Source organism: Pezoporus flaviventris, unplaced genomic scaffold (genome assembly GCF_033815535.1).
Source record: "Pezoporus flaviventris isolate CSIRO_AGI_PZ_B2104156 unplaced genomic scaffold, CSIRO_AGI_Pfla_v1 ptg000002l, whole genome shotgun sequence".
NCBI classification, from domain to species: domain Eukaryota; kingdom Metazoa; phylum Chordata; class Aves; order Psittaciformes; family Psittacidae; genus Pezoporus; species Pezoporus flaviventris.
Window position 1 is genome coordinate 657,129 of NW_026892550.1, and position 576,716 is coordinate 1,233,844.

The 576,716-nt window shown below is 38.5% G+C and overlaps 2 protein-coding genes and 1 long non-coding RNA gene across 4 annotated transcripts; 1 reads left to right on the forward strand and 2 right to left on the reverse strand.

The window, feature by feature from the left end:
• The first annotated feature begins 22,511 nt into the window (after positions 1-22,511).
• On the forward strand, positions 22,512-474,687 carry CTNNA2 (catenin alpha 2). 2 transcript variants are annotated; one of them, XM_061466251.1, is made up of 19 exons: positions 22,512-22,621; positions 25,447-25,561; positions 73,969-74,156; positions 103,676-103,842; positions 108,506-108,625; positions 110,954-111,220; positions 122,940-123,143; positions 359,950-360,030; positions 375,455-375,607; positions 412,734-412,826; positions 413,073-413,229; positions 417,267-417,467; positions 430,686-430,837; positions 437,860-437,973; positions 441,425-441,606; positions 444,286-444,391; positions 447,345-447,479; positions 459,739-459,882; positions 473,531-474,687. In XM_061466251.1, exons 1-19 carry the CDS (start codon positions 22,573-22,575, stop codon positions 473,816-473,818), a joined length of 2,916 nt encoding a protein of 971 aa, XP_061322235.1. In that variant the 5' UTR covers positions 22,512-22,572; the 3' UTR covers positions 473,819-474,687. The 2 variants fall into 2 exon arrangements, with proteins under 2 accessions (XP_061322235.1, XP_061322245.1); XM_061466261.1 differs by lacking the exons at positions 22,512-22,621; positions 25,447-25,561; positions 73,969-74,156; ... (2 more) ...; positions 110,954-111,220; positions 122,940-123,143 and adding an exon at positions 320,447-320,465.
• LRRTM1 (leucine rich repeat transmembrane neuronal 1) lies at positions 316,457-320,286 on the reverse strand. Its single transcript, XM_061466271.1, has 2 exons — positions 319,694-320,286; positions 316,457-319,392 (listed from the first exon to the last, which is right to left on the reverse strand). Exon 2 carries the CDS (start codon positions 319,335-319,337, stop codon positions 317,772-317,774), a length of 1,566 nt encoding a protein of 521 aa, XP_061322255.1. The 5' UTR covers positions 319,338-319,392; positions 319,694-320,286; the 3' UTR covers positions 316,457-317,771.
• LOC133275948 (uncharacterized) lies at positions 444,507-459,771 on the reverse strand. The gene is made up of 3 exons (XR_009745743.1): positions 459,666-459,771; positions 446,805-446,888; positions 444,507-444,882 (listed from the first exon to the last, which is right to left on the reverse strand). It is a non-coding gene; the product is annotated as an uncharacterized LOC133275948 (long non-coding RNA).
• Positions 474,688-576,716: the final 102,029 nt, after the last annotated feature.

Below are 576,716 nucleotides of genomic sequence, written 5' to 3' on the forward strand. Positions count from 1 at the left end.
GTCACTGAATCCTAGCTGCCTAGCGCTGTCCTGTTCCTTTTTTGCTGTTCACGAATTGACTGTACCCTTCAGATAGATAATTTTCCAGGAAAATTTGGTTAAATGGACTAAACAGGCCGCATTAGGAACTGGCTTTATAGCTGGTGGTTTTATATTTGCCTCTTCATAGCTAGGAAGAATAAAGTTGCTCTTGGCCCAACACAAGGAGTGGGCTTCGAGGTCCAGATCTCTCCTCAAGCTCTGTGGCATAGCATTTGCTTCCCTGACCTTTAGAACTGAATGCATCTAGGCCAGTAATGCTTATTTCCTCAGTAATGCTTATTTCTTTGTATAGAGATTGTTTTCTTTCTCTGGATCAGATCTGAAAACATTATGAGCTTTCTAGACCAAAATTGGTAAGCAAACATCTGACACTCTGATTTAACAGGCATTTTTCTGTGTCACTGGTTCTAAAATGTGTGATATTTGGAAGAAAGTTCTTATTATTGTGAAGGCTTTGTGTGGAATCCACAATTCAGTTCTGTTAAGTGCAACAACTTATAAAAGGGGACAAGAATGGATAGAATCTGCTCTCCCATTTCTTTGCTTTTTTTGTATGTACAGAATAACTCTGTTTTCAGACACTTAAATGCATGATGTTTAATGTGTACTTGAAATTAAAACAAACCAAGATGCAGTTATTAGAAACTGACAACAGAATGTAACATGTCTTTTAAATACTGTGTTGATGGGAATAGGTGGCTTTAGAAAAGTGTTTGAGAGCTACTAAGAGAAGCTAGATTTGGGACAAGTCATCCGATAAACCAAATTAAGGAATGTTCTCCAAAGGTTATTAATAAAGCAATGAGATGTGTGTAACAGTAGAAAGGGAATCAGAGAGAAAAGCAATAATGGCCTTCCAAAAGACTAAGGGTTAAATCATGCGTGACAATTTTAGATGCTTTATTCACCATGTAGTCATCATCAGTTGTACATAATAGGAAGTCAAATCTTTTTGCCATTGGAGCAATAGAGAAAATTACTAATGGTTTCAATCAAACAAGTTTGAGCACATATCAGTCTGTAAGGGGAGAAAAGAATCCCCACACTTCTAAGATCCCTTTGTGTCTGACACACTCAGAATTGCCAAGTAACTGATGAATGCTATCTAAATCTGTGGTACTCAGGGTCATAATTATAACTTAAATGTGGTAGATTTCCTATAGTACCAGCAAGTATAGCATAAAAAGGAAACAAAAGCTGTTTTGAATGGTCTTAAGAATGATGAGATGTTATCTGAGACTTGAGTCTCAGGTCTGTAATTAGGGTCTTGATAAAAAGTATGGGGAAAAAAAAAAGGCAATTAAAGGCTGGTTTGTCTGTGAAGTTCATACACTATGCAAGGGGTCAGATTTTGTAAGTTTAATTTGCCAAGGTTTGAATGAGTCATGGCTCACAAGATTAATAAATGTATACTTATTTTTTTGGTTACTGCCATTAAATTGGTTATTTAGTCAAAAGGTGTAAGGCTTGAGAGGTGGGTGTGTGTGAACCTTGTGAAGTTTAACAAGTGTAAGGTCCTGCATATGGGTCAGGGCAGTCCCAGACACAAGCACATGTTAGGAATAAAGGAACTGAGAGCAGCCCTGAGGAGGAGGACTTGGGGGTGCTGGTTGACAAGCAGCTCCCCATGACCTGGCAGTATGTGCTTACAGCCCCAAGCTGCACCCCCAGTGAGTGAGCACCAGGGAGAGGGAGGGGATTCTCCCCCTCTGCTGCACCCTGGGGAGACCCCCCTGCAGTCCTGGTCCAGCTCTGGGGCAGCAGCACAAGTGGAGCTGTTGGAGCGAGGCCAGAGGAGCCCATGGAGATGCTGCGAGGGCTGGAGCAGCTCTGCTCTGGAGCCAGGCTGAGAGAGCTGGGCTGGGGCAGCCTGGACAAGAGAAGGCTCCTGAAGGGGAGACCTGAGAGCAGCTCCAGTGCCTAAAGGTGCTGCAGGAAAGCTGGAGAGGGGCTTGGGACAAGGGCCTATAGGGACAGGCCAAGGGGAATGGCTTGAACCTGCCAGAGGGGAGACTGAGGTGAGCTCTTAGGCAGAAGCTCTTCCCTGTGATGGTGGTGAGGTGCTGGCACAGGGTGCCCAGAGAAGCTGTGGCTGCCCCATCCCTGGCAGTGTTCAAGGCCAGGTTGGACACAGGGGCTTGGAGCAAGCTGCTCTAGTGGAAGGGATCCCAGTCTTAGATGCATCTTTGTAGGCACTGTAGATTTGCATGCTGTACTGGTAATCACGATTTATTTTACTTCTATCTACAATTACTTCAGTATATGAGTAAGTTGGCTTGATCTTGCTCTACTTGCAGCCACCTCCTTGTTAATAGGGCAAGCTAATAGTCTTCTTGGCTGAAAAGTTTGGGCACCACTGAACTAAACAGTCATAGGGAAGTGCAGTTATTTTCTTGGATGCCATCACTACCATTATTGCAAGTTTCTGTGTTAATCAACACAGTTTAGTGAATTGCATCACTACCATCCAGAACTGTGCCTTTCTTTAGAGAATCAGGCTCACTGCTGTAATCTGTAGGATGGATACTTTACAAGTGATGGTCCTAGAAGGATTTTATAAATAACTGCTGCTTCACTGGGAGGTGATACCTGTGACTGGCAATAGTGGTATAATTCACAGTTATGGATTAGTGTGAAGGTTCTGCAGTGAAATTAATGCTCCTGAAAGGTCAAATTGAATGTATGCAGTCAGGTCTGGCCCTGTTCCCAGATTTTATGAATGGAAACATAATATTGGGCTTGTAAAATCCTATCCTTTCTCTTTTAGTGGAAAGTAGCCCATTTAGCATACTTCCTTTAGTATTTGTAACTGCATGCGTAATCTGGTGTGAAAAATGAGATACTTTGCTCTTCTGTTTCCTTGGGTACAAGGTTGTCTTCTGTGTGGTCCTTTCAGATTATTGCTTCTTTTGTGTTTCATAGTGAATGCCGTTAGAGCATTTTGGTATGACTAAGCATATGTGTATACATGGCTGATAACTGAAATTCTTTCCATCCAAAACTTCACCTGGATGTCTCCTTGATACCTAAGGCTTAGGCTTCTGTAGTGTTAGCAAAGGAGAGCAAAAAAACCCAGCAGATATGTTGGGAAAAATTCATGCACTTTGCTGCAGTACAGGAAAATGACTCGGTAGTTTCTGGAGGAGTTACACAGCCTAAGGCAAAGCTGAAGTGGTTTATAATACTAGAGTCCTAAGTGAAATATGTAGATGTATATTTTACCTTGATTTGTTCTGCTTATTATTTTATGTAGCTTAGCTTTTTTCTCCCTTAAGGCCTTTCATGAAGAATCTCAAAAATCATAATCTGGCTGTCAGTGGGAACTTAGCTTTTCATTTAGCTTTTCTTGTGTTGCTGGCATATTTTAACCACTTTTGCTTTCCCATTTCACTTTCTAAAGTAAATAGTCTTTAGAGAACCTCACTCTGTATTTTATTTATAATCTGGTTTTGAGCAATTTATCATGTACAAATTACCTGAATTACCCATGGGGTCAACACAAAGGTTATAAAAAAGCAGCTACCTACAATATCAAGCTATAGCACCAGTAGGAAGGCAAGAGTGTGTCTTGTGCTCAGAGGACCCCACCATGGCTGGTGGAGTCATTAATAAGATATAATTCCTTATTTTCTTGATAAAGAAGAAGCTGCTCAGGTAATACGTCTGTCTGAAGTGTGACATTTTCAGACACCTGTAGGTATTTGTAGGTCCTGTTTTTCCGTGCTCTTTCACATTGATTATGCCGCATTGTGACAGTGAACCAGGAGATATTTCAAGATGAGGTTTAAGGAGTAAGATGTAATCACTCAGCTCGCAGATGGCATTGCTCTTTTTCTAGATGGGAAATGGTGATACACTTTTGGTCTGAAAGTGGTAAAAATTGTCATAACTTGGGGTTGTGCTTCTGCAAACATATTCATCCAACAAGGTGAAACTTAGCCTTGTGGTATGACCATGCAGTCACATGCTAATGTCTCTAAACTGTTTTGGTACCAGGCATAGATCTTGTTCTGCTTGGACTGAAATGAAAACCATGACATGACTGTTCCGTATTTAGAATGTGCTACCATTTGGACAAAGGAACAAAAGAATCATAGAACGGTTTGTTTTGGAAAGGACTTTAAAGCTCACCCAGTTCCAACCTCCCTGCCATGGGCAGGGACACCTTCCACTAGAGCAGGTTACTCCAAGCCCCGTTGAACAGGCCATTGTCAAAAGTTCCCCCCTACTTTTCTCGTAGCCCCATTAGGTATTGGAAGTGTGTAATAAGTCTCCCTGGAGCCTTAAAAGGTTGGTTTCCTCCTTCTCTTTCTGTGTCCTTAAACCAGATTCTTTTTGGAAATAACTTTTTCTTTTTCTGTTTTATACCACAAGGGAAGAATAAGAGAAAGACTCCAATAAATGGAGGTTTCAGTGATTTGAGGTGGAAGAATTCTATGTCTTTGTTTTAGTGAAGTTAGAATTGCCATTCACCTTACCTAGAAATTCCTTGCAGCGCTCTCAGGTTCATGATGTTTAGCATTGCACTGAGCAGAAATGTTATATATGAAACAGCATTTTGTGTCTTTCTGTTACTAATATGTGCCTAGGAGAAATCTTAGTTTTTCAGCTGAAGGAATGAAGACCTTGGAGATGCAAGTGATGACAATTTAAATACTTGGTTAAATATCAGGAAGTATATATCTCTTCAAAGTACAAGCAAAGTCCTCCAAAACTTCTATGCAGTTGTCTGGAGGAGGCTAAGAAGGCTAGAAAATATGCAAATACTGGATTTAAAGATAATTTGTGTAAACTGATGAGCTCTCACTGCTAATAATTGGAATCTATGTACGTGCTGGCATATGGGAAAATCTAATTAACCACTCACGCCTAACAGCACATAATAAAAATAGTAACCTACAGGCAAATGCAGGGAGAGCTCATCAGGTGCTTGTAAACAGGAGCCATGATTCAGATTTCTTGGATTCAGAGTTCGCTATAGTTTGACAGTACAACGTTCTGTTGGATCAGCAATGTGCAGTGTTAAGCTTTTTGTGTACTACATGAAGAAATCCTGTGTAACAAATCCTATTTCAGCTGGAATTGGGGGGCTTGGCAAGTCCGAGGGAGGGAGGTCCCTGTAAGAGGTGAGATTAAAAATGATCTGTGCCTCTGTTGGCTTTGGCTGGAAAACCAGTAGACACTGGAAAGCTGAAAGTGGACAGTGGGAAAGGCAGGTGGTGGGTGGAACCTCCAAAAATCCCATCAAATTGTTAGAAATTAAATTGTTGGAATTTAAATTACTTTGCCATTTTGTTGACCAGCACTCATAGGGAATTTGATTTTCAATGCAAATATGTAATCCTGAGTGCAAAGATTTATATGTAATTTTAAAGCTGTTATGTGTAATTTTATGTTTAAACACTTCAGTAATTGCCACGTTTGAGGAGAAGGAGTTGGTGTATAAATGCTTGCTAAGTAAGTTAGTGTTTCCTATTGTCGAACAATGAAAGGCACAAAAATGTGGAATTATCTTATTATATTAGGAGATTGGCTTTGTAGGGTTTTGTGTTCCTAATAAAACTTTAACCAAATGTGGTGTTCTTCTGTGGTGAATGCAGAGATTAAGAGTCACTTGTCAAACTGATCTTTATAATTTCAGGTAGAACTGTTATACATGCTTTTCTTTCTCTTCTGCCTAGAAGGAAAAACTTGAATTTCCTAGGTTATTTTGAAGAACACCTTGTTTTTTTCTATGTTTTATATTTGGGGGAGAATAAGAATAAATGGAGGAAATTATTCCTAAACCAGCAACAATCCTTCAGCCATGAAAATACGTTGTGTCACAAGAAGATAAATTAAATACTTAGTATGTAATTGTAGATTTCCATACATTTTTAGTTGTAATTTTAAGCTATAGTTTACAACAACAATAGGAAATTATACTATGGTCTTGTGAGGGTAATTTATGAGGTGATGCATTTGTTGTTAGGCAGCTGATAAGGACAGGATATGAAAAGGAAAAGTCACAGTCATAGGAAATTGAAGTGACAAAGGAGACAATTTATGTGATTCAAACAAGACAGTGTAAAAGGTTGTTTCAGAGAGCAAGGTCAACTGTGGACAAAGTGTGTTCTGAAAATGTTACATATAAATTAATTAAGCTTATTTTAATGGAATTAGAAGTAGCAAGGTCCTTACAGGATATGGCTTTTATCTGGCCAGGATAAGCTGAGCTACCTCTCATTCCTCTGTTTCTTACTGGTAAAATGAAACAGATTCCCTTAATGCATTTGAAGAGAATGGAACTATGGATGATGGATAGATAAGTCTGAATGAAAGTAAGACACAGCAGCAGTGATTAGGAAGTTGATTGCATCAAGAACACTTAAGGAATTGTCATTTTTACCTTCTTAGACACTTGTTTCACTGATGACAGGATCAAAATTAATTGCACAAAATAATCTCTTTTGATTTCATGCTTTTTTTCTCAGGTGTGAATACTGTGTTTCTAAATGAAATAGGTAGAATCCAAACTATTAATAGAAGAGATGTTTGTAGCTCCCCATCTGAAGAGAATTGTATAGAAATTGCAAAAGGTGACATTATAATGATAAAAGGTGATGATGAATGCTGAAGGTCAGTTCCCTTTAGGCCATCATACTCTTGGAGGCAGTGCTGTTTTTGTCCTGAGCTGAGTCCAAATGAGAGGCAAGACTAGGACACGTCCTAAATTATGCCAGCGCTTCCCAAATAAGTGCTATCAAGATGTGTGATAGTGTGAGATGTTAACAATAATGGAATTATTTAGTCTTCTTGAACTCAGGCTTTGAATGTAGAATTTCAGTGGCAATAGAAATAAAATGTTAAGCTTTTCCTCTTTGTAATTGTTACTTATTGTTTTGGTAGGAAAAAGAATAAGTAAATTGAGTTGTCTAACTGAATTTAATGCACACATATGTATTCCTGTGGTAATCCTGGCAAAACCCTCTGGCCCATAAATCTTATTTTCATTATTTGATTTCTTTTTAACCAATACTACCTTAAATTCCCCATGTAGTTACAGATTTCTAACCTGAGTTTCTGTAAAGAAATTTTTCTACATAGGGGTAGGCAAGATAATGATTGATTTCTGGGATTATAATTTTGCATCATTCAGAATTTTCCAGGTGTTCACAGGTTAGATTCATTTATGGATTTGACTAAATGTGCTTTTTGTTGTGAAGCATTACTGGTTCAAGGCTTACATAGCATAGATTTATCTTTTGTTAATATTTTAATTTACTTTGCTTACTTGCAATTAAGGCATGAAATTATGTAGGCCTAAATTTTTTTCCCCACAACTGCATCAGTGGTTACCAGTCCTTGCCCAAAAGCTTCCTTAGGATGTGGTGATGTTCCCAAGAGCATATCCAGCTCTTAACAACTGGATGCCTACAGGGATGCTGGAGAGGGACTCTTCATCAGGGATTGTAGTGACAGGACAAGAGATAATGGGTTCAAACTGAAGCAGGGGAAGTTCAGGTTAGTTGTAAGGAATAAGTTGTTTACTGAAAAGGTGGTGAGGTGCTGATACAGATTGCTCACAGAAGTGGTAAATGCTTCATCCCTGGCAGTGTTCAAGGCCAGATTGGACAGAGCCTTGGGCGACTTGATGTAGTGGGAGGTGGCCCTGCCCATGGTAGGGGGGCTGGAACTGGGTGATCTTAAGGTCCTTTCCAATCCAAAACATTCTATGATTCTGAAACCTTCCAAGTTATGGAAAGGTCTATATTTCAAATTCACAATGAACTTCTAGGGGAAGCTGAGGAAGTGGTTTTAATGGTACAATATAAAGAACAAAATGGATTCAACCCCATTAAATTTCTGATTCTACTGTGCTTGGAAAGTTTTAACATCATAGATGCTGTCACTAGAGATAACTTCAGGGAGATATAACAACAGAGATAAATAAAAAGAAATGGATGGATTTCTTTTGTTGTAATAATTCTGGCATTTTATACTGCAGTCCCTTTTGTGACAAAGCTAGAGTTGGTGAGATATCTGGGCATTGCAGAAGCTATTTTTTCTTAGCAATTAAATTTGTAAGCGCTGTAATAGAATGAAAGAAAATAGCAACAGGAATCCTAGAGATAATTTGATAGAGTTTCATAATATGACCCCAGAGATTATTAATTTTTCCCCTACTGTGAGTGTTTAAGAATGCTAGGGTGGTTTTGTGCTGCAAAAATGAGAACAGTATTTTCTTGATATCTTTTTGGTTGTGTTGGGAGATTTTAAAAGCTAAGTGGTAGCGAAAAAATGGCATATACTGTAGAGTTTATTAAAGAGAAATTTGCTTGGTTAATTTGGTACTAATTTAGTATTTGGAGAAAAGCAGTGTCCAGTGCTGACTTTATAGTAGATGACAAATGAAAGACATCAAGAGTTATCAAGACATTAGTTGGAATATTTATTGCTAATAAGATATTAGCAAATTATTTCTTTAATAATAAATTGATACTTTATAAATTATTAATAATTTATAAAATAAATTATTAAGAAGTGAATACGTTTGCTAATAATGAAAAGGCAAATTACTTTGATTTGTCAGATTAGAGAAACATAGAATGGTTCGGATTGGAAGGGACCTTTAAAGTCATCTAGTCTAACACCTCTGCAATGAGCAAAGACAAGTTCCACTAGAGCAGTTTGCTCCAAGCCCCTGTGTCCAACCTGGCCTTGAGCACTGCCAGGGATGGGGCAGCCACAGCTTCTCTGGGCACCCTGTGCCAGCGCCTCAGCACCCTCACAGGGAAGAGCTTCTGCCTAAGAGCTCATCTCAGTCTCCCTTCTGGCAGGTTAAAGCCATTCCCCCTTTCTTATCCCTATATGATAGGCATTTCATCTGCCGTTAGCCCCAGGTCCTTCACCTCAATGTTGCTCTCAATCCATTCTCTTCCCAGCCTCTATTTTACCAGGGGTTGCTCTGACCTTAGGCTTGGCCTTCTTAATCTTCATGAGTTTCATATGAGCCCACTTCCTGAGCTTGTCCAGGTCCGTCTGGATCCCATCCCTTCCCTCAGGTGCATCAACTGCACCACACAGCTGGGTGTCATCTGCAGCTTTGCTGAGAATGCACTTGATCCTGCTATGTCATTAAGGAATATGTTAAATGATACTATTATATAATTTTCAGATATTGTGTTGGGATGCTTCTCCATCCATGACACGCACAAATGAGAGAAAGAAAAGTTTCAAAAGGGAAGTATTTTAACAATATCTGGTTTCAGAAGAGTTTGCTCTTATGTTAAAAAAAAAACCCCTTATTGCTGGTATGAATGTGTGAGTTCCTTTCTGTGGTTTGAGCCACTAATTAAATGCTGTTAAATACAATCCTATTTCTTGAAATGATTTCACTTTCTTTAGAATTTTCTCATTAGCTACTATCTTACCATTAAGTAATTGTTCAAGATCATCCTGGATTAAAAGCAGTAAAAAGGGTTTAAATATATATTGCTTCCTTTGAGAATGTGTGAACTATTGAAGGTCCTTTAAAAGCCTGGACTAGGGAAGGGAAAAAAAGTGAAGATTTGATTGAATATGACATTATACTGTCTTTTGACAGTATAATGTCATATTCAATGAAATCTTCACTGCTTAGTGAGCAGCTGATCAACCTCACGTGGACTAAAAGGGGTCTTTATATTTTGTTGATTAAGTGAGACACAAGGGAGAGAAGGAGTCGTACATTACCTCTATGGGCAAGACAAGACAAAAGTGTCATCACTTTGCCTAATAAATAGGTCATGTATACATCTACGTGGTCTACATACATGTTGCCTCTGATGTGTTTTCTCTGTCCATTGGCACTCATAGCCCATAGAGTGTCTGAGCACTCCCTCTTAATTTCTCTGTGTCGTCTGAACACAAGTCACTCTTGACTTCTTTTAGTGTGAGAGGCATTGAAAGCAGTACAACCATGTTACCATGAGATCAACACTTGAGTTATTCTCTGTGCCTGTCATTCTCAGTAGATTCCTCACTTCCAGAAACGTTGTAGATATGAAGTCATTTTCTTGAGTGCTTGTGTGCTAAGTTGAATTATTCCCTCTATGTGACTCTTTTAGTAAATGATGGTGCTCATGATTGAAAGGCAAATTGGAGCTGTCATCTCTGTGTTTACCCTCACTATCTACTGGATTCCTGGCCTGCCTTGTCAAGGCAAAGCTATTCCTGCTGTAATAGCTTGGCATGATGTGCCCTGCTATATTTCTCACACAAGAAGAGGAAAGAAGATTTATCTCACTCCAAAATGTTGGCCCAATCTTTTATTCCCTTGAGGTTTCCTTATCTTCCTGGAGATTGTCTCTAAGTGATTTTGACTTTCTCTTTATATCAGAATAGACAGTAGGCCACAGTGTCAACACCTTTAGACTCCTTTTAATGAGGAGATGAAATAGTTTATGCCTGATGGTAAAAGTGTAGAGAAAGGCTTCTGTCCCAGTCTCTGACACCCTGCAGTTCAGGGGCTTCATGTCAATCTGTTAGGTTTGTGTTATTTTGAGGGTTTTTTTCTTTCTTTCCTTTTTATGAATGTATTGAGCTAAACTTCCAGCATCCTAGTACCCCATCATGAGAGGTTCCAAACTCTTTGCGTATAACTTGATGTGTAGGTTTTTCATTTGGCATTTTTTTCTCATGGAAAAAGACAAAAGCAAAAGCTTGTTTCACTTTATCCATCAGGTTTTGTTGGTTAGATTGTATTCCCCCTCAGTCTTTTATTCTGCATAATGAAAATTTTTGATCTATTTGGTTGTTCCTTGAAGCCCTTGATCATCCTTGTTGCTGCTGTATTTCTCAGTTCTGCAGTATTCTGTGTAGAAGAGTGATGGCCAAATAGTATTCATGATATGGATTTTTAATGGTGTTTTCTGTTTTGTTCTCTTTCCCTTTCAGAATAATTCCTCACTTTATTTTTGACTGTTACTTTGTGTTAAACTGGCATTTACATAAAGCCATTATAATTCACAGATTGCATTCCTGGCTATTAATAATCAATTCAGAATCTAACGTTAGGTATGTAATCAGGATGCTGGTCCTTTTTCCTGGTTTTTATCACTTTGCATTTATCAGGGTTAAATTTAATCTATTTTTTTTCATAGTCATTTTAAGAAGGTGGAGAAGAGCAATTCTGCACCATGGTTCTTGTTTAGTTGCAAGGAAGCAAAAAGGGAGAAACATCTATAGAATGATTGGACTATGTTGGTTGGCGTTTTGCACTTCAGTAGATGTTTAGTCCTGGGATCAGTTAGTTTGTTGCCAGCAACATAAGAGAAGGTGGAAAGGACTTAAAAGTAAAGGAAAGTAATAAAGCTTGGACTATCCATAGTGTGTTTTAATTACAAGAGTATGATGGATCAGGAAGGCAGTGTGAGATACAGAAGCAAGTGTGGAATCTGTAGCATTACTGGAAACCTGATGCTTTCTTAGAGAAGTTATGAATAGACACCCGAGAAGATGTGTTATAACAATGTTGGAAATAGATTTTCTCAGGCTATCAAAGATATAGTAAAATATGTTGGTTGCTACCCAACAAGCCTCCACAAAATACTAGACCTAAGAGCAAGATTAAAGGAAAAGATTTACCCCAAAAGGACACTGTGAAAGGGAGATACAATTGTCCAGAAATCCCTTTCATTTTGATTCTCTCTTTCCGAATTTTCTTTATTATTTTGGCTAAACACTGTTCTAATAAAATCTGGTTTTACCAGTTCAAAGCACCTGTAGTATTTTTGGTTTGCTTAATTGAAAGAAAAGGTACAAGTAGATCTGTCTCAAAGTAGTGCTTGATGCAGGGCCTAATGTTTCGATGCTGAAGCTGGTAAATTCTCTTGATCTGTTAGCAATTGCACTCTAGACTGGCTGCTGATTTTATTGCAACTGTCTTGTGTTCACTCGTGGTTGCACCATGGGTATCAGGAGCTAATATTAAAAAGATTTCTGGAACTGTGACTGTAGAAGTTCTAGCTAGTGTAGAGAAATGTCTATGTGCATGACAATGGACTGACCATAGCTAGTGTAGAGAGCCTGTGTATGACAATTGAATGACCAAAACTAGAAAATTGCCTGTATGGTTTTAGTTTTGTTTTCCATATTTCAGATATCGGTTAATAACACAAGTCTGAGGAAATAATTACGTGTTTTTAAATATGATTTTGGGCTTTTGAAAAACAAAATACTATTGAAAGGCCATTTGTGCTCTGTAGGTGTCACAGGTAATGTTGGTTTGGGCTCCGAATTAATGCTAAGAAAGCAACACAATTACATTCCAGACACAAAGGAATGAATAAGTCATAAGATGTATGAGTAGAGAAATTATTGTCATTTGGCCTTGGGATGATTGGTTCCTTGATGGGTGACCTGGGGAAAAGCATGTTCAGTTATGAGTACTGCACAGAAAGGAAAAAAAAAAATGATGACATTACATTAGGTATCATGTTCCAAGCTAGAGCACTAGTAGAGTTGCTGAGTAGACTAGAAACTGCCACACCTAGTTTGCTTTCAGACATTAGAAAGATGGAGCTGCAGTGATAAGAATTATTAAAACCCAAATTGTATGGCACAGTGGAATTATGTGAAGATGGATAGGGAATTTCAAGAGAATGATGTAAACATGTAGTGAAAACCAACTGAACAACAAAATAGCCACAAAGGGCAAGCTTAGAGTGCTTTGTCCATGGGAGCAAAACCAGTGGTAGGACGCTATGGGTTAGTGAGAGCAGGAGAATCACCTATTGAGTAGATATTTGAATGCAATATTAAAAACAAAGAACTGCTTAGGCTTAAAGGATAAACATACCACGACCAGGGATACATGGTGATACTGGATACTTTCCATGCCTGTGCAATGAGGAGAAACAATGATGACACTTGCTATTATTGAATTGCCTTCTTTTTCTTTAATTCTACTGTGAGGACCTCAGTAAAACCCAAGAACATTCATGCATCATTGTGATGACTGACAGAATACACTGGAGTTATTAAAAATATGCATGTAAGTCAAAGAAAACAAATTGGCTCTCCTGAAAACTGACTTTTTCCCTGGTAAGATACAAAGTAAGAAACTTTGAAATGGTGGCATGGTTAGGAAATTATACACAATGGTATACACAATGATGCTAACATTTTATGCTACTGCTGCGTATGTACAATGTAAATATCAGCTGTCACTAGATTATCTTGCCGCCTCCTGCTTCTGTAAGTAATCCATTTAGCTAAAGCTGGGGAAACATTAAACAAACCAACCCCAACGTGTTTATTCTTCACATCAAATAATTTTCTTTATTTGATGGCTAAACAAATAATGGATAGTACCAGTCAGTTCCAGTTGCTTTCCAGACGTGAATTATGTTGCCATGGAGCATAAACCTCTGGATGTTGCTGGCCTGTCTGACCTACACTGGCACAGTTGTAATTAGCAGGAACTCTTAAATCTATATGCTTCTTATCTTAATGGAAAGTACTGCTATATATATAGTTTTCACTGCTAGAGTTCAAGGGTTCTGGAACTCAGTTTGATCAAAGCTGAATTTAGTTCCTGCTGGAGTGTGTGAATCGGCTTCTCTGGAAACATGGGTATTTGTTGATGACCTGCAGTGTGTTCACATGGCTGTGAAGAATTGTCTGAAATGAAGTCAGATCCCTTTGCTTTTGTTTTGTCGCGGGTTTTTTCATGTCTTGTTAAGCATACTTAAGTAGCAAGTTCTCCAGGTGCAGTGCAGTGATAGGTTTATGTTTTGATTGAACCAAGCTTTCCCTCTACCAAACTCAAAGCAGTGTGTTTTCATATGCTGTCAGAAATGGGATGCTGGAAGGAAGAGATGCGATTAGTGTAATCACCTGGATAACATGCACTGTATCTTTTAATGAAGCCAGTCCTATTTAAAGTAATCCTTACCTCTGAGGCAGTAATGTTCTGGATTTCAAACAAGCAGGGGTAGAAAATCCATCTCAGGACCTTGTGAATTGTTCCCTGTAAGTATTTTCCCTATTTCAAAAAAGCAGTTTATTTCTATTAAGAACTTGTTTAATTTTAGCTTTCACACACTGGATTTTACTGTACCTTGGCCTGGATTGAGGAGTCTGTTAGGAGAAGCTTTTTATTTCTATGATCTCTAAGGTTCTCTTAATTGAAAATATATAAATCTACGATAGCAACAGTAATTTTGTAACTGCTGTATAACGAGGTCGTGAGAGGTTAATGTTGACTTGTCAGCCGCACTCTGGGGTCATTCTGTCTACAAATTTTAAGGAAAAGCACAACACTTTTTTCCTATTTTTCTGCTATGTCTTCAGTATTCCCTTATTAAGGAAAAATAAGGAAAAATCCTGTTAGTCCAAATCTGTAATAAAATAAAGACAGTTAACAGGGTTTAGGAAGTCTGGTCTTTCTAAAGGGAAATTTCATTCCTCTACAGTTGTGTCTAGGTTTTAGTACAAAAGATATTTTTTAATTTAAGTTATTTTTATTAAGCATGTCATCTGCATTGTTCTGGCTTTGGATGTCACCTTTTTCATTAGGAATTGTGTGTGTTCTCTGATTGTCTGCATTTCTTCTTTTTGAACACGGCACTGCTCCAAATGGGAAATACAGACCTTTATTATCTCTAATTAAATTAATTCATTTGAGAATATAATGGTGATCTGTTTCTTATGCACATTTCATGTATTTCCAAGTGTTTCCATACTTCTGAAAGTAAGTTTTCAAATCCTGCAAACACACAACTAGGAATGACTGAAGTCTTTGGATAGCATCATTGATCATAGAATCCCAGACTGGTCTGTGTTGGAAGGGACTTTGAAGCTCATCCAGTTCCAACCCGCTGCCATGGGCAGAGACACCTTCCACTAGAGCAGTTTGCTCTAAGCCCCATCCAGCCTGACCTTGAGCACTGCCAGGGATGGGGCAGCCACAGCTTCTCTGTGCACCCTGTGCCAGCGCCTCAGCACCCTCACAGTAAAGAATTTCCTGCTTATATGTAACCTAAATCTCCCCTATTTAAGTTTGAACCTGGTACCCCTTGTCCTGTTGCTACAGTCCCTGATGAAGAGTCCCTTTCCAGCATCCTTGTAGGCCCCCTTCACATGCTGGAAGGCTATCTATGTGTTTTGCTTTATTTAAAACATTCATCAGCATAAGAATAACATCAGGAAAAGTTTCAATAGTAAGAGCTGAATCAGAATTAAGCAACTTAGTCTTTACTCTTAAAATGTATTTTCATCATTACAGACTTTTACTCCATCTTTCTGGGGGTTAGTGGAACAGTGGTAAATAATTATGGAATGGCACATGTAGCTTCTATCAGAGTAAGAGTCCTGTTCTGAATGGATTTACTAAGGACAGAGCAACTTTCTTTAACATGTTTAAAGAAAGAGCAAATTTCATGAGCACAAGGTTAAATGACAATATTTTGCTAAGATTTATAGGAATTTCTCAGAGGCAATTGATGAACAGATTGACAAATGCAGATACCAGCAGCAAGACACTGTGTGCCTCTAGAAGCGCGTGGGAATGTTCAGTAAGGTTATTAATGACCCTTCATATTAATTGCTAAGGAAAATGTCAACTGTGCTCCCACGGGGCTTTGTTTGAAAAACAGTTCTGTTTATTGTGTTAATTATGGAGCTGGAAAAAGGAACAGCTCCTCCATAGCGTGGAAGCTTGTGGACTTTACAAGAGCAAGGGTAGGCTGTTGCCATCTAGTATGTCACAGTGAAATTGTACAAGCTTTGGGCCGGTTGTATCTATAGTTCGGATAACTAAAAGATTTTATTCGGTGCAGGAAAATAGTGTTGCATCTGTAGAAACAAGAGCAAAACCCTCGTCATTAGAAGAATTAAGAGTCAGATAATTTGAAACTTAATGAAGGAGAAAGATGCATAGAGATAATAGTAGCAGCATTGGTATAGTAATAAAACTAGCAGGGAAATAGTCTTCATAAAAATGAACCAAAGCACAACACAGCACAAAACCCCCTGAAGCTTTGACTCTCCATAGGAAAACGTGTAAATTGTTTCATCTGCAGGTAGCAATGGTTGATCTTGTGGAATAAAGAGCTGTCTTTCAAAGAACTCGAGAAAAGCTGCAGGGAAATACAGAAGTAAGGTTAATCAGAGTTTCCAAGTATGAGGAATTGTAAATAGGGTATTTTTAGTGAAAGGATGACCCCTGCATGAAGAAGCAGAAGTGTGCCAAGTCCTGGTTAGAGCCAAGGTCAGGAACTTTGTTTTGAAAAACAGTTGGAATTTGAGCTGCAAATTCTGTGTTATAAGGGAAGCAAATGTGCATTTGCTTAAACCGAAGATGCTTAATACTTCTCTGCTCTTGTAAAATGTAAGGTTTAACTAATGCCAGTTAATACAATGAATAACAAGAGGTTAAATAGATTTAGAGACAAATTTTATTTCCACTTCCCCCCCACCCCTGCCTTGTCACCTGCAAGATGTGAGATTAATATTTTCATAAGAAGAAACAGAACTTGAAAAATGTGTTTAAAAGTTATGGTTTTATTACTAAAAAAGGAGTGTCATTTATATAAACTGGTCGTAGCTACAATCAAATAAACACCTCATACATATATTGCTTTGCTGTATGCAGAAATTTGCTATCATCTGGGGGAAAATATGATGGAGGGAGAATGCAGAGCAAAGGATCTGCACCAAAGACCCGATTTAAAATAGTTTGGTTTTCCTGGCCTTGCAGTGTGACCCTGCATGAACCAGCATCCCAGCAGCAGTGAGCTCAGAGGCTTTGATCACATCCAGAACTCTGTGAGAAGACTTTTATTAGAGAGCTGTGTGAATACAGAGCGGTTTGTGGAAAAGTCTGTGGTTGCACAGAAGTGACTTGGCAATCTTTTGTTGGGGCTTGGGTTCCCTTGTGGGATAGATTCCTTAAAAATTGTTTCACTGAGCATTTTAGGAAAGTCTACTTTGACTGCAAAAGTTCTTTAGTGGAAAAAGGCATCTTCTTATGAATAATGGAAGATAAATTATTTGAATATATTTTATGTATGGCTGTTAAAAACAGATTTCAAGTACTTTAATTGCTTAAAGTTCTTAGAGTAAAGCAGTAGAACTGTTTCACATCAAACAGTTCTAATATATATTAGGGCAAGCATATAGAATCATAGAATGGTTTGGGTTGGAAAGGACCTTAAGGTCATCCAGTTCCAACACCCTGCCATGGGCAGGGATGCCTCACCCTAGACCAAGTCACCCAAGGATCTGTCCAGCCTGGGCTTGAACTCCACCAGGGGTGAAGCATTTACCACTTCTTTGGGCAACCTGTGCCAGTGCCTCACCACCCTCACAGAAAAGAGCTTCTTCCTTATATCAAACTGGAACTTACCCTATTCCAGTTTAAACCCATTACCCCTTGTCCCATCACTACATCTCCCTATTTTTCACCCTTCCTAGGGATAGTCCTCCCCATATCACCAACTTATTTATGGAGAACCAACCATTAGATTTTTAGGTGTTTTAAGAATTGGGTATTGTGTCTAACATGCTCATAGACTGAGGATCTTCTGTGTAGTGAACCTGAGAGTTGAATTCATCGTCCAGCTTCTTGTCCCAGTGTCCTTAGATTCAAATTAAAGTTTGTTGAAGCCTCTTTCTGAGGTTTAGAAAGGGCCTACTGGGGACTGGGTGAAGCTCAAAGGTTTGCTGCACTAAAGGGGGTGTAGGTTTGTAGAGCTCCTGCCACATAGTGGTATTATGTTCCTCGGGGCTGACTCAGGCAATGTTGATGTGAGATCCCAGGCAGGTACAGTCTAGAGTTGTAGATGTGTGAGCCTTTAAACTAGAATATTTCTAAGCCATATTGGATTAGAAAGCCAATAATATATGCTATATTGTCCTGGGTTCAGCAATAGCAGTCATTTTTTCTCCTTCTTAGTAGCTGGTGCAGTGCTGTGGTTTTGACTTTCAGCCTGGGAAAAGTGCTGCTAACACCAATGTTTTCAGTTGCTGCTCAGTAATGTTTAGTCTGACCAAGGACTTTGTGAGTCTCATGCTCTGCCAGGAAGGAGGGGGAGCCGGGAGGAAGCAGAGACAGGACATCTGACCCAAACTGACCAAAGAGGTATTCCATACCACAGCACGTCATGCCCAGAATGTAAAACTGGGGGTAGTTACCTGGAAGGGCTGGTTCACTGCTCGGTTGGGCTGGGTATCTGTTGGCGGGTGATGAGCAGTTGTATTCTCTTCCCTTGTTATTTCCCTTATCATGATTACTATTGGTGGTAGCAGCAGTGATTTGTGTTCTTATCTCAGCCCATGGGAGTTACATTCTTTTGATTCTCCTCCCCATCCCTCCGGGGGAATGAGAGAGAGACTGCGTGGTTCTGATTTATGGCTGGGCTTAAACCATGACATATATAAAGCAATTTGAACATTAAATCCACAAGCTTTGCACATAATTTTGAAATGTATTATGACTCTTTTTATTTAAAGCAGAAGCTGCAGCAGGTCGAGGAGGTGGGTGTAGGTGGAACCTTTCTCTTACACTACCCCTTACACTGCAGTTTGCATGTTCCCTGTGAGTTCTTCATGTGTCCTCTTTGATTTCTGAAGGCAATTTGCTCTCCTGGCTCAGTCAGGTCTTGGTGTAGGCAGTTTCCTCCAAGACTGAGCTGGTTAATGTGACTGAAAAGTGTGAATGACTCAGCCATTGCCTTTTTATAGCTTTCCTCTTTCTGTGTCAGGGCACCGCCTGGTCACCTTCCCACTGGCTTGCTTACCAAGATAATCCTTCCCTTGTCAAGGCCATTTTCCTCCTTACTTGGTGCCTTATTGGCTACAAGTCTTGAGTTTGCCCAATAGGCTGCTTCCATTTAAGAACTTTGTTTTGTTGAGGCCAGACCAGAATCTGAGCCCAACGTGGAGGTGGAGGGTTCACAGAATAGGAAAGGGCTGCGAATCCAAAAGAAAGTTGAGAGCTTAAACCTCAAATTAAAAATTCTCTGCATGGTTAACCTTGGGAGTGGGGCCTAAACATTTATTTTAGCTTGTTTTTTTTTCCTGCCAAAAGTGTTAGGAAAGAAGAGAGAAGAGTCATATATGAAACAAACTAAACAAGTATGTCAAAACCTTATTCAAACATGGAATTATGGAGTGGTTTGAGTTGGAAGTGACCTAAAGCTCATCGAGTTGCATCCCCCTGCCAGGGGCAGGGGCACCTTCCACTAGAGCAGGTTGCTCCATGCCGCATCCAGCCTGGCCTTGAACACTGTCAGGGATGGGGCAGCCTGTGCCAGCGCCTCAGCACCCTCAGAACGAAGAACTCCTGCCTAATGTTTGATCTAAATCAACTCTTTCAGTTTAAGCATGGAGAGACAGATATTCCTACAGATATTCCTACAAAACATCTTGCTCCAGTTTTTTTCTCCCTTCCCCCCTTGCTTCTTTCTCCTTTTTTTTAAAGAAAGGTGATGGGAACTGCCCGTGTCAACTGATTGTTTCAACTGATCTGCTGGAGGCTGTACTAGGCTGTCATTGAGTAATGATAGGTGCTTTTATCTGTAGAAAGGGATGCTCTGTATTCTCTTTTCTATTGCTCTTTTAGTCCTCACTGTTAGTCTCTATCCTCTTAGCATTTTCCCTTTATTTCCCTTCTTCGCAATTGTTATGCAGTCATTCTTCTGCTTGTATTCTCCTATTAGTACAAGCAGAGGATGGGCAGATGGATTGAGAATAGCCTTGGAAACCAGGCTCCTTTGAGCATCAAGCTTTTGCAGGGGCACTTTACAATGCTCAGGTCAGATCTCAAGGTATGTCTGCGTTGCTCAATACTGCAGATTAACATAAGGAAACAGCAGAATCACAGCTATATATATACTTCCAGGTATCACTGCAGTTCTCTGCCAGCCAGATCAGCCAGATGGTGGGTTTCTAGGACTGTGTGCAGTGCTGGTCCTTCTAATGCCCAAGCTAGTTTGTCCTGATCTCCAGCCTACCCTGTACCCCTATGAGGGAATTCAGAGCCAGGCTGGGCATCTCTCATGTCATGCTGTTATACTCTGTAGGCATACTTAAAGATGTAACCATTCGTGTATTTAGACTTCTAGCTCCCAGTGAAGCACATAAATGCATGAAGTCAGTCAGAATTTTTCTGCATGTCTCTCAAGAGCTATAGAATCTACATCTCTACATTGTGCTGTAAGGAATTCTGTACTCTTCACATAAATCTGTCTGTGTAGAGAGGTGTTTGTTTTGACATGGTTATCAATACAAGGATGCAAACCAAGAAAGCACAAACTGTCTGTTGTTCAGTTTCTCAGTCTTCTTGAAACAGTCATCTGTGTGTATGCTGCCACTGAAGAGGCACTTTTGCGTCCCCTCAGCTTACTTTCTACCTTGCTGGACATCTTTCTTTCTCTTGGAACAAGTCCAGAGGAGGGCCACGAGGATGATCAGGGGACTGGAGCACCTCCTGTATGAAGACAGGCTGACAAATGTTGGGGCTGTTCAGCATGGAGAAGAGAAGGCTGCGTGGAGACCTCATAGCAGCCTTCCAGTGTCCGAAGGGGGCCTATAGGGATGGTGGGGAGGGACTCTTCATTAGGGACTGTAGTGACAGGACAAGGGGTAACGGGTTCAAACTGAAACAGGGGAAGTTTAGATTGGCTATAAGGAGGAAATTCCTGTTAGGGTGGTGAGGCACTGGAATGGGTTGCCCAGGGAGGTTGTGAATGCTCCATCCCTGGCAGTGTTCAAGACCAGGTTGGACGAGGCCTTGGGTGCCATGGTTTAGTGTGAGGTGTCCCTGCCCGTGGCAGGGGGGTTGGAACTAGATGATCTTAAGGTCCTTTCCAACCCTAACTATTCTATGATTCTATGTTTCTAGAAGTGAATCTAAATTTTTACCCTCCAGTAGCAAATACACCGTTAGAAGTACAGACTTGTATTGTACAAGTATTGCAGTAAAGTATTGCCAGTCTAGCATTGCCATCAGATTAATCCTACAGATCTGCTATGAATCGGGTAGAATGGGTTTCTACTTTATTCAGTATGAAATGTTTAGCATGTCTTCCATGGCTGCAGTGTTCTGCATTGCAGATGTGAACTGGACTAACACCTAGAGGCCTGTTCTAGGCTGGCAAGGTTTATAATTATATTAAAATAATCAGGTTGCTTTGGCAAATGGTACCTTTGCTCATGTAAAGTTAAGTTGCAGCATAGAAGTGAGATGGACTGTCACCTATGAGCAGTTTTTGGCAGTTAGAATGCACATGTGTAAGTTGCAGGGAAAGTGGATCTGTTGCAGAGGAAAACAACACAGCATAGTGTGATGGACTAACAAGTAATTTCATGTGCAGAATATGTTGGTTTTGTAGAAGGCTCCTAAAAGTGAAGTTCTGCTGTGTGAGAAAGGTGTGTGATCAGGGTGGTGGGGTAAGATTTGTGGCGATTGTTGTTTCAACAAAGATTTCTGCTAACATGGAATTTGACTTTCATATAGGAATCCAATGATTTGTTGACTAAAGTAAACACTTAATTGCTTTACAGACAGGCTTTGACAATAGACTGCCTAAACAAATGTTAACATTGAACCATAATGGCCTGGGTGGAGATACTTCTGTATTGCTGTATTTAGGGAAGCCAAAAAGCTTAAAGCAAGACAGGCATATTTTGGCACATGCTTAGGGAAGAAAAAACACAGCGAAGAAATAGAATTAAGTAAATATATAATTGCGAAAGTGTGGAGCTAGTGTCAGGATTAGGACTGTAATGATGAGTGTGCTTCTTTAGCAGTATTATTACAGTGCTATTAACATACTTTCCTTATTTAGTAATATCAGATTTTAAATGCAGACTTGATAATCACACTCTGCCAGTTGATAATAATATATGTGAACAGCACAGATTGTTTCACTGAAACTTTCTGCTAAAAAATCTTTGCTTAACTCTGCAATCATAAAAACACCATGTGAATTTTAATTCAATGTAATTTAATCCCCAAACCAATCAGTGCATGTTTCTAAATTACAGGGGTTGGAACTCAGATGAGAAAACCTAGTTTCACATTCTGAAGAAAGACTGGGTTGTTTTCCAAGTATGTTGCCATTAAAAAAATGATAATATTTGGGAAACTTCAGGGGAAAACAACAAATTTTAAGCTACTTAAGAAAATAGTGGATATCTGTCTAGTCTAGAAGGTAATAAGAAAGGAGATCTTACTTATTGCTGTTACTATTTTCTATCATAATACTCTTACCTTTATATGAGAAATATTGGTGGTACCATTATCCCCTGCTCACACAGGCTCTTTTCCTCACAGGTGTAAGTTGTGAAGCGCACCCAAAGCCAGGTGTAAGTTGTGAGCACACCCAAAGCCAGGTGTAAGCTATGAAGCAATTTATCTTTTCAGTGAAGTACTTAAAGCTGTGGTTGGGGAGTACTTGGTCAGATAGCCATAAGACAGAGTCAGGGATCTTTCTTTTATCCTTTGCTTTAGCCAACTGAGGAGTCCTTGTTGACTTGCTCAGTCTGGGGAGATCTCTGGAAATGGCAAGGAAGAAATATTCCACCTATTTGTGTGCATACACTTGGGCAGGTAATTTCTTTTTAGTCTTTTGTCATTTAAAATTGCTGTTGTGACAGCAGCTGGAGAAGTGTTGAGGGAAATGCACTAATTTGACTTTTGATTTTTCCTTCCTTGCTTTTGTGGGGTAGGTTTCCCTGTAAATGAGTTTCTCACAGGGTTTTAATATGGCATTTTCTTGTGTGCATCCTCTTTATAGTTGAAAGAGTTGCTCACCCTTTCATACTGGATTTTGAAGGATATTTTTAGTAGAAGTTGAAACTGAGGCAGTATTCTGATTGAAACAACTGATCATCCAGGTTATCTTTTGTGTTACGTGTGTGACTGCCATCCACTGAGATTAGTTGGTTTTGGGCTATGTTACAGCTTTCAATACATCTTTGTATAATAAGAGGTCTATGTTTCAGAGCCAATGTTAATAGTGAGGAAAAGTGTGCTTATTAAAATCAAACTGTGGTTGCATTTAAAAGCATTATGACTCATAAATTATTGACTAAAATAATTGCCTATTTAAAACTTACTTTTTGAATACAGAGACCAGCTGGACTAGAAACTATCTGTATATAACAAAGGTTCTGAAAGATGATCAAGCTGTTGGAAAAATGAGGATATCTCCCACATTAACTATGCTTAAAGCAACTAGAACCTGTCTCTTGGTTTTCTTTAATCACATGTATGGGTGTTTTCAGCATTGTCAAACATGAAGCCTACAGATTTTCTGCGGAAGAGTGGAAACTGAATGATAGCAGTTTTGGCACGCGCTAGATATTATCAGATGATCCTGCTACCAAATGTTTGCAAAGGCGAGGAGGCTGAGGGCTGTTTTTTTTAATGTGATTTATAAATACATTGATTAGGAAGTTCTGATCCGCCTCTCTTCTTGAGCAAGTATTTTAAGTTGTCTGCTAGTAACACGGTGAAAAGCTTTTGCAGACTGTGAAGGATTTTTGCATAGGCTTCCTAGCCTGGTAAAAAATTGTGAGTTACAGCAATTAGTCAAGATGTTCTCCTGAATAAAGCAGTAGAAATTATTTTGTATATACTAGATAATGTTGCTAAGTACTGAGTATGTACCTTATTGAATTAAGCTTTATGAGGTAGATTATTATTCCAGGAGCAACAGATGAGCTTCTTTTGACTGTGTTCACTGGGTTGTGCATTGGTTTTTGGAGGTGTTTTTTGTGTGTTACTGAAATGAGCTTGTCAGTTAAACACGGTTTTCTGGAGGAAACAGTTTTAAACTTCTGGGCTATTATTGTATGGGGGGGCTTGATACAAGTCCAGAGAAGGGTCATGAGGATGATCAGGGGACTGGAGCACCTCCCATGTGAAGATAGGCTGAGAAAATTGTGGCTGTTCAGAGTGGAGAAGAGATGGCTGCGTGGAGACCTCATAGCAGCCTTCCAGTAGCTGAAGGGAGCCTATAGGGATGGTGGGGAGGGACTCTTCTTTAGGGACTGTAGTGGTAGGACAAGGGGTAACGGGTCCAAACTGAAACAGGGGAAGTTTAGATTGGCTATAAGGAGGAAATTCTTTCCTGTTAGGGTGGTGAGGCACTGGAATGGGTTGCCCAGGGAGGTTGTGAATGCTCCATCCCTGGCAGTGTTCAAGGCCAGGTTGGATGAAGCCTTGACTGATATGGTTTAGTGTGAGGTGTCCCTGCCCCTGTTGGAACTAGATGATCTTAAGGTCCTTTCCAACCCTAACTATTCTGTGATTCCATTCTATGATTCTATGATTTGTACCTCGTGCAATGTACAATATGATATTGCATTGTCTTTCCCTGCTATAGTTCTCATGGTGTTGTATGTATATGTGACTTCTAATTTTTTTAATTTTAAAACAAAAGCAAATATTTAAACCAGAAATATTTAAAATGAGGACGTTTTTACCAAAGTTTTCTCTGTCTCTTTTTTCATGGACATTTGCTTACATGGAGCATTGATTGTCACCAAATACTTCTGTCTCTTTGAAACACCTTCCCCCACCCTCTTTTTTTTTCCCAGTCTCAGCTTCACTTCTGACTCCTCTACTTCCTTGCTTCTCCTGCCTTGGATGGTGAAGTGGGGATTAAGGAGTGGGGTCTGCAGTCAGTTTGTAATGCTTCAGCTCTACCACTTCTTCCTCACTGTTCTCTTGGTGGAGTGTGGGTTCTCTCCTGTGCTTGCTCACCATGGGATGCAGTTCCCCCCGGGACATTTCCATCTGCTGTGGTGGTTTGTCCTCTATGACCTGCAGTAATATCTGCTCTGTTGTTGTCCTTTATGAGCCGCAGAGGAATATCTGCTTTACCATGGTGTTCTCCAGGGGTTGCAGGGGAATCTCTGTAGCATTTCGTTCTCTGACCTTGGGGTTGCAATGATTTCTCACACTTTCTTTACCTCACTCCTGGTGCTGCCAGCACTGTTTTGCCTCGCTAGATGTGTCACCAGCATCACTAATGGGCTCAGCTGTGTCCCGTGGTGGGTCCATGCTGCCTCTAACATGGGACAGCCCTGTCCTCTTCTTGCAGAGCCCACTTTTCAGCACCTGCCACTATCAAAACCTTACCACAGACACCCAGTACAGCATGTATACAGCTTGATAGGGTATCTGTTATTAAGGGGTGTAGGAGAGAAGAAATTTCTGAATATAAATGTTTAAGCACTTGGTGGATATGGCAGTGGTGCACCCGGGAGTTCCCAGCTTTCAGTAGAGGAGTGCTAGCAAGATTATGGAGAAGCATTTTATATGTGAATGGGAGCAGTGTATATGTTATTCCCTAAATAAATTATAGGTAGTATTTGAATATTACACTAATAACTTTCACTGATGTTTTGTGCTTTTGTCTGTTCTAGGGAGTATGACTTCTGCAACGTCACCTATCATTTTGAAATGGGACCCCAAAAGTTTGGAAATCAGGACTCTCACAGTAGAGAGGCTATTGGAGCCGCTCGTTACCCAGGCAAGTACCTTCAGTTTCTTTTGTTCTTCCTTTAACCAGATGCTATATTTACTCATTTTACACAATTATCTTAATAAGCTTTGATGATAAAAACTTGAACATTTTTTGTTTGTGGTCTCTGGTGCAAAGCTCTGTTCAAACATGTTTAGAAGTTCTTGCTCTAAATAATTTATAGTTTCAAAGTAAGAGCGGGAATAGAGTAGCAACAACTATTTACCTTATGCTTGTCTTTTAAAAGCAGTATAGACTATGAAACAGACAATTTAAGACAGGGATCTGACTGAGCACATGCTCTTGGTTTGTTGTTATATCATGGAAGACAGGTTCACATTGAAAACGAGCCAAACCAACCAAGTACATTAAAGAACCTGTAACCTGTTTTGTTTCATGCTGTGATCAATGAGGAGTGTATGCTCAACCAGTTAGCTTTCAAGTGAGTAGAATCTGTGAATAGAAGGTAATACATTTGTCCAGTGGTCTAAAATGAGCAATGTGAAAGTGTTGCTAGGTAATGTGCATAATGTATATATTAGTGTTGCCCGTTTTTTAACCAGGTAGACCAATTTATGGTTGGAGAATATTTTTGTATATCTGTATATATCATGTTTTCTGTGTCTGTACAGATTTCATGTGGTGTGCATGCATGCAGAGGGGCAGGAACTGTGCAATCACATAAGTAGACATCAAACTTCCCTCACTGTTAGTTCAATTTGCTGACTTTGTGGCCTAGTGCCTTTCTGTTTCTGAGTTACCATTAATAATGGGAAGCTGGTTGCATAATTTTATTCTATTATTTAAAATACACAAGTAATTTTTCTTCTACGAATGCTCATTATATTAAAAATGAATTCCAGTCCACCTGTTACTAACCATGTTCTTGTGGATGTTGTGGATTTTGGACTGGTCTGCTGGGTAAAACGTAAGCCTTTTGAATGTGAGAACAGACTTGATGTTTTTGTTTTCACAATGTGAGAGATGAAATATAAATCACTAGTATTTTGATTCCTCAAAAAGGATGTCTGTGTGGTTTCTATGCTACTTACAGTGTGTCATTTTTTGACAGAAATTACACCCATTCTTTTTTTGTTAAAAATGAAGTTATCTTTCTACAAGTTTCATTATAAACCTTGATGATATTGTTGTTGGTATGGAACTGAATTCATTTTGATACCAACTGAAAATGAGGTTATGAGCTCTCTTCTTCTGGTTCTGATGTTGCCATATGAAGTGAAGCTGCTATGACCTGTTGTGAAAAGAGCAAATAATTGAGTCTTCTATGAGTGAATTTCCTGTTTTCCTTTCAGTTTAGTTTTCAGTACCTTGCCTCAAAAAAGAGAATATATCGGCCAAAAAGTGAAAATATCATTGTATTTAAATAGTTTCTCAGATTGCTTGTGTTGACTTTTGGTATAGGTAGATTTGTATTTGATAACACGACTCAATAAATGTAAGTAAAGAAATTACAAGTTGAACTAGAGGACTTGGATATCTTCACTTGTGGAAATGAATGTGCCCGAGATCCTTACCTTTGTATTGTGACGAGGAGCAATGTATTTCTAGTTCAGCAGTATGTCGAGAAGACTAGAGGAAATAAAGTGCAGTCAGGAAGGAGTAGCAAAACGTTGGGCTATTGTTTTATTCAGCACTGATGAATATTTCCATTCTCATTTCTTTTTGCAGGTTTATAGATAATATGAACACGTTCAAAAAGGTTTTTGAACATATACTTTAGTTTTTTTTGCATTAGAGAAATAAGTAGTTTTAGTGATTTTTCCTTTATTTTGAATCTAGCAAAGTACGTTTGACTACAGCATGTTTTTGTGAGCTGCACGAACATAATCATGAAAGCTTCAAGTGACGACAAATGTGCTACCTTCAGACTGTGTTTATCTGTTGCATTTTTAGCTTAAGTTATTCTGGCTTCTGCTGCTCTTTCTGTTCTTCCCAGATAAGTTAACATTCAGTTTAAAGGCTTTTTTCTGCTTAAAATTGCATATACAGTCTGGTCAAGACAAGAATAGTATCTCATTTACCTCTGGGCTTAGATTGCAATCTGCCTGTGCAGTGACAACCTCCACCATGTGCATATAGCACATGGAAGGTTTGGATCTGCTTAAAAAGTTTCAAAGCACTTTTCTCCCTAAAGAGAACATCTAATTTGGAAGTTGATCATAGCAAATAAATACATAAATATTTAAACCCTGTTCAGTTTGAACTCTGAAATCTGCTGTAGGTTCATAGGAGCTGCTTGATGCGAAGTTCATAGAATCATAGAATAGTTAGGGTTGGAAAGGACCTTAAGATCACCTAGCTCTTCCTTAAGTCATTAAAAATAGGACAATGGACAGGAGAGGTTTGATGGCCACAGAATGTAATAAAACTGTGGTGTACAACTTCCTGAAAAGCCTGCTCTCCCTTTGAAGGCAGCCTTACTTTGACCATGAATTTGGAGTAGCTGACATCCTGTACAGCCAGATTTTGTCTGGTTCTGTGATTTCTAACACCACCAAGACAAATCCATGTTTAATTTTGGAATTCACACTTGAATATTTAGATTACCCTCTTGTTCTCCAAGCTGTGTATGATTTTGGAGAATGCTTGAATAAACAGAAGTGGTTGTACAAAGACTTTGGGCTCTGAAAATGCTAATCAAGCCTTCTGTATTCATGTGTGGATTTAGGCTCTGAACTCGGTGTATATATAGGCACAAGAGTGACGGAATCTCAAATGGTGGTGCATCTGCTGAAATTTTGGGGAGTAACACAGAAATGTGGATTTCAAAAGAACACCTCAGTGACTCTGGAGAATGCTGCATTAAAACTGAATTTTAGACAAGCTCATTAGTGTTCCTGATGAGAAAATACGGATAACTTATGAATCGATTTAGGAGTAATTGTAAGACGGGAAGGTTGTCTGAGCTGGAGGCAAAAGAAAAAATAATGAAATCCATTAACTGATCATGAGAACACATGAAAAATGACAAAATTGCATCTATTCTAGGAAGCCCTGAACTAGCAAACTGATTAAAACTCTCTCTGGCTGTCAAAGATGTGAGAGTATTAGAGCTTGCCAGCATACCCCTTTCCCCAGTGCTTGTCATGTTCGAAGAGTAACAGATATACCCTGTCACATGTCTTTTATCACATTAACATCATTGAGATTTGGTGAGAAATGTGTGATTGAAAAATTTATTAGAATCTTTGTCCTCAACGATATTGAATTTAATACTTGAAATATGTTTCCTCTGGCTTCAATGTCACAATTAACTAAAAGCATAAGTCAATTGTATTTATTGCTAGTTTTGCTTTCTGGGAGTTTTTAACAGCCACCTTTTTTTACTATAAATCTTATTTTAATTCTATGAATTTTTTAATTGGAAATATAGAACTAAAATATATCATAGAATGTTTTGTGTTGGAAAGGACCTTAAGATCATCCAGTTCCAACCGCCTTACCATGGGCAGGGACACCTCACACTAAACCATGTCACCCAAGACTCTGCCCAGCCTGGCCTCGAACGCTGCCAGAGATGGAGCATTTACCACTTCTTTGGGTAATGGGTTCCAGTGTCTCATGTCCTCAAAGGTTGCTGCTTCTTATTCTCACCTTCAAGCATAGTAACCAAAATGAATTAAAATTGTATTTGTTAAATTGTGGATGGTTTTCATAAGAAAAAAAGAATTGCATTTTTAGGAAAGGCTTAACTGCCATCACATGATAATTTATTTGTAGCTGGAAAATAACACTTGTGGAGGTTGTCCATAAGAATCAGGGATTTTTTAATGATTGTTTCTGGTGGCTTTGAGTAATAAGTACAAATATGAATAAAAGTTATATATGTTAAGAAGGGAAAACAAACAAAACCCAGACATAAATCAGTCACTCCAATGCAATTGGTAACGCCCAAAATACTCGTGTGTGAAGACATGTAGATGAAAAGAAGAAGGAATTTTGAAGGTTTTTGAAGGTAAGACTTGCTGTTGTGATGAGACTTCAATTTTCTAGTGTCAGTCTGTGGTTCTGTGTTAGTGTTCCGTAGGTACTGTAAGTAGCAGCGAGGCTGTTTTACACATGTGCCTTTATTACCAGAGCCATGCAGCAGTTGTGCCTTTTAGAATCTTTAAATATTTGGACTATTATCATAGAATCATAAAATAGTTTGGGTTGGAAGAGACCAAATCCAGCCTGGCCTTGAATGTCTCCAGGGGTGGTGCATCCATCGCCTCTCTGGGCAACCTGATCTCGTTGAAGATATTATGTACTGTTATGTCATTTAACAGTAACGCAAATAATGGTGAATGTTCCTGTTGTGTATTTTTTGTGATGGATTACATTTTCCTTCAGTATAACACATTTCTACCCTTCTAAATTTGTTGTGAAGAACCAATGCAGAATTGCAGTGCGTATTTTAAGATGCCAGTTACAGTAACTTAGAATGAAACGATAGTATGTTGTAAGGCAGACAAAGAACTGATTAATGGTTTTGTCTTTCCTTTGTATATAGTATCACTGACTAAAATTAAGCACCTATATCTATAAAACAAGTCATTAGATAAAACCCCAAATAGTTTTAATTAGTGCTATGTATTTAGAAAATCAAAACAATTATGGCTGATGTTATACTTCATGAACTTGTGCCTAATTTAATTCCTTGTGTGTTGTATTTCGATAAAGGACCAGTTTCTGCATTGCCAGAAGAAACAAATATATTCCCAAACATTCCAGCTAATCAGATGTTATTTGTATTCAATGAACCTTGTTTTTCTTGTGTTTGAACCCTAAATCCGGTGTGGTAACTAGTATCTATGGCAAACATATAATTCATTGCTATTTTTAGGGAGCTGTACCTCAACCAGACCTATGCACATACACAGATGTCTTTCCTTCTGGAGGGTTTGTCAATATGTACACGTGTTTCAAATGGTTTTGAGAGAAGCTGAGTAACTAGTAATGGAACACTGTATGCCTGATAAGCATTCCGCTTGTTTTAGTAATTGAACACTTTCTCTATTTGATAACTGGATTCAATTGAAGTCATCTTCAAGACAGACCTAAGGAAAAATGAATTATAAAGGCTTATGTTTGACCATTCAAGCTCAATTGTGAAGTTATTTCTGTTTAAGCTCTGTTTCTATAAGAACACCCCCAGATCTGTGGTTTTCCTGAGAGTGTGGGAGGTTGGACTGTGCATTGTTCTTTGCTGGCATGGGGCTAATTCATGGAATCATAAAAAGGTTCATGTTGGAAGGGACCTTAAAGCCCATCCAGTTCCAACCCCTGCCATGGGCAGGGACACCTTCCACTAGAGCAGGTTGCTTTGAGCCCCATCCAACCTTGCCTCGAACATTGCCAGGGATGGGGCAGCCACAGCTTCTCTGGGCACCATGTGCCAGCGCCTCGGCACCCTCAGAAGGAAGAACTTCTTTCTAATATTTAAGTGCCTTTATTAAGTGATGCCCATTTGTGTAAGGGAATCAAAGCTGAATCTCACTGGTAAAAGTATATGGACTTTTTCTAATGGAAACTGAACTTTAAACATTATTTATAAAGTTATTCTGTTGAATAGCTACAAAATTCACTGTACTTTCTCTACCACTATGCTATGTATTTCTTACAATAACTTCTGAACTCAAAACTAGCTGCTGCCTATGTACTTCTGGGTGTTTTTTCTTTTTATCCATTAGAGTCTGCAAGAAACATCTGCTGGCCATTGCTGTCTTCTTTGGCATAAGATCCACTGACATCTGTGCCTCTGCCAGCTCTAGTTAGGATGTTCTTAGTATGGAGGCTTTTTGTGCTGGCTAAGAGGACCTGTAGCTAAATTTCACCTTTTCTGTTTTTACTCTCCCTTGCTTGAAAACTCGAGGCTGTTTATAGTACGTAGTGTCCTGTAAGGTCTGGACCTTGTCAGTCTATGCCTCCCAGTGAATTTAGTTATTGTTTAAAGGTGTTTGTATATATTTGTACTCCTGAGTTTATGCATATGAAGGTTAGGAGTTGCTGAGGGAGAATGAAGATTTCGGATTTCATCTATTTTTCTGTTACATAAAGAAATTCTTCCTTGTGAGGGTGCTGAGGCGCTGGCCCAGGGTGCCCAGAGAAGCTGTGGCTGCCCCATCCCTGGCAGTCTTCAAGGCCAGGTTGGACACAGGGGCTTGGAGCAAGCTGCTCCAGTGGAAGGTGTCCCTGAATATGGCAGGGGGCTTGAACTACATGAGCTTTAAGGTCCTTTCTAACCCAAATTGTTCTGTGATTGTGCCCATGTTCTGTTTTTTTTTTTTTGGAATAATGATGTACAAATTCAGAGCCATGCAATTCAATGGCTACTTTTTCTTCTGCCACAGAAGCCAGTATGGAGAGATACTGAGAAAACTTCTTATTGGTATATTATAGCTGGAAATGTAAGTTATGTGGGCCTATCATAGGTTTGCAGTAAGTGGTGAGTGAAAATTTTAGGGCTAAAATGAACCTACTATAGTGTGTAACTCTCTGCATTAAATGCTATGCTTTCCATCCATTGAGAAACTGTTTGCTTTTGGTCATCATCAGGAAAGTGGTTCTGCATTACCAGAAAGTCTTTTTGGCTTTTTGTGGTATGTTAAATATACTCCAACATTTACATCATAGTTTAACTTAAAAAAATAAAGCAAGTGTGGCCTTGACTATTATATGAACAGAGTATAATGTATTAGCAGGTTACAGTCTTTTATGACAAAAGCAGTCATTAATGCAGGATGGCTTTAATTACTCTAAAGGTCAGCTTATGTTCGAAAAGATGATTGCATAGTAAATGGTGACCTTGCTACACAAGAAGTAATGGATTTTCATGCTGGCTTTATAAGCAAGCTCTTGTTGGCATTGCAAACTTACTACCAAGTAAGTAAGTAATATTTAACTAAGAATGTTTGTCATGTTTTTTCCAGTTGTTAAAATGAGACTTGAAAATTATTGCAGCAGATGTAACTGCTAATGTAATATCTCTAGAACATTTAAGAGTCTAGGGTAGTTTTGTAGTTGAGTACTTCAACAAGGGATTTACTTGAAAAAGAATGTTTTCAATATCACCAAGTGTGAATCAAATGTATTATAAATAATGTCAGTATGACACTATTATTATAAATAATATCAGTATAATATTATTATTATAAATGACAGTATGTCAAACAGTATGAGCAGGGTGTTGGTATGGTTTGTTAAGCAGCAACTTCAAAATAGCTGTTATGATATCCAACAGAATGTGAGATCATAGTAGGAAAAGATAATGTGATCCATAAGTGGATGAGTTGGTGGGTATGAAGTAAATTTAGTGAGGCAGTATTATAGTTATAACATTAATGAGATTACTACTGGAAGGGTTCCCCATTCACAAGATGTTGACAAGCTGGAGGGAGATCAGAGAAGAATTACGTGAATGGTTTGAGTTTTGTGTTTTAATAACAGATGAAAGACTCTGGATGTCTTTCATTTATATTCAGGCTTATCAATGAAAGCAAATTGTCTTAAATGAACTGGCAGTAGAAATTTTAAGACTATTTCCGGTAGCACAGTGTAAATAATATTCTAGAATGAACTTAAACTAAATCTGAAAATAGGATCCACACCGAAAGGGAAATATCCCTTTAGATGGAATAGTTTGCCTAGAATGGTGGACAACTGAGTTCAACCTGAACCTTTAAGAACTAGATATATCTCTGAAGGATATACATTAGGTCTACCAGGACTTATAAAACTGGGAAAAGAATTACTGGAAGAAAAAAACCTTGCAACAGTGGCACTTTTCACTTAGGAATTGGGGAATAAGCATGAGCAGGGTTTTGTTTTCTGCCATGGACCAGATTTGCTAGGAAAAAGAGAAAACAGATATACACAACCCCAGTAATTAAATATGTAATGCTTCTGATGACTTTAGAAGCAATTTGGGTATTGAAGTTTATAATCTGTCTTGGGTTCATTCTTGAGAATGATGGAAAAATCATGTTTGCTTTCTTATTTTTCAGTAACTTAATTTGCTCTATGTCATCAATTTGCAACAGGCTACAAAATAATCCTGATTACAAAAAGAATACACTAATTACAAGATTTTGCTTTAAGGTGTTAATTAACCTAATTACAACAGACCCATGTTCTGCATTGCAATGGCAGTCTTCTTTCCTTTTCCTTGCAATAGGTATTTCTGAATATTGGCTGATTTATTTGCAGTTGAAAGGATTCAGGACATGGATATGTGGATTTCTTTAATCTCTTCTTTATTTTTCCTTTTTATTTGGTTTTGTTTCCTATGTTATTTTCTTTGGAATATTGATTCCATTGGGTGTGCACCTTTTAATGTATCCAAATGAATTTTATAGCTATCTTTGGATGCTTTATGAAATGCAGTAGAATGGAAGTAGAGATATCTGAGCTTTTGGTGTATTTTAAAGAAGACCTTGATTTGCAGCCAGAGAAATTTTGCAGTTTTGCCTTAAGCACGTGGTTGAAATTGCCATGTTTAGTTTCCTCTTTGGGAGCCTAATTTTTAGGATCTCTTCCCACAACCTCCTAAGCGGTTGGTGTTCTTGAATATTATGAGTCTGAGCAGCAAATGCTCACATTGTGAGGAAATGTTCTCTTCTACTTGTCTCTTTCATCAGGATGATTAATATTTTTCCCTTGATGTACTGAAGATTCTATCTTATTTGTATGTCTGTGGAGTGCTGTAATCACTCAGTACTCATTGATGAGACTTCTGAAACCTTTTACGACTCTATAATGGGAGTATTAAGCATATGTAACTCATGCTTAGTGTATTCAATGCAGATGCGTTCAATATACAGATAATCTTTGAAGAATACAAAAGCAATATTGCTCTGCTGAGTAGCAATTTTCCATTTTGTAGATATCTGTGTTTTTTTTTACCATAAATCTTTCTAAAATCCTGAAGAAGTCAGCATGAGAATTTTCATTCTCATTTAGTTTGTTGGGTCAGTGTGAAGCAAAGCACTAGTTGCTCAAATTTTCACTCTTGGCTGATGGCTAGCTCATAAATGGAAGGGTATTCAGTGAAAAAGTATAATCACAGCATGGTTTGGGCTAGAAGGGGCCTCAAAGCTCATCCAGTTCAAGCCCCCTGCCATATGCAGGGACACCTTCCACTAGAACAGGTTGCTCCAACCCGAACCCAATCTGGCCTTGAACAGTGCCAGGGATGGGGCAGCCACAGCTTTTCTGGGCACCCTGTGCCAGTGCCTCAGCACCCTCACCTTTTTTTCCTTAAGTTCATGATCCTTAAGATGCAAAGCTATATAGCAACCTTTAAATTATGAAATCACAAGCTTACACCTGTGCTTGTGAGCATCATATTATGAGATGTGCACTTTCCTGCTTTGAAACCTTATGTGCTTGTACAAACAGTTAAACTGAGCTTTCAGAGAAGGATTTTAGAGAAATGAGATTTGCAATAGGAATTAATTTTCCTGATTCGTTTCGTTTTGCTCTTTGGTAATGAAAATGTATTGTATCTGCTTATGCTAATAGTGAATTCTCTTATTAGAAGGTATTCATGTAGAAGCATAATGAATCCACTGTACTGAATGGCTGCTGAACATTGAGTTGTTTCCAGGGGATATGTATTAACCTATTCAGTTTTTCACAGTGAATTACATGTATCTTCACTTTGTAGCACAGAACGATTAAGCTTTTACTACTCTGCTTGAAATACTTTAATTGCCAGGTGATGTTGTACTTCTCTGAAAAAGAAATTGGCTCAAAAAATTGAGGGAAATGCAGGCACGAGGCACAATGTATATATTTGCTTTTCCATCTTCTACTCAGTCGATATTCTTTAAATCTGCTTCCCCCATATGTTCCAGTATTCATATTTTTATTTCTTTTTAAACTGAAGGACTCTGTTTCCGTGTATGTGCAATATGACACTGACTATTAGAATGTGGTGGATTAAAAAGATTTATGGTAGTGGTTTTATCCTTTATAGAAAAGGGAATTGGCTTTGTTTGGGAACTTCCTGTCTGACACAACTGGAGTACTTGGTAGAGTAACTGAAAACAAGGAGGTGTATCACTGGTGCAATACTGAATATGATCAGCTAGTTCATTTTATAATGTGGTTCATGCCCTATAACATAAGCTTTTCTTTCTGAGCCACTTATGGGCTCAGAAAGAATAAATTCACTGTCAAATAGATATATTTATTTGAGTTTCTGATTTTAACATGTTCTAGCTTGTTTGTTTAAGAGTTATCTGGGATACATCATTTATTTCCAAGCAGAAATCAGTGCTGCTTTATACACATGCATTCTCATCCTGAGCAGATTTTTAGCTGCATTATTGCAAGTATCAAGAATTCAAGAAATATCATTTGTGTGTATGTTTGTACACGGAACAAGAAGGGTACATATGTCCACTTCCCCATGTGGCAGATGCGTCTGGAGACAAGTTTCTACTTACTTGCTAGCATGCTTGGACAAGTATGAGGGACATACAAGCATTATATTGTGTTTTCATGTGTTGGTTGGTATTTCATTGTTAGAGGATGTCAGTCTCTGTGTTTTAGGGGCTTTCTTGTGCTCCCAGCTTGCTTGCCTGTGTCAGATATTCTTGGATTGTTCGTGTGCAGTAAAGACAGGTAGAAAGCTACAGTGCCATACCATGGAGGGTGAAGTGTTGGTCTTCTCAATCCAGTTTAAGAGTCTCAGCACTTTGATAAATGTACTTTATTATCATTACAGCAGCCTTCTGATACCTAAAGGGATCAACAAGAAATCTGGAGAGAGGTTTTTACAAGGGCATATAGTGAAGCACATAAATATGTCTGTGAAGTCAGAATTATTCTCCTTCTGATTTAAGATTGTGTATCCTGCTGTAAGGAATACTTTACATAAATCTCTGTGTAGAGAGGTGTTAATTTTTACATTATTCTCAATATAAGGGTGCTGAAGGTGCAAACTGTCCAGTTTCTCGGCATCTAAAACCAGCCTGTGTGCGCTGCTGCTGAAGAGGCAGTCCTGTCTTCTCTTTCACCTTTGCTACAGCATATTAGGAGAAAATTCTTCCCTGGGAGGGTGCTGAGGTGCTGGCACAGGGTGCCCAGAGAAGCTGTGGCTGCCCCATCCCTGGCAGTGTTCAAGGCCAGGTTGGACACAGGGGCTTGGAGCAAGCTGCTCTAGTGGAAGGTGTCCTGCGTGTGGCAGGGGGTTGGAACTGGATGAGCATTGAGGCCCTTTCTACCCCAAACCATTCTACAGTCATTCCTCAGCCATTGTTAGTTCGGACCATTAGTTGAAAACGAAAAGATCAGAACTGGTTTTGGACTGTGTGTATTTGCTAACATGGTAGGCACATAATTTTGTTATTGATATATGGTCACACAAATAGGCAGGATGATTCAAGCTGTAGATATTACCATACTGCCTCTGTTGATTGATACAGGACAGTTGTATAATGTACAGAATGGACTGATACAGCTCAGAGCTGTTTCTTTTTCAAAGGACATCTAGTGAATTCTTATCTTTATTTGTTTTATTTTGGTTTGAATATTATGTAGAAAGTGAGAGAATTTTGTTGGAGGAAAAGGTGGGGAGGGTACTTTGTGACACTAATACAATTGCTGCATTTGTACTAGTCTTTAGGATCTTTAGTCTTCTGTAAAAATTGACTTTCTTTTTTCAATAGATGAACGGCAAGACTGGAAATTATTATTGCAATCATCACTCAAGATCTTTTGCAGGTGTTTAAATTTTACTGAACCAAAGTTACTAAGCACTTTGAAATTGAAGGCTGAAAGTTTGAGCTCGGTGTAGTAGCTACTGCATAATATGTTAAAAATCTTCAATGAGAGCTTAGTAATTCATATGTTCTTCACACCTCTCAGCTCTTCTCAATGATCTGAAAATGTTCACGAGTAAAATTGCTATATGCAAGTTATACAACTGTGTTCTCAAGTGATTGGTCCTTCAGTCCTCTTTTTAGCTTTAGAGGAGTGACCTCAATGTGAAGGATTTTGACTTTTCTGGTTGCATTTTTTCTGTGGGTTTTTGTTTTGTTTAGCTTTGTCTTTCTTTTCTTTGTTTTGTGACTGTTTTGGAAGCAGTAGCCCTTCAGGCTGGATTAGCCAGCCAAGGACATTAAGTATCATAGATCACTTATTTTATATCTCTCATGGAAATGAGCTGGGAAGCCTGGAGTATCAGCTTTTACTGAGCAGTGTGAGTTTTGTGTGTAATCAAATAGTTAAAATGGTGTGGTTTTATACATACTTTGGTCAGTAGGGAATTCTAAAACAGTTATGTTGGAAACTAAGTTGAAATAAAGACACTTGAGTTGCTTCCCTCTTCATTAACAGTGTTGGTCCTAAAGCTTTTTTACCTTGAAGGGGGCTGCATCCTTCGGAGGTCTTCCGTCTGCAGCCTTTCACTTTGAGTCCGCTGGGAAACAAGACTGGCATTGGATCGGAAGCAGTCAGATCTGTAGATGTCTCTGTAAAGGCTCCTTTGAGCTTATGACCTTAGAAGTCCTATTAAGTAGCCAGTAATTTGGCACTCACCTCTTCTGGAAATGAAGTCATTACTCCTGTGAGGAATCCAAGTGCAAGTTGCTATGAGTGGCATGGCCCTGAGTGCTGGTCAAGACCGTGTTTTTAGTTTTGGGTATCTAGAAATCATCAGTTGAAGAAGGTACATGTTAATGTGTTGTTCAGATGCAGGCAGTTGTTCAGATGCAGGCAGTTGTTCAGATGCAGGCAGTTGTTCAGATGCAGGCAGTTGTTCAGATGCAGGCAGTTGTTCAGATGCAGGCAGTTGTTCAGATGCAGGCAGTTGTTCAGATGCAGGCAGTTGTTCAGATGCAGGCAGTTGTTCAGATGCAGGCAGTTGTTCAGATGCAGGCAGTTGTTCAGATGCAGTTGCAATCCATTATTCCATTAATTCCTCATTCACTACACTCTCTACTATGTGAGACTGAAGACTTCAGTGATCGCAGTGCTTGCACTTGGAGTCTTGCTCTTTGTCACTTTACCTTTTATTTCTATTCTAAAGTCTTGCATAGTTTTGAGCGACTTACTAATAGGTATGTACCAGTTGCATCCAATTGAGATTACAGACTTGTCCAATATAAAGTAATGTAAAGAATAGCCAATGGTCACACCCACAGTATGTTTTTGAGCATCCTTAGAAAAACAGTCAAACCCTTTAATTTGGGGTAGTATTTTCTTCCTGAATTTCAATTCTGAAAAAGCATTTGGCTTTCTAAAATGGCTTACAAAATGCAATAACCTTGGTGCTTCTCAGGTGTCTATTCTGATAGCAGAGAATTCATTATACAGAGTGTTTCTCTGTACAATATTAGAATTGGGTGCAACTGCAGAGCCACTATGAAGGACAAAACCTTGACCTGAAATGATTATCTGCTAGTGCTTCTGCTTGCCTACAGCTTGTGGCTTCCACTGGACTTGATACCCAGGGCAGAGCTGTGATGGAGAAGCCAAAGGATCTCTTAAGTTTGCGTAGTATAGTCTTCTCATGTCCTTCTCCTCCTGGCCTCCCTTCCAATCTTTTGCTTTTGCTAATTGCTTGGTTTTGTCCCCAGGCACCATTCTGTTCCAAAATACCAATAAAACTTATGAATTAATGTGTCAAGAAAGTGTAATTAAATACTTTTGAACAGGAAGGAAAACTACTGAAAACATTTAAGTTCTCATTCTTAATGGAGCACAGATGTAGTAGAGAAGCAGCTTTAGAACTTTGGAGGTGATGGTTTTAGTTGAATTTCAGTTTTTAGCTTCTGATAGTAATTTAATGCAGGACTGTCTTACTACTCCCATTCAACCAGTCCCTTTCCATCTACTCCTTCATATACTTCCCTCAGCCAAAAAAATGTTGGTTACTACATCATGATTATCTAACACATATGTGACAATTCTACATCACAATATCTAACACATAAGTGACAATACCTAACACAGTGACAATTTCTCTTTTCTTCTTTCTCCCTATTCTTGCTGGTTGTAGTATCTGGGTACTCTAGATTCTTTTAAAGTCATTGCATTAAGAATATCTTACCTGCTTTTAACCCAGAAGAGTGTGCTTCTGCCACACTCTCTGGTGGTTCATGTTTTTCCCTGCCAAACTCTTAGTAAGCCCTTGCTTTTAGAGCACATACGTCAGGCTCCATAAGGCTCCATCAGGTTCCATAAGGCTCCCATAGTAGCATCTGTTCACTAGGTACTACTTTGCTCTTTGCTCTGACACAGCTTTTGGGCTGGTGCATTTTGTATTACAGAAAAAAAACAGAAATCACCAGGGCTGCATTTTTTGGTTTAGAACTTCCTGGTATAGAGAAAATTATTTTAGGTTAACAGGCTGTTGGGGCTGAATTCATTGGCTCATTATATATCGAGTTTCATAAGCCTCATTTAAAGAAGTCTCCTTCATTCACTGGCAAATCAGTCATGTAACAAATGTTCTGTATACTTGGCAGTCTGAACTGCAAATTTAATTATAAATTTTCCATTGAACTGCTGGCAAATACTTAAGTAATGTATACTCTTTATGAGTCAACTCAGCTGCAGTGAGTCAGCTGCTCTTCTAACGTCCATGTCTTTCACTGATGTGGCCATCAAAAAGCTGAGGCTTCAAGGCCACGTATTAAGACATGTATTTGAATGTAATATATCCTCTTTTTCTTTTTTTATACCTCTTTTCTCAGTCACACTACCCAGTACTGTATAGAACATTATCTTCATTGATTTCCTTGTCAGTGGTTGCTGTAAGCTTATAGGCTGTATATTTTGAGGTTGGATGGTTTGCTATGTAGGTATGTGATACTGTCACTGATATATTTGTCACCGTGGTATCTGAACACCCTGCAAGTAGCTTATTTAGCCAGAAAAGGAGTATATGTAATCACCATCTAATTTCATCAAAGTCCAACAGGGAAGCTTATGCTGGGTTCCTGCTTTTCTGTTTATGTAGGGTTGAACTATCAAAAAGCAAATTGTTTCATCAAAATGTGCCTTATACTGCATTCATTAAGTTCCACTTTTGTCCATTGAGAATGTGTGGGAAACTTGATATTCATAAAGCCTTCAGTAAGATGTATAATTATGTTGTATACTACTGCATATCTCATTTTTACTTGAGATTTTTATGGAGTTGCTTGTCCTTGTGAATTAATTTACTGTGTTCTTAATTTAGTAAATCTTATGAAGTTCTTCAGTATCTTGTATATAAATAACATGATCAGAGGCTTTTCTATTGAGTTTTATTCTTGTTTGACATTTAGTTACTTAAAAAGAAAAATCTGTATTTCAAATCTTTGAGATGTAGTAGAGATTTATGTTTAATAGATTCTGGGTTTAGTGAAGATCCTATCTTGATATAAGGTCAGAAAATATTAGCATTCTAAATTATATTTTCCATATTGACCAAGTCAGTGTGTTCTGTTGACCATATTGGTCAATTCTGATTAACCACCTTAGCCCTGAATATTCAATTACTTTTGCGGCACAGGTCACTCATTTAATCAAATAGTTTTCCTTTTATAGGTGGCCTTTTAGAGGGGTGTCATCTACCATCATTATCCCTCTCCATAAAGCCCTCACCAATTTAATTCATCATATTGAATTTGTGCATATATTGTGTATATCTTTTTTTCTCCCATGAAAAACTTTACATGATATTCCCCAGCACAGTTTATATTCAACTTTGGCTCTACCTAGAGATGAAGTGTGTATGAAAGTTCATGATCTATAAGGTATTTATGCTTGCTATATCATATTTATTCCTTTTACATACACTTTATTTTTATGAATCATTCCACACAGGGAGATATCAGCCAGCAAATGAATTCCCATGCAAGCAGTAGTGAGCCCCTTAGCCCCTTGGCAGCTGGTGGGATGTGGATTGTGCTTACTGGGAAGTAAGTGATAGGGAGCTGGGAAAACACAATGCTTTTAGGGATTAAGATGCTCATAGAACAGGTACTCACAGAACAGTCTTGCTTATTCTGAGCTCTTCATCCAAAACGAAGAAACTACTTTAAGGCTTATCCTCCCAAGGTAAATTTTTATGACAAGAATGTTGTCCCTGAGTCTCTTTCTAGATTTATATGAAAGATGAGCATAATCTACTTGTAATGAAAATCTGACCTGCTTTTGCCTTGCTACTGAAGTGGCTGATGGGGGGCAAAAACACTCCTGCATGAGACAGATGAGCAGTCTTCTTGCTTCTTGAAAGAAGGAAAAAACTAACAAAAACCTGAGTGTGTGGAGAATGCCGTAGGCAATTTCAAGTGTTTAGAGCTCAGAAGAGAGATTGCTGGTTTGTGAGGTCTTTTATGAGGTGCAGTGGCACTGCAGTGATGATACACCAATGTACTTAGAAATAAATTTTCTGTGAAACAGTGTTTGTTTCATAGGCTTTGATTAGTATTTGGTTGGGGTTTTTTGTCTGGAATGGTTGCCCAGCTGTGGGATACAGTTATAATACATTCAAGATTTATCAGCTAATCCAAAATCAGAATACTTTCAACCATTAAGTTTTATTACTGAGTTATGCAAAAGATGCAATGGCATGTTATAGTTTGATATAGGAGAGTGAAATTATTAATATTTCAGTATGCTTGAAAGATAAGAAGTTGGGATAAGATCCAAGATCCTGTGAGCTTTTGAGTTGTTCCTCCTTGTTTTTCATTTTGAGTTTTCCATATTAGAAAGGTATGGAAATCACTTGGCCACGTTTTGGAAGATGTTCAAAGTGTCAGTAGAAGCAAAACCCACCACACCAATGTTCTTGTTGGGTAGCATTTTCTTCCTCTTGCACCTTTAGAAATTACGTGTCCACGATGCAAGAGATGAGGACACTGGGTTTCCTCAATGAAAGGCTGTAGGAAATTGGCAAAATAACATGTTTTGAGTAATATTGGTCTGGAAATAGTAAAACCATTGTGGAAGATTCTCTTCACAAATGAAGTATAATGCGTACATCCAGCGTGGAACACTGAGCAAGAGAGAAGATATGTTTTTGTGCTGATTTATAAATACTTGAAAACAGAGTATTGGTAGTAGATGGTCTCAAGTCTAATACTCACCACTTATACGTTTGTGAGCTGAGAGTGACTATAATTTCTACTTGCTTGTTCCTGAAAGTTTCTACTGTTAGCTTCTTAGCCACTGTATTTCTGTCTTCCTCATTTACAACATGATTTTTTATAATCCTGTTGCATGGCTGGGATTTCCTGTGAGCAGTGCACTGGTTCAGTCTTTTTCACTTGTTTATGAAAACAATTGAAACTCCTGCTAATTCTACTACAAGTGCTTATTTAATGCTAAGTACATCCTTAAGTGTCATCCTGACTACAGGTGTTTCTTTGAGATGCCTTCTTGATAGGAACTGCAAATTTCAGTCCCCTGTTCCTTTTTTGGCTCTTGCTTGTTATGTACCAAGTGGCAGCTAAAGAGAAAGGAGGGGGAGAAGGCATGTTCCAGTTCCTTTTAGCTTGTGATAGGGGAAATCAATAAGGCTGTCCTGGGTTGATGGTGTTTGTTTTTTTTTTAACCTGTGCTAAATAAATAGATGCTATTCTTAAGTGATATAATCTTAATTCCTTCTATAGTCGCATGGCAACATTTGAAACATTTACATTAACTTGGTTGCTACATGTGACAGTAAATTGCCTTTAAAATAAATTTAAAATAATAAATTAGGACTTACAAAAGGTTTAGCTTGTGGATTCTACAAGTATCCTTAGATTTATTTTAACATCACATATACTTATAGAAATTAATTCCTACAGTTAAATGTAAAATCAAGTTATTTGAGTAAATGCAAGGAATTATTGTGAAGGACTATTATAGATAAAAGCCTTTTTGTTTTTAATTCTGTATTTTACTAAAAGACATTCAGACTGTAAATTGAAAATCTATTTTTCTAGATGTTAGGATGAAAATTACATGGTATGACCATATGCAGAGACTGCAAAACAATTAAGAATGATGCTGCAGAAGAGGTGTTTGTTGCCATGCCCTGCCACTGCCCATTTGAGTAATGTTGTACATTACCCATTCAGTTACTCTAACCAACCTGTCTTTGCTGTTGTCACCAGCAAATGCAATAGTGGACTAGGGTAGATTTATTACCATTTGTTAACATATCAGTGGAGTTGAATGCCCCAGTTGCTAGGCAATTTCCAAACAGATTTTTCAGTGGGACTGAGTAGGTTGGTTTTTTTTTTTTTTTTAGTGTTCTGGTAGCCAAGAAATAATTATTCAGTAGCAAAACATTTAATTGGTTCTTGAATTTTTCTTCAAACCTTTTAACATTACAGCACACTGACACAGGAATTACTAGTGCTTTGAGAGAGCTGCTGCGTCCAGGCAGCCCCTTTCAGAGGTCAAACTTGTAATTGCAAGTCCTGTTCCAAACCAGCAAAAACCCTTCAAGGATAGATGCTTTGATAAAAGCTGATGCTTGTATGGGACGTCAGGCTGAGTGGTGGTTTGTCATGTCTCCTGCCTTCACTAGTGTCCAACAGCAGAGAGTTATGGAATATTGCAAGGCTCAATGACTGTGTAGAGATGACTGTCTTTGAAGCACTGATGGCAGGAGCAAAGAATTCCTTAGACTTGAGGGCAGAGAGAAGGGAGGAGAATGCAGAGTTCATGAAACCTTTGCAGGCATTATGAAGGTGTGTGTGCAGGGAGAAAGATTTGCTCTTTCTTGTCACTCTTCTTCCTCAGTTCTTTTGTTCCAGTTCCATCACATCCTCTTTTGAGGGAGTGATTTCAATCTCTGCTGGTAGTCAGCAGCACTTTTTGTTGAGCTGTAAGAAATGTGGATTCTTACTATTACCTCCTATGACAGGGACTACACTTGGCCAAGTAAAGGTTGGTGCCGTGTATATGGACTTCATTAGGACTGAAATGACCTTCTCAGAAGGAAGCTGGTATGAAATGAGGTTTACTACCAGATTTCACTGTCAATATATGTGAGTCAACTGAATAGTATTCAGATATTTTTCAGTATTTAACTAGTGGTCCAGGCAATGGAATGGAGAGACACCTGCTGCAGAGAACACAGAGCTGGAGTTGAGGCTGTTAGTGTGCTGGTAGACAGAATTAGGAGTCGACATAACCTTGGCAAATTGCAGGTGATAATCTGATAATATAGAGTGTAATTCAGTACAAGCAATTAGAAAGCTTTGCACTTGGACAGGCGTAATTAACTGCATAAATAGACGTCAGTGACCTGCCAGAGTAGAGGAGGCAATGAATGGTAGTCGATCGTGGCTGAGCATTTTAAGAGTGTCATGATTTACTGAATGGGCTGGCACTAAATTCAGCTTTAGGACAGAAATACACCTTCCTGAAAGATAATCCTACCATGCTTGTCAGCCCTAGGAGGGCTCTGCTGGTCAAGTAAGATGCAAGGTGATGTCCAGTTTAAGCAGTGCATTTCAGGAAAGATTAGAACAGTTAGGATGAGTTACAAGACTAGATAAGAGAGATAAAGATCAGAAGTCTAGAAAACATGACCTCCTGTGAGAGACTGGAGAAACTGGAGCTGTTATCCTAAGGAAAGATGTCTGAAGTGGAATGTAACCGTTCTTGAGTAAGTGAAACGGAATGCAACAGTTTGTTCTCTGTGCCTGTAGTGGAGAGGATAAGAACAAATGGAATTAAACTGCAAAGGGGGAAGATTCCCTATAGATGTTGGAAAAAGCTTTCTCGTATTTAAGACTAGCAATGCACTGAAATAGACTTCCCAAAGAAGTCAGGCAATAGGTAGTACTCGAGGTCTTTAAAACTGGAGTAGATAATGGTTCTGTCTTGCTGCTGTCAGCAATGGCAGAGGTAGGGCAGATCCTGTTTTGATGTGAGGTAGCCTAGGTACGTTAGACAGATTTTCCACACATATGGTGCTAGGATGATTTTTGTTTGTTTTTCTGAATTGCTTTCTTGTTAAGACTTTGCCTTTTTGACTATGAATGAGTAGTGGCATTCAGAGCATCTCCTTGAACTCCCTCTTTAATAGTGATAGATTTGTATAAGTCATTGGTTTTTCCTCACTATGCATAACTCCCTTTCCAGTATTGAAGTTTATCTACCACGTAATCACTAAATGCAGCAAGTGTCCTCTGAGCTTCTTGTGGTCAGCTTTAATTTTAATATCATTAGCATACTACTGCATTTTATGCATAATGTGTCATCTGTTTCTTTTTCACTTTATTCATATATCAAACACCAGAATTGTTCTTGAATTTTCCAGGATCTTTCCTGTGTCAGGAAATTCTTCCCTGTGAGGGTGCTGAGGCACTGGCACAGGGTGCCCAGAGGGGCTGTGGCTGCCCCATCCCAGGCCAGGCTGGACACAGGGGCTTGGACCAAGCTGCTCTAGTGGAAGGTGCCCCTGAATATGGCAGGGGGTTGGAACTGAATGAGCTTTAAGGTCCCTTCACACCCAAACCAGTCTGGGATTCTGTCTCCTTTGCTAAATTTGAAGGCTGAAGTATTTTGGCTAAAAATCTATCAGAAGCCCACAAGGAAGAAGAAAACTGGTGGTGGAGACCTTTGATCAAAGATACTCAACATGTAAGATTTTGGGCCCAGGGAACTTAGGTGTTACATTTTAACTACTTTTATTATTGAATTTTATTATTCTGGGACTTATGGATTGTTATGATTGCAATCTGAGCAATTGCCTGGAAAAAAAATAGAAGAATGTGAACAAACACAAGACATAATATTAAGGTATTTGTCATAGAGAACAGAGGAAAGGTCACAATGCTTTTTTTTTTTTTTTTACCTTTCATTTCAAGTCTCAAGACATTTTTCTTGTAAGAAGAAAAAGATTGGTAGATCCTACTATTTTCTGCTAATCTAAGAAAGCTGTAAGATTTTTATTAAGTGTTGGGATCAGGATTAAGGAATGGGTCAAGAATAAACAACCATAAGGTTTGGCCTCACTCAGATTGATAATCACAAGTGATGAGCAATCAGACTTCAACTGGCTATTGTGGGAGTCTTCATGTTTTTTTGCCTTTTTCTGTGAATATTGTCTGCCATCTCTTGAAAAACCAATTCTTTTCTCCATATTAAAACCCAAAAAGGGAATGCACTCCTGGAGAGGGTGTGTGTATGTGTAGGTTTTCATTTTCGTTATTTTTACATAAGCTCAGCACTGAGGATTCTTATTCTCCTAACAAAATATCCCCTTCCACTTTGTCTGAAAGAGCTTAATAATCCTGGTAAGGAAGTTCTGTTTTTCTCCTAGAGCTGGTGCTCAAGTCTGAGGCTAATAAGGAACCTAATGCCTTCTTCAAAATTGGGGAATTTATCAGCTGGAGATAAATCAGCAGGCATTCTTCCTGTGGTGTTTTCAATGGGGACTTTATCTTTGAGTGCAGGCTGTGCCCCCGAGTCAAAATGAAGCAAAGTTCTGATTCATTACAAAATGCTCAGGCATTAGCATCATACGCCTACTGAATAATGTCATGTATTTGGACTTCAATCTCCTCTCGCCTGTGCTGCTGTGGATCAGAGCTCCATTGCTCTGTGTACTGTACGAACTCGCAGCAAAGTGATTCTTCATACTTTAAAGAGCTTTTCACACCTTTAGTCTGTGTTGCTTTCCTGTTTTGTTCATTCTTTGTGCAACTGTCTCTTAAATTCCGAGCAGGGGATTTTTATAAGGCTGTTTGAGTGGAGTGTTTGAAACGAAGATGATCCAAGGGCTGGAGCACCTCTCCTAGGAAGGCAGGTTGAGTTGGGCTTGTTCACCTGGAGAAGAGAAGGCTCTGGGGAGACCTTAGAGCAAGTTCCAGTGCCTAAAGGGGCTGACAAGAAAGCTGGAGAGGGGCTTTTGACAAGTGCCTGTAAGGATAAGAGAAGAGGGAATGGCTTTAAGATGAAAGTGAGTAGATTTAGATTAGACATTAGGATGAAGCTCTTCCCAGGTGAGGCACTGCCTCAGGGTGCCCAGAGAAGCTGTGGCTGCCCTATCCCTGGCAGTGTTCAAGGCCGGGATGGGCAGGGCTTGGAGCAAGCTGCTGTAGTGGAAAGTGTCCCCTCCTCGTCTAGTGGAATTTAAATGGGAGGGGGGGGAACATCCTGCAGAGCATTTGTCAATCGGAAATATTTTGGTTTTGAAAAGTTAATAGGTGTTAAATATTTGCTTGTGCAACTGAATATTAAAATGAATCAATTTTCCATTAATAACTGATTATATTAAAGATATCATAAATACTTAACTACTTGAATTCTTATCCAGGCTAAAAATAATTAGCAAAAAGTGGATTTCTAGAGTAATTTTCTAAGTTTGTCTAGCTTGATGTCCTTTTCCCGACTTCAGTTTCATTTGTGATATAAAAGTGAATATTTAAGTGAATATTTAAGCCTCTTGAACACCTTACTTCTACTTGCTTTTGCCTGTGTAAGAAACAATCAGGTGATTTAGATTTTGTCTTCAAGTTTGGTTGTTGGTGCCAGGTACCTGAAATATTGCAGGACTGTGTGTGAAGTCCGTTTGTAAAATAAATCTGTCATTTTGAGGCAAATCCTGCCTCATTTAGAGGCAAGTTTGTTGTTTGCCACTTGTTTTAATGCTGTGTTTTCTTTATATGCAATTTAATTATGTCTTATCTCTTTTGAAGTCAATATTACTAAAGAAAAGAATAAACCCCCACAAAACTTCTGATGAATTTTCATTTTCTAAACAAGCTTTTGGGGGAATAGGCATCCCAATGCTTATTCCAGTACTAAGCAGCTTGTAGCTCTTCTGATAATCTGAATGTATTAATAGAATCAGTTCCTGTCTAATACTAAGGGTATCTCTGGGTTGATAGTTACTTAAGAACAGAACCTTTCCTGCTGATTGTATTTTAATCAATTTTCACACTCTTCCTATTCACAGTCATGGGTGAGAGTTTCTCAGCTTATTAAAACCAACAATAACAACAAAGCTTGAATACAAAGAAGAATATTAGATAAGAGAAGGTGACACCCAGGAAACTTAGATCTTCCTAATTGTTCTTCTGTGGCACACTGATGGATTTATCTTCTTGAAAAGAAACATCTCCTGCTATTGAAAGTGTATAATCCCTTTATTAATTTCACATAAATACTTCTGAGAAACATATTTGTTCGTTTTGAACACATCCTTCATAATTGCTGATGTTGTCAACATGTTTAAGATGTTCATCAGGCTTTACAGAGTTTCTTCATCAGGGACTGTAGTGGTAGGACAAGAGGTCATGGGTTCCAACTTAAACGGGAGAGATTTAGGTTAGATATAAGGAACAAATTCTTCCCTGTGAGAGTGTTGAGGCACTGGAACAGGTTTCCCAGGGAAGCTATGACTTACCGCATCTCTGGCAGTGTTCAAGGCCAGGTTGGACAGGGCTTGGAGCAACCTGCTCTAGTGGAAGGTGTCCCTGCCCATGGCAGGGAGATGGAACTGGATGATCTTAAGTTCTCTTCCAACCCTAACCATTCTATGATTCTTGTCATTTAACAAAAGTTGAAGCCAAATTCTCTTATTCTTTCCTCAGAAATTAATAAATTTAATAATTCTCTTAGTATATTTCTGAATATCATCACTCTTGTTAAACCCCTGTGACTATCTGCTGAGATGAGTGCAGTGAGATTGCTCATCAAGTTTCTCTCAAAGCTGTGGATTAGATCTCAACAATTCACCATAGAGTAGTATTTTTTTGTTTTTGGAGATTTCATTTTCCTCCTTTAAAAACACTCTGACCAACCAAAAAATTACGTAGCAGGCTTCGAGCTGTTTGTATGGAAATGCAGGCTCTTTGTTTTCCTGGCAAAGCATAGAGATACTAAGAATTTTATAGTTTCTCATGTTTCAGTGTGCTGAGAGTTTTATTTGGCTACAATATATGCCCTGAGCAGTCCCTTTCCTCTTCCTTGGGAGTAATGATTTGAGATAAGGTGAAACCTGGAATTCAAATGAAATGATGTCAAATATAGTTTAATGACCTATTTAAATTTAACATGCATTTAGCTTTCAGAGGAATACAAGTAACTGGCACTATATAATGTAGAACTGCTCAAACTTTTTGAAATGGGTATTCAGCAGGATGTGTTCCATATTTTTTTTTCCAGTTCACACATTAAAACCAGACAAACCCCAACATTTGTTAGCCATGTGCTTTTGTATATCATACTCCCACACCTGCTTCTAAAACCTCTTTCCACCTTTCTGACAGTTTGTCAACACATTGAATCACATTTATTTGGCAAAGAATTTAATGGAAAACTAGTTCACTCAACAAAGGCCTTCAGACTTAAAAAGACATTTTTAATACTAAATAGTTTACTTAATGAATAGTACCACATAAGTATAATTTAAGACTGATATTTAATCTTGAATCCTTAATCCTAGTAGCTAGGAAACACCTTGTACTTAGTGCTCTATCTTTGTACTTTGGTGTACAAAAAAGGTTTGCATGTTTTTTTAATGAGAGAACTTGAGGCCAAAAGTAGTAAAACAAAGTAAAAAAATGGGAACAAAAGAGCAAAATCAGCTTGGGGTAGAATCATGCTTGATCTTTTAAATGCAGCATTATAATGGATAAAAGTAGAGTGTGAATGCATTGACCTGCACTAAATGCATGAAAGTTCATTTTCTCCTTCTACCATTATTGTATTTTAAATGTCAAGTCGACCAAAGAAAATTGCCTTGAAATCCAAGATTTACATATTGAATGGAAAAAGTGCAAGATCATAATTTTTTGATAGCTACATCCTAAGCAGCATCTAACCATTGAAGTAATATAATCAATCTTTGCACAAGGGCTCTTACTTCAGCTGACTAACATTGTATTGTTTTTACATTAAGCTATTTGTAGTCAGGCAAAACTATAAGGTGAAGTATGCTTGATTGTAAATTCACAATAACTGGCCATAGTGGTCTTTGCACTAGTTTAACTCAATTAATTTGTGAATAAGAGTATTTATTTGAGCCAAGTGAAAATCCAGTACGGTTATGGTCTGCTACCATAGCAGGATCAGGAGCTGCACATCATAGACTCTCATTCATGATGAGCCACTTGGCTTATAAGATCCCTGTTGAGGCTGCAGAGTGCAAAGGAGAAGTGCCTATGGAAGAGGAGATTCTCCATCAGCAGCAATTTTCAGGCAGCCAATCTTTCTAGTACAGATCTGGCCTCAAATGTAATTTTATAAGAATATACAAAATATACAGTATTGGTTTACCTTAGGCTTGAATATCTCTCATCCCTTCTTTTTCAAGAACACCTGGTGACACCTCCAAAATGTCATACATTAGCAATAAAGACACGTTTTGATTTTGGTCACAGGCTGAACACGTGATTCTGTCATCCTTGTGGTTAATTCCCAGAAATAAAAATGTATAGAATTTCCCTTGATGAATAAGTCTTAGTCAAACTAATGTTCAGTGATGAGTAGTGATTCAACAGCAAAACTGCTTATTGTTAGCTCCTTCCAGAATGTACCTAGGTTAATCTATATATTGAGTTATTTAAATGTAATTTTCATTATATTTACAAGGGAATGTTTTCTGTAGCAACTCAGAACTGTGTGCTTCATAAAAAAAAAGAAAATTAGAGTTCTTTTTAGTTCCTTCCTTGATAATGATGTTCATATAGAATAATGGAATAGTTACGTTTGGAAAGGACCTTAAGATCATTTGGTTCCAACCCCCCTGCCATGGGCAGGGACACCTCACACTAAACCATGGCACCCAAGGCTCTGTCCAACCTGGACTTGAACACTGCCAGGGATGGAGCATTCACAACTTCCTTGGGCAACCCATTCCAGTGCCTCACCACCCTAATAGGAAAGAATTTCCTCCTTATATCCAATCTAAACTTCCCCTGTTTAGGTTTGAACCCGTTACCCCTTGTCCTATCACTACAGTCCCTACTGAAGAGTCCCTCCCCAGCATCCCTATAGGCCCCCTTCAGATACTGGAAGGCTGCTCTGAGGTCTCCACGCAGCCTTCTCTTCTCCATGCTGAACAGCCCCAACTTTCTCAGCCTGTCTTCATACAGGAGGTGCTTAGAATAGCAAAAATGAGAAAATACCTATAAACAATGCAGGAGATGCATTCATATTTAAATGCAACTCAAATATGGGTAAAAAAAAAATCGGTAAATTCGTAATATTTCATTGCATCCAAGATAAAAATACTCAAGCAATACCCAACCCAAGTAAAGATATGTTCCTAGAAACAGTCAGTTTACTTAGCCTAACATTCAATCTCTCAAGTGGCAGACTGGAAGAATTTATATGTTTAGTTTGACTGCAGATTGTTATTTTAATCTTTTTCTGTACTTTCACTGTGGAGCTTTACAAACATTTTCACTCATAGATATTAATCTTAATATTTCTATTACCAGTCTCTAGAGGCTTCTAGGTTATAGTACAGATCATATTTTTACAAGCTGTTACACATTCCCTACGATAACTGACTGGAACTTTCCACATTGTACATTCAGGAGTATTTATTGATTTTTTTTTTAATATTTTTTTTTATTTTGTGAGTCAATCCTTTCATTTTCCTAGTTGTGCAAATTTCTACTCGCTCACTGCATTGCTCTTAAGATGAACCAATTAAACAGCATCCTCAAAGACTATGTTAAGAGACATTCCACACATCTAGTAGCGTGCTCTTCTGTTCTCGCGCAGTAGTTAGAAGCAGCGACAAGTTGTGTTACAAAACAGTTCTTTCTGCAACAGTTACATTGGAGAATTCTGGCATTTTTGAAAGGCTTTTCCTTCCATAATTAAAGAAAACAGAGTGAAGAGATGCTTGTCAGGAAGCTAACTGGAGAAAAGCTCTACTTTTGAATAAATTCTTAGCAGTCATAGCCTACTGAGATAATAGGTGTAAAAATGTAATATGAAATTATCCGGATACCATCATTGTTACGTAACTTATTGTGAAAAATAAAGCTGGAATGCAGATACTTTCATCTTAATGCATTTATTTTTTAGTAAAAAGCTTATTTTGTGTGCCTTTGCTTCTGCCAGAATCAGTTGAAACCAACTTAATGTCACTTTCTGTGTTTCAGACATAACAACTTCTCTTTGGCACCTGCTGTTCTGTTCTGCCAACTGCCACTTACTGCTGGGAATATATATATATATATATGTATATGTATGTATCTCAATCAGATCCTTTCTGTCTCTAAGACTTCTATTGGCTGTCACCGCTGGTTGGGTTATTTCCCCTCAAATTTGTAATTTTGTTGTTCTTCACATGGTTAAGTGTAATCCAAAGTTATTGTTGCAGTGTTACTCTTCAGATGATGGTGATAGTAGTAAAGGTAAGAGACAGTGCGTTAGGAAGGACTATTTTATTTGCAGCAGGAGGGGAAAGCGGTCCTTTCTCTTTGGGGAAAACCACAAACCTAAATTCAGTTATCAGGTAGGCAGACAAATGCCTGTGATTAGAAAGGTTTGGGTACCATATGCAGCAGGCTAATTAGATGTATTACCCATGTTCTTGTTGAAACAATGAGAAAATTGTTGATGTCTACTCAACTGGATCTATCTGTAGAATGTGTGGGACAGAAGTAGCTGCTAGTTCTGTGTGGGAGAATGTTGCTGCTCTCCCTTATTCTGACAAAAAAATGAAGATCAGCAGAAGGAGTACAGAGATAATTTTTATTCTTGGCAAATTCTGGGTGGCAGCCAGATGATGGTGATGGCAACCTCTGGAGTATAGGTACAAGTACACATGCAGGGGGAAATAACTCCATGCTTCTAGTTTGTCAAAAGGTGGTTTCTGGAAAGGTTCTCTTTTGCCATGTCTGGAATTTTGTCTCTGAATAGGCTATTTGAATTAACAAGTTTGTATTGCCATGGCAGGTCCTCAGTGGTGAGTTTCTGAAACAAAATTAAACAAGTTAGTGTGCCAGCATAGCCCAGTACCATTTTAATACACGGATTGTGCTCTACTGAAAAGTAGTACCCACCCCTACCCTCCCAAATGATGTGCTGGTTGTCTAGATGTGCTGTGTTGGAGGATGTGGTGGTTTTCTGGTGGCAGGTACACAATTATATATGGTGACCATCAAAAGACAGCTTTGAATCTTGTATTAGTTGAATAGTAATCTTTGAAAGCTCAGTTACTTGCTATTAAAAGCAAACCAGAAGAAACAAAGCAACCTTTCAACACTCATACAATTTGCTTGCAATTGTATTCTTTTATTTTTTTAGGATAGCTTTCTTTCCTGTATTGCTGTGCAAAAAGTACACCATAGAGAGGAGGTGTCAAAGGAATAGATCTTGACTGTAGATAAAATACGGGCTTTGCCTTTTAAGCCTCTCTACTGTGTATAGGAGGTAGGTGGACTATGAAGCAGGTCAGAAACCAGCTGGACTTCAGGACTTCAGGAATAGTTCTATGCAGCCTGGTCTCTAGGTCAAGACATCCCTGTTTATCGCATGGGTTGGAGTAGATGACCTTTGAAGGTCCATTTCAACTCAAACTGTTCTATGATTCTAGTGGTCAAAGATTGACAGCCACCAGTTGCCCGGGCATTCTACAAGGCTTGGTGTCAAGCTGGTATTGTTAAACAGTTTGTCATTGTTTTGGGCAATGGGAGTGAAATATGCCCTCAGTAAATTTCTAGACAATGCCAATCTGGGAGGAAGATTGATAGGCTCAAAAGCTGGGGCTGCCATGAGGAATATCTTAACAGGCTGAAGAAATGGGCTGACAGAAGCTTTATGAAGCTCAGCAAAAGTCAATGTGAAGTCCTGTGGTGGGATGGAATAGTCTGATATGACATGAGCTGAGGACAGGTTGCATGGGCACTACTCTGCAAAAAAAGGACAGGAGTCCTAGTGAACAACAAATCCAAAACGTGAGACTGGAGATCAATACTGCAGGAAAAAAGGCTAGAGTCCTATGGAATTGTTTTGGTGGGTTTAGCATAAGCATAAACAAAGGGTCAAGATAAGTGATTGCTCCCTTCTAACCAGTAACTGTAAGACCGTATCTGTAGTACTGAGTCCTCACAAGTAAAGACCTTGCTGTACTGGAATACATCCTTATCTTACGTCGAAGTTGGCCCTGCTTTGGTGAGGGGCTGGGCTAGAGACCTCCAGAGGTCCCTCCCAGCCCAAATTAACTTTTGATCATATAACACCACAATTTTTGAATTTTAAGTTGGCAAAGGAGATCTCTTACAGTGTGTGAAATGTGCGAAATAAACAGCCTAAAAATAGTACCAGTCAGGGAATACTATCTTCTGTCTCCGAGTGAGAATTTGTAGGTGCTCTCTCTCTATATATATATATATAATCTCTGCAGTGTTTTCTTAGCTGTTGTCAGTGGAAGCATGACAGCAGCTGGAAGGTAGAGGTGTGACTATTGATGCTGTTGTGCTATTCTTTCAAGGCTGCGTTTCCGATTACTTCAGAAATGAAACAACTGGTAAACTAAAATGGAAAGACTGAAACGGTTATTTTCTTCTGTTTGTGTACTTGCACCTATTCTGTAGGTTTCCATCATTAAGAAATGGGTGAAAAGTGCCAGCATCTGAAAATTCATGGCCAGCAATGTTATTTTGTTCACATTAAGTAATTCAAGTTGCTCTTTCTCCAGTCTGGATAGCTGAGTGTGCACTGTGGTGCTTGACTAAGGGTTAAAAATAGTGGGGAAAGAAAATGAAGTCTAATAGTCTGGTCTCATCTGTCTCAGATCATACCATTTCATAGAGGTATGATTTCATTTAAATAAATTAGGTTTGGATATCCTTTGGATAATGATTGACGTGGTTAATAATACTGGCTTTAACCTGTCCATGTTTTGCCTTGAAGAATTTTGTACTGTGGTTTTGGGGGAAAAAAAGAGTTTCTTCATTTTCCTGGTAGTCATTTTAAAGAATTTTCTTCATTTTGCCCAGTTGTTTGTTATTTAAAAGGAAAAAAAAAAAAAAAGACTTGAAGAATAAGTTAATTTCATTATTCTTCATAGTATTGGAACTAGAAGTCCCAGAAAATTAAGTAATATCCATTTGGGGTGGATTTTGATTTAATCTGTTGTATAAATAGAGTGGAAGCTTGTTTGCTCCCATTTTCTGCTGTACTTTATGGGAAAGGTTTTCATTTAGAAAGATATATTACTTGTTACAGAGGAACTAGAATGCTAACTCGCTGCATATGTCTGAAGTATTTTATTTCCTTCACTTCCAGCACTTTACATTAACTGAAAGGGAAACTCCTGGGAATCTTTAGGTTTTTAGTGATGTATAAGACCGTTGTAAGTGCTGTTAGGGAGACTTCATGAACAATAAGATTACCTTAGGGGAGCCACTCTTTGAGGCTCCATCAATAGGTGAAGGGAGGGCACTGTCAGGAATGCCAGCTTCGCTTCTTGAGCTAGTGGAAGCCTGGGGAGATCAGCCTGCTTATGAGAAACATAAAAGTAGTGCTGCCTTTCTTCATAGTTGCCTTCTATCTTAGTTTTAGCATCCAGTTAAGGATTATGCAAATTCTCTTATGTTATTTCCCTTAATACAATTTCCTAGGCACTGGGGTGTGTGTGGGGGTGGTATCCTCATCAAATCAGAGGATGGATTGTGTTGGAAAAGACCTTAAAGCTCATCCAGTTCAAAGCCCCTCCATGGCAGGGACACCTTCCACTAGAGCAAGTTGCTCTAAGTCCTGTCCAGCCTGGCCTTGAACACTGCCAGGGATGGGGCAGCCACAGCTTCTCTGGGCACCCTGTGCCAGCGCCTCAGCACCCTCACAGGGAAGAGCTTCTACCTAAGAGCTCATCTCAGTCTCCCCTCTGGCAGGTTAAAGCCATTCCCCTTGGACTGTCCCTTATAAAAAGTTTGCTTCAACACAAATATGTATTAAGGTAAGAAATAAAAGATTTCTTTCCTCTCAACATAAATAACTCCAGAAGTACTTGGAAAAAGCTGCGGAACTGTACCAAGGCAATTGCCACTTCTCTTATGACTTTCTCTCCCCCCCCCCAAATACAACTATTGCCTGCTTTTTGTTGAGCTCCTTTGAGAACTAAATATTAAATAATGCTGCCTTTAAGATTGACAGATCTTTAAACCAAAAAAAAAATAAAATTGTCAAGCAAACGAGACATAAAATATCAACTAAGAATTTCACTCTATAAAGTTTGTGCTGTTTATAGTGACAAGCCTGCAGATCCAGTAACAACAGCACAAAGTACAATAATCCCAGGGATTTCACAAATGGAGTGTTTTACTATTACTCTAGTGTGGTGTGCCCTCATGTGGTTAAAGGAAATAACTTAGTTGACTAAGTCGAGCACCCTTTGTGTCAGTTATCTATCCTACTGAAGAGCTGGGAGAAATAAAGACTATTGGCTAAAGAGGAGATAGTTTGATGCAAAATAGGGTTTTGGTATTATTTTTGTTGTACAGCTTTCAAATTGTTTGGTACTTAAAGTTGAGTACAAATGCGCTTGTGTTTGGTTGTGATTCAATAACAAGATGTATGCATTTTGCTTGTCTTGGGGTTTGAGGTTTTGAGGATCCATTTTCCAGTACTTAAGAGAAGGTGGCTTCATTTCTGCTTGGTTAACAGTGATAACTGGTTAATACTGATAAGTATGGAAATGGAAACTTGTTTGTTGAGTCTTTTCCTGTATAATATATAATACCTATAGTCTCGTGATACCATTTAAGTGCCACGACACTTAATTTTGTCATGAAAATACATAGGTAGCTACTCTACATATCTCACACCGTGCGTGTTATGTGTTTGTAAGCTTGGCTATTAGTTCCGTATTCAGTTTTGAAAGGAATTAAAGAGGTTATATTTTATTTCTCGTAATTGATGTAGATTGCTAGCAGCTTTCCTTGAGGCCTTTGTATCCTTACAGTAAATTTATCCATTCTCATAGGATAATGACTCTTCTTCTGCTTGTGATAGTAGTGGAAGAAAGCTTTGGCCCAAATTAAAAGTTTATAAAATTGGAGAAAACCAGGAAATTGCGCTTATGGCATCAGTGACATTTACTGTTTTAATGAACAAGGAAAACAACAGATGTCAGCAGGGGCTTTGCACTGCAACTTATTAACTGTGAGAAGTTGAATCAAGTTATTGAATGCAAAAAAATTACTTAATCCTCAGTTACTGCACAGTTGTTACTGAGACCATTGGGCCCATCTCTGAAAGTTAACATTTCTATCAGCTTTGAGGTCATTCTTGCTTAATGTGTATTTACTGATTATCAGGTAGATTTTAGCTTGCTGACTGTTTCTAGCTGCGGTAAGAGAAGCCTTAATGCTCAAGGGATGGTTTTGGATTGTAGCCTATTAACAACTGCTGTGTTATATGGAGATGTGTTTTTGGACCTAAATAACTTGCCTTTACTGGCTTCAATAGTTTAAGTTCCCACATAGGTAGGTACATGATGTTGTCCCAATAGGACAATGGTAAACAGAAGGAGTGTGGTCACAAGATCACAAGCAAGGAGGACTGGTGTCCCCAAGTGTTGCTCCAATTAAAATTCAATCTATGCTACATAAAAGCCATAAGCATCCTTGATGTAGAGCTTTAAAAGACTCAAAGCTATGGAGGTGCCAAGTCTTTTTAGGCACCTAGCTTCTGGAGTGTAATTCATAAACCAAAATTATATGATTAGGTTCCCTGTTCAACACATGGAGAAGAGAAATGCTTAGGAGTGAGATTAGGAAGATGGTAAGTGGGAGAGATGTCAAAGAAAGTAGACTTTTTGAAATGCCATCTCTTTCTGGAACTTATATTCTTAACTCTGAGCCTGCAGTGGGGAGCTTATGTCATACAGTGATTAACAGCAAGTTTGCTTGGAGTTAGTCTAAAGTGGTAAAAGAAAGTTAGTCTTCAGGGTGAAAGAATGGCTTATAATTCTCTTCAAACCCAACCACGCTAGTGTTGCAGCCCACCTTCTTATATAATATTCTAGATGTTAATATATTCACCCATTAAGGAAGAAAACTTGGTTCACTTCTCAGCTGAAGGCACCTCAAACCCATGTTTCTTACCCTCCCAAGATGCTGCAACCACCAGTTCATAGCCTGGTCCCTAAACTACATAAAGTAGTCATCCTGCTAAAATTATGCCATTATGTGGGGGAAAATTCTTGTTTATCTGTCCATCTGTCCTGGGTTCAGCAGTAGCAGTCATGTTTTTTCCTTTGTGTTAGCTGGTGCAGTGCTGTGTTTTGACTTCTAGTTTTGAGAACAGCGTTGGTGAAGCCGATGTTTTCGGTTGTTGCTAAGTGATGTTTACCCTGACCAAGGACTCTGTGAGGCTCATGCTCTGCCAGGGAGGAGGGGAAGCTGTGAGGAAGCAGAGACGGGGCGCCTGACCCGGGCTAGCCGGGGAGGTATTCCATACCACAGCACGTCATGCCCGGGGTGGGGGGTAACTGGGAGTTACCCGGAAGGACAGGAGCCTCCGGGTGGAACTCGTCTTCTTGGCCGGTGGTATCGTATTCTCTTCCCTTGTTATTTTCCCTTATCATTGTTTTAGCTGATAGTAGCGGTGGTGATTTGTTGCTGGACTGTTCTTGTCTCAACCCGTAGGAGTTGCACTCTCTCGATCCTCCTCCCCGTTCCTCCGGGAGCGGGGAAGGGGAGAGCCCCGGTGCAGGGAGGGGGGGGGGAGACGAACACGGACCTTGATTGTTGTCAGCTTGGCACCACTCACTGGGAGTGAGTGAACAAGTTACCTGACTGGGTTTAAACCACGACAGTTCTTTTTGGCGCCCAACGTGGGGCACGAGGGGTTGAGATAAGAACAGATCTGACTGGATTGAGAGTCACTCGTCACAATGCTGATTTATTGGCTCTCCAGGTTTTTCCTCTTGATCTCACAGTTTCAGTATACCATATCTTACGTCCATCCGGTATTGGCTGTATTAGTGTTTTTCAAGTGTGGGGCTTGGGCTAAGGTTTTTATCCCATTGTACTTTATGGTAATGACTTGTAATACAATAGAATCATTGATCATGAAACTGATCTGGTTTATGTTCCCAGTGTGGTCACCACCTTTATACTTTGGGAGGTATATGATGGAGGTGCTTAGCAATTACACATCTTTTTTCTCCTTCTCAGGTGCTCAACCTGTGAAGGAGACATCCTTTTACCCTCCTAGTCGTCCCCCCAGACCATTTACATTTGAGAGTTTCGAATTTTTTAAATGGCCTTTTAATGCTCTTGAGACTTGTTTGCTGATGGTGATGGGAATCACCATGCTAACACGCATACAGAGTGTGTTTTGCCCACTACTGATTTCAAGAGTTAAGCAGATTCAGGTTTGGGTCTTGTCTGGGGTCAAACGACGATGTAGGAGGACCGAGAGATTTTCCCAGAGGCTGGACAGCCATGAGTGGCAGGGTGTGTGGGATAGTATGGGCAAGTATCTAGGTCAGTGGGCCCCCCCAGTATTTTGGAATTTCACTACCGAACAACTGCAAAATCCAGAAGAATTAGTAAAACACTTAAATGAGGTGTGTGGTCATTCTGGCCATACCAGAGATGGACAAATCACGGCAACGTGCTGGGGCTTGGCCTATGCTTACAGGGCCTTGTTCAACACTATCCAGCACCTTCAAAAGGAAAAGAATGTTGGCGGATTTGAGGGCAAAGCGACAGTCGCTACTCAAACTTTGGCTGCAATGAACTGCGCAGCTACCCCAGTGGCAAGTACAGCAGCTGCTCAAACTTCAACTGCAACAGACAGCGCGGTTACCCCAGCTCCAAGCACGGTAGCTACACCACCCCCAGCAACAAGTACAGTCGCTACTCAAACCACAGTGATAATCACTGCAGCCAAACCAGAGGACCAATTCGTACCAATATCGGTTGCCCCTGTACGCAAGAGAACAAGCAAGAAGGAGGCAAAAAGGGTGAAGCGAGATGAAGAACCAATGAATTCACCACCCGGTCCAGAATCTGATCAGGAGTCATCCTCACATGACGAAGAAGAAGAAGAAGAGGTAACTTCTCGACCCCGGACCTCAACCGAGCTGCGGAATATGCGAAAAGATTTTACCCGTCAACCAGGGGAGCACATCATCACCTGGTTACTCCGATGCTGGGACAATGGGGCCGATGGTCACGAACTAGAAGGTACAGAAGCCAAGCAGCTGGGATCACTTGCTAGAGAAGGGGGAATTGACAAAGCAATTGCAAGAGAGAAAAAGTCCCTCAGCCTTTGGAGGAGGCTCTTGGCAGCTGTGAAAGAAAGGTTTCCGTACAAGGACGATGTTACGAGTCGTTCGGCCAAGTGGACTACTATAGACAAAGGCATCCAGTCTCTGAGGGAATCGGCCATCGTAGAGATGATCTATCACATCAAGCCGAATAACGGGGATACACCTATAGATCCAGATGAAGTTGAATGTACACGACCCATGTGGCGAAAACTTACACGGAATGCACCGTCATCATATGCCCATTCATTGGCAACAGTGACCTGGAATGACATAGTACCACTAACAGTGGATGAAATGGTTCATAAACTCCGAGAGTTCGAAGACAATCTCACTCCTTCCATCATCTCAGCTGTGAAAAAACTGTCCCAGGACCTCGACAAATTGAGGGACGATGTATCTGATTTATCCAGCTCCTCACGTGTACCAACACGCGTCTCAGCTATTAACAAAAGACGTCCTATTGTTCAAGAGAGGAGATACAGAAGGTATACGCCACGGGGTACCCTATGGTTTTACCTGCTGGATCACGGAGAAGACATGACAAAGTGGGATGGAAAACCTACTTCAGCTTTGGAGGAACGGGTGAGTGAACTGAAGAGGGGAGCAAGGGCCAAGACTGATCGTCCCATGAGAGCTACAGCTTCAGTTTCTGGTGAGCAGTTTCCCAGATGGAGTGGAAGAGCTGATTTTACTCCAGCTCCTGTGATAACGAAGAATAATCCCTTTCAACACGACTTAAGTGTCCAATGCTGTGACGACCATTAGAGGGGCCCTGCCTCCAGCCAGGTGGAGGTAGGGGACAATCGGATTTACTGGACTGTGTGGATCAGATGGCCTGGCACATCAGTCCCACAGAAGTATAAGGCTCTAGTAGATACCGGTGCACAGTGTACCCTGATGCCATCAAGCTGTCAAGGGGTGGAACCCATCTATATTTCTGGAGTAACAGGAGGATCCCAAGAGTTGACTGTGCTGGAGGCTGAAATCAGCCTGACTGGGAGGGAGTGGCAAAAGCACCCTATTGTGACTGGTCCAGAGGCTCCATGCATCCTCGGCATAGACTACCTCAAGAGAGGGTACTTCAAAGACCCAAAAGGGTACCGGTGGGCTTTTGGTATTGCTGCTTTGGAGACTGAGGAAATTGAGCAGCTGTCCACCTTGCCTGGTCTCTCAGAAGATCCCTCTGCTGTGGGGTTGCTGAAAGTTGAAGAACAACAAGTGCCAATTGCGACCACAACAGTGCACCGGCGGCAATATCGCACCAACCGAGACTCCCTGATTCCCATCCATCAGCTGATCCGTAGACTGGAGAGTCAGGGGGTGATCAGCAGGACCCGCTCACCCTTCAATAGCCCCATATGGCCAGTGCGAAAGTCTAATGGAGAATGGAGACTAACAGTAGACTATCGTGGCCTGAATGAAGTCACACCACCATTGAGTGCTGCCGTACCGGACATGCTAGAACTTCAGTATGAGCTAGAGTCAAAAGCAGCCAAGTGGTATGCCACGATTGATATTGCCAATGCATTTTTCTCCATTCCTTTGGCAGCAGAGTGCAGGCCACAGTTTGCTTTTACTTGGAGGGGTGTCCAGTTCACTTGGAACCGACTGCCCCAGGGGTGGAAACACAGCCCTACCATTTGCCATGGACTGATCCAGACTGCACTGGAACAGGGGCAAGCTCCAGAACACCTGCAATACATTGATGACATTATTGTGTGGGGCGATACAGCGGAAGAAGTCTTTGAGAAAGGGAGGAAAATAATCCAAATCCTGCTGAAAGCCGGTTTTGCCATAAAACGGAGTAAGGTCAAGGGACCTGCACAGGAGATACAATTTTTGGGAATAAAATGGCAAGATGGACGTAGACAGATCCCCACAGATGTGATCAACAAGATAACAGCAATGTCTCCACCAACTAATAAGAAAGAAACGCAAGCTTTCTTGGGTGCAGTGGGGTTCTGGAGAATGCACATCCCAAATTACAGTTCGATTGTAAGCCCTCTCTATCATGTGACCCGGAAGAAGAATGATTTTAAATGGGGCCCTGAGCAGCAACAAGCCTTTGAGCAAATTAAACGCGAAATAGTTCATGCAGTAGCCCTTGGACCAGTCCGAACCGGACCAGATGTAAAAAATGTGCTGTACACTGCAGCTGGGGGGAACGGTCCTACCTGGAGCCTCTGGCAGAAAGCTCCAGGGGAGACTCGAGGTCGACCCCTCGGCTTTTGGAGTCGGGGATACAAAGGATCTGAGGCCAGCTATACCCCAACTGAGAAAGAGATACTGGCAGCCTATGAAGGGGTTCGAGCTGCTTCGGAAGTGATTGGCACTGAAGCACAGCTCCTCCTGGCACCCCGGCTGCCCGTGCTGGGCTGGATGTTCAAAGGCAGGGTCTCCTCTACACATCATGCAACTGATGCTACATGGAGTAAATGGGCTGCACTAATTACACAACGAACTCGAATAGGAAATCCCAGTCGTCCAGGCATTCTAGAAGTCATCATGGACTGGCCAGAGGGCAAAGATTTCGGAATGTCACCAGAGGAGGAGGTGGTGCGTGCTGAAGAGGCCCCACCATATAATAAACTGTCAGAAAGTGAAAAGCAGTATGCCTTGTTTACTGATGGCTCTTGCCGTATTGTGGGAAAGCATCGGAGATGGAAGGCAGCTGTATGGAGTCCTGGACGACAAGTTGCAGAAACTGCTGAAGGAGAGGGTGAATCGAGTCAATTTGCCGAGGTGAAAGCCATCCAGCTGGCCCTGGACATTGCTGAACGAGAAAAGTGGCCAGTACTTTATCTCTATACTGACTCATGGATGGTGGCAAATGCCCTGTGGGGGTGGTTGAAGCAATGGAAGCAGAGCAACTGGCAACGCAGAGGTAAACCCATCTGGGCTGCTGCACTGTGGAAAGATATTGCTGCCCGGGTGCAGAACCTGGTGGTGAAGGTACGTCATGTAGATGCCCATGTACCCAAGAGTCGGGCCACTGAGGAACACCAGAACAACCAACAAGTGGATAAAGCGGCTAAGATTGAAGTGGCTCAGATGGACTTAGATTGGCAACATAAAGGTGAATTATTTTTGGCCCGGTGGGCCCATGACACTTCAGGCCATCAAGGCAGAGATGCAACATATAGATGGGCCCGTGACCGAGGGGTGGACTTAACAATGGACACTATTGCCCAGGTTATTCATGAGTGTGAAACATGTGCTGCAATTAAACAAGCCAAGCGGTTAAAGCCTCTTTGGTATGGAGGACGATGGTTGAAGTATAAATATGGGGAGGCCTGGCAGATTGACTATATCACACTGCCACCAACCCGCCAAGGCAAGCGCCATGTGCTTACCATGGTGGAAGCAACCACCGGGTGGCTGGAAACATACGCTGTGCCCCATGCCACTGCCCGGAACACCATCCTGGGCCTTGAGAAACAGATTTTGTGGCGACACGGCACCCCAGAGAGAATTGAGTCAGACAATGGGACTCATTTCCGGAATAACCTTATAGATATTTGGGCCAAAGAGCATGGCATTGAGTGGGTATATCACATCCCCTACCATGCACCAGCCTCTGGGAAAATTGAACGGTACAATGGGCTGTTAAAAACTACACTGAGAGCGATGGGTGGGGGAACTTTCAAGCATTGGGATACACATTTACCAAAGGCCACCTGGTTGGTCAACACCAGAGGATCTGCCAACAGGGCCGGCCCAGCCCAGTCAGAACTTTTACATATTGTAGAGGGGGACAAAGTTCCCGTGGTGCATATGAAGAATTTGCTGGGGAAGACAGTCTGGGTTATTCCTGCTTCAGGTAAAGGCAAACCCACTCGTGGGATTGCTTTTGCTCAGGGACCTGGATATACTTGGTGGGTAATGCGGGAAGATGGGGAAGTCCGATGTATACCTCAAGGGGATTTGATTTTAGGGGAAAACAGCCAGTGAACTCAATTGTATGCTGTTGCTTGCTGTGTAATGCTTTTATAGCCCATCAACTAGATGTCTCCAGGTCACCAGCGACTGGCCCTGACTTCCCTCCAGCCATCATCCCAACAGAGAATGAACTTGGAACATCATGGACCGAATGGACTCGGCAGCATTATAGGGATTGGTCCATGCACTAAGAAAATGATTTTTTTTCCTCTTGGTCTGTATGTATATGGATGTATATATGTGGGAGAGCGATGGTGTATTGAAAATGTGGGATCTGAGCACGACGTGAATGGTATGGAATAAGGGGTGGATAATGTCCTGGGTTCAGCAGTAGCAGTCATGTTTTTTTTTTCTTTGTGTTAGCTGGTGCAGTGCTGTGTTTTGACTTCTAGTTTTGAGAACAGCGTTGGTGAAGCCGATGTTTTCGGTTGTTGCTAAGTGATGTTTACCCTGACCAAGGACTCTGTGAGGCTCATGCTCTGCCAGGGAGGAGGGGAAGCTGTGAGGAAGCAGAGACGGGGCGCCTGACCCGGGCTAGCCGGGGAGGTATTCCATACCACAGCACGTCATGCCCGGGGTGGGGGGTAACTGGGAGTTACCCGGAAGGACAGGAGCTTCCGGGTGGAACTCGTCTTCTTGGCCGGTGGTATCGTATTCTCTTCCCTTGTTATTTTCCCTTATCATTGTTTTAGCTGATAGTAGCGGTGGTGATTTGTTGCTGGACTGTTCTTGTCTCAACCCGTAGGAGTTGCACTCTCTCGATCCTCCTCCCCGTTCCTCCGGGAGCGGGGAAGGGGAGAGCCCCGGTGCAGGGAGGGGGGGGGAGACGAACACGGACCTTGATTGTTGTCAGCTTGGCACCACTCACTGGGAGTGAGTGAACAAGTTACCTGACTGGGTTTAAACCACGACACCATCTTAGGATAGTCATCAGCTTTCTTACCCATAATAAGGAAATAGATGACAGAAAATACGTGGTTAGCACTAAACATGAACTTTTGAAAAGGTACAGCCTGGCTTGCTTGGTGTAACCTAAAAACCTGAAACAGTGGAAGTCTGTGGATTTCGTAATTTCTTTGGCAGTTGTCCTTTGGGAGCAAGCCCTTTTGTGCAGTTAAAATACAGTGAATTAGAAACAGAGAGGAACATCTTAAAATTTGACTTCAGTATTTCACTAGACTTAAAAGCATTGATCAGATTTTTAGGAGCCAGATTAAGCCAGTGGTTCTGTTGAAGAATATTTTCTTGGTGTGATAGTAAGCCATTGTGTAATTGCTTCAACTAAACACTTCCTTGACTTTTCCTAGCTTGGCAAAAGCTGGCATTATTGAAATTCCTAACAAGATGCTAGAAACCTGTATTCTGAAAGGGTAATGTTTAGTTCCTAGAGGTTTTGCAATCCTAACAACGCAGAGCCAGAGAGCGTATCCTGTAATTAATGTTGCTGTTGGACTGCCAGTTCCATGAGATGGACTTGGTCCTGGTGGCGTTACCAGTTGATCAGTGTCCCCACTACAGTGTGACACCTGCCATAACTGGCACTAGTTGGTGTTTATCTTGCCAGGCTTTGCGTGGAGGTTGGATGAGCTGCAGCAATTGAACAACTGCTTCTTTAGGGCTTTTCCTGGGGTTACAGTTGAGGCGAGTTGTCTGAGTGGTGTGAGGAACCTCAAATCATGTATGTGAGCAACTGAATCCATAGGAAACTTGAGGAAAAATCTATTTTTCATTATTAATATAATCTGTGTTTCATATCTACCAGGTAACTCCTTGTATGTGGAATGATAAGCTGGAATTTATACTGGCCTTCTAAATAGCATCACAGTAGTTTAGGGTCAATTAACAGTAGAATTTTGTCACAAAAGAAGAATTAAAAAATGTTTGCCCCTAAATTAGTACAAATCAGAGGCAAAATATACTAAGGGAGATATTTTATTAGCTGAACTTCTATTGGTTCTTGTTTTAAAAATGGGTGAGTCAGTGAAAGCATATTGCAGAACTGTATGCGTGTTGTATAAATATAAGTTTTCAGGAAGATGAATGTGATGTTGGGCTTTTTATTGTTATTCTTCTTTTTGGGAGCAGAACAAGTAGTAGAAAACTCCAGAGAATTAAAACTTGCTGAAGAACTTTAAAATACTGGGTAACTTTAAAAGCACCTTATATAATATTCATTGACATTGGCTGGGATGGAAACCTCTTCCCGCAGTGTGAACACTGATAAGAAGAATATAAATTAACAGTAACAGTGTTGCTATCTCTAAATTACATCCTAAAGGTACATCATGTAGACAGAATAGAAATATGCAAATGTGTTCAGGATTTTGTATTTGGCAGCAGGAATGTGAATCAGAGCAGTTAGCTGTCCTCAAGTTAGATTGGATTAAAATATACTGGCTGTAATCAGTGTTGCCTGAGTTGTCTATGTATTTTGCATCCAAAAGGCAGCTGTGTCACTGGCACTTTTTAGCATCCTAGCTAAGAATTCATACATTAGAGAGAATAGTCTGCTTATTTATCAGCTCTTCTGTCAAGCAGCTGTTTGCAAACACTGAAGTGAGGTGGAAAGGGAATGCAAGCAGACTGGGATAAAACATTCAGTGTTTTAAATGAAAGTTCTATTTGTCAATGAAACTTTATATATCTACATAGAATAGGAAAAGAATCTCAGATTTATGAATTGGGTAGACAGCTGGTGCTAATTGTGCAGAGATAATTCCAAGAGTTAATGATTTAAGCTGTTATGATTTATGGGCTAAGGAGTGGCAAGTAAGTTGATAGAGAACTTGAAGAATGATTATTATCAAAAACGGAGTTATATTAAGGACTGAATTGTGCTCTGCAGAACATCTGTGTTCACATTTATATCGGTATTATAAGGAAGAAAGACCCTTTTTTCACTAGTAGTGCTGGAGAATAACCACAAATATAGAAAAAAAACCCACCAAAATTAGCTGTTTCTTTTTTGTACGTGAATGAAGAAGTAGTTGTTGAAAGTATTTTCTACTGTATTTTGATCAATACTATCTTGTAGCAGTAACACTTCATGTGTTCATAAAGTAAGTTTGTGGTGTGCAGTTGGGAATATATAATGCAAAGTCTCATGTGTTTTTGCTCTGGCTCTGGGTGGTCAGAGTGAAGAAGGTCACGAACACAGTGTTCAGGTCTGCTCTCTACTTCATTGTGAGCACGGGATTGAATCTGATTTTCCTACAGCCGTGCCAGTGCTTTAGCCCGTAACGCAATCTGTTTCTCTCCCAAAGTATTTTGCAAAGCCTCTGTTTCATCCTGCAGCCAAAGGAAATAAGACAAAGAAAACCCAACAGTGAGTTTGGAAGTGAAGTTCTTGTTTTCCAGATGGTTGTAGGAATTTTCTTTCTTTGTTGAAACAAACTTCTTGTGGGAAGTGGAAGATTTTGAGAAACAATGCTTAAGGGGATTCCATTAGTATAAGCCATGAGGCAACAGGATAGTGCATTCAAGTGGAAGGGTAACCTTACATCTAGAAGCAAAAAGGCTCTTACACTAAAATGTCAGGGCTGTCTTTCTTTCAGGTCATTGACCGTTTCCAGCAGCTTAGTGATATATGAGCATATGAGAAGAGAGGAATAACTTGTAGCTGTTCACATTCAAGAAATGCCACTGGGAAGAACAAGTAATATTTATTTGAAAATTCCAGGGACATAGGAGAGAACAGTGATTTTATTTTTGCAAATAATTAATGGTCTTTCAGAGAAACCCTTTTACATTGATGTCGCCTATCAAATCAAAGTAGTTGTGCAAATGGTTTTCATATTGCACGTGTTTGCATAGCCGTGTTGGTTTACCTGCTTTAGTTTATTAGAAACAAGCAAACACGTAAATGCTGTTCACACTCTGAAAAAAACTCCAGCAGCATCTGTCATTGATATTGATATTGACTGTAGAGTCTCACAATGGTTTGGGTTGGAAGGGACCTTAAAGCTCATCCAGTTCCAACCCCTGCCACAGGCAGGGACACTTTCCACACTCTAGCTTTCCTGCACCCCCTTTAGGCACTGGAGCTGCTCTCAGGTCTCCCTTTCAGGAGCCTTCTCTTCTCCAGGCTGACTCAGCCCAGCTCTCTCAGCCTGGCTCCAGAGCAGAGCTGCTCCAGCCCTCGCAGCATCTCCATGGCCTCCTCTGGCCTCACTCCAACAGATCCACATCCCTCTCATGCTAGGATCCCAGGGTTGGGTGGAGTACTCCAGGTGGCACTTTTGATGCAGCCCAGGATCTGTTTGGCGTTCTGGGTTGCAAGCACACATTGCCAGTTCATATATAGTATTTCATCCACCAGTATCCTCAAGTTCTTCTCCTCAGGGCTGCTCTTAACCTTTTTGTCACCCAGTCTGTACTGGAAGAATAATTACAAGGTGTCAGTCCTAGGTGCATGACAAACCGCAAGGCTTAGTAGAATAATAAGAAAACGCCCATCAATGTTCTTCTCAAAAATTGACAAGTATATTTTATCATTTCGTTGTTGAAAATCTTGCAATTCAAGCAGATACCAAGGAAAGAGAAGGGGGGAACTATTACAGTTCTTAATCTTTTGGTCCATGCATTTCAGAATTCCGTAGAGGAGAGCTTAATTCACAGGGCCAGGAATGCCCTATTACGAGCTGTAGCTGCTGACTAGGGATTCACTGGATGAGTGTGTGATCCAGCTCTATCCCCTTTTGCTTTTGGCATCCCTGCCTGCACATGACCTCTGCAATAGGGAAATCCATGCTAATGGAGTTTTCTGTTTTTAGCAAAGACATCCTCGCCTTTCTTTTGTGCTGCTGAAGCTGTGTAAGGAAGACTTAATTCAGGATGGAACTGAGCTATTAATTAGTGAAGTTCTGTTTTTCCGACAAAGATTCATGATAGAACTGTGTGAAGCTTCTTTAATAAAATAAGAGAGCAAGGATCCCTAGTGTGATCACAAAGCCAGGATCATTCTAGGGTTACCAAGTGAGCTTATGGTAATTATCAAATGATATATTTGATAATTGTACAGAATTTGGGGTGAGGTCTACATTAATTAGTAACAGAAGCTGATAGAGACATCCTTTCCTTTGTACCAGCGGAGGTGAAATAAGATACTTAAATAAACCAGGTAGCTTTAAAGCCCTGCCAGAAGACTGAGCTGTGTTCTTCTCTTTTTTTCATACCTTATTTTATTTAACTTTATCTTTTTTAATAATAAAGTCTTCTGGGTAGACACTTCTGAAGAACTCAAGGACAGTATTAATAAGGTTATTATACTTTTTATCATGCAATTCATATTAAGTTATAGGCTGATATTGCTTTTTAAAAGAGGATAACTAATATCTCTTTCTAGTGTAAGAAGTCTTCCCCATTCCTCTCTCCCAGTGTGGCTGACATGTCTGAATGGTGCTTCTAATTTGGGAAGAAACTGCTTACTTAGCTGTTCATGCTGATAATTTAATGTAGTTTAAAAGAAGCTGACACAGGGTGGGCGAAATTGCAAGACTCCAGGTTTTTTATGAGTGTTTTTTCCTTCCTGTAATGGCTGTGTATTGTACAGAACCCAACCTGTTAGTGCAAAGGCTGGAATCCAGAACTGTGAAGTGAATATCCTAACGCCGCATTAAGCATGATTCGTTTTTGTTGTATGAGTCTTCTGTCTCTTGCTGCATGATGGTCCAAATGTTGTTTAGAGAAAAGAAAACCCCACCATTCTAGTTAGCGTGCAGTTCATTGATTACAATACTTCCTGGGAAACTGGAGATCTTTGCATCAGGAGGGTTCAAATGTCTACTTTCCTTTGCTGTTTTTATTAGGCCATTATATTAAAGTTACATTATATTTTAGGGGACCTTGAATAAAATCTGTTTAGAAATGACAATCACTGTGTTCATGAAATCATTAAATGTTCAAGGCCAGATTGGGTCGGGCTTGGAGCAAACTGGTTTAGCGGAAGGTGTCCCTGGCCATGGCAGGGATTGGAACTAGATGAGCTTTAAAGTCCTTTCCAACCCAAACCCTTCGATGATTCCGTGATTGTACTTGTAGAAATGACTGCATGAGTTTTCCCTTATAGGCATAGCAGTAACAACTACAATAGGGATTTCTGTCTCGGGGTACAAGATAAAGAATTTTCTTCATGTTCTTTGGAAAACGTTTAAGTTTTGAAAGACTCTGTTCCCCCTTCGCATCTGCTCTCGATGCTTTACTATCCATGTCACTTCAGCAGGCAGAGACATTCTCATTCACTCAGAATTTGTACTGCAAATGCAGTTTCTGGCATTTGAAGCTTTTTTAGGCTTTTTGTTATTTTCATAAGCTCACGTTACCTCATTTTGATATACCAATGACTTTGAAACTGTATGTTGGGAATAGTCCACGTTGGGTGGAATCTCTTCTGTTTGCGTTTACTCCTATATTGCAGTTACTGACAGTACAAATTATTATTATGTGGCAGAGGTCTCAGTTTATACTTTTGTTAATTTAGCTGAAGTATGCATATTGTTAAGTTGGGCTTCAGTGTGTCCTTTTTTGTAAGGAAGCAAACCTCAAGTGCTTGCTTCTAGAGCTGGGAATGAGACTGTCTCTGCAAAGGATACATAGTATTATTTTGAACAAATTAGTTTGGGACCCTGACTCAGCAAAATAATTAGTTTAATGTATTACATTCACTTAAGTGGATGTAATATTGAGTAATTTTCAAGCAGATTAAAATGTGTTGAATAGAGAAATGAAGGTAAATCATAGGTAAGAGACGTGATGTGTGCAAGGTCAGAAACGAGTGGTGTCATGGTTTAAGCTGGGGCTAGTGTAGATGTTTTATCTCTATTCATCTAGAGACGTGCAGGACATGCCTATGCTCATCATGTAGAATGATGACTTCTACATGTAATTAATTCTGCATTCATCTGCAGGCCATGTTATAGTAGGAGATGCTATGATATTCATGCTGAGAATGATATTGCTTTTCCTTTTCTTTGTGTCTTCTATTCAGAAATAGTTTTTCATTAATCTACATCAGCCTTTTCTTTGGTCTTAGGTGTATTTTTTTGCCTAAGAAATTTGTTTTTGTGGAAAAAATTCAGATCTGTCTTATCTGGCTTTCAAAAATTTAAGTTTTTTTAAATAGTAACATGAAAAATCTAACTGATCCTGTTAGTGTTTTTTCTAACCTTGAGTGCAAGAGAAAAGAAAATTGTCTGGTCACCAGTTAGGTTAATTATTGAAGTAGATTCTGTCAACTAAATCGGGAACTGCACAGTCTTCATTTGCTTTTAAATCTGTTGCAAATATTTAGACTCATAGAATCATAGAATAGTTTGGGTTGGAAAGGACCCTAAAGCTCATCCAGTTCCAACCCCCCTGCCATGGCCAGGACACCTTGCACTAGACCATGTCACCCAAGGCTCCCTCCAACCTGGCCTTGAACCCTGTTAGGGATGGAGTATTCATCACTTTTTGGGCAACCTGTTCCAGTGTCTCACCACCTTCGCAGTAAAGAACTTGTTCCTTTTATCTAACCTGAACTTTCCCTGTTTCAGTTTAAACCCATCACCCCTTGTCCTATCACTACAGTCCCTGTAGAAACAAAAAAGCAGGCTAATAGGCTTTCATACAAGCTAGAATGAGTGTCCTCAATATGGCCTAAATATTGTGCTAAACTCAGATTACAGATCTAAATTAAAAATAGCTTCATACTGGAAAAAAATCAAGAGTAGTAACCGACATAGCGGTAATGGGCATTCATTCATTTTCTTATTCAATTTAAATGTATGTAAAACTCATTTCAGAGTCCAGTTAGACTCAAGATTTGTCCTCCATTTGTTTGTAAACGATCTTAACTTTGTGTGCCAGGTCACCTCTTTAACATCGGAGTGCTGTGATTTAGATGGTGAGATGTTGCTGTTTATGGATTTCATGTTTGTAGAGCTCCCTAGTTCAAAATTCATCAGCCTTTGCTTCAGATTTACAAACCTTTGAGATACATTGGCAAATGGTGTCTGGCACCATTTGTGATCTACTTGTACGCTCTTGCTAGCGTGTCTTTTATATGAGTGTGTGATTGAGTTTGAGCTTTTGACGCTCTGGAAACTTTTTAATGTGTTTTTTTTCACCCAATATAGCCATGCTTATAGTGTTTTCAAGCAGTGACAATCCTTTTTGGTTGGATTCCCCCCCCCTTCTTTCATAGTCTGTAGCTTTTAGATGTGATTTGAAGAAAAAACCTAGCTCAAAGAGCATGACTAAAGGCTCTTTGGTCACAACTGTACCAAATACCTTGTACTTCTTGTGATAGGGATGACAGTGAATTTTACACTTTGTTTTGAAGTCTTTTGCTTTGTAGTGCACTGCCTTTATTGCAAAGGGTTTTATTTTCTTACAGTAAGTGTCTGGCTTAACACACTGATATGTCATTTTAACTGCCCTAGTATGTCTCCTAGTTAGGGAGATTTGTACCCCTGAGCATTATGGATCCATTGCTATTTTTCATGCATTTAACATTTGATGATAGCCAGTTTGGTATTTCTGTTTTACAGGATGTCAGTCTTTTACTGCAGGAGTGGTACAGGATTCTTTTAGTCCAGCGAAAAGCTGTATTGTTAAGCTTTGTTCTTAAAGTTTCTGATCTGTTTATCAATAACTCAATAAGGAATTCCTTCATGAGATTCTCCAAACATGGAAGCAGATGTTCTTCCTTTTTGAATACTGGGATCCTTTCACTATCTGCTATTGTTTTATGCTGATATATGTAAATATACTGTAGCAATACTAAACTGAATAGTTTTAACCTGTGTATTTCTTGCATCAGGAGCTATTCATTACTTAATGCCTGGAACATAGCCACGATGGTTTGTCACCGCTTGTTGCACCTGACAGTACTTATCTTAGGAGATGATTGCTTTTTGAATGATTTCTGACCTGTATTGTTACATTTTCATTTTATCAACTCATTCTGTCTCTAAAAAATGAAAACCAGTGACAAAACTGATGCTTTAGCACCAATGCCCTTCCATACCTATTTCTTATCTTTTTCTCCTTCACTGCTTGACTGTGATTTCCTTAGCCCAGAATAAACAGAGGTTGAAAGGAAAAACCTTTTTTGATGTCTGCGCTGCCATGCTTTGGATTTTCGGCTTAAAATTTTCTTCATTCAATACATGTGACCATGGCATCATTTCAAGAGTGAAGGAGATAGTGGAGGTATTGAATGAAGTGGCCATCTATTGTGCTATTAATAACTGAAGAATCCTTCAAACTGACAAACACTTGTTTTTCTTCCCCGAAGGTAACAACACTTGTTAACACAAGCAATAAAGGACCATCTGGCAAAAAGAAAGGGCGCTCTAAGAAGGCTCACGTGTTGGCTGCTTCGGTGGAACAGGCCACTCAAAACTTCTTGGAAAAAGGCGATCAAATCGCTAAAGAGAGCCAGGATCTCAAGGAGGAATTGGTTGCTGCCGTAGAGGATGTACGCAAACAAGGTATGTGGAACCAAACGCTTAATGGGATAACTGCTTCAGTTGATGCTTTCCGAGATTTCTTCCAAAATAAGTGTGTGATTGACTGACAATGTAACTAAAACTATGTCCTGTGGTACAGTATATCTGTAATAAGCATATAAATATTAAAATAGCTATACCTTCATGAATGGCAATGAGTATAAAGAATGTTCTGACTTTGGGGAAAATAATGAGTTTGGGTAGTTTTTCCTGTTATCTGTCACCAAATAGTGAACTCAAACATTACTTAGCAGCTGTGCTGCCAAGTGCTGAAGCTTGGTGTTTCATTTTCAACTTGCTTTTTATTCGGCAGTATATTAAACTGATGTGATTTTTTTTTTTCACTGGGTTAAATTTGAGCAGTGGTTTAAAGTTTCAGGAGGCAAACGTAGCATTAGGATTATGGTGTATGTATTTCTGGACAATCTATCAACAAAATGGTACATCGGTATAGGTTTTGGGTATATATTGAAAGATATAGATTCTTAAAGTCTGGAAAAACAGAGATAATAGCAGTATTAAAGGCATTTTTTGTTCTGGGCATTGGTGATAAGATAAATGTTAACGTTGGTTTGCTCACTGCATAGCTGAAGCTGCAAAATTCAAGATATGCAGTGTTACAAGAAATTGCCTAGTTGGGCATGGGACTCAGGTGTGGGATGATCACATTTTCTCTACTGGCAGAAATAATCCTGCTTTTGCACAATTTAATATTTGAAGTTTAAATTGGTATTATAAGAAAACTACTTTAAGACTTTAAATATCATACATATGCATAGCATGACTGTGACTTGAAAATTTTCCTTCAAAAAGTAAAATATATATCAGATGCTTTCAAATTTACATGTGTTGTAAGGAAAAAAGATGTTTTCAGTGTATGTCCACATAACAAAACTTTTTCCCTTTCATTGACTTTGTAATTATCTGTAGTGCAATAGCATTAAACACCTTTCAGGGCGGCTTTTCCGTTGTGAATCCTATAATGTAAAGATACCACCTGCCAGTATCACCAGTCCTAGGTTTTAGAACAAGACTGACAGATCTCCAACTGAGATTTTGAATAGAGTCTAAAGGACTTAGGTATAAAATACTGCAGTCCAGTGAGTTAGTCCCCCAGCATTCATAGGATGGTTTTTTCAGTTAGAAACATTTGAGTCAAATTTTCACTATGAGCAGGCAGGGTTAAAATCTTGTGTACATGAACACTTGGTTTGTGAATATTCTAGGCAGTTCTACCCTGAGGCTATTTCTTCTTCCCATCAACTATATGCATGTTGGGTTTCACTGTTTCCCTGTTCCTGCGTATTTTGATCGGTTTTCTTTTAAACAGTCAATTGCCAGTGCATTAGACTAAGTTGAATATTTGCTGTATGCTTTATGTACAGGGTTATGGTGCTATTCTGATGAGGTTTTAGTTTGCTATTCAGTCGGTTTTTGTTGTTGGGGTTTCTTTGGGGTTTTATTTTACAATTTGATGCTGATGCCTGGTTGTTCTGCCATGCAGCTTCATTTGTCAACTACTGCACTTTTCTGTTGCTGACGTTACTTATTTTGAGTGCCATTGCTCCCTATGATTTATAGGGGTCTCCCTTTGGGGCTGTGATGCTGCCCCCGCTGTTGCTAGCTTCTCCCAAAGAGCCTGAATTAGAGCCATCAACCTCAACAGTTTCATGCTCTCTGATCTAGGCAAATACACCATTAGCATGGTATTGGAGCTTCTTATTATCTAGCTTATTATTATCTATCTAATACAAAGCTCATTGGAGCTTTGTATTAGTTAGCAGTGATTTCTTTGTAGAATTTTGCTTTGAAAAGCTAGAGGCACCTGAGAGGATATTTGCTATGGAGAGTTTTGGTTTTCTTTTTGACTGAATTTCTGACTTTTGATAACAAGCTTTTCATTCCTTTTTCTTAATCTGCATTTTAAAAAAATGAATGATGCAGAAACCAGGAGAAAACATCTCAAACAGCGTTATGCAGAATGATACAGGCATTCATCTTTTGTCAACACTGAAAAAGCCTATCAGAAAAGTAGAACAGCTCTTATTGGTTTCTACAACCTAAGTCCATAATTAGGAGAGCAGGAGACACCAAAAACCATTATTAGCACACACGAGCCTTGTAAACTAGACCAGCCTTGCTGCAATGTGAAATGATATGTTTAGCTCAATGACATAAAGAGCTGGATTAATGAACTGAGGCTGTGTTTTGCCAGAGTAGCACTAGTTGATTATCTGGCAGAATTCCAGGTTGGGTAATTACTCCCGCAACCTAAAAATACCTCCTGCAGTTACAGCTGGCGCTGGTGTGCTCCTCATTTCCTGCCCTATATTGCTGTATACTATCATATACTACTGTAGACAGTTACTGCAGTTCATCCCAGAGAGAGCTGCTTTCCACTGATAAGCATGAAACAAATGTACTGTATCATTGTCAAAATACTTTGGGATAAAAGTGAGTGCAAAGATAAAGCTTTAAGACTCTTGCTACTTTAATTACGTGGAAAGGTAAATTATATTTGCTGTACAAAACTTTGATCCACAGTTTTGATTCAAGGGCAAGTTTAGATGAGATCTTGGGAAGAAGCTCTTCCCTGTGAGGGTGCTGAGGCGCTGGCACAGGGTGCCCAGAGAAGCTGTGGCTGCCCCATCCCTGGCAGTGTTCAAGGCCAGGCTGGACTCAGGGGCTTGGAGCAAGCTGCTCTAGTGGAGGGTGTCCCTGCACATGGCAGGGGCTTTGAACTGGATGAGCTTTAAGGTCTCCTCTAACCTAAACCAGTCTGAGATTCTGTTATTTACAAAGTTGAATTCTTAAAAAGCAAAGATTATGAAGATTTGTAATGTGGTTTTGGTTTTGTTTTTCTCAAATTTTATGGAAAGGTGTAAATATTTTCACAGTATCACAGTATGCTAGAGATTGGAAGGGACCTCAAAAGATCATCTAGTCCAATCCCCCTGCCGGAGCAGGAACACCTAGATAATGTTACACAGGAATGTGTCCAGGCGGGTTTTGAATGTCTCCAGGGAAGGAGACTCCACAACCTCCCTGGGCAGCCTGTTCCAGTTTATCCATTTTATGCATAGAGCTCATACCGATGTATATGTATGCATCCTATAATAATTCCATAACAGGAATATTTTGGCCTTACAGTTCACAGCAATATAAATGAAATTATCCAATTTCTATGCCATTGAATACTTTGCTGTATGGGTATTTATTCTGACAGAGTCAGAGTTGTGTAAAAGACCTCCCAGATGGGGACAGACAAGACCCAAGTTATGTTGAAGTCTGTCATTCCTGTCTCCTTACATTAGAGGTCAGGGAAAGCAGACAGTCTTCTGCATCTTGAGGTTTTGTATGTTTTCTTTTGATTATAAAAGCCTCTAAGCCCTCAAGCTACAAAGCCTGAGAAGTGCAGGAGGTGAAGAATAACTCATAGAAGTAAGAAATAGAGTTTGGGAAGGGGAGCAGAGGAGAAAGTTCTCTCCGTGTTTAAACACAACTGGCATTTTACTGATCACTAAAGAAGAAGGAAATTCCCTGTGGAGAAGACATCCAGGTTTGGATTCACACAAAACTCTACAAAGAATTGCAGCTCTGTTGGGCCCAAGTTTGATTAAATTTATTAAAAACTCCCTGGGGTGCTGAGGAAAGCAAGACAAGGAAATGGGTTATATTTATGTAAATGTATTTTATCTGTTAAATGACTTTGGCAATATCTGTCTTGTAGGTATGTGCTAGTGACTGCCTGATTTTAATGTCATTTTCCTAGAAGGTTTCTGGCAAATAGCTGAGATTTCCATTAAAAAACATGATTTAGGCCAGCAGCTGGTGGTTGTGTTTTGAATTTTCCCTTTTCAGGCAGGGCAGATACAACTTCACACCGTAACCTGCAATTTGTGCTTCAATCGAGGGTCAGAATAGCTGTTGATGGGGTTTGTGTTTGAAGATGATATACGTAATTTTTTGGTCATGTGGATTTATGCACGTTGTATAAAAAGAATATGATTCATGTACTCCATGACTGTCTGTAGGCTTGAAAGTATTTATCAACATCTGACATGGAAAAATGACTTAAACTTTCCTGGTAAATTTTTTCTCTCTGGAACATACCAAAAAGTAATATTTTTATCACTTTTCATGCTTTTAACTACCTACATTTTAAATCTTTTTAAATCAAAGTTTTAAACTAAACCCTGTGAAAGGTCTTTTCCTTCTGGTTACCTCCTGTCTTCAGATACCTTGGGAAAAATGCTGGGAAGATGCACAGCTGAGCTGGTGAGAGCAAACCTCAGGATATACATATACAAGATGCTGTTTGGTTTTATAATAATTGATAATGCTGTTTGAGCTTTTCTGATTTAATGACAGCAGTATGACAGAGTCTGATAGCTGCAATGTCACATACACTATCACTTGTTCCTTGAGACTGCCAACCTCTTAGCTGAATGCCCAGCATCTTTTGAATATTAAGCCAATATCCCAGTTCAGCAAACTGAATTTCAGGAGATCTTTCCTGATTGTATAATTTTCTTTCAGTTAGGCTTTGTTTGTTCCTTCCTAAAACCCAGTCCTCACAGTGCCATGATATCCCGTCTTTAAGACTTGTTGTCTGAAGGTCTCGAATTTCCCTGCTCGGATTTGGCTTCCTTAAAACTTATCTACTCTTTAGCTTTTTGTTTTCTGCCCTCTAATCCAATCAGTTTTCTTTAACTGCATTATAAAAGCAGCCATCTCTGTTTTCCAAGCAGTCTCTGCTGCTCTCCTCTTTTTCCTTCTCCTTTTCCCTGCTCCCTTCATGTGGTTGTACACTTGTTCTTCAGTTCAAGGCCTGATCTTTCCCCTGCCTCATGGTCTCTTTAGATCTCCCATTCCTGGTAACCTTCTTATTTCCATGTCCATCTTAAATCCTTTTTCCATATTCACATAACGTCCTTCTTTTCTCTCAGTTTAGTAATAGTTCTGTAATGTAGAAGTAGAAAAAAAAATCAAATGTCTTGATCCCTTTTCTCCCCTTTACTTTGCAAACTTACTGTACCTTGTCTGTTGTCCTTGTTTTCTCCACCAGTAGATTATACTTCTCTCTGAAGTATTGTGACCCTGGGTAAACAGGTCACACCATTTTATTTCCCCATCCTTCTTATTGTACATATTTTTATCCATTCTGTCTGGTTTCCCACTAAATTTCCTGTCTTTCTTACACTGAAAGCATTCTTAGTAAGCCTGTCTTATTTACATTTAAGTCCAGGGTATGAACATCTTCTTACATAGCATGTTACAAAGCAACCTTCCAGTATCTGAAGGGGGCCTATAAGGATGCTGGAGAGGCACTTTTCATTAGGGACTGTAGGGATAAGACAAGGGGTAATGGGTTAAAACTTAAACAGGGTCAGTTTAGGTTGGATCTAAGGAGGAAATTCTTACTGTAATGGTGGTGAGGCACTGGAATGGGTTGCCCAGCGAAGTTGTGAATGCTCCATCCCTGGCAGTGTTCAAGGTCAGGTTGGACAGAGCCTTGGGTGCCATGGTTTAGTGTGAGGTGTCTGTGCCCATGGCAGAGGGGTTGGAACTGGATGATCTTAAGGTCCTTTCCAGCCCTAACTATTCTATGTTACACTGATGCTTCAGATGTACTTGCTTAGCAGAGTCAGCTGCAGGAGACTTTGCAGGAGCCCTGATTTACCCAATCTACTCTTTCTGCTGTCCTTTTGATGTGCTTGAATAAAGAAAAGTAAAAGTGAAAAAAGGTTTGTACCCATTAGTATGTAAAATCTTTCCTGGAATAGTTTGGGTATAACACTTCAAGTTACATTTCAAACATAAAAAAAGCCTGAGCTGAATACATTACACTTCAGTTAATAAGAATTCAACTAATGGAGGTAGGCTTGCTCTCTCAGTCTCTGTTGCTTCTTTCACAGTTTTCCTAGTTTATAAAATATATGGAAGTGAAATTTCTTCATGAGGACTTTTCTGTAGAAGCCATTAAAGGACTTGTCACAATACAACTGTCACTTGATGTGGGAAAAGAAGAAATTCTTTTTATAAAGCAAATGATGAAGTATTGTCTGATGTCTGCATCTGTTTTCAACTCTGAGTCCCAGTGACTGGATTCAAAATGAAGGGCTGATCTGCAACTGGAGATATGTAAAAGTATCCCTTACTGTAATAACTAAGCACTGATTACTTCAGGGCTTTTTGGGCATTTTTCTGAGTCTTTCTGGCTGGTTGCTATTCCTAAAGTCTGAGTTGAAGGAAAGAACTGTAGTTCGTTGGATTTGAATCTGGCAAGGATGAAGGAGGAATAAATAGATCCTTTAGAAACAAACTAACTTGTCTATATAACCTAAGCTATTGTTTCTTACCTGGGTTAAGGGCTAGAAATCTGTTTGGGAGGACAACTGATCTTTTCACTTAAAGCATGGTCTCTCTATGTTCATTTATAATACTTTTCATTGAAGTGTACGAGAACTGCTCTTGTTAATAGAATTTAGTCTCCTCTAGCCTTGATAAACGAGAAGCCGTGTGCCTGTGGAAAGAAAGTACAGAAAAGCAGTTATTTCAGACAAACTTTCTGAAAGATGAAGCAAGCCGTGCGGTCAACCCTGCTTAATGGGGAATGGATTTTGGTCTGCTCTTCTGAAATAACCTGTGTGCATATTGACCATATTCTGTCCATTTTTGCCAATGATGTCTATGATGAGGTGCTCTGCTACTTGCTTTTTGCCCATCTCACTGATGGCTTGTGCCTGTCCAGCTTGGAGTGTGAAGATCTGAAGTCTTACATTGGGTAACTCACTGAAGCTGTGGCCTGAAAACTTCATCTTGTTATTCAGAAATATTCATCATCTATTTTGAAATTGCCTGTTACATTTGGAAGGGACTTCAATTGTTATTCATGTTTGCAGTGCTCAGCCTAGGAAATATGGCTTGCTGAATGTCATTCTATGCAAATATTCTAATGCTAGTTCTTTCAGACCCTTTTCAGATCCATTAAATCTCTTCCAGCTCTCTGAGAACTTGGTTCTGAAAGACAATAAAGTTCCTTCTCTAAAATTACATAAAACTCTTCTGCTGAAAAGCAGACATTGCACAGAATCTCAGAGTTGTTATACAGATAAGTGCTGTGAGGGGTTCCCAAGTGGCCTCTTTTATGCTCTTATGCTTTCATTTTCCCATGTTCGTTCCTCCTCAAATCATCTTGGTGCATTGTACCCACTTTCAGATCCTCCTCCAAGCCTCCCATTACAAATCTTGTGAAGGTCTAAAATGTTCTTTCCTTGCATTCCATAATGACTCCTGTATTTATCCATCATATTTGAAAAATCATGGCAGTCAGGTGAAGTTTCCAACAACTGGAAAAAGGGAAATATAACCCCCATTTTCAAGAAGGGGGAAAATGGATGACCCAGGGAATTACAGAGCAGTCAGTCTCACCTCTGTGCCTCGCAAAATCTTGGAGCAGATTCTCCTGGAAGGCATGCTAAGGCACATGAAAATCAACAAGGTGCTTGGTGACAGCCAGCATGGCTTCACTAAGGGGAAATCCTGCCTGACCAATTTGGTGGCCTTCTATGATGGGGCTACAGAACTGATGGACATAGGCAAAGCAGTTGACATCATCTACCTGGCTTGTTACAAGCATTTGACACTGGTTCAGACTTAAACAGGGGAAGTTTAGATTGGATATAAGGAAGAAGTTCTTTCCTGTGAGGGTGGTGAGGCACTGGAACAAGTTGCCCAAGGAAATTGGGAACGCTCCATCCCTGTCAGCGTTCAAGGCCAGGTTGGACAGAGCCTTGGGCAACATGGTTTAGTGTGAGGTGTCCATGGCAAGGGGGTTGGAACTAGCTGATCTTGAGATCCTTTCCAACCCTAACTGGTCTATTATTCTATGGTTCTATTTCTAAGCAGGAAGCTAACCATATAGGGAAAACTAAGAGGATAAGGTGATTTTTCAATGTGTGTCCTTAATGTTTCAGGCCTTTGGAGGGATCTTAAACTGAAGATGACCCTGTTTTTTGGTAAATCCAGCTGACTGAGAGCCTGTGCTTGTTCTCTGCACCACTTTCAAAAGATTTATATCTGTTGCAGCTTCGGCTGGAGCTTTTCTAGTATTCATTTCACTTTCCACTATTTTGTTTAAGCTCATGTTAGGTTAAATTTATGATGACTTGCATCTCCCAGATATCTTTGTTATAAAGGGTAGTTGGCATTTGATACATTGGCCAAATACGACCATTCAAGACAGATTTTACAAGAGTACAGAGATATATGTTTGAAAAATAAAGATATTGGGTGATTTTTCCTTTTCCATGCTATATTTATTTCTATTGTCTGTCTTGAAGATTTTATTACTATCATGACTATAGCAGAGAAGAATGAAATTGCTTTAAAATGTCAACTTTTGACAGCTGTCAAAGATTAAATTATACTCCGGAATTGAAAGTTATGGAAATAGTGTAATAGGATCTGATTTTAGAATTCCAAATTACTACTTGTTCTTTCCGAAGCAATATTTCTGTTAGAAAAAAGTTTTATTTGAGAAATATGCAGAAATATATGACAGTTAAAAACCCAAAATCTATGAAGGGATTGTAACTAGGGCACATTTTTCAGTAAATATTTTATTCTACCACAATCTAGTATTAGTATACGTGAAATTTCTGAATTTGGGTCAGCTGATCGGAGCTAGCCTAGCTAGAGCCACAGCCGGCACGCTTCAGCGACGCGAGGGTCAACGGAGATTAGGAAAATCAGAGGGGATAGCGCAGAGACATCGCGATTCCCGACATCTCCCGATCCCCGAAGCCCCAGCAGCCCTTGCGAGAGAGAGGCTGACGTGGAGGGGGGCGTTCCCACGGTGACGGCGACCACTCCCCTGCTGCTTGCCTTGAAAAAGCCTTTGAGAGGGCAGCGACCGGTCGCTGCCCACCGGCCACAGGGAGGAACAAGCAGGTCGTGTTGCTGGTGTCCCAGACTGCGCACCAATATGGTTGCCTCCAGAAAGAGAGCTTGCAGTAAGGTGACTACAGCAACTCAGACAGAGACCCCGTCCCAGACCGTGGCTGTTCAGGTCTCTGGGTGCAGGGAGTGCCAGAGCCTGCTGCTGCCGGGGGAGGGAGGACAGCATTCCACCTGCGTGAGGTGTGAGCAGGTAGAAGATCTGCTTAGCCTGGTGGCAAGACTTAAGGAGGAGGTTGAGACACTGAGGACCATCAGGGAGTGTGAAAGGGAAATCGACTGGTGGAGTAACTCCCTGGCGGGCCAGTCGAAACGGTTCCAGGGAGATACCCCCCGAAAGGGGAAGGACCCCCTGCCTTCTCACACAGAGGGGGATGGCCCGAGGCAGCCCCTGCCCTGTAGCTGTTGCGCAGAGGTAGGGGACCAAAAAGACGACGAGGGTTGGAAGCGAGTTCCAGTTCGACGTCGTGGGAAACCCTCCCCCCTTCCTGCCCTGCTTCCCCAGGTGTCCCTCCGTAATAGGTTCGAGGCCCTGGATCTTGAAGGAGAGGTAGGTGAGAATGTGGGGCAAGGCCAGCCCACAAGGCCACATAGGAAAAGGGAGTCAACTTTGCACCTCAAGACTGCCTCTGTTAAGAAAGAAAGAAGGGTCATTGTAGTAGGGGATTCCCTTCTGAGAGGAACAGAGGGCCCGATATGCAGAGTAGACCCTCATCATAGGGAAGTGTGTAGTCTGCCTGGAGCCCGGATCAGGGATATCACCAGGGCGCTCCCCAACCTGGTGCACCCGACAGACTATTACCCGCTGCTGGTCTTCCAGACAGGTGGGGAGGAAGCTGCTTCCCGCAGTCTGAGGGGGATGAAGAAAGACTACAGGGCCTTGGGGCGGATGGTGAAAGAGTCTGGGGCTCAAGTGATCTTCTCCTCTCTCCTTCCATCTTCCACTGATGTGGGAAGGAATGGGAAGATTCAGTTCATGAACAATTGGCTTCGAGACTGGTGCTACAGGCAGGGCTTTGGATTCTTTGATAACGGCTGGTTTTATAGGGCACCAGTCTGGACAATGACAAGTGAGAAAGATTTGTCTCACAGAGGGAAAAGGATGCTGGGGCACGAATTAGCAGGGCTCATTTGGAGAGCTTTAAACTAGATTCGAAGGGGGATGGGCTTGTAGCTGGGCTTGCCCCAGTGGGGCAGCGCTCCAGAATTAATGAAGACTGGGAGGCCTCCTACAATCCTAGGGTGAAATCGGTGTGCTCAGCTCGCTCCCTGAAATGCCTGTACACCAATGCGCGCAGCATGGGAAATAAGCAGGAGGAGTTGGAAACCTGTGTTAAGTCAGGAGATTATGATCTGGTGGCAATTACAGAGACGTGGTGGGACAGCTCACATGACTGGAATATAGTCATGGAAGGCTATGTCCTTTTCAGGAAAGACAGGCCAGCCAGGCGGGGTGGTGGGGTTGCTCTTTATGTGCGGGAGGAACTACAGTGCACAGAGTTCTGTCCAGGGACAGATGATGAGCGAGTTGAGAGTCTGTGGGTGAGAATTAAGGGGCAGGCTGGCAGGGGGGATACTGTTGTAGGTGTCTGTTACAGACCACCGGATCAGGGTGAGGAAGTTGACGAGACCTTCTACAGGCAGCTGAGAGCGGCCTCACAGTCACAGGCCGTGGTCGTCGTGGGGGATTTTAACTTCCCTGATGTTTGCTGGAAGGACCACTCGGCAACCCAGCCACAGTCCAGGAGGTTCCTCCAGTGTATGGATGATAACTTCCTCCTGCAAATGGTGGATGAGCCGACCAGGAGAGGAGCGCTGCTGGATCTCATCCTCACTAACAAGGAGGATCTGGTCGAAGCAGTAAGGGTTGAGGGCTGCCTTGGTTGCAGCGACCACGAGATGGTGGAGTTCAGGATCTTGTGTGGCAGGACTAGTAGAATACCAAGTAGAATTGCAACCCTGGACTTTAGCAGGGCAAACTTTGGCCTTTTCAAGCAATTGCTAGGGGAAATCCCATGGGCAGGGCTGCTTGAAGGTAAAGGGGCCCAAGATAGTTGGTTGACATTCAAGGACTGCTTTTTCCGTGCTCAAGATCGGAGCATCCCGACACGTAGGAAGTCAAGGAAGAGGGCCAAGAGACCTGCGTGGCTAAACAGGGAATTGCTGGGTATGCTCAAGTGGAAGAGGAGAGTTTACAGGTCATGGAAGGAGGGGCTGGCCACTTGGGAGGAATATAAGGCTGCTGCTAGAGGATGTAGGAAGGCAGCTAGGAGGACTAAGGCATCCTTAGAATTAAACCTGGCAAGAAGGGTCAAGGACAGCAAAAAGAGCTTTTTTAAATACATGGCAGACAAAACTAACACCAGAGGCAATGTAGGCCCACTGATGAACGGGATGGGTGCCCTGGTGACAGAAGATAAAGAGATGGCAGAGTTACTGAATGCCTTCTTTGTCTCTGTCTACTCTGCTGCGGGCAGTCCTGAAGAGCCCTGTACCCCTGAGACCTTAGATGAAGTCAGGTCGACGGAGCGGTTTGCCTTAGTCGATGAGGAATGGGTTAGAGACCAGTTGAGCAATCTGGACATCCATAAATCCATGGGTCCAGATGGGATGCACCCGCGGGTGCTGAGGGAACTGGCGGAAGTCATTGCTAGACCACTCTCCATCATCTTTACCAAGTCTTGGGAAACGGGAGAGGTGCCTGAGGACTGGAGGAAAGCAAATGTCACTCCAGTCTTCAAAAAGGGCAAGAAGGAGGACCCGGGTAACTACAGACCGGTCAGCCTCACCTCCATCCCTGGGAAAGTGATGGAACACCTTATCCTTGATACCATCTTAAGGCATATCAAGGATAAGAAGGTTATGAGGGGCAGTCAACATGGCTTCACCAGGGGGAAATCATGTTTGACCAATCTCTTAGCGTTTTATGAGGAAATAACACGGTGGATGGATGATGGCAGAGCGGTGGATGTGGTCTACCTTGACCTCAGCAAAGCATTTGACACAGTCTCCCACAGCATCCTCGCGGCTAAAATGAGGAAGTGTGGACTGGATGATCAGGTAGTGAGGTGGACTGCGAACTGGCTGAAGGAGAGAAGCCAGAGAGTTGTAGTCTATGGGGCTGAGTCTAGTTGTAGGCCTGTAACTAGTGGAGTGCCTCAAGGGTCAGTACTGGGACCGGTATTATTTAATATATTCATCAATGATTTAGATGAGGGAATTGAGTGTACTATCAGCAAGTTTGCTGATGACACTAAGCTGGGAGGAGTGGCTGATACGCCAGAAGGCTGTGCTGCCATCCAGCGAGACCTGGATAGGCTGGAGAGTTGGGCAGGGAGTAACTTGATGAAATATAACAAGGGAAAGTGTAGAGTCCTGCATCTGGGCAGGAACAACCCCAGGTTCCAGTATAGGTTGGGGAATGACCTGTTAGAGAGCAGTGTAGGGGAGAGGGACCTGGGGGTCCTAGTGGACAACAGGATGACCATGAGCCAACACTGTGCCCTTGTGGCTAAGAAGGCCAATGGCATCCTGGGGTGTATTAGAAGGGCGGTGGTTAGTAGGTCGAGAGAGGTCCTCCTTCCCCTCTACTCTGCCCTGGTGAGACCCCATCTGGAGTATTGTGTCCAGTTCTGGGCCCCTCAGTTCAAGAAGGACAGGGAGCTGCTGGAGAGAGTCCAGCGCAGGGCAACAAAGATGATTAAGGGAGTGGAACATCTCCCTTATGAGGAAAGACTGAGGGAGCTGGGTCTCTATAGTTTGGAGAAGAGGAGACTGAGGGGTGACCTTATCAGTGTCTATAAATATATAAAGGGGGAGTGTCACGAGGACGGAGCCAGGCTCTACTCAGTGGCAAACAATGATAGGACAAGGGGTAATGGGTACAAACTGGAACACAAGAGGTTCCACTTAAACTTGAGAAGAAACTTCTTCTCAGTGAGGGTGACGGAACACTGGAACAGGCTGCCCAGGGAGGTTGTGGAGTCTCCTTCCCTGGAGACATTCAAAACCCGCCTGGACGCATTCCTGTGTAACATTATCTAGGTGTTCCTGCTCCGGCAGGGGGATTGGACTAGATGATCTTTCGAGGTCCCTTCCAATCTCTAACATACTGTGATACTGTGATACTGTGAATTTAGAAAATAGTTTCACTAGGATTTATAAGACAATAAAATAAAAAGGGTCTTACAAACTGGAAGAGGCACCATAGACAATTATTTGCCCTGCTCTGTCTTCCAGCAAAACTGGGTAGGCTTAGTCCACACTCAGTCATTCTCAGCAGTATTAAATGTACATTCTTTTCAATTAAGTTTTGAGATAACCATGAACAATGTTCTGCAGGAAGATTTTCTTACATGCATAAAGTCTGTGTTTAAGTTCTTTCTGTGTGTAATTCAATATGGAGATTTGAATTGAAGGCTTTGACCCTCAGAAGAATGCTGTTACCATAAAGCTATAGAGAATCATGGGATGAGCATCTCATCTCTGCCTCCTCCTTTTGAAGCTGTTCTAATTTATGTGCTAGTGAAACATCATCTGGATTGCAGATGAGTGCTTGAAATCACTGTTGATTCATTGGACATGAACTTTGAACTGAATTTCATTTTGTTCAACCCAACATTTAAACAAAAAAATGAAAGGAAAAGTCTGATTTGCCCTTTGAACTGGAGAACTGGTTATTTTAGTTTGTCACATTGAAAGTATTTAGAAGGTGATGGAAGTTTTTAACACAGTAAAAGTAAAAAGAGCTGCACCATTTTTCTAATGTAGCGATGGATAGGGCAAACTGGAGGGAGAACATGGAGATGCAGAATCTTTGTCCTGGATATTTAAATTGGGAAGTAGCCTGGTGGGAGAAATTCAAGGAGATGGGCTTGGGATTTGGTCATTGCTTTGTGCTTCAGTTGCATTGCTTTGAATGAAGAGCTGGTGGGTGTGTTGCAAAGCAAACCTTCACCAAAGGGAAGGACAGATTTGCTTCTGGACCACCACTGTTGTCCTCTCCTGTTTCTTCCAGCTCTCCAGTCATTCCTCTCTCATTGTGCTGAAAGATGGATTTTCAGTCTTTCGAAAGCTGTAGCTGGGGAATTTCAAAAATGATTTTTGTAATGATTACGCAGAAAAAATGTTGGTAACAAACTTATACAAAAAACCCTCTCATTCTGTTGAATGTTGTAAATGAGGTAGTAAAATACATTTTCAATTGAAAAAAAACTATGCTTCCTTTGTTCAGAATGTCATTGTAAATACTGTGGTCATTCAGCTAAAAAGTAGGAAACTTTGATTCTGATCCATGTTGCCAGGATTATTTCTGCTACTTACCCAGTTGCATTTAATAAGAAAGATGTAAGTAGTCCTTGGCACAATAAACTTCATCTGGGAGTCTTTCTTGCACCCTCCTCCTTCACTAAAGTATGTTTCCTTCTGTGTTCTTTATTTTTGACTGCAATTTCCATGGCAGTCATCCAGCTTTAAAAGCAGTTGTGAAGAAGTTTCACTCTCCCATGCAGATAATTTTGCATATGGTTTCAGAAAGAGGTAGTTGAGTTGATGACAGCATGAAAATTTGAAATACACTTCCTAATACCTGAATCCTAAAGGGTGCTTAGTCAGTATAGGAAAGACTTTGATTTATTGTCTTCCATTTAGCATTTGGAACACGTCTCTCTCTGAAGTACATTTTTCACATATTAAAAAGGCTTCTGTTCTGAGCAATACATTATAGAGTGAGGGAGTACAAAATGTTATCAAATAACAGGACCTGCTTCCGTCTGAGAAGTTTCAAGTTAAAGTATTCAGATCATCAGGTATATCATCCTCTTTGAGTTTTAATCTCTTTATCAGAAAGAAATACTTCTAAAACTTTAGGTCTACAAAATATTATGGCTGCTGTTTATACATGAAAACTGGAAAAAGGAGACAATTCTGCAGTATATATAGAATTTAGAATCTTTATAACTACTAAAAATAGGCCTAAAATCGCCACTGATTCTGATGTTTCCCAATCTCATTCATTCGTAACATCAGATTTGACATTCAGATCTGTGTTTGGTTTCAATTGCTTGCTTGTTTTAGAATCATAGAATAGTTAGAGTTGGAACGGACCTTAAGATCATCTAGTTCCAACTCCCCTGCCATGGGCAGGGACACCTCACACTAAACCATCTCACGCAAGGCTCTGTCAACCTGGTCTTGAACACCGCCAGGGATGGAGCATTCACAACCTTCCTGGGCAACCCATTCCAGTGCCTCACCACCCTCACAGGAAAAAACTTTTTCCTTATACCCAATCTAAACTTCCCCTGTTTAAGTTTTAACCCATTACCCCTTGTCCTATCACTCCAGTCCCTAAAGAAGAGTCCCTCCCCATCATCCTTATAGCCCCCCTTCAGGTACAGGAAGGCTGCTCTGAGGTCTCCACGCAGCCTTCTCCAGGCTGAACAGCCCCAACTTTCTCAGACTGTCTTCATTCAGGAGGTGCTCCAGTCCTCGTGGCCTCCTCTGGACTTGTTCCAACAGTTCCATGTCCTTTTTATGTTGAGGACACCAGAACTGCACACAATGCTCCAGGTGAGGTCTCAGGAGAGCAGAGTAGAGGGGCAGGATCACCTACTTCGACCTGCTGGTCTCGCTCCTTTGGATGCAGCCCAGGATACGGTTGGTTTTCTGGGCTGCGAGTGCACATTGCAGCCGGCTCATGTTCAACACCGCCAAGTCCTTCTCCTTGGGCTGCTCTGAATCTCTTCTCTGCCCAGCCTGTAGCTGTGCCTGGGATTGCTCGGACCCAGCTGTAGGACCTTGCACTTGGCATGGTTAAACTTCATGAGGTCGGCATCAGCCCACCTCACAAGTGTGTTGAGGTCCCTCTGGATGGCATTCCTTCCCTCCAGGGTATCAACCGAACCACACAGCTTGGTGTCATCAGCATACTTGCTGAGGGCGCACTCAATCCCACTGTCCATGTCAGCGACAAAGATGTTGAACAAGACCGGTCCCAACACCGATCCCTGAGGGACCCCACTTCGTTACTGGTCTCCAGCTGGACATTGAGCCATTGACTACAACGCTTTGTGTGCGGCCATCCAGCCAGTTCTTTATCCACTGAGTGGTCCATCCATCAAATATGTATCACCCCAATCTTCCCTTTACCTGTTTCATCTGGGCTTTGTGGTTTTAAATCACTCTTTAATTTTATTACTTTGGTCATGCGTTATTTTATGGCCAACTTAAAATCATAGAATAGTTTGAGTTGAAAGGAACCTTAAAGCTTATCCAGTTGCATCCCCATGCCATGGGCAGGGATGCCTTCCTCTAGAGCAGGTTGCTCCAAGCCCCATTCAACCTGACCTTTTGAATACTGCCAGGGATGTGGCAACCACAGCTTCTCTGGGCAACTTGCTAGATACATGCCTGAATTCAGCTAATGTTCAGTTAATGTATTTCCCACTGGATGAAGCAGTTTCCATTTTCTCCAGTTATTTCTCTTGTTCTGTGGTACCTTCCATTTTCTGGAGAAGTAAGGTTTTGATTTTCAGCGAAGGAGGGGAGCCAGCAGGACTGTTCCCTTGGGCTTCTGGAGGGCAGACTGGCCTGTTCAGGAGCCTGGTTGACAGAGTCGCTTGGGAGGCAGTTCTGAAGTGCAAAGGATTCCAGGAAGGCTGGACACTCTTCAAGAAGGAAATCTTGAAGGCACAGGAGGAGCTGAAAGACTTCCGTGGTGGGGAAGAAGACTGGTCTGGCTGAACAGAGAGTTTTGGCTGGAACCAGGGGAAAAAAGAAGAGTTTATGACTTTTGGAAGAAGGAACAGGAAACTCAGGAGGATCCCAAGGATGTTGAGGTTAAGCAGGGAGAAAATTAAAGGGGCTAAAGCCCAACTAGAACTAACCTGATCTTTTTCTATGGTATGGTAAAACCAGCTTAGTGGATGAGGGAAAGGCTGTGGGTGTTTGCCTAGGCTTCAGTAAAACCTTCAACACTGTCAAAGTGTCAAACTTAAAAAGACAAACTTTTTATTTTCTGGTTTCATTTGTCTTTAATTTCTCCTTCTTTTCTCTGTTTCACATTTTTGTCTTTTCTCTTTGGTTTTGATTTTCCTGACTAATCCAATCTCTATTTTCTGCCTTTGCCTTGGTGAAAACTAAATACGTTCAATTTCAGGATGGTTTTTGCAATTCAGTGCAAGGTAGAAATGCTTAATTAGCTCTAAATATGTTAGTTTAAGTAGCAGACATGCTCTAGCTAGCTTAGCATAGAAATCTATATGGACTAATATAGCTGCTGACAAGTACATCAAATTGTTGGAGCTGATGATCATTCCTGATACTTAAGCACAGTTTTTACACATCTCATGCTTCTTAATATGCTTCCACAGTGACACCTGTATAAGCAGCTCTCCCTAATGACTGTTTGTTTCTGTTCTTGTTAAAAATCCAACACTAAGCATGTTGTTTATGAACCTTGTATCACACAAAATGTACTGATCTGCTCTCCTGGCTGGTGGTGGTGGTTCATGCATCAGCTTTGGGATGCACCAGCATCTAATGTATGAACATCAGTATGACATTCAGGTAACTCTTTATCTCTCTGCACAGAAGCTCTTGCAGTTTTTAAGCATTGACCCACTGTGTAGTTATATCGGGGTTATCTAAGATTGCTAATAGTCTTAGAATATATATATCCATATTTTTAATGTAATTCCCAATTTTGGAAAGATAGGCTTAATTTTCATGTAGGTTAATGCTTTGGGCATGATTTCAAAAATTCTTGACAAGTTCTTTAATGGTTTAAAAATAACTGCTTTGGGCCTCAAATATAGGTTACCACAAATAATGTGTGCCGCTTATGTAAACAGAGAGTAGAAAAGAAATAACTTAATTCTTTGCAAGTGGTAGGGTACCTTCTATGTCTTGCACTATGCAAATCTGCAAGTGCTCTCCTTTGTATTCTTTATTGTCTGCTTTCTCTTATCTTTTCTTATCATGAGCCTCTGCCATAGACTTGCCCTGTGCTGGTGACTCTCCTTGGTCTGTTTCTCTCCTTTCCTACGCTATTTCACACTAGAGTACCTCTTTTAATTATTCTATTTAAAATTTACCTGTTGTTTTTCCTTTCTTGGCCACAGAACCCTAAATTGTTCAACATTAACGTGCCTGTTCTCTTAATCCCAGTCAGGGTGTTGCAAAAAGGCTGTTTCCCGATTTCATCTGTTTGTTCCCCAGATCTTTAATAATAGTAGGAAAATGCCATATACCTCTATCATATTCATGATCTCTCCATGTTCTTTATCTCAGGCTCATTACAAAGCTGGGTGATTGGCAGGCAGCAATACCTCTTGCTATGATTCTATGACACCATTCTGTGGTTCTATATTAATCCTCGGGCTACAGTGTGCTTGGAAACATGCTGTATTTAGAGCCAGGTGGTCTCTGCTTCTCATACTGCTTCTGTCAAGTCATTCACAGATAGGAGCTAAGTATAAGAGCATAAATTAGCAGGGATACGAAACTGTCCCCTTCAAACAGGTTGTGAGCTGATCAATCCACTAGACTGATCAATCTCAGCATCAATCCTACCCACCTCCTCACAGTGCTTCCCTTGAGTTGGTGTTAACTTGCTCCTTCTGTTCTATGAGCTCATTGCGATTTTTTGATAGATTTTGATAAAAAATATGGCTTGCTGGAAAATATCAACCCTTTGAAATCGAAGTTTATCCCAACAGAAATCGAATTCAACTAAGCTTTTCATTGGGCAATTTTTTTTCTATGTGATAATAAGAATGATGGAACTGATTCTAATTATGATTTTGAATGCAGTTCACAGTGCCTAGGGCACAGATGTAATCTACCTGCTAACATGCTTGGTATACAGTATTTGTAAGCATCTTCAAACATTATCCAGAATGACTGAATCTGGTATCTTAATGGAGAATGCCACAGTAGATATCTTAGAACACTTCCTTTCCTATGTCTGTTAGAGAGCTGTGTGTGCTTGCCTAATGTTGTCCCTTTCTGTACCTGATATGATTCATTCAAATTGATTAATCTCAATTCTCTTTACTTGTTATGCAGAAACCCATTAAGTGATTAAATGCAAGGCTTTAATTGCTAGGACTCACAGAAGAAGATCTTCCTTTGGCAGCTGCATTCATTTTAGTCCTGTTTTACAATTATTTTAATAAATTTACTATGCCCTGTTCACCAAAAAGATGCCAGCCCTTCCTAGGGATTGCTGTTGTAGTTATTTCAACAGCTCTGTCCTGTTTATGTGGTGAAATATTCATTTTGAATGTGCTTCTTGTCTCAGTTCTGCAGCTACTGGGAAAAGAAAGAAACTTCCTTTTTTTTATTAGAAATCTCAAGTTTGTAAGATAAATGTATAGAAGTTGTGGAAAAACTAATAAGTGAACAACAAAACAATAGGCTTTCCTGCAGTGCTAAATCGTTCCTCCCATTGTTTTACTGCATGGCAGACATCTGTTCTACTTTGTACTGGTTGTTGGAAGACAGTCCTACCACATTCCACAGTTCTGTCCAGAGGAGCTGTGGCTGCCCCATCACTGGCAGGGTTCAGGGCCAAGTTAGTGGAAGGTGTTTCTGCCCATGGCAGCGGGTTGGAACTGGATGAGCTTGAAGGTGCCTTCCGACACAAACCATTCTATGTTTCAGTATCAGAACTACCCAAACAAGCACACAAGGTTTCCTTGGAAAGGATATTATATTGTTGGTTTCACTCCCAGATGGAAAGTGAGAGCAAACTAGCTTATGTACAGCCTTGGACTATCAGATTTATCAAGCAAAGCCAATTTATCACACAGAAGGTACTTTGAGATGAAAAGAAACATTTTCCTTGTCTTCTGTACAGCACTGAAGTTCAGCTTCATGACTTTTCCCAGGATACAAATAAGGCCATGCTATAATTCAGTTGAGATTGAAGTTTTAAATTTGCCTCTGTATTTATTGATATTTTAGGAGGTCTGGTGTGTTTTCATGTTCCCTACACCAGCCACAATGTTGAACATCTAATGTTCTTGTTGATGTTCGTGAGCTCTCCACCTCTCTGAAGGCTAATCAGTGTTTAGTTTATCCCTGAAGGGCATTAAACTGCGGAGTAGCTGAGAACTGTAGACAAAGAGGGATTAGAAACAGTAATGTATTCCCACATCAAAATAATTTACTTTTTTAATTGAAATTTAATGTTTTATTGTATGTAAATGCATCTGTGATGTTTCAAATACTCTATTAATCTGACAATTTATTAGAAAAGCTCTTTTTAAAATGTAACATTGGTGAAATAAATTGTTTTAGATTGTCATTGATATGTAGCTAAATACCTGACCTTTCTGTATATGTTTTTTACAGTCCCTTAGGAAAGATGTAGTTGGGTTAATTAAACCAACATATTTTAACGGTGTGTGAAATGAATGAGATGTTGTGCTATTGGATCTATGCAAATATTGAAACTAAAATACATACTAGTGTTAAGGGTATCCATTGTGCTTTAAAAAACATAGAGCGATGGAAGATCGCTATCTAAACGTCAAATGCGAAGTAAGACAAGTTTAAGTGAGCTAGGTTTTCTGTATAATCAATTCTAGAGAGACACTGCTCCAGTAGCTGAAATGAAATGCGAAAAGACCAGGTGAGATCCAAGGCCGGGTTGGATGGTGCTTTGAGCAACCTGGTCTAGTGAAAAGTGCCCCTGCCACTGGCAGGAGGTTGGAACTAGATGAGCTTTAAGGTCCCTTCCAACCCAAACCATTCCATGATTCTATGATCATTGGGCTTGAAATCTATTGATGAGAACAGTTGTCATTCTTCCACAGATGGGGAGCAAAATCCCAAAAGCAAGTGAAAAGGGAGATGAGTTTAGGGGACATAGTAGTAATGATTTAGAAGAAAAATAGGAGATGAGTTTAGGGGACATAGTAGTAATGATTTAGAAGAAAAATAGGAGGGACGGTGGGATAAAGTTTTAACAACCATTTGAGTGAAGTTGTTTGAATTCTGAATAGCATTTTAATGCATTTTTATATTTAGTAAATATACATCCTTCAGTATGAAAACATAAAATGCTTCCAAATGTTAACAAACAATTATACAATGTCAAATAGAGATTACTAAATGAAATGGACAATTTTTAGTTATGGAGAATGGATTTTAAAATACTGTAAACAAAATATGTTTTAAGTTATGGACTAAATCATCAGTATGATTGCTAAGGTCGGAGGAATATAGACATAAGAAATCAACCATCAAAGACCAGATTTAGTTCATTATTCCTGAATCAGAAACTTGCCTGTTGACAAGTCTACTAGAATGGACAACGGGAGTTCCTGCTCTCCTTGAGTCTCTAGACAAGTCAAAAGGGGATAAAACTGCAGATCTTTGCATCCTGAAGGTATTGGTTTTGTTTGGTTTAGTAACAAGACAGCATCCATGAAGAAAAGATTAAAAACCTGCTTACATTTTTTACATGTAACCCATTAGCAATTATGGGTTATTTAAATCTATGATATCATCATTTAGCATTATCAATACTCTTCCGTACAGAATCTGCAGCTTAGTTTGGGTCTGTATGCTACTATAATTTAGAATAGCTTCATAAAAATGCTTTTGCTCTAATTCCTAGGAGAGCACTCTAAAATACTTTAATTATGTCATGGATCAGTGGTCCTGTCTTTTTAATCTTGGACATGTAGAACAAAAGACAAAATCTGAAAGAGGTGGATTAATTAGACCATGGCTTTATTAATGTCTTCCATTTGAGAACCGCTCGGGAATGGTACATCCAATCAGGCTGTCATTGTTTCCTTAATGATTTCCAGGTGTTTGGAAGATTGTCAGTGTTCCCTACTGATTATAGCTGTTTTCTAGCTTGTTGCTTTGTGTCCACCATCTTCTATCTCTCAATAAATACTCTGAGGCTTTGGAAAAATGACATTTCCTCACTGTATTAACCACTGAGAGCTTTAGTCCATTCCTTTCATCGTAGGTAGATAGTTGCCTTTAAGTCTGCTTATGTTTCCAGAAGTTCCAGTAGCCCAACACAGCATGTTTATGCACCCCTAACGAAAAATGTGCCAGTAAATCAACATTGGTAGCTCTCAGCCCTCCTTTTACTCTTTCTTTTTCCTATGTGATATCGACAGTCACTTCCACTAGGCTAAATAAGGTATTGCTTTTATAAGGCACAGATCAGAAGATATCTTTTTCACCTATGATAAATTCGGTCAATGATTTCCATAGCAAATGGTGAATAAAATCTGTCAGCTTTTTATGTGTTTGCGTGAAGTTTATCTGTGTCTATGGGGCCTTTTTGTAAACTGCATGGAATCAAGTTCATAGTTTGTAATTTAAATGCTATGCATTTTGCAATTATTTTTCAATGTGTTTTCAGCCCATCGTGTTGGTTTTGGCAGTTGACTGATGTAAGAGAAGACAGTTGAGTTTGATGAGCAAGTAGAAAATTGGTAGTTTTATGTCTGGTTAGGTTTTTGCCAGCCCATAGAAAACCAGTTTCTAGGGAGAAATGCCTGCCAGAGTTGGCACAGTGAAGGCAGCAGGAGTGTGTGTTGGGTGAACAAAACACAGTTATTGCTTCTCCAACTTAGTCATGTATGATAAGAAAATTGGTTGAAGAGAGTAACTTCTAAACAGGATTCCCATTCTTTAAGTAAGAAATACTAAAAAACTTTCTTTAACTAAAAAACAGAGATTGTATCTTTGTGTTTCAGGATGCCGTAAATTTCTTTTGCTTTTGTCACTACTGTTAAGCATTATGCGATTTTTATCTGGAAAGAGCTGATGGTGAGATTGAGAGAGTTGATTGTCTTGATTTCTGGTGTTAAGAAATTGCACAGTTCAAGTCTTGTTGCAGCACTGTTGTGGTACCAGCTTTAGCTGCGTGCTTCTGAAGTTATTTGATATCTGAAAGAAGGAAAGGTTTCACAGAATCAGAGTCTGGGAGGGACCTCTGGGGAGGCACTTCCCTCAGTTTTCCATTTAATGTTTTGAACAGGTTAAAATAGTCACAGCTGCCCAGGGTAGACGTGGAATCACCATTCCTGGAGATATTTAACAGATGTGTAGATGTGGCACTGGGGGACATGGTTTAGTGATGGAATTGGCAGTGTTGGCTTAATGGTCCAGCCTATATGATTCTATGATTATTATATGATTCTATGACTATGCCTAGTCCATTTAAATGTTCCGTAACCAAGGGTACGCCTGCCTGCCTGCTTTCTTTCGCACTGGTCTCAGTGGCCTGGGATTCCCAAAGACAAGTCTTACTAGTAAAAGCCAGTTATTTAGCCTGGTTGTTATTTTTGTAAATATTAGTCATTTGTTACTCCACTTAAGATGGCCACACTGATATTTTGAAACAGTTTGCATCAGAGTATTTGGAAATTACATCCTGTGGAAACACGCATTTACGAAAATAACATGGTTACTTTTTGTCACTTACAATGCATACACATGCATGGATATGTATGTACGTTTTTGTGTGCGTACCTAAGGACATCACATAATACTTACATGTTCCTGTTCTTTATTAACACTTTCCCTAGATAGTGGTATAATAAAGTATTTTCTTTTCAGTAAAAATAGGAAGCAATCAGCCTAATAGTTTCTGGAAATATATTCAGAGAATATAAAAATTCTGAATGGATGCGCATATATATATATATACATAGTTTTTGAACATGTGTCTATGTCTATAAAATTACAGGAAAAATGCATAAATTTAGTGACTTAATTTTTTTTCTGCCTTTTTTCCCCTTAGATTTTCACTTTTGATGTGCAGTAATCAGTTACTACCTTGCCAGTTCTTTGGGGCATTATTCCATTTTAAGACTTTAATAGAAATTTGAAATAGGATTCAACATGAGGCATGCTGTGGATTGTACATTCCTTTGGCCTTTTTGATGTTCATTTTCTGGGATGTTCAGAATTTTGGTGACCTTTACAGTCCTCTGCTGATAGCTTGATGCAGAAGTTAAGCTTGTAGCACTTGCCTTGCCTTGCACAGATTGCCAAGTAACTTGTACGTGTATGTGATTCTGGTTAATTACATTTAAACGTCTTTAACTGCTCCCATATAGAATCATAGAATAGTTAGGGTTGGAAAAGACCTTAAGATCATCGAGTTCCAACCCCCCTGCCATGGGCAGGGACACCTCACACTAAACCATGTCACACAAGGCTTTGTCCAACCTGGTCTTGAACACTGCCAGGGATGGAGCATTCGCAACCTCCCTGGGCAACCCATTCCAGTGCCTCACCACCCTAACAGGAAAGAATTTCCTCCTTGTAGCCAATCTGAATGCCTGAACTTAATATCCAAAATGATATGACATCTTACTTTGAAAATCTAAAAGTTTTGTTGAGAATCAGGTCTAAAGAGTCCATTTCTAGGTGCTGTAACTTTATTGTGACAAAGTGACTGAGTAGTACTAAATATAATCTTGTGTTGCCCCTCTGGGAAGGATAGATAGGGTGAATCATCCAGTTGGATCCTATCAGAGCAGGCTAAGTGGTTTGATAGTGATGTTGGGAGATGGTAGCTGTAGGTTTTACCCTGCTTAAGCTGATGAGATCCCAGAGCCTAAATGGCAACTTTGGACATATCTGATCCACCCACCCTCTTATACAGGACAACCCAGAACAGCTTACCAAGAACTGTGTCCAGCTTCTGAGTATCTCCAAAGATGGAGGCTTCACAATCTCACTGTGCAACCTGTGCCAGTGCTTGGTCATAGAATCATAGAATAGTTAGGGTTGGAAAGGACCTTAAGATCATCCAGTTCCAACCCCCCTGCCATGGGCAGGGACACCTCACACTAAACCGTATCACCCAAGGCTCTGTCTAACCTGGCCTTGAACACCACCAAGGATGGAGCATTCACAACCTCCCTGGGCAACCCATTCCAGTGCCTCACCACCCTTACAGTAAAGAACTTCCTCCTTATATCCAATCTAAACTTCCCGTGTTCAAGTTTTAACCCATTGTTAAATGGGTTGTCACTACTTGTCCTGTCACTGCAGTCCCTGATGAAGAGTCCCTCCCCAGCATCCCTATAGGCCCCCTTCAGATACTGGAAGTCTGCTATGAGGTCTCCACGCAGCTTCTCTTCTCCAGCCTGAACAGCCCCAACTTGTGAGGTCACCCTCACAGAACCAAAAAATATGTTTCCAGATGTTCAGAGGGACCCTCCTGTCCAGTTTGTGCCCTTTGTCCTGTCACAGGGTGCTGATGAAGAGAGGCTGGCTCTGTCCTTTTTGCAGCCTCCTACTAAATACCCTCCCAGGTATTTGCTGGTAATAGTACTACCAGTAACCATTAGAATTCAGGAGTAAAGCTGAACTTCACTGTTAGGTTTTTGGTTGATGGTGCGTTATAAGAGTGGGTTTTTTTTTGTTGTTGTTGTTTTGGTGCTCCTTTTGTTGTTATTATTGGTTTGGGGTTTTTTTTTTGTGTCTTTGGGTTTGTTTCCTTCTCTTGTTTTCGTAATGCACATTTCTTGCATGGATAATAGGGGCTTTCTCCACAGAAAGTTCTAGGGTATTAACATCACTTTCTAACCCAACTAAGACTCTTCATTTACAAAGTGTAACCAAATGCATGGGTTTTCTTTTTTTTCTCAAAGCAAGATGCCAAATAATGTGGTGTTTGTGTCCTAGCAAGAAAGTGGCTGACTCTGTGTCAAACAAAAAAGGTATATGAATCCTGCAAAGTGTAGGTGAGTGTTTCTCATAGCTGCAAATGCTATAGGGATCTGCAGTTCTTATCACATGTATTCCAGAAACATAATTGCTTCATAGGGCTTCTGTAATAGTTAATTGGAATGGGTATTCTATGCAATAAGAGGAGACTGAAGTACTGCCTTTAATCTGTCATGGCTCATCGTAAAAATGGAAAGTGGAAAAAGGGACGATAGAAACACAGTGGAAGAATACATACTTACATTTAAAGGATGAGGCACAAGAAGAAATAGATATAATTTATCTACAAATACAGTCAGTGTGGCATTAAAGTGTCTCTAATGAAAAAAAACAAACCTGTCAGATTCTGGAGTTTGCTTTGGAATGCCTTTCCTCCTTCCAGTAGGATTAATTGGGGTTAAATGTCTGAGCTGTTTCTAAGATGGAAACTTGATTAGTTTATGAATGTAGTTATTATCATATTAAGATTATTATTAATTATATTATGACATGACTGTCTGCAGTGGCAAGGAAGCAGACCTGATGACTTGAGATGTCTGTGTTTCTAGTATTGACCTAATTTTCACTGGAAGCAATTTAATATAGATTACAGAATAACTTGAAATGAGTTTGAAAAGAAAAGGATAAGTAGAGTTGGCTTTTTCCAGATAAAAAGGTTTCTCTGGAAAATAATTTGACTTGCTGTAGCTCCAGCAGTACCTTTGGCCTAAGAGTGCTCTGATACCATTGTTGTACAAGGATAAAAATGTTAACTAGCACTGAGATAGACAATCCTTCCTCCTCTATGCCAGCTATTTTTTTCTAGGTTATTAAACTTTAAATTGTGAACTATTCATTTTTTACAAGTTTTAAGCAACCTGCTATGAACTTTTATATTAATGATTTTTAATTTGCTTATGTCTAATAGTTTCTAGATAACTATTTTTGAGATTTATTTCACTGAACTTCGGCTTTCTAAGATTAAATAATGAATCCAAACTTTTTAAGCTCTTTGACCCTTCAAGGGTTTAGAGGTTTCATAGAATCATAGAATGGTTTAGGTTGGGAGGCACCCTTTCTATGTATGGGGTTGTTTCCATAGCCTTTACAAGTAATTTAACCCAAGTGTTTTTCTCATAGATTGGATTAACAGTACATCTCTTAATTATGATTATTTATTTTTATTCCTATTTTATTACTACATATTTTTTCTTCCATTTCCTTACTTTTGAAGGCAGATAATGCATTTTCACTTCATTAGTATTCAGCTGACACTGTTAAGAAGTGGTGTAATCACCTATTTCCTACAAGGCTGAAGGTAGATAGTAAGGCATGTTTTCCCTATTGCTTAGAATAATGTTCTGTTAGTTCATAACAGTTTTTAAGACTGTGGCTTACTCAAATACTTTCTAATAAGCTTTTGAATCAATCATTTTTTTTTCTAGGGGGCCTCAGCATTTCATATTAAGTTTATGTTCTAGTCAATTCTTGATGTTCTCATCACAATTAGGAATCAGTTGGCTTTTACTTCTGATGCTACAATAATGCTCCCAGTACAGTTATTAGCATAAATACTTAGATTTTAGTTTTAATGGCAGGTCCAGGTTCCTTTTCCTACATCTAGAACCGTATTATTTGCAAGGAACTTTTCCAATTGGATCGGTATATGTTCAGTGTTTCTGTATGGTGTGTGTGCTATATTAATGCTTTTCTGGTGGTTACAAAAAACGAAACATCTTATGGTACAAGTCCTTTCACTGTCTTCTGTGAGTCATATATGAAAGGAAAAGACATATGCCACTCGTTTTTAGTTACCACTGCATTAAGCTATTAGTTTAATAGCGGTGTGGTGTTTGTTTCTCACTTGCTGAGTGTCTTCAATATCAGATTTTATCTGATGTTGTGATGTTAACCACATTTCCATGTAAGTAAATGTAACGTTTGCCTTTTTGGTTGAGCTTCATGTTCTATGTTGGCTTAAATTAGATTATCAAATGTTTGGAAGATGGTTATGACTTTAAAAAACCTTTAATGCCTACTTGTGCAATGTATTCCTTGCTCTATATAAGGGGTGGAAGTTTCCACTTTGTCATTTCAAGGTCTTTGCCATTGGAATCTTGCGTACTCTGAATGCATTGTGCTGTCCTTGTCTCACCCTTCTCTCTAATCATATATTTTCTTCAGGTTCTCCCTGTCTTCCTTTTGCATTTCAACTTAGACCTAGTCTTACTCCTTTAAAAGCACTATTTCTGTTATTAGCTGGAAGCTATTAGATCTCAGCTTTACAGACAGAATTGAAGTTTTCAAGTGCTGCTAGCACTAAGTACCATTTATTCCTTCTTAATACTTCCATCAGCTAAAAAGAACTAAAATTCATCCTTAAAAATCTCGATCTAGTTACTAAGTGCCATGCTGAATAAAATGCTTGTGCTGGAACTTAACAGGAATAACGTGTCCAGGCACTAGCATATTTCATTTGTTATACAAGAGAGTGTCTTGCTTCTTCCGCAGAGAGGCAGCAGTAGGGATATCTGGACATTTTCAGATGGTGAATAGGCAGAGTGCAGAGGAGACTGGGCAGTAAAATCAAGGCAGTGATGGTCACAAAGGGAATTCTGAGATTCAACAAGGCTCAGTGCTGGCTCCTGCACTTGAGTCACAACCATGCAATGCTCCAGGCTTGAGGAAGAGTGGCTGGAAAGCTGCCGGGTAGAAAAAGACCTGGGGTTGCTGATTGACACAGCTGGATGTAAGCAGCTTGTGCCCAGCTAGGGAAGAAGGCCAATGGCATCCTGGCCTGTATCAGTAATAGTGTGTCCAGCAGGACCAGGGCAGTGATCATCCCCCTGTACTGGACACTGGTGAGGCTGCACCTTGAATCCTGTGTTCTGTCCTAGGCCCCTCACTGTGAGATACTGAGTTGCTGGAGCGGGGCCAGAGAGGGACAACAGAGCTGGTGAAGGTCCTGGAGCACAAGTGTGATGGGGAATGGCTGAGGGACTCAGGGAGAGTTTAGTCTGGAGAAGAGAAGGCTCAGGGAGGACCTTATCGTGCTCTACATCTACCTGAAAGCACAATGGAGTGAGGTCAGGGTCAGTCTCTTCTCCCAAGTAACACATGATCGAACAAGTGGAAACGGCTGTGAGCTGCACCCGGGGAGGTTTAGGTTGGATATTTGGATAAATGTCTTCCCCAAAGGGTGCTCAGGCACTGGAACAGGCTGCCCAGGGCAGTGCTGGAGTCACCGTCCCTGGAGTTATTTAAAAGATGTGTAGATTTGGCACTTAAGGACGTGGGTTAGTTGGTGGGCTTTCAGTGCTGGGTTAACTGTTAGAGTCATTAAGTCCATGATTGGAGGGAGGGGAACGTCTTCTGTTCATAAGACTGATAACTCTTCCACACGAAGAGCAGAGTAAGACTGGGGAGCAGCAGTTGAAGCACAAGGATGTCGTGTGAAGGCAGAATTGTAGAAATGATACCGATGGGGTGCTCTGCTCTGTCCTCCCTACCAGTGCAGGTGACCTCCGTATTTCTGTACCACACACTGCTGTTTCTCTTACATTGGACTGGTTGCACGCAGCAGTCTGTCTTGGTGTTTTGGTTTCCTTTTTAGTTGTTACAGGTCCCTGCTCTATAAGAACAGCTTGGTAATAAAGAAGAAAAGGCAGGGAATATTGAGGCAGTTGCTGCACACATTTTATAAGCTATTTCTCCTGAGCATTTCAATACCCAGTAACTTAGCCATGGAGTTTTTACGTAACGGGGTTAGTTTGTGTTTACTTTCCTTGAAAAATACAAGTGTAAAACGTCTCTTTAATTACTTTATCTCCCAATTCTAGGAGAAACAATGAGAATTGCCTCCTCGGAGTTTGCTGATGACCCCTGCTCCTCTGTGAAACGGGGCACCATGGTGCGGGCTGCCCGTGCCTTGCTTTCTGCTGTCACCCGTTTGCTCATCCTGGCTGATATGGCTGACGTCATGAGGCTTCTGTCACATCTGAAAATCGTATGTATTTTTAATGCCTTGTATCAGTTTTGAGTAGTTTGTGTGTAGAAAAATAAGGAACAAATTGGTAATGGATACCAGTGTTCATATTTCACACTGTATTTCACAGGTTTTAATTACAGTGCTGATAAAGAGGTAGGAGATAACACAGTTCTACATTAGTCTCATTGATTTTTCTAATTTGGCAGAAGTTAATATTAGGAGTCTTGAAGTAAAAAAGTACTGGGCTAGTACTGTTAGCAGCTATCTTCCGGGAAGGGATGCATTTACTTAACTCACATCTTATCCCCAGTGTCTCAGTACTTGTAGAGTATTGCTATCTTGTGGCTCAGTTTAGGTACTACAGTTCCATTTCTTTGTGTGATTTCTGGATGCCTTAAACGATAGAATCTTTAATTTGGAGTGAGACAGTATTAGAAGTGTAATCAGTTATCAAAGATGAAAAATAGAATAAAGAGGAATTAAAGATTGCCAGATAGCTTGGTGTGGATTTGTATTCACTTTTAGCTGCCACCATTTATGGTTTTCTTATATAGGAGTATTAAAAGACTTTGCACTTGAAACTGGGATATGTAATTATTTGTAGGTTTTTTGATAGGTATTGAACTATTTTAATTTTATTGCACAAACAAATAAACAAAGTGAAATTAAGTTGTGTGGTTTGGTTGATACGATGGAGGGAAGGAATGACATCCAGAGGGACCTTGACACACTTGTGAGGTGGGCTGATGCCAACCTTATGAAGTTTAACCATGCCAAGTGCAAGGTCCTACACCTGGGTTGGAGCAATCCCAGGCACAGCTACAGGTTGGGCAGAGAAGAGATTCAGAGCAGCCCTGCAGAGAAGGACTTGGGGGTGTTGGTTGATGAGACAATGAACATAAGCCAGCTTCAGTGTGAGCTTGCAGCCTAGGAAGCCAGCCGTATCCTGGGCTGCATCAAAAGGAGCGTGACCAGCAGGTCGAAGGAGGTGATCCTGCCCCTCTACTCTGCTCTCGTGAGGCCTCAAGTGGAGCATTATGCACAGTTCTGGTGTCCTCAACATAAAAAGGACATGGAACTGTTGGAAGAAGTCTGGAAGAGGCCACGAGGATGATCAGGGACTGGAGCACCTCCTATATGAAGACAGGCTGAGGAAGTTGGGGCTGTTCAGCCTGGAGAAGAGAAGGCTGCGTGGAGACCTCATAGCAGCCTTCCAGTATCTGAAGGGGGCCTATAGGGATGCTGGAGAGGGACTCTTCATTAGAGACTGTAGTGACAGGACAAGGGGTAACAGGTTCAAACTTGAACAGGGGAAGTTTAGATTGGATGTAAGGAAGAAGCTCTTTACTGTGAGGGTGGTGAGGCACTGGAATGGGTTGCCCAAGGAAGTTGTGAATGCTCCATCCCTGGCAGTGTTCAAGTCCAGGTTGGACGAGGCCTTGGGTGAGATGGTTTAGTGTGAGGTGTCCCTGCCCATGGCAGGGGGGGTGGGAGCTGGATGATCTTAAGGTCCTTTCCAACTGTAAGTATTTTATGAATCTATGATTCTAGGATAAAACCAAGTTTTGCAAAAAATTATATAAAAAATGCTAAAAGCCTGCCGAGTGCATGTGTGAGGTCAGCAGAAGCGATGGAGACTTACTTCCTTGTAGCATCTGTCCCAAAAGTATTTTATTGTTTTTTAATGTCTTTTTCACAATGTCACTGTACAATGATGATGTGTTCTAAACAAACAATGAGAACCCTTCAACTTGCAAACTGTGCAGATAACCTAAATGGTTTGAAAACAGTTTCTGTAATGAAAAAGGCAGGTTTTTCAACAGAGGTTCTAGCGAGCTCTGCTCTAATGAACAAAGTGCTGCTCTTGTAGTTGTCAGCATGTGCCTCTTATTTTGTGCAGTGCAAGCATTGTCTCTCAAGTATGCTTTTAATTTTCCCCACTATAACACTCCATGCAAGTGTTATTCAAAATCTTTTGCTGGGTAGGCACTTTAATATTACAAACAAGAGCTTTTTCCTAACACTATGATTTAATTTTATTTCAAGCTCTTTGACAAGCAATGAGAAATATTGTTCTCACATCTGAGATTTCTTCCTTCTGTTGCAGCAGTGTAGTACATTATGTAAAACAGAAATATCCAATACCGTTCTGTGAGTGGGTGTATTTACTTACACAGTTTGCACCCTAGATTTGCAAGGGCAGGGTACGGTAGCACGGTTTGTAATCTCTGCCTTTATCAGATGTTATTGTGAATTCTGTTTCTAAGAAGTCAGTCATCTCTGGTTGTTTTCAAGAAAATTCAACTTAACTTTAAATTTGAATTTATTTTTTTTCAGGTTAAAAAGTGTAATTTATTTCTGAGGGTTGACAGTGTAAATGTTTTTATCTTACCATTTTATAAGGCAAACTAGTTACAGATTTCTATTACTAGGGCAAAAAAGTATTCATATTTTACAAAACTGATGAAGACACCGCCCTTATATTAACATATTGAAGGTAACATTCGAAGCCCGGTGTAATTTAACCATAAAATTAATAAACTAAAATAATTTTGCGTGTCGGAGTTATGAAGCCTGATTTATACTGAAATGTACTGTAATTAATTTTCACTGAAAGAGTGTCAAAGACTTCATGGGAAATTTAATGTTTTAGGGTGAATATACGCAAATGCTTTCTGGAAGGACACTTGGTCATTTCAGCTTATCTTTTGTGTTACTAAAATAAGTAGTAGTGTTTATTGTGGTCAAGCTTGTGTAATAATCACGGCATATACTAATACAGAATGTGATCGATGCTTATGCCGAAGTATGAGTCTATTATAATTAATTACATGGTAGTTAATCAGAAGAACATGGGAGTCAATCAGAAAAACACATCTGTATACTTGAGTGAAGTCCTGGTGTTTTGAGGGTAGGAAATTTGCTCCAATATGAATGTATAAATTGTAATAAAACAGAGGTTTGTGCTCATGGGCTTTCTACTACTTCTTATAACCAGTTTCTTCATTTTGTAATTTCATGGGCTTGAGCCCGGGCTGACACGATAGAGTATGATCAGCATCTTTTGAAATCTGATTATCAAAGTGGGTTCTGTAGCAATTTTACTTAATAGGGAGCTGGCAGGACTTACATAAACAAGTTAGAGGTTTGTCATGCCTGTGCTCAATATTGCAAATATATTGAAGATGGAAGTTTCAGGTAATCCAACACTTCTTGATATGAAAGCAGGATTTTGATATTTTTGCAAGGAATTTGCTGCAAGAACAAAACAGTAAATAAAATGATGCTTTTGTAATTTGTGTTAGTGCTTAATGCAGTCAGATTGTTCAGCTTTAAAAGCTGCTGGTCTTTTTAAGAGGAAAAGAGAAGGGAATTGATTCTGAATAAGGTGTAGCTTGCAACTCTTTGGCTTGATACAAGATTTTCAACATAACAGTGATGGATTTATGTGCTTGAATTCTACATTTTTCAATAGAAATATATGGTTTCGCTACTCTACTGCCCTGTAATTTGTAGATCCATAGTAAGTAGGTAAAAGCTCAAAAGAAAAATATCCTCTCTGGCTTGTAGGAAAACACAGGGCCGCGCAAATGATGAAAAGGCAGGTTCTGCACACGACTCTGTCTTTCTGAATTCATAAGACACCATCTACTGCTGAATTTCTGATTCCCAGCAGCATCTGGAGAGAAAGCTGCCACCTTCTGCTCTTGCATTTCCTATCACATTTAGCTGTTTCTCTAAGAGGAAAAAAAATGTTGTGGAAAGTCTTTGCACTTTCGCATGAATTGAAGCTATAGGTTTTCTATAGAAGGATGTGAATAGAAGCTTTTCACTTCTCAATCTTTGTGCTTGGAATTGCATTTTTATCTTGTGAGGGAGAAAAATACAACTTTGAATTCCCACCTCGTTACAGGAAAATGTCCTCTATTTGCTGTATGAAAAGAGCTTTTTATCCCTTCAGATATATTTTTTCTTGCTGTACAAAAGGTAAAGTTTCACAATAGATTTGATAGATGAGCTTGGTGGTATAACTGGGGGTTTATAACTTTGCCTGTTAGCTACAGCATGACTGAGTAACTGCAGTTATGTTTTCTTTGGTAGATTCTTTTCTCAAATTTAAAGTAATCAAAAAGGAAAACTGAGAGCTGAGAACAAGGAAACAATAAATATGTTCTGGTTTGCATCTATTGTTTCATTTATTTCACTAAAATACAGTGTTTTGGATTTATCAGGGTAAATTTAAATCTTAGCAATAAGTCCGAGTTTCCTTCTTAAACATTATTTCTTGTCCAGAATGAATAACTTTGCTTTCTGTCCCCATAAACCCTGTATCACATGTTAAGAACGTATTAATCTGTTTTTTGTTAACCCCTCAGATATTTAATTTGTATTTCATCTGAGAAGTGTGACTGGGGAAATTAATATACTTATGCCTTTTACATTAATTTCACATGATACCAAAGTACAGTAAATGGAAAGTAATGCAGGATGGGTATTAGACAGCTTCTCTATTAAGAAACTTAATTAAAGTTAGTGGGACTGTCATAAAGCCACTGGAGTGATGGACATGAAAGCTAAATTGGGTCCCTATAATAGAGAGTGTTGGGTAAAATAGTTACAGACTTTATCAAAGTGTACACCCGGATTAAAGTGCTAACACAGTTGATATATTATGTTCTAGGTGGAGGAAGCACTAGAAGCAGTGAAAAATGCAACAAATGAGCAAGACTTAGCAAATCGCTTTAAAGAGTTTGGAAAAGAGATGGTAAAACTGAACTATGTTGCTGCGAGACGACAGCAGGTGAGTTCCCTTAAAGTCTGTGGTTGAGAAAGTCAGTCTCAGTTCTAGAGATCTTGTATTTCACGTCTAAATGTGGTTTAAAATGTGCAATAAGTAATTGCTGTGCCATGGCCTCTAATTTTATCCCATTGATTTTTGTTGAATGTGGTGGATTTTTCATAAATGCAGTTTCTTTAAGAATATTTTCTTAGTGGCTTCAATAAATACCAGAATGAAGGGTGAAAAGGCGAGTGATTTGGGAGGTTAAGGAGAGTTTTCAGTTGATGATTATTCCCATTTAATTCTAACCTATGCTGATTTGAGGTCACTATGACAGCTGTTAAAGCATGAGCTTTCTCGTAGTGTAGTATAATTCAAATTCAGGAAGAACAGAAATCTCCTTTGTGCTTAAAACCATTATTATTAATTTTCAGATGCTTAAAAAAAGGCAAGTACTCTGCTGCCATTGCTAAGGCAGATGGAAAAAAGACCAGAAAGTCACAATAACATTTATTCAATGCCTGCAATTATACAACTTTGCAATAAAGATTATATTCTCCTGAACCCTGTTCTCTGTAAGAGTCCAGATGGTGCTGTCACTGTGGAGTTATGTCAAGTCTCCAACTTTGGCTGTGTTTGAATACAACCGGTCATTCAGGGATGTGTTGTTTTTGTATTGCATAGCACAGTGGATTTAGAAAGCTGGCCTTCCATAGTCATCCATCTATTTACAAATTTCTGTTTTACAGTAATGATAACATACTTCTGTATTGCTATTGTATTTCTTGTCTGTTATTATATAGGCTTATCAAACAACCAGCATCACTTGTGCTTCACATGCAGATGGGCCTGGAAGTGCTCAAGGTCAGACTGGATGATGCTTGGAGCAGCCTGGTCTAGTGGAAGGTGTCCCTTACCAAGGCAGGGGATTGGAACTGGATGAGTTTTAAAGTCCCTTCCAACCCAAACCATTCTAAGATTCTTTTAATAAAATATAACTTTTTTTTTTTGAGCTAGACTGAAAGTAAGTGACTTAAAAATGTAGAATCTAGTCACTATATGAACAGTTCTATTATATATGTTCAGGAACATCCTGAGTGGAATTATAGCTACAAATAATGGGGAGAAAGAGAAAAACATGAAAACCAATGAAAGTATAGGTCTCTTAAATGCTTATTGGAGGTGTGAAAAGAGAACAGAAAACTGTAGTTATAAAGCTTTTAACATTTTCTTTTTATGATGTATTTTTACAGTGCCAGTAAGGTTTCCATATAACAGGAATATCTTGACAGCGTGAGGACTTGTATTTACATGTACATACATGTTCATGTATCTTTTCTGTTTTGTAGCCTGATAAAGTTTTTAGGCACTTAATTCACTCTGAAAGCTGTTGCCTGTCAATCATGTGTGGTTTAAATTGTCAGTGTCTAGAATCTTTAAATCCAGAATATCTGGGCTGCTCTTTAGTTTTTGCTATAGAGTCTTTTGTGAACATAACTATTCAGGTCTCCATATACTCCTTAGGAGTACTGTTAGGACTACCTTACTTAATGCTTGAAAGGCTTTCATGGGCAGTTTGATATATCCTGTAATTAAATAAATTCATGGATTAAATAATAATACAGTGTCATCTTATCCTGGTAATGTTGTACTCTATTTGATGCTTGTTGTCAGGGGAAACAAAGTGTATCATTAAAACAAACACTAAATGAGATGAGGAGTGGAGCAAAACATTAACAAAGGCTAAAAATAACAAAAGACATATTAGATCTCTAATAACTAAAAACATATTCATCAATGTAATAGTTGTATTTTGATTTTTAAAAATGAAATTATAAGGTAGACCTTTTTAAAAAAGACATATAAAAATATGGCAAACCCCCTTGTGCAACTGGCTTCTTGCACTGGCATTGTATTTAAGGAATCAGCAGGCTGAATCCAGTCAATCAGGAAGAGTAGTTTTGAATGTTTTATATAGATTTTCTGTGGGTCTTTGAATAAGGGAAGCATATAGACTCTTGGCTAAGAAGATATTGTAAGCAGAATCTAATAGTCACAATGGACATTTTTGGGTAGGTGGGGGATCTCCCGTAGATTCACAGAATGGTTTGGGTTGGAAGGGACCTTAAGGATCTTCTACTTCCAATCCCCTGGCATGGGCAGGACCACCTTCCACTGGATCAGGTTGCTCCAAGCCCCATTCAACCTGGTTTTTATGATAGATTTTGTTATTGATTCCATCTCTGCAAAATCACTGGATGGTATTCCTGCATGGATGCTTAAGGCTTATACACATTCTAATATGAGAACTTTCATTTACAACTATAAAAACAGTGTGTTTTCATATAGGAACTGAAAGATCCTCACTGCAGGGATGAAATGGCTGCAGCTCGAGGTGCTCTGAAGAAGAATGCCACCATGCTGTACACTGCATCCCAAGCATTCCTCCGTCACCCTGATGTTGCAGCCACGAGGGCCAACAGAGACTATGTCTTCAAGCAAGTACAAGAAGCAATTGCTGGTATCTCCAATGCTGCCCAAGCCACTTCACCCACTGATGAGAACAAGGGGCACACTGGCATTGGAGAGCTTGCTGCTGCATTAAATGAATTTGATGTAAGTATCACAAGTGTATGGAAAACAAAGTGCTTCTCCATGCAATCTGCAGTGCTTTTACCTAAGTGGTTCTTAAACAGGACACACATTTCCCTTTTCATTCAGGTCCATTTCCTCAGGCTGCAGAGGCAAAGTGCAGACATTGATTTGTGTTATTTTTAATGAGGAATAGTTGGTGCTAATGGACTTGAATTATAAAGAGTTATCTGTGTTCATATGCAGTGGCTGTGATAGAGGGTCAGTCCTCTTTTGCCTTAATGTCCTTGAAAAATCTAGCTACGTGGTTCTTAATTCAAAGTCTGATTAATCTGGCAGCTTAATTCTCTGACAAAGGTCTGTGATTAGTTGAATGGCAAAATGATGTTTGTCTGGCAAGTCAAGAAGCCATAACAATAAAATATAGAGTGATGGAGCTGAGCATCCTGGAAACATTAACATTCAACTTGAATCATGATTTCTGTTAATCAAAGATATGGAAGAAGCATCTTTCAAACACAGTTGAAGAGTTACTTCAGCTGCAGGCAAAGTGCTGCAGTCTCTGTTCCAGCAATAGTTACAGTTTTGCTTAAGCAACTTATGAGCAGCTAAGTGTTGAACTGTTACTTTCATTGCCAGTCCTGTCTTAGGATTTTTCTCTATCTCACACTTGAGGGCTGTTCTTTAGAAAGTACCCCACACTTTAATTGCAAACAGTATGTGGAAGTATTTTCCTCTTTCATTCTGACTTTGGGTAAGGGTTTGTTACAATTATGAGGGAATGGTGTACTTCTCATTTTAATACACGTGTTACAGTACAAGCATCTGTCAAACACAATCAGGAGCTACTCAATTCTGCTGTATTTAGCAGTGCAAGTGAAGGTGTAGTGCAGGTGGTTCATCTCGTGTTTTGTCACTGCATCTGTGGCTTACTGTCATTGGGTCTATTTTGGAGGTGGTAGCATCAGCACCCTCACAGTAAAGAAATTCTTCCTTATATCTAACCTAAATCTCTGCTGTTTCAGTTTTAACCCATTACCCCACTGGATCAATACGCTTTTATACCCGGTACCTCTTGGGACCCCCTACATACGATCAAGGATTTTATTGTATGACCAAGGGAAGCTTCAGGATTGAGTACGATACTGAAAAATGGCAGAGAATGAGTATACAAATAATAGCAAAAGGGAAATGGGTTTAGAGGGGAAACATAACAGCAGGAAATGTGTGGATAGGTATAGAAAGCAACAAGCAAAGAGAGTAAAACCATGCAGAACTGTAGGATGCAGAGGTTGGCTTCATCTCCACCATACACTTTTCAAGTCCATGAAACAGCAATGCCTGCATCTGCTATACAGATTTATTTCTTTTTAATAGCTTTATTTCTAGATATATGTTTTTTTGCCTGTACAATTGTTGTGGGTCAAGATTTAAGGATTCTGCATGGTTTTCAGGGCCTTCTCAGCTCACATGTCCCTTATTGGTAAGATCCTGCAAATAACACCCCTCTTTGGTCTGGTTACTCTGGCTTTTGTGGGGGACTTTGCATGTTACAGACAGCAGAGGTTTGACAGACAGTAACTGACAACATGTGACTTCTCAGTCCCAAACTGATGATGCTGCTGCTGCTCTCTGGAAAAGGCTGCTATTGAATGCAAAGAGGAGTTGTGCTTAGTGAAAGTAAATTCAGTGAAGACTATGCGAGACATGTGATAGTGTCCTTTTCCTCTTTGAGAGAATATTTGGTCATCATTTTTCTCCACAGGTAAAGTCTTTTCCACTCTACGTGATGTTGCAGGCATCATGAACGTGTATGTGAGATGTGTAGCTATAGTATCGTGTTCTGTTCACAACTACTCGTGGAAAACCAGCTTGTCATTTTTGAGAGTTTTCTCCTCCTAATTTTAAATAACTGAATGAAAGCTTTCTTGTCTGACTTATGAGGATGGAAAGATTGAAACTCTTGTTTTATCTTTGTTCTAGCAATATTTACTGTTTTGCCTCGCTGTTTTGCCTCACTGCTTAGCTGTTGAATGAGATTTATTCACACGTAATTTTGCAACTGAGACAACATTCCCTAAACTCCAGGCAAGCAGAAATTAATAGCTGCGATGGTGGGATGATTGTGAATTTATCCTTATGTTTTATAAGCAAGAAAGCAGGAAAGGTTACCAGACTAGGGAAACTATGTTATGTGTAAAAAGATGGTGGAGAAACAAGTTTGATTTTTATACTGGTGTGATGCATTACTTCAGCAAGGGAAAGGAAGTTTAAGACTTCTAGTGACAATAAGTTAATAGTATATTTATTTTACAGTATCGGTCATATTGATTGAGATAAATGTGTTTGGTATGAATTGCATACTAAACCTGGTATTATAGGATGAGATAATTTTTCTATATTAAAACCAAGTTTGCAGGTTTTCCTGTACTATTTCACACTTCTCAGCCTTTATCATTTCAACATTCAGAATCAGCCCTCTGTGGCTTAATGCTTTAAGTATCGGCAGTGTAAATCATCTGAATACTTTCTCACTCCCAACATGTAAATAAGTGATTATTCTGCTTATCCTACGTTTCAGCTATTGTGTTTGAATAGGTGTCATGTTGTCATACTCTGTCCATTGAGGTATAAAGTAAAATGTATGTTACTAACAGCAAAGTTTTGTCATTTATTCCTCTCAGAGATAATTTATGTAGAAATGAGTTCATTATTGTGTTTCTTATTGGATTTGCTGTTTGAAGTTGATTGCAAAAATATGCATTTAATGCCTTGGGTTATTTTTTTTTACCTTCAACTTAAATGTTCCTGCTTTAATTTTAAATCATTTAAATCCTAGTTTTATTATTGATTCATTAGTAAAATTTGGTATATATTGTGCAGTCATTAAATGTTTCTGGGTTTTTACTGCAACTGAGGGTGCACCATGGACCTCCCCTCAAGACACCCAAATTTATCCAAGTTACATAGAGAAGCTTGCTAAAAACTTATTGAGAATACTGAAACTATTCTGTTTTCACTCAGAAAATAGTAGTTTTGGTCTGGTAAGGTCTCGGCCATTCTGGTTATCAAGGGACTTGTGTGTTGTCACATGCTGAGTGTTGCGGGATTGATTCGTATGGTAACCTCTGTGCTCTCTGCATAGTCATTACGTGCTCCAGAGACAGGACCTACCCATCAAACTGGGTAAAAATTAGTGTATTCATTCTTGTACAGTGCTGTAAGGGTAGATTTAACACTTTTGTGAATACAAAGTTATTTACTATGCATACACCATAGCCCTATAAAAAGGAGTATTTCTGTGTTTGGTCAAGGCTTGGATTGTCTACGATAAATTATGAGTCAAGGATAAAAAGCATTAATAAAGCTTCTGACTTAGAAAGGGTAGGAAAAGATATCTAAAGGAAAAAAGGACCAAACCCCCTTCTTTCCATTTCCAACTAACGGCTTAGTCAACCTTGTGCTTGAGTTTTGCGTTTGTGTGTGTGTCTATAATAAATTAACAAGTTCTGGATCTATCAGTAGAACAGAATGATATTGAATTTGTTAAAGTGTGTGTATATATATATATATAGTGCTTGCTTTTCTAATACACGCTAAGCAGACATAACCTGTACTACACATTATTTTGAGACTCCAGTTATTTGTTGCTTCTCTGTGCGTGCACACATCCATTTGCCTTTAAAGTTGCTTAATCAACAATGTTGATCCATCTTGAACTTCTGTGCCGGTGTGTGTCACCCCATTACTCTCTGATTTCAAAATCACAGTGGGTCTAAAATGAGTATGAAAACAGTTTGGATTATAAAGGATTTGATCTGGTTGAGAACTGAAAGAAGAGGTTACAATGCTTTTTGGTACTTAAGGTATTTCTATATTGGATAGGTGCTGAGGTATTGAAAATGTACCAATTTTTTTTTCTTATAAGAAGGATTTGAACAAAAATATTCCAGGCAGAATAACCCAATCTTTAATAAATTTTGGAAGGCTGTAACTCTACCATTTGGGAGATGACTAGGTCTGATGAAAAACAGTGTCTGATGGCATTGGTCACTGTCCTCCAGGCTGTAAAATGAAGTTCATACTTAATAAATGGACTATCATAGCGTATTTCTCAGAGATATTAATAATCCTTCAGGACTCTTTTTCAGAGCTAGTGATGCAGTGCTCTTTATATGGAGTGAAAGCAAGTAATGAGGGGGAAAAATACATAGACACTGAAAAGACGTAATACTTGGGTACAGCAACAGCAAAGGCTGGCTTATTTTGACAAGAAAATTAAGAGCAGTTAAAATGTGACATAAACGTAATGGACAGAAGAGATGCTTTATCAGTAAGCGACTGCCTGTAAAATGTTGCTTTTTGGACAAATAAGTGTTGCAGATGTTCATCCTGAGAATGGATTTTGCAGAATATTTCTGGAATTCTCAATTTCCTTATATATCTGTTCTTCAGAGAAGTGATTTGTGATACTGGAGATAAAAGGGCAAAATGTGACCTTCAAAATAAGAATTGAAGCTTGATTGTTTCAGTATTGAAATCGTAAGAGTCTATTTCAGAACTATTGCTCACATCCCACACAGCAATTGGAAGCTGGACTTGTTGAGCTTCAGTGTCTAGGGAAGGACAGCCAAATGGCTGTTGCTGTGTAGTAGCAGTTACATATTGAATTTAAATAGAAATGCTTGTGTTACTGTGCACTTGAATAAACGTGTTGCAAATACAGATAACTTCATAGATGATTTTGAATGAAATGCAGGGTATTTTCCCTTGAGCAGCTGAAGTGGCTTTTAAACTGGCATGGTGTTGAGTCAATCAATGTGAAGGCAGCCAGGCTGCATCCCTATGCTTCAGAAGCTCTTTCTATTCAATAGAAGGATTCTATTCAGTGGGAAGTTCTGGCACTTTCTGCTCTCCTCAGATCTCTCTTTAATAGGGCAAAACCACAGACTGGTCATCCTCCACACATTAGGAAAATAATGAGAAACAGCACAAAGTTGTATTTTATAGTATTCATAAAGACTTTACTTGTTTGTAGAAAAATATCTTTGAGGATGCTGAACTGACCTTTCAAGAGAGGAATAAGCAGTGTGAATTTACAGGGTCCTGATGATGCTAAGGGGACAAGCAAGCTTTTTCTCCCATGTTACTGCTTCACTTTCCTGTCTAGTGCAACCCCTTCTGTGTGTTACTTTTTTGTTCCCTCCCTCCAGGCTCTGAATTTTCCACGCAGAATGTGAGTAGTTCAGCAGCAAGAAACTCAAAGTGAGTTTGCATTGAGGGTAGATTCAGATGAGCTCTTAGGCAGAAGCTCTTCCCTGTGAGGGTAGTGAGGACCTGGCTCAAGTTGCCCAGAGAAGTTGCGGCTGCCCCATCCCTGGCAGTGTTCAAGGCCAGGTTGGACAGAGGGGCTTGGAGCAAGCTGCTCTAGTGGAAGGTGTCCCTGCCCATGGCAGGGGGTTGGAACTGGGTGAGCTTTAAGGTTCTCCAGCCCAAACTGTTCTGTGAATCTATGATTCTAAATTGTTTTGATTACCTATTTTAGAAAGTCATTCTACTTTCAAACATAGTAGTTGGCTTTATGACATTGTTAATGAATTTTTTGTGCTTATGTGTGCATACGGATGTGTATATATTATTATGGCAATGTCAGCTCCAGAGTACAAAGGAGCACTGGAAATAACAGTTTTTTTGTATCAAATGCATAGAAATATGTTAGCTGTGTAAATGAAACACCCTCGCTTACTGGCAGCTAGGATACTGCGTTCAGTCACCTTTAGCAATGAGGATGCTGCTGCTGCTCTGTGTTTTCTGTATAAGAGCACCATCTAGTGGCTTTCCCTATTTTTATTTTAATTTATTTAGTTTTTCCTTCCTGCAATGCTCCTGTGCAGCTAAATAGTATTGTAGAAAGATGTAATAAGCAAAACCACTATTTGTAAGTTTAACCATAGCACATGACAGTAGGAAAAGTAGTATGCCAACATGCCAGGCGCTTTGTGTGCTTTCCTGTTAAAAACATGTAGTAGTACTGGTTTGTAGTAGGGCAGTAACCAGTTTCTTTGCAATGGAGAATTTATAGGTCATCCTCATTCAAACAGATTTGTTAGAGGTAGAATCCTAGAATGAGTTTGTGTGAGGAGGGAACTTGAAGCTCATCCAGTTCCACCCCCCTGCCATGAGCAGGGGCACCTTCCACTAGAGCAGCTTGCTCCAAGCCCCTGTGTCCAACCTGGTCTTGAACACTGCCAGGGATGGGGCAGCCACAGCTTCTCTGGGCACCCTGTGCCAGCGCCTCAGCACCCTCCCAGGGAAGAGCTTCTGCCTAAGAGCTCATCTCAGTCTCCCCTCTGGCAGGTTAAAGCCATTCCTTGTCCTGTCCCTACAGGCCCTTGTCCAAAGCACCTCTCAGGCTTTCTTCTTGGTCCCTTTAGGCACTGGAAGCTGCTCCCAAGTCTCCCTGAAGCCTTGTCCATGCTTATTTTATTGTAAATAATAAGTATGAATATCTGAACTGTTAAAAAGGCATTAAATGCTTTCCAAGTTACATATTATAGCTCAAAAATAACAGCAAATGAAATTTTACCATTCAGCTACACTTGGTATTATTATTAATATGTTTTTTTAGCACCTCTGCGGTGCTCATATAACTCAAGTGTGTGTTTGTGGACACCACCAATGTGTCAGGGAAACAATATCTCCATTTCTATTCAGAGAATAGAGATAGCAGGAGGTTGAGAAGTTGGGGGCTGTTGCTATTGCGTCTGCTGTATGCTCCATGCACTTGCCTGAGTGTCCTATTCATCAAACTACTATGAATTTGGTCATCCCACTGTCCCAGGAGGAAAGAAATTCCCTTATGTCTCTGAATTAGCTCTCTATTCTTTTATCACATCAGACCAGCTCACCAGAAGCTGCAGTGTGGTATCATACGGTCATATTGTTCTTATTTCTTCAAATCATAGCTCTGTGGTGTCAGTGGAACGCAGCATGGTGCTAGGTAGAAACATTTGATTTATCACTAAACAAGAACTAAATACCTTGTTAGCACTTTGGGGGACACTGACACACATACCTAAAGCAAACCAGAGAATCAGAGAATAGTTAGGGTTGTAAAGGACCTTAAGATCATCCAGTTCCAACCCCCCTGCCATGGGCAGGGACACCTCACACTAAACCATCTCACCCAAGGCTTCGTCCAACCTGGCCTCAAGCACCACCAGGGATGGAGCATTCACAACCTCCCTGGGCAACCCATTCCAGTGCCTCACAGGCACCTCTGACAAAGGAATACATTGAACACTCTTCTTTATACAGTCTTGTCTCCAAAATTGCTCTGAAAACTGGTTCCTTCAATGTGTTACCTGCTGCTTTTTACACTGAGGCAGTTTCTCATACTGTCACGTGGTTGTGACATTGTTTATTTAAGATACCTATCAATTTGATTTCTTCATGGCATTTGTCACTGTGGTTTTGATTCCTTCTTCTGACATACTGCTTACTTTGCAGTGGTATTTACCTTAAACATTGTGTGATTCATTGTGATAAATCACTGAGAAGTATGTTAAGGAATGGTCTCTGCCCTGCAGGTTTAACATTCTGAATAGATGACTTGATAAAGTGTAAAAAGAGAAACAGAGGAAAAGAGGTTTCATTTGTCCAGCGTTGCACAACAGATTCATAGAATCACAGAATTTCAGTGTGGGAGGGACTTCAAGCGTAACCTGGTCCAACTTTTAGTACAACATTAATGTAAGAGTTAATAAAGGAAATGCAAAGCCCTGAATTCCAATTAAGTGTCTCTACTGTGCTGTGCAGCTTTCCATGGTACTTAATCCATCATCTGAGTTTACTGGGATTGTCTTGGATGTAAATTTTCTTAAACCTGTCCTATACAGAAGTTTCTTACTTGAAAGTTATTTCTGTTCTACCTGGGATAATTCCTCCCCCTGCAGAGTTTCAGCTAGGCAGTGCTATGATTGCAACAGCTCCTTTATCACCTTAATGCCACTATGTTGTCTTGTACAAATACTTTTCAAACTTAAGATTTGTGTGGTTTTGTTTTTCCTTGTAGCATCATATTAGTTTCACGACTTTATTATTATGTCTTCAAAGTTGCCTTTCCTGTCTTTAAGAATATGAGTGAAAAATCAGTTCAACTTTCCTTCTTTTCCTATAGGAGCACATGAGTTTTTTCTGGGTTTTTAGACTTGGTTTGGGTTTTCTGTGTATGGATTTTTCTCATCACTGCTTTTAAAATGTTTCTCAGACAAGAAGGTTGTTTCCCATTAGAACAGAACAAGCAGATATAGACTTTCTGTTATATGATTTGTTTCTTTTAAAATTCATCTTTACTTAATTACAAGAGGAAATCACGTGTTTCAATGGGGGGATTGTGTGTTTTAAAGGGCAGAATCCACATAATTCTGTAAAGGACCCAAAATAGACCATTGTTATTCTACTCATGCTCTTAACAATAAAAGAAATTAAGGAAGTACAAGGAAATATTGAATTCCTCCTTGTCCACTCAGTCAGAGGTTGTATGGTAGATAATTGAACGGGGGGTTCTAGAAAGAATCTGTGTGAAGGTAAGAATCTGACCTTCAGTGTTACACAAATACACCCAACTCTACCAACAGGAAAACTCTGCAGACCAGTTGGTTGGTTCCTCTTTTTTACCTCCAAAAATGTTATTTGTCACAGTGTTTATTGCAAGTGGTATCAGAGCTATAATTTAAGAATCCCTCTGTTACCAGCTCTGAGGTGCTGTGTTTTCAAACAAATGATGCTTTCAGTGTACCTTATTTTTTAAGCTTGCCAAAATGCGGAGCACTATTAAAGTTTATAAGTTGATCTCTTGACTTAGTAATGAATTTGAATACATTTCATGTTGGTTGATTTTCAGCTTTTTCAGAACTGGAGATCCCTCCCTCCTGCTCCCAAAATCATTAATATCACTTGTTTGAAAAGGGGGAAAAAAGTGGTTCTGGAGAAGCTGCTGAAATTCCCTTAAGACTTTCTACTTACAGAACCCAATAGCTGAGCAGTTTTTTGATGAGCAATAAGGCAATGCCCATAACAATTAAGGTTTTGTAAGAGCATATACTAAATTTAGAAAATGCAGATAATGATACAGTAAGCGTAGTGCTTTTGGACTTGTAAAATTGTTTTAAAAATCAGTTAAATTTAGTGTTTTGGGTTTGTTTTTCTTTATATTTCTAATACACTTCGTTTTTTTTTGTCACTGTTGAAAAAATTCCTATGCAGATAAGTTTCCCAAGTTTAACAATTATGTGCTTTCTGATAATAGAATGCACTGATGGAGGGTATGTCATGATTTTCATTTTGTTTAGTTGGAGTATGAATTTGTCTGATACCTTAAAGTGCATTACTTGAAAGGTCATAACCGTACCATAAAGTCCATACCTTGCCGTTCATGATAATTTATGGTTGTTTGATACCCTCAGTGGTACACATCTCATTATTTAAAATGTAAATGGTGTTTGTATTTAGCCTGTACTGAATTTCCTAACCTTATTCATGGAGTACGACATAACTGTTTGTGAGAGTAGGGTGTGGAGTTTCAGTGATCAGATATTTGATCTTCAGCTCGTTCATCCTCAACGCTCAACAAGGATGGAAATATTCCAGGAACACATTCTTGGTAGGGCTTTGGGTGTCACAGAAGATTGAGTGCAGGGTCTTCAAAAACCTCTACGAAGAAAAATGATTCATGACTTGCTGAGAGGTGCAAGATCTGCTCTTTGAAATTTGCTGTGTAGGTAGAGAACCTTACGCCTACAGCTATGAGGAAGAGAAGGAATAGTGAGGAATTTCTGGAAGGGGTGGTTGTGTTGCTATCACTGAAACATGAAAATTGCTATAGTCCTGTATGGATGTTGCTTTGATGGACTTTCTGGCTTGAGAAAGGGGTTTGCTACAAGTAGAACGTATGTTGGCTATTGGAAATCCCCTAGTCTCCAGTGAAGTACTTCCTGACTTTGCTAATAACCATTTTTGTGGTCATTTGGAAACAAAGCAAAAAATCCCACATGACTATTAACATAACATTTAATGGTCATTTTAAAGCTCAACCACATTTGAATAAAGAAACCCTAATAATAATCTGAGGCATGCAGCTATTTTTTTCTTATAGTGGTATAAATTGTTGAGATTGTTCATTTGATACAATTTCTTGCTACTACTAAATTATGCTGTGAAAATGAATTCATATAATTGATTTCTTTAAAATCCCAAGTATCATCATTCGACTGAAAGGCACAGCTACATAAATATGCATAGGCCAAAGACGTGGAGAAGTTGTTTTCTAATTTAGATGCCTGTAAAACTCCTCTGCTTACTGCTGTGAAACACAGACCTCGGAAGATACATGTGAGACATTATTTCACATTGTGGGTAATGCTGCATTTATTTCTGCCATGTCAGCATGTCCTGGAGCTAGAAAAATATGGTGTTTAAAATTCTTCTATTTGTCCTTTTTATTAAATAATAAATCTTTATAAATTACCTGGCATCCTTATGTTTATTACTATTTAACTGCTATGAGTTCCGTTAAGCTGTAGATTTCTCAAGGCTTCATTCCCCTTTCCCTGTGTAGTAATGAGAGTTACATTTTTTTGCATGTGGAGTTAATTGGAAGTCTTATATTGAGAAATAAGCAGATCTTTTGTAAAGTTCATTTTGAGCATATTCCGATCTATATTAAACACATCCAGTTTTCAGCATTAAAGGCAGATGTCATGTCCCGAAGTCCTGATTTGTATTTTAATGCACTTAATTCACTTACTCTATTTTTTCAGATTAACTGTATCATTTGGCTTAACATTTGTTGATTGGCTTTGGATATTACAGGAAATCAGCTAATCATAAAGCTATCAACATGTTGTGAACATTAAAATGGTTCATTAGCAATAATCCAATGTGCTTTAAAATACATGTATTAGAAAACATAATACTTTTAATTTTACTTCTTATTTCATGACTTATTTTCTTTTAAAGCTCATGTAAGTGTGCTTCTTACAGAGCATTTTTTGGCAATATGCAGTTATGAAACTTCTTTGCATGATTACAGCAAAAGGGTCCTGCGTTACACGGTGGTGTTAATGTGCCTGTAAGTGGGAGCAGGCAATTATTGCTTTTGTATTTGCTACCTTGAACTACAAAAGGAGAAAAAACGTTCAGAATATAATCTAGTGGTGACTCAAGACTCATAACATCACAGAAAGCTGTAAACTGACGGGTAGAATCTATGTGTTTTAGCCCTAATTGATGTTTGGTGATACATTTTATATGCAAGGTACACAAAGGTTTAGCCGTGATCATAATTTCAGAATGAAGATGTCTTTAATAGGAAACACTCTTTAAAAATCTAATTTTTTCTATGGAAATAAAGATATATTGCTAACCAGTAGGTTATTTGACAAATTAAAGATATTAAAACTCTCTTTACCAATTGTCTTTTATAACTATATATTGTGAATTCTTTATAGAATTATTTATATAGCAATTTATTTTTAATTTTATTACTGTATTGGGATTTAGAGCTACCAGTTATTTCAGTAATATTGTAATATTTTCAGGAATTTGATAGATAATTATTTATAATTATAAATATTTATCAATTTATAAATTATTTATAAAACCATGGGAAGCCACTGAAATCAGAGACATTGGAAAAAATGCCGAAGAGCCGTAATTTTCCCACTCGTATTTTGTCTTTTAGAACAAAATCATTTTAGACCCAATGACTTTCAGCGAGGCCCGCTTCAGACCATCCCTTGAAGAAAGGCTGGAGAGCATCATCAGCGGAGCAGCGCTGATGGCAGACTCCTCCTGCACACGAGATGACCGCCGGGAGCGCATCGTCGCTGAGTGCAATGCCGTGCGGCAGGCGCTGCAGGATCTGCTCAGCGAGTACATGAATAATGTAAGTTATACACTTTTCTTACTGGCTGTTTCTTCAATAGATGATTAAACCTTTCAGAGGCTAATGCTATGACTCTATTTTTTAACAAGACCCACAATGCGTCTTTGTACCAGGAGTAATGGTAATGCTATTTGAATTATTTGACTTCTTAATGGTAATGCTGTTTGAAATATTTGACTTCTTAATATATTGCAAATATTTTGTAGAAGTTTGGTACAATCAGAAGCTCATAGGAGTGTTTTATATTCAGAGGAATTGTGTTCCCCATGGCTTTCACATTAAAGTTTGTTCTTATGCAACAAATATATAACAAGTACTCCTTTTGAGGTAAAGTACCTTTAAAATGGCAATTAAGTGCAAGCAATGGAAGTGGGGAATGGCCTAAGACTTAATGAAAGGAATGCGGTTGATTTCCACTGTGTGATGGTGGTCATTGTGTTTACTTATTAGGATGTCACCTATAGATACTTGGGTAAGGTTGTCTGTTTGCTCTGTGGGTTAAACCAATGAAGGTTTTCACTTGGTGTTGGAGCTATCAAAGTACTCAGTTGCTATGAAAGTAGCTGTTCACACAAAGAAAGGTACCTGCAGTACTTTAAATAGAACTGGCTGCTGTAGGCTTTCAAGTGGTGTCAAATTGTTCAACATGGTGTTAACCTGTAGTGCTTCCGTTCCGCATAACTTATCCCAGAACATTTTCTGTCCAACAATATGAGTTAAACCTCATAAATGCTATTTCTGTGTCGTTTGGAGGATGTGTGGAAAAGACTTAAGCAACATCAACAACCTTTATTTAAATGGAAATGTTGGCAAACAGATTTCAAACTGAACATCTGATGCTATGCTGTTGTCTTGTCTGAGTTGTCTATCATTCCTACCAGAGTATCAGGTGGCACATTTTGATCCCATTTTGCTAGAATCATCAAAATAATGTTTAAAAGGCTGTTCAAGTACAAACCTCTAACATTGTTTTCACTGGTACTGTTAGTTGGTTGATAGTGATACAACGTGGTACCAATAGTGCAAACTTCAGTCCTTTAGTCACTGTACAGTGCAAAATTAACTGATGTTTCATAAGGTATTATTCCGTGTAACAGAGTCACCTCATGGAATAGCTGGTTTTGGTGGAGAATTTAAACGCATATATTATTTACTTTTTTAGTTTTCATGAAGTGAGAGTTGAAAGGTTTTTATACTGCGTGAAAACAAAGCCTATGCTGTTGTGTTAGGGGTTAGAAATGATAAAGAGAGCATTAAATAATTGGTGGTGAGGCTGTGGTGGAAAAGGACTTGCTGGTTTGCTTCCTAGAGAATCCTTGCTTAGTTGAGCTACTACTGTAAGGTGTAATCTTTAAAGGTCTTCCAAAAGCCTTTGAGAACTCATGGATTGTGGCTTCTGATTTTATTGTGGTGCCCCCAGGTGTTTGGTAACCCTGCAATTTGTGCTTTGACCAGAAACATTCTTGTTTTATTTCTGACCACATCTACAGAGGTGAGGAGAGTTTGAAACTCCTGTAGGAATTTAAGGCCACACTGAAGGTGGCTCATGTGTAATTTCATAGTTTTTACTTAAACATAATTGTGTGAGCATCTTTTTATGGTTACTGCAATATGGTTTTGTATTGGTTTTTCTTCTCCTACTTAATCTGAGCTGCACAATTGCTATATTTTTTATTTTCCTGCTTAATGTTGGAATAGAATCAATTTAAGCTATATTTAAGAACTGAATGTATACTTAAGTTACATAAAGTACTTCTAATTTAAACACATCTGGGATGGTAGCATTTGCAAATGATGTTTCAGTGATATTGTCTTCAAAGCTGATCTTTGCAGATACATGGAATTGGATTTGGTTTTACAGATTAAGACACCTAAATTTAGGTTTCTGTATATAAGTACAGACAGGTAAAATAGGGGACACAATTCAGCTGTTTAAAGATAGATGCTTAGTGCTCTTTTAAACTAGCAATTTAAATAGCCTGGTGCTCATTCGAACAGGGGCTCCCCAATCTGCCACTCAGAAGCATTTGAACCTACCATGAGCCTTGTGTCACATCTGCCAGCCCCAATTCCATGTTGTGTGTGGGAAGAACAAATGGCCAGACTCCTGCATTTATCAAGTTGTTTCAGCTTAAGCTCCTTTATAATTGATGGAGATCACATCAATACTGCCAAGGGAATCTGAAGAGCCATTCAGATGAGGAAGTGTTATAATCTAACATGGGATAAGTTAAATAACTCTAAACTTCTCTATTTATATAACTAAATCCAGGCTAGAAGATGAGATGCCTAGCTCTATAGGCAGTTCAGGCATCTATGTAAAGACAGAATTCCACCATGTGTTTTCCCTGGCAGAATTTCCTTCAGTATTTAATCATTTGCTTGAAACGCAAGGATGGATGGGTTTTCTTGTGGTTTCAGCAATGCTGAGCATGTCCATTATGACTAAAGATTTCACTTGGAAAGCTGTTTTTAAAGCTTGGTTAAGTTTCAGAAAGGTAAAACTGAAAGGCATACACCAAACATGACCCTGTTACAAGTCTCATCAAGAGTTGGCTAGACTGTCAGAGCATGTTAGCTTTGAGATGATTTGGGGAAGACTGATATCATTAACGACTTCTGCCCACGCAGCCTTAAACCACTGCAATCTGCTCCTGTGAAATGAATCAGGCACTAGTGATGTCCATTTGGGGTTTTTTGCTGTTTGATAATTATCTGGAAACTGACAGCTTATTTCTTGGCTGATTGTCGATCAAATGTGGGTATTGCGTTTGATGCTTGCCATGAGATACAAAGAGCATTGAGCGACTTAAATATTTTGTGGTTGTATTTTATGGCTAAAACCAAAGAAGTGCAGGGTATTGGCAATGTGCTGTACAGTCAATGGTAGCTCAAGCCTTCTCCAGCTTAAAATGGTTTCTTTATGTTATCTATTTCTATGATTTGGGTTTGGAGGGGTGTTTCTTTTTGCATACAAGAACATTTCTATTTGTTGTTGTTATGTAGATTATATATTCCCTTTTACCTGTTGGATGTTTAGACTGCAAAACCCTATATACATTGGTTGTGGTTTATGTATTGCATTAAATTTTCATAGAAGCTAAGTAAAATATCAAGTGCAAAAGAACGTACTCGGAATGGCAATGTTCTTGATGCTTCAATGATCTTTTGCTTTTGCCCTAGTGGATGGTTTTGCAGGCATGAATCAGAAGCTGGAAGCTTTGCAAGCAGCTGTATGAAATACAAGGCTTGCTGTTTGATGCTGTATACTTTCTAGCATTTCAAACAATGAATGCTGAAGGCAGTACAAGGAGCGAGACAAGGAAATGGCTTCCTGCTGAACAATGTAGGAACTTTTACCTTTTAAGCAGAATAAGACGTATACGGAAATTTCTTCCACCTGCAGAACAACCCCTGTGCTTGCTTCTTTCTTATAAAGTTCACTGTAGGGAGTTAAGCGTCTTACCTTCTGTGTTACAGCAAGGGTTTTTCAGTACTTCCATCATCTTTCCAGGTCTATTCCCTGTAATCTGTTTTAACATTAACTGCTTTACCAGACTTTACTGGATAGATATGCTTTGCTACATGGGATGGTAAAAATTTAACTCACATGATAGTGATGATTTGCCCATTTGTCCACCCATTTTTTATGGATCAATCACAGGCTAACAAGAAGATAAGACTATTCTTACAGTTAGTTCCAGGGTGTAGTTTGGTGTATTATCCAGAGTTTTACCAAAGTAAGTTAAAGCTGGTTTGCACCTTGGAAGACTGGATAGACAGACACTATAAGTCTCCTTATTTTGGTTCCTTCTTCCTTCTCCTCAGATAAATGTTGGCTTGACCCATTTCCTACATGTGAAATAAGATCTTTTTAATCTATTTTTTCAAGCCATCTCCACAAATATTTAGATGTTCTGGTCCCAGTTCAGAGGTTATTTAAGTAATTACTGTTGTAGGAGGTTTTTGACTGATAATTGCTAAGGGAAAATTAGTCCTGAGGATCTTTACAGTTATATGAATAATTATGTATTTGTATAGTATATTGCATTGACTGGAGCCTTACAAGGCATAAAGCCTCTGCAAGATCTTATGTGGAGATGAGATGTAGACTGTTTCATTATTGCTTGTATATCTAAGAATATGTATTAGTTTCATTTGTCTTATCAGTAACTGTCAAAACATTTTCCCAGCATGGTTTTTATTTGTTCTATGATGAACTCAGCTGAACTTTAAAGCCTTTAATTTTTGGGAAGCATAGGCAGGAAGATTCTCAGTTATTGGTTCATATGACTTTCCTTTAATCTCTCACAGAAAATTGATGTTGGTTCTTTTGATTGTTTGGGGTTCCTTTTTTTTTTTCAGGTTCTTATCTATGTGATAAATCCTGTAATTAGTTTCAATATAAAATTACATTTCTAGACTTAGTGTCCTACAGAGAAGAACTAAGTACAGCTCCACAGAAGCTCTTAATGCAATTGTTTTCCATTTGGCTAAATGAAAACATTATTTAGTGGATGGCTAGCTCTGATTGTGGTCTACTGTCCTGGATCCTTCATGATTTGTACTGCAGGCTGTCAGAGAGCAAAAATCCTAGAAACCTGGGAGTCCCAGCTCTTAAACTCCTGGATTAGAAGTACACTGCTAAAGTCATATAACCCAAAACTGGGTACTGTTTCTAGCAAGCATCAGGGTGCTGCTGTGTTGGTGTCTTATAAGAAAGGGAGAAAATGATATCTTTAGAAAAACATGCCTTAAAAAGGATGCTTTGAATTCCCTCTGCTATCATCAGTTTCTGTGCCAAGCAGAGGCAGACTGCATTTTGGGTATCTGGGGTGTGTTGAAGAGAGAGTTGGAAAGCGGTTGGCAAATGAGTCAGCCTTGACTGTTAAACACCTCTGTAATCACTTCAGTACTGGCTTGGCATTAATTCAAGTCTGCAATCGAAAAGGCATTTCCCAGCTGGTTCAAATACAAGGTTATCTTCATGAACCTTTGGGCTCATTATTAAGCCAACCTTCTTTCTCATGCCTTCATTTTCCTCTCACCCAATGCTCCTGATCCCAGCCACTGCCCATGTTTCATAAGAGCTTGGGGTTTGTTTTTATCATAATTGGGCTTTAAGACAAAGAGTATTTCTATGTATCCAAGTGGAATGAATAGTCATTTATAAGTCCTTGTATTACTATGATTATTTCATGTTTAGATATGAGAACCAGAGCTCTGCAGGCTAGATATTGGTTGGTTTTCTTATATATGTTTTACTGATATTACCATAAGAATAATGTTGCTGAATGTTGGCTCTTCATAATCTGGTTCTCTAAAATTGCTACCCATTCCTGATGTTTGTTCACTGTAACTAAGACAGGCTCCAATTCCTGTTTCCTTTGGAGAAGAAAATGGCATATCTCAAAAATGCAAATATAAGAATGAATGAAGAAGCATGAATCTACAGGCAGTTTTTCTTCACAAATACATCAATAAAACATTTGGATTGCTCCAAGTGAAATTATAGTGCTGCAGCACATGAAAATGAAATGTCCTTAATGGACAGCTGAAGTTATTGTGCTTGATTGGAGAATGAAAAACATGATGGCAAATGAAAATCTATACACTCTCAAGATACTGTCAACTTCCAGATTGAACAGCTCCATCCAAATTCATACATAAGAGAAATGTAATAATTGTTTTCTTTGTTTCAGTTCTGGTGCTGGCTTGTGTAAGGTCAGTCGGGGTGACAGTGAGCAGTAAATTACAGTTATGAAACAGAGAAATGTATGTAGCTGTCCTGAGGTGAGGAATCGGGGACGAGTGGCAAGAGATGGACTGCTGGGTCATCAACTGATAGAGGACAATTTTCCTGTTGGTACCATGGTAATGCTCCTAGCTTTGTGAATAATTCTGAGAGGAAAATGTCTTGTTTAAAGTTTCCTACCATATTTCAAGCTATTTTACTCTTCACTTTGCTAATTTAAAGGCTCTAACAACAGATGTGTCTTTCCGAATTATTACTGGAGGAATAGGATGTGTTCCCAAATGGGCAAATGTATATGATGTGTCACAGCGTTGGTTCTTGGTCACTTTCGGTTTCTTTGCATCTATATGTCTCTCCTGAGTGCCTCAACTTCTTACGTGACTGTACCTAAATCACTGTCTAAGTATGCTATCTGCAATGGAATCTGAGCCACCTTTTAAGGAACATTCTGTCTCTTTGTTTTTGGGGACATTATCAAGGCCTCATAGGGGACGCACAGTATATTTTGATAGTGGGGTAGACTTGCACACGTGAGCTTTGATTTATTTGTTAATTCCTCCCTCTTCTGGTTTGCAAGTCCAAGTTTAGTTTGTTTCATTGTTCCTGGTAGATCCAGAGAACCACACTGATGTTTTCTATCAGAGACAAATAGAAAAGCTCTGTAAGAAAGTGGGACTTTATGGCTTGGAAATGACAAATAAGCTAACAATTTGCCTTGACTTCTGGTTCTGGTGGTTGCAGATTTATACAGCCCTGTGGTATTTTATCTGCTTGCATGAGTGGATGTTTAAACATACTGAATTAGTATTTCTGGGAGGAAATGCTGTTTCTGAACTACAGTGCTGATAGCTTTTCCCTGGTTGTATCCCCTGGAGAATATTTTATAGGTGCCTTGTTTTGCTTTTTTTTCTTTAAAGGCAGACTGTTGTATGTCATGAGGCAAGTTTTGTACGCCTTGTTAGTTTAAATCATGAGTTTTTTGGAACCTAAGGCTGAATTGCTATATAAGGTTGAGTGATGCTTCTGCCATGATATTTCCCTCCAAATAACCTAAGCTTTGGGAAATGTTAAAATATAGAATGAGCAGGTTTACAATTGAAACAGATAAATTTGTCTTAACTACTGTGTTTTTGTTGCAGTTATTATTGGTTTTTAATGTTTTTCATCCTTTTTAGCATCTTAAGCCCCATTAAGTCCTATACACATTTAAAATTAAGTTGTAGTGGGATTTAGTCACAAGTTTAAATGTTTTGCCCAAGAAAACTATATCCACAGACCCATTTTTGGGGGGGTCTCAAGTGCTGACAACTTCCAAACCACCAGTTCAGCCAGAAGTACTATATGTTCCCCATTCCTTTCGGCATCCTTGTCAGTTCACATAAATGTTAATCCAGCATTAGCTAACTCAACTTTTAAGAATTATATTAAATAATTATTTTTTGGTGTCTCATATAATCTTTCTTTAAGATTTATATTTCTAATAAATTTCTATTAGATCCTTTTTCCTCTGGATTTTCCACTTTTATTCATGGCTTTGCCTTTAAAAGTATTGGGTGCCTAATCAGGAAACACTTTTTCCACATGTAGATTCAACTGTTTCAGTGTCATAAAGAGTTAAAATACAGAAGAATTCTATAAATCATATGTGCTCCCTTCTTTGCTCTTTATATGAATAGGTAGGAAAGGCTCATGCTTTAGATACAGGCCTGGAAGTGGAGTTATTTGCTCTTCATCATTGATAGGACAAGGGGTAATGGGTTAAAACTTAAACAGCGGAAGTTTAGACTGGATATAAGGAAGAAGTTCTTTACTGTAATGGTGGTGAGGCACTGGAATGGACTGCCCAGGGAGGTTGGGAATGCTCCATCCCTGGAGGTGTTCAAGGCCAGCTTGGACAGACCCTTGGGTGATATGGTTTAGTGTGAGGTGTCCCTGTCCATGGCAGGGGGGTTGGAACTGAATGATCTTAAGGTCCTTTCCAACCCTAACTATTCTATGATTCTGTGATTTTCTAGGTACTTCATAGTCTTCCTGAACTTTGGTTACCCCAGCATTAAAACTGTGGTCAAGCCAAAGTTACTTAATTCATTGTGGTTTAAGTGCCTTGTTGTTTCCACATTAAATTCTGTAGTAATAGTGCAGTATTTGTATCACTGTAGTGTTTGACTGTTGGAGGGCGCACATAATGTCTACCTCTCCACAGATGGAGGATTTCTTTCAGTTTAATTTCTTCCTCTTTAAAGACCACATGGATCTCCTCAGCACTTGTACAGAAGCTTTGCTATAACTGGGCAAACAGTGAATTGCTGTGTTTGCCTATTGAACTGCAAACCAGGAGGAGAATGACATGGGGCAGAATGAAGTGTGCACAACAGTCATGGAGAAGATTACAGGGTTTGCTTTTTTCTGTTCAACAACCCAAACTGCTTTCCTATAAAATGTGATATGAATTTCCTACATGCCACAGATTGGAATAAGTCATTTATTAAGTGGACCCCAAGATTATCAATAGTTTGCATCCAGGAAGCTTGCCTTTTCGATAAGTGTATTTATTACTCCTCTTTGTTCTGCTTGATACATGTACGTATGCATACAAAATGTCTGGCTATACTTCTGACACCTTATCAGAGCACAGCCTCATTTTAAACTTGGTGTATGCAGACAAAACCAAAGCCAACCACAAAACAGGCAAAACCAAAATAACCACAACAAAAATCCCAACCCAAAACCCATCACCCAACCAACCACCACAACAAAACCAACAAGTAAACACCAAACCAAGCAATCCCCCACAGCACTGTATTTTCTCGTGGTGATTTTCACATTTCAACTTGTTTTATTTTCCATTGGTTAGCTTTGGTTTTTCTAATGTGTGCTCTTACAGAAGTAATGACTTCTGCATCTCTGCTTTTATTATGCTGGAAAGCATTGCCTTAACATTTGCAAGACTTAGGCCATCTGAAGTAAATGTTGTTAAAGCTATTTGTTCACCTGTAGAAAAGCCCTTTATCAATCTTGTGCATACAGTGATTCATAACTTCAATAATTTTTCTCTGTACTGAAGTTAGCATTTATGGGTCATTAATTTGTTGTTTTTCCATGTCTGCAAGTTAATATCAGTATGAGAGAAATTTTTCATGTGTTTTATACTATACCAATAGCAATATTATTAGCTCTTTGTATAGCTGCTTCTGGTGTATGGGTCTTACTTTCAGTGTTTGCACAGTCCAGATTGGTACTGTTGTGCATTGTATTCATTTGAATGCAAAGAAAAATATTCCCAATGGCCGAAGCGTTATTAGGAATGTCTCAAAATAAAATTAACATGGACCTGCTGAAATTAGTGAGCTTTCAGAAAATCACATCAAAACCCTGTCTCCTGGAGGCTACATAACGTTTTCGGTTCACTTAAGGTTGGAGGGTTTTTTTTTTTGTATGCATAATGTGTTCAGATTCTGGTACTCATGTTGAAAACCTGAAGGTAGCAATGGAACCATAAAGAGTGAATTGGTTATTCACTAGTTATTTCTCTGAGCAACGTCATGTAGTAGAAGATGTCCCTGCTCATTGAAGGGGGGATGGACTAGATGAGCTTTAAAGGTCCCTTCCAACACAAACTATGATTTTATGCTATGATGCATTATAAGATGGTAGGAAATCACATTGAAATAGGGGAAGGCTAGAGGATGTGAAGTGAATTTTTTCCCCTTTAGTACATTAGATCATCATTTCTGTAGTCAAGGATGCATTTTATTTTAGGCAAAGTTCAAAACTCTTTTTGTATTAGCAATGTCGTTACAGTAAGCAATCAAAACTAGAAAATGACAGTGGTGTAAACCTGCAGCTCCTGTGTCCTGCATTGGTCAGCATTATTTTCTGTTTACACAAGGAGTATTTTTACAAATGTGAAAACAAGGCACTTCAAGTTAGTGATGGAAGAAATCGACGTCCTTTAGACAATTGTTACCTGAAGTGATGGTATCGGATGCCCAGAAGAGGGCTCACTTGCACACCAGAAGTGTTCCATGCATCACTAAAGATCTGCATGCAGATGTGGCACAGCTGTAATCAAAAGAAAATGCAGTAATATAGAAAATGAAGAGCTAACCTTGCTAGTAATTATGGAATCCTTAGAAAAAAAAAGATTCAAAAGGTTATGGGGGGAGGGAGCAGATAAATATTAATCAAATCAATATTATGTGCAGGAGGTATCAAATAGAAATGATGTGGTAAGCTCTACATGCATTTTTAAAGGCGTTGATAATTTGATTTCAAGAAAGGATTTGGTAGGCAAAGGGTAAGAGCCTCTTCCACCCTTTAAAATTATTTCAGATGTAGATATATGCTACGGAGCTCAAGTACATTGTGCTGCAAACTAATTTGCAAGTTGCTTTCTAAAAGACTCAAATGTAAGATACTGTGAAATGAGATATATCAATGTTTAATGAGATTTGATATTTGATGTGGGAATAAAACACACTACAAATGCAAGAGCATCATGTCTCTTGTCACAGTAGCTTGTTGCTTTTTTCCAGAGTTGTGGGTTAGCCAGACACTGGGAGCACATGTAGTTTATTTATATACTTTTATTTGAGAAATACAAGACAGAAAAGACATCTCTATCATAATCAGTTCCCTGAAAATTTCTTAGTGAAAAGGAGTGAAAGGATTGTTTCATTTCCTTTGAGATGTCAGAGCTGAAGGAATAATTAATTTTCCTTTTGGTTTAGATGCTTTTTTGAATTTTTAAGTATCAATTCAGTTTTCATAACATTTAATGGGATTTAGAAACTTTGTCAGAACCTTTTAACAGATATTGTGACTGGTTAAAATACGTCAGCATGCATTTGGCTTCAGCAGAATGAAATGAAACACTTTGTGGAATTAATTTGTCTATAATAAAGCTTTAAACTTATCTGCTTTGTAAATTAAGCTACAGTTGAGTTTAGGGTAACATACTGACCACACATTTTCACAGTACATATGTTATATAGGCTTTTTATGTTTGTCAGATTAATTGACTGCTACCTTGACCAATTCTTTCAATCATTAAACATTTATTTAAAAAGCAAATGCAAAACAACACTAGAAGAGTGCCAATGCAGATAGATGCCTTAAAATTTAGGGGGCCTACAAGGATGCTGGAGAGGGACTCTTCATCAGGGACTGTAGTGATGGGTTCAAACTGAAACGGGGGAAGTTCAGGTTAGGTGTAAGGAAGAAGCAGTGTTCAAGGCCAGGCTGGACAGAGCCTTGGGCAATGTAGTCTAATGTGAGGTGTCCCTGGCCATGGCAGGGGGGTTGGAACTGGGTGATCTTAAGGTCCTTTCCAATCCTAAGTATTCTGTGATTCAAATTGTAGCAATCCATTAACATTGTGAGGAAATGTGTATGTTTCCTTGTAAAATCAAAGATTCCCAGACTATAATTCTGTGGCTTTAAGTGGACAATGGCTGAGCTCTTTCTGACATGATCTAAAATACCTTGGGGCATGATGTGTAGTAATGTAGTTACTATAAGGCTGTCAAATGCATTGCCAGATAGTATTTGAATGCTGGGATCGGGTAAATTAGATTTTAATTGGGTTTTAAGGGTAAGCTGAATAAGTGGATAAGGTAGAATTAACCAGAGACATATTAACGTAATGAAACCTTTGGTTCGCTTAAACCTATTGCATTAAACACCGTACAGTCTCTTGTTGAAAAGAGATGTCATGGTAGAGTAGATTGATAGTGATGGGTAAGATGAATGGTGGTACCCAATATAATCACATCGTAACCATGTTATCTAGAGCACTATAAACCCAAGAAACTGGAAAAAATTGCATTAGTGGTATTTTATTATAGAATTTTGAAGGGAAAGGAAACAAATAAACAGTCTAAACCAGAGTTTCCCAAGGTGGTGGGACTTCACTGGGGCTATGAAATGATGGGGTACTTTGTTTCTTATAGAGCACAACAGAAGCTGCTGCATTGTGAGGTGGCCAGAACATTTGCTTTTGTATTTCTTTTCTCTGTGAACCACCTCATGATGGCTTGATGGCTTTTGCTCAGTGGAGTTTTTATTTTTATGGGATGCATATTTTCTTCTACTGACTTCCTTTTGTCCTCCATATGGGCACATTCAGGTAATTAAATTGTTTTAAATGTTAGAAGATTCAAGTATTTGAACTCATTTGTTATTGCATTATTTTAACAATTTAAAGCAGAGCGATATGTTTAATGACTACAGGTCTTGCAATGCAAACTTGAGTGTGAATAATTTTAAGGTCCCTTTCAACCCTAACCATTCTATTGTATGAATTTGGTACACAAGTAAAAACAGGGATCTGTGTCCTGAGTAAAGACTCCATAACAGTGAGAATCCAAAACCAGTAAGTTGTTCAGGTGTTTTTTTATGTCCTACATAAAAAAAAATAAATATGGAAATATGGGAGGAATAATTTTTTTGATGTTGATGTTGGTCATAAATCCTTTAGTTCGTTACAAAATTATGTTGTTTTCTGAGTGGGTAGGTGAGCAAAAACCCTTATGCCTCATGCAGTACTTTTGATTTCGGCATATGAGGAGAGGACCACAGAGCCAAATCCCACGTATGTCAGTGGAGAGTCGTTCATTGTTACAGAAATGTGTATGGGATTCTGTTGGGAACATAGAATGCGTGACTTTAAGTGTATAGATATCCCCAGGAAAGGCAGGAAAGCTAACTCTCAAGGTTTAAAACTTAGTTATATGCATTATTAGGTTTGGGTCTTGGCTTTTATGGGAGCTGGCTCTTCCCAGTGTGTCCTACATTGACAGCCATCACACAGTTAAGCCAAATGTTGAATTATAAACATTTTGTCCATGTGAATTTAAAGTTATGAAATCAAATGTTTAAAAACCCAAAGCATATAGAAGTTAATGTTTGGCAATTTCATATCATGGTTTAATAGTGAAATATGTTTTGAAGAAGAAATAGAGACCTTTCCCTTCCCCTGTCAGAAGCAATTGAGGAATTTTGTTTAAAGTAATCTGCCCACACCTTTGACCATAAATCTTATTTCTCTCCTGAAGCATTTTTTTTCCCTCTTCTTTCAATGTAAATAAGTAAATGAATAAATAAAAGTTGTGCCCAATTGTGAGTGTTACAAACTAGACCTACATCCAACCATTTGTGTGTACCAAACAATAAAGCTGGAAGGCTCATTAGCTTGGAATGACCCAACTGTGTTTTACGTAGAGGGGTCATTTCTTTACTAATGAGCTACTAAACCAGATGGCTCATCCCATCCTAGTCTGACTGCGTTAGTTTGATTTATATTTTTAGGCAAATAGCTTTTCTTTTTTTTGATCCGTTTTTTCCCTCAGACAGGAGCTAGAGGGACAGCTTTTTCTAAAAGTGTGGGAAATTAAGTTTTTTGCCTTAAAAGATAAATATCTAAGGTGACTTTCTTTGTGGTTTATACCAATTTCTGTCATTTTTTTCTCCGGTTTCTAGTGATGGGAGTCTATTACATTTTATCCTTTCTGGAAACTGTTTTGTACAGAAAGTTTGACTGTTTTCATCTATATTGGATTTTGTTTCAATAATTAATCAAACCCATTCTTATTGCCTCCTCTCTGCATATGAAAATAGGTGTGAGAAGAATGATTCTGCACACATGACAGTGCAAGAATAATATTTGCTTTTTAATGCATTTTCTTATAGAATTTTGCTTGTCTTTATGAATTTAAGCTGTTTCAGGTGATCAGGATGAGGGATGGTTGCTCATTTAAGCCTGGATTCATATCACGAGAGAAGGCTTTTTCAGGCATGTAGGTGAGGAAGCAGGCCTTTGTGGATTACCTCAAGTCAGCTAATTTATTGATATCCTCAAATCATACTGTATTTTAAGTGACCTGAATTATTTTCCAGGAATGCTTTTCTCTCACAATTGGCTAAACCATACACAAGGCAAGTTTGGAAATGATATAAAACTGTATGTAGAGTACAGCCCTAAAACCAAGAGTACTTAAAAGAGGCCAGATTATGAAGGACATCATCATCAAGAAGGTTTTGAAAACGTTTCAAACATACAGTATGAATGCGCACCCATGGTCCTTTCAGCAGTCCCACATCTGAATGAAATTTTGATGTAGCCAATTGTCAGTTACTGTGAATAACTTTGTATGATGATTTAATCATATGGGAGTTTGTTGCAGTGATGTTGGGTAATTGTATATAGCTTCTTAGCACTGAAAGTTGGCCTTACCTTCAAAGAAAGTAACTACACTTGGGGGAATAAGAACATAAATAGCTTAGAATAAATCTTTATCTGGCTTAAGATCTTATCTTTGGTAATAGCCATGGGGGATGACTAAAGAAGAGTATACAAACCTGTTGAATCCACTGTGATTGTGGTTCTTTCCAAAATTTATTATAGAATCATAGAATCATTAGGGTTGGAAAGGACCTTAAGATCGCCTAGTTCCAACCGCCCTGCCGTGGGCAGGGACACCTTACGCTAAACCATATCACCCAAGGCCTTGTCCAACCTGGTCTTGAACACTGCCAGGGATGGAGCATTCACAACCTCCCTGGGCAGCCTATTCCAGTGCCTCACCACCCTAACAGGAAAAAATTTCCTCCTTATATCCTACCTAAACTTCCCCTGTTTAAGTTTTAACCCGTTACCCCTTGTCTTGTCACTACAGTCCCTAATGAAGAGTCCCACTCTGGCATCCCTATAGCCCCCCTTCAGATACTGGAAGGCTGCTATGAGGTCTCCACGCAGCCTTCTCTTCTCCAGGCTGAACAGCCCCAGCTTCCTCAGCCTGTCTTCATACAAGACGTGCTCCAGTCCCCTGATCATCCTCATGGCCCTTCTCTGGACTTGTTCCAACAGTTCCGTGTCCTTTATATCTTGAGGACACTAGAACTGCACACAATGCTCCAGGTGAGGCCTCACAAGAGCAGAGTAGAGGGGCTGGATCACCTCCTTAGACCTGCTGGTCACGCTCCTTTGGATGCAGCCCAGGATACGGTTGGCTTTCTGGGCTGTGAGCGCACACTGAAGCCAGCTCATGTTCATTTTCTCATCAACCAACACCCCCAAGTCCTTCTCTGCAGGGCTGCTCTGAATCTGTTCTCTGCCCAACCTGTAGCTGTGCCTGGGATTGCTCCGACCCAGGTGTTGGACCTCGCACTTGGCATGGTTAAACTTCATGAGGTTGGCATCAGCCCACCTCACAAGCGTGTCAAGGTCCCTCTGGATGGCATTCCTTCCCTCCAGGGTATCAACCGAACCACACAGCTTGGTGTCATCGGCAAACTTGCTGAGGACGCACTCAATCCCACTGTCCATGTCACCAACAAAGATGTTAAACAAGACCGGTCCCAGCACCGATCCCTGAGGGACACCACTCATTACTGCGTCTCCAGCCGGACATTGAGCCATTGACCACAACTCTTTGTGTGCGGCCATCCAGCCAGTTCTTTATCCACCGAGTGGTCCATCCATCAAATTGATGTCTCTCCAATTTAGAGACAAGGATGTTGTGTGGGACAGTGTCGAATGCTTTGCACAAGTCCAGGCAGATGACATCAACTGCTCTCCCCCTGTCCATCAGTTCTGCAGCCCCATCATAGAAGGCCACCAAATTGGTCAGGCAGGATTTCCCCTTAGTGAAGCCATGCTGGCTGTCACCAAGCACCTTGTTGATTTTCATGTGCCTTAGCATGCCTTCCAGGAGAATCTGCTCCAAGATTTTGCCAGGCACAGAGGTGAGACTGACTGGTCTGTAATTCCCCGGGTCATCCATTTTCCACTTCTTGAAAATGGGGGTTATATTTCCCTTTTTCCAGTCATCGGGAGCTTCACCTGACTGCCATGAGTTCTCAAATATGATGGCCAGCGCTTCACAACTTCATTTGCCAGCTCTTTCAGGACCCACGGATGGATTTCATTGGGTCCCATGGACTTGTGCACATTCAGATTTTTAAGATGGTCTCGAACCAGTTCCTCTCCTACAGTGGGCACAAGGTCTTCATTCTCAGTCCCTGCATCTGCCTTCCAAGACTTGGGTGGTTTGGTCAGAGCCTTTGCCAGTGAAGACCAAAGCAAAGAAGTCATTCAGAACCTCAGCCTTCTCCAAATCCTGTGTAGCCAGTTCTCCCAAGAGCTCCCTGAGGGGGCCTACATTCTCCCTTGTCTGTTTTTTATTTGCTATGTACCTGTAGAATCCCTTCCTGTTATCTTTAATACCTCTAGCTAAGTTTAATTCTAACTGGGCCTTAGCTTTTCTAACCTGGTCCCTAGCTTCTTGGACAACATCCCTGTACTCTTCCCAGGCCACCTGTCCTTGCTTCCACTTATTATAAGCCTCTTTTTTCATTTGAATTTTCCTCAGGAGCTCCTTATCCATCCAAGGAGGTCTCCTGGCCCTCCTGCTGCACTTCCTTCTGGTTGGGATGCAACACTCCTGAGCTTGCAGCAGGTGATCCTTGAATATCAGCCAACAGTCTTGGGCCCCTCTGCCCTCTAGGGCTGTATCCCATGGAACCTTCTGAAGCAGGTTCCTGAAGAGGCCAAAGTCTGCTCTTTTGAAGTCCAGGGCAGTGAGCTTGCTGCACGCTCTTCTCACTGTCCTGAGGATCTCAAAGTCGAGCATCTCATGATGGCTGCATCCAAGGCTGCCCTGGAGCATCACATTTCCAACGAGCCCTTCCCTGTTGGTGAGCACGAGGTCAAGCATGGCACCTCTCCTTGTTGGCTCCTCTATTACTTGCAGAAGGAAGTTGTCTTCCACACAATCGAGGAACCTCCTGGATTGCTTGTGCCGGGCCGTACCGTCCTTCCAACAGATGTCAGGGTGGTTGAAGTCCCCCATGAGAACAAGGGCCTGCAAGCATGAGGCTTTTCCTATCTGTCTATGGAGTGCTTCACCCGCAGGTTCTCCTTGATCAGGCGGTCTGTAACAGATCCCCACAGTAATGTCTCCCATAGCTATATTCCCTTTAACCCTGACCCACAGACTCTCTGTGGACTGCTCACCTGTCCCCAGACACAGTTCCATACTCTCCAGCCTATCCCTAACATAAAGGGCAACTTCCCCTCCCGCCTGCCAGGCCTGTCTTTTCTAAAGAGCCTGTAACCTTCCATTCCAACACTCCAGTTGTAGGAGCCATCCCACCATGTTTCTGTGATGTCTATTATATCATACCCCCATAGACGTGCACACATCTCTAATTCCTCTTGTTTGTTCCCCATGCTACGGGCATTTGTATAGAGGCATCTGAGCAGAGCTCCAACTGAAGCCGGCTCATTGGCTGGAGCAGCTGGGATATCTCTACATTGCTCCAAGCATTTATTATAGGTGCTGGCAACTGACTGGGTGTGTTGGAATGGAATGATGCCCCCCTCCCCCAACACATCTAGTTTAAAGCCCCCTTGACCAGCCTGGCAAGCCTCCTACCAAAACTGCTCTCCTTTAGAGCAGCTCCACCAGCCCCCACTAGACCTGGCCTAGAAGCTTGGGTCCCGTGTTCAAGGCACCCAAACCCCTGACTATGACACCACCCTTTTAACCAGTTATTAACCTGGCCAATCCTCCTAGCTTTTTTTAGGTCCTCCCCTGTACCCTGGAGAATTGATGAAAAGACCACCTGAGCTCCAGAGCCCCTAACCACCTCCCCCGGGGCTCTGTAGTCCTTCTTTATGTTCCCCAGGCTACTACTATCTATGTCCCTAGCACCCACATGTATCACCAGGAGTGGGTAATAGTCCGTGGGACTTACTAGAGCAGGCAGCCTCTCTGCCACATCCCTGATCCGTGCCCCCGGTAGGCAACACACCTCCCTTGAGACGGGGTCTGGCCGGCAGACGAGTGCTTCTGTCCCTTTCAGTGTAGAGTCCCCTACTACTACGACCCGCCGCTTTTTCCTGGCAGCACCAGTAGAGATCTTCTTTAGCAGTGCATCAGCCGGCTGTTTCTGCCTCGAGTGCGCTTCCTCATCAGCCCCCTGCAGGACAGCAAAGCGGTTCTGCGTGGGGACAGGGGATTTAGGGGGAAGCCCCTTGCTTTTGGTTGTCCTTTTCCTTCTTTTTTTTTTGTTGTTTTTTTGTCACTAATTCCCAGCTTCCCGGGTTAACGGCCTCCTTCTTTCCTTCATGAGCTAGAGGTGAAGCTCGAGGCCCCTGCACAGTTTGGGCCTGGAGCAAGCATTCCTGCTTCCCCTCAGCTTCCCTGACACCTCGCAGCCTGTTAACAGCATCCCGCAGCTCAGCCCCTGCTGCAGGAGCACCTCCACCAGGGAGCACCGAGTGCAGCCCTGCCCGTTGTGCCCCCTCCCCTCACCAGACCGGTGCAGGCACTCTCTGCACCCCGAGCTCTGCACTGCAGCCTCCCTCCCCTCTCACCGGCTCTGTCTGGGTGCCTCCGCTGCCACCGCCGGGGCAGCCAGAGCAGAGCTCCCGGACCGGGCCCTGCTCACACGCCGAGTGCTCACCATCCCGCCCGCCTGCCCGCGCAAACTGCCCCGACCCGCTCTGCTCGCCGCGCTCCCTGGGCAGGTTTTTACCCCCTCAGGGCTGGTGCCGCTGCTCCTGGCTCCGTCCCCTGTGAGTCCCTGCTCGCCTCAGCGGAGCTGCCGGCTCCTGGGCAGGTCCTGTCGAGGACTCGAGGCTCCCTCGGTGGCTCTTGTGGCTCTGAGTTGAGGCTCCTGGACGCTGATCTCCCCCCGCTCCGGTGTTGAAGGCGTCCTCTCTCGAGCTGCTCACCTCAGCAGTTGACCCAATTACAAGCAATTATCTTAGCCTCCAGCAATTTATGGTTCAGGGAATTTCTGAACCAAAGACAGTATTTACTGTTTAAAAATGAATAATCCAGGATCTTTACTAAAACAGCCTGTAGAGCATTAAGATTTGAAGGGATTTACACAGGTCTCTGGAATAGCTATTTTTCATCATTATGACCATCACCTTTTATTTTAAACTCTTTTCTTCACTTTTTTGAATTTTGGAAGATATTTAGACCAGGATGAATTAGGAAGGGGAGAAATGAATAAAGGAGTAAATAAAGGAGAGATGTGAAAACTGTTAGACTTTGCTAAAACATTTTTGAAACCCATTTTGTAGACATGATTAACTTGCAATCTTCTACATTTTGAATACTGAAACTAAACTGAACTTGCTGCATGATGTCTTCTCAATGTATCAAGCCTAATATATTGAGATTCGCTTGCTTAATTTTTACCCACTACTCTTTTTCTGCTATACCTGTGCCTCACTATCACTAGTAGCTTCCAAAGAAAGCAGTGTGATTTCTCACTGTAGGAGATCTGCCTAAAATTAGGTGGGAAGACATGGAGTGGGAGGTGATCTGGAACCCATAGTAATACTCATGGTAATCTTACTATGTGCTTCTTGAACAAGCCATGTTAAGAGGAAACCTGATACAAAAAGAATCGAAATGAAGCCATGACCAATGTGCTTTTATTTGTCCAAAAATATTGTAAAATGGTTAGTAAAGCTTAACTTCAGTAAAAGGGTCAAAATCAGAATCGGGGCCAAAATTGCATAAGATTCCTCCTGAGAGGAGGAATAAAAACAGTGTCAAAACATGAGAAAATATACATGAATTTTAGATGTGAAAGTGCAAGTAAATCTTCACAGTGTTGTGATTTGCCAGTGTTCATAAATCTCCTTTCTAGAAGAACTGAGACATGGGTCATTTTCTGATGGAGATGTTATTCACAGTGAAGAAATGGTATTTTTTTCTGGTTTATGCTGATTTGAGCTCATATTCTACAAGTTCACATTTCACAGTGCATTAGGGTGTGTGTGTGGCTGTATATATGTCACATTTGTGGCTTCTGTCTCTCTTAAAGTCTCTTCTGAGTATGATGTGTTAGGAATAAAGTTATATTCAAGCCCGTTGTTGCTTTTAAGATTTATTTGTGAAGATAAAACTTCTGCTTTCTAATGGAGATTGTGAATTTGGTCTCCAAATCATACTTTAAGCTGTAGCCTGGGAAATGGAAATGGTATTTTTGTCTCTTTACTTAGTGTTGCCAGACTAACAGAATGACAATATTATAACTGGGTTTTGTCAAACCATATAATTAAATGGCTATGAAAACTAAAGAGGATTCCATTCACTGAAGAGTGGTTACACTTTTGCTGCCATGCAAGCAAAATTGGAATAACAAAATGATAAAGTGTCATAGGCCGTGTACATTTTTACTTGTTAATAGGAAATTTGAAATGAGAAATACTTTTCCTTCTGTAAAATTCTTAGTGAATCTCTTGAGAATTCAGTTGCACTGTAAGTGTAATCTGCAGTTCTTTACAATTATAGTTTAAATAGACCAAGTCTAAAGGGACTCTGCCTATTTGATTTCCAAATTTGCATCACTTAAAATCCAATCAGACCAACTGTTCAGGTTTTTATTAGATATGAAATACATGAATGGGTTCAAGGCCTCACTATGTATAGCAAATACATACCTTGGTTTACAGCATGGATTATCTGACTTCTTATTCAGCATGTGGTTCGACCTTCGGACTGCTTAGTGACTTCTTGACTCGTTACCATATTAAACCCTTTGATTTTCAGTAACTGATGTTTTATAGTCCAACAGATTGCCTTTGATTTTGTGGATTTGCTGTAACATATTGAGTTTAATGCATTTATGCAGGAATGTAAAACAAAACTACTACAGCAGGAGCTCAGAGTTTCAGAACACAAGGGCATTAGGTTTACAGATGGCCGATGTGGATAATGACATTAAATAATTTAGTGTGGAAGGTAATCTGGTTTTGACAGAATACATTGACATTTAACCAGTGCATATAGGTGCTTGGGTAGTGATCTGCATGTTCGGATATAAGGCAGACCGCAGTCACTGTGTGAAGTGCAGCATTATTTTCTCACAGACTATGCTTAAAGGAGGAGAATCTCTTCAAAACGTATAAACAGCCTCTCAGTGTTGCAGTTGTTAAAGAGATTCTTTCCCATTCATGTTTATTATGTCAAAACATGGCTTCTACCTTTTCCATCCAAATTCATGAGACCCTCACATCTTCTTGCCATGGCAACATCTTTAAAATATAGTAGACATTGATAATCTCAATAGTTGAAAATTAGAGATAATCAGATTAATAACCTGCGACTAGTGTTCAGATCAGCTCTTTGGGTTGCATTTGCTGGGCTGTGTATGCATTCCACAAAAGAGTTGTGCCACACCTTTGCTGTTATCTCTCCATGTCTCACACTGAGAGTCACAGACCATGTTGTATTTCCAGCTGAAGTTCATAGAATCATAGAATAGTTAGGGTTGTGAAAGGATCTTAAGATCATCTAGTTGCAACCCCCTGCCATGGGCAGGGACACCTTACTCTAAACCATATCACCCAAGGCCTTGTCCAGCTTGGTCTTGAGCACTGCCAGGGATGGAGCATTCACAACCTCCCTGGGCAACCTATTCCAGTGCCTCACCACCCTAACAGGAAAGAATTTCCTCCTTAGATCCAATCTAAACTTCCCCTTTTTAAGTTTTAACCTGTTAGCCCTTGTCTTATCACTACAGTAAAGTTAATTGACCATCAATATTATTTTGGTTGACTGATATGTTTGGAAGAGAGTAACCATTTCTTCCTAACTCTTTTATGAAATGCATTCTTCTACATGTATTTATGTGTTACTAATGTATTAATAAAGGTAAAAAAAACATATACTTTAGGGAGCATTCATGGTGACACCGGATAATGAATATGTGACTTATGTGCATCCTCTTTATCAAATTGAAGACTGACATTTTTTTCAGGGAAGTCCTGAATAATTGTTGCCTGGGGGAAAAGAACCAGCCAGTCTGACCATTTGGGAAGTTAAGGAGCAAACCAGTACCTTTGGCCATGTGTAGATGGTAACTTTTTTGGTATCCAGCTGCAGTGCTCTGACCATGCATCACCCTTTCAAGCTATAAAGTCGTCACCCCTCTTATGGAGACAGGCTAAGAGAGCTGGGTTTGTTCAGCCTTTAGAAAGCTCTGGTGAGACCTTGGAGCAGCTCCCATGGCTAAAGGGGCTGACAAGAATTCCGGAGAGGGAGTTTTACAAGGACATGTAGTAACAGGACAGAGGGAAATGGCTTTAACCTGACCGAGGGGAGGTTGACCTCTTAGGTAGAAGCTCTTCCCTGTGAGGGTGCTGAGGTGCTGGCACAGGGTGCCCAGAGAAGCTGTGGCTGCCCCATCCCTGGCAGGGTTCAAGGCCAGGTTGGACACAGGGGCTTGGAGCAAGGTGCTCTAGTGGAAGGTGTCCCTGCCTGCAGCAGGGGATTGGAACTGGGTGAGCTTTAAGGCCCTTTCCAAGCCAAACCATTCTAAGAATTTGTACCCAAGTTACTGCATGATCAACAGCAGATTTGAGCTAATCTACATTTTCAGCTTTCAGCAAAAACAGGGCACAGAGAGCTTGCTGAAGCTTGCTGAAGTTTTGATTTCAGATGGAGCCTTGTGTAGACTGGATCATTTTAGTGACCACTCAAGCGCTTCCAGTGTCCCTGGCTGATTGTCATTATTGAACCCAAACAAGAATAAGATGAAAGAAAGGGTTCAGCAGTGTATAGTATAGCGGTTGAATTAAATTTGCTGTTCTCCACATTTCTCTAGTCAAAAAGACAATAGCTATCTGATTTTCTGAAAGATATTAACACTAGGTAGAGTCAAATGTGGAGAATTTCCATTGAACAGTTGAAGTTTTTCAATATTGTATGAAATTGAAAACTAGAGGATATAAGGGGAAGAAACCTTAATACAGTTAGCACTCACTACTTATTTTATAAAATAAAGCATAAGTACTATAAATGCCAAGAATAGCCTAAGCATCGTATTGATTTTGTAAAGTTGTTCCTGACTCGACTATTGTGGTGCAGTGACATTTCGTTACACCTATTGGAACTAATAACTGAAGTGCAACGCTAGCTGATGGAAATGAAATTAAATCTATCCTCAGTAATAAAGAAGTGACGTCCGCAAAGAATAGAGTACAAACCAATTTTGTGGTTTTATAACGTTCAATTACAACGAGCTATAAATAAAAGTATTTGTTGTAGCAATACTTCTTGTGTATCAGCTGCCAATCAACCTATTTCTCTTTGATTCTTAACAAAAAGCTCCTATAATAAATGCATCTGCAACCCCACTATTATATTTTGTATTCTACGAAATATTTAATAATGTTTCTTAAATATCTTCACTTTACATGTACATACAAATAGATATGAAAATATTTACATGTGAAAATATTCTGACATACAAAGAAACCTCAATGTGTTGTTTGGAAAATATAAATCTGGCCCTGCTTTGATGCTTACACAAATGCAGTGTATCTGGAATTTTCAAGAACTTAAAGGACTAAACATTAAACAGCATCAAGAATTACTTTTAATAGGAAATGTTTCCTCTTTATTTCAGACAGTGATAGTTTGTTTAATAAATAAAACAAACACAGTATCACAGTATCACAGTATGTTAGAGATTGGAAGGGACCTCAAAAGATCATCTAGTCCAATCCCCCTGCCGGAGCAGGAACACCTAGATAATGTTACACAGGAATGTGTCCAGGCGGGTTTTGAATGTCTCCAGGGAAGGAGACTCCACAACCTCCCTGGGCAGCCTGTTCCAGTGTTCCGTCACCCTCAATGAGAAGAAGTTTCTTCTCAAGTTTAAGTGGAACCTCTTGTGTTCCAGTTTGTACCCATTACCCCTTGTCCTATCATTGTTTGCCACTGAGTAGAGCCTGGCTCCATCCTTGTGACACTCCCCCTTTATATATTTATATACACTAATAAGGTCACCCCTCAGTCTCCTCTTCTCCAAACTATAGAGACCCAGCTCCCTCAGTCTTTCCTCATAAGGGAGATGCTCCACTCCCTTAATCATCTTTGTTGCCCTGCGCTGGACTCTCTCCAGCAGCTCCCTGTCCTTCTTGAACTGAGGGGCCCAGAACTGGACACAATATTCCAGACGCGGTCTTACCAGGGCAGAGTAGAGGGGAACCCCTGACCTAAAAAGACCAGATATATATAGTCTATATATTTGCAGTCATAGGGCTGCAATGTTACTTCCCGCACAAATATCGAGACACTGAGAGCAGTTTGGCTCTTAAAGCATTCAGAATATATATGTCGTCCTTGGATATGTTATCTTGACTTTTTCCAGGTTCTATTTTAGTATTTGGAAGTATCTTTAATACCGTGTTGCTATGAACAGGATCGTGTTTTTGTTTCCCCATGAACCTTTTGGCTTGCATAAGAGGCCAAACGATGAGACTGAAAGTAGGATAACTTGAAAAGGAGTTTAAAGCTAGAAAGATGAAGAATGCCACCTTATCAATGTCTTGATGACATTACTTTTTAGATAATGAACTTAAAACCAAGAAAAGAACCCCAAACAACCCCATAAACAAACAAAACAAATTAAAAAACTCCCATCTCTTTAGTTTACAGCCCTCCTGAACCAAAGAGCTTGTGCCCTTGTCAGGGAAGTGCTTTTTTTCCCCACTGTAACTGTCATGATTGTGGAAAACATAAATAATAAAGGGTTGTGAAATAGTATAACTTTTTAAAGCTCAATCTTAAGGCAGGAGCTTGACATCAACATACATCCTTATATATATATAGATAAAGCATGTACGTATATATGATTCAGAGCCTGGACAGACAATGAACTAGTAGAGAGTGAAGTACTAAATGAAGCCTCTGAAAACATTAGGTGTAACTGTGTGGGTTTTAGCACTTCTATGGGCAGCTCTGTCGTAAAAGGCTGAAATAAGCTCCTGTGTTAATATGCGTTATGCAGTGTCCCAACATTGCCAACCCCAAGTAAATCCACCAGTAATGGCATCAACATCCTTTTAGTTTACTGTTATTGCTTGGATTCCTCATCACTCTTCTTTAAACACAGTATTTACCCTTGATTATCTTCCAAGTCACCAACACAGGAAAGAGCTTGACTTTCCTTATTGACCTTTTATCTGAATACCAGTTTATTATTTGATTCTGGACATTCAAATAATCACTTGAAATGCAAATTTTGCTTTCATTGATTTTCTGGATGCCAAAAGCCTTTGCAAGGGTATTTATTATGGCTTATCTGATTGATGGTATTCTGCTAAGGATTGCTATAATTGGATATTGTGAATCTGAAGAAGCAAGAACCTTACATCCTTTGTGGGGTTGCCATAGCCTAATGCAAAAAGAGTACTAGTAGTCTAAAGGATTGGACTTCATGACAAATAGATGGATGGTTAGTTCATGTTCTCAGCATTATTTTTGCACAGCTTTCTGTCAACGGCAAGCTCTGAGAAAGAGGCAGGATGGTAGGTTTTCAATCCTGTGATGTGTTATTACAAAAGAAGTTGTGTACTTTATGCACGTTGTACCGTATATATGAAAGGACATAGTTAATTTAGTAAGTTTTAGGGAAAAGGAATACTAAAATTTGTCTTTTTTTAGTTCATTCAGTTCTCCTTTGTGGAAACTCAGAGTTGTTAAATGACATTTTGAAAGAATTATTAAGAATTCACAACAGTTCTTACAGTTTTCATCTCAGTCTTGATGTCTATTACTCTAATGTAGAGTCAGTTTCATTTCCCTGTCTGCTTTCCAAATTTCCTGACATATAACTGACAAGATCTACCTGGAATATAATGCATGAAGACCCCAGCTGAAAGGGAGCAGAAGGAGCCTGACACTGGGATATGAAATGCTACCTTCGTCTGTCACTTTATGATATTAAAGTGTCTCTGGCACCTGTGATCACAGTTGTCTAAGGGGGATGGTAAAAAGTATAGTTGAGAAGTTCTAAACTGTTCTGGTTTTGCTTTATGATGGTCTTAATTTTTATTTTCCTTCCATCTGAAATTTTATGGGCTTGAGGGACCTGTAAATATTTTCAAATTTCCTCTAGGTTCTGGAAATAAAATTTCTTGCTATCCTAGAACATTTATTTTCTTAAGAAAAATAGGCAGAAATAGGTCATGGCTATTGGGAAAATGTAATTTCTTCCCATCCTTCTTAAAATTTTTGAATGGTCTCAGTGAGTTCTTTTAGAATACTGTTCTGTGGATAGCATCGCAGGTGAGGAGGTGGAAATCGGTATCTGATTTTCATCATCATTGGTGTTGCACCCAGCGTGGCTATGGGACATATGGGCGAGTTGACTTGTCCATAATCATTGAGTGCTTTGTTAGCCTGGTAAAAGGAACTTCTGTAGGTGAAAATTTCTTGGTCTTAACTAATGGAATTGAAGAAAGGGAAGCAAGACAGTCTCCAAGAAGTCTACATATATGAGAAGGGTTGATGTTCCAGTTGGTGGTTTCCCTATGGAAGTGCTAGCTAGTACCTGTAACTTCCTCTTAGCCGGGAACTCAGTGGAAACATGGCAAACTTCCCTGCTGTGAAGGGGTTTGGCATTTAACAAGATTATCAGTTTTCCTCCAAGAACACAGGCATTGAAACATGTTGATCAGAAAAGTTGTTCAATCTCTATCCATGGAGATTTTAAAGATGAGACTGGGTAAAGCTCTGAGCACCCTAGTTTGGTCTCATAGCTTGTCCTGCTTGGAGCAGGATGTTGCACTAGGTGCCCTCTGAAGTCCCTCCGGAATGAATTATTTTATGGTGCAATGATGGTTAGGAGGGTTTAGGCACAGCAACAGTCAGTTTGACATTTAGAGTTCCTGTACATTCCCAGCTGAGAGCAGTTTGTATTTCTGGCACTTTACAGAGTGTGGTAGAACTGGTATTCATGTCAGATGCTGAAGCAGCATGAAAGTAGGATATTAATTAAAAGTGGATACTGATTTCTTATAGAAAGATGATACAAGGTACAGTAAAGTCCCAGCTGATTCCCCATATGCTTATGCCAATTTTTAAGCTAAAAACAGACATTGGGTACTTTTGTGATATTTGCTTCTTTTTTATTTATTAATATGCCCATGGCAGGGGGGTTGGAACTTGATGATCTTAAGGTCCTTTCCAACCCTAACTATTCTAGGATTCTATGATGGAGAAGGGTCACAGTGCTGGCATCTTGGGTTTGGTTTTTGGTTTTGTGTTTTTTTTTTTCTTTTCACAAATTAGGAAAAATAAAAAAGATCTTTACTATACTGTCTGTAACCAATGTCAAACAACTTTGTGAAGTAAATTCTGTGTAGAAGAAATGTACATTGGTTCTTAGTACGAGCCCTGAATTCTACAACGAAAATTCTACAGAGCCTTGGGTGACATGGTCTAAGGTGAAGCATCTCTGTCCATGGCAGGGGGGCTGGAAGTAGATGATGTTAAGGTTCTTTCCAATTCAAACCATTCTATGATTCTGTATTTTAGAATAATACATATGTGATAAAAGAAAATGACAATAAAAAACCCTCTTTTGATTTTTTTATATCATAAATCACTTGAACAAATTGAATTACTGTCTATATATTTTCATTTTATGATTACTACATTTTGTCAAAGGGAGACTTAAGTTGCTTATGTTAACCAGGAATTTACAAGCAGACCTAGATATGCTAATGCTTATCATTTTATTCTGTACTCCTCCAAAATTTATGTGAAGCTTTTTGTAAGATATAAATGATTAAAATCTACTGTTCAGAAACTGTGGATGGATGTTTATGACATGATATTCAAAGTTAGCATCAGTAGAATTTATATTGGGGCTTAATGGTCTTGTCTTCACATACACTTTTGCATTCATTAGCTCTCTGGGAATTTATTTTTCTATTAGAAGTCATTTAAAGAAAATTAGAACAAAATTTGTGGAAATATGCAATAATACATTATTTTTTAAAGATACTTGTTAGACTTTCAGAGGGGATTTTTGTTGTCTTAACTGAGAGTTATGTCATTGCTTTTCAGTGTAACTTTGTTTTTGCATGTTATGAGACAAAATGCTATGTGCCAATGAAGCCCAAGCACACTTGCAAACTTTCACTATGTCAATTTGTAGTTAGTTTTACATGTTATCAACAGATTTATATTCCTGCCAAGGATGTTGAATGAGAACACTTGCCAGATAAGTTCTTTGCTAGCTATCATTTCCAATAGAGGCTGATTTGTCTTTCATGAAATCAAAGACTAATGATGGCCATATTTGATTTAGAGAATAATTTGAGATTCTTTGTGAATGCTTCAGATTTCTCAGTGTCTCTGAATTTGTGTAGCAGATCTGTTGAAAGAGTGATTTGCATTAGTTTGTGTTGGGTTATGAGTCAAGGACTCACCTTTGAAATAGGTTTCCACTGCTTGTTTTTCAAGAGTGCTCTTTGAATTCTTTGACAGTATCTTGAGAGTGGTGTTTTCAGTTACCCCAATTAAAACACATTGACTGTCACATAAACTATGTTCAAACTAGGAAAAGGTGATGTATGAGAATACCAACTTTTCTTCACCTATTCATTTTTTTTTTTTTTTTTTTGTGATGTAAACCTTTTAAAAATATTTAAAGTATTTGTTTTAAAAGATTGCTAAATCCTCAAAGTTGACATCATAGAGGGTAAAAGAAATGAGTGTTCTGGATCCATGCAAAAAATATTTACAGTTTAAAGTTAGTGAGCTTTTAAATAGCTCTGTCCAATAATATCCTATTTATCTTTCCTAAGTATTTTCTGAAGGACTTAGATATTTGAAATAGAAGTGGATTTATTTGATACTGGAAAGAGTGCAATTTTGGTTGAGATCCCAGTTCACATTTGGTTATTTAAAAGATTTTACTGAAGCTCATTTGATGATAGTTTAGTATAGAATCAGTATGTCATGAGACAGTCACCAATTTTAGCTTCATAGAAGAGCCAAAGTAACATAACTTTAAATCGTGGTGTTAGTATTTACATATTCCTTTCCTAACAATAAGTATTTTATTAGTAAATGAAACACTGTAGATAATTAATCATTTAAATATTAATACTGTAGACATTTATTTAGGAACAGAAAGATCCTGAAATGTTCTTTAGATGTTGGTCACGTATCGGGGATTATGAGAGGTCTACGTGTTCCATGCAAGGATGAGAAGAATTAACACATTTTAAAATACATTCAAAGTTGTAGAATAGAAATAATAAAGTTGTGCCTGCTTTTATCCTGAGCAACAAGTCACCCTGATAAGAATTGACTGGAGCCATGATGTTGAATAGAACATTTGATTTTCAAGTAGTGGTCAGGAATAAGAACTTTCTAAGTCTGTGTTCATAAGTTCTGTTTTCATTCAAAAAGGTGTTTTTTTTGCCAGTCTCTGCTATAAGCAGAGGCTCCTATACTTTGCTATTCCTTTCACTCTTTTCTGTGAGGGTGTTGATGTGACTGATGATTAGTAATGTCATTTAATTGCTCATCCACCTCCTCACCACTTGAACATGTGGCCAGGATGGTGAAAAAGTTAGTTACAACCTCTGCTTGGAGAGGATCTGAATTCTAGCCTACCTGCTTGGAGTTCAGCATGCTAACCAGGAACCTGTCTGGATTAGAATCATAGAATAGCTAGTGTTGAAAAGAACCTTAAGATCATCCAGTTCCAACCCCCCTGCCATGGGCAGGGACACCTCACTCTAGACCGTGGCACCCAAGGTTCTCTCCAACCTGACCTTGAACCTTGCCAGGGATGGAGCATTTGCCACTTACTTGGGCAACCTGTGCCACTGCCTCACCACCTTCACAGTAATTTCTTCCTTATATCTAATCTGAACTTCCCCTGTCTAAGTTTGAACCTATTACCTCTTGTCCTCTCACTACAATGATGATTAAGGGGGTTTGAAAGTACCTTTCACTTCTACATTAAAACTAGTTTAATTCAGGAGAAAGTCCATGTGTGTATTTTGGGGTAAGGACTTATTTCCGGGGCAATGTTTACAACTTTTGTTCTCATATGTTATTTTCCCATATGTGTCATATTCTTAATTTTTATTTTAAAAAAGAAAAAAGATGCAAAAATGTTTTTGCAGCCTTTCAAATGCCCAGAATAGTAAAATGAATATTATGCTCTATTCTGGCAAAATCTTTTAAATCCACATTCAGTGCGGTAAGGGAAATCACAGATTCACTGTTCACTTTTTTCTCTGGGCTGTGCAGAAAAGCAAGGTTTCTTGTTTGGATCTCAACATGCTTACAATGCTTCTCACTCTAAGACAGTAATTATTGTCCAGTGTCCTAGGGCGAGCACTTCAGGTGAATGTTTAAAGCATAACGATTATGTTATTCAGTTGGTAAATTGAAATGTTGGGAAGGCAGAGAAGTTGTTCCTTTGTTCTCTGCCTTCACCAAGGTGATGTGTTGCTCAGGCTTGGCTGTATACTATATGAGTTAGGAAAAATCTGCCTGTTAGAAATGTAGTGGGCCATTAAAATTCTGCGTGTCTTTAATGAGCCACTAACTCAGATTTTTAGTGTGTAACTAATTTCTCTTTTAAAAATTATAGATCAGTGCAGAGATGAAAATAAATACAAGTATTGAAGGTTTTGTTTTTTTTTTCCCTCAGGGCAATAGCATGGAAATGTAATCGCCCTGGAAGAGATCTGTGTTCTTAGAAACGAGGTCACCTTGGCAACAAAATCTTCTATTATTGTCTGAAAGAAGCTAATCAGTGATTTGGCAGGGCAAGAGAATGATAAAAGGGATCTTAGAGCCGTTCTGTCTCTTTTTGGTGGTCTTCTTCTGCTGTTCAAGGTGATGGTAAGGTGCTTGCATCAGAAGGTGGAGGAGGCTGCTGCCTTTCCTCAGTGCGTGCAGGCTCTCAGAGCTCCAAAGGGAATTAGTGGTATCTCTCAACAAGAGAGATCTCTTCTTCTTGTAGTTTAACCCTTCAGGCAGCTAAACAACACCCAGCTGTTCCGTCAGTTACCCCCCAGTGGGATGGGGAGAGAATCAGAGAAGAGATAAAACTGGTGAATTGAGATACAGTTTAATAGAGCAGAAAAGGAAGGGAAAATTATAACAATGATAAAAGAATATACAAAAGTGATGCACAATGCAACTGCTCACCACGTGCTGACTGATACCCAGCCAGCCCCTGAGCATTGGCCCTCGCTCCCTGGCCAGTCCCTCCAGTTATATTGTTCAATATGATGTTGAATAGTCTGGAATGTCCCTAAAGGTTGGACTTCTAGCTTATTGTATCCCTCCCCTCCATCCTACTCGCTGACAGTGCAGTATGAGAACCTGAAAAGTCTTTGATTTAATTGTTGCTGAGCTGTGCTTACACTAAAACATCAGTGTGTTATCGAAGCTACTCTCATTCTAAATCCAAACCACAACACTGTACCAGCTATGAGGGAGAAAATTAACTCTATCACAGCTGAAACCAGGAAAATAGATTAATCTTTTTCTACTGATCTCTAACACCTTGGGGTTTATTCAATGACTCAAAGCAATGATGTGTTCAGAATGATGTAAAACCTTTCTGTGTATGCCTGCGTGCTTGCTTGTTCTGATGTGTTTGTCGTGGAGGATTAGACTGAACCCCTTGAGGTCCCTGTCTTTGCTGAGATTCTAGGAAACGAATGAATGTGAGTGGTGGCTGCGGAAGTACCAACGAGGACTGATTCCTAGGGAGATAGGTAACTGGGCTATCCACTTGGGAGATAGTGTCAGGTACACTACCTTAATAGCCACAGATTTTAGGTTTACTTTTAAGTTTACTGCCAGAGACCTGCTTTCTTTTGCTAAAGGAAAAAACTTTTTGATTAGGTGTTTGAGTAATAACGCACCTTTTGAACCTGACTTCTGTGATGTATCTCCCAAATCATTTACAGGGACAACTTTGTGAGATGAAAATATAATTGAATCTTCTCCCAGCTCAGGTAGACAAGGAAGCTTTCTATTCGTGTCTAATTTATTTGCTTTTGTCTTTGTCTGCCACCCTTTCGCCAGCATTGCTTTTGCATTTCTCTAGTAATTAGTTCTCTGCCATTGCAGTTGCAGTCTTCATTTTCTTACTATGATGTATGTGTTTGTCTTGGAGGATAAGAGAGGGAGGATTTGAAATATTTAACCCAATTGAAGTCTTGCTTACCTGGAGTATTTGGATGAAATGTATTCATGTGAGTTATGTTAGGTATTGCACTAGATTTAATGCTCCTTTTTGGGTTTGCTTTCTGTTGATCTCTGGATCAATAGCAAACCAGTATGTATTTACCTGTCTAAGTTTTAGGCTGTTTCCTCACCCAGAAAACAACTTTGGGTATTGTCAGTAGAACTTGCAGTTTGCAATGAACTCTGTAGTGCCGTGGTGGAAGTTATGTAGGAACAATAGGCTCAATCTTGTGATGCACTTTGCTTAGAAAAGAAACATTTGAGTCAAATCAGGTAAAGGAGTTGCTGTACAAAAAATTGCCATAGAACCTCTGAAATGAAATTCAGTGCTGACAGGGGAATTTTAGAGTACAGAACTATTGACAGTATTACACCACTTTGTTAGATGCCCAGCTACTTTAGTGAAGGTGCCTGTGACTGGAAAAGGCATTTAGAGCCTCTGGGAATTAATCTGTTTCTACACAGACTGGACATCGTATTGAGGTGTTAGACACCAAAATCATTAGTTCTTAGAGCAACTAGTTAAGAAAAACAGAAACAAGAAAGAATATTTTATTTGGTTGTCCTCAGGGACCAGAATGGGTTCAGGATATTGCTACTGAATGCATTTTGGTTGACACACAACCCCAGTTTAATTAAAAAGACCCACAACAAGAAACCCAAAGCATAATTGGTTGTTAGTTACAAAAACAGTCTGATGACATAGTTCCAAGCAGTATGGAGAACTTCTTAATGTAGCAATAGACATAAAGCTTGGTACAAATCAGAGAACTCCCAACAAAGAGTCTTAAGCTCTTAAGAATGTAAGTCTTAAGTTTTAGAGTAACCTGGTCTAGTGGAATGTATTCCTGCCTGTGTCAGAGGAGTTGGAGCTGGATGATCTTTAGGGTCCCTTCCATCTCTAACCATTCTATGATTGATGAACGCATACTTGCATGATTCTGTAACAAAGGAAATGTGTGCTATAAATAAAAGGACATTATGTAAAAAGTTGAAGTCAGATTCTATAGAAGAAAATGCATAACTGAAAGGTAAATTGAATATAAAATCACAACAAGAGATAGACCAAAGTAATGTTATGAAATGTGTTGTTGAGGGCCAGCTGATTTCAAATATACAAGAAGAAAGGAATTGGATGCAACTAATTGGTGGTAAATTCAGTGTTGTGAAGATGCATCTAGTGGTTAAAGAGTTTACCAGATATCTCTTCACAGTCCCAAACTCTACATTAGGTGTTATCACTTAAGCCAGGGCAGGAGAGAGGAAGAGGAGAAGACTTGGAGTCATTGTGAATACTTCTATGAAAACAACAGCCTGGTAGCCTCAGAATGCAAATGGAGTACAAAGAAATATTGCTGAAGGAAAAGATAGCACTATGCTAAGTGCCTTGTTCCCACTGTAGAAATTCATTGTATGTCTGTATTTTAGATAATAAATATAGTTCTATTTTATACATGAAGAAGAACAGAGGAGGTTCAAGGAAGATTGACAATGATGACTAGAAATCTGGAGATGCTTTATGAAAAGGAAAGAAATTATTCTTCATCTTGCTTAAAAGATGATTGAGGGGAGACATTGTAGGAAATGTGATAAAACCAGGAATGTTATGGCAAAAGCCAATTGGGAATGATCATTCACTCTGTGGCACAGAAAGAAATAAAGAAATGTTTAAGAAACCAGACATAAAGCAAAAAAGAAAGGAGCCATTTCTTTTGCATGACATACTTATAGACTTATTTGCCTTTAGATGTTTTGAATGCAAAAGTTTAAATTATTTCAAAGGGTTGTATATCCAAGGACAGTAGGACATTTAGTGGTGTCTAATCTTGATGCTTCCCTGTAATCACATGCAGAGTTTCTAACCTTTAGATTACCTGAAGGCAGCCTAAGGTCTTTCTCTGGTAGGTCTTAACATTTCTTCCATTTCTTCTTTTGCATCCTGTTGATATTGGTGTTGTTTTAAATCGTGTGCATATGTGGCATATGTTTCTTTATACCATGTTCTAATGAAGCTGTGAAGAGGGTTCCAACTCTCCTGGCACACTGTTAAGTGGAAAAAAAGCCTGGAAAAGATGTAAGAAAAATGACATTTGCATGGGTCCTGTCCCAAATAAGATTTCTGATTTCTACTCTAAATATGTTATATAAAATTTGAACATATATATACATACACATAAATTTTGAGTTAATTTTTTTTTTATATATCTCTGAAAAATACCTGGTGCATTATTTACCACCTTAACTTGCAAGTTGTTTTAAAATTGAGCTTGTAGATGAAATCTCGACCTCATGCAATCGTTAATAGAAATACTTTGGAGAGGTCACTGGCATTATATCTAACCATGGAAAATAGGCAAACACACAGTGTGATTTGGGTACTGTTGTATACTGATAAGGATTTCCCACTGGTAGGCAAAGATAAATAAATAATGAAATATTTTTATGTTCCTGTTTAAAACAAATAAGTAAAAGTCCCATTTCTTTAGACTCGTTTTTGTCACAGTAACCAGCAGTACGTGCTGAAAAATAAAGTGACATTCTAGATTGAAAAAGCAATTCTGAGAATAAAGTGGGCATGTAATCTGTTGCCCTTTTTACTAGTTATTCACAATTCTTCTATGGCTTCATATTCTTCCATCTTCAAAACATCATATACCCATTTTTTTTGTCTATGTTTTGAACTTTTTTAGATTCCTTGTGTTAGGTTTAACTCATCAACAAAACTCGTAAAGAGATTCTGTAGCTGGTATGTCTTGTTTAGTAGACAACAGGATGATTCTGGGATTTACTTTTGTCTTGTCGTTTGCTCGTGTCAAAAAGATACATTTTATAGAACCATAGAATGGTTATGGTTGGAAAGGACCTCAACATCAATACGCTGGTTTGCACACACTTTGCAGAAGGATCACTGGAAAAAGTATTATAAAACCAAGTAAACATGGAAGTGTAGGGAAACATATTTTAGAGCGCAAGAAGTAAAATGCTGGTTTCACTGTATTTATTTTGAAAAGCCTGATAATTCATATAAATATTTGTATTTAGCGACACTATCCACTGAATCTTGCAAATCAATAGACAAACAGTGCCATGGCATTTATTCCCTCGTGGCAAATCTGTAGTTTATTCCACCCCTTGTAGCGGTAGTGCATATGTTGCAGTGAAAATATGAATTTATAAGTAATTAAAATAAATGCTGCTGTGATCTTCCTGGGTAGACCTTTGTCATTTTTTATGACATTGAATATCTTTCTGAATTTTACATCATGTGGAGAGCTGCCTTGTTTCTTTTGTCTTGTAAATAGCTTGAATTCCATCTTCATGACAGCGAGTACATGAACATAAACTGGAAACAAGTGATTGTTTTGCAAGTAAACCTAATATTTCTGATTCTTATCTTTCTTAAGAATATAAATATAAAGTAATTTTCCTTCACATAAAATTAATTATCTCTTGAAGGTGAAAAGGAAAATAAACCTGTCTCTAGTTCTTTTTGAATGGAAACTACTTATATGCATGTCCATTAAATATGAACTACTTTGACTTACTTTTTCAAGGCTGCAACAATGGATCAAATTACTCATTAAAGACTGGCAGAAAAACCTGAAAGAATATCGCACGGTATTTGTATTTCTGACATGTTGGCATTTGTGAAAAAACAGTCCAGTATCTGAAAAAATACTGATAACTTTGAGACTGTCTTGCTTTTTTTAAAGTACTGTTATTCAGACAAAATTGCTTCTATAGCATGCATGTATTCAGCTTATCCCCCGTCCCCCCAGCATTATATTGCACAATTTACTTATTGGAAATTGTCCAAAACCCAGTATGAGATTACATTACATCTCTTTTTAACTGTGTTGTTAAACTGTAGGATGTAAGAGTTTTCTGTATACAGTGATGCAAACTGGCTCACTGAATCCCTAAGTCAAGATTGCTTGAAATATCTACTGGTGGTGGTGAGGGAAATTTTTTCTTGGCTACTATCTGATATTCAGAATAATATAATAATTCAGTAAATATGTCCTGAATGCCTGATCTTGTTTACTTAATAATAGGCAATAGATTTTTCTAGCTATGGAAACCCAGGCATTTTATAGATCCTTTTCTTTAGAGATGATAGAATCACAGAATGGTTTGGATTGGAATGGACCTTAAAGCTCATCCAGTTCCAACCCCTACCATTGGCAGGGACACCTTCCACTAGAGCAGCTTGCTCCGGGACCTGTCCAACCTGGCCTTGAACGCTGCCAGGGATGGGGCAGCCACAGCTTCTCTGGGCACCCTGTGTCAGTGCCTCACCACCCTCGCAGGCAAGAACCTCTTCCTGTTGCCCATTTAAAGGAAAGGGATATTCATGAAATGAAGGAACATTCATTGAATTCCTGCAAAATCATACAAAAAGAGGAAAAAAATAAACCCAAACACCCACAAAATGAAAGGGTTTATGCTTTTATTTCATTCCATAGTGTAATCCCTAGAGAAGTACTGTCAACTGAAATATATTGGGATCAAACTGAAGTATTATACTAAAATATATGTAGGAATAGAAAACAAAATTAGTAGGTGCTAGATGTTATTCTCTTATCACTGAGCTGTTTTAACAGCTGTTTGCAGAGGAGAATTCACTAATGAATACTGGTGCCAGATTGAAACTTCTTCCCATGCTTCACTCTTTGGAATTTAATTTTACTTGCTGCTTTCAGGTATACAGTAATTAATGGGTAGTGATACCTGTTCCTTTGTAAATGGATCCTGGAAAAAGAGTCCAAGAACTTATTATGGTTTTTTAATCCTTTCCAATAATATCAAAGAAATCATTTTGTTCTTTGAACCACATTTAATGAGATACTAATGCAGCTAGCAGATTAAGGAGGCAACAATTAGATCCTAGCTCTTTGTTGTTGAGGAAACTGCTTCTCTAAGGTAGACAATACATTGAACCTGTAATAGTTAACTAATATGTTCAGTTAATACTAAATTCTTAATTAAATATTATTGTGCCTATAGTGGTAGAGATATTCCAATGCTTTTGTCTGATCACATCGCTTGCTACATTAAGTTCATTAGAAATATTAAGCAGTGAGTAAAGGCCAAGAGAGATGAATCATTTTACGTGAATGATGAATGTTGCTGAGACTTTTTATTGAAGAGGAGTAATAGTTACAAATAATGTTTTTCTTCTTCTGTGGTCTACTAAAATATGTGCATTCTTGGATAAACACTTATGTGAGCACTGCTGTGGCAGAAATGTCATGAGAGAACAAAAGTTTGCTAATAAATATATTCATATTAGCCTATTCTGAAAGAAGTATCTTTAGGCAAACCTTAGGGAAGAGGGAGAAATTCTTCCTTACATCTAACCTGAACCTCCCCTGTTTAAGTTCAAACCCATTCCCCCTTGTCCTGTCGTTATAGTCCCTAATGAAGAGTCCCTCCTCTGCATTCTTGTAGCCCCCTTCAGATACTGGAAGATGTTCTGATGTCTCCACGCAGCCTTCTCTTCTCCAGTCTAAACAGCCCCGGCTTTCTCAGCCTATCTTCATACGGGAGGTGCTCCAGCCCTTGATCATCCTCATAGCCCTCCTCTGGACTTATTCAATAGCTCCATGTCCTTATGTTGAGGATTTTCCTTACTTTTTTTCACATTAATACCTATTTTAACCCCGATCTCTGAAAATGCTGTTAAAATCCTAGGGTTAAAAATTATTTAAATGAAATAATGGTCCTTCCTTGAATATGCAGTTACAAGCTTTTCTAGTAATGAAGTTCCACATTGATACGAGTTAGGATTTTGTTGCACATGAAGTTCATGTTGCTTCATAACAGGATATTTACTGTTTCCTCTGGCAACTTTACTCAGGTATTTCTCCCCAGCATTAACACTCGTCTGCAGCCAAGCTTAGATAAATTATTTCAAGTCCCAATAGTAGGAAAATAATGGAGGAAATTTACTTGGAATAATTTCATTTCTGCAATTCATTGAGGAAAAAAACTTGCCCCTTAACAAGTTTATGGTGTTTCGATGTTTTAATGTTTATGTACAGCTTGTATGACTCAGGACTGGGAAATTCTGGGAGATACATTTGCATACGTAAGGAAAAAGGTTTCGAGTGACTTGATCCTTATATGTTCATTTCAAATTAATGGATGGGGAATGTGTAAATAAATTCAATTGAGAAATGTTCTGGTTTTATATAATTGTATCGGGCTATGCTGTTCACTCTTTTTTATATTTCATTACATACATAGTTTTGCCAGTTGTTACAGGGTTACATGCAGAATAAAATACTTCAGGAGCTGAACAAGTGTGTTAGACACTGAGATATGTGGATTTTTACAGAGATTTCCACATTTCTGCTCTATCATCTTCAGTGTTTGCAGAATGAACCAGGCAGAAGTCCTTTCTGAGAGGACTTGTGAGACTGAACAACTACGAGTACTTAAGATGGTCATCGATGCAAGAATCTCAAAGCAGCAGTAAACCACACAAATTAAGGAAAAAAAAACAAGTACCAGACTTTTGAGGTTTTCTTGATGCCCTGGTATTGCCCCTTTAGCAATGAAATAATTTTATATCTTTAAGACTCTTTCTCCAATCTTATCTGATTTTAAAGTCAAAATGCCTTCAAGAGAGATGCACTATTGATTTGTACATTCAGATACTCTAGTTATCTTCATGCGCAGAGGATTTTGACTGTTTTATGCTGAAGCTATTACAAGTTTTTATTTTGATCCCTAGGCATATCTAACAAGCAAATGTTCTTTGTTTTAAAGAGGAGAGAAGCTTCAAAAATGCTTAACAAGTGTATTTTTTTTTTCCAATAGAAAAATCCAGAGCCTTTTATTAAAGACTGGTTTGTAGCCATAGAACTACATTCTTTGTCTCCTCTCCCTGGCTGTCAGCTGTCTGTCCTCTTGAAGATTGCACTGACAGAGTTATTGGAAGCAAATACATCAAATGGCTTGTCAAATCATGCTGATTCCTTTCTAATCTCTGTGCAAGCTTTCACCTCATCAGAGGTCCAGGAAGGCTCTGAAATTAAATTCAACAGTTCAAGAAAACTTCTTACAAATACAGAGAAGAGTCTGTGGTTCACAGGCTGTTTTAGTCTATGTATGCTGCAGGATTTACCCATTATCCCAAGGGGAGCAGGTGGAATCAAAATAGTAAGTGGTATCAGATACTAAAAAGTATTTTTTTTTCTACTTACATTTTAATGCAATTGCTTCCTAAGAGTAAAGTATAAAAGCTCTATTTAAAAATAAGTAAATTCTTCTCTAGTCTTTTTTGATATTTTGAAGAAAAAGAGTAAAGTCCAGAAGCATTTAACTGTCAGGTCTTTGATAATAATTTAGTGTTTTGACATAACTTCAGGTTAGGGAAGGAAACTTTCTAATTTATAATGACACGCTAATTATAAAATCTTTCTTAATTTTTATGTTCACTTTATTGTGTATTGAGTTTAAACGAGTGCTGTCACCTAATTATGAATAAAATGATATTACTTTAATTACCTTCTACTATAGGCATGAAAATAAGCAAGCCGTTATCACAGCCATTATACAAAATGGTGCAACGTTAAATTTCTGACCTTACCACTGGCAGACGGAGCTGTTGAATTGCAATAACATCTTCATGTAGTTGAGTAGTTTTAATTATTACCTTCTCTGAATGCTATGTTTTGAACTTTGTGCCCTGGACTGTCTTGTTCACAACTAAGAAATAACAAGTGGCTTCATCAAAATGCAATGAATTCTCTGACATTTTGAAATAACTGCTAGAACCAGCTGGGGGATAGACAAGAATTGCCATTCACATATATCATCTTTTGGGTTTTCTTTCTTGCCTCACCAGTTTCCTGTGCAGTGAAGCTTAGTGACGTTCCTAAATCATAAATAGGAACAAACATTTGGGAGGAAATCAATTCTGCTTAATTAGGCTCTTCTTGCAGGTCACGTCTCACTGAATTTTCTTCACCTGGATCCAGATGGAGAAGTTTGCTTTAAAACAACTGTGGTTCTCTTTATTAGAGAAAGGCCAATTCTCTAAACATACCAAACTGTGTATGTTAGATCACCCATCTTCCACTGAGAGTCTGAGGGATGGGGAGAAATATGGGGTGTTTTATGTGCCTTGGGTAGACCTCTTTTGAGGACAGGTGCCTTGATGGTAACAAAAACCTTCTGAATAAATTCTGCCTGTGCTTGGAAGGTCTTGTCTTGTATTTAAGTCTGTTTGATTTGAGCAACCTGGTTGAATGGAATCCCTGCCCATGACAGGGTGGTTGGAACTAGTCGATATCTACACTCCCTTCCAACCCAGGTCATTCTATGACCTCGTAAGTTCAACAATGTGAACTGCAAGCAAGGGTTGGAGCAATCCCAGGCACAGCTACATGTTGGGTGGAGAAGAGATTCAGAGCAGCCCTGCAGAGAAGGACTTGGGGGCATTGGTCAGTGAGAAAATGAACGTGAGCCAGCAGTGTGCTCTCACAGCCCAGAAAGCCAGCCGTATCCTGGGCTGCATCAAAAGGAGCGTGACCAGCAGGTCGACTTGGAGTACTGTGTGCAGTTCTGGTGTTCCCAGCATAAGAGGGCCCCAGAAGAAGGCCACAAGGATGATCAGGGGACTGGAGCACCTCCCGTATGAAGACAGGCTGAAAAAGTTGGGGCTGTTCAGGCTGGAGAAGAGAAGGCTGCATGGAGACCTCATAGCAGCCTTCCAGTATCTGAAGGGAGCTACAAGGATGCCGGAGAAGGGTTCTTCATTAAGGATTGTAGTGATAGTACAAGGGATAATGGGTAAAACTAAAACAGGGGAAATTCAGGTTAGATATAAGGAAGAAGTTCTTTACTGTAAGGGCAGTGAAGGACTGGAACAGGCTGCCCAGAGAAGTGGTAAACGCTTCCTTCCTGGCAGTGTTCGAGGCCAGGTTGGAGGGAGTTTTGGGTAACATGGTCTAGTGTGAGCCATCCCTGCTCGTGGCAGGGATTTGGAACTAGATGATCTTAAGATCCTTTCCAACCCACACTTTTCTATGATTCTATGATTTAAATCAGGAGAAAAGGGCAGAAAGTGTAATGTCACTTCCAAAAGCATGCAATTGTGTCCTTTAAAGTACATATGTTAGCAGCTAAAATTTAGTGCTTCATAGTCTAGCAGTCTGGGAAATAGGTTCTCTGGACCTCAAAGGAAAAGGGAAAACTGGTCCTTAAGTATTGAGAGTAAGGAAAATGAGATTGTTAGAGAGAAAAAGGATATAGCTATAGCATCAGGAAAGCTGAAAGTTGTTTTTCCATCTTCAGTAGGGCAGGCTGGGCAGTGTATCTGTTGTGGTTGCCTGTGTGGGAGATGAGATCCATCTGGTCTTAAAGTGTCTGAAAGGTCAAGGATGGACTAAGGAGAAGGATGTTGAAGTGGAAGGATGGAAGATTAAAGCATTTGGTTTGCTGCTGATAAATCTATGTGTATCCTGCGTTTATTTGTCGTTAGTAAGGAGCCTGTGAACTCTACTAGATTTAAAGAAAGACCTTCATATTGGTTAATGAGAGTATTTTGAGCTGTTACATATTTCATTAGCCCACAACTTGTGGTATTGATTTACTAAATGCACTTAAGTAGGTGTCCCATTGTTTTTGGTGAAGCATCTCATACACACATGGACGAAGACACTCAAAACTGACCATAAGCTAACCATCTGATGAACTATCATCCAAGCCTCGGGAATAATTACATGATGGCAAACCTGCTTTTGCAGTTATGCAGCGCAAGAATCTATTGAATTGCTTTATCAAGAGATTTGTCACTTTTTCTGACTTGCATTTAACTATTTGAAATAATGTATAAATACACAGGAACAGATTTACACGTTTTTATTTCCTATGTCAGGGATTATAATCTTGTTTCAAAACGAGTGGAATTTCATACCATATTGTTTAGGCTTGGAGGCCAAAAAATGTGATCAAAACTACATCTTCCACTGTTAAGATCTTTAAACCTGTGAAGAATTTCTAATATGTGGCAAACTTTGTTTTTCACTTCACTCTTCTTCATGAACTGAGAAACTGACTTTTTTTCCCTGTTCAGTGAGAAATGGTATACTTTTTAACTTATCTGCTCATTAAGAATAGTACAGGTGTGTTGTTTTTAATCTTCATTACACCTCCTCTGCTTTAATGTTGGCTTCATCTGTGTTTTAATGTAATCACAGATTTGTTTATTACTCCTATAATAAGCAGTATACTAGCAATCCTCAGTGATTCAGAAACTTTTTACTCAATTGCCCTATATGTTATTTTGACTAACATCGCTGATATTAATATTATTAATACTGCTATTTATTAACATATACAGTATGCACACATTCTCAAAGTGGAAGCATAGACATTCTAGTAAGTTTGTTCTATTACCCATCTCTGAAATACTCTTTGTAAGACTGGGGAGGTTTTATGCATGACATAAAACTTGGAAAGGCAGTAAATAATATTATCCTTATTCTGCAAATATTTTCACCACATTAACTTGCAGCCTTGCCTCCTGTATTAATTTCTCAGTCTACATATCCTAACTTCTTATTTAATGAGCAAAGAATGTCGTTGCTCAATGAAATTTTCATCAAAAAGAACATTCTAACTTGTAAGGTTGGCACGTACAGAAGGCAAAAGATTCTGCTTGTGCTGGGTAGTCAGGAGTACATAGTTAATTGCATTACATTTAAATATTATTCCACTCTATGTGTTTAGAGTGTTTCTAATTTCTTGTGTTTGCTTTGTAGTCAGTGAGAGACTTTATGGCAATTGAACGTAGGTTTCATGGTTCAGTTTTGGTTAAGGCAAAGGAGGAAATCGCATCATTTTTCCAAATGTTTCTTTTAAAGCATTTACCAGAGATTGTATTAGTGTGTTGCACTAGATTGTATTGCATTGCTATATTAGTGTGATACTGTAATCATATATTCCAGAAGGCAATCTGGTTTTGACTGGTTGATGACATAGACTTTCTGTCTGTTCTATACTTTTCTTTAACATCCTACGGTGTGACATAGTGTCGGGGAAAAGAATAAGAGGCCCATCCATTGGTAGAAAAAGTCATTATTAGTGAAGACAGAAGCAGCAAAGACCAATAAAGGTTGGGTCTATTCCCACACTGTGACTGAGAAATAGTAGTGACAAGATTTTTATTATCTATAAAAAGGGTTGCTGGGAGTGAGAAACCTGTGGGTGCGAAGAGGAAGAGCACTGGCTTCAGTGGCCACAGATATTAAAGCTGAAAAGTAGTAAAACTCTTATATATATACTCAATTCAAATATAATACTCGAATAAGTGATGCTAGCTAGCTAGATGTAGGTTCCGAGACATCTCTTCTAGGTCATACTTTGTTAAGAAAGATCAGACTATATGATCCTTGAGGTCCCTTCCAGTCTTGGTTTCTATGATTCTATGATTCGTTTCTCCCCTTTTTCAGCTTTTACAGTATATCAGAAAGAAAAACATGAATCTTTGGATCCAGTCTTTGTTTCCCTGTTTCATGTGGGCTGTATGGCTTGTAGAATCTAAAGGAACTTCACTATAAAAAGTGCTTTAAATCATCTTTGAATATGTAGTAAGAGCAAAGACCATGCAGGCTAGAATGTGTATTTTGCTTTTAACTGTGTATGCATGGCCCCAAGGAATATAGTTGAGGTTATTGCTAAGGCTTTTTTTTCTTTCCCATATAAAATTTCTTCCTCTGGAAACTTAGTAGAAGGATGATTGTGAAGTTGCTCTGAGGTTTTGTGCCCTCTGCTGATTCCTCCTGCAGAAGTAAAAACCTTTGAAGACATGAAGGCAGTCTGTGCTAGTCACGTCTAAGGCTATAGCTTAGTTCACTGCCTTTTTTCAAAGCAAATTGAAAGTACGGCATTGTGTGGTGCACTGGCATCGTGTTAGAATTGAGTAGCAACATCAGAATCAGATGCTACATTTAATTTTGGTGGAAAATCAAAATAAATAAGCTTTATTTTTAATGCTATCCTATTATACAAATGAAAGCTAACATTAATGTAGAAATGAATAGAGAATATAATTTAAAGAATCTTAAATATAATTTAAAGAATCTTAACTTTTAGTTAAGCTATGTTTTCTCCAGGCTGTGAATTATGAATAGACTATTTCTCATTATTGAAGCGGTGAATTTTCTAGTGTGTGAAAAATACGTGTGAGGAGATATGAGTTAAAACTCAGAAGGGAAACTTAACTTCAATACATACAAATATACTCTGAAAGTGGTTATATTAATTTCCTCTTGACTCTGTAGGTTTCAAAATACACTTATGTAGAAATAAGGTCTAACTCAGTGTTTAGGAAGTACTCCTCTGGAATATGAAAAATTGATACAGACAATGTTGATATATTAATGGAAGGAATTCTTGGGATATATAACCCAATATGGTCTTTCCATTTCTTTTGTCTAAGATTGTTTCCACTTTCATGTTATCTCTATCTGACTTTGAAAGAGAATTAGCAAAGGAACTCTATATTTATGATTTTAGACTCTCTGCACATTTTAATAAGGCTTAAATATAACATTCTGCTAAACACTGTGAGGGAAAGGCCAACTGAAATCACTAATTGCCAGCCACTTTATTTAGAATGGCAGAATTATTTTTGCCTGTAATAATCCTCAGCAGTTTGGAACATGTTTGACTACCAGTTTTTAAATGAGCTTGGAGCATTTAAGAGTGGGAAAAGAACACTTGAAAAAAGTCTATTTATTTTAAATAGGCAAATTAAGCTGTCACAAATACCATTAAGAATAATTTCTAATAGACAACCTTCACATGTTTTTTGAAATTAGCAGTTTAAACCTCCCTTTGCATTGTTTTCCTTTATGAATGTTTTTTGGAATCATAGAATCATAGAATCGTTAGGGTTGGAAAGGACCTTAAGATCATCTAGTTCCAACCCCCCTGCCGTGGGCAGGGACACCTTATGCTAAACCATATCACCCAAGGCCTCGTTTAGCCTGGCCTTGAACACTGTCAGGGATGGAGCATTCACAACCTCCCTGGGCAGCCTATTCCAGTGCCTCACCACCCTAACAGGAAAGAATTTCCTTCTTATATCCAACCTAAACTTCCCCTGTTTACATTTGAACCCGTTACCCCTTGTCCTGTCACTACAGTCTCTAATGAAGAGTCCCTCTCCAGCATCCCTATAGGCCCCCTGATGCTAACTTCTCAAACTGTTGGTTTTCCCTGTTTTTCGTTGTATTTAGTTTATTGTTCTACATTGCCAGCTCTGATTCTTATTTTTTGTCATTTTAACCTCAATTAAATGTAAGAGTATGAGAATGTACAGTTCTGGATAATGCATTTACAAGTGCCCTGATATTAAACACATTTTTACTGCAAGAGGTTATTTCCCTGTTAAAAAAGAAAAAGTCTATGGAAAAATCATTCGGACTCTCATGATGCCCTAAGAAGAGTATGGGCTAAATTGATATTTTCCACTGTCAGATAGTTTCCTCTTACTTTAGCCTTTCTGTGTTAAAATAATCCAGCGGGATTAGATTCCCTGGTGGATACATCCATTCCTCATCACTGATACCACCATGATAGCATTATAAGGTATCAGGCAGGGATTACATCACTTAAAACTGCTTGTAGTCAGCTGCTGGGCATCTAGGGCTGATCCATGCTGTTGTTGCTTTTAATGGGTTTTTGGCCTTTTCGCAATCCTGGCTGTTTACTTCAATTCTCATTGGAGTCTGGGTTTCTTTGGCCTTCAGCTTATTTGAGAAATGATCCTAGCAGCTATATCACGCTGCTGGAGTCTGTATTCCCAGCCCTAAAAGATATGTGTGCTATTTGTCTCTTTGAAAGTTGGTACAATGATGTGTTGGCAGGTGAGAAATAGTATTTCTTTGTGTTGTAAAACAGTGTTTTAAAATTAATGCTTCAGTAAATGAGCAGAGTAGTAATGGACCTGCATTAGCAAATGACTGAGTGCCAAGGGAATAGAAATTAATATAAAAAGCTATTGAGTAACCAGAAGCATGAGGGAAATGGCTTGGAATTGTTTTGACTCCAGAATAATTATCTCTTCCATTTATTTACATCTCTAAGGCTTCAGATCTGTCAGTGCAAGCAGACCTGTATGCTGTCTTATCCAGAAAAGACAGACCAATCAGCAGAGACCAGTTCCATGCATGTATGAATGTGTTTGTATCATTATTTCGTTAATACTTTCTCTCTATTATGACTGCCTGTTTCTGATGGTCTAGTCTGTGCTATGTCAGATGAAAGTGGGTGACAGTCAAAATAATGACCTAGAAAAGGAAGTGCTTAAACCTAAATAGCTGGGGTAATGATTTATGAGAAAGATACTGATTTAGTGCCCAGCAGTTCAGGTGTCAGTATTGGAAAAGAGGCAAAGAAAACAACCAAAAACTTGTTGGGCAGTTAAGGGATTCATCTTGCAAATAAGGGATGGGATCTGGAGAAAGGACTGTCAACTGCCTGAGCAGAAAGATGCACAAATCAATACAAAAATAGGGGGTGGATCTGTGCACGAGAAACCTTTGGGTGAAACCAGGAGAACTAAGCTGAGTTATACTTAGAGGGGTTAATAAACAGAGGAGTCAATATGTGTGTATGTTCGAAGGAAGGACGTATTCATCTTCTGAAATGGTTTTCTTGCCTCGCAATTAAATTCTGCTTGATTTTTGGAAAGAACTGCTTCTGGAGGAAAACCATTTTGTTTGGTGGAAATTTATTCTGTCCCAGGTTTCTAACAGAACAGGCTGCAATCCAAACTCCTTAATGTGACTTGTAACTGTGAAGATTTCCAAGTCATAGAGCTCTGTAGTTCCATCTACAGTAAGCTCACATCAGAGGGCAAGGAGGCCAGAAAGGTTTCAAAATTAAGCTTGTTCTGTAAGTAGCAATAATCTTTGCAAAGAGAAGAGAAAAGCCCACCAAGCCTATAAAGAAATACAAATGTATGTTGCGGATTAAGAACAACATATGGTCTCATATATTACATTCTGAAATATAACTTAGTATATCCTTATCATTTTTTCCATTTATTGTCACTTGGTGAGTACTTACTGGGGGAAAACAATGAAATTAGTCACAAACCAGTCTATAAAGATGGATTGCTCAAATTATATAAACTCTATTATGAACATTAAACAGGTGGTTAGATATGTAAAACAAGCCAGTATGCTTATTTTCTGGAAACAAATCCATATATCAACTTCTTCTAGATGCATTCCAGATTTCTTATTAATAAGAAACCTTCACGTCAGTAGGTTGTGTAAGCAGTTGTAGACGTGGGATGGAAATCAGTCATAAGCAAGGTCCACTTTTCTTGTGCTTATCATCTTCTTATAAAGGGCTGCTTTAAACATGTTCAGAACTTTAATACTGGAAAACTTGTGGCTTTTGTGGTTACATGTATAAACTCCCTGTGGATCAAAATATGATTTAAGGGTTAATTAGTGTTCTTCAAGACTCAGATATATGGAGGGATGATATTAATTTATCACATCCAAACCTGTTTGGTCAATATTATTTGCAAGAGCAAAACACTGGAGCGTTTTTTGCATTGATCAAGGTGGTGATGGATCTTTTATGGGCTAGAGGTAGAGAGGAAAAAAAAGTAGCTCCGAACTATTAGAACCTTTCAAGTTAAGATGTATTCTGTATAGGCAAGAAATAACTGAGTTTCCTTATGATTTCAAACTCACCTGTATTTTTGAAAGATGGTTTATATTCTTCGTATATACAATAACTATGTGATTAAATTAACAATGCTGAAGGGAAATAGTTCATCTAAGTCATGGAACAGGAATTTCTAGGGTTTACAGCCTTGTATATATTATACAGCCTTGCACATATATTTGGTACTTGAACTGCCTGAGAAATATTAATATCTTTTTCCACTGAAAATAAACCAGTTCTCTAAATATCAGTGTACCAGCATTTACCAGAGTTTGAATACTGAAGTAAGAAATGGAAAGAGAAACCTTGCAGCAAATTCCTCTTTCTAAAAAAAGGGACCAAAGGACTTTAAAGTAGATATCTAGAAGAAAAGCTTGAAAGAGAGTTGAATTGGCTTTGGTCTAAATCATTTTTAAATCAAATAGGGAGCAGTGCAGTGATCTGGATGTTTCTGTCCATTGCGACACTAAAAGCTGGATTATGTTTAGAGGTTAAGTAATGTGCCCACAGCAGGGAGGTTGGAACTAGATGATCTTAAGGTCTTTTCCAACCCTAACTATTCTATGATTCTGTGGTCCTGTGTCTCCCAAGTTTCCATTTTCAGAGGAAATATATTCACCAAAATGGGGCTTGGAGCAGGAGGAAGAAAAAGCTCAGATTTACTGCTGTCCCTCCTTTGCAAGTGCAAAAGTGGCACATTTTGAGCTCCCCAGACTGTATGTTCTCTTCTTGATTACATTAGCATGCAAACCTTAGTATTTCTTAGAGTCGGGTCGAACATGTACAGTGTGTCTTTTTCAACATGAAGAGTTGGGAATGCCTGCTCTTGATCCATGGGTGCTTCAGGAGAAGGTTTTTATGAAAGAGAATGAATTCTTTCTTGTTAAATTGTAAAGTATTTGTCCATAAACAGTCTCAGTTACCTATTTAGTGCATCTGCCAGGTGGCTGAGCTGTGGCGATTGCAGCCTGCTTGTAGAACTTTTCAAGCTAATGAGCTCTTAAAGGAGAACTCTGTGCTTTAAGAAGGCAGATGTTGGACAGGCTCCTCCAAGTGGCTTTCTTGATTTTTCACTTCAGATTCAAAACTCCCTTTATTCTTAACTGTAGGTCTTCAACTTTTGGCCATAATGTAAAGACTTCAATGAAAAAAATGCAGAATGCACTTTGGAGGTTGTCCTCAAGGTATACAATAAGCTCTAACACTTCGAGCTCTACTTAAATAGTTTAACTTTTGCTTTCCATTGGATTATACTTTCTTACCTTCCCCTTTACTTTTTTTAACATGATCTCTTTAGAACTGTTATTTTTAGTTTAAATGTTTATGAAGATGAGCTTACAAATAGCTGTTAGCTGTTGAGTCTCCTTGATCACATAATGAATGATTGTGCTGACTCTTGCGTCACTCGCAGGGATATGTGATATTATTTTCTTAGTTGTCTTTCAAAATTTCATGCAAGAAAAAGAAATGCACAAAGGATATTTAAGCTTTTCTTTTGCTGTCATTGCCATGGAAACATTAAAAGTAAGGGGAACTGCAGGAAGGAGATGAAAAGGTAGAGACAAAGGAGGAGACGCGGAGCAGGAAAGAGAAAAAGAAAGCATGAGGTAGTACATTAAGTTGTAAGACAATAGATACTGTTTTGGTTCAGAAATTCTGTCATATTTGGAAAAGCTATACTTTTCAGACCTGAAATGAAGGTTAGTTTGGTCAGTTTGTATAAAAATAAGACTAACTTTTCCATTCGACAAAAATACTGAAAACCTCACTTCAATTAATTTATTTTCTGATGTTTTCATAGTATTATAATTCTGAAAATGATAGAGATTTATGGCTGATTTGTATTATGCTAGGATGAATGCTTCTGGGCTAACATGTGCCTTCTGTTTGCTCTTCTATCTTTTTTTTTACATAGCTTGGACTATTGCCCAAGCCCTTTAGCAAAAAGACCACCCTGGGAAGTGTAGTGAAGCGCCTGAAGTCTGAATCCTTAAGTGTAATTTTCCCTGAAGGACTTAGAGAGTGTTCTTATCTCAGGTGCCCGAATCTAATCCAATTTTATCTAGATGCACTTACTATAAATATCACAATTTCTCTTGCAACCAGGCACTCCCTCTGCTTTTTCTCCATCCATCAGTCACCGATTTATCAGTCCTGACTTTGTATTTGTATATTGTCAAGTTCCGGTAGGTGGCAGCCCTGCAGCATTGTTTGGGGATTTTTTAGGATGAATAAAACTTACCATGCATCGCAGATGGCTTCTGTTACAAAACTCTCTGCAGTAACTCTGGAGTTCTCATCCCTTTCCTGCCTGATTTACATTTTCAAAGAATAATATCCCTAAATCTCCATTGTATATATATTTTTTTCCTCTGATAATGTCTGCTATTGTATTCCATAATAAAATGTATATCAGGTGTATTTTTTTAGTCGCTGGAATCTCTTCTTCAATCCCTTACTTTCAGTTAACTCTACCACATGCAGCAGTTACATTGCATTAAACTGGTAAAGCCGAACTGTATAAAAACCCATTATCTCTTTTATTTTTAATAAAGGGATTCTATGAGACTTGCTACCACCGTTTCATTTTGGAGAGCTGATATCTTGTTTGCATAGTCCGACGCTGTGTGGGAGTGAAGTAGGATGTTGTGAGAAGTTAGGCTGGCATGATTATCTGTGTGTCACCTCTCCAGTCCCCTCTTCATAATCTGATATAGTAACAGGACTCCCACTGCATCTATTTTTTCCTATTTATTTAATCTATTAAGCAATTTATCCATTTTTAAAGGTCTTCTGGGGTTTCATATGCACAGGTCAATACCTGGTAATATAGTATTTTCTCCTACCAAAGGAGAAACAACAAGTTTAGTGATAACCTATTTATTAGAACTATATTCTTTTAAGCAGTTTAAAGCCAGAAGTGCATGGTCTGTGCAACTTGATTTTAGTCTTCTACGTACTGATCCTATAAATCTTATTTGGGTTCTGTGTTGCGAACCTGCTCCTACGAGAGAGGAAGGGCATCAGATAGAATCACCCGGCTTTACTGGTATGAATGTCATGAAGCTGTTATTTTTTGGACCTACTCATACATATGTTATTCTCACAGCCCTTTAAATAGTGTTGGTGTTGCTAAGCAATATTCAAATCATTTCAAGATATTTTGAAAGCAGTGAATACCTGTTAACAGTCCTTTGGGCTATACTATTGATTTACTACTGAACTGTATTCATGCATTTTTCTCTTATTTCCCTGTTTTTGTTGTTTTGGGAGTTGTTGCTGTTGTTGCTGTTGTTCTTACTTGAAGAATTTAACCTTTAAAAGTAAAAAAAAGACCTGCAAAACCTGAAATGAGAGAAATGGGGTGGGGGGGAATATAGGAAAAGGTACACAAAGGGGAATGTTGTGTTCATTAATGCACGTTTCCTAGTGTTCTACTCCTTGAATTTGGGAATTGGAGAAAGTGGAGATAAGAATTGCCAGACAGTGTGTTGTTGCCTGGCAGCCTGTAGAAATCATACGATGCTACATGAGGCTGCCTGACCTAAGTAGAATAGATATTTTTTGCGCCTTTCTTCTTCCTGTTAATTCTTGAAAGAGCTGTTGGGATACTGCCTGGTTAGAATGCTAAAAATGTCTTCAGTGGAGAAACACATATAGATACTAGTATATTTTTAGATGTGATGCAATTCATATTTTAGTTAAGGTGGTATATTTTTACATTCTTAGTTGGAAATGAAAGAAGATGTTCTCATAAAGAAAGGCTTTACTGCAGTTTGTGATGGTAGTGTAGGCTGCTACTAATTGTGAATATTATAAGTAACCTATGGATATTTTAGCTGTGCATTGCATAGATTGTATTTCTCTTCAGAACTAAGATTTGGTATTAACATTTTTGCTTTTATTTCAAAGGCATTGTCATCTTTTCATTTGAATGAATGAAATCTTCGTAGTAAATCATCCTCTGTCAGTCTGTAGTTGTTTTTCTTCATTTTTAAATCAAACTCACGCTAATAGCAAAACAGAGAAATTCTTATTTTGATATGCTGCATATGAATCTCCTGCATGTCAATGCAGCTTGTAGAAGCAAGATTTAAAGAGATATCTTGTTGGGTATAGATGAGTTTTTCTTTCTATTAGCTACTTCTATTGAGTGAAAAACATCACTGAGTTTTAAATTTGTGGGACTCGTGTATTAACTTCATCAACCTGTATCTTAGTTTTCTTCTAATTGGATCGTGAAGAAATTGTTTCCTAAAGAGATGACAGTTTTAAAACCTGGTGTTTTACCCGTGTGCTGTAAAACGTCTACAGTGGGTCACTGTTACAAGTAACGATGCTGACAGTAGAGTTTATTACAGGAGGAAGCAGGTAATGCCACCGCAGTTCAGAGCACCATTGTGGTAGGTGTCATACATACTAATTGGCAAAATGATTTTAGGAGGTAATTAATGAGTTTTCTGAGACAGTCTCCAAATATTGGAACTCTTTAACAAATGGCAAATTAACAAACCTCAGGGGAAATAGCTTGTGAGGAAAATATTTGAAAGCCTAAAATATAGGTTAAATAGACATTTTCTCAACCAAAATATATTTTGATTGTTCTTTATGGCATTTCAGTGGAGTTTGACTCATAAAAACGTTGCTTTATGCTTTCTCCTATCAAAGAGAAATATGTTGAGTGATAAGCTGTTTTTCTTGAGTTCTCGGGTGTCTGACTTGTTCTTCTGTGTTTTAGTCAAAGCAGGTCAAAATAACAAGTCTGGATGGTGTTCATTTCTTTCCATTGCTGATCACTGGTTCACTGTCTGTTCTCAGGATGATTTTGTCACGAGTTGGATGCTTGTATTGCACATGCTCAGCTGTAGATATTCTTTTGTTTGCAGGGGCTTTAGCTGAAGTGATCCTTTATTAAACTCTATTTGCTCTTTCATTTTTTTCATGGTATATCTAAAAATTGTGACACTTCTGTTTTTAACTTTGGCAAGTACATGGTCAGATAATCTGAATGGAAGCTTTTCATTAGATGTATTTCAGCAGGCAACATTTTGAGGTCCAGAGTGTGTCCTGGGAAATAAGTAATGCCAAATGATAAATTTAGAAATCATAGACTCATAGAATAGTTAGGGTTGGAAAGAACCTTAAGATCATCTAGTTCCAACCCCCCTGCCATGGGCAGGGGCACCTGACACTAAACCATGTCACCCAAGGGTATGTCCAACCTGGCCATCAACACTGCCAGGGATGGAGCGTTCACAGCTTCCTTGGGCAACCCATTCCAGTGCCTCACCACCCTCACAGTAAAGAACTTCTTCCTTATATCCAATCTAAACTTCCCCTGTTTAAGTTTGAACCTGTTACCCCTTGTCCTGTCACTACTGTCCCTAATCAAGAGTCCCTCCCCAGCATCCTTATAGGCTGCCTACTGAAAGGCATAAAGAGAAATGCCAAATATCTGAATTGAAATGCTTGACCTTTTATCACAACATTACAGTAATCCTGCCTTGAGGCAGTGTATTTACATGCATATTCTTTCATAATCAATTGAACTCATAAAATCATAAGTTTGGCTATTATCTTTCATCACCGCTTTTGTAATTCTTGAACAAGCACACATCAGGTCACATCTTCAGCAGCAGTGGTAGCAATGCTCCTTCTTGGAGGTAAGAATAAAATTCCAGAATCAATATCTGTTTTTTTTTTCCCAGCGTACAAATTCAAATCCAGCTTTACAGCACGTATCTATAATAGGATTTTATTTGACTTTTTAGAGGTTTGAGGGATGAATTTGTCTTTTTAAGGATATTTATATGGATAGTGCTAACCTGTGATCCATCTTCTAGTAAGGTTTGGTGGTGTCCAACTTGTAAGTTATAAGGAGGCTCTTTCTTCTGACACTCACAAAACTGCAAAGCTTACATATCAGCAGGGTTTGATCATACTAAATGGTCCAAAACTTGCTGTTATATTTAATTTTGGATACATTTTAATTGCTAAAAAGTGTTAGGATTTCAAATATTCTGTTTTAAGATTATTTTGACTGTGATTTTGACACTTTTCTAGTGAATTCAGGATTTCATGAGCGTTGTAAAATCTTGCGGTTATCTCAATTTCCCCTATTGCTATTACACTACACTCCTTAATAAGGTAGACACAGCCAGAATAGATGAAAATCACCAGAAAACCATCTCAAGAAAAACATGAATCTAATGTCTGATAGAGAAACCAGTTCTGGATCTGGAAGAGGTGCTTTGTGTTCAGTAACCACATCAACATGCCCATTCCCCCAGTTAACAACAAAATAAAGTAATTACAAAAATCAGTTGTGGATTGAGGTCAGTTCACATTATGAATCACGGTGTTACAGAGAAATAGAGCTGCCTTTGTAGTTAGGTAACTATTTTAATAACAAGCAAGATAGTTTCTTGAGGACAAGAGTTCTATATATTTCTATATTCAGATGCCAGTAGACCAAGATTGGTCCCAGTCTGCTTAAACTCAGCCCTCTTCCTGAACTATGATTTTCCAATCTGCGTAACTTCAGAGCATAATGCAGTTGGGGAAGGTATTTAAAAATCTTTGTCAGTAAGTGACTCTGTCAGTGACTCAGTCTTTCATGTCAGTATTGTCAATGAATCCCATTCCTGTCTTTGAAATGTTAAAATTACCCAGCACTAGGTCCTCCGAGGAGCTAGCTGATCTTATCCAATTGTGAATATTCCAGTGCTTATGTCACTGGTACATTTTGAGTTGTCCTGCCAGACATGTCTATTATTTCATGCTAGCTGAGGAGGAGTTACTTTCACAATACTGTCAGATATTCAGAATGTATCACAGGTGATGAGGCTTCCAACAGTACAAGAATCCTGACTCCTCACACTATTTTGGGATACAAGAAGAGGATGTTTTCTTCTTCCACAGAACTCCTGTCTGTTTCAGTCAAGCAAAACCATATTGCAGTACTTGTAACTATCGGTGACAAAGAAACTTTGTTTTGTGTATCTGCATCATGGATACTAATGAGCCATCTAACACTGCACATTTGTTACTAACTTCGAGGTGATTGATCGTTTTCATCATGTGTGGATAATTATTTCCCTAAATAGAATTCCTAATATCATGACAACTCACACAGCCTCCTCAAACCGATTCACTTGTGTAACTATGGCAGCTTCTTGTTGTATTGTGCTGCAAAGATTGTCTGATTAGTAAGAAATTATAATTTATTTAAATAATCAAACTCAATGTACTTAACAAGGAAACTTAATGATCTCTTAGAAGTTCTCACTGTGAATTGTATTCTCAATAGCATAATAACATCAGGGTTTTTTTTTCCTCAACGTTAGCACATAGAATTCAAGTCTATGAACAACCATTACTGCGTTAGTACAGAATCAGAGAATAATGGAATGAACCAGAGGATGTTACCCAGTTCAAATTATTCAAAGCAAAGCTACCTTCAGTGTCAGGTTAGGTTACTCAGTGCCTTGTCCTCTCCAAGGGTGGTCACTCCACAGTCTCTTTGGCCAACCTTAGTTTAGCAATGTTTTACCTGGACATCAGTCAAACTCAGTTTGAGTTGCTGGATTTAGTCACTGGAGGTTTGCCGAGAATGTAAGATGGTGGCTGGCTCTGCATGGGCTTCGAAGGTTTTGGCATAGTCCTCTCCAGAGATGCTTTCCCCCTGTCTGTAAAGGGGACCTGCAATAAATAAATAGCATTGTGAGAAGTGGACACTTTAGAAGGGAGAACCCCCTTGCAGGATGATCTGGATAGGCTGGAAGAGTGGATTAAGAAGAACCCAATGAAGTTCAACAGAGATAAGTCTAAGGTCTTGCACCTGGGTAAACATAATCCAAGGGTACTGCACAGGCTGGGATCTGCTTGGCTGGGGAGCAGCTCTGCGGAAAGGGTCCTGCAGGACACAAGCTCAAGAGGAGTGAACAGTATATGGCTGTTGCAAAGAAAGCCAACAGGATGCTGGGTTGCATCAACAAGGGGCATCACCAGCAGAGATAATGACGCCATTGTTCCTCTCTACTTAGCGCTGGTCAGGCCACACCTGAAATACTGTGTTCAGTTTTCGTCACTTCTATACAAAAATGATGTGAAGGGGCTAGAGAGGGTCCAGAGAAGATCCACAAAGATGATTCAAGGGCTGGGAAGCCATATGAGGAAAAGCTGAGAGAGCTGGGACTATTCAGCCTGGAGGAAATAAGGCTCAGGGGAGATCTTGTCACCATGTTCCAGTATTTAAAGGGTGGCTAAAAAGAAGATGGAGACTCCCTTTTTACAAGGAGTCCCATGGAGAAGATGAGGGGTGATGGGCACAAGTTACTGCTGGGGAGATTCCAACTGGACACAATAGGAAAATTTTTCACCATTAGAACAGCCAGCCATTGGAGTAATCTCCCCAGGGAAGGGGTTACTCCCCAGTGTTGGACACTGTTAAGATTGGGCTGGACAGGGTGCTGGGCCATCTAATCTAGATCATGCTTTTGCCAAGAAAGGCTGGGCCAAATGATCCAACCTGGTATTCTATTATACTATGAAAATATTTGTACCTAAATTGAAAGGCATTTTGCCATAAGTTTGATTTAAGTCATGTATAAATAGCAGATCCAGCTATTCCATGCTGTTCAGACAGGGGTTTCTGTACTGGCTGTGGGTTAGCAATAGTAAACTGATAATACATTTGATTGCCACTATTAAAGGCGTTTGATTACATCAGCTTGGAACATATTCTATAATATGATTAAAATCACCCTGGAACATATTCAGCAGTTTTACACTTCAATAATATACAATATGGAATGAAAACCTGGCAGCAGACTGGATGAATTCAATGTTGCATGCAGGAATACAGAGTAAGCACAATTACAGTGCTTCAGAAGTAGCGGACAAGTAATGCATTTCAACAAATTCTGCTTTTGTCTTTGCTTAGTCTTCAAAATGAAGCTTCAGATTTCACAAGTGCAACTTGTAACTCGTTCAAGGTTAATAGTTATTTTTGAAGCTGTTCAAAGATTAGGATACATGCTTTATTATTTGTAGGTACTTCACATTTTAAATGGAATGCTTAACCGAGCTCTTTACTGAAACATCTTTTATCTTTTCCTTCCTGCTTCTTTTCTTTCCTCTCTTGTTTTCAAAGCCTAATGTATATTACTTATCTTTTGCTTTGATTCCCTCCCCCCCCCCAACTTTTAATCTCTCATTCTTCATCTGTTCCACTGGGACTCTTTCATTCTTTGCTTTCCCTCAGTTTACTTTCCCTATGGAAAGCATCCATACTGATATCACCAAAGATACATTCTTTGAAAGTGCCTTTCTTCTAAGTTAAAGGTCTAAGGGAGACTTTCCTCTCTTCAGTCAGTTTGATTCCTCTGCTTCCTTCAGTTGCCTGTTTCCTTTATTGTTTCTAAATTCCCTCGAAGTTGGAAAAGGGATCAATGGAAAAGGACACGATGAATTGAACCTTCAGAGAAAGCAAAAACTGAGACATGGAAAGGGAATGAGGGAGTAGAAGATAAACCAAGCTGTCAGCAAGCAAACAGTAGAATGGTGCAGAAATTCCATGGTGGTAAAATAATATGTTTTTTGTCTATTACCTTATTTGTTTGCATTCATTTTCTAATACTGTAAAATTTTTGAAGCAATGCGTGGCATTTTGGTACTAAGCTGCATACAATACATATATTTGTTGAGCACTAGGGTAATAATTCAACACATTAAGAATGTAAATTATTACTCATTTTTGAATTTTCATCAGCTAAATTCTTATGCATAGAAGTTACTGAATAAATCAACTTCAACCTGCTGGAAGTGTAAATGTTGTCTTGCCGGTATCCGGTGATAAGGTTGTATCAAAACCAAAGAATTTCCATTGTGCTTTTGAAGAGACAAAGTCATGGCACCAAAAAAGTGATAGAACAGGTTCCCCTTGGAAAAAAATTACTTGGGCAAACTGGTTGCAACATGAAATTCATGTTACACTGGGGTAAAACGAGACTCTGGTGTCAGAGCTGGGAAAACTTGGTGGAAGGTTGTGTGGTAGGAGTAGACCTATAGAAAAAGAAGTGCATCTGTAGGGCAAAGGAGTTAGTGCTGGGACCTGACATCCACTTCATACCCATTTCAGAAGGGTCTGTGATGATAACCGAGGTCTAGTGTGGACTCATGGCGTGAAAACTGGCAGTGGCTGGAGCTCCTGATTGAGTTTTATCTGAAGTTAGTCCAGTCTGAATATCTGAAGACCTCACCATGTTTTGAACCAAAGTGCAGTAAACAGGGACCAACAGAGGCACAATCCTAAAATGCAAATGTAGAGTCACACTTGGTTCCCAAATAGTTTCCTTATGGAGTTTTATCTATAAGGAGACTTGTGGGCATATGAGTCTCCACCCCAACTTACTTTGAAGTCTGTTATAACTGTTCCTTTGATTAAACATTTTTCTCTTTACTATCATGTTATGACTAGCAGTTTCCACTTGATGTCTATTAATCAAATCATTGTTATTTCCATGAGACTTCATAAACAATATAGAATTCTAAGTGCCAGGTGTTGTTTCTTCTATGTTCAAACAACACGATTGCATTTTAAAAAGCTGTCAATACAAAACTAAACTAAAAAAGGAAAATACCAAAATCAAAAGGAAAGCCAGTGTTCTTGTTCAGAGTTTGATTTACTGCATTTTATATCCCTTTTCTGGTAGGTGGTAATCTTCAAAATTAAACAAAATACTTTGTCATGGGAGTATGCATGCAGAAAAAAACACTTTCCTGGGATTGATGGATAATTATTTTTCCATCTTAACCACAGAACTTAATCACACTAACAAAGTACTGAAATTTTACGGTATTAAAAATTTGCTTGTAGCGCTTTGCATTTTGATTGTTCTATTCTCTTGAAAAGAAGTGTTTAGTTCATAAAGTGGTTTAATTCATTGAAAAAATACAATTCCGTGAGAACTTTTACCAGCACCACCAGCAGATATTGTCTATATCAGTTCAGTCAGAAAGAAATAGTTGTCTCAGTATAGAATCATAGAACAGCTAGGGTTGGAAAGGACCTTAAGATCATCGAGTTCCAACCCCCTGCCATGGGCAGGGACACCTCACACTAGACCATGTCACCCCAAGACTCTGTCCAGCTTGGCCTTGAACACTGCCAGGGATGGAGCATTTGCCGCTTTTCTGGGCAACCTGTGCCAGCATCACAGCAACCTCACAGTAAAGAACTTCTTCCTTATATCTAACCTGTACTTCCCCTGTTTAAGTTTGAACCCATCACCCCTTGTCTTATCACTACAGTCCCTAATGGAAAGCATCCTTGTAGAACACCTTCAGATACTGCAAGGCTGCTATGAGGTCTCCACGCAGCCTTCTCTTCCCCAGGCTGAGCAACTCCAACTTCCTCAACCTGTCTTCATACAGGAGGTGCTCCAGTCCCCTGATCATCCTCGTGGCCTCCTCTGGACTTGTTCCAACAGTTCCATGTCCTTTTTATGTTGAGGACACCAGAACTGCACACAATGCTCCAAGTGGGGTCTCACAAGAGCAGAGTAGAGGGGCAGGATCACTTCCTTCGACCTGTTGGTCACGCTCCTTTTGATGCAGCCCAGGATATGGTTGGCTTTCTGGGCTATGAGCACACACTGAAGCTGGCTCACGTTCATTTTCCCATCATCCAAGATCCCCAAGTCCTTCTCTGTAGGGCTGCTCCTACCAGGGTATTATTCTTGTTTACTGCAAAGTTGAATTAAACAGAAGTGAATTTAGGCTTCACTTATGACTGTCGGCTACCTATCATTCAGTATTTAAATAAAATGAAAACTATCTTGGATATAATCAAAGGGTAATGGAATTCTCTCAGACTGTAAAATCATTGTTAGCATTTATATTTGGTACATCAGTATTTATTTATAGCCTGAAGTGGTATTGATTAATTTTTTTTTTTTTATCATAGCTTTACAGTTTGGTTGGAGTTATACTATGCACAGTTAGTGTGAAATGTACAGAAATTGCCAGAATTACTGTGAACTTAGTGTCAAAGTTGGTAAAATAGCATAAGCTCAAGAGAGTTTTGAAAAGGAGAGCTAGAGTGGAAAATGCCAATGGAATGTTTGGGCTTAAATTTAGTTCTCACTTTTATTTATAGGAGAAATGTGCAAAAGCCCACCTCACTCCTAAGAAAAGACTTTATTGTCAGTAACTTTGTATTGTGCATCTGTGACCTTTACTGTTGAAACCCTGGTTCCTACTTAGGATGAACATAAAAGTTATATTTGGAAAATGATAAAATCTGTCTACTTGCATACACCACTACATAAGCCAGGAGTGTCATAGAACCATAGAATCATAGGGTAGGAAAGGGCCTTAAGATCATCTAGTTCCAACCCCCCTGCCATGGGCAGGGACACCTCACACTAAACCATACCACCCAAGGCTTCGTCCAACCTGGCCTTGAACACTGCCAGGGATGGAGCATTCACAACCTCCCTGGGCAACCCATTCCATTACCTCACCACCCTAACAGGAAAGAACATCTTCCTTCCTTCCAATCTAAACTTCCCCTGTTTAAGTTTTAACCCATCACCCCTTGTCCTGTCACTACAGTCCCTAATGAAGAGTCCCTCCCAGCATCCCTATAGGCCCCCTTCAGATACTGGAAGGCTGCTATGAGGTCTCCCAGCAACCTTCTCTTCTCCATGCTGAACAGCCCCAACTTTCTCAGCCTGTCTTCATACTGGAGGTGCTCCAGCCCCTGATCATCCTCGTGGCCTCCTCTGGACTTGTTCCAACAGTTCCATGTCCTTTTTATGTTGAGGACACCAGAACTGCACACAATGCTCCAGGTGAGGTCTCACAAGAGCAGAGTAGAGGGGCAGGATCACCTCCTTCGACCTGTTGGTCACGCTCCTTTTGATGCAGCCCAGGATACGGTTGGCTTTCTGTGTCACACAGAAATAAGCAAGCCTGTGCTTGAAAATTGAGAACCATGTATGGGAAATATTTAAAAGTGTATCCAATATGCTAAATTAAGCAGAAAATATTTTCTCATCAGGTAAATATTTGCTCCAAATTTTAAAACAAAATCCAAATAAGCAGAATTTTGGTTTTAAGAGAGAGAATCATACATAGAGAATCATAAATATATATGAAGTATTTTAATTTCTTGTTGGCTATTAGAAGGCAAAGGGCTCAATATTTTTAGTTTTTTTTAAAAAGGAAAAAAATATGGGGAAAAATACAAATAAGTGGGATTTAGGAAAAAGAAAAAGTAAGGCTAAGACACAAGTGTCACAGTGAGTTAGACTGGCAGACCTTTAGCTTGCTGTCCTGGTGTTGATATTTGCTAGCAGCATATGTTTAGGAAAGAGTGCAAGGAGCAAGGAGAGCGTGGGGTGAGCTTTCCCCTGCTATATCTTCCAAGCTTCCATGCAGCTGTGATTTAGAAACTTCCTGAACTGAAATTAGCATCTGAATCACTGTTTTAATAGCCATCAATGGGCCCATAATACACTCATTTTGCTAAGGATTTATTGAACCCACTCATATGTTTGAGCTTGCCTGCAAGAACGAGTTTCTGAAATTAACTAGATATTGTATGAAATAGTAATTATTGTTGTTCATTTTAAATGTCCTACCTTATTATCCTATTTTATATCTCCTCATTTATTGATTAGTGGCCAAGTTACAAAATAGCGGTGTCTCTCTTTCCCTTTTTTGCTGACTTAATGACCATTATCTTTGTTTAGAGCCTGAACTGCTGCATCGACTAGACTCTCAAGAGATGCCAAGCCCTCAAATGTATATTTTGCTCTCTCATATTATTCTTAAAGAAAGAATACTCTAGTCTTCCAATGTATATGATTGTCTTTTTAACCTCTCCTTTTTCATATGTTTAGTAACTTGATGCTATTTAGTAAATTGATTTAAAAAACGTGGAGGCAGTGCTCATATTCAACTGAATAAAATCTTTCAGGAAAGGCATTGTGATAAGTCGCGCAGTGCAACTTATGAGCCTTAGGTGGACAGTTAGAGACTTGCTTTGTGTCCTCATAGAGCTGAAAAGAATGAGGTAAAATCCAAGTCCATACAGAGCTCATTTTCAGCCAAGCATTGGGGTAGTTTTTTTCTTAGAATTGGCTGTGCTGTTAGTAAGAAAATGGCACTAGACTGGAATGGTGAGTATCCATTGAGTATCCACTTCAATATTCACAGCCACCAACAGCAGCACTGAAGTACAACATGACAAATTTATGCTGATGTTCTGAAGTTTATTATCTTTGAGTGACCTTTGGCTGACAGCTAGAGCTGAATAATATTGACAAATCATGGTGGATCAGTTTAATTTGGTTTTAATACAATTTGCTAATTACTCTTGAAATTAGGCTTTCAGGAGGCTTCATTGTAATGCTGGAAAAGGATATCGAGGAAGGAATTGAAAACTTGCAGCAATAAGAACAATGCCTTAATTTTAGGCTATTTCTGTAAAACATTACTGCCATTTTAACAACAAGCAAGGGATCAAAATAAGATGCTTGGGAAAAAAATAAGAAAGAGTAATAAAGTTACAGCTAGCTGTTTAATGGGATGTGATGATGGGGAAAATCAGTTTGCAGATCTGACATACGTTCTCTCCATTTTGCCTACATTCATTTGCTGTGTTAGGAACATCCCTTCGATTTCCTTAGTCCATGTGCACTTTTCTGGAGGAAAACAACTTTAATGTGGGCCATCATATGTGAATTTGTAATGTATTAAGGCAATTTGCTTTTGTTAGCTTTCTAGAAGTAATCATGGTAGTGTAAAATGAGTTGCTGGTCTTCCCAAATCAATTGAAGAATAATGAGATTAATCACGAGTAGGAGGGGGCCCAATAGAAATCTAATATGGAAGAGCAAAATGGGATTATGTGGAACATACAGTCTTTTATCCCCCTCCTGTTAAAAAGGGAAATATTCCATCATGTGAATGGATTCTCCTACGGTGTTACATGGTTGCTAAGCAGATGAGGTCAAGTGACAAGACCTCGCTGTGAATGACAAAGTGGTGCAGTGCCTTGAATTCCAAGCATCATGAGGGTACAAAATCAGTGAAGAGAGTTCATAGGTGATAAACACTCCATATTATGCCCTCACACATGATGCTTTCTGAACATTGTAAACACTCAAGCTATGCTTTAAAAAGAGTTATAAATTAAAGTCTTGACAAGATGATGGTATCTCCATCAGAGAGACTCTTGTGAGAAGAGCAGGCAGGAGTGAGACGTAAAGAGGAGGGGTTGCAAGTACTGCTGAGGCTTTCCATGTGTGAGATGCTTTTGCTGTCCTCTATGAGGTGGAAGTGTAAAGAGCTGAGGGTAGAGGTATCTTAAGCTTCAGTCTGTCCCTAATCCTCATGCCTCAGGAATAACCATTCACCCATTATCTTAAATAGGGTATAGACATCTCATGACAAGTTGTCACTGCTGTTTTAACTTAGACAGATGGGTGTAGATCCATAGATCTGTCATTCCTTTTGCGTGCTGAGAAGTATTCAGGCTTTAAAACTAATGTGATGGAAAAGTACATGGCGATTTAATAATTTTGGAGACTTATTTTTATTTCAAATAATCAAACAGGCTAATTAAATGGCTGAATTTCACAGAAACATTTTGTCTAATCAAGGTCTTGGAGAGCAGTGGATTTGAAATGAGCAGATCTTTTCTTGTTAAATATTGTCAAACTATGAGCTATCACTCCATACGGTATATTAAGAAAGACACTTGTCCAATCACTGGCATCATTTTGTCATGTTAAATAATGCAAATAGAAATGTTGTGAAAATCTAGACATTAATTAGAAAGGCAATAGTAAAGCAAGGTAAGTGGGAAGTTTGACTTTGTAATTAGTCAAACTTTTCTCATTAATGAGGTTAGTTAAAACCCGGAAAAAAACCTGTCATGGGCTGTTTGTTCTGGAACAGGGTCTGTGCAAAGAAGACAGCATCTAGGCTTTTCCTTTGACTACATTTTTAAAGCACTGTAATTTTCTTCTTTTTATTGATAGTCTGACAAACCTGCGTTTGTTATTATAGTAGATATGACCTAATGTTCTTGAACATTTCCTTTTAAATCGTGGCTATGTTATTGTGCCTTTTAATGGTTTATCAGCTTGTGTGGCGAGATGTTAAGTAGCTTGAGAAATATCACAATAATTCTCAGTTAATAATCTGCTTTAAAATGAACCTTTGAAGCTACAAGAAGAAAGTTAGACCTGTGCAAGAGGCATGAATGTTACCAGAGGAAGCAAACCCCAAACTTTCTTTTGGAACATTTCTCACTGCTCATCAAGGCTAACATCTACTTCAGGTTGTGTTGTACCAAGTGGTGGCTTACTGAGGTTTGCAAATGTGTGTCTGTCCTGGGTTCAGCAGTAGCAGTCATGTTTTCTCCTCCTTGGTAGCTGGTGCAGTGCAGTGTTTTGACTTTCGGCTCGGGAACAGAGCTGATAGAGATGTTTTGGTTTGGCCAAGGACTTTGTGAGCCTCATGCTCTGCCAGGGAGGAGGGGAAGCCGGGAGGAAGCAGAGACAGGACACCTGACCCAAACTGACCAAAGAGGTATTCCATACCACAGCACGTCATGCCCAGGATGTAACTGGGAGTGAGCCGGAAGGGCTGGCAGACTGCAGGGTTGGAGGAGGTATCGGTCGGTGCTTGGTCGGGCTGAGGGGGGCGAGTTATTGGTCAGCTGGTGCTGAGATGATGTATTCTCTTCCCTTGTTATTTCCTTTATCATTATTATCATTGGTGGTAGCAGTAGTGATTTGTGTTATACCTTAGTTACTAAACTGTTCTTATCTCAACCCGTGGGAGTTGCATTCTTTTGATTCTCCTCTCCGTCCCTCCGAGAGCAGGGGGAGGGCAAGAAAGGGGGGGAAGTGAGCGAACGAATTACCTGACTGGGTTTAAACCACGACAGTTCTTTTTGGCGCCCAACGTGGGGCACGAAGGGTTGAGATAACAACAGATTTGACTGGATTAATAGTCATTCGTCACAATGCTGATTTATTGGCTCTCAGAGTTGTTCTTCTTGATCTCACAGCTTCAGACCGTTGTAACTTACGTAGAGCCGGTATTTGCTGTGATAGTGTTTATCAAGTGTGGGGCCTGGGCTAAGGTTCTTGTCTCACTGTGCTTTATGGCAATGGCTTGTAATACGGGCGGGCTCCAGCAGCAGGGCGGGACGGACGTGGCCGTGGACTTGTACCTGGCCGTCCGGCTGCTCTTCACCGTCCTGGTCCTCACCCTACTCTCCATCTTCGTGAGGCTGCGGGGAACTGAGGGGGAGCGGCCCCGGGAGCCGGCGGCAGCCGAACCGGCCCGGGAGAGCGGCCCCGGGGACCAAGCGGCGGCGGGAGCGGGGCCGGAGGCCGCGAGGGGACGGCTGCCGGTGGAGGAGGTCGGGGCGGTCGAGGAGAGGAAGGAGGCGGCTGCCGAGCAGCGGGAGAAGGCGGCGGAGGAGCCGAGCCCCGCGGAAGAGCCGAGCTCGGCGGAGGAGCCGAGTCCGGCGGCCGAGCCGAGCCCCGCGGCCGAGCCCAGCCCCGCGATGGCCGAAAGCATCCCGCGGAAGCCGCCTGCCGAGCCCCAGGAGGATGCAGGAGACCACGCAGCATTTCCCAGCAAGGCAGAGGAGGAAGAGCTGGACTCAGGAAAAGAGAAGCCGGTGGTGGGAGAGCCGGCAAGCACAGCAGCTACACCAGCCCCAGTGACAAGCACAGCAGCATCGTTTGAGAGTTCTGAAGGCTCTGAATGGCCTTTGGGTATCCTTGGGACCTGCCTGCTGATTGTGATGGGGATCAGCATGTTGGCACACACACAGGCTGTGTTCTACCCACAACCATTTTGTCTGATCTCAAAAGTTAAGCAGAGTCAGGTTTGGGTCTTGTCTGGGGTTAGACAACAGTATAGGGGGACCAAGAGATTTTCCCCAAGGCTGGAGAGTCATGAGTGGCAGGGTGTGTGGGACAGTATGGGCAAGTATCTAGTCCACTGGGCCCCTCCAGTGCTTTGGAAGCATTGGAGATGGAAGGCAGCTGTATGGAGTCCCCAGCAACAAGCTGCAGAAACTGCTTAAGGGGACAGTGAATTATTTTAAGCCTGGTGGGCCCATGGCACTTCACGCCACCAGAGCAGAGATGCAACACAGAGATGGACTCATGATCGAGGGGTGGACTTAACAATGGACACTATTGCCCAGGTTATTCACGAGTGTGAACACTGCACACAGTCTCTCCTGCTCTGGAAGACTGTTACAAGAGATGGAGCCTGACATGGACCAGATGGACGCAGCAGCTTTATAGGGACTGGTCCATGCACTAAGATAAGAGTGCACCAAGATAAGAGTGATGGTATATTGAAAATGTGGGATCTGAGCATGACGTGAATGGTATGGAATAAGGGGTGGATAATGTCCTGGGTTCAGCAGTAGCAGTCATGTTTTCTCCTCCTTGGTAGCTGGTGCAGTGCAGTGTTTTGACTTTCGGCTCGGGAACAGAGCTGATAGAGATGTTTTGGTTTGGCCAAGGACTTTGTGAGCCTCATGCTCTGCCAGGGAGGAGGGGAAGCCGGGAGGAAGCAGAGACAGGACACCTGACCCAAACTGACCAAAGAGGTATTCCATACCACAGCACGTCATGCCCAGGATGTAACTGGGAGTGAGCCGGAAGGGCTGGCAGACTGCAGGGTTGGAGGAGGTATCGGTCGGTGCTTGGTCGGGCTGAGGGGGGCGAGTTATTGGTCAGCTGGTGCTGAGATGATGTATTCTCTTCCCTTGTTATTTCCTTTATCATTATTATCATTGGTGGTAGCAGTAGTGATTTGTGTTATACCTTAGTTACTAAACTGTTCTTATCTCAACCTGTGGGAGTTGCATTCTTTTGATTCTCCTCTCCGTCCCTCCGAGAGCAGGGGGAGGGCAAGAAAGGGGGGGAAGTGAGCGAACGAATTACCTGACTGGGTTTAAACCACGACAGTGTCGCAGGTTGTAATGTAACAAGTAAGTTTTAGGGTACTTTAAGGCAGCCTCAGAAATGAAATTGGATAGTTCCTAAATTGTCAAAGGATGTCAGGGCCCTGGAAATGTTATTTTTTAGTACAGCTGTACTGGGCTGTCTCTTGCCTGAGGTTGTTTATGGAGCATTCCCAAGGTGGTTTGCATTTGCCAACAATAAAAATCTTATGCCCTAAACACTGAATTCGAAATTCTGTATCTACACTTACAATGTCACAAAACCTTTTCTTCCACAAATGATGCTTGTTCTAGTTACTGGGTACCTCTGAATTTCCCCTTTTGGGAGACATTTGACCTGTAGTTCTGTTAGGTGCTTTTGAGCCTGTTCTGCAGGTCTCTCTTTCAGTTCCACCTTGGGAAGACTAGAAACTGTGTGCATGCATAGCCCAGGAGTTTAGTAAGGAGGATGAGACAGTGGTGGTAAGGAGAGACTCAGAGACTTACCCAGATATGGTGGGTCTGAACACCATAAATGTGGGGTGTATTTTGAATGATGGGACTTTGCAAGGAATGCAACAAAACCTTGTGGAGAAGCTGGCATTCCTGAGGTTACCTCTGCATAATAGAGTGTGCTGGAATCATGGAGGTACTGTTTCAGATGCACAAATAGGGTTTAGTATTCATGCAGCTTTGATACTGCTGTGGATGCGGATCTTGGAAGCAGTAGAACCAATGCCAGCTAAGATGTATTTTGTGTCTAAACTGCAGAAATTACACACTGACACTTTAATTATTATTATTCTATTTACATTACTTGTAAAAATGAGCAATAAGTAAACTAGTTACTTTACATCACTGATCTTTAATATATGAATTACTAGGTGTACTTAAAATATTAGTTACAACTAGGTGTTAGGTATTAGCTACTAGGTCAGTGAGGGACTGAAAGTGCAGGGCTGTATGTTCTTCTTTGTGCATGAAAACTGTTGACGACACAAGAGCAGAAGTTCTTTGTGATTCTTTTTCTCATAGGATCACATCCTCAAAGTAGTGGCAAATTTGTTCTGAAAGATACTGAATATTCTAGAACCTGAGCAGGAGTGATGCGTGTGTTATCTGGAGCTCCATGCATCACCAATCAGCCAGTCACACAAACACTGTGGTTTGTGCTTTGATGTAATTCATTTCCTCCCTTCCCTTCTTCGGTACTACAAACAGCCCATCTGTTAAAGTGAGTAGACTGTAGACAGCATTTCAACTTTTGGTATGTGAAGTATTCTTGATGTTTTCTATAGAAATATGAGGTCCTCATAAATCCTCATACAGATTCTCTGCAGTGAAGGGTATGTATTTTTCTTTATCTACATGTGAAGTTGCAGAAGTGTAGATGAGTATGAATAATGATAAAAAGAATGTAGAGTAACAATTGGCTTATTTCTGGTTTTCCCCTTTTTGGAAAAATATTGCAAAACCCATGAGAAGAACTATCATCAACCATCTGCTGTTGTCAGGTGATCTTGATCTTTTTCACTTTGATTTCTTTTTAATGAGCATGGCAGACAAATTGGATTCTTCTTGTTGGCTGAATGTCTGCATTATGGTCTCACCTTAAGATAGTTTATGTTTTCATTACAGAGTTACAATTAGATATTAGAAGGAAAACATCTCATTACTCTTTGCCCAGAGAAGCTGTGGGAGCTCCATCACTGGCAGTCTTCAAGAGCAGGTTGGACGGGCTTGGAGCAGCCTGCTGTAATGGCAGGGGGTTGGAACTAGATGAGCTTTAAGATCCCTTCCAACCCCAACCATTCTATAATTATTTATACATGATGCTACTTGTTGCACAATTATACTATCAAATTTGACCATAATAATTCAACATGCTAGTAATGAGTGAATATTATTTATGTTTTAAAAGGTTTAGGTTTATTTTGACTTGACGACTAAACTGGTGGTTCACAAGCAAAGTTTATATTGAGTCTTTGGTGTAAAGTAGGAAGAGCCTTCTGTAGGAGTAACTGTCAACAACTACAGAATACTCGAGGCTGAACAAGTGTTGGCTTTTGCATGGTTCTTTCAATTTGCAGTAGTGTGGTTACACATTGGCTTGGTCCCATTGAGGATCTTGATTCTTCAGGCTGCTGTGAAAGCAGCTTCCATGAAAATTCTGAGGATGGAGATTGGACATATTTGTAGGCTTCATACCCACAATCCCTTGTTTTACGCTACTGAAGTAAGATTTTGTAAAGCCCTAATGGAAATATTTGGGGTTCTTCTGATTTCTCACAAATCTCTCTGTTTTACAATCAGCCCCCAGTATTCCTCAAACAGTTTGTTGTAGGTACTTGGGCACAGTCAATCTACCGTCCCAGAGATGATAAATTGGGAGCAGGATAAATAGTTTTTGTCCCTTTTTTTTTACCACACTAATATAGTGGAATATCTGATACTAAGTCTTTTTGATGACTATTTTCTTTAATAAACCTTGAATGGTCACATAAGGCTATATTCTTTTTGGTTTTCTTGACTTCCTCTAAAATCGTCCACAGCAGAGAGGGAAGGCTGAAAATGCGGTTGTTTTCCATAGCCATCATGAATTTGTTGCAACATTGCTTTACTGTTCTTAATTAAATTTTCTGTTAGATATTTTCAATTTCTTTGTACTGTGTTTTGTGCAGATAATAATTAAATTTATAGCATTATATTTCACCACACGCAATATTGTAATGGTGAAGTCTTCCTCTGATGCTGCCATGTTGATTCATTTTTGCTTGTTCTTTCCATCCTTACTTTTACCATAACAGTGATAGTCATTGTTATTAAGCCAGGTTGTAAAACAGCTGGAGTTGTTACTATAGAATAATGTTTCTTAAAGCATTTTTTGTATTCTTTAATTACCAAAGAGAATTTTTATTATGCTCCATGCAAAACACATAACATACACAATGAAAATCTGATTTTGTGTTTTGAAATTGATCAGAGGAATTCAGTGATGAGCATCAGTATGTCTCCTTGGTATTCTGGATGAGTTGAGCTGAGTGTAAGATTGCCAAGTCTCTTATGAAGTTTCACAGTCCTGAAGTTAGCGTGGAGCTAAACCCCACACCTGTTTAAACGAAGATTGTTCTCTTTCCAATGTGAGTAAAAGACTAAATCGTTAAGCTTCCTATTATGGTGAATTTTTCTGTGGCAGGTCTATATGATTGCATCTTGTAGAGCTCATAGGCTATTGGAATATCAAAGCTACACAATAGATTAACAAAATACATATAAAAAAGTAAAAAAATAAGGTGAATTCCTCCTACATTAAGAATTTAACCATATTAAACTTTTTCATCTGTATTTTAACTAAGAATCTCTTTCACTTCTTTTATTTGGCTGTTGACAATTCTCTGCAAGACTGGTTTAGCGCACTGGAAGTCTATTGTAATTGCTGTGGGGAATTAAACTTCTAGATATAACAGTACAGGTTACTATGTGAAGTATGAAAACCTGGGCAGTGCAAAATATTGAAGAATAATGAATTAGAAAGAAAATACACATCATAATAATTTAGAAAATTTTGAATATGTGGAAGTAGGTTGGTATAGCCATAAATTTTCTAAATCTGTTTTGTGTTAAAGCTGACTGTGATTTAGAAATGTATAGTTGTTACAATTAGCTATCTAAAACATGCATTTGAGAAGTTGTCTTTGTGTAAAGAAGGAGTAGCTAACTGAAAAAGAAATCGGCTAAATTGGTGTCCCGGGTTCAGCAGTAGCAGTCATCTTTCTCTTTCTTGGTAGCTGGTGCAGTGCTGTGTTTTGACTTTCAGCTTGGGAACAGCGCTGATAACAATGATGTTTTGGTTTGGCCAAGGACTTTGTGAGCCTCATGCTTTGCCAGGGAGGAGGGAAAGCCAGGAGGAAACAGAGACAGGACATCTGACCCAAACTGACCAAAGAGGTATTCCATACCACAGCACGTCATGCCCAGGAGGTAACTGGGAGTTAGCTGGAAGGGCTGGTGGACTGCAGGGTTGGAGGAGGTATCAGTTGGTGCTTGGTCAGGCTGGGGGGGCGAGTTATCGGTCGGCTGGTGCTGAGGTGTTGTATTCTATTCTCTTGTTATTTCCCTTATCATTATTATTATTGGTGGTAGCAGTAGTGATTTGTGTTATACCTTAGTTACTAAACTGTTCTTATCTCAACCCATGGGAGTTGCATTCTTTTTGATTCTCCTTCCTATACCTCCGGGAGTAGGGGGAGGGCAAGAAGGGGGTGAGTGAGTGAATGAGCTATCTGGCTGAGTTTAAACCATGACAATCAGAAACCCATATAATGTAGATTTGTATAGTTTGGCATATTTTACATAAATATTGCTACCTTAAAAACAGAGCATGAAAGCAATAAAAGCAATATATTACTATTTTAGATTTTTGCAGTAAAAGAGGCTTAAGAATTAGAATATTATTAAAATCATACTCCTAATTAAATGACCCACAACAAACAGGCTTCAAAATACTTTTCATTTAGCAGTTTAGTTTTGATATTTGCAGCAGAGATGTTTCCTGTGAAATTTTACCCTGTCAATTAGTAAGATCTGATGAATAAATATATCAGTTTTCAGCTCATAAACTAATCACTATTAAACTTTGAATTCAAAGACTTCAAAGTACTGAAAAACTGTAAATCTTCACAAACTGCTCCAGTGGGGGCTCCTTCCATGGGGAAAGAACACAGCCTTGCCATGCAAACCCAGTACAGCTGTATCTTCATCTTCAGGGTGCTCAAATATTAGAGAGTCTTTCAGTTTACCTAGAAATTATCCAACAGTTTAATTATACAATGTCAGTGTCTTTCTTGGTTGGGAAGCTTACAATGGTTTATTAGTATCTTGGGCAAAACAGATTGAGGTATTATTTCAGATGGAGGGATTTGGATGTTCAAAGATAGGCTGAACATGATGGTAGGTGGCACCAGGGAAAGCCAGGATGAGTAGGGATGTGGGATCTTTCTAAAGAAAAGTCCTTGTAAGAAAAGGTAGCATTGAGTTGGTTGGACAGCACTTGAATTTAATGAATGTCACCAAGTGTGTGTGAAATGGTACCTAATAACATTTTGTGAGTCCTTCTATATTGATATTGAAGCCCTTGGATCATGGCAAAGTAGAACTAGATGCCTCTGAATATTTGCATTTTCTGTGGTGTGCTGCTTTTGTGGTAGTTCTGGAAAGCATGATTAGGAAAGCCTTGTAAATTCATAAACATCAGTCTTACAAAATGAAAAATGCTGACTTTGGTAGCACTGTGTTTCACTCACTATCACTGTTGATTAGGTAGAGAATAACAAAAGGTTTTTTTTCCCCACCTCCTCTAATCACTGTTCCTGCTGAATTCATAACTGATGGAATATGCTCTTAAGAAAGAGAAGCACAAAGATCATGCAGAACCACTGCTTTGTGCCACTTAGGGTTTTTGGTTTAGCTGGGTGACATTTTGGTGATGGGCTGCATTTACTTGTTGGATATTGTGGTTTTGAGTTGAAGGAGGAAGAGATGTTCTCTTATTCTGTCTTTTTCTCCATAAGCCAGTGATAATATTCAATACATGTTCTTTTGTTTCCCTTTATCTAATTATTTGTATACCTCTGCATCCCTATTAAGAAGACCACGTATTTGCTCACTTAAGCCATTGGTTCTTATTTTACCTTTTTCACCTTCCTTTTTGTTGTATATTTCTAACTGCCGCTATTTCTTTCCTGGACATTCCTAACTGCCCTCACAAGTCCTGTCTCCAGGCTGCACTTGACCATTTTCTACTTTCTTGCTCTTTCTTGCTTTAGAAATATATTTGTTCTAGTGATTATTTTTTTTTACTATTTCCTATCATAAAAATAAGACAACTTAGCCAATAGATATTTCCCTATGTCTTACTATGTCTATGGGAGGACTCTATTGGTTATTTAAGGCTGTATGGGTTTTTCTGCAAAGGGTCACCAGATAAATCTTACCCAGTTGACCTTCCCACCCCTTCAGCCAAATGCAATAAGGTGCCCATGTTTTAGAGATGGAAGTACTAGAAAATTTATGATATTAGACTATAAAATATATGAATTTCTTCCATAAGGTAATTTCACCATTTATTGCTACAAGCTATGCAGATAGCTAATAAACCTAAGAAACAAGGAAAAGTACTTTTCTCTCCTTCAGTGTGTTAGTTGTCTGTGAGTTTGTAGCACTTATCTAATGTAATGCATGTGCTTGCATTATTGTATTGGTCCTTTACATAATGAGAGAAAAGGCAGAAAAATAGTCAGAGTGAAGAATATAAACCTTTTCTTTCTCTTTGGGACTTATCCAGAACCAATTAAATTCCAGTTAAATCACCGAAGTACAACATGCACAATTATAAACAGGAAAGGTGATTGGAAATCGGTGAGATCAGCAAAGCTTCTAGAACCTCCATTTGCATTCTTTCATCAGACTGATAAAATTTCATGGTGCTTGCGTCCACACCAACAGCTTGTTCGATCCGTGGATAACGTTGAAGTCATGATTAGGGAGGAGATTCAGGGTGTTCTGCCTTGCTTAAATCACTAAACCAAAGTTTTCTTTCAAGCAGGAAACAGGCCCAAACCAAAATTGCTCCTTTCAGCAATCATTTATCATGATAAAGAAGAATATCGTGTAACTGAGTGCTCGAATTACCAGTACAAGGAAGCAAGGGAGAGACAGAGTATATTAAACACCTTTAATCTTTGCTGCAGCAAATCCATGCACCTTGCAAGTGCATTTTTGTCTTTGTGCTCCCTGCTGTATTACTTCTGTGCTTGCAATTATTTGTACTATATACAGTAACATAATAATTTAATTTTATGATAACGTTCATGTATTCAAAATTGTATTCAAGTTTCTGTGGGAACTTGTACACATGTAACAATAGGAAGTTATGGAAATGTTTCTGAAAAAACAGGGCAAAACTACTGTTATATTTACTAGTAACATTTATCAGGTCTTTTGTTGCTTCTCATCTACTCTTAAAATGGGAGTTGCAGTGGAATGGCAGAAAGATATAATTTAATCTTAAAGAGCATGCTATGTTGAAAGTAACTTCAAAGCTATGATTAAACGTACTTACAATAATTAGTTTCAAAGCATTATAATTCCTAGCAGTGTTTGAAGAATTCAGCATCTAATGAAGTAAAATAAATTACGCACTACTTTGTTCATTGAATAACCAATTTTCTTCTCCTAACCACCATTTATCAACAGATCCTTTCACTAGAAAAATTCCCAGCTCTCCTTTAAATGTGCTCAGACCCAAGCACACTCCTCATTCTCACTCCCACACACACATTGAGCTCGATACCTTCATTGGATTGTAATGTACAAAACCTAATAGTTCATTTTGGATTATGAGTTGAATCAAGAGAAAGGAAATGTGTTCAGTGCATTCTGTAACACTGCTCTAAAGGACTCCTGTTAGTATTGAAAAAGGAAAAAAAAGGCATGTCCAAAATTCTATGTTTTTATATTCTTAAATAATGCTAAATTGAGCAGCTCCACGTGCTCTATAATCCAAGCTGTAATTTCTTGTGGAGAAAATATGAAACTTCGTATTTGTCATTGTTTCTTCACACCAGCCAAGTCAATAAGTTAGTATTTTCGATGACTGAAGCAAAAGGTACAGTATTTATACAAGTAATCTCACTGGCAGTAGAGCAAATCTTAGAGATTTTGACCAGAGGATGTGAAGTATCATGTGAGTTCCCTCCCAGCAACACATTTCAGCAACAGGAAGAAAATGTAGGTGAGAAATTGAGAGGAACAGGAGAAATTTCCATGTGAGTGTACAACGGGGGAAAAGGGACTAGCAAGTGGTCATATAGGCAGGGTTTCTGGCTCCTTATATGCTTTAAGTATCTAAGTACTTTTAAGTACCATGAGAAAGCAAATTTGCTTTAAATTTCTTATTTATTGAAAATGATTTAACTTTAATTACAATGAGAAAGTAAATTTGCTTGAAATTTTTTATTGGTTGCAAATGATTTGCAGTACATGTGATGTGGCAGTGCTTCTGCCTGTTACCCCTTTGGAAACTGGAGCTGAACTTGGACTCTGTAAAACTGGGATAATCCAGCACATAGGAAAATGGGAAAGAGGTCTGGTTGTTCCTACCAAGCTTGAAGTTCCTTTAAGTTCTTACTGTCTTTTAAGATTGTGCTGTATTATTTTTTCCTAAAGTAGGACTATAGTAGGGTTAACCTTTATAACTGCCCGTACAGTGATTTAATCAGAAAAACTTCATGTTCCTTACTCCTGTCTTAAAATCAAAATAATTTATTAGTTTTTTCAGCTGGAGTTTGAAGCATCTCTTGACCATCTGTATAGCTTGAACACCTACGTTAAAAAAGGAAGATCACCATTTTCTTCCTTCTCCATTGTGACTGTTTTTTCTTACTAGTAGAACTGGACACCATTTACTCTTTAATCTATTCTTTCATTCTATCTTTCTTGCTTTCTTTCTATTTGCATATGTATATTCATGTCACAGTTCACATTGGGCCTATCGAAATTTAGAGTTTCCATCTATCTGTACACAATATCTTGAGCAATGTGTCTAACCCTTCCTAGGCCTATTAACATGAACAATAGAATTTTGTAAGGGTGATCCAGTTTGAATACGTGTTTGCTGTATTAAGTAGTCTGTTGAGATGCTATAGTAATACTCAAAATGACAAATACTCCAGAAGTTTTATAGTAATTTTGAGAAACAATATGATTTATTTATTGCTAAAGACTGTAACTTATGAAAACTAGCACTTAAAAATGTTAATCTTAAGCCCCTGGAAAACTGGAGACAATTTTAAAACAAGTTTCCTCATTAATTTTCAATTTATAATGAGTATTATGTAGGCACATTTTAACCCCCTTGGGAATAGTTTGCCATAAATTAGTCCCTTTGTGATGTAGTATCTCATTTAGGTAAAGTAATGAATAAGAAGACATTTTAGAGAGAGATATATGCCCATATCTTATAATCTAAATACACATATCTTAGTAATTATATTTTTATGACCATATATATGCAAGAAAGATAAACAGAGATAACAGAGCAATTGTGATACAAACCGATGAAACTTCAGAAATTAAAACTCGAAAGAAATGTTCTTTCTGTAGTGTTACTAGTCTTACAGTCACTTACTGCCATTCTGTGTTGATTATGCAATATGGATTATTTACTGAAGAAATCCAGCAATAAAATATATAGTTTACCTGCTCCTCACTGAAGACATGAAGGATTGAGCTCTAGTTTGTTATAAAATTGGATGGTCTTAGCAGACATAGTTATTGATTTGGTATTCTTATTATTTGTAACACTCCATGAATATAAAATGTGGCATTGAATGTATAAAAAGCACTGTGTGTTTCATTTTGAAAGCTTTGATTTCTCCTTGTTACCCTGCACAAATTTTAGGAATATACTTGGTATTCCATGACCATACTGAGCCGGTTTTACTTGTGTTTTGATTTTTATTTCTTGCATAGGAAATGCGATCTATTCTGCTTGTACTGAATTACCAGACCTAAATATATATACATACATACATATATATATTGCAGCCTTTGCATATGTAAGCTATTGCCTCTGTATTCCCATCTCTGAAAGAAACCTGTAGGACCAGACTCTTGCATTTGCTTCATTTGCTAATAAGATTGCTATGATTTTGTGAAAACATAGAACAGCAGAAGCAACAGGAGGTGCCTAGGGAAAAAAACATATCCAGAGAACAAGTGTGAAGTGATGTTTCCCTGGAATGCTTTCTCAGCCTGTGCTACACCACAGCTTGCAAAGTAAGATGAGACAGAAAATGAAAACACTTTTGTTAAAAAGTTAGGGGACAAGTTTTATTCCAAGTACTTTTCATGCAGACATTAAAAATGTGCGTATAATGTGCACGGTTCTGAGCTGTTGTGGTTAACTGGCTTCTGTCAGTCTTATTTTTTGGGGGGGTAAGTAGATCCAACTTCGCATCAGGATGCATAAAATGATGTTCTAAGGTGATTCCATCCCTGTGTTTTCAAGCTGGAGACATCCATCCATGATGACTTCATGTCATATTTGGATAGTTTAAGCAGATTCAGATTTAGTTTTCTTTAAGTTTGAAGTTTACTGTTATCTCAGCTCTTTTTTTTTTGGTTTGGGGGTTTCTGTTTTCAGTAAAAAATATAGCTTTATTGAGAAGCATAGTTCATAAAACTGCAGAGTTGTGCAATGAAAAATGCTTTCAAATATCTTTACTCCAGTTGTTGCTTTTAACATATTCACATGATAATTTCTTTTGCAAGAGTCAGTTTTGTTTCATTGAGTTATCAAAAACAACTTTTGAAGAACTTTAACAGTTAAAAGGAAAAATGAAGAGAAAAACCCTGATATTTTTCAATGTCTCTGATCCTGCTTTATGTACAGAGATGTGTGGTCAAGTTTATAAGGAGGTTAGAATTCTGAACTCCCTTTTTCCTTATTGTATTTCTGCTTCTTGGTGTTAAAGTGACATGAGCTGTGCCACTTAACGCTCCGCTGGAAGGTGCTAAATTGATCTTTTGTAGTAACTAGGATTGTATTAGGACATGCCCAGGAAAAGAACATATTCCTAGGTGCTGAAGCTGAGCCATTTGCCTTCACTGGTGGAGCTGAAAGATACCAGCTGAAATAGACTTCTCGCTGTGCCAGCTTTTGTTGTGCGCACCGCAGAAAAGGCAGGGCTTCCCATTGGTTTGATGATCAGTGCCAAATGTTCTGTATTTTCTAGATTTATTTTGGAATATGCATTTAGGAAACAAAAAAAAAAATCCTCCCCTTTACTCTGCTCTTGTGAGACCTCACCTGGAGCATTGTGTGCAGTTCTGGTGTCCTCAACATAAAAAGGACATGGAACTGTTGGAACAAGTCCAGAGGAGGCCACGAGGATGATCAGGGGACTGGAGCACCTCCTGTATGAAGACAGGCTGAGAAAGTTGGGGCTGTTCAGCCTGGAGAAGAGAAGGCTGCGTGGAGACCTCAGAGCAGCTTCCAGTATCTGAAGGGGGCCTATAGGGATGCTGGGGAGGGACTCTTCATTAGGGACTGTAGTGATAGGACAAGGGGTAACGGGTTAAAACTGAAACAGGGGAAGTTTAGATTGGATATAAGGAAGAAGTTCTTTCCTGTTAGGGTGTTGAGGCACTGGAATGGGTTGCCCAGGGAGGTTGTGAATGCTCCATCCCTGGCAGTGTTCAAGACCAGGTTGGATGAGGCCTTGGGTGCCATGGTTTAGTGTGAGGTGTCCCTGCCCATGGCAGGGGGGTTGGAACTTGATGATCTTAAGGTCCTTTCCAACCCTAACTATTCTATGATTCTATGACCTGCAGTCTGGGAGCTCTGGACTCCCCTTGGTATCTGGTCAGATAACATTCCTCAAACATCAGGACAGAAAGCAGGTGAGATGGGACTCAGTCAATGTATCAATGATGTTAACACAATCTTACAGGCTATATAATTCTAAATAAATTAGCGCTTTCAACAGAAAACTGTACTCAAGGCATAGATGAATACTGGTTTTATCATGGTAGCATTAGTGGGTCGGGTCTGTATTGCATGAAATGAACTCTTATTTATTTTTCTACTCAAGATATATAATGTATTTCCATATGTGTGTTTTATTTAGTGAGTATGCACAGTTTTGGTCTCCTGTCTCTATCTTATTTCTCTGCCTCTTATCTCTACTCTTATTTTCCTCCAATATAATTTTTCAGGCTTTTGATTTATAGTTTTGCTTGGGTTGTTGTTTTTTTCCCCAAAAAAAGTATTTGGGGCCATGTTGAGTTATGTAGTGATGACAGAACTGGAAATAATTATGGGCACCTCTACAGTAGCCCTTTTAACCTGAACTTCCCTGGCCACCAGTCACCTTGGGAAATTCAACATATGTGTTTTAAATCTGGCTGCTTCTTCAGCTCAGTTGCTTCCTTCTATTTCATTCCCTCTAGATCCACTTTCAGGCTTCAACTATTGCCTTTGGATGTTGGAGATGATGGTGGTGAGGCTCAGAGCACTGTCTTTGGTTTGGGGCTGCTCTCATGGGCCTGGGGTAGATTATACTGAGATGAGAAACAAGAATTTATCTCTTGATGTGCAGCTGGGAAACAGCAACCAGAGGGAGAGGTTTGTTGGAAGACCTGGTCCAGTTTTAGTTACTAAACAGTGGCCAATAACTAATGATTCAAAGAAACACAGAGAGGTAACTCTTTCTTTGGTGTTTTAGTCATACATTTTTCTTCTTGTACAGAAAAAAAACAGACCATCCTTGACTCCTTCAGCAATGTTCAGAAGAAATCACTGTTTTAGCTTACATAAAAGACAAGTATAGATGTAAAAAACGAGTATTGACTAGATGAATGGGGCTAGGTTTTATGGGGTATTCTTTTTTTTTCCTTTATAAGGCAAGTCGTGCTTGTCACTCTGTTGTTAAATTTTGCATATAAGAGGTCAGCTTTAGCAGGTCACAAATGAAAATCTAACAACACTGGAGATGTTCAAGGCAAACTTAAGAAAATTAACAGCCTGTGAAGGTTACAGGGCCTCTTGTTACTGAAAATCAGATAGTTAACCTGTACTCCTGAATTTGTACTGTAGATCACAGAAGTATAAATAAAATTACTTTTAGAGGTCACCTTATCCTAAAGGAAGAACAACTAAAATAATGCAAATGTATATGTATGAAAAATGTATCCTATGGGATGCGGGCATATCAGAGGATCGTAAAATGGTTTGGATTGGAAGGGATGAAAGATTACCTAGTTTCCACCACCCCTGCCACAGGCTGGGGCACCTTTTACTAGGGCAGGTTGCTCCAAGCCCCATCCAACCTGGCCTTGAACACTACCAGGAATGGTGCAGCCACAGGTTCTCTGGACAACCTGTGCCAGTTCCTCACCACACTCATAGGAAGAACTTCTTCCAAAGAACTGCCTCCCCTCTGTCAGGTTAAAGCCATTCCCCCTTCTACTGTCCCTACAGTCCCTTTTCATAATTCCCTCTCCAGTTCTCTTGCCAGCACCTTTAGGCACTGAAAGCTGCTCTAAACTCCCCCTGGAGCTTTCTCCAGGCTAAAGGGTGTACTCAGTCTTACTGTCCTTGTCACTGGCAGAGATGTTAACCAACATATATATAGTATCTTAAAACTGATTGTCCTTTTTATATGACAGTTTTGCTCTTAGGTCATTATTCAGCTTGCCCTTTGCATGTTTGTATAATCTCCAATACTCAAAGTATAGACGTTTTTGACTAATGCAATGTCTAGTGATAACAGTGACTGTCTTTATATCTGGCATATTATGTTATGGCTCCTGTAACTCTTTAAACAGGTAAAGTGAAAGATGTGGAAAATCTGAAAAAACAGTGGGCCATAAATGATAAAGGGACATTAATAATTAAATGCATTACAAGTTAAAAAAAAAAAAACAATCAGTACAGCAATTATTAATGATATCTTCCATGGACCATTAAAGTCGATGAATTTCAGGTTCAGCCGTTCGTGCTAAACAAGGTTAAAATGGCAAAAAGACTATATTTTAATGTGCTATGAAGGAATTAAAAGCAGCCAGCAGTCCATAAAGATACCATCCTTCAGTTCTGAATGTAATGCCCATTACCATGGAAAGATTTAGTCAATCATAGGGCAATAACTAACTCTGTAGGGCTGCTGTAATTGCTGATGTAATCGTATAACCGAGATTTACCTAGATTAAATTCCACTATTTCCTATTCCTTTAGTAAGAAATGAAGTTTCTTCCTTCTTTAAAGAGGTACTGTATTTTATACTATTACATTTTCTTCAAGCATTTCATATGCAGCTAAATTGTCTAATTCTTGGTGACATGTGGTACCCAGTTTTTACTTTATTAAAAGGAAAATGCCACACTCATTTCCTTTGCTTATTCACACATATGCAAATAATTGACAATAAAAAGCAATTACTTTTCTATGTATCATTCTAGTATTGCAATTAACCCCTCGGCTGACAGGATTTTGCTGACAGGATGTGTGGTACTTTTACAATATTGCACTGTTTTAACATTCTCAGCACACCAACGTATTTATCTGTCCTCCCAATAGTAATTCAATCAGGTAAAGCCCATCAGCAGCAATTTGCTTACCTCTATATTGCAAGAGAATTGGGGGGGGGGGGGGGGGGGGGGTGGTAGTAAATGGTTTTAGAATTGGATTTTAAGCCTTAGACTCAGATGAGTTACCATTTTCTGAGTGGGCAGATTGTGTTATCAAAGATCTACCATTTGGTGTCACAGCTATTCCATCCTTCACTGGTAAAAGAGATGACTGCCATGCCGTATGTAGAGGTTGCACAAACATGTTTGCTTCCTTCAGGTCAGGGCTACCTGCTAAGTGCCTGCAGCTGAAAAACTGTGTGTAGGGCAATGGGCTCCCGTGTGTGAAAGCCCAGAAAGGCTAAAAGCATTGCAGTAGCAGAGTGAATATAAGTGGAGTGGAGCTAGATCACCTACTGTCCTTCCTCTTCCTCCACTCAAATCCCATCTTCTTCTCTTTTCCTTTGTGCAGGATGCTGGACGTGCCTTTAGAAAGAGGAATGCTTTTCAATTCCAGTTCTTTCTGATTGTCTATCATCAGAAACCAGCGTATTAAGCAGAAAAGAAAGGAGTTTGCTTGCAAGTTTGATAGGAGCAACAGCAAGTGGGGAGGAGGCAGTCTGAAAAAGTGAGAAAAGCTACTTTTGTGTTTTAGCTTATATTTTTTCATATTATTTCACTGTGCTTGCCTGGCATCTGATTCTGAGCAGCAGCAGAAGCACTGCAGCTGTCAGGCTTAGGAGGCATCTATGGCGTTGATATCCTTGCTTTCTTGTTTCCGCAGTTATCTTCAAAACTATCTTCACAACTATAAATAGCAAAATCTTTTTTTAATATAATTTAAAATAAAAGCTAGTATTCTGTAGACATTGATGGGAAATATTTCTTCTTACCGTGAAATATGGCTTTGTTAAACTTCGGATAAAAAACACATGGGATGCTTTGAATGAAAAAGTACTATTTATTTCTTTTCTTTCTATTAATGAATCTGATTTGGTAAACATATGGTAAGCGTTGGAATGGAAGATCCGCTGAAGGACCTGGGGATTTTAGTCTGAAGAAGAGAAGGCTCAGGGTGAATGTTATTGCCCTCTACAATTACCTGAAAAGTTGTAGTGAGATGGGGATGAGTCTCTTCTCCTAAGTAACAAGCAATAGGATAAGAGGTAGTGGCCTCAAGCTACACCAGGGGAAGTTTAGACTGGATATTAGGAGCAATTCCTTCCCCAAAGGGTGCTCAGGCATTGGAACAGGCTGCCCAGGGCAGTGCTGGAGTCACCGTCCCCACAAGTGTTCACAAAGCATGTAGACGAGACCCTCAGTGACATAGGTTAGTGGTGGCCTTGGCAGTACTGGGATAAAGGTTGGACTTGATGATCTTAAAGGTCTTTTCCCACCTCGTTGATTCTATGAGTCTGTGATGATTCACATCAAGAGTACAACCTGACTTGAAGGTTTCCAGCGATGGAGCATCTACCACCTTTCTGGGGAACCTGGTCCAGTGTTTCACCACCCTCATCATAAAAGTTTTCTTACTTATACCTAGTCTGAAGATAAAAATCATGTATGCTAGAGAGGAAAATGTCATATCTTGGTGTTAAAACCTGTGGATGACAAGTAGGGTGTACAACGCGTGTCTTTTCTTACAGCCTGATGACAATTGGAGCTCTGCCTTAAAACATTTGAGAAAGGGTATGTAGCAGTGTTTGCTGTACCAGAAGAGGGAAGGCAGGAGTAAGAGTTTTTCCAACTGATACTAAATTGGGAGATAGTGACCATAAAGACATTTTAAAGGTGAGAAGAACAAAGAAGAAGAAGACAAATTACACATTTTAGAATGACACAATTTAGAATAATGGATATAAGGAAGGACTGATATAAGGTAAAAAGTAGTTATCGTTTATTAGTCAAGCAGAAAAATAATGAATGAAACAAATGTTTATTTCATGCAGAATATATGCTTATGTCTCTGGAGTAAGAAATGTGGAAAACCAAATTACAAATAAATGGAATCTAAACCAGATTTTTTTCATAACGTGAAAATAAATCTACAGTTGAGTGCATCTTCCTAAATCTAAGACCAGAAGGAGAGTGGGAACAGAAGAACATGATTAATCTTTAACAGTAAACTTTTTCTTGTCACTCTGAATCAAAGGCAACCATGCGTCAGATGTTGAGTTTGAACTACATAAATGATAAAAATGCATGATTTGATGAAGTCAGTGAAAATTACTGATTACTGATATCTGGCCACACAAAACCTCTCTCCTTACTCATCTTTAACATTGACTGGTTAATCATTCCCCTGATTCTCATAGGTAATTTTTGAAAAATACTGATTTTCTTTTAAAATTACTTGACTTTAAAACAAAAAAGAAATGGAGGGGATATTTGCAATTATCTGGCTTTGAATTTAGGGTAGATCGCCTGGACTAGTTTAATGTATTTTACCTTTGAGGAACAGACTCAGAGCAGCCCTGAAAGCTGCAGTATCAGTTGTCAGTCACTTATTAGCAAAGGTTAAATTATTCTTGCTATCAGAAAATGAAATGCAGGAGGAGCCACTGCAGAAATGTGGATTCATCCAGGCAGTGTAAAAAAAATGCTAGGGCTTCAATGCTATATTGCAGTGGTTTTGGAATGGAGCCACTTTGAATGTGAATGTCTCCTTGATCTACTCCAGATACATGGATTTTGCAGTGTCTTTTCCTGTTAAAAACAAACAAACAAATAATGTTAGAGAGGCAGCAAGCAAGGAGGTGAAACCATGGTCATACCTGTAACCCCTACATGAGGCAAGGTATGTGTGGGGAGTCACGCTGTCTTTGATGCAATTGCACGAGGCCATGCTATCAAACCAAATGACATGAAATGATGACACTTCTGAGTGTTATAATTCCTCTGCCTGGAGCACTGCATCCAGATCTGGAGTCCTCACTGCAGGAAAGACATGGACCTCTTGAAGCTAGTCCACAGGAGGGGCATGAAATGCTCAAAAGGCTGGAGCAGCTCTGCTGCAGAGACAGTCTGAGAAAGTTGGGTGGAGAAGAGAAGGCTTCCTAGGGGGAGACCATGGAGCAGGTCCCAGTGCTTGAAGGGCCCCAGGAAACCTGGAGAGGGGCTTTGGACAAGGGCCTGTAGGGACAGAACAAGGAGGAATGGCTTTGACCATGCAGAAATGCGTGCTTCTAAAATAGCACCTGAAACCTGTTGATTTTAGCTTGGCTTCTTTACATCCTGCAAGATACATGTTTAGCTTTTGACTGTATCTCATACCACCACATATTAAGGCTTATAAATAAAAGCTGCATTTTTTTTTTTTCTGCGATAAAGGTATGGTTTTGGGGGAAAAAAAAACTTATTCATGCCTCTCATAATGACTTCTGTCTCTCTGGGAGCCAAGAGAAATGTGAAGAGAAAAGGAAAAAGGCACCCACCAAGAAAACCATTCCCACAGTCTGTGTAACAAAAATGAAATACAGTTATATGTGTGAATGGAAAGAAATTGAAGTTCATTCTGCATGTAAAGGGCTGAAGCCCATCTATGGTGCTAAAGTAAATTAATTCCAGCCTTGCCTCGTCTTTTAATTTTGGATTTACTGAGTACTGCAGAGAGTCGGTGCCGAAAGCTATGTTGGCCCAATGAAATATTTTTTGAGTATTTCAAAGGCAACACTAAATATTACTGCCTGTTTCTTGTCTACAAATGCATGGTGCTATATTTAGAATATACTGTTTTGCCCAAGAGGTTAACTGAATCTGGGAGAATCTATTTTCTTGCTGAAGTTTCCAGCAGTTTGTTTTGTAAGAAGAAAATGTGCTCCAGCACATGCTCTTCCTTTTCTGTCTATCTTCGTATGGAGAGAGATTGAAGTCAGGATAGAACCTCTGGCTTGTTCTAAAGTGCATTTTGGAAGAGAAACTTAATATTGTGGGTACCCCATGAAGTAGAAAACAAGTTTAATGCACTACAGTAAAGGGCTTGGCTGTGGTATGCATCTTTTCTGTTGTCTTAAATTGCTTTCATAGGGTCTTCATTACTACCTTAATAGCTTATTGTGTGTAAGAAAATTGGCTTAATGAATATCTGGTAGGGATCTGCCCTTTGTTTTTGGTGTAGCTTGGAGCACATGCCACAGTGCAAACAGCAAGTAAAGAATCTTTGCTACTGTTTTCTATATTCAGGAACATTTATTCACACTTGTGCTCTTAGTAAAGTTGTAACAGCCTATTGCTGCTTTTGTGATAGATGCCACCATTTCACTAAACAACAGCAGGAATGGCTTGTAAAAAAAAAAGCTATTTAAGTGTCTGTACATGTGTATAAGGCATTCTCTTAACGTTTCATGCAAATTTCTTGACTAAATAAAGCCACAGCAAGGGCTGTGAGAAAGAGCTGTAGCTATAGCACCTATGCACTAAAGCACATTTCTTTCTACTTGTGAGATGATAGACCATTGGTAAATAATATCTGTGCTTTAATGGGTGTAAATGAAAGAAAAGAAGCAAACTGTGTCTCTTATGTGGTAGGTAGAGCTCTTCTTCCAAATTCTGTAATCTGAAGGTCTTCTTGCTGCACCCCATGACTATGGCTCTTGAAGAGGAAAGGGAGCACCATGGATTGAGTAGGAGGAGCGCGTGCCAAGGCAGGTCCTTCTCCTGTAATCAGTAATTACAGGGATTCTGGTCTCGTGCTGGTATCAGCTTTTAATTTGCTTTCACTTTGTGCCTACTGGCAGCATAGACTGGCAAAGCCCGGTGTACCTGGCCCAGCAGGCATGGTGTCTCTTGAAGTCCTGCCAGCCAATTGAAATGTTGGGAAGGGGATGGGTTACAATGTCCAACATGCATTATGTCCTAATATCTTCTTATTGGTGGTTCTTGCCAGCTCTCTGTAGAATAAGAAGCTGTTATGTGCCTGCAACACTGAGAGATAATGGTTGGTGACATTTGTGTAGAGCTTGCTGTACCATCTAGTACCTAAACCTAGACAAGAAATATGGAGAGGGGCTTTTGACAAGGGCATATAGGGACAGGACAAGCAGGAATGGTTTTAACCTGACAGAGGGGAGATTGAGATATTAGATATGAGGAAGAAATTCTTCCCTGTGACGGTGCTGAGGCGCTGGCACAGGGTGCCCAGAGAAGCTGTGGCTGCCCCATCCCTGGCAGTGTTCAAGGCCAGGTTGGACACAGGGGCTTGGAGCAAGCTGCTCTAATGGAAGGTGTCTCTGCCTGCTGGGGGTTGGAATTGGATGAGCTTTAAAGTCCCTTCCAACACAAACCATTCAATGATTCTGTAACTTGAAGCAACAATGATCAAACTTACTGCTTGCCCTGTTTTATGTTCAGTTTCATGACTTTGCTAAAGTCATGTCTGATCCTCAGTTTCCTACCCATGAAAATAAATAATAGTGTTTTTCTTATTTGTTGGAGGTTTCTTTTCCTTGTAAACTATAAGCTTTTGCTTTCTGCACTCTGTGGAAATATTTCCAATTCCCTTCAAAACTGTGAGAATGGGGTCATACGTGGTGGCATCGTCATGGCTGAGTAAAGAAAGTTAAAATCTCTTTGAGAGATGGGAAGAAATGAGGCATTTTCTCTGTCATACATTAAAGAAAACCCATTAATGTCAAAATCTGAAGCTATAGTATTAGCGTGGTGTCTGCAGTGTGATAGCTGTGGCTTCCATGCTTGGGAAGCTGCCTCCAGGAATGACAAATGATGTTCCTTGCAGATGGTCTGTTAGTATAAAGGCATGTGGATGGTGTACTGGTTTCCTTCAGCTGAAGCCCTCTATACTGTGATATTTCCTTTTAGACAGACTTCTCTCCTAGGTCATGATTGTTGCTGTTGTCTGAAGTGGCGTGCTGCTTGCTGAATCAGCTCACAGAATGACAGATCCGAGTGTAACATTTGCTGTAGCGCAGAGCTTTACATGGAAAAAAAACAACCCGTGTTTGTTTGGATGGGAATTAAAATTCAGAAGCACAACCCCCCTCCAAAAGAAGTATGTATGTATATAGGATGTATGAAGGGGAAAGTAAAAGCAGGATGATATTTAGCTCTATTTTATGCTTTAGCATTTAATTTAGCATCTATATACGGCACACTTATTTTGGTGACTAATAAAGTTTCCGTATATTTATCAGTGAATGAGGGTTGGTTTTAGTCTCTCTTTTAACTAGAGCTTAAGGGGGGAAACTGGAAAAGAAATAAAAATTCATAACCAGATGACACCCGAATGTTGAATTATTTTGAGATATAAAAAGGCAAAACCAGCCACTGTTAACTTTCTGGTTCACATGCGTATTTCCCCTTCTTTTTATTAACAAGGTAATTTCAGTAATCTCTTGATTGTCTTCACTTCACCCCCTCAACATGAGACAGCAAAAACCAAACTGTCAAGCTTTTCTTCTTCCATCTGTTTTTCAGTACCTCTCAGCCAGCTTTTTTACACCTTCAGGTGTATTTATTTTGTGTACCTTCACCACTCCTGATCTTTTATAAAGCAAGGTGGTCATTAGTGATAATTGGAGGGTGAGCATAGCTGTGCAGTGGAAATGAGCTGTTGTTGCTGCTGACAGGTATACTAGGGAAACCAAGGTAAGGTTTGATGTGAATTTATTTAACACATAATGAAGGAATTGGGACATATGTCCATGAAGCAATTTAAAAACTCCAGCAGGTGGAGGCAGATAAGTAAATAAGAATTAAATATACTGAAATTACTTAGTGGATCATGGAATCAAAGTGCTCTGAGTTGGAAGGGACCTTAAAGCTCATCCAGTTCCAATCCCCTGCCACAGGCAGGGACACTTTCTACTAGATCAGGTTGCTCAAAGACCCGTCCAGTCTGGTCTTGATCTGGTCTCTTGTTCAGGACACCAGGTTTATGACAGACAACATGGACACCAATTGGCATCAGTATAATTTAATTTACCATTCAAATTTGCAATTTTAATTTGATCACACATTTATATTGTCGTCATTTCCCATCACATTGCATGTGTTCATGTCCCTTGTCTTTCAGATTATAAGTGCTTTAGGATAAAACTGTTGTTATCCTTTTCAACATGGACACTTATGTTTAATAAATATGAATCCACTGGAAGACAGTTCTGTATTTTAGGGGATATAAGTTGTCCATCCCAAATTTTCATGCTCTATACCCAGAGTTCCTTATTGATTTTTATTGCTAGATAGGTACTGCTTAGCCACCAAGGCAGAAATGTAGCCATGCGTTGTGATAACATAATAAATATGTTTTCGGAGAGCTCCTGATGCCCCTCTTGCAATCAGTAGGAGCAAAAGCTGGAATGTGGTTAGTGCACAGTGGGAGGAATGTCACATTGTTAACAGCATCTTGCACCCAGGAGCAGCAGAACAGGTGATTCACGGCTAGAAACTGAGAGCGAAAGAAGGATATGCCAATGTAAGTTGAATTTTCAGACAGGGTGTGTCAAAGCCCTAGATCATGAAATGAAGGGTTGGTTTGAAGATCTGACGGCATTTAAATCCTTCCTCTGCATTATATTTTCCTACTCTATTTTGGTCCACAATCAAAAGTTCAGTCTTGTAGGGTCTTTTGTTTGTTCATTTGGTTGGGAAATTCAAGGGTTTAGTTTCCAACATTAATTCTTGTAAAGGAGGATCTCCAGTTCCGTTACTCACAGTGCTTTTGGTCTTGGTGTAAGCTTCATTATTCAGCTTAAAAATATTATATTTCTATTTATTTTCTAAGTGTAAGGGTTTGTGTTTTTTTCTCCCTCTCTTTTTATCTCATTCTCTTCATGTTCTTGATAAATAAGAGGTTTGGTCTCTGCACATGCAAACACTGGCTGGGTGAAAAGGAATTACTACAGTAGATAAAGGCAGAGAGGAGGAAAAGAGGGTGGATATGCAAGAGAAATGTTGATGGCTAGTTAGGTGGCTAAGTTAGAAAAAGGAAAATAAAGAAGGAGAATAGAAGTGTGTGTGTGGGGGGAGAGATAGGTGAGAAGAATGTCATGCACATTCTTTGTAAATCTTAAGCTCTGACAACTTTTTGTTTCCAGTATGGAAAAAAAAAAATATCAGTACTCAGTTGCTGAGAACTAAGCTTCTTAGCAAGTAGAGAACGAAGATATCGTTGGGTCCTGCTTTTTCACAGTGAGACAATACATCTATGAAAACTATTCTAGAGGGCTAAGTATAAGGTACCAGAAATCAGCACTGAGAACTGCGCAGATGAAAACAACCCAACAAGCAGTAGTACCCCAGGTGACATAGGTGGAAAAAAAAAAGCCTCAAGACAGTACCAGCACCGTATTATTTAGAAAAAAGATTCACATGTAGCTTCTAAAAGAAATGTATTTGTGTGTGTGTTGGCAGTGTGCATGCAGCAGAAGAGTGGAGTCCCCATTATCTCGCACAGAAGTTCAATGGACAGCAGTCAGATATTGTACAACTTACAGTTATCAGATCAGCCACCATATATTAAGTCTATAATTAGGCTCCAGTATTTCTGTATGTTTTTGTATGCCTTATAAAAATGCCGCTTAGTATGCCATTAAAAATTGCGTGAACTTAAAGATCACTTTACCCTTCACTATTTCAGTAGTTAAGGTTTTATGAAGAGGTTGAAATGATTTTTCCATATTTAGGCTACTTTCACTTTGCTTGGCAATGAACAGTAGTAAACACACGATAGCCTTTGCACAATGTATTTTCTAAAAACAACAAAAGAAGATACTTTGCTGTCATTGCTATAGTCTGCAGTTGAAGCACAAGTACAATTTGCCAAGATTTTAATTCATTCTACCTTAGTGAAGTATCTTTCATTCTCATCCTCCTTCAGAAGCACGCAAATAAATTCCTAGTGAAAGACAGGCATAGATTTACAGCTGGTGAACCCAGGAAGGATCGTTTTGATCATCTGTTTTGAACTCTGCATAACACAGAGCAAAGAATTTCCCTCATTAAATTCCTATCTATACTGGGTTTGCATAGCAAGGTTTTAGTGGTGGGGGGACTTACAGGGGTGGCTTCTGTGAGAAGCTGCTGGAAGTTTCCCCCATGTCCAATAGAGCTAATGCTAGCCAGTCCCAAGACATACCTGCCTTTGGCATAATGTATTTTAGAAGGGGAAAAGTTATTGCACAGGAGCAACTTAAGCTCAAGAGAGGAGTGGGAGTATGTGAGAGAAACAACTCTGAAGATTTGGGTTTATTTCTCATTATCCTGCTCTGATTTGAATGGTAATTAATTTCCCCAAGTGGGGTCTTTTTTACCCATAATGGTGACTGGTGAGTAATATCTCACTGTCCTTATCTTGACCCATGGGCCTTTTTTCTCCCCTGTCCAGCTGAGGAGGAGGGTGATAGAGCGGCTCTGGGGGAGACCATCCGTCCAAAGTCAGCCCAGTGCACAATTCATAGTCGAGGATATCTTCCAGGAATAAATCCTTTCTTCATTTTTAAGTGGCCCATTATGAAGAATAACCATTAGCAGACTTTTCGAATGATTAATTATTTTCTTTGTTTTAAAGGTTTACTTTCTTCTGGGCCAAATTTGATAGTTTCAGCATTCAGTAATTGTCTATTTTCATGGTTTTGCCTGCCAGTTATCCTGCTTCCCTCTTCTGGGGCTGGAAATCATGCATGCATCTAGGGAGCATGTAGTTCATAAATGTTGATGTCTGCATCAGTTTTTGGAGCCTTTCTGGAGGACTCTGTAGATCAGGAGAGAAACTGGAGGACTTCCAGGCACTCCTTTTTATCTCACATGTTGGAGAGCTGAGTAAACAAAATCTTTCTTTCATGATATTTCCCTTGTATCTCTCGTTTTTAGGAGTGGAAAAAGGTATCATCTGTCAAAAGGTTTCTATATGAGTGACAGATTTTGAATGCTTTGCAGTAACTAACCAGTGCTTGGCCAGCTTTCATCTTTTTTTAGTTCAAGTAGCTTGGAGGCTGATTCCAAGCTCGTTATCTGTTGTGTTTGACAAGGTGATGCTGTACTTGCACTTTGTCAAAATTACTCTGTTTCCCAGTACTGCTGGTGGAGGTTGTTCTGAAGTTTCTCTGTGTTTGCATCTTCAGCCAGGCCATTTTGAGAACACTTGCAGGAGAGCAGTAAGTCACAATGGAAAATATATTGGCAAGAAGAGAGCAACGGAGTACTTATGGAGTGCCTACAGCTTTGGCAGCAGGAAAGAACAGCACTAGCTATCCTAAATGATAAAAAATAAAATGTTTGCTGATGTATGTGTTTGGTGTACAAATTCAGGTTTCTCTTTCTGGAGTGGCTGATCAAGCATTGGCTCTATGTTTTATCATATTGGGTCTCTGTGCAAGAAATACTGGTTCAGGTGAGTCACTGAGCTGTCACCTATCTGCCAGAAAGCAGGGGGATCTAGAAAAGCAACATGAAGGGCCAGGAAAGGTTTATGCACTGGGAAGATTGTATAGGTGTGGGAGAGAAAACCAGAACAACTTCGTCAAATTGCAGCTTAAAGATAGCAAAGCAGATTTTCCCCAGAACAGAGGACTTTTCTGTATCCTTTGTAGAGACTTCTTGGTGCCCAGGACGAGCAAGAGCAGTGTTATAGGGCTGTTGAGGCATCACATTCTTTGGTTTTCCAAAGTGGAAGTTGACAGTCTTGACCTTTTCCAAGAGCATCAGCAGAACCTAATTGCCCCGTGAGGCTTGTCTTGTTTTGTTTTGTGATTTGTTGTTTCTTTAAAAAAATGGCGCTTTTCCACAATCTGGTTGCTATTTTTACGGAACAAACAAGCCATAAAATATGCTAATGTTCCATGGATCAATAATGAGGGATTTCAAGCCTAAAAAGACAACTGTCTGACTTTCCTTCAAGTTTTCGAATAGTATGCAACGGTAAGTTAACATGTTCTCTGACAGTCTGCATCACGAGGACTGGTTAGAGATCACTCACATGTGGAAATTTTATAAGGAACTTGGTGCAGATGATGTGAAATCACAGTTGTTTAGTGATTTTACAATTAAGAAGAGAGTAAGAAAATTTATCATTTGAGGCCACAGCAGGTCATTACTTTTACTAATGGGTTTGACTTTAGGTTGTTATATGGCTTCTTTTCATTAGGAATATAGAGACAACCACTTTGGATTGGACTAATGATCTTTCAGTTCTTCCATGCTTTTGCAACTTGCATTGCCTGCAGCTTTTGTTAAAAAATATACATATTTCTCTCCATATTCTAATCTGTGGTTGTTAGAAATAGCCTGTGAAAATGATGGTCACCTCAAGGTTGTGTTTCAGAACTTTAACTAGTGCTTATTTGTGATCTACAAGAAGAAATGTTTCCTAAAACTTCATTGCTTTTTAACAAGTCCTGTATATTTGAAGGTTAAAAAATAAGCAGATGATGCCTCAATACCTGTATGCACTACTGTCTAAATTAATCATCTGGATAGAAGAAACTGTAATTTATCTACTCTATTTGTCAATCTGCAAAAACATTTCAATTCATTTCAAGCAGTGTCTTCGTTAAGGCACTGTACCCACATCTCACAGAGATGAACATAAATGGACGACATGTTGCTGAAAGTCATCTGAAAGCAAACCCCACAGAATTAAGAGCATGAGGAGAAGTTTCGAAAGGCATTGGATTAATTTAATTGTGTTAAGGCAAAGATTCATAACTATTACTGTTAATATCCAGTTGTAGAAGCAACTTTTCATCTGGCAAAGGACACATTCAAAGCTAAACACAGACAAGCACAGAGCCTTGAAAGTTTAAATAGTCATTTGTTTGGGAATCAGGGCCCTTGGACTGCATTTCCACCATAATTTAGAGGTTCACTTACTTAGATAAGGCGCTTAGTCTCACTGGGTCCCTTTCCCAATAGCAAATCAGAAATAATAAACCTTAGCAGTCTAATTATGAGTGTCTTGTTAGGCTTAATTAATTTTTAAAGAATGTTAATATCACCACAAGAAAACTGGCACTTGGTAGGAAGTGTGTGTGCGTATAATTACACTTAATACACAAAAGCACACATCCTGTTGTTAAAAGAGCACCATTAGGGTTGGATGGCCAAGCAGTCAGAAGGAAATATGAGTTTTATATATGGACACTCCCTTGTGACTACTCATTATGGGAAATATTTAATTACACAATTTAATAAACATCCCAGCAGAAAGCCTGTCTCATTCACTTCATGTGAGCTGCCAGTTGCCACCTCTTTTAGCCAACCTCTCTGGTACCGCTCGCTTTAGCCATCAGATTGTCCTTTTCTCCTTTCTGATCTTATTTCCAGGTTCCTTCCTCTTCCCTCTCTTCCCAATGCCAATGTCCTTGGGAAGCTACTGAAAAAATAGTTATGCCAACGTATTACTTCTTGATGTCTCAAGAACCATTCCTTGGCATTCAACAGACCAATACATGCATGAAGATAGTGGTACCGTCTTCCTGATTACAGATAAATTTCATGAACAAGTTTCTAACCTGACTTAGAGAAATCCAGGACTGGAGTTGAAAGAAAGTTTTGCTCAGCTGGGATGTGAGTGGTGCAGTACAATTTCAGGCATCTTAATTTGAATGTTGTACTACGTGTGTTGAACAAATGCACATTGACATTGGATGAGATCGTAAATTGACCTATTCTGTGTAGGTCAAAGAATAATAAAACTCTCATTTGTTACATCAACTCCTATTAAATTTCAGATCTATGAACAAGGAGTTTTGTGCCAATGCTCATTGCTATTTAATAGTTACTTTTAAGAGAGAATAACTCTGTCTAGTACATGGTGGGAGGGTTGACATCCATATTTCACGTTCCTAGGAATGACTTTTTTATGTTCAAGAAACTGATGAGTGAGGCAATTGTTTTCTAAAATTAGGGATGAGGAAATCCATGGAAAAAACACTGAAGGCAGTAAAGCAGAATTATAGGATATAGTATTGCAGACTTTGCATTGCACATTTCCCCAAGCTATATGGTTTCACTGACTCTTAGGAAATATTCTTTCTAAAAGCTTTTTTTGTGTTAAAGAACAATTGCTACTGAGGAGTACAAATATAGCTAATCTATTATCTGCTGCAGCTAGCTAAAATATATGTATCTGCACTGTTTAGATATGCTGTGTGATTCTGCTGCATCGATGCTACTTTATGGTGTTCAAATGTGAATTCATTGAGGATGACTGAATAAAGCCTGTTTCATTCACCTGGGAGAAAGGCTTATGAAATTAGCAAAAGTGCCATCATTAATGCCTATTATTCTTCTGCTTCAACAGATGGGAACCATGCTCATTGCTCTTGAGTGAATAGAGGTGTTTTTCCAGGGCAGAAATTACAACCTTCTTTTCTTTCTTATTTAAAACTATTCATTATTCTTCAAATAGCAAGGAAAATACAGTAAGACAAAATCAGTATTAGAGAAGAAGAGAGTTCTTGCATTAAATTAAAAATATTGCTAGGTTTACATCATGGTGGAGACTAGCTCCAATGCTTTATCCTTTTTTTATTTCTTATTTAAACAGTAGCTTGTTCTTAAGACACAGACTTTGTTTTAACTCCCTAGTCAGGTGCACCTCGGACTCTACTGAAGTGGTAATAAAAGAGACGACCCAGAAGACTTAAAGATTTATCTGAACTGTAGGATGCAGGAGTCTCTGCGATCCTCAGATGCAAGTGCTGATAGCGGATCTGAGGACTGAAAATAGTTGTGCATTAACTGTGGACTAGTTTCAAGCACTTTCTACTCTGGCTTCATGTGACGGGAGATTTAGGTTGGATGTAAGGAAGAAATTTTTTACTATGAGGTGGTGAGGCGCTGGCACAGGGTGTCCAGAGAAGCTGTGGCTGCCCCATCCCTGGCAGTGTTCAAGCCCAGGCTGGATGGAGCTTGGAGCATGCTGCTCTAGTGGAAGGTGTCCCTGCCTGTGACAGAGGGTTAGAACTGGATAATGTTAAGGTCCTTTCCAGCCCAAACCATTCCATAATTCTGTGACCATTGGAATGAATTTGGTCCTGTGTGCAGACCAGCAAGTAAAACCATTCTGCCAGCCCAAAGTATCGGGGATATGGGATCTACTGATCCTGTTGATTTAAAAGGATGCTGTCATAGTCAGGTACTGCACTATGCTGATAATCTAAATTTATGTCACTTGGTTTGGAACAGTTTCACCATTACTTCCTGCACTCTTCAGTTGAATTATACATGTTCAATAAGGAACACAAACACACCAATTTGGTAACCTTAGGTTTCTGTTTCTTAAATTTCTACAAATAAAAGTCCGTAATTGGACTGTTGGACCCAGGACAGACTGTCATATAGATGAAATGAGCAGTAATTCTGGCCTGCATCCTTCAGGCTTTAACCTTCACATGAAAAAGAACTATAGAACTATTTCCTTAGAAAAATAATTTAAAGAAAACCCAAAACAATAAGGGAGACAGCATTTAATGAGCTAGCTGATATGTCAGCTTCTTGTTTGATTTTGCAGCCAGAGATAATAATGACTTCCGAGGCACTGTAGCCAAGAATATTGCTGCACACTTTGCAATATTAATGAAAGCTGTAAAAGTATCTTTGAATGATGTGAAAGGTGATTTATGCGGTGCCTGCTGTCTTTAGTATTTAGATTTGCCTAAATACATTGTGTATTTTTCTGTGCAAATAACTCTAGGACTAAGATATCAAATAATTGCAAAGAAAAGTAAAAGGCCAAAACCATAATGATCGTTTTAGAATTGACCTTTAAAAGGTATTTCTGTACACTTTGTACTCAGATTGTTTTGAACAATCAGATTTCTATTTTAAATTCTAAACCTAGTTTAAAAAAAAGGCAGTCCTTGTGTTAACACAGTAATAAACAGACACTAAAATGTAGTTCTAAATATATAAAATGCCTGAAAACATGTAATATCTATATGCTAACAATTTATGAGTAATTTAGAAGTAGTGTTCTCCCAGGTACTGAATAATTGCAAAGTAATATTGATGCATTTCTCTAACTCAGCTGAGTCTCTAACACTATGAATTAATTGTTGGTGCATTGGGTGTGGTCTCATTCATGAGAGAAATTTATCAGAACCACTGAGCTGGCTGCTCATAAGCTGCAAGGTCCACCAGGGATCATGTCTAATCTTGAATGTGCGGATGATGAGGATTAGGTATGAAAGGATGTAAAACACATGGGCAGCTGGGGACAATGAAGTTCATTATGTATTTATTGAATATTATGAATTTCTAGGTGAAAGCTGTGTAAAATATGCAGAAAGAGATGGCATTTTATTGATTGTTATATGTATTACTTAAAGAAAATCTTGCTTAAAAGCAACCATTTGATGAGCATCTGCAGCACCATAAAGCTTGAATGTATTTGTTAAAGTTAAACTGATTGGGTTCACCACTCCTTGAGTTTCCTGGATCTTGGACACTGAGAATAATACAACTGTAAGTCACCATGCAACCAAACCTGCTTAACTGTCTCCTACTCTGCCAACAAACTTAGAATTAAGAGTGGGACCACAATAAATTTGAAACTTTGAGGGGTCAATGATGACTGTAGACTTCAAATTACTTTATTAAATATTGAGTATTAATAACTCAATTTTAGGTGGAAAACTGAAGGACAGAAATGGGTTTTGACTTGTACAGTAGCATTCAAAGGCAAATGTCAGAACTGACAGTTCCTTTGGTTGCAATTCTGCAAACATTGCATGGGGTAATCTGGTGGAACTGATGCACTGCAGCAGTGATTTCCCAGTGGAGAACATCACTTTTACTGGTCAACTCAGTCTGACTGATTTGGCAAAGAGAGCAGGTAGAGCAGGTAGATAGAGGGGGAGAAGAAACCAGGGCTAATACATAGGGTAACACCAGGGTAGTTACTTGGAAACTGGAGAGAAGAGACAAAGCAGAACACAGTTCGTTTGCTAAATTAGGTTTTCTCCAGAAAAATGATTTTTTTTAATTGCTCTAAGACTTTGGTTTTATGGGGTCTGACATTTTTAGCATCTCAGTGGTGCTGCTTGACAAAAAGTGAAGAGCATATGAATGAAGTTACTAGTCATCAAAGGAAAGCCGTTGGAAACAACTATATAAAAAAAGAGAGATGTCCAGGTATTAGGTCAAATCATGTTTCTGGAGCAAAACCAGGAAATAGTTACGTTAAAACATGTTTTGTAGAGCTCTTATTTTCTTGAAGAGACAGATTAGAATTTGGAGATTGAAAATCCTTTGGTACCTAAAAAGAAAATGTATTTTATCGTTATATTTATCCCTTTTAGTATGTCACAATTCTTTCATGGTGGTAAAGATGTTCATCTTCTCCCTAATATTTGAAGCTCTTCACTAATACTGGTGAAGAATATGCTTCTCACAAGTCTGTCCTAGCACAGACACCCAAGTACATCATGGAAGAGCAGTGGAAATGATCCATATGAATGTTCTTTGTTACTTTCTTGGAAAAACAGACCACTGCTATAGCCACATGAACAAACTCATCCAGGAATCACACATAGTCATGTTAGAGTGGTTTTCATCAATGCTATCCACTGTCTTTGGCAAGAAAATGGGACAGAAAGGACAGTCTCCATATGTTTCATAGAATCATAGAATAGGGTTGGAAAGGACTTTTAGATCATCTAGTTCCAACCCCCCTGCCATGGGCAGGGATGCCTCTGAAAGCCATTCTGGGCGAGACCCATCTCCCTGAAATCATTTTCTCCTTAGTCTCACTCTTTGGGCAAAGAAGGAAATAAGTTTTCTTAATGAGATAAATAGTCTCATTACTTCTTTTAGAGGTACTTTAGAGAGCCAAGTATTGTGAACTAAAAGTTTAGGTTTCCTCTTACTGACTATGAAGAGATCTTAGACAGCTAGCTAGACATCTCATAAATGTGTTGGAGATGCCTGCCTAGTTAGAAAAGTCCTGCTCTCTGCCAAGATGAGGGTATAAGATTGAGAAGATGCTGAGTTGGCAAGAGCCGTTTGAGAACTACCTCTTGTCAGGTGGAAACATGTCAAGATGTGCCAGAACCTTTCTAATCTACCCACCTTTGGTTCTTTTACTTTTATTGTTTGTGATTTTGTTTTTTTTTTCTCAAGAAGACAAAATACAAAGCCAGAATATTGTACCTCTTTAAACAAAGATGTGGATAAGACTCAAAAGGCATTTTATGAAGACTCAAGTGCAGCATTTATTGAAGAAGTTTGGACCACAGTCTGTTTGCTGTGTCCTTGTAGATCCCTTCCTCCAGCCCAGTTTTCCTGTCTAGCTCTTCATGGTGATTTTCTGTTGAATAAACTCCATGCGCTTCTTATGTATTCTTAGGAAAGTGGAAAGCTATGTCAAAAGACCTGTTTCAGAAGTGTCACTGCTGTCTCCTTTGTTAACATACTTGCAATTCAGATCAACACTGCAGACCAGGACACTAATCCTAATTGTTTACAAGTTTATATTATCTCTGTAAGCCATCTCTTTAAAGGAAAGTTGTTATAAGGTTTGGACAAAAGAAATCAAATTCCTCTTTCTGACTACTTGGGTTGGTCCAGGGGTGAAAATTGGAGATACTTCAAACTTTGTTAAACCTTGAAAAAATATCCCTTTTTAAAGCTTTTGAAAGTAATGCAAAAAGACCAATTTTTTTAAGCAATGCATTGGTCACTGAAGATGCCAATGTCCTGCTAAATAACAACCTCCGTTCACAACCGAAAGCAGTAGATGCAATCAATTGTGATGCTTATTTCCATACTTTGAGTTTTACAATCGTTCTGTACATTCTATTTAGGCACAAAAGATTTCTTCAGACAGTGCTGATGCTATGAAATTTTTATTCTTTCCCCGTTTAGCTTGAAATGACAAGTTAAAAATTGGTTCTCTTGACTAACTTTTCTTTGTAGGTGTATCTCTGCTGAGGGTTCATACTGTGATTCTCATACATTCTCTAAAGACATTTGTTATTCTTTCCCTAGCTTTATGTATTTTTATGCGTAACTATTGACTTTAATGGAGTTGCTCCCATCTTCCCTGCATGCCTAGCATTTATTTTATTTTTGCTTTTGCTTAGGCAGTATTGTGAACTGAGAATAAAGCCACCAGTTTGTCCTTTGGAAATATCCACCGTTCTTGCTGTTTATTAGAGACATTATTAAAACTCTGAGCTAAATGGAGACTGTGTGAGGAGAATTATAATTTTTCTGATATATAGAATGTATCTTTGGGAAATGGTGCCTCTTACCCTGGGGATCAGTTTGATTGTTCTTATAGATACATATGGAGGATGGTTCAATTATTCTTCTTTCAGTATGTTGATAAATGTATATTGTTGTTGATGAAACTGTTTTGTTGTTCTTCTTCTTTTGAGAACTCCAGGCTAAATTATGAACTGTATCTGTTCTCTAATTTGTGAAAGAAAGCCAACAGAGAAAATAATAGGAAAAAGTGAAGACCAATTTCAGAACTTTCATTTTCAAAGCTCTGCCTATATAAATTCTGTATTTAAAGAAGAGCTGTATAAAACCTCAGACTGTACATTGAAAATAACAGGAAAACATCTTGTTTCTTTCTTACATATAGGTACTGCACATCCTTTGTGTCAAGGATAGGGGCAGAAGTTTGTATTTTGTTAGTTGATCTATATTAGAAACTTTGCAGTCCCAGCGTCCATCCTTCATGAGGTCAGCAGCAAAACACCAGAAATGAACTTGCTGTCAGCAAGACAGTGTGGTACCACACAGGCATATCCTAGCTGCTATTTTAATTGAATGAGAACTTTAATGAGTAAAGTGAGGTTAACGAACAGTCCCAGCATTCCAGCCAATTAGATTGACAGTGTTTCATTTTACTGTCAGTGTTATCAAAATGTCTTTTCTTCCCCATGACGTTCCCTTATTATAAGTTCTGCGGTAGTAAGGGAATGTAATTGATATGCAGTCATATTGTTCCTGACAGAGAGATTTTAAAAGCTTTTAGATTGGATGTAAAGGAGGAAACTTTGTCTTCTCAGAGTCTGCTTAGCCCATCTATCTGCATTAAGTGTCTAACAGTTACACTGAACAAAAGTGACATCTTAAAGAAGACCAAGTGCTGCTTAACTTTTTAGTGTCATTCTTGGGAGATCTGAAGTTGAGGTTTTTGTGGTTTTTCTGGTTGCTGTATCACTCCGTCATAACATTTTATTAAAACTAAAACAGTACCTGTAACAGACTTTCTATTCTCCCTTTTGCGCCATGGAAATAGGAGTTTGTGTCTCAGCATATAGAGAGAAGGCAACACGCTGGTAAAAATGCCTATATACAGATTTGTGGAAGAAGAAGTACAAGCCAAAAACCAGCCTCTTATGTTTCTTAGGACCAGACTCCCACCGCTGCAGATGTGTCTTTTAATCCTGCATGTGAATCCATGAAGATTCTCATTAAAATTAAGGGTTACTTTTGCCCCAACACTTCCTGAAGGGTTGTTTCAGAGCCCCAGTCTTGTTATTGTCAGAACCATTCTATTTCTGATTGTATTTATTCATAGCAAATTTATACCTGATTAATTTTCTGACAACATTGTCCTTCGTCTTAAATAAATCTTACTCCTTACGGTTTCATTGCATATCTTCCAACAGAGCAGTCCTACAATGTCCCCTTGCAGCCTTCCTTTTGTTAAAACTAAGCAATCCCATCTTTTTTAGCTTTCTTTCAGCAGCCCTCAACTACTTTTTCTTCTGCTTTGTTCATTTCAATTCCTTGTTCTTGAACATAAATGACAAGAAGTGCACAGTGTTCTACTCAACACTTCCTTCCCCATCACCATTAATATTTCCTATCTCCACTTGCCGACACTCCTAGTATTGCATTTACTTTATTCACAGGCACACTATACCAGTAGATTATACTTACATACAGTAATAGGCCTTCCCTCCATTACCATTTACACCATATGTTTATCTGACTTACAACAAATTCTTGCCAAAGTACCTAGTGTAAAAAGCTGAGCTTAATACTCTGACTTTCTAACCTGTGTCTTGTATTTAAACTTCATGGATATCCAGTTCTTCACAGTGGTAGTCATTCAAACTTGTATTGAAGATTCTGTCCAATTTTGTTTCACCATCAAATTCCATGACTGCCAGCGTTGATATCTCATGGTAGTATCTGCTTAGTCTCTTCTACATTAAATCAAGGTACCTTATGCTTAACAAAAATAGTTTAGTTAAGTGGAAATTAAAAATATTCCATGTCAACCATCTTTTTATTAAAGTAGTCAGGCCAGCAGCCTGGATCAGATGATAGCACACACTCTATTCCTGCTTGTAGCATTTCACAATGAATTCATTTTTCTCCTGCACTGATTTTTCTCTTTCTTCCTTACCCAAGCTCTGCCCTGCCATTTCTTCCTTGGTCATATTGCATCACCCGGCGGATAGGATCCAGTGATCGTGTTCTTCCTAACCCTGTTGTTACTGTTTGTGCTCAGACTTCCCATTTCTCCCTTATTCCTCACCCTGTTGCCTTTTGATGAGCTCAGTGACGATACGCTTCTTTACAGGCACAGAACTATACTCGGAGTTTAATATGCTTTTGTGCTTCTCTGATACCCATCCTGAGTGTTTAACCGATCGAGTTATGACTACATAGTATGAAGTGGAGGAAGCCCTGGGAACAGTGATCTAATCTGTCATAGCTCACCTTTCTTTGAGCAGGCAGTTGGGCTAGTGACTTCCTGACGGCTCTTCAACCTGAAGATCATCTTTCTATGATCCAAGTGTTGCTTATTTTGAAAAATCAAAACTCTCTCCTTTTGTCTTCCCCCTCCTCTTTTTCTTTTCTTTTTTCTAAAGTGTTCTGATTCAAAAACCATTTTAAATTCTATTTCTACCTGGGCTCACGGTATTAGAATGTGTAGATAACCTTCCTGAACACTTTTCTTTAATGAAATAACCCTAATATGGAACACTTCTTGAGATGTTTATTTGTATTCAATATTACCTACAAAAGCTTCGTTGAAATTGACATTTCTGCCTCTGAGTTACACTTGCAAGAGGTATAGTAAAGGTCTATGATCACTTAATGTGCAATAGATTATTACAGCTCAGAATAGTTCAAGGAAGTTTTACTTTGGAGAAAGATTTATTTGAGAGAAAAAGTACTCAGCTATTCACAGGAGCTAGGTCATCTAAGTATAAAAGTTATTTTCAACATTGTATCAAATTCAAGGTTAAAAGCTCATTCAACTCCTTTATATTAAGGGTAATATTTATAGCTTTGGTTACACTGGCTTGTGCTGCTTGAGACATTTTAATATTAACAATGTAAATGGTACAACAATGGTACCTCTGAGAAATACGTAATATATGTATGTCCTCTTAATACTATTCTTATTACCGTTATCTACTTCATCTCATTTCCATTGAAGTGATGGATATTAAGCAATATGAAATAGAAATGGCCATTTTTTCTATTTTCTGCTTTGTTAGCTGGCAGCATGTAACTGATGAAAACTCTTATTTTATCCAGCACGTTTTATATTCCAAAACTGGATTGTAATGAGCGAATACGAGAAATAATACTAACAATGATGAGCGAATATGAGAAATAATGCTAACAATGACTTCGGTCATTAGTATAGCTAGACTTTTATGAGGTGTGCTAAGGGTATTTGGTAACTTCCTTGGGAAATGTGGCAATCCTTATAGCCATGCATAATTTAAATCCTTTTTTGCTGTTTGTAGCCATGTAAAAAATACGTGGGAAATTATGGTTTATGTAATCTAGAAATTAAATTTGATTGGCTTTTGTTTAACTGAAAACCCCAGAAGGAACAGTTTAAGGCTACTTTTGGTTTCAGATTTGCCCTTTCATCTTCTTTTTAAAGAATCACAGAATTGCCTACAAGACACCTAAAGAAATCACCCTGTCACTTCCTCTCATTTAAAGACAGGATAAAATAAAGTTCCTCTCCAAGAGGAACTTTTAGCTTCCTAAGGTACTCTTTTGATTGGCATTACTCAAGCTGTACTTCACTAATATGCAACTATCCATCCTTTTTGTTTTCTTCTTAAGAGTGAAGAATCTTCTCTCACAAGACATTTCCAGGGTCTCTTCAACATGCTTGCAGTCTCCCTTTCTCCAAAAATGTTTGCAATTCTCTTAAAATACAGTGTCCTAAATGGACTTAGTGCTTTACCTGAGGATCTTTTCCACAGCCACTGTCACCTTTCCTTTGTCATAGTCTGCCTTTATTGTTGACTCATCCAATTCCAGAATATATTTGAACTGACTTCTCCAGTCATGCAAGTGGCAGATACTTGCCAGAAGTGCTCCCTTTCAACATGTGGTGCATGGGTGTACAGATAGAAGACTCTCTTAAAACCAAGGAGACTATGATTCTTTTAAAATTCATAACTACTTTTTTCCCCATAGCCAATAAAAAAGAATGCTGCAATTTATGTAATTACCATGTTGCACAGAAAACTTCCAGGAAAAAATTCAAATGAATATGAGCCATTAGTATGCAGAGCCGTAACTCAATATGGTAAAAAGCATTTATGGGCTTGTGATTACATTCAATACAACTTAATTGATTATCACTTCTTTATTGCTTGTAAACTGAATAAAATTTGGGAAAGGTACATGCAGGCACGCTCATTTTATTAATCAGTGAATTTAGTTTGTATTGTAATTAAACCTTAAAATAAACAGATCCAGGAGTGAAAAAATTATATCTTGGTCCTCAGCTTTCTATTCCTATCACCAGCATAGCAAAAGATTTGGGTGGCCAGGAGCCCCAAGAGCACCCCACATGTTTTTTGAGTCACTTGATTGTGGTGTTTCTTTGTTGGTAGATGATGCAAAGGACTGAGAGGACTTACAAGCACAGGGTGCCCAACATTGCTTAATATAAAGCCTTAGGAAATATATAATTGAAAATTGTAATTGACTTCATATAATTATATCCCTAATTTTCAAAGCATTTGGATGTTAATCCCCAGCCAAAATTTGAAATCCACTCTTCCGGGTTGTTTGCTTGCTGTAAAGACAGAATATTAAAAAACTTTGTGTTATTCCCTTGCCTGATTGTGTAGTACGGAGATGAAATTGTACAAATACAATGTGCTGGGACAATTCAACGCTGAGCACAGCAGCCATCCTGCTGTTTAAATGCGGGATACCTGCCAAACAAACAACAGTAATTCATTTGATATCACATTATTTTAAATACTTTGATGAAATAGGGAAGCAACAAGACATTAATTATGTGATTCTGACAGACTCTGTGACTTTCAGCAAAGTATTTTAACTCTGCTTTGAAAGAATTTGCTCAGTATTGCAACGGTGCCAAAATCTGTATCTTCTTTGTAGGTGCAGGTCAGTGGCATCAATTTGGCAACTGTTTCAGGATCAGTTTTGTGTGACACAAAAAATATTTTACTTATTAATCATAGAATCATAGAATAGTTAGGGTTGGAAAGGACCTTAAGATCATCTAGTTCCAACTCCCAGCCATGAGCAGGGACACAACACAATAAACCATCTCACCCAAGACCCTGTCCAGCCTGGCCTTGAGCACTGCCAGGTGTGGAGCATGCACATCCTTGGGCAACCTGTTCCAATGCCTCACCACCCTCACAGCAAAGAACTTCTTTATATCTAGCTTACACTTCCCCTCTTTATGTTTAAACCCGTTCCCCCTTCTACTGTTGCTAAGTCCCTAATGAAGAGTCCCTCTCCAGCAACCTTTTAGGTCCCCCTTCAGATACTGGAAGGCTGCTATGAGGTCTCCACGCAGCCTTCTCCTCTCCAGGCTGAACGGCTCCAACTTTCTCAGCCTCTCTTCATATGGGAGGTGCTCCAGTCCCCTGATCATCCTCATGGCCTCCTCTGGACTTGCTCCAACAGCTCCATGTTTTACAGTCCCGAGATTTGATAGACGATGTGCACAAATGCACTGAAGGCTAAGCTGAGGGGGTATGAGCAGAAAACAATTTGCCTGGGTGAATTCTTCCTCACCTTCTCCCTCTCCTCTTCTGGAAACAGATTTGAAACATAAGCTTTTAGAGTTTTCACTTTATGTCTCCTCTGTTATTTGTCTTCAATACTTACAGTTGAAAGCTGCTTTTTTATTTGTATTTTTTCTCTCTTTTTTTATCTTAGCCTCTTCTGAAGTGCAGGATTTAGCTGTTGGTCAGATGTGGAAGCTTTCCCTACACCGTGTTTTATCTGGGCTAAACTTAAGAGAGTCCAGCTCTTTGAAAAAAGTAATTCTGCCTCTCCCCAGTTAGTGAAGAGGTTATTCTGGGGAAGCTGTCAAGTTCCATGAAGTGCTTTAAATGCCTCTTCACTAATTTGCTATCTAGGCTCATGGCCAAGTTGTGCTTAAGAGTTCCTGAGGTGAGTTAGATGGTACCGGTGTGATTCTAAATCCAGAGTCTAATTTAGTGAGAGGAGAGCCCTTCACCTATTCAGTACGTCCACACAAGAGTGTGGAAGGGATGTTAGGAACTCTTAAATGATGTTTATACAACACAGTTCCCAGGAGAACATATTGAAGAGTACATATTAGTGTCCAAATTCATCTGCTTCCCTTCCTCTTGCTCAATTGCTGTCTTCTGTCAGACTGTCTGCCAGGTAGACAAAAGCAAGGCCAGTGTTTTGAGTTTCAGACAATAAAAGTGTTTTGTCTGGGTTTATGGTTATTGTCCTTTCTGCTTGGTTGCTTCAGTCTGATGGGACTTGAGGCAAACAAGGATGGGGAAGATATGCATCTTGGCTGGCCTGAAATCTTGCTTTTGTTGCATTGTTTCTTGCGCTCTCTGCAATCTTGCCAGCAAAAAAGATGTCTAAGACTTTGGGTCATGGTCCCCTTAGGGTTACAGTAGAGTATGAGGGCAGGGCAAGCACTTATTCTCCCCAGTCTGGTGTCAATTCAGCTCTGTGATGGAGGAGATGGAGAATAGGCTGTACTGTTTCAACATGTTTATAGGAAGCCTCAGCAGCTGAGGATGGGAGATACTTGTGCTCGGCAGTTACTGTCACTCTTCATACATGCTGAGCCAGAAAGGATTGTGGTTTCTAAGACTGGGGTTAATCTACGGTATGTAGCCACATAGGAAATTCTTTTTCCTCTTTTTTTCATGTTGGTCCTTGGGGATTTAAGTAGAGAGGGTAAAGAACAGCCTTGCACTTGGGAGTCAACCTCCATTCTCCCCAGTTTGAGTAGTGTTTGAAAAAGTCTTGCTTAGGACTCAAGTGGTGGGTAAACAAATATGAATGTTCAGAGCATCCATTGAAGGATTGCTAGAAAGGCTGATGGATCTGAGATGATTTTTTGTGTGTGACTGCTTGTAAGTTTTGAGGCTGAAAGAGCTCTTGCATCTCCTTGTTCCCAAGTGTGCTGTATTTTCAGAACGTGCTTTCTGAACATGCTCTGAGGAACTCTCAAATCCAAACCGCATTTTCTTCACCAGAAGGGGCCAAGTGACAAAACTGCATTCAAATGTCAAGAAGAAACAAAAAACAGTTTAGAGAAAATGAGTGGGAAGAAATCCATGCGTGTGTTAGAATCTCCAAAATAAATTGAGACCCTCCTTGGGTGAACCTCTGACGATATGCTGATGACTTCAGCAGGTTATACCTACAGTGATATAGAAAGATATGTAAAAGCCCATCAAGAATCCTGCTAATAATTTTAGGGCTCTAGTTATTTGGATCAATGTATTTCATCAAATTCAGAGAACAATAGATAACCTATTGTAGGACTTGAGCAAAAAATGGTGAGAAGTGATTAAGAGGACGAAAAAGATACCATGCATTTAAGTAAGAATGAAAAGATGAGATGGGGAGATTTAAATTAGTTTGTTATTAAATATATCTGAAGGATACAGATAGAGGCACAATAATGGGCTTTTTCTTGTAGTCTTTCTTGGCTTACACAAGAAAAGGGGAGGCAAAACACACTAGCTTCATGCAAAGACTTCAGGAAATCTTTCTCATAGGTAAGACTTCCATCTTTTCCATTCAAAGTTCCTGACCTCTACTTAGAATCAAGACCCTAGAGGAAAATCTGCAGAGAAAAGTCTACTTTTACATAGTGGCAGATTAGTCACACAATATATCCTAAAGTTGACTTTACTATACCAAACCTCTATGTAATGTTAGTTAAGGATGGGGTGTGGGAGGAAATCAGTCTAGATTCAATTAAATTTGTTTGGATTTCCAAAGGAAAAGGTAAACAGCAGTGTTGAATTTAATTAGCCGTAGTGAAACTGCACATGTTGGTACACCCCATTATCTCAAAACTAAGAGCTTAAAAATTCTCCTAGTCTTTCAGACTATAAAATACCTTGATGGTATTTTACGTTAGTAAATGGACCATTCATCTTTAATTAAAAAGGAACAAAAAAGACATTAAAAGAAGTTATTCATGTAGTGTCTTAGTGTGATGTGTTGAAGACTTTGAGACTGACTAGCCTTTGCTTGTCAGGGGAGCTTGGCAGCAGTGATGAGCACTGAACCCTTACTACTGGATAGCGCTTCCTCCCATGGGCTCATCTCTGTTGGCCATGGAAAAGAGTATTTAATGAAGTAAGGGAATCCCATTCAAAATGTTGAATTAGTATTGTGGTTTCAATTATTCAGATCAGCAGAAAGTGTTGCTGTGCAGTTCCCTAATGGCCAGGGAAAAATAATAGGTACCCTGGTTGGGACACTGAACAGGAAGGGAGAATTTTAAAAACGGAAGCTTTAAAAATAATCATAGCCCCCCTTAAGTCTAGGAGGGTAGGTTTCTTCTTCTTTTAGTGGCTTTGAGCCGCTGTTACATACCTGGGGACAAACCTTGCAAGAAATTCACTTAAAGAAGGTATTAACTGAAACTTTGCCCTGTGCACGGCAGCTCACCCTGCAGCCATTTAAATAGACTGAGCTCCAGGTTATTACCCAAGCATGGGTTAGAAGGATTCTGATAAATGGTGGGCAAAAATGTGTGGAGACAGCAAAGTACTTAAGCTTAAAATCTTTTGTCACTGTAATCTTGATGTGGGGGACTTTCTTTTAAATATCCCTTTGAGTATAATCCTGCTCTAAGACAAGTTTCTTAATGAGTAAAGGGGGGTACCCACTGGTCTCATTCTGGGTCAATGAATGTATTTCCTGGGTTTAGAAATTTTATCTCACTAAGATGGGAGAAGAGGAACAGATCCAGAGGGGGCAAATTTGGGAACCTGCTAAGGACACTGCCCAGTCAACCATAGTTGTGATGTTGGCAGGAAATGACAGTGCCTCTCAGTTGCATACCTGAGTGTGCAGAGCATTTGCTAAAAGCCTCTTGGGTATTAAGGCATAATTTGAAATAGGAAACAAAATCTGACATTTAATATAAAGAAAACTCTGGCATAGTTAATAGAAATGATTAGAATTGTAATCTCCCTGAGATGTGTTAATTAAAATAACACAACAAATGGTGCCTCAGTGCAGAGTTTGACATGCACTGTGGCTTTAAGTTGTTTTTAATAAACATAGTAGACGGTAATATCAATTTAGGAAAAAAAGATAAGCAAGACTAAAATTCAAATTTAAATGCAAAGGTTAGAGGAGAACAGATGACTCATGCTTTATCTATATTGAAGTAATTATACACTGAGAACTCAGAACAGTGGCTTCAGACTTATAAAGAGCAAATCATCACAGTGAGATTTATCATCTGCCTAATTTTATGGACAATACAAAAGTTTCTGAAAACTGCTGCTTGAAGGATGGATACAAAAGGTCATTGCTTCATTTCCCCCTATTCCTTCTACTGAAGGACTTAAAAATCATTCATGTTTACCAAATCATTTTACTTTTTCCTGAGATTTCTTGTTGAGGCAGTTGATGGCTTTTTCTGTGCATCTCCTAAACTTTTCAAATTATATTCATGTCTTTGTATATGATCAACTAGAAATGGTTGCCAATACATTTGTAGTGTAAGAGTCTGCAGGCATGGTGATAAACAACACATTTTCCAAGGAGATTTGCTAGATTACTGTGCTTTTTATTGTGCCTTAACTCACCTGTGAGCATCTTGAATGCTTGCTGGGACTGGTGGCTCTGTTTTCCAAAGTGTTTGATCATAAACAGAACAAAGACATTTTAGATATGAGGATTATAGAGATCTTCATGGAAGCATTTTTAAAGTCTGCTGCCAATAGATGTCAACCTGCAGTGTGTTAGAAAGTCAGATTAGTGGGAGGCTATAAGGTGGTTTGCAGATGGCTGAAATGATGCACCAAAACATTAGAAGAGATTTGTAGGGTTTATTTTCCCCTCAATCACAATTTCTCATTTTAAAGGCTCTTCTCTTTTATTTGTTTGTTGTTTTTTTTTCCCCCCACACAAAATCAAGGTTAAAAAATTATTGTCATATCTGTTGTCTCTCTGCATTCAGGAAAACCATATTATTAGATGCCATAATTAAATGCTTTGCGGATTAGATTCTGCCTCCTTTGACAAAAGGAAGAGAAGATCCATTAACTCTGTGGTATGGAATAAGCTTTCACCATTCAGGAAACAGTTCAGGAGTGCAAGTGGGAAGGTGATTTGTGAGGAGATTCTAAAGAGGCCATTCCCCTTCCTTGTTCTTTCTTTCCCCATCTTCTCTATATCCAGTTTCAGAGCTGGATGAAGTGCAATGAAACTCAGTAGTGGCTGGCAGGGAGATGAAGACTTAATACTGTCCTGGGGAACTGGGATGAGTTTGGGTCTTCTGTACCTGAGTACCTGTGTGCTGTAGATCAAGTCATTATGAAAGTACTTGAAGTAGGTGTTAGGCAAATACATGTATCTAATCTAATACTTTATGTCCTATTTACTGCTTTGGAAACAGCTGACTCCTTTGGACAGTATTAAGCCTTTATCTAGGGCTGTCCATCTTCAGATTCCCAAGAAACATCTGTCAGTCTTTCAATCCACTAACCAGACTCATGAAATTGTATCAGTTTCCCTGGGAAATGGCTTTTCCTGTTAATTTTCAGTTCACTCTTCAGTTTTATATAAGGCTTAATAGAACCTGCTTTTCTCAGTGGTATGCTGTAGTGGTGTTCATAAGCAGTTTCCACTTTCATTTTACTTAAGAGTCATTTAGCATGTCGAGGTAGAGGGATATGGGCAGCCTCCCTCTTTGTTAATGTTGGCAGCCTCCCTCTTTGTTAATGTTGGCAGTCTTTCTTCAGTTCTGCTTGCAACAAGTGGAGTAAACCACTAGAAAACAGCGTACATGGGCTAGAGGAAGAGTGGAATGATATTCTTGCAGGGTGAATCTCTAGGCATGAGTGTATTGAAGAAATCAGTTAGTTTCTTTAAAAGTTTATGATATCAAATTCCTGTTGTTCCTACAATTTCTATAGTAGTTTTCAACTTTGCTATAGGAGGAATAGGACTTTGGAAACATGTATTTTCAGCATGAATTCATGCTTTCCTACATACATAGATATGTATTTAGACACATGCACTATGTAATATCCTTATTGTTTTACCGTTTTTTCCTGTATTGTTAAATAATTCACACATTATAATACAAAGAGTGCCCTTGTGATTTAATGCAAGAATAATACTGTTTCCTCTTACATTGCAAACTATTTGTTTGGCTTTTTTCTCATCAAAGCTTCTATCTATATAATTTGGGATTATGAAGGTGTTCTTTGTTGAGTGGGTTCTTTGTTAAGTGGGAGTCAGTCAATTTAAGGAGCAGGACTTATCCACACAATCAAAACCAACTGTACCTTTGTATCATACTGTGTTTCACTGATCCAGCTTTCTCCCACACTAGCTCAGATGTTTCTGTACTGTGCTTTTATTCAGCGCAGATACAGTATGTGGTATTTTACCTTATGTTGAGGTACTGTAACCAGCGAAGTGAAGAACTTTCAGTTAGATAACTTGGCTAGTACCTTAGGCAAAGTCTTATCAAGATGGTGGATAAAAGCAAGCAAACAAAGTCTTCTGTGACTCTGAGTCTGGTGTGGCCAGGAGAAAAGTACTGGATAGAGGTAGCTCTTGATTTACTGTATATCAGTTAATAAATCATGCAATAAGAGAAAGGCTGGAGGAAGTCCTTGGCATAGCAATATTTGTGGAATGAGGGAACAGAAGATAAACCTGTCTCGCACTTAGCCTCACAAAAGAATGCTGTCTTAAATAACTTCCTTTAAAACAAGAAATTCTGTGTGTGTATATATATATTTATAAACATATATATGGGGTTTTATTTATTAGTACTTTTTAAAAAAGGTCTCCTACATCTAACATAGGCAAATCTTCAGGGCTGGAAGATAAAATGTTAAGAGATGCTGGGATTCTTTTAAAGGATTTCTGGTTTAGTTTTGGACTTTGAAAGGAAGAATTAAAGTAGTAATCCATTATATTAAAGCTTAATAACTTTTGCTTTAAAAGCAAATAGGTGAAAGCAGAAGTAGTTTTTTGTTTTCTTTTCCCTGCACAATATAGTTTTGTCAGCTAATTAGTTAAGAAAATAAATTCCAGGCAATAAATAATTCTGTAAAACCTAAAGAATAATAGTCCTTAGAGAGCAAATGTTTTCAAGACTTCAGTGTGAAGTGATGCTGGACCCCCAGTGCAGATATATCATAGAATCATAGAATCCCAGACTGGTTTGTGTTGGAAAGGACCTTAGAGCTCATCCAGTTCTACCCAGCTGCCACGGGCAGGGACCCCTTCCACTAGAGCAGCTTGCTCCAAGCCCTGTCCAACCTGGCCTTGAAGACTACCAGCTGTCAGGCAGCCACAGCTTCTCTGGGCACCCTGTGCCAGCGCCTCAGCACCCTCACAGGGAAGAGCTTCTGCCTAAGAGCTCATTTCAATCTCTCCTCTGTCAGGTTAAAGCCATTAAATAACAGTTTTGTCCTGTCCCTACAGGCCCTTGTCCAAAGCCCCTCTCCATTTTTCTTGTAGCCCGTTTAGGCACTGGGAGCTGCACTAAGGTCTCCCTGGAGCCTTCTCCAGGCCCAGCAACCTCAACTCTCTCAGCCTGTCTCTGTAGAATGCCTATAATTACTTGAAGGTACTTTGAAATATAGGAAATAACCTTCAAATTCTAAGGGAAAAAGACAAATACACGGGAAAAGTAACAAACTAAACCTGAACTCTGTTGTAGCATCAGGAGATGTTGGGAGGTGGTGGTTAGCAGCATGTTTAACCATGACGAATACTGCCATTTCACAAGAGTCACCTATTCCTAGAATCAACATAGAAATCTTAAGGCGTGTTACGTCTTCTGTTCCACGTGTACCTATTAAACAAAATGAAATTGTTAAATGATAGAACCTCTCACATTCAGTCTTGTTTTCCCTGAAGAGTCACTAATATAATTTTAGACAAGAGTTGTGACAGATGGGCTCTAAGGCAGATCTGGCTGTGTGGAAGTTTAGGTAGTTGCTATGACATCATGAGCCCTGAAATGATGGTGGGAGGATGATTTTGGAGAAAATACTTGGCATACATAAGCTATCACCTGTACTATGCCATGAATAGTCTTTTGGGAGATCTGACAGCAAAATGATAACTTGGGAAAGATACGCAATCGTTTGATAAAAATACTCCAGCAAACATGAAAATGTTGTGAAGGGCAGGAAGACATTCTAAAAGTAATCCCTTTGCCAGTGTATTTCTGGGCTTCTGTCTTGGGCAAGTTAAAAAGGAAGGATAGAGAAACACAAAACTTCTCAAAATAAACTAGTCTCAAAGTGTCAAGGAGATAGGAATGTCGTTTCTTTCCCCTGCTTTAAAGGTCAGTTTTGAAAGGTTCAGGGATGAAGTGCTGCTGCATCTCCTTGCCTTTGCGACTGGGGAAAGTTCACGAAGAAATCCTTTTTAGCGTCTGGTGTTGTGTTAAATTTTTATCTTCTCTAACTTTTGGAATCAAGAGTTTAATCTCTCACCATTGTTTTAATCAATTTAAGGTTTTGGTATTGAAAAAAAGCCAAAATGAGCCTGGCAGATATAAGACATACAGTTTCCTTGAGAGCAAGGAATTGTAGCAGGCTAGGGGATGCAGATAAATCTATGAAAATATTTGAAGACTATTGCAGACTTAGCAACGTGGGGTAGTTTTCTTATGTCAGTGGAAGGACCATTTCAATAAGGTCCTCCATGTGTAGTGTTCAAAGGTGCTGTTCTGCAAGAGGAAAGCAGCAGAAAGCTGGTTCAGATGTGACCACGCTCTGTTGCATCCTTACCCTGAAGGTTATTGGTCCTTTAACAGACTCAGCAGAGAAAATGTGTGATGATGCTTTTACATCCATATACACAAAGGGCAGCTACAGTGGCCAGGGCTTGAGGACAGGCACTCTTTATCTGAATTTCTAGGGCCAGTACTATCTGGCAGAGGGACAGAGTGAGCAGCTGGAGAACAGGAACATCTTAAATCGCTACAGCTGTTTGCTTCTGTGCAGCTGAGCCAGAACTTCAGTCAATTCCCCATTAACTTAAACTGTAACAAGATAAATTGAAATAAAGCAAGGTTGCATTCAACTAAATCAAATTGTGAGCGGTTAAATTGAAACAGTGTTCGCACGTAGATGAATCCTATGACACATTAAGAAGATAATTTGAAATAGAGTTAACTGCAGGAGGACTTCATTTAGGAGTCCGGATTAAGAAAAACAACAAAAATAATGTCTTTTTGAATGCGACTTTATTATGCTGCATGATGAATGAGTATGATTTGGAAAACAGCTTTATCATCATTTAAACAACTTCTAGGGGAAACTGAAACATGAGTCTAGTCCTTTATTTTCAATCACTAATGCCTTAACTCTAAGCATAAAGTAAGTGCTTTGTAGCCAGGTAGAATAAGCTATTTATTCCAGTAAAATCAGTCTAGATTCTGGTTTTGGGGTTGGTATGAAAGGTAGGCTTGCATGCCAAAGAAAAGCAGAAGAGCAGCGTTCTGGTCTGATGCACAGTGACACCATTAAAATTCTGGATGCAGGTAGAAAGGTTGAAATGGAAACCCAGCCTAAAGGACAGCGATGAGTGTGGAGCCAGCAGGTTCACAGCTCAGCTTCCACTGAAAGTCAGCTGGAGTCCTCCAGTGATGGCTTTAGGGGAGATGTCAGTGCTTCATTCTGATTGCTGTGATTTGCTCGCTCCAATTCAGATCCTCATATTTGTAAATTGGATTTTCTTTATAATGTAATGCATGGCATAAGGATATTTTTCTCCAACCAGTTTCTTTCGTATTTGACATTTGTAATGCCTTGTTGAAAATCAGGTGGGGTTGTTTTTTCTTTCCAAACCGACAATTCTTTACAACTGTTGCATTAAAGAATTTTGCAATTGGTGTCCTAATGAATATGTTTTCTTAGTGTAAATTATAGTCATGCAGTTAATTTGAAATATCAGTTATTTTTAAAAGGTCCAACTGTTGAACTCCCTAAATATCCCTGCTCTCATGTTTATAAGCTGCTTCTTCATCTCATCGCCATTGTAGTGATTTTCCCCCATTTTCCAAGAACATACATTTAGTGATGTCAAACAGCTGCTATGAACTATTTACCCTTCTTCTAATCCTTTTGAGAGTGAAGCTACTTTTCTCTGTAAGATAGGCATTGCATTATTAAGGTTTAATTTTCTCAGCACTCTTCTTTGGATCTGCTTCCTCATCTTCCTATACCTATAGCTTTATTTTTGTCTCTGTGTATCTGCATCCTTATCTATTCCTTACTTTATATTTTTATTGAACATAGACATTGGTGTTATTTTCTGTGGTTATTTTTTTCATCCTATAGTTTCAAGCTGAGCGATAAAAAGCTGTCTCCTGCAGTGAAGAGTTTTACCTTTGTCAAAAGAGTGAAGGACAGGTTTGCTGTTCTCTCTGCACCCTGCATGGCTCAGAAATCAGTGCTGTTCACTATGTTGCTTTCTTCAAGCAAAAGCTTCCCGTAGGGTGATGGCTTCTTGCCCAGCAGGAAGGGAGAAAGTTGGTTACAGGTTTTACAAAGGAAAAATAACTTTTAAAGTCCTGAGCTAGTATCTATCTGTGAGTTTTAGGCTGTGCAACTCATTGGAAAATTAATTACATTTAAGTTTAATTAGATTTTCTGTTATTGCTTTAACATACGTGTCTTGATTCAGTTACAATTGTAGTTGATAATTGAAAGTCAAACCTTGTTGGATGGTGAGGAAGGGCTGGTAAGAGTTTGAAGTGTTTCAGTTGGCTAGTATGGGCGCAGGGCTGAATCACACATTCACTTTGTTTTATTTTGACCTAGAAAAGTGTTATTCTGGTTGAGAGTCATTGCTTGTATCTGGCAAAAACCCAGTTCGTAGTCACTGTGGTCTATTTGCCATAGTCGGATGAGTCTCGGTGAGAAGTTGTAAGCATTATTAATCGTAAAGTAAAGCATGTGTGTTGAGGATCATAATCAAATGATTGAAATGAACTGATTTTGTAACGAGATATATGTTTCAAAATACTGTATTGTTACAGAATTTCACTGTTACACAAACATTTATTTGAAGTTACGTATATGTAGCATCATTTATTGGGTAAGAGAAGATTTCTCTCATGGAGCAAGATGGCTTAAAACTTTAAGTTAAGGTGATTTTTGTCTTTTTTCCTTAACTGAGTACAAAATACCTAGTTAACATCTGAGAAGATTTGAAGCAGTTAATCCTACCTTCAGGTGAAGCATTATTAACATTTCTAAACTATCTCTGCAGTCATGGGTGAGGTCAGGTTTTGACCCTTATTGAATTAAGTGAAGATCAGCTTAAGGGAGAAGAGAGACTAATTAAAATGAAGTCTCCAGGCCCCATCAGCTCTCTGTGGCAGGCAGCTGCAGAACTTGAAAAATGACTTTCTGCTGCCCAGCCAAATTCTGGTTATTTTCTTGGCTGGATAATAAAACCATCCATGACCTTCAGCAGTGTAGAAGACTACAAATCTTTTGTGGTGGAGAAAACCCAGAAGCAATAGGAGGACATTACCATTTCTGAAGTAGAAACTCTCAAATCCTCTTTAATATGTATGTAAAAGAATTGTCAAAATATAGTCTGCAGGGACAAAAAAGACCATAGAAATGTCCAAGACAGATTTATGTCTAAAGCATAATTTTGAATAGTTTTGCTTTAATAAGCTTAACATTCTAGAGTTTTTAATGCTTTGATTTTTGCAGATGCATAGCCTATTACCTGTTGAAGATGTCCAACAGTATATTAGAAATAGTAAAACAGGCAGTGCTGCAGACAAATACAAATAATGTGGAGCACCAACTAATTAAAATATATTTTAAAAAGTATAAAAGTTCAAAGTTCTGACTTTAATAGTACTGACTGCGATTGCTAGTACTGTAATACAGCTTTACTAATCTCTTCAGACTATCTAATGGGCAGATAATGGTGGCCAGGGCAGGTGATGTCAGAACCCCATTCTGACCTTAAAATGGTGTTGTGCCAATTACTGATTGTGTTAGTCTACAGAAGGATTCTTATGCAGGTACTTGCACTGTTTTTCCATAGCAATTTTCTTTGTTATGTGCATTGGGGTAATAATGGTAAATACAATGAGTAGTGCAGCTACATTTAGCTTGTTTTATGGAGAAAACTCCCACTGTCTCACAAATATGTAGGTACCTTTCTGATGATGTTGGTGATGATGAAGAACAAGGACTCATAAATGTACTCTAATTGGCTATTAGTGGCAGCAGCAGTGTTGTTTGCCTGTACATTAAATGCAGGCAGGCCCAGGAAAAGATGTTACATGAGTCAGCAGTGCTGCTCTTGCAGCCAAAAAGCTATAACTGTGTCCTGGGCTGCATCAGCAGGAGAGCAGCAGTGGGGTTGAGGGATGCTTGTTGCACTTGTATATAATGTTATATACATATGTATATAATAGGTACATAATGTTACATATATATGTATATAATATTACATATCATTGTGTTGCATATGCATAAAGAGATACCTGCAGTATTGATATATGGGATTTGATAACTATATTGTGTGATTTCACCCTTTAGCCCTCCCGTGCATGATTGTGTCTCCTTACTATATATTGACTGCCAGTGCATAGCGTCAGTCCATATGAGACTGAGCTACCCCATGGCTCTGGAACGTGGCCATTTGCTGTTACTTTCTTGGTAGTGGTATAATTGAAAACAAGAGAACAAAATTTCCAGAGCTTTCCTGGCTGCTCTGCAAAGATGGCTGGGGAAGGGATGGGGAAGTCAGGACAATTGCACCATGGTAATGGTGTAGGAACAAGTTTTTGACTCTAGCAGCAATTGGTTTAAATCCGTAGGCACTGCAGCCTCTGAGAAGCATGAGGAGTTCTATCCCCCCTTGCTGAGCACCGAGACGGTCTTCCTGTGCACTTAAACCTTGATTTGTCATCTACTTGGTCCTTGTATCACTGACGTGGTTGCATCTCAAAAATAAAGGCATCCGTAGGCTCCTTTCAGCCTAAAATAGAGTCAATTTAGCCATTTTAATTCAAAATAATCAGTATTGTTTCCTGTAGCCCTTTATCATCAGCAGAATGAATCCTTTCAGACATAGGATAGAAAATGGGATCAGATTATAAATGTCGAATTAATTTGAAATCCCTCAGTTTTAATATAGAGCTGTCTCTACAGCAGTTCAAAATATTGTAGCAAAGAAAACAACATATGCTATTGCTGCAGAACAAATATTGGCTTTGGCCAGATCAGCAATATTAAAATGCTTTGTTATTTTGAGTAGCTGAACTGTATAGAGAGAGCTATTTATATCAGCTTTTCAGCTCGGAAGGGAAGACAACTCCAGGCATGGACAATTATGTATATTTGTAAAGGAGTGTAAAAGTATGGTTTATTTATAAAGGAGTTTATATGCATGTGTTTCTATGCAGGTTTTACATCCAGATAGTTCCCTTGAACACTTTTTTGTTACTTTTTTTGTCTGAAGTGAGTTGATATTAAATAGTAAGGGATTTCATATAAGTACCTAAATACCTACCTGCATGTAGATGGATTCTTTAAGATTGTAAAGGGTTAAAGAAAGGTCATGATGCTACATATAAAAAGAGAATAATGGAATGTGGGGTTTCTTTAAACTTAATTAAGAAAAATAAATCAATGGAGACTTTTAAGACAGTTTAAAATTAATTCACACATATCAAGCTCATTTCTGTACCCCTGATAAGAAAGTAACTCGCGCACTGATTCCACAGAAGTCCCTTGAGCAGTGGCTTGGTGATTAATAGCTCCTCTAGACATTTGAGAGGAATAATCCATAGCCAAAATAAAATATTGGCTGTAAACTCTTAAAATACACAGATCAAGACCCTACATCATAATCTCTAGTTGCCCTTTGTAACACAGCCATAAACTTCAACTCCCCGTATCATCACATTAATGATATCGGAAAAGTAACGAAGATTCACACTTCCATATTTTTAATGTGTTTAGCTTCAAAATTGCATTCTAGAAACATTCTGTGCACTTTTGTTGTTTACAACCCAAAAGCTGTAAGATTACACCTGAAATCATGATTTCATATGTTTAGAAGTTTGTTCTTACAGCTGTGTAAAAGTTATGCACCTAATGTACGACCATCATCCTTCTGTACTCAATGAAGAGATACATGGAGGAAAAAAAAAGTCATAGACTGTGTAAGACACCTATTTGTGATGGGATGAAGTTATTCTTTGGAACTGTCAAGTGCAATGATCTTTTATTCTTTCTTTTTCTGAAAGAATCTCACTTAGCATCATAGAAATTTGAATTTTGAAACTCCCTATAAATAACTACTCAGATTTGAAAAAAAAAATCTAAAAGTCATACAAAGTTGTGTGGATGAAGATAATTACATTTGTTGCAAATGAAGGCTTTAATATTACTTATCTGTCTTTATGCCTGTTATCTAGAGATGTCAAAATACATGACAAAGCATAAGAAGTATCACTCTTGAATTTTGCATATAGGGTAACTAAGTACTGTCTGTTATTTTACTCAGTCACAGCTGACTACAGTAATATCCCAGTCATTTTACCATGTCCAATGCCTTGTCCATTGGAACATGCTGCTTCCAATAACTTTTCAACCCAAATTGGATTTCCATTACCACTCATAACTCTAGATTGACCCACGTATAAAATCTATAGCGCTGTTTCAAAAAAGTACTAAACTCTAAATGGCTTTCTCAGTAGAGGGGTCACATTAAAATTGATGCTTTTTGGAATTACCATATCTTGTGTTTTTTCCAGGGAAAGAAAGAATCAGCTTTTAGCACTCCCCCCTTGCTCTAAGTACTTGTCCTGTTGCTGATTCTAGCAGAAAGTTTTACTCGTATTTCTTTAATAGGTCAAATTTATGTTGGTGGTTCATCACAACTAAAGGCACTTTAGTATAATAGCTGTAGATTTCTTACTCTTTTCATCTTTCCTTTAAGCAAATACCTCTTGTACTTAATTCTTTTAACTTTTCCTCTCTTCTAATACTCTGCAGTTGAAAGGCAAATGCTGCAGTAAGTAGAACTTCCCAGGAAATATTTTACAAAGGTGTTTTTGTATTAAAAATGAGAAGGCTTTTTAAAACAGAAAGAAAACAAAATGTAAGTTTGTAGTAATCTTAATGGTTAGCATTTGTTGCGGTGCTCAGAGCACTTATGTTTTGCTGCTTATCACAGGACTTAGAATAGTTAGGGTTGGAAAGGACCTTAAGATGATCTAGTTCTAACCCCATGCCATGGGCAGGGATACCTCACACTAGAGCATATTGCCCAATACTCTGTCCAACCTGGTTCATGTTTTTACCCATTTTGTACTTTTTTTTTACCCAAAAAATCTTACAACATAAGAATCTCTACTGTGGTCACTGGATACTCTTAACCCTTCTTACAAAATTTAGCATGAAGTCTTCTCCCAACTTGCCTGTGTATTCGTATGTATCACCTAAGCAAGTTTTGCTGTGAAGTTACAGTGTCCTTCATCTTATGGAAAGTTCCTTACCTGTGAGGGTTTTTCACAGTCCCACATGACACCACTTGTCCATCACTTTGCAAATTATTAGGAACTGTGGCACATCTGTGGAATTCAGTCTCTTTAAACATTCACTGACTTTTAAAGATCAATAGCTATAATTTAGTGGGAAAAAAAAAGAAGAAAGAAAGAAAAAAACCACAAAGTTCTCCAGTTGCTAGGAAAAAATAACAATTTTTACAGGCTAATGAGGCTCGTAGGTTAGATTTCACAACTCACCTACCTTAGTTATAGTGAGAACTGGATCAGAGCTGCATCTGAAAATCATTGTCTGAATCACATGTAATTTTGTTCCATTTTGCATAATGAGTTGCGGAGTGGGATGGCAGTCTGAGAAAATGTGCAGCCCAGATTAAACTGGTTTGAGGGACTGGATGAAAATGTTTCCAGTCCATAGATTTGCACAGGTGGTGACACTGGGGCAAAAATTAAGATCCTTTAATATTTTAATAAAATAGTAATATTTTAATATTGATTAATGTTAAATGTCTGCGTTTTGTAATGCACTTATAAACCTTTAAAAGTTGGGTTAACTTTCATAGATATTTAAATATAGATGCATCTTAACGTGTGTGTGTCTGTGTGCATGTGAGGAAGTTTATAGCTTATATAAATACATACATAAAGTACAAATACATATATAAAAATTAGAAAACCAGAGTTGTTGGCAACAAAGCTGTTTACTGCTTAAGTTACTTTTCAGCGTTATCAGAATGCAGTGTAAATATTGCATCTGTTGTCCCTGGAAAATGCCAGAAAATATATGTGGGAGGAGGGAAGTGAAAGAAGATAGGATGCTAAAAAATGGTACACCGTGGGAGAAAGAATTGACCAAGCAATAATTTGTGAAGCTTTATGCTTGCTATATAAAACCTCCCTCCACTGTTTTGGATTTCAGGTTTATAAATCATCAATCTCTTCTCAATGCATGTGCTGTCTAGAAATGGACTGTTGGGGTTTTGTCTCATTTTCTTGTATTTTAAATTCTTTTCCCAACAGAAAGATACAGCTATCAAGCTGATATAGCTTCCTCCTAAGATAAATCAATGCCAAATTACGTTCCGTTTTCACATTCTAATACTGTATTTTACACATTTACATGTATTAGACAAGATCTTTGCCTTTGACCTAAAATAATAATCATGTCTGTCTAAATATACATATTTTAGGTAAGTCGAGTAGTTAAATGGCAGCCATCTCAGTTCACTGTTTTACAGTTACTACAGTTGCATTTCTTTTTCTTCTCTTGTAAACTGCCTGTCTAAGCTTAAAGGACATATAGTAAACAAAATAAACCAGAAATATTTGATTTTCAGTAATTAAATAGTTTTGCTTCTATGGTTTCAAACAAATTCCATCTATTTTAGCATCTTTAATAGGCTACCGTAAGAAATTCCATCATTAAAATATATAAGATGGAGAGCTCTCAGGAGGCTATTTAGTTCACTCTTCTACACTACCAAAGTTCAGACACAAAGATCTGGTTGTGAAAAATACACGATGAAAGATGAAACAGGGAGAGGGGACAAGGGAGGACACCCAAAAATCAAGCACAGAAAACTCCTGATGTGAATGGCTGAATATAAAGGGTGAATTTCAGCTCCCAGGTTAAATGACAGGGAGGAGCCTCAGCATAACTTGTCTTTTAATTAAATATTTAAGCCTCTGATCATAACCACAGATCAGCCACTTATGTTTTGAGATAAATCTATGTTATACAGTGAATGAGTCTGCTTCTCTAGGCTCCGTCATTAAATGTATGAGTTGGAAGACTATAGTTGGAAACAGGAATAGGCAGCAGGAAGACAAAAGAATGAGTTAAGAAAACTTAGGGGTGATCTTCAGGGTCCTGTCTTCAGCTTTGATATTAAATGATTTGTTTAAAATAAATTTGCCAGGTACTTGTCAAGGTGTGCAGCCCTCTCTTAGTGCCCGGACTGAGCTCCTTCACTCCTGACATCTGCTTTGAAAGTTATAATAGATGTGCATGTGAGTTACCTCTGATGTGGATGTATGATCTGAATGAAACATGACTCTAGATCTGTCTCCCATTTGATTTTCAGTGTGGTTGAGCAATCTGAAAAAAACCAAGCTGACTAGGAATATTCCAGTATAATATATTTTCTGTGGGAACTATTGAGATTAGAAGTCTCAGTTTTGGTTAAATTCTGATTCTGTCAGCTGCCCATGCTCCCTGTTCAGTTTTTCAGTGCTTGCTTATGGTGAAGATGCTCAGATAGTTATAGGACACTGAAAATATTTCATAACTGAATGGTAGCTTGAGTTTTCCTAAAATATTTTGGCATTTCTACATGATGAGAAATGTGATATTTGTTCAAAAATACTCTCTTCTGCATCTTCAGGTGTGGGGTTTATCAGAAACATGGTTCTGTTTCTTGTTTGTGTAGTTTGGGGGGATCGGTCCACCAATAAGTACTTTGACAAACAAAATCTAATCAAATCAAGTTAGTTGGTTATGGATCTTATTTTAAACTTGCAAGATTTTAGCAGCATGCTTCTGGCAGGTTCTTACAGCAGAGAGTGCAAATAATGGTTTTGGCCAAGTACAAACAGGTTAGCTTGAGGACACCTCCTTGATGGCTGCTAACTCTTGGATAAATTTCAAAGTACCAATGCAAATTATCGAGGTATTAGGGTTATTAAGAAAGCAGCTGGGGAAATGAATATCCTGAGGATTCCTAAATGACCTTAATAAAGGGATTGACACTGTTTTCTCAAGTCTTCTGACAATTGTCAAGAGACCTGGGAAAGAAATTAAAGTCATCATCATGCAAAACTGAGATTGGAATGTTAAGCTGGGAGAATATATTTTCCAAAACAAGAAAAGCTTATGATTTTTTTCCCCACAAAAGGGAAAAAGAGACTGAGAGAAGGTAGTGTAGCAAAAAGTGAGTGAAGATAATAACTGCTTTCAGATGTGATGTTTGGAGATTCATATATTTTCCTTCCATATTCAGTCAACCTTCATGGTATTTATTTCACTTAACTTTCTCTTTCTCTTTGTTATTGTCTTCTTCTCCTTTCCCCCTTTTCTGTGCCTTTCCCTCTGTTTTCTTCTTAGGTTTAAAACGGCAGAAGAAGGATATCTACATGTGCCTCCTAAGATGTAACTTTTTAAAACCATGATGAATTGTATGCTTCCCTTTTCAAAGCATACAAAGCATTTCACTTGCAGTATTTTTTTATGTTTTACCACAAGACATCATCCTTAAAAAAGTTGTAGCAGATTCAAAAAAATACAACAGCATTTGGAAGGTATGGAATTATTGAAGAATATGAATTATATTAGGGTGAAAGTGCAGATAAGGAAACAAAATAAAGTAAATTATGTGGTGAAAATAGGGATGTTTACAGGAATTATCAAGAGCTTTGGGGCCCATTGCAGTAGATATCACAACAGCCTAAAGAATTCTACTCTAAAGAACATATACTGTAAGTAAGCAATGAGTAAAGGGTATCATATCCATCTAAATATGAAGAGCTGGGCTACAGGAAAGAAGACTTTTTGCTGCTAGTCCCATGCAATAACTTCTCACTGCACAAGCAGTCCCATCAGGTAGAATAACAATTAACCTGAACAACACTATCTTTGTTCCAGAAATGTAGTGACATGTCTCAAGCCATGCAAGACGTCTGTTCATCGGCAGTCTTAATTACAGCACTGTGATTTCTGTCCTTGCAACACTTACCATCTTCATCGACCTCAGGCTGTTTAGACTGCATTTTCTTTTATGTCATGTGATGGTTGTACGTGTAATAGCTCACAACTGTCTCAGTTTGTGCTAAGTATTTAATTTACTGTTGGTATGGAGAGAAGCAGGCTCATCAACACCACTGCTTCCTGCAACACCCTTGAGTCTCTTGGAGGTTTTCTGTGTAAGTACTGACCACTGCTTGGCTACTCCATGTATGCATAAAGTGCCACTGTCACCTTTGTCCTAGGCAGTAGTTGAAGGCTGCTCCTTCCTGTACACTTAAACATTTGCATCATAAGTCACAGAGCAGAATGGTTAGGATTGGAAAGTACCTTAAAGCTCGTCTTGTTCCTACACACTGCCACAGGTAGGGACGCCTTCCACTAGACCAGTTTTCTCCAAGCCCCATCCAACCTGGCCTTTGAACACTGCCAGGATGGAGCATTTACCTCTTCTTTTTTGCAACATGTTCCAGTACCTCACAGCCCTCACAGTAAAGAACTTCTTCCATATAGCTAACCTTAAATCTGTTTGGGTTTGAACCCGTTGACCCTTGTCCTGTCACTATAGTCCCTGATGAAGACTGCCTCTCTGGACCCCTTCAGATACTGTAAGGCTGCTATGAGGTCTCCCTGCACCCTTCTCTTCTCCAGCCCCATTTTTTTTAGCCTGTAGCATAAAGACCATTCTGTGCTGATTGACAAAATATGAATGGGACCCTTGTATGTAACATTGCTACATGAGAATTGAAAAAAGAACTGAGCTCAAGCAAATGTCCTGACTGCTGCAGCAACCTCAACAATCACACAGAAGTCCAAGATAGTCTTGAAATAGTATCTTCAGATGGATCATGTCATTTTAAGTCCTGCATTTTTAATTTTGCCTTTTTTTTTGTCCAGCTCGTTGCCAAGAAGTTTGGGCACTTTCTCCATAAATACACTTTGCCAAAATAAATCATAACTCTCTCTGTAGAGACTGCAGCCATTACTAAGATGGGTGCTGTCTTCAGTAAGTGTTGCAGGTGCTGATGAATTTGCTCCTAACAGTTTTACTTCCAGTGTAAGACAGGTCTAGCATGCAGAACAGAGGAGGAATCAGGAGAAATTCTCACGATAGGGGAAGAGTGCATTTAAACAGAAATAACATTCAAAAGTAGAAGATCCATAGAGTACTATTGGCATGTGTTTACAGAGGACACAGGAATGGTAATAAATAACTGGGGGAAGCAAGATGATATCAACGCAGTCAAAGCTTAGGGTATAACAGGAGAAAGATATCTTTACGGACCATTTCATTCATATGAAGGTAGGAAAGTGCACTAATGAAGGAAATAGAATCATAGAATGGTTTGGGTTGGAAGGGACCTTAAAGATCATCTAGGTAGACATAGATGTGATAGAGGAACATTCAACCCATCTCATGTCTCTCAGTAGCACTGGTTGAGTCAGGAAAGCTCCAGTCATAAGTGAGCTTGCAAAGTCACAGAACAAGATTGTAAAATGAAGTAAAAAGACTTACATTAATCATCCAGGAGAGTGAGCTTGGGGAAAAGAATTAAAGGAAAAAAAAAGGCAGAAGAATAGTGCTAGAAAATTGATGTAAAAGGAGAGGTAAAATGGAACTTACATTCTGTAGCCCCAGGGAAGCCTGTGTTTTTATAGATGCTGTGAAGGTGGTGTTTGATGGGGGCTTTTTCCTCAAGAAAGGAAGGAAACAAATCCATGTAAAATTATTTTTTACACTCTTTCTTCAGGCTTGCCTGTACTGTCCAGAGAGTATCCCTTAATTTTTCAGGATCTCAGTATATGTGTCATATAAAGTATCCAAGAGGATACTGCAGGAACAGGTAGAATCTTTTCTTCTTTTGAACCTAGCCTACCTCCGCTTCACTTCACTGACTCGGATATTATGTCCTACTTTATGGTTCTATGTTAGTGGGTGGAATTCCATAAGTTAATATAGTCAAAATCAAAAGGTTTTAAACATTTTCTTCTGCAAGACGAGATCTTCTTGAAAGATTAATCTGTTATTCCTACTATTTCTATCTGAATTGACTATCATTTTTTCCTGTGTGATGTGTCGGCTGTGTCTGTTACAGAAAAGACTTGAGTCATACAGCTGGCCAGGAAAGGTTCTTGTGGTTAAGGGGCTCATGAGACTAATACTCTGTTGATTCTGCCTTAGCCACGCTTATAGTCTTAGGAAAATCACAGAGAGTAGAATTTGACTCCAAACTCTAACCATCTCAAATGTGAAGGTCAGCTCTAATCTTGTTGTTTATGATCCCTCTGCATTTAGCAGAATTATATTCAGAATGGGATTCCTTCTAGACTAAAATAGTTGCCTATATTGGTTGGACTGTATCTTCTGAAGAAGCTGCCTTCTCTTCCATTTTTCTAAAGACAGCCTAGATAACTAGCTTAGTCTGGATGCTTGATTTTATGTCCTTATGGTTAGATGAAATTAAAACCCTTAATCTGTCTGTGGATTTTTCATATGCAAATTAATGTATTAATGTTTCATTTTCATCTTTTTTTCCCTTAGAAGCTATAATTAGATATGACAGACAGCTGATTGTGTTGCAGCATACAAGTAAACAGCACTTCAGGAGTCATAAAGAAGAGAAGCAGGATAGATGACTAGTGGCACAGAAGGCAAAACCTGATACGTGTAATAGTATTTTACAGTTTATTCCTCAGAAACTGTGATGACCAGAGGTACTCAGTATAGTCCTCTTTATTTCCTGAAAGAAAATAACAACAGACTATCCAGTGTTGTGATTTTCTTTTCCAAGGAAATGTATTTTCAATTTGTGTTTGTTTTTCAGCTCCTCCTCCCTTCCATTTGTTAGTCTTCTTTCCAGCAACTCCCAGTGTTAACATTACTGCAGACGTTGCTAGCAGAGAAGGTCAGTTTGAAAGGCTCTATGTTTTGAATTAACTTATTTATTATGACACTTTGTTCCTATTAATTAGATGAGTCATCTACTTGATTCACATAGAGTTGATCTGTACAAATAGTCATGAACGAATTGAGCAGACCACAAGCTAGGTCTGTAAATGGAAGAAGTCTTCTAAATACATAATGCTAAAATAGGAATTATTAAAAACAAAGCGCAAACAAAACACCCAAACCCCTACACATAATTGAGAAAACAGCAACAAAGACTTTAAAAATGCATACTAAGAATGGAAATGTAAGGAAATGAAAACTGAATGTGTGCAAGCTTTCTTATATCAAATTCCATATATGCTCTGATGAATCATCTGTTACGTAGTTTGTGTAAATAGGTAGCATCACTCTTATGTCAGTTTTAAACATAATTCATAAGAATTTCTTTCAGACAATTACATTTTTAAAATGAATAGCACGACTTTCATGGAATCAGTGTAGAAAGTGGAGAATATGAAGTCACTGGCATTAGTAAAGCATATGCTATTGGGCAGTTATACTGAATTAAGAGACTTCTCATTTACTTAGAACATACCATTGGATATCATAATATTAGCAAGAGAATTAAAGAATCATGATTATACTTAATAAATGCATGTTTTAGTGGGAAAGAATAAGGAAGAAAAGAGTATTAACAACTATTATATAGGAAACATGTGAGTTCTTTCTGCTTTTACCGATATACAATTGCTTCTAGCCAGGGGGAAGAGGGCTTCTTTTAAAAGTAAATCTAGACTGTAAGTTAATTGATCCTTGTGGATAGGACCTGGATCCCCCTGGGAAGGGTGGCTTACATAGATTTATTGTTACTTTTTTAGTGGAGGGTGGGTTGTAATTGAGGAAGGTGTATGTCTACCTCAATGTTTGTGTACATTTAGAAAAGGGAAGGGAATTTCGTTGGTTAAAACCCCAACTAGTTTTACCATCAAAGTTAAAGAAAGGATCAGAATTAATTTCTACAGCCCTTAAGTCACCCTTCTTGGGACATTTCATCACACCCTGGAATACAATCGGTATTTGTTTTTTACAATCTGTGGGAACTAAGTGTTTCGGAGTTGTCGTGTATGTCGTATGAGAGGTGGCAAAGTCAAGGCCAGCACTGTTAAGTAGAGAGAACAACAAAGCGTTCTGAGCTAAATGGAATGAGCTGTTTTATTTAATGTGACTCAGTTGACAAACCAGGTCCATTTTCTTGCCTCTGCTCAGCATCAACAGGTCTTGCGAATTTAAAAAGCATGTTTGTAGAGGAGCACGGTGTGAGAGCTGCAGTTCATGAAAGCTTCTGCTTTGTCCTTGACCTTTACATTTCAGCACTTCCCCAGTCTGCTGGAGCCTGTTGTTAAATGTCAGCCTGCAGTTATGAAGGCATGAAAAATGATCAATTATAAAAAGAACTGCCTTTCAAATGAAGATCAATATAAATTCTCATATTGAGGCAAACAGCTACATGCAAAAACATTCAAATGCAGGAACGCAGGGAAGTGTTTGTATTGTGGCAGCACGAGCAGTGACAGGGGGAAGGAGGCCCCTTTCTTCTCTGGATAAGTCTGCATGAAGAGCATTGTGACCTCTTGGGAGTTCATAGAAAGGCAGATATTCACCAGAGTACTTGTAGTTTCTGACTGTGCTAACAGGAAAGGGATATTAGGATATGATAGTGACATAAGCAATCTTTTTAGGATTTTATGCAACTCTACCAGTGAAGTTTGCCTCTCAAGGCTTAGTGGATATGCAGTAGCATGCTTGAGACCAAAGTAAATAATCACGGAATCACAGAATGGTTTGGGTTGCAAGGAATCTTAAAGCTCATCCAGATCCAACCCACTTCCACAGGCAGACACTTTCCACTAGACCAGGTTGCTTAAAGCCACATCCAGCATGGCCTTAATAATGGGTTATATAGTCTTCCAAAAAGCCACAGCCCTTTGGAAGAACAGTAAGAGACATCTCATCATATTCTCAACTTCACAATGTGGAAGCTTGCATCTGAGCTTGCTATAACGCTCCAGTAGTTAATGGGAAAACCAGGAAATTTTAGTGGATGGTTCAGCTGATGTGTTTTATACATCTATCTGCAGATGAGTTTATAGCACCCTGGTCCTAAATATAAGTATAGGTACTTTAGATATCTATCAGAGTAGAGATCTATATTGAAAATATTCTATGCTCAGATTAAAATGCCTTTTTTTGTTGTTTATTTTTTTTTTTTAATTAATAATTTCTATATTCCTGCACTGTTACATTTTCCTACACCACTCAGTTTATTGCTCTTCAAGCTGATGTTTAGTGTGAGAAGTTGTTGCATTAGCAGACATACAATTCAGGTGTGAATTTATTTGTGGAAAAAAGAGAGCTCAAGTGACGGTAGCCTGCACCCCTCTTAAAACTTTTAATACACCATCTGTGCTTCAGGTCATGCTATCTGCAAAAGTCTTTGCAGTTGAGAATCATATTTTCCGCTCCAAATGGAACTACATGCAGTCTTCATCCAATTTACACAGGAAAGGTGCTTGAAGATTTTTGGGGTATAGAAAATACTCCTAACTACTTTGAAGTAACATAACTAGTAATAGAAATTACTTCAGAGTGATAAGGGTTTAGGAAGTTTGGAAGAGTGCATGAAGAAGGCATGAGCTATTTCCACAAAGATGCTGACTCTCTTATGTGCGGAAAAACTGCATTTGAAGATGTTAAAACAAGATTTTAATCCATTCAGGAGTATTTCTCTCAGCTGGCTTTGAGGTTTATCTAGGGTTTATTCCTTTTATATTTGAGGCTTTACATTGTGCCAATCAGGAGCCTCCCTCTAACCCAAGTATCTGCAAACAAACTTGAATTGCAAGTATGTGTCAGGGTGTAGGAGCCCTTTCTAATTGCATATATTCAATATATTGCCTAGTGTTGATCAACAGAAACGGGAAAAAAGATGTTTCCAGAGAAGTCTCATGTATTCTGGGGACAGATTTATATCCAAATACAATGAAAGCCATAGCCGTAAGTCATGAATGTGTTAATCTATTTTAACTATTTAATCTTCTATTCATCAAAGACATTCCATGTTGGGAAAGTTCAACAAAAATTAGAAGGCAACATCAAAGACACGAAAAGTTACAACAATTTAAGAATTTGCCATTTTCTTTCTATTCTGGCCTGCAAATGACTGCTTGGTATAAAATAAGCCAATAGAACCAAACATCCAAGGGCAATTTTAATTATCTTTAAAACCTTCAGAAACAAAAGTTTCTGTTAGACAGCTGCCTGGTATTATTTTTTTAAGCACTTTGGAAAATTGCATCTGAGATGAGATAAATGCTGCCCATTTAAATTAAGATTATCTTTAGGCTAGTAATCTCATTTACTGTTCAGCAATTTTAATTCATGTCAAGACAGTACAATTAGTGTCATCATCCTGCTGGTATTTCTCATTGCTTTATTGCTGTATTTACTGTTGTTAAGACAACTCATATAACGTATAAGTCAAGATAATACATTATTAAAGGGAAATATGTCAGCAAGTATTGCTGGTGCAGCCTGATGAGCTGGCCTTCCTTTCAGACCTCGAGTCTGTGTTAGCTCTAAGAAAAAGGTCTCATTAAAACATTTGACAAACTTAATAAATTTCCATTTTAACATGGAGATAAATTTATTTCAGGTGACATTCTGAAAAGTGTTTGGGTTCCCCCCCCCTTTAATTGTCATCTTAAAATTATAACTGGTTTGAATATTTATATTATGGGTATTAAAATTGTTAGAACCATTTTCTGTATGATAAATTTTATTACCTCTAATGGGAAGGGATTTTTTCCGTTACCTGCCTGGGCTGTGGTTAAGAAGGTATTCGTTCTAAGTTGCATTACGCTGCAGTTTTTATGAATATAAATAGAATCATAGAACAGTTAGGGTTGGAAATGACCATAAGATGGTCTAGTTCCAACTCCCTTGCCATGGACACCACACACTCAACCATGTCACCCAAGACTCCATCCAACCTGGCCTTGAACACTGCCAGGGATGGAGCATTTACCACTTCTTTGGGCACCCTGTGCCAGTGTCTCACCACCCTCACAGTAAAGAACTTCTTCCTTGTATCTAACCTAAAACTTCCCCTGATTAAGTTTGTACCCGTTACCCCTTATCCTATCACTACAGTCATTTCAGGTATACAAAATGGACAGTTGCTGTCAACATACTTTCCCTTCCAAACTAGCATAGTTTTGAGGTCTTTTTATTGGTAGTATTCTTTATTTTCTATGTCTACATTGGCAGGTCCCAGAGGAAACCAGATTTCCACAGGTGGGTGATTTTCTTTAAGCCTGCAGTATTAATTACCTTTCTGAATTTGGAATCTTGGCAGTCTAATGTTCTCTTTTTCCTTATTTTTATATATAAAAACGTTGTTCATTTGAGTGCTTCTGTTTGTGATCATTCAAGATACAATGCTTCAACTTGTTTTCAGTAGCAATGTATTCCCTGAGCCCCACTAGTAATGTTTCCTTTGCAAAGAACTGTTAAGTTACTGCGAGAAGCTCATTCCAGGCTGAGTAAAGGAGGACTGCTTTGTCCTGGGGATGCTTCTCTGAATGTATTACCCTTATGTTCAATAATTTTATGACAGTAAAGATGAGATCTCCCCACTGTACAATCTGCTAAGTTAGATGGAGTGCAAGCATGAGGGAGTTTTTTACAAGGAAAAGAAGAGTCATGAGGGAATGAATAAAAAGCATGGGAAGGTAACTTTAAACAAAAGCAGGAGGCATTAGGCTGCATTTGAGTCGTATGTTCAGATGCATAATTTAGCATCAAACTCACAAAGGTCATTTAAAAATATGTAGAGAGATGCAAGGGCATGACTATATATATCATTGCGTGGTAGGCAATGTGAACTGTGTCAGAATTACATTGTGCCAGAAGTGTTTCTAGTTTCTTACCATTCAGGTTTCTTACCAGAAAGGTATTTAATGCGTACCTGTCTTCCAGCTTACGAGTAATGAGATTCATTTGAGTGGACTATTAATGTTTACCTAAATGCTGCCGACTACCTTAGTGCTTCAGCAAACAAAATCATATGGTGCTATTAAAACTTTGAAGTGCACTCAGGCCTAAGTGATCTCTCTCTGTATATCTATATACTTGTATATGTTTTCAGAATCAAGAAAAATATTATAGAAAGACTTCCCTGCTCTTGTATAGATTCTCCTTTATGTATACTTGTGAATTAACCCTGCATAAGATGATTCTCACCCTGGCTAATAAATATACTTGTCAAGAGCTTATCCTTTTCTGATTCGCGTTGTCTTCCTTTTGGCATATGCAGTATTAGTTTTAATAGATGGTATTTGGGGAAAAAAGGGGAATGGTGATGAGAAAATTCTGTGGAGCATGGAGAATGCCATTATAATAGAGTCACTTCCGCCTCGTCTCTCTCTAAAGTATTGTGTGTATTTCGTACTGTTCATAATAATCTGGTATATCAAATTGTATAATCCTGTACTGTAGTAGCAGGTAAAAATATTGGCAAGTGACAGGATTTAGCAGATTGAGCAGAAAATCAAAGATAAACCAGTTCCTAAATGTTTAACTTAGGGAGGTTCCAGCAGAAAGTTTAAACCAGGATTACCTGTCCGTTGCTTTTATTGCAATAAGATTTGTTGGTTTAGTGTTTGTTCCTCTGGCTGTAAATCGAGCAACATGAATTTTGGACTTGTTCTTTGCATAACTGAACAGCTTGAGCAATGACCCTGCGACAGTGAAAAGCACCAGCAGAAATTAAAGCACTTTAAGACTGATTCAGAACGTGCCCAACAAGCTTTGGACCAGCCCAAGTCATCCAAGAAAGCAGATCCCTAATAAATTGAAGAATTAATTTAAAAACCTCCTCTCACATGGAATAAGAAGTCATCAGATAGAAGCAGCAGTTTCCAGTCATTTAGGGTTTTGAGCAGGATCAAGTTCTGACTAGTCCTGCGCAGCTGGAAACAGAGAGGGAAAAAGTAGACATTTTAGTATTAATATTTTTATTCTTTCAGTAGTATGTTAATATTTAACCATATTTTTTCATCTCTGCACTGACAAAGTCCGAGAGGAAAATAAATTGCTGAAAAATAATATGGTAAGTGTAGAGCCCATGAATGAGATCTGATTCTCCATAAAGGAACCTAAATTGCAGCTTTTCAGTTGATGGTAATGGGATTTGGACCAAGCCCAGTACTAAAAGCTCAGTTTTTCAGGTTACTCTCAGCAGGATTGGGCAGACAGGATTTCATCCCCAAATGGCAAATTCATTAGCTAAGTTGAATTTAAAAGGTTTTTGCCATCTCAGCTTATGGAAACTACAACACAGATTTTCTACTCTTAAATCTAGCCTAGACTAAAGGAAAAAGCAGCACTTCTGTGGATAACAACAACTGAAGTTCTTTTAGGAATGTGGGGTTTGTGGTTCCATTTCCTGGTGGATAGTAAAGGTTGAGTTTACAGTACAGCCTTTTTATAAGGGGCAAAACAAATAAGATGTCTCCTCTCTACCTTCCTGAATATGTATTTTTGGCTGCTATTGCCCTTCTATCAAGTTATAATGAAGCTGAGGAGGGGTTCCTATAATCTCTTTAGAGAAGGGTAGATAGTGTTTAAGTTCATATACACAGAAGTCTGTGGATGGGTTCACAGTTGCACACGGTTGCACAAATCTCAGTTCCTTGAGACTGCAGACTACAAGCAGAACAGGATTCATATTCACTAAACACAAACCTACTGTGCTTAATTCCTGTAAGTTTCAAAGCCTTGTGTTTAAGATTTTAATTAGTAAATAAATATTTAGTTGTGATAAACAAGTTGATTAAAAGTATTCAGATTTATTGGAAAGGACTGTTTCATTTGGCTTGACGTGTTTATCAGCCAGATTTGGATCCCGTGGTGCTAAATGCTCCATACTGAAAGAAAATTACATTTCCTGCCCTAGAGCAATAGCTTCATTTATGTATTTTCCTAAACAGAATATTGGATGCAATTTGCCACTGTTGCATTTTTGACTTTTTAATCAAAGGCTGGTATTTCTTTCAGTTATTTATGCAGTGGAATTATTTGAATCATAGAAGGTTGTCACAAGATAGCTAAGACGGTGACTTTAAGTTACTTGCGTTATGGAAGTGATTGCCTGTGGAGGCACTGGCAAATTCTTTATTTCTAGTTAGAAACTGGCTGATATGATAGGAAAAGGTGAATAAACACTAAAATCAGTTTATATTTCACTCATTTGTCAGTATTTTTAGGGGGTTTGCAGAGTAAGATGTTTCAACTGGCTGTATCATCTCCAAGGAATGGGAATAAAGACATTTGCAGGTCTTAACACTGGGTCCACCTGATGGTGTACCAGTGCAGAGTTCACTATTTAATATTTTATCAGTTTTTCAGGAGCAATATACTCTATCTTTAAGCAGACCCAGTCTATGCTGGTTTGCAGATAGTTCAGTATGCATAAGCTTTCGTATGTAATAGAAAATTCCACCATTTTTTTCTGTCTGTGATTAAGAAAAAAAAAATTAATAAATGACAGGAAAAATATTAACTTATATTGGACATCATCTCCCCACAGTCATCTGGAAAATACCTTAGAATATGCAAATTAATACAACCTTATCCACTGATTGCCAGAGTGTGGTTCACCCAGGTTTGGGTCTCCCTGTACAGTGTAAAAGTAATAAGTCTGCAGAACATCACACTGTGGTTATGATTTGGAAAGGAAATGATAGGTTCAGCTTGAAGGACTTCTCATCTGCAGTTATTTCAATTTTTGATCACTGCTGTCCCTGCAGAGTTCGTTTCCAGGATTTTCCAAGTGTGCATGGAGCCAATTGGTCATTTATATGCAGTTCCTATGTGTTAAACCAATTGGAAAGTCTACGTGAACACCTGCACTTTGGTTTTGAAACAGTGGTACGGAATTCTTTAACTGGGACATTGTTCTGTTGTTGACAAGCACAGCCTATAGTGAAAAGCTTTAAACTGGTTAAAATGTATTCCTTAATTGCATGCCATACATAGACTGAAGTCAATACACTATCTAGTCTTGTATTTTGACACACTGAATCAAACACAAATCAATGCCAAGCAATCACCCCGCTTATTTGTCATAATTCAGTTAACACGATGCTTAGTCCAACTCTCAAAGCATGACAGTGGAGTACAGTTCATACCACATACAGTTAGAAAAACCTGCCACAGTTCTTTCCTGTGTTTGTTTTCTGTTATGCATGACCAAAAGAATGACAACCGCATATGTCTGGGGCAAACTCAGGTATTTCACCCTGAAAAAGGAGCAGCCTGTAATTATGCTACTTCAGGGGGGAGGTACAGATGAAATTTATCTGTGTTGCTCTTTATATGCATGAGGAAAGTGAATTAAAATCTTGCTTAGAGACCATTCTTCTTAATTTCCATCCAGTGCTGATTCAGCTGAGCCAGGCTGTTGCTGTGCAGGTACAACGTCAAGGCTCTGCCCTTTCTGCACTTCACCTGGTCTTTAAACAATTAAAATAAACTATCTCTGTGTTTTCCATATCATCAGCAAAAGGAGGCAAGAAGGTAATTTTATCCACTGCCTTAGGTATCTGTTTTAAGATGGGAGAAACCCTTCTCTGAATATTCATTTCTCTTTCCTGTCTAATGCAGTTTATACACACAACTTTAGGGTGGCTCGTGTCACGTAGGTGCATTTTATGATCCTTCCCTTTCTCTGCCTTGATGTCCTGCTTTTGGTGCTCTCTTTTGTGGAAATATCCATCCCAAATGGATATTCTTTATTCTTATTCACTCTTACTCTCTCACAGGGGAGCATTACCAGTTCAGGCTATAAAAGCCTGGAGTTTTTTCTCCTACTGTGATGTTTTCAAATCTAACAATTAAAGATCTGCCTCATCTTGAGATTATATTCCACCTCCAAACAGACATCACCTGGCAGAGCTTGGAAAGGTTTAGGCTTCTTTTTGAATGGGTTTCAACCAGTATTACAGCTATAGTAATAACTGGTGCTATAGTATTGCGGTTACCTACAGAGCAGTCTTAATTGTATATCTTAAGAGGCAATATAACAGTGCTCACTGATGTTTACATTTCACTGTTATCTTTAATATGGGCATATATTTTTCTTAGGAGATGTAAGTATACCTGTGATGATGAATCTCATGCTCCATCTTGTGCCCATGGTGTTATAATTTTATTTTTTAATTATATAATTTAATTCTATAAAATGTGGCCAGAAATCTTGTTTTACAACTAATAAAATTGCAAATAGTCAACTCTATGCAAGTTGGTTTAATGTAGCTGTACCAAATAGCTGTAGCTAATATTTATGCATTAATATTTATAGATAAATGACATTTGCAATGGAAATTTGCTTGCAGATTCTCCATTACGATATAAAACTGACTTCTGTAGAATGTTTAATCAGCCTCACGTATTGGCTTCTGGTCTTTTCTTCCCTGCAATTTATGTTTGCTTCATTATAAACCAAGCTGTTTTGTTGAAGTGAAATCTCTCTAATACTAAGTTACGTTTCTCTGAAACCAGTGTGCCAAATATTGCCAGTTTCAGATGTGGAAAGAGCCCAGTTTTGCAAGTGATCTTCCTTTAAACATCTGTAGAACTTCCTGTCCAGTATTTACCTGGCAATAACATCAGCATAATTTTCATTATTATAGATCTATACATTTACCAATCACCCTTGTTTCTGCCCATAAGTGAATAAATAGAAGAAATTAAATCATCCATAGAATTTCTTGATAGTTGCCACTCGTGTTTTAAAAGAGGAATAAATTTTGCATAACTTGCATTATAATCCTGTCACTACGTTAAGCACCTCTATATTTTGATGCCTGGCACCTAAGGAATAATTAAAGCATCATGCTAAGCTCACTGATGGAAAAGACAAATGCGGTTGGCATCTGAGGCAGGCATTACTGTCTGAAAAACCTCATAAACCTCCATGTGGGTAGAGAAGCAGCAGCGCTGCTTCCAGCATTCACATTGACACAGCCTGGGACAAATGCCAGTCTTTGGGAAAGATTGAAACACACCACAAACTCACTGTATTTAAAAAGCTTAAAGCTGCAATGGGCATATTTCATTATTATTTTTGTTTTATAGAATCAGGTGTTCTGCCAGGACCTCTAAGGTTTTGCTTTCTATTTTTGTTATATTTGACAGGAGATTTATCAGTGTACATTGGTACTGTACTCTCAGATACCTATTATTCAGTCTTCTGTCAAGGAGTGGGTGTCCTTTGGTCACTGGAGCAACACGAAGAGTCTCCAAGAGATATCATAATCTTGGAATGCTCCAAATAACTTCAAGTGAAATACCCTGATATAGAATCATAGAATGGTGACCTTTAGAGGTCTTCTAGTTCACCCCCCCTGCAATAAGCAGGGGCATTCATGTCACTCAGAGCCCTGTCCAACCTGGCCTTGAATGTTTTCATGGATGGGGCACCTGCCACCTCTCTGGGCAACCTGGTCCAGTGTTTCATCACCCTCATCATACAAAAATTCTTCCTTATGTCCAGTCTGAATCTGGCCTCTCTCACTTTAAAACCATTAACCTTTATCTCAAGAAGCCCTATTACAAAGTCTCTTCCCCTCTTTCTTATAAGCCCCCTTTAAGAATTGAAAGGCTGCTCTAAGGAGCCTGCTCTTCTCCAGGCTGAACAACCCCAGCTCTCTAGGCCTGTCTCCATAGGAGAGGTGTTCCACCCCTCTGATGATTTTTGTGGCCCACCACTGAACCCACTCCAACAGGTCCGTGTCTTGCCTGTGCTGAGAACTCCAGGCTGGACCTAGTGCTTATGTGGAGCTCTCTATCTCATATTCAAAACAGTGGTGATTGTAGCACAGAATCACTGTCAGTGTTGTGGATACAGTGGTGTTCTTCAGTGGTAAGAGAGAAACAACAGTATACTTTATTGATATCAAGTAGTGAGTTAACAAAGTTCAGTGCATGTAAAATGTAAATGCAACAGCGGTTTAACAAGATTCGATGGCAAAGTACATTATTTACTGCATAGAGGCAAAACTGTCAGGATGACCCTCCCTTTGGGTCAGAAAAGGCCCCCTTGCTTTCTTACCTCCTTCTCAGAGGAGTCTAGGTGTGGCTGGATCCACTCCTAGTCATTTACCAGCAAAGATACAGATCCTACTGTGAGCTGCGGTTCTGCATTAGCTCAGCAGATGACAGCTATTTAACCTACATCTGAAGAAACTTAATATTAAGTCTAGGATGAATTGGTAGAGTTAGGGCAAGCTGAAAATTTATTCTATTTAAATTTGAGGAAAGGGAAAGAATAGGTGGTTGAGGACATGCGTTTGCCTTGGGTTTCCTTCAGGCTGCTAACTGGAGCCTCCCACCATTTTTCTTTCCATGAGCTTGTGTTCTGGAGGGGATGTGAGGGGATTCCCTTGGGTTATTGTAGTTTTCTGCATATTTTACTCTGGAAGGAGGAACATTCTCTGTAGAAGACAGGGAAATGAAGCGAATCTCATTTAGAAAAGCTGTGTCGGTGCCTAATTTCGGTATTGTTAAAGCACAAAATTAAATTCTCGGTAGCTATGCAGTTTTATATAATTACCACCATTTTTCACCAAGCAACAGGAAAAAAAAAGAGAGCTATTTGCATTAAGGACCCTACAGTGGTGCTGCAGGAGTATGTGGCCAAGGTTCAGGTCCTCCAGAAATACAAATACTGATGAATTCACACCCTCTTGCCCTTTAATCTTTTATTTCTGCAGTCTTTCATCTCATAGACAACTTTCCACTCTGAAATTCATGATGTCCAGCACTGGATAGCAAGCCAGCTACCACATCCCAATTCCAGAAACTTCATCTAACATGCTGTAAGAAAAAATGATGTTCAGATTCAAGATTCATGATCCTGGCTGACCTGACATTTGTGAGAGAATGAGATTTCACAGCTGTTTTTTCTCTGATGAAACAAATCATGTTTTCTATCATAACATCCCTATAGTTTTAACCAAGTACTCTAATTATGCTCACCAGTTCTTCCCTGGTGTGCTTTGAAAGTGCCAAAGAAGAAATCCCTAATAATCCCTGGAGAAACATAGTTCATTTTGGAGTAGTTTTTTTTTATCTGCTGATAGTTTGTGCTTGTAGGTAAAAGTTTCCACCTTAAAACAAAACTACTTCTATCAGAATGCTTTTCTTGCCTGCACTAAAAGGCTTCCGTAAAGGATTTCAGTACCATTGATTTGGATAACTCTCGGGCTTAACTCAGGCAGTGCCATCAGAAAAACTGATTTATCCCCTAAAGAAAAGAGCACGTGTTCCCATGAATATTCTATTGACAAGCTGAGCACCCCGTTGATAGATTACTTCTCAAATCACTACAAGACATAAACAGCTTCACAAATTTAATCAAACAGGGATCAGCAGTGGTAAAAAGCCCTTTAAATGTTTCAAGCTAGAAAAGGGGTTGCAGTAGTTAAATAAGGAGGAGGAGAGGAGATGAAATTGTTACTCAACTACCAGTTTCTGAAGGGAAATACATTTAAGGAGTGCATTTTGTCTTGTATGTATTGAGAAGCAGCTTTAGAAGATTTTTACACCTACTGGGACTTTATGTTGTTGTAGACAGGAATAGAAGAGCAGAATTGATGCAGTGTGTGTAGGAAGCAGATCCATTTCAAAATTTGCCTGGATTTAGCACTGTAACCTATTCTTTCCCCTTTAACATTTTAAAATGTTATTTTTGTTGGAATTCATTGCGCTGCCAGTATAAAAATACATAAAGCTATAATACAAACCTTGGGCTTCATCCAGGTATGGTGATGTCAGTAGGAGTCTTCGTAATGACTTTGGATGAGACTTACGATCCTTCTCCAGGCAATCATTTATGCCTTCTGGAAATGAATCATTTTTAACACAAAAGTCTAACCCATCTACAGGCTTGTTGTGGAGTTCTCAAGGGGGGGTTATGCCTTTCTAAGATACTTCCTACAACAGCACAGAAACCATTGAAGCTCAGTCTACTAAGATTTTTTTTTTTCTTTCCTGACAGAAAGGAAAGAATTTTCTATTGTATCCAGTTTTAGACATTTGAATAAATTGCCTGATTGTTAAAGATACTGAGCATTCACACTTCAGAAGAGCTTTTTTTTTCTGTTAGTAAATGATTCAGGATGTTTTTTCCCCCAAACAGAGCACTGAAAAGGAAAGCAAATGTTCTGAAAACTAGTCACCATAAACTAGTCTGCCTGGAAAGGAGCTATACCTGTTTTTTTTTCCTTTATGTCTTCCTTTTTGGCTTCTAGAGTCATGTCATTTTTTGATAACAGCTTTCTGCCTTAGGGTTTCTGTATGGTTTTGATCATTGTGAGAGCAAGTGCAAGGGCTTTACTTCACCAGGGATAGTGAAACTTGTACGAGAACTCAGCATCAGAGCATAGCCAACAGCAGTGGCTATCCGTGGACGATTTGGATCCTCATCACGCAAAGCAGGAGGAGCTGTAGTAGCCGGGAAGGGCTCTCTGTGTTAAGGGACATGAGGCAGGAGCATGGGATTTGCTCAGGGTTGAATGAAAAGTTTTGGGATGAATGGGCTCCATCACAGGTTGTGAGGGTTGGGCAGGAAGAGATGTTATGAATGATATAAAGAGGACTTGAGGACAACATGGAGTGATGGGTTCTTTGTGGAGAGCAATACAAGCTGGTTATGACCTGTTGAGGACTCAGAGGAAGGTATGTGGGAGTGGAGAGAGGTTAGGGTGTTTGCCACAAATTAACAACATAGTTGTATCTGCAAAGGGAGAGCAACCAAAGATCTCTAGGCTTTAACTTGTTTCTGAAAGTAGCTATTTACACCCACTTAAGCAAACGATAAAGCAGGACAAGTGCTGAAAGATACTTCTATTTTGGCTTAAACTAATTTTTGAGAGAAAAGCTGCATCTGGGATATGTTGTGTAATAATTCTTGCCTTGCTTTACTGCTTTTTGAGTCCTTTTATATATAGCTCAAAGATATCCATGAGAAATGTCTGCATGTGAGAAAATATTTATTTTCCTCTGTCTAATCAGTCAGCGCAGTTACCCCCAAGGCCTTGCGTAATGAGAACAATGAGTAATTACCTTCTGTTCACCTTTTCCATTAAGTTTATAAATGCAGAGGCCTGCCCTTTTTTTACTTCTTTCTTTACACAGCTCATTTTGAATAGAAGAATATTTAACTTTATATTTGCAGTTCCTTGGTTCACCTGTGGCATTGCAGGTACAGGCACACCCCACCTCTGTCTGGTTTCAAGGCAATGGTCTCTGTGTTTTTCTCTAACCCTTTCAAAATAGTTCCTACTCTTTGTGTTCTTGATCATCCAAGAACATTACAGCTGTGCTTTGAGAGAACAACCCAAACTGACACAACATTTCCTTCCTGAGTGAGTAACTAAGGTAGGAAATAGTGTGGTAAATACACTGTTGGGGTGCTGCAAGCACTTTGATACTGATTTTCAGCTGGGGATTTTTTGTTTGATTCTGAGCTCCTTGAGACCTTTCATGCTATCAATTAGTTTTGACTATGCTGGATAGTTTGGTATCAGAAGCATAGTTCACCAGCTCACTAGCTCTGGATCAATTATGGCTGTAAAGATGAGCCAAGACCCAAAGTACATCCCTGTGGGATTCTGATAATAGCTCCTCATTGGGGAAATTGACCACCTTTGATTTTTTAAAAGGGTACAAATCTATGAGGGAATTTTCCCTTGTACTGGATAGTTTCTTCTAGAGCTTCCGTTAAGGAATCAATCACAAATCCTGCTGATGGATGTGGCAGTACTGTTCAATTGCCTTTAAAAAGCTTAATTATACCTTGCTCATCTACCCTTGCCTGGTGATGTTTGTATGCAGTAGATGGATCTTAAAGCCTCTAACTTGATAAATACATAAGAGACAAGCAGACTAGAATGCTTATGTGTACAATTGAATAAGAAAATTTTGATAGTAAAGGGAAGAGAAACAGGACCTAAATATGAGTATATTTAATCAAAAGTTGAAGACAACTCTAAGGAATTACGTTATTTACCCTTTTCCTTGCAACATTTATGATGATAAGACTTTTTATTTCCAGAGAACATGTATATTGAAAATACAAAAGTTTGATATAACTAAAATTTGGAGTGTGCTTATACTTCATCTCATAATCCAAAGCTTTTAATGATCATTAAAACTTTATCTGCTTTGGTCGGAAGATTCACTTTGGCTTGCTATGAGCTATTGAAGAAACTAGACGTGATACAGACAGGATGCTTTTGCTGGGATTAAGTTCTTCGGCTTAAGGATGTTAAATTCATCAGATTTAGCGTTAGTAAGAATTGTTTTGTGTTAGAAAAATTCATAGATATTTTTGGGACTGAGTTGTCTGCTCTACTTCTTAGCACCACCTTGTTCCATGTAATCCATATGAGAAAAGGGAGCCAGGATCATCATGATGACTGTGACCTGCCATGTTTTCTTCCTGTTGCTGGGTTTACTGGTAACTTTTGGACTAAGAATTTAGGCTTTTACTTAACCTTAGGGAGGGGTTAAAAGTGTTTTATAATTCCTGAGGCAACAGTTGCAGGCTGCCTCGTGGTCCAGTTCAATTCTAAGTTTTAAAGTTCTTCTGAGAGTCCAAATTGGTTTTCTAGTAATTTCTTAATAGTGTTCAGATAAGTAAATTACTGAGAAATGAGATTATAATAACAATTCTTCAGAAAAATTTGTGGCTATAAGATCAGGCTTCTACTATCCACTAAACATCTCTACCCTTCACAGTCAAGCTAAATAATCATTTCTCTTGTGTTTTATTACTTTGTTTCTGTTATGTCAGGGTATCAATAAAAATACCAGGATATGACTAAAGTCCATCATTCTATTTTGTCAGTGGAGAACTCCTGACATTTTTAAAAAAGGGAAAAAAAATATAGAGTCTGTTTTATTATTCTGACTGGGAAACATAATCATATTTAAATATAACTCATGAAGATGCCAAAATATGAAGGGTTTATAGTGACCATTTGAAGAAAAATATGTTTTCTGATTCTGTTCTGATACATCTATTTTACCAGTAACTTCCAGTCTTGTACACGGTTATATCTCATTTAGGTGCATCCATCAGGCAAATCCCAGTGAAAACATCCAAACTGAATGGGTGAATATTACAACACTGTCAGACAATCTCTATTTAAAAAGGATGTAAATCTGAGGTTAGTCAGCTTTCCCCCCACACACTCCAGTGAGTTATTCTGTTCATTAAAGTGCTTGTTTGCATTATTTCCAGACACAAGTCAAAACCCAATATTCTATACAGATAAAATATATTGGTTTGTTGGGAAATAGAAGAATTTTATACCAGCTGTGGCTTGAGACAGTGTCAATATTTATTGGGTGAAAAAAAAAAAACCTATTTTTTTAAAGATGCCAGCAACTATGGGATAGCTTAGGATAAATTTCTCTGGTGCAAGGTACAGACCATGTGCTCAGCTTTATATACCTTATAAATGTTGTTCAGATTTTGTCAATGTCATAGGAGCCATTAGCAGATCGCTTCAAAAAGTTCAGTTGTTTAAAAATGAACAGAGCTTGTTTTATGGACATCCATTATTAAAAAGAAATATAATAGTGTTGTTGAGAATGACTTTCATCTCCTATCACTTCCACATCCATGTAACTGTGTTGCCTTCAAGGGAGCTGTTCCTAATCTATATCCATTATAGATTTTAAAGTCAAAATGGCCATTCTGATTATGTGTAATCTGACCTTTGGCATAACATATGACATAAATTTCCACCTACATTATGTCTGATGATTAAGCCTGTGCTTCTTTGAAAGGTGATCAATAATGTATCTCACCTAACTTCATCTCAAAAGTTAGTCATATAGTCTCAGTTTTCTTAACTAAGTGGAAAAAAAGAGGCACTTTTTAAGAAAGATTCATCCCATGTGCTCATTTACTTTGCTGATGACACCACTCGGTGGATAAAGTACTGGCTGGATGGCTGCACACAAAAAGTTGTGGTCAATGGCTCAATGTCCGGCTGGAGACCAGTAACGAGTGGTGTCCCTCAGGGATCGGTGCTGGGACCGGTCTTGTTCAACATCTTTGTCGCTGACATGGACAGTGGGATTGAGTGCGCCCTCAGCAAGTTTGCCGATGACACCAAGCTGTGTGGTTCGGTTGATACCTTGGAGGGAAGGAATGCCATCCAGAGGGACCTTGACACGCTTGTGAGGTGGGCTGATGCCAACCTCATGGAGTTTAACCATGACAAGTGCAAGGTCCTACACCTGGGTGGGAGCAATCCCAGGCACAGCTACAGGTTGGGAAGAGAAGAGATTCAGAGCAGCCCTGTGGAGAAGGACTTGGGGGTGTTGGTTGATGAGAAAATGAACATGAGCCGGCTTCAGTGTGCGCTTGCAGCCCAGAAAGCCAACCGTATCCTGGGCTGCATCAAAAGGAGCGTGACCAACAGGTCAAAGGAGGTGATCCTGCCCCTCTACTCCACTCTTGTGAGACCTCACCTGGAGTATTGTGTGCAGTTCTGGTGTCCTCAACATAAAAAGGACATGGAACTGTTGGAACAAGTCCAGAGGAGGCCACGAGGATGATCAGGGGCTGGAGCACCTCCTGTATGAAGACAGGCTGAGAAAGTTGGGGCTGTTCAGCCTGGAGAAGAGAAGGCTGCGTGGAGACCTCAGAGCAGCCTTCCAGTATCTGAAGGGGGCCTATAGGGATGCTGGAGAGGGACACTTCATTAGGGACTGTAGTGACAGGACAAGGGGTAACGGGTTAAAACTTAAACAGGGGAAGTTTAGATTGGATATAAGGAGGAAATTCTTTCCTGTTAGGGTGGTGAGGCACTGGAATGGGTTGCCCAGGGAGGTTGTGAATGCTCCATCCCTGGCAGTGTTCAAGACCAGGTTGGACAGAGCCTTGGGTGCCATGGTTTTAGTGTGAGGTGTCCCTGCCCATGGCAGGGGGGTTGGACTTAGATGATCTTAAGGTCCTTTCCAACCCTAACTGTTCTATGATTCTATGATTCTATCATTTACTTGAAATGTAGTAATTGAGCTACCTGCTAGGGGACTTGTCTATTACCACTGCCTGTTACTCTGCTCTAGACTGGCCTTGTACTTTGACTAGCTCAAATCAGTTGATCAAATCATAGAATGAGTTTGGGTTGCAAGGGACCTTAGGGATCATCTTGTTCCACTCCACTGCTACAAGCAAGGACACCTTCCACTAGAGCAGCTTGCTCCAAGCCCCTGTGTCCAGCCTGGCCTTGAACACTGCCAGAAATGGGGCAGCCACAGCTTCTCTGGCCACCCTGTGCCAGCGCCTCAGCACCCTCCCAGGGAAGAGCTTCTGCCTCAGAGCTCATCTCAGTCTCCCCTCTGGCAGGTCCCTACAGGCCCTTGTCCCAATCCCCTCCCCAGGTTTCCTGCAGCCCCTTTAGGCACTGGAGCTGCTCTAAGTTCTCCCCTTCAGGAGCCTTCTCTTCTCCAGGATGACCCAGCCCAGCTCTCTCAGCCTGGCTCCAGGGCAGAGCTGCTTGAGCCCATCTCAGCCTCCTCTGCACTCTCTCCAGCAGCTCCACGTCCCTCTTGTGCTGCTGCCCCAGAGCTGGATCAGGACTGCAGGGGGTTCTCGCCAGAAAGCATCAGAGGGGGAGAATCTGCTGCCTCAACCTGCTGCTCACACTCCTTTTAATGGAGCCCAGGATATGAGTGGCTTTCTGGGCTGTAAGCACATATGAGTTCTTCTCATGTGGCTTTTGTCTTAGGAATTCACTGACCCTTGATCAGTTTCCTCCTGGGTTTATTATTTTTGCTTAAAGAGTTTATTTGTATTCTAAATTTGTTTACCTCCAGTAGCCGAGAATTGAATCTTTTAAATAGATCTCTATATCATAGATAAAGTCAGAACATTTTCTCCGACAGAGAGGAAGATGAAACTGGATCAGAAGGACACCCTGTTTGCATTTCATCTGAAGCCTGCAAGTGATCTGCGATAAGTCTATGCATATGCAGGCTTTTGCTTTTAGAATCATAGAATCAACTCAGTTGGAAAAAACCTTTTGAGTCAGATCTTCAAAGTATTCCAACCGAATATTATAAAATGCCTCAGGAAAAGTACTTAGGTTGTAAGTGCCTCAATTCTAAGTATAGCTATTCAGCGGAACGATTCTTTTTTGTCCATATGTGGATGTATGAACCCCGTTAATGTTAACCTGCCATCCTCCAGAGAATAATTACCAAGTGTCATTAAAACAAATCCAAGAACCTTATTACACAGCTATGGTCTTCTCTCTTCTTGGGGATTGCATTTCGTTGTAGAATTGTTTTTTGAATGATATTTCCATATCATGTTTTATTGATGTTAATAGGAGCAGGACTGCAGCCCCTGGCATGAAGCACTCTATAAATGCACCTGTCCTACATAGCAGACATGCTAAAATCATGTTCAGAGCAGCTATTGTGACTACAGATAAGCCTAGTAAATCTTTGATAGTTATAGATTGCTGATGATATGATAGTGGATCCTTCTATATCAAGGCATTTTAATCACTGAATCTGAAAAAAAGTATTTTAAACAAGATATATCTCCGTTGTTCTTTTCTCCTAATGTATTTTGATGTTAAATTTCCTGTAATATATGGCAATTACTCCTATATAAATTTAGGCATCTTCCAATGATAATGGCTAACTCCCAGCTGGGTCAGCGTGAAGGACATTCACATTTGGGACTGTTCTTTTTGCTTATTATCTTAAATAGCCCTGATAAAGGACAATCCAGTGAAGGTGCCTATTAGAAGAACAAGGTGTGAACTACATAAACCTGGTATTTTTGAGATCTCCCCTATTTCTAGTCTTTGCAGAAGCAGCCTTTGGGCTGAATGACCCTTCGTGTTCCTTTACTTGCTGATATTTCAGAGCATAGGATCTAGATGCTGACCTGGTGACTCGGCTACACATTGATTCCTGGGAAATTTGCAGGGCAATGAGGGCGTAAGAAAGTTGACAAGACCATAGAGAGCAGAAATCCCTTTGATGCATAGGATTTCTCTGTGTCTGTGGTCCATCAGACGGTTGTTGAAACACAAAAATCCTTAGCAAGGAGCAGCCTGGTAGTCTTATTTAGAGAGCTGTTAAAATATAGTCCTGGATGAAAAGAGATATAGAAGTGCTACAACTTGTTTATTTCATTGCTTATATTGTGAAAGTGCTTTTATTTATTAACTGGGAGTGAAATTCTGCTGTTAACTGAGTGAATATAATTTCTATGGCTGCAAGAATTTTGCGTGGAGGGCAAATGAAACCACAGATTGTTTTTATTATTTGCATCATTAGCAGTCAGGAGAAAGCTTTCCCTCTCCCAGCATTGCCAAAAATTATCTTGTTGCTTGTTTTAAATGAGAAAAATTAGTGAGATAGTCAAGAAGCAGGCTCCTGATATGCTTCTGAAGGGCATTAGAGACAGATCTCATCACCTATGGAATGAGAATTGCTGAAGAGTTGTTGAGCTACGGTATGTTTCCATGAAAGAGCTCCATAAACTGCCTGATTAACAGATATCAGCCCCAGAAAGTCCAACAGAATCGTTATGTGGTATAATTTAATCAAGTACTTGAATACATTACAGGATTTTCCAGTTTTTGCTTTGTTCCCTGCTATAAATGTAAAGCAAGCCTAAGACAGAATGCTTAGAAATGTGCCTGGTGGTAGGCAATTTATATTACATTTAGGCCTTTTCAGTGTTACACCAAATATCTCAAAGTTTGTCCTTTGCTCTTGTATCCCCTTCAGAGCCACAGCTTGGCCACCACTTCACTGTGTATGTACAGCCAGCAGGCTCTGGCCATAGCAGTCAAGGCTTCAGCCACCTTTCAGCCTTCCTGCACGTAACTGTAATGTCCTTTGGACCACCTCAACTCAACCAGCATGAGTTTATCTTATTAATAAGGCCAGACAGGTAACAATGACTTTATTACTGGATATTCACACCATATAATATCCTCATTAAATACAGAAATAACGCCAGACCTCTCAAGGGATTGGATCACAGCTCAATGTCCTTCTGTGTCATCCATCAGTTCACGTCAATGCTGTGTTTTGCACGCTATGTTGCTAAGAACAATTTGTGTCATGCAGTATTGGTAAAGGAACAAAGTCTTTTGTGAATGTAGAAAGAGAACAGGGTGTCTTCTGGTGTTCAGAGCTCTGTGAAGATGTTTAATGTAACAGCGGTTTAATACGCTGCTTTATGAGTGTTCACGGACCACTGTGAGGCAATGCTGCCTACAGGTCATTTGTTAATTGAAGTTTTAAAGTGTTCAGCTGATTTATGTTTTCTGGCAGAGGGTGTATTGGGAAGAACATATTTTATTTGGGAGACTTGGGTGAAACTTCAGAGTCACATGAATATTCTGTTGCTCTCCTTCACAGTCAGCTGGCAGCCTACTATGAGGAGGGAATTAGGCAGGACAAAGAAAACAGCAAGAGAAACTATTTGTTTGAACTTTAATAAGAAATGTCAGTATACTCAAACAGCCAGACACAAAGACTTGGTGTCTTTTAATGAAGAATTATATTTAATCAGTGTCGCCTCTGACTTCAAACCTGAGAGTCTGCACATAAGGCTTTCAGCTCTTCTCTAGGAGATGTTAGTCCTTTTCATAGTAAATGAGAAAGGACTCCTAATGATACCAATTAAGAGATGTGAAGGCCTCGTTCTGTTCTTTATGGTCTGATAGGTCAGTTAAAATGTGACAACAAAACATAGGGGAACAATTTAGGCTCTTTGTGGAAAGATGAATGTCCCTGACTTAACTAAGCAGAAGGAAGAACGAGCTTGCACTGCCCACCCAATTACAGTCTGTCTCTCCCAGGAAAATGAAATAATTTGGAAACGTTGCAAACATTGCAGTGTATTTATGTACAAAGATAAAACAGACATTTTCATGTGAGCAGGAGCGTGGTGCAGAGGTTTGGAATCTCATTGTGTAACTTGCAGCCTTTCCTGGACCAAATCTGCCATTATCTAGCTACCAGTATACAGGCTAAGTAATGACTGAAGTATCTATATGATGGAAGCTGGCAGCATGTTGAGGGGGATAATGAAAATGCTGAAGGGGTTGGTCTTTTCCGTGCATGGTAGAAGTTTTGCAATTTGCCCCTGCCATTGGATATGGAAAGTGTTCATGAGAAATCAGAAGCTCCATTAGATTCCCCCTGTAATTAGACATCTGGGGTTTAACCTTTTAAAGACACGCATATTTTTTAATTACAAGAATAACTATTACTGTTCTTTTTCTCTTGTTAGCCTGTTGCACTAGGTGCCTGCTCCAGTCTCACCCTTAGCAATGAAGGATTTGGGTTCAAAAAGGAAGGGAATGTAAATAATTCTTGCACCTTGCTAATTACATGAGTAGACAGTGTGCAGTGTGTCAGGAAAATCAGCCACAGACAGGTCTTCACCATGCAAGATTAATGTTTCACTTTGATATAATATTCTATTCTGGTAAAGCTCCATCTTTTATGTTCCCTGTTAGAAAAATGCTTCCCCAAGTTTGTGGTCTCGGTGTTGCTTGTTAAAATATCATATGATCTGGTTGACATGAGGGTTTGTGGAAACATTTCTTGCTTAAAACTGTATTTTCAAGTTACATTTTCTCTTCCATTTTACTTCCAATCCATAGTATTTAGTGCTGAGCATGCCTTTTCTAGATGTAAATCTTTATAACAATTAACACATGGTTTCAATCATGGACATCATGTGAATCCTTCCATACTTGAGGGGCAACACATGAAAAGCCAAGCAGCAAACAGAATAAATCTTTCCTTCTACTTTTATCTGGAAGTATTAGACTTGTAATTTGAATTTTTACCCATTTTGATGGATTTGTTACAGATTCCCATGTGCTCTTGAAGTCTCTTTAGAGACTGTGGTCTTCAAACCTCAAATATCCAAGTCTCTCAAAGATAAGAGGGAAACACCTGTATTTTGTGGGTTTTGCTTGGGAAATGGCAAGATATTAAGTAAGTTGGGATATGTCTGGTTAATGCTAATAGTGAATTGATTGAGAGGGAAAAGGAAGAATGGTACTAAAACAGCTGTTAGAATAGGGGCTTCTCCATCCTGAGGGGTTTGTGCAAGGCTATTGGAAAAAGATGTGGCTGTTGGGACTGACTTGGCTGCTCCTACTGAAATCACAGGTAACTTATTTTGTTCAAAGGCAAGCACTTTCAACAGCCCAACTAGTGCATCTTTTGTAAAGCACTCATTACATGGAAATAGTGCAAATACATGTACATGGGAGGTTAGGGGGGAAAGCTTTCCATAGTACTGGGGATTTAAGCTGATTGGGATACTCTAGGTATCTGTGGGCTATATAAAGCTTTTCACTAAGTGACTATTGAGAGGAGCCATTTGAAAACTCATTTGCAAATTCATATGAAATTCGAAGCACAAATAGATGGTGTGACACTGCATTATTTGTTCGACACTAATATTTTAATGCATTCTTAATATAAGAATTGCAATGAAGGAAGTTGTTGCTAGAAAAAGGTAAAGAGAATTTATAATCTCTGAAGGAATAGAGACACAATAGAGACCCATATAGGAAATGGCCCAGGCCACACCATCTTTGTTAGTAATAAAGGAAACATTTTCCATTGAGTTAAACATTGTCTGATTACATGGATGAAGTTACAAGTAATAAGAAATGAAATCTCTACAGAGAGAGCTTTTTGTCCTTTTTCTTTACCTGTTACTTTGAGTTACTTTGCTGAATACGATACCCAAAAGTCACCTTGAAGTTGGAAACTTTTCCATAGTTTGGCTCTTTTATGAAACATCACAGAAATATAGAACTGCAGATTATGTGGTCATAATAAAATTGTACTGATCCAAGAATGTGATAGCAAATGCGTTCATGTAGTGGCAGTGGTGAGGGGTCTTGCCTTCTGTCTGCACTGACATTATCTGGTGGGGACCAAATGCATTGAAGTACTTGATGTGTATTATAATCTGTATGATGTGTATCAAGTATTTGGAGTTATGCTGTTTCCCGTTGGCACGACTGGTCCATCTCACCCAGGGGAAGCTGTGCTTAATTTTGTAAAATATTTTCCATCTTTGTTTTCTTTTGTTCTTTACCACTACTCACATTTCAGCCTGAAGATTTTCTGTTTGCATTGACCATAATGCACCTATTATTGATTTTGTTTTCTTTTTTACTTCTCTCAAGTGCCTGCCATCTGTATAAAGCACAAATCAGGATACCTCCTAGTTTAAGCATGCAGTATGTGCCAAGCATTAAAGCAATCTGTAAGTTAGAGTAGTAAATTAATCACAAACGAGTTGCATTGGCTTTTAAATCCTACTAATCCAGTGTCCAGTATGTATCAGGAACTCTGTGCAGAAGAAGGCAGCTGTGAATTTGGAGTATTTAAAATCAACCCTTCAAAAACTATGGGCCTGGGATTATAAACATGATATAACATTACTATAATATGTAGTTAGTAACGTGGTATAATTCAATACAAGTTATAATACACTGGTTTATGTTCAAATGTATTAGAACCCGACTACCCACGTATCAGCTCTTAACAAATGATGCAGTATGAAGGGATTAAAATCACTCTTGACTAGTACTATCTGCTTCCTTATCATAGATCAATGATGACTACATTCTGCTGTATTGTTTCATTGAGGTAGAAAATACATAAGGTGTTTCAGGTAGTGAAATGTTTAAGCATATAAACCTAAAAAGTAAAATCAAATTACATTTGTGACATGTGTTCATTTTCATGGCCTATGTCAACTGTGCAAATAAGAAATTAATATCATCTCAGTTACTTCACAGAACCATTGATTATATTTTTCTCAACCTCTTTGAACAGGAATTGTATCATACAACTTTAATAACATGAAATATTTCACCAGCTACTAATCCCAACTGAGAAGTCATTTCAGAAACCTTAACGTTTTAATGGTTATTTATCTTTTCTGAATTAACCTAAATTAATTATCATATCTAGTTCTTCTTGAGCCAGATATGCACTCTAGCTTCAATCAGTCTTTGCTGCTCCTTTCTTCTAGAGGTACTGGCTGTATGTAATATTGTCTCCTGGTTTAATTTGCCCTTATAAACACAGCACTTTCTTTGGGGCCGAATTCCTTACCTGGATATCCCTGTGATTCTGAGTGTTCTGACAACAAATTTCTTTCATAACTTATATTTGGAGTTTATAGGTCTTGAATAGGAGCGGTAGAATTTTGTATCATGTTTCAGTATCAAGGCCTTACACAGAAGTAATGATACCTTTCTGTATGGCTGACACATGAACCCATTCATACATCTTAATATTTATTGGCTTTAAATCTCAGCTGAACATTTTAGTTGTATTAATAATGCCCAAATGTAGATTTAAGTTGTACAGTGGGGGTGTGTGTGTAAAGACTGTCTGAATATGTAAGATTCAGAACACCAAAGGTGAATAGTTTAGTGTCTCTGGATTAATGTGATTTTTACACTAGTTTGCTTGCTCCTGCTACTTATGCAATGAATATCAGGTATCAGCCCCTCACCAATGCAGCTTTGATGATGCTGCCAGGGATATAAATTGAATTAGAAGCTCTCAGCACCATCCAGGGTGGTATTATTACAAGACTAAAATAATTTCTAGCTGTATCTGAGAAATGCTGTGTGCATCCAGATATAGCACCATTCGGGCATAGGAATCATGTATAGAAAGGCACGGAACAGGTTTTGTTTGCCTTTGGAGTTGGTTTGGATATGTTTTCCCTGGGAATGTGACAGCTTTCTATATGACCAAGAAGGTATATTTTCTTACAAAACAACCTTATTTAAGACTAGCAACATCGGTTGTAATAATAAGATATGTGCATGCATAATATGTAGAATGATAATTTATAGATGCTTAACACAAGCAACGACTCATACATAGAAATATTAATGTGAGACATCGCACCACCGTTTTCATAGTCGCTGTAGAAATACAGTGGTAGATGACACCTAGTGGAGTTTGGCCTTAACTACAGGAATGTACCTAAGCCTACGAAACTGCTCGAGTGGAGGTAAAAGAGGAAAATATTCCTGGAGCTATTAAACCTGACTGTTCCTCTTATTCTACTTACAGAGATGGGAATTTTATGTCACTGCCAAATTCGTTGCCCTGTAAAAAAACCTGATAGTTACAAGGGAACTGTAACAAGAGGGAGTAAAAAGCCTTTTCAGCCTCTACACTTTCCTACTCAATCTTTATTTAATGCTTGAGCTTGCAGGATTTAGAATTATAAACACAGGATTTTTGGCTACTTCTAATGCTAAAAACGTTTTATCTTTATGTGAGAGTTATTATACCAAACTATACTGGGGGGTTGGGGGGGGGGACACGACATTTTTTCCTTGCAGAGAAGAAAGTATCTGTTGTATTTAGCAGTTATCATGGTCTTTCTCAAAACATGTCACTTTACAAAATGATAGACAATTGATTAGATTGGGCTTCACCTCACCAAACAACTCAGTTATTCTTCGGTCTGAGGAGATGTTTTTAGGGGTTCTTCTAAGCGTTGGGAACCCTAAGCACTGTTTTACTGCTGCATCAAAATACCTGGAAAGAAAAACATAATATATGTTTTCCTTCTTTCTGTTAGATAGATCAGTGTCATAGAGCCAGACTTGATTCCCTAATAAAAATACAGCTCAGTTCTTAATCTTGTTGAATAAAATGAAAATAACAAATTACTAGAGCGACCATTTGCAGCATCAGATGCTCACCAGCATGCATGTACTTGGCCTACAGCGCAGTGAATACATGCTGGTTTCTGTTTACAAGATTATTTGGGTTCATGTTGTAAATTACACTCTTTTGGGCTGTTATTCCATTGTTTTTTATCAGCGTAGGTCTAAGTCACATCTGTTGTCCTCACCTGTTCATGGGCCACATTGGAGAATCTGTCAGAAACTTATGCTTTGGGTCTGATCATTAAGTGAGCAGTTTTGTGTTGATTTAGTTGTCCCTGCTTCTTAACAGGATATACATAGGAGCACAGTCACCTCAGTGAACATACAGAGTTGTAATACATCCAAGGGTGTTTGTGGGGATGGTGGATCAGGAAGATTTGGCCCGGCAAGAGGCAGCTGCTGTATTACTGCATCTTTCATACCTTTTATAATCTCTGGAGAAATTTCATTTAATAACCCATCTCCCCTGAAAGCACCAGTGGTTAATGTTGCTCCATGGTAGATGTGCTAAATTGGCCAGAGTCCATTTTAATCTCTTGTTTACTAAGTCTGATAATGAAGTATTGACTTTCCAGCAGATGGGACTTGCCAAGCAGTTCTGCTTACTACTAAGAGGGCCTGTGGGCCAATCTGTGCTGAAGCATGGGGCTTGTATATCCATTGGAGTGGCATATCGGGTCAGGAACTGCAAGGTGCCAAAGTCAGGATAACACTTGGAATTATTAAACAAACACATATACACATGCACCACAGCAAAACGAGTACAGTAGTCTCTGCTTGGCAATGGTTTCACCAAGCATCCTTCCTGATACTGTGTTCAGTATGAGCATGAGCTTCTAAAACTGCTTAAAACCATTTAGATCAGTAGGCAACTCAAGACAGCACTCCAAGTTGCCATGCTCTATCTTCTGATTATGGGCTGATTATAGATGTGCTGCAACTTTGAGATAATGAATTTTAACAAGTCTATTGGATCACTTTGCAAACAGTAAATGTGGCAGTTGAAAGGTGGTGGTGCTTGCACATCTGTATCTTTGTGCTCAGTTTTCTTGAAAGGATTGATTTAAAATGCATACTTAGAAAATAAAAAAAAATGTAATTCTGGTGCAGTAGAAGGGAAAGAATTTAATAGATCCATTGATTTGCATTCATTATAGTTTGCTTAATTTAGTCTATAGGAACTTCTGTCATTTAATCAAAATGCAGACCACCAATTGTTACATACCCAGGAGTAAACCCCATTGAATATGCAGTCAGAGTGTATCCCGAGGCAGCTATGGTGACTAGAGCCAGTGTTCCCTGTGGTGCTGCTCACTATATGGCACTTACTCGTGTGCTGCGCAATGCATTCATGGCCATATGTAATGTCCATCCCTGAGGATGTGTGTGGCCATGCTGGTACACCATAAAACTGGGTTCGTACTCAGTATTCATCAGTGACACATGGCCACATCACAGATGTAATTTGTTCAGACTCCAAATTAACATACTGCTGGGTGCGAATGCGGAGCAGATGGGCTGCTTTGGGATAATAATACACTTGGACACTCGCGGAGGCAGTGTATCTTGCATTCACACAAAAGCATCCATGGAGAGCACCAAGGGGTAGTCATACTAAGTTTGGCACATGAAGACATAGAGCACCAGTGGCAGACAATAATTTGATTTCTGCTCTGAATGCCCTTCTGACAGCACCGATCTCTCTTCATTATCTATATGAGGAATCCAAGCTACATTATATACCTGCAGTTGGTTGGCAAATACCCATTTGTATGTTCCATGTGAAGGTTTGGTAGTACCAACCTTATGTAATTAGCACTGATAAAAGATGATAGCACTTTCAAAGTCCTCCTAGTGAATAATTTCTGAACTGTTTGTTCACCCTATCCCTGCTGAAGAAGAGGCAGCCAGGAATGCTGTCTTCAGTATGGTGGGTCTGACTTAGAGGTTGCCACATACTGAAAGAAGTTGCATATGCTGCCCTAGCATACACATCTTGATTTCACTAAATCAGGGTCATGTTCTTGAGGGGTTTATGTGGTCTGAATGTCACATTACCCAGTAGGAGAAACTGCTGTCAGAGCTTCTAGGACGTGGCTCTGAAAACTCATTTTCAGACCCTTTCCTGGCTGGGCACAGAGGTGGCTGAGCTCACTGCGCTGGCCCTAAAACCCAGACAACTTCAATTCCAAATTCACCCAGCGTGCTGACTCAGCTGCCACCACCATGAGTAACTCTGAGCCTGACAGTAAGATTGTATTTATTTAATATGTGCTAAGGGCAGACTTCCTCGAGTCAGCGCTTCAGAGCTCCACGCGTAGTGAATATACATAGAAGCAAAAGATAACAGTTCTGCCTTGGCCACCGGCTCACAAAAGCCTTGATATTAAAAGAATAACTGGTGAGAAAGTTCACTGTGCTGGTGCTGACCGTGATGCCTAGTGTGAAAATAAATCAAAGACCTTTTTACACTGCAAAAAAAGACTTTCAAAAATTAATCTCACAACAGCCCACATAGCACTGAGGGCTTAAATACTTTATTGACCAAATTGGTGTTCAGCCTGTTGAAAAAACTAGGAAGAGCTTGTATCAATTTCTCTCCCCATGTAATATCCTTTCAGTCATGCAGCTTTAGGCAGGGATGGCTCTTTGGGTGTTAGCTTTAAGCTGCTGATCTGCATTTACTTTTGTTTGTCACATGAGAGATAAAAACCTGGTTGCAATGCTCTGTAGAATGTGTAGCTGTTCAGAAGTGTAACACTTGCTGCAGTATTCAGGTAATATAAGTAGAAATTTTGGGATGCGCTCCACATTTTGTAAAGTAAAATGTGGATGTTAGAGTTAAATCTAGCTACACAATAAAGAACACTCCTTAGAAGCAGTTACAGGTGGCCAGGCTGTTTTCTGCGCTGTTTTCCAGTGGGATGCATCGCTGGCAGTGTTCAGGGCCACGCTGGATGGAGCTTGGAGCAACCTGCTTTAGTGGAAGGTGTCCCTGCCCATGGCAGGGGTTGGAACTGGCTCTGTTTAAGGTCCCTTCCAACCCAAACCGTTCTGTGATTCTCTTCATTCTGTTAATTCCATGCAGGGTTTGGAGCACATGGTGCAGTAACACCGCTAGATGGAGCAGGGTAGCAGCAGTGCTGTATGGGTTTGGCCGTAAGGGCAACCCCACATGATTATCTCCTAGGGAAAAGAGAGAGGAGAGAATTGAATGAGAGGCAGAAAAGTGAGAAACGGAGTATATGAAGAAGCAAAGATTGGCTTTTATGAAATATAATTAAACATTGTCTTTATCTAAAGACAAATAAATGCGAAGCAGAGGAAACCTACACTGGAGATGTGCAATAATGATACAGAAAAACAGTATGAGAACAGATGCCGGATCTTGTTTTCAAGCCCTAAGTATATCTACATTCTTCTCGATTTTTTTTTCCCCTACATTTCTGTTTTCCCCATCTTTTATCATAGCTGTAAATAAAAAATTATACTTTTTATAGGTAAAATACTATTTTTGTCTGAGAACCTTACTTAAAGCTGAAGTATTCTCAGAAATGCATGAAGCTTTGCAATCAGTTTTCATTGTTTAATTTCAGTTGGGAAGATTTACCTTCACTTGTCTACTCCAGAAATATTCTTCTTAAACTACCATGTGGCTGCACTCCACTTTTATTGCTCAGATTTTACCTTTTTCATGCAAAGAAAACGAAGGTTTTAACTTGTGATTTTTCCATTGCTGTTAAATAGTGTTGAAAAGAAGCATTATTTCACTTTTTCCTTGTAACATGAACCCTAAGTGTAAAGCTACAACTCAATAGTCGGATAATGAAAGTAGCCAACTCCATTACAGAGTTTGCCTTCTTGATCCTTTTGGGGTATTGGGAAAATGTCAAGCAAAAAAATTAGTCTGATGCAGTAAACCAGGTTTAGTGCTGAATGATCTCTATGAAATTAGAGTGGGATAAATCAGTGGGATTAATTTATAAATGCAGAACAATTCATAATATCTTCTGACAGTAATTAAGAACTACTATTATAATAAGAAATTTATCAAATCTCATAAGAATGAGTAAGACTCCTCTCAGACATAGGTAGGGTTTTGATCAGACCATACTGTTCTGAGATTGTGTCTTTTATAGCATCCTACTAATGTCATCAGTTTCAGGAGAGTTCTCATTGATTCTAATTTCTGCAAGGTACATGTGTTAATAAAAGAGCATGCTGGTGATCCATTCTGGTTTGCAGAGAATTTACAGAGAGTTAACAAAGAATGTTCTTTAGAGGTGCACTTCACATTGCACTTTGGAGAAGACAGGTGATTCAAGAATTTCAGTTATCCCCTGTTGCTCATTTTCACTATCATGCTGTGCAAAAGTGCCCTTCAGCTGTGCTTCTGATAGTATGTTTGGGACTGCATTAAAAACCCAATCAATAAAGACAGCCAAATTGAAAAATAAGGGCCCTCCAAAAAAGAGATTTTTTTCCTTAATCCAAATATTCTAAAGCTCAGTGTCCTTATGAATCTCTGCTCCTTAGAGCTCCCAGTGCAAACTTCTTACATCTTCAAAACTGTGCATTCACAATGGTATATCTTCAAGTTGGATATATTGGCAGATGTAAAAATAAATGTTTGGAGGAGACAAGGGGAAGTCAGTTTAGAAGGCAACCTTCAGTTGCAGAATCTCTACAGGTGCCCCATAATGAAGGAAGAGTTTCACTGTACTGGTACAGTGTCTCTTAAATTCTATTTCCTGAAACAAGCTAGATAGAGGGATCACTGTCTATCTGGTGAATCCCAAAATGTGAAATAAGATTCTATGGGTATTGCTACTGGGGTCACTGGGCTTGCCACCAGCATGAAAGCACTGAGCGTGTAGAGGCAACAAAGATGACAAGTTCAGAATTAGGAATTTTCTAGTGTGTTCTGGGGGAAAAATGGGATGAGAAATTATACAGGCACTAAGGTAAGGAATTATATGTGTTTCTATGACTCTTGGCCTTGGTAGATTGTGATCACTGTTCAGGAGCTCTCTATATTTGCTCTCGCATGGAATAAAAAAGTGAAAGAGAAGACACTGTAGTTAGAACTGTGATATCTGGGAATAGCCTTGAAAACGTTAACGAATCTCTAATTAGAAGCAGGAGTGTTCATGGGAATTGTGAATCATTTGCTGAGAAAAGCAGATCTGAGCAAATGAAATGCCTCCAAATAGCAAGGACAGAGAGCTATACATGGAATTTGAGTACAGAATGACTTCATCTCAGTATCCACAAAGCAACAAAAGGCATTGGTACAAGGCAAGAAAAGTAAGCAAGACTTCAAAACAAAAGTACTCAAGAAAACATAGAGCAAAGTTGGGTAGCGCTGCACAGATTCCATGGGTAATACCCAGCATCAAGACAGACTGGACAACCAAGATGCTGCTTCCCATGTAATTGTTCATTGCATAGTGAGACAAGAGTAATTAGGTTGGAAGGGACCCATGAAGTTCTCTTGTCCAAGCCTCTGGTCATCCTAGATCAGGGTGCCCAAGACCTCACCTAGATCAGTTTTGAATATCCTAAGGGTGACTATTCCAGAATAATAGAAAAAGAATACCAGAATAACAGAAATAGAGAAAAATAGAAGTAACAAAAGGGGAACAGAAGCTACAAAGAGATGATGAGGTTGTGTTGCTGGTGTAATACAGCACATGAGACTGAGATGGACAATTATCTGATGGTTCAGCCCTCAAAAAGTCATATACATTGGGAAAGAGGCTGTGATGAGGCAGAATCCCAACGCAGCCACCATAAATCTAGGAAAACAGAGCAGATACAAGTATAGGAGAGAAATGGAGAAGTGTAGTAGTATGTAGTAAAAGAGGGGTCAGGTATAGGAAAAGCTTTGCGCAAGAAAGTCAAATAAAAGTAGACATAAGCAATTCAAAGACCTTGTAGGCACTGTCTGGTGAAGAAAAATCACCAATGTGAAGTCAAATCTCATCCAGCCATGAAAAAATAAAGCAGAATTAATTCTCATTTGAGAACCACTTGAGCGCACTTGAAAGCAAATAAATTAAAATATGATGGCAGTCAATACCATCTTTGTGCTGAACTCTGGACTGATCACCCTGTGCCCCCAAGGGTCAGGAAATGCATGTGTGGAAGGAACATTAGCAGCGCAAACAGATAAAATAGAGTGTAGTGACATGCATAGAGCTAAGACAAAGGCAAATGAGTTGCAAGTGACTAGGGTATGAAAGAGACAAGAGAAGGAGTAATTTTATATGTATATATACACTGGGATGCATATAATTGCAACTTAACTATAGATACTGTATTTCAGTATATACTGCATTATATACCTAAGAACATGTATGCCAGTATTTATGTCAGTAATTAACTAGTTGTACAGTCAAGAAATTACCCAGTGCAAGGTGGATAATGTCTGAATTATCAATAATACATATTTTAGAGTGAAGTTGAAATGAGGGAATTCACAGTTTATTGCTATAAAACGTAAATTTTGCTTCTGTCCAGTGACGCTTATACTTGTTTGCTGTGAAGTGGCAAAAATGCCTATGCTGTATTGAAGCAACCCAGAGTTCACAGCCAGCATTTTCAGTAGGAGTGGATGTTTTTAATGCCTTTGTTTTTCCTTTTTCTTTTTTTCTTCATTTTTCTTTTGAGTTTCCAATTTCAGACAACTTCAGTCGAGTCATTTGCGACCATTGACATGCTCTGCGTTTCTAGAAATCAGAAGCAGCTTACATTAAACTTTACACTGAGCATTTGAAGCTTTTTGATATTCATACATTCCTTTGGGCCTGTGTGAGCTTGGGCAAAGGCACAGAGGAGTGAGCAGCAGAATATGGAGTTTCTGCTTGTCATTTTGCTCCTCCAGGGTTTTGCCGAACAGGGAATTATGTCAATGAGAGGAGTCTCACTGTATCCTACAATTTAGGTGTATGGCAATTCAAGCACAGTCCAGCTCCCGTGAAAATACATGAGAAGCACAGAATAAAAAAGAAGCTAGATTACTATCACCAGTATATATCCAATCTCTTTTCTATTTGGAATGTATTTGGGTATATTACAAGGTTTTATTTCTCTTTTAATTTATTTTAATGGGGCCAAAACAAATGGAAAATAAAAATATATTAAAAAAACTATTTTCCAGCACTGCACCATATTTTCTTCCTAACTTTCTGTTGTGAATTCATTAGCTCAGAAGATTGTTTAGGTTTCAGAAACTGTCACACTCCATACAAAGAATAGCTTACGCCGCCTCCTTCCTTTAACTTAGTGTGAATGTTATGCACGAGATAGCTGACACCAAGTTGTGATATTATCACCTTCATTTAACTTCTTGCACTTAATTTACATAATTAAATTTTGTATTCAATTTTGTTACTATTTCATATTGAGAAAACAGTTTTAAAGGCATCCAGTTCAGGGTAAGCACTTACATATAGCTCAGGGATGGCAACGTGTTTTTGTTGTCACATTAAACTGGTTAAGCTTTTAATAGTTGAGCTTTCCAGCTGCTCTAGTACCTATCCGGCTGGCAAAGGTGTGGAATAATCTGTGACTCAGGGTTTTCCAATTTTCAATATCACATCTCTACAGTTTGACCAAATGGCATGCTAGAAAGAAAAACGGTGTGTTGACCACGGGACCAGTATTTGATTTCAAGCCTTGATGCACCAATACTTCAGTAGGAAATGATCTTGATAGGATGACAGTCTGAAATCTGTCACCAGGCATCAAGGTCATAAATTACTGTACCGTGTGTTTACTATTGTTTCTTACTCATAATAGGTGGGAAATGTGTGTGTGTGTTTATGAGGTGATTAAATTACTGAAGGTCACAGATTCCAAAAAGCTGGGGGGATTCTGCAGTTATGTTATAAATTTTAATGTTTTTTTTTAAGTGTATTGCCTTAATATACTTAAAGCATGTCATATATTATCATCCAGACTTTTAGGGGATCAAATTCTGCTGGAGTTCTTGCAAATGCTTTCAGTATTTCTTTTTTGTAGGGTTAATGCTATCTGGGCATTAGGAACCTGTAATTTCACTTTAACTTCTCAGCAGTAAACAACTGAAGGTCATGTCGTTTGTTTCAAAATCTCTTTTGCCTTTAATTTTCAGAATGGTCTTTATGGACTGAATGTCGTGGCTTTTTAATGATGATAGAAAATACATAGGATACTATAAAAAATACTTTTTTATAGAGTTCCTAACAGTCTTTAACTTGACAGCAGGAAGTGCAACCTTTAAAAACTGAGTTTATTTGAAGTAAGGGATCTAATCGATGTCTTAGATTTGTAATGTCTGATTATTTGGTATATAGTTCCCTCTAAATGAAAAGAAAAAATCTCGGTTACTTTGGATACCCAATTATTACTAAACAGGTATTTTAGCAAACAGCTTTGTTTTGAGGCTCCTGAAGGGAAAAGGTACATCAGACTTCTGTTACAAAAACTGAATCTTTGCAGGAATCTTACTGATTAATTTTCTTTTTGATTCTTCTGAGTGACTAGGAGGTATTAACTCTCTTTTTAATTCAATTATATCCTTCTGCATTCAATCAGTGCTAATAGGTTAATTTATTTTCAGCTGTTATTATTGCTTATTTGGTAACAAAACACAAACACCAAGAGACAGTTGGAGATGCAGTATAATTTTGCAGCGAGCAATTGGCAGAGTTAGGGTGTGAGACAGCCTCTTCCATGAAGCATTTAACAGTTACACTGGGTAAGTCAGAGCGAGTAAAAATGCCCTTCTTACAAATAAAATGGCTAAAATCAGTATTTAGATTGGTTGGCTTGCTTGATTTTCAGTTATCCCTTTTTTTTGGCATCTTTGAAGCAGCCTCTGGAATGATATTTATGTGGAATAAAGGGGTGAGAAAAGAGCTACTAAAGGTTCAGGAGTAGTGAAAATGGAAAAGAAAACCTGAATGTAGGCAGAAGGAGGGTGGGAGTAAGTGTGTGCATCGGGATAAGCAACACTCAATCTTTCCCCACACATTTAGTGATGGTCTCTGTGGTATGCACCAGTAAACTATTAGGAGTGTGGTTGTCAGACCATGCACCTAATATTGAATTTTCTATTTTATTAATTGTTTATTATGCTGTTCAGCCTAAACATGGCCACTAGTGTCTCTGCTTTATTAGGGCTTAGTTAAACAATTTGGACAGTCTTCTGAGTACAGACAGAGGACTTCTTTCTGTAGCCTTCATTACAATCCTTAGATTTTTACAATTCTTTTTAAGAATAACATTGATAGCACTGATGTATTGCGTCCAAGTCTGGGCATCTTTCTCAGCATCCTTCAGAATCAGCATCCAGGTTTCATTTTTCCTGAATCACTTTTTATTCATACAGAGGATATGTATTTCTCTGAGGACTGCATCCACATCTGGTCATCAATGTTATGCTTAAAATTAGACTTTTGCTCATCCTAAATCAATTATTTCTGACAGGTGCAAGGCCATAATCCCTTCGGTACTTGGCAGCAAGCAGAGTTGGATGGAAGAGATGTGTAGGTTGGAAGACTGTTAAAAGTCTTTTAAATCACATCCTCTTTTGGTTACACACAATCTCAGTTCAGGTACCATCTGAAAGCTTTTTCTTTTAATTTTCTTTTTTAACATTAAGATGTCTAGATTGAAAAATATTAGAATCATAGAATCACAAAATGGTTTGGGTTGGCAAGGATCTTAAGATCATCTAGTTCCAACCCTCTGCTACAGGTAGGGACACCTCCCACTAGACCAGGTTTCTCGAAGCCCCATTCAACCTGGCCTTGAACACTGCCAGGGATGGAGCATTGACAACTTCCTTGGACAAACTATCCCAGTGCCTCACCACTCTCACAGTAAAGAATTTCTTCTTATATCCAATCTAAATCTCCCATTTAAGTTTAAACCCATCACCCCTTGTCCTGTTGCTACAGTCCCTGATGAAGAGTCCCTCTCTGCCATCCTTGTAGGCCCCCTTCAGATACTGTAAGGCTGCTGTGCAAAGAGCAACTTTCATTCATTTCTGTGTATTATTGTACATATACAGATCCCTAGTCTGCTTTTCCCAGAATTTCCTCCCACTGTGCTATTCTGCCCATCTTCCCAAAATTCCCATTTTTCAGCCTTGAGTAAAGAAGAAAAACCCAACTCTCTGCATGATTTGCTGTCCCAACATTTTAGCCGTGAGAGATCTCAGCCTTGTTGTTCTGGAACAGTTTATTGAAAGGATCCAAGAAGAGCTTGCTGCCTAAAAATTAAGTATTGCAGTTATTTAGGGTTAAATTAATATTAATAGTGTTGTTTTTAATAATGAAAATAATATTTTTAATCAAATCATAATTTCATACGTTGCTCTTTGTAATTTTCAGTTAATGCCTTTCATTTGCATGGTTCCTTTGTCGTTTTATCTACATGCACATAAACATGTGTGTGGTTTTGTGTCCAGAGACCAGAAAAAATTGCTCAAATGAGATTAAAAAGCCATTTTTTTTTATGCTGTGAAGCGTTTTTGTGGAATTCTAAACATATTTTGAGACACAGACCCATACTACTCTTATAACACAGAATAGCTGAGGGAGGTGGGAAATGCAGACTTTGCTGTGCCAGAATTGATGCAGGAATATGAACCTGGCAATCAAAACAATTGCCAGGACTATGAGAGTGTGGAATTAGTGTCTCCCATTGCAGCTTTCAGTTTGTATACACAAGTAAAGATTCATTGGTCTACATAGAGAGGAATTATTTATTCTGCCCTTTGTCTGTCTGAATGATTTTATGTCCATCTTCCTCCTTCCAGAGGGTATGTTAGGAGACTGACGAAAAGCCTTGGAAAAATCCAGATTTTCTAATTTAAAAATAAAATTAAATCTCAGACATTAACTTTAGGTTATCTAAGTGTGTATTTTCTGTTTGCAACTAATTCACAAAGAAATTCCTTTTTTTCTCTATATATGGAAGATCACGGCATCTTTTAAGATAACATTAGAAAACTATGCAGGTGGAAAAGTTATTGAGTTGTGTGATTTATGTAGGAGTTCTCAGTGCTGTTGTTTGTGTCTTTCTGGGGGAGAAGATTAGCATGGAAAAACACATGTCTGTAGATCACTTTATCTTCCTAGAGGAGCTCTGTTGTCACCTGTTAGCTTGAGAGATGGAGCATCATGGACAGGTCTAGAAAAACTGAATAATGAGGCTAGGGAGTAAGCTGAGAGTAACGAGTTTATGCCATAACTATCCCATTTTAAAGACTGAATTAAAGTCATTCATTTGTTTGAATTTTTGATTATTCATATCTGATGATATCATTCTGATTATTCTGATCATATCCATTCCCTGGACATGTAGCACTATCTATGGAATTGGCTCAGGAAAACTTTGACTCTACAGAATATTTCATAGCACAGTGGAAATGTGAAGGAGGCCCCTCTTTTTCCTCACAGTCGTGAGTTCAATTTGTCTTCAAAGCTATGGTTGTTACATTCAGAGGACTTTCACATTGGGGCCCCTGCTGATGCTCACATACCTGCTGATTTCAGCTATAAATGCCGAGCTGCATTACGCTTATTCTCTGGGTTTGCTTTCACTTTGTTTTGTCACTGTTTTTCATGTTCTTATTGGAACTATTTACTCCATACAAAGAAGTGGAAATATCTTTTTGACAAAAACAAATATAGGGAGTGTGAAAGTTTGCAGAAGTTTTGAGCACAGGGAAATAGGAATGCACATTGTTCTGCTGTCTCATTTCAAGTGTTTGCTGTTGAGCATCCACATCTGCAATATTGGCAAGCATATTGTTATATGGTTGCATAAAAAATCCATTTTTAACCCACTATAAGACCCCAGGCTTAGAAAGTAGGGAGCACAAAAGGACTCCCTGATTTAAGGCAACTCAACCCCATCTAACATCATCTACCAACTTACATAGACTCTTTCCTAAGTAAACCAGGCTTCATCTTGAACATAAAATCATCAATCATAGAGCGGTTAGGATTAGAAGGGACCTTAAAGATCATCTAGTTCCAACCCACCATATATTCCAGTCCCTCCTGCTAGGGTATTTTATTCATTTGTTATGTCCACTTGTTGATATGTACCATTAACTAAAATACTTTTGTATATATATAAAATCTTTCCTTAACAGCAAACACCTCCTTGTCTTGTGGCAGGGAAGACAGGGAGAAATGGGTTTTAAAAGATCTGAATGACTTCTTAACTCAGCAGTGGTAACACCAAAGCTTACCTATGTGTAAATATGGCACTCATTAATTTGTGATTCCTTTTGCACTGATTTTTATGTAGGTATTTTGAAATCAAAGATCCACAGACACAAAAAAACTTCAGGCTTTTGACTATCAACAGTGGCTTTTGATCTTAGAGTGACCCTCAGAGCTGAAAACAAATTTCTCTTTGTGAAATGGGCAAGGAGACGTCTAAGGCTTCTGAAAGGCAGGGTTAGTAAGTACCAGTATGTAGAAATAACCACTTAACGTCAGAGGGATGATGTGAGAAAGTTAACTCTATGAAGCTGTACCATAATGCTTTCTGTCTGCTGTATTTTCTGTCATATTTAAATAGGTTTTGTTACTTTTATATGCTTTAGAAAAATAATATGTATTATATTACTAACTAGCATTAGGTTCTGTATGAAAATCAGCAGTATCAGGGTATGGCAGGTCATATAGGTTCCAAGATACTCCTGGTTTACTTCTCCTGCTGATTTTCTCTTGATCTTAATCTATCATCTAAAGTAAAAAAAAACCCAACAACCCACAATCAAAAACACTTTCTCTTGGCTGAGTTCAAAATTATCCACAGGATAATTCATAGGCCACCTACTCAACGACGTGCTTTTGAACACCCTCTAAGAAATTTTAGTTCATTAGGGAAAGACCCAAAGCTACAAGTACAATAGACTATTAAAAATTGGTCTTGGGTCCTTGCAATAAGGGAACATCAGTTGAAAATGACTCCCAGATAAGCAGGGAATGCAGACCAGCTGATCCATCTTTAAGTGAAGGATTACAAAGCAACCTGGAAGGGCTGTTTCTTTGGGGTAGTGGTCAACTGTTTGTGCCATGCTGTTTCCATTTAAATGAAAGATCAGCCACCTTCCACACTCTCATTCTCCACATCTAGTGCTGTGGTCCATGCAGGGATGTTTGTTACTCTTTGGAAGGTTTCAGCAAAAAATAGAAGGTAAAATAACATTCATAAGGTAAAATTGACCTGTTAGTCTGCATAAAACCAGTAAGTTTCTATGCAAACTGCTGCAAAATGTTGGCAAGGGCTGTGATTTTTCTCCGGCATGGTGGGATTTTGGCTGGAGTTAGATTATCTTTGCAGTGACATAAAATCATGGGTCACGAGCTCTGTCACTAGTAAATTCATTAGGAAAAGTTAGCCCTGCCAAGATGAGAAAAACCCTACTTGGCTGCCTGTGTATCCCTTCCTCTCTGTACCGTTTCTGTTTGGCCATGTTTTGCAGTGTACAGGGAGACTCTGCAAGCAGTATACACACAATTTAAGAGCAGAGAGCAAATATTTACTGGCTACTACAAGCAGAGGATTTCTAAGCTAAATACTACTCAGCTGAGCATTAATACAGTCACTGCCTCAATGACAGGTTTTTCAGCCAGCTGTGGAAGGATTCACCTTCATTGCTCCTTGGAACAGGCTTCCGACTCCCGGTTGTGATTTTTCTTTTCCTTGTGATTTTAGTTAGCTTTTCAGAGAAGTATTTTTCTTCCTGAATCTTTAAGATGTATCTTTGGCTCCAAGAGAAGAGCTGAAATCTTGAAAGAGTGATAGGAAGAGGAGCAGGTAGGGAGGCTGAAGGGCAGAACTGATGAGGGAGATTTCAGTGGGGGTTAGAATGGGTGTGGGCTTGACAGCAGAAGAAATGGAAGCCGAAAGATAAGTATAGTGAACACGGAGGCAAATATTTGGAGGCTAGATGAAAGCTAATGAAACGGGAAAGGAAAAAAAAGTAAGGCTTTTTACAGCAGTGCCTTTCTTTCCCCCACTAAATTGGAGAGTGAGCACAATGATTAATTGTTACGCATGCCATCAGGAAGCAGATCAAAGCAAAATCAACATCAAAACCCCCACAATATTATTTGTATAAAGTGTTTGTTTGTGAGGGGTTGGGCCATTAGCATTCTTCAGTTATGCATCAGGTTTCTGTATTACTGCGACGGGAATTAGCACAGCTCTTCAGAAGTTAATGAAATGCTGCAGCTCACATTAAGTGTGACTCTGGCCCTCTAGATCCAATCTGCATAAGGCTTAACACCAGCATACTTCTGTGGACTTCAGTGATGCTAATCCTACCTCAGGCTTAAAAGAACTTTACTGCTTAACTCAAAAGACAGTATTTTTGGGGACCTTAACTCAGCTTGTAACTCTGGACAGTCACTCACTGTCTTAATTAGAATAATTCCTTAAATTGCTTCCTAAAATCATTTAACTTTAAAGCCCTGACAACGTTTTGTAAATGCATTATATACAGACCACTTCTGTAGAGAACTACCAGTATCAGTGGATCAGGGAGATGGGGAATGGGATAATTTTTTGCTCTTTACTGTTTTTAAACTGCTGGTTCATCCTCTGCAGCTGCCTTTCATTTTATAGGTGCACTAAATTTGATGACTGTGAAGGGTTGTTAAACAATATACTGTGACAAAAATAGTTCCCTCTGCTGACATTATATGTTTTTTTCTAAACTACGTCTGTAAATTACATTAACAAAAACTACTTGCATTTTTTTTTTACCCTCTACAATTTGAGACAGGTAAACTAAATTGTCTCTATAGGACCAAGAACAAAGAGAAGCACATACAAATGATGGAGTTCTCCCTCCATAGGCTGGTAGCTATTCAGACTAAATATCCTTATTCTTCCAAGTGCTGTTATTTAAAGACACAGAATTTTCCATGCCACTATTACTGGATCATGTACCTGAGAAACTCTTACACAATATTCTTCTTACAAGGTTTTTGTATTGCTTGTTATCTGAATACAGTTAACAAATTTGTGTATATATTTCAGGTTAAATGAAGTTATATGTTGCTTGGCTTCATCAGGGACTGTAGCGATAGAACAAGAGGTAATGGGTTCATACTGAAACAGAGGAAGTTTAGTTTACATATAAGGAAGAAGTTCTTTACTGTGAGGGTGGTGAGGCTCTGGAACAAGCTGCCCAAGGAAGTTGTGAATGCTCCATCCCCGGCAGTTCAAGTCCAGGCTGGACAGAGCCTTGGGTGAAGTGTCCCTGCCCATGGCAGGGGGTTGGAATTAGATGATCTTGAGGTCCTTTCCAACCCAAACCATTCTATGTTTCTGTGGTTCTATGATTAGCCAGCCCTGGTGTTTCTGAAGGATTTTCCCATACTGGCAGGCTTATAGAACTTTGCATATAGTGTATACATGTGGTGGACCTCCAGGGGCTGCAGGTGGAGTTCTGCTCCACTGTGGACCTCCATGGTCTGCAGGGCACAGCTGCCTCACCATGGTCTGCACCCCAGGCTGCAGAGGAACTTCTGCTCTGGCGCCTGGAGCACCTCCTGCCTCCTGCACTGACCTTGTGGTCTGCAGGGCTGTTCCTTTCATATGTTCTCACTCTGCTTTCTGGCTGAGGTTGCTCCTATGCAGTAAGTTTTTCTCTTTCTTAAATACATTATTCCAGAGGTGCTGCCACTATCACTGGTGGGTTCATCCTTGCCCAGTGGTGGGTCCATCTTGGAGGTCCATCTTGGTCCATCTTTGTTGGCTCCATGGGACATAGGGGAAGCATCTGACAGCTTCTCACAGAAGCCACCCCTGTAATCCTCCAGTTACCAAAACCTTGCCACACAAACCCCATACAGCATAGTATGAAATAATACTGATATTAAAATGGGACTTTAAATAGTATCATTTAAATAAGAGTTAAGCATCCAAATGCCGTAACCTAATAGGTCAAAAAGTGAGAACTATGGGAGATGCTGACAATTTCAATTGAAGAAAAGTAATAGAGAAAATATATTCTTCTGCAAAAAGAAAGAAATTAAAATAGAAATTAAAGAAAAAAGAAATAAATTAAATAGAAAGAATGGTATTTAGAGAACAGGAAATGTATGGCAGCTGATGATAAGATATTTTAACAGTCAAGGTCATTCAAAGAAACAACAGCTTGATTATTCAGCTAATCAAAAGAATCAGGAAGGCACTTTTACCTGCTATCATTTCCCAGCTTCATACAAGGACACATACTACCTACTAATAAAAGGACTAATTACTAGTAAAAGTATTGTAATTACATGTCTGCAGTCTGTCTTCTAACCCTTATCCTTCCTATTGAAGGTGTGAAGTCAAAAAGATTAGATAACAGATGTACAGGCAAGAAGAACCTTTCCTTTTGTGTTTGTTTTGACTTCCTAAGTTCATTTTAGAGGGAAACTCTTTTTAGAATGGTTTGGGTTGGAAGGATCCTTAAAGCTGATCTGTTTCCCAACCCCAGCGCAGGCAGGGATACCTTCCACTGAACCAGGTTGGCTCCAAGCCCCATCCAACCTGGCCCTGAACACTGCTAGGGATTGTTGTACTTATTCCCCTTATAGCCCAGAGCACTGACCATCTAGATCTTTTAAGACTAACATGCATCAGTTAAAAATGCTGATTCAAACCTTCAACTTCTATTGAAGTTACTGTTTAATATCTTACTCCTGAATGTGAACTATTTCATTATCAACTAGCATCTTAGAAACACATAAGATAGATACTTATTGAATTGAACATTTCTTTGGATTGATATAACTAATATAATAAATGAATTTATGCTCAATTTATTATATGCTTAGTAGAGGTGTGTTAGTGATCCAACAGTTCATTTGCTTTTCATAAAATTCCTTCTATTAAGATAAAATAGGAATAAATTATCAGATTTCATCTAAAAAAACAAAACCAAACTGAAAACCAAACCCCTGCAATCTTGCAAGACTGGATATTTAGATTCAAATATGCATCTCATTCCTGTTGTAATGTACTTGGTCCTAATGAGCAGTCCTAGCAAAGTTGCTCTGGTAGGTGGCATGATAGTTTCTGAGTAAGAAAAAGAACAGTAAAAAAGAGGAAGATATGCAAGATATTTGGACTTTTATCACATGGTGCTCTGTTAGTTTTGCTTTCTGATTATTTTCTAGTGTTATAGTACTTGAGCTATAGTTTTCAGACAGAATGCGTTTAATTTCAAAAGGCATTTATGGACTTACACAATTTCATAGTGTTTCTTGAAATGTTGCCATTTGTTCTGAGAGAAAAAAACCCTCCCTCAACTCGTGTAAATAATGTGGGAAGGGAGAGAAAGTTGACAAGATGACCTCATAAATCAATGTGATGATGAAGAGAAATCTGTCATCAGCTCAGCTAAATTACAAATTGAAAGTAGTAGTTTCACAGTTGTCAAAAGAGTAATAATTATGCCAGATTTCCACTTGTGTGGTCTGGCTTGATTTTCTGTTATTATTTTCTTAAGAAGATATACAGAAATTTTTTGGCGATATATTACAGCAATTTTAGAAATAAATCTGCTTTATTTTCATGATTTTGTTTTCCTGCTCCTGTTATAGCATGCATTTATGAATCATCCTCCTTGACAATAATTGTTAAATTACATTTAACTCCAAGTTTAAAGACAAGTTTATGCTTCATATTTATTTTTCAAGAGCCCATGAAAGACCTCTGTGAGCTGCACCATCATATCATTTCCATTACGTTTGTGGAGGAAAAGGAAAGGAGACCACATATTATTTGTCAAGAGCTTCTTTGCTGTGCCTTGGCTTCCTAGCCTTTTCTGCTCCAATGATGAAAATGGAACATAGTTTTCATATAAGCCCTCACAGCAAGAGACTGTTGCACCCTTCAGAACAAAGAAGCAGAAACGAACGTTACAGGAAAAAGAGGTTAAAAAGCTATTCTTAGAAAGGGAGGTAAGTGCAGCTGAATCAAACCCTCCCTACAATCAGCTCTCAACAGTTTGCTATATAATGGTTGGGAAGGTGCTTGAATATTAGATTTGGCAATCCCTGACTGTTTGAGGCTCAATAATACTTGACATTGGCATCCTGTCATAAAGAATTAGTTAAAACATTGGATCTAAAGCAACTAAGGAGGATGTGATATGTATGTAGGTGTTTGAAAGGCATGGATATGGGAAAAAAAGAAAGATAAATTGTTGAAGCTGATTATGTAACTGTTAGTTCCAGTGGTGTGTAACTTGGTGAGAGGAATTGAATCCAAGGCGGATTAAGGTTTAAGATCAACAATGATTTAATTAAGAGGGTCGGGACTAATACAGAATTACTCCAGGCTCAGTAAACATAGTGAGCAAAAGTCCCTTGACTTTACAGGTAAAAACAATTTCCTGGTAATGGGATCAATGCACCTTATGCCGAAGTCAATAAGAACATATGGTTTCCTTCTCGAGGGTGGTGTAAGAACTAGGTGACTTTGCAGGTATCTTTTGGTTCTTTTCTTTTCTGTATCTATGAAAATTAACTGCTTTGGCTCAAGTCTCCCTTACAGAAAGGCATCTCTTACCAAGTCAGACTTTATCAAGTCTTTTTCTCTGCCTTTTTTTGAATATAAACATAGTAACTGAAGCAAACTCATTTTGTTTAAAAGTCTGAGATTCAGAAACAAAAAATCCTCTGGCTGACATGGGGTTATGAAAAAACAATGGCCAAGGAGAAAAAGACTTACTAAATCACTTCCAAAGATCTTGTGCACATCTCTGTCATTGCGTCAACTCATTAATGGCACTTAAAGTCTGTGGAGATACGTGATTATTCTAGACTTTACCTCTTAAAGTTAAAAACAGAGATAATTTGTCCTACTGAATTAGGGAAATAGCATCTCAGAAATTTAGGCCAATCTCACTGTTGTAGATCAGGTCTTTATTATACTCTGCATGGATCTTCTTCCTTCCCCAAAAGCAATCAAGCAAAAAGAGAAAAACACTGGTAGAATGAGATTATTTTCCAAATGTTGCCGTTGCATCATCACGTTTCCTGGAAAGGTAATGTGTCTTTGTCTCATCTTTCATACATAAAAATGAAAACTGTCCAAAAAACCAACTTGGGATTCCTTTCTGGAGGGGTAAGTGCATCATTTGTCACTGATGCCTTGTTAGTTTGTCTGCTGACATGTCAGAAAGAAATATGTTTTAGCAAAGCCGCACAAAGGTCCCAGAAAAGGAGCCGAGGTTTGCCTTTAGCAGTGGGATTATTATCTGATAAGAGTTCAGGTCTCTTGGAGATCTTTGCCAAATTCTGACTGGAAATCACTGGTAGGCCTTCACTAAGGTTGTGTGTATGGAAAAGTCAAAACAGTAGCATCAGTTAAATAAAGCTAGGTAACTAATGAGGAACTAAAGGAAGTATTGTCTCCTAAAGGCTCACTTTCTTCACTGCACCTGTTCTTTTAGCTGGGTGGACACGCTTTGAGCTTTGCTGTTAAAAGGAATTCTAAACTCCAAAGCAAGCTGGTAAATATTAACTCCTTGACACTATTAAATTGTTGTAAATGCAATTCAAGTAATTCTAATGATTCTTCACAGTTATTATGGCTAATATTGAATAGCATGATTGGAACAGAAATATCAGTCACCATGAATATATATATCCATCTCTCTATATGTAGTGTATATAAGCTTATATATATGCTTATATATGTAGAGAGGTGGCAGGGAGAGATGATCTATGATACTTGCCCTGCCTGTGCTAAACCATATAGTAAAGTACCAAGGCCAGGCTGTGAATTCATTAATTCAGGTGGTGATTGCATTGGAGTTAAGAGATTAGCAGCTGCCTTTAACAGTCTTGCAGTGTCTACGTGAAATATAAGAATGATTTATACAGATTATTCATGTGACCTCCCAGATAAATTGATTGAATTCAAAATCTTGCAGTACTTGTGCTAAAGTCTGAAAATGAGGTAGTTAGAAAATATTGTTCATAAAAATATATTTAATCCTGAATATACAAAATAAAATTTCTAATGTGTGGTAATCAGCATTTCTGTCTGCATCTACATAGTAATCTTTTTTAGGAATAACTCTAATGGAAAAGCAGTAGAAATCTGGAAGCACCAGGCTATGGTTACTCATACATGCATGTACACAGAAAATTATATGCAATCAGATTTTTTGCATTAAATTATACATATATATAAGTATTCTTGTTCATAATGTATCTCTAGATTCATTTACGTAATGGAAAACTTCCAGTGTTCACAGATCTAAGTATTACATCAGTCTGGATTTAGTCAGGGATTTCATTAAATCCAGTCAAATTTTGCCTGAATTAGGACTGAACAGAAACTTTCCAAAGACTGAACTTTTCCAGATGCTAGCTGTTATATAGCTTTAATGCTAAAGCCACAAGTGACAACAAAACCCCACATTAAAACAGAGATATCATATGTTATATACCGAATGCAAATGAAGATGCAAAGTACGTCCCAAAGAGATTACAACCCAAACAGAAACTGGATCAAATGCCTGCAAACCTGATATCACAGCTATACTTAGAAAGTTGATATATTTGGAAGTCATTCTAGCTTAATATACGCATTGAGTAACAGTGAGGCCCGAGGGTGTGATGCATTTGCAGAAGATGCATGCATCAGATTAGCAAAAAAAGAAGAAAAAGGAAGAGTTGTAGTAGAGAAAAATGAAAGAAATTGGGATGTGGCTAGATAAAAGAAATTAGTCTTAAAATTAGGTCTGTAGCCAAGGGAGATAGATGGTGAGAGACTCTTTCTTGTGAGCTCATGTGAAGATTGTTTTGTTAGTAATAATGAGGAAGAGGATAGAGTGGGGGACAGGAGAGAATAAAGGAAGAGATGTCGGTACCAGGTATGGAAACAGACTAAGAAGGGATGGAAAGGAAATTCAGCCAAGAAGAATGTGATGAAATGAAAGTTGTTTAAAGGGGAAGGTGTACAAGAATGGTGCACAGGCCAAAGTCAGCCTTGGAGGCAGAGAAAAGGGCACGTTTGTGTGTGCACACAGCTATTTCAGTGCATAAGGGAAAGAAAAAGAGGATTTGTGACATAAATGAGACGTTTGTGTGAAATACCATTGTGTCTATCAACTGCTGAGGCTGATCTTGGGCTGATTAATACATGAAGGCTTTCTGTTTGTTTCAGTGAACTTTGATTCAGGGAATTATAGCAGTTTAGCATACTCACCCATTAAACAGAGTCACATCCCCCTCCAAATACTCATATTCTTGTGAAAGCATCATTCCTGACGTGTGGTTTATTTTGTTTAATAAAATGGATGTACAACCCAGATCAGAGTTTAAAATAACATTTGGGGTGTCATTAAACCCCAACATGTTTTACACAAAGCTGAATTACATGATGTTGTTTGAGAGGTTCTGAAGACAGCTTTGACTTTTCATGATAATTAATATAGTTCCTCTCAGCTCTGTAATGTCTCTCAAATGTCAGCGTTCTTGGGTCACCTCCAGAAGAAGCACTGCAGTGCTGTCAGGAGAGCTGCCATACTCTGGAAGGGATAAGAAAATGAACCCCCCTGTCTTCATATGGCAGAAAAATTTCCCTATATTCCCTAAAAACAATATTATTTAGTAGCGTCTTGTCTAATATCTCGTCATTCAGATGACTAACTTATTTTCTGAAACAAAATTGTTGTCTAAAAATAGTATTTAAAAGTGCTTTGCAATGCAAAGTGTTTCCAGGCTGTAGTTTATGAGAGGAAGGATTTATAATTTTATATTGAATGACTGGCTTAGGTCACTGTAAAGTGTATCTCCAGTTGAGGCTGTAGTTAAGTGCCTGGCTGAAATAGGCAGATACATTAAGAACTCTGCTTTGTGCAAATGTATTTATGGGTGGAGTTTTGTGTATGCGCAGTATTGTGAAAACTGAACTTTATGAATGTCGCTAAGATATTAATGACACAAAGCAGACCGTTGTGAGAAAAGAAAGGGGGTTTTAATATTTCTAAGCATGGATATGCATAGTTTCAATATTTATACAGAAGAACGCAAAATCCTAAATATAATCCCTTGTCTTCTTCCCTAGATTTCTTTACATAACAAAATATGCATCTTATAAAAAGAAACAACTAATTATGAAACAGAGATTCTGTAGAAAAGGGTGTAGCACACCATAATCTGTTCATAGGCTGGCCATGTAGAAGTGGGATATATTACCTACCCACATTTCTAAGACCTTTGCTGACGTGCTGTGTCAATTTGGGGTACAGACGACAAGGAAGATGAGGTCTGATTGAAAAAGAAAGTAAAAATAACGATCAAAGACCTAGAAAAATATGACTGATGAGAGAAGATTGAGTGAACTGGTGGTGTTTCATCTGGAGAAGAGAAAATTGCTGCCATTTTCCTCTAGGTCCTGAACTATGTAAAAGGCTGCTGCAAAGTGGAATAGAATAAACGGGTTTCATTTTCCTGCTGGACAGGAAAAATTGTTCTGGAATAACATTGCAGCAGGGAAGGTTCAGTTTAGAATTAAGGACAATGTATTAGGAGTAAAGAGATTTCAACAGAGAAGAATATTGCCTAAGGATACTGCAAAATCCTTATCAGTGGAGGGTTTTCATAATAGCCAAGCACTTATTAGGAATGATATAATCGATTCTGACTTTTTTGCAGGAAAGTGAGCTAAATAGCTTCTAAAAATGCTTTCAATTTTTTTTCCATCATTTTAGCATCTAAATAGCAATACTTAATGCACTTGTATACAATGTTTCAGGAAATGAATGTATAAAGACATCTTTGAATTAAACTGTACCATATCCCTATTGTCAAACCCATCTGGAATTGATAAAATTTTAGTCCTGTTCTGAATATGAAATATTCAGATATATAATAGTGATAGAAATATAATACTGATACCCATTTGTTTTCATGGACATCTTTCTTCTTTTAAGTACTGCAGAAAGAATAAAAATTCTTGAAACAAAAGGCAAGTGAAAAATGCAGGGGTCAAAACCAGTCCGATTTATAAACTAGGAACTTACACATCTGTCCTGTCATTATGTTATGCATAAAATAAGCAAATAGAATAAAGCTAACATCATGTGTCCTTGTTTCTGCCTCAGACTTGCATTTTACTTTCAGCATCACTAAGCAATGGTCTGGCTGTGCTGTCCAGTCAACAGGAATTTGCAGTAACCTGAAGATAAGTAGTGTTAAGTCTATCTGTGTTGTATTGGTGACATGTAAAACCACTTACATTGGAGAGTGTGAGTTTGTGCTCCTATGAGTGATATCACCATTTACATCAAACCTTGCTGCAAGATTCTCTCTACCTGACTGAAGGTTTATGGCCACTCAGTAATTGAATAGCTCAACATGGTGCAGACATATGGACCAATCTAAATATATGTATTTCTGCACACAAGCTTTAATATAAAGGTTAGTTGTTCCCTGCCAATAACCTCAATCAAATTTAATTATTTCATTACATCAGTTTGCTCCATGTCAAAAACTTGTGAATACACATGCATCCACATATGTATTTCACTTTAATGCTGGTGTGTGCGGAGAAGTTTGAATTAAGAAAACTGGCGAGATGACTGTAAGTGAAAAAGGTCTTAATTTTGCAAAGTAAAATACAAAGTGTTCTTGTTGTTCCTAAAAAGTGATATAATATAGACAGTTATTTGAAGAGTCCTAATACACTTCAGTTGCAGCAAAGGATTAAAATGCCAAAATTCTTGGCATAAATAGAAGTTATTTCTTCTTTGCAGAACTGTATTTACAGTTAGAAAATGCTTTCTGACATGTAATCCAAATCTCTTTTGTTGCAAATTGAGCTGATTACTTCTTATCTTGCCCTACGTAGACGTAGAGGACAATTGAACAGTTTCTCTTACAAAAGATTTGAAAACCCTGTGGTTTTTTTCAGAACTACTTTTGTCTAGAATACAGTTTCTTATCCTGTGACTATCATCTGATGCTATTCTACTGGCTGGAAGCATTCACTTAACTTTAATTCTGCCATTTGATACGCTGGTGGCAGTACCTTATTACAAGAATTCGGTTTTTCTTTTCTGACATTAAGCAAATCTATATTTTCAAATGACATTACTTACCTACTTGAGGAAATTACTCAGAAGTAGGCTGTGAATTTAGAGTACAACAATTCCTGAGCCCTGATGGGGAAACTTGTATTACACAATCAGTCAGAGATAAAGGACCTTGCTGGAGGTGATTTCAGTGATTCCAGTGGAATTTGCTGCTGAAATTATGGCTGCTTCTGGAAGTAGCTGTTCAAAGTCACTTTCAGCAAGATGCTGTCCTCTCCGGTGGGGCATACATGTCCTTGTGTGACCTAAGACTGCTTCCTCTCAGTTCTGAAATAGGAGTCTATGCGTTTTCTATCTGTGTGAGGAAATGTTGTGTCCATAGAATCCTCCAGATCTCTGGGATGAGCTGCTACTCTCTTGCCAGCATAATTCTGGAGAAACTTTACTCATCTTTGAAAAATCTGAAGCCAGCCAGCTGAATACACAGATTTAGCAGAAATTTCCAGCACATGAAGGCTGTAACATCAGTAGAGAAGTAGAAACCTTCTGGATTAACCAGACTACCTGTGATCTGAGAATGAAGCCTTTTAGTTACCATGGCAGAAGTAAGACAGCAAAAGAAATACTTTATTTTTCTCTTCTTTGATGGCCCTCGTATATTCATTTTAAAATCTCTTTATGTTGCAACCAGCCTCTTTCACATGGGTCTAAAAGAATGGTCTAATCATCCATGCTTATATTCTATTCGCTGTCAGGCACTGTCTAACCAAGGTAGCCACAGAGAGTGAAACGAGACAAGAACAAGGTTATTTAGGAGCACTGTATTGACAGGTGGGAATTAAATATCGGTATGAGACTGAACCATGCCCTTGGTGGAGTGGTGTGTCTGAGAAGAAAAAGATCTTTCTCCGATCCATCCAGACATGCTTCAGTTTAATCAACATCATCAGTGCAAAGCTCCCTATCTGTAGAAGTGAGGCATACTCCCACCAGAGAGGAAAAGGGATAAAGCTTTGCAACCAAAGTGGTTCTGGTTTCTCTGTAATAATGGTGTAGTTGTCAATCTTTTCAATCCCTGAAATGCAATCAGCCTTTGAAATTAACTGAGCTGAGCTACCAACTTCACAGGGCAGGCCTAGAAATACCCTGTTGGCTATGAAAACCTACACCAAAGAAGAAGATTGCAATTGAGCTCCCATTATGCACAGTTAGCTTGGCTTCCTACAAGGCTCCTGTGCTGAGGAGTGTAATCAACTCACCTTCAAATATTGCAATTTCAGATGTTAAAGCCACATCATTTCTAGTCCAACCTCCTTTCCTTGCAAAAACATGGTGCTTGATCTGTATTTGGAAAGGGAAACATCCTACTGTTCACGTTAGATGGAAACAGCAATGCTTAATGGCAGCTACTCATCAATGACCCAAGGTTTGTGTTATACCCAAAAAAATCATGCCTGAAATAACAGAGACAGAATCAATCCAGCAATATGAGCCACCAATGTTTTAAAATACATACAAGCTTTGACATTGTGCATTAAATTCAGGTATAGACAGTGCTTTATTAATCACCAATATTGTATTTAAAATCTTGTATCTAAAACTGGGATTTTTGCCTGTGAATACTCCTACTCCTTGGCAAAGCTAGAGAGTCAAGACTATGTTTCTTGATATAGGTTTGTGGCAAATGCTGAATGTGTTCCTGCCTGATTTTCTCATGTCAGCTGCCATTCTGCCTGAAGAGCTGTTGAGGAAATGAGGCAGATTTCAATTGCAAAATGCTGAAGTATTAATTCAATTATCATACCAGCAGAGGTAACCTCATAACAGAAGATTAAGACAATGCTATTACTGATCTAAAGAAATTAGGAAGACTGGTATTTATTTCAAAGAAGGTGTATCCTTTTATATACCTTTATCTTTGTTCACTTATATTAGGAGAGATTCAGTAAGGCACTGAGCTCATGCATAAACCTGCATTACACACCCTAGGATCTTCCCATTGCCATTACCTTCGTTCTTGAGTCAGTCTTGTAGTGAATTAAGTGCTGGAAATTTGATGAGGTTTTTACTGCCTCAAATAGTCTGAAGGTTTTGTGTAAGAATTGTTAATCTATTTTTCTGTTGGCATTTTTATGAGCTTTCCAGTGATCTGTCTGGCATCTGTGCCTGCTTAAAAGTGTGTGCATATATGATGGTCTTCGTAGGTCTTTCCAGGGGTGGAAGGCCTAACCGTGACATATTTTCTTGGCCCAGATTTTCTAGGTGCTATCATTTAATTGTTAGCCAGATTATTAGGACTGTCAGTCACTGTTTTGTATGAGAATTAAACATTTTAGACATTGTGATATGCAGTTTTCTTAATTTCGTGCATGTCAGAGCACTCTGCTGTGAGTTAAACAACTTTGTTCATGTACTGGTAGTGAAATGAACAGAAAATATAGCTAAAATCATTAGCTCAAATCAATCCAAGACAAGAAGATTGCCAGGTAACTTCTAAAGCTGAACATGGAGCTTAGCACTGCAGCGAATTTAAGCGAGTTTCTATTCCTGTACTATAAATAGGCAATATGTTACTTGAAATTATAGACTTGCTCCAAATAAAATGTTTCTAATGAAGACTGGGGGCAAAGGAAGGAGGTATCACAGGAATGGTGTTTCTTAAGTGGCTTAAAAACCTCTGCATCATTCTCCAGTGTCCTTGCTAATGTCACTAATGAAAGGGAATTTACCTTAAGTTTTTTCCTTCCTATTACTTCGGTGCTTTCTTCTTGCCATGGCAGTTGCTCCTCTGTTGGCTCCCCAGGTTCTCTGTACTTGAAATTGCAAGCAGACCGAGAGGCCAGTCTGAGAACTGTTGCTTCATATGTTTGGTGTCACAGCTATTTAGACACTTGAAATTCCTTTCAATTACCCATTTTTACTGGAATCTGTTACTGTGGTCTGCTAGCCAAAACAAGGTCTTTGCTAAAAAAAAGTAATAAATTGCTGGCTAATATTATTTGCATGGTAATTGCTTTGCAGCGCGTATTAAATCAGTGTTCCTGGCACAGCTTTGTGATAGCAGAAGTAGGGATATTAATATCCTATGACAAAAAGCTTTTCTCATTTTCTGGGTTTGAAATTAATTACTATTTTCCCATGGGGGGGGGTGAGTGGAAATGACTCTGTTGTTATCCTCAGCTTCCTGTGATTTTGATGAGGGCCAGTGCATGGGCTGGTAAATGGGGGATGCTTGCAGACATTTAGGGTAATGCTTAATGGGACAGGGTCAGCTCTGCTGTAGGCTTCTTGTACCTTTGTGGCACAGCTGATCAGCACAGGAGCAGAAAATCCAGCCTGTTTCCAGCTTGAAAATGACTGATGACATGTAACATTCTTCACTCTGAAATGCCTTCTGTGTGTCCTCAGCGCAGTCAATCTGCGTGTGTGCTGGATGTCCAACACCTTCAGACCACACTGGATTTACTGTCTTTGCCATCATTACCATCTGAGCACGTACACAATCATTTTGACACATCCAGATGAAATGGACTCTTTGGCCATACACTGGATGACAAAGCTGTCCATATATCCATCTGGGATTTGCAGGCAAGAAATACAGATAATTCCTGATTCAGGATGTATAAAGTAACAGCTATTTCATGGTTTGATCTCAGTTTGATTTCTCCCACCAGAGCATTAGTAGCAGTTTTGTAGTGAATATATTGTCTGGGAAGAGTCTTCTGAACCTGACTGCATTTGTTAAGTCTGGTCAAAACTGCCAGTTGGTTTTAGTAAGCAGTTGATGAAATTTGGGATTGCAAAAAATACCCTTACAGGAACAATTTTTAATGTTATACAACATATCCTGCTTTAAGCTTTGCTAAAATGCTTCATATACCAAAGCCCTTTTGTCTGTAAGTGCATCATTGCATACCATTATTTTTAGCTGCTGTGAATTAAAAACGTTACTGTAAAGACAGTATCATGCATTTTCTGTTTGATTATTTCTTTTTTCTTAAGTGCTCACAGGACTCACTGCAATTTGTAGCTGAAGTTTAATTAATTATTAGGCATATGTAACTGTCAGTCAATAATTTAGATTCTTTTGGCTTGCAGTTTTTGGAAGGGAGCTTGGTGAACAAATATACCATTCCATCTGTTAGCCAAACCACCTGGCACAGAATCATTTGGGGCATAATTGTGTCATTGGGAAGAGTTTAAAAAATGTGATTTCTAGAGTTTTAATCCCAGTTGATGCTTTACTTTGTAGTGATGGAAACCTGACTAATGCACCAAGGGCCACTTCTTTTTTTCACACCTCTGAATAAAATAACTTGTGTTCACCTTGCAAAAAAATGCCTAGCATTGATGAATGTAGGAACCAGGAGACAGGCATGAAATAATCCCGGGAGCATAATCACAAGAATGGAATTGAAGCTGGTCTGTTGTTATAAGCAGTTGAAAGGAGTCACGTAGGAGTTGCATCATTGTCCTTTTAATCTCCGTAGGAAGAAACTTGGGACAATTTGGGAAATGATTTTTTCCTTCTTGATGGGAGTGTGAATGTTTTTCTGAACTCTGGGTTGTACAAGATTGCTACATCTGCAAATCTATTTTCCTATTCTTTCCGTGATAAAATTTCTTCTTTAATCCTCTGGAAGCACAGAATACACACATAAAAACCTGAGCAAATTATATTTGAAATATAAAGAAACTATCTTTTTAACTCCTGGAGGGAGAAAACAAACCCCTCCAAGGTTAGCTATAGGTTAGATGAAACTTCTTTAGTAGGAGCAAATAGATATGCTACTTGAGAGGAAAAATATATTGCTCCAAGAGCTAACTCCTGATTGCAAACACTCTCTATGTGCACAGTTGAGCATCATGCAAAAGTTACACAAGAAGTATGCATACGCTATGTATTGCAAAGCTGCAGCTGAGGCAAGGCCGATTTGATGATGGAAGGTTTGCAAGGCACATCAGGAGACGTAAGCAGGTAGTTAGCATCAAACTTAGTCCTTTTTTATTCAAACCAATGAGACTGTCAAGCAAAACCTGGACCATGTTTTAGAGTTCTACTGTGCTGTTGTTCAGAGCACGTGGTCACACCTGAACTACTCGCCTTTCTGCATGTTACAGGAATGCAAAGGGAAAATTTGCAATTGAAAATGCAAAGAAATGAGGTTATTGAAGATGGGTCTTATTTATGAAAAGAAACACTTGCCCAGAATAGTTTACTTTCTTCAGGTTTGCTTCCTCACGGTTAATAATTGACAGGCCATATTTTAGTACCTGGGGGAAGAGCATCCTTAGTTTTCATTCTTCGCATGGTTAAAGTCATGCAGATATTCATTTTAAATAAATGGCTTTTAAGATTTCATTTTAGTGAAGGCTAAAAATGATCTATCATTAAAATGATGATTGAATGTTTTCTGGGGGGTTTTTTTGGTTCTGTCTTTCATTGTGGCAGATACTGGGGAAGAGCCTTTGAGATAACTTTAGTAATAAAAATGCCTCTAGTATTCTATAAATATCTTATCTGTGATGGAAAAAATAAAATTTATATTATTAATTAATAAGTGATGAATTAGTCTGGAACCTGGCACTTAATTTGCCCCAGTAATGGCATACAAGGGAAATCACAGATTACCCTAGGCTGTCATTCTAAGGCCCTTTTCTTCAATTTGTAGAATCCTGTGGCTTTTCAGCTAAAAATCAGAGTTTGTCTTTTGTGTACTGTGAGGAGAAACCTAGGGAAAAAAAAATATACTTCTTTGACAGGGTAAGATTGAGAAAAGGAAGTTCTGTTTATGAAAATATGCATTTCCTCTATGAAACTGAGCATATTATGGCACTTAAACAACAGGTAAAAAATTCCCACCCAGTATGAGATGCTCAGTCAAATATTCCAAGTCACTCTATCATCTCTATAATTGCCAGGAATATGTATATGCCTCTCTGCAAGTATTGATGGAAAAATAGGTGTCCTTTGCAGATCAGTCTGGATGTCTTCTTTCCATATTGAACAGAGAATCAGTTTTCTTTATGTTTCCCTGTAAGCTTTACGTTATACTTGCACCCATTCCCATAATAGTCAAATGTCTTTTGTTATATTTCAAATTGTTTCTATAGTTCCTTATTTTCTTATTCTTGAAACTGTCCTGACAGCAGGCATTATGAATACAAGAGTTGTCTGAAATGGCATCAGCAAGAGATAGACTATCAGACTTGCTCTGACTCTGGATAGTAATGATTAATTCTATGCTGGAATAGCAGATTGCTTGCAGTATTATATACCAATCATTTGAGTAATCTGTTTTCTAAATATTTTTAATTAGGTAAAATTGTTCAGACACATTAGAAATGTGCTCGCTTTTGCGGAGATGTGGGAAGTCAAACTGTGCCTTGTTTATTGTGCCATTCTTTAGTTTCAGTCGAACAAATTAATAACAACATATTAAAATGAACAGAAAAGTGCTAGCTCTGAGCTCCATCTAAACTAGGCTTCAGTCTTCACCAAAAGCCTCAGTAAGATACAGCAAGGCACGGTCTTAGATGGCTAACAGGTTGTTTCAGAATAACCTATAGAAGTACAGTCACCTTGCTTCAGTTATCAAAATGCATACAAGAGTGCATTGTGTTACAAGCCTTAGAAGCGCATTTTCGGCCAATTTCTAAACAAATTATTTGCAGAAAGGGTTACTTAATTTGTCTATGTGATGTATAAATCAACCTATTTGTGGAAAAACACTACTAAGGATGGCATTTGAAGCAGAGATTTGGAAAATTAAAGTGATGGAAAGGTTTTGCAAGAGAAAATCCCTTGCTACTTCTCATCTTCCCTACAGCCACAGCCTGCTACACTAGAGCTTATTAGCTTGAGGATGTAATAGGCTCCCTGACAGGACAACCAAAGGATGTTCACTTCTGCTCCTGTTCTCTTTTTCTGTAGAGAATAGGAATTTAAGCAAAATGTGCAGTCCTAACCAAGTGTTTGGTGTTGTCTCAACCTGAAAGACATCACAGCTCCTTTCCAGTCCTTGGCAACTTTCAACCACAAAATATTCTAGGGTAGGAAGGACTGTTAAAAAATAGGGACAGAAATTGTTCTGTTATATTGCATTATTCAGAAAAAAAATGGGAAAAATGGAGATTCTTCCAATTTTAGCAAATATCCTACAGAAAACAGAGTAACTGACCAGAAGAACCTGTGTGCATTTGAAAGATGGGGATGTGAAGGGTTCATCTGGCCTCAGTTTCTCCAGGTGACTCAGTTTCTCCATGTTCTATGCAGATCGGTTGGAAATACTGACATTCAGTGCCTGGCTCATGAGTAGGAATTTAAAAGCACTGTTTCCACTGCTTGGTGTGACTTGTCCCAGATGCTGTTCCTAAAAAAGCACCTTTTTTTTTCATCTAAAAAGTATTCAGGATATATGTACAGAATTAATTCAGTGTTCTCATTTCTATACAACTGTTCCTTTTTTTGTGCCTATTTTTTTTTGCATCAGTGATGTCTTGCACAATGAGATCCAAAGTTTATTCTTTAATTTATGTTTATTTCTGATGGTAGAGTGCGCATGAGCCTCATGTCACACTTCAGAGCCTCCTCTTGCAGGTAGGTACTGGCACGTTGCAAAAAAATTATGTCTGCTGTAAAACATCTGTGCTAAGTAATGACAAGAAACAACAAAGGAATGCAGCAGGAAGTTTAATGAGGAATAGCAAATACTAATAATATAAAGTGAGTCAACATAAAATTGTAAGGAGAATAAATAAGGGGGGGAGATGTTTTAAAATCAATTGCCAGTGTATTGCCTTTCTCCTTCGTGATTTGGTTTTTGCAGTGGACTGGCCACTAGAGGGGGAATGGATACACGTTTTGCTGCTGTGCTGCAGTTGCAGGTCCAGTTTCTTTGCTGCTCGTCTTAAATACAAAACTTTCGCAAATCATTCATCCTTTTACTTGTCAGCAGCTTCGCCTTATCTAGCAGTTATATCCTTTCCTAACTTATCCTTAAGAGAACTGGAGACCGCGTTCTAACTGAGGGCCCAGCAGTGATTTATATCGAGCTATTTAATTTGTTGAGAGCTGCTCTGCTGCGCATGTTTGAGATGTTATTCCACTTTTCTTCCTTTTTTTAATCTCTGCACACTAAGCGGAGATTTTCAACACAGTATCCAGAAAAACAGTTATCTGATTGTTGCACACAACTTACATCACCAAGGCATGGATGAACAGTTTTCTCTGTATCTTGTCTTTTGCTTTGTACTTGACAATTCAGAATTTCATCCATCAAAGCTTATATAACCCTCAGCCTTTGGAAGTCCCTTTGCACATCCTCATGATTTTCATTACTTTTTTTGTGATATAAATAATCTGTCATTTGAAAAATGACAACACATTTCCTGATTGTAGCTAGGATGATTCAGCAGCCCTGGTCTTCAGACCATACTGCGTTCCGTTTTTCACTCTACAGAGTATTTTTGGGCGCCTGGCTAGTTTATATGACCATGGAGTTTGTCTTATTTATGGGATTTTTGTCAAAAGCTCTTTATAAGTCCAAATATAGAATTGCCTTTTTTGTTTGCCACTTTGTTAATTTTATTATGGTAGTCAAAGCTCCAGGACTGCAGGTTATTGAAGAAGCACAATGCTGCTCCACAGTCAATTTATCCTTATGGTATGGTATTACGTACCTTAGTATATCTTGAAGAGCTACTGAGGTAAGACTTACCAGTCCATTGCAATCACCTCTAACCAGCAATAGGGGAACTGCAATGTAGTTATTCAGGTTTTGGTGGAACTGCTACTTCTACTAGAAATCTTTTTTACTAGTTCCTCCACTTCATTTTCCTACTTCCTGTGTTTTTAATTTCTTGATAAGCATCATTTTCTTGTTGTTTTAAATGCCCTAGTGCTTTAAACACTCATCTTTTTTTTCCCAGTTGCTAACTTCTCTATTACCTGGAAACAATGGATCTGAGATTGATTTTAGTGGTTGTTTCAGGTTTGATTTTCCAGGACTTATTCATCAAATCCTCATTAAGAGTTACCATTAACAGCCATAACTTGACTCCTTTGCTAATGAAAAATGACAGATTTGGGCTAGAGTATTCTACATAATGAGAAAATGTAACCAGGGAAAAAGGAGGAAAGTTTTCAACTCCCTTTTTTATGACAGATGCACAGTGTAACTTCATAAAACTACTTAGGGAAACTTTTGGGGAAGATCTTCCTTCCACCAGTGAGAATAAGTTAATGTAATCCCTAACAGTTGCTGGAAATACAGAGAACTGCATACACAAAACCAACACAATAGGGTTTACATCGGACTAGAAGTTCCACCCATTGAAAAAACCAACTATTGGTTTAGCATATTTCATGTAAAGCAAAAACACAGTCTCCAAGTGTTCAGTTCTGTACAATAAAAGCAATAAAATAGTTAAGATTTTTTAAAATATACCAAAAAGCCCACCATGACAGAGGAATCAGCTCAGGCTTCAACTTCATGAGACTTCATGTGTGGCTGTTTTCCCCACTGCAAATAGATGGTTGTATAAACTCATTTTGTCCTCAGGTATCACCATTGTGCTTTGTTATCACTTGGTGAGTTTCTCCTGTGCTGGTTACCACTTAATTCTCTGATTAATCTGCTGTGGGCACTGTCCCCTTTTCAGTTTTCTGCTTTATTTTTTAGCAGTGATTTTCTCTATCCCATGTAATTCACCTTTCTGCAGTTGATGGTCAATGTCCTCCATCTTCCACAAGCTTAAGTACTATCATCGCTCACTGTTTTTTGGTTTGTGTTTTTTTTCCCTTAGCTACTATGTCAGATGCATTTCTTCTGCTCATTTATTGTCTCCATTATTTGTTTGTCTTTCAGGCCACAGGATTCACATTCAATTTATTAGACTACAGCAACTGCATAATAAATTCATGACATCCAGTTGTTGGGGAATTTGATCTGACAGCAGCGTTGGGTTCTGTGCTCTTTGTAAAGGTAGTTACGGCACAAGGGGAAGGTTTGTGGAGATGGAGGCAGGTGTATATGCTGGTGAAGAAATACAGACTGTCCAATGGGGTGTGACATTTACATGAAATTCGGGTAAACATTTGACATGCAGTGGCCTCTTTAGCATGGGGTTTGCAAACCTTTTAGCAGCAGCACAGATTTCTGTTTGCTGTCGGAAATATTGCTTTGGGATATGATCTGCATCAGAGAAGTAAACTTTCTGTTAGGATAAACTTTAGCATGGAGCCAAGTTTAAAAGAGGGAGGGGAAAAACTCCCTAGGTGGTTTATCTCATTATTATTAGCGTTCTTTAATATTTACCAGGCTGTCTTGGCAAACCCAGACTGTCAGTGGAGGCACTGAAATACTGAGACAGATTCTGGTTTACTCCCGGGAGCTCACTTTACCTCGTGTCTTGCAAAGAGGGTTGACAGTGCATGAGTTTCAAAGGGCTGGGTGTTGTTAAAAGAAACAAATCCTCTGGCATTCAATAGCTGTGGACTGCTCTTATAATCATAGAATCAATAGGGTTGGAAATGACCTTAAGATTATCCAATTCTAACTCTCCTGCCGTGGGTAGGGATGCCTCCCACTAGACCATGTTGCTCAGTGCTCATTCCAACCTGGACTTGAGCACTGCCAGGGATGGAGCATTTACCACTTGCAGTTTACTTTGGGATTTTCAGGGTTTTCCTCTTCTCCTTGCTTTTGATTTCCTCTGCCTGTGGAGTTTTGGGAATAAAAAAAAAAATAAAATGGGAGAGTGGGGAAAAAAGGGTGAAAATTAGAGGGAAAATATATACTCTAAAAGATGCTCAGAAATTTGTTTTCACTTTGAGTTGGCTCCACAGCTATTAGGAGAATGTTTGCTTATACCCTGTTGTAACCACTAGGGTACAGAGGTGTTCTACTTCAGGGAGATTTGGAATATAAAATCTGCACTGCCTTCATTGGCTAAGCTCTTAAATCAATTGGACATGTCCATGTGTATTATTTTTATCTCAGATTTTACTGAAAATACAATTTTTAGTCTTCTCTCCAGTGTCACGCTCTAGCTTGCTATTAGGAGAAAGGTAACTCATGAAAAAGGCCACAAAAAGTTTGTAATAAACGAATGATCAGGCTTAGTCCCTAACCATGTTAGGCAGAGAGATCTGCTGTGCTAAAAGTGGGGATTCAGGGATTAAGTAGTTTTTGTACTTACCTATTACCATTGAAATCTTGTATTTAGTCTTTGTTAGCTCAGAAATGGGACCGAATTGGTCATGTTCCCACAGCACCCTTGTTGAAAGACAGATTCTGGCAGAGGTTACTGTGTCTGGTGAGGATGTGAGGAACATGAGAGCAGTGGAATGGTTTAAAATAAAAATTGCCTTAGCAGAATAGTAGGTGCTGTTTGCCAAGCACAGGCACACATAACCTTATCCTTTAGCCACTGCCAATTATCTCTAATTTCTATAAGTGATGTTCATGTTTGGATTTTCAGGAAGAGGGGAAATGGAGGCAAAGGTGAAAAGCTGGTCTTTATTTTTAACTGAATTTCTTCTCTTGTAATGCAAATCTGGGTACTTTGAACTCAAACTCCTTTCAATGCAGCCTGTTACATCTGACTCTCTCACCCAACTATCACACCAGCAAAGGCAAGTAGGAACAGTAATTGCTTTAAAGGCTGAATAATTGTGTCTGAATGCCAACAAGTGACGTTATCTTTATAACAAAAAACAATTGCCCTGTTCTCACGGAAATACAGATTTCATTGCAAATATGTTCCCTTTAAAGCAGACACACTGCAATAAAATTACAGTGCTCTGCAGCATTCATCTCAGATCTTCACAGCCACCCACCCAATTACAAGTTGTGTCTTGCCAGCAAAAGATTGTTGCTTGGTTTCTGTAATATTTTTGTAGCCTTGCTTTCCTCCACATAAGCTTAGAGGTAGACTGTGCTCGCTCCTTTCCTTTCATCAGGTTTTTCTGCTGTCAAAAAAATAATTGGCTAGTATGGGAAGTCTTTCACATGGCTCTAAATGTGATATTCTTTTATGTAGAATATACTCTGAGTAGTTGTTTCTAATACCTTAATAGCTCTGGTTTATGTCAGTAATTACATGAAAGGTTAATCTTTAAATCACCAGCATTTCCTAAATTCCTAATCAACTTCATGCTTGGAAAGGAACCCACATAAACGCTCAATTTGTTAATATTACAGTGGGTTGAGCAGGTCAAGGCAAAATATAACCTTGGTGCATAATGATAAATTGAACACAGCAAAAATAGATCTGTTTGTCTTAATAGCTGTGAATACAAAAGCTGAATATGAGGGGGAATGAAGGTGGATATAATTAGCAGGAGAATCTGCTGTAGCTTGAGATCACTCTTCCCTCTAGATGACGGTTTCTTAAGCAATGGGGTTAAAAAAAAAGACGAGTTATTTTGGGTAGAAAAGTCTGATTTTCTGGAAAGTCTGTGATGAAATGTGACTAGCAGAGCTAAGAAGTCCAGCCAAAAAAATTAATGGAAGAGGAACAGTGCTGGACTTCAGCAAACATAATGATGGATGAGGGGGACATTGTGCTCCCAGGGAGCAGAAAGGTGGCAGAGGAAATGACGGGGCTACGTGCGTGCGTGTTTGGGAAAGCATGTCCCCCTGCGCCTCTGTCAATGAGAGTCTGTGTGTGACTGACTTTGAAAAGACAGGGAGAGATAGGGAAAGAGAGCTGCTGGGTATCTTGCTTGAATCTCTGCTGTTGTCCTTGCCACAGTCTTAACATGGGAAGTGAAGACACTGGAAGGAATCTCATTTTCCCTTTGTGCACAGTGGTCCCCTTGCCTTCTCACCAGTTCTCATCTTCCCTTTCATCCTGTCCCTTCACCCCTTTCCTTTTCTCTTTCTTGCTTAATGAAGCTATTTGGTACCGTACCTTCCTGTCCAGAAGCTGTTTCATCCCTGCCTGCAAAGTTTTTAAAGATGCTTTCTGCACCACCTTCAGTCCTGCTTTTTTCATCAGTGCTAGTCCTTTAGATTCACCAGCTTTAAACAAGAAAAGGAATCCAGTAAAAACCCAATCTAGTTGCTGTTACCCCAGTCTTTTCTCTCATCTTTTGTCTCCTCTTTATTTCTCTTATTGTTATTACTGTTATTATCATTATAGCACTAGAAATAAGCTTCCCGATTAAATAGTCCTACATATTTGCCATTCTGAATACCACTGGAGAAGCTGGGGGAAGAGGAGGGCTATTCAAAGTGTCCTTTTGCTATTAATGCAGAATGAGACACAGACAAGGAACAAATTGAGTCCATCTCAAAAGCAAATGAGGGGCTTTTTTATCAGAACCAAGGAAAATGATCAGACACTCATTTTAAATGCCCTCCAATGCCTTAGCCGTAAAAACATACAGACTATATTTAAGCATACAAAAATATCCTTAGGTATCCTTAATGATGTTTCTCTGGCAGACGTATGCAAGGCAGTTATGGACCAGGCGTGCAACTGCATCTTCAGACTGGTACATTATTGCTGTGCACATGGAGGAACAAGTCGTACCCTTAGTCTAACCCTCTGCAGTACTCAAACAGCATGGTAAAGGAGGGAATTTGCAGCTTTAACACAGAATTTCTTTGTATTTTACATATTCAGACCAGAAACAGAATGTGGTACGTTAGCATTGGACCTGTGCTTTCATATCACTTTTCTCTTTTTTAAAGTAGTACAGAAAGGAAGGAAAAAAGATAGAAAGGAAAATAAATCATCCCTTATATACATCCAAAGCATACACAGCAACAGTTCCTTCATCACAGGGCACACTGTGAGTGTGTATTGATGTTAGCAGCAAGAGATTGCATATTAGAGATCTATATCACTGCTAGTGTTAACCATCCTCAAAAAAAAAAGTAGTTCTTTTGCTTGCCTTTCACTCTCCCTTCTATGTTAAAAGACACTTGAACATAAAGAAAATCATGTTAATTACCCAGTTATAAAAGGGAGATTAGTCCTATTAAGTGGAACATTAAAAGTGGAATATTTAACATATTTTCCATCCTTTGATATTCCCCAAGCATCTCCTGAACAAAACACTGTCACAACTAACCCCAAAAGCATCTTTTTTCTTCTTCCTTTTGATTTTGGAGCCATTTCATAAACCAGAATAAGGGCATCAAAATAGAGGGAATAACATATCTCTGGGCAGGTGATGAGCACGAAATATGGAAGAATGAGTTAGGGAAAATTTGCCCCTGCAGTTGCTATAAATGCAATACAAATATAATAACTCTCATATATACCAATGTAAGCAGCCTGGAGCAGGATGACTAACTGGATTTGCAATAGCTGGGTTGAAATTAAATACTTGCTCTTTCATTTCTTTATTACCCACATGTATTTCATGTAAGCTTTCAGACTAGATGTGGATACAGTGTGGAACGCCTTCATGCCATGTGGTAGCAGTGACACCCTTCTTTTCCACCGGTAAATATTTAGAGGGTATCAAGGTCTCCAGATATCCTCTAGAGATCATGAGGGGGTTGTCTCTGTATGATACCTACCCTTAGAAAAGATTTCTGCCTGAGGATTTTGAAATACATGGGTTTCTGAAGTTAAATAAGTTCTGTGCTCTGCGTGGAGGATCCGTCCATCATCCTGCTAAGGGTGGCAAGTCATCGGTGGTCATTACTTCTCTTCAGGAGAAATGGCAACAGGCAATACCAAAATCAGCTCTCATTTAAGAAATCACTGCACCTTTAAAGAAAAATGTGCTGTTCAGTTTACTTGAGCTGTCAATGCAAGATGCATGAAGCACAGAGGAGAATAAATTCCAGAGATGGAATTGCTCACGTCTTTGCAAATGTAGCTTGAGGTTGCTAACACCAATAAACAGCAGGAATAATTCCAGAGGGGTGCAATCACTAGTGTGTTTAAAATACAACCCACAAATCTGCTAAAAATACATAGAAATACAACCATGGGATGATTGTTTGTTAGTATCAGTTTTACATCAGATTTACAGGGTAAAACCATGATTCCTTATAGCAACAGGGGGTCAGTATGGAAGTAAACATAATACATATATTTTTATTACCATAGGCAGACAATATTTTAACAATCTCAGATGGTTTTGCAAGCTTCCTGGCAACTAGCTGTAACCAGTGCTTCGGGCTGCAGTGCTGCATGTTGATTTGAAGAACATGTAGTCCAAAGTTAGAGAGCCAATTTTTCACAGTTAAATTCCCTATTGATTTCAGAGAAGGGTTTAATGGCAAAAATACATATAGTTTGGCCCTCAGTTAACATGGTGTAAAGTATTTTCTCTTAAAATATGAAAGCACCCCCCAAAGAGACAAGGGGCTCTGTGTCTAGTCTCTGTCCTCACTGGCAAGTTTGTACATGGACACTCAAGCCCTCGTACCACTTGGGAGTTTCAGGATAGATCAGGCCTTTGTGGGTTTGAGGCATAAAATCAGAAATATGCATTTGTTTAAAGAGACAAAAGCCGAATTTTACCAGTGCCAGCTTGTTTCAAAGCTGTGGGTGAATTTTCACTGCCTTTAGTATAAAAGCACTTGATTTGCATTGCATTTTCTATGTAAAGGTCCTCTCCCAATACATAATCTCATTGCTTTCACAGATGACAGTATAGTCTCCGTAACTACATATTTTGCTTATGGTCATATTTAATATTAAACAACTTGAGATGTAAAAATAGGGGGAAATAAATTCTGACTCCTTAAATATAGTGTCAGTCAGAAAAAAATATGAAATTCACTCTTTACATTCAAAGCTGATGGCTAAAACCTGCTGTGCAGGGAAAAGAAATCATTTATTCTGTGCCTATTTTCTGCTTTCTAAGTCTGCTGTAGCCTTTTAAGAGTAGGTGGCACTTTGATGCTATAAAAAAGAAAAAACCTGTAATAAATGAAAATACATATTAGATTTCTGATTTTTCCCCTACTGGTGGTAACCTAAAGATACAAAAATATGTACAAAGCATAGAAATGTTACCCAATGCATTACCCATAACAATTTATTAGCATGTCATGCTGTATGAAGAAAATTTCAAGATGCTCTGCCTCATGTTATAAAACTACCTCGTCTTCATTAGTATGAGAGGAGTTGTTGAAAAGATCAATCAGTAGGTTGTTCACATATTGGAATGAAAAATCCAAAATACAAGGAAAGGAAGGCTTTATTTAAGGGCAGTCAGATAAAACAGCTCTGTGATTCCACATTATTAAATCACTGCTTATATCCATCAGTTCCATTCATCAGTCATTAGTAAGGAGGTTTCGTATACTTTCAGCCTCTGCAGAGATTTTAGAGTGGTTTTGTTAGTGAAGGCTGATGGTGAAAATGAAGACACGACATAGGCTTTGCTAGCAGTTTACTATAGGACCCAGAAGTATGCTCTAATAACTCTGTCTTACTCTGACAGTGTTAGAGCCAAGCTTTTACTCCTGAAAGACACATAGGTTTCACCACTGAGAACCAAATAGCTTTTCCTCTTCTCCATTCACCATGGCACCACAGTGCACAAAGCAAGGGTTTCTTTACTCTTAGCATATGTCAAAACAAGCATAGAAGTGGAAAATGCTAGTAAAAACCCTTGAATTTAGAAGTTTTCTGTCCTTTTTACTTTAAGGGAAATTATGCTGAGGACATTTTGGCAGTGATTTGGTCATTTTGGGTGTAGTTGGATGTTTTATTTTAGTGAGACTTTGCAATATAATCAGTTTTGATACAAAATACTTTCAGGGGTTAGGATGCAGTTTTTTATGGATCTTACAGCAACGAACAAGTGAGCTGTACTTAAAAATCCTCAGAAATCCTGTCCCAGGGAGACAGTCAAAACTTTAGCCTTTCTGAGGTGCATTGGCTCCTTGTTGTACTGACATCCAGTTACAGGTAGCACATTAACAAAAATATAATTCCAGTATCATGCTTCATATCTTCAGTAACATGATGTAAGTGAACGTGTGCTAATTACAGTGTGAAGCCATCTGGTTAATTTTAAGCTTTCTATTTTACGTGGCTTCTTTGCTCCCAGACTTTCATTTCAACACTCAGAATGAAGAGAAAAAGAGGTTAAACTGTTGCATTTTTGTATACAGGGAACAAGTCATGTAATATACACCAGTCTGTAAAAACTGTAAATGCTATTTGTTTTTATTTTAAACAGTTTTCTTAGTTTACAAAAGATCAATAATTGGTACCTTTTTACACTCTCAGATTCCTGAATATTGACAGATCTTCAAAGGGAGTTATTAGCATATGAAATCTTAAGATTGACTGTCCTGAAGGTTTTTAAGACAAGATAAAGCTAAAATATCAAGTCTTTTAGACAGCCCCTCTTAACAATTTCGGCAGAGGAGCACATCAGAAATCACCAGCCAAGCACAGCAACCCACCCACCCCCCCCCACCTCGTGCCACCGTCTGCCTGCACGCTGTTATTTGGTTGCACACTGTTTAAATCCCCAAGGAAAATCACACCTCACATTCCCTCGCTGGCTGCTGGTGACAGGAACAAGATCCATACTCATTAATGATCACCAGGGCTCCCTCAATGTGGTTGGGTTTGTAATCAACGTAATACTCCTGGGCTGACATGGCAGCCATTTGATGCATGGTCTGTTTTTGCTTCTGCTTTCTGCGCTGTGTTATAAAGCACTGTCTTAGTTGCCTTAAGCTGGCTGGAAAGCACTTCCAGGAGACGTACAACACCAAAACCACGATGAGGAAGGAAAAAATCAGGGCCATGGTCCCCGTCACCACCTTATGAATCTGAACGGCGTTCTCCGAGTTCTCGCCGGGCATGGTGACGGTGATGGCGTATGTTGTCCAGTCCTCGTCGCCGTCCTGCACGTCGTACGTGGCGGTGGCCGAGCCATAGCTGAACGTTTGGTCGCTGTTGTTTGTTACCGGGGAGAGGGTGTTCGCACTCGTCGGGTCTGTTGTGTCTTCACACAAGTGGAAGGCGTAGACCGCGTCCAAAACATCCTCACCCTGTGCATACTCAGGGGTGGCACAAAGCAGGTTGCTGTCGTAGCGACCCTTGAAGGTGCTCAGCCAGGAGGCCAGGGCGCAAACGTTACGGCTGCAATCCCAAGCGTTTGCAGAAAGGCTGATGCTAGTGAGGGACTTCCAGGAGTCGAGGACTCGGGAGTCGATGTAGGTCAGCCGGTTGGAGTCCAGCTGCAGGGATTTGAGGTGAGGTACACTTTCGAAAACGTGAGGTTCGATGTATTCGATTTCGTTGCCGGAGAGATCCAGTTTCTCGAGTTGCCATATCCAGTCCAAAGTGTTTACTACAATGGTAACTTTATTCCTTCGCAGGCAGAGAGACTGCAGGGAGATGAGCCTGGGAAAATGGGCTAAATTGACTTTCACCAAGTCATTGTGCTCGAGGTGCAGCTCAGTGAGTTTGAACAAGCCCGCAAAAGAGTTTCGAGCCAGGCTCTTTAACTGATTGTATCCTATGTCTAGAAACTTCAGGCTGCGACAGTCCTGAAAAATTCTCACTGGCACGAACTTGATGGCGTTCGACCGCATGTGCAAAGTTGTGAGTTTTCTCAGCCCGTGGAACAGGTCAGGCTCCAAAGACTGTAGGTTGTTGTATGATAAATCCACACTGCGCAAGTTTGGCATGGGTCGGAAAGTGGTGTTGGGCAGTTGGGTTATTTTGTTGGAACTCAGGGTGAGCTCTTTAACTCGCCGCAATTTTTGAAAGGCATTCCCCTCCACTGAGCAAATGTGATTGTGATCCAGATAGAGCCACGTGAGCTGCATTAACCCTGTGAACTGTCCATCATGCAGCTCTGAAAGGCTGTTGTACCGCAGAGACAAGCCCATCATGCCCGACAGGTTGCGAGGCATCTCTGTAAGATTCAGTGATTCACAGTACAAAAGCCTGCCCTCACACCGACATAGCTGTGGACACCCACTATTCACAGCTGGAAGCATTTTAGAAAAGATACCCAGCGTACACAATATCAACCCCGGGGGCTTCCTCAGCAGCCAGTTTAAACAGAGACCAATAAGAAGGAAATCCATTAGCAAGGATATTTCCAAATATGCTTGAGAATGTCCATTGAATCTTTTTCAAATTCTACATCATATTTTATTTAAGGAAAAAAAAAAAAAAGAAAGAAGAAAAAGACAAAAATAAAAAATACAAACCCAGACCCCCAAAAACCCAAAACCGAGGCAGAAAACCAAAGCAAAACAGCAAACAGAGCAAACACAGAGGCAAATATTTCACTTTACAGCATGCAGGAGCTGTGCAGCATTAAAGTTCACAGACATTCAAAGGTAAAATGATAGTGATTTTGTTCATGTTAAATGCTGCGGCAAAGGAAAAAAAAAATCTTTCTTCATGAAAGAATTTAATTAAAAAGTGTCTTACCCACCCTTTTCCAGAGAGTGACAACCTCCATTCAGTTGCTTCCTTTGTGTTTGGACTAATTATATGCAGAGCTAAAAAAGACCCCTCTGTGCTACAAATTCAGTCCCTTTCAATTTTGTGCAAGGCTGGCAAGCTCACAATGTCTCACTTTGCTTCTGCTCAAAGAGCGAAAGGCTTGTCCAGCTAGCTTTTTAGCTGACTCCTAGGACCTGCAAGTTTCAGAACTATGTACATGAGCTTGATCTTCTCCTTCTCCCTCTGTCCTTTTCTCTGCAGTTAACACTGTGGCGTGAAAAAAACTCCAAACTCTGTACTAACGACTCCACAGGATTTGTCAATCTGTTTAATGTCCATCATTTGCAACGACCATTGACCGGCACAACCTTTACTCCATAGAGAGATTACCATTCATTCACTGACCGGCTAAGGGTAGCTTTATTTCCCATTCTTTGTTCGCTTTGCTTGTTAGGTGATGCTTAGAGCAGAGAGAGACAGCAAGAATCCCTTCCCTTCAGCTGAGCAGTATGTTGCTAGAGCATGCAGAGGCACCTAGTGTTCACTGAGTGTCGTAAGCTGCTCATGATTGTACGCCTGCACTGTGCATCTCAGACATGGGCAGATTGAAAAGGGGTGGGCATAAAACCAACACTGGAGCGAACCAGGAAAGTAATATATGCTCTTTGATGAAATGGAAAATACTTTAAGCCTATCTCGCCATTTCTCAAACAGGCACGCACACACAGCCGCACAAATCATCAAAAGCGAGGCAGTGCTAAGTAGGAAGCTTGAGAAATAGGATTCTTTTCATTTTTTTCCTGCTTTTGTTTAAAGACTGAATTTATAAGCTATTAGCCGGGAGAGGGAGATACTCGGTTTCTTGGTTTGGGAAGGAATATGTAAAGCAGCATCTTTGGATTGCTTTTTCTCTCTAATTCTGATGATGAGATTTGCCTTTTGGAGTCTTGGGGTGGGAGAGTGCGGTGGATGGAAGGATGGAGGGGGGGGGGGGGAAGAATGTGTTTTTCTTCTGACATTGTCTAATTAGAGCATGATTTGAAATTCTGTGCATTCTTTCTCATAGAAATGCAGCCAGAGCTCTGCAAATAGGAATGTCTGGTTTCATATAAGCTTTAATTACATTTGGTCTTTTTCCATCCTGCATATTTTGTGTGTGTTCAGCACATGCCTTTCCTAAAGGCTTCTTTTTTTTTTCTTGCAGTGTATGCTCCGGCACTCTAAACTCTTAATTCTTACAGCATAAAGATTACTGTGCCTTTGGAATAAGATCGGCGTATAGGTTACTCTGACCGTGTCGGCAGCATGCTAAGAAAGGGGTTTGAAACCCAATTAGTTCCTAAGTTCTGCAGATCGTGCTCGTTTTTTTGTTCTGTGTACCAAAAAAAGATCCTTGCCTGGTAATTTGCAGTCCTCATTATCTATGGGAAATGCATCGACAATGAGCCCTCTCTCTGTAATTTTGACTGACTGAAAAAAATCTATGATACTTCTGTCAGGAATACACTGGCCATCTTTTCCTCTTGTGAAATAGAGTCTAATGCCTGTGTGCTGGTGAATGTGATCAGAGCTGACAGCTCACAATTCTGCAGGAATTCGCTATGAAGAAGTTTCACATGGAAATACAAGTATTGCAGAGGATTGTGCTAATTTTAAGTCAGCATCGGTTGTGAAATGCTGGAGGCAGGGCAAAATCATGATAGTTGCTTTCTTGTTCACAATCTTATTAATTTAAAAAGAAATCTATTTTGAAGCATCTGTTGCAGAGCTGTGAAATCCTAGTGCTGTTCCTTGTGTTTGAGTGTGGCTGGCTGCTGGGAGTGTGTACTGCTCGAGATCAAGGAATGCAGTAATCTGATGCAGTAAAAGTTGCTTTACAGAAGTCCTGGAAAACTTAAGCTCTCGGGCATAAGAACGTGTGAGGGAGATTAATTATAAATATGTTAGCCAAAATGTCTTTAAATAAGTTACAAATATAAACCATTTTGACTGTGGTTTCAGAACCTGGGAATCAATGTGCTTTCATGCTCCCCATTCAGTTTATTTACATTTTTCTGCTATTCACAGCCCTTGCATTTTAGTGGTCTCAGAGTAAAAAATACGATGCTTTAATAGTTTATGAACCTGGTATATGTGTTAGCATTCGGGCAGGAAAGCTGAATATGGTTTTCCTCTCCCACGATCGTGCTGTTTTATTCAAAGCAGCCTATTTATGCAAGTGTCCACTGGTTGCAGTACACCTTAATTCTGTTTCTCAGTACACAAAAACAAGAAGGACAGCAATGACAGAACCAAGAGAAAGAGCACTGAAGCAGACAAGACTAAAAAATCCTTTTCCAGTAATTATTCCAGATTGCATTTCTGAATATTTTGGTGCAATTAACAGGGAAAAAGAAATAAAAAGATTACTTGAACTTTACATATACCAAAAAAAGCTTCAAAGTGATAAGGTTGTATCCCTTAAGAGACTGCAATCCTGCAAGCCTTCATGGGGAGGTCTTAATGCCTTCTCCCATGTAACAATCTGAGGAGAGATCTGCAACAGCAGCCCTAAAAAAGATTGAACTATATATTCAAGGGAAGCTGACATTTTTTGCAAATCAGGGGATGATAATGATTGCTTAGTTACATCTAAATGCTATGTATAAAATGAAGAATGAAATTCCTTGATGCATCACTGTGAAGAGCTGAATACCTTATTTTTTTCACTGCTTCTTCTTGCTATCACCTGGGATACATCTTGGAATCTAACCAATCTGCCTAGTCCCACACTGGCATATAATCCATTATCATTTGGTTTCCAGAGGGAGAAATTAGAGCAGACAGTAGCAGACCTATCTAGTATCAGCTGTGAGACTGACAATCAGAATTAGGGACCTAGAATTAATGGCCCTAAGCATGTCTCGAAGCTCTGTCAGAGGTCTGTTGCATGATGACTCTGCTTTTCTTTTTCCGAACTCTGTAGGAAAGATTCCACGTAGTCTTGAAATGAGAGACCTCAAGATGTGTTTGAGGCTGCAATGTTGAGGCAGAGTAGTGACCAACTTCAAGAACTGTGGGACGTGGATCTGCAAAGACCACCTTGGGTCAATAAAGGTCTTAGCCCTGAAATATCTTTGTAAATTTGGTTTTCTTTGATACTTTTGAAATGTACTTTTTTTTTTAATAAAACTAGGAATCCACTTTGAACATGATTGTAATGCAAAGGACTTAATTTCCACTGTCTGAGCTGTTATCACAGCTAAACTGTTAGGTTTACACATTTTCTGAAGTTTCAAAGCCTCTGGCAAATCTCTATAAATTAGCAGATTTAAATTAGCTTTATTAAATGTGCTATTATAAAACATTGTAAGAAGTGCAGCCTAAGTTTATATGTGTTTAAGGGAGATTGATTAAATCAATGAAAAAGTAGGTTAGAGAAGAACAATAGGAGTAAAGTTTTAGGAAGTTTAGCTGGTAAGCTATTTCTTGTAGTCATGACAAGTGTAATTCCCTGGCAACCCCTGCAGTGAATGTCAGAATTGTTCAGGTTGAAAAAGGAAAGCATTTTTCCACGGTATTTAGACTACACAGTTCTAATATTGTGTTCAGGTTACTGTCACGTATCGTTTAAGTAGCCTCAGAATCATTTCTTTCTTCCTAATTCCTTGTATTGACTGTCATTACCTAGTTTGTGCCTACCTGCCTGAGTGTTCCATCCAGTACATATGAGGCTGGGACAGAGTGAATAAGGTGTGAATCTGGCCACTAATGTCTAACTATGCATATGTACATTGTTCACTAAATTAACCAGCAACATATGAAAAGACAAAACAGTATATTAAATACCAAGTGTATTTCTTCCTTCTGGTATTTTCTGAGTGGTTTCTATCAGTATAATAAAAAGTGGGGTTTTTAGTGGTGATTTTAATTTCCTCTCATCAATGGACAGACTCAAACCTTGATCTTACATGGTAGTCTTTAATTTTCGAGTGCACTGAACCATGGCATTTTGTATAAAGGAAAAATTTAAAAACAGAAAAGGGAAGAAGAAAACACGACTCAGAGTAAAGCAAAGTAAATCTGGTTTTCTCTGGTACTTACATCTCGGTCATCCCTGACATTTGGCCAGCTGTCCCTTCTGTGTTGAATTTAGGGTTTCATCTGACAAGGAGTCCATCACCTATGTAACATGTCTCTTTTAGTCAATATAAAAACGCACTATATTATACAAGCTTTGACCAAAATATTCCTGGTGTCTCCAGGTGTCCAAGTGATAACTGCCATTCAATTCTTGTAATGCAGAACAGACACATTGGATTTGTTACTACCTTTGCATAACAGATACTCTTATGTAAATCACCTTATTGTTTTTGACAATGTGATAGACACTTTTCTGTCTCATTGCAGTCATTCCATTCTCATCTTCAGCCACATTCAATAGCAAGTAGTCATGTATAGCTCTGCAAAGTCACTCACGGAAGAAACCTATGTCAGAATTGTCAATGCAGTGCAGAAATGTCGATGTGTAGGAAAATATATCAGTGGTAAGATGAAGTGTCTCTCTCCTCTGTTCATTACTGGTGGACTACTTGAATAAACTAAAGAGTTACTGGCTCTCTTAAAGTATCTGTGAAATTGCTATGGATTTCTGGACATGTTGTCAAAGCTCTAGACAGTATTAGTGTTTGTGAATGTCCAGCTATAATGGAAAAATGACAAGAAGTAAAAGCGATCCTTTTGTGATTCATCACCACGTTGCTGAAGCATCCTGATTAAGCAAAGACTAGTATGTGACAGTCAAGTTACTGGGTTGTTTGAACTCCTGGTTTATAGGGAGGGTGGCAATTTAAAGCTTGGTTTTAAATTAACTCTTGCTGATATCTATCTCTAAAAATGTCTTGGGAGTCTTGGGGGGAGCATGTGTAGAGTGCAATGATTAGCAACTGTAAAAGTTTTAGTTAGTCATATTTAATTGAAAATCAGTTAGTTCCCCCTCCAGAAATGCTAAGCTAGACACTCCAGAAAGGTTTGTCTCAAGACGTTCCCAGGCATTTCTGGAAGTGGCAGCAAATGAACTGTAATTGATTTCCAATTAGCTTGAGAGCAAAGAGGGCCACAGCTTATTCATACACTTAAATAGGTCTACTTTCCCCTCTTCTGTCAGTGACAGCTTATCTGTAAAGATTGTTTTTAATAAGCTGTAGTGCTAAATGGTCTTTCATTTGTGTTTTAAGACTCCTTTTCATTGAAAGGATTCTGTTCTTACATGGATGTATCTAATCCAAGATGAATATTGACGCTACTGCGGCTCTTGTTGGTTGGTTGGTTGGTTGACCTTGGTGTATTTACTCAGATTCATCAAGGCTGAAAGAGGTTGGATGATGATTCAACAATGAATACACTACAAAGTGACAGAATATTAGGGCTGGTTTAGACTGTGAAAAATCTTTCCTGTAGCCATACTGGTTATGGCCCTAAACCCATCATGTGTTCATGATTTACTGGGATTTTATGTTCTTCCCCAGAATAACTTTTGTTGCTCAGAAAGTTGCAAAGCCTGACCTGGGGATGGAGGTATAACCGTGCCAGCAAACTCCTGCTGTAGAGAAGTCATTCCTGTTATGTTAGGATAACCATCCTGATGTAAAAGAATTCACTCTTTTTATCAATGATACAACTTAAGTGGCAAGAAAAACTTTAGGATTTCAAGGTGCAGGAAGTAGACAGAATTGAGAGGAATTTATGAAATCAGTTATTAAAAGCTGGGATAAATAAGTTAAAAGCTGCTCCTGGCAGGCTCCTGGAAAGTCTTTTTACAAATGGATGAACTGCTCTTGGAAAATTTTCCCAGAGCAGAAAATCTGTTCTCCTCAGTATTAGACAATCAGTTGTTCTTAATCTGTTTATTTTGCTCCAGAAAAGACAAAAACTCTATGCTGGCCTTTGCTGATACATTGTTTCAAGAAATATAGGTTGGTGATAAAGTGGTTGCTAAACTAGTATGTTGAAATCAAAGAAAGACTTTTATTGGGTTCTCTTCTATCACAGAGGGTGTCTTTTGAATTTACTCCCAAAGGGGTTGTTTTGCAGGGAAGCTCTGCTTTTGGATACTGTTACCTAGAAAAAAAAAAAAATTTGAAATGTTCTTAGATCTGACTCCTGGATTTTCTAAATACCTGAACAATATGAACTAGACTATGTAGTCATGGAAATAGATGTTGGACCATAGCAGAGAGCCTATAGCGAACAGGCAGTCAGATCTTTGGCAGACTGTATTATTCTCAGTTATGTGTGCTTCTCAGTATATTTTGGCAGATAGAGAAGGCAGGATTTTTATGTTTCCATCCTTCTGTTCTGATGATATCCATAATCTGATGGGAAAACTCAGGATAAAATGTGTTGAAATCCTGGTTGCTTGTGTATTGCATCTTATTGGGAGAATAGAGGGAATCTGAATCATTATCTTATACCCAGAAGTAAGAATGCAGAAACCATGTTGAAACCCCACATTTCAGACAGAAGTCATTGCGATTTTGCAGACTTAAAGAAGACGGTTTGTTGACTACCTGAAATATTTATGGCTTCATTACGTATCATTTGCAACTGATGTAATGTCTAAGAGGAATATTCACAGGTCAGGAGTCTCGGAAGGACATATTTAAAAGCATAACAAAAGATAGTCATGCCTTCTAAAAAAAGAGAATAACCTGACCTTTTTGTGAAGAAAAAACAACTTAAAAATACTCAGGCGATACTCAACGGTTTCATATGGTAGGAGTGGTTTGTGTGTAGTGTGTATGTAATCTTAGAAACCCTGCTTTGCACAACAGCCAATTTTGTGAGATCCAATGGCAGCCTTTGAAATGTGCCTTTCTGTTTGGTTTTATTTCAGTGTATTTATGTCTCTGTGCTAAAGGCTTTTTATGTTTTATAAGGAAGAAATGTACAATGTAATCAAGACTTGTTGCTCCATTATTCTCAATGAATGTATAGAAAGGCAAATTCTAATAACATATTCAAAGGTCCTGAATTTACCTGCAAAGCTGTCGAAGGCATATGCAAACCACATTCTCAACATACATTCAATTATATGAATGCAAATTACCCTCACATTATATATGCTTTTAAAGGTGAAAAGGCAGATTTGGGGGTAAATAGTAAGAAAGCTGTGGGATTTCCATCAGATATGTTTCAGAATCATATTTTCTCTCCTCCTGCTGTAGTTCTGAATCTTTAATAATGCTGTAAAATGAAGAGCTTATTGTTTCTTTAGATTCAATTTATATTTTAAATGAAAAGATGCGTAATCAGCTTGAGAAGGCAGGCAAAGACCCGCCTGTTTTTTCAAGATACAGGACACTTTACTGTGTGTTGTGAATTCTGGAGACCATTTTTAAAAATGCTTGGCTTACTTCTGCTCTTTTTTTGTCGTGCAAATTAATTATAATTTGACAAGAGTGTGCTTGATTTTCTTCTTCAGATTTGGTGTAGAGCCAAGCTTTATTAGTTAGAGCCTCTAAATCAAAATCAAAGGTCAGTATCTGTGAAATGCCTGTGACTCAAGATATATTGTAGTTCTTCGCCCATTATTCAGAGATTTTTGTCTATGAAAAGGTGTTTATTTAAGTGGATGCTCTATGTTGCATGCACGACTGTGGAAGAATAACCATTTTTCATGATTGCATCGTAACGTTCCTAACAGCAGTCCTAAAAATGTGGGAAATCATTGCTGTAAAACTCCTGAACTCTGCACCTCTTTGATGCAGTTTGTAAATGCTGGCTGAGGGCTTATGTCCAACAGAATGTTTTACCCAGTGTTTCCCCTTCTCCCCCCAGTCCTGTGGGTGATGAGCAGACAAGCTGCTTCCCAGTCTCCCTCAACACCATTCTTCAGCCCCCCAAAATCTGTACTGCCATCACCAGTTGCTCAGCAGGGACCCATTTGGGGAATTGGCAGGTATGGGCCAAAATGTGCCTAAGGAAGCTGTGGTGATGATTGCCAAATATGCCAAGAGAAGATCAGAAGGTGAGCAAGATTGGCAAATGGGCATCATTTCTGTACTTAAAAACCTGGAAGCAGCAGTGTCTGAGCAGAGGGGCATTAAAGATACTTATCTAAAAAAAAAATAACAACCCTGTGTGTCCTGATCCTCACTTTGCTTCTAATTGTATATCATTGTTTTGCTTGTTCTATGCCTTTGTTCTTCCTACATCTATGGGGGGGGGGGGTATGTTTTCAGCTCTTAATTTCAGGGATTCTCTTCCTATATCTCTGTATAATGACCTGTCTTTTGCTGTGTCCTAAGGAATATGACAGTAAGCAACATAGCCTGGGTATTTGAGGCAAGAATTGATGAATTACAGTGCTCCCACACATGTAATCTATACAACCAAGGGTTTTTCATTTCATCTTCTGCAGTCTGTTTTACCAGTTGAGCTTGGACCATGCACTGATGTTAGGTCAGCTGAAGTCACTTTTAGCTATTTTCATGGCATGAGGGCCATGAAGGCAGTAAGCATTATGAGAGATTGAAGATGTATTGGGAAAAAGCTTCCCTGGTTCTAGAGGGATGAAGCTGGGAAGTCTTTGCTTCTGTACCTTCTGCCCAAGGAAAGTCATATTGACAACAGCTATAAAAGCATTTATTGCATGACCAGCTGGACCATGGAGCCTGTTGGATGCCTCTGCAGCTCTGCAAAGTAATGCTGACCTTGGGGTACTTCCCTGAAACACATTCAGCTCAGAGTCCTTTGAGATGTGTTCTCTGACTTTGTGGATTTTCTGGCACTGTTGTACCCATTAAATACTGATTAGATTTAAGAAATCCAAGAGACCAAATAAAACTATCATCTGTTCCCTACTTATCTTAATAATATTGCCAGTAATATCCCAATATATCAATTCTAGAATCTTCTATACCTAACCTGATGCATGAAAAACAGGGACAGCAGACTGCTTTTTTTTTCAGAGACTGAGCAAAACCAGTTTATTTATTGATTGGATTTTGCTATATTGCCTGGAGATGAGGGTAAAAAGTAAAAGCCACTTTCAAGGACTGTTAGAGAAATGCATCATTTTTCATAAGATTTGATGAATTGCTCACAGGACTTGTTTTACTTAAAACTGCAATTAAAGATTGCCCTCTAGTCAAAAGAAAAATGTGATAAAAATGGGACTTGAAAGTGGGCAGAACATTTTCTCAAGCCCTTTGGGATTAATTCCAGTAATTATTCAATCTGACGTTTTCTAGAGAAATAACGCTTAATATATATACTCCATTAATCATAATAACATAGTTCACATGTCAGATACTTCTGTCCCGTCACTTCATACTCCATGTTTAGTAAGAGACTAACAAATATCTTCACTCAATATGAGCCAATAATAAGCTGCTTTAAAAGAATCCCAGGGCATGTGTACAGTTTTTAACTAGGTTTTGGTCTGGTGACGTGGGACATGTCCTTATATCTACAAATACACTGAAGTTCCAGGCTGTAGATGTCATCATCATCATCATGCCCCCTGCTAATTTTGTGTGATTCCATTCACAGCACTTGAAGGACATTCTTGCTTTCTTTTTTCTTCTCTGAACTGCCCTGGAGTTGTAAACCCTTATTTTATTAATTTGCTTATGTAAATAAATGGTCTTTTGCAAGACCTGTGTGTAGGAAAGAAATATGCTTTAGATCATCTGCATACATAGGAGTGAATACTTTTCTTCTTGCCTATGAACTTATTACACATTATTGAAACTGCACAGTGACTATGGTGTAACTGTCTTTGATGATAAGCAACTCCAAGAAGGTGGCTTTACGTTTGTCAGTGTTTTATCAACTGAAGATATTCCCTAATATCATCTTGTGTTTAAAAGAGGTGGTTTAAAAATGCAGCAGCGGTTAGATGCTCATGTTTGAAGAATTTACAATTCTTTCCTTTTCAGATTCTGACATTGTTTTGTGCTTTGGAAGCTGGCAAGCGGAATTATCCGTGTTCTGATGAGAAATGATAAATATAAGCTTTTACTGAACGTGGATAAGAGCTGTAGGCAAATTAGATTGTATTAACACAGCCTCCTCGTGCATCTGCCACCTTCTCAAAAGCTAAGAGTGGAGAATAATTCCTTGCCTTTGGAGATTTGCTTTTCCTTTCCTTTTAAGTTGTGGAGCAATATACGATGTGCATAGACTGTTATTGTGACTAATGCTTTCAGCTTTTTGCATGTCAGTTGTCATTCTTTACACACTCCAGTAGATGGCAACTCCAGTCTTCTTGACATGTAATCTCCATTCAAACTAGTAATATTTTCTGTGCCCCCCCCCCTTATCTCCTCTATGTAAATGGCTACGGGTTGCAGGGAAACCTGATTCAATTTTACTTTTATTGAAAACACCACATAGTATCTGATTTGAACTCAAATTGTATCTGAAAGAAAAGAAGAGCAGAATAAGCACCGATTCTCCCGGATCATAAAGCACACACTGATTTCTCCATAACTTTAAAAAATATTTTAGGAGTTTTAATAAAAAGGATTAGTACCCAAAACTTGTCTTTATGTGGAATACTTGAATGGGTTGGCTGCAAATACAGCATAGCAGCTTTACATCTGATGTTTTGCCTGTAATGCATATAGTCCTTAAGTCCTCAGCATTCACGTTAAAGTGTTTCTGTTCTGCATCGTAAATACATGATCAAACTTCTAAAAAGTTGAAAATGATCCGTTTTTTTTTTTTGTGAATTTGGTAATGATGTATCTAGATGCTGCTTGTCTTGGGTGAGGGCAAGAGTAGGACCAGGAGGTTACTGTGTTCTATTAGACTTCAGAATAATCTCTTATTCCGCTCAAAGTGCTGCTATGTTCAGCCTATCTTCTTTGTGCTTTTATTCCATCCCATCGATTGTATTACCGAAGCATCAATGCAGAGGAGTCTGTTTCTCCCTTTTTCTCTGCTGACTTTCACAACGGAAATACTTCCCTGTCGAATCTGAAGTTGTAAAACAAAGCATCTCTCTGTGAATGGATGCCAGACATCAACAATAGGCACAGAAGATTGTGCTTGCTCTGCCTTGGATGGAGACTAATGATCATAACAGTCACACAGAGGATCCTTTCTCTATCTGTCTGTATCAAGACTGCAGTTTAATTTCCAGATAGCTTCCACTGCTTCTAGCAAGGTCTTATTTTGCAGTTGATGGTTCAAAAGGGGCATATGGTGAAGGTCAGATGATTTTTATTTTCTTTTAAAATAAATACATCTCTAACTTTAGAAGAATACATGCTGCTTATCAGGTTTTGTTGTTGAGTTTTCAGTAATTGCATAAGAAACTTTCACACAGTCTGTAGCATCAGGGATGCTATTTGATGCTCAGTCACAGAAGGATGCAAACACTTACTGTTTAAAATGAACTGCAAAAAGTTCTAAAGCAGAGCAATGTTTAAGGCCAGATTAAGATGTTCACACTTTTATTGGTTTAGTAAAAACCTTAGTTTTGAACCCAGACTTGATTAGTCTATGGACATTTGTACTTCACAGAAACAGCATTAAAATAAATTATGTTCATATAAGACAAGCAGAATATTGGTCCATTTAAGCCTGACTGATTTTTATGTAACAAATTAGTGAGCACTGTAATTAAATCTCTTTTGGATGCCTGTTTCATCTCTGGAAAGAATCCCAAGAACCTCAGAAAACTGACTTTCGGGTTATATACAGGTCCTGTGTCTATTGCAGCTAAGTGGCTTGTTTCTCATTATCGCATTTAGTGCTACAGAAACTGCTCTACCAGAGTCTTTATTAAAACTTGCTTAAGGCGAGCATTTTCCCTTGGGTCAATAACGACTTTAGAGGAATGGATGTAGAAGCTAGATTTGTTCTGGAATGAATTATGTCTCATTGGGGCCCCCAGGCTGGTATTTCAAATTCGCCACCAGGCACTTCATCAAAAATTCTATTCCAGTTTTGGAAAGACCTCGTGCTCCTATTAGGAAATACAGAGCATACATTCAAAGATCTTCCCCAGCACCCAAACTATATGACTATACATTTTTCTCCTTTAAAACCCCACTGAATTACCACATGCATCAGTGAAGATGTGGTTTAGAGCTGTATCCTGAAAAGCTTGTGCACTGGGGAGATGGTTGCCAATTATTTCCAATTAAATATGGAGCTCAAACAAAGCATGAAACTGACTTCTGTGGTGCTCCTACTGGTAAAAGCCATTAAAATCCTACAGCTCACTTTCCTGGTATGAGCACAGTATTTATGAGAGGGGTACTGTGGAAATACCATTTCCTCCTGCAAGTCATTGCTTATAAGTAATCCAATCAAGATCAGCATTGCTTAGCATTGCACATCATAGAATCATAGAATGGTTTGGGTTGGAAGGGACCTTAGAGGTCATCTATAGTCCAACCCCCCAACATAAGCAAGGACACCTTCCACTAGTCCAGGTTGTTTACAGCTCCATCCATCCTGGCCTCAAATGTTTCCAGGGATGGGGAACAGCTCTGGACAACCTGTTCCAGGGTCTCACCACCTTGTCCTGGTTTTGGCTTAAGCCCCACCACTATGGACCAGTATCTCAGCTATTAGTAAGCATTCCTCTGCTCAAGAGAGAGGATATAGTGAGTACGCACCACAGGCCATCATGTGGTTTTACCTGCATGATCATGGACAGGGCATGAGGAAGTGGGAATGAAAATCTACCTCAACCTTGGAGGCATGGGTAGGTGAGCTGCGAGGGATAACAGACACCGTTGTCTTAAGACAAGACAAATGTGATCTTCCCCTACCCAAAAACTAAGCACCACAAAGCTGTTTGCTCCCTCCTCACCCCCTAGTTGATGGAGAAGAGACTATGGCAAAAAACAGTAAATTCATGGGTTGAGATAAAGGCAGTTTAATAGGACAGCAAAGGAAGAGAAAATAATAATGATAATAATGATAACAGTGATGATAATGATGATAAAAGAACATGCAACCAACAATATTCTATGACTCTATTCAGAGCAAGTGATGCATAATACAATTGCTCACCACCTGCTGGCCATCCATGAGCAGTGACCGCCTCCCCCTGGCCAATTAACCTCACATATGCTGAGCAGGAGGTCATATGGAATATCCTTTTGGCCAGTTTGGGTTATCTGTCCTGGCTGTGTCCCCTCCCAGGTTCTTGTGCACATCCAGCCTAATGACTGACATGGCAATTAACTCCATCTTGGCCAGAATCAGGATGCACCCTCATCATAAAAAATTCCTTCCTTAAAATTTCTATCCTCCTCATACGAACAGGTATTTCTGAAATATGCTGTTTCTCAATAAGAAAAAAACAGCTGTTTGGTTTGTTTTTTTTTCCTAGTTTGGAAAATCTGCTCATGTTGATGGTAAGATAAAGTATTGACTTAGAAATTACTTTGGATTTATGATCCCCCTAAAAAATAGCTAGCTTTCCCATTACTGGTCTGCTATCAACACATGACGTTTATAAACTGTGGTAGTATAGCAGCGTTTGTTCTCTTCCAGTGCTTGTACAGACTGAAGTATGTGTTGAAATGCAAAGGTGTTTGATAATAAAAAAGAAATTGCTAATGGATAAGAGGCAGGCAGGTGTTTGGCTTTTCTTTGTGCTTGTCAAGGACAAAGTCTTCCAGCACGTTACTTGGATAGCTCACAAGCACATTCACATTCTCCTCTTTTCTTGCTGACTGGATTTCCCCTGAGTGCTATGTTCAGAGATTTCAAATGCAACATTACCTAAGAGGTGCTATTCAAACCTGAATCAAACGGTGAATGTTATGATATTGCACTTTTACTGCTGTCTGTAGCCCAATATTAAATATAAATAATTATTTTTATATATACAGTGAAATTTTCCTTATCACCATTTCCACGGTTTATTTCTAGCCTAACAACTGCAGGAACTGAAAAAGCATCTCCTCCTTTTGCTATATACCACACACACCTCATCCTTACTTTTCATTGCAAAGTAGATTTTCCAGGTGTTTCTCTACAAAGCAGAATAGACTGGTTTGGGAACTACAGCAGATTGTAAAAATGTATTCGCTTTCTTGCAATCTGTTTATTCTGTATTGGAATTTTAGAGAATGCCATTTTAGACAACATCATGGCAAGGCTAATGGAGTAAATTTTGTGTATACATTAGATTTTCTTGACAGTTTGTAAGGCTGAAACAGTATCTTGCATATTAGGAAGCAAAAAACACCCTTATATGAAATTTGAAATCTAATTAGCTCAATCAAAATATTAAGGAATAGAAAGAATAAGTATAGATGCATTATATATAGAATAATAAATTAATTTTGGCTGGAAAATACTTTTAACATCACTGACTCCATAAATGTAGCACTGTCATGTCCATCACTACCCATGTCCCTGTGATCCATTTCTTATACATTGCATTTAATCCCCAGGATATAAGACATAAACTTTTTGATGAACATTCTCCATTTAGTTTTCACTTTTAAATGCTAGTGATGCTATAAAATAGTGGTGCTTATTTTAGGTGCTTATTTAAGTTTTTGTCCTTTTTAAATCTTTTTACGTTCAATCTAAAATAAGTTAAACTTCACTGTTTTGGTTTTTTGGAGTTATTTTAGAATATGAATAATAGAATTTTAGAACATGGGTTCTGGTTGGACCTAGAAGATCTTAAGGTCTTTTCTAACCTTAACCATTCTATGTTTCTATGATTCTATGATCTTCTAAAGATCCTCTGGATCTGAAATAGGTTCTCACCAAAATCGTGGGATGTGGATGTCTGAAGTGCCTTTAAAGCTTTGAGTCTTATCCTCGACAGTATTTTGGAGCCTTCTCATAAATAGTCTTTTACTTGGAAGTTCCCATCTAACCCAGTTTTCTTAAAGAGCTGTAAACCACTATGAATAAGAGTTAAAAGTCCCTCTGCTCTGTTTAATGTGATTCTTTCTATTAGTTATAGCTGGTTAGGTCATAGCAACATAAAACTTCTCAGTTCATAGAAGTGCAAGAAATCACCTAGACCATCTTTTTGCTCTAAGGCAATATTAGTTTTGTCATTCCTGACACATCAGCTCCTCTTGTAAACTCCAGAACTGAAGGCTTCTAAAGGAAATCTATTCCATTGCTTTGCTTTTCAAATTCCGAGAGTTTAGCAAACCCAGTATGTCCAAGCTTTTACTATCAGCGGACGATTTTGCTCATCTTTGGTAACTGGTTTTGATCTTTTATGGATTCACTCAGTCCACATTTTCTTAGTATTTGAGTTGAGACCTTGCTATTTCAGAGAACATCTCCCTTGCTGCAGTTGGGTTTTTCTGCCTAAGAGCAGGGCCTGCCTCTCCTGCAGCTGGCTGACACTGATGGCTCGTGTTCAGCTTGTGATGCACAAAAGCTGCTGGAACCTTTTCTGCTGTTTTTCTACATATCTATTACTTGTTCTGTGTTTTATAGCTGATTATTCCTGACTGAGTGAACATCTTGCCCATGACCCTGTTGGGTAGCATCTCTTCTTTTTTCTTTTTTTTTTCCTTTTTGGGGACATAAATGCAATTTGTCAGAATCAGTTTGAATTTTTATTCTGCCCTCCACAGTACTTTCAGTGCTTCTCAGCTTGGTGTCACCTCCAAATTTAATAAGCATATTCCATGTTCTATCACCGAGGTCATTAATGACAGTTTGAAACATTGATGGACCCTGAAAAAACCTTTCTGTGGCATTTCTAAGTAAGTCAGATAATTGCTTTTAGGTAGCAAACTTGTTATATGGCATGGATAATTATATTAATGAAACTGAAAAGAAGGAAGTATTCACATCTAACAGTGATGATGGAAGAACTCACCTACACTAGGATTTCCTTTCCTTCTCTCAATTTTTGCCTGTGATGGTTATATGCCTGTTTTCATTACCATCTAAGGTTCACAGGGAAGACACAGGAAGAACAACAGAGATTTTCTCCTTATTCTAGGGCCAAGATGGGCATTTAGAGTCCTGTAATGAGAAAGAGCGAGTAGGTAACATTCATAAGCAATGTAAGACACGCTTCATTCCTCTGCCTGCCCAGAAAGTCTGTAGAGTATAAATAAACACTGTAATGTACATAAGGAAACTGGCAAGGACTTACGATATAAGGGATTTTCTTCCTGTTTGCTTTGATCCCATGGGTGCTTGCACAACTGCAACCCCCATCTTTGCCATTTCAGTTGTGTAACAGCTTTTCCTATAGAGTTTGGTGAGGCTAAGCATTCACTTAAATGCACAAATCACTGTGTGCTGAATTATGTATTTTCTTAACTTTTATTTTAATATGAAATAAGATTCCAAAATATATTTTCAGTGTTCTACTATGGAAATAGACACATCTCATTCCTAGCTGTAAAGTTTCTGTGAGAAGGCATACTACATTCATATATCCTATCTCTGTGAGCAAAGCATAACATTTGAATTACTGATTACCTGCATTATGTGTTAAAAATCATGGAGCTGGACAGCAATGCCCCTGAGGACTCTCAAAGGCATTAACTGTTGCAGGGAAGTCCTGGAATATATCATATGCATTCAGTTGCACGCATATTTGCATGCCTTAAACCGTAACACGTCAATGTCATCCCAGTTAATCGGTAACCATCCAATATGCAGAATGTATTCAACAAGGAGACAGCTTTGGTTTGCTGAGTTGAAATAAAGCTTCTGTTGTTTTTTCAGTAGTACTATGCTCCAGGGAATATACTAAAAGAGTTTTGGTTTGGTTTATTGGGATGATTATTTACAAGGCCCCGCACACACACAATAAATGACAACCTCATAGGATTTTTTTCTGTTATCTAAACAGTATTTCCATGTGGAATAATCTATTATATTATTACTTTCAACTTATTTGACACCTGTTCAATACTCCAGACATTTCTAGCTATCTGAAGTCCATCTGTAGCTTCCAGTACAATAGGTTTTTCGCACTTCCAATATTTTTCTTGATGTAATTTATCTTCAAAATACCTGTGTGAAATATTCCTGCTTATAAATAGAGAGTGAAGGTAAACAGAGGCTAAACTAACATAACACCACACAGGAATCCCATGCTAAAGCAGAGATTTTGTGCTTCAGAAGTCATAAACCAGCACCCCGGGTATCCATCTTTTTCATTTGTAGCTTGTTGCATAAAAAGCATCGTGCTCAGCTCATCCCCACATAGTGATTTGGTTTTCATGCCTGCAAGGTCGTAATACCTTAATGAAGCATGTAAAATAAAAAGAACAGCTTGTCCAGACCTGGCTTATTCTTTTGTATTTCTCATTCTTTTATTTTTATCTCAGGTTTTGTTCCATTATAACCTGCCTTTCAGAAGAGGTTCACCATCACGCACAGTCTATTTTGCTGACTGTTCCAACACCCAGGCACTCACATGCCACATCTCGTCACCCCTTGGTAGACAAGATAAGTTATGCTGCATTATAGGCATACATTTCCACCATGGGGTCTGTGAAGGGCTGGCAGCAGGTGAGCAGAGCTATTCTGCTCAATCCTTTTGATATCAGAAGCTTAAAATCTCTATAGAAGTATTTTGCTGCATCATGTTACAGTTTTTAGATGCTTTGTATAATACAAAGTTTCCCCCAGTGCAGCTTCAAATCTCATCTCTTTATTAAAATGCTATGGGGATTTTTTCCCCAGTGTGGTAAAATCTATCATCTTTATTATTAATTAGGATTTTCTTCTCATTTAATCTTGCTGCTACTCCTTCCTGTAGGGTGTGAGCCAATCCGAATGCTTTGCTTTGGGGGGTTGCTGTGGGAGATGGACGCATACCCACAGCCGCACAGGTTTGAGGTGCTGTTTCTTTTTTGCAGGTAGCATCACCTATGCAGAAGCATTTACAGAAGCAAAGGCAGATTCCAAAGGCAATCCCAATGCCTTTGGGATCTTCACATCCCTTGAAACAGGTGACGCAGCGTGTGCCTTGTGTTGCACCTATGTCTTGTTTGAGTGACCTAGGAAAAGGAGGTAGACCGGTTCTTGGATAGCAGATGAATATTTTCAGATGCATCATGTCTTGTACCCACTCGTTGTCATGAATCATAGGTTAAGGAGCAAACCTCTGCATCATGCCTTGACCTACTTTGGTCACAGACATGGGGAGAGCTTTGCTGACAGTTTTTCCACCACCACCTCCAAAAGGGCTGTTTTATCCTACAAAATAATGTGAATTTGGTTACAAGGTTCCTCCCTTATGCTTCCTCCTCGGTACGTTCTCTAAGCTTCCTTTTTCATGTCCTAAATTAGGTAACCCTGGAGATGTTCCTTTTCAGCCCAAAATGGAACCTCAGAGCTGGGACAAGACAAAACACTTGCAAATTGGCAGTTCAAAGGCAGGAACCACTGACAGCACTTTAAACCCTTTCCCCTCTCCTGTGAATCTCAGCCATTCATATGGCCAGAATAAGCCCAAGTTGGTCAAGGCTCCTTGGCTTTTTGTGAGGAGCTGGGTTAAAGCACAACTAAATGGAGAGTCAGAAATTACAGCTGGCTTTGAAAGGCAGGAAAGTAAGGGCAGTGAATTTGTGAGGTTGAGATTGTGAGTAATGAGAGAAGAGAGAAAATAGAGACAGAATTGATTCAGCAGGATTTAGAGCAGAAAGTTACTGATATGGAGAAACAATATTGGACAAAGGCAGGGGGAAAAAAACCCACATAAATTTGCAAGTACTGACATTGTGAGAAAGTTGCAGGAATTTGATAGAACTGGTAGAAACAGTTTAATTTGGGAAACAAAAGTACGAATATACATGTCTAGTGATCTGGTGCTTGTAATCATAGAAGAAAAATGTGTTCAATACAACTGATGTATGAATGGGTGCTGGTACCTCAAGATCTGCTGAAGCAATTCTGCAGTCTGTTATGGAGATACAAAGACCATATTCATTGGGTTTACTCACAGCAGAGAGGAATATAGCATATGGATGGTACAGTTTGACCCTCTTAGCATATGGAGAAGATGGTATAATGCCAATTTGCTGCTACCTTGGTATGTTCCCTAATAATTTGGGATAGTTGGGTACGCAATTAAAATTAAAATCTGTGAACATAAAGATACTCAGTAGCCTTAGAATAAGGAGAAAAAAAAAAGAGGGAGGAAGTCTAATAATGTAACTTTAAAATGACATTTAATTTAAATTTTTGCCTCTGTTTGTAAATGTGGCAGTGCTCAATGTGGTTTTGATCAGTGCAATATGCTATCTTTATAGCGGCATGGAGACAGAATTTGCTCAGGGTGCGTTCAGCATCAGGTTCTTGTGGGTGGTGGGGGATGTCCCTTCATAGCGAGCACTTGCTTTAAGTGGGACAAATGAATTATATATGGGTCTGTGTCTGTAGACACAGAAAGCCAAGCTAGAAGGCCATATCTGTTCCTCATGGAAAAGCTTCACAGAGCTGATTCACAGCTTCTGTTTGAGTGTCCCAGAGCCTAGGAGAAATTCATACAAGCAGAAAAGGTCATATAATGCCCAAAAGAAATTGCTCTAAACTGTGTAATCTGTAGGGGGAATAAGGAAGACACAGGATTTTTTTCCCCTACGGAAATTTACCCTACATTTCTGCTTTGAATAAATGTCTTTAAAAAGTGGGAAATGGCAGGAAAGTCTCATTCTTTTGCATGTTGTTATGTTTCTCAAGTGCAATAATGATTTCAGGAGATGACTGATGCTATTATTATTGCAACATTTTGTGTTTTGGTTCTTTTTATTATGTTTGCACCAATACTAGCTGGAACACTAATTGCTGTACTAAATCACTGAAAAAAAGAATATATAGAATTGCAATATTTAAATAATATTTTCCTAGGCTTATGAAATGCTTCCATACATTTTTTTTTGCTTCCTTCCCACATTTATTTGATATTCATGTCTATCTATGAGGGCAGTCATACTAGTCAATGAACAACATTCAACCCTGTCATTCAAAGTAAAACTTTGTCTATATGCTGCCCAAGAGAGACTGAAGGCTGAATAGTCAATTGATCCAAAAACTTGGGGCAGCACTGAAGTAAAGAAATGGAAGCAACAAGGCAGAAGAGAGGTTTTAACTGAGATGTTCTGAGGACTGCATTTTCACCAGAGTGGCTTAATAAACCAGGAGGTGTCTCCTTTGAAACCTCATGGCCTCTTCAGGTGTTGGCAGGTCTCAAGTCCAGAAACTATTTCATGGCTGAAAGAGAATGACTTGGATGAGCGAGGAGGCATAAGAAAGCATACTGAACCATGGCAGCATCTCAGCTTGGGGAACATAAACACACTGTTGTGGAAATAAGCAAAATCTTGAGCACACAAAGGTGTTCTGCACAATATTTAGTGTCTACAGACAAGACCCAGCTTTTTTAATGGATGCATGGAAAGGGGAAAATGAACTTAGGAAAAAGACCATGAAGATAATTTTGATTCTATTGTAAAATGTATTAGTCATATCCTTAGCTTGGTGGTCAGTTTGAGATTGAGGTTGTTTCTGTGGAAAGAAATTAAACAATAAACAATAGGAAAACCACTAAAAGGAGCAAACCTTGAATAATACTTTTGATGTGGGTAAGCAAAAGTAGAAAAGACACACAAATCTAGGAACTGAAGAGACAAATGACTAAACCAACAAGCTAGCATGCCTGTAACAAGCCTCTCTGACAATATTATTGTCAGTAATCTGTCTTCACCCTGCCCTGTCCTACTCACTGTAATGCAGATCGCAGTTAGACCCTTTGAAATGGGAGCTACGAGTCTAAGCACACTGACCTTGATGGAGGGATGTGACTTGTATTCTGGAGGTGTGTCTAAGTGCTTATATATATGGATAAGCATTTGCATATGTTTGTATAACAGCAAATAAATGTTAGATAGCATTTGCAGGCTTCACTGAAGTGATTTTGAGGGAGTAGGTGGTTACTGCCCTAGAATAAGGAAGGGGTTTGATGATATGAGAGAGTAGGAGGATAATTAAGATTACAAACATTATTCATGTTTTGTAGGTACTGTAGCTAACTCTTCTGTTGCTGTATCTTCACTTAAGTTTTGTCACAATTCTCATATGTTCGTTTCATGCAAAATATTCTTAATTTTGTTTTAATAAAGGAAGCTTCTAACCAATGGGCATGCAGGGAATTATTTGAAACAGTTCCTAAGGCCATAAAGCGAGCACACAAATAAGTATAATGCAAAAAAAGTATTAGTTTATTTAAAAGCTTGCACATTTTAAGCAATATTCTTTTGTTTTCCTAATCTATGGTAAAATTTTAAACTCTTCAGACTGCCATTATTATGTCTAGGAATATATCTCTGCTTTGTTCAGTGCAGTATGTTGTCTGCAAGGTGTTTGATGAGGAGAGTTACTTCACAACGGTGCTCAGAAAAGACTTTAGGAAAGATAGTAAATATCAAAATTAGTTGATGTTTTCCTGCTATATTTATAATGTGTGTTCTGGGAATCAGTAGAGGAGTTTATTGCCCTTCCACTAGTTTGCTGGTTCCACACAAGTCCAGAACTGTATCAAATGGAAAATATTTTATAGATACTCTGTTGTGGTCATGGAAAATTTATCATAGCAAGCTGGTTAAAGCATCATTTAACTGTATGACTGGTTTCTGATGCTAAAAAAGACTCGAGTAAAATAATGTTTAGGTTATTGGCTTTTTCAAATAAATATTTGCATATCATATTTACAAAAGAGAGGATTTCACCCTCTGGTTATGAAGCAGGAAACGGGTCTGCTCATTTCCAGTGCATTCATTTAAAAAGAGTTTTGTATCTAAACACTGATTTTACAATGTTCGATTAAATACGATGCTTTACTTTCAGAATTTATTTTTATGGTGTGTGTCTGAGCAGAGATCAGAAAGTGGCTCTTCTTCTTATTTACAGTTTAGGTGAGTGCTTCTTGTTTAGGTGAGAGAGAGAATATGTGCCCAAATTCTCATTCCAATTCATTGAATTACCCAGTTGATCCTCCCACTGAGCGGAGCACAACCAGGATCACACCTGCTGTATATAATATGGGAAAACGCAGAGAAAAAAATGGGACGTTTCCAGAAATACAGATTTTGTTCCTTAGACCAGCGGATTAATTCTCATTCCTTCAATAGAGAAGTCAGAATTTGTTTAATTTCAATTATCATGATTAGAAAATAAAAAATAAATATGGAAATCTGAGTAAGCATAGAATAATTTGAGTTAGAAGGGACCTTAAATCATTATCTGCCCCAACCCCTCTGACATGGGCAGGGATATCTTTCACTTCATCAGGTTGCTCAAAGTTTCCATACAAACCAACCTTGCATGGGGTCTGCCCAGGGATGGGGCATCATCCAACTACAGAAGCTGAACTTTGAAATTCATAAAATAATTGTGAGAAAAAGGAAATAAATCTCTATTTGCTCTGAGTGTCTGTATTTATTTCACTGTGACATCTGGGGAATAATATAGCCTCTAAAATCCATATAGCGTAGAGCAACACAAAAGGCAGTAGGAGTATTTGTTATTCTTATGACTGTATTTTTATTTATTTCCTTTCTTACTAATAACTATGCTGTACGGAATAGTTTGTGATCTCATTCAATGACCTCTGAAGTCAGTGAGCTTTTCCACTCACCATCATAAACTTGCTGTCAGGCACAGGAGATTAGATGTTATCATGACTTCTAGTGCCAGAAACTGAAAATTGTTCTATATTCATGAATGTGCTATATAATAGGCTGATATAAATCCAGTTGGGTTATTAGGATTTATTTCCAAAGGGAAGAATCATGGTCTCATTTAATGCTCTAGATTCAAGGTTTACAAAAAATAACCAATTATAATAGCGCTTGTCTTTTCTTATCGGAAAAAATACCAGAAGTGATAGCAAAACCAGTTAAGTAAATAGAATTCAAAAGTCAATTTAAGTCACAAGTCATGAGGATATTAAGCCAAAACCTTTTGTATTCAAAAGAAAATATTCTTCCACCCCGCTTTTTTGCTGTTCTACATCATTTCTTTGCAGATAGTTAATAGTGAATTCATTTCATTATTTCATGACTTTTAAATATTGAATTAATTTCAATACTTTAAAATATTTTCTTGATACTGTTGAGCAACCCTACAGCTCAACTCCCTCCCCATCACAGTGAGATTTGTTTTGTTATAAAGTGCAAACAGGTCTGAGCAGATGTGTTAAGTGAATATCCATGTGAAGCTTTGCATCCTTTGTAAGTCCCATATTAAAGCCAACTTGAACAGTACCGTTTTGCTTATAGAAACATTCTCTCTCATATGTCAATAGAAAAAGTTGCTCTGCTCTGCCAGGCCTATAGTCCTAAGCTGTTTTCTCACAGCTAAATTGTGGTTTTGGTTTTATAAGGAACTGTTGAAATATCCAGCAATAATTTTAGACTGATTATATTAATCCGTGTTAATTTTGCAATCATATTTTAGCTATATAAACAGCTGAGCAACAAATGAGGCTCATCTATCCTGTACATGTCAGTGGAGTTCTAGCAGAAAAATCAAGATCTTATCGTATAATTGAGGACCGTACATTAACAAGTGTGGATGAAACAGGGGAAAGTCAAGCTGAGCAGGCAGCTGTAATATTAGTGTAATGGGTTTGCATGGCAAGGTTTTGGTAGCAGGGAGCTGCAGGGGTGGCTTCTGTGAGAAGCTGCCTGGAGCTTCCCTTACATCCCATGGAGTTAATGCAGCCGGCTCCAAGACGGAGTGATGGTGGCAGCACCTCCAGGATAATGTATCTACACAAGGGGGGGGACTGTGCAACTATAGCTGAAGAGTGAGAATATGTGAGAGAAACAACTGGAGCCGTCTTTTCACGAAGGACTGCACCCCATGGGATGGACCCATGCTGGAGCAGGAGAGGAGGGTGAGGATCCTCCCTTGGCAAGGAAGGAGCAGCAAAGACAACATGTGAAGAACTGACCATAACCCCCATTCCCCATCCCCCTGCAACACTCAGGGGGAGGAGATAGAGAAATTGGTAATGAAGTTGAGCCTGGGAAGAAGGGAAGGATGGGGAGAAGGTGTTTTAAGATTTGGGTTTATTTCTCATTACCCCAGTCTGATTTGATTGGTAACAAACCAAATTCATTTCCCCAAGTCTGTTTTGCCCATGATGATAACTTGTGAGTGATCTCTCCTTGTCCTTATCCTGACCAATGAGCCTTTTGTTGTATATTCGCTCCACTGCCCAGCTGAGGGGGTCAGTGACAGGGTGACTTTGGTGGTCACTGGGCATCCAGCCAGGGTCAACCAAAACTGGTATTTTATTGTCAAGTGTTTACTTCTGTAATTTGAACAAATTTTGGCATAAAAAGGAAGTGGCGGTTGAAATAAGATATTTAGCGTAATGCTTAAAATACTGGGTATTGCCCTTCTTAGCACTGAATATATTTAATATGCCAGTCAAGATATCATGGCTGTTTTGAATTTTGATTTATTTTGATTGTATAAAGGTAAAAGTGGATTTGAATTATCAAAGCATTACATGCAAATGCATAAATATTTGTCATCCAGCTTTCTTGTTGTCTTGATAAAATGTTAAGTTATGTGGAATATTGGAAATAGCTGTCAGAGGCAAGCTCATTCTTCTGCATGTTGTTGCAATTTCTTTCTGATGTCAGAAACGTATGGTTTTGGAGAGAAGAATGATATTAGAAGTACAGAATTTTACTAGGAGATGCTATTTGTTGTAATAAACTGCTCTGGAATTCATCAGTCAAAATGAATGCTAGCATGGGGAGTCATTCTGCTAGCCTTATTTTTTGTTTAAAGCATTCTTACCCCAAATTTCTACTCTTCAGCTATATTAGGTGATTTATGGACATTCTTATCTTGATTTAGGAAGTAATGTAAGAAAGGAAATTTCATCCTTGAGTATACAAATACCTGTAGCTGTGTGCACACAATTGTGTATTTAAGGCAGTTATTTTTTAACAAAGCAGATGTCTCTTTCTAAAGAGAAGCCTGTGAAATAGTAATTTTGTACACACGGCTCCTTTGTTTTGGGTGAGGATATGATATTGGTAAACAGGCTCACCTTAAGTGTTTTAAGTACCTCGCCTGATGCGGTTATGTATTTAAGGCTGCCCACTCCTCATCTTGTCCATGCACATCAGGGCTACAGCCATCAGGGAGTGTAACATGATGGCCAGAACAACCGTCCTGGTGTAGTATTGCTACCTTTGCCTAATTTTCCTACACTATAGGGAAGCTTACAAAATCTTTTGACATTGATTACCTCTAAATGCAGACTATCCCCATCTTGCAGTTACTCTATTTGAATGTATAATAAGTTATAAAATTATTTAATATATTAAAATATTGCATCACTACACTGGTAAAATATGAACCTGTTGCAATCTTGAAATACTAAAATATTATTTCAAAGCCCTGCATTGAAATTATTGTATTCTATCCATTCTCCTCCTGAAGGTAACACTTCCTGTCCCAGAGAACAGACTATTAACATACAGATTATTTCAGCAGAGAAGAGTTCACTTGATATATTTAGAGCCTTGTTCTGCTCTGTTACAGAATGCTGTGCAACACTGATTTCTTAAATGCTTTCCAGTGGCCAGCCCTAGTCAACCCATCTGTGTTATGTGAAGTTCTTCTGAAGGTCAAACCTCAAAGACAGTTTCAGAACCGAGGCCAAAATGAGTTTATGCTTTGTAGACACACATTTGCTCTTTCTCCTGAGCAGGTCACTAAATGGTTCTGTGTGTGTTCAGAAGTCATACCCTTGCAAAGTATAATTCAGATATCCATATGATATTTAATCTGAGAAAATAACCCTTTCTGATCTCTTAGGGATGACTCTCTTATGTATATGAACAAACCAAAACAAAAGCCTGTATTGCGTGTTGTTGAAACAGATTCTTAAAGTAGAATGTTTTCTCTTATTTGTACTTGAGAGCCGTTAAACCCAGACTAGTTCACTCTTGCTCATCCTCTCCTGCCTCTTGGCTTTTGTCTGAATTTCACATGAATTCTGCACAAATAGTTTGTATGCAATTATCCTTTAAATGGACAGCCATATTTTAGCCAACGTAGTGTACACAGTTCATTACTACCAATCTGTGCCACCTTTTGTCTTGGAGAAGGCTCTTTCTTAATTCTTACGTGGTTTTCCCCTTTCTCCTCAGCCCCTGTAACTTTTAATAGTAGTTGTCAAAAAACCTGTCAAACCCCCAAAACCTAATCAGGAAAAAAGGTAACACTTTCTTCTTGTTGAAACAGCCTGTTGTTATGCATCTAGCTGTTAATTAATTGCAAGAATCCTCTGTTTCCTCAGGAGCAATCATAAGAGTATTTTTAATCCATGCTGTGAGCATAACTTCTCTATTAAAATGTTCTTTTACCACTGGTCTCAATACTGAGGAACAGGATGTGCATGCAGTATCACATACTTGCAAGGTACACTTAAGGACAATCTGTGTTAAGCATTGCTACACGGATTCTTTAGTGGAGTACATCCCTTAACTTTCCCAGAAATGCTGGTCTTTAATATGGGAGATTGTGTGTTCTTCATGGAATCAGAGAATAGCGTTGGAAAGGACCTTAAGATCATCTAGTTCCAAGCCCCCTTAGGCTTGGGCAGGGATGATTCACACTAGGCAATGTCACCCAAGGCTCTGCCCAGCCTGGCCTTGAACACTGCCAAGAATGGAGCATTTACAGCTTCTTTGGGCAATCTTTTCCAGTGCCTCACCACCCTTACAGTAAAGAACTTCTTACTTATATTGTGTATTCCTTAAATAGGCAGCATTAACAAAATGTGTTTATAAATTACTGGGCATTTCCTGATTGCTCATGAAAATCTAGAACATTCTTCCAGAAACAGTATGGGGACCAAATAGTGGAACACAGTGTAGTTTCACAGGTTGAGTCTTTTCACATATCTCCTACATAAAAGATCATTAGAAGAATTAAGCTTTCATTTAGGTTGCCCAAGGAAGTTGTGAATGCTTCATGCCTAGCAGTGTTCAAGGCCAGGTTGGACAGAGCTTTGGGTGACATGGTTTAGTGTGAGGTGTCCCTGCCCATGGCAGGGGGGCTGGAACTTGATGATCTTAAGGTCCTTTCCAACCCTAACTATTATATGATTCCTCTGTTTGCTCCTGCAAGGTAAAGAAAAAATAAGAAGGCCGTTCACTTCATACTAGAGAGGTAAGATGCATCATGGCACTACTTTGAGATGAGCTATTTCCTACCCATTTCACACTTTAGAAATAATTACTTAACACAGTGCAGCCCATTTTATTCACAGCAACTTTTTCTTACTAATTTACTTTGCAGTTTTGAAGTGCAAAGTGTCATAGAATCAACTAGAATCATGTGGTGTGGAAAGCCACAGAGCTTCTCCTGCTGGGCTTCAGTTTACTTGTATAAATTTCTTTCGGCATTTGATCATCATGGAATTGACTCATCCTCAGCACTAATTGCCATACAAAAGAAAACTTTACTGAAATATAGTCTATTAGAAGCAGAACTGGACTGGTAATTGGAAGAAGTCTAGTTCCCGTAGACTGTGGATTCAGTTGCTGTTGTGGGTGTACATCATAACCGTGTATAACAAGCAGAATCTCTACAGTTGTTCCTGTTTGATTGAAATCATTGATTTTTATAGGTAACACTTATTCAGTTATAATTTTGCAGATAATACTGATGAAATTATAGGGTATAGCATATAAGAAATGTCTAATAAATAGGAACTATGGTATACTTCAGTATATTACTACTGAAACTGATAGTGAACTCATGGCAGAGCCAAATTAGTGGATTATTAGTATAATACTATTTAAAATTGGATTCATCATTATATATTTAATATTGGTTTAATTTCAAACATGAAAGCTTAAGCAATGTGGGAGGGGGAGAAGAAAGCCTGATGTAGAGGTCAGTTGGCACTTTTACCACTTGCAATGAGTTTCTATTTGCTTCTGTCATTAAAAGAGATTATAAACAGCTGGAAATGTCTGTGGATAACATTTAATAACGCATGATTTCTACCAAGACTTATAAGCTACTGTGTTTGTCTTGATACAAACCATGAACACTTCCCCAGTAAAAAATCTCCCACAGTGAATAACTCAGTTCAACTCCAGATCAATAGTTCACCTCCAAAGCAAATGCTAATTGATAATGGAAGGCACAGCCAGGATAATTTAAGAATTTAAGTTCCCCAGACTTCCATTTCTTTTGAAGAAGTACACACTTTTCTCATTGAATGAATTTTCAAAAGCATCTAAATAACTTAACAGGATATAAATAACTTTGGAGCTGACAAACCAGAGCCAAGCATATTTTAATGTGCTTTGGACAGCTAGACTTCATTTGGCACCTTTGAAGGCTTGTTCGGTTTCATTTATGAACATTAGAATGAAGGTAGTGCCAATTAGCATCTGTTTAAGAGTTATTTCAGGTCTTGCAGTGGAGCCACAGGTTTCAGTCTGCTGTGATTTCATTTACCATTCCTTAAAAGTTTTTACACTTCATGTGCTACAAAAAGTCTTTGTGGCAATCTACCAAAAGAACTATCTCGTTTCCACCCTGTTTTGCAATATTTTGAGTATTTTAGTTGTGCCAGAAGATGAAAGTGTATCAAGGAAATTTGATAAATAGAATTAATTTTATCTTCTTTATTTCGAAAGGCTAGGCAGACTGCAAACTGTACAGTGTTTTTTGCATGTTGCATATTCATATACTTCCATTTCCGTTAGCTCTGAGATGGGCTCCAATGGCACTTACCTTAACAGTTTCTATGCCATCGTTGTCAGGATAGCAGAGTTAACTTGTCACATTGCACATTGAATAGTATTAACTCTTTTTGGAGGCATTTGTGTGGGTGTGCCGAGCTATTCATCCAGTTACTCTGGGGGCCAGGCAGAGATGGTCATATTATTTACTGTCTCCTGAATATAGAGAATAAAAGGCCAAATCCAATTAAAGACCCCAAAGTCTATGAGCTTGGAATTACCACACAGACTTTTTAAGTGATTTTCTTTTTTTTTACCACAGGGGTGCCAGGACCTGGGCTATGCATTGTAACTATTGAAAAAACTGAGTTCACCTCAATCAGATTAACTGTGCCTCATACAGTCTGGGCCCCCATGCCTTCTGGATCTTAAAAGGCAAGTCAGGGCTGGAAGGAGAAGGCTTTTTACAGCTTATGCTCTGTCCTGAAGGCATGTGTTGACAGTTACTTTTTTGAAAACACTAAGTAAGTCTCTAAATCGCACAGGGGTTATTCTGACTCCTGTTTGCTGTTTTGGTGTTTCTCTTAATGTTTGAGAATCACCCAGGAAATGAAAGGTCTTGGTCTGATTTCCTGTTGTGGGGACTCGTGAATCCTCTTTTCCTTTATACCTCTGAACTGAGTGTAGATTTTTACCTGTGTAGTTGCAAATGAGCTGTGGTGCAGCTTGAAATGAAGAGGTCCGGGGGGCTTAAGGCACTGGAGAGCACCAAGCATATCCCACAGAGATGCCGGAGAGGGACTCTTCATCAGGGTCTGTAGTGGTAGGACAAGGGGCAGTCAGTTCAAACCTTAACAGGGAGATTTGGGTTAGATATAAGGAAGCAATTCTTTACTGTGAGGGTGGTGAGAAATTGGAACAGGCTGTCTAAGGAAGTTGTGAATGCTCCATCCCTGCCAGCGTTCAAGGCCAGGCTGGACAGGACCTTGAGCAACGTGGTCTGGTGGAATGTGTCCCTGACTGTGGCAGGGGTTGGAAGTAGATGATCTTAAGGTCCTTTCCAACCCAAACTGTTCTGTGATTCTATTTTATTACTCCAGGCAAGACTCTGGCAGATAGTTTGTGTTTGTTTGTCCTTTTGAATCCAGCTCTCTTGCATCCCCGCCTTCAGTGGCAAAAGGAGGGCTCCCTTCCCTTCCCTGCTCCGATTTCATCCACTTAATCCAAGTCATCTGTTTGATGATTCCAAAAATACGGTTTATATTCAGTGTAAATTTGGAGTGTCCATGAAAAATGAATGTTCCAGTCATTCAGTGAAAATAACGGTAAAACTCCTGCTGGCTTGAGAGGGTGTGCAGAGAGGCTTTGTCAATGCACCAGTTATCGTTTCAATAAAGTTCTTTATGCATTTAGTTTTATTCCAAGAACAGAAGGTTAAAAAAATTCTGGTATTTACAAGGAGAAATAAGGACTCCAATCAGTTGATAGATTTAAAGCAATATTTTATGCCTAATTAGTTTGTAATAGCAGTTACAAAGCTTTTCTTTTTTTTTCTTTAAAAAGGCTATTCATGAAAATGTCAACAATTTTCAACAGGCTTTTGCTTCAGATCTCCCACATGGACATTGCCTTATTTTGTGCTGGTCTTAACACTAATGCCCTGTAATTGTGTTTCACTTCTTCTGATTAAACTGACAAGCTATTTGAATGGGTATCAATTAGCACATTTATCTGAGGTGGTGACAGGAATAGACCAAGGCTTTGCTTCATAAAAATAGAAGGAGCTCGTCCTTTGTTCTTGCATTCTTTTGAAAGTCTGGGTGGACTTTAAACAGTTCTCTTATGTTTGTTGTGTTTTGGCTTATTTCATCACTAATGCCTCACAGTTGTGATGCCCCACAAAGGAACATGTGGCCACAAAGAAGCCAGTACTCAAAGTGGATGGTTAATTACTGTAATGAGAATTGAGTTATTGTCTTTCCTAGGCTTTCCTCTACCTCCATTCATTTGAGCTAGCAGCTAAAGTTACAGTATGTGTCCCATTAAGCCTCATGTGCGCTGTTTGCTTTTAGGTGGAGATGTGCCAGACTGAAAAGCCTTGTTGCCAGACACACATCACTTACCTCAGAAAGTTTGACACATGCACTAACCTGATATTGTGTAGACTGCACAATACACTGCCAAGTAGGGTGACAGAACTGGAAAGTAGCAGTAGTTTCACTGGCTGCAAGAAGCATCAACTGAAACAATGTCAAATATTGTTTTGGTGTAGGCTGTAATTGAAAGTGTTCAGGACAGGTTGGAGGATAAGGAGAAAACAAGAAAAAAAGCAAACAAAAAGCCCACCAGGGTGGTCTGGAGGGAGCTGGCAAGATAAGGGACTAGAAAGTAGCAATGAATTTGAAAAAGCATTTAATTCCCTGTTATAAGTACAAATATTGAATTAGCATTGACTTTCAGCTCTGTACATTGGCAAAAACATTTTGGTTAGGAAATAAAAAAGACCTAATTTCCTTATGCATCATCCAAGGAATAAAAACTTGATGCAATTAAAAAGAAAGAAATGCAGTATGATACTCAATATACGCCTCAACGAGAGATCTATTAGATAGTGACAGATGCAGTGAATTAGTTGAAATCCTGTTTTTCCGTAGTATTTGGTAATCAGAGCAGTGTAAGTGCAGTCAAGACAATTCTGTGTCCTACACACAGGCACAGACAAGAGCTGGAGGTTTTGAACTCCAAGGCTATATATTATCTGCCTTTATGCCATTAACAATCCAACATCTAAATGGAATGGCATCATTGGAGCTTCAATATGGTCATGAAACCAACATTATAGTCAGATATTGTCATCGAGTGGAGCCTTTTCCTTAAATTCATAAACAAACCCTGAAATCTTTGCCTGCAACCAATAACATTATGTGGTTCTCCTGTTCCTCCAAGAGGGAGATCTGAAAAACACTGACGGGATGTTTCCAAGGGGTGGTGAGGTGTCTTAGGTAGTCTTGCATTTAATTCCGTGAATAACACTCATCCCTGTGACTCATGATAGAGCATTTATTCTACAACCAACTTGGAAAAGATTGGCTACAAGTGCTTTCTAGTGAGTGAGACATAAAACCTAGGCCAGTGGTTATATTAGATATTAATATCACTTTCATTAAGAGTTCTAAGTATTTCCACTCATCTATAACGGAAGCATAACAATGTTTTACTCAATAGGTTTCTGGAGTTTAGATGCATACAGTATTATTTGTTGCATGTTGTAACATGTCCTCCACATCTCTACCACTCCTCTTGGTTGCCTGGTATTATTTCAACTTTTAAACAGATAAAATTTTAATAGGAAATATGATATAAAGCTTTATTAATTACTAATTCATTACTTAGTAACATTAATTATTATGCTTATAATAACAGAATAGACATTTCTCAAGAGCTTCTATTGAAGTGGGTAAATTTTAACACTTTAACACTTGTTTTAACACTTATTTACATAGTTTTTCTCTATGGGCTTCCAAATCTGAAGGGAAAGCAAAAAAATGTGTACTGCGTCCTTTTCCTCCCGTTACTTTAGACTAAGAGAAACCATCCAGAAGCAATTTAAAAGCAGATTGCAATTTACAGCTGGAAAGCAGTTGGTGGTTAAATGAGGAGTACGTAGTGGACTCTTTGCAAGTAGATGTCTGTGAAGAAATTAGAATAATTTAAATTCTGGAGTAAACATTTTTGACCTTCTAAATGGAAGCATCTGCAAGATTTAATTTAACTCATGAGTGGGGAAATTCTCAGCTGGTGTGAATTAGTGTGGCTTCAGTGAAGCTGATGGGTTTATAACAGTTTACACCATCCACATTTCTTTCCTCAGAAATTTTATTTTTTTATATGCATTTAAGTGTAACAGCGTCAATTTTGTATACTGATAACTTCTGAATAGAAAAATGCAATTTACTTTATGAGAACTCTTATGGCTTCCTCTTTGAGGCCTCTGAGTAAGCATTGCAAAGGAAAAGATGCTCTTTAACTACAAGAAATATTCTGCAGATCGATATTCTAATACATGTCGTTCCGAAGCTACACCCTTCGAACAAAAAAGAATGAGGGGAACCTTCAGAGACATCAGTACTTGAAGACATGCTGAAACTCATATCACTTCGTTTACAGTGATATAGACCACTTTATGCATGTATTGGAGAGATCTTTTTGAGGACTTATCAGAAAACCTGTCTCAGTTTACCCGTCTTTTGCCTTTCTAGGCAAAAGCATGAGCTAGACTAGATGTCCCAGCGCCCTATCCAGCCCAGTCTTGAAAGTGTCCAGTGTTGGGGAGTCACCACTTTCCTGGGGAGATTATTCCAGTGATGGTTGTTCTCGTGTGAAAAATGTTCCTCTTGTGCCCACTCAGAATTTTCCCATGAGTAACTTGTGCCCATCACCCCTTGTCTTTTCCATGGGGACTCCTTGTAAGAAAGGGAGTCTCCATCTTCTTTGTAGTCACCGTTTAAATAGTGGAGCATGGCATAGTTTCTTACATTATAATCTGAATTTAAGTGTACAACACAACTCTTAAAGGATGCCAGGATATTTTTGTCTTGGGGAAGAACTTCTAATAGGTGCACAGCTTTCTCCCCCCTTCTAAAATTTAAAAAAAAAGAGCCAGTGCATATGTTTTAGCTGTTGAAAACCAATGAGATCTATATGTTAACACTTGCCTTCTAACTAGGAAAGTTCCACCAGTTGCCTTTTCTGCATTTTTGGTACTTTAGTATGCTGTAAAATCCAATCTTGGCTAGTAGCTAGAAGAGGACAGTATCTTCACCACAGTGATCTTGGAAACCCTAGTTCAAATATCACAGAAATACAGAAATATTCAATGTATATCTACAAATGAAAACAAGACAACCAAACCCAACAAACTGCTGCCTTCATTCTCAAGAATGAAAAAGTTCTCCATTTTAGGCAACCTCTAATACCATTATAAGTATAAATTCTTCAGTCAGTTCTTTTTTTAGGGAAGCTTAGATGCCAGTACGTGAGAAGTAAAATACTTCTTTACACACAAATCCTCCTTCTTGTGAGAAGATAAAAGAAGAAACCACACACGGCTGATATTAAACACAGCACTTAATTCACCAATTCACCACTCCACTTGAAGGCATTCAGATATTGTGGTGATGTGGGCTGCCTAAAAACATAAAATAGAAAAAGAGATTCTTCTTCAGCCATTTGCATATTCAGTTTTCATAATTTCTGCGTTTCATTACTTAGTTTTAATTATGTACAGATCTAGATAAAACTTGCTTGGATCCAGGACAACATTTGCACACCTCAGGTACTGATATGGCCAGCTCATGGTACATTTGTATTTTATTGACTTTATTTACTGTCTGGGATTGCAAGGATGTGGCTTGCCCGGTTTCTGCATAGCTGTGATTATTTATGCTACACTGGAACCAATTACACTCATTGTGATCTGGTCACAATTTGGTAAGGTAATTAAAAACTGCTGAAAGCAATCGTTTGATTTTAGGGGAACTTCTTGCCTGTAACATGCATTTATGAATAGGTTATTTAGTGAATAACATTCTGGAACTGAGCAGTATTGTGGAAGTGCCATGAAGAAAGCCTGTAATTCAGTGTTTCATTGCAAACTGGCAAAACAGTGGGATCTTTCTGTCTTGTCCTTTCTTTGTGGTGACTGAACCTTTCTCCGTTGCTACCGCGTAACACAAAAGCCAAAAGTCTTGAGTATAAAAAGGGTATCTAAGCAACCTTTTCTCCCCCTTTTATGCAAAATTCTCTCTTTCCTTATTTTCAAGAAAAAATTAATTCTTAAAAGGAAAAAGGAAGGTACAAATAGTCATTCCATGGGAGGTGATTCCCTAGCAAAACTGAAGATGGGAAACAGGTGATTGCAGAACCTGTAATGTAGTTACTTCGGATAAATGATAAAACCCAAAATAACTTATAGGAATAAATGTAAAGTGTGGATGAAATCACTGAGCTGAGCAGATTCAGTAATTTGCAATCACTCCATGATCCTAAGACACTTCTTACTATGCTTTCTTTTTTGTTTTTCAAACTTATTTATACTAAAATGTCTTCTTTAGCTCATCCAGAGAGGAAGCACACAGATTTTCTAAGACGTGTTTTCCTGATCCATCTCCCTAGTGGATACCTAGGATTTTCAGTGAGATTTAGTGTCTACTCACTTCTGCTAGAAAAAAACAGCTTAGCCTTTTCCTGACCCAAAATTAGTCTTAACTTCTCAGGAGGAGACTGTGAATTGGTATGTTCAAACCTAACTTTCTGCTTAAAAGCATTTATCCATCTTATATCTGCTGTTCAAAATGTTTTTTTCTCTTAGCACTAACTCCATCACTTTTGGAAGAGCTCTTGAACCTGTGCATAGTTTTTAAGAGTGGTGTTGTTCAACATTTAAAATAAAATATTAGGACAGATACATTTTTGAGCGTCAATTTGCACCTTAATAAAACATTCTGATATTGAAGTTTTGAATAAACCGTAAATAGTGGAACCACCTACCTAGGGGATGATGAAAATATAAAGTATATCAAAGTCTGGTAGCTTTTGTATCAAAAGATAATCTTTCCACCTGTCTCCTGGAGTCTAAATTACTTGATTAATGGCAGTAAGTGTGTCTTGAACAACCAACATGTAATATGTTAGGAGACCAAGCTTTCCCAGGTATTTTGGCCTATATGTAATGCAGCAAACATAAAGGAATGTGTGAAAACAGCCATTGCAAAAGTTCTTACACAGTTTTAGGCATCATCATCATCATCATCATCATTATTATTATTGTTGTAGTTACTAAATTGAAACACTGACCTTTTAAATTATGAGCTTTAAAGGAAAAGAGGAATAGCTCCCTCTAACATCACTCATTTAGCTGTGGTATACATTGCTTTTTGTCTATGATATTATGTTGTAGGCCTGCAGTTGCTGCACTTTTTGTGTGTTTCTTGGCACTCAAACCCCTTCTTTAATAGGTTGCTATTGTCAGCCATGTTCTTTGGCATTGATTGTACTTTTTAAAAAATAATATGCTCAAAATACTATGTTTGCATCTCATACAACTGTAATCCTAACTTTTCTGTACAAGGATATTCATTACCATAATGTCTAAGCCCTCTTTATAATAATAATTTTGGTAGTAGCAATCTTATCTGTGCTGAAATTTAAGCTGTATGATTTGGTGTTTGGAATTATTCAAATCTAACAACACAGCTCTAGTCTGGAGCATCTTCTTGCTAGGTCGACTGTGTCTCATCCAAAATGTGCTATATCTCTCGGCTAATCGGCCTGACTGCCCGTGTCTTGACTCTGTGATAGACTCTATAGTTGGAAATGAGTGTCCTGCCAAGTACCTCATGCTGATCAAGAGACATCTGTAATGAGCGAGTCATGGGATATAAATGTCTTTAATAGTTGTGAGATTTTTATTTTACTCCAATAATATGAACTGTGAACAGCTCATGAAGAGAAGAAAATGAGAGGAAAAAGGTCTGTTTTCAAAAGGAAGAACAGTCCTATAGAGGTCATTCTAGCAGATGCTAAAATTTCATCCCATTCTTAAGTGTTTTTTGTTATTTTTTTCATTTCTCTTCCTTACCAAATGAAATTGAAGCTCCCTGTCTAACTAAGTGCTTACCTAGAATGATATGAGTTTAACTGTGGGGCTGTTTAGACTTTGCTTAACATAAGGAAGGCAATGATTGTATTCTGTACTTGGTTTATTGTTTCAAGTAATGTTGACAGTGGTTATGACTGTAGATGTTTTGTAGGGTAATAGAACGGCACCTAGATTTCTTCCACTAACTGGACATGGATGTGTTGAAAAACTACTCAAATTCTCATGCCAGGTGGTAAATCAAGCTTAAAAATGCTTGGAAAATATATTCAGGGATCTGGATCTTATGTTGTGTGATCTGGGAGGGGGACTGCAGCCTTGGAGTAGAAATGCAATGGAAAACACATTCCTCAGTGGGGGAAGGCCTTCAGAAATTAGCTTATCCTGATCAACTGAGGATAAATCCAACAGACAGGGAAAAGCTCTGAGGAGGTTAGAATGGGAATATCACAGATCGAGAGCATAGTTTGAAAATATCTTGAGTAAAAACAGTATGCAAATTCTTTAATGGTGCCTAGAAATCAAGGGCCTGATTAATATATTCTCCTGTAGCAAAGTTCTCCTCATTACACCATGAATAGACATAATTTTGTCCACAGGAATTCTGAATAGCAATATTTAGGCATTGAAGGAATTCTGTGCATTTCTCCTCCTTCTCCTTTTAACCCAATGCCAGCAGCAGCTTTTGCTTCCTTCTTATCCCATCTCCAAAGTATCTTTCTTCCCTTTGCGGAAAAAGATTAACAGAGAAATACTATAAGGCTTGATGCTAAGCTGTATGGCTTTTTTCAGGAAACCACTGAATTCCTTTCTATCCCTTCTAGGAATGAAGGCCAGAAATTTATCGCAGAGCAACATTAATATAAGAGTATTTAAGGATTTAAATAAATAAACTTTAATAAACTTATATTTTCGGCACAGAACAGATGGTGTTTGACAGACCTGCCTGAAGCTATGTAACATCACATGCCATGCTATTTATTTTTCAATAATGTGATTTACTAAACAAATTTCTACTTCTTTGAAATCAAACAGTGAAGAAGGGGTTTTGTGTACAGACGAAAAGGCAGTAGCCATTTTATAAGTAACAGGTTAAACTTCCTGCATAAGTAAAAATATTGCGTGGCATGGAAGAAGTGTCTCTTCAACTTCGTCTGTATTCACATGTGTTAATAAAATATTTCCATTGAGAGAGCTTGACTGGATCTCTGCCCACTTGATTTAGTAGCCTGTTTTCCAGCACAGACTGGTTCATGCCATTTAGCATCTCAAACAGCATGTAGGCATGATTCAGGCAATTGCACAGAGCAGGGAGTTATTCAGTAAGCAGTATAGAACAGGCTTTTCTCTAGTTTGGAGAGAGAAGGGACTGGCCAGATGGATACTGACAGTCAGTGTTGTGTGGCCTAAGGGTCACAGAAGGGTTTCCAGTTGTCTTGTATTTCACAATAGGATATACCTTGGGGTCAACTGTTTATGTAATTGAAAACTAGAACAAGAAACTTGCAGGATAAATTTGAAGCGAGGCTTAGGAGAGATGCTAGATGTATCATGGGCCTTCTCCCAGTGTTAGTTTCCTCCTATGAGCGATAAAACCCACCGAGGTTTGGAACCTAAATTACAGACTTTTAAGTCAATCTCAGAATTCCTATTTTTTTTCCAAGTACTATTTAGGGAATGTCAGGAGCCTTTGCTCCTAAACAGTGCAGGTTATCAGATGCCTGGTTTATTCAGTGTTATTGTATCCCATAGCTGACTAGCCTGGAAGAACTTTCTATTCGGGACAATTTTCTGACCAACAATAATGGGTGCCAGGCATTAAGTGCTTTACCTTACATGATGATGGGAGCACAAAATACGTTTGCCTTGCATGAGGTCAGTGAAGGAAAATTGTGAACTAGTTATTTTGTTTGAGAGCTTTAAAACACCACCCTGATCTAGCCTTAAGGGTCACAACCTTTGCTTTTTGATGATTCTTATTGTATTAATGCTCACTGCAATTTGAACTTTAGCAAATTATTCCCTGATTTTATTTTAAACAAAAAATAAATTATCTTTGCCCTAGCAAAAAAATGTCTTAAAACGTTTTGCGTGGTTATGTATCTTTCTAAGCCACCGCATTAAAGATTAAACTGTGAGAAGGAAGAGAAGAATTTAAACAATATTAAAGAAATCTAATTATTTGACCGGGAAAATAAAACATCCCAAAACACTAATGTCACCAAGGATACTTGGTTCAGCTAGTACATAGCACACAGCTAGAGTAAATGAAAGTTTTCTTAGAATACAGCTTTGTAGTCTAACACACCAGGAACCTGGCTGAGACTAGCTCATTTGGCACTCCTCGTTGTACCATTTCAACAGTTAGGAAAGACTTTCTATACCAAACTTGTCTGCCTCACTTCTATTGTGAAAATGAGTTTTTCAGCTTGAAAAACTATAGATTGTGTGCACATATGACAGCTACTGGCTTGGACAAAATACCGGGATCTGAATTCAGGACATCAAAACCCAAAAGCATACAGTGACATTGCTTAGGCTAAAGAGCTGCAGTTCTTCAGCTGGGGACCAGAAGAACTCAGTCAAAGTATGAACACAAGAAAAGCGAGATAAAAATATCAGCGGGTTACACAGATGCCTCCTCTTGTATCATAGCAAATGCTCTCTCTGTTTTCTGGTGTCAATTTGTACAATTAACTCCAGAATTTGTAATAGATTCGTTTTAAAAAACTAAGAGGTAAATTTATGGTTCTTATGTTTGAATTTCCAAATTAAAAAAAAGGCATGGGTTTTACAGATTCTAAATGATCATAAATATATAGGCCTCATATCATAATTAGAAGTACAGACAGTAATAGAAAGCAGTCATTCTCTGGAATGAATGCTTCAAGCACAAGGCTAGAACACAGGCCGCTTGCCAACGTGGCCATGTAGGGCTGATAACAGTGCTGTGCATTTCTGAAATCATTATTGAAAGGGTATGTTTAATCCCCATCCTACCCCAAAAGTGACTTCTCAATAGTTTCCAGAAATGTATGCTATTAGGCTCAGCTGGAAATAGAAAATTGCTCTTAATCATATGCAAGGAACAATTCTAAATAGGAGTACTTGAAAACAGCATTGGGAAGGAAAAAGTACTGCCAAAAGAATGGAAGATCATTTTGATTCTTGATGAAAAGCTATCAAACAGAGTTCAGTGTGGCAAGAGATGTGACAAATCTTCAGAGAAGCAGTTTTCTCCTAAGAGAAAGGTAGCACAGTTAACAAAGTCACTTAATGCTTTTTGTACCCCTGAACCTAAAAAATATGGGGTTTCATTGGTTATGAGCCACAAAAAAGATTTTTTTCACTCTTTTTAATCTTTGTGAGGATTTTTGCTTTGAGACTTCCTGCAGGAAAGTCTTTTAAGTGGAATTCTTCTTTATACTGCACTTAATGTCTGCCAATATGAGTCCTGTTACAGGCATAGGGACCATTTTCCTTCTGTCCTCAAGCTGTGTTGCTGCTTATTATCATGTTTAACATTCCCAGTGCCTGGCAGGATGGAGATTAGAAACTCTTAATATTCGTTTTATAGTGAAAGGTTTTGCCAGATTTTTGGAGTGTAGGCTAAAATATATGTACATTATTTATTTATTGGTGAACTCCCCAGTGAGTCACCTTAATCTTTCTTGTTATCATTTTAGGATTGGTTTAAAATAATCTGCTACGCCCCCCACACATAAACGTGTTAAAAACATTATATTGGAAATAATAACTTGATGGAAGCAAACAAGAAGAGATGCACAGATTTGCTTTTATAAATCTGTATTGTTGGTTTGGGTTTTTTTGTTAAAGTGTGTATTTTCTGGAGTATTTTTCTCTAACTCCAAAATATTCATGTTTTAACAGACTGGAAGGAAGGAGAAAGGAGACCCTCTCAACATTGCTATTGACAAGATGACCAAGAAAACACGAGACCTTCGAAGACAGGTAACATATGCCTTTTATAATGATTTTCCGAGGAAGTCATTGCTTTTCAACTTCAGACTGTTTTTGCTACCTGGAGAGGTATAAAGAATTTATGTCCTTATTTAGAAATGACACTACATTACACATGACATTAAGAAAAGGAGTAGTATTTCCTGAGCCAAAAAATAGTGAGACTGAAACATATTCCACGTATAGTCCCCAGTGGTCTCAGTATGTGGGAGGGTAGGCAGATTGGCCAGACCTTCGCTGCCTTTGCAGCCCAGCAACCCATCATAAAAACACTGGCATATGTGCTTATTTGTATTTATTTGAATACTCTTATGAAATAACAGGAATGATCAGAATATGAAAGAGTTTGTAAAAGCAGAATATTTTCAAAGAAAAATTCTAAAGTTTCATATTAAATAAAGATCCTAAGAACATAAGAAGGTTGATAAAGACCAGTTGCCCAAAGAGGTAGAAGATGCCCCAGACCTGGAAATATTCAAGCCCAGGCTTGATGGAGCACTGAACATCCCAATCTAGTTCATGTCCCAACTCATTGCAGGGGAGTTGGACTAGATGACTTTTAAAGATTCCTCCAATCCAAACTATTCTATAATTCCATGAGTACTTGTAAAGCATGGTTTAAACCATAAAGGTTGACTTTTTTTTGTGTTACGTTTATCATTGTGTTTGGTAATAAGACTGAGAGATTTGTTCAGAAAATTTGAGTTGAAAACAAATAGAAGGGACATTGGCAAAGGGGAGAAGTCCTCTGTAGGTTTCTCTATGTACCTTGCCAATCAAAGGTTACCTCTATGAAAGCGATCTAAAATTCACAAGTACACAAGACCAAGTAAAGACTTAAATATACCTTCAGATGCCTGTTTGCAACGTGATAGTTTCAGAAAGAGTGGCCCCTATAGGCATTTTGAAATCATTGCTCTACACTGCTAAAACCCAGCCCATTTCATCTCTTCCTTAACCTTCAGCAAACGTGTTTAGGATCATATTCTCAGGCCTTATTTCTGAAATAAAAAATGATATTGCAATGGACTTGCAGACAATATGAATCATTGTCTCTCCTGTATAAAGCCTAGAATCACATCTGTTGCTTAGCTAATCACAGAAGAAAGATCTCTGCTGTTCTGACCTCCAAATTTGTGGGATCCTAGGTTCTGCAGTGGAGTTTGTACCATGTGTCGCCTCCCACCTCTGTTCTTATTGCTTGAAGGAAGTAGCAGACTAACACAGGAGTTGCTGTTCTGTGTGAGGCTCTCAGCAGTTGCCTGAATTACTCATCTCTAAAGCCAAATTTACTCTGAAACGTGATATAAAAATGGCACCTTTCTTAATAAACTGTCTGCTTCTCATGTATATTCAGCCCCAAGGGTGTTGAATTCAACCTCAGAAAGGTTAGAGCTCTTTATGTGGGTAAAATGAAGAAAATATATAATAGTTTCCTGCTTGGGATGAAGCTTTTAATATAATTTCTGATATTTATGAAAGTTAATCATGTAGGTATAATGTTTATTAAATCGTGGCAGTTGCTAGTAAACTAATCAAGATCAGATCATAATTGTGCTAGGTTTTTGCACAAGCATAGAGGAAGATGGAGTCTCTGCTTTCATCAACTTGTATTCTGACTATAAATCATTGTTCTTTAGAATCATAATCAGTGTTCTGCTTCATCAAATACATAATCAACAGTATACATTTGCGTGTCTATCCAGACCTGCCTAAATTTCAGAATGTGAAGATGTCAGTGAGGGTTTAGTTTAATGCCTCTGTAGAGAGGCTTGAAGATTAAGAAGAAATGAACCACAGTTGAGATTGCAGTGTTATGCTATTTTGGTCTTTCTATTTTGGGCTAAATCATGGGAGAGACAACCAACTTTGAATGCCATAATGCCTTTTGGTTTTAATGATCCCTTTTGAAGCTTGCTCGTCAGATTTAGGAAGCTTAATGTTACCATCATAAAACAATCTACAAAATATGTTTTGGTAATGAAGAAGGTATATATATTTCATTTGGTAGTCAGGCTCCCTTGAGAAGCTTCAGTAGTCAACCGTCTAAGACTGATTTTTCTTTCTGTCCATGGGTTACATAGCTCTTTATTCCTGAGATTTTATTCTATTAGCTACAGAACACACAGACATGTGAAATGATTGTGGATGGGATACAAGGTGCTAAAATTCCCTTCCATGATTTACGGGCACATCCATATTTCCTATTCTAATGGAATTACACCTTTTATACTCATCATTTAACCTCTCATGGGCATTGGAAAACTAATGTGGACATCTAATTATGTATCTTAATATAATCTGCCAGTAAGAACATCAACCTAAGTCAGACTGAACGAGTTCTTGGAAGCAGTCAAGTCTCACCAGCCATTAGCTTTCCGCTGCCATTTCTTACTTGCTTTTGAACAATTTTGATAAAGCACAGATTTCTGTGTCTGATAATAACTTGTGCCAATTGGAAGGATATGGGGTCTTTTTTCCCCCTGGTACACAAATCTGTCACACAAAAAAATAAATAAAAAGGGAAAACCACAAACCTAAAAGCTAAACAATAGCATATTTCATTGTGTAGTACAGGAAGTTATATCATCAGCAGGGTACTTGTTGATGCCCGTTATTTTCTTTCTTTGTTTTACCTCTATAGGGAAGAATAAAGATACTAAACATATAGTTTAAATACTACAGCTAGTCATAAAGCAGCACGCATACACAGGATCCCCAGCATTGCAGCTCTGCTGTGACATTGAAGCAAAGATAAGCAGGAAGGACACACCAAAGAGTTTGGCTGACATACAGACTGGATGCCTAGTGAGGACCAACATGTTTATAGATCATTTGGAGTTGTATGAGCAGGGCACCAGCTGTTCTGCTGTCACCACCACTGGTGGCCCACCTGTTAGTGCTGCTGCCTCCTGCCCTGCTGCCATCGTCTCTTTGCCTTGTGTCATGTTCCAGTTGAGCAGTTGAGCTTGTTCAGGCTGTATTAGCCAGTCGGTTTCCCTGCAAGGTATAATAACCAAAGCCATTAGTTTTCTCTTTAAAAGCAGATATCTGTACTTCTATTCATTTTAACAGAGCAGCCTGCCTGCAGTATTCTTCACAGTCGATTGAAATCAAATAATTCTTCATTCTTGTCCATTCAAGCCAGACTAATGCTTCATGTGCCTCCAAGTGGAAGGAGCTGTAAAGACATAGGAAGATTCTTTACTAGTGATTCTCAGTTTAGACTGGAAATGATGCTCTCCTGCAGCTGTTAAGGAGAATTCATTCACCTGCTGGTTGGTTTATGTCGTTGCTAAAGCTAGTTAGGAATACTGTATGAAATAAATGCTCAACAGAAAAGTTTCACTTTGTTTGAAACTGAAAATCATCAGGAATTAGCCAGAAATTGAATCTGAAAATAATTTTTTAAAATTCAAAATTCACATTTGGATTTTTTTCAGTAGTTTCAGATGTTCATTTTGAAAACTTAGCTGTTTATTTTAGCTTAGCATTGCAAATACAAATAAATATAAATATAAATAAACATATACATATAAATATGCATTTAAATATAAATTTAAATATAAGTGCAGATATAAATATGAATATTTTTGTGAATATAATTAAATATTAACAAAAAAAATTCTCAGAATTTTCAAGAAAGTTTTCTATTGTTTTAAGACATTTTGATAATTTAAAATTTTCAGGTTTCATTCTAATTGACAATAAAGCAAAAAAATTAATCTTACAGCTGTATTTCTGTTTCTCTTTGCAGTTTTATGCAGCAAAACTTTATTGCAAAATATTTTAATAGGACCTGTGAAGTAGAAAGTTCAGAAATAACTGCATTACCATTTGCATTTTGCCAAATACTTCTAATGTTCAGACTGATGCACTGAGCTTTTGTTTTAATGGAATGGATGTCTAACAGAAATTAATACTATTGTTAGATATCTGAGTCTAAGTGTGCAGTGTCAAAAGGCTTTTTTTTCCATCTGGTTGTTGTTTAGTGCCTTAGACAATGTGTTCTTGGGTGCAGTCCAGTTCAACCTTTTGAGCAAATACCACAAAATAGCATCAGCATTGTATTATTAGGTATATACAGTTGGTAGCTAGGGCAGTGATTTTGAGTATGGAAAGCTGTCATCATTTCTGGACTCGAAGAACTGTGCTTGTTCTCATGGCGAGATGAATTCTTGACACCATTCTCTGAGGCAAAACATTCTGATTTACCATTTCTTTTTGTCAAAAAAATGCCTTTTTCTCAGATTGCCTTTCCCAAAGGCAAATCTCTGAGGAATACATATTGTGTAATCACAGGACTGAAAAACAGGATTGCAGCCACCTGAATTAATGAAGCCTTCCTTTGTATAGCATTGTACCGTCTTTATAAGGCTTTCTATAGCAATAATGTCAGTTCCTTCCTATGGTCTCTGATTTTCAGGTTTATTTCTGATTTATTCTTATTTTCTTGCATCTCTCCTTCTCTCTGCTGCTTCCTCATCTGCTGTAGCTCACTTCCAGGCTGGTTGGTGAGATGCAGGAAGATGTGAAGCTGGTTTTAGCATCTGCTCTGCCAAGTGGCCAGCTGTTACCCACATGGCCAGCCAGCAGCTGAGTTCTCATAACAAATTTACCTCCATAGGACTCTAATTCAGGTCACTGTTGCCCTACCCAGACAGTTTATCATCAGACTCAAGCTATTTAGCATCCTCAAGACCTTTTCTGTTTGTCAGATTGTTTTAAAGTTGGCCAATACTTTAAAACGTATTTTAAAGAAGTGATGGAATTTCTGTAATAAGCCTCATTTCCTCAGAAAATCAGTCCAGAGACAAAAGCCTTTGTGATCAAGACATGGTGCAGTATCCTTCAGTATGCTCTCTGCAGTGACATGGTGCTTGTTTTCCCATATGATCTTCTAAGAATGGGTTTCAGGTGTAGCTGTGGTTTGTCCTTGCTATTGATTCTTTTATCGCATCTGCTTTGTAGGCTGAAAGCTGGAAGATAGGCACTTCCATGATTTCTGTATAGGTTTGAATGAGTTGTCTCCCTCTTTCTTACAAATATTGATGGAGGTTAGAATATTGATTCTTTCTTCTAAGTGCCTGCTTTTTCCCAATAGCCATTACTAGCACCCTATGAGTGCTGACACACTTTTGGGTATTCAGGATTAGATTCAGCCATTTGGGCATAAACTAGTATTCGTAATGCTTGTGCTAGCATGTCTTTCTACAAGCCACACACTCAGACTTGTTCAGTTACACTTTGCAGCAGCCAAATTAAATATATATATATATATATGTCATATTTGCCCTTTTTATACCTCTAATCAATTCTTTATTTATCATGTAGTTAGTACGTCCTTTCACATGACCCTTATGTATTTTTGATTGGTCATTTTCATACCTTTGTAAGACACCTGGTGGACTATAGATATGGTATTCATTAGTCTGTTATCAGTCATATCCACTAGCATACCTCCCTTCAATTGCACAGCTACAATTACTATACTCCTTACCTTTGTCCTTGTACTGTTTCAGTAGCTATGTGAGACTATAAGTCAAACTTTCAAAAGTTAAAGGTCGATGAGACAAACATCTGTAATTTACTTATATATTTGTAATTATGTAAATTTGACAAAAGAAAGATCTTGGGAAGAACTTCTTGATCATCCTCAGTTTTTACCTACTTCATAGGTCTCTGAAAGTACTTACAATTCCATTCACTTTTGCTAATATGGGTTACAGCAGTTTGAATTAGATAACAGGCTTCATAATGTTCTTCAGCTTATTTGTCATATCTTTTTTCCTAGCTCTTGAAAGGCAGCGTATCTCCATTTGCTCTTTATATCAGTCACTTCCACATAGATTAAGTTGTATCAGTGCTGTTTATGAATGCTATTTGCGGTAAACCCAAAAATGTTTAGCACTTTGAAACCTGCCAAAAATTGACATAGACTCTAGCGAGACTCTCAGAATAAAAGACATTAATATTAGCTCATACAATTAGACTAAGGGGACACCTAAAACTTAAAAAAAATTGTGTTCTATTGGAACACATTTTTCTCACAGCTTATCCATACAATGCAAACTGTATTGTGGCTAGGCACTTACATAATAATGATTTCAGGGTCTGGACTTAAATCTCTCTCTGTCTAAGTATATGCAGAGCTTGTTTCTTTGCAGTATGCGAATGCTTTGAGGAAAAAATGGGACCCCCTCCAAAAGAGGAAATTTTATCATTATCATTTTGCAGCCAAGGTACTGTCACATATACAGACCAGATGACTTGCCAAGTGCTGTAGGGAGAGCCAGTGGCACCTAGGAATTCAGTCTTGCTACCCTGAATCGTCATATACTGAATTCATTCTTTTTTTTATCCTTTCTCCCTTCTACAATTCTCTTGAAGACAAGAGTTATTGTCCAGTTTTAGAAGAATGATCTGAAACACAGAAAAGTGAAGTTGCCTCTGAAGGTGACTCTGCCCTCAACTTATGTATTCTGTTTGTACCAACTATAAGAGGTACACAGCATCTGTATGTTACAATAGAAGCCTAAGGGAAGTATGAGTGCTCAGAAAGCAAAACAAAACCAAGATCTTCAGAAGAAAACAGTAACTCAATTCTAATCAAACTTAATAGATATTAAATAACCAACTCCTTCCAGCTTCTTCAAGAAGCTGAACAGCACACCCAAAGAAATAAAAACGTATTGAGGGGATGGAAAGGGGGGGAGAATCCTGAGAATTCACTCCAGCTGATGTCAACTTAGGAAATTGGGTGATAATATAAAGAAACTGGTTTTCCTTTAATCTCCTGTATGATCAAGAGAGAGCTCACCTTCAGAGGCTGGTTTGGGCTTTCAAGGATGCATTTTGCAAAAGCTCTTTTTTCTTTATGCGTAGAGTTTTATGAAGAGTCTGCTTCCTAATTTAGGTGCCAAAAGGATAGAAGCCTAAAGGTAGGTTTATGTGGATAGTCCCTTTACTTTCAAGCTATAAAACCAATCAACACTGCAATAGGTGTATTTCTAGGAGGGCTGGGGAAGCAAATTCTGACTCTCATTAGTGTAAAAGTAAGTTCTGAAGTTGCAGACAAGGCACTAGTTAAGGTTTTAAATCCTAAAGGTGACTTTTCTTGATTCAAGATCTGTATAATTTAAAGAGGGCTAAAAACAGAGAGAGAACAGGCCATGGATCTTACTAGCTTGCATAACACTGTGAGAATTTGTGAGAGGGATTATAAAGTATTTTGAAGATGCAAATCCTCATGCAAGTGTTAAGGAGTAGCAGAATATCCAAGAAGGTTCAGTCCTGCATGAATATTTACTTAAGTTTTATTTTGAGAAGGAAAATTTGAGCAAGGTCATACTTAAATAGATGACCCACAGGAATCTTGCTAAGGTTGTGCTATATTGTCATAGCAGGGGGTTGTAACTAGATGATCTTTAAGGTCCCTTCCAACCTAAACCAGTCTATGACGTACCAGTTGTTCACAAGGGAAAGAGCAGTGTGATTCATGATATTGCCCCATTCTGTTGCATGAAAATACTTCTTGTCAAAACACTGGCATCTTTTAAAGTGAGCCAGCCATAAGTCAGTCTAAATGTCTTTGAACCTAAGGCCACCTGTGGTCTTAGAAACTCATCACACGTTACTTGTTCCTCATTAGGTTATGGCTTCACCTGCAATGACTCTGGTGCTCTTGATTATGGAAATCTGGAAGCTGGCTTCCTGAAAGCAGTCCACCAAATGCTAATACAGATTTATTTCTGTGCCAGCTCTGCATGCGTCTTTCTTGTATTCGCTTACTACGGGTGTGCTGTGTTGCGTGTTCATCAGTGCTTCTTCACTAGGTTTCTCTAGCAGCTTGTACAAAGATATTAGACAGGAGTTGTGTGTAATACTGGCTTATAAAGCAGAGATAATAAAGCTCTCCTTTATCAATTCCTCTACTCTTTCACTGAATTCATAGACACTCCTTAAGACCACAGAAGTAAACTTGCTCTGAACTTCACCAGCTTGGACTGAAAGAACTGTAAACCCCCAGGGTTGCTGCTCAATAGAACAACCACTTTTTGTCTGCTCCATTGCTAGATCAACTGGTGTATTTACTTTAGCAAAGGATTTTTAGACAAGTGTCTACAAATCTGATCTAAAAAACTTAGAGGCAATGAACTGTTATTTAAATTGCTGTTAATTGTGATTTTGACTTGAACTTACTTGAATGCACATGTCTTCATGTCCCTCAAAAAACATTTCTTCTGGATGTTTATCACTGTGACATTGAGGTTTTTATGGTGCTCAGAAGTGCTTCAGAGGAAATGGAGAGTGGTTTAATACTGCTGATTTACTCTTTCAGGTCTGCAGTAATTTCCTTGCTGCCTAATTATAAGGCTTGGTTTAATTTACTCTACACATAATGTTTACTGATGCACATATGGTGCTCTATTTCAGGAAACCAGACCCATATCAGGTAGTTTTGTGTAAGGCTACAGTGTGTAACATTTTCATCAAATGAAGGGAACTTTGATCTGTGACATGATACTTAGGATGGATTATTTTTGTCTGGCAAAATCCAAAGAGTATAGTAGCTATAGCTGGTTTTGAAATAGGAACACAACTGATTGTTGTGAGCACAGAGGGTTGGCTGTTCCAAGTGGCTTGTGAGGAATTATGAGGCAAATCTCAGTAACAGCCATATTGTGTTAGATCACTGCACATAGTTTGTCTATTATTCCTCAAATAATGAGTCTTCATAAAAGCTGACATATTTCAACAAATCTTTGTCCTCACTCCAGGAGCTTTAGAAGATGCATGGCTCTGTAATCACTGCAGAGGAGTAAGTATGGAGCTTTTAAAGCTCCTTTTTAAGGAGAGGCATTGCAAATGAGGGAGAATCTCAACTACAAAACCACAACCCCCAAAACTATTACAAGACATTTGTTGGTAATACTTCTACATAAAGAAGCTTTCCCCATTCTGTAGTGTCAGCTAGAGAATGACCTGCAGTCACATCAGGTAAAGAAACTTATAGAAGTTCATAAAGACAGCTTCAAATATTGATGTTAATTATCAATGATGCAATAGCATTAGGTAGGGAGCACTATAAATAGCAAACAGTCTTTTTCCAAAGGCTTCTATAATTCTGTTCTCTTAATGCATTTATGAGCAATGGAGAAGAAAATAAAATTTAATTTTCAGATGGGATTTCAAGATTGCATTTTTTTCTTAATTGACATTAATTTTGTTCTGTAACACTATTTCTAAAGTATTATTAAATTGCATTACTGTTATTTGTTATTAAGCGACCAGAAACATAAAGAGTGTTGGTTTCAGATTTTGACTTGCAGCAATTGCTTCAAAAGAGAAGAAAACAAAATAAAATGAAAATAAAACTAGAATAAAGCAAAAAAACACAAACCAGAACTCACTGCAGGAAGGGCTTTTTTGAAGGTATGGATAACATTTGATAGTGTCAGGTTTCAATCATCTCTGTCCATGGGGCAGGATCACTTTGTGACTTTGAGTGACTCTTGGAAAGGATCATGAGAAATTCATTTCTGCAAAAAACAGTTTTTGACCTTGTTTCAGCAGTTGTCTGGAACTCCAGGTTTACCAAAGACAGCTGACATCAGCTTTCATTGGGATTAAATGTCTTGGTTTTAGAGAAGCTGGCGATAATATTTAGTATGCCAGCCTGGTCCTACAGCTGGGATAGGTGGGAATGCAAGTGGGACAAGCGTAGCACTTACCCTATTAACCTTTCGAAGCTTATTGGATCAAACTGGTTTTAAGTGAAGGTAATTTCATGAAGGGTTTTCATAGTCAACTTCCTTCCCATTTGTGTGCAAATAGCTATTTAACCTCTCCAAAACAGTTTTGTTCCTGTTTTCTTTAATTACCGTATTTATAAAAAAAACCATAAAGCTGCAAAGCCACTCTACCTGGTTTAAATTTCATTTCAACAGAGCCTGAGACAATACACAAAGATCCATAATGTGTTGTGGTTCTTGGTTTAATCTGTGGATATTTAATCCCTTATTTGTATTCCTCCTTGTTGCCCTCCTCTTCGACACACCTTCTCTACATTAGACCCTCAAGACTTTCAGTCTTGGTGACATTTGTGACACTATGCAGTCAGTTTTCACAACAGTATTTTTCCTCTCTGCTGGAGTAATATCCTACAGCCTTTGCCACCTTTGTTCCTACATGTAATATCCTGTTCTTCATCCTTCCATACTCTCCCTGTCTCAGCTCTACCCTTCTAGGTCATACAGAATGTGAAGATTAATCACACTCTCTTTCACTTCTGAATTATTTTGACTTCACTATTCTTTCCACTCACTATTCAGTCCCTACCTGGTCTTCTGTCCTGTCTTTCCATCACTTTTTGATGACAATCTCTGTATTATCCTCTATCTTTTAATGATCTTAAAAATATTTGGTACTATCCCAGCATTCCAATCAGCACTGGGATTTTATTGTTCTATCCAGACATGAAACAAAGCAGACTTCTTGTCCCGACAGTATTTATATGTTTGGGGGGGTATGTGGATGTCTGGCCTCCAAGCTTGCACATTTTTCTCTATTTTTATGTACCTACACTAATGTTAGCAAGCCTGAGGCTTGCTTTTGCTGAAAAATGTTTTTTTAAAGGCAGTATAAAATTTCTAGGTCACAAAACTTGAGAAACCACTCCCCTGCTCTCCCCACCCCCCAAAAAAACGCCGTTAAATCAATGGGGACAAAGTACCGAAGTACTTGGTACCTAGGTGGTTCAGTGCTTCTGGCCATATAGTGTTTTGAGGAATCCGCTGTAGTGTCGTATGACCAGGAGGAATATTTTATCATGTGTGTCTTATGCTCTTTCAAATTTCTGGCCAAAAGTTGACACTCCAAGTTGCTTTCTATTAGTAAATTCTTCTCTAGTCTCTTCCTGACTAGAGAATTTTCTCTTTAGAGAGAAAAAAGCTTACACACACAGAAAAATATATGAAGAACTATGGTCAGTCTTTGTATTGTAACAGCATTTCTTCCTAGTTTTTTGTCTTAGCTCAAATCTTAAATATATTTAGGTAGTTTGGGTGTCCAAATGTGATGCATGCTTTCAATGTTAATCATTTTGCTGTTTAATCTACCAAGACAAGTGATGTCATTATCATCCATATCCTCCAGTCTGTCATTTTTTGGTTGCATCTTCAGGGGTTCTAGTGTTCAGAATCGACTGAGCCTTTCTCTGTAGCATTAAACTGCAGTAGCTTCTTATGGTCACTGTCTTATTCTCCAGAACTCAATTTCACAGCATATTAGAGGAGAGACACTTTAACTGCAATGGAAAATGGCTTTATTTTCATCTATTTCAATTAAATTAACACCTGTTTCTGAGTGCTCTGCAGGTGCAAACTAGAGTTGGGTGCAGCTTGTAATGCACTTTCAATAGCAAATGGTGAATAAGGTGCTCCTTGGTAAATTTTTGTTACAGATAGCTTTATACTGCCAGTCTTTATAAAGTTTAACAATCTGTTAGAGTCATTAATCTCCTGCTGTGACTTTACATTCCAGTGTCAGGATTAGACATTCAATTCCGACTAGACTGTTAGTAGCGCTGAGACATTTTGGTTCTAAAATTGTTATATAGCCACGGAAAACATCATTTCAGTGGGCAGTTTAACCTCTCTGAGCTCAATTATAGCTGTGAACTGACAATGATAAACCAGCCCTAAATAGTGCTTAGAACAGTAGAACATGATGCTATCAAAAACAGCAACTGACTGCACCATAAACTGACTAAATTGACTGAACTGGAAAGACATAAAATCTGCCTTGTGCTACACCATTCATACTTCTAAAAATATTTGCAGGTCTGGATGTTTTCCTTTTCTATCTTTATGTTGTTCTGGCAAACCTATTATTCTTTAGCTATATGTTAATTAATAACATTTTCTCCATAACAAAATGAATTAAGCAAGACCTTTATTTAATGTGCTTTATCCTCTAAGAAATGAAGTTTCATGTAGTGGCAACTACCCACACCTTTGAAGTCACCTCTAGTTTAAAAAATCAGTAGGGACAAAAAAACCCTAAAGCATTATCTTATGTGTAATAGTTTGTGTCATAATATTTACATCAGAATGCAGGTTAAATTAAGGCATTGCAAAGACATTTGTTAATATACGTATGTGCAGAGTCTCATGCTGGTTTTAGAATAAAACTCAATGTGGGTTTGCTGCGTGTTTTATGACCATTTAAATTCAAGTCACAGACTTCTCCCATTCCCTTCTAAACTGATGTTACCTCTACAGAACAGTAAAATATCCCAATGCATAAGCCATCGCTTTGACTGGACTTTGTTGCAGTATGCAGAGGGGCATACAAGATTAGTTTTCCAGTAGTTATTTACCTTGATGAATAGCCCTATTTGGATCAAATAGACTGGTAATGGTGAGCTAATACTTTTAAATGTCTTGTCTTGTGCTATTAATATTACCTTGTCATGTATCTATTTGAGTTGTTGGATGAATGTCTTATGTTCATATTCCTGTCACATTTAACAAATGACTTTGTCAACTCATTCTTTACAGCTTCTGGTGAAGGATAGCAAAATTTGTGGTCTCCTGTGTATATAAAAACCATTTACTGTACCTTTCAACTTCAATGCAAAGGCGTCCTAAAACTCGGATAATCAATTTCCAACAAAATTATAGTGCGTGTTTACAAAAGGGGTCAGAAATATGCTACTGACATCTATGATTAACACAACAAAGGGAAACAGAATTTGTTAATTTTATATTTATCAAAAGTGACAGTCAAAATTCAGGGTTTTTTTTCAGCTGCTGCTGCTGCTATGAACCTAAGAAGGTAGCATACAGTTACCATTAGAAACAAGATATCCATTTTATTCACCCATTTTGATTCGGATATAACTCTACTGTATATGTACAATTGTAAACCACAAATTGCTGGTTAGCTGATGCTCTTACTGTCCTTTTTATTGGTTTCTGGTATGTGGTTGTAGATAGAAGGTAATATTGATGAAAATGAGCTGCTTCCTTAAACATCATGAGACTTTTCTCACAGTTCCATGGGCATATTGTTATAATGAGATCTATTATACCACATCAACCTTGATTAAAAATTGAATTGCTTGTTCACTGAACACAACCCTTTGAAATAAACACCTTCTCACGGAATGACATAAACAGGAAAATGTCAGTATTCATTTAACACTTTATCAATGAAGGAGATAGTAGGTTTTATTAATGTGTATTGAACTCAAGGAAGTGGATTTTTAAGGCTTCTTCTTTTAAAAAAAAAAAAAAGCCTAATAAATTTTTTTAAGGCTTTTTCCCTGAGAATGAGATGGAAACTGCATGGGGTTGTTTTAAACATTTGTGTGAAAACACTGCCATTTGGCCTATTTTGGTATAATAGGCTTCCAAAAATCAAACTGTAGGTACCAAAGTGGAGCATCTAACTTGGAAGCAGTTTCCTAGCAAGCATTGGGAAATCGACATCTACAAAAGGAGATGAAGCAAGCACGAGACAAACCCTCTCTGGCAATATCTTTCCTTTAATGCTGGCTATAGATGAAATCTTTCATTTGGTAGGGAATGAGTGATATACATAGTGATTGGAAATCTATCAGCTATATGATGCAAAGTGCTGTGCTGGTGCCCGGTTCTCTGACACTTCACATCTTACTGTATTTTCTTTTTGTGCAATGCTTTGATATACTTGGAGCAATATTAGTGTTTATCTGTGTACTGAGATGGTACTTATGAAAACTATTCATGGATCAGGATCTCATTGTATGAGATGCTATGTAAACAGTTCCAAAGGCCAGTGTGAAAGAGGTTTCAATATTAAGAATAAAATAAGGGTCATCAAGCGGATATCTGCAGATTGAAAGAAAAAGGCAGTACAAGGTGATAATGTAATAGGTAGCAGCAACCACACACCAGCTTCCTAACTGTTGTCAGGTCTCTTTGATACGTTCTACTTTTTTGTCTCTTCCCCCCCAACCCATTTTTATGGATCACTGTGTTAGCTATTCTGAGTGCCTTTAATCATTCTGAAAGTGGAAAAATACTTTCCAGGTAGAATCTGAGTAGAATTAATTTTAAAGGGGGGTTGAGAATTGCATAACACATTGGCAGCTTTAGTTGTAATAGAAATAAATGAAATACCTCATGAAAACAAATATAGGCTATTTTGCTTGGCTTGTTTTTATTGTACCACTGGGGGATTGAATGGAAATATTCAAAGTTACCTTTCTACTTATTCAAACAGAGCTGACAATTGCTGCTGTCGAACAGCAAATGCATCTTGGATCATGTATTTACAGTGCCTAGCAATATACTGTTTTTCAGTATGATTGCGTGTTATGATGACACCTTGTCTAGATAGAGCTTTCTTGTCTGGACTGCAAAATAGAGGAAATTGCCTTTCTTGATGTTTCATCTAACTAAAAATGCATGATTTCAGGAGACTAATGGCTAGCCTGACTTCCAGGCTGAATAGCTCACAGCTTGTGTTTCAGTCTGCAGTTTTTCTTTTTTAACCAAAAAAAATTGGAGAAAATACGCTAAAAATGTTTCTGGTCCATAATCCTACAGAGCAATTAAGCTTCCAGGAAAAATTACTTAGAATTTCAGTCATCTTTCTGGCTGTCTTTTGAATTTTAGTGAAGTTTGACATTAATTAGTTAGTATTAACAAGGTAGAGAAGAAGTTAGCGACATCCTTCTAACATTAATACTGTCTCAAACAGATGTTTTTATGAAATAACAGGTGTTTAATCTTCAGTAACTTGTATGGTTGTTGTGTTTTTTTCCTTTGGAATAAATTGTAGAATGTTTTCTAATCTGCATGAAAAATGGCTTAGAAAGGTTTTCTGATTATACCTGTTGGAGGTGCTTGAAAGCAAATATGAACCTCAAGGCATGTGCTAAACAAAATACTTATTATTGCATAGAATACTGTTCAGTGCAGGAATTAGAGAAGGCTTGGAAATATTCAGGCTAATATTTTTAATGGTTGCTTGAAGTTAAGCCCCCTAATCCGTACTTGGCTTTTAAGTGGGCTGAACTGTTTTTTTTAAAGTAGTGTGCAGCTTTCAATTCTCATCAATTTGCAATGTATTATGTGGTAATCACTGTCATCTTATATAGATCCCCTCAGTCCAGGAGGATTAGATGTATGTCAGCACAAGTCTCAGGAGGGTTTTGTAGAGTCTAGGCCCTGAAGTGTTTGATATTTGTATGCTTGCTGCATATGTATGACTTGAAAGAAAGAAAGTAAGAAAAAGCCAAGCTCCTATACAGTGCTGTGAGATGTAACCCATCAATTCTTAAATATAAGTAGCAAATGAACACAGTAAGAATATGTATTGATAATTCTCCTTTCATTTACTGGTCTGCTTTATTTTGTCACAGCTACGGAAGGCAGTAATGGATCATATATCAGATTCATTCCTGGAGACCAATGTCCCATTACTGGTTCTCATTGAGGCTGCAAAAAGCGGTAATGAGAAAGAAGTGAAGGAGTATGCTCAGGTCTTCCGTGAACACGCCAACAAGTTAGTTGAGGTAAGTGACCTTATTGATACATCTAGATTTCCATCTTGCCTATCTAGGAGAGGCAGAAAAAATCATATACTGGCTGAAATGTAAGAGGTAGCATTTCTGGAACACAGGTTTCAGGAGTTTCTGTCAGCTTGTATCCCAGTGATTGCACAACAAATGTCTGGATGACTGGCAGAGGGAAGCACGTGCTTAATTTTAGTAATTCATTAAAGCAATTGAGCATGTTAAAATTGCTGTTTCCTGTTGTCAAAAGTCAAAAGCAACAAACAGTAAATTTCTGTTCAGATTTACTAACAGTATGATAAATCACAATCACTATTAAGTAAAAAGACAAATAGCTGCTTCACAGTACTATATCTAGTACTGGCCAAAGGCTGCTCTAGACTTAGCTTATCTGAACTAAAATAGAGCGAAAGCACAGTCTTAAGACTGTTTTACTCTTGAAAGGTCTGTGTTATGTATATATATATATATATTTACATTCTCTTTCTGAAAAAATATGCTGCGTAAAGGCAACAGGTCATAATTTTAGGTCTTCAGGGGTGATACTACAATAGCTCTATTCTACCATGAGGAGTACAGAACATGATGATTGAAACCTGGATGCTCATAGAATGGATTTGTAACAAAATAATGATAATATTCATCTTAATTTGCCCTTTTACAGGTCAGAAACGATGAAAAATGCTTGTCTTTCTTGAGGACAAATATAACTTGGTGATATGCTTGATATCATTACGTGGCATTATTGATTTATCTGTACTAGCATTATTTTGAAGAATATGTAGCCCCTTTGCAGCATCCTTTCTTTTTGGCCATGCCATGTGTTTTTTATCAGAGGAAAATGCTATTGGGGAACTACTGGTTGGACAAATATTGAATGATAACTTTGAATGGCTTCTGTTGTTAAAATGTACATCATCCTAATTCTCTGGTACCTGAGCTGAAGCAACAAGTAAAGGTTTCTTGGTTACTATTGACAAAAGCTAGACAGATCCCTGACAAAATATGTGTGAGGGGGTATTTTCAGTGGGAATAAGGTGCTGTTCTGTATCGTCTTGCTCTTCCTATGTGTAAAACAGAGTCAAGATACCTCATTCAGGGTCTGAGAGTCGGGTATTTGCTATACTTGATTTGTAGGCACCCAGGGTTTAGAAGCTCTGGATGTATTCTGTACTGAATGCCATAAGATTTAATACTTTAATCTGCAAGAGGAGCACAGGACTATCATCAGCTTTGAGTCCTGACCCCTCTGCATTATGCAAAGAGTTGTTATGGCCACCTGGTGACTGGAGCTCCCACCCAAACAATTCTATGATTCTAAATTCAACAAGAAAGTGGTTATAGTTATCTGTCCTAGGGTTTTACAAGCCTAAAAGTACATTAGACTTTAGTCCAAACTAGAGCTTTGTTACTGATTTTGAACATTATGTGGTCATCTTTAGGTACCCCACCAGTAAAACAATGATGATAGATAGTAACAATAGATATCTTGGCTATAATACCTAGTATTTTTATTCCATTTTGGTTGTTCCAGACTATTAGAAGCAGATCCTTAATTGATTCTTGTATGTCTCTGACAACTGGTACTAGCTTGTTGGTCTATCCTTGCTGTTTTCCAAGGATGGCATGGATCTTAGCCTTATATTTCTACGGATTAATCCTGTTTGGGGTAATGAAATATCTTGAAGAAGTTGATTTCTAGTGCAAGTGGAATTTTGAAACCCAAGTTTCAGGTTCAGCAGACTGCATAAGAAAATAAATATTTGGAATAGATTTATGTCCCTTGTGCACTAAATTTTGCAGTTAAAGTAGTTTCATCTTTTTTACTTAATGATGCGCATCGATGTCTTAGCAGATGGGCTTCTATGGTTTTGTGGGTCAAGTATTTTGCAAATAGTAAAATGCGGTTTAAAGATGAGACATAATCAAGTGACTATGAAATGTAAGATTCTTTCCCAGGCACAGGGCCAGAATTCCTTGCTAATATATGCAAACACAGCTCCACTGAAGTTACGTGGAGTTGCACTTGCTTATGTTAGAGGAATTTGGCACCGCAAATTCAATACTGTGAAAAATCCATACTATTAATCATTAATTTTAAAATCAGGATCTGAATTTCTTGGATACTCTACTGAGCTCAATAGAACATCTATCAAAAGGTCAGGAAAAATAATCCTTTTTTTTTTAATATATATAAAAGCTACATTTTACCATTCTGAGAAAAAAAAAGAATGCATTTCTTGATATTTGATGAATACAAATGGCAACATTTTCTTTGCATAGGCAATATTTTCAAAAACACATGCTGTAAGAATGAAACTTATGGAATACTTAAATCTTCTCTTAAGAGCTATTTTCACTATTCATATGTTTTCCGCTCTGAGTTCTTATCATAACGTTTTCTCTTTTGCCTTTCGACTTGCTACATGTGAGAATAACAACTCAATAATAAGATCTATTATTATAAGATATATTATTATTATTCAATAATAATGAGATGAATTCTCATTTTTCTAGACATACACTGAAACCCAGGTTTGTCTGTGGGTTATGCTGGAAACCCAGAGTAAGGTGTCATCCCATGAATCTTGAGGCCCTTCATGTGTGATACGTACATTTAGAAGCCTTCTTGTCTCAGGCTCCCTCCAGCAGCCCAAGAAGGCAAAGCAGCTCAAGAATGAGACCCAGCTTAACTATAATGTAAATCGTCCAAATGACTCACATTGTCATACAGATAGATGAGGTAAAAAATGATAATAAAACAGAATTTAGATGGTACCATTCCAGGCTTGGATGGCTAACTTCTCTTCAAACCATATTTCAGCAGTCAGCTCTCAACTGTTCTACCTTCTGAAACTGAAGTCAGAGAAGTAATGGGTCCTTTCCAGGTCATGATCTTTACCTCATGAATCCCTGTAATGTTTCTAAAAGATTTATCTCTAGTGGTTGAAAGTCAGTAAATGCCTGAGTTGTATTGCCAGCTTCAAATGTGACCTTGGGAAGTCATTTAACTTCTGCATCCAGGCACCTACATTTTTAGCATAAGGTTAATGACATATAATTCTAAACCTACCATGCAAAGGCACATGATTGATAAATCAGCTCAGATTTATTCAGTGCATGCATCAAAGCTCTATATGGAGGCTAATTAATTAATTTTTATTATTCTGTTTACTAAAGCTCCCTTGGTTTAACCGTTTACTCCTCTGGACCTTTTCTTGCAAAATTAAATTATCAAGTAAAACCAGTTTTCCTGGGAGATGAAATTCAGCATCCAGCAAACTGAAGAACTGTGATAGTTAGCTGTTTAGTTGCTTTCAATAGGAATCATAGTGTTCATGGTTTAAGTAAGTACCATGAAAATTCGGATGTTAGAGCCTTCTAGTTAAATTAGTGGGTTGGATCACGTTTTCCATTCATCCTCACAAGGATGGAGAAAAGTCTAAGAGAATTATAGTCCAAATTGGGGGGGGGGGGGGTGTGTGTGTCATATTTTTATCGAAGAACTTCCATTATATGGTGATCAGTGAACTTTTACAAGAGTTAAATCCAGTTGCGTTATTCTTCCTTGAAACTTATTTCCAGCAAAATTGGGATGAAGGGGATTTTTGTTCTTTAGCATGAACTCATGCAGCACCATATTTGAAGCAGCTGAAAATCGTCTTTTGAAAAGTGAGTGCCTTACCAATTTTGCATTAATTTTCATGAAGAATTTTGTTAAGCCTGCATGTATCTGAGTTTCATCTCATACAAACTTGAAGGTTTCTGAAGACACCCAAAATAATCAAAGTTATCTTCTAAGAACACTTGGCTGGTGGAAGAGCTGTGTTAGGCAATGTTTTATGGTGATTAAAATTTGATACAGTGCAAGCAAATCAATAGTACCCCGAGGCCGGATAGTAATTTGTAGCAGATGAAAACTAACTGCAGCATTTCTGTTTCTGTTTTATAGTCCTTTTGTCCATTAGGCTTGCTGGAGTCTTTATTAACTTTCTCATGACCATGTAATTGCCATTTTGAAGAGGATACTGGGCTTAATTTAGGGAGTTTAGGGGTTTGGCGTTTTCTTTTACAGTTCCAAGGTAAGGGGGAACCTGAGTGTTTGAACTTCTTTATAAGATACAATTCAAGCTACCTTTCATTTTCCAAAAACTATTGTTTGTAGCTTCCTAATTCAGACTGATAGTGTGTTTTCCCATCATAAATGTGAAACAGGCTTACACACTGAAGATAAGAAGGAAATAAGTACTGCTAGCATGCACAGCATGCCCAACAAGCAGTTGGACCTGCTCAGTGACCTCTGTTTACTTGATTTGGTAGTGAGAGGAAAGAGGAAAAAGTGTGAAGGAAAATTTTAATATGGTGGTCATCAGTGAATTCATCTACATTTACATCAGCAGTAACAGAACTCATATCCAACCCAGTATTTTTTCATGCCAGAAATATCTGTCGGATATTTATTGGAGGAGAGATCATGAGTGGAGAGCAACGGCAGCCATGGGATGTGAGGGGTGGCCATGAGATGTGAGGAGCAGTCATGAGGGGAGCTCATGAGGGGAGAGCAGGAGCAGCCATGGGGTGTGAGGGGCAGCCATGGGGGGTACGGGTGACAGCTATACAGTGTGGGCCACAATAGGGGGCAGATAGCGGGTGGCTGCAAGTGGGGATCATGAGACGACCATATGGGTACATCTTGAGGGGAGATCAGCTTGCCCTTAGTGACATGGTGTAGTGGTGGGCTGGCAGTCCTGGGGTAACGGTTCAACTTGATCTTAAAGGTCTTTTTCAACCTATTTGACTCTATGATTCTATGAAAAGCACACAGAGTATTTGATTCATAAGGTACACAATGCTAGACTTCCTCTCAGGGAATGATGATCATCTGTGTAAATCTGGCATGCACTTGAGATCAATGGAATTCTGACAGTTTAGTGTGGCACTCGAGCTCACTTTCGGGATGTACTAGTGATCTTTATAGGGAATATGTAAACATGTTTTGTTTGTGCTTTTGTAAATATTGTATAAGTTCATGAACTGAGTCGGATTTTCATCTAAGAAAGACAAAGCCCAGAGTAACAAGCCTAAGATGAAAAATATTGGCTTGTTTATTTCTTCAACTTTAGTTCAAGGATCAAGGAATGTTCTTATTGATATAATTCACAAATACTGTCCATACTTGAAATGCTCTGTCTCTTTTTATTGAAGTGCACATCTCTGCATTATCAGAATATACAACTAGCTGTTTGCTTCTGGTTATGGAGAAAAAGTGCTAATATTCTTTCATGGGTTCTGTAATTCAACTTCCACCATGAAAAATGTATGTATCCCTGGGTTTCCTCTTACAGATTAATCAGCTTTTATTCTTGTATTTTTCTTTTAGTTGACATTAAGCTTGATAAGAAATAATATCCAGAAGATAATAATCCTTGGTTGTAATCAGGGAGTGTTAAGGAGGTCATAGATTAGTTAAATTCAAGCCCTTCAAGTTGAGAGATTTTATGTGAAATTAAAGCTGTGGGCTACCTCTGTGTCCTAGTGTTTCATCTGCTCATTTTAGTTTCAGTTTCCATCCCAGGCCTTTCTTCCCTATGTGGGCAACAGATGTTCTTAATTCCTAGTAAACATCATGAGTATATTAAAGATAGCTAAAACCACAAGTCCAATTATCTGCAATGAGAGCATGGAAAGCTTGAACTCTGCATTTATTTCTTCCAAGTCCCTACTGCAGCCAAAACTCGTTAGTCCATCTCTTCACCCTGGAGGTCTATATGTCTTTGAGGCAAAGTGAACTCTTCTGTTTTCTTAGATTAGCACTGAAATGAAATCAAATTGCCTTATAGAAAAGGTGCGTCACAGAAATGACTGCTGCTTTGTGACTTTTTGAGTCTCTTGTGCAGCTGTCCCTTGAGTAGATAGGTTCTTAAAGGAGTTAAATAACCAGTATCTACGTTTTCAGTGTTGCTTTTGTCTAAGCAGTGGATGAAATTCATCCATTTCTGCCTTCAGGCAATGTGGATCCACCTCTGAGGCTTACAAAGACTGCTTACGAAGCCTGCTGTAGCAGGAAGCAGTTGAAGAACATGCCTGTGATTTACAGGCTGCGTCATTGGCACAAAAGCATGGTTGAAATGAAACAATTTGGCAATGAAGAACTTAGATACAGCAGAGGCTGAAGGCCCTGGATGCTGATCCTTCCAACATCTGCAGGTTTCTGCGGAATCCAGGATGGCTGAAAGGGAAGGAGCTTCCTTATCTCACGGCTACTTTGGCAATGTAGTTCTGTTTCCAAACTTTCCTTCCTTTAATAAACACCCAGATAACCAAGCACAGCAGAATCTGTGACACTGTTAGCATTATCTTGAGTAATCTCTTTCTATGCATTTATCCTTTTCCTTCCCTTAGACTGCTGAGCTTCTGTGTCTTGTAGCATCTTTTATTTGTTCACACAGATTTCTGTAACATATGTAATAAGCTAATGCTACATAAAGTTAGCAACCTAGCATTAATGGGTAATGATGTTTCTTTTTTCCTTTCTAAGAGAAAAGTACCATATTAAAAATGAAAACTAAAAAATACGAGTAGTAAATTACTACAGAATCATAGAATCACAAAATAGTTAGGGTTGGAAAGGACCTTAACATCATCCAGTCCCAACCCCCTTGCCATAGGCAAGGAATCTTCATGTTGACTTCAATGAATCTCTAGCTTTGGGACGGCAGACATAAAGACAGTGCTGTGCTGCTTTTGTTATTTGAGTTCCTACAGGTCATCATTCGTTAGCAAACGACTGTATTACTACATATTTTTACACACTGAAAAAAGAAATGCTGGAGGATTTTCTATCAATGAAAATACTTCTTCACATTTCTTGCTGTAATTCTTTAGCATATCTTTTCTTTGTGTACTTTATTGAGAAAAAGCTGGTGCTCTTGTATAAAATCTATTCCTGGTGATTTCACAGTATTTCCCAGTAAGCTGAATGTTTTGGTTTTTTTAAGAGAATTAATTTTTAACCTGCTTATTTATGGTCTCTGTAAAAGATGAAATTCAGTTACTCATTTTTTAATCACTGAGTAATTTTTAAGAGATATTTTCTGGTGACTAACACCTGCTTAAGTAGGGACTCACTTCCACTGTCTGATCATGCTACTGTATTGTGTGATTCATATGGCACATCATCCAAAATATAATGACTCCTACAAACTTTAGTATCCTTTTATGTCTGCTATCACATAAAATCCAATCACACAGCAATCTATGTGACTTAAAACTAGTTAATAATACAATCAGTGGCTCATGGTGTCATTTTAATTAACTGATTACATAAATTATGGATTTAGCTCCTCCTAACCACTTGTTTGAATTTGTAGCCTTAGTACACTAAGATGGCATAGAGCATCTGGGCTGAAAATCATCCCTTACCACTTCCAAAGGAAGAACTGTTCTGAAGAGAGTGAATATATAAACCTGTTAGCAGAAGGGGCCCTTTGGAACCCAGAAGTCCTTTTACCTTGAACTTAAACACCCATAGACATGTTTTTTATTTACAGACATATAATTTCTTCCAGCAGGGAAGAGGTTAAAGTAAGTGGAAGCTCCTGAGACAGCTCCTTAATTACTCTCTCATCAATGAGAGAAGTAAAACTAGTTATCAGAGGCATTGCTCTCAAATTGTCAGGATGAATCCATGACATCTGTGTGATAACATGGAATAAAATTCCCAGCTGTATGACTGCTCAGCCCACTCTTTAGTAACTAGAAATCAGTACTGGCAGGTGTGTAGTTTGCCTACATTCAGTTTCTTTTACATATAAGGGGGGTGTGTGTATGTGTGTGTGTCTGTCTGTCATATTTCTTTTCACTAGGCAGCAATTATGAAAGTCTCTTCACTTAGATGAAATTTTTTACCAACATTTTGCATTGACCAACCTATTATTTTTTTGGCAACACAGAAGAAAGCAGTCTCTTGCCCCCAAATATGGATTGCAGCTCGAAGTGGGAAGTTCATCAAGTGGTACTAACCTTTGAGGGAGGTTAACAAAATGAGATGGTAACTGCCTGTCCTTCTAACAATCATATGACATGCCTTGCTTTATTCATGTGTCAACAGGGCATCACTTCTAAGATTACCTTTTCCTCTCTCATTGACTGTTCTTTCTAGCAACTGAAAGATGTACACTTTTGAGAAGGAGGGTCAGCCTATAATAAGATACATAGTTGGAGCTAAAAAGGCCAAAGATTATTTTGAGGAAACCTATGTCTGTGGAATAACACGGATAGGACATATCAGGTAGAAATACTGCTAGTGCCACAGCTGACCTCCACTATCTTCCTTGTCTTTCAACCTGTTTCAGATGTAGTAAGGCTATTGGATAAGTTTTTAAGATGAACTCAGAACAAGACCCTTTTATTATTGTTGACTTCAAGACTTGTGTTTTTAATATTTAAAATGGCTTTTGTCCATCAACTCCCTAATCTCTTCGTTTCATTTGACTATCTTCAGTCTGTTGTGTAGTGCATTTTTGCCAGCTGTGGGGATCTGAAGGGAATATGTGCTTTTCAAGACAGGGAGGCATGTTAGCTGTTCAAAGATTATATTTTCTGGACAGCCCCACCTTGATGCCCCCAATATAAAATAGGATATAAGAGTAAAAATAAAGTGTTTTATTTACGTCGCTGGTAATATACCCTAACCATAACTGATTCTCTGCCCAGTGTTTCTTTAAAAAGTGTGCTTCAACTTATACTGTATGCTTGGATTATTTTTTGCCACTCAAGACAGGTTAATATTATATGACTATGTAAAATGTTTGGCATCTTAGCCTTTGGTCTGTAATGTATTAGGTATGGTTAGATTTCAGCAGTGGAACTGTGCTTTTACAGGTGCATCTATAGTTTCACTGTTAGAAAAAAGTTTAATCAGATAACCTGTCTTAGAGCATGAAATTTAAGAGAAATAAGGGGAGTGGTAGGGAATAACAGAAAGGGTAAAATACAAGAAGCTTTGCTGCTACTCCAAGCTCATAGCAAAGGAGGAAATTAAACAAACAGCTTATATTACTATAGAGACAGGTAATCTGTCATCCACAATTGAGCCATTTCCAACATGAAGGACAGAGACAGAGGAACTAGAACTATTTTAGAAGCAAAGAAAGTTCAGTTCAAGCAGTAAGGTACTTCCAAGGGAATTGAAAGGAGCATTTACTTCAAAGTAGTGAGTCAGAAATAAAGGAGAGCATTCAGTCATGGTCAAAAAATCAGCAGATGTCCAAGAAGAAGCCAGGTCAAAGACCTGAGGAGAAAATGGCATCTTTAACGATAGAGTTTTAAACTGATGTAAAAGAAGAAATTGCAATCAAGAAATCTCATGATTTTGAACAAAAGTCTTAGCAGCTTTGATTTTAAAAAAGATTGCAATGGAGATATATGTAGCAAAATTTCAAATGTAGGAATAAATGGAATAAATAAATGGAGTAATGAAGTTAGTTAATCCAGAACAAAATATGCAGCTGCAAAAAGCATCATCTCCAAATACTAGTATCACTTATTATAAGTAATTTTTTTCCAAAAGATTAATTACCTGTGTGACTCATATCCACCTATTTTTCTACCAGTTTCACTAGTATGTCTATGTACAAACATAAAATGTCCTGTTTTTACTTAGAATTTCCTAGATGAAAGTAATACCTGTAGGCAGAGTGTTTTGTGGCTTTACTGGAAAGAAAAAACACATCAATATGTATTGTGTGTCGTCCTGGAATTCTAGGTGTTTTCAGTACTGAAATGCACCTTTTGCCATTTTGGATAAGTTCAGTAACCATTGTTATTGCATTTTCACACCTATAGTCTAAGCCTTGGATGGCTTGTGCCCCTTTAAAATATTTTTCTGTCAAAATAAATTGTCAAGAAAACCAGCAGAGTCAGACAAAAAATGTCTTCGTTTCCCCCAGGATACTTGCTATTTCAACAATATCTACATCTCTTGCTGGAAGCTTTTGCTACAGAATTGCACAAGGGAAATGGTAGCAGAAAGCAGGGTGATGTTGTGAATGGACTTAGAGCAGGTTGAAAGGAATAAGAGTCAGGGAGGGCTGTTTGGGGAAGAGAAGGTTTTAGGGTGAATTTTCACATTTTATTTATATGTGCCTGTAGTACTGCTGCTGAATGTCAAGTACTTATGGGACTAGATATTTTTTACTTACTGACAGCCCATGGATTCAACAAGAAAATTCAACGTTTCAGGTAGATATGGATCCAGAAAGTAAATATTCTGAGCCATAAATTTCCTAGGTGAAAACCTGTGCTCAGTTATGTAGGAGATGTTGAAAAATCTATTGTGCTGCAAAACCTTGTATACCTCATTAGATGAATAGAGTAGTAAGCTAATTCAAAAACCATCCAGAAATTACTAAGTAAAATACTAAAACCCTAATAACAAGTTTCCCCAGTGTTTGAAAATATATTTTATACCTTAACTTGGAGATAAATTTCCAAATCAAAACCAACCACCTCACTACTCTGTTAGGAAAGAATTATAACAAATGGGTGAATCACATTTCAGTAGAAAATCCTTTATGAGATATTGATGATAATAAAGGAAAGCTGACTTCATGGCTTAGCATGAAAATCATTGGATTTATTGCTTTATTTCTAAGCTTGGATTTCTGAAAATCTGATCAAATAAGTGGATTTTCTTCAAAGTTCCCGAAAGTTTTCCCTGTGGCCTCAGAGCAAGCATGAGGAACTTCAGCCTGAGGACAACTTCTTAAGAAACTTTTAAGTAGCTCAGAAAAGGATTTTAGCATGAAAGCATAATCTCAACAGCAAGTTTAGTTTCACAGTACACAGGTTATAAAATTTGTGTTTTGATGATCCCAAAGTGCTTCCAAAACTTCAAAAGCCCGTGTATAGAAGTTCTGTAAGAAATAATCTCTTTACAATATGTTATGCTTCAAAAGCACAGGATAGAGGAGGGAGGAAAAGTCAAGATTTTATCACTGCCCATACTTCTTACCATCAAAAGGATTGTAGGATAGAGGTCCTGATTCTAGAAGATGAGTAACTTACAGGCTAGTGATATCACCCTCATGTCTGGGTTGTTATAACTGGGTGGGAAAGTCCTTGATTTATAATATGAACCTTTCATCGTAGAGCCCAAAACGGTGTTGTTATGTGTCTCTGTGTAGTGCATAATTCCATAGTCTGTCCTTTGAAGCACAAATTAAATGACACTTCTTCTTTTTCTTGTAATGAAAAGTGAGTACAATTCTTACGCAGAGATGTGGGGAGTATGTAGCAGATTAGCCGTCACCTTTCCAATGCACAGTTCTAGTGTACTTTGCATATTGTTCAGTGGTTTAAAGGGATCTGTAAATTTTACAATGCCCAAGGAAACAGTTAAGAGCAGCCATAAGATCTTAAACCACTGTTTGTGACATAACTGAAGTCCCATGGATAATTTTTTGTTGCAAAAATTGCTATTGCCATAATGTCAGAAGGAAAATAAATTTACTTACCAATGTATATTAACAAAAGAACAAGGAAATTAGCATAAAGTTTTTAGATAAGTGAGGCGAAAATGGGAAAGAAGCAATAATAATACCTTATTTGTCTCAGAATGTAACTTCCTCAGTGGGATAATTATTCATGTTGGGTTGCCAATAGAGCTGAGTAGAGTTTATGTAGGAGAGAAGAAAAGCTGAGGCTTTGTGATAGCCCTCACAGATAATAACAGTATCCAAAGCCATTCCTTTTAACGCAAGAATGCTTGGTAATTTTGTTGGTTTAAGTTATAAAAATTGACTTGTACACAAGAAATGGGTGGAATACCTGCTGCTAACCACTGCTCTTACAATATTCTATAATGTTAAACCTCTAATCATATGTAGTGTTGGAACTATGCACTGAGTTACCTTGATATCCACTGGTTTAAAGGAAGTCAAACAACTAACACAGGTAGGAAGCTGTAACATTTCACATTCACAATCTGTATAAGAGAAAACAAGAGGGAACAAAATTCCAAACCTTGGTTTGCACACAAATATCTAAAATATTGTTGTAATCTTTGCCCATTTCATTGAATAATGGTAAATAGATAGGACAAATAGATTATTGGCAACCTTATACAAAAGGTTCTATATCAGTGCAAAATATTAATTATACTAATTTGTGACACATGATTTCCAAAAGCCTAACAGAGAAAAGCATTAAGACCATAAATCATTAATTTAATCTGATTATTTTCAGTCAGCCTTTTATTTACTGCCTGCTCAATTAAAAACTGAGGTTAATGAATCTTTCAAATGTACTATAATATTCTAGTATTCATTATTTCCCCTCCTTCACCCTAGGTAAAAATGTATCTTTTTTTTTTTCTTGTCTCCATCCCTTTTTGGATTAGTGAGGAGCTTCTGAGTCACACCATATATTTTCATTTCTGAAAGTCGCTGATAGCAGTTTTCCCATCTGAAATGATGTACAGAGAATGAGATGGCAAAAAGCCAGGAAGCAGTAGGAGCTCTGGAGAGCAATGTGCAAGTTTTACCTTAAGCCATACCCTACATCTTTCTGTCTCTGCCATTTCCTGCAGAAGTTACCTTCTTTCTCATCCATGGACAAAAATCATCTTTTACTATAGTTTTATTTTTAGTAAAACTCAGAATTCTGATGAGAACCTTTCATCTTTTTCCTCATTTCTGATGAGTTTCAAATGAATGAGGTGTTATCCCAATATACACAGAATTGGTAGCAATCATGAGAATGATTCATCTTTTTTTTATGTGTTAGATACAAATGCAAAAACATCTTCCCCAATGTTTTTAATGAATATGATCCCATTCCTTGTATTTACCTGCCATATTTTTACCTTCAGAAAGGCTTTTCTTTTTTAGACAAGAATTATTTCCCATATCTTCAGAGCAGGAGAATAGCTACTTTTATTACTTCTCATTTTGCAATGTTTAAAAAAATAAAATTGCTTGGCATTTTGCAAGCTGTAAGTAAACCTGTAAAACCAGATTTTCAGTTGGTGTAAAAAGATACATTTTCCTTCATCTTCATAGGAGCAATGTCAGTCTTCATCAATCAGGTGTAAATCCAAGGCATGTAACTTGACTGAACTTAGAACAGCGCAGGTTTTCTTAGGACTTGGGTGATGCTTCTTGCCTCAAACATCTTGTAGTGCGCAAGAGCACCAAAAGTCTTATCTTACCTCAGATAATTTCCTTTTTAAACTCAAAATGCTTTTTAAATATAATCATAAATATCATCTCCGCTTTGTAGGTGACATCCTAGAAGATGAAATAATTTGCCCAGAGTGTATTAGAGGACCTGTGGCAGATCTAGAAAAAGAATCTGATCACTGCAGTTTCTGTCACTGGGTTATCAGGGAGGCTTTCACACTCCTTTATCCCATTTCTAGATTTTAACTGTACTATCTTTTGGATTTTGGTTGACTTGCTATTTACAGACCACTTAAAATAGTAAACTAGTTACAAGTGAGCAAAAAGCTTCGAGCATTTAGGAGCCATTAGATACAGCCTACGCTTTACTATATATAAGCCAGTAAAAGTAAACATAGTATACTTCTACGATTCATTTCAAATAGCTAGGGCTTTTTTAAAACACAAGATAAAATTAATTGTGTCCAACTTTTGCCTTAGACTAATCTTCTATTCTTTTAGATGGCTATTGTCTACACCCTCTGGGTCATTGCTGTAGACAGTTGTACTTCTAAAAGGTGTTTCCTACCATGACAAAGTAGGGCTATCAGTTAAAATGCGTGGGATGCATTGACTCTGAAGATATCCTTCTCTCTTGTAGAGATCCTAGACAATTAGGTGGCAGTAGATGCCTTTTAGATAGCCAATGTTGAGTTACATATAGTGAAACTATACCTGTAATGACAAGTGTCATGTCTGTGGTAAAAGATGTTTTGCCACAGAAGTCACTGCTGTTGCCTGCGGTGCACTAATTCTGTCCTCTGTTACTTGCAGTGAGATGTTATGTTCTTGTAATTGCCTTCTTGTAAGAGCCCAGAATGCTTAATTTGCATCAAATTCTTCTCTTGTAATAACACTATAATAGCAATACCAAGACTTTCTGAAAGTGAGACAACCAGTGGCACATGTCTGAGGGGAACATCATCATTTTCCGCCTCGTGCATGCTGAAGATACATTTTCTTTTAAGCTGCAGCAAAAGAATAATACCCTGCAGCCACTGCCTGTGGCCAGTTGAATCTTAACCTGTGTGAGCTCTCTGTGCTTATTTTAGTCTGCAGTGTCTGTGAGACCTGCTCCTCTTTCCATCTTAATGTGCATTGAAAGCTATCTTGGCATGTAACTTTAACACAACAGATGGGACACAGTGCAACTTGGATGACCTCTACTTTCAGCATTTAAATAGCTAAGCTGATTTTATTACCATAAAATAAACTTCCAAGAACTTCTTACAGTGTAGGCCAAGGTAACAAGTGCCAGTTACAATCTCTTAATTGCGGTAGCTGAAGAGGTCAGTTTTCATAAGTTTCATGGGATTGAAAGATACTTCCATTGATTTTAATGAGAACCATAGGGATGAAATTCCTAGAAAACTTCTGTTTTCCTCTAAGACAAGAAAGCCAAAATAACATTGATAATAGTGCATGAGGGCTTCATCAGTATCTTTCCAAAGTCATACTGTTATTTTTCAGTATTTCTGAAAAGAGACTGAGCACAAACAGGGCTTGCAACACTGGGGGCAGAAAAACTGTGCTTAAAAATGATCAACACAGTTCATCTCAAGACCGTCATGGTTTTGGGGAAGGTTTTCTTTTTGGTAACATTGTTTTCAGTTCCAGATGGGCCCCCTTTTCTCTTATTTACCTTCCTTTTAGGCTGGATTGTAACACCATTGGCTGCCACTACTAAATCTTTACAAGAGCAGGTTTTATTTGCCACCAGAGACTCCCTGGGGCAACTCAAGAATACCATCCCCTCAAGAAAAATAAACACTGCAAGTTTTTATATCTATTACAATGTGAAGATCAGGCAGCAGTTATTAAGAAGCAGCTACAAAGGCCACTTGCCCTATGCACCTTGGTTTCTGACAGAGGCGTAAAGCTCTCATTAGCAATTTCTACCCTTATCAACACTTTCATCTTTAAAGCTGATTATTAGTATGCTTTCTCATGCCTGGTATTCATTTTTCATACATGATTTAGGCTCCATCCTTCCAGCTCCTATCCCATTTGTCAGTCTGAAGTGTAGATGTATTTGATTAAAGTCACACTTTGGCAAACACTGACCAGGCTTTAAAATATTACCAAAAAATGACAATCAAATCCATGGGCGTATGTTAAAAACTGTTTGATGCATTCTTTACAAATGTGCAATATTTACGGAATGCAACTACAAATGTTGTACATATAGTTACAGGTACAACCGTAACTGTGGTATGATCTAATAACGTGGACGTGGCAAAACTGATTTTCCTTTACAAATGTAAGCACGCCATTTAAGTCTGGTTCTAGATGGCTTAATTTGTTTTTCCAGTGTTAACAAAAAAAGGACAAAACAGCAGTATGCAATTAAATAACAAAGATGTCTTTCACAGCAGTTGTTACAGCAGGGAGGAAGAAATCTATATTTTTACTTACTCATACTGTTCTCTGCAGCTTTGTCTGCACAGGCTTTTGTACTTGTTTGCATTGTTCCTGCTTGCTTTTTCCTTCAGTAATATATTAGATAAAATCTATTAGATAGATAATATATATAATAGATATAATAGATAAAAACTCTAGATAAAGCTCTTGTTTATTCTTCTTCATATACTATACTGTAATTATGGTATTTTTGTTGTAATATTGATTTAGGGGGAAAAAAAGCCCATCTGTGTTTCTGTTGATAAAGAAATGGAAATTGAATCTTACAAGAGGGAGTTATTTAATCCTTATTGAGATAATTTGTAGAAGGCTTGTAGGCAAGAGAAATAAGAGTATTGTGATTTGAAACTCTACTTCTGTTTTGTATGAAACTTTATTACAAAGAATATATTTTTATATTGTATAAATAATCACCTTCCGGTTCTTGTAATCAAATTAAATACCATGTTTGTGTCTCATCCTGCAGCACTGTCATACTTGCATGATAATTATAATTACTACTTTTTCATCTCAATGTCTAAGAGAGCCTTTCTTTGTGTTAGAAGACATTTAGGGCAGAATTTTCTTAAATTCTTCTTATTTAAGAATGTACGAGATCCTGCACTTAGGAGAGCAGAATAATTGCTATTGAAGATGCAGGTATCTATAAAGTAAAAAATGTGGTGTTGAAGAACTTGCTTATGTGCTGAAAATTATTGAAATGAAATGCAAGAAAGACCATCAAGGATGGTAAATCATCAGATCATATTCTCTAAATATTCCTTAATCTAATTTCTCTTTCCAGTCTGATTTCTGGTCTATAAACTCCAGAAAATTTCAAACTCTATATCAAAGAGCTATTTGGAAGGTGATTCCAGAATTCCATTCGAAATCATCACAAATCTCCTAAAAGTCATTTTGAAAAATCTGACTGTAACGTGGAGCTCTTTTTATCCTCCCAAGCACTTAACCTCAAGTTCATCTGTAAAATGTTATTGTACCATTCTCAAACGTCCCGGCCTTCTCAGAAACTCTTTGTACTTGTGCAGCTCACGTTGCTCTTATTACACATGACTGTTCCAAGTGAAGTTTTGCAATGTTTTATACCAACAAATTATGGTATTTCATTAGATTATGAATATTGATACTTTTTTTTTTCAACATCCTTAAATGCTTCTGTGTCTTGGATGCTTTATCTCTGATCTGGTCTTTTTAGTTTTTAAAATTGATTACACAAGTATGACTCCTGTGATAGATTATCATCTGTGCTTGTAACCTGTCAGAGTTGTTATAATTCCTTATGATTGATCAGGCAATATAATTTCCATTTCTGCTTAATCTTCTCTGTGCTCTGCAGTTTCTTGGTCTGATGGACACTGAGATAATCCATGTTCCTTTGGCAGTTCCTTGGAGAGCTAAGTCCAAGCCTTTTGGCCTCATAGGGACATCTATTTTTCTGAATAAAAGAGGATCAGAGAGCTGATGAAAAACTGAGATCATTCAGTGGAATTCTCTTATTTAACAATATAGACATAACCTAACATCTTTTTTTTCTTAAAACGACCATTTATATCCCTTGTTACATGAGTGAGTTACATTTTAAAGACAAGAAGGATCTATTGGGAACACATGTATAATCTAAAGGGACAGAGAGACAATGTTTAATCATTTGTGGAAATCACTTTGTGCCTGGAGACTCTTGAGAGACTGTCTTACTTGAAAAGAAAGGCTGCTTCCCAGAATACTATTTGTTGAAGTCTGCCCAGGCAGAATGATAACGGTAGCAGCAAGTGGTACTTCATCTGAATGGCTTTTTTTCCACCTCTCTTTTTGGTTGTGTGGTTTCAGCTGTTTTACAACATACTGACACGTATTTTGTCATGTCAGTACGCTGAAAAATCTCAGGAATTCCCAAAATGGCTGAGAATAACTCTCAGGTAACTGATGATAATTGTTTGATAAATACGCTTGCATCTACGGTGTGTGACTAAGTCTGAAAAATGGCAGGATGGTGCAGCAAAATGACAGTTTTGTGAAAAATCAGTAGAAATTTTCAATGAACAGGGCTCTCCATTGAAAAATAAGACAGCTCATTACGTGTAGTTGACGATGTCAGATGTTCATCTGCACACTAAGAGAATAGCCTTGATAATAAAGGGAAAAGCTTGTAGGTGGCAGGTAAAAATAGTGGGTTTATTTTCATGGTAACAGGTTAAGTCATTCTGAAGCTGATGCAGCAAATCCATACAGTTGAACACTCTTCCCAGCCCTCTCAACAACTATATATCAGAGATATTAAATACAGAAATGCATACTGTATAATTAATTATCCCTAGAAAACCTGGAACTAGTGAGAAGCTGTGTGAAGCATCTCATATGAACGGTTTCCCAGTGAGAAATTCAGTTTTAGGTCAACATACACTATTTGTGAACATTTACTGAATTTGCCAACAGAAATATACTTGGTGTCAACCTGAGACAATTTTTTGTGATTATTTTTCGTGGCAGCTCTATTTTTTGGCATGTATTTCGCATACAGATAGTCTGTCTGGCACACTTGCTGTATTTTTATTCTCTTCTTATGAATCTGTCATATATGTTTATAATAAATCTCGGCCCTCACCCATGGTGTATATTCTACTTAACTAACAATAGCTATCTGGATGAACGATGCAAGGATAAATTAATGTATTAATAATATCTTTTGAAACTGTGTGGGAAGTCTCACATATTTCAGAAACTTGGTTGTGTTTCCTGCAGTAGTGTAATATAAACCATGATGCCCTGACTAATTATTGTTGGAACTATATTTCTCAATCCCCCTCATTTTTGTTTAGTTAATATTTCTTCATTTCCATCCTTAAGCTGAAATGTGAAATTGCCAAGGCTTTCTTGTGAGCAGCTCCACTATATGAACCCCCAGACTGTTCTGGAAAGGTGACAAAATTATTAGCTATGATTTTAATGAAAAATAGCATATAGATATTAACAAAAATAAAATTGATCTAAACACTATGTTTAATACATACAGTAGAAGGGTAAAAAGTAACAGGATGTCTTGGTTATTTCTTGATCTAAATATTTTTTTAAGATGTTCAGTGAGCTACAGTTGGCCAGAAGCAAAAAAAAAAAAAAAAATCATTATAAGGAAGCCATTTATTGTTTTTATTTTTACTTGGAAGTCAAAGTACTGAAATTCATGATCTATAATTCAAGATAGAAAGGAAATCCTGTAAAAATATACTTATGATAAAGGTATGGGTTATCTTTAGTTAAAAAAATTAAGTTAATATTATAGTGATCAGAAAAAGTATAAATGTTAGCATTTCCTAAGTCTGTAGCAATTTAATGCAAGAACATATACATAAAGAATTATTCAAAATTATAAATGAACAGGTAGGATTGCTTCACTTTTCCAGAACTAGAATGTCTTTGCATTAGCAATTTTAACTGATTTAGCCTGAGTTTTACCAAAGAATGACTGTGTTTTATTTAAAATTCTGTTTGAAGGAGGTTCTGGATTATATATAATTGTCTGTATTTGGGTTCAGTACAAAAACTTCTCTTGTTTTATCACTGAATCTTAAAGGTTAGTTAGTGTTAAAACTTTGGTACAAAGGCAGCAAGTCTAAGCACTTTGTAGCCTGGTTGGTTGGGCATTGTCTGCAGAGGTTGGAGCTGTGGGTTTGTGCACCTTCAGGTCCGAGATGTCTAAAAGTAAAGTTGTTGTAGAAAGGTGGGAATTCTTGGTTCAAAATCAAGGAGACACCGCTGTTGTTGGGAAGGTGGAATGGGAAAGGACATGCAGTCTCACCTCCTGGAAAATATAAGGTGCAACGTTTTGGTACAGAGATTTTTTTCCTTGGTTCACTCACTTGTCCTCTGAGAGCAAAACCTGGCTGAGAATCTGTAGTTTCTTAAAACTTGCTCTCAGATCTTGAACCCAGTTTTCACCTCCAATGCAGTTTCTTTTGCTGTAGAAAGCAATAACAGCTTAGCTGAGATCTGAAAGCCCGAGTAAGAATGCTTTTCCAGATTTTGTTAAATAAATTGAAAAAAAATAATAACTTTTGGCTTCACAAGTTACCCATCAGCTACAGCAGCAGAGCTTCAAATTTGCAATATCACAGACAAAAGCTGAGCCCTCCCTGCTCCTCCCTTCCAAACTTGCATAGTCCTTCACCACCACCTGATATGTTGAACTAACTTGGAAAAAACAGCATAGCAGCCAAAAGCTATTATACTTTTTGTCTCTGGATTGCCTTTGTCAATACTTGGGGGTATTCATTACAGAGAAAAGATAAATTCCCTGTAAAGCAGAGTTGAGACACCACTGATAAGTTAAAATGCTCTCCAAATTTAGGCCAGTTAATTATACATTACCTACCTTTTTACAATGTTCTTGGAGGTTTGGCTTGTTAGAGAAGAAATCTGCTTGATAGCAGCAGCTGTGCTATCAGTGAATCTTAAGGAAGATGATTATCCTAGTTAATGTGAAAGTAGCCTGTGCGCCAGCAATCCAGAGAAGAACCTCTAGTCCCACAGATCCTCACAAATTGTTCTCAAGTTTGATAGAATAGTTATTATTTCAGTTGGGTAGGAATTCTTTTTAAATTGGTTTATTCACTGTATAAATGAGTTTCCCTTAGAATTTGTGTGGGGAAAATAAAAGTTTGTGCAGTTATTTAAGGAATAAAGAGTTTCTGTTCTGCCAAAGAATGCTACACAGCTTATAAACAGTAGCGTCTCTGGGAGCTGCTTCAAGCTTGTGGTATTAGAATCATAGAATCATAGAATAGTTAGGGTTGGAAAGGACCTTAAAATCATCCAGTTCCAACCCCCCTGCCATGGGCAGGGACACCTCACACTAAACCATGGCACCCAAGGCTCTGTCCAACCTGGTCTTGAACACCGCCAGGAATGGAGCATTCACAACCTCTCTGGGCAACTCATTCCAGTTAGCATTTGTTGTGTCTTCACCCATATTGAGTGCGCTTTAGGAAAGCCTGTAGTCTGATATACTAGCTTTTGTATGGAAAGCAAGCTCTTTATGCTTGTTAGATTGCTTTTCTCCACTTAGAATCAACATGGTTGGGAAAGACCTTAAAGATCATCAAGTCCAACCATTCCCCAGCACTGCCAAGGCCACCTTTTGCCTTTATAATGGTCACCTCACATATACCAAGATGAATATCGAAAGAACTGGAAAGTAAAGACTACCATCCCTTGAAAAATAGAGCCATTAGTTGACCAAAGAGGAAAAGCCATACTTCCCTGTAGGCCATTTGGGAGCACAGGAGTTTAGCTCAAATATAAGGAACAGCTCACTAAAGCAAATGAGTGATTTTGAAAAATGCTTCAAAATCCTTTGGAAACTTTTGTGACAATACTGTAAGCTTGCACTGGCATATTTGGGCATCTTTTCTTAATTCAAGTTTGCATGGTGTTCCTTAAGAGATAGAACTGTCACTTGAGCACCCTCAGCAGCATATTTGGCATTTACCTGAAGACTGAAGAGTAGGCTTCAATTCCACTGCATATATCCGCAGTAAGAACATGAGTTCAGTCCAGTATGTCTAATTATACCAGTATAGATGAATGCAGTATCTGCCCTATTTCATATTCTGGGTTTTTCAAGAGATTTATTCTTAGCTGGAATGCTTGAATGTCAGTGTCAAATGTCAGCTGGAGTGATAAATGTTAGTTTGAGTGCCTGTTGTTTGAATTTGTGTTCCTTCAGCCCATATAGATGAAACTAGCATTTCTCAGCCTGTTGAAACCATGTCGGATTTTTTTCCTCCTTCCATAAATCATGTGAATTCAAGTAGAACATTAAGTCTTTCAACTTGACTGTGTTTGCATTTAAGCTGTTCTCTTGAAATGAGATCGAGATATTAAATGTAAATCACCTCTGTGCTCCCTTCTCATATTGAATGCTTGCCTAAACTGGGAGTAACATGACATGAAAATCAGCTGTTCTATGAACTTCTAAAACATGCATGAGATCAGCTTTACTCACTAGTGTTTTCTCAACATATACTCTATTCAGATATCCTAAGCTCAAGTCCATTTGCCGTTATTTATATTGGGTTTTGACTTCTAGGAAAAGAAAATTTAGGAATTTTGACCCCAGTTAATACACTGAAAAATATTTGTCTTTGAATTTTTCAGAATTGGAATCCTGAAAAACTGCAAGTGTATCTGTGTCTGTGTGATGTTAGGTTTTTTTGTACTTTTAACAGAGCAGGTGAACATTCACTGCGGTGACATTTTAGAATGGTTTGGGTTTGTGAGGACCTTAAGATCAGCTGGTTGCAGCCCCCCTGAGATGGGCAGAGACCTTCCATTAAACCAGGTCACTCAAGGCCCTGTCCAACCTGGCCTTTTCTGTACAAGCTATTCACTACCAAATTTGACTGGCACTCTCATGTTACTACAGAATACTCTATTATTTTACATAGTTTCTTGATGTGTTTCTTAAGACTACAGAGTAATGTCAGTGTAATAGGTAGCAGGTAATAATATTGCAGACTATTTGACTGTCCTTCAGAGAAGGTAGCTTCTGAGATGGGAACTGCCTGGGGTAGGTTTCCATTGGCTCAGAAATGGAACTGGTACATATTTTCACCAGCTATTACCCTCAAACTACTGAGGTCTTTTCTCCTGTCACTCACACTGATGTCAATCAGAATCAATTCTGCTGAAGCTGGACCATATAATAACAAATATATAGAAAGAAAAGAATAAATTTAATAGCAATTTCTAATTTTTGTTAAAAGACACACTGAAAAGTAGTATTAGAAGCTTTTAGCTCGGAAAAGTTATAACATGTTTCCATTTGGGAACGAAACCCCATCACATGCTTGGTTCAGCCACACAGACAGACCACTCGTGCCATTTCTGCCCCTTTAGCTGGCAGGGGGCCGTCACCATGGCAGCTGTAAAGGCGTTTAAAGAGCTACATAAAAATTGTAATGGAGAAAAGTAAGGATTTAAAAATAATAACAATTAAAGAAAAAATAAAGGCATGAGCTTCCTGACAGTGCATGGGGCAGCTGAAGCAAGAAATGCTCACCTGACTCTTCAGCTCATTGTTATTCTGGCTTCATTCTAATGCAGTTTCTTCCTGTTCAATATCAGTTTATAAAAGTGTGTTACGTGTTCACTGGCCCCCAATAACCAAACAAATCCCAATATACAGCTGGATGAATAAATTCCAGTTTTTAGTAGTTTAAATATATGCTGATGGCTGTCCAGTGAATTCATAATGAATTAACCATTAAAAAGATGTGGGTGACAATAATAAAAAGGCATAGGAACAATGTATTTTTGTAATACATAACTCGATATCTGGCAGTAATGATATATAACTTTTTTGATAGAGACTACAGCACATTCTTTGGTCAACCTATTGTGTCTTCTTGATGCCAGTGAAAGAAAAGTTTTTGTGATCAATTGCCACATTTAGAAAATCCTTTTTTAACTGGCTCCTCTTGTACATGGACTGGCACTACAGTGACTTCTGCAGAGTCCTGTAAACATTTCTGGAATGTCATTGTGCATACAGAGAAGTGGAAACAGAGCCACATTTACTGCCATTTGTGTATCGCTGGTGGATTGATTGTGGAATTCATTTCTACCTTAGTTTGTCAAAGCTACAATTTATTGACCAAAGAGTGTGTTATATGAGCCAAGGCGGCTGTAAATCACTGAAGCTTTGCTGCAATGGAGCAAAGCTGGTATATATCAGATGGGGATCTCCAGCTTTGTCTCATTGGATGGATTGGATGAAAAAGCTTGGTCATCTATGTTAGGGTTGATGACTTTTGTATATCTACTTGAGAATTATGTTATTGAGTGAGATGTTGAATGTGATCTGCAGTTCTTTACTGTATGAGTGCTTAATCATTTCTGTTTAGAGCTGCACTTGAACCCCCTCTATCTCTTACTCTCACACACAGAATTTAGAGATTTTACATTTAAAATTTGCTAACATTTAATGTGTTCAGGCCTTCTGTTGGTGTTTCTCACCGTGAGAACATTGACTGGCTTTCAAATAAGTAGAATCGAGTTAACCAAGGTCCATTTTAAATAACTGAAGTAGTGATCAAAAACTTTATCATTATATTTGCATTATTCAGGGAGTCTAAGATACTACCAACTTCTGAGTAGAGACAGCAATAACCATGCATTAAGCCTGTTCTGAACATAACTTGTCAGAGAAAGGAAAATCCTTCAAAGATATGTTTTGATAGTTTTTTATCTTTTGGTCTTCCAAGTGCATAAAGGTATCATAAGAGCCTGGGAAATATGTGGAAATCTAATTTACAAGATGAATTGTTTAGACTCAACCAATAATCCTCTCCAGTAGTGCTTCAAGCACAGAAATGCACATGCAAAAAAGATGGTATGAAAGGATGTCAAAATTTCTTTTAGCTAAATATGTCACCTACATTGATATATGAAGCTTCTCAGTAGATCCTATTATAAGGGTGGTTTGGTTTGTGTTTTTTAAGGTACTAAAGTTCTATGAATTTACTATAAGCATGTAGATAGATCTAATGGCAAATAGCCTTACTGCTGTGCAGTAGAAAAATGGTTTTTTCTCTGTTCTCTTTACTCACAAAGCGTAATAGCTGAGATTCAGATTTTAGCTAACAGTGAGTCTGCAAAGGAAAAATATGCAGAGGCAAGAAAAATTAGGGTTTTTTAGGGTTTCTCAGTTTGTTTTTCTTCTTGCTGTCATTACTCAATCTCTTGATATGTATTTGAATGGGCCCTGAATGCAGATTAGTGCACACTTGTTGCAGTTGTTCTGGTAAATCTGACCTCATCACACACTATTGATATTTGTTTTCCCTAATTTAATGTTTCATATACAGGAATAGAAATCCATACAACTGGTATCAATGTAGACTGGTGAGACTAAGTGAAACAAACATCTGTCAGGAATAGTTTAGGTACAGCTGATCCTGCCTTCTGACAGGAGCATCATCTGTCAAATTTCCTTTTGGCTCAAATTTCAATGACTCATAGTAATATTATATTAATATTGGTGCAGTGAACTGGATGTTCCTGTGGTATCCAGTCTCCTGACAAAACTAATCAAATTTAGCCAGGATGTTCTCTACATTAAAAGAAACTTGTTTTGCCTACTCCTAAACAAGGACATAGGGAAGTGTTGTTCCTCATCTGGTAGGCAATCTATGGGTTAATAAAGAAGTTAGCATCCATCACCTTATCTGGACATATTCATGGATGCAGTTACTGCTTCTCAAAAGAACATGGCAAGTGCCTAAGAAGAGACTTAATAATGCTGTACTTTACTGCATTTCCTATGTTCACTTCTTTTCCTGTTTAAGGATATCTCAGGAATCACCTAATCTGAAGACAGGTGTTGGAAAACTGAATGATGACCTGTAATGTTATAGCTTCCCAATCAACATGGAGGAAAAAAACCTACTCCCATAATTCATTCATTCACTTGTGGCTAATTATAAAGGTGATTTAATGAAGGAGTTCTTACAGGAACAAGAAATCAAAGTGCCAGAGCAACTGCTCAGCCCAACCTGTCATTTCACATGTCCAGTGTGATACTAAAAGTGTTAGTATCAACACGCTACAAAGGATGGGAGTCCCTATAAAAGCCTGCTAAAACATCTTACTCCAAACCTGTCTTCTTATAACCAACCTCAGAAACACAGTAACTCTCCCACTGCCTAGTTAAAGGTTTTTCAGATGTGTGACTCTTGCTCTGGTGTTGTAGGAAGGAGTAATCTGTGATTAAACAAGCAGCTCTGTAAACACTAGAAATTATGAATCCCAGTTCCTTAGAGATTTTCATTTTGTGGTCAAGTATCAGATCCAGCTGAAGCTTTTCCCACAGAATTTAGGAAGTCTCTTACCTACTCAGATGCCTCAGTGCAGCCTGTCAGGTAAACTCGTTGCTCAGTGAGCCATTAAGAGCCTCAAAACAGTTGCTTGTTTCCATTGAAATTTGAGGAATTTAATGTTCACTGAGATTTATCTGTTACTTTGAATTAAATTAATCAAAAGCTTTTAAAAAAATATATTAAAATTGACTTGTGGAAAGACTCTGCAGCTTTATCGTGGACCCACTGGCCACAGACTTTGAGCTACCAGTTTTAAAAGAGCCCAAAAGCATCCTGATACCACCATTAAATGTAATAGCAGAGACAGTGGACTCTGCATGCCAAGAGGCCCATAAATCAAAGCACAGTGAATTAAAGATCTCTGTCTGCAGTTCCATTTAGAGTTTAATGTCAGTTTTGATTTCTTAGATATATGTTTGTTCCCATTTTATTTTTTAATGCTAAAAGTCATATGAAGAGCTCTTGATATAAAGCCTCATTATTAAAAGAATTTGTGTGTGAGCTGCATTCATATGAAAATTACTTGGTTTTTTGGAGGAGTCAAAGAAAAAGCCAGAAACAGCACTCTAATACACCAGAAATAATCTGAGGTTTGTTCAGATGGCTTTGGATATTTGAGCTAATGATGATCCTTTGAGAAGGTAATCAGCTTTCATGCATAGAACTGCAGATGTGTGAAAACTGGATAAAATGTAAGACTGAGTCAGAATGTAACAGGTTTTAATCAAATAAACCATATGATTGAGTTTATAACTCAGATGAAAATATCAACATTTTTATTAGTACTATAGCAAAACCAAAATTCTTTAAAAAAAAGCCATCTTAAATTAGGAGAAAATATAATTTGATTATATGAATTCCAGCACATTAAAAAGACTACTTTTTTTTTTATGTATTCCCCTTTCAGAGCAGGAGAAAGAACTAAATATAAATGCATTATTTTCTCATTTCATTGTCCTTTACTTACCTGTTAGAACAGATCAAGATGTAAGGTTTCTCAGTGCCATCTCTTTTGTCCGCATCTTTCTAACAGATATAAAAGAAATCATGTGCTGTGTAGATGAGGTAGCGCAGGCTAAAACTCTGCTAAGGATTATGTTTACAGTTGAAAAAGGTGAAAAGTGTGTTCAGGTTCTCAAGTCTGTGGTTAGGTTACTGGTATAAATGCAGCTGCTGTTAAACAACTCTATGTAAGTCATCTTCCTGTTTCTGGTCATACTAAAAGTACACCACTAAAAGTGGTAGGACAGAAAGGAAGGAGTAAGATAACTGTCTGACTATTTTTTTATAATACAGAAATGGGAAAATACCTATAGCCACATACCTTTTTTTCTGTTAAGTACTCTAGGTCTTTGTTTCTTGCTATCAGACACTCACGTCATAAAATTAATCATCATAAATATGGCTTCTCCTACAGAAAATGGGGTATATTAGCAGGAAAAAGGGCGACTAAGCAGATGAATAAACTAAATGATGTTTCAAGCCAATATGAGCTCTTCATTCCAAGGTTAAAGCATACTGACAGGAGGAATAGAAAAGAGAACATCTCATTCTGTTGCCTTGTCTGCATGTTCTGGTTCTGGGCAGACGACATAATTTTGCATTACTGTTGAACCAGTATTAAATTATTGTAGAAACATTTTGTAGACTATTATTGCACAGAAATTGGATACATATAAAATCAGTCTTCCTCTGAGTGTGACTTCGTAAGCCTTTAAAATATTACTCCAAGTAAAAATCTCTTCACGTACCCCTATGAAGGCAATCATAGTATTTTACGATGTCTTGTTTGTGAGCAAGGGAACAAATAAGTCTTTATTTCTTAAAAAAAATATAAATAATAATAAAAATGTGTATTCTACATGCACTTTACCATGATAATGTCAGATTTCTTTGACACTAGCAGTCTTCCTTCTTATGCAGTACCTGCAGTTTTAACTCCAGTCTCTGTGGTGTATCACATTTCTACTTTTGTAATGTCTCCAGTTTCTACCTACACCCCTATTCTTTCATCCCCATTAATTTCTTCATCTTGCCTTCAAAGCTTCCTTCTGTGTTTCCTATCTCTCTTTCCTTTCATGGCTGGACAAATGCATTATGAGCTATAGCTGAATAAATGATCATGCTGACCAGTGCTTCCAGCCTGTCAAGTGGCCAAATAAAGCAAAAAGCTGAATTTTCCCTCGGGGGGGACACTCATCTTGACTCAGATATGGGCTTTCATATAATTTAGGGGACGACCAGCACATTGGTCACAAATCTTAACCTCGCCTCAAAGGCAGGGTCATGGATGAAGCACAAGCACTAAAGGTATATTTCCCCTTAATGGTAATAAACAATATTTACATAGCAATGCAGGATAGCAGACTGACTAGTTCTAGATACTCAAATTTCAGGTTTTTCATGTGAACAAGTTGCTACTCTTGTATGCTTATATAGAATTTAAAGGTGTCTCCAGCTTTGCTATCAATCATTGTAGGAGTTGTAGTAGATGGTTATACAATTCTTCCTTTATCTGCACAACTTCAGCCCTAAAATTGCTACAATTATAGAATGGTTTGGGTTGGGACCTTCAAGGTCACCTAGTTCCAGCCCCCTGCAGTAAGCATGGGCATCTTCAACTAGATCAGGTTACTCAGCGCCTCATCCAACTTGATCTGAATGGTTCTAGGGATGAGGCATCTATCTCAGTGAAGCCATGCTGGCTGTCTTGAATCACCTCTCTGTCCTCCACGTGCTTTAGAATAGTTTCTAGGAGGATCTGTTCCATGATCTTCCCAGGTACAGAGGTAAGGCTGACAGGTTGGTAGTTCCTAGGGTCCGTGGATGCAACGTTTTCCTTTCTTCAGTCACTAGGGACTTCACTTGGTGACTACAACTTTTCAGACACCATGGGTTGGCAATTACATCAGCCAGTTAGCTCAGGACTCTGGGATGCATCTCATCAGGTCCCATAGACTTATGTATATTGGTGTTCCTCAGGTGGTCATAAACCTGATCTTCCCTTACAGGGGGAGGGACTTTGCTCCCCCAGTCCCTGCCTTGTAGTCTACCCACTTGAAAGGTGTGGGAAGACTCAGTGAAGACTGAGGCAAAAAAGTCATTGACTATCTTAGCCTTCTCCTTGCCTGTTGTTACCAGTTTCCAGTCTTGTTCATAAGTGGCACATTTTCTTTGACCTTCCTTTTGTGGCTGGCATATCTGTAGAAGCCTTTCTTATTATTCTTTGCATTCATTGTCAAGTTAAGCTCCATCTGCATTGGTCAGCTAACTAAAATTGGTTCTATCTGACTCACGAGTTATGTTTCTCTAGGGATCAGTAATTAGTGATTTGTTTACACCTGGGGTGTCCAATATCACACTGTGTTAATCTCTTCAGTGCTTCTGTTACTATCATGAAATTTGTTGAGTTCTTATCACAATCCCCTGTTTATCTTCAACAACTGTCAAGATACAGCTTCCTGATAATACAACGTTTAATTATCACAACCCAGTCAGGGATGCATCCCTGTTCCAGGGTCACTGACTAGTTTGCCAAAAAAGTGGACTGTTATTAGATAGATGGATTGCTTTAGTAGCTACTTGCTGTTAATATATATTAATTATAGCACTGCCAGAGGTATGTTGTCAAAATTGCTTTATGGGATCAACTCATAGAATCATAGAATAGTTAGGGTTGGAAAGGACCTTAAGATCACCTAGTTCCAACCCCCCTGCCATGGGCAGGGACACCTCACACTAAACCATATCACCCAACGCCGCGTCCAACCTGGTCTTGAACACTGCCAGGGATGGAGCATTCACAACCTCCCTGGGCAACCCATTCCAGTGCCTCACCACCCTAACAGGAAAGAATTTCCTCCTTATATCCAATCTAAACTTCCCCTGTTTCAGTTTTAACCCGTTACCCCTTGTCCTGTCACTACAGTCCCTAATGAAGAGTCCCTCCCCAGCATCCCTACAGGCCCCCTTCAGATACTGGAAGGCTGCTATGAGGTCTCCCAGCAACCTTCTCTTCTCCAGGCTGAACAGCCCCAACTTTCTCAGCCTGTCTTCATATGGGAGGTGTCTTGTAAATCTTGTTTCCATAGGACCCCAAGTCTCCTCTTGCCCCTTGAGTATTTCAGTATTCATTGTTCATAATTCATTATGAGCTTTAATAGCCATTGCCTTGATTGCAGATTGACCAGAAAGAATTAATACACAAATACCCTGAATTATTTCCTCATTTGTTGGTATACTGGAACAAATTCTTTTGGCTGTTTTTGCATGCTTTGGGGCATAACTGTTACTGTTGGTTAAAGGTTCTGTTTTCTGATATTTCAAAGGTGTTGTTACAGTTTTTGGTGTTCTGCTATATTATTCTCTGCTTTTTTCAGTATGAACAGACCAGGTATGGAAGAATGGTGTAAGAAAGCCTTTACCTATGGTCAGATTAGATAGAAAAGTAACCGGATCCTTCTAACAGAGGTGAAAGAGCCCTGAGATGGGTCACTCCCATCCCACTTTTTGGTCTCCAAAAGGGTATCTGCTTCACAGCCCACTTGAATAGATGGGAAATAAAGAGCAGATCCCCTACAGCTTTATAAGCTGTTTTCTTAGAGGAGAAAGACTTGCTGCATTTCATCAGTGCAATTCTATATTGCTCAAGAGGTGTTAAATTAAAGTAGGAATCTGGTTGTAAGTACGTTCTTGAGCCCGAGTTCTGCTCTTCTTCTCAGTTTACTGTAGCTGCTTGCTGTTTATTTCTTCAGCAATGGCTGCACATGTATAGAGAGAAAATTGAGAAGTTGCATTGATGAGTGAGCAAATCATTGAAGGGAGGGATCCCACCTGTCTGAAGCTGGGTGCCCCATTGCACTTCCAGACTCCTTTGGGAGTGAACCTCAGGAGAGGAGTCTTTCTGCTGTCCTCATCTCCCTCCCTGCTTCACAGCTGAGCAGCATACGGGTTCCCCACTAGTACTGATTGTCAGTTAATTATGCTCCAGTTGAATGGCACAGAAATACACCTTATGAAACCAAAGGACAATCATCTGTAATTCCTAGGGGAGTTTTCTGTCAAAGCAGAAAGTGTTTCTATTGATTCCAGCTCTGGGAAATAACATTCACGCCTGCTTTTCCAAAGTCCTTTAATTTCAAGCTATTTATAGATATGGTAGAACAGAGGAAACCATAACAGATTTATGCCTGGACTTTTAATTGTGAGACTGGGAGATTAGGTCTTCATGTGTGGTAACTGGAACAGCTCTGAGCCTGAAGAAGAAGAAAAAGAGTCAGTAATTACTCCTAGCAAATATCTTTTTTTTATTCCTATTTAAAACCATTATTATTGTCTGTATTAAAGGTTTGGGCATAATAGAATACTCTTTTCTTGTGTTCTTTACTGGCAGCTCTGCAATTCAACATGAACCAATGTATTTTAGTTATGAACATAAGAAAGTAGAAAGATTTTTCAAGGTGTTTCATTTTTGTTCTCACTTCTGCTCCATCCTATATTATGGCATGTCCCAGAAAATGGGGGAGATGATGATGGTGATGATGGAGATACAGACTGCATAAATAACACTTCCCTGAAATTGTCCAAAGCTGGGATTTTTGCATCTTGACTTGAGGTTTCAGTACACATGAAGCCTCTAACACTTAAGTTTCTTTCAAAAATCTCAGTCTAAGACCCACTGAATTTATTCAAGTCACAGTCTGAACTTTACAAAAAAGCAGAAATATCTTAAAGCTCTTTTAAGTAGATCTGATATGGGGGAAGTCTGAGGGAGTTTGAGCAGAAAAGCCTTATTCCTGTAGTCAGTATGAGTGAATATGCTGTTGACCTTTTGAGAAGTAAAAAATTTCACACAGGTTCAGTGGGCATCATATAAGACATGAAATAAAGCATTCAACTGTTGTGCTTAAAATTCTCTGTGGCTTTCTAATGTACTGATGTTACTGCTACCTATCGTAAAAGCCTGGACAGTTTATATTAAATATGTTCAGGGTTTGGTATTAAAATTCTTCAGAGCAAATGTCAAATTCAGTAAGCCAACTCATCAGCGATTTACAAAAGCAATGGCTTTCTTTTACTGCTGTGTATACAGTTAGATTTTTTAATACATGTGAATGTATGTACATGTGAGCAACCTTTAAAAATACATCTCTTATTAAGATAAGACTATGTGACTGGCTAATATAAATGAGGGAAAATTTTCAGTGTTATCCAGTATGAGGTTCCCCCCATGCCATATGGAATAGGTACTGAGAAAGAGACCACGGTCTAATATTTTCATGGTAGTACGAATTGGCACTGCGGTGTGTGAAGAGGAAGAGCAATATGTACTCTCAGTGACATTTAGATTTTTGGCACTTGTTTGTGTATGTGCAAAAACATTCTGTCTAGTGATAGAGTTTTGCTCATAATATAATGCTTGAGTGAAGAGAGTGAGGATAAACAAGTTGAAGATCTTGGGTAACTTCACTTCAATTCTGTGCTTTCCTTTAGAAAACCTCTTTACTTGCAGCTCCATGAATATCACTGGGCTGTCTACAGCAGTACCAACATTAATAAATGTCCAAACTTTGAACCATTTGTAACAACATCTGGATAAATTACTAAGGGGATAGATAAATAATTACAAATAGCTAAGATACCACAGTTCAGCAAGTTATCACTCATCAGCTGAAACACAGTAACTGACTTGGCTTTAGTCCACTGTGCATGCTACAGAAGATTCTGACTTAAGCCACCTTAAACTCAAGCAGAATAACTCAGAAGGTTTCAGTTTCTTAAACATGTGGTATAGACAAGTGAGTTTTATGGTGTCTTGGGTTTCTTTATGTTATTCTATATTTCCCTAAAAACTAGAATAACTTGCTGTAAATTTTCTACTTCCTAATATTTCCATCTCTTAATTGCAGTGGAAAAATAAATGACATAAATAGGGGATACATATAACAAAAATAAAAATAAAAACATAGTCATAGAATCATAGAATATGTATTTACAATAGAATAGAAAATATATTTACAAAATAGACACAAACCCAAGATATTAATGGATTGCATTCTTTACCTTAGAATGGTTAAACATTTGGGGAAACTGAATAGGGCTTTTTGTGTATTATTTCTTCTAAGGAATTTATGAGGATTGGAGGAATAGAATATACACATTTGCTGTAATATTCTGCAAGGCTTTGTGTTGATGCTGCTTCTTTGCTAGAGCATATACTGGTCCTTTCTCCTCCCCCTTTCCCCCTTTTGTTTACATTTTTGCTCTAAACAATAGGTTTCTTGTATGGGCCTTTTCATGTACATTTAATGCAAAGTGGCCATGTTAAATATTTGAATTTAAGTCTGAATGAGAGGACAATGCATTTTTTTACTCATAGTTATCTTTAATAATGCAAAAAGCTCGAGTCAGAATTGGAAACATTCCTAGTTTAAAAACACACCAAAAGGTAACCACATCTTCTGAGTAAATTGGTATGAAAGATCTTTGATTACATTTGTAAACTGGGGTGCAACTTTATGGCAGAAATAAAGGCTTCCTGTTGTAAGTAGTATGTGTGGCAAAAAGCAATGCATTGAAAAAATACTAATCCATGCTTCAGTTGCTACCTAGCAAGAAACTAGTGTAGGCATTGCGTATCCATACAGTACTTACATGTCCAGCTGCCATATAAATATATCTTTAGATAAATCCTGTCATTAGTATGTCCTTACTACAATGGTAGTCAAAATTTGCCTTAGAAACAAAGCCCTTCACCACCTCCATCTGCTGTACAGCAGAAAACTGCTTGAGGCTGAAATACAACCAAATACGTGCAAATACATTTTATTGGGACTGATCCTGCATATGTTTTGAATAACTGAAACTGATGGAATTATTTGCATGGTTTAAGATAGATACCTAGCAAGGTGCAGAATTGCATCTAGGGCTTTCAGTGCCAGTGATAGGAAATTAATCTGAAGGAGTTGATACGTACTTTTTCACCTCCCCAGTTCTAGTATTGGTTCAGCAGCTTTGTGATTGCAGAAAAATACAGCATCACTGAAGCTGGAGTATTTATTTTCTTGCTCATTACTTTTCCATCCTCTTGCAGGACAGGTTTAAGGTGTTTAGCAATTGTTTTGATTGTATAAGAGTAACTTAGCAGACCTGAAATTCTAGACAATAATGTTTATCTACACAGCAGTTTCAGTGTTATTAAGTTCTCCATGCATTTCAAGAATGATTCACAGTTCATTGATTTTGGTATTTAAAACGTTTTCATTCATATAAATACTCTTCAGTCAGTTCTCATTGATCTTCATACAAACTTAAGTTCTGTGTGCTCAAGGAACTCGGTAAACAGAAGATAGAAAAGTTAATTACCTGGTCGCTTCCACAGCCTCTTATGAAACTTCCTCTTCAATGCTTTGGTGGAGGCAGAGCACTTGAAGCATAAAGGTAAAGGCTGTCAAATCAAAGTCTGAGCAAATTGGCAGCTACAGTAGCATGCGGTCTTTTTATTTTCCTTTCCAAGCTATCTGCTTCATCCAGCTCCAGAGTGGCATATGAAATGGATTCCCAGCCTTGAAGAGTGTGGGTTCCTGACAAAGCATGTTGTATTAAATATGCATATGCAAAATAGATAACTATTTTATGATTCTGTAATGCACCATTAAAACATCTGTTATTTCAGTAATACCTTTGTCAATAATAACCAGGGCTAACTAAAATCTAAGTTTAAGTAATAAACTAGACACATCTAGAGGATGAGATAGTCAAGCAAAGACGTGAAACAGTCTCTGGAAGTGCCTTTCTGTTTTTATCCATTATCCAAAGAGATTAGTTTGGCACCTAACCAAAATGTCTCAGCTAAGTGGGGTGGAATTGGGTCTAAGCTTTTTAGGCCATAGTTTTAGGTAGGAAAAATATCTGAAGTCGCTGAATTTATAGTAGGCTAAATTTACTTGTAGGCTAAAGTTGAATTATCTCAGTTTCTATCAACTAAGAGCATTGTTAAGCCAAGAATCTTAACTGATGCTTACTTGATTGTGTATTTGATAACGATGTCAATCAAAATAATTAGATAGTGTTCTATCTGGTGACTGAGTGCACTTAAAACTTGGATTGTTTCACGGATCCATGCTTGTATGATGGCACTGAAATGTGGGCATTAAAACATGTCTTGCCATGTTTTAAAAATACATTTTGGGTAAAGTCATGCTATTTCAGATTTGTACTGCTAAATTCAATTTTATCCAGATTGCATCTACCTTTGTAGAATTTTCTTGTGACTATGCTTATTTGACATAATCAGATCTTCCCATGGTACAGGCTGGCATACTGTGCTGAATTGTGAAAGTAGCTTTGCTTTCTGACTGCTGATGATACAGGGCTATATTTATGCAAGACTTGAAATATATCATAGCACCTGTATAGATTCAAATTATACATAATATGTGTCTTAGTTTTTAAACAGGTAACTGTAATGCTCTTGTGATGCATATTTAATGTAGCTATAGATTACATTAGTACTCTTTCTCTATTGATAGTAACATCCAAAACAATGTTCTGAACTCTGAATTATTTTACAAGAGGAGAAAAAGTTTCCTGTGGTTATGTCTGTATCCTTCCTTGGAAAACCAGGAAACTTTACAATATCCAGCTATTATCTTATCAGATTCTATTCAAAGAGTAATTAACAGAGGCAGAGAAGAAGTAAGTTTCACTGACTTTTTTTTTTCTTCCAAAAGAACTCACAGACCTGCTTAATAGTTTGATTGACATTTCATGACACCCGGCCCCTTCCAGCCACATAATCTCACTACTGTCTGAGAAAGAGTAAGATGTGTCGTGCATCTGAAGCCTTAGGAAAGATTTTCATCATGATAATCACAAAATGAAAGGGCAATCTGAAAAACCACTTATTTAAAATAGAGGGAGATGGCTTTTGCTGAACTTATTACCATTTGCTAGTGTTTAAGGTCTGTAATTTCCACTCTTGTTAATGCATTCTAATTATTATCCTCCTTAGCTTTTGTTTCTCATGAAGATTAAAGTAGGCTGTTTGATGTGTGCAAAGAAATTACTAGAGAAAATGGTAAATTAATTGGAAGATGTCAGCTTAGGAGAGTGTTTTTGACATGAGTGCTGTAAGGCTGTTAACAAACAGACTAACTCATTTGTCTCACCATGAAATGAAAATAAAAATCACAACATTATGATAAAACCTTGACTAGGAAATGCCTGCAAGACTCTTTGAAGCCTTAGGTTCTTTTCTTCCCTGGGCTTTGGCACTGTGATACATGCAAACCACGTTCTACATAACTGTGAAGTGAAATAGGTTCTATGCAGAACAGATGGACCAGGCTAATGTGGCGATGTGCACTGGAGACGAGAACAGATTAATACCACAAGAGGAGACTGGAGGAAAATTAGAAAGATGGGGGTATTTGAACTAATTCATGAATCATTTCCAACTGATAGTTATGCCTTCAGGCACAGTGAATAATATCAAGGAAGCATATTTAAAATTGTATAAGTTTGTTTTAATGTAGATTAGGATCAAGAGCCACACTTTTGGTTGATTAAAAAAAATATCTTGTATTCCCCCATCCCAGAATGTACCTTTATGATTTAAATACCCCTAATGAGCTTAATTATGTGCACTATGACATGAGTTACTGTTTGGAAAACCCATGGCAGTTCATGGACTTGGCATAAAGCTTCTGGGAATGGATATTTTACAGGCAGCACTGTATGAGCTGGGAGAACATTCTCTGCCACTTGCATCCAAGCCACAGTGAAAGCTCTGCAGTGTCTGGGAGTCTGATTGCTAGATGTCATTCAGGTGTCTTTCTAAGCCTTCCTTGTCTTATCTTATCCAAATAGTCTCTAGTCTTGTGAGGTTCAGACTTCCCAAAGCTGTGCCAGAGCAAGCACATGTAGATACTTACATCTTTGAGCAAGATATTCAGCGATATGGTACAGAATTAGGCTTTCAAAAGAGACATTTCATGTGGCCAAGTTATGATACTCTTGCTAATGGACATTTTAATCTGCAGCAGACGATTGTGCAAAAATAAAAAGGTTCACCTGAGAATTAAAATTATTTTAACATGCATAAAACCATCAGAATCTGAAACAATGAAGATATTTGAGAAATACGTAACTTCCCAGTATCAGTGAAGGTATCAGAGTGTTGTTTCTCAGGGAAAAAAGCACAATTCCAGGTGTTAAGGGATCAAAGATTCTTCATTTTGCAAAGCTGAGAGTGTATGGATGAGTCTGATTATTAGTATTAATAATGGACATGATTCATAAAAGGAAAAAGAAACTGAGAAAAGGAAATGTACAGATGATTGTTTAGATGCTCTACATGACTTCTCAGGAGATTTTCAAGCTATAAAGGAGGATGTGAAACACTTGACAGGGAAGATTTTGAGAAAAAGCAAATTAATATGGCTAGTAAGGAACTAATCTACATGGGTTTCTGCTCACCAGCATAGAAGATGTGGTATCATTCCTCTTGTATACAATTCTTTCATTCCAGGCAGGGCTCAAGAAGAAGAGAGAAAGCAATAAAATGGACCACTTGCCTAAAACTCGATTCCCATTCTGCTGATTTCATTGCAGGTTGCAAATCTGGCCTGTTCGATCTCGAACAATGAAGAAGGCGTGAAGTTAGTCCGTATGGCAGCCACGCAGATTGACAGTCTGTGCCCACAGGTAAGTAAGATTCCTGCTAAAAAGTACTCAAGAACTCTTTTGGCATTGAAAACATTAATTAGCTGGGACAGGGAAAACAGCCTAGATGAAGATTATAGCCTTACCTTTGTCATTGCACTTTTGCCTGCTTTCCATGAACTGTGAAAGATACATTCATGTCTGTAGACTGGGGTGCAATGCTGTGGTTTTAATGGTCTATTATCTATTTGTTCTTTCCCTTGTGTAACAAATGATTTTGAACAACAGGTAATAAATGCTGCGCTCACATTGGCCGCCAGACCCCAGAGCAAAGTAGCACAGGACAACATGGATGTCTTTAAAGATCAGTGGGAGAAACAAGTGCGAGTTCTCACTGAAGCTGTTGATGACATCACTTCAGTGGATGATTTCCTCTCCGTTTCAGGTACTGGGATCAAGGGACTCTTCTAAAAATACACTTCTAAGTTAAAGTAACAGGTTAGAGCAGAGAAAACCTGTAATTACTAAAGGATTGTTATTCCATTAGTCCGTCCCTACTGGAATGCTGATCTTCTACAGTCAGCAGGAGGAACCAAGCCATGCTAATTAATCCCTGGTTAGCTTTTCATCTCCAGGAGAATATCCTATTTGTGCTTCTTTTTCTAGAGAAGTTTTGTTTTGACACAGGCACACATTAGGATTTTGGCCACCTTTTGAAAATGTGTTCGAGACCTGTGTCAGGCTGACAGTTTTGCACAAACTGTTATTAGAGTCCTCGTGCAGTTGTAGTCAAGAGGAGGAAAGATGAACTTTCCTTACTTTGTTTTGTAGCTTTGCTCAGGTGAGCTGTGTGTAAACACTGGGGCAGATATACCATAACTCCAGTTATCCATAGCAGGTTACCAGGCCCTGAAAAGAGGTAGGAAAAAGGGAGATGCTACATGTGAGTCCAATATAGGTGTGTTCTCAGGACAGCTCCCCCCCTCCACACTTTCTTCCTCCCCCCTTTCCCAAAGGGATGGGATGGAGAACCAAAAGAATGTAACTCCCACAGGTTGAGATAAGAACAGTTTAGTAACTAAGGTGTAACACAAATCACTACTGCTACCTCCAATAATAATAATAAGGGAAATAACAAGGGCAGAGAATACAACTGCTCACCACCTGCTGATTGATACCCAGCCCAACCCTAGCAGTGATCTAGCCTTTCCGGGTAACTGCCCCCAGTTCTACATCCTGGGGATGACGTGCTGTGGTATGGAATACCTCTTTGGTCAGTTTGGGTCAGGTGTCCTGTCTCTGCTTCCTCCCAGCTTCCCCTCCTTCCTGGCAGAGCATGAGACTCAGAAAGTCCTTGGGCAGAGTAAACATTACTGAGCAGCAACTGAAAACATCGGTGTTATCAGCGCTGTTCCCAGGCTGAAAGTCAAAAGCACAGTGCTGCACCAGCTACTAAGAAGGAGAAAAAATGACTACTAGTGCTGAGCCAGAACCAGTGCTGTGCCGCACTTCTCTTACCTCACTAGGAAGGATCACAATACAAAACAAGGTCTCCTATGAAAACAGAGAAAGTGTCTTAGTCCTTACATAAAGAAGGGATGGTGAAGAGAAGGACTTTTTGGGTCGCAGTCTTTTTTCCATCCTCCTTGTGAAGTGCTACAACTTGTGGCAGAGTGTATTGTTATAATATTGCAATGAATACTATAATTGCAAAGTGCTGCATCTCTTGGGTTAATTGTCTGTTGTAGACAACTTATTTGCCTATTACAGTTTGAAAGAGGTGAATTTTGTTGTTGTGAGTAAGTACATAGTGTGGCAAGTGTGCTTAGCCTACTGTAATGTCACAGAAGAGCCAAACTTCAGGAGATAGCTTGGACTTAATTTTATGTTTATTTCCTTAGGGTTTGCTAAATTTCCCAATAAAAGTTTAAGATATTTAGAGAAAGAAAAAGTATTTATCCATTATAAACGTCTGTACTCTTCTTTCTTTACTTTCCCCTTTATTTCATTTGGTTGTATCCAGCTATTATTAGTAACAAGGAAATGGTTTGGTTTAGTATAATGACACTCCATTGCGCAGCACCAGTGCTAGGGTGTTTACTGCAAGCCATGCCAAGAAAACAAAAATGAACTCTCAGAATAAAAGGGTACTTCAGAATCTGGTAGCACATAGATTTTTATTTGAGATTTGAGGCTGGCAAACACTTTTCAACAGACCTAGTTTTACAATGAAAGAGCAGACCAAGCTATAAACTGCAGACCCTGTCCACAAGCCAAAGAGAGGTCAAACTTGCTTAAATGACCGTTTGGTTATTTCTTTGAGGACTTTTCTCATGCCAAGCATTTGTATCCATAAAATCAGAAATTATTTGAATAGAAAATGTTTCTATTTTTTGTTTTTCTCAAATCATATTTTCTTCTAACATAGCCTTGACTTAGATCCAAGCTTTCCAAGGCAGCTAAGATGTAGTATTTCTGCTGGGTTTAGACTTTTTTCTAACACTCTCCATAGACAAGCCTATTAAAGATGAGAAGGCATCACATGTATCCAGAAAACCTGTTGCTGCTAGCTGTAAGCTTGGAAGCCTCAGCTTACCCAGGGTAGTTTTATTTTTGGATGTTAAAACAGTGAAGCATTCAGAATGGGCTAGTGTCTGCTTAAATGTACCTCATGTAATGACACCTCCTCCTCTTCATATTGAGTGTCACAGTTTTAATAATGTCCCCAGGAGACCTTAGGGCAATTTCCAGTACCTAAAGGGGGCTGAGAAGAAAGCTGGAGAGGGGCTTTAGATGGGGCAGGTAGGGCAGAACAAGAGGCAATGGCTTTAACCTGACAGAAGGGAGATTTAATTTAACATTAGGGAGATGTACTTCTCTGTGAGAGTGGTGAGACACTGGCACAGGGTGCCCAGAGAAGCTGTGGCTGCCCCATCCCTGGCAGTGTTCAAGGCCAGGTTGGACACAGGGGCTTGGAGCAAGCTGCTCTAGTGGAAGGTGTCTCTGCCCCTGGCAGGGGGTTGGAACTGGATGAGCTTTAAGGTCCCTTCCAACCCAAACAGTTCTGTGATTCTGTGAATAATACTGTGGCTGCCAAAAGAAAGCTGACCATACTTTTAATCAATTACTTTAGATTCCAAATGCGCTGCATGTTCAAATCCATATGGCTTCTCTTGTTGGGCAGAATTTGGCTATGCCATAGTAAAAAAAAAAAAAAAAGAGAGGAAATAGTGAATAAATATTTTGGCAAAGCAACGTTTTTAAAACGTGAATAGAGATTTTTTTAAACAAAGAATTTTGCCTTGCAAGTTACTCTGATTCACAGCTCGGGGGAATTTCTGTTTTCATACGGAGTTGTTACAATTTAAAATTCACCATCATGTAAAACATTCCTGAAACCCTCAAATGAACCAACCTTGGGATTTTTAACAGTGAAGATTAATGTGTCATTCTATTTATGGGGCCAAGAATAATTAACAAAAAGCAGTTGTTGAACTGATTGATTCTGGTTTATTTATTACTATTACAAAGAAGAGCACTTCATTTTCTGTTTATTTGAGACATTGGCAGAAAAGTTGTTGTTTAGTCACTGAGTTTCTCAGAGTGAGCTGCTCAAATATAACATTCAGACACGGTTTTATTATTGAAATGAGTTTTAACTGTACTGGCTGCAGGGAAATAATGTCTGACCTGGTCAAAATCTGCTTCATCTTTTCACATTGTCAGTATGTGAGAATATCACATCAGCTGTGATACTGCAGCACGAGTGGATGGCCTGATTCTGAGCCACAAAAAAAAACAATGCAGCTCCCAAGATTTCAATGAAAACACTTGATTTTACACTATCTGAGCAGACTCACTGTTGTTGACTCTTCCTTCTGAATATGCACAATCACATACGATTATACTGTATGTCATTAAAAATGCACAGCTTAATCTCTGGCATAAATAGAGTAAAGGAGATGAACTACTCATGCTCAGGCACCCTGCTATCTACAAAGGCCATTTACTGTTGTCTTTTCAAAGTGATTTATTTTCTTTTCTAACTTATTTAGGCACAGAGGAACCAAACATATTGAGTGTTTATGAGAATGTGTGAATTCAGCTTCAGAAAATTGCCCAACTGTTTATTAGAGCATCTGCATAATATTTGAATGCTTTCCTTTTGCATTGATTTCTATTACACTTTCATTATAATAAAATTCAGTGTGATGCTTGAAATTAATGTGACTGTTTTTCAAAGAATCACAGGTTGGTATTTGCGGTATGGGTAAGAGAGGGTAGTGCAGTCCCTTTGAAATATAAATATCACACTTGGGATTATGTGTCATAATACCACAGAATGGTATTTGTTTTGCAGTCCTGGATAAGGACAGATATCAATTTTTTAGCATACTGACTTATGCTGTTTACCCAAATCAGTAAGCTTTGCTATGAGGAAGAACGACATGAAATGAGCCTTATTTTTTTCCTACATTCCAGAAAACCATATTCTGGAAGATGTGAATAAGTGTGTGATTGCTCTCCAAGAGGGAGATGTCGATACACTGGACAGAACTGCAGGTGCCATCCGAGGCCGTGCAGCCAGAGTTATTCACATCATTAATGCAGAAATGGAAAACTATGAAACTGGAGTTTATACTGAGAAGGTGCTGGAAGCTACCAAACTACTTTCTGAAACGGGTAAGCTTACTTGAAATGTTTTTTGATTAGTTCTCTGAAATATGGCACTCAGAGGGGAACCTGTGCTTGAAACCAGTTTATAAACAGATTTACGACTGTGAGTTGTTTTTTATTCTCTACTCAATGTTATTGCAGGGGCTATGTTGACAAGAGCCATATAAGAGATTCAGTAGCCCATCAAGGCTAATCTACATCCTCAAAGTTTCAATGATTTGAGCAAATACACAGCCTTTTCTTCAAGTTCTTTCTGAGTCAGTTGGTTATGCATTATGTGTTGTTACAAACATTAGTCTGTGTTTTGTACAGGTGAATCTACGTGTTGGTGGCTGAAATTAGGTTTCTAAACAAAACAAATTTTCATTGAAAATACATTTAAGCAACTGAAAATGCATTACCTAATTGAAAAAAAAAATATAAACGGCTGGTAGATTATATAAAATGTGGAGATTATATAAAATAAATACATTATCCAAAAATAGAAAAGTCTGCAAGATGGATAGACCAGGAAAAGCACTGATTTATTTTAATTTGTCATTTTCTATATTTAAAAAGCTATTATATCTATTTGTATGTATATATTAATATATATAAATATATATAATATATATTTTATATATCGTAACTATATAATTATAATTATAATTATTATAATTATAATATATTAATATTAAATGATAATTTTATATAAGTATCTGATATATATATATAATATATATTTATGTGTATATACGTGTATATTAATTTATTACTATTATTTAAGCTTTTTTTTGCCTTCACAGAGCAGGGAGCAGATTCATCTAAGTGTAGGTGTTTATACATAAGCTGGTTATATTAGACTCCTTTATACTCACTCAGTACTACCTGTTGCTATGCGCATCTGAATTGTTCAGTACAGGCAGTGCTTTCAAGTGCCCTCATCTTAAAACAGTGGTCTACCTTTGTTTGGATGAATCATACTTTGGATTTCATTCACTTCACTGTACAAGTGACCAGCTATGATATAGATACACGTAGTTCGGAAGTCTGAAAATGTCTGAGCTGATCCTCCCCTATTAGGTGACACTTGCTCACCTGGGCTTTAAAATCAAGAGTATTTGAGAAGAAGCAAATGAGAATGCATCAGCTCAGGGCACGCCAAATGTAACATTCAGACAAAACAGACAGGCATCTCCCTGTGAGATAGAAAAGCAAAATCTGTTGTAGTTCTGGCAGCCTCTGTGTCAGCCTTAAGAACAGAAATAAGCAAAATGATTTATTGTAGTATTATGGTTGTCCTCAGCTTATTAAGACCTAATAGGGAACCCAAGCTCTATTTGTGCAGCTAAATCCCAGTGAACAAATTCAAGAATTTCTTCTTCTTTCTTCTGACTTTTCATTGTCATTTATTGGAAGCTATAGCTGAAGTGTGGATTCTTGTGATTGTGATTATGACTAGAAAGCTGTGCCTCAAGCACCTGCAGTGCTTGTGTATTCACACCAGCCTGTAGAAAATAAGTTTCACAGACTCCTGTGAGCTGCAGAACAACATTTTGGGGAAGGTCAGAAATCAGTGGCATGATCTTCAGCCTGTAGAGCACACTCCTTTTGGCTCTACACAGCTATCTTCTATGCAACATTCATGTTCACTTTACAACCAGCTGACCTTAAGAGTTGTCTTTTGGCCTTGTACAGCTTGAAAACAGTGCAATAAGGTTTGGTTTGTTTTTTCCCTCAAAGTTTTGTGGTTCCATTTGTGCCATGGTTTTGAAGTAGAAGAAGCCAAAGTGGGTCTGAAAATTGTTTTTATTAGTCCCCCTATTTTTCATTACCCAGCAAGAGATCAATGGAATAAGTAGTGTACATTTAGCTTATTTGAAAAAGTCTATGGGTTGGTACGAATTAGCAGGGGAAAAAAATAGATCACTTCAGTCTGATATGGTAAAATATTCTGTGGCTCTCTTGTGTTAAAGTATCCTTTTGGTAAAGGAGAGATTTTGAAGAATTCTGCCTAGCAATGAGATTTCTTTATTAACCAACACAAAAAAAAAAACATATTTAGGCTTTTTATTCAGCTAAACTTTCTGACTTAGATTTTATTAATAATAATATTAATAATTATTATTAATAAGAATATTGATTTTTCAACAGAGTAACTAACAGTTATAAAAGTCAGTTACATAGATCAATAATAGGCACAATAAATACCATCCATATTTAATGCACTTTTGTATAATTTGAATTATAATTTAAGTTCTGGAAGCTCCGGACTAAGTGAATATTGACAACATCAACTTACTAATTCTGGGATTCAGTACTCAACACTGAGTCACTATTCCTTAGTTCAAGTTATTTATTTTGTATCTTGTAAAATGTGAGTAAATTTGAATAGTAAACAAAAGTTTAAAACTTATATTTTAAATGTTAAGAACTCTGTCATGTGCAAACTGTGCAGCAGAAGTTCAGAAGACAGAATGGGCCCAGATTCAATGGAGCACATGAAGCTAAAATAATTTCTGCCAGACACAAATGTGGATCATTAATATTAAAGCTCAATTTCTATCTATCTGCAGCTTTTCAGGCCATTTACAAAAACATTTATTATTCTTTCTCTATGATTTTTGATTTAAATGGGTAGAGTTTACTGACTCATTTTTTCACTCTGGAATAAACTGGTTAAAATGGTGTGTAGAACCCCCATACACCATTCTGTCTGTGCCTTGGATGTTTATACTCTGCTCTCTCCCTTGGAACAGGTCTCTGCATACACATCTGTGTAGCTATGGATATAGAGATATGAGTATCTATGAATACACATGTATATTTTTATAGTCTTTCTATTCATCACCTTGAGATCCAACCCAGATTTTATTAAATGCACTAGAATAATGCGATGGTTTTATCTGGAGTTAGGCTTCACCCGCAGATGCACGTATCAAAGTCTGTGAGAAGCACAATGATGAAGACTCATTTTCAACTTTGCTACTCCTTTTTTTTAATTGACCTTTATTTGTTTTTAAATGAAGTGCTTTTGAAAGCTGGAAAAATTTAGTTAAATGACAATGGCAGGGAAATAAGCACATTACCTTTCTCTTACAATTATTAATTACTTTTAACTGTCATTTCAGGAAAGGAAATCTTTTGGAAAGCCTCTTTTTCCAGGGATTTCATATTGTTATAGGAGTACTGGGTTTGATCTACAGTGCAGAAATATGGTTACACTGTTTTGGAAAGAGAAACACCTTGCTCATGCTGGGGAGGGTGGGGGAAAATTAATCTTTAAGGAAAGCAATATTGGTAGGTTCTGAGAAATTGAAACTATGCATACCTTACTTTTAGAATTGGTCTCCCCTTAATGATTCATTTGTTTGTTGTGTTCTTGTTTTAAATTTACAGCCTTCGGAACATACGGTTTGGGTTTTTTTAGTGTTTTAGTGCTTTCTTGCTTGTGCTTGACTAACCCACTGCCTTTATAGCCAAGCACTCGCTGTAGACTGGATTCTTATCTCTGACAGCAGTATTAGGGAGTGACAGATTGGTTAATGTCTTTTTAAAATTGAATACTTTTATTTCCCTTTTAAACTAAAATAAAAACTTGACTCTCACTGACTTGCTTATAAATCCAAAATGAAAACTATAAAACCACAGCGTCTATGGGCCTTGATGGGAACAAACACTGAACTCATAAAGTGTGGTGTGTGTTAACTGTGTGCGGGAGTAAACCAGAGCTGCAGTCACTGTGAAGTTTGGGGCACTGTGAAGTTTTACTAGTATCTTTAGCTTGGTTTCCAGAAAAGCAAAGCCCAATGGCAGCCCCAGCCCTGGGCATCATCCACCTTCATGAGGATAGGGATGGATTGCATGGATTGGGAGGCAGTGTCATACTGATGGCTCCTGTTAAATGTTATATTGGTGTTCAGCATTTGTAGAGAACTGTGAAATTATCCTGCTACAGATGGTCCGTGGAAAAAAAAAAAAAAAAGGAAAGAGAGAAAGGTGGAAAGGAAAAGAGAGGAGAAAGAAAAGGTTAAAAACAAGAGAAAAGGCAAAAGGCAAGGGAACGGAGCCAGATTAAAAAGGGAGCACAATTTCTGTTTGAATATTGAGATCTCTCATACTGTTCAGCACCCTGTCCTTGCAATGGCTAAGGCCAGCTGGGTCTCCCATTGCTTTTAAGTAGGAGGAGATCAAAGTTTACTCAGCAATTGCTTCAGAAGCTGTAAGAACTGAAGGGAAGAAGCATGAATTTCTAAATGAGTAAAAAGAAGCATCTGTGGAAAGAAATCAAGTAACAGGCAACGAGGCTGAATATTATTTTTGAAGACTTCTGAGACACAGGAAGGAGAAAAAGCTGTGACATTCTTGAAAGGTCAGAGGGTTGAATTTAGATTAGGAAAACTAAAGTAGACTTTGCAGAGTTGTAATGAAAGGAGTGAATGGGAAATGAAGGAGAAAAAACAGAACAAATGGAACCAGAACTGCCTGGGAAGGGCTATGAAAAGTTTCCAATTTTTCAGGGTTTTTTTTTCTTCAGTTTTCATTGGGATGTCTGGAAACCATCCTGGAAGAGCAAGTAGGGACTGTAGTGACAGGACAAGGGGTAACGGGTTAAAACTGAAACAGGGGAAGTTTAGATTGGATATAAGGAAGAAGTTCTTTACTGTTAGGGTGGTGAGTCACTGGAATGGGTTGCCCAGGGAAGCTGGGAATGCTCCGTCCCTGGCGGTGCTCAAGGCCAGGTTGGACAAAGCCTTGGGTGCCATGGTTTAGTGTGAGGTGTCCCTGCCCATGGCAGGGGGGTTGGAACTGGATGATCTTAAGGTCCTTTCCAACCCTAACTATTCTGTGATTCTATGATTCTAAGTACTGTAGTACTCAGGTTTCTCACTCCTGTGAAGAACATTGGAAATCTGAAATTGTCCAATTCAGAGCAGAAATTTGATTTTCAGCTTTTAGCATGTTTTAAAACTACCCTAGTAACTTTGTAACTATCTGGTTTTAAATAGGTGACTTCTGTTTTGACTCAATTTTCTTTATTTTGTGTTATCAAAATGGGCTAAAGCTGAAAATCAGCGCTACTGGCAATTCAGCAATAAGCCTCTGAGAATTTTATCAGCATGAGTAGGACAAACTTTAAAGATATTTATCACTAGGAAAAAGCAGCTCGATGATGTTATCAAAGCTAATACTAAAGTGTGGCAAAGATGGATTTTTCAGCAGCTATATGAAGGGAAACAAAATGTAGAAGCAAGAAGATGAGTTTAAGCATAACTGTAATCCAAGAAAACCCCATATTGTATCTGAGGGAGAGCTAAAGATTTCAAAATGGAGCCTATTTCAAAAATAAATTATGTTAAATTCATGTTTTATGGGAGTTTTGGGTAGTTATAATACAACTTATGGGTACCATCATCCTGAGAACATGAGATCGTTTATCCTGGCATTTTGATGAAATTATGGCCTTTATTCTGCAATGCACTGTAGCATTTTCTTTAAAGTTTTGCTAAACTGAAATCCAAAGATCAAGGTATCACCACCAAAAAAAAAAAAAAAAAAGCATTATTAGGGTATTTTACAAAAGGACCAGAGAATTATGTTCCAATAGTGCTTGGTTTGAGCCAAAGAATTTTTAACCTGAGAGGCCATATTCAATATACAGAAGAATGCAGTGAGAAACCATGTAAAATACATTATAAAACAGTTACATGAGACACATAAGAGCTGAATAGATCACCACGGTGTCTACAAGCTTCAATACTATTTCTTTTTTTCTCTACTTTTACAGTTTAAAAATATAGTATTAAAGGAGAATATAACTTAATTGATACAGATTTTCAAAAGCTTTTCACAAAGTCCAGCACACACGGATGTTTGGAAAATGGGCAACCATGGAATGACTGTTAAGGCCTTTGATGGATTAAGAGCTGGTTGCAAGACACAAGCAAAGCATAAATGACCATTTCTCAGCAGGCAGAAAGATAAATCCTATGATGCTTCAGGGGTCAGTGCTGTGGTTGGTGCATAATGTATTAATTAAGAGGTGAATACGCAGAAGCAAAATGTGACAAAAGGAGAATGCTGGTTTGGCTAGCAGGAGTAGGGGAGTTTCCTTATCATAAAGGCAACACTAGAAGATAATTTTATTCCATTTCTCTAGGTAAATGGAACAATTTAAACTGTATTATCTACATTGACAGGAAGGATCTGAGCTAATTCATCCTCTTAGAAAAAATATGGCATCATTATGGGCAGCTGGGCAAAGATACCTTTTCCAGGCACTATAACCCTCAATCACTGTTTAAGTTAGCCTATACATTCAGGAATACGTTCACTGAATGGCTCAAATAGTTGTTTCAGCTTTGATCAACCTAAAAATCTTCCAGAAATGGAAGACAGTCAAGATGAGATTGATAAAATTAAAGAAATGTAGGGATATAGAGGCAAAAATGTCTCAAAAACATTTTGTGTTCTTAAGAGCCATTTTATAATGTAAGGAGGGTGGTTGTGGAGTTAGAAAAAGAAGTATACCAAGTCTATGAGATACGGGCAGAAAAATGCAGTGAATATTGGCTAGCTCCAGCAGAATGTTTTGTGAAATACAAGTGTGAATTGTACAAAAATCTTTTAAAATAAAAACACTGGCATTCCTTGCATCTCCTTGCCTACACACACCTACATCCAGATATGCACAAACTTATAACCAAAGCCAGAAAGGGTGTTTTGCTTGTGTTATATAAGCCATTTTTTGTGTCCAACAGCATGCAACTGTTTTCTTGAGGCGGTATTCTGAAGAGCTACATCTACCTTTTATTTGAAACATCAACCTGAAGGGAGCTCTGTTTAGTAGCAATAATATTTTGGTGGTGCTCACTGAATGTAGTCTGTGTTTGCACAGGTAGGCAGGAGAATGAGACATCTGAAATTGGTGAGACACATGTCCCTGCAGCCATCATTTGTTATCCTTCTTTGTATGCTTTGTGATATACCCTTTCATAATTTGATTGCCTACTATGCTGGCCATAAGGCACCTCGCTGCAGATGCAGCTTACCTTGGCTCTCCCCTGACATTCTATCTTTCTGCAAATGACAATTCAATGAGGACAAAGTTTGAAGGTTTCGGTTCTATTCTTTTATTTCTGTCCATATCTCACAGTGCTTGGTGACATAACTCCAGACATGTCATTAACTTCTATAATGTACAGCTCACCTGTACTGCATGTGAGCAAATCCAACATTTCCTGAAAGTGCTGCATTGCCATGTCTATGCTTCATAGTTGCATATACCCACAGATAAAGTAGAAGCCTTTTGTGAAGTGCCAGAAGACTGATTTAACACATATGGGCCAAAGGATCAGGACTTGGCCATAAATTCAAGGCACCTTGAGAACACTGGGTTTACAGTCCGTGCCTAAATCAGAGATGCAGTTATATTGGCAGTGAAGGCTGATTCTTCCTGAAAGTCCCGTGTTTACTGCAAAATGCTATAGCGTATGCACATTCATTATTTTGCATCTATCCTTTAACCATTTCATAGGGGGAAAAGTGAATCAGTATAGCAAGAAGATAAAAGATGGCCTGCATTGGACAGTGATGTTTCATCCTTTTCTGTGCCATAACAGTGAAACCAGCATGCTGCAAATTTTGCCCTAATTTTGTTTTCCCTCGTTCCCGAGTGACAAATGTGAGACGTGTAGGGTTTGATATGCAGAACTGATGAGGATTCACATTTTTACTAATGAGTATTTAGCTGTAACGGAAATCAGTGGCTGCTTCTTTGGGCACAGAATTGTGAATGCTCTGAAAACCCAATACAGTGACATAAAGCGCAGACATAATTATGGGCATTTGAAATTGGGTATTAGGACAAACTTCTTTACTGAAAGGGTTGCCAAGCATTGGAACAGACTGCCCAGGAAAATGGTGGATTCACCATCCCTGGAGGTCTTTAAAAGACATGTAGATGTGACATTTAGGGACATGGTTTAGTGGTGGACTTGGCAGTGCTGGGTTAATGGTTGGACTCGATGATCTTTAAGATCTCCAACCTTAATGGTTCTCTGATTCTATGATATATTATGTAATAGTTCAGTAGAGTTTTATAAAGCATTTTCTTTTTAATTAACAATCTAATAATCACAGCTGAAATGTTGTAAATTATGATATGAGACTAGGGCTTAAAAAACATCTATTGAAATATTTAGATTCTTCTGATAAGAAATTTCCAGTTCTTCTAGAAACAAACTTTGACAAACACTTCAAGCTAAATAAGGTGTCACTTTTGATTCCTTCTTCATCCTTCAAATTACATTGAGAAAATATGCCGTCTTTGGCAGAGCATGTCAGATATCCCTTAGGAATTAATTTTATGTACTGAAACTACCCAGTAGACCGTGTTCTTTCCTCAGTTAAGTAAATTAATGGATTAATACAAAAAGGTAATTTAAAAAAGGGAATAAATTTCGTCCAGAACTGTGACATTTTTAAGCTATAGCTTGTAGCTTTCAAGGATCCTTCTTTCAACTTTCAGCAGTGTAGAGGTTCAGACCTTTAGACTGTCATGTCATTCTTGAATAATATTACCCAAATCAGAACAGATTTTTACAGCCACTTAAGGGCTGTTTCAACCTCATGATTGACACCTAAAATTCTGTGTCTAGTTTCTATGAACACGGCATAGGATAATTCAACTTTCTGAAGGACGACTACAAATGCTGAAATGAATGCAGAGCTACAAAGAGATAGCCAGAGGGCAGAGCTGAGTAGACTGAGTATGAGATCAGTCGCTTCTCTGGAGCTCAAACATCTGGTTTATCTGAGGACCATATGGCTTGAGAGAACAACCCCTGGTCTTTGAGAAGGTTGATTCCCTTAGATCCAAACCCCTGTATGCTAGAAAGAGTTGAGTAGGTCCTTGTCTCTTTACACGTAGCTCTGCTGATGCTGTTCAACAATAGACTTCTGGCTAGAAAAGTGCCCCAAAGATGAGACCTTTGGGAACCCTTCATTTCCAATGAGATTTAAATGGAAAGTGGCCACTTCTTGCTCAGCTGGTACCCTCCTAGGCACCCTTCTGATTTAGAGACAAAAGTGTTCTAGGATTTGATGCAGGAATGGGATTCATTTAGGCCCAAATTTATTTGTCTAAAGCAGACATCCAGTCTGAGCCAATCATCTGTCCTCACTCTCTCCAAAAAGGGCAGAGCAGTGTCAGAATTTGGTTTAGCTGAACTTGAACTGCTTTCTTAAAGTAGGTGTGGTTAACTGTCTAATGGAAACATCTATTGCTCTCCATTTGGTTAAAGAAGACATAGATTTCTAACTTTAAAGATATACAAAGTAGGATGAAACCAGGACAACTTTCCTAACTCCCACTGATACCACTAAGAATTAGAAACCTGTGCACCTAGAGGGACTTTAACCTTCATTGGATTTTTGTGTCTTAATTATCCCTTTCTACATTTCTGAACATTCACATCTACTTAAGATTCTGAAGAATTCAAGTTCCTAAATAATAAGGCCATAAAAGTGCATTAAATTAGCTAGGCATTCATTTAATCTTGCATATTAATGAAACTTTACATTCTAATGATATGAACAATGACATTTGTAATGTTTTTATCTCAATAATTTTATGTCGCCTAACTTTTCCCTTCTCAGTGATCTTGCTGCTCCCATATCACTAAACCAAGTGCACAGCTCTGTTTTCAAGTATATTCCACTACAAGTTGATTGCCATTAGAGAAAAAGAGTCAATAGAAAATATATATTTAGAAAATAGATAATTGCTTGATCTTTTTAAAACTTAGGAGATATGGGTGGGGTGAGAGAAAAACAAGAAAAGCTTTAGTGAAAAGCTGAGTGGAGCAACGTGGTTAGCAAGGAAATACAGGTTATATCAAGGCAGGAGTTCACCCATGGTGATGTGCTGGTTTTCTATTAGGCTGATAAAATAAAAATAATCTTTGAAAATAATCAATGGGTGCAACGGAAGTCATTTTAACTTTGTTGTTTTCCAGTTTTTCTCCAGTCATTCAAACTAGATTTTGTTGGCAGTGATCTTACTTTCAATGCCTTCGAAAACTCATCTACAGAAAGGCTTAGAATCTTTATTTGTTAGGATGACAAAGTAACTTAGAAGTGTTTCTATTAACTTGAGACCTGATTCTGTCAACATTTATGCAGGTGCCTAATTAATTCATGTAGTTAGACTGAGAGATGTTAATGGATCACATTTTTCAGTCCAGCGTATGTTAAATTTTTTCACCCAAAGTGCTGATTTGCTTCTGAATCTGAAATTTGTAGCCAATCTCTGTACATAATAAATTAATCAATCTCTGATGCATTTACAAGTTTCAGCATTTGCAAGTTTCAACTCCAGATACAGGTTTTATGCCTTTGCCTGATTTTACCTGTAGCTCTTTCGCTACTGGTGTAAGAATACCCTTCTTTGTACAGTAAATGACAGATAAGAAAGACTGGAAGTTTTTTGGGTGCAACTGAAGTATTTCTCTATGCATCACTGTCATGGAGCTTCTCAAGTGTGGCCCAATAACTTTAACTGGAGAATAATAGAGTTCTTAACTCAATTTCCAAAATCTTTACTGCATTAAATGGCAACATACGCTTACAGAAGCTATAAGTAATAACATCTTATTAGTTTAAGATGTTTCTTCTTGCTTCTCTAATCAAAAATATTTCCCAGTAATGTAAAAATGCAATTGGCACACAATCAATTCATAATATAGTTTAATAGCAATTTCCATTTCGAAACAGCAAATAATGTTCCACTGTAATAATGTAAATTAAGGACTAAATTATAGCCAGGTCTGCAAGGTCAAAATTATTGAAAGAAGCTTTCACACCCAATGGGCAGACACTGTGGTAATGCATGTGGTTGAGGATGAGTGCCTCATGTGCCTCATGTTCACCAAAATTAATATACTGTAACTTTCCATCTCCCCTTGGCCTGATGCTTATAAATTTACTAGCACTACTTATTGAGTGAACCAATGAAGCCATGACTGTTGGCATTTTCAGTGTCATAGTACGAGGATTGGGCACACCCTTAGCAAGTTTGCCACCAGCACCAAGCTGTGTGGTGTGTCCCATTCCTGGAAGTGTTCAAGGTCAGGTTGGACAGGTCATGGAGCAACCTGGTCTAGCGGAAGGTGTCCTTCTCTGTGGCAGGGGGTTGGAACTGGATGAGCTTTAAGGTCCCTTCCAACCCAAACCATTCAGTGATTCTCTGATTTAGATGTATAATTTATACATACATTATTTATATATTTTTCAGTATATATTGGAAGCAGAGAAATGAAATGCAATATTCAGCTAAAATAGGCATCTTTATCATCTTTTGGGGGGAGAAAATGAGCAGTGATTTCTATCAGGCTGTGAATAATTTTCATGAGGACTTTGTGGAATTTCCTTCAAGTATTTTAACATGATTCAGATATAGCTGCTAGATAGTAGTATATTATATTTTTTGGACTAAATTATGCAATTGAAACATAGAAATGTATCTCTGGATACAACCGCAAAACACAGCTTTTTTAATTTTCACGTTTCTTGTAACATGCTACAAAAATCTCAGGTACTTAAAAACTGCAAATAGTGCTCCAACTAGGGCCTCACTGTGCAGCTTCACAGTATATTCCCTCAAGTCTTTTTTTTTTTTTTATATATATATTGCAATAATTCTAGATAGACCTTTGCCATTTTTTACAATAACATCACATCATTAGACATATTACAAGAACCCACTTGACATATCTTTCTTGTTTGACAATGCACCACAGGTAATTGTTCCTTGAGATGCTTTTTGTCATAGCTTCCATGTCCACCTTAGAGTAATTTAATTTACATTTCCCTTGTTTCACTTTTAAGAATGTCATGTGTGGCCACGTCAAAAATCTTACGAAGTTAAGCTGTATTATATCTACTGCTTCTCCCGACGCACTAGTTAGCTGCTCTGTCAAAGAAAATATTGCAAGAGCTTGACACAGCCTATTTTGACAAATTTGCACTTGTCTGACATCTGGTTATTATTTAGAAGATAATTACACATTAATTGCTTTACATCGTGTTTCATTTTCTTTCTGGGTACTGAAATTAGGTTGAATATGCTATAATTCTTCCTTTTTTATTCCCTATACCTTCATATAAATAGGTATGTGCTTTTTCTTCTTCTAAATCCCTGCAACTTCCACCATTATTGTTTTTCTTCAGTTCTCCAAGATGTTCTTAAGAACCGCAGAGTAAATTTTAGTATGCTCTGTTAACTCGAAAACATATTTAATAGATACATTTCTTCAGGTTTAGGTAGATGTTCTCCAAACTGCCCTTTCCTAATTCAGATCTGTTGCACTTACTGTTAATTATATTAAATATTTGATCACCTCTGCTAGTTAGGACATTCTAAACAGAAATTTAAGGATCCTAAATATTGCCTCCTTTTTTATTGTCATTTTTGCATTTCTAGCTTTACTTGTTTTATCCCCATGACCCTAAATAATTTTCTTTTATTCTCTATGTTTACTTGTGTTCATTGTATTTTTAATGATTGTTTTTCTATTTTCAGGCTAAAGACTTCCTTATGCAATCATATTAGTCTTCTACTACACTTTCAAGTGTTCCCTTAATTAAGATAATTTGATATATGCATTTAATACTCTTTCCGAAACTTGCAGCTCTCTCAAACTTCTTTTCTAATTAAAGTGTTTCCCCTCTGCCTACCAATGTTTTGTTAATGTTTACTTTTTTATATATGTTGTTGCTGTCACTTTCCCATGTTTTCTCCAATATAACCCTAGCACTTACCGAGCATTATCTGCATCAGTGATACAGATCTGTTCTTTCATCTGTGTATGTGAACAACATATATGTGTATACACAGACATAATAAACAAGATTCCTAGCTGTAAATGTTTTAAATGTGCTTTACTGATAGCTCAGATATCTTGCAGTCTTCGTAAATCACACTTTTAAAGGAAGTTTTAAATTCTTTGTTGTGCAATTGGAGGAGAGAATATAAAGATTGCTATTTTCATGCTGTAAGAAACTATGCCAAAGCTCTGCATGTGTAGAGTTGGTACAAATGCATGCCATGGGCCTTCCTAGCTCTTGTAATTGTAACAACAGTTAGCACCATGGCTACTGGAAAGTATTTATGCCCAAGGACAGGGGAAAAATCCTCCAAAAGAAGGTGTCTAATCTTCCTGCCTTTCATTTTGGTTAATCTAGTTATGCCACGTTTTGCTGAACAAGTTGAGGTTGCCATTGAAGCCTTGAGTGCGAATGTCCCACAGCCATTTGAAGAGAATGAGTTCATAGATGCCTCCCGCTTGGTTTATGATGGAGTTCGTGACATCAGGAAAGCTGTTCTGATGATAAGGGTATGTAAAGCACCGGGGAAAGAAAGTTGGGACTTACAAGAAAGTATCTAATTGGATGAGAGGAATATGAAAGCTTCTTGGAATCAACATCTTTTCATAATAAGCCAGACAGGCTTGATATTGAAACAAGCATGAAACAAAACTATGTGCAGCAGAAAGGAATTTGTAAGGAAAGAAATGCGGAGATGAACCACAATTAATTTCTTAATTACCTAGGAGAAGATTTGATCACAGCTGCCAATAGATGCAAACTTCATTACTGTTTCCATAGTAATAGCAATATTTTGCTCAGATCTTCACATTTGTGTAGATTTTTGTTGCTTTGGGGTTTTTTCTCCTAATGTATGTCTGCTACCTGGGGTGTGAGGTAAGTGTGGTTAAAATCTAGATTAATAAATAAATTGTCTTGCTGCTCCAGTGAGCCTCTGCAGGGATGGTTTAGAATGTTTACTGAGGTAACAAATGTGTCTTTTCAGTGTCGACTAACCAGTTGTTTCATTTTGCTTAGGCATCTTCTAAAAAAACCATACAAATAAGTTAATAAAAAAATCTCACAGAAAAACATCATTATGGTGAGAGTAGCTGTGTCTTGTTTTGCAGTGTAGTCTGCAGTCAAAGAATAAAGAAGAAAAAATCAAAACTAAACAACAAGAAAATAAAAAAAAACAGTTTGAACATGTGTGATGCCTCTAGGTCATGAAAGCTGGAGAGGGACTTTCTACAAAGGCACAAGTGATAGGACAAGGTGAATGGCTTTAACCTGCCAGAGGGGAGACTGAGACGAGCTCTTAGGCAGAAGCTCTTCCCTATGAGGGTGCTGAGGCGCTGGCACAGGGTACCCAGAGAAGCTGTGGCTGCCCCATCCCTGGCAGTGTTCAAGGCCAGGTTGGACACAGGGGCTTGGAGCAAGCTGCTCTAGTGGAAGGGGTCCCTGCCCGTGGCAGGGGATTGGAACTGGATGAGCTTTAATCTCCCTTCCTACCCAAACCATTATGTTATTCTAACCACATAATTGGAACTCTTATTTGAAACACAAGTTAGCCTGAATCTGCCCCAGTGAAAGCCACAAGCAAATGAACCTATGGTGAAAATTTCAGAGAAAACTTAAAACGCAAATAACAGTGCGAAAACAACTCATCCCTTTGAGCAAACAGGTAACATACACTTGTGTTTGTGAGTATATTATGGCCCTGATGTAGTAATTCAGGCAGCTGGAGCACTCCAAAATAGCTCCATTTTAGCCATCTGCCACTATATATTAACCTTTACAGAACAAGCTTTTGACAGGCTTAATCTTGTACCTGTGAAACGTAAATTCCATTCCCATACCCAGCGCTAATCTCAAGTAGCCTGAACTGCCTGAGACATCAGACATGACTGATGGTGGAAGTAAACAACTCCTGTTTCCTGTGTGTGCAGCATTGGGGTATTTGGAACAATTCTGGTCTGAGATGGAAACAGAAGATCTGCATGGTAAAGGAAACCCATTTTTCCTTTGGTTATCCATTTCCTTACTCCTTACAGCAGTTTCCAAACTTTTTTTAGTACAAGAACCACTTCTAAGTACATTTTAGTCTTTTATAGTCTCTCATGAGTCATTTGAAATTGCTTCTTGAGACAGTTATCAGACGGGATCTGCTATAGATGCATGCTTTCCCATCTCCTACACAGTTCTGCCTTCTAGCACCTCCCTGTACATCAGAGTTGTTCCGGAGAGTTTGCCATCAGAGTGTCCATACTGGGTGGGATGTTCCTGATAACCACAAAGCACCATTTTAAATCCTGGAGGCGCATTCACCTGTTTCACTGCTATCTTGGCTGTTATGCTCACCACTGGCCTGGAAAGCTGATCAGCATGCAGGCTTCGCAGGCTCCTTAGAAACATCCCAGCTTATTTTTGCCATTGTATCACTACATTGTATCCCGCTCCTTGTGTGATATGAGTTAATGAATTCTGTTTACCCAGAATAGGAAGATGTAGTTTTGCATTCTGACAATTAATCCATTTATGGAGCTAAATGTAGTACTCCTTACCCAGGCAGAGAACCAAAGCACATAAAGGGACTCATTATCCTTGTGAGCTAACTGGGAAAATCCACATATATAAACTTACACAGACCAAAGTTTGCTGAATCAGAACCTTATTTTGTGTAGAAAACAAAATTAATTTCATTTTGAGACACTTCTTAGCATTCCCATCTGAACATCTCTCATGGAAACGTAATGTATGATTAAAGGGTGAAGGTGTTAAACTATAAAGGAGTGAGTTTAGGCTTCTTTCTAATAATCTATCAAATCTCATGCACCCCTTTAATTCAGATTGTAAAAACTTTTGCTGAATTATTAAAAAAAAAGGGGGGAAAACTAAAACCTTGCTTCCAAACTTTTTAGAGCATCTGGCACAAACAATTATTTTCAGGCAGTAATTTTTCATGTGAGTGCCATGAAACATTGAATTTATCTGAGATGATTCCCTTATTCCATAGAGGAACTAAAAGCACTTTTTAAATTAAATTTTGTTGGTATTATTACTTTTAGTAAGCTGAATGAGAGGGGGATAATCTCTGTGCTTCTCTTTTCCCTTGAAAAGGGGATATTTTATTGTCCCTTTGGAGGAGAAAGGAGACTCATTTTTACATTGAGGACTATTATTATGATCTATACAGAAGAAAAAATCTCTTGCAGAAGTTAGGAAGTATAAGTAAATTTAGGAGTATAATTATAAAACCTAAAAATAAGATAGAAAATAATAACTTAGTTCCAACATCTTTTCTATTACTGCATAGGGATCAAATTACACTTTGTTTTTTTTCTTAGCTACTTATGGTATTCAGTTATTAGGCAGAAAGCCCCTCTACAGTTAGGAAGAATCACAGTGGCACCTTTTCTCATTCTTATGTATCTCTAAGGCCAGTCTCTTTTTCACATGCAGCCTTTGCTATTGGTGTTTTTGCCATTAGTTGAATCTACATTAGCCTTAGTGTTCCATTTGGTGGGATCAAGGGTGTACTTTTGAAGGCAATTTCCAGTTGTTCCTTCTTGCCTTGTTTTAGTTCACGTTAGAGCATATAAGCTTGATTCTTTGATCCTGGAAGAAGTGGTCTAGGAGCATCTTAAATGCTCCACTTATATCATTAAGGGACTTTTAGTCCATGGGAGAAGAATAAAGCAAAGGGAATGAAATGAAATGAGAATAGTGCAAATGTGGATTCCTCAGCCCCAACTTTTTGCATCTATGTTGGTCTTCAATTAATGTAGGCTTAGCCATGATCACCCATGGGGTAGCCACTGTGGTGACAACCAAAGTGCTGCTACATCTCAGATTCTCTGGAAACTACACTTGGTATAAAATCCCATCATCTTTTTTAACAAATGCCTTATCTCCAAAGGGTGTTTCAAGGTTCATTGTCTGCATTGACTGCTTGTTGCTTCTCGGGTTGAATTTAAAGTGTTAGATTTTCATGTCAGTCATTAAACAACTGAAGACCTGCTGTGAGGGAGGTTCTCTGACTTTGCCACTCAGATGCTGCTCACAGCACCTGAGTCACTCAGGCTTCAACTGCCTTTGTACAAAAACAGAAATAGAGAATAGCATGGAGTTGAATAGAAAAGTGCATTATAAAGGTTTTTTTTTCTCCTTAACATTTAGAATTAGAGGATGGTGTTATGGTAAAAAATGGGGAAATGCCTTTTCAGGTTTTTTTTTCATGACAATGTTATCTTGACCTGGTGTTTATAATGTTGAAATTCTTAGAATTTTTAAGTGCATACAGCACTATAGCATAGTGGAGTTTCTATCATCATCAAATATATCTGAATTGGTAAACTATTAAGAAAATAGTATTTATAATCCACATATATATGCCATTTTATGACTTGTGCATCCATAATTCATGTTTTTATACTGCAATTTCAAAATTATATCAATGGGAGATATTTTGTCCACAGCAAGATCTTCAGCAGCCAGAAAGATATTTTAAGCAGAAAAATTAAAATATTTCAATGACTGAAGTCTGAAAGTCACCAAATTCATATTAAAGTATGCATCTTTCAAGAGAAAGTCTATTTTTACTGGGTGATTTATCTGAGATTGTGCAAGGTTCTTCTTTACTGGGAGAATTCATCTGAATTAGGTGAATGAATCGAAGAATGTGCTCTATGTGTACTAGAGATACTGTATTAGAAAAAAAATAGTCCTTTAGAGCCTGCGCTACAGATTAAATTATGAAAATGGTCCATTTTTCTACTAACTCAACGGGTTTGTAAAAACTATTAGTTTTGAAAATTATTGTAGCTCCTCCAGCCACTGGTGGTTGTCAGAGTTTTGTTTGGAAGCCATCTTCAATCTCAAATCTGCATTTCCTGTCTGTATGACCATAGATTTAGGTGTTTGCAAGATTCAGTCCTTTGGTCTTCCAACTCATATAAATTAAGTTCCAGGCATCGTTGTCTTGGAAACTAGGTTTTAAATACCATGGTCCTTTTTTATACCTTGGTGTCTAAACAAATAGGAGACCCTATTAAATATGGGCTGCATCTGTAAGAGATCAGATAAAATGAGTGGTGCAAGAGTGAAATGTGTGCAAGAGGTTTGAAATGGAAGCATCGAGATAACTACTGTCCTGCATCTTAATGAAAACTGTAGCTATTTTTGGAAGAAAATGAGGGTGTTAAGTTCACTGCACTTGAAAACCTCAAGAGAATGAATCTGAAAGTTGGTTTTGAATTAGATCTCACATGTACAAAGGGGGAACACAGAGATTTCTTGTGCTTGTAGTACATTATTAACAGTTCCTTTAACTTGTCATTTTGGTTTGTGCTACATTTTCTCCAAATTCAACATCTATGCCCATTAAGTTTCAGTCTTTTAAAGATCGCGCAAATTTTGAGGTTATGAATGTCAGGCAGCAACAGCAATGCTTTTTTCCTGAATCTTTCTTTAAGAATAAATCCCTGAAACATTGAATTTTCAGAGTATTTTAGCTTTTCTAGAGGCATCCTCACGTCCTTACCAGTTACAGTGTTGAGATGTAATACTCTAAGAAATATGCCTTTACTCCAAATCTTGCCTATGAAAGCCTGGAAAAGGGCTGCACATTATCTTTTACAGTCTTATTTTAAAGAAATAAAAAGAAACTAAGAAGAGTATACATGGTAGGGGGGAAGGTTCTGGTTTTACAATGACCAGCTAGTTGAATGGACTTGAAGGATGGGGAAAAAGCAGCTGGAAGAAAGGGCTGAAACTCGCCACCCTGTTCCTGTTCTTCACAATAAAGCCTGGGCAGATGAAAAGCTGAGCCCTATGACAGGAAATGTTTTCTTTTCTCAGGGAGTTGTATGATTCTCTTAGTGGCTGGTTTGCTTATGGCATATTTTAAAGTCACATGCTGAGCTCAGGCAGCTGAGCAGAGAGAATAAATTGATTAAAGGTGATTGGAAATCAAGACCATTGGACATTAGAATGATGGGTGCCAATATTTTTTTTTTCTTTTTTTTTTCCTGTGGCAGTAGAGAAAACATAAATTAATTTTTTCACCTAAACTTCATCTCCTGTCTATCCCGTTATACAAACTATTTGTACATGTATCTCTTCCGAGATGCAGCCTCACTTTCATTACCATACTGTCATACTTGGTTATTTCTTCCTCCAGTGCTCAGCATCAAATTCATACTCTTTAAACCAAATGAAGATGGCTGTGTTTTACTCTCCCCATCATGTGCACTTTGGCAGGTAGCTAGCAAAGCAGTCGATTTCCATTTACAGTGATGTGCACTTCATATTGGAAACTGGACTGTAATATAAATATAGCCAAAAGACTTCTTTGCATTATGTTAGAGAGTTTGGACCGGTTCCTAGTGACTGAGCATCTTCAAGACAGAGCTGTAATGACAACTGGCAATGATTAGCACCTGTGCTAGCAAACTTGACATTGCCTCCACGCATGAAATGCCAGCATGGATGATTTCTTCTGCAATGGTCGGCCCCCTAGGTTAACACTGAGGCAGATGGGTATCCACTAAGGTGAGGATTTCTCTTCACAGCTGTTGCCATTCTCTTTCCTATTACTACTATCCTGAATTGTACCTATAAAAGTTACTTGTGGCTAGATTGTTGTACTAGATGCTATTCAAGCGCAAAATGGAAAGTAAACTTCCTTCTAAAGACTATTTCTGGTTTCGCACTATCTATATTAAATATAATACTAAATAGTGATTTAAGGTAGGCTGTCTCTCTGTGTATATATATATGGAATTATTTTTTTGCTCCTGATTTTTTTTTGCTAGAAGGTAAAAAAATAAATAAATGGATCCAACAATTACCTTTTTTCTTCCTTCCTCCAACATTATAAACAACCTGAAGCCAGCATACATGTAAGTAGATCTGATCAATCTGCCCCTCAAATCATCTGCAGCAATCGAGAAAATGTTGCTTCAGTTTAGGGGATAAGGCAAATTCCAAAGTTTTGTATCTGAAAAGAACCACGTGAACCTACACGATAAAGCAAATTATAAACTTTACATTTGTTTCATAATTTATATTTTCTCTCAAGGGGAACTAACTTATTTGCTTTGTTCCAGGATGTTAATTATTTTTTTCCTAGGTACTTGCTTTCTCTTTTGAAGATTACATGGAGATTCCAGTAATAGTAGGAGTGTCCATTTATATATGCAATAACATTATTTTTAAATACTGCATTCCGGTTGTTAGTGTTTCCAAAGGATATTTGTTCCTGGAACTGCATTCATCATGTTAACAGAGTTAAGGGAAGTTGCAGCAAGGTAATGATAAATGTCATTTGTAAAGAAAACTAGAATTGAAACAACTTAATTTTTAAGACAATTCAATTTCAGTTCTTGACTGCTGGGGCAGACAAGTTAATTTAAGAGGAAAGAGAAACAGCATTTCCTGGGCAGGTAGTCAATGAAATAAGAGCTTACTGTACATAGGACTTTGTCTGTATCCTTTTCTATGTTTGTCATCTCCTCTCTTGTGCTTTCTCTCACTGTTTCCCTCCCTCTAGACCCCTGAGGAGCTAGAGGATGATTCAGACTTTGAACAGGAAGATTATGATGTTCGCAGCAGAACAAGTGTTCAGACTGAAGATGACCAGCTTATTGCTGGCCAGAGTGCAAGGGTGAGTATAGAACACACGCACTGAATTAAGTGTCTGAATAGCTGCAAATAAAAAGCTATGCCTCGGAAAGCAATGCAATGATTTCAAATCTTCAGGATCACTTAAAAAAGGACAGGTCTAAGCCGACCTGTTTAAAGGTTTTTCATGTCTCACCTATTTGAAAAGCACTAACTTTATTGAATGATCTTCCTCAGGTTTATGTGATGCCTTGTATCAGCTGTTTGCTCCAGCTAGTGCAGTAAGAGAAGGCCTTGCAGGTTTGGAATGTGCTGAAACCATGGGAGTAGTCAGCAAATTAAAACAAAAAAAAAAACCTCCTATCAGGGCACCATGTGCTGTATCCAGAGAAATCTTACATTAGTCATGTTTCCCAGTGTGCAAACCTGTCAGGAAGATCTGTTTAAGCTACCGAGTAGTCCCTGTAATTTAATTGTAATTGAAGACATTTGTTACTGAGTCAATGTAATTTTACCAGGGTAATTACATCATGATAAACTCCAGTCACTGTGATTTGCGACCTCAGCTTCTGCATGGGGATTGGAAATTAAGCTGATGAGTGCTTCAGGGATCACAGGTGCTAGAGAAGTGAAGTTTGTTAACGCTCAGGATTATGCCACCCTCTGATGAATGCTTGGCTTTTACTAAATAGGCTTTTAGTAAAGAAAAAAAACCCAAACAAAGCCCACATCAGAATAGAATTTGGGGGGTAAAAAACATCATGAAAATATATTTGACTGGAAAGAGAGTTTAAAGAAAAGCCTTAAGATTTTCCATTATGGAACCAGTAGGCAACTGGGAGTGATTTTCATGGATGTTTTGCACAGGTCTGCAGTTTCTTTGGATAAGTGTTAAAAGTAGTACACTAAATGAGAACCATCCTACACACACACACTCAAACACTGTAGCAAAAGCTGGTAACTGGAACGGTGACTTCTGGAAGATGATTTGTAGTGCTGAGAATCTGAACACCAAAAGGCAATGATGCTTTGAATGGTCAATTAAGAGGGCCAGGAAAGAGAATGTTTTATCTACTGTGAAAGACCCACAACATGTTAGGGCTTAACACAAATATTTTACACCCTGAAAAGAAACAGTAGAGTGATGCAAATCTAAAGGAAGCTTACTTACAGGTATCAGAGTAATGTGAGTCTTAGCTACAGTATAATTGGCAGAGGTTTCTTTTTGTCTTAATTTCCCTCAATATTTGATATACATGGTAAATAAACCATTCTGTGAGTCAGAAAAACTGGGTTTCTATCACTTCATCCCCAGGACAAAACAAATTTGTCTTTGCATATGAAGGGCATATCGTATATATCACTACACAGGTTGGACAGAGCCTTGGGTGACATGGTTTAGTGGCAGGCAGGGGGGTTGGAACTAGATGATCTTAAAGTCCTTTCCAACCCTAACTATTCTATGATTCTATGAAGAGCAGGTGGATTGTAGGTCCAATCTCGGAGATCTGAGTGAACTGGCACTGAAAACCACGCAGTCAGGGGAATCGCAGAATGATACCTGCATCTCTCACCCTGAGAACAGTGACAGAACTGTGTCCGGGATGTAGTTGACTATATTTGGGGAACTTTATATTTTAGAGAGCAAAAAGTCCAGTTTTATATATTTAAGGAATTGACTAATAAAGTAAGTCCCAGGTACCAAAGAATTGAGATACAATATAGTTATTTCACAGTATTTTTTATTGTTTTTGTTTCATTTCATCTAGGATTGGGTAGCATAACATCCTTTCTTGATCTGAAAACCAAGTAAGGACTGCAGTAATATTTTTACTAAGAATCTAGTTCACCTAGGGACTTAGGAGTCTTAAATTCTATTGCATTTATTGTGGTTATTATCACTGCTGCACTTAAAACCTTCTGCTTTGATCAGCTACACACTGTATAAACAGAATATATTATAAAGACAGTCCCATTCCTGAAGAATGTAGAATGCAATATGTCACAAGAAGCAGCAAACAATGAAAACCTAAAATGAAAACCTGGTAAGCAGAAGCTGCCCATTCCAGTCTTGAGTGACTCATTGAAATGAGTCTGCTAAGCAAAACAGCATCTTGTTTGAACCTTTTCTGTATTAAAAGAAAGTAAAAAAAAGATTTTTATTTGTGGAATGTAATGGATTTTTTTAATATGCTTACTCCATAAGGCTATTCGTACTTCAGTAGAAAGACTAAATAGAAATAAAACTTGAATATATGAACTGCATTTGCTGCAGGATGTAGCTTCTTTGAAAACACATCTGTAGCTGGAATAGAAATGTTAAAACACTGTGTATTAGTTTAAAAGAAGTGCAGGTAAAGTTTCCCACAGAAAGAAACCACATGTAAGGCATACGGATTTGCTTTCCCAATTTTACTACTCCTATCACATTCTCTTAAATTTCAGTTAATTCTCGTGTTCTATTTTTTATGTGTATTTTCTGTATTTATTTATTAGACTTACATGGCATTTTTCCTGTGAAAAGACTAACACGCTAACATTTAAAACTGCTGAGTTACATTGATAAGGCCTAATTAAAACTCATGTTGAATTTTAATTTGATTAACTTGCAAATTTCTCATTTTCTGATCTCCTGTTTATAGCCCTTTCTTCATTCCGGGTTTGGAAAAGGTCAATTATGAATTTTTAAAAGCCAAGAGCATTTTAAGAATATGTAGAAAAAGACTTCAGCTGATTGAAAGTGACATAAACAAGAAAAAATGTAATGACACTTAAGCATGTGTCACACCCCATTAAATGCATAATGTGGGCTTCAGAACCCCTAAAGCCAAATAGGAGCTCAACTTGGAAATGATTATTGGAAGTGTCCATTTGATCTTCAAAAGTAATTATTATAATTTTGTAGGGTTTTCTTTTGTCGTTTTGTGGGGGTTGGGGAGCTTTCTGCTTTGTTGATAATGTCAAGGCAGATTAGGATCAACCTGTGTAGTGCCTTTTTGCATATCCTCCAAGAGACAAATAGACCATTAAACATTATTGAAAGGTACATTCATTACAATCCACTTCAAATGCATTATTTTACATGTCATAGATTATTTTAGTGTTGGGTTATACAGAAAACCTCTTTCTGACAGAGAACGAGACTGGGGAACCCAGCACTGACAATTTAGTCTGCCTTTCCCATAGATGTTGTTCATTTTGTTTTTCCTAAAAGATAAATTGAATAGGAATTTTCTTTAATCTTCCTGTATTGGTTGGTGAATAATCTGTATATCATGGCATCACATATATAGCTTTTTAATTCTTTAAGGTACAAAAAGAGCTATAAGCATCCTGTGAATTTGGTTTTGCCTGTCCTAACATAAATCAAGTTTCCATTGGATTTTCCTTGACATCTTCAACTGAGAGAAACTAGAATGCCGTTTAGTCCACTGGAAATGTACATTTTCTAACTTTCATTTTATCATCTCCATCTTCTTCCACTTTTTCTCCAGGCTATCATGGCTCAGCTTCCCCAGGAGGAGAAAGCTAAGATTGCCGAGCAGGTGGAGATATTCCACCAAGAAAAGAGCAAACTGGATGCTGAGGTGGCCAAGTGGGATGACAGTGGTAATGACATCATTGTGCTGGCAAAGCAGATGTGCATGATTATGATGGAAATGACAGACTTTACTAGGTAAGGACAAAACATCTTGTGCTGAGAACTTCTTCAGACATCGCACACCTTTCCTTTCTGTTGCAATTTATTGCTATTAAGATGTGTTTTGGGGGATGCAAAGCCAGGTAACACTCATCATACATAACAGGGTAGGCTCTACAGTTCTCTACACATAACTGGTCTGGGTACTTCTCCAAAAGGGATTAATCACATAAATTTTTTCTCTTATTTGCATACCTGTTTTGTTTGCAAATCATTTTGAATTTCGGCAGCAAAGATAGTCTGTAACCTTACAGACGCTCAACTGACATTTCGTTTAGTACCCATATAAATGCATGTGCTTCTCTGAACTTTCAACATTTCAATACAATTTGTGTCAATCAAAAATAATGGCAAAACTATTTATATAATTTTGAATGCTGAACTCCTTAAAAAAAAAAAAAAATCCCAAATGAAATGAAACTGTTTTGATCTAATACCTTATTGGAGCCTGACAGCAACGAATTTTTTTTTTGCTTTCATTTCTTCTTTCTATTGATGTCTTGTTCTTCCCTAATTGCAAAGCATCAAAAGGCCATTAATTAGTGATCTCATTTAAACAAAAGAATTCTGTTTATATATAGTCATATTGTCTGTCTCACCAGGGAGAACATTTCACAAGATTCTTTGAATTGCAGATCACCATAATAAATTAACATTTTTTCAGTGATTATTTTTAAGGTGAGCTCAAAAGTTTAAATGGTACTTATCAAAATGTGATTAGACAAAACTGGACAAAAATCTTCATGTTTTCCTTCAGAATTAAAATAAAACGTCCATTTATTCATCCCATTTGGGTGCTCAAAGAGATTTCTTAATCTCCAGCTCATCGCATGCCCTGTGTCTGGAGGAACCTTCAACCCATTTCAGAGGGAGACAGTCTCTGCATTGACAATACAGTGTTTGCACATACCTGATGGATGAATAGATAGATAGATAGATAGGTAGATAGATAGATAGATAGATAGATAGATAGATAGATAGATAGATAGATAGATAGATAGGTAGGTAGGTAGGTAGGTAGGTAGGTAGGTAGGTAGGTAGGTAGGTAGGTAGGTGGATGGATGGATGGATGGATGGATGGGGGGGTGTTTAAATACCATTAATTTGCAAATAGCTCTACTATTTGCACTTCTATAGTTAGTTAATTGGTGATAGGCAACAGCAAACATTTTTATCCATTTTAAATTTAATAAGCATCTAGAAAGTTTGCTTACATTAATAGATTGTTACGATACTTTTTTCTAAGTAATTAATCTCTCGGCCTATTTGTTTTTCCCTCAGTTTGTGCTTTTACAACTACTTTTTTTGCAGTAGACTCACCACTCCTATATAGCAAATGACAGTGTACAACCTCTTCTAAATGGTGATATTTTAGATGAATCTTAATTACTTGCATAGTTGTATTTTCTTTGGGTCGCTGATCCTTCTGCCCAAAACCAGAGTGAAAAACCATCCAAACAGAGCCATCGTTTCATGGAAGGAAAATATAACATTCTAAAGCAGCAGCCCAGAGTATGAACAATTTTTTGCAATTTTGGATAATCTCTGATACATTGAACATCAAATTGAAAGTTTTGTAATTACATTTTGTACCATCAAAAGAACAGAACTAATAGGAAAATGAGTGAAAACTACTGTCACATTTGAAGTAAATTAAAGAAAAATAAATCAAAGAGCACCTCTGTCTACATCAGATTCAATAAAAGCTTGTTTAATATATCTCATTGAAACAGAACAAAGCCTTTCACACCTTTTTTGGTTGACTGTAACCTCAGCACTGTTAAAATAGAATAATTTTACAAATGCAAAGTGTTTGTGACGGTAAGATCTGCTGGTGTGATGAATGTAGAAGCATCTGAGGTCACTATGAAGGATTTTTCCTACAGTTCAACAGAAGTGGGATACTTGTTGTATTTCAGTAGCTGTTTAAGGTGTCTTAAGCCACCTTTCTCCATATAGTATAAGAAAAGAATAATAAGGAAAATCAATTCACTTCCAACTAAGCCATTCTCAGGAGCAGTAGCAAATATATTATTACAAACAGGATTAAAGTTTTGAGTCTGAAACAAATTTCTGTCTGCAGTGACTTTGTACTATGTGTCCAGATACGTGTTGGTAACTTTAACGACTAAAATCGGAGTTTTGTACATCATCATTAAAGCATAGTGAAAGATCAATCGTAAAGCTAATTATAAATGGTTTAAGTGTAACATAAGGATTATGCTTCACATATCTTCTTTTTCTGACAAAAAATCGACTAAAAAGTTTTTCTAAAATGTGCCATACTTGCTGTAGACATGACAGGCTTAACATTTAGCACTGGCTTGGGAATAAGATGATTTTGAAATAGTTGTGTATTCCAGAAAGAATTTTGGCTTAATGAGCACTTAAAAATGCATCTACTATTAAGTATGGCTCATGTGCTTGAAGGTGCCATCAGATTAAATTGCTAGTGAGGCATTTTGTAGGAGGGAGGAAATATATCAGACCAATTTCTTAATCAAGCTATTCTGTAAAGTAGTTAAAAGGTGAAATTGTAATAAATTAAGGAGCCATTTATGTTACTATTTTAAAATCAAACACTAAACAGGGTCACTAAAACTGTTGCCTTTCATGATTTATTTAGATTGTGCATAATTGTATTGCATTTCACAGAGGTAAAGGCCCCCTGAAGAATACATCAGATGTCATTAATGCAGCCAAGAAGATTGCAGAGGCAGGATCAAGGATGGACAAATTGGCACGGGCTGTAGCTGATCAGGTAATAACAAAAATGAGTAGATATATAATGTGACCTCTATCAATGAGTTGCCTTTTGCAGGAAAAGGTTATCTTGGCAAAATATTACCTGTTGAAAGTCACTGCCTGGTTATTGATCTACCTATTGAATATAAGTTCTTTCTTATATACCAATCAGCTTGGGTTTTGCAGTACAGGAAAGTCATAAATGAGTTTCTTTAAAGCTCAGAATTGTTCCACAGCCTCACTTCTGGACCCAGGCAATTGTATTAGAATTAGACATATATTTGCTGTCATGAAAACAGGAGAGATTTGGATGTTCTTTTACTCTTGCCATATGCCTGGGTATCCTTATATTCTTTTCAGCTCATTCTTCCAGCAATTTCCCTTGATACGGCACACATCTTTTTCAAGATTCAAGATTACCTGACTCCCTTGCTTCTGCTTTGTGCTGTGCTTTCAGCTGTTCCATGTTCTAGGGGCTGTATCCTCAGCCCCAAATTCATGTCACAACTGGAAACATAAATTTGCTATATTCAGCCTCTTTCTTGCAGATTGGATTATCTATCCATCTGGAGAGCAAAAGGAAGCATCGTGAAAAATCAAAAGCCAAATTTCAAATCTAGTTTCTAGGTAACTAATTTTAGATTGAGGCAAATTAAATTCAACTGTTTCTTTCCCTTGTAAACTTCCTATAGTTTCTTTCCTTTCAGTTGTCATCAGAAGAAATTTTGCTGGAAGTGGAAACTGATCTCTTCTTTGCTTCTAGTCTGTCTTTTCAAAATAAGTATTTCTTCAAGTAAGCAATTCATGGTGTGTAACACATCCTGCCGGGGAATATGGGCCAGAGTGGCAAGAAACCTGAAGGGGCCCATTTTCCTATAACCTCAGAAATTTGGGGTTAGGATTTCTTCAGTATCAGCAAGCACTTTTCCTGTAGTTAACCCATTCCAGTCTCTCAAATGTAGCATCTGATCATTTTAGCATAAGAAAGAAGAAATCCATCCGTCAGCTGAAATCCCTCCTATACAATATTTGCAGAGGTGGAATATTTTAAAGAAAGAAATGCAAAGTGACTTGCTATGCTTAGAGTGCACTGGCTTGAGTCACATTTTAGATTTCAGAAGACTGTAGCATGCACACTTTAATCATAAGGAGTAAAGTCACTGTGAGAATGAAGTATTTGTCTTAATGCCTCTGCTTTAATGATATTTTACAGAACTTTGGAGACACTCATGAAATATAAACTTTTTATGGACAGTTGCATTTTTAATTATTGTTCCAATGAGAGAGATCTTACACTTTCATTCACTCCAAGCTACTTATATTTAAAGCTTTGTCAGCTCTCTAGATGTATTTAAAGTTCATTTCTTTCAGTTCATAGACTGAAGAGTAGGGTAAATATTTCTGTATTAAATTGTCACCAGCAGGAAGAAGGTCTCTTAAGGATTCATGCCTGAAAGATGTAGCAGCTTAGAAAGAAAGGCATTATAGCATTGCCATAAGTATAGAGCAGATTAAACCTAACAGCCGCAATGAACCTTCAGCTTTGTTTATTGTTGGCTTTAAAGGGTGAAAAAAAAAAAAGCGAAGTGACTGCTTTCAGAGTTATAGATAATATAAGCAACTACTTCACTGCAAACATATTCCTTGCCAGCCTTAGCTACTGGGGCTAAAGCAGTCACCTCAAGTCAGAGGTTGTGATGCTGTTGAATCGTGTGTGTTTTATGAATCGTGTGTGTTTTATTCCATCAGGTTTTGTTGAAGTGCTCTGTTAATATTTTACAAAAATTGAGCATAAACTTTGTAAGGTGCTAAAAAGACCTGCTCAAACTCTGTTCCCCAAGCTCTACATCCAAAGAACATTGTCAGTCGGACTTTGTTGGGTAGCTCCAAAAAGTATTTGTTGGAGACATGCAGTTAGCAATAGACCCTTTTAGCAATGTTTCATCAGAGTGAATTACTGAGGTCTGTTCTCTTGAGGCAAGACCTTGAATGTTAACTACAGGAGTGTTGTTTATTATGCTGTTGATATTACAGGAGATGATGCAGTTTCTATTAAGGGTCCAAGAGACTATGAATAAATTTTACTTGGGCCTTTTCTAGTTACATTGATTATAAAGATTTCACTGAGTCTGCCACATTTGACCTAATGTAACTCATATCAAAATGCATTTGAGATACACAGCATCCAAAATGGTACAGGACTGTAGATAGCCTTCCCTCTAGTATGAAAAGGTATCCATTAGACATGCAGAGAGACCGATTCATCTTATTGTGTTCTTCAGAAGGGCTGCAATACTGATGTCATCTGCTGAGAGAATCTGTAATATGTCACACTTTACTAAGTAATATCCTTCTGGCACAAATTAATGTATTTATGCATTAACAATAAGCTTACCAAATCTGTCACTACCAAACCTAAGCAGTCTCACCTCTGCCTCTTGAGTCTTTAGCATGTCAGAAATGGTACTGGCTTCTGCTGTGTCCTCTGAAGGTCTACACAAATACCAGGGAACCTGGCAACATAGTCAGGAGTTGGCATTAGACTGGATGCAACCAGTTAGAATTGGGTTTATGTGGAATTTAACTTAACCTCAACACCCAGAATCCAGCCTGGAGTTTCACATCAAACTTGGTCTTTCAGCTGATCAATAGTTTCTTCTGTTCTGTACAAACTGTACCATAAGTGAATCTCAGCCTCAAACACAGCAATCATCTTATTTTCATTGCCTTTCATTAGTGGCTAACAGAGAGATTTCTTCTTTTTGCAAAGAAATATAGTGCATCTTCAGGTTACAATTCATCAATCTTCAGTTAAATGAAAGGTAGAGTTTGAATTTTCACATTTCATCAAGTACATGAAGTGATATGGATTCAGGTAATACACACACGTTGCCACTGTTTCCTCTGAGTGCCTGTCTATAATCAAACATAATCAGCTACATCTATTTAAATGTTTCTTTTGTCTGCAGTGCCCGGACTCAGCCTGCAAACAGGATCTGCTGGCCTACCTGCAGCGCATTGCCCTCTACTGCCACCAACTCAACATCTGCAGTAAAGTGAAGGCAGAAGTTCAGAACCTGGGCGGCGAACTTATTGTATCAGGGGTAAGTTGGTATTTGTATTTAGCCATTTATATTTCCCTTGTAGCACTTGAAAAAGGAGCATTTTTGATGGCAATAATGTACAAAACAAAAATATAGTGTTTCATAAGCAAATTTCTTTAAATGTTATCGCCATTATTTCAGACCTTGCAATAACTCGCATAGAGCAATTTGATTTTCCACTTACCCTTAGTTTATACTAACCTTGTAAAATCTTCATTCTTCCCAAAGAAAAGTAATTTCATAGCCTAGGAAGTCATTGCCAAGCTGTGAATATTATAATTATTTGGAGCTTTTGTATATTTGCTCATTATAAATCTTCTTTCCTTTGTTAGTACTGGTAATTTCCTTCCTCTGTGCAGAAGCCAGCTCTGTATGAAGTGGATATTGTTAAGATGGTGATGACTAATGGGATTTCATTCACTCAGGTTCCAATGCACACTAGGTTTAGCAAAAACTCTGGAAGGCCAGCAAAATATTTAAAGTTTTGATGCACATGCTGTTTTCAAATACTATTGGCAAGCACAATGATTATACACTCTAATTCCCAGTTATTTCAGTTATTTTCAGTGAATACCACAAAGTTTTTGCACACAATCTTTTTTAGAAATAAAGGCAGGAATATGCAGCAGCAATAATATTATAAACAATGAGTTTCCTATATTTTTGAACTATTATTTCTTCTCTTCTCCTAATGTTGGACTCTGTGCCTTTGGGAGATTACTAGAACCAAGCAGTAACAATTGCTGCTCTTCATTATTTTCTTGGGGTTTTATAACTAATCACCCTAGTATTAACCCCACGACACCTTTGTTACCTTCTAACTCAAATACAGACCATACGAATGTAAATGTATGTTCCACTCTCCTGAGTGTGTTTTCAAAACACTGGTGATTTGTGAGGCCCAAGATACTTGAAATAAGATTGTTTGCAGATGTGGTTTTGAAAAAGCACCCTCTAATTGTTTAAGCCCAATCAAGTACGAAGATTTTTAGGGCAACTAATTTGTGCCTTTTATTCCATCCATAAGGTTCCCCAGTGAAATCACTGGACTTCCTCAAACATATCAGAAGTCAACGGAAATGTTCTCAACTACATAACATTTCAATTTTTTGCAAAACACTATAGAAGGTCTTAAACATTTGCCAAGCTTTCTTGGATCAAACATCCTAAAGTCATACATACAGTCCTAAAAGGAGTTAATTCAGTGTTCCTGTGTCTGTCCTGAAATTGGTCTTTGCTTCTTGCCTTATGTACGCATGTAATTTTAATACCTTGATCTTCCCACAGCAATGAAAAGATCTTCTTCCATTTCCCTGATATAAATGGAGTGATCTGTCCTTGTATCGCTGACATCTATGCTGCATAGTAAATGCTATGATCTTTTCTTACCTACTGCCATCTGGGTCCAGCTTTTCATACGCATTGAATTGTCATATTCATCTATCTATAACAATTACCCAAATCAGTGCTTCTACCAGCTTGGCTTTTGTGGTTGTGTGTGTTTCTTTTTCAAGTCTCTTTATTCAGTGTATGTGGATGCTGAATAAGTCATTGTGAATCTCTAGCATCTATTCGTTCCTGGAACATCACCATCCGTTGTGAAATTTAAGTGGCCAAACTGCTTGACTTCATCATTTCCAGTCTGGCATTGTTAGCATCTGCTGCTTACCAGGCTTCATCATCATTGTGTTTCTGTTTAGTTGGGGTTTCACAGTCAGTTGCAAAGGCAAAACTAGCTTCCACCACAGCAATTATTTGGGTCTGTTCCAAAGACTCGGACTACTGACATACAGAAAATTTTGAGATTGCCCAACTTGCTTCTTCTGTGATTGCTCTGAACAGGAGGTGATAGAGAGAGATAAACTCATGCACATCCCTCTTTGAGAGCAGTATCGTGTTATCCGAGGTAACACGTCAGTACAGTGCTTTCCTGATAGTATTTTCCAAGCTGTTTATCTTCAAGGTGCTGGGTACTGTATGCTCCTTTGCTATCCAGGGATCTGGTATCCAACTGCACATCTACATCTGCTTGTCTACTTGCTGCTTCTGCTTCCATCTTCTTCATTTTCTCTTGGATAGCCAATTACAAATAAGCAGTATTTTATTTACACTAAAATGAAATACCATTATTTGGCAACTTGCATACAGTACAATGTTAGAAGTTCAACACAAACCCAGAATTCAAGCTTCCCAAGCTACAGAAGTAAGTTTATGTGAATGCACAATATTTATGTGTTTTGATGTAAATATCAAGCACTGCAATATATTACAATATTGCAATTTATTACTGTGCTTTCAAAGAACCACAGTATAATTCAGATTGATCCAAAAGACGAGTTATGATTCAGAACTTTTGTGGGAAGTACAATCTCTGCTTGAATTTTTTCATTATTAAAAATATTAATATATATTTATAAATTAAAATAATTGTATGCATATGAGTGTATGAATACATATGGGAATATGTATATTTATGCAAAAAGGAAAGAGACATAAAACCAGTTGAAACTTAAAAAAACACATGAAAGCCACCCCACAGTTCTCACAGTTCTTAGAGAAAAATGTGTTGCAACTACTCCAGAAATACTGTGTACATAACATATAATGTGCTATTTATCTTTTGGTGAAACTTCTATTTCTCCCTCTCCCCCCCCCCCCAAGATTCAGTAGTTCTATATGGCTTATCTCTGAAAATAAGCATAAAGCTGATCTTGTTTGCTTTTTCCTCTATAGATTGATATGATACTAGTATAGCATACGAAGTGGTTCTTTTTGGCACCATTGACTTTGCTGCAAATAGAAAACCAGATCTAAAAGTAAGAAAATGACACTCCTGAAGTGTACATTTTGATTTCAGTAAAGAACCCACTGTTGTTTTTCCCTTTCCTTCTTCCATTCCTTTTCCCCCAGCTATTTCTCTCCTTCAATCTTTCCCATCAAATTCCCTGCATGCAGATAGCAAAATTATTTTCACCAGATAAGTGCGATCTGGCAATTGAGAGTTAGCATACATCACCCTACCCTTATTCATATTAATGGTGCGAGGCAAATTTAGACTATCTGTTGATTTGGTCCTTTATGTTACAAGGTGAGACTCTTAACTCCTGATTCCAATTGAGTTTTGAAAAGTAAAATAAGAAACAACTATGTGATACCTGTTCTTCAGTTGCACTTGTAAACTTGAAGAAGATTATAGAAAAGAAAGTGAAGTAAAGGGGTGAGGAGGAAGTTAGATAAAATTAATATATTTTAAAATCCTTGTTCCTAATAAAAGCCTCTCTGACCTTGGTCCAGAAACAGATATATGGTTCTGTAATTTTCAAGTTGAATATTCAATTTCTAATTCCCCTCTAAGAATAAGCAACCTCCTTTACTAAAATCACAGGCTAAAAGAACTCCAAAATAATTTTCTTTGTCTCTTGCCTTGGTTTATTTAATGTAATGTGTATTTGCTTCATAATCAGTTGCACTGTATTGGAATGAATTCTCTGAGGTGCTGAGCATATGCTACTCTCAATGAAGTAAATAACATTTTCATATACTTAGCTGTTACTGACAAATAGCCTTTCTGTGGCAGCTACTTTTGTTGAATAGAGTTGATTTTAACCATGGCGTTTGTTATTTGGATAGAAATCCAGTCTTCTAACGCTAGGGCTGCCTCATGTTTTTAGTATTCCTGTCTGACTCTTGTTAGCTAGACCATTTCAATGAAGCAGATCTGTATATTCATTTCTTCCTCTAGAATAAATATCCACTTGTTCTGTTTACTGCTGCTCTGAAGCTGATCAGCTCATGTATCTACTCCACTTAGGCTCTGAGCTTGCATTTTTTAAAACTCTTTATGGTAGTAGCTTTGCTACAGTCTTTCCTGCAAGATCAGATTGAACAGAATCTGAGAAAATCCCTTATCCCTATCGTGTTCAGGTTTGATTTAAGAATCTGCAGATATAATCAGTTTTATTATCAGAAATTTGCCCAAATTTGTCTTAAACTTCTGAGCCAGATAGATATGCAGTGTCGTACGGAGTAACAGCCATGTACCTCTGAACACTGTCCAAAAATAGTGACTCGGTAACCAAAGCACACTCCAAACATACTTTAGCTGCTTCCATTTTCCAGTTATTTTCGAATAATTATCTTAGCATAATAGGCTCATCTATGATATAAGAGAAGGATCCTCACAACATGTTGAAGATAAAAGACAGTTTACTTAAGAGTGTAGCTTTATCCAAGAGTTCTTGCTTTGTGAATTTAAGCGAAGACTTTGGAGGGAAAAAAAAAGCAAAATTGCTAGACCACCCCATTAACTTTGGGTAGGACATTATGAAGATTCCTGTAACACTTGGACTGGGAGGTTGGATACATAAAATTATTAACAGATGCAGGATATACTGCAAAGTAGCTGTATGTTTATCCTTGATCAGTGATAAGAACGAGGTAACTGGAGACAGCTCATCCTCATCAAAACAAAATAAGCCTCATAATTTATCACAGAATAAACAGGTTGAGCTGGCAAACAGTTTCCCTATCAATTCTGCCTATGGATCTTGCATCTAGTAATCCAAAATGTTTTAAAGGTCCTACTTTTCTTTCATCTAAAGCTGAGTGACCCTGAACTACCTTGTGCTGTAAAAGCACGTTGGTATGTGTATGGGCAGTGACGTATCAAGCTGCTACTTATCAATTCCATAGACTCAAAGAAAAGTCAGATAATTGGAAGTTCACCTGGTATTAAGAATGAGTAAGGCCATCTTTCCCTGAGTTTGGGTTAAGATGTGCGTAAGCAGTTACTTAAGAGCCACTGCAGTGGTATTTCATTTCCCCTCATCAGAAAGCCTTTCTGGGTTTTTTCCTTTGTTTTAAAATAGGCAGTCAGAGAGAACTTTTGCATTGGAAATGCTTTAGAGTATGGAGAAAGTGTTGTTTTGGAGTTTGGTAAATGGAATAATGCCTCCTGAATCAGGAAAAAAAAAAAAGGGTTATGTAAAAGAAATTTGGCTGGACAGTTGAAAATTGTCAAAACTGTTGGGTCCCTTTTCTTCAAGATTCCCAGGAGTGCAAAACAGTTAATCCTGTTACTTACCTAGCATGAAAATAAGTTTTACTGTTCATTTATAACAGAAATGGAAGAATGTTGCATGAAGTGTACTCACAGAAACAGTCTGACAAATCAGGGTTTATAGATATTTCTGGGCTGGACTGCTTGGGCTGGCAAACTGTCAGTGTTTTCAGTAGAAAACACCTGAGCTAAGATCTAGCTTTACTTAACGCTAAATAGATATCACTGATAGATTTTTGTGTGTTTTGCCTGCTAGTGATTTGATTTACTTGGAGCTGAGGGCTAGAGCAGTTATTCCTAACTAATTTCTGTGTTTGTGTCTGTTGGAGAGTGGGTGCTCCAAGAGTTACACAGCACAAAGGAGAGACACAGTCCTATAGCTAAGCTGGCATCATTGCAAGACTAGAGTTTGCATCACGGTAATACATGACAAGTGGCTATAACACAAGTGAATATACTCAAATTAGTAAAGAGAAGTGAAAATTGGACCCAGGGACTCTACAGATAATTACTAAATTACCTAAGAATATAATTTGACTTTTGTCAAAAAAGGTGGACTTCATGGAAAGATATTTGTTTAGGATGGGCTTGGTGGAAAAAAGTTTTGTTTGGGGACTTGAAAGCATTGGGTAAATGAGAGGACTTTGGAAATAGTAAGGAAGTAAGCCAAAGAACTTGAAATATGAGATATGAAAGGGGTAGGGAAAGAAAAAGCCAAACTGAAAGTAATATAGGAATATGAAATCAAAGAATTGCAGTGGTAGGAAAGGACCGAGATATAGTCAGGACCATAAAGTTGGTTGGACTCCATAGTAATCTCTACTCCCCTAGTAGAACCAGCAACAAGAGAAAATAAAATCTTAAGGTCTTTATTTCAGCTCTGTACAAAGACAAGGAGGCTGGGGCTAGGTGGGGAAAGTGAGAGACCTTGATTTACACTGTATATTCAACTAGCTCATGTCATCTGCTTTGGAATAAATGAAAGAAATGAGAAATATAGAGACACATTTCAGCTGTGTCTTTTGGGATGGAGATATATTTAAGTAGCCTCTGCATATGTGTTTGAATAAAGTCATATTGATATATAAAGGGTGAAATAAAGCCATAACAAGTATACTTTGTTCCAAAATGTATGGCTTTATGAATCACATGATACTTATAAATATCCAGATTTTGATAAGACTTTATCTGGAACAAATTTTTGAGCTTTTCTATTTGTGACTAATACAGGAGTTTCCAACATCTCCTGGCACAGGCTGTATCCTTCAGTACACTATCCAGGAAAGGGACTACCTGATGATATGGTAACATAAAAAATTTATCATCCTGACACCGATGAAATTTACTACTCCTAGAAGATAAAGGCATCAATGAGCTATATGCAGGTTAATCAAAATGAGTGCTGATAAAATCCCTCATGGTCATGTATTCATTATATATGATGTATTGTGCAGAAACACTGTCTTGGGGCTTTCTGTAAGTTGAAACAGTGAAGAATTCCTAATTATCCTATGAAACAGCTCAAAGACAAATAGAAAAGAAAAAGGCATAAATAGATGTATCTATACTGGCTCTAATGCCATTTGCAATGCCTCTTTCAAAAATGTAAAAATAATAAAGATTTAGCTCATTAGACAAAGCTTGCCTTTTGCTTCCCAGTAAAGGTAATGCAGACCAGGAGCCAAGAGAGTATGCAGTTGTCATCCTTGAAGGGATAAAAGCCCCAGGAGGATAGTGCAGCAGCTGAGCGGGTCTCATGTTGGCAATCAACTAATTTCAAGTTGAAAGTTGTACAGGAGACCTCTAGACACAGTGTTTTAACTCAGCTAAGTGAAAAAGCCCATAGGATCTTATTTTTTAAGCTTGTAAGCTCACATAGTTTTGCTGGATTGGACAGTAGTACATATCCTGGGTTTCTGGGCATTTGAGGAATGATAAGTATGACCCAGATAAAAAATAGCACAGGAGATGGAGAGTTTGACTCATTTTTATTAGTGTTATGGTTATTTCTTCAAGGCAGCAGAATGAAGGTAGATTGGTGATGGGCAGAGTTTACATTAGGTAAGAAAAAATAGATGAAGCTTAAGACATAACTGACAAATCGAACAAGAAAATATTTTTTATTAAATAATCTCAGTTGCTTTGAAGCTACAATGTGTTGATATAAGGCTGTTTTCAGGACTAAGGAAATACCTCATTGTGTAAAAGACACATACAAACACGGATACACAGGAAAATGAAACAATATATGATGCACAAATGGAAAGATGTTGTCTAGAATTTTATTTGGAAAGCAAAATTCCACTGCACATGTCTTCATTAGAATATATTCCTGGAGACAAGGAGCACACAAGCTTTAATATGTCTACATTTGGTAGGTTAAAATGTAGACAGCTCAGACTTTTATCCTTATTAAGAAGCATTTTGGCTGCAGGGAACATGCTTTTGTGCTTTATCAGGTACAAATATTCATGAGTTTCTGAAGATTACATATATTGAAATTTCTCATTAGAAGAGTTTTCTGCAAAATAAAACATTTCTGATACCAAATGTTAAGCCATTTAATCCCATGAGAACAAAGCAAAATGTTACAGATTCAAGATTGATGCTTGAAGCAAATATGGTCATAGAAAAAGATTAGAGAATTGAAGGAAATAGTAATATATATGCTTCAGTATATACTGCATTTGCTTTAAAAATAATAACCACTCCATAATTCAAAACTCGTCTGCTACAGCAGTTATGGCTTCGATCCAGCTTGTTTTCCTATTCCAACCCATGCTGAATGAGATGGGGAAGAAATGGGAATATTATGGATTTCTGATACACAAACTGCACCAGCCCTACAATAATTAGCAAGGTCTCATTCTAACATATGCTAAGATATGATCCTAAAAGACTATTCTGTAAAAAATACTGTAGAGAGAGGACTTCAGTGCTATCTCATGTTCACTTCTTTTCCCATCTTACCACCTTTAAAGGAGGTGGTTTGGGACCAAGCTTCACCATTTTGTCTTAAATAAGAATTCCTCTGCCTTGGAGCATTCTCAGGTGGCCTCCTTAATGCACAGCACAGATTTGCTAATAGGTACATCATGAGGCTTTAAATAAAAATTAGGCTTCTTACACATGGCATTGTGGAGACTGAATTTACATAACAGGTTTAACACACAATAGGAGACATTGGACAGCAGTAGCTCTCTTAGCTGTTGTGGTTATGTTCTTGATTTGGTAAAACTTAATCTCACTTCTAAAAGCAATATCAAATAATGCTTTTACAGATATTAAAAGAATAGCAGCTTCAGTTCAGACTCCTCAGTTTCTTTGACTTTAATTGCAGTTCTTGACAACATGAGTTGCAGATGAGTTACACACATATAGAAACACTCACAGACAAGAAGACATGCCCTGAAGGGAAAACATCAACAGGTTTTCCCAGTCTGAGCAGAATCAATTGCAAATACCAAACAAAACTGCTTACAACCAAGTATTTAATAAAACTCCCAATAGGAATGTATTTCCATTAAATTCAGGAGGTCATAATAGCCTTTAGGAAGAGATCAAACTGAGTGAGGAAAAAGTTGCCTTATATCTTTAACCTCTGAAATATTTCTTCCACACATACTATTATTACCCTTACTATGATTATTTATGAAATTCGCAGGAGCAAAGGAAGAATATATCTGTTCTCACATCACATCATTCATCTTAAATAACTGATAAGCAGCTGCATCAAAAAAAGGGCTTATTTTGTATAATATATTCAAGACATTGATATGGAGTCTAAGTAAAAACCTATCCAATATTAGAAAAATTAATCCTAACCTCTTACTGTTAGATATTCTTAAATGTTTTCTTTTAACATCACTTCTTTCTAATTCTGATAAATACATCATCAAAAGTACTTTGTGAACTAGATTACCAGGTAGGTAATAGTATCACTAGAAAAAATGAGACAAAACATACCAGTGACATGTCCTAAATCTCATCAAAGACCAAATCAGAACTCTATGAAACGGGATTAGAGCTTCAATATCTTATCCAAAACACTGCAGAAACATTTTGATCCTTTTTTATACCTACAACTAGATTCAGCATTTCCATTGTCAAAAAATTAGAGACGTTACAGCTTTACTCAGTCTCAGATGGGATGTTACATATTTCATCATTCCTTACCTATGACAGATAATGAACAGAAAAGATTTTTCCATTCATCCATCAAGCTGATCCGCAGCAGCAAAAGGACATCTTTGGGTCAAAGGCGTGTCTGTGTTAAGGTCTCCAACTTTCATGAAATGTGTCAGCTTGACATTTTTACATGGCCTTTTCAAGCTGTTGTTTCAGTTTCTTAAAATAGATCCATTTCTACCTTCTGTAGGTATAGCAATAGTATCCTATGATGTTTCTGCACAATTGGTTCTCCTCAGCTTTTCATAGTCTTGCCCTGCTCAAACTTTATAGATGGCAGCCATTGATACCTTAGTGGTGCCTACCCATTCCCCATCATCTGTCCATCTTCTTAAGCAAGACAGCAAGCACTCTGATGTTTTTTTTTCCCAATAAATCTTTGATGTCACACTGAACATGGACCCTTTTTTTAACTTGATTTCTAGTGCCTGGCTGCAAGTGATTCAACCAGTGACTTGAACTGCATTCATAAAGTTTTCTTATGGTGTTAGGCTTAAGTTACATTCCTTAAAAAAAATATTTTAAAGTATAAAAGTCTTCATTTACTGTCTCTTTGCATTTCCATGCATTCATTTAATTAATCTTCGTTGTAATCCTCAGAACGCTTCGAAGATTTCCTTCCTTTCTTGAATGTATATACATTTTTTGAATGTTTTCAGTTAGGTATGTTCTTTCTGCTTGTGTTCACAGTTTAGGTGAGTAATGTGTTCTAGAGTACGTTCACAAATCAGTCTTATCATTTTTGCTCTTCTCTTATTTTTCTCTTCATCAACTACAGATATCACAATAAGCAGGTCAAAACAAGACTTCAGATTTGAGCAGTGCTAGCCCCAAAATACCATCTGTGGTATTATCTGCTATCTAATCTATTGAACCATTTATATCACATTATCATGATTGAAACTACCGTATTTCTCCGTATTTCTCATCTTGTGTTGCTACTGAAGAATATTCTTGGCCATATTCAGTCTTCTAAGATTTAATTGTGCTACTTCTGTATGCTTCTGTTCCAATAAACAACAATTTGTTTCTTTTTGGAGATCTTAGAACTGCTACTACAAGATTAATTTTTCTCATATTTAAGGATATATTCTCTAAATATCCTTTTCTATCAGAATGAGGAATCTTGCTTAGGTTTCATAAGGCCTCGTGGTCACAGGAATTCAAAATATGTTCCTACTTTATTTGGCAAAAACAACTGTGGTGCAATAGTCAAGTCATAGGTTACCTAAGTTATGAATTAACTGAATTCTGCCTGGTATTTTTTACCAGTAAAGCCTTTAAAAGCTGAATTTTTCTTTTCTCCTTGGCTTGCTAGTAGACAGATATGTTAATAAATAGATGCAATACAAGGTACCAGAGGTGTTTTTCCTCTTCTCTGTCTTCATACATACAAATAGCTTGAAATCAAGAGGATGTAATGAGAATTAAGACAGATACGTTTAATTCAATTACCAACTGAAATTCACAGCACTATCATCACTTTGCATTACTCAGATGCAGCCTAGTTTTGCATTGTGTTCCTGAAGTTATATATCATCTCTAACAGTCACAATAGCTCTTCATTTAGTCAACTGAACGAGACTAATTGTTGAGTTTTTTAAATCCACAAATACAAATACAAATCCACAAATACAAATTTTAAAGTAGCATCTTCAGATAGTGCAGCTTTAGATCGAGGTGAAAGGTTTGAAGAGTAAGAAGAAAAATACTTGACCTCTGTTGTTTAGGTGAAGTGACTACTACTAGATATGAGTCACGGTTTTTTCAATAGAAGGAAAGGAGAGAAAAACAAAAAGCACACAAACAGAGCAGGGCATACACATTAATCATTACTAAGGCTGAAAAAATAATCATGATGAGATTACAATTTACATGATCCTTGTAACAACAAAAAAACTATGGGAAAACATCAGTATTAACTCAGTGTGCTTATAATACATGCTCTTAAAAGAGATTTTAAGGAGCGTTCATTTTTCGTCTTCCAAAAGGCAGGATCTTATGCTAGCACTCTTTCCAGGCACTGATTAGTCCCGCATTTTCTGAGCAGTTTTATTTAATGGAGTTAGGTTCAGCAACATATACTATTTTTTCAATTTCAGTGTGCAGCTAGGTTATTAAGAAAATCCCAGTGGATAATATAAGCAATTATGTTTACTCTTGATCCTGCTTTCCCAGAATTTGGATGATAAAAATTCCATTTACAGTAAATTAGAATGAATATCCCATTTTAAGCCTTCCTCCTGGGAGGTTGCTTAAAAAAAGATGTGCTTCAGCCTGTAAGGTTGTCATTGCCTAAAAATGTACAGTCTTTAAAAACATCACCCCTTTGCAATTCTGTTGATATTTTCTGGAACTTTAAAGTGTGCTCTGTAAATAAATGTATGCCCAGATTTTTGATACTTCCCTCACTTGTTCCTTCAGCACAGTTTGTCAGCTCTCATTTTCAATGTGAGAAAAACCTGACCTCCTTCATACAGAGGTGTAGGTGGCCTACCCTCCGTCTTACTCTATTCAAGGGTCAGCCCAGAGGTCTGGATCATGTAATGTTTATTCAGCACAAGTGCACACAAGCGAAATTCCAGTTATAGTCACTGGAATTCAGCTGCTTGCATTAGTGCTGATGGTTTTGTGCACTTCAGCTGTTCAAAACCATACACAAAATAAAGCTACTTGTAAGCTTATTATCACCAAATTCATGCCTGGTCTGATGTCAATCAATTTAATGGGGGTAGAGCTTTCTATCCTCTGATTTTCATCAAAAGGTGCCAAAATTTATCCCCTTTCCTGATCAGCAAACCCTGTTAGGCCCACAATTAACCCGTGCTATGGGAGCAAGTGAGAGGAACCACCAGACAGCGGGGTTACTCATCGTGGAAGAGTCCCTGTTTCCTTGACCAAGCATAGCTCCTTCAGCACACGTTTTCCTCTCTCCTCACCTCTACGCTACGGCGCAGTATTTTCTCTTGCTCTCTCTCTCACTATCTCTTTTCTGTATCTCTCGGAAATCAGACTGGAGTTCAGAGCACTTTCACTACCTTTTATGAGGTAGAGTGTGATGTCATAGATGGGGGCAGGGCTAGTCAACTTTCTACCCACCCACCCACCTGTGCTGAGGGAGCTACGCTTGAGACCGGAAGCAGTGATTCCTCGACGGTGAGTAACCTCCTGTCTCATCTATATCTTTTAACTCTATAGACCTGGGGGTGGAGGGGAAAAAACATGAGAATGGGGATTTTTTTACTTAGTTTGGTTGGGGGTTTTTTGTTTTAATTAACCAAAGGGCTCACAGAATGAATTGCATGCATCTGACCTGCAGAAAATAATTTCTTTCCTGTTCTGAACTAGAGTTAATGACATCCGTAAAGCAATGATCATGTTTCTTTGCAGAGGTGGCCCGTTTACTGCTGGTTAAGCTGATCCTTCAGTGTTTAACTTGCATCGTGAAAAGGCAGACTCTGGTCCCCTTGAACACAATTGCTAAACTTCCACTAACTTAATTACAGTAGTGATGGGCCATAACTTTTCTAAAGAACTTTGGGATTAAAGATAGGTGGTGTTGTTTGTTTATTTATCATTATTAACTGTGGGTTATGCCTGTTTATACAGAGTGGGATATTTATTTTCTCTGTTCTCTGTTACTGTTTTTATTAGCTTTATCCAGAATGTTTATGAAGCTGTGTATTTGCAATAGGCCAATTATAAGACCTATTTTATAGGTGAAATAAAATTCAAAAGTAAATTGAGAAAGATGTAAAATTAAGCAGGAAAACCTCAGGAGATGTAACTGAGATTTAACCTTTGATATTATAAATCAAAGCATTTGATTTTTACTTTGGTAAAAGCTTGGAATGGGCAGGGATACTGCTAACCAAATTTCTTGGTGTTTTTCTTGTGTCAGTACCTAAACATTACTATTTTACTTTAAAGCACTGTTCCTGTAACCTATTTCCCTTGTCCCCAAGTATTACTGCTTCACTGTTTTAATATCCCTCAGCATTTTAAAAAAGACAAGATGGACTACGAAGACCTTCTTTTCTGCTTTCTGCCTCTTGGGTATCTATTAAAGCTGTCAAGATGTCAAAGCTCTCATACTAAAGGACAGAAGAAAGATCATATGAAGATTTTGGCCCTTAGGAATACCACGAATCTTGCTGTTCTTATTCATTTAAAGCTCTTTACCAGCTCCATGTGGGGTCTTGTCATATCTCAGTGATAAAAGGCACTAAAAGGCAGGAACGCATACTCTATAAATGAAAGAGAGAGTGCAATCACAGCCTTTTCAGCAGAGGTGGTCCATAGCCTGATTGATGAAGTACTTCTATTTTCAGGTGACTACGTGCCTTTGAGGAATTGGGTATAGGATGCGGACCATTCCATCTTCTAGTCAGTGACATGGATTGGGGGTTGGTCAGTAGTGATGGATAGATATTCCTCCCTGATGACTTAGTGATGCTCTTTGCATCAACGCATAGGAAATATGAATGAAATTCTGGGGCAATGAAAGTCTTGTTTATAAAGCTACCAAAACTTTCACTAATGACTGTTTCCCTTCCTGTCACAGAGAAAAATAAGGACAAAGAATATAAAAATTGGCTTCCTGAGTGGTGGCAGCCTTTCTACCTTTGAATAATGTGTGCAAGGAGTTTTATTACTACTGCTTATTCCTTTAGTGAATCAAACATTGAAAAGTCCAAATATTTCTTTGCAAAGCCAAGAACTTGTCTAGCAAATTTAGCTTTCCTAGCAAACCAATAGGAAATGAAAAGCACGTTAGTCAATCTCTAATGTTTCACTGGGAAAACTTTATCGGAATTGCTGTTGCTAAAGACAATTTCAGGTATGTTCTTTCCAGAGGAGAATGCTTTGAGGTAAAATTTCATTTCGATCCAAAGCATATCCTTTGCTGATGAGTTTACAAAATTGTCTTTGCACATAATTATTTTTGCATAATGCAGGAGGCTGTAATTTTTGCACAAAATTAGTAAAACATAAGGACCAACTGTACAGTGCCCTTAATCTCGCTTCAATGATATGAAAGCAATTTGGTGGCATGCAGCGGGAAACGCTATTTAAAAGTGTTAGGAACAGGAAATCAGAATTGGCATCATTCAGTAATTATGTTGAATTAGAGATAGCGATCAGCACTGAAGGGGTATTGTGGAACTGAAATGTCAGTGGATTACTTCAAATCCAGATAAATTTGTCTCTAAGTATATCTTGTAAGATGAGAAAATTAGCAGTTCGCTGACTTAGGTGTAGGGGAGAGTTTGTGAGGGAATGATATTCAAAATGACATTAACCATTGTGAGAATTAGCCTGTGCCAAATCTAATAGTAAATTTTAGGCCATGCAATCCCAGGATGTGAGTTTACCTGAGTAACTTTACACTGGGACAATAAATAGCCTAATTTTATGTTTACTGAGCTAATTCCCCTGTTAAATTATTTTACAGGAAGCTATGATTAAAACATGCACAGATTCCTGTATTTTACTGTTTTAGCTTAATTATATATTCAAGTCAGTTGCAATGTTTGCTTTAACTGTATATTATTTACATGCAAAGTAAAATATAATAAGGCCTAGATTTCAGCTGATTTTATTAGGTGTGCAATATGAAAACTATTAAAGCAAATATCTGAGCAACTTCTCCCAATATCTGCTAATTTAAACAAGTTAAATCTTCATAAGTGCTTTATAAACAGAAAGTTACTGTATGATAAGGCATACTTAAAAACTGCATTGTGTTATGCTTGCAAGCACATTGTGTATTACTGACTCAAAACGAAACCAGTAACTAGCATATTTATACCTATATATTTAAGGAGGTCAGCATTTAAGTTACAGGTTTTTTCCTCATTCAGACTAGCAAGGTGTGAGCAATACTTTCATGGTGTAAGATCATATATAGGGATCTAACATTTTTTCAGTGTTATTAAGATTGCTATGTAAAATTCCCAAATTTTCTGTATTTGCCAGGTTGATTTCTCTTACAAGTTGCATTAAAACTGTGGGTTGGTTCTTACCTTCTTTTTCTATATGAAAAGTGAGGGAGAGCTGTGAAATGCACCATCTGTTTGCAAACGGTGTCAGCTGGCAGATAGATGCTTATCACCCTGCCCTCTCCTACTGCAGTTTTAGGCTGGTATAACACCATTGACTCAAAATGAATTACTTTTGATTTAATCTTACTTAAGCAAAAGAAGTCACAATGATAGTGCACAGCAGTCTAGAGGACTCTTCGTGTTGATTTAAATTGCAATGCTTTTAAACTTTGACCTCAGCTCATTTGAATTGTCAACAAAAATGCTCAGTAGCACTTGCACTAAATATAGCGGTTGGAGGAAACTAGGGCTGCCTAAACATGCTGGACTTTCTCTTTCAGGGACAGTTGCATCTCAAAGACATTAAACATGATTCTGCTCAAACATAGCCCTTTGGATTTTTATCTGTCCAATCTGAGTAAATCAAAACAAACACAATGGTGTACCATTGTAAAACTGGGGAAAAAAAAGTAAATATTATTACTTCCCTTTTGCAAATGAGAATACTAAGCCACACTCAAGGCCAAAGAGACCTATAGAATCACGATAAGTTTCGAGCACTTTGTCCTCCTTTAAGGCTTAGATAATTTTCAAGACCAGCATTTCTGTCTTCCATTCTATACTCCAATTTCCACTCCAGATGGCAAAAAAATAATTAACTAACAAAATAAATAACAATATAAGAGGAGAAAGAGTTCATTGTAGACCTACGATTTGAAAAAGATAAAGAGTTGGAAAGAAATCCTGCAGTAACAGTGGGAACTTTCCCCACTCAAGTTGTGCAAAAGATGAGTAGGTCTATGGTGTAATGAAAACTGAGCATTTTATTATTCAGAAAGGTTTTACCTGAATTATGAAGAGTTTTTGGCTGCTCATTCATCTAGCCAAGTGTAAACATCTGCATCTCAGATGTTCCCTCCAGGCTTCCTTTATAATTAGCAGAGATCGATCACCATTTCTAGAGAGGAAATACTCTTGTTTCAGGCAGACACTGATGACTGATTAGATTAGTAACATCTTAGAACTATTACAGAGACATGGTTGGGCAGGTGAATTAAACCACGTATCCAGACAAGCATGGAATAAGAAAGCTTAGCCTTGGGGGTCTTTTGAGTGTGTGTATCCATATGGAAGTGATGTAAACTTTCTGTGAACTTAGCTGGAGAAAGGAAGCTGCCTGATTCATTCTAGACAGAAATATTTAAATTGTTTTCTAAGGAGCATTTATCTATATAAAGTAGCTGTCTTGAAGCCCCATATTGTTAGCTACTGTAGGTTGGAGAGATTGTTTTGTAGTGTGTGGGTTTCCCCCATATGACACTTATGGGGATCAAAAGAGAAGAATTAAGGAAAACCAATTAAAAAATAGTCAGTAAGCCTGAATTCTTGGCCTACTGGGTCAGATCCAAGCACAATTTTTTTGGAAGATGTTGAGTATCTCTGCCCAGATTCACTGTGCTGTCTTTAGGATTCTAATTCAATTTGGGATCTCCAAGTATAATTAAAAAGGTGAGTTATTCCATAAAAATTGTACCTGTGAGAGATCTCAAGTGCTCCATGGCTCCTGGTCATCTTCACCAAGTACAGAAGGAGCCTGGAATGCTGTGGTCCAGCACTTGGAATTAGGTAGGATGTGAATGGGATAGGACTTAATTTATAGAAATGGAAACTCTGAAAACCTCACTTAGGTCACCGCCTCAATGGTTTTTATGAGTAGCCCTCATAAAAGCAGCCCTTATTTATCTTGCCTGCATTCCTAGAGAAATTTTCAATTACAGACATCTGAAAAAGTGCTTCTGGGGTTCCAGTGCCACCAGCTATGAAAAGTTTTGGGATTCTTACTAATATTAAAAGATACTCAGTCACAATTTTTAACTGATGCCAAGTAAGCGCAGACACGCCTATAGGTAATCATGACTAATGAACAATATTAAAGTTAATAGCTCTGTAAGAAAAGAGTCAGTTCAAATGCTTTTCCATTTCTCCATTCTCCTAAACAACAGCTGAGTTTATACCTTCATCTCCTTTACATAAATTCTGGATTAGATGGAAAATTTGGAGATGTGGTTGAATTCGTTTGGTTTTGTGTAAGGAAGATTGTCCTGAGGTGAAAAGCACAGAAACCATTTGGGAAGCTGTAAGTGCTTCTGTATTTGTTCCTTGGGGAAAATACTATCTAAAACACTGAATGGCAAAAGAAAAGAGATCAAGTAAATTAGAATTTCCTAACACAAATATTTTTTTAAGAGAATAGTATAGGACCTAACCAATTTGAGTGAGCTATTAGATATTTGTCAATAATTGATAATATTGTTTCTTCCCTTCTACAGCTTCTCAATTTTCCCCTTTGCACAAGACATTTGCTCTTGTAACAGTGAAAATGAAATCAACGATGCGTACTACTCTTTTAGATGCATTTGCATGTATACAGATAGAAGGCTAAAGAGAGATATTTTTGCCTTCAACTACCTAAGAGGAGAATGTAAAAGAATCAGATACAGACTTGCCAGAGGAAGGGCAACAAACAGAAGTTTAACATGGGAAATTCCAGTTAGAAGGAAATAAGTTTTACCTTAGGGGTAGTGAAATTCAAGTGGAGGATGGAGGTCTCTAGTCCAGAGATGTGGGAGGTTATCCTTCCTTGGGCATCTCTGAATTTGAGCAAAACCCTGACAATCTCACCTAACTCAATTTGAACAGGGCATTAGACTAGATGACTTCCAAAGGGTTTTTTAATTCTAAAGTATTATATTCATATTTTCATAATAAAATCTGAGTAATATAAATGAACCTTTGCAATTCACAGTAAGATTTTACTCATTCCAACTCATTCTTTGCTGTCGGCTTTGCTTGTTTCCTTGTGAACTGCAACACCCTTCGCAAGTGTTTCTGTTTTGTTCTGGTTTCATTTGTTTGCAGTCTCCAGTAATTCTTAGCCGTTTTGCAGGTTTTTATATAACATTCAGTGTTAGCTAAAGTTAAAAATGTAATAAGCAAATGCATGCACAAATTTTATAGTTAGTAATTGACCAGGGGAAAAAAAAAACTTTTAGTACAGAACACTTAGTGAATGTTATTTAACCATTGATTGTGTTGGTCAAGCAAATAGAACAGTTAATTGTGAATAATGTATTTGGAATAAAATGTTAGCATTTCCTTTATAAATTATTTGTCATATATTATTAAGGAAGTTCTTTCAGTGCTGGGAAAAGCTGAAAGCTACTGTAGAGATTCAATTTTGTTACTTTATTTCATTGCATAGTGTTGTAAAGTCCTGGAAAGTGCTCAGGGAGTCGGAAACGAATGTTTTCACAGACTGAGTTGAGCAGCAGTGCCAGGACCCTCAAATCCAAGGAAACAAAAGACTTTTAGCACCTCAGAAATTGTCAATACCTTGAGCGATCAAGCCCTTTATCTGCTTCTATGAGACATTAAATATACATGAACAATAGCAGGCAAACTTTAGGTAGCAAGGAACAGTCCTGTTACTATCTTACAGTCTGCAAGAGGATTTTGTTTTATTCATTTTGCCTCCCTTTGATGCATTGTTTCCAGGCCCTTTCCTGAGAAAAGCCAGCTATGCCTGTAGAGCAGCTATCTTCAAAGTGTCTTTGTGTTGACCTGGGCAAGTATAACTTTAGAGATAGGAAGCTAGCTGAAGGAGCAAATTTGCCTCAAAATGTGACAGATCCTCACAGTTGAAGACATGGAGATAACTCACATAGAGATACCATTCTGACACTTTTACATATGCAAACAGAAGTTGGGAAAATATCACATTTCTCAGCATTGCAGTCTGAAACCCTGCATTATACTGCTTTTCTGTTTGTTTGCATTGTGACAAAATCATGAGGAATAGCAGGAGATAACACATCCCCATGTAAAGAATATAGTGTTTCTATGCTGTATTGATTTTTTTTCATCCAAAGTCTCCTGTGATTTACCACTGAGTACAATTTCCAGCCAACCAGACTTGATTTGGACTCCCTTCAGGTAAGACTGTAAGAAAGACGTGATTTTCTTGTTATTGTACCTGTTCTGTAGATAAAGAACAATAGGTTTGCATCCAGAACTCGATTTGAAAGAGCACTAGATTATTTTGGACTTTTAAAAATGATAGCTATCTGCAAATTACATACCAATCAGAACTGAAGTCAGGAGGAGGGATATCAGTTGCACAGACTAGTTGGGTATCCTGTATTTCCTCTTTTGTATTTAACTGCAGTTGGATATGAAAGTGGAAATTTGTACTGAGATGCTTTTAACAGAGTCCTGTCTGAGCTTTTCTATATGTGACATCAGGTTCAGACAATGCCATATCTTGTGTAGACTTCTGGCGTATGAATCCCTGTGTAAAGTGGTGTACACAGTCCTGGTGATACACAGACCACTTAAATACAGTTTTGTATTAATGACTTTTTATTGGACCTAATACTGAGCTTCAAAAGACTTCTTGCTCTAATGTTCTTCAGTAAGCCTGCTGGTAATATAGTTTGATTTAGCCTATCCTGCCAAATATAGTTTGGACTTCATCTCTGTCATAGATCTGATCTTCTCCTTGAAGATAAGGTAAAAGCCTATCTTCAAATCAGTCCTATGAAAATCTCTTTCTTGTTAATCATCCAAGATGACCTTGCAAATTAAACACGTTTTAAAATGGCAAAATTCCATAGAAAACAGATAGATACCTGTAGTTGGTATACTTCTGTGCTTTCTTGTTGTCCTATGAGATGGCAGCCTTTATTAAATACAACCAAATGGGCTTGGGAATCCCTATAAGTTAATTAAAAATTGATGATGAGGACAGTTATTCAGTGGATTGGTCAGCTATAAAACACAACTACCCCCAGAATGAATTAAATATTCAACATGTAAAAAGGAGTAAGTTAATTGTAATCAAATGTAAAAAAGACAGCTAGGAAAAGAAGAATATACTACTATTTTCTCTATGTAGCCACATATCACTTTTTAACACAATTGTTACCACATTGCATTCCAATTTATAGCATTTGGTTTGTTTTAGAATTTCAAATACATAAGGGCTTTCTCACAATATACCCGTATCTAGCAAAAACTTTATACATATTCCCAAGTGCCTAAAATCCAGCTTCAGCTAATGCATAGCATTGCTAACTCCTATAGCATATACCTCCTACCATAGGGATGAGTGCATCTGAATAGCAAATAAGCCATTCTTGCACTGGCTGTCGCTAACAGCATCATTTTATGCGTTAAATGTGCTACAGAAATGTAAGACATAAGTATTATGAATAAGATATTTTTCTTACATATATCTTACATACATATGTAGCACTGGATTTCATATTAAGCACAGCTGAGAAGAAAATGGTTTATTGCATAAGAATGTAATCTGGGAAAACGGCATTTCTGATTCACTGTCCAGATTCATAATTGCTTCATGTACCCTTAGTTGCTCTAAGGGCTGTTAATAGACTCTTGGTTTGTGATAACAGCAACTGTAGCTGTCCATGAAAGTATGAACTTGCTTTGGAAAGGAAGAGAAGCAGGGAATGCACCCTGAATTCACAAATAGCCTTGAGGGCTATCTTAAAATAGCCTAAATTACCCGCTAAAGGTATGCAAATCAAGTCTTGGCTGAGTGTTCAAAGGCTTTCAGGTTCTTTTTCAACATGTTAAGTGACAATTCCTCTCCCCAGTCTGTAAGAAGTAAACCAGACTGAACTCAATTTAGCAGTAATTACTAATACTCCTTTTTTGCATTCATACATTTTTAAGGTCAATATGGACCATTCTGCAGAACTGATTCACAGGCTTCTTGAATTGATGTGAATTAAAAATGTCTAATAGTTATGCATAAAGTGTACATATTAGGCAAAACCATCCCATATTGATTTCACCAATTCTAGAGGTGGAATCAGTGTTTCATGAGTTCTTGTGATTAATACAACTGCTAAAAAAATTGAGCTCAGTAATAACTAAAATGATTGACTTCACCTTTCAGCCATTGAGTTTTGTTATAACTGCCTAATCTGTTGAACTTGGAATACTATCATTTCTCTGTTACTATGTACTTGCTGATTTTGAGCAACTCATTTTTTAATCATTCACTTTATTCATGGGAGAAACAGAGTTGACTGAATCTTTACCATGAAAGATGTTTTTTGCTCTCGAGATTCTTTAAATGCTTACCAGTTCCTCAGTATTGTTCTTGCATTGAGAAAAGGACTCAGTATTCCTTAACTGTGGACACACAAGAATCTGAATATGATAATTTAACCTATTTCATCAATGTCCTTTTTTGTATACTCAAGGAGTGATAATCTAGATTAAAGTATAGAATGGAATGTAGTAGAATAGAATAGAAGTTCCTTGTTGTATAAGTAAGTATCATCTGCTATAAAGCTAAAACTGAAATCTACACCTCTGACTCTTGCCAACTTATTAGATATCAAACACTTGTCTTCTGTATGACTTACTTCTTTCCCTGTCATTACATTATCTGCAAATTTCATCAGTTAAGTTACTTTTTCCCAAGTTTTTAACAGAAATATTAATATTGTAAAGCTGACAAACAGTATCTCCAAGAGCCCACTGCAAAAATCACTCTTGAGCAGTGATTTTTTGTGTATACATACTTTGGGAAACTTAGCTGTTAGATAATTTGGAATCATTCTGTTATGTGCCATGCTAATTTCGTATCAGCTGAGTTTTTAAACAAACTGTCACATAGTACCAAGCAAAACACCTTTCAAAGGTCCAAACATATAGACACAGTTATTTTAAGCAATCCGAAGTTTTATCATGTCAAAATATGATGTAGGTTACTCTGAAAATATTTTTGCCCGCAAAATCATTTGGTCAGCATTAGCTGCATTTCTTTCCTCCCTTTATACATGGAGTCTGTAATAGCATTCCACGATGTTTGTCATGTATATGGGAGTGTTGTCAGCTGAGCTGGTCTATAATTTCATAGGTCATTCTGTTTATGCTGCTTATATATTCCAGACTAGGATCTACAAGTATTTTGATGTCTTTCTCTGCTTTCCAATGTGTATTAAAATCAACAAGAATATAGAACATTCTCAAACAGCCACCTCTTTCAAAACTACCTAGACTATATCTTCGCTCACTGGACATACAGATTTTTTTCCTTATTTCTCTTACTTTTTGTGGTGTATTTATGATTATAAATATCAAGGTATCTCTGGAAATTAAATCTCCTTTCTAAAAACTGTGGTATAATTCTTGCCCATTACAGTGATGTAACAATGCAGGGAGAACATCTCTTTTCGTTTGCTTGCTGTTAAGGAGAAAATTTTCCATCTTTCTCCTCTCCCATTTCTTTAGCTATTTTGGTATTGTAATTGTTGGTTATTTTACTTAGATTGCATGTGTATGTAAAAGAAGCAAGAAATCTTGATTGTCAGAAGATTCTGGAAAATTCCAATATAGTGCAAGAAAAATGCAGCACAGCTTACAAGCAGATCAAAAACTCCTCAAAGCTTTAAGGATTTGGGGGGAACCCTGAAGTTATCTTCTTGGCAGATAATAGGCTCTCCTGCTCCAGCGTTCTACCCTTGCATTTACTAATTGCAAAGTTAGCTTGTAGAAAAATCCTTTTTCATTATTTTCTGTGTGATTTATGCCTTCCCTGGGTAGATGGCAGTTTTAACCTGGGTAAGCAACTGGCTCCAGTGCAGTGAGTTTTAGATTCTTCATGAATTTTGAATTTCCCCAAGCATTCCGGGTTCACTGAGTTTTATGGGCCAATAACCTGGATTTATCTCATATGTTTAGGAGGGCTGTTTTTTTCCTAAATGGAGGCAAACGTATTTGGAAAGAAATCTAAGTAACGGAACACAATTACTTTGTGTAGCTAGTCAAAGGATCTGTTATATTCATAATTCCTTAAGCATTACTAGGGAGTGAAGTTTGCCTTCTGTACTGTGCAATAATTTCCTAGTGGTTCTTTTATTTGAAATGTTAATTTTCCTCCTTTTTTTTTTTATTTATTATTAACATTATCTGTTAGGAAAAGTGAATGTTTCTGTGCCAGGTTTTGTAAGGAATTAACACACTAAGAGCTTGATTCATTGCTGCCTCGTTCCAGCTTTATGCCACTATAGCTCTGCTGATTACAAAAGCACAGCTTAAAACTGAAGTCACACAGTGGTGTAGTAAGATCTAAATGTTAATTGAAATGATGTTCATTGAGTTTAATTCTTCTTTACTGAGCCATAGTAGAGGCAAGGGGCTGGAGGCAATAAGAAAATCACCTGAAGAGCTTAGGTAGCTAAGTTGGGTGTATGGGATGGCTACCCACAAATTTTGCGGAACACTCATAGCTTACACTAATATGGAGGTTTTATGTCTCTTTTCTGATATCAAGATTTTAAAGTATTTTATGCTATGAATGGACTTTAAGAACAGAGACTAAGCATCTACATGTTAAAATGTGATTGGTGAAAATCGGGAGCTCTTATCTACTGTAACAGCAGATTGAACTAGAGATAATTCAGATGGTATCAAAATATGTAATACAGTTTTCTAAAAGACTTCATTGCAATCCACATCCAATCCTGCAGAAGTGCATGCTTCTGTACAGCTTTATCAAAATACTCCATAAAATTACTAATGTGTTTAAAGGTATAGATTGCATCCTTTGTATGGTTTTAAGCATTTCATTTCAGTGCTGCCTCAGTTCAAAATGCTGCCTTTAATCATTGTATTCCTTAATATATGCCCCCTGTGAAACAGCTATCAGAACTCTTTTCATAAAGAAACTCTGGAAAATATGAGGCTATTAGAAGCCTTCAACAAGTAGAATTCATTCAGGAATGTGCAATATAGACTTGATCCAGTCTGTTTATCCACATTGATTATGAAGGAAATGCTATGTGAAGGTATCACTTTAAATTCAATATCAATCCACCAATGTTTCAAAAAGAATCATTTAACAATGAATAATGCTTGATTGTAGATCTCTGCAGTAAATTAGAATATCCTAATTTAATAGAGTATGATCTGTTATTTGCCAACAAACATACAGATTGCCTTATAAATCATGCAGTAGTGTGGTTATAGAATAACACTATACTGAATTATATTTCATTACTCCCTATTGAACAGTCATGTTTCTGTCATATAATGTAATTTTCTGTCTTTCAACTTAGTTTCCTAACAGAAAATACAAATTAGTCCTGAAGAAAAATATTTACCGGGGGTAGGCAATTAACTATTCATTTCAGGGAATGGCACCAAGTACATGAAAATCATTAAAATGCTCTTTCTTTTTCATCTCACTGTATGTAGCTGTTTATGTATTTAATGAATCATAATGAGTATAAGGCCACAGCTGAGGAAATAAAAAAGAATAGGTAAGTCTATAGATTTATGTGTTCCAGACACGAGCTTTCTGTAATGATAATTCTTGTTCACATCAATCACTGATGCTTCAGAAAGAGATTTTTCCTGACCTCTTCTTCTGTTAATGACTAAAAATACTTGAGGTGTAGTATATGTTTTTTGTTATTGCCTTACAATTATTTATCCTGGGTGCCTTGCTTAGCATGCATGTTAAGGAATCATATGCTCCCAAAATATGGAGCAGGAAGGGTTTGGATGGAGACAGGCCTTATATACTGAATAAAAATAGTGAAGAACTTATTGAGCAAGTGGGGTAGAATTAAAGAAGTAAAATAATATTACATCCAGAATCATTCCTACAGACTGGGAAAGACTTGTAACAGTTTGAAGCAGCTTCCATGGTAGAAATGAAAGGCTTTAACACAAAAAATATATCCCACATTTCCAGTATTTTGGGAAGGGATCATTGAGCATCCTAAATAGTAACCTGGGTTGCTACAGTATTTAAAAGCATATTTTTAGCACCTACTAATTTGACGATATACAGCTGATTTTGGCAAGTGCCTAATTCACATTTTGGAACACTGAGACATTGTCTTGGATGTCCCGTTATCAGCTTAAATCCTTTTGAAAAAAATTGGCCACTGTTATGTACTTGATTTCAGTGTACGATGGAAGCTTCCTGACTGGAAGTCCCAATAGTTTGAAATTCAACAGGTTCTTAAGGCCTCTTACGTCCAGAAGAACCTCAGGCAGCCTCGTGCATGAGAGGAATGCAAAGGTGTATGTACGAAAAGCCTGCTAATAATAAAGTAAGATTCCTTGTGAACATAAGTAGCTCACATACTACAGAAGCTACAAGAACCTGCTGTTAACTGTTTCATCTTTTTATTTCTGTAGGGGTTTCAAAATCTCCTTTCATCTTTTCAGATGGGATTCTCTAACAAGCTCACACTGTTCCTGTAGACATCATTGGGGTGTGATCCTAGGCTAAACAGGAATAATTAGAACAAACCTGAACGCTTGGGGAAAATCCCCGTTGACCTGTTTTTATGGTTTCTGACCTGTAAAAGTAAATTTTTAAAGGTTTTGGTGAGAAGCAACTTTTCTTTGTGAAAGAAGAAGCAACTTCTTCACCTGTATAAAAAGAATCAACAAAAACACCCTAGACATAAGCTTTTCCTTTAAATTATTAACAAATTTAATGTGAGGTACTACAGTCTTACCTTTACAGTTTGATGCATGTTTGTTGACGGTGCTTGCTACTGCAAGCTCCTTGATTAATCCTGAGGGAGAGGATTCATTTCATATTTAACAAGATCAGAGAGCATCCAGATTTGAGTCAGGAAATGGTCCAACAATCCAGTTGTGGAGTTAACCTTGCTCTATTTCATTTTCTTTTCTGTTTATAGCTGGACAGTGCCACTTCTCTCATCCAGGCAGCTAAAAATCTGATGAACGCTGTGGTCCTTACAGTGAAAGCATCATATGTGGCATCTACTAAGTATCAGAAGGTCTATGGTACTGCTGCAGTGAACTCACCAGTTGTATCTTGGAAGATGAAGGCCCCTGAGAAGAAACCTCTAGTAAAGAGAGAAAAACCAGAAGAATATCAGACGAGAGTGAGAAGAGGGTCCCAGAAGAAACATATTTCCCCTGTACAGGCCTTAAGTGAATTTAAAGCTATGGATTCATTCTAAACCACTAAGCTTTACCAGGAGGGTTTTATATTCTTTTTGTATGCATACCTGCCGACTTGTATGCGTCTGGCATGGGGTGGGGGGAAACCGTGTCAATTTGCATGCAACCTATTGAAGACAATTGAACTAACTATCTGCAATGCCAAAGTTTAGGGCATTCTCTTCTGATGTGGAAAGGATTTATTCCAAGCTTCCTTTTTAAACTAAACTATAGCATTAAATTGGCCAACAAATTTGCATCATGGGGGTAAGTGTGGGTTAAACAATAAATTCAAGTCTAAACCCAGAAACTTTTATGCATGCAAGAAACATTAGGTTGGCAGGTATATTAAGTGAAAAACAATGGAATTGTAATGGTAGACCATAAAGCTTGTATTGCTTCTGTTCCAGTGCAAAAATGTACTAGCCAATATGCTTAAATGTGTGGCCCAATAATTAAATGATATAACTTTTAAGTCATCTTCATTATAGTATGTGAATTTTTAAAACAGATACAAACTAATTCATCTTAAAAAGGCTTCTTTTAAACCATATTTTGTTCTTTATATTCTAGTAGTGTTATGATTGATCACATTTCAGTTAATCCCATTAATATGACCAGAGGTTTACTTTTGCCAATTGAATTCCTTATGGTGGAGTATGAAGCACAATATGGTGATTGACATTGCCTTTTATATTATGATTATGATTATGATGATGATTATTATAATAGTAGTAATAGAAGACCTGGTGGTGGAATGTTTAGAGACACGGAGACTGACAGTGTGAGAATTTAGAGGCAAATATGTAGGTGTAGTTTGGATTACAGGTATCTGACATACCATTGTAACCACTAACTCAATAAACTCATTTAATCTTGGAATCCTCAATATGGCTCATCTCTTTTAATGCACAGATATGTCCTGCATCGTCATTGATGTACGCAGTGATTAATTTTGCCTCATGTTTCCTTTTTCTCTTTTTACACTTAGAATCAAAGAATCACAGAGTGGCTTGGGTTGGAAAGGACCTTAAGATCATCTGCTTCCAACCCCTGTGCCATGGGCAGGGACACCTCACACTAGACCACATAGCCCAAGGCTTTGTCCAACCTGGCCTTGAACACTGCCAGCGATGGAGCATTTGCCACTTCTTTGGGCAACCTGTGCCAGTGCCTCACCACCCTCACAGTAAAGAACTTGTTCCTTATATCTAACATGAACTTCCCCTGTTTAAGTTTAAACCCATTATATTACTTTTCTTATGTTTTATTACCAGGATAGCCAAACATGGTCAGTGGGTCAAAACCAGAATTGAAATCTGAGACCGATTTAAGCCTCAATACATAAAATATATATGTGTTTTGGGATTAGATTAATTTGTTTAAATTAATGGCATAAAAATAGTTCAACTTACTGAGTTTATAAATTTGTGATCACAGAACCTTGGAAATCATCTATTGTGCCGCACTGTATAGACTTGTATGAAGACCACAGTGCAAAGAAATGCAGTATCTGCTTTTATTCCCTTTTAGCCCCAACAGTTGTCTCAACTGCAGAGATTTTATTATTGTTAGGAAAAAGGTCTTGGTATATATGAAAATAAAACAATAGCCAGAATTTTTTTATATATATAATGAAATACTAACAAGAGAAGGAAATTCTTTCCTGTTAGGATGGTGAGGCACTGGAATGGGTTGCCCAGGGAGGTTGTGAATGCTCCATCCCTGGCAGTGTTCAAGACCAGGTTGAACGAGGCCTTGGGTGATATGGTTTAGCATAAGGTGTCCCTACCCATGGCAGGGGGGTTGGAACTGGATGATCTTAAGGTCCTTTCCAACCCTAACTATTCTATGATTCTATAACCTCATAGGCGATTTGAAGCACTGTGATAAACAGTGAGGTATACCGTAAGTGACATGTACAACTCACAGTTTTCAAGATATATTTGGATACTTGTCTCATATACACTGATTATTCCTCAGAATAGCAAATTACCAAATTTTGTTCTGTTGCCCTCCTACACAGTCTATATAAAGAAATTTACTCTCAGAGGCCTTTTAGAGGATTACTATTTTTGCTTTGTTTAGTCGTATTCTATAATAAAAAAAGTTCTCCAATCAAAACTGGTGGCTGTACATGTAATGAAAATACATTGGAAGATGTGGGGAAGTCCTTGAAGAGCTTTCTCTATAATGCCCTGTAGACTGACATAGACTTGTGGTACCAATAAACACCTAAAAGTTATTGGGATCTTTACAAATGAAATTACAGAGGCAAAAGATGGATACTGAGTTTAAAGAAAAAATAGCAAATAGCAGACAAATAAAATTGTCCCAGAGCGATGCATGGAAAAATTAAGATAGGCAAGTGGCCACGAGTAGAAGTACTAGCCCTTCTGGAGAAGTGTTTAGATCTAAAACTATGATGAATTAACTGAACAGTTGTTTTAAAATGCTGCTGTTGCTATAAGAGACATTTCAAAGTTAGAAATGTTTAGAAGAAAGCATATAGACCAACACAGTCTATGAACATGTCTTCTAGAGTATCTGATGATTAAGGTTCCATGGCTAAAAAGGAAGTATGTAATAGAAGGAATCTCATATTAATCACAGACTCAAAATAATGATGTCTGCAAAATACTAAGGAAAATTAGAGTCTGTGAAGGTAAAACCAAGGATCGTATCAGGCAACTTAGTTCACATAAATTAGAGTCCTACTTTAGGATGGATCATTTACCTTTTGAAGGGGTCCATCTATGTTTTAAACATCTTTATGACAGCATCATAAAATTTAGTATTCATAAATGAAAAGTAATGCATATGAAAACAAGAACCAAAAATCAATGAGAATAGTTCAGTGTACTGAACATGTATTATGTATACTGCTCAGTATACAGAGCAGTATGCATAACATGCATTACTACATGAGCTCAGCTCAGTTAAGATTGCTGAGAAGAGGTTTAATAGAGCCAAAAGAAAATATTGGATGATATTATACATCAGAGATGTGCCTATGTTTGAATACACCATACAGTTTTTATCAGCTCATCTGAAAGAAGAAATGGTGTGCAGTGGAGACGTGCATGAACACACAAAAAGGATTACTAAATCTGGAACTGCTTTCATACAAGGAGAGTCTAAGTAAGGTAGGAGTCCCAGTTTCTTCAGGGTCATCAGCATTATGAGATGGCTAAATAAGGAACATGTAATCACAGGTATTTATAACGTAAAAATTAGGTGTGACACAATGATTTATCAAACAGCAAGTTCAATACTGTAAAAAAAATACATAAATTAATGGTGGAATTCATTTTCACCACATCACAGTTGTCACAATGATAAAAATTCCACTGACTACACCAACAAAGAATTCATCCCACAGACTTTACATCTTGAAACCTTGCAGATCTTAAAGTTCTAGATGACCTTTACGTTCAATATAAAGTGTAGGCATAAAAGAGTATGTGTGGAATTTTTAAATGATCACTACAGCCAGTCCTTTGCTGGGGTAAAGGAACTCATCACCAGCATGGTGTAATGGAGAACTGTTGGACCTTCAATCGGAAAGCCGCATCTCTTTCTCATGACTTGTAAGCTTGGTTCACAAGCCAAATGTACATGTACCATATATATACCTGTATACATACAACCTTGAACATTTTGTCTCCAAATTGCACCTACTATGCAAAAGAATCAATACATTGCTGTTTCTAGAAATTATAATTATCTGTTTTTAAATAACTATTTGCTTCCAGCAAATGAATGTACAGCAAGTGACTGGTTTGAAGATCAGTGTGAAGGTCAGACAGGCATCCCTGGACTAGAATCATAGAATAGTTAGGGTTGGAAAGGACCTTAAGATCATCAAGTTCCAACCCCCTGCCATGGGCAGGGACACCTCACACTAAACCATGGCACCCAGGGCTTCGTCCAACCTGGCCTTGAACACTGCCAGGGATGGAGCATTCACAACCTCCCTGGGCAACCCATTCCAGTGCCTCACCACCCTCACAGTAAAGAACTTCTTCCTTATATCCAATCTAAACTTCCCCTGTTTCAGTTTGAAGCCATCACTCCTTGTCCTGTCACTACAGTCCCTAATGAAGAGTCCCTCCCCACCATCCCTATAGCCCCCCTTCAGATACTGGAAGGCTGCTATGAGGTCTCCACGCAGCCTTCTCTTCTCCAGGCTGAACAGCTCCAACTTTCTCAGCCTGTCTTCATACAGGAGGTGCTCCAGTCCCTGATCATCCTTGTGGCCTCCTCTGGACTTGTTCCAACAGTTCCATGTCCTTTTTATGTTGAGGACACCAGAACTGCACACAATGCTCCAGGTGAGGTCTCACAAGAGCAGAGTAAAGGGGCAGGATCACCTCCTTTGACCTGCTGGTCACGCTCCTTTTGATGCAGCCCAGGATACGGTTGGCTTTCTGGGCTGCAAGTGCACACTGAAGCCAGCTCATGTTCATTTTCTCATCGACCAACACCCCCAAGTCCTTCTCCACAGGGCTGCTCTGAATCTCTTCTCTGCCCAACCTGTAGCTGTGCCTGGGATTGCTCCCACCCAGGTCTAGGACCTTGCACTTGGCATGGTTAAACTTCATAAGGTTGGCATCAGCCCACCTCACAAGCGTGTCAAGGTCCCTCTGGATGGCATTCCTTCCCTCCAGGGTATCAACCGAACCACACAGCTTGGTGTCATCGGCAAACTTGCTGAGGGTGCACTCAATCCCACTGTCCATGGCAGCGACAAAGATGTTGAACAAGACCGGTCCCAGCACCGATCCCTGAGGGACACCACTCGTTACTGGTCTCCAGCCGGACATTGAGCCATTGACCACAACTCTTTGTGTGCGGCCATCCAGCCAGTTCTTTATCCACCGAGTGGTCCATCCATCAAATTGATGTCTCTCCAATTTAGAGACAAGGATGTCATGTGGGACAGTGTCGAACGCTTTACACAAGTCCAGGTAGATGACATCAACTGCTCTACCCCTGTCCATCAGTTCCGTAGCCCCATCATAGAAGGCCACCAAATTGGTCAGGCAGGATTTCCCCTTAGTGAAGCCATGCTGGCTGTCACCAAGCACCTTGTTGATTTTCATGTGCCTTAGCATGCCTTCCAGGAGAATCTGCTCCAAGATTTTGCCAGGCACAGAGGTGAGACTGACTGCTCTGTAATTCCCTGGGTCATCCATTTTCCCCTTCTTGAAAATGGGGGTTATATTTCCCTTTTTCCAGTCATCGGGAACTTCACCTGACTGCCATGATTTTTCAAATATGATGGACAAATATTATTACAAAGGAATAGAGGCTTTAGATGGGGTAAAGAAATGGAACTTGAGTGTAGTAAAATAAGAAGACATAACCCTTCTGTCGCCCTTTCTTATCCTTAATCCCCAAGGATCTCAATTACATCATTAAACTTATACATGAGTTTAAGTGCTAGGCTGCGTATAAATGATAGTATTCATATGCTTAAAGTTGAACAAATGCTTTGATAATAAGGAAGCTGGGGATAAAGCTCTGCACAGATTCACTTTGATCCTGTATTTTTCTTGCTAGTGTGTCCTTAGAGTGTGAAATAACAACCGATAGTTCAGTTCTTTTACATTTTAAAAAGAGGTGAGCCAGGTGTGGAAATGCAGTGGGAAATAATCCCACAAAGACTAATATACTGGGTGGATATTCTTATATCTAGTACATTGGTTTAGATCTCCACATGAAAGATGCCCAAAGCAAGTTCCTGTGTCTCCATAAGGCTTGAGTTTAATAGAGAGGATGCACATTTATAGACTTAAAATTGCATTTTTACATACTAAACCATAGATTTCAGTGGGATTTTCATGCAAAAATCAAGTGAGGGTTTGGATTTGGATTTTTTTAATTGAAGCCCCCAGTGAACCTAAACTAAAAGCTTTTGGTGGAAATTAGGCAATGTATCTCCTTTTACTCTATTTATAGATATGCCATCAAACAACCTTTCCGATCAGTCTTGGTCTATTCAGGTTTCTTTGCCAGGCAAAGTATAAATAAGTGGGTGAAGAAGGAAGGAAGCTGAAATAGAGAAAGAAGAGAAGTTTTATGGTCTGAACCTCATCAGTAGTTTGTCCAGAAGAGAAAGGTCACAGCCAAAGCTTTGTGCAAGAACAAGCACCTTATCGCATATCATCTTAGTCTCTTTAAGCATCTGTTTGGAAGCTGAGCACATACCAAGCTTGTTGGTGAATTGCACCTGCAGAGATCAGGAATAGTCAGGAGTCTTCCTGATTTCTCAGTGAATGACCAAGTGCATCTTCAAGCAAGAGTTCACACATTTCTCCTGCTTTAGATATTTTTCCCTTTATGATTCAGTTAACACCAAGCTATGGAGACCTTGACAGCTTGATAAAAGCTGTGGGAGGCAGAAATGTATTTTTGTGCTGTAGTTATACCTTTAAAGGAATAAATATTTAATTCCTTGAGGAAGGTTTCCTTCTTTTGATAATGTCAGGTGAGGTGTCATAGGTGAGTAGCTGTGTCGTGGTTTAAACCCAGTCAGGTAATTCGTTCGCTCACTTCCCCCCCCCTTTCTTGCCCTCCCCCTGCTCTCGGAGGGACGGAGAGGAGAATTGAAAAGAATGCAACTCCCACGGGTTGAGATAAGAACAGTTTAGTAACTAAGGTATAACACAGATCACTGCTGCTACCACCAATGATAATAATGATAAAGGAAATAACAAGGGAAGAGAATACAGCACCTCAGCACCAGCTGACCGATAACTCGGCCCCCAAGCCCGACCAAGCACCGACCGATACCTCCTCCAACCCTGCAGTCTCCCAGCCCTTCCGGCTAACCCCCAGTTACATCCTGGGCATGACGTGCTGTGGTATGGAATACCTCTTTGGTCAGTTTGGGTCAGGTGTCCTGTCTCTGCTTCCTCCTGGCTTCCCCTCCCCCCTGGCAGAGCATGAGGCTCCCAAAGTCCTTGGCCAAACCAAAACATCCTTGTTATCAGCTCTGTTCCCAAGCTCAAAGTCAAAACACTGCACTGCACCAGCCACCAAGAAGGGGAAAAATGACTGCTACTGCTGAACACAGGACAAGCTGTTACTCAATATTAGCTTCTCCCTTTGGGTAACATTTCAAAATGCTGGTGTTATTTTGTAATTCCGGTATAATAATGGACTTAAAAAGAGATAAGTCTTTGCAGCAGAATGTGAAATGGTTATCCTTACCTGCTTTATTCCAGCTCAGTAAAAATTAAATACAAGGAAGAAAGAGAACTAATGTTTCCAAAGCCTTCTAGAATATTCACAGGTAATGACTTTGTTAGAAGGATGTATTTGATCTATTACTTTTTAAACATTTCGTGCAGGAATTACAAGAAAGGGTTCTTATAAGGAAGGACATTTCCAGGAGGTCATATTAAATTGTCTTATTGGCCCTGTCTTCTGACTGAACCATAGATTTGTCTGCTGAGGATAAATTGAAGAAAAATCTGGGGTTTAACCTTAATTTCTCTTAATCCCTTCGATTATTTTCCTTTAACTGTTTTTGGCTTTATTATTTATCCCAGGATACACACAGATTTAGATGGCCAAGTAGCAATCTACTCCCCAGGAAGGACATATTGTCTTTATTTAGCTGGGGTATCATTAGGATGTCACAAGTCCTTCTGTATGGGATGCATTAAGTTTTGAATATCTCTGAAGATCCCAATGTCTGGCATTTCAAATATATATGTATATATACATTTTTATATATATGTATCCATATATATGTGTGTTTATATATTTTGTGGGGGGCTGTATGGAATTCAGGCCTGGTTCATGTCATCCAGAGGGACCTTGACACACTTGTGAGGCGGCCTGATGCCAAATTTATAAAGTTTAACCATGCCAAGTGCAAGGTCCTACACCTGGGTGGGAGCAATCCCAGGCACAGCTACAGGTTGGGCAGAGAAGAGATTCAGAGCAGCCCAAGGAGAAGGACTTGGGGGTGTTGGTCGATGAGAAAATGAACATGAGCCGGCTTCAGTGTGCGCTTGCAGCCCAGAAAGCAACCGTATCCTGGGCTGCATCAAAAGAAGCGTGACCAGCAGGTCGAAGGAGGTGATCCTGCCCCTCTACTCTGCTCTTGTGAGACCTCACCTGGAGCATTGTGTGCAGTTCTGGTGTCCTCAACATAAAAAGGACACGGAACTGTTGGAACAAGTCCAGAGGAGGCCACGAGGATGATCAGGGGACTGGAGCACCTCCTGTATGAAGACAGGCTGAGAAAGTTGGGGCTGTTCAGCCTGGAGAAGAGAAGGCTGCGTGGAGACCTCATAGCAGCCTTCCAGTATCTGAAGGGGGCCTATAGGGATGGTGGGGAGGGACTCTTCCTTAGGGACTGTAGTGACAGGACAAGGGGTAACGGGTTCAAACTTGAACAGGGGAAGTTTAGATTGGATATAAGGAAGAAGTTCTTTACTGTGAGGGTGGTGAGGCACTGGAATGGGTTGCCCAAGGAAGTTGTGAATGCTCCATCCCTGGCAGCGTTCAAGGCCAGGTTGGCCAAAGCCCTGGGTGACATGTTTTAGTGTGAGGTGTCCCTGCCCATGGCAAGGGGGTTGGAACTTGATGATCTCAAGGTCCTTTCCAACCCTAACGATTCTATGATTCTAAACCATAGGCTCCTTGTTTTCATTAGCTTGCCAGCAGTGTTACTGCCCACCATTACTCAATGTTATGCAGCCTGATGTCTGGAACCTGCAGGAGCTAACAGAACCCTGCTAGTTGTCATATGTAATTTTCATTATTAATTAGGCCCTGGTCTACAGCTGAGATTCTAAGGAAGATCCATTATTCGGGCCATAATTGTGAAATAAATTAAGATCACTAAACTTTGTCATAGAGCCATGTGAAGCCTATATGCATCGTGGTTTCATTTGTCCCTTAAGACAGGGTTTTAAATTTGCAGTATGCACAGCTAGGAGCTTGGAGAAGCTCTGTGGTATTTCAGTGAGCCATTTATTTGCCCTGTGAAGAAAAGCTCCTGTGTTTTTCCATGGTGCCCTGATCTAAGATGATTTGGGTGCTCCCAAACTGAGTATGTTTGAGGAGCAGTGGGGGAAACTTATGATCTCTCTCCACTGGCAATGATATCTCAAAAATCACAGTAGCTGGATCTCACACACTAGGGGAGACCCCTTTCATCAGGAGCAGTTTGAACTACATATTTATGTCTGTGTGGATTGGTGGAAACGTTCCCTGCTGAGATCATAGCATGTGCTGTATCTTCCGCATCATCTGTATTGCACATTCAGTATTAGTCACCTTTCCATAGGGAGAGACTTCATCTTTTCTCAATGTGTGCATCTTCAAGTGCTTCTATTGCTTACAGAAATCATCTTTATTTTTCTTGTAGCTACAACAGTGACTTGTAAAATGATTAAGTGAGGAAAAAAACCGAACATACATATTAGCACTGATTTTGCATGTAAACAATATGAAAGAAATACCTATGTGAAGGGGAAGGAATGATATAAGTTCATAAATCACAGGTATTTTCTTGAGTCTTACCAGTGGGTAATATCCTGCTGGTAAAATTTCTCTTTATTTCTTTATTTTCTGCTATGACTGATCTATTTCTATCTATTCTTTTTCTTCAACAAGTAAACTTCCATCACTTCAGCATGAAGCAGCTGTAGCACAATTGTGTATACAAGTTACAGGACAGGAGAGTTCATCTAAAGGCTGGAACCATGGAGAGTCTCATGATTGAAGGGGACTTGGATAACTGTTTCACATATTAAGATTTTAAGGCTGGTATTTGAGTTTTGCAGAACCAAAGGAATTGTTTTTCTAATTCCTTTAATTTTAAGAGAGTCATGAATAGAGGTTTATATTCTGCATCTGTATGACAGCGTTGTGTGAAAATCATGATGCTTTGCACCTTGAAAGCTTTCAAATTAGTATCTTTGGGAAGAGGAGGAGAAAAAGCATTTGGCACCAGTGTTTCTGAAAAGACATTCTGGAATGAAGCAAAAAAAACCCAAATCCTGAGATAAAATACTAAATGGACAGGTACAGTCACATCAAAGCTCTGTCAAGGTCATATAAAAAATCCCAATTCCTCGGAAATAAGTGAAGAAAAATGTTTGATAATTTAAGTGCAGTATTTATTTGGATGCAGCTGATTTGATGTTAAATTTTAAAGAGAAGTAAAGATGCATGGAGGCTTTTGCGTATAAAATTAAATAAACCTTAAGGAAGAAGGTAGGAAACACAAGGTTTTAATCAATCTTCACTGGCTCTCCATCTCTTTTCATTGTCCCAGACACTTGTCATGGTGATACCAGCAGTCAGATGAACACATTGTGCTTGCCCAGACTGATGCAATGTTTCCCATCGGATTTTGTGTAAATACCACAGGTCCTCAGAGCAGTGTTTGGACAGGTACCAGCATCACTGCTATACGAGTCTGCTGTAGGAGTTTATTGTTGGACCAGCCTTATTAAATGTAGATATCAACAGCCTTGATTTCTGTAGTTGGCGTGTGGCTGTGCAGGGTCAGGACAAGGCAAGCCGACGGCTGTAACCCCTGTAGGGCACAGCATGGCTCAGTCTGTGATCCACGAGCAGGGCAAATATATTCAAGGAGAAAAGAAAAGGTTTTTTTAGGAAAAGTCTGAAAAGGTTTTATACAAATTCTAAGACTCACCAAGTCCTAAACCACAATGGTATGCTGAGAAAAAGTTAATGGAGACTCCCACTAACCCCCATAACCCGTTGACAGTAAGAAAAACAAAGCTGTCAAATATTAATCGAAATCTACACCCACACAGATATTTACATGTAACCCCATAATCTGTGTTAATTTGTTAAACATATTTTAGCAGTGTAAACAACATCTCACTGCACTGTGAGCTGCATTTTCAGACAGATATTGTTACTACGTTTTCCTTTGCCACCATCAATTTCCACCACTAATTTTTGTTACCTAGTGTGATTTCTAAGAATCTTAAAAGGAAATCCTTTGTGGTGTTTTCTTTTTCCTGTCAAGCATAAATCTAAAAACAAAGTCAATAAAACCAAAAAGAAAAACAGGAAAAAAAATAAAACAAAAAACTCTTCTACACCCCAATACAAATTTAGTAGTCTCTTGATTCTTCCAGATATCATATCTGTACTATATTGTAAACCCAACACGCATCACCTGCAATTCACCTCCTTAAAGGGCTACACTCTGTGGTCACCATCTTCCAAAGTCAAACTATTTTAAGTTTTCCAGATAGAAATATTGTGGATTATGGGAAATTTTCAAGTCCAGCTCTGAAATTCCATGGTACATGTAAATTGACTTCACAGATAAAGATGTTCACATTAGGAGTGTATTGGCCAGGCTGAATCTAGGTTAAAATATAAATTAGATTGAGGAAACAATGGTCTGACCCGCATTCCCATAGCATGTAGTTGTGTATAGCTAGTTACAATGATTTTTAAGTTCTTTCCTTCAGCTACAAAAAGATAAGGCAGAAAGTTGCTTCCAGACTGTAAAAGACTGACATTTGCCTCCATTTCAGAAGCTTCTGCTTTGGTTTAATGAAGATGTGAAGAAATCACTCCTTAAATGACTTGTTTTTTTCTTTTTTTCTCCTTAATCTCCTTCTCAAATGCTTTTCAGACTGAAAGAAAAAATTACTAGGGCAGTTCAAAAGCCTGTTAATTTATACTGTTCTTACTGCCAAAAATGCCTGACTGAGAATATGGTTTGCTACTTGAACTTAAAATTGACCTGTAGAGCATCATGTGTTGGGCATACTAAGCTGTCTCATGATAACGCCCTCCCCATCAAGGCTTATTGCTTTAGTGCAGCCCATTAGGAAACGAAGACATAAATTAAACTTGAAAAGAGAAATGGAAATGCTGAAGTTGATGTGGGAATGTCTCAGTATGTTGCATACTGCAGAGGGTAAGCTGGGCTTTGCTTCCTGATGCCCTGGCTAAGAGATGCATTTATTTAAGAGTTACACTTTAAATTTAACTGCTTCCTCTGAGGCTGTCTTGATAAAAGTGAACTTAGTTGAATGAAAGGTGTTTCCCACCTGAGAGTATTTGGTAAAGCTTTGGCTATTGGCAAGGAAGAGTTTCACATTTATCTATTTGGTATGTGTACTGGTTGCTGTAAAGGTGTTGGTAAGGGCTTTAGAGGCTTGTTGTCAGACTGTTGAATACAGCTGAGCTGAAAAGCAGACTACCATTTGTGGTAAGACAAAGGTTACTTGTGGTAGGTAACCTGTACTCACAGCATTTCTATGGGAAACAATGCACTAACAACTCATTCAAAAGTGGATTTTATTTATTCTTAATTAACCATTTAGATTAATGATACTTATTTTTTCTTTTAGGTTGTGTTTTATTTGGGTATGCTTTTCTACCTTATTAATTCAATCATACAGGACTACTTGCTTTTTAATTTTGCTCTTTTGTATTCTACTTCCCAAGCCATGGGATATTAGGTTTGCATTCAAGCTACCAAAAGCTTTGTTCTTGCTTAAACAAATACTCAATTATGGATGTTTTTATGGGTTTAAAACTCTCTAGTGTTGCATCTCGAGTATCTCTGCTGTAACTTCCTTTTCTTTCCCTTCTCAGCGTTTTGTGCTCAAGAGGATGCATCATTATTTAAGTTAACCTAAGTGGGTGGGCATCTTATAATGCACCTCTGTGATAGCATCAGGAAGCTTTTTCTACAGCCTGGGATGGAGGAAATGTTGTCAAACAGCTTTATTCTTTATCACACATTTCTGAAGGAGAAAGCCTAGACCGAGTGCCTCAATAGCACAAAGGTTTCAATAACACAGGAAATTCTTGTGGATCTTCATCATATGGATCCAGGCTCCAGCCTAGTTTCTCTTTATTGTCTGTGCCATTTTCAGAGATTGTGTCTACCTTGTGCCACAGAGCATGACTTGGAGATAACCACACTGGTTGTGCCTGAGTTGCATTTGAAACCAGAAGCGGTATAACTGCGTCACAGCCATGTTCTGTGCAAGTAAAACCGTGATAAACACCAACTGAAAAACCGAGATCATCAGGGTTTCAATGCAAAAAAGCCATATGTTTTCTCTGTCATAATCTTTACAAAGGAGATCAAAGCAACTGTAAAACTCAAGTTTTACTCTTATTCTGGAGCCTGATTTCTTCCTTTCTGTGGGCAGGATCTGCTTCTCCCTACCACTTTTCCCAACATTTCTCTGCCTATTCAAAGCTGCCTTGAGAGCCTCTGCCCCATATTCTGCTGTAAGGTGAAGATATACCCTCTGTTGCAGGTACGTGAGTTAGGATTGTCCAAAGCAGGGCTATCCCAGACCATCTTCAAAGTGTTATTTGTCAGAAGCAAAATGTTCTTTCTGGATTATACCCTCTGTAATGATTGCATTGAGAAGAGGGCTAATAGCTTTCTCTGTATTATCTTGTTATAATGCACTCAGCAGTGACCCTGGAGACCCTCTTTGCTAAACCACCTTGTTCAGGTTTCTGCTGGGTACCTGTGAGTAACTTGGTTGGGATACCCCAGGAAAATTACTAAGAGGCTCCCCACTCTGCGCCAGCAGCATAAAGTCAGAAGAGGGGAGCCTACTATTTCTTTGCAGCAATTCCAAATTCTTTTGGGATACCCTTTGTTTCCCAGCTACTTCAAGCTTGATACTGGGTTGTGTTTACCATCACTTTGGCTCTGTTGGTTTTAGGGGAGTTTTGATTAGTCTTTTTTGCACATGTTTGATGTCCTATCAAGGTGCAATTTATCTAAACAGGCTTTGATGAGAAAGATTAGTTTTCTGTGGTTTATGTGACAGGGATTTGTATGCCCTACTGAACTGAAATTGTGCCTTGCATGGCACAATTCTTACAGTGGGAAGCTACTACTGTTAGCAAAAGCTTCCTTTGCCTGAAAATCTTTTTTTCTAGGCTTTTAATCTCTCATAAGGACAGAGACTTTGAGGTGCTGGCATATTTGCAATAGACATTGATTGGCTCCATTTCTAGGCTTGTGCCTTTGTAAGAAACATAAAAATTGCTTGTGGTCTGCAGTATAGAGACGTGTATGCTGAATAATAAAAAGCTGTTGGGTTGTTTTATGCAAGTAGGACATAAAAGACAGTATTGAGGCATTTAACATAATTATTTGCATTAGATTGAGTTTGGCAGTGCAACTAAGCTTTCATAGAGAATAAATGTAAGTTTGGCAGACACTGGCGGTGGTGGTGGAGGTAGAGACAAAAAACAGACCATTATTGAAAAGTACGTGTGGGAGATAAGGTTATCTGATCCTTCAAAATACTCGGAGCTTCTATTCTAAATGGAGGTGTTTTGAGTTGCTTTTTGTGATCAAGTTTGATGTTGAAGTTTTTCATGATGCCTGGTTTGTGTGTTCAGAATAAATCCATGACTGCAGTGCATAGAGCATTAGAGTTGGCTGAGCAGGTTGCTACCAGAAGCAGACTGTGTTTAAACAAACCTTCACTGGGATTCATGCTATTAACCTGGTTGCTTTGCTTTTATTCTTACTTGTGTCTGCTTGTCTCATTAACCTGTATGTTCTGACTGTATATGAGGCCACCTGAGCACAGAAGTTCTCTGACTCAGGAAGCTTCAGAAAACAATATAAATTTGACTACAGATGATCAAGAAATTGCAAAAGACGCACTTCTGATGTCATACATATATATAAAGGAATAGGAACTTAGAACTGTGCTATGTAAAATCTTCTCTCCACAATTAATTCTATATTAAAATCCATACCCTGGCAGATCAGACGCCAGTAAAGAATGGCTGATAATAAAGCAATGAGTCATATCACCAAGGCCACAGACCCTTGTGAAGAATTTTATCAGATTATATTAATCTTATTTGAAATTGTCACGAACATCCTTTATTCTAATTATCTTTGCCTGGGGTTCTGTTAAGAAACCATGTATCATTTAGTACTATAAATGCTTCATAACTGTGGATTCTTGTCCTGTGCATTAACATTAAAGCGGTTTTATATCCCTTATGTATACAAATTAAACAAGATAATTCAAAATACCGTACCTTTAGCATAAATTGCTTATAATTGTTTTGGCACAATGACCCATTGGTCATAAGTCATCTTAGCTCATAATATGCTGGTACTGAATAAAGATCTTGCTCTTATATATCTATTTTCTCTAACAGCAGTGATTTGACCCAGACTTAAGTTTGCACTGTCAAGGGCATCTCTTCCATGAGCAGTATTTTTTGGTTTGTTTTATTTTAAAGTAGGGAATATTCTTTTTTTTAACTAATTTAATATTAATCAGTGGCAGCTCATTACCTTTTTGAAATCCTGTTCCAGTTTTAATGTTTTTTTTTTTAACAATATTTCAAACGCTAGCCCAAGGTTTCCTTCACCATCTTTCATGGACAGCTCTGGCAGTGCCTGGCCCCTGGAGCTTGGCTTCTGACTCTTATGGGCAGAAAACTGGGTTATAAGTTTAAGTAACCTAGTGACTAATCCATATTATGCAAGTGTCCAAAGAAGCACTAGAGTAAGGAGGTGGGAAGCTGTTGGGTAGGAATAGCTAAAGGATTGTTTAGCACCATGGCAGGGATCTCTGTCATGCAGAACATGATCAAAATACTTGACCTGCATTTTCTTTCTGGCAACATATTCCACAGCTCTCTTTAGAAAGATCGCCAACACCATGAGTCTTGTGCCTTTGAAATGCTCCATATGGAAAACAACATGAGGCATAAATCAGCCCAGTTGTGCTCCTCTCCAGGGGAAAGGGCTAACTACTGATATTTAACCTGACAGTATCATACCCAGATTCATCTATGCAGTTTTGTATACATATTTGTCACAATTTGTAAACTTGTACATCTATACGACTTTATGAGACTTCTCTTGATGCAGGTAGGATCAGGAATATGGTCTCTTATTTAGACAGCTTTGGTTTTAGCAGCAGGCTATTTGAGTTAGTGAATTCAGATAAGCTAAAAAAGGCCCCAGCATTAAACAACCTCAAGTTTCTGGTGAACTTCTGAAATACTCAAACAGCAGGAGACTGTATTTATTTGATGAAGTCTAGAATTCTACTAAGATCCTAAGAAACCATCTTATACAAGCACCAGGGGAATGTTTCATCAATAATTGATGGCTGAGGGTTTAATGTTCTCTACAGTTCTCCTCATGCATGTATCTTTATTATTGCACTCTTAACCAAGAATTCTGGTTTTATTCAAAGAGGCTTTGGTGTAGTCATTTAAACTAACTCTCCACAAGCATAAGGCACAGGCTGTCTCTGATCATAAAACTAAGAAGGAAATCTGAGAACCATGTTACTAAAGAGCATGTGTCTGTGCTACAGTTGGGAGTAATTCAGAATAACTCCTGAAACACAGAGCACCTTGACATCAACAGAGTTAAATCTCAAGTAGGGAAAAAGTACAGATGATAGGTAGAAGAAATGAAGTCTGGAAACAGTCAGGTTTCTGTATTTTATCACATTTCAGAGCAAATTGATGAGTCCCTTGCCACTCTTCGTGTTTCCAGGGCAGTTAAAGAAGACTTGTGATGCTCCATGCAAGAAACAGCCATTGTTAGTTCTGGTCTCTACATCACAATCCCTGGCCCGTATGCTGCAGAGCCTGGTTATTAGGTTTTTTTTCAGGGAAGATAAGATATATTATTCAAATGTTGCACCACATCAACACCTCTGCCATGAAATAAAGAATAATTTTTCAATAAGATTCTAAACTACCAGTGAATGTTTCAGTTTTTAGTATATATCCAAGGCTTCAAAAGTTTTCTGTGCTCCATATCTTTATAGTAGGAAAAGCAGTACTATAAATGAGAGGAAACCTCTTTATTTTGATGCTCTATCCTTATACAAATTCCTCCCTCTCTCTTTTCAGTTCCACCTTAAAATAAATAGAAGTAAAAAGACTAACAATTAAAAGATACTCTTTGCTTTGAATTGTGACCCTTTCAAGCACACCTGGCTAAGAAGCTGTCAGTATTTACTCTGAGGGGGAAAATGCTTATTACATTATTTCATAAATATTTGTTGAGCATTTCATTTACAGGAAAATAAAAAAAAAAATCCAATAAGTAGTTTCCCATAATATCAAATCTATTTCCACTCTCAGTAAGAAAGATCTATAGTGAGGCATTGAAGGTTTACAGTGAGCAACTGGTCTTCCTGCTGTCAGATCTTAAATCAAACAAGGCTTTCTATGGGAACCAAATAAGTGAAAATAAAAAGGAATTTCTTCTGTGGAAGAGAAATTTTAACAATATATTTCCAACTAGTTCTGTTTTGAAGAGAATCAGAGGCTTTTCCATAAAGCGGATCTGCATCTGATTTAAGCCAGAATAGCCACACTGATATCAGAAGTTAATCCCTTTATGATCTTATAAGTTATTACCTGGTAGGATTTTAACAACATGACGGTTTACTGCGTTTTTCTCTCACAGAATTATAGGCAGGATTCATCAGGGTCTGCATACTGGGACAGCTCCTCAATATATGCCTGTAAAAGACCCTCTTTTTGGATGCAGGACGTTTTGCCAAAGTACAGCCTGGAGGACTGAGATGTTCTACACTGTGTGATTATGAACTAGTTGAAAAAAAATAATCAACTGGATGAATTCTGTTCCATATGAAGATGAGAGTAGGAAAAAAGTGTACTGCTTTCCTCTGGGTGAGCACAAAGTGTCAGTCTCCTTGGAAGGTGAGTTTTCACTGTCTGGAGTCAAATCCACACTTGATCCTGCATTGCCTGTGACCAGTGGGTATCTCTGAGGATGACTGCCCAGCATGAGCTTTGTTCCCTTTACCATGTAAATGGAGCCCTGCAGTATGCCACTGGTGTCAGTAACACAAATGGCTTCTAGAGGAGTTTTACATAGTAAAGCACAGCTTTTGTAGAGGTGCTCACATTGGCTCTGTGGAAATTAAGATGGATCATAGTCTGGGTTGGACAGGGCGTTGAGCAACCTGGTTTAGTGGAAAGTGTCCCTGCCCATGGCAGGGGGGTGAAACTAGATGATCTTAAAGTCATTTCCAATCAAACAGTGCTGTGATTCTATGAACAGAAACAAGAACAGCTTTCTATTACAGCACATCCTTTGTTTACAGTTGCATTTCAGCACAGAGCCAGGCTATTGGCTAGCTGTTTCTAACATGTTAAATATTCTTCCTGTGAGAGATTATTCTGATTTTTTTTTTAATCAAATTGTGTGTGATCCCATGAGAAACACCTCATAGAAATCTTCTTGTGTAAAACTGACACCATAAAATTTTACTATCAACTGAATATGCAATTTCATGAAAGAAGCTATCAAATTAGCTTGATAGGATCTGCTTTCAGAAGAAACTGTAAATTATTATGCCTTCCTTTAGGTCTTTATCTGTTATATCCCATGTCAACCATTATTTTCCTCAGAACCAATGTCAGGCTGATGTGCCTGTAATTACTTGGTTTATCTAAATACTAACAATCTCCATTGAAGAATGTGGATGCAGGGCATGCAGGATTGTTGTGTTTTCAGATTTATTTTATCAGAGATTGAAATCACACACATTCATCTACCCTAATGTGGATGTGTAAATCTTGCAGTCAAAGATGACGCTGCTAGGTACAGCTGAGCTTCAGTTCATTACATCCTAACATATAATCATGAAATATGTGAGATTAACTCAGAAATGCCTATTTCTCACTATTGGATAGAAAGGCATTTTAAGATAATTTGCTCATAGGTGCCCACACTGTCAACTTCTCAAATTAAATATTGTTCAAAGAAAGTAAATGGAACAATGGAAGAATACCAAAGGCTGTCAGCTGAGCAATGTTTCTTAGGGTGATGTGGTGTGATTAGTAAGTGCCAAGGAGGACATCACAATGCACACATGTATGCATACAAAACATAGGTAACAGAACATCTTTAACATCGCCAAATTAGGCAAAACACAAAGCTAAGATGTCCATCTATCTGCTACCTGTACAGCTGATTTTTTGTTCCCTGGTGGGTCTACAGTGGGATACAGCCTTGAATTACTTAAGCACAGACAACTTTTTTGACATAAGATCCTGTCTTATTCTGCATGTATGATTGACATCTAAGGATATATCATGGCTGCACAGAAGAGGAGGCTCTCTGTCAGACTTGTTCTTCACTTCCTGTCAGAAACCGCACTGAACAAGCCAAAAGATGACAAAAAGATGACAGAGAGAGGAGGTAGCTTTGTGGTGAGGTTAGCTGCATGCTGCTCTGGGGAGTTAATTATATTTCAACCTCTGCCTTCAGCTTGTGTGATAGCCAGCAAGTCACTTTAATAAAACTTTGCACAAACGGTCATTAATTGAGTGGCTCTCTCTCCCTGGTCTCTCACCTTGAAGACCCTAGGTGATGACTGGCAGGAGCCTGAGCTCCTGCAGGAGCAGCCAAAGTCACTTAGTGCTGTTCTTACAAAAAACGTGTAATAGGGATACGCCTGGCAAAACAACATTCTAGGTGTTTCAGGCTGGACACTCCCGATTCATGTATGGATTTGATTTTAATCTCTTTGTGCTTTCGCTGCCCATTGGTAGAATGGAGATATTGTTGCCTCCCAGCAAGGGTAACTTAGTATTTGGTAAGTACTTGGTTTCTATAGTGATGAGCTTCCTAGAAAGTTTGGGAAGAAATTAATAATTATGCTTTTCAGCTGGTGTTAACTAGGGCAGAATAAATAAAGGAAGAGTCAATAAACTAAAAGATGGGAGTATCAAATTGTAGCTGATTAAGTGTTCTTGTTGTGTGAACGAGGTGTGAAACAAAACCAATTAGCTATCTATCTTGAGGCCCAAGAAATCAGCTAAGTGTAAAATTGGGGCATTTTTTCTATGGAGTTTTCTCATGAAAGTTTTCTTTAAAACATTTTTTTACCTTGTGAAAATAAATTTTGTATAATTTGAAAATTATTTAATTGCCCTCTTTCATCTGGAAAAGGAAAAAAAACCGGGAAAAGCATTTTACTCAAAAAAAACCATGCTTGAAACTCTGAACAGTGGAAGGAGACAATGACCAAATCCAAGTCTTTATATATTTTATTGTGCAGAATTCCATGAAATCTCAAAGCAGAACATCAGTGCAAGCACATAGTTTATGTATTAACATCTGCGTAAAGCTGACCCCCTGACCTTTTGTCCCTAAGAAATACAAGTTTCTGTGTCAGGTCATTCTCTTGATGTGGCAAGGCACAAGGCTGGGTCAATGGTAATGGAGGCAAAAGATTTATCTTATGATAAACTACTGGAATTTACATTGAGAAGTGTAATGAAGGAAGAGAGACTTCAAATCTCCAATGTTTCATGTAGTCAGTTTGTTTGTGAAAATAAATCTGTCCTGCAACACCTGCAAATACTTATTATGGTTTGAGTTTTTTTAACGAAAAACTGGTTTGAAAATGCTTCAGGGGTAAGAGCTTTGATTCTAATGTAACACTTCTAATTAGTGGAATTTTAGTTTTAAAAAAGTAGGTGGGGAAGACATGGAAAACAAATAAGAACAATTGTGTCTGTTTTACAGACAGAGAATTGAGGTCAGTTACATTACAGACAACAGAAACTGATGCATCGTAAAATGACAATTCCGCAGTATCATGGATCATAAAGGTAGAACAAAGAAATTAATCTTCATTGTTCAATTAAATAAACTAGGAATTGTTAAAATATACAATAAATCAGAACTTCTGCTTGTGCCATGTAAACCATCAGTCTTCAGTGCAATATCTACCTGCAAAAAAAGATTGAATACCATGCATTATCATACTTCACAGTGCTGCTTGAAAATGTTCTATTGAACATTTCTTTTCTTAAAAAAAGATTGTTCTCAGGAATCTGACAAAAAGAGGGTTTGGTTTGGTTTTTTTTTGGTAGTGAGAATTATCAAGTTGGGTTTTTTTCAGCTTTTAGAAGAGAATTTACATATTGCAAACAGACACATCTAAAGTAGTTAAAGTGGAAAAGTACTAATTTATTCAATCGCTATCCCCTAAAACAATTCTTTTTATGTGCTGATTATAAACAAAAATGTTTATTTCTTTTAACAAAATTTAGCCTGAAGTATAATTTTCCTGTTGAGTATGGAGAGTATCATGTACAAGGGTCATCTTTCTTTTTCATTGACCCTAAGACTAAGCAAATGACTTGTATGAGGCAAAATGTTGAGTGCAGATTCTACCATCTTTAGCCTGAGAAACACAAGGCATTATGTGAGGGGTTAAAAACATTGCTCAGCAGGAGCAAAGGTTGAAGAATCTGCTCACTAGCAGAGATACCCGTGAAATGTTGTGACTAATTGGAAAAGCGACTCTGAAATCAGCATTTACTGAAAGGTTTAATAAAATCAGCATGGTATGAAGAAAATAACAGCAATTACTGTGTTACATAACTCCCAGGAAACATCTATCAGACATCACAGACTAGCTGAAGATGTATAATTTAGCATTCCCCTTCCTCAGAACTGCTTGTTCTTGCTCAATATGGTCTCTTTCCACCATATCCCCCATCTGCTCCACCCCCGCTTCCTATTCTGTCTGATTGCTTGTACACTTCTTTATTTTTTATTACTCGTATTCATTTTAAGGAATCAATATCACTTCTGCAGTTGAATCTTCAAACTGCCCAAGGCTTCTGCCAGTTAAAAACGGATTCCAGCTCCTGTTAGTTTCAACTCACTGGTTTCAGTTTAATCTACCAGTTTATCTGTCCAGGCTCTGATACTTCTGTCTACCAGTGCTGGACGTGTCCAGGTTTCAGTTGTGTGTTGGCAGGAATATTTCACAGAGAAATCCCTTCCCAGTAGTTCTGCTTTTAATTTCCCATCTATGGTGCTGACTCTTAGTTCATTTGGGATCATGGGAGTGAAATGTCCCAGTTGAGAAACACTGAAGGAGAATGGCTGGGAGACACCAATATGCTTTTGGGTTAAATCCACCCCACACAGAATAATTCTGATGTTATTTCTTTTAAAAATTATTTTATTTCTTGAGCTATGCCAGTTTAAATTAGTGGTGGTTATGGTCAGGATCTGGATGTGTTGGATACCTGAAGAGAACTTATGAAGACTTAGCCAAGGCTTCAATGCCTTTCATAACTCATAACTCATCATCAGTGTGAAGAACGGCAGAGGGCTCTGAGGACCTCTCTGAGATGCAGTTCACGTAGGTGATGTTTTCATGAGGATAAACAGTATAAAACTCCCTGATCCAACACTGTCACAGTAACACATGTGGGCAGGTAGTGTGAAGAGATGGGTACAGCAGTCAAATCCCTCATTCCCACCAATGTGCCCTTAACTCCATTAGCCCCAAACCCTCTGACTCCCCTTAGCCTTTCATAGTCTTCCAATAGCAATTCTACATCTCACAACTCCTGCCTCTGCATTTTGCAGGTCAGTTGACCATGCAAACTATCTGAAATTTAATTTCAAGGAATGGTGCTTATAAAGATGCATAAATCACCTAAGATAGGACTGTTAAGTTTGAAAACTTAGTAATAGCTCTGCTGGCTTGAGGAGAGAATGGATTTTTTAGATGAGATTTTGATGGAATTATCTGGTGAATTTCAATACTTTCAGATGTATTCAAACCTTTCTCTAATGGCGACTGACAATCTGTGAACACATAAAGAACTCCTTGCGTAGCTTCAGAGGTCCCTGTTACCAACATTTCTAATTTGAAAGCATATCATTCTAGGACCACACAGCCTCCTCTTTAAATGTCAGCAACTTATCAGCTTCTGGCTGTTACAGGGAAGAACACCTTTTACAGTGCATGGATACAGCATGTGATAAAGCAGACGGAAGCTTATAACTGCCTGTTTTTATTTTATTGACATTTCGGATGTGTGTAAAATTACTGTAATATAAAGTGAGTTAACCACAGTCCTTAGATGGGAGAATGCTAAAGCAGTGACTGAAAATGAGTGGCTGTCTGATAATGACAGGCAATTAAAAACAAAAAGGGAAACTCGCTTACCTAATAAATAGGTCATTTGGGAAAAGGCAATTAGAGGGGAAAAAAAAGCCTCATGACTCTGACATAAGTGGAAAAGTAAAAGCCACCCAGGACTAAGTGTTCAAACCTCCTCTGACAACATCACTTCCCTCAATGGTGTCATAATTGTTTGTGCAATTTTGTGTGACAACAAAATTCCGGTTGTGCTGAAATAAGTTTTATGACCTGCTATTACAGCTTTAAGTTTCCGTTAAACAGTCACTCCTTGAATCCTCCTGCAATTTGTAGCTTGTGCTTTTTGACCACAGAAAGACCTCTTGTGGTTATTTTCTGTCCCCTTCTACATAATCATGAAAATCTTTCACTTGTCAGTAGCAATGAAACAGGATTCAGCCTGGAGGACAAAAGATTGTTCTGCTCAGCTTTTCCTTGGAGACAAAAGGAGTACATAGACAATCTGAATTCTTTAGGTGGAAAAAAAAAGGGAAAGAAGCCCCCATATTCTTACAAGCAGGTTTCTATACATGAACTACATGAGGGCTTGTTCTTGTGAAATAAATAGAAATAGATTATATGTCTGTGTAAAACAGTCTGGTGAAACTACATCCTCTAATAAAGCTGCTGTTCAACGAGGAGTAATAAACAACATATTGGAAAGAATAAGAGACTCTGAAGAGAATATCTTCACTGTGCTGTGCTCATGGGCAGCTCCATGAAAAGACCTTTCTTCTTGTGAAAAGGTTTGGCTATTCATGTGTACTGGGGAATGCAGCCCCTGCTGTTATCTCATGTTTCTTAGGGAGTTGAACAAGAAACATGTTGGCATCACTGGCACTGATTTTGCTGAGAACCTTAGCTCTTCCCAAAAAATAAGTCACATATTATTTCAGGAAAAGGAAGCTATTGATAGGTTCAGATATTCTCCAAATTGTTTTTGTATTACCTGGGAATTTAAGTCAAAATGGGCAGCATTCATTGCACAGAATACACAGTACAGAACCAGATGATTTGTGTCATGTATTAGACATATTATATCTTGATGAGGCTTCCTCTAGGGACAGTGTTCAATGATTAAATGCTCAGTTTAACTGGCTAAAAAGGCATTGTATGAGTCTGGTGTGAGGGATAAGAGTTATCTGACCAGAGACAGACCTCTACAGTGCATACATTTAGATATTTAAATTATTACAGTGAGTCACTGAAGATTCCTCTTATAGTCAAAGAAAACAAGCAACAAGCTGTAGGGTGCTGCTAATTGTATCCTAAAGCAGATGTCTACCTTTGGTCAAGTAAATCACACTTTAAGATAACTATTTTTGTCCTTTGACAAAAAAAGGGAACTGAAGTGATTTGCTTACATGTGAAGGTATATAAAGTTAGGAGACATCAGTCCTAACCTACATGCACTAGAAGTGGAGCATCAGGGAATACATAGGTAGGTGAGCAACTAACACTATTTTGTTAAGGAAAATAAGGAGGCAATCAAAATGCCTCATCTTAAATAAGAAGTGGGAGAATGTAAAAGATTTCTTTATTGTGGTTCTTGACTGTAAAGACTGTTTTGAGATGAACATGAATTTTATATCAATTCTTCTACTGAAGGATAAATTAAGCTTGATGAGCATATAGATGAGTAAAGCATGTTCCATCTTGTGAGGAGCTTTTTCAAGCCTTTCCACAGCTAAGGAGGCCAGGATTAGCAGTACTGCAATGGTTTTCATAAGTAAGTCCAGCATTTCCTAGTGCAATATTTTCTAAACGATGAGAGGAGTGTGAAAATTAAAAAGTAGAGAGTTTTATGCCAGCATTTAAAGAACTGCTTACTTTACCCCTCAGAAACAACGTATGGTTCCTAGTGTGTTTCCTGTGTTTTTTATAGGACAAATATGTTTCAGTCTGCAGTCTAAGTTGATACAGCTTTTATCTTCCTGATTTTTATCTATTCTTCTTTAACCTTTAAAGACTAAGACGATAAATATTTCATGATATATATAACAAATATGTATAAAAATATTTTCTTGTTCACCACATTATTCAGTTGTATAACAGCCTCCAAACTGTCAGATAATACTGAGATGCCATTTGAAGACTAGTTGTTTGTTAAGTTTTTTGTTATTCTGGTTATGTGAAAGAGAAGAGAAACGTATATTAACAAATTGTGCTGTAATGGAATATTATCAGATTCTAAATGAGGGAGTATGTAGTTCCACTTTATTCATATAGTATGTCTGAGGCTGAAATTATCTATATGTCACAAAAAAATCAACATCATAGACATGAGGAACTGTCTGAAGAGTTAAACTGGATATACACATATTTGTTTTTATTCTTACCTCCATATACCCTATCCTTAAGAAGGAAGATGGTAGAGAGAGAGTTCATTCGTGATGGTATTAATATGCATCTATAAAACCCGGGGTTCAACTTTCCCAAAAATTTCCTGGGTAGCTTTAGTCAAAGTCCAACTGCCAAGGCTCTATCCATAATCTACTGTCTAAAACCAAACACTGAAATGCCCAAGCCCTGCTACAGGTCACAAATTGAGGAACTCTTCTGCTGCATTGCTTGAAGGCACTGACAAGGCCATCCTGTAATGAGCTCATTTCCTATCCTGAGGTCTGATGAAGTCACATCACCTTCACTGGAGGAGAGGAGACAAGGTGAAGCTCTTGCTTAGCTCAGTGCTCAAGGCATTGTGGAAGAAAGGGAGTTACCTCCCTTCTGCCCTTGATCTTCATGCCTCTGTGACCTAAACATGAGGTTAAAGACTTGAACCTTTTCCATATGACATCCAGAAATCAATGATTCATCTTACAGGGTAAGGGATGAATGTAAGAAAAAACCTCTGTAATTGCACCATAGTTTATAACTTAGTTTCCTTTTCCTGTCAGTACCTAAATGCCAAAGACTAATGATGTCTTCTCAATGAATTAGCTACTATATAAAATGTAGTAAAAGTCCTTGGAGCAGAAAACACAAATAAGAAGTTTCCAGATGAGGTCATCAACTGCTAGGCTAAAGATTTAAACTCTTCTTCTAACCTAATGAATCTTTAATTGTATTATATGAAATGAAACAGATCCAGATAGAAGGGGTTGAGGATTTCCTTCCCACTTTTCACCCTGGAATAATTGTAGTCTGATATTAGTGTATTCTCCTGGAGAAAGATGAGGTTTTGAATCCTCTCAGGGAAAAGAGTATGTCAGGCATGTATTCCTCATCCTGGCTGAGTGTGCTAAGTTCTGAGCTGTTAAAGAAAATTGGGACAATTTTCTTTCCTGGGTAAGAGCAAGAACTGAAGAATAAACTCAGCATCGAAGACTCAGGAGTCACACAACCTGGAAGGGACATCTGAAGGTCATCAGGTCATCAAGACTTGCATTCTCCTGAGAACAGGCCAGCAAAGTTTCATCTAACTTTTAAATTAGACAAATTATTCAGGGCCTGGTCCTGGGATTTCTTCAGGGATGGAGATTCCATACTTCTCTGTTCAGATCATTCTAGTATTTGGATATCCTCATGGTGAAAATGTTCTCTTTAATATTTAACTGGAGTTCTCCTTGATTGAATTTATAATCATCACCATCAGTCTGTAATTTTGAATATGCTCATAGTGATTCATGGGATAATTTCGAATTTACAAAATGAAACCAATGAAAATCTTCCTAATTTATTCTCTAAGCACCTAAAGTCTTCCAGAGGTTGCGATATGAATGAGGAGACATCTGATTCATGCCTAAAGATTGATTAATGGTCATTATCTGGAAAAGTCATGTAATGAAGGTGTGCTTACCCATAGGACCAGTTCTTGTTCAAGAGTACAAAGCTTACTAGGTCCCATACCATCTGGAATGAGCAGTGTGCCTCATCCATTGTGATTCTTATCTACACGAATTCACACACCTTTACATGTCATCTGTATTTATTTATCTCCCAGAGGATTACAGAATTTTTCAGTATTTCCTCTGTCTCCAGACAGTGCTATCAAAATGCCAAATAAGAACTGAAAATAATTCCAACTTTATTTTGCATGTACTATAAACTTTATTTGGGTGCAAATAAATCCCCCAAAACAGCAAGCAAACACCCAACCAAAAACAGGAACAAAACCCAAAACCAAACCAAATCATCAAAACCAAATCCCAACCAAACAAAAAAGAGTAAAACAAAGACTCACCAGAACCAGCTTTTTGGAATATAGAATAGGCTGAAGACTTCTCTTGAAGTATAGAGTTGTATGAAAGAGAGGTAAAACTTCATTAAACTGGGTCAATGTGAATAAATGTCCAAGCTTTTGAGCTTTGCCTGTGCCAGATCTGAAGTCATATAAAGTGGAGTAGGTTGATTTGCTATTTACCTTTAATCTTCCTTGATGAATTTTGAAGAGAGATTCGTATTAATTCTTTCCGCCCAGGATCCATTTATTTATTTATCTAGTTATCTAGTTATTTATTTAAATTAACATTGTTGAGGTTACTTTGGAAATTAATCTTTCTGGTGACTTTATCATCAGTGTCTTTTTCAGATCATTTATCATAGCATCTAACATGTCCCTTTCCAAACACTTGTCCAAACTGTTTTAAGTTAATCAAAAATACTTTTGCAAAATCTTAAGAAACATTGAATAGATGTAAATAACACATAGAGCATTTAATACTCTTCTATTCTGAAGAATTAATATGTAGAGAATGACTTCACAAACAATATTTTAATTGGTTTGGGCTAGTTTCATAAAGTTATTTGAAAGGAGTAAGCATTTTCTTAAGACAAAATTTAGTCACTTTATTTATCATGCTCTATCATAGAATCATAGACTCATAGAATCGTGAGGGTTGGAAAGGACCTTAAGATCATCTAGTTCCAGCCCACCTGCCATGTGCAGGGACACCTCACACTAAAACCTCACTCTATGTATTATTAATGATTTGCATTCATGTAATGGTTTGCAAACATGCTAAAACAAGGTTTCCTCACTATCAACAATCTGACAGAAGATAGAATTGTAAGTCATTTAGGTTGGAAAAGACCTTTCAGATCATCAAATCTAACCATCAGCTCCGGACTGCCAAGGCCACCACTAAACCATGTCATTAAGGGCTTCATCTGCACAGTTTTTGACCTCTTCTGGGGATGGTGATTCCACCACTTCCCTGGGCAGCCTGTTCCAATGCTTGACAACACTTCTGGTGAAGAAATTTTTCCTAATATCTAATCCAAACCTGCCCTGGTGCAGCTTGAGGCCGTTTCCTCTTGTCCCATCCCTTGTTCCTTGGAAGCAGAGCCCAGCCCCTCCTGGCTCCATCCTCCTGTCAGGCACTTGTAGGCAGCCATCAGGTCCCCCTTGAGCCTTCTCTTCTCCAGAGTGAACCCCCCAGGTCCCTCAGCCGTTCCCCATCACACTTGTGCTCCAGGCCCTGCACCAGCTCCACTGCCCTTCTCTGGCCCAGCTCCAGCACCTCAATGTCTTTCTTGTAGTGGAGGGCCCAGAACTGAACACAGGATTTGAGGTGCAGCCTCACCAGTGCCCAGCACAGGGGGGCAATCACTGCCCTGGCCCTGCTGCCACACCATTACTGATACAGGCCAGGATGTTGCAAATCTGTGTGCAGATCTATGAAAATCTGCATGCTGCCAATAATACAAGAAAAGACATAAACAGAGCCAGAAATTCACAAGAAAATTCACAAGAGCTGAGATACATTCATGTACTGTAAAAACTTCATTTTATCTTTCTGCTCCATTTTCTATGCCTTTGTTTTTGTATTAGAAAGCTGCGGGATAGTCTTCTCAATCTGTGCAGTAACTGTCATCACTGCTTCTCTGGTCTTGATTGAGGACTCCAGGTGCAACTACCACGATTGCTAACATAAAGACAACATAAGAAGACGATCAAAAACAGTAAGAAGGTGGAACAAACCCAGAAACTGATTTTATACTGTCCAAAATGGCCATGTTTCAAAATGAAAAGTCGGGGTCGGGGGGAGAAATGCAGCACAAATGTTACTTGGAAAAAAAATACAATAATCTTGTTTAATCCTAAATCATTGATGCAATCAATTCAATTTTGTAGGTAAGCTCCCATGACACATCTATTCCTTGAGCTAACAAGAGACAGAGCTGAAATATCAACAGCTCCAACAGGAGACCAAATTTTCTCATATGATGAAAATCTCTGCTTGGAGAGGTTTCAGATCTGCGTGATCAGTGTGAAATTGAAATTAGTCCAAGTGATTTTGACGAGTGACTGTCTTCACAGATGAACTGTTTGATGTCAATGCAAGAAAGGAAACTGGGTGATATGAGAGCAAATGAAAGATTTTGGAGGTGGAAAATATAAGGGAAATTCTGAAGGGGTTTTTTTTTCCACTAATCACCATGAAAATATGTGATAGAATAAAAAAAGTAAAAAAGGAAAAATGTAATAAGACTAGAAAGGTGAGCAGGGTTAGGCAGATATACGGGGTTTATTCTTTGCACAACAAAAGAAGAAATGAACAACAGCAAAAGATAATGTTCAACAGCACATCAATAGCTGAAATATGTGCGGATCAACCGAATCCTTCATTTTGAATTAAAGGAGTATTATATTAAGATAAAAGGGATCTCATGCACTTTCTGTAACTTATAATAAAGTTTCTGCCTTTAGGAGGGATGAGACCTTTTAATCTTCCCAGGCATTCATACTGACAAATAAGCCAACCCATTTACATTAGCCAACTTGTTCATCTCCTTATTAATTTGCGTCACTAGCAGCTCTGACTGAAATGGAGCCATTCTGAAATCAGGAGATGGTGTTGTGCAAGGTGACACATGGTCCAACTTTCCTCTTGCTGTGGATGATACTTATGGCACTGTCATTAACCCTTCACTCTCTTCCACAAGTAGTCTGACTTATCATGGGGAAGCTTGACATTTTAGTGCAAAATTCAGTGTATTTGATGTCTAGGGAAACTCCAGTCTCACCCTCTGAATTCAGGTACAAGTACATGTATGTGGGGTGAATTCTTTAACATCAGACTTGAGATTTCTTAAGACAAGCCTTTCATTTTTCAGTGCTGTTACTTATCACTATAGCACATTGCATTCTCTCTAGTCTTTATAATGTAAGGTCAGAGAATACTGGAAACATGCAATATATATTCTGGTGTTTATGTATAATTTTCATCTCAATTTCACGATATAATACATATTCTTTCTCTAAGACGATATTGCCTACTGGGTTGTAAAATGACAAAATGACTTTAAATACTGCTAATCGCACTTTAAGGGCAGCTAATGGAAGTGATTTTAGACCTTGCTGAAGAGCTATGCACAGTTTTGCTGTCTGGCAAGCAGAGTTGCATGCAAATTGTGAACTTCAGATGTTCAAAACCTTGGTCCTCGCTTCATCCTTGCTATGGAGGATAGGAAACTGACAGCTTCCACTTGGCTTAGTTCTTCTTACATGCTCACTCAGGTTGGCTTAGCTCCAATAGATAATGTATTGGCAAGATGGAATCAACACTGCATGTGGCTGGGTTTTAAAACACTGATTTTTATGTTGTCCACCCTCTGTAAATAAATAAATAAATAGAAGTCCATTGCTGATGTAGGTACAAGCAGTACGAGGCTACCTAATGCTTTTTCTTTGTTCCTTGTAGCGCTGTGCAAGTGACTTAGAAAGAAACCCTTACCTATTCTCATAAGGCCTGCAGTAAAATTGCTGTGCAGCTTAGTCACAGGGTGGAAGTGCACTAGAGTAGGCCTAGGACACAGGACTTTTTAAATTATTTTGGGAAAGTAGGTGTTTTACAGCTATTTGTTTTGGAAAACGGTTACCCAAGACAAATCTGACAAGAGTAGTCTTGTTTGCAAGAAAATCCCCAGGTCTGATTCTCAAGGTTACGGGTTTTGAATGACTCGTTCCAAAGCAGTTTATCTTAGACACTGCTTGTGTTCAGTGTTATATAATTATACATGTTATATAATTATACAATAATGATGTCTTCTGCTTTGAAGATAATTTTTTGTTGGTAGTGTTTGTTGTTGATATGTTTTTTTTTCTGGAAGTCAGGCTGTAAAGGAAATTTAACATGTTTTTCCTTCTTCTACTACACATGCAAAAGGAAGCAGCAGCCATTTGATCTCCCTTAAGTATGTTGCATAAACTGGGGAATATTTGAATGTGTTATTCTCTCTTTAAAAATCAGCTTTGACTCAAGATTGACCTGGTCAGCTTTCAGGGATACTTTATCTCCAGGATAATTACTGGTAGATCTTAGAAGAAGGCTGAATGGCACCTGCTGAATGAATCCTTGGTTTCTATTTACTAGTCTCTGCAGTTGCGGTGAAATCAAGAGGTTATTGAAATAAACTACTGAATGAGTATACACAGAATCAGCAACTGTTTTTTTTACCCAGGGTAAACCAAATAACCCTTCTGTTGGCTGCAGATAAGCGCTTGGAACAAATGTCACATTACACTTTTCATTCTCTTAGATGTACTTACAGGGCCACCTAGCTTAACTTGTGATTGGCAATGACAGCCTGAGACTGGCTGCGTGCACCTCATCAGCCTCTGTGGGACAATTAGGTTCATCAGAAGAGAATCCTGTTGCTAAAAGCACAGTCCAAATCACTTTGAAATAACTGGAAAAGCTGCTGTAGATTTTGGATCAGGCATCCTAGTGCAAGCTGGATGTAAGAAAAGCTGCTAAATTCAGCTGGTATTCTTTTCATCCAGATAAAAGATAAGCTCCTACTCAAGCTGTGAACTCCCAGGGGGAGAAAAATGAATAGAAGAGTTGTTCAAACACAACAGGTTTGATTGTGCCTGACCCTGTGTGGGTGCTGGGGAAATGGGAGATGAGTGCAAACAAGTTTCCTCCAGAGAGCCTATTCTGGGCTAGACACGGTTGTGTTCCCTGAAAGCAGGGAGCCCAGGGGCTAGCACAGAAGATAATGCCCCGAGCAAGGAAGAGGAAAGGGATGTCAGGAAGAAGAGCTGTTTACCCCAGTTGGTACATTATGAATCCTTTCAAGTGGGGCAGCTGCTGCCACACACTGGGTGAGATGCTGGTATCAATAAATCTGTTCAAATTAGCACGTGCTTGGAGTTGCACATAAACTGATCTGCTTAAGGAGATTTGTTTCTGTGCTCCCAGGAAACCTTGCTGGGATGGTACATGTTGCAACTGTGCTTTCTGCCCCGGGTTAGTGCTGGAAAGAGATCAAGCAGTTGTATAAAAAAGAACCAAGTGATAAAAGCTTCACATTATATAATCTTACATGGCCTACCAATATATATACACTACTGTTCCACGAGGATATACTGGCTTCTCCAGAACAAAACAAGGAGGCTCAATTTAATAGTCTCAAAATATTAAGAAGAGCAATGTGCATATTTGCCATAGCCACAATTCCCAGCTTGTCAGATTGGGTAGTGAGGCACACCAGGACTAAAGTGAAAGTGTGGAGATGCAGGTGGCAAATCCAGGTAGGAGAAGGATAGAGAGCGTAAGGACTAAGTGCTAGTTATGGAAATCTGATTGAGAAGCATTGTGATGGTTGTGGTAGGGGGCAAAAATGATGGGAAATCTGCAGCTTTGAGGCTACTTAAAAAGCCTGGATTCTGGTGTATACTCAGCATCCTCCCTGCTGCAGCACCATAGGGAAGGTGTGTTCTCAAAGTATTGTTGGTTTCCATTATAAAAGGAGAGGATGATCATTTGTGCCTTATCTGGTGCAAGCAGCAAGAAGCCATCACAGCTGTTCAGAAAGGACCTGGGGAAAATACACACACACAGTGATACCTCACACTGTGCTTCCTGTTGCTCCATTTCTGTGCTGATGTATGGAAACAAGTTCTGGATGTTTTATTGATCCAAAGGATTAGATTAAGGCTCTCAAATTTGGAATCGTACTTGTAGCAAGAGATGAGTCAGCACCATTAATATAGTGTTAGAGTTATTGGGTAAATAAAGCCAAAGAGAAGGCAGTTAGTGAACCTCGCTGACAGTGTCAATTCAAACTAAAGCAAAGCATTCAGTGCCAGCGATACTTCACGGGATCTTTAGCAAAGACAGTTTTTCTCTGTCCAGTTGCTATATTTTTTCTTCAGACTTCTAACCTTTATAATCAACAAGAAAAGGTCGTCAATTCTGCCTGTTATGGAAAGAACATTTCCCTTTGTCACTGAAAGGGAGAAGTCAATGGGCCAATTTTTTCTGAGCTGGCATAGCTCCACTAACCAATATTTTTCCAGCAATTTCAGGACCTCTGATGATTGATTCACCCATTTAATGACAAAGCAGGAAAACACCAAATAGATGATGGCAGTAAAAGCTTCTGTATACTTCAGGAATGATCTGGAAGGACCATGATGAGAAAGTTATTATTTTAGTCTCAATTTTAATCTCTTTCTGATGCTAATTCTGCTGCTCAGTGCTGGCTGAATATGCAATTCGTACCTGGAGCTGTGCAAAACAAAATGGTTCAATTTGCTCCAGCTGAACCCTTCAAAAAATCTGATTGTATCTAGTCTCTTTTAAACTGTTTTGTATTGATTGTGGCTGTAGTGGAAAGGAATACTTTTTCAGTGTGCAAAATTTAGTAAATTTGCTCTGAGTATATCAAAACAAAATATTCTGGCCTTTCTGTAATATTCTTCATTTTTTTCCTACTGAAACTGTATAAGAAATGCACCTTTCAGACCTTTGGAGTTGAAAATAATCAGAAGGTTTTGGAGATCACACCAGTGGGCTAAAAACATATTTAAGATAAATCATTTAAAAACATTAGAAAGATTTCAGCGCACTTAAATGTGTTTAAACCTGAATCCTAATGAGATTAATCTTTTCAGTGATTGGTCCACTCCATGTATGATCTTATGAAGTACTTTTCAATGCTAGCAAGGCCTCTTTTTTCCCCTAACCCCAGGCCAGGGCTTAGTCAGCATCAACAGTCATTTGCCTTCAGGTCTAACTTTAAAATGCAAGGAAGAAAGCATTAAACACTGCAAAACTCCTTCTGACTCCAGCACAGCCAGATTTTCACTCTGAAATGTTGGCTCTTTATACAAGCAGAAGACTCAGTGACATTCTGCTGCATCACTAAATCCATGCAAGCAGAAGTAACTTTTGCCAAAGTGAAGAATATGAAGCTGTTACACACAGTTAAGCTTTAAGGGTTATGCCAGAACAATTCCTTGGGTCTTTCTAAATCCAGCTGAAGGTGGCATCAAATTTATCTTCCTAGGCATTATACAGGAGGATAAGACTAAAATAGCAAATCTGTCTCTGAACCAAGTCTTTATTTAGCAGCTAATGCTCTGGCTACCTATACAAGGCACTTCATATACATACATATGCATATGCATATCTCCCTCTCTCTCTTCATTGAAGCTAGAGGGAGTTTTGTGATTTAATTCACCAGGTATGGATGGATTACATATCACAGGTTATTGAATAAATGCTTCATCATCCATATTTCATTTCCTGCGTAAGAATTCATAACTATACACAAAGATTAGATGTTTTAAAACAAACTATTGTATCTCCAGGTAACTTAGGCTGTAGTGATATAATTTAATAACAGGAAGATTGTATTTACAGCTGCTTACTCTCTGTTGCCTCAGATAAATACTCTTTAAATGGTGGTTTATTTGTCATCCCGCTTGAGAACATTCTGTCAGAATGGTGTTTAAGTTATTTGAGAAACTCTGGTTATAAGCCCAATATTTTTGCAAAAATAGCCATTTTTTTGAATTAACTATATTTCTAGCTCTAGTTTTCCCAGTTATTGCACAGTTTGTGTAATTTTTGCTGTATCTTTAGAAAACATTTATATGTTTACTTATACTTAGCTCTCTATATGCATTCATCATGCTCACAATGAATACCATTTTTTCTGTGTGGGAATGGCATAAAACAGAAGTAGAACAAGTTAGTTGATGTCTTTGAAGATGAACACAGCCCACTGAGTGTTTCTCTTGCTGCACCTTTCCCTCCTCTCTGTCTCCTTTGAGCCCAGTTCTGTTGTTGTACATGGCAGTACAGCTGTACTCAGGGTCCCTTGGAAGCATGACTGCAGATGTGCAATCCTCACCTACAAACCCTCAGACAATAATGTCTTCCTGTGCATATTGCAAAAAGCCCAATTATTCCTTGGCACTGAATAAGAATTAGAAGGTTGCAAGTGGTGCCAGCTATCGAAACGATCTATTAGCACTGCTGGTAAGGATATAGACACATATTCTTTCCAAAACCTAAAAAAAATGATAGCCTGAATGCCTATTCTTAGATAATGCCTGGTGAATTTATAAAATAGTAGATGAGAGAAAGAGATTCCTTCTGTTTTTCATTTTCCATGGAGGTTAGACTGTAACAGCATAATCTCAGGACAGCCTCGGATGATCTGACCCATGTACAGGGGTCTATACTGTGTGAGCTATTATTTGTGTTGTGATTTGCCTTTTGGAGGAACCTACCTCTTCCCATTGACTACCTGGAGAGATAGCACACCACATTTAATTTAGCAAATCCACAAGAATTTATTAAGGATATGATTGGGTGGGTTCTTTGTTGGTTAGTTTGGTTGGTTTGGGTTTTTTATGAATATTGCAAATGGGCGTTGAGAAGCTGAAGTAATTTTGAGTCCAGGCTGAAAATGAGTAATTTTAAGCAAAATGAGTTTATAAAAGGCTGTAGAAATCCCCAACTATTGGCTTGGAATAGGCATATAGGAAAAAATTCCTTACTCAGGGAAGAAATTTTTTACTGTGACAGTGGTGAGGCACTGGAACAGGCTGTCCAGAGAAGCTGTGAATTCTCCATCCCTGGCATTGTTCAAGGCCAGCTGGGGCATGGCCTTGAGCAACCTGGTCTAGTGGAAGGTGTCCAAGCTCATGGTAGGAGGTTGTAACTGTGTGATATTAAGGTCCTTTCCAACCCAAACCATTCCATGATTAAAATAGATTAATATTAATAAATAGCATTATATGATGCAAAAATTTGCTAGCAAGATCTATGAGTCTTTCTCATCCCTACATTATTGCTTAAAGGTGGGTGGTGATCTCCCATATCAGATGACTTCAGATGGCCTCACAATCTGCTGCTTTCCATTAAGGAGGATGTCGTGGTTTAAACCCAGTCAGGTAACTCGTTCACTCACTCCCCCCCCCCTTCTTTCCCTCCCCCTACTCCTGGAGGGATGGAGAGGAGAATCAAAAGAATGCAACTCCCATGGGTTGAGATAAGAACAGTTTAGTAACTAAGGTATAACACAAATCACTACTGCTACCACCAATGATAATAATGATAAAGGAAATAACAAGGGAAGAGAATACAACACCTCACCACCAGCTGACCGATAACTCACCCCCCCCAGCCCGACCAAGCACCAGCCTATACCTCCTCCAACCCTGCAGTCTCCCAGCCCTTCCGGGGCACTCCCAGTTACATCCTGGGCATGACGTGCTGTGGTATGGAGTACCTCTTTGGTCAGTTTGGGTCAGGTGTCCTGTCTCTGCTTCCTCCCAGGTTCTCCTCCTCCCTGGCAGAGCATGAGGCTCACAAAGTCCTTGGCCAAACCAAAACATCACTATCAGTTCTGTTCCCGAGCTGAAAGTCAAAACACTGCACTGCACCAGCTACCAAGGAGGAGAAATATGACTGCTACTGCTGAACACAGGACAGAGGAGCAGATGATGCCGGGTTATGCCTCCAGATCACTGAGTTTCTTAGTGGTTCAGCTGGCATGTAAGTCTAGCTCTGTCTCCTAATCTGTTACAGAGGTTGTGGGTCTATGGTAAATGTGCCCAAGTAATTAAAAATTGTCGCATTCATTCAATGGTTTGAAATAGACATTTCATTAAAATTGCACTTGGGGTTATTTTGTTAGGTTTCACTTATCAATTCCTGATGCAGACTTTTGAACAAATAAAACATAGCCTGGTACTACTTAATATAATTTCTTAGAATTGGTGAAAACTAATTTGATGAGCTTGTAGTGGGATTTCTTATTTCCCCAAAGAGGCAAGAGATGACATCTATTTAATTTGCCAGTTAAAATTTGTACATGCAGCTTATATGAGAAAATTGATTGCAACTCACTTGACTATTGAATAAGATTCACATCAGTAAATATAGTGACTGCATTAATATTACCTGAACTTCCAAAATATACAATACATTTTGTCTCATTTTATTTGTAGAAGAATGGCACAATTATTTTGTGAATAATCAATTCCTCAAGTTAGTCACAATTACATCGTGTTCTAAATATTAAAATCGCACCCTTCCATTTAGATTATTTGAATTGAATAATTATTTATCATTTTAAGATTAAAATACATGTTTGGGGTTTTTCTCTTGACCTTCAGAAGACAAGATTAAGTTAAAATCATATGATGGTTCTCCACATGTTTGGTCTTCATCTGGTTTGGCCCACAATGCCAAATTGAATACCTGCAATTAAAACTCAGGAAGTGTATTATTTGAATTTTTTATGGAAGAATCCTTTCTATTAGACTATTCATAAGAAATGAGAAATTGCCATCAGGCTACAACTGAAGTTTCATTTACTTTGATATCTTGTGCTTGCTGCTGTTTGGCAAATAATGCAAAACACTGTAGAGCAGGCAGTTACTTTGTGCATGGCATCAAGGAAAGCTCCTTAAGAAATGTGGAGGATTTATATATGTTCTCTAATACTTACATATTCACTATTTAAAATTCTTAAGTCTAAAGATTTAAATATTTGCTTTCTGTTCTTAAATGCACTTTGATCCACTTATGACTTTAGACATCTAATTGTTATGTTGGTCCTACATCGTACATTGCAGTAACAGATGTGGTCTGTGGAATATCTGCTCATCTGCAGACTTCAAGATATTTTCCCTGTGTCCCGAACCTGAAGGGGAAGGGTTTTCTTTGTAATCCTTTTGCTTCATTTATGTTTCTGTGCGACATCTAAACAGGGCAAAATACAGAAATGACATACATATGGCTTCTCTCCTTCAGTTTTGAAGATTTTCTTGCTTTACCCATGAGTGGGCTTGTTCTTTGCCAAACATCAGAACTGCTATTTCACCTCTCCATGTGCAAACCAAGAACAGGCTCTCTGCCAAGGCCAATCCATTATAAAACTTCAGCAGATCTGACATGTCTGGGTTGATGAATCTCCTTGATGTCTTCTACTGTCGCTTTTCACAACAACAACAGAATGAGATGATTGTCCCAAACACCCCAGTTTCAGCTCACATAACTGTTCAAGAAATTGCCTGCCCCAGAATAATGTAGTGGGTAAACTCATATTATACCGAGATTATAATGTTAATCTTTAAGAAGTAACTTAAAGAGCACCTAAGAGGTATCACCAGAGCAATTAATCTGAATAATCCCTGGTTTGGACATAGCTCTGGCCACTGCACAAACCCCTACATGGGAGCAGTGTTTCATTATTTGCAACAGAGCTGTGAAGACATTTTGTAACAGGACAAAACATCACTACAGAAGGTATGAGTGCTTATCACTTGGTGAAAATAGTAGGTGTAAATCTGGATTAAAGGAGAAAAAAGATCTACCTTGAGAAAGTGCTTCTTTCTGCATCAGTAATCTCAGCGATTCTCTATGAACAATTCAAGGCTTAGTAATAAAAAGCTGCAGGGTACATTAGTATTCTATGATACCACAGAGCTCTTTTTCATATGCATATATATTATATTTTTGCATATATGTTTGCACAATTAAATAACTTATAAAGGCACATTAGAGGAGAAAGAAAATTAAATATATTGTTATTCTTAGCTTCACTGTATGAAATGGCAAGAAAAAGGCTCATAATAGCTAGCACACTAAATATTCTTATGAGGTTCTCTACACCTGGTCAGCTGTTTATTGAAAGATTTGAAACCTAGTGTGTAAAGTATTCAAGCATCTGTAGTACATTAAAAGCAACATCCAGCAGTACTGCATAATCAATTAGTACTTCATGAAAATGTTTATTTTCTAGCAATTTGCATTTGAAGCATATTCTCGTGGGTTGAACAGTATGGCTGTTTCAATTTTTGACCCTACTGCAGGTTTTGAGCGTGATGATAGGCTCTTCTTTCTGCATCTCAATGCTCTCTCTAAAATGGTAATAATAACATTTATCTCAAAGAGAGTTTTTAGAATGCAACCATAGAATACACATATGACATTAACACAGTATAAACACATTCTCTTGATCCACCTGATTAATTTTAACCAGTGGAAACTGCACTATTTCTATGTTATTTCTGAAACTTTTTGTCTTTTTAGAGAAGTTCTGAGCCTCAAGGCTTTGCAGTATTGCCACATATTCCTATGGAATTCCAAGAAAGCCAACAGGCTTATTCTGGATTTCTCTAGACTCTAAAGAGATAACATTTTCAGATGATCATGGCTAGTCCAAAAAATGAAAACAACATAGGCTCTTACTCCACACATTTATTGCTGTTCTAAATCATGCCACAGATTTCATGCTTTATTTCTTTTCCAGATTTAACAGGGCAGAAGGCTTTTCTTCTAGGACTGTTCTTATTTCCAGTGCTGAAGTACTCCTTTTGTGGCTTCTCTATTTGGTTTATGTTGAGTTAAAATTGCCATTAAAAATATAGCACCTAGTGTTCACTTTTCTGCAAACCCAGAGACGCTGACAAAACTTGCACTGAAGTATTGTCACCTAAATAAATGGGATGGGCAGAGGATATGAAAGGTAGCCCTTTACATAAGGGCATACTAAAGCTCTGGTCATGGTTATGTGAGTAAGAGCCTAAGGTGCACCACTGGCATTTATGCCAGAGAAATAACTTTCAAGAAACAACATGAACTGAGCAGGATCCCATGAGGACTGCGAGAAAGACAGGCACGGAGTGGCCTGGATGTCAAAGAACTGAGAGGCAATGGTGTAGACTGTCAATTAGCATGGGAAAAAGAAAATTCAGGTGGCACTGTAAAGGAATAAAATATTTGCCTCCTTTTAGCTTCTTTTATGCTCAGTTTTCTACGTGGTGCAAGCTGTTTTTACTTGTCCTTTTCTTGGGTTTGTTCTCCTGTGACAATGCAGGAAGAAATGATGTCATGGAGACTTTACTGTCAACAAGGCATGTGTTCCACACAGTTTGGGATATAAGAACCCCGAAATAGATTTTCCTCTGCATTTCTTTCCTCCCACTGCAACAATACCTATTTTACTTGGTCCTGCTTCTTAGACTCCCATCAGCAATTAATTAATCTGCTGTCTCTGTTACTCAAGACCACAAGCTTGTCGTCAGCACTTTGAGAAAATATTGAGGATCTCATCAGCTGTTTCTGCTTCAGTTGCTAAACTCTAACAGGTTGTCTTCACAGGCATTGCCTGCCTGACCTAGCTATATGCTTTATGTGAAGAGAAGTGTTCAAGTAGGTGGAACTGCTCTTCATATCCCAGTGAACTTGGTAGAAAGAGCATGTCATAGGGATTTGGAGCGTCTGTTGTGAACGTGCACCTGCTGGAAGCTGATATGGTTGTACCAAGGGGAGGTGTTGAATAACAGCTAGGAAGTCACTGGAAAGCTCTAGAAAGAAAAACTGGAATTAAACACGAAAAAGCATGGTATTTTCTGCTTACTACTGCATTTTTAGACTGGCACCAGCATAACTGAAAAAAATCACACAAATATGCCTGTTAGGTTACAGGCTTCCAAGAATATGATTATTTGGCTGTTGTTGTTCCTATAAATAACAAAACTGGAAGTTTGTGGTAGCTAATTTTTTGCTGTTTCTAAGGGTTTGTTTCATGACTTGGATTCAATGCAGCTAATTTGATGGAGTAATTTGCTGCCTGCCAAATGGCTGGAGCTGTACGGCCCTGGGATCCAGCTACCTGCAAAGCTTTGTCCAGGGAGAAAAAAGTCAGCACAGCACTGGAGCTTGCTTTATGCTTTGTAACTCTGATTCTGGGCTGCAAGGCTGGCTCTGACAGGGGTCTATTAGAGTCCCTGAATTACTTGGTGTAATATTGACTGTTTTTATTTCAGCAAAGTTCCTGAGCCCCTAAAATTACACCTGAAGAACCCAAGCTTTAGGCAAAAGCTTGGACCCAAAGCTTCTTTTTACCTTTGAAGCTCAGCTGGTACAAAATTCCATCTTAATTTAGGGTAGTGGTAACTTAACTGGGGAGCAGATTATTAAGAAGCTGCTGTAGCTAAGTGCCTTGTGAATTAAACTTCTGTTTGCATTGAAAAGTGGTTTTAAGGGTTTTTTTTTAGATTTTTTTTAAAGGACTTTTTCCCTTTTTTTTTAAAGCTTTTGTGTGTATTCGACCTTTTCTCCTTCACAGCATCTGAGCCTGTGACTTCTAATTCAAATGGGATAGATTGCTATGACAGGTTGACATTCTGGTGCTGATATGGCTTGGAAATAGCAGTATTTCAACATCTGGGATTCAATAATTTGAGGGGAAAAGAGGTAAACTCCCCTCCATTTTGTTTTGTTGTAGAATGTATGGTTCTAGCACTGGGCCCTTGTGTTGTAGGTTGAACAAGAAGTTCACTTCAATACACAAAGCAGAGACAGAGCAGACTAGAAATTAGCTTAGTCACCTGGGGAATGCACTATAATAACCACTTCAAATCTGGTAAGTAAGTGCGTTGTTCACACCTAGAAGTGTAACCCACTTACCAATCAAGAAATGTGTTTAATAAAAGTGATATAGTTTAGTGAGTTAACTGTATTGTTTCCTGACTCCCCCCATTGTAAATCTGCTTGTTCCGCCATTTATAACTTTACAAGATCTAGTTTTGTTTTGAGCTGAATTTTCTATTCTTGCTGACTTCTCTGTGCTGAATTTTTTTGAGGTGAGTTTTGGAGAAGGAAAGACATTCATAGAAATCTCTTTTTTTCCTTACAGTAAATACAAAATGTAGACATGCTAATTTAGAGAAAACTATCCAGTAAAAGCACATTAATAGGCCTATAGCATGAAATTTGGGGATCTATGCGTAAGGATGAGCTTACTGAGAGCTGGGAAGCAGGCAAGAAAAATGAAAGATCTGGGGCTGATTAATGTTAGGATTGCAGACCGACTAGTTGGACTGAGAACAGAGACTAGTATTACCTGAAGAGCTCAAGAGGGTCACTTGAAAGCAGAAGCTGGCTGGAAAATAGGAAGCTTCAAGGAAGCTCAAGGAAGTGAAAGAGAAAATGGGGGAAATGGGGATAGATGGTCTGATTATTGAACAAGGTATCAAGAAAGATTTAAGAAGACTGAAGAGAGATCATAGAAGAAGAACTCAAGTCTGGGAACAAACACATTTGTATCCAGGAGGGTAAGGCACCTTAGACCTCAGCATGATTTCAAGCCTCATCTGAGGAAAGAGTTCTGTTTTCAGCAAATACCCAAGAAATGCACTGTATCCATTCTGCTCTTCTATTGATTTCTGTAAAGGATGAATATCCCCTAGGGTTATCAGTAACTTTGCTAGCTTACTTAACAGAGTCGTGTGATGGAAATGAGTCACCAAGCACACTTGCAAACCATGTGGATGTCAGTATAATTTCTTATACTGCAGTTGGATGTATTTTTTGTTAACAGTTAGCTGTAAATACTAGAAAACTGCAAATTTTAGTCATTATTTTAACATATGTTTCCAGTCTTAATTCAAGCATGAAAGTCTGAAACTGTCAGTAAAATTGTTGTCCCCAAAACTCTAAATTAGTTTCCATGCATTTGTGTACCACAATTACAATAAGTGAGTATAATACATGGAGACACAGCCCTTTGCACCTTCTTGGGACTATTATTTTATTCACTGATGGAAAAGTCATGTGTGCGAAACAATAAAACTAACCCAAAGCTGTTCCTGGGTGGATTTAATGAAGCATGGAGGTGACTATATTGTTTCATGATTAAAAAAGTTTAGGAACTCATTGGAGACAGATTCTCCCCCCAAAAATATTAAGAACTCCTCAGGTAATGCTGTAACACTTTATTAGCTGCCACTTCTTGTGAGTGCTGGTTGAGTTTTGAGTATGTTAGTTCTTTAGTTCTTGAGGAAAAACTCTGTATCTCATCTGCAAAAATACTAAACTAAAGATAGAGAGAGCTGTTCTTTGAAGAGACAAAAGTATATATGCCTAAAGTATTATATAGAGGTCTTTTGAAAGGGAGATCTGAACAAAAACAGTCTTAATTGTCCTTTACCTCAGTTCTCACTCAACAAAATAAGGACAATAGTATCTTTCAGATACTGCAGAATGGTTGAGATTGGAAGGGATCTCTGGAGTTCATCTGGTCCAAAGCCCCTCACCAGCAGGCCACCTAGAATCAGTTGTCCAAGACTGTATCCAGATGGCTTTAATTCCACAGAAATGTTTTGAAAATTAATGTTTTTGGAGCATTTGGTTACTATAGTAATAAGCACAACTGAAAAACTCAGGAGGAAATTGAGTACTAGCCACTCTGTGAAAAGCAACAAAATGGAACTAGCAAAAACCATATTATAAGGCACACTGGAGAACATTGGCTGATTTTTCTGTTTTTGACACTATGACTTTAGTAATCCTTTAGTGCAGTTTCTATGTTTTTGTTTTATAAATGCTCTAATGGCCAAGCTGGCTAGTCCTGACTATAAAACAGTTTATTTATTATATTGGTGCTTAAGTTACCTAATATTCAGGCTTTGTGAGAATTCTTGGAGTGCTTATGCATAAACAGCAGACAATGAAATACTGCTTTCCATAATGTCTTATTTGTTATGTGTATAACATAAGTATTGGTCAAGTGAACCAATAAACACTGACTACAGGAGCTGTCGTATGAAGAATATGAATCTGGTAACCACTCATGCTGTATTATCTGAGATTTCAGCCACTTTGACTCATTCTCTTCTGTTTGGCAGTATATTTCTGTAAAATCAGATGAACTTCTTCTTGTGGAATGTGATGGGAAAGTGTTTAATTAAGATCAAAATAAACTCTGTACCCTACTTCTCTTCAGTTTTCATAGCTTCTGTTCATTCAGTGCAAAAAAAATATAATTGTCTCTGCTATTTTAGCAGTGTTCTGTGAATCAACATAAGGAAAGCAATAACACTTACTAATCCTCCTTCATGTTAAAATAAGGAATATATAAAACTTGAACTTCTAGCACCTTGCCCTCTCACATATTCTTGCTTGCTACTTCTAGCTATATTTCTGGATTTCCAGGTATGGATTTTTGAGTCCCCACCTCCACTTTAGCTGTTTAGGAAACAATGATCTGAATTCTGCTTTCTGGCCCTGAACTGAAGCCCTACTTAGCTATAGAGTTCTCTAAAAGAGTTGTTTTCTCCATTTTATCTTGCATTAGACATGTATTGAGTTTTGTAGTCTATATTAGTACACTTGCTTTAGTGCCTTGAAGTGCAAATTAGAAAATTAAACTAAGTAGGACCATATCCATCTCCATTTTTACAAAACTTTGTTCCATTTGTCTACATTTGCTGTAGTCTTTGCTGGAATATCTTGAGGGATCAGCAAGATAGGACAGAGGAAAAGAAAGAGGTTATTTTGTAATGTGGTGCTTGGTTTATTTTGTGGCTTATGGGGAACTGAGAGGCAAAGGTATATGAGGATCACAGATATATGAGGAATGGCACTTTAATGTGTAGGTGACATGCTTATTTCCTGTGTGAAATTCTAAGTTTTTTATAGATCCAGACTACCACCAGATTGCAGTTGATGTTACAGAATCGGTCATCACATCAGGGCAAGGTACATGACTACATTAAGAGGATGATACCTATTTCTTTCCTTTTAACTAACAGCGTAAGAGGGTAATGGTCAGTGCAGGTGGATGTTCACTTAATGGAAATACCAAATGGAGGAGAAAATTGAGGGGGTCTGGGTTAATTTACAGTCTTTTTTCTGGGCACTGAGGCAATGAAAAAAGGAGTTGCAGAATCTGAAGGTCATATTTTCTTTGTGCAGCTCTACACTGTTTAAGGACCAGAATAATAAATCTCTGATGTTCAGAAATCTCTGGTTTTGGCTTCCATTCAGCAGCCATTCGTCTAGGAGATGTACAGCTCAGATCACCTCAACATCTGAATGCCTTGCATCCTTAATGTATTGGTCCACCCAGAATTCCTGAGCGGCAGAAAAATGCTATTATTACCCCTATTTTAGAAATAGGGAACTAAGGCAGAAGGGATAAAAAAGTCATATACAGAAATTCTGTTGAGGAGCAAAGAGCTTAACCTGTCTTAAAAGTTATAATGCAAAACCCAAACCATCCTCCACTTATCCTAAAGGAACGTACAATCCTTACTATCGTAAAGACTCAGTTACTTTTAAATATTTGCTATTCTTTAAGAAGGCTTTAGGTCAGAAAAAAATATGAGTGCACTTCTAAATCTTCGTACTTTTTTCCTAGCAGCTATATAAAGATTTTTTTTTCCCCTGCTTCAAAACAGACCTAAAAATCTTGCATATTTGTATGCAGGTTTTTGATCTCTGTATGTGTGTATTATTTCAGAACTCCTTCACAAATTCCTTTCTACTCATATAGCTTAACTGCTCATCGTTTTCAAAGCAGACAAAATCTTATTCGCACAGAATGCAATCAAAACATTTTTCTTTTAATTTGGTAATCTGTCTTGAGACTGTATTAGTTCAAAGTAATATGGAACAGTTTTTACACTGTTCTAATCTCCTCTTCATTATGCTCCATTATTTGGACACCTACATAAATTGCTATCAATTTATTATAGTCTTGGTACTTATAGAGATAAGGCAGGCAGTCAGCTGTGTTTGTCTGAGAAGGCTTAGAATGCATTTCTTCGTGTGACTGGAAGATAATGGACTACTGTGAGTCTTGTTTTAGAAGACAGGACAAACTGACCTGTGGAAGGGAGCTCCTGTCCATGGGGATTCCAGTGAGTTAATTTGGGGATAAAGTTAGAGGAATTTAAAATTGAGCAGGAATAACTAATGAAGACTGGGATTTTCTTAGAATCATAGAATCGTTAGGGTTGGAAAGGACCTTAAGCTCATCTAGTTCCAACCCCCTGCCGTGGGCAGGGACACCCTACGCTAAATCACATCACCCAAGGCCTCGTCCAACCTGGCCTTGCGTCGTCCAACCTGGCCTTCAGATTCTTCAGATTGTTATTTTTGCTCTGGACTGCACAATTATCTTTTCTGGTGAGTTAGTTTGAGGTATGCTAGATTTGGACAGGTACAAATGAGACCTGGGTTTACTCTATTGAAAAGAAAGATGGAATATGCTCCAGACTATGTAACCCAGTTTTACTTTCAATGCATGTTAGTTTGCTACAGCACCAGTGCTTTAATTTAGGGTTTCTAAAAGTGATCAAAGCAACCTGTTTCCTATTATTCTTTTTGTGCTATTTACTGGGTTTACATAATATGTATTTTTTTTCTTGATAATCAGATTTGTTCTCAGGTATTTGCTGGTGGCATTTTTTTCCATTGTAAGTTACAGCTAATTCAGAGGTTCTCAGGGGAAAGAAAATGCTAAGCATTAGGTCTATCTTTGTTCATGGTCATTTATGAAGACTGAAATGTGAACAGAACTTTACAGAAATGAGAAAAGAACTTTAGCATCATCAACATTTCATGGTAATTCCAGTCTCATCTAGCCAATATATTTATGCCTGCACTTAAGAAGAACACTTAAAAATTTGAATGGCCTATTTTGTTTTAAAAGAACGTAAGACAAAAGGTTCTATACTGTAAGTTTCCATTTATTATAATTTCCAACATTATTATTCCCTTTATTATTCCCATAGGTATTTCCAGTGAAACTCTGTCGTGGTTTAAACCCTAGCCAGACAGCTTGTTCACTCACTCCCAGTGAGTGGTGCTGGGCTGAGAGCAATCGAGGGGCTCTCCCCTTCCCTGCTCCTGGAGGAACGGGGAGGAGGATCAAAAGAGTGCAACTGCTATGGGTTGAGACAAGAACAGTCCAGCAACCAATGTACAGCACAAATCACCACCGCTACCACCACCGACAACAATGATAAGAGAAAATAACATGGGAAGAGAATACGATACCACCGGCCAAGAAATGAGTCCCACCCGGAAGCCCGTGTCCTTCTGGGTGTCTCCCAGTTACTCCCCACCTCGGGCATGACGTGCTGTGGTATGGAATACCTCCTTGGCTAGCCCGGGTCAGGCGCCCTGTCTCTGCTTCCTCACGGCTTCCCCTCCTCCCTGGCAGAGCATGAGCCTCACAAAGTCCTTGGTCAGGGTAAACATCACTTAGCAACAACCAAAAACATCGGTATCACCAACACTGTTCCCAGGCTGGAAGTCAAAACACAGCACTGCACCAGCTACCACGAAGGAGAAACATGACTGCTACTGCTGAACCCAGGACAAACTCTTTAGGGAATCTTGGGGAAAAAAAAAAAATCAGAATAGCAGGACCAGGTGAATTGTGTTTTTTCAATGCTTAGAGCTCTGTTTTAAGGCAAGAAGTCTTTTGAGACCTGCATGGTTTTGTCTGCATGACACAGCACTCTTTGGCTACAGCAGTAAGATTGAGTTAATTTGTTTTGGATCACTACCCCATTTTCCAGGACTAAGATGTCCCAGAAAAGCTGTCAGCCCCATTAGCCAAAATGACACCCATCATGACAAGTCAACATGAGAGGCTTTCCAGATCACCTTACAGACCCACAAGGGTTACTTCCCAGGCAATATGGTACACTTCATGAGAACATTTGAGTTTGAATAAGACTTATTATGGGATGCTTAGGGGAAGAAGTGAAGACAGGGAAAGGAAGGGTTCAGAGTGGTTGTGGGGTAAGCAAGCATGTAATACGGGGATAAAAGGAGCTGTAAGGGGATTGCTGGATAGAGTACCTGTCTGGCTATGCCCAGCACATACATGAGCAGTGCAGTCTGGTCTGTCTTCTCATCAAACTCCATTTCTAAATACTTTACTAGATAAGAGGGTGTCTATTCTGCATGTGTGTGTATGGGGGTCTGAGTGGCAGCAGCCAGAGTCAGACCATGGGTCAGAGTGTTCCATATATATGCAGTGCTCGCAACCATAGGTATCAGAATGAATGCATATAGATAGTGTGGGTGCACAAGTCACCGTGTAATTGCTAGTGAACATCTAGCTGGACTACCCTTCAAGTAGAATAAAAGGCTTGAGAGCCAGATATCAAGTAAAACCTAGGTCTGTGCCAGACACTAGAGAGACCAGAGGGTCTGCAAGTTGACAGAGGGATCAGAAAGATCAAAGCTGAATACAGGAGGAACTGTGGGGCCCAGGGGTCAACTGAGAAACCTATTTGCATATGTGTGTATATGTTTATGAGGCAAGGGGAGGTGAAGAATCAAGGGGCCAGGTCCTGAATAGACTGTTTAAGCCCTGATACTGAGGAGATCTACATCACATATGTGATTATTTTCCACTAATGGATCATCATCCTGATCAGCCAGAGGGGGATAATAGCATCAGGCTGTTTTATGTCATCTGTGTTTTCATGAGACTTTAATCTGCATGGCCAGGTGTGTTTACATGTGTATTATAGGGTATATAGATACCAGATTTGACAACCCCTAACATTTCTTCTTATTATTTGCTTTGCTTTAGAGTCCAGGAGTCTTTTGAAGCCTAATATGTTCTTTCAGCAGTAAGTATATGATCAACAGTTCAAATGCAGTTTGCTTAATTATGAATTTTTAAGTGATGTTCCTAATTAGGAATCTACTTTGTAAACGCTTCCTCTTTGACAGTGACTGGTAATTTGGCCATTTTACGTAACAGCTCTCCATTCCTGAGAAAGCTCTCTACAACAGGCACATCAATGAAGTTATTAATGTCAACTCTTTCTTTCCTTCTCTCGCTCTGCCCTAAATTGTAGGTTCCTAAATTATAAATGTCTAGTTGTGTATTAGGTTAGAGGGAAACTATTCAGGCTAAATAGCTTTATATTCCGATCCTTACTCAAACGGCATTGCTATTCTGGAATATACTCAAGACTGGTTAACTGCAATGGGGCTGGCACCAGATAAAAAGCAAACAAATAATGTCCCTTATTGAGTTAGGACCATTATCTGGTTTTCCACTAATGCAATTTCACCAAGTTAAACCAATATCTGACAATTGAAAGGAGAGAAGAATCAATGTCAAGGTCTCACATTTCTCTCCACAGCTGGTAATTTACAGGGGAATGTGAATACTGACACGAAATCTCTCAATACTGTGAAGTTTTTTTGAGATCATGGTCTAAAAGTGAAATGGGACTTCCCATGGATGACTAATGGGTATGGCTTATGGAATTAAACCTGGTGATGGTGATAAAGTTTGTGAACAGACTTGCATTATTTGGTCTAACCTCACATCTGCAGTAGGCTATCCAGGGAGAGATAAAGTCAGGCTGTGTGACTTCCCAGTTGTGTTTTCAGGATGACTCATGATAAAGACCTGCAAGATTAAGCAAAAAAACAGAGTAAATGCATTATTTTGTTTTGTGGGAAACAGGCACTAAAGCTTTGAGTTCTTTTTATCATGCATCTTTGAAGAAAATTTTATGAAGAGTCCCAGGAGACAAGAAAGTGACCACAAAACAGGAGAGTAAATCCGCTTCAGCATATAGAAAAGAGAGATGGAAAAGCTAAGGGTAATTTCTGAAATAAGTTTGCACTGATAGGGTGGAAAAAATGGAGAAAATTTTTGAGAAAAGATTGATTACAGAAACAAACATAAGTGGGTAGTCTGTGGATAAAATATAATACCATGAAAGAAATTCACTAGTGAGAATATACTTACTTGAATATTATTATTACAACAACTACTACCACTACTACTAACTTAATTGATTTAGCTGAAGAGAAGTTGTTACTAGGAAGAAGACTGGCTACAGCCCAGTAATTTCTCTTTAGTCTTTGGTGTTGTTATTTAGCCAAATAGTCCTTCAAGTGTTTCCTTTTCTCTTCCTTAAGTAGGTTGAGAAGACTGAACTTTTCATGCAGTTGGATGTATTCTGTCCTGGTTTTGTTGGAAAGGTCAGCTAAATTTGGTTGAGATCAAAGCAAAGTGTACAATATGACTGGTAAAATAGGAATTGAGATTCTAAGCTGTCATTCTTTATGTTGCATGAGTTCAAAGATGGCACAAGTCAAGACACTGGTCATGACATGAATTACTTTAAAAGAATTGTGCAAACTATATCCTCTTCCGCAGTGATGCAAGCTAAAAATAAAAAGAAATTCACAGATTTAGGAATTAAGCATTTTACAAATGCTATAAAATTCTTTCCTATGCTCTTTCCCTGTTGGATGCTTTCAGCCTTTCTGAATTTGATATATTTCAGGAGTATTAACAAGGTGGTTTTCTCCTTGTTTTCTTTTCTTCTTTTGAGATAACGTAATATCTCAAAAGATACTTGACAGAGCTGACCAAGGAATAAGGAGAAATTCACACCTAGTTTTAAAATGTTTCTTTACTCTCCCCTCTTCTGTCTGAAATTTGAGAGCTATCTAAAAGATCTGTAAGTAGCTGAAAAAAACACAAGGAAGAAACTTTTGCAAAAGAATCATCAAATTCATTCCTGGCAATTGAAAAGAATGATTTTTAGCAATGAAATTTCATTGGCACTTGAAAATCTTTAGTTCTAAGACCCAGTGTAACCCAGGAGTTGAGAGTATTGTGTTCGAGGCTTTACTCCTACTGCTGCAGTCCTGTTTATGATATTCTTATTGTTCTTCTTCTCTCAGATTACATGGCATGGATATGTATATTAGTATGTAGGTTGTAAATAAATTTTCATGGGAAATTATGTCAGACTTTCTTCTGGTAAATTCCAGTGGGGATGTGAGATACAAAACAGAAAAACATGAACCTCTTCCTGTGTCTTTGTTAGTGGAACATAATTTTTCCTTTATTCCTTTTTTTTATGAACTCAATAATGTTTCACTAATGATCATTGAGAAAAATATAAATAAATTACTCTGAGGGAAGAGACACTGTAATCATCATTTGTAGCACAGAGGGAGAGCGATTCCAGACTTCACTGTGCTAACTCCTGTGTAAACCCAAAGCGAAAAGATGTTCCCTGTGCTAAACTTGATGATTAAGTATAAAAAGTCTATAAAATAAAATCTGTGTTACCAAATGCTTGAATCTCACTGTTTTTAAGCAAGACTTGGTGAAAAGCAGTTTCAGGGTAGTTCTCAACAATCTTACCCTAGCTGGCTCTCTTTTATTTCTGGTTTATTTATGTCCTTCTTCTAATAAACCACAAGTAACATTTTGTCTGAATTTGTTCTCCGGAGCCTCATCATTTGTGCTGTCTTTGTTACAGTGGCTACAAAGTGTGACACTGAAGGTAGGTATTGATGGGGATATAATAAGTTTTTTAAAGAACTGTCATAGATGTTAGCGAGAAGAGGCTCAAGACAGATGAGATAAGGACACAAAGTCACTGCAGAAAGTTCACAGGAAAGGAAAAGGATTTCTAAAGTGCTACAGATAGGTTTGCTTCACTCTAGAAATGAAGTGGGTTAAGGATGAGTGAGGACAGTTGCCTCTTTGGGGCACAGATGGAAACAAATTTAACTCTAACTATTAGGAGGAGACAGGAAACGAAGTTACCCGCAACACAGGAAACTGAGAGGCTACTCTTCTGCTACAGCTGCAGCACAGCTCTTTGTGAAATACATACTCCCATCTCTGCTTATGAGGTACTGGATTCAGGTTGGGAAATGTTTAATTAAGACAGTAATTTAAAGATCATTGCCACCAGGAAAAACTCATTTTCTGCCCCTTCCACAATCGTTGGAGAATTTCTGACTCGGTACTCCTGAGGACTTGGCATCCTTTGGTGCTTTCAGTGTTGTTCTCTGTTATGAACCTATTACCCTACGGAGAGAAGGCAGAAGAGATTGTACAAATTTACCAAAAGGATGGAAAGTTGGCTTGTTTGTTACAACAGGTGCAAGCTATTGCACATAACTGCAGCATGTAACACCCACGTGGTAGCCAGGAGAAAATAGCTACTCAAGCAATCAGCACGGGCAGGCCTCTAAATAGCCCATTCTGTCCCCTAGTAAAAGGAAGGGGGAAGAGAAGGCAAGTTGGTGGGTGTTATGCTGAGAAAGGTCTGTGCAAGGAAAGACAGAAGAGAGGTAAGTTCTGTTATTCAATTGTTAAAGGCATAAATAATTAAGTTTTAATTGTTTTGGTTTTCATTGAACTGCTTGCTGTAATGGTATTTGATGGTTATAATTAAACTGCAAAATTTGTTGCTATAACTAAGACTGCACATGAGGGGCTGGACCTCAGTTTTCAGAAGATGTTCGCAGCTTTATTGTCAGATGTAAAATCCTGTGCAGTGAGAGGAAGGTCTAATTGCAGAGAAGTTTGAGTTCTTCTTTTGCTTAGATGTCCTTGCATACATTTTAGTTACTTCTGCTGACTCACTGGCTGTATGTGTTCCCCTGTGGTTGCTTCTCTGCACAGGTGTTTCTGTATGCAGACAGTATATGTAACATCAGGTGTTCTGTTTAATGCTAAATGTAAGATTGGAAAGTGATGTGACTATGACGAAGTAGGGAATATAATTTTTCGTGTGGTGGTTATTGGAGGTTATTTTCTTCTTAGTGCTGCTTGGTTTGATTATGTATACTGACACTGCTATGAGCCCTCTACTCTGTAACTAGTTTCTGAGGTGCAGCCTTTGAAGAACAGATAAGGTTATGTGTTAATTTTGTCCCTTTAATGTTTGTTGACCCAGTACAGGTGGGAAATATGAAGTTTGGATGCCTCCTCTGAAGGTAACTGCTTACAAGGCCTTCAAGATGTGGTTCCCATCAAGATACTACTTATGCTTCATTTTTCCAGTGTCCTGTAACTGCTTGGTCCTAAAATCCAGTAAACTCTTAGTGGTGAACTTTCCCTAAAGTAAACTCAGAAAGGATAACCCAGTGGCCAGAGACTGTTTTAGAAATAGTGCAGGATCTATTTTGTATCAAGAGTAATAGCAGATCTGGAGAGAGGAGCTGGTGGGGTGGTTGAGGAAGATGCAGCATCAATACATCACTGTATTGCTCATGAAAGAGCCCCATTTCAAAGACAGCAAGGAAAGCAATACATCATGAACTGACTCCTGAATTTTCTCTGTGTCTCTTGTGTTATATTGCCTGACCCCCAAAACTGCTGATGTATGCTCTCCGGAGATGCTGTTTTCTTCCCGAGTTGACCTGCTTCCCACAAGGAGTTTAAAAGTTGGGGAGTAGTTCAGATTTAATCAGAGCTTGAAATTCAAGCAGAGAGATGTAGAAGCCTGAGTTAACAGTACTACAGTCTATTCCCACTAAGATTTAGTCTGCAGGTTGATGGGGTAACAACATAGTGACAAAGGAAAATGTCATATAAAGCTAATTCAAATAGACTTGCATTTCAGTCTGGAAACTAGTACTGCAGGTTACAGTTTGCAACTCAACTCTTAATGCTAAAACTATGCACAATAAAAAATACCAGTATCTGATTAACAGGGAAAAAAATATCTGAGTATATTTCTAGGGGGTATTTAAATGGAACTTAAGCACTGTAGTGATTTCAAAAGAGTAGGATACATAGGTAAAAGAGAAAAAGATTACCAGAAACTATTCAGGGGGTTGAAAAATCCCTCTATGCACAGAAAAGATGGGAATGGTTGCAACAGTGATTTAAGAAGCCACAAATATCAGCACTGCAAAAATCAGTCAAGAAGCAGGAGTGTCACTCTTAAATCTTTCACCTATACTTGTCATTAGTAGGAGGACTTGAAATGTTAATGAATATGGCCTCATATAGCAGCCCTGGGAATTGCTGCCTTTACCAAGTTAAAGGTGTAGAAAATGAGGCAGAGAGACACAGGTCCTGCAACTTTATGCATGCAGTCTAACCTTGTCATCTAGCTTCCATCTATAGTTCCTGGAGAGACAGCAACCCTTGCAGAGGGCAATTCAATTTTCTTCTGTTGGCTTCCCAAAACCATTGAAAAGCTTGACTATCAGTTAGGTTTCAATGAACCCTACTTTAAGTGATGCTTTCAAGGACATGTAAACCTTCTATGGCTATTTAGGGAATTGAATGCAAATTTTTTTCTTATGCAACTCAGGAAAGCATATAATTTTTTATAATAGTGCCATAGATATCAGAAAGTACTAACACCAACTTCTGAAAGCCACTGAGGGCTTTGATGGAAATGAGGTGGAGAGATGCAAAGCATCTGACTGCCTGAAGTTTACGTAGGCTCTCAAACCTTTGCAGGAACCAAAGTAATCCCCACATGGAGAATGAATTTTCCAAACCTGGGTGGGGGGAGGAAAACTTCATCTCTCAATTAAACATATGTATTCAATTTATTTTCATTTCAATGACTGAACCGAAAATCTGTTATTTGCCTCTTACTTTTCATTCAGTTTCAATTAAAATAAATAAATGAATTGCTACTCTGCTGCCATCATGAACCTCTTTGATCAGTATAAATATTCCATAGCATCTACAGTCCTCCTAGTGACAGCTTTGTCTCTATTTTATTATGGGACATAAAATGCTGTAAGCATTAACCTAAATTGGTCAGGATCAGTAGCTGTTTTTTGACATCATCATTTCTCCACGCAAAACCTTTGCTCTGTATTGTAATTAATCAAAGCTTTCAGAAGTCAATGTAATTAAGAGCAAGACAGTTCTAATGGACAAAGAGCAAGCTGTCTGCACTATGTCTAAATAAAGCAACTGGTCAGTATAATAATTTCCTGGGCACAATGGAAAGCATCCGACCCTTTTCTTCTGTATCTTGTCTCCAAAATTTCTCTGTGTGTGCTCCTACTAGACTTTGTTTCTCCCTTTTTAAAGAGAAAATGAAATGCCAAAGTGCTGAATCACTGGGGAAAATGACCTTGCTGGAGAGATGAAATCTGAAAACTAACCACCTTGCCACTTGTGAGTGTAGAGAATAAAACCTGTTATTTGTGAACCTCTCAGGATTAGAAGTACTTCAGCAGAATGGTTTTAGCAGACTGCAGTGTTTCTTGAGAAGAGAGGAAAAAATCATTCTTCTTTTTTGATCACTTGTTTTTCTACTGCAGTAATGCATTCAGCAGACAACCATGCATAAATAAACTTAATGCAAATGAACTTTAAACCTGAAATGTTCTTAAGGTGAGCTGGTAGGTGAAATCTGAATGAGGATCAGTAACACGTACCTGACACAGCTACCTCTAGCTGAAAGCATGTCAGCCATTAACCACTTAACAGATATCTGTTGCAGGATTTAGGGACTAGAGTGAGGAAAAATGAGAGATAAAAGAAAAAGCTAATTGGATGAAAGCTAGTAATTGAACTCCATTGAATTTGGCAGAAAATACTGGTTAACATGTACACTTTGATTTAAGATCTTGGTGTGTTGTGAGTTTTACTTGGTTTCTTTAAAAGTGGTCTGACTTCTTAAACTTTCCTTAAGCTTGGTTTAAGTCATCAGCTGTATCTTTGATAGCTACCACCTCCTCTGAATATCCAGATCCCACTGAGTCTACCCTACCACAGCATAACATCTTAGGTAGGATAACATGCTTTGACATGCCCATGATCCACAGCTATCAGTCACAGGCAGGGCATGCTATGGCACGGGGACTTGCTGGAGGATGCTGCCCAACTCACATGATTGAGTATTTTCCATGGCAGGTGGCTCTCATGAAAATTGAATTGGGAAAGGCTGATTCAGCCCAGGGAAATAATGGTGGACTAGTTGGTATTTTCTGCCTCTCTGAAACCCTATTATTTAAGATATGTGTTTTAAAGATGAGCTCTTACAGTAAAATGGGGCAAAACCGATCATTCCAAAGTATTCTGAAGTTCAAATGGATTTGGAATCAGTTTAAAGCAGATCTGTACCTCTTCTGTACTGGAGGTAATACAATAATCTTCCCATAAGACCTTCATAAACTGTGATTTCTTTTTTGGCTGCTTTAGCCCTGCTGCTGATTTTGATCTTTTCAACTTGCATAGCTGCACATACAGGAAAGCTGTTCAGTTAATCTCATTTTTATATTTCACTATCTTATCAATGCACTCATGCACACAGACAGAAACTAAAAATATTTGAATTACAAAGTTACATTCAATGCTATAATGTGATCATAGAGCTAGTTTTTCAAAGAACAGTATGGGACTATATTTTTAATGCCTCTGGCATTTATTTCCATTATGCTGTATGGCACAAGTCTGATAAAACTTCATGGGATGTATTGAAGCTTTAAGACACTGCTATGAAATGTTAGCCTTGCTCAGAAATTCAGATGAATCCCACCATTCATTTACTTGCTCTGTATTGACAACAATAATTAGCAGTATTAATGTGACTGCAGGAGCATGTGAACCCATTAGATAGAGTATCAAGCGAAGCTTTTATGCTGTTTAAAGCTTCAAAACGTGACAATTGTCAGCTGCACATCCAGAAAGAATTACAGAGAGATTGCTCTTGTTGTGGATGAGACTTGTATGGGTTTTGACAGATGAAGACAAATTGCTGATGATTATGTACCAGTTTTCATATAAATCTCTTCAGGAACACGTGACCAGGCTGGAACAGGAATAGGATGCATTAAATCATACCATGGTTCAATATTTAATTACTGAAAGTTGGAATACCCATGGGTTTCTTTTTGGTTTCTCCTCCCTCTCCCCCCTCCCCATCCTTTAAAAATAAACCCAGTAATTACCTCTTCATTTAAAATTGAGTGTCTTGGATGCACAATTTGTTGCCTGGGAGTTTCTGACTGACAGCTAGAGGATGGATTCTCAATTATACAATTCTTTCTTAAATGCTGTTCCCTCTCCCTCTTTGCACACCCCACACCTCAAAGAAAACCTCAACATCACAGATGAAGAAACAACATGTGATGGGTCATACAGTGTCTGTATTGAGGCCAAGAGATATTTAGAGAAGTTACTATTGCCTACCTGCAGCCACTAAACTGCTTTTGCTTTGTCTAGGTGTAATGGAAGCTGGGTGAATAGCAAACAGTGGTGTGTGAGGTGAGGAAACCTGGGCCAACTGGTGATGCTTTGTTTTTTCTGTGTGACTGAAGGTACTTGTCGGTATTGGGTGGCTCAGAATTTATTGCCATTGCCATTGACAGCTGTAAAGTGTGGTGCTCTTGTAGTCTATAGCTGCAGTGGTAGGCAGGAGAGCACAGCATAGAATAATAGGTGACGGGTTGTAAAAGAGGTGTGAAGGTGATCCTGAGGGCAGCTAGAGAACATGATGGGTACCTCCTCTAGTAGGGTTCAGTTAGGCAGTTTTTTCCTTGTGAAGGGAGAGGAGATTTAAACAGAAACAATAATTATTATTGGACTCTCTTCTCCATAAAATTGCATAATCTGTAAGCATAAAGTGTTTGAGCAGTTAAGATATTATTGCTATAAATTTTGTGTTTCCTACTTGGAAGAGTGCTACTTCCAGCAGTCTTGGAAGAACAAAAGGCTAATCTTAATTCCATATTAATAAAGCCTGTTTATTGGTGCCTTTTCCAGGTTATTGTTTTTCTTAATGGCAAAGAATATTTGCTTTGGGAGATAAAGGTCAGTTAAGTAGGTACATGTCTTCTAAAGTTAGACATCTCTTGTGGCACTTCGTGGAAGCAGATCATTTTCCTCTGTAGAGATGAGAAAAGAAAGCTGAGGGAAGAGGTAAAATAATTGCCCAAATCCACATTGCAGAGCAAAAAAGTAAAGCTTGAGGCTCTTGAGTCCTGACTAAACACCCTGTTTGCTGGCAAAGCAGTTATTTTGTGATAGCAGAATTGCCTCCAGTGGTCTTATCCAATTAGTTATTGTACTGTATAGTTAAAATTTGTGCTTTGATATGTTTGGAACCTTATTTGACCGTTGAGACAGAATGAATATGCAGGAATAGGATAAAATTCAGTTGTCTGAAATTTAGTCAGAAATAAAGAACTAGAGAAAGTATTACATTTTGAGTAATTAAATAATATCAAGCATGTGAGAGAAGCCTGGTATATTCCTTGCTTTTCATCCTTGTGCCCTCAACCATCATTCTAGCATTACATGTAACTTTGCCTGCTATCATTTATAGAGCACCTTTTTCCAGTCAGTCTCATGACATCCTTAGCATATTTAATAGCTGCTAGGAATTGCCTTCTCTGCACATGCTGAGAGTAGCAATTCCCACGATAGTTGCATAGTCCCTGGGCTGAGGATCTATCCAGCAATATCCATTCCCTTCCAGTGTTCCTGAGTGCTTTTGTTCTTCCCCAGACCAATGGCTCTGCCTTTTAACAGGAAACTCAATTTTATGTTAGTTTCCCTTCTTCATGATTATTGCAATTATTTTCAGGATCCTTCCACAACCCAAGTCACCTGCAGGGACTATAAGGCCTTCTGTTTTCTTCCTTTCCCTCTCAGTCAGTGTGTATTTGGGGGGACTGGTTTGGTCCTCAGCTCTTGCAAGTATGGGAAGATATACATCATCAATTTGGTCTCAAATTCAGGGAACTAACTCTTTTTTCAGTACTTCATTTTAAGAAGTGTTTTAAATGTTCCTGTTATTTTTTTCTCTTTGAATTTAGATTAAATTACGAATTTTAAAAATAAACCTTGGTGGCAAAATATTTACAAACAATTCTGGGAACTTCTGTAAGTCCAAACCATAACTTTGGCAGTGTGTCAGACAGGTTTATTGATTAAAAGCATGTTCCTTTGACTCACCTAGGGTCATGTGAAAATTAGCTGCTTTAATGTTCTCCTGGCTGGTCATCCCGATCTGCAGTTTGCAATGTATTTCCAATGTCCTGTCCAGTTTTTCCAATATTTTTTCTTCAAAAAAACACCAGAGATAACATACCAGAATAGAATAATATTGAAAAACTTCATCTGGAGTATGACCAGAGCCATCATTGTACCCTGAAGTGCAAAGAGGAAGAGAAAAAGCAGAACCTCTGTGAACTGAAGGAAATGGTAGTTCTGGTTACGATATGCTAGGATGGCATGTACAAGGATTAGCCTGTGTTAAATACAGGTGTAAATATTGAGAAAACTAACTTCACGATGCAGTCCCTAAATCTGATGTAACATGATCACAGTAGTGACAAATTCGCAGTTGTATGGGCTCTCTCTCTTTTGGATACTTACTTTTCACTGTACAACCTATTCATTTGCACAAATATGAAAAAAAAAAAACACAACAATTTGCAGCACACTTCATTTTGAAGCCTTGTATCTCTGTTCAGGTCTCATAGCATCACCAGCCCTTTGGTTTATATAGCATCAGCTGAGTAAAAGTTCCTTCACTTCCAGGAGGCATGGATCAGTGGAAATTAATGCAGGCAGTTACTTAGATCTTGGCATGCTTATGAAAGACATCTAAAAAAGTTTTCTAACCTTCCTGTCTTTCAGTGCTGTCTGCTGAGTGTTGAGTTGTTAAGTGGCAAATATAAACCTTGAACTATTATGGGAACTGATAACAGTGGGTGCCTGTGCTTGTTTTCCTACCTGAAGTATCAGGTTCTGGATGACCATAAACACTGAAGAAAACTCCAGAAATTATCGCTCTAGTTCATGGTTCAGTATTTTATAAGTATCCAGAAATGCATTATGATATTTTAAGGGTTTCTGATTTTTATTTACTTATTTTAATAATTTTAATAATTGCCAACAGAGACAGTTGCTACTTGATGCTTGGGTACAAGCAATTGATCCGTAGGCTATTGAAAGAGAACAGATGCATAAGAACTTCTGATAAATGATGGTATATTGATTGATGGGGTGACATGGGTGTATATAAATCGCTCTGACTCTTTTGATGGTCTGTTCTCAATAATTAAACTGAACTTCAATGCTCTTTTTGTCGTAAGGATTTGAGACCCAGAATTTTAAAGGATAAGTGACATAATTTGAAAAAATGTTGAACACATCACCTGCCACTAAAATAACCTGATTTCATACAGGGGTCAAGGCCTTATTTTCTGTCTTTGAGTAAATGAGTAAGATAATCAATATTCTTCAATTATTTGGAAATATATGAAAAAACTCCCTAATGGTTTGGGTGTGTTTGTGGGGGTTGTTTTCCCCCTTCTCCCTCACACCCTCGGAGCATTGTAGGATTTTTTTAATCTCTTGTAATAGTAATGTAACAACACTCTTGATTTCAGTCAATCTTTGAGTCTACAGTCTTTTCTCACTGCAACACAGCTTATGGCTTGCACTCAAGCTGTATTACCTTCTTACTTTCTTTTTTTTCCTTGTTCCAAGTGTAAATTTTTTCCTGCCACTCCACAGGATTTTTCTCCCTTAATGATATAGAGGGAGATAACTACTCGTAGTGCTGACAGAGGTAAGAGTACTAGAATAAGTAATACTTCAGATAAAGAATGATATACTGCTAGGGGAGTAAACTCGACACAGATTCATACCCCAGAACACTAGTTAGTCTATCAGCGCTTCTGCCGTTATCTCTTCGGACACAAATCTGAGAGGAAGTTTCAAGGTCAGCTGCAACTATATTGAAAATCTGTAGATCTAAGAAAAGCCCAGTGAATTAGTGACCTTTGTCAGCTTGGATTTTGTCTCTAAGGTGAGGCCACTTCGATGCCTCCATTTGGCTGGGTAAGTGTAATAGGGCAAGGGGAAATATAAAAGCATACACAGAGAAAGATCTATTTTGGAGAGGAGAAGTAGTAGATAGAAACATCAGACACCTTAGCCAGAGAAAGTACAATGTCAGAAGGCATTTTTTTTTATTGAGGCTTCAGTAATTACCTGTGTAAATAAGCATATACCATTAATATTGGCAGTACGCTAATTTGTCCACAACAAAGATGGATTAAGACTGATTGAACCAGTTCATTTAAAACTGGTTATAATTGTTTCAAATTCTTTAAAAAAAAAAACAAATAAAATAAAGATATGCCTAAATATAAGCAAAGATATAACTTGTGAGCCACTAACCTCAAAGAATGCTAAGTTTTTCAGTCTCTATATAATTAAACTAAATTGATTATTCACACAGGAAAAGACTGTTCCACAGTGTTAATTTATAATTCATTAATACTGTTTTCACTGGTGTGAAAAATTTGCCATCCTGATCCTTATTGGAAGAATTCTCCACTTTCCCCTTCAGTTTTTGGCATTGGCCTTATTACAAACCTCAGTACAAGCTGCCCAAATTAGTAGGAGGACAGAAATTATAGTAGAGATTAATTTCATTAAACAAATAAGCTAAGGAAGAGCTTATATGAATTATTTAAAAGAAAAAAGTGGTGGAAAGTAGTCTGTCTTATTGAGGACAGATTGTGAGGGTAGACCTGGAAAAGCACAAGCCAAAACAGAAGCAATTTGTGGTCTTCAGGTGTGGTAACAAGATAACTTTCTAGGAAAGTTCCTTACCAGTAATAGAGGAAAAAAATGAGTGGAGGTCTTAGTCCACAAGTCAGAGAAGAGGAAACTCTGTCTACAGATAGGGGACGAGAAGGCTTAAAGGTTTAATTACTTTCAGTATCAGTCATTCTGGGAAGCAAAATTGCAATTAGATTAGTTAGAACCTGTAATAGATAGTAAGTTCTCTTCCTGTGAGAGGGGTATAAAGCAAAAAAATACATACTTATTTGGATTGCCTGGGTTTGACGATTTTAAATTGCTGTATGCTTCATTCTCAGAAACTTTTAAAGTAGGTATTAACAGGAAGAAGCAGCAATATTTCATATAAAACAGTCTCATAAGCAAGCCTGCTTGAGACCACTACCAGAACTGGCGCCATTCACTACCATTATTTCTAATAGTACTGTCTTCCAGGATTCACATTGTGCCCAGGGGTGGTAATAATAATAATAATCTAGTAGGGCCTGCTGTGACAGTACAAGGGTGAATGATTTTGAAATAAAGATAGATTCTGACTAAATATAAGAAAGAAATATTCTATGATGAGAGTGGTAAAACACTGGTGCAGGTTGCCCAAAGAGGTGGTAGCTGCACCATCTCTGTAAACCTTCAGGGGACTCTGAGCAACCTGGTCTAATGCAAGGTGTCCCTGCTTATGGTGGGGGGGCTGGAACTAGATGAGTCTTAAAGGTCCCTTCCAGCCCAAACCATTCTATGACAATAAAACCAAATTTCTGAAGCCCTGGTGAATATAAAATCAGTAGGTTAAGGGTCTGTTTTCAGAGAGTATTTAGAGTGAGTCACAGACAGAAATGGAAGCATGAATCCAGTGAGGTTCTTCAGGGATATGTCAGAGTGTGGTGCTATTAAATTTTTAAGTTCCAGATGATGGAATCAAAACTTTACTTATTGAATATTAGGCTGCATCAACCTGGGAGAAACTGCAAGTACAGGAGAGGACAGAATGAGAATTCAGAATGACCCTGATAAATCAGAAATATGGCTTGAAAAATATGGGTTGAGATTCATCAGACATAAATTCAAAATTCTATGCTTAAGTAGAAAAAAATGAGCTCTAACATGGATCAATTGGAACCTAGAAATGTCTCCTCTGAAGAGAACTGGAGGAATCTGGGTTACCTCTTGTAGAAAAGGAGATATAATGTAAATGCTACTGCAGAGAGGAAAGAAAAGGGTAATGGATGGAACCTAGTGACAAACTCGAAGTTACAACTGATTTGTTGACCTCGTAAGCTCACATATGCAGAGTCTTGCAAACTCAGTGCTTTATTGACTGCATGGTGTAAACCTGTCTAAAATAATTTTCACAGTGCTATCAGACACTGTCTGTTGGCAAAGTAGATCATCTTTTTTCCCTTGCTTTTGTTTCTCTCCAATCTGTTAGCACGACATTGGCACTAGTGTGTTTTCCTGCACATGAGATAGGCACTGTAAAGCTATTGTATGAGTAAACTGTTCTATTGTATTTGTATTCCTTAGTAAATTTGACACGTAAATGTATGTGCTCAAAGGTGGCTTTAACCTTCCTTTTAACTTTATGAGTAGCTTTTTACATTAACATGCTGTAGCTGTCTCATATTACTATCTGAATTTAAGACTGAAAGTACATCTAACTTCAGCAATTGCTTGCTGCTCACCTGTTGAAATCTGCATTTATATTGCTAATTACAGCAAGTGATTTCTTTTCCCTAACATTATGCCCACTAGACTACCTACCACTTACCTGAATTTTCAGCCATAATAGGTCAAGAGAACTCCAGAATAATATCTTTTCCGCAAGAAGTATTTTCTTCCTTACACTGCAATAGTTTCAGCACTTTCTACTTATTGTGTTTGTTCATGCTCCCTGGAGCTTGGTTTTAGATGAAACAGAAGCATGTTGGATGGATGCCTTTTCTTATGACCTGAAATTGGCTTTAAACCACCGTTTAGGAGCAATTCTTGCTCATTCTTATGAAACTTTAAAGACCATATGTGATTATGTGCTCATGTAACTTTTCAGACTAATCATTTATACCATGTATTATCACCTTCAAAAGTAACTATTTGGACTTGCTGCTGTAAACAGTGCACAAAATTGTGTATTAAACAGAATTTGTTAGGTATTGTATGACTTTAATGAAAACAGTATGTCTTCTTTGAAATCAACTGAATTTTTCCCCTATTCATAGGATGCTGCCATGGGGTTGTTGAATATCCCAAATTAACACTTATTGGGCAGAGGTACTTTTAGGCTACATTGCTGCTTGAGCCATGTTACAGAAATCTTTGTGCAAGAAGGACATAAGCAAAGCTTTGACTTAGGGAGGATACAAAAGTTGGAAAATATTTTCTTCATGTTACTTCAGGAAGACTTAAGGATTAAGTGGGTTTTGTCTTATTTTAGGTCCCCGAATGTGCTTTTTATGTTGCCTATACAGTCAATATGTACAAGTTGGCTGCGAAGTTGTAGATGTCCCTTCATTGGAAGTGTTCAAGGCCAGGTTGGATGGGGCTTTGAGCAACCTGATCTAGTGGAAGATGTTACTGCTCACGGCAGGAGTGTTGGAACTAGATGATGATTATCTCTTCCAACACTTCAATTATTATATGATTGTACCTTCATGGGATGACCAATCTGACCTTGATTTGGTATTTGCTGAGGTGAGCAGCTCGAGAGAGGACGCCTTCAACACCGGAGCGGGGGGAGATCAGCGTCCAGGAGCTTCAACTCGGAGCAGGGAGAGCCACCGAGGGAGCCTCGAGTCCTCGGCAGGACCTGCCCAGGAGCCGGCAGCTCCGCTGAGGCGAGCAGGGACTCACAGGGGACGGAGCCAGGAGCAGCGGCACCAGCCCTGAGGGGGTAAAAACCTGCCCAGGGAGCGCGGCGAGCAGAGCGGGTCGGGGCAGTTTGCGCGGGCAGGCGGGCGGGATGGTGAGCACTCGGCGTGTGAGCAGGGCCCGGTCCGGGAGCTCTGCTCTGGCTGCCCCGGCGGTGGCAGCGGAGGCACCCAGACAGAGCCGGTGAGAGGGGAGGGAGGCTGCAGTGCAGAGCTCGGGGTGCAGAGAGTGCCTGCACCGGTCTGGTGAGGGGAGGGGGCACAACGGGCAGGGCTGCACTCGGTGCTCCCTGGTGGAGGTGCTCCTGCAGCAGGGGCTGAGCTGCGGGATGCTGTTAACAGGCTGCGAGGTGTCAGGGAAGCTGAGGGGAAGCAGGAATGCTTGCTCCTGGCAGGGGCCTCGAGCTTCATCTCTGCCTCATGAAGGAAAGAAGGAGGCCGTTAACCCGGGAAGCTGGGAATTAGTGACAAAAAAACAACAACAAAAAAAAAAAAAGAAGGAAAAGGACACCCAAAAGCAAGGGGCTTCCCCCTAAATCCCCTGTCCCCACGCAGAACCGCTTTGCTGTCCTGCAGGGGGCTGATGAGGAGGCGCACTCGAGGCAGAAACAGCCGGCTGATGCACTGCTAAAGATCTTTACTGGTGCTGCCAGGAAAAAGCGGCGGGTCGTAGTAGTAGGGGACTCTACACTGAAAGGGACAGAAGCACTCGTCTGCCGGCCAGACCCCGTCTCAAGTGAGGTGTGTTGCCTACCAGGGGCACGGATCAGGGATGTGGCAGAGAGGCTGCCTGCTCTAGTAAGTCCCACGGACTATTACCCACTCCTGGTGATACATGTGGGTGCTAGGGACATAGATAGTAGTAGCCTGGGGAACATAAAGAAGGACTACAGAGCCCTGGGGGAGGTGGTTAGGGGCTCTGGAGCTCAGGTGGTCTTTTCATCAACTCTCCAGGGTACAGGGGAGGACCTAAAAAAAGCTAGGAGGATTGGCCAGGTTAATAACTGGTTAAAAGGGTGGTGTCATAGTCAGGGGTTTGGGTGTCTTGAACACGGGACCCAAGCTTGTAGGCCAGGTCTAGTGGGGGCTGGTGGAGCTGCTCTGGAGAGCAGTTTTGGTAGGAGGCTTGCCAGACTGGTCAAGGGGGCTTTAAACTAGATGTGTTGGGGGAGGGGGGCATCATTCCATTCCAACACACCCAGTCAGTTGCCAGAACCTATAATAAATGCTTGGAGCAATGTAGAGATATCCCAGCTGCTCCAGCCAATGAGCCGGCTTCAGTTGGAGCTCTGCTCAGATGCCTCTATACAAATGCCCGTAGCATGGGGAACAAACAAGAGGAATTAGAGATGTGGGCACGTCTATTGGGGTATGATATAATAGACATCACAGAAACATGGTGGGATGGCTCCTATGACTGGAGTGTTGGAATGGAAGGTTACAGGCTCTTTAGAAAAGACAGGCCTGGCAGGCGGGGAGGGGGAGTTGCCCTTTATGTTAGGGATAGGCTGGAGAGTATGGAACTGTGTCTGGGGACAGGTGAGCAGTCCACAGAGAGTTTGTGGGTCAGGGTTAAAGGGAGTATAGCTATGGGAGACATTACTGTGGGGATCTGTTACAGACCGCCTGATCAAGGAGAACCTGCGGATGAAGCACTCCATAGACAGATAGGAAAAGCCTCATGCTTGCAGGCCCTTGTTCTCATGGGTGACTTCAACCACCCTGACATCTGTTGGAAGGACGGTACGGAGGTTCCTCGATTGTGTAGAAGACAACTTCCTTCTGCAAGTAATAGAGGAGCCAACAAGGAGAGGTGCCGTGCTTGACCTCGTGCTCACCAACAGGGAAGGGCTCGTTGGAAATGTGACGCTGCAGGGCAGCCTTGGATGCAGCCATCATGAGATGCTCGAATTTGAGATCCTCAGGACAGTGAGAAGAGCGTGCAGCAACCTCACTGCCCTGGACTTCAAAAGAGCAGGCTTTGGCCTCTTCAGGAACCTGCTTCAGAAGGTTCCATGGGATACAGCCCTAGGGGGCAGAGGGGCCCAAGACTGTTGGTTGATATTCAAGGATCACCTGCTGCAAGCTCAGGAGTGTTGCATCCTAAACAGAAGGAAGTGCAGCAGGAGGGCCAGGAGACCTCCTTGGATGGATAAGGAGCTCCTGAGGAAAATTCAAATGAAAAAAGAGGCTTATAATAAGTGGAAGCAAGGACAAGTGGCATGGGAATAGTACAGGGATATTGTCCGAGAAGCTAGGGACCAGGTTAGGAAAGCTAAGGCCCAGTTAGAATTAAACTTAGCTAGAGGTATTAAAGAAAAGAGGAAGGGATTCTACAGGTACATAGCAAATAAAAAACAGACAAGGGACAACGCAGGCCCCCTCAGGAAGCTCTCAGGAGAACTGGCTACCCTGGATTTGGAGAAGGCTGAGGTTCTGAATGACCTCCTTGCCTCGGTCTTCACTGGCAAAGGCTCTGACTGCACCACCCAAGTCTTGGAAGGCAGATGCAGGGACTGTGAGAATGAAGACCTTGTGCCCACTGTAGGAGAGGAACTGGTTTGAGACCATCTTAAAAATCTGAATGTGCACAAGTCCATGGGTCCTGATGAGATCCATCCGCGGGTCCTGAAGGAGCTGGCGAATGAAGTTGCGAAGCCGCTGGCCATCATATTTGAGACCTCATGGCAGTCAGGTGAAGTTCCCCATGACTGGAAAAAGGGAAATATAACCCCCATTTTCAAGAAGGGGAAAATGGATGACCCGGGGAATTACAGAGCAGTCAGTCTCACCTCTGTGCCTGGCAAAATCTTGGAGCAGATTCTCCTGGAAGGCATGCTAAGGCACATGAAAATCAACAAGGTGCTTGGTGACAGCCAGCATGGCTTCACTAAGGGGAAATCCTGCCTGACCAATTTGGTGGCCTTCTATGATGGAGCTATGGAACTGATGGACAGGGGTAAAGCAGTTGATATCATCTACCTGGACTTGCGTAAAGCATTCGACACTGTCCCACACGACATCCTTGTCTCTAAACTGGAGCAACATCAATTTGATGGATGGACCACTCGGTGGATAAAGAACTGGCTGGATGGCTGCACACAAAGAGTTGTGGTCAATGGCTCAATGTCTGAGCTGGAGACCAGTAACGAGTGGTGTCCCTCAGGGATCAGTGTTGGGACCGGTCTTGTTCAACATCTTCGTCGCTGACATGGACAGTGGGATTGAGTGCGCCCTCAGCAAGTTTGCCGATGACACCGAGCTATGTGGTTCGGTTGATACCCTGGAGGGAAGGAATGCCATCCAGAGGGACCTTGGCATGCTTGTGAGGTGGGCTGATGCCAACCTCATGAAGTTTAACCATGACAAGTGCAAGGTCCAACACCTGGGTTGGAGCAATCCCAGGCACAGCTACAGGTTGGGCAGAGAAGAGATTCGGAGCAGCCCTGTGGAGAAGGACTTGGGGGTGTTGGTTGATGAGAAAATGAACATGAGCTGTCTCCAGTGTGCACTTGCAGCCCAGAAAGGCAACCGTATCCTGGGCTGCATCAAAAGGAGCATGACCAGCAGATCGAAGGAGGTGATACTGCCCCTCTGCTCCTGTGAGACCTCACCTGGAGTATTGTGTGCAGTTCTGGTGTCCTCAACATAAAAAGGACATGGAACTGTTAGAGCAAGTCCAGAGAATGGCCACGAGGATGATCAGGGGACTGGAGCACCTCCCATATGAAGACAGGCTGAGGAAGTTGGGGCTGTTCAGCCTGGAGAAGAGAAGGGTGCATGGAGACTTCATAGCAACCTTCCAGTATCTGAAAGGGGCGTATAGGGACGCTGGGGAGGGACTCTTCATTAGAGACTGTAGTGACAGAACAAGGGGTAACGGGTTCAAACTTGAACAGGGGAAGTTTAGGTTGGATATAAGGAGGAAATTCTTTCCTGTTAGGGTGGTGAGGCAGTGGAATAGGTTGCCTAGGGAGGTTTGTGAATGTTTTATCCCTGGCAGTGTTTAAGGCCAGGTTGAACGAGGCCTTGGGTGATATGGTTTAGTGTAAGGTGTCCCTGCCCACGGCAGGGGGGGTGAGACTAGGTGATCTTAAGGTCCTTTCCAACCCTAACTGTTCTATGATTCTATGATTGATTCTATGATTGATTCTATGATTGATTGATTCTATGATTGATTCTATGATTGATTCTATGATTGATTCTATGATTGATTCTATGATTGATTCTATGATTGATTCTATGATTGATTCTATGATTGATTCTATGATTGATTCTATGATTTCAGAAACCCCCTGAATGATGATTCAAGTCCTCTTACTTCTTTGCCAGTTTTTCCCACTGCCGCTTCAGGTAAAAGTAATACTGTTCCTTTTGATTTCTTATTTGCAACTTCAATGCTGTATATTGACACTATAGAAGAACATGTTGCCTTTGGAGAGCTATTGACATATTTAACGTACACATGAAATAGGAGAATCTTGATCTCGGCCTTGAACCCTGCATTTTATATCAGTTTTAAATGACTGAACCAATGTATGGGAAAAGTATCAGTTTATTATTTGCCATAATAATGCTGAGGATGTGGTGCTTGTGCTTGGACAATCCTTGGAGGCAGTAGAGTGGTCCTAGAGTCGTGGGTAGAGTTGGACACCTAGCACAGACTGCATTGCCTGGGATTTTCTTTGAGCACTTGAAGAGACTAGGAAAATTGTTTTAATTTTCTTTCCATTTAACTCTAATGTATTTTGATAGCAGCTGACATATGGAAAGCTGGGGGGAAAAACAGTGTTTTGAAATGTAAGTAGTGTTTCTCAGAAATAGAAACCATGTAGTGATATGACAATAACCAAAGCGGTTTGTATGTCTCTCTTATGATATTATTTATTTTGATTTGACTGCAGTAGAAAACACACATCCACAGACATTTGTCAGCTTTTTAAAATCACCAACCCTAAATCAATGCCATCATCACTTTATGCTAAAGAACAACACAATCTAATACTACCACCTGCAGACACTGGCCTGTACCTCAATCCACCTTTGTGTTGAAGCCAGTAAGGAAGAACAGTCTGCAGAGTTAACTAAAAAAGTCTAAAGCAGCTTTTTAATCCATTTTGGGGTTTAATTTGCACATACTTAATCCCACATTTGGTTGGCTCCTTTTATATAGCCTATGTACTGTAATCATACAAAAATGATGTTGTGAGGCACCTCAGGAGGTCTGTAGTCCCACCTCCTGCTCAAAAAGAGACCTAACTTCATAGTCAGAGCATGTTTCTCAGGAACTTGTCTTGAAAATCTCCAAGGATAAAGATTGAAACCACTCCTTTGGAACTCTCTTCTGGCACTTAATCAGTCACAGTGGAAAAAAACTTTCCTTTTCCTCCCTCTGCTGTCCCACTTTAAGCCAAATCAGAGTTTTTCTTGCCCAACTTTACTGTTGCCCCTTGTGCTTTCACTATGTTTTTTATTATTGTGTGTTCCTTCGTTTAGATAAAGACATCTTTAATATTTACTAAAGTCTTTCTCTTCCAGACTAAACAAGCCCTGCTTTCTCATCCTGTTGTGTGCATCTCTCAGGTTTCTCCATCTGTCTTTTACTTGGGCAGGGACACAAAGCTACACACAGTACTGCAGATACAGTCTCTAAAATGCTGGAAATAGAATAATAGTTTCCCTTAGCTGACTTGTCAAACTCTTTCAAATGGAGTTGAATGTGAAGTTGATCATGGAGTTGACTGTCACTGTGATTAAGCCACACACTGACTCACGTTCAACTTCTCTACTGGAATAGCCAAGGCTTTTTTTTTGACTGTCTAGCCAGTCAGGCCCCAACCTGTGCTGCAGCATGGATTTATTTTGTCCAAGGCTCACCTCATCTGTCTGTCTTCTACTTTGCAGTCAAAATACTTCTCTAATTTCTCCACCTACCATCTAGCCAAGAAGCCATTAGCCTCCTGTCTTGTATCAGAGAGTGCGTCCAGGAGGATTAGGGAAATGACTATCCCTCTGTACCTGGCACTGCAGAGTCTGCACCTCAAATGCTTTGTTCAGTTTTGGGCCCTCCCAAAAAGAGACACTGAGGTGCTGGAGTGTGTCCACAGAAGGACGACGAAGCTGGTGAAAGATCTAGAGCACAAGTGGCTGAGGGAACTGGAGTTACTTACTCCAGAGAAAAGGAGGCTCAAGGGAGACATTATTGCTCTCTGTTGAAATGAGGTTGTAGTAAGGGGCATCAGTCTCTTCCCTCAAGTAACAAGTGATGGGACAAGAGGAAATCAGACTGTTAATGAGCACCATATCAAGGGAAAGATAGAATTCAAATGCTTTGCACAGATAGCTACATGGTTGAGAAACAGTCTGGAGGTGATGGAAAAGATTAAAAGAAAAGCTATGAAAGAAAAGCAACTAATTTGGAATGGAAGCTACATTCAAAGTCACCATATCCAGTTAAGTCTGACCATGATTCTCCCTGCTTCAGATTCAAGGCTCTACATCAGAAGCAGCATTTACTTAGAAAGAGGGATACATATTTAAAAGAATAATAAAAAAAGAAGGCAAATGTGTTTAATGTTTGGAATGAATTTTCTGCAGAAGCTGAGAAAACAGTGGCTTTGTCTGATGGATCCTCTCAAAGGAACTACGGCTCAAGGCAGTATCATACTTGTCTTCATCTTTACAATGAAGCAATCCTCGAAGCAGATAAAGTGCAGAGAATGAACACATAGAACAAAGGTGTAAGTTTGCCAGTGGAAAAAAAAGCTCATTCAAAGAGTTGTTTCAAGCAGGTTTCTTTGCTTTATTTTGTTAAACTTGAGCTTGATAGCAGCTTGAGCTCAAAAGCAGTTTAAAAGCTGTGACAGTACAAACCCAGTCATTCTATCGTCCAGCTTATGTCAGCTTATTTTGATTCAACAGAGGCATCGAAGCCAGGCCTGGGTACTGCTATATGTGCTTTGTGGATGCAGTTTAGTGCTTAGCCTTCCTTGACACCAACCAGACTTTAGAGCTTTAAAAAGAACTAGGTATAAGGAAGGAAAAGAGGGCTTTGCGGGGGCGGGGGGAGGAAAGCCACAACCTTTTGCTTTGCTCTCTGAATCCATATACTTTCTGAGGTGAAAACATGCAGTGTTCATGATGGTACATTTTGATTGAAAACATCTCCCTCTTGGATTGATCACATGGTGCAAATAAGGCACAGAACTTATTTTTAGGCACAAAGCAAGTGGCTCACAGACACCTCATTTAATGAGTTTCTGTTTATATACTGCAACAGGGACAAGAATCTCAAGTGCCGGGCTGTAAATGAAGAACTTTCCCAGCTGAGGAAGTAATACTGTCACTGTGGTCCCCATATAGGTTAATTCCTAAAACCAAAGCACTGAGGTGTTTTCAGAAGTGGATATCTGCAAGAAGGCAGGCTTTCTAAAGCAGTGTAAGTATCCAAAGCTGCAAGCAACTCCCTGTTCACTTCCCAGCATATGATACAAGATTACTAACTGTTGTTAAAATAATTAACCACATGTGCCTTGCTTTTGCTACCTTCATGACCTACAACATAGGTTGCATACACAAAGTGACCTGAACCTGGACCCAAACTTACTAGCAAGCTTTCTGTGAAGCAAATTCAGAGCATGATTTAGGAGTCGAGACACTGCTGAGGTCATTCCTCAATCAATGAGGTCTGCAATCAGCTATCATTTTTTGGACCTTACAGCCACATATCCTTTCCAACACAGCTAGCTTTTGGGTCTGATTTAGGAGGAATACTGAATTTAGAATATAGAATCACAGAACAGATAGGGTTAGAAAGGACCTTAAGATCATCCAGTTCCAACCCCCTTGCCATGGGCAGGGACACCTCACACTAGATTATGTCACCCAAGACTGTCCAACCTGGCCTTGAACGCTGCCAGGGATGGAACATTCACCACTTCTCTGAGCAGCCCATTCCAGTGTCTCACCCCCCTCACAGGAAAGAACTTCTTCCTTATATTTCCTATCTGAGCTTCCTGTTTCAGTTTGAACCCGTCATCCCTTGTCCTGTCACTACAGTTCCTGATGAAGAGTCCCTCTCTGGCATCCTTATAAGCCCCCTTCAGATACTGGAAGGCTGCTATGCAGTCTTCATGCAGCCCTCTCTCCTCTGGACTGAACATCCTCAACTTTCTCAGCCTACCTCTATACCAGAGGTGCTCCAGTCATCCCCGTGGTGCTCATCATTCTCATGGCCTCCTCTGGACTTGTTCCAACAGTTCCATGTCCTTTTTATGTTGAGGACAGCAGAACTGCACACAATGCTCCAAGTGAGGTCTCATGAGAGTAGAGGGGCAGGATCACCTGCTTCAACCTGCTGATCATGCTCCTTTTGATGCAGACCGGACATGGTCGGTTTCTGGGCTGTGAGTGCACACTGCTGGCTCATGTTAAGTTTCTCATCAACCAACACTCCCAAGTTCTTATAGAGTTATAACCACAGTCTCTTTTGCTATGTCTGGGACTCATGAGAGAAGTCTGTAATTATTTGTAGGCATTTTTTGGCTGTGTTTCAGATTATAACCACTTTCCACAACTTTCAGCTTGCCGTATAGGAGCTGGCAAACCCTCTTTAAATATTTGACACATCAGATGAATGATTGTGAAGTTAAAAAAAAAAATAAATAAATGTATAGTCCCTGGTTATTTGAAACCAGAGAATAATGAACAGAACTCAAAGAAACAGAAGGTTAGAAAATGCTCACTGATATCTGATGTTTTATGCATGCAAAACCAGGGGCATAAGTGAATTAATTCATTTTGGCAGCTAGGCAAGGAGCAAAGGAAAGAACAACTTAGATAGGAGAAGGATGAGCTGTGAAATGAGCAATTTAAAAAAAAAAAGAAAAAAGAAATTGTCATGGAAAAGTGTTAATTTTAACAATTAAAAAAAGTATAAATGATAATACATTACAGAAGAGTGTCAGTACTGCTACAGAACACTAAAACACCTTTTTGATTAAGGCAGATTATTAAGGCCAAACCCTATAAACTTAAATAAATAGATCTCCACATTTCATTTCTTTAGGTTGTAGAGATTACATAGGCAATGGTCAAGAAAATTTTGCCTGCAGAGTTACCTGTAGAAATTTAACTTTGTCTTCCTGCATATGCATTACAATAGAAACTTAACTGGCATTTCCCCTTGAGCCCTGGTTATATATGCTTTCTTACACAAACAATGTAAGAGCTTCATATTCAGCAGGGAGCATAAAATTATGGATGCAGCCTGTATGACATTCTTCTCAAATGTACCTTAAATTCTATAGGTAATAAACGAAGGGGAGAAAATAAAGCCTCTCTGTGTCCCCTGTAGTTGGAATCCATGATCAATGGGAGCTCTCATATCAAATTCAGTAGCGCAATGTTAATCAAGGTCAGTATCCTTTTGGTTTTCTGCAGTGATTAAGGGTCATGTCATACAAAACATATTTCTCCGATTGTTTATGTTATTCACATCTGATAAGGATTGAAATCACTCATGACCTGCTAGGCTCTCCAGCCTGAGAGAGTTTAAATGGATGCTGTGACTTCAGCTGTAGTTAGAGTTCAGGTTTTGTTACACATACATATTGTGGAGGATTTTCTGCAAGGTACACTGGAGTTGGATTGGATATTGCCAGCGGGCACATTCCCTTGATTTGCCTGTTTTGATCTCCCCTATCTGAAAAACTTCAAAGTCAGTTTGAGGGTTAGAAACAGTTAAGAGAGTTTTCCAGGCGCTTTTTTCTCTACCTGGCCTTTAAGGAAGGTCTCTGTTATGCAGATTTCTCAGGGTGAAAGAATGTGGCTGGTAACTGCATAAGGAACTTATTATTCAGACTTCACAGACAGCTGGCAGCAGCACACCAATGGACAGCAGTATAAGTTAACTGGTACTGAGAGGTCTGTGGGAAACCTCGCAGAGTCCTCCAAAGCCGAGAAATGGGTGTGAGTACAGCAGAGAGGGCTGGGAGCTGCAGCACAGCATGCTTGTGGATGGCATGAGAGAAGTTGTAAGGGGAATTACAGCAACCTTCTTTCCACTGCCTGCAGGCGCACTGAGAGAAGACAGAAGCAGCCTTTTCTTGGGATTTCCCAATGAAAAGTCAGGAGGTAAAAGCCACAAGTTTCAGCAATAGAAACTCCAGCGAGATATTAGAAATGTCTTTTCTCCCCCAGTCACAGTCTTTACAGGGGCCAGCAAGGGAAGACTGGAATTGCAGACACTGTAGGTTTTCCAAACTCAGCTGCACAATATCCCAAATGTCCCAATATGATTTAGCTTTGACGAAGTCCCTGCTTTCAGCAAGGCTCTGAAGAACAAACCTCCAGAAGTTGCTTCCAGACACAACTCTTACCCACTTCTGTGATTCTGTTCGTATATAATCTCTCTTGGGGAAAGGGAGATCCCTTCTGAAATAAAAAGTGGCAATGCAGAAGCAGTGAACGGCATGGCTTTTAATTATGAGGATGAGCTCAAATGGATTTTGTCAGCTCGGTTCTCAGTAGTAATATATGACACAGTACAAAGGTCAAGAAAACAAAGTTACAGGGAACTGTAAATAATTCTGTGATCTCAAGGGGCTTTCCAAAGTATATATATCTTCTGTTAATAAACCAAGCATTTCTAATTAGTGTAAGTGACCACAAAACTAACCGAAGAGTACAAATTAGAGAAAGCATAGCCTAATTTAATGACTCTAGAAGTTTATTACCTGCCTACACTAAGTCTGACATACGGCAAGTATTGACTGAATTATGTGGATTGAATAAGAAATTGAGTGGTTGTGTGCCAAGTGGAGGAATGAGAGGTGGAAGAGGGTGGAAGAGAGTGGAAGCTTTGGCTTCTGACTCAGCTCACTTACCCCAGTTCCGAAATCCATATGCTTGTTAACTAGGAGTTGGCTACATCCCAACATGAAAAGTGGAGTTTACGTTGTGTGTGTGAACCAGTAATTTGCATTGATTTGCACATGATTTGTGTCTAATTTGCTAATCGTTAAACGCCATGTGATATGTAAATAGGTAGAAAGTGAAAACCCCATGTTTTAAATTCATTCACTTTGACAGTTTAATCTTGTTGGCAGGAGCTGCCTTCTCTCACACAATCTGAGTACATTGAAGTTCACCCGTCAAGAAGGCTTGCAGAAAGGTCTTTCACTTATATTGTTTTCCTTCTATTGTTGTTGTCCAATGGTAGATTGAACTTCTTTAGCAGTGACCTGTGTTTCAGGATTTTTGAGTTACTTAATTGTTCTGCAGCCATTTATATGACTTGTGGTCCATCTGCAGGTGAGATTGACCAGTACAGCTAATTATTACTTTGAGATGCCTGACATACAGATGGGATGCAGAGCAGCGTAGGAATAGCAAAAGTAATAATAGCTGCCTGCAAGACACTGCAATATCGGTGTTAATGTGAGCAGGATCAGGTTGAAAACCTGCAAGCAGGCCTTCTAATACTTCAGATATTTATTTTGCATAGGTTGAAATGCAAACGGAGGTTCACTGTATTGCAATGTTTAAAAACAATTAAATAGCAACTTGTCTTTTTTGCATTTGATAGTAATCAGAGGTGACTAAAGCACAATGTTTGATATTATCAGTGCCTTAGCTATCTTGGGGGATTTCAGCATGAAGAGAGAGGTGTTATTATCAAAGCTATGACAAAAAAAAAGATGAAGTTTCAAAGACCAAATGGGTTTGACCTCCTGTTAAAGAAGGTCTTGTCAGAAATGCATGCAGTGTAAATACATTTAGTTGACTGAGGGAACGTGTTAAGTTTTCCTGCTGTCCTAAGAGACAAAAATGGTATGTAAATTAAGTTTCATGTGTAGGCTGTTTGGTTGTTTTTTTTTTTTCCTTAGGAAAACTATTCAGTCAAAAAGCATTTTACCAACACAACAATTCACAAAGTGTGAGTTGGTGAAGGGGGAACTGGATTATTAAAAAGATTATTAGATTTTCTCCAACTTGCTATGTCAACAAGGCAAGACACAGTGAAGAGAGAGAGGGATGCATTTTCTTTTTTACACTGAAGGATGTCAAGGTGGGACAGGGTTTATGTGTGTATGCATACTAGAGCCTGGACTTGTTAGACGTCAAAGTTCAGTGATGATGTGTAAGCAGATATGGGACAGGATGCAACGTCAGAAAAACTTCTATTCCATACTGAGAATACTTATCGTTAATATGGGTTTGTACTGTATATGTAGCAGGTAAACACTTCAGATAAAATCAATGTGAAAACAGTCTGAAGAATTAGCATAGACCACAAAACAGGTTGTTTCCTCTTTCAGTCTGTAGTCAGCTGTAAGTTTTGAGATTTCTCTCCAAAATGCTGATTCAAAGAAGGGTGCAGAATGCATAAGCACCTTACTTTGGGCAAGGTGATTTTCAGGGTCAGCTCACATAGCGTGACTCTTCAGGACTGTCAAGTGACCACATTCCTATAAATGAAACAGAACTGAAACACTTTCCCTTTACTCCCTTTTCCCCTTAATGCAGGGAGTGTCTGTGCTGTCAGCAGTCCCAAGTTGCAGCATAGCCTATTTTGCATCCAAGCTGTGTAAGATTCTGCTTCATATCAGATTTCCCAAATCCAGTTTGTTGGTTCACAGAGCAGCTCTCTTTAGTAGAATTGACTCAGGCCTTCCCACAACCTGTTCCCCAAAGATCATTTGATCTTCTTCAGCTACCTTTACTTATATTACTGGAATCATAATTCCAGTGCCGTATATGAATAGCTAAGATAAGGTAGTATGTAGTAGAACAATCTTTGGCTAGTTTCTAATTACCATTTAATTTAAATTGCAAAAATATGGATCTAATGAATATGAAACATGGAAGAATAAGCATGAAAGACTAATCGGATGGTCTTGATTCATATTACAATGTTTAACATGCTCCCTATCCATACAATATAGACATTTTCTCCTAAATATAAATATAGTGATGAATGTTTTTAGCAGGGTTGAAAAAGTTATGGCAAAGGGCCTGCTTTTTTAACATCATTGAAAATCAAACTGAATTATTTAAGCCTCCATAATATTTTGTATTCAATTAATTTAAGCCAAAGGAAAATATTTGAGAGTTAGGTGTAGATGCTTCCACAGAAAAAGGGGATAGCTCATTACCATCACTGAGATTTACTTCAATATGCAGCAATTTTTTTGAAATCTTTATTAGACATCTTAAAGTTAATTTAAGCTGTTGAAGGCTTTGTTTTGCAAATGACAGAGAATCTACTTTGCATAACAAACTTAAATATCCAATTCTACTTGAAATTAAGAAAGCTGAGAGGACGCATCTTAAAATCCTTTCGTATTCATAACACATCATTTCTTAATTATAGTCAACACAGGTTTTCTTATGCAAGGCAAAAGTTGTCACTGAAGAATATGATTTGCTAAATTTATCTGCATGGGGGGAAAGGATTATTGTTTTCTTATGAATACAGCAGTATTTTTTACCCTCTCCTCTTCAATGTACCACTTTCTGTGTACCTGAAGTAATCAGTTTTTACAGCACAAGATGGAAATATACAGGTCAGTCTTCATGAGGAGAAAGTATCTCCAAAGCAATTTGTGCTCCTCTGTGCTCAGTTTATGTAATTTTCTGTTTAAGGCCGTATATCTGTTTTTCAAAAAGAACAGTTATTTTTGAAAACTCCTTCCTGGCCCAATTAGTTTATGTATCTTTTCTTTTTTAACCAAAGCACTGCATTAGGAAGAAAGTGATCTCAGTTTGCTTATCACCCATGGTGGTAATGTTGCTCCCTTCAAAATTACTATTGTAAATGTGACTGCAGAGTGATTGCTAGTGGAAAAAAAACAATTGGCCAGACTAGTAGAAGACTGGAAATGCAGAACCAGACAACAACTTTGATATTGTTACTTTTGAAGCTGCCAGTGATTAACTCAATTCTTTCTCACTATAATAAAGAACGGTCAATTAACTTCCCAGTTCAGTTGTTACCCATAATGTCAAATGGAATAGGATTGTGAAGAAATTTGAATGTACAGCATTGTTTTGGTTGCTGGGATGTGTTTGTGTGTGTATCATCTTTTTCTGAAAGCCAAATATGTTGTGAGTTAGAAGCTCTATATGTATCAATGTCCTCTAACATTATTACAGATTTTTTCAATTCTATGCATTTGGACTGCCTAGAGGAGCAGTGCTGAGGTCATCTGAAATGTAAGCTCAGTAGTTTCATTTTGTGTATAAGCTGAAAGAAAATGGGCTTTCAAATACAAATGGAAAATCACCAGTTGTGATTTATTCTAAGGGGAATACAGTTACCTACCTATGTTTAACAGTTACAGTTACCCAATTGCATTTATTCCTGTGACTTGTATTTTTTACTTGTATTTATTCTGTGACTTAAAAACTTCTAGGCAGAGTGGTAAAAAAGACATGACTTGCTGAGTAATTATTCTGAAATGTCTTCAGATTGTGGGAACCAACAGCTGATTTGAAGGAAAAAAACCCACCAAACCCCCTTCTAAGTCAAATTTGAGACCTAGAGGGTACAGGAATTTCATTAAACACAGTAGAATTTATGTGCAAAAATCATTCTTGTCATGTTAAAGGTCTAAAGAAAGCTTAGCATGTTTTGAAAGGAGTCAAAGACAAGTCGTACATTTACCTGTTTACAAATGGAATTGCAAACATGAGCATCAAGCTAAGGTTTGAAAAACTGAGGCTGTGTAATCTTCTAATTTCAATGTTTCTTTAACCACAATCATGTTGGATGGCAATGTGTACCCCATTCATTATTCTAGTCTGTAAACTAGGCAATCATGGGATCATGATGCTTCAGATGAGACTTCTAAAAAACTCCATCCCTGGGGTTGTTTAAAAGACGTCTAGATGTGGCACTGACACATGGCTTAGTGGTAGACTTGGCAGTGCTGAGTTAATGGTTGGACTTGATCTTAAAAGGTCTTTTCCAACCTAAATGATTCTGTAATTCTATAAGTCCTCAGACTGAAAAACAATAAGAGTAATTATGTGTGATAGATTACAAACAAGAGGTTTTAAAGTAGACTCTACTTAGCTAATGAACATTGGTCAATACATATCAATGGACCTAATACTGCACCAGTAAATTCATAAGTAGCATTTATCTTCATTGGGGTGCAACATCAGTCTTTTGAGTCTGAGGTCAGTTTGAATCTTGCCAGCAATGCCTTATGAGTCTAATGGTCTTTTTTGTATTTGACTGCCTTGTGCCTTGCAGCCATTCAATACTGGACTTTTTAATTGATTTAATATTATTTTGATAGTCTTATAATGCAAATGCTGACCTTGTTAAGGGAAGGCTTTTTCTTTTTAACTTTTTTTTTGTGTAATTGTTAGCATAGCAATTAATAGAATCCAAAATTAGTTACTCCTGAAAGTAATTCTGTGCTAATTATGCAATTATTTTATTTTGTATAGGCAGCAGAAAAATTGTGAAGTACTTCGATTATAGTTTCTTCAAAAAAAATCAAGTAAACTGCTACTTGACTTAGTCATTTATGAAATAATTAGTCACTTGACATTTTAAGACTTCAGGTATTTTTATGGTATTGTTATTGTGTATCTAACAAATCTGCTTTTTCTTTATCTGGCTTTTTGTTCCAATTTTAGATATTTGACATGGGTTTATCTTGCATGTTTGTCTGAAATTAGCAGATTATGTGTTTATATTAATTATTAGCTGGTCATTATATACCTACCTATATCATATATAGGTGTGACTCCTACCACTGTTGCTTGAGTTTGAAATAAATCTTTTAAGAGTAAGATTTGAAGAAGGGAGCTAGAAAAAAATTGTGTGTAAATGAGGCTGATCAGATCAAGTTCTTTGTGTATCTGATTCCCTATTTCCTCCTTATGCATTTTGAATCAGTTAGCCATTGTTGCTCCATTTGTCAGAAGTGGTACATCTCCAGACAGATAAAGGTTGGAATGTTTTGTGAACGTTCTGTCTGAATAGGCAAACAACCCAAACTAGTGCTTCCAATCAAAGAAGAACTACATAAACTCAGTCTATTCTGTTTGGTCAGCCAGTGCCACAATCAGTACACACTTACTGCTTGCTTATTGATCAATAAGTAGCTTAAAACCAGGTACAACTCCCCAGGAATAGTCCATATCCATGACAAGGCAGATGGAGCACTGCAGTGCCTTGTCCTATACTGACCATTGTGACAAGGAAAAGGTTTTGGGAGCAGATGACGAGGGAAAGCAGTAGGAAACAAGACTCAGATCCACAGGAAAGTGGGTTTCCTTAGTTCAGCTACTTATGAGTTATTTTAATTCTCCTCTAAAAGATATCTCTACAGTGCTTTAGCTCCATAACAATCGCGTTCAAGATGGTATCTGCTGTGCTCAGAGGGAAACTCTCATTTGTGTACAGGAAACAAATAGCGTCAATCAAATAGCATTTATGACCTTTTCTGCATAATACTAAAATAATGAAGTTCTGATTTACTGTTACTCAGACTTCACTGGTAATTAGGAACTCGAATTTGAAGCCTGATTATTGTAAACAATACAGGAAGGCATTCATAGAAGACTTACAAAATAATGTTATGTTGTATGGGAATGTAAGGCAGAGAGGGTTAAGTTATAAAATTGAGGTTTCAAGTGCTTGTTGACTTTAGCACTTTGTAAGTTTTTATCAGTGTTAAAAATCAAGCGATATTAAGGAGCTCACGTTTACTAACAAATATTTTGCCAAAGCCATTGTAGAGCCTGGATAGACAAGCAGGATTGAAACTCCAGCCCATCTTTATAAGAAGGCTGTCTGTCTTCTTTCTTCCCAGAGGAAGGCTTTCTGATCACTGTCTTGAGATGTGGTTAGTTGCTTTCTACTATTTGCTCTTTCAGAAGTTTTAGCACAGAAAGTTTTATGCCTTTCTTATCAGTAAATGTGTAGCTGGGAATAAGGAGGAGATGTTCCTAGTCCTTGATCTCATCTAGCAGCTGTGGGTCTAGATAGGGCTCCCTGAGGAGCCATCTTCCCGTAACTTGGGATTACTTCTTGCTATTTCTTAAAAGAGGTGGTGGTAGGTAAGTGTACGTTTCTCTTCTAAGCTTTAAGTTAAAAGAAATAGACTATAGGGATTGGATCTTTATCATGCCCTTCTGCTACACGAAGAGTTATGGAATAACTGTAGGGAGTCTGATACTGCTAAATACAAAAATATTCTCTGCTATCTATCAGCTCCCTTATTCTGCGTTTACCTCACTAACTCATCCTGCTGTGATTGACTGGCAGATGGAGACCACAGCATTGCCAATTTACGTTTGCAATCAATAGAGCACTTAGATTTCCAATCATGTTATTAACATACATTTAATAAACAGCAAAGTTAACTTTCAGCTGACATTTATGACTATGTACTGAAGCAGAAACACTTAAAATGTGATTACATAGAACTCTTCCTGGATGCAGCTGTACCTTGATGGGGGTGGATTATGACTAGGATGTGCCTGGTCATGAAAGCACAAGGAGAAAATAGAAGAAAACAACTGTCAATGAAAGGAACTCATTTTCCTGTATTTCAGAGTGGGTATTCCATTGCTTTGAACTCTAACAGGCTGTCCCAAATTCAAACCTCTTGCTAGGCCGAGTCTATGAAACCACAAACACAGGCTGAAGGCTGTGCTTGATCAAGAAAAGTGAAAGACCTGTGAAGACTTAAGAAGAAGACACAAGGTACACGCAAGAAATGTTCCATGAAGCTCTGCAGTGTAAAGCGTAGATTTACTTCAACATAGGGGGAATGGAGGTTGAGGGGGAAGAACAAAAGGAAAGCTGACAGGCAGAAGAACAAAGGAGGCATGCATCCTGTGATGCAAATTGCAGAAGCTCTGAGGAAAAAAGGTGTCTTGGGTTTGCATGGTAAGATTTTAGCAGTGGAGGGGCTGCAGCGGTGGCTTCTGTGAGAAGCTGACAGAAGCTTCCCTCATGTCCAGTTGAAGAGCTGGGCACTATTTTCTTCATTACTACCCATCAAGTGTTTATACATGTTGATAAGTTACCCCTGAGCCTTCTCTTCTCCAGGCTGAGCAACCCAAGTGATCTCAGTTTTTTCTCATACAACAGACAGTCTAATTCTTTAATCATCATTGTTCCCTTTGCTGGGCTCACTCCAGCGTGTCCATGAGTCTCTCTATGAGGAGTAAAAGGGAAAAGATCAAATATCTGATTGTTGCTGTCTCCCATCTGTGTTTTCAGGCTTTTTGCATTTCTGGGAAGACAATTTCTGTTCTCCTTTATTTCATGTTTTTCCATTGCTTTTTCTTTTGAAAGCACAAGGAGAAAAATATCGATTGGATGCAAGCAGCCATGGAAAGAAGGACACTGTGGGAGGAGAAGCTTTGCATCAGTTTAAGAATGAAAGAGCTTATTTTTGTAGCAGAAGGAGGATTTCAAGGTTGAAAATGTTTTCAAACACTTTTATGTGTTTAAATTTAAACTTTTAGTTATTCTACAGTTAGAAAATAACCACCAATAACCCAAAAAACAATGGGGAAGGACAATGGAAAAAAAAGACCAACATTTAAGAATGTGAAATTTCTTTTTTTAGGAAGTGCAAGAATAAAGTTTAAAAATTAAGAAAGTAATCTAAAGGAGAAGAAAAACAAGCAAATTTTGTGGCATGTGTTTTAAAGACTGTTTCCTCTTTACAGCACTAAATACTTAGAGTTGGAGTGAGTATCCGAAGTTATTTTGAAGTCTGTTGTGAGTTACTTCTACTTGAATAAGAACTCAAACAATGGATGGATGTATGTTGGAAATATGAAAATGATATTCAATAATAAATACACTTTAATGCTGAGCAAAATAGATTTTAATGTTAATTCCTGCTAGTATTTTCCCTATGTACAATTTTTAGTACTGGGTAGACCAGGTTTTAAATCATGTAACATTGGAAATAAGTAACTAAATAGGTCTGTTTCTCTTCTTGTTTAATTATTTAGGCATGAAGTCAAACATGTCACTTGCCCTTGTTGTTAAACTATATGGCCTTTGTCTACTATTAGACTTTTCTGCAAATATATCCCTAGAATCCTTTGGGTTTTGTGTCTTCTTATTAGCAGTAAGTAGAAGGATAAAGTTAAGTTAAAGTTAAGTGCCTTCTTAGGTTTCACAGTTTGAAAATATGAAAACGGTAGCAAAGGACAGGGAAAGGAAGGCAAAACTGCTCTTTGGCACAATAAGAGCCTCATATTAAACATATTGAAAGAGAAGTTAGAGAATGCCATCATGACATGTCTCATTTTTTGTTAGGAAGTTATATGCTTACTTTCAGAGTAAGAGTTTTTGAGAGGTCCAAAGATTTGGCCATCTGAGTAGGAAAGATGCATGATACAACTATTGACACATTTTCTCCTTTGAAGAAGTTGGCAATAAGCTTACCTTTGCTGAATGTTCATCTAGTTTCCCAGCTGCAAGGTCATCTTTCATCTCAAGAAGAAAGAAATTGTCTCTTTCCATAGAGTGTGTGGGGGGGGAAAGACATTCAAAGGTGTGAGGGAAAAGAAGCTCCTTTTTTTGTACAAAATACAGGGTTCTCTCCCATGATCAGCTGACCTCTGAGCTTTTATTTTTCCAGTGTGTTTTTAAATTAAAATATGGAGATTTAAAATTCATTGTAATATATGCGCTTGTACCTTCAGTGAATGAGAAGACAGGGTCTTGTCCTTAGAAATTATTCTCTTCCAAGAGCTAAAAAAGACCCTATCCTTTCCTGATGAACAAAAAACTTTAAGTTGTATGTCTGTTCTGCTGAGTACTTCTGACTTCTTTAGTTTGGTCTCTTAATCTGTTTTTTACTGAATATCGATTACTATTCACTGCTCTTCTGGAAGTACTGTACCAAAGATTATCTTTTAATAGACTCCAAGCATGCGTGGCTTAGTAAAAGTCACTCATCTTATTAGAGGTTTATATTCTTACAGTAGATTCCTCTTGTGTAACACATAGGTTAGTCCTACAGACAGGTATATCTACATAGTTTATCTTTTTAGGTAGCTGCTTGCAACTACATTGAAACCATCACAATATTTAAATAGGAGATATGGATAATAGCTTCATGTTTGCATTTTGTTTCAAATTTTACATCAAGATTTTATTAAGATAATTTCTATCAGTACAGTTTTGGAAAAAAATTGTATGCAATTCTTGTTTGAAATCTTCTGGGAAGGGATATTTTTCAGAATAAAGAGGGGTAGTAGGCAGTGGAAAATTAATTAAGTGGATTCAACTAACTAATCAGGTAGACTGATGTGTGATTAAAGAGATAGTGTCTAGTAAAGCATTTTAATTACCACAAAGTATTTATTTAATCCCAGATAAATCTAATTAATTTTATCTTACTCCAGTCTCTGATGTCATATTTCATCTTTGTGTTAGTATCTGTATAATGAGCAGTACTAGTCCAGTGACTGAAAAGGTCTTAACATCTCCAAATCAAATGACTGGAGATAAATATTTGAATTGGGGGCAAAGAGCAAAACCCATGAGAGCACCAAGTTGCTTGATATGCATTTTGATGCCTAAGTCTGATTGTGATCCTCAAAACTCATAACCAAATTACTAAGGTTTATCTGTGTGGCTTAATGCAGTGTTGAAGGGAGATGCCGAACTAATGCCAGCACTAGAACCAGTATATGTGATAGGTTAGCATTCATCCTTGTCTGATGAACTTTTTGGGAGAAGGGTTAAACCTCTTGCTAGGGCTGAAGATCTTAAAGCTTGAGCCTCTGTGGTATTCCTTTTGCCTAGATCTGCTGTAGGATCTGACCTTTTCCCTCTGGGCCTGTCCAATACACTGCTGGAGGGAGCACCTAGCCCGTTTTGCAACTTCAGCACAATTCAACTTAAAAAGACTGTAAAAGCTAAATGCGGGTAAAGCTGAGCAGTGTCACTGTGCAAAAGAGGCTTTAAGATTCTTTGGGGGATCAAAGTATGAACTTGCTTTTCTAGTGGGAACAGGGAGAAAACCTAAATTCAAACTCTTTTTTCCAGGAATGTTTTTCTCTGAGAAAAAAAAGTCATTGCTGGACTTCCTGTAGGGTGATTTAGTGCAAAGATGTTTCACTCTGGCTCCCAGATGGTTTTGGCAATGTTGCTGTACAAACAGGAAGGTTTGGCTTCATGAGCTGTGACCTTTCCATCTCTGATCTCCCAAAACCCCAGGAAGAAGCAGTCCCCACTGGGAAAAGTTGGTTGTCATTGTGGGACAGCGTTTCTGAAAACATCATAAAGATTGTAGGTCTCCAGTTTGCCACGTGGGCACTTGAGTCCCAGAGCCAGACAAATTTATACATGTCAGTTGTCATATCTGTCTCTCTGCCCAACCTGGAAGCTATTAAAAATCCTATAGAGAGGCAATTTATAATTAGGAGACAGTGGGAGTGTGATAGAGCATCTGCATGAGTACCAGTCTGAGTAAGTATTCTGCATGTCTTGGTGTGCATTAGCCTTTACGTTGCTCTTATTTCCATTTAGAGCAGCTGTGAGGATTTCCTGCCTTGGTTTGAAATATGTGGAAGGCTGTTAGTCTTAACAGAGCAAGAGCTGCAGCAATGTGACAACTGTGTTACCAAAAAGCTTCATAATACCAGCTGCCATAATTAGTAAATCTGATAGGGAAGAGAAAAGCAGCCGTGTACCTACCAGAACGTTTGGACATGTATGTTAAACAAGCTTGCTCCATGTGTGTGGTGTATGATATCTTTGGTGAGGATTTCTGTTTTACAAATCCCAGGAGCAGTACGGGTATTTTGCCCTGATTTACAATTGCATAAGCTACAAAGATCCCAAATGCCTGTGCAATGATACCTCAGCTGAAACACTGTGGAGGATGTTAAGTCTTATTAAATTGATTTAGTTTTGCCTATAGGCCTTTTGTTGAGTCGGAGATTGAATTCCAGTGACAATACAACTGTATAGCAATAATCCCCCAATGCAATGCAACTGTCTCAAAAGCCTTTTGGGAATAGGTTATTAAGAAATAAGAATATATATTTTTCTTGGGGAGGAGTAAAATACAGTTTACCTGCTTGAATACCCAACTGCTTAAAGAAAAAAAAAAGAAACACCAAGGGGTTTTCAGAATACGTGCAGAATCCTAAACTGATTTGTTCAAAGAAATAGCAGTTACTCTTCCTTCTTACAGCCCTCCTCCCCCATAGAATGGAAGCAAACAGTGGAGAGGAATATCCTCATCTTTAATTTGAACTTTATAAAGCCCTGACAGATCCATCTGCTTCATTCTTTGTAGGAAAAAACACACACTAATAATTCTGACTTCACTTCATTAATCATTGAATACCAAATTATCTCAATTCTACCACATCAGAGAGTATACTACACAAAAGATTTCTTCATGTACCATCTTGCCTTTAGTTAGTATTCCTGTCTTCTGTGGAATTGCACCAATTGTGAATTTTCTCCTTCACCGGTTTTGGTTCTGTTTCTTCATTTGTCATTTCACTTTATTTACTTCGTTTATTGGATTGGAGGGAGAGGAAGAGGGGGCTGGGTTTTTACAGTATAAATCTGACTGCCTTTTAACAGACAACTTTTATTATGGCTCTCTATTAAAATAAGACAAATGGCACCTGCATGAAATATGCTTATTGCATGAAGAACCATCCTTTGCTCTTAATTTTTTTTATTAAACCTCCAATTTTGATGCCAACTTTCTCAAGCATTATTGAACTCAAAATACAACAAAAATAGTGATGTGGGAGTGTATCTGATATGGGCATTTAGAATGAAACTAAACTGATCAAACTGAGGTTCTCGCTATGCTCTACTCTGGAAACACCAGGGTAAGGAAGTAAACAATTGTGTACTATTGATTTGATTTCAGATTTGGGAATTTCTCAGTGTGGAGATGAACCATAAATATGTTTTGGTTTTGTTTGTAATTTTCTGGTTGGGAAAGAGGATATCACAGTAAGGAAACAAAGCACATGGCCTCTTACCTGCTAAGACTATTGCAAAGTGATACAGCCCTACCATATGAGAGGAAAAAGAATGTGCTTCCAGACTTCATTGCTCATGTTTTTTCACATAGATCACAGCATTTATGCTAGAGCTGATTGAAAACTGCAAGTAATATTCACAAATGTTATTGTCTGAAATCATCATTACCACAACCTCCCGTCCTTATGCCCTGGATAATGTTTGTCTTACCCACACAATTTACTTCAAAGGCTCCTGTAAGATATTCTCCTTACCTCATTGCTCTGATCATATTGCCTATTTTTCCCACATGCCCATGAACCCTCCTTTTCCATGTCAAACATAATCTCTTTGTTTGTTTAATGGTTCTTTCTAATTTAATTTCTATTGAGCTTCTTATTTTTTTTTAATATGGTCATAAGTAGTAATTCTAGTCTAATTATTGTTCCTATTTCTTCTTTTTCACTTCTTATGCACAGACAATTTACAAACAGGAAAGCCAAATGAGCAGGGAAAATGTACTCAGTTCTAAATAACCTCCAAGCTAATCCACATAGTGTTCGTACCTGTTCATTTTTTGTGAATTAAGTCTTTAGTGAACATAATGTTCTTAAGGTTCAATATTTTAAAGAAGTTCAGATATTTTATGTTCTTGATCATGTTCCATATCCCTACCCTCTGGATTGCTCATAAATCTAGGCTGGTTGGTTGCCATTTGCTCAGTGTATCACTCCTTGTAGTACTTGTAGCCTTTGTGGGACAAAACTGGATAGTTCTTCACATTTCCAGTTCATTTGAATGTAACATCACTCACTGAACGTTAGAGTTTTTACTGCCGTCAGCTAAAAAGGACATTTGTGGGTTGAGAAAGGTTTTTCTTGAAGCTGAAGGAGCTTTTATTTTATTAATTAATCACATTAATCATAGGCTTGATTTTGATTTCCTGATGGACTGAGCTTGCCTTGGGAGTAATAACATCAGCTATTTCCCCTTTACTTCTGATGTTTAGAGTGAGCAGGCAGGGGAGGAGGGGGAAATAGCAGGAAGTCATGCCTGTGTATAACAATAGTCTGAGTATGGCAAAAAGAAACAGTGAATGACAAGTGAAGGGCTTTACTGCCTTTCATAAAGAAAACAGGGCATTTACTGAAACTCTGTTCCAGTTCTTCTCCATGCTGCCTAGCAGTACATGGGGATATAGGTGTTCCATCCAAGAAGAAATAGTTGGTTGTTTTAACTTCTATTGCTGCTGAGGCTCTGTTCATGAATGGGTTTCTTTATTATATCCCCATAAGATGTAGGGCAGGTAAAGATTTCCCAGAATGTTGTACCACGCCCTCTCCTTTCATGGGCAAACAGAAAATCAGCAAATTCCACTCTGAAATTAGTGAAAATCTTTACCCATCCTATGTGAAGTTATTCAAATTTTTTTACTCTATGTTCAGAACTATAATATTTTAGATTTCTCTTCAGCACAGGTTTCATGCATTTGATTTTGTTTAAAAGTGTTTTTTTTTTTTACACTAAAGTAGTTATAGAGCTTGCTAGCACAGTTAATAGATGATTTGACTACCTTTGTGGTTAAAGCTGCTACTTAAACTTCATTTTAGGTCTTTCAATTTCTAAACCACTTGCTTAAGATGATGTCAAATCTGAGCTTGAAGCAGCCTGAGATTCATAGATTTGTATGTCATAAAAATGGTATTATGGTCTTCTAATGAAATCTTTCTCATATAATAGGCTGTGGACCCCCACGTGGTAACTACTAAATCACATCCATATGAGAATAGCAGGAGGTATTATAGTTCTCACTGCCCAGATTCTGACCTTTCTGCTGGCTTGGCTGCCCATTATATCTAAGATATATCAGGGTAACTGAGTTTCCATACTCAACAAATAATTGTTTGGGTTCTTCTCAAGAAATATTTGAGTTTTTAGTAGCCAAATTCGCAGAGATTTCATGATCACTTTCAGAAGTTCAGTCTACAGACTAATCACTATTTGATTTTGAGCACAAAATTATCTTTCCTGTATTTCCAGCTGTGTTTTGTTCTTGTTTTGTTTTTCTTAGTGATGTCTGTCCCCCCTTTGTTACTTTAAAAATTAATACTCCTTTCTTTTCTGATGCTTAGTTTTCAAATACCCCAAGATAGTTATCTCCTCTCTCCCTTTGGCCATCATTCAGCTATGCTGTATGTAATTAGTTCTTTTAATATTTGCTAATAACACATCATTTGATTAAAAGGTAGCAAGGCATTTATTATGAAGTGTACTTTCATTTTTAAATCAGTAGAGCTATGTCATGTCCTAGAAAAGCACGTCAGAGAAGCCTTAAGTATTCTTGCTGATTTTTTAGTGGGTAATATGTCCTGCAGGTGATATAAGAGATTATGCATAAAGATGGTTAAGTTGAAATCATTGGGTTTGTTGAGTTTAGATGTCCTCCCTGCTTTGTCCTGCAGTTGCATAGAGAATCTAGACAAATAGAACTAATAAGATGCTTGGTCTGCTTTTATATTAGTAGAAAATGAACATAATACCACATTTGGTAGTGTACATGGGCTATTTTTTTTTCCCCTAGGCATTTCCTCATGAACTGGATGCTGAACTCCAGGTGGGGACTGGCAAGCACTGAGTAGAGTGGGATGATCACATCTCTGTCTTTACTAGTAACTCCCCTGTGGATGCAGCCCCTGATCTGATGTGTCTTGTTATTTCAGTGGTGTGCTTCTGACTCATATTCAGCTGCTTGTCCACCAGGACACCCAGATCCCTTACAGAAATGCTGTTTGCAAGCCACGCAGATGCTACCCTGTACTGATGACTCTAGTTATTCCATCCCAGGTGCACACTTTTGCTCGTCATTGTTAAACTTCACACTGTTCTTGCTAGCCCACTCTTCCAGCCTGTCCAGCCACTGTAACATGCATTTCTCTTGTCTATCTTTTTGACAATAGAATACACAATGTATTGCTGTTTCATAGAATCATGGAACAGTTATGGTTGGAAAGGACCTTAAGATCATCTAGTCCCAAAACCCCTGACTTGTCCAACCTGGCCTTGAACGCTTGAACTTACTTGGGCAGCCTCTTCCAGTGCCTCACCACTGTCACCGTATAGAACTTCTTCCTTACATCTAACCTAATCTCCTCTGTTTCCGTTTAAGCTCATTATCCCTTGTCCTATCACTACAGTCCCTCATGAAGAACCCCTCTCTAGCATTCTTGGAGCCCCCTTCAGATACTGGAAGGTGGCTATGAGGTCTCCACACAGCTTCTCTTCCCCAGGCTGAACAACCCCAATTTTCTTAGTCTTTCACATTAAAAACTGGTTCAGGTTTCTTTATGAAAAGAATATATAGGGTGATAGTACTGAAGACTTAATAAGATGGATTTGCTTACAAGATTTGTAAGTTTTGGTGCTTTTTGAGGCGTTTTTTTTCTTCAGTCAGCCTTGTTAATCCTTATTTTTCTTTGTTAATGTGTTGTAGTATTTTAAAGAGGAAGCTTCTCAATTGGCTTCCTCAAACTTTTTTGTCCTCAGGGAACTATCTGCTTCCTGTATTTTTCTAGCCTGCTGCTAAGTGGAATATAAGATTATAAAGTCTTTGTGGAAATTTTGCCTTGCTCATTATTCATTATCCTTCTACTGCTGATGGTGACAAATGTCATTACTTTAATGACCATCGTTACCCATTGTCATAATTAAGCGGGATCGTTTAATGAAACTGAATATAACTTTGCTTAATGCATCAAATTAAAGAGATGTCACGACTAGGTACACAACATCACCCATCATTTTTAAGGATGAATCAATAAATTAAGCAATTCCTTCTTATTAAACTGACAACATTCCCTTTTTAAAGGTTCACAGGGGCAAAGAAAAAGGGTGCCAGATTGTCTTATTTCCTTCCAGATGAGTGATCACATGGGAATTTGGATTCCTTCACCACTTTCTGGGGTTTACTCAAGAATGTTTCATGATTGCCATTTCATGCTTGGTTTATGTATGGATGCACCTCTCTGAATAGTCCGTTAGGCATGTCATCCTCAAGTAGTTGCAGCTCAATATTGCTGTAGTTAACAAATGTCTCCTTAAGTGGCAAGTATCTATCTCTGCAACAGCTGGCCAAGAACTCTGTACAATGGATTACTGTGGGGGGTCTGCCATACACTTCAGAGGGCTGAAGCAGTCTCTGTACCACTTTTTTTCAGAGGCCATAGTATATGAAACACCAGCGCTCCATAGTAGGAATGGCAATAATCCTGCATCAAAGCTGATGAAGGTCCAGTCATGGTGTCAATTCCTTCCATTTCAATAAGTTGGATCCATGACTGAGAAAGTTATTACACCTTTGTCAGGCAGATGTACAGGATAGATGTCAGATAGATAGATATGCAGGACACTTACTTGGGCTGTGTACTGGTGGCCTGGTCAAACTCTGAGATCACAGAATCATAGAATGATAGAATCGTTAGGGTTGGAAAGGACCTTAAGATCATCTAGTTCCAACCCCCCTGCTGTGGGCAGGGACACCTTACGCTAAATCATATCTCCTGTAGGGCATGTGTGCTGACACAGCAAAAAGTATGTGCTGACCATGGGAGCTTGGATTTCAGTTTGATGGTAGGGTCAGGAAGAATACAACATATGGTAAGTAGGCACAGAGGAAGAGAAATTCAGAGGCAGAACAGAAGGGAAGATAAAGGAAAAGGCAGAAAGGAAGGAATGAAAAGATTCATACTGCGTGGGTCAACATGTGAGGAGAAGCATTTGATGGGCATGTGGGAAAGAGGGTTAGCTATGGATGATTATGGTTTTGTGACAGATTAAAGAGCCCTAGAGCCCCTTGTATAGTCTGTGTTTTGTATAAGCAGGGAGGACAACTCACCTCATCTCTTTGCAAAAAAGAGAAGACCTTCCTTCTTAAAGGGTACATAGTTCAGCCAGCAGTGAATATGTGACATTCGGATCTTGTTAGCACAGACTGAGAAAGAGCAGAAGAATGGATAAGAACAGAATAAACTCTAGCACAGCTCTGACAAAGGAATTCCTTACTTCAGAACTGAAATAATTAAGACTACATCGTAAGCAACTTCTGTAGATGTTTGTCTTTTAATAAGCTTAAAGTCTTCTGTCTAAATATTAACAAGTACTGACCTTTTTAGCTTGTGAATCCAATGAAATCAGACTAGTAGCTGAGCTGCAAACTGACTACTTTTCAATCACATTAAAAGAAACAATATCCGCAGGCCTGCAGTTCTGATTTAAGACTGAGCCTTAATGCTGCCAGTGAGGAGGACACCAGAGAACAAAGTATTAAAAATGATGCCCTTCAGGACTGAAAAATTCTGAACAGTAAATTTTATTATTATTTTTTTTCAGGACATGCAGTCATTTCTTAAAAATTTATTAGGGGTTGTCAGTAAATCAATGGACAGTTGGCTCCACTGATTGGGATTAATAAATTGTAAAGTGTTGCCACTCTCTAAGGCTTTATTTATTTATTTGTTTTCCCTGTTAGTAATAGGAACAACTCTTTGCGAACACTTTCAGCCTCAAGGTCGGAATACATAATTGTGTTCATGAGCTACATCTATCACAATAGGGTAAGAATTCCCTTGTAAGTCTTAAGTGTGAAATACAGGGAAAGAAACCCTAAAGAAAGATTAAAAGCACATTCTACCTTCCCTTTGCAACCTTTAGATCTCCGCTTTCACTATAACTTAAATCAGAAAGCTGTATAATAGGTAATCTGTGTCCAGCCATTTTACACATCTCATTGATTTCAAGTGCATGCTAAAGCATGACAAAGTGTGTGCATTTCTGGTACTCAGTAAGAAATTATAGGTCTCGTTTGGAAAAAGGGGAAGAAAAACCCAACCCCAAATGGCAAACAAAAAAAAAACAAAACAGCCAAGGTCCCCAAACTATTTACTGTTCAAGAAACACATCCCTCATTTTCACCCTTGTCTTTCTGAAACAAGGAATAGATTACAGCACAGCCATATAATTTACAGTTAGCCTTAGCTGGTTCTGAGTTATGTACTGTTCACACGTAAAATAGCACAAGGAGGCAAGAAGCACTGGATCAAAACAGCCCCATTTTTCTTAGCTTTCGTTCAATTCATAAATATATACTGTTTGTTGAATTAATTTATCTGGCCGAAGAACAGCTTAGGGAAAAATAAACAACCACCAAACAACAAAAAAAGGCCACTTTTACTGACCAATAAAAAATTCCCTCTGGGGACTCTGCATTCTGCAGGCTTGGATATGTTTTTAGTATTTTAATCATGACTGTGAGTCCTGTTAATGTTATGTATGGTTCCAGTTATAGACATAGATAGCAGGGCTACATATCTATAAAATGCATGAAGAAGCTGTCCCTTTCCTAAGCAGCTACTGTGTCATTAAACAATACAGGCCAATACTGATGGAAGAGTAATGGTTCAAGGTTTACTCACGTTTCAATTACATCTGCAATCAGCCACCACAAATACATGTTTAACTTACTGTTGTCAACTGCGTAGCTTGTTCCATCTGTCTCACTGGATATTTTCCTTCTTGGGTTTCACTTTTGAGTACTTTTTTCAGTATTTTTTTGGCCAAATTTTGGTCCATTGCCTTGTGATAATACAAAGGAAATTCAACCAAATCAGTGGAAATATTGTAATATTATCAGTTTCATTCATTTTAGTGAACTTAATATTTATATTTACACATTTTATTTGGGAGACTCATAAAGAAAATATCATCCTGTGTCACTGAGCAGTCACCCTCTGCACTGAAATGAGAGTTGAAATCTATCAGATTTGCAAGTGCAGATTACATTGGGATATAAATGGTTCTGGATGCTTATTTTTCAGCAAGACCCTCAGCGTTTTGTGAATTGAACTTCACAGCAAACTCTCTCATTGTTTCTGTGAAAAATCCTATTTAAGATGAGTGATTTCATGGGATAGGGTATATAGTTGTTCAGTTTGAGACCTGTTAACACGTAACTAACTGATTAGAATAGAGAAGGGACAACAAGAAATAAAATCATTTAACCCAAAATATCTATTTTTGTAATTTAATGTAATTTAATGTAATTTAATGTAATGCAATGTAAATGCGTCTGCTCAGAGCTGCCACAGTGTCTCTGAGTACGTGCTATTATACACAACTTTGGACATTTTTATTCAGAAGTGAAGGGAAGGTGTTAGATGTGTGAAATTCTTTTCCTAGATCTAGTGCTGAGTTGGCTTTTAATTTCAGTGTACCTCTCTTTAAAGTGGCAACTCATGATAATTTGCCTCTCAGGAGTTCTGTAAAGTTTCATAAATATTTTTAAGAGTTTTTAGATCCTTGGATGAAGTGTGTGATAAAGTGAAAACAAAAAAATTTACAGAGTTCAAGTGTGCTGCATTGGTGATGTTTGCTTTTCTGACTGCTGCTTAATTTGGCTTATGCAATATTCTGCCTGGTTTGTGTACTGGAACCCATAGGAACTAAAATACCTACTTCAGTTTGCCGTCAAGTGCCTCTGTGCCTCCCTGTCCAAGATAATGCAGACTATGTATAGAAATAAGGTTTTCCTGTTTATGAGCAGAATCCTTGTATGGGTAAGGAAAAGGGAGAACAATGTGAACAGTTGGGAACTGAATGCTGGCAATAAGTGCAAAGACTCTTATCTCTTAGGAATAGTTCTGGGTTAAAAGACAAGTTAAGCCTGCAGATTTTGGAGTCTGGCTGTGGGTTACTTGTCCTAGGTTTTGAAGTGGTTCAGAATTCAAATGCATTGCATACCTGATGCAATGCCACTGTGGTGAATAGAGAAAACATAAATTCTCTTGTTTGGTATATAGGGAAATACATGTTTCACAGCAGAAATAAATTGCATTTCCTTATCTTTACCCTCACCTCTATCACCCCAGGTAAGATGCTTAGGAGTAAGTCCGTGCCAGTCCACTAGTGCCTGGAGTGAGCTAGAACAGAGGAAACTGGGTTCCCTTACTTGTATTTACTACACAGATCACTAATTTCTCTAGCGTGTAACCTACATATTCTTGGGAATATATTTGATGATTCTGCCTTTCACTTGCTCTTAAATGGAGATAAGATTCAGCTAAGCTTTGTTGGGTTTTTTGCTTTGGTCTCTTTGGGTTGCTTTGTGGGTTTTGTATATTTAGATCCCCAAGCTTGATATTCTTCCCAAATGGTGCCTTTCGTGACGCAGCAATGGTGGTCTTGTGTGCATCAGGATGCTGCCTCAAGACAGAAAAGTTCTTGTTTTCCCTGGTTGCATCACAGCAACTGTGGGAAAGTGTTAATAAACCCAGGCAATAGGAAAAATATTGCCTGCAAACCTGTATGTTTCCTTTTTTTCTTGAGTTACGTCACAGATTTTATATATACATTTATTTGCATCAATGTTCACAACAGTTTAATTTTTAATGGCTGGAAGGTTCAGATGTAATGTCTCAATCTTTCTGCCTAGGTATTTACAGTCCTGTGAGGATAAGGAACCTACATGAGAAGGTAGTGCCAACGTTTGTACCTTGAAACATCTACCTGCAGATTTTTACATGTACTGCTTACACTCTCCTCAAAGCACCCCCCCCTTTTTTTTTAACCTCTTTTTCCCTGCTTGAATGCTTGATGCCAGCTTTGTAATATATTTTATCTTTAGCTTCAGATACATGTATTCTTGAGTGGTAAAAGTGTGATCTTTAAACACTCTGAACGACAGACCTGAGAAATGCAGTTAGAGTGGTTCTGTCACTAAAAGTGAAATTGTGAATGACAGGTTTCTCTTAGCACTTAAAAGTAAGATACATGTCCAGTGATATTTGTTTGAAGTGTGACTGTGAACTGATAATTAGAAAGCTGGTTTCCTCTCAATAGAGGTGCTTCACATTCGCAACCTGACATTCCCTTTCTGAGAGTTTAAAGTTTCAAGAATGATGAGTGAAATATTTTTTGGAGGCTACTGGCCTTATTATGATCTATCCCTATAAAATACTCTCCATTTTTTTTTATTTTACACATATGTTTGGGTCTTTTTTGAGAATAACACACTTCTTAATTTCTTTACAATAATGGCATACTTAGGACAATTCAGTTTAGTGTGGCATAAGTTGTGTTCAAAGTTGGCTTGCCATTGGACCTCAAAAATAGTTTTAAAGAAAGTGATGTATTGCCATGTATTAGTGATGGTCTATCCATTGCAGCTTTCCAGTAACTAGTTAAAAATATAGTTCTATCCATATCTTCTATGATAACATTACCCGAAATTGTAAATTTTATGGTATCCAAACATAATATAAATACAGGTTTGGAGATTTCATGAAAGAGATAGATACAGAAATTTCTCAAAAGCTTGGAGAGTTTTATAAAATCAGTATAATTACCTGAATAAGACACAACACAAGTGAGAAAGTATCTGATACTTGAGGGTTCTTTGAACTGAAGCATCTTAATATCCAGTAGCTGAAAGCCAGAAGCTCGACAAGCCACAGGGAGAGTACAATGATGATTTTGAATAGTCCAAGATAAAAATAATATGTTCTTAGTCCATGTTCATTCTGAATCAAGACCAAACAACTTTCTTAAAAGAGATTCCACCATTCAGCTATAACTTATTGAGGTTGGTGCTGAAATTGGATAGACAATCAAACCTGTACAACTCAGAGTTATTAATTATTGACTGTCTACTTGGAACAGTTGCATAGGAAGAAGACAAAAAACGTTATAAACTAGTGTATTCATAAAATGAATCAATCTTATTTTTAATAGGTTTATATCAACAGTCCTTCTTCAAAAATTATATGTAGATTTAGCACACTTCAAGGCTTGCTCCAAGCTTTACCAGCAATGCAGTGCAACCCAGCACACAAAACGGTGGTTTGATTCTTCATGAGAGATTTCATAACATATAACAGATCTTAGTTTTTACATATTCCTTTAATGAACCACCTTCAGGTATGAAGTGCAGCACCTGTAGTTAAAAGTAGCCATCTGTCACAGTGTGGTGATCATGATGGTGATTCATTCTAGATGGCTGAAGCTTGTGAGCACTGTGATTCTTATGACCTTTCATCTGCATGACATTTCATTACTTGATGGAACTCTACCAAGTATCTGGAGCACAGCAATGCTTGGCTGTCCCTATTGTTTTCAAAGACTCAGTGATTTGCAGAAACATAGGCACATTTTACAATCCTGCTTTCCCTCTGGTTTTGTGAGAGGACTGAGAAAAAAGCCAAAACCATCCATCTCCCCTTCACACAAAATCACACTCCGCTATTTCCATAGAACAAACATCTTGCATATGTTTCCTATATGATTTTACTTCTTCACCCATGATCCGTAATTTTGCTAAAACACTACTTTAATTTCTCTCCTGGTGCTCAATGTCATTCAGGATTTCAGCATTTTAAACTGTTGGGATGGTAAATAGAACTGAACAGTGAGCCTAATACTGATTTTTTAAAACTGGTTTTGTGCTCCCTTCCAACCCATATTATTCTATGATTCTACATTCAGTCTCATCTCCAGTTATTGATTAAAAGGGACATAGTCTTTTTCAGCTCCTACAAATTACCTGCCAACTGCAGCACAAAGCTAAGTTTTGAGCGCATTAGTGTGTGAGCTAAATCTCACCCTTCGCTTTCTTTTATTCACTGTTCATGTATATCTTTCTATTGCTGTACGTTAGGGAACCTTGAAACTTCAGAAAACATATTCCAGATTGTGGTACAATACAGGCAGGAGTGGGTTAAAGGAAAGATGTATATTCTTACAAAAAAACCTCTTGTCTAGTGTAAGATAAGCAATAAGGTTTAGAGGGTGAGTTCATTAAATTAACAAATACGATGCTGCATGTAAAATCAAGGCAATATTTTTTAGCAGTACAGAAGTATGTTGTTTGTGCATAAATTAAAGTATGAACATTGCTGAATTCAAAAGTTTCAGAAAAAAGTTCTAGAAAAGCAGCTTAACACTAAGAAATGAATAAATAAATGAAACATTCAAGCATTTAACTTTAGCAAATGAAAGTTAAGTAAGGACCCACTGATGTCCTATGGAAATTCATCCACATGGAGAGCAGACATCTGACAATAAAAGGCACTTTAGTCCATCGGAAACAAAAAAGTCTGTAAAATGCACAATTTTAACAATTAGTATCATTAATCTTTACAACAACAACTCTATCATTTACCTTCTTTGAAATGAAAACTAATGACATTCTAAAAGACATTCTAGGTCAAGTACAAGTATCTAATTTGGACGTAGCAATGGCTTGGTTGAAATTTCTAGTAAAATATTCAAAACAGTTAATGAAGTGGCTGAACTGTGTTAATTTACAAATAAAAGGGTGAGAAAAGATACTGTTATTGTCAAATAGTCTGGTAATTTCCTCTGCCTGGATCAAGTCATGACAGAAATATGTATTTACTGTATTTTTAAGAGCTAGATGTGATTTTACTTATTGTCAAGAGCTATCCTTTTCTAGTTATCATGAATGTTTGTGGGTTTATTTTTTTGTTTTGTTGGTTTGGGTCTTTTCTTGTTTGTTTGTTTGGTGCTTTCTTTAATCAAAATTTCCATCTTCTAAGTAGAATTTGAATTTGCTTGGAAAAAATCTAAATGGTAGAACAGCCATTTCATATTATATTTTAATGTTCATTGAGAACAAATATAAGCAGCAACTTACCCAATTATAAGACCTGGAATTTTATGTATAGTCAATAATTATACATATTTCTGTTTCTGAAATAATTTCGAGTTAATATTAGGAGAGGGAGAGACTTACTATACTGTAATATTTTGGCTATTTGTGTATGCATATACATTGACTACGGTTGTATTAACTTCCCTTATTATTGGTTACAACTAGCCGGATTACTATTCTAACTTACTGTTTCATAAAGCCACAGTTAATTTGTACATTAAGAAATTTCAAGATTGGCACCAAATTTGTAAGTACTAGAAGACTATTTTTATCAGTTCTTTCCTTCCACTTTTAAATTCAGTGTACAAAAAATTACAAGGAAAAAATTAAATAATAGACTGTCTAGTTTTTAATTCCCATGTAAAATAAATCACATATAGTAAAGCCTCTTACTTAAAAGATAATTAAAATTGGAATTAAGAAGTATGAAGTGGCACTTTGCAGAAGAAATGAGAATACTTGGAAGTATAGTGATTTATTAGTGTGACCCATAAGAGAAAGTGGAAAAAAGAGGAGGAAAAAAGTCTCAACACCCTCTTCTGATACGAGGCTTACAAGAAATCTACTGACTAATGGTTGTTTGTGGGACAGATGGATGGAATTCATTTACTATATTTCTTGCAATTATTAAATGTCACAGCCACATATAAATAGCTTACATTTATTTTTCCCTCCTGCTATCTTCATTCATAAGCTCCAGCCCACCTCCAGTTTTGACTATCTGAAACCAAAACTGCAATCCTTAAAACTCCCTATTCTGCTGCCACTTTACACCAGATGCGCTTGTAATCTAGTTTTCACTGTTATTTTCCCAAGCACCTGAAGTTCTGCTTCTTGGCATGACCAAACTCCCAAATCTCTCATTGTCAACGCAGATACATACAACACACCTCTGGGACACTGTCCTTTGGCAAATATTACTGCTGGCGTTATTTAGCCTTTTGTGTTTGAGTGTGGGTTAAAGAGAAACATGGAGTTAACAGTCATGAATCCATATCAATACTGGCTGTAGAGAATACAACTTCTTTGCTAAACCTATACCTGATATTATCTTCCTTCTCACCTTTTGTTTTTGTTGACCATCTCACTCAACAGGATGTATTTAAGCCTTATCAGGAACCACAAATTAGACATTCATTCACGCCACCGCTGGGACTAGTTGGGTGAGTCAGTGACCATCAGAGAAAGTACAGGTTTGTCATGTAAGGGTGAGAGCTCTTGTTTCTCTGGAGCAAAGTGAGTGGATATCTTAAACCCATAGGTGACTATCTTAGCAGATTTAAGAGGAAAGCTGTAGTTTACTTAAACTTCACTTATACCATTAGGGATGGAATAGTTTTAATAAGAGGGGTGGGAAGTTTCCCCATTCCCTATCCAACAGTTGCAAGCTAATCACTAAGCTTTTATTTTAAATTACATTTTTATCACCATTTCCTTCTATTTTATTTCTTTTTCAGAAGAAGGACATGTCTGCTGCTGTGATATTGAAAGAAAGATCACAAAAGCATACCTTTAGTAAATGGTTTCTGCTGGTGGAGCCTAGTGATAAAAAAAACCTCTTCTATTTGAATACTTAAGTCCTGGAGAGTAGTTAGATTTAAAAGGTATCCTATTTCCAGTGCAGAATCTAAAGTAACCCAGTCATAGAGTTGGCAGGCAAAGCATTAGGAAGAAAAACTTACACTGTAATAAAGGGTAACTTGTACTGTCTGACTGTTTTTACATAGACAGAGCATGGCTGTCTATAAACCAAGATAAAAAAGAACAAACCCAAACAAACAAAAAAAAAATCCAAGAAAATATAGCAAGTGATATGACAGTCAAAACCAAGAAGTGAGAAATGAAGGCTGAAAAAGGTGAATTCAAAAATGCCTCTATTCCAACAGAGAAATTTGTTCCACAGTTATGACTAGGAGTCTATAACAACTTAATAAATAGAGAAGAAAATGAAGAAGGAAACAGGAGGAACCAGGTTCTGACCTAATAGCATCAAGAAATAACACAAGAGCTTACAGTCCCCTATGGCGATGCATGACATTTGAAGCATTTCACTTAATTATAGCTGTACTAATTTGTAGTAGTTGCTAAATAAATATACTGTATCCTGTAGTCTTTGATAATGAAATAGTAATGAAATGCTACTTGTGCTTTAGAATCTCACAGTAAACTGGAGCAAGTGTTTTCCCACATCACTGAGAATGCCCTGCTTGCTTTTCTTTAAGCTCTTCTTGGTGAGCACATAAAAAATAGTCTCTCACTTGGCAGCCCAAGTAGATTCCTTACATGGGTACTGAAGGTGAAGTTCCCTAAAATTAGATGTTCTAATATGGAGTACGACAGCACATAAATCCTTGCCTGTATTTGTTCTTTCATTCTCCAAGACAAGAACTGTTTTGCAGTAGTTGTGTACTAATTTTGGAGTCACTTCCGATACACCCTGGAGTCATGCTTGGCAGCAAAATTTGATTGCCAGTAGCACAAGCTGCAGTTAGTAGGAATTATGAATGAGAAAGTGCAATTAGGTCATGGAGCAGAAGTGTTCCCCCTGGTCTCTCCTCATTTAAAACCAGATTTGTTTAAGATGAAGATATGCCTCATTGTTCTTCAGATAGTCTCAAGAGGGTCTGGCAGCTGGACTAGGCAGAAATTCATCCTGATGGTAACACAGTGATCAAGGCTTTCTGGAATGGCTGCATGCTTACTAAACGTATTTTACAAAGCATTCTGTATATATTTTATAACCAGAATAAATGTGCTGGCAATTGAAAACTGGAAGCCTGTTACTGGAAATTACTTTTGCAAACTGTACTTATCCAGTGGCAATAACACATTTTAACATCTGCTGTTACCTTGCTGAAGAGTATGGATTTAGCTATTACTAGGAACTTAATAAGCCGAGTGCCTTCATCAGCTGCTTTCCAAATCACTGTGTCATATAAGGAATTCTTTAGGGAATCAAACCACAGTGTGTCATAGTGCATTTAGCAAATAACAAATGCAAACACATTGAAATCTATATGCAGGGAAAGGAGAAATACATCTCCTGGGTTGGATGCTTATTGGACTGTGAAAGTAGTCTAAAAATCAAATAAAGACCTAGAAAGTATCTGGTATAAAAAAAAAATATCTCTGTCTATGAAAGTAGATGGACAAGATGATGGTTATAAAATCTGCATAGAAATGGGCTAGGTTCATCAAAATACTCCAGCTGTTTTACTACGATGGTGAAAAGTAGTAATAACTGTTAAATCAAGCTTGTGGCTGGTTTGCATTGTTTGACTGAGTCAAAGCATTTAGAGCAAAACTGTATTCTTAATAGTTTGTGTTCATGAAAATAGTGGCTTTCTCCTTGCCCATCCCAAAAGTTTCAGTTTTGCTCTTTTATAAATTCTTTTATAATTCCAATACCAGTGAAAAAGGGCAAGCAAATTTCACTTAATTCTTCAGCTAATCATTTCAGCTCTTATCCGAGTCTTGCATCCTAGTGCTGTCACTACTATTGTTTCTGATGCATTTTAGAACTGTTTGTCTTCTGTTTTCTTCACCTCTCCTATGCCTCATTAGCCATTTTTAATAGGTATATCAATAACAAGCAGAACTAATTTCATCTAGAGACTTTATCACATCTTCCACGGAGTGTTAGCTCTTGTTTTATGTTTCTTCCACTTGTCACACCTTTCAATATCATTGGTTATCACTGAATTACTTAAATGCAGCTAACGGATTCTTTATTACAAAGTCATCTTCTTGTTGCTTGGCAGCTCTCTGCCTGGCCTGTTTTGGGGCCTGCATAATGAAGACTGCTCTCACTGATTATACAAAGAGCATCTGCAATGCTATTAAGGAAACTCACCTACAGTAATTTGTACATATAGTTCATAGGCAGTGTAGAATGCATGTGTTTTCACCGTCTGAATTCTGTTGCCTCTCTGTCTTCCATTAACTTCCAGCTTTGGCTTTCAGATCTTAAAAATATAACTG

Excerpts from the sequence above, each read along its gene's own strand:
- CTNNA2 (XM_061466251.1), top strand. The coding sequence starts at position 22,573 with ATGGCAAGGAAGAAATATTCCACCTATTTGTGTGCATACACTTGGGCA. Across the intron at positions 74,157-103,675 it reads AGAGGATGTACGCAAACAAG|GAGAAACAATGAGAATTGCC; the intron begins GTATGTGGAACC and ends TCCCAATTCTAG. Across the intron at positions 417,468-430,685 it reads CAAACTACTTTCTGAAACGG|TTATGCCACGTTTTGCTGAA; the intron begins GTAAGCTTACTT and ends TGGTTAATCTAG.
- LRRTM1 (XM_061466271.1), bottom strand. The coding sequence starts at position 319,337 with ATGGATTTCCTTCTTATTGGTCTCTGTTTAAACTGGCTGCTGAGGAAG.